This window comes from Saimiri boliviensis, chromosome 10 (assembly GCF_048565385.1).
Source record: "Saimiri boliviensis isolate mSaiBol1 chromosome 10, mSaiBol1.pri, whole genome shotgun sequence".
In the NCBI taxonomy this organism is placed as follows: Eukaryota; Metazoa; Chordata; class Mammalia; order Primates; family Cebidae; genus Saimiri; species Saimiri boliviensis.
In genome coordinates, this window is record NC_133458.1 from 24,307,376 (window position 1) to 24,799,586 (window position 492,211).

Consider the following 492,211-nt stretch of genomic DNA (forward strand, 5'->3'; position numbering starts at 1 on the left):
TTTGCCAACATCCAGAAAGGGACCAAGTGCTCCAGAAAGAGCCTGGGGATGGCAAGACATGTCCATTCTATCTTTTCAATTCTAAGTCAATCAACAAGCAAGTGTTTTTTTTTTGGTTTTTTTTTTTTTTTTTTTTTTTTTTTTTTTTTTTTGAGACAGAGTCTCACTCTGTAGCCAGGCTGGAGTGCAGTGGTGAGATCTCGGCTCACTGCAACCTCTGCCACCCGGGTTCAAGTCTCCTGCCTCAGCCTCCCCAGTAGCTGGGACTACAGGTGTGTGCCTTCATGCCTGGCTAATTTTTTGTATTTTTAGTAGAGACCGGTTTCACTGTGTTAACCAGGATGCTCTCAATCTACTGACCTCGTGATCCACTCACCTGAGCCTCCCAAAGTGTTGGGATTACAGGTGTGAGACACCGTGCCCAGCCACAAGCAAGTATTTTACTTATTAATTGGTTAGTTGGTTGGTTTTATAATTTTAGAAATTATAAAATACTTGTTTGTAGTATTTTCAAATAATACAGAAGTATATAAAGCAAAAAACGAAAGTCCCCAATTTATCACCTCACGTTCCATTCTCCTCCTCAAAAATGACCAATTTGATGTATGTTGTTCTATTCCTTTTTCTATACAGTTCCAGTATGACTATCAAGCCTTTTATTTGTACTAGTGCTTTTGAAAAAATGATTTTATTTTATTTTTAAAACAGAGTCTCAGTATGTTGCCCAACCTGGTATCTCTAACCCCTGGGCTCAAGGTATCCTCCTGCCTCAAGCCTCCGATGTAGGACTACAGATATGTATCCTGTACCTGGCTTGTACCAAGTGCTTTTTTACAGAGCTTGTTGACTTGAGCAAAGCATCGGTATTATCTTTTCAAAACAATTTTAAAAAGATGCATACTTTTTGAGAAACAGTTTCACTCTGTCGCCCAGGCTGGAATGCAGTGGCGTGATCTTGGCTCACTGCAATCCTTCACCTCCTGGGTTCAAGCAATTCTCCTGCCTCAGCCTCCTGAGTAGCTGTGACTATAGGTGAATGCTACCATGCCCGGCTAATTTTTATATTTTTAGTAGAGACTGGGTTTTGTCAGGTTGGCCAGACTGGTCTCGGTCTCCTGACCTCAAGTGATCTGCCCGCCACAGCCTCCCAAAGAAATATTGAATGGTCAAATAAAGATAGAATATCTTCAAGGTGTATAAAGTGATGATTTGACATATGTATACATTGTGCAATGGTTGCCGCAGTCAAATTAATTAACACATCCATCACCACCCATGCTGTGCATTAGACCACAGAACTTGTCCACTTTATAACTGAAAATTTGTACCCTTCGGCCAACATCTCCCCATTTTTCCTACTCCCTACCCCCTGTCAACTTCCATTCAACTCTGCTTCTATGAGTTTGACTTTTTTAGATTCCACTTGTAAGTGAGATCATGCAGTATTTGTCTTTCTGGGCCTGGCTTGAGATTGACCTGACTCAGTCAGTGAGGAGTGCAGTAGTCTTTTCAGGCTTCTAGATTCCAGATCTAGAAGAGTCATTATTACGGTTGCTATGCCTCTTGCAACAAAATTACTCTATAATTTTATGGTTTGAAAGAATAGAGCATTCATTTTGCTCGCAAATGGCTATTTGGGCAGGGCTTAGCAGGGATAGCTCATCTGAACTCCACCCACACACGCTGAAATCACCGGAAGTCTCACACACTCCCGGGTCTGGTGGGTGCTGCCAGCTGGAAGCTGGGACCTTAGCAGGGGCGGTCAGCTGGAACAACCACACGTGGTCTCTCTATGTGACCCTGGGTTCCCCACGGCATGGTGGCTGTGCTCCAAAGCTTCGCATCTTGAGAAAGAGAGAGCCAGGCAGAAGCAATATTGCCTTTTATAACCCAGCCTTGCAGAAGCCATACAGCGTCTCATCTATGGCACTCTATTCACTAAAGCTGTCAGAAAGCCCAACCAGGTTGAGAGGAAGGGAAAACAGACACCACCCCTTAATAGGGAATGAAAAGCATGTTGGACTAGAAATATTGGAAATACTGCTTTGGCCATTTTTGAAAATATGATTTACCATATTCATGATATTAAGTCAGGGCTACGACAGTTGATGCATTTCCTCTCTGTCACATGGGCTCTTGCACTGGAGTCCGCTTAAACCTGAGAGGGGACTGTGACCAAGCTAAAAGGGAGAGGACTGAGTTTTATCACCATGCCAGACCTCTGAGAGGCTGGGGAAGGCAAGGCAGAAGAAATGAAGTAGAGTGGGGGTGGAGGGAGCTGACAATACCTTTGCTTTCTGCGATCACAGCTACACTGACCATTTCACATTCTAATAGGAGAAGGCTGGCATTTGTTGCAGGCGTCTTGTTTATAATCGAATCCCTCCATCTGAACACACAGGCAGCGCAGTCCCGAGCATGGTACCAATATTGAGATTGATAAGGCTCATCACAGCTCAAGATTAACTATAAATTCCTAATGTGTTCAGGTAAGATGCATCTCTACCTCCCGGCAGACAGAGAGACAAACACACTGATCCATGAGAGAAAGAAACAGAGATGCTGCTCAAGTGAAATGAGCCTTGGTAGGTCACCTTCCTCACCCTGTGTTTTTGTAGCCATACCTCCAGACTTCCAGATCTCTGCCTGAGGTTTACTGATGGTTTCTTTCAGGGATCATTAAAAGTGATTTGTGGACCGGCAAGGCTTTTGTTCTCCATGCTCAGAGTTCAGTTTATAGAACGCGGTTTGGGAAGGGGTGTCTGGAGGACAGGGTCCCCGTCCAGGAAACCTACTCCTGGAAGTCCAGGAGGGCTTCAGCAGACCATCGGTGATCCGTGATGCTTAAGTGGGAGGAGTGATTCCATGGGGATGGGGTGAGGATAGATGGGGGGCCCAGGAGGTGGCTGTCCTCTCTACAGAAGAGGCCCCGAGACACAGGGCTTTGAGCAGCCTGCATTTAGGACCCTAGAGAAAGCAGCCAATGCTGCAGGGAGGAGCCTTCTTCCTCAGTGGCCCAGGTCATGCAAGGAGCCTTTGGAGCGTTTCCTTTCTTCCATGGCTGGAATCAGCTTCCTTCCCGGTGTCCCTCCTGGCCTTCTCTTTCCTCTTGGGAGGGATTTTCATTTACAAATGAATAGAACACTTGGACTTTGCAGTTGCTCGGACCAGGTTACTACACACTTGTCAAGCACCAAAGTGCTCTTTGAAGACACCAGGGCCCACTTTGGGTCAGCTTTGCACGCTGGGATGTACATTTTTAGATTACCCACCCTCAGAGAGAAGGCTCTCTCCCCAGAATCCTCTAAGGGCAGAGCCAGAATGCCCAGCTGCCTAATTACTTTCTCTTCCTCCTCTCTCTCTATAATTTTAATCAGCAAAAATATTGAAAATGAGTAATTGGGGTTGAAAATAATGGCAAACACTGCAATTACTTTTGCTCCAGCCTAATATGTGCACAGTACCTCCTTAATCCACGAAGGGATGCTGGTCCTTGTATTTGTTTTTTTGGTTTGTTTGTTTGAGCCAAGTCTCACTCTGTTGCCCAGGCTGGGGTATAGTGGCACCATCTTGGCTCACTGCAACCTCCACCCCCCAGGTTCAAACAATTCTCATGCCTCAGCCTCCCAAGTAGCTGGGAGTACAGGCACACGCCACCATGCCTGGCTACTTTTTTGTAGTTTTTAGTAGAGATGGGGTTTCGCTGTGTTGGCCAGGCTAGTCTCAAACTCCTGACCTCAGATGATCCACCCAGCTCTGCCTTCCAAAGTTCTGGGATTACAGGCATAAGCGACAATATCCAGCTGGTCCTTGTATTTGTGTGGGGTCTTTATACTCATGATCAGAAATAAATCCCATTGCACTGTGTGGTTCAATCTCAGATCAGGGTCTCGCTCAGAGAAACAGCCTAGCAGCAAAAATGTAAAGCAGATCTAGTCTATACTGGTGTGACAGTCAGTTTTCCGTGCAACTTGGCTAGGCTGTAGTATACGCTCAAGCATGAATCTAGGTGTTGCTGTGGGTATGTTGGAGATGTGGCTTTAAATCAAGGAACTTATCCTCAATAATGAGTTTGTGCATGTGTGTTTGTGTGTGTGTGCGTGGGGGGGGGGGTGGCTTATTAGTCAGTTAGAAGACCTTAAGAGTAAAACTGAGGTTTTCCTGAGGAAGAAGGAATTCTGCTTGAAGACTGCAGCATCAGCTCCTGACCCAGAGCTTCCAGACTGCTAGCTTGTCCTGCAGATTTCAGATTTGTCAACCCCCAAAACTGCATAAGCCAATTCCTATATATATATATATATATATATATATATATATATATGGCACATGTACGTACATGATAGATCTATATCCACATCTAAATTTCTCTCTCGCTTTTTTTTCTTGGAGACAGATTTTTTTTTCTTTCTTTTCCTTTTTCCTTTCTCTGTTGCCCAGGCTGGACTGCACTGGTACAATCACAGCTAACTGTAGCCTTGACCTCCTGGGCTCAGGCGATCCTCTGACCTCAGCCTCTTGAGTATCTGGAACCACAGGCACACACCATGACTCCCAGGTAATTTTAAAATTATTATTATTTGTAGAGGCAGTGGTCTCCTCTCCCTGTGTTGCCCAGGCTGGTCTTGAACTCCCGGACTCAAAAGATCTTCCCACCTCGGCCTCCCAAAATGCTGGGATTACAGGTGTGAGCTGCTGTGCCTGGCACATATCTAACTCTCTGTCTCTATTTTCTATCTCTGTCTCTTACTGATTCTATTTTTCTGGAGAACCCTGACAGATATAACTGGCATCTACTGAAAAAGAATGAAGTGGATCCAGTTCAAAGTCCACAGAAAGGTTGACTGAATCTCCCTATCCCTCTTGTCACTGTGTTCTCCAAGCCCTAACCCCTGGCACCCTCTCTGCAACCTTCCTCAGTCACATCTCACTCCCCTGCCCCCGAGGCCTCTCTTGCCCTCTCCCCTCCTCCCCTCTGCTGGTCTCTCTTGGAGTCAACCCACACCTTTCCCACAGAGATGTGCCCAGCCTGGTGCCTCTGCCTCCACTGAATAGCTCTATCTGCCCAGGTGTGGGATGGAGAAAATGGACAATAGGATTGAGATAGCCGAGTAAAAAGGGCCTCCTTGGAGAATTTCCAACCAACCTGTGCACTGGGAGGATGGGGTGGGCCTTGGAAAGTTTGCGGCATTTGCAGTGGGGAGGAACCTGGCCTTTCCTGATCCTGGGTGGTGACCTGAAATTCAATCTGTAAGATGGGGGCCTGTTAACTGGAAGCGCTCATGTTTGCTGAGAGTCTTCTTCCTTTTCCCCCAATAAATTCTGTAACCCATCACCCTTCAAAGTGTCTGCATGCCTAATCTTTCCAGGTCATGTGACAAGAACCTGGTTTTTCCTACAACAGGACCTGCTGAGTGGACCAGCTACACCTGCTTGTCAGGCAAAAGTGAGGGAAAAGGACACTCATATCTCAGTTACTTTGTATTCTAATTAAACTTTCCCAAATGACTTTTACATTTAAATGATTTAAAAACTTCTGAAATCTCCATAACAACCTATAAGGTTTTCCTTATAAAGTAGATTGGTTAGGTATTATTCTTTTTTTTAAGAGGTTAGAAAGCCAACAATTAGAGAAATTAAACATTATATCCATGAAATAGGTCTTACTTTACTTTCTTTCTTTTTTTTTTTTTTTTTTTTTTTTTTTTTTTGAGACAGAGTCTCTCTCTGTCACCCAGGCTGGAGTGCAGTGATGCAATCTCAGCCCACTGCAACCTCTGCCTCCCAGGTTCAAGGGATTCTCCTGCCTCAGCCTCCAGAGTAGCTGGGACTACAGGTATATGCCACCATACCCAGCTAATTTTTTTAATTTTTTTTTCTTATTTTTAGTAGAGAAGGGGTTTCACTGTGTTAGCCAGGATGGTCTCAATCGCCTGACCTTGTGATCTGCCCACCCCAGCCTCCCAAAGTGCTGGGATTCCAGGCGTGAGCCACCGTGCCCAGCCTCCTTTACTAATTATGAAGTTAAAGTTACAACCCAAGATTTCTGACCCCACCGCACTATGCTGGCTCTTTAGAAAAGAGAACATACTTGGTTCACATTAATTTATCCATTTAACAAACATGCATCACAGACGAGGGATCCAGTATGGACTGAATATAAAGGTGAAGAAGACACAGTCCCTGCCTTCAAGGAAGGAGAGTGGGAGCTGCTCTAGAGATGCAAAACCCCTGGTTTCTCACCAGTTAGGAGAAAGGCAATTTGCAGAACACCCTCCCCTAGGTGTCTCCTTCCGTCCACCTTCCCCTCCTTTCTCCTGGGACACTGTTGGCACAGCTCACCCCAACCTAGTGGCCGTGTGTCAGGGACCTCGCCGATCCTCTCACAGCTCTCCGTGAAAGGTATGGAGGCAGAGGTCCAGAGACAATGGCATTCTGACATATGCACACACAGGCTATGGTCAGGAGGACTGCTCTGTGGGTCCTTGAGGACTGGGAAACCAGCCTGGGAAGGAAAGGAAGTCCAGTATAAGAACATTCTCAGCAAACCGACACAAGAACAGAAAACCAAACACCGCATGTTCTCATTCGTGGGCGGGTGTTGAACAATGAGAATATGTGGACACAGGGAGGGAGCATCACACACTGAGGTCTGTTGCGGGGGGGTTGGGGAGGGACAGCGAGGGGTGGGGGGATTGTGGGGGAGACAACATGGGGAGAAATGCCAGATATAGGTGACGAGGGGATGGAGGCAGCAAACCACCTTTCCATGTATGTACCTATGCAACAATCCTGCATGATCCGCACGTGTACCCCAGAACCTAAAGTACAATTTAAAAAAAAAAAGGAAAAAAAAAAAAAGAATAACCTCAGGGCAGCTGGGAAAGAGGCTCCCAAACTCTCTAGAACACCCTGGACTCTCCCCACACTTACTATTTCCCCTCCTACTTTTTCTCCTATTAGTTTAAAAGTCATTAAAAGAGCTAATTAAAAACAGAGAAGATGATTTTCAAGAGAAATAAGAAGGGGACAAAAAGAATGATACAAGGCAATAAAATGGTTGAAAAACTTATTTCGAAAGGCTCAAATTAGATAATGGCAATTATAAAAAATGAGAACAAGTTTAAAAGATTAACAATTAAAAATAGACATAGCGTGGCTTAAAGTATGAAGTCGTAATTAGTAGTATAAAACAAAACTGAAAGTACTGTTATAAATTAAAATTATAATTAATTATACATTTTAAAGATGAATAATTAAAAAGCAGAGATAAATAGCATTAAGTTAAAAACCATAATTAAAATAATATTTTAGAAAAGATGAGTATACCAATAGAGAAATGGACAAAGAACATGAATTGACATATGAAGAAATACAAATAAAAATATGTATGTAAAACATGTTCAACCTTGCTAATAAAATAAATGCATATTAAAACTTTGAGCTATTGATTTCTGCTTACCAATTGGTAATAGTTTGAAAAATGATGTATTCAGCGTCATTAACGATACAGGAAACAACCATTGCATGGCCCTGAACCATAAATTATTTCAGCATACAGAGGTTGACAAGACACATGAGAGGTGACACTGAACATACTCTTGTCCTCAGTAATTTCATTGCTAGGAATTTATCCTAGGGGGATAATCATAAATATGCACAGTGAGTTGCCTACAAGAATCTTCATCAACATCATTGTTAAAAATGTTAATATTTTAGTTGAGGCACGGTGGCTCATGCCTGTAATCCCAGCTCTTTGGGAGGCCAAGGAGGGCTGATTGCTTGAGACCAGGAGTTCAAGACCAACCTGGCCAACATGGTGAAATCACATCTCTACTAAAAATACAGAAAAGTTAGCCAGGCGTGGTGGCACATGCCTGTAGTCCCAGCTACTCCGGAGGCTAAAGTGGAAGAATCACTTGAACCTGGGAGGTGGAGCTTGCAGTGAGCTGAGATCATGCCACTGCACTCCGGGCAACAGAGCAAGATCCTGTCTCAAAAAAAAAAAAGAAAAAAAATTAATGTTTTAAACTTAGAGAAAAAATTCCTGAATGCCCAACAGTAAGAAATTTGATAAATAAGATTTTTTAAACAAAGGAATACTATACAATAATTAAAAATACTATTATAAAAGAAAATTTAATAATATGAAAAAGAGAATCACAATCTATTAAGCAAAAACCCAGCAGGTTGAGAACAGTATGTACTATATGGTCTCATTTTTCTTGAAGAAAAAAAAGTTTATATGTATATATCATTAATATATTAGAAATGTTTTTTTAAATGGGTAGTGGGTATTTATAGGTGATTTTTATTTTTATTTTTTGAGATAGGGTCTTGCTCTGTCACCTAGGCTGGAGTACAGTGGTATGAGCATGGCTCACTGTGGCCTTGAACTCTCAGCCTCAACTTATCCTCCCACCTCAGTCTCCTGGCTACCTGGGATCATAGGTGTGGGCCACCATACCTGACTAATGTTTAAGTTTTATTTTGTAGAGATGGGATCACCTGATGTGGCCCAGATTGGTCTGGAGCTCCTGGGATCAAGCGATCCTTCCATCTCAGCCTTCCACCTTGGCCTCCCAAAGTGCTGGGATTATGGCGTGAGCCACTGCACCTAGCTTTTGTGGGTGATTTTAATTTCCGAATCATCCATAACTTTTCATTTATCTACATTTACTACAAGTGAACACATGTTATTTTTTATGTGTTTAATATACAAACGTTACTCAAAAAGATGAAGGAAAACAGGATAACAGTTTAAAAATAAGAATTCTGGCTGGGCGCTGTGGCTGAGGCCTGTAATCCCAGCACTTTGGGAGGTGGAGACAGACAGATCATAAGGTCAGGAGATCATGATCTCCTGGACAACATGGTGAAACCCTGTCTCTACTGAAAATACAAAACTTAGGCCAATGTGGTGGCTCATGCCTGTAGTCCCAGCTACTTGGGATGCTGAGGCAGGAGAATTGCTTGAACCAGGGAGGTGGAGGTCACAGTGAGTTGAGATTGTGCCACTGCATTCTAGCCTAGACGACAGAGCAAGACTTTCTCTCAAAGGGAAAAAAATAATTCTAAATTAAGAATTTAAAAATAGAATCCTTTTGAGTTACTTAAATGTATAAAACATACAAACCAAATAGCATAGTATGAAGGCATTGAAAATATGATCAATCATATATTTTATATCAAGCAGAATAAAATGAACACCATCAAAATAACAAATTTATTGTTTATTGAGGTTTTAGTGAATGCCAGACACTGTCTGTGCTAGGTGGTTTAAATACATTCAGTAAAATCAGTGTAGTGGGGTATTTCTTTATTGAAATGAATCAATGGATAATGGGGGGAAAAGGCAGAAACATCTGAAAAGGGCATTTCAGTCCTTATCACAGCCTCTAGAATGCACATTCATCTCTCCTTGAGAAACCCCATCTTCACAGACAAGTCTTTTTTTTTTTTTTTTTGAGACAGAGTCTTGCTCTGTCACCCAGGCTGGAGTACAGTGGCATGATTTCAGCTACTGTAACCTCTGCTTCCCAGGTTCAAGTAATTCTCCCACTTCAGCCTCCCAAGTAGCTGGGATTACAGGCGTGTGCCACCATGCCCAGCTAATTTTTGTATTTTTAGTAGAGATGGGGTTTCACCATGTTGGTCAGGCTGATCTTGAACTCCTAACCTCAGGTGATTCACTAGCCTTAGCCTCCCAAAGAGCTACCGTGCCCAGGCAAACACCCACATCTTAGGAATAAATGATTTTCCTTCTGCCATTCACCAGCCATCAAGAATCAGTACATTCAAATAATTCCTCAGGCTCTAACCCATTCTGCATAGTTTTTGTCTCTGGTCAGTGCCTTAAGAGATCCCCCTAACCCCTGACCCAGTCTCTACCTCCTACCCAAGAAACCAAAGGGACCAAGTATTCCTGGCCTTGTGCAATGACCATCCTATGCTACTCTAAAGGCTGGGAAAATGTGGGTGACTTTGGTACACAGGAGAGGTGTACACATTTATCAGTAAGTATGCTTTATGCGGCAACTTGTGGAAACCACTCAAACGCAACCACTTCTCTGATATTTATCACCAAAGATTAATTTTGCCTGTTCCTTCTTCTTTAGTGTGGTAGTGAGTAAAACAATAATAATTTTGCCTGTTCTTAAACACCATGTAAATGGCCCGTATTCTTCTATGTCAGGTTTCTTTTGTTCAACCTTATGCCTATGACAGTCACCTATGTTGTCCAGTATAGCGATAGTTTACTGTTTTTGTTGTAGCAAAGCATTCCATTCTGTGAATATACAATTTATGTATCTATCCTACAGCTGATGGACATTTGGGCTATTTGCTGCTTGGGGCTCTTGTGAATAAAGCTGTAATGAATATTCCTGCATGTGTCTGTTGGTAGAAATAAACATTCATTTCTATGATATGCATCCCCAGGAGTAGAATTGCTGGGTCATTAGCTAATGCATTGAATGAAGCCAGTACTCCTTTCCCAGTATTCCCATGGGGAAGATGTACTGATTTGTGCCAGGCCGAAGTCACCCCTGTATCAGAGGCCTGCATTGCCACCTCACAACTGTGCACCATCCCTCCACTTAACAATCTTGTTTGCCACAGCTCCAGCAGCTGCTGCAGTATCCTTTATCCAGCACCAAAATCCTGCACATAAGGCTCATGAGGGCAGTTTCCCATGAGCGAGAACGTAAGGTGGTGGCAGAGTACTAGACAGAATGCTTGGAGAGCTGGAATCTTGCCAGGCCCTGATGTAACCAGGCTGTGTGGCCTTAGGCAACTCACTCAGCCTCTCTGAGTCTTGGTTCTTTCATGTGTGAAATAAAGAGGAAGGTTAGATGGTTGTTAAGGTTGCTTCCACTTGAAAGTCCCATGAGTTTTTGTTTTTGAGACGGGATCTTACCATGTTGACCAGGCTGGAGTGCAGTGGTGCTCACTGCAGCCTTGACCTCCTTGGCTCAAGGGATTCCCCTGCCTCAGCCTCCCACAACTGCACCAGCACACCACCGAAGTTTTTTTTTTTTTTTTTTTTTTTTTTTTTGTAGGAGGAGGGGTCACTTTATTGCTCAGGCTGGTCTTGAACTCCTGGGCTCCAGCAACCCTCCTGCTTCAGCCTTTCAAAGTGCTGGGATTACAGGCATGAGCCATTAAGCCTGCTCCCTGAGTTCTTCTTCTTCTTCTTCTTTTTTTTTTGGAGACAACAGTCTGGCTCTGTTGCCCAGGCTGAAGTGCAGTGGCGCAGTCACAATCCCGGCTCACTACAACCTCCAACTCCCAGGTTCAAGCAATTCTCCTGCCTCAGCCCCCTGAGTGGCTGGGATTACAGATGTACACCACCATGCCTGGCTAATTTTTGTATTTTAAGTAGAGACAGGGTTTCACCACATTGGCCATGCTGTCTCAAACTCCCTATCTCAAGTGATCTTCCTGCCTTGGCCTCCCAAAGTGCTGGGATTACAAGTGTGAGTCACCGCGCCCAGGCCTGGGTCCTTGAGTTCTAATAAAAGCATTGCACCGTACCAACTCTTGTTCCAGGCCAAAGGTTGGAATCCACTATGCTTTGGAACATGTAAGTAAAACAGAGTTTTCACTGGAGTTGAGAGGCTTAGGATGTGCCTACCTTGGGTGCCTCCCTGAGCTGCCGCAAAAGTGGAAGCAAATAAGGCAGCACACTCAAGTGAGGACCAGCTGTGTAGAATGTGTACTTAGGGACATTGCTACCCTATTACCATCAGTAAACAGATATTTCTCTGCCTGTCCAACATCGCAGCAGAAATGCCCATATAACCTTGATGCATTTCAAGCATTTGTTATTTGGAAGTAAAGAGGCTAACAGCCTGCATTTCAGAAATCTCTCAAACTCCATGACAGGTAGATATTGTTAAAAGGTTAGGAGAATGTCCCTGTGCTTTCAAATAAAAATGGTTTGAAAATTCATCAAGGCCAGAGGAGCCATTCAGGAGAGATGACAGATGGAATGTTTGTGCTTGTTTAAGGCATGGAGATGAGAAATGAGTCTCTTCTGACTTGGTCTCTGTTCATCAGAGATGATCACTCTAAATCCAACACAAAGGAAATCAAAAGACCTTGGGACTCTGGCAGGGTTTGAGTTTAGAAGATACAGGAGCTGGGCTCAGTTTGCTTTTTACTCTGTACACACTTTTCCCTACTCACTGCCATCCCTTCCTCTACGTCCTTAGACTCAGTATTTCAGCCATTATATGTTGCTAAATGTAAAATGGGGAGAAAAGAAATAAGGTGCCAGAGAAAAAAAAAAGTAAAACTGAAAAAAACAAAGCAGAAGAATGTCCAGGAAAGGACAGAGAGTGGCATTTTGGAAACCTGCTGTTCATTTGGTGAGACTCATGAATAAACTAGAACGAACTTTATGCTAGAGGTACCAAAAACTCTTCTTGGTGAACTGCCAAGTATGACCTGTGCGTAAAATTTACTTTAGCTATCTAACATTAAGTGATGTCTGTTAAACTGAACAGATCACCAGAATCTACCCTAAGACATGGCATGGCATAGCATATACAATTTACCATGAGCAGGGACGTGGTAGCAAAGTGTATTAGTCTGTTCTTACACGGCTAATAAAGACATACCCGAGATGGGTAACATAAAGGAAAGAGCTTTGATTGACTCACAGTTCAGCGTGGCTGGGGAGGCCTCAGGAAACTTATAATCATGGTAGAAGGGGAAGCAAACACGTCCTTCCTTACATGGCAGCAGCAAGCAGAATTGCTGAGTGAAAGGGGGAAAAACCGCTTATAAGACCATCAGATCTCCTGAGAACTCACTCACTATCACGAGAATAGTATGGGGAAAACTGTCCTCATGATTCAATTATCTCCACCTGGTCCCACCCTTGACACGTGGGGATTATTACCATTCAAGATGAGATTGGATGGGGGCAGCCAAACCTTATTACAAAGGTACTGCTAGGTGAAAGCCAAAGATAGACGTAGTGGTTTCTAAAACATGCGGGGTCTCTGCCTCATGATTTTACTGGACACATGGGCAGTACAATGAATCAGTTCTACTTGATCAATGTACTAAATCACTTGATTATTATGGCTACTAAAGGAAGTAGTAGCCACTATATGATTCATGCTGTAACTGTGGATATTTTCAAAGACACATAGTTATACTGTACTTGTAAATGCCCTCTAATTATTGATGACTTGTTTTATGCCATTTTGAGTTTTTAATCTCTTCAACTGTGCTGCTCAAAATTCTTGTATTCAAAATATGTCACATAAGGACAGGTGCATGCACCTTCATGTGTGCTATCTCTCACACACACACACACACACATACACACCTGTTTTAGGGCTTTGTTGTTTTTATATGATTCCATATACAATAATTGGTGGGAAAAGTTTTAAAGCTAATGTTCTGTTATAGCTTGCCAAATATGTCTTAGTCCATATTTTCAGAATGTCCTCATATTGATTGCACTACACACGAAGCACTTTTCAGTGATTTTAATTGGTTTGTGATAACTATGGCAACTATATGTCCTAGATTTTCTAAGATGATCCTGATTTCGAAGACTGATTTTATTGTCTCTTTAAGTTCACAAATAATAGAGCAATTGCTTCGATTTTTAGCTCAGAAAACATGATCATTAGATCTATATTCCATTTCAGCACAGGTCATAGAATCCAAGTGCAGCTAGCATGCTACTCAGAATTGCTGGGGAGAGGGCTGTGATGAAGAGCGCAATGATTAGCTTTTCTAGCTGGGGACCAGGAATGGGTCTCTCTCCTCCCTAGCCCTCATTATCCCATGTCATGTTCTTTCTATTTTTACCTCTGCTTCTCATTCGTATCTTTCTACTCTCCCACCAAGAATAGCAGAGACAGCCAAATGATGTGTGAAGGAGTGGTAGAAGTGAGGTCTCCAGGATTAGGCTTTTTCCTACTTTTTATTTAAAGTTGGGATTGAAAAATCAGCATATAGAGTGTAAACCTTCTTCCCATCTTGAGACTTCTGTAGTCATTTGAAAGTTTATTTTTAGTTATTTATTTATTTTGAGACAGGGTTTCACTCTATCACCCAGGCTGGAGTGCGATGGGATGATCACGGCTCACTGCAGCCTAGACCTCCTGGGCCCAGGTGATTCTCTCTCTTCAACCTCCCCAGTAGGTGGGACAACAGGTGTACACTACTACCAAGTAATTTTTGTATTTTTTGTAGAGATGGGGTCTTGCCAGGTTGCCCAGGCTGGTCTTGAAGTTGCCCAGGCTGGTCATGAACTCCTGGGCTCAAGTGATCCTCCCATTTCAGCCTCCCAAAGTGTTGGGATTACAGGTGTGAGCCACTGCACCTGGCTGATTTGGAATTTTAGGTATTTTTGTTTATTTTTTTGTTTTTTGTGTGGGGGAGAGGTCATTAGCGATGACTGCATTTTTCCCTTCTTCCCTCCCTCCGTCTTTTCCTTCTCTCTCTCTCTTTTTTCCAGCATTAATTCCAAAGATTTGACATGGTGGGAAAAGGAAAAATCACAAAGAACAAAGGAACTGGAAGGTAATATTGCTTAGTGGTCAAGCTAAGAATTGTGAAAAACCAAATTACTTCTCAGTTCTCAGCTCTGCATCAAAGTAAACTCTGACATTCAATCCTTAGAGTGCATGTTTCTGGGGCGTAGACTGGAGAAAATATGTTGCATTATTGTTGTTGATATTTGGGAAGGCTCATATGATGAGGAATATTCTCTGGTCAGGCTGTATGTGCCCCAGAACCTAGGGAGCATTGCACAGCTGTTGCCAGGCTGGAGTGTAAAGGCGGGATCTCGGCTCCCTGCAATCTCCACCTCCCAGGTTCAAATGATTCTCCTGCCTCAGCCTCTTGAGTAGCTGGGATCACAGGTGCGTGGTAATGCTGGGCTAATTTTGTGGTTTTAGTAGAGACAGGGTTTCTCTGTGTTGGTCAGGCTGGTCTCAAACTCCTGACCTCAGGTGATCCCTCTGCCTTGGCCTCCCAAAGTGCAGGGATTACAGGTGTGAGCCACTGTGCCTGGCCCTGAACATTGCATTTAAATGGAATTATGCAATATGTGGCCTTTTGTGTCTGGGTTTTTTCACTTGGCATGATGTTTTTGAGGGTCATCCATACTGTAGTATATGCCAGAACTTTCTTTTTCTTGCCCATTAATATTTCATTTTCTGGATCTATTACATTTTGTTTATCCATTCATCAGTTAATGGACATTTGAGCTGTTTTTGCTACTATTATAAATGGAATTGCTGTCTTCATTTTTGGCTTGTAAATTGCCAGTGTATAGAAATAAAATCATTTTTTTTTTTTTTTGAGACGGACTCTAACTGTCGCCCAAGCTGGAGTGCAGTGGTGTGATCGCCGCTCACTGCAACCTCCACCTCCCAGGTTCAAGCAATTTTCCTTCTTCAGTCTCCCGAGTAGCTGGGATTATAGGTCCCCACCACCACTCCTGGCTAATTCTTGTATTTTTAGTAGAGATGGGGTTTCACTATGTTGGCCAGGCTGGTCTTGAACTTCTGACTTCAGGTGATCCACCCATTTCAGCCTCCCAAAGTGCTGGGATTACATGAATGCCTGGCTACAACTGATTTTTGTAGGTTGATCTTGTATCCTACAAACCTGCTGAATTTTTTATTCTAATTAATTTTGTAGTGGATTCTGTAAGATTTTTCTATTTGTAGGATCATGCCATCTTTGAATAGAGATAGTTTTACTTCTTCCTCTCCAATCTGGATGCCTTTTATTTTTCTTGCAGTTTCTTCTTCCACCTATCTTTAGTTTGCCATGATTCTTCATAATGCAGACTCAGTGTTATAACTTCTCTTCTTGCTGTCTTTCTGTATGCTCTGAATTTTCAAGTTTAAATTTGAGAAAGTGAATAGAGAGATAGAGAAACGGGAGAAAGACATAGAGAATTGAGTAGCTCAAGTTTTGGCTATTACTTTTCTTAGGGTAAAGCTTTGCATTCTAGCTCATAGGTGTCTGGCTAGTAAATGCTACCTTTGGATTAGATGTGTGGGAAGTAGAAAAGTTTCTTTTTAAAGTTTCCTTTCTTGTTAAAAAAAGCGAAGTGTAGCTCTTTGTAAGCCCTATCCTATGTAGCTGTTAAACATGCCGTGCTTACAGGCATGTAGTACACTCTATGTCCTTATACTTTAGCTAAGATATGTGTGCTGATGTGCTTACAGGCATGTTCCAGCTCTCCACTGCTTTTACCTGTTTAGAAAAGTTGTTTTTTTTTTTTTTTTTTTTTTTTTTGAGACGGGGTTTCGCTCTTGTTACCCAGGCTGGAGTGCAATGGCACGATCTCGGCTCACCGCAACCTCCGCCTCCTGGGTTCAAGCAAGTCTCCTGCCTCAGCCTCCCTAGTAGCTGGGACGACAGGCACGTGCCACCATGCCCAGCTAATTTTTGTATTTTTAGTAGAGACGGGGTTTCACCATGTTGACCAGGATGGTCTCGATCGCTTGACCTCGTGATCCACCCGCCTCGGCCTCCCAAAGTGCTGGGATTACAGGCGTGAGCCACCGCACCCGGCCTAGAAAAGTTTTAAGTTGTTAGCCAGTTGGGTTTTAGTTTAGATTGTAAGGTCTGGCTCCAGCCAACGGAGATCAGACACAGCAGTAAGGACAACCCCAAACGCATAAGGGATAAATTTGCGTGTTTTCCTTTATTCTTTGTACTCTCATGGCAAGATGGCTAGTGAGAGTACCCTTCCTGCAGTCCAGGAAGTAAAAATTGTGTTGCTGAAAGACCCTTTGTCTCAGTGCTAATTTTTCTTTGGGGCACCGAGCATCTATTTCCAACGTCTATTGCCAACAATCATTAATAAGCTGAAGCCAGAAAGAAAGAAAGGCCACAGGTTCTGCGTAGCTCAAGAAGGGATTGTTTGGGCATGACTGGCCTGGAAATTGACATGAATAGAACAATATTGTTAGAGAAGGCATTTTTTTTTTCAAGAATACATTGGATTTTTTTTTTTTTTAAACTCAGAGTCATCTTTGTAATGTTGGTTAAAATGCATTAGGATGTCTGAATTATTTTTTGATTGTCTGTTTGATACGACCACTTACATATTTTTGTATCATAAAAAATGAAGGCACCCCACTACCTTCTCATGCTTAGCATTCATCATCTTTAATATATTTGTTTGAAAGAACTCTATTTAATATTCTAAGGAGATAAATATTTAAGACAACTGGTGGTTCCTTCATCTCTTTATGCAAGAAAGGCTTTCTTTGTACTTGGTTATTTTGGCAAGTGCTTACTGAGTATATGTTTTATATAGAACTGCCGATATTTCCCTGTGTATTGGGGTAATAAGTGAGAGTGTGTTTGTGGAGGGGAGGGTCCCCGAAAATGAAAGTCATAATTCCTGGGAGTTTCAGTTCCTAGTAGAATAAAGAGTTGGGCTAGGCATGGTGGCTCATGCTTGTAATCCCAGCGCTTTGGGAGGCTTGAGCTCAGGAGTTTGAGACCAGCCTGGGCAACATAGTGAGACAACAGCCAGGAGTGGTGGCACACACCTGTAGTCCTAGCTACTCCGGAGGCTGAAGTGGGAGGGATAGTTTGAGCCTGGGAGATTGAGGCTGCAGTGACCCGTGATCGGGCCACTGCACTTCAGCCGAGGCAACAGAGCAAGACCCTCTCTCAAACAAACAAACAAACAAAAACCAAAAAAGAAAAAGAAAAAGAAAAAGAACTGAGTAGCATGTAAGAAGTAGCATGTAGTCTCATAACTGCAAAGTAACACAGTAAATTTGAAAAGAATGTAATGATGAGATGTAATCAACACTCTGCTACTGACCAGTGATATAGAGATTAAAAAGATATGGTTTCTACTCTAAAGATTCATACAGTAAGGGCGGGCGAGGTGGTTCACCCCTGTAATTCCAGCACTTTGGAAGGCCGAGGCAGTCGGATCACGAGGTCAGGAGATGGAGACTATCCTGGCCAAGGTGGTGAAATCACGTCTCTACTAAAAATACAAAAATACTAGCTGGGTGTGGTGGTATGCGCCTATAGTCCCAGCTACTCTGGAGGTTGAGGCAGGGGAATCCCTTGAACTTGGGAGGAGGAAGTTGCATGAGCCAAGACTGCGCCACTGCGTTTTAGCCTGGTGACAGAGCAAGACTCCGTCTCAAAAACAAACAAACAAACAAAAGATTCATACGGTGATAGAATAATAGATCAGCACATAATTTAAGCTCGAAAATGTGACTGCATTGTAGATGCCTTTGGCACAAGAGAATGTATGGTGTGTTGGGTCCTGCTGCTTTTAATGTTGAGAGGGTTTAATTGAAGAATGGTACCATCATTAACCTAATTTCTATTGAGAATCATCTGCCTCTGTAAAACTAAGGTCACATGGCTAAACTTAGTGCAACAGTGTGTTTAGCAAAAAATAAATATGTACATGGATAACCTAAAAACTATTTACTGGTCTTATAGAGGTGAAATGTTGAACTGTTAATAGAAACTTTCCACAACAGATCATCTCAACACTTCTGACATAGTTTTAATTCCTCCACTAATTTATGACATCTTTGGCCATCACTTAGCTTTTCTCTGCCTAACCTATTATGGACTAACTTATGTAACTGAAGTAGCAATAGAAGGAGACGCAAAAGTGGAAAGTGAATCCTCTGTGCACTTGGTGCAAAAAATTTATTCTCTGAATAAATGTATTTTCTCATAGACAGGTTTGAAAACCATAGTACTTACAATTTTACTTTACAAAAAGAAAAAAAAATCACAGATACATAGTTCATGATATAAGGACATGGACCAAATATACATTTATTTTTATGGCTAAGAATAAACTACATCATTCAGGTGCTGAGTAACAGTGTTTCAGTCAACGAAGAACCTCATATATGGTGGTGGAATCATAAGATTATAATGGAGCTGAAAAATTCCTGTCGCCTAGTATTTACTATACTATGCTTTTTTTGGTTAGGTTAAAGTGCATTCTTTCTACTGATTAAAAAAAGTTAATTGTAAAACAGCCTCAGGCAGGTCCTTTCGGGAGGTATCACAGAAGGCGTTGTTATCATAGGAGACAGATCCTTACGTGTTACTGCCTCCCAAGACCTTCCAGTGTGACAAGATGTGAAATCAGAAGACAGTGATATTGATGATCATGTCTCTGTGTAGGTGTAAGCTAATGCGTGTGTTTGTTTCTTAATTTTTTTTTTTTTGGAGATAGAGTTTTGCTCTTGTTGTCCAAGCTGGAGTGCAATGACACAATCTCTGCTAACTGCAAACTTCACCTCCTGGATTCAAATGATTCTCCTGCCTCAGCCTTCTAAATAGTTGGGATTACGGGTGCCTGCCATCACGCCTCACTAATTTTTTGTTTTTTAATAGAGATGGAGGGCGGGGGGAGTTCACCGTGTTGGTCTTGAACTCCTGATCTCAGGTGATCTGCTGGCCTCGGCCTCCCAAAGTGCTGGGATTACAGGCATGAGCCACCACGCCTGGACTTGTGTCTTAATTTTTAACAAAAATGTTGAAAAAGTAGAAAATAAATAGTTTTAAAAATAGAAAAAATTTATAGAATAAGTATATAAAGAAATTTTTTTGTACAACTAGTGAGTGTGTTTGTGTTTTAAGCTAAGTGTTATTAAAGAGTCAAAAAGTTAAAAAAATGAGGAGTTTATAAATTTAAAAAGTTACAGTAAACTAAGGTTAATTTTTTCTCGAAGAATAAAAATATTTGAAAATAAATTTAGCATTGCCTACGTGTATAGTGTTGATAAAAGACATAGTACCGTATAGTCATGTCCCAGGCCTTCACATTCAACTCACCGACTCACCCAGGGCAACTTCCAGTCCTGAAAGCTCCATTCATGATAAGCGCCCTATAGAAATGTACCGTTTTTTATCTTTGATTTTTTTTTTTTAATAGAACACTTCAAGAATTTGTGTGTCATCTTTGCACAGGGGCAAGGCTAATCTCTGCAGTGTTCAAATTGTTGTAGATGTGTTGTCAAAGCAAGCACTTTTATACTGTTTTTCCTGTACATTTTCTATGTTTAGATATATTTGAATACACAAATACCACTGTGTTGCAACTGCCTGCAGTATTTAGTACAGTAACATGCTGTACTTTGTAGCCTAGGAGCAATAGGTTATACCCAGTGGCCCACGTGTGTAGCACGCTACAGCATCTGGGTTTGCGTAAGTACACCCTACGATGTTTGCACAAAGTCACCTAACCAGGCATTTCTCAGAAGTAGTCTTCGTTAAGTGACCCCATGACTGTAATGAAACCCTAAGTTTGGAGCCAGGAGTTTGTGTATAGAACTCTAGGAATGGCTTCATTAGGAACCATGCATCTTTCTCGTTAAACTCTGGGTCCATTCGAGAGACAGATTTTGTATCTGAACTCAGTGCCTAAATTTCTAGAATTAGGTTTTCAAAAAGTTGCCCAGTCAGACGTCTCTGGGGACTCAAGACTACAACTCCCAGAATGCCACGCTCCCTTTACGCGCTCAGGAGCGGGTACAGAATGTCCCAGCATTCATCGCGCCAGATCAAGACCACAGTTCCCACTACGCCCGGGTACTCCGAGGAAAGCTTGTCAAACACCACCTGTTGCCATAGCATCCGGGTTGGGTGAACCAATCCGGGCGTCCCTGCCGAACAGAGGCGGGTAGTTCGCATCTTCGACCAACCCGAGGCGTTTTTGTTATGGCGCGTGACCGGAGGAGGCGGGAGCTCAGGACCGGCGCCTTCTCCTTGCTTCTGGGGTCGTGGCCTTGCTCCCGCTGTGCGGGAAAAGAATCTAGGCCCTTCCACGCGCTTGTTGGCGCGGGGGCCCCAGAGTGCTCGTGATTCCGCGCTAGGTCTCCGTGGGGGGGCAGGAACCGGAGCCATGGGTGGGACCGCCAGCAGCCGCCGAGTCACCTTCGAGGCGGACGAGAATGAGAACATCACCGTGGTGAAGGGCATCCGGGTGAGTGCCCGTGGACGGGCAGAGGGCCAGTGCTCGGACTCACACCCCATCTTCCCGGGACCCGCTCAGCCTGGTTTCTCCCGTCCTGGCCCCCGGTGTTGTACGGCCAGAAGCCCAGCTGTCTGGGAAGAAGTCCAGAGTTTCAGGATGTGGGAGAGTCATTCAGAGATAGTTCTTGTTTGTGTGCCAGGTGCTAGGCACTGCTGGGGGCGAGCGGGGGATGCCAGGTTGAATTAGACCCTGCAGGGGCTCACAGTCTACTCGTAAACTGTACTGCTCACTAGCTGCAGGACTTTATTTGAAACGCATACCTCAGTGTACCTGTCAGTGAAATGGGTCTCCTCCTGGGTTCAGGACCCAAATCCTGCTTTTCCGCTGCCCACACCCTGTCTCCCAGGGTGAATTGGCATCTTAAGGAACGCCTTTATTTGCTTTGCGTTATTTAGTGCTCTCCCTTGGATAATACCCCTCCTCCCACTCCCACCCGCCGTGATGCCACCCTCCCACCCCCACAGTCTTTTCCGGCCTGCCTGGGGTGGCTTCTGGCTTCTTCTCCCTGCTTCACTTTCACTTGGTATCTCCTCTTTCCCAGGCGCCTCCTCTGTGACCTGCTGCGCCGAAGTTTTGGACTAGGCCCTGTTGCTTCAGGACTAGTGTCTGCCAGTCTGCTAGGGGCTGAGATAGGTTTGCAGTTTTTCAGATCAGTAGAAGTAATGTAGTCATTTCTGACCAACGTTGTCGAGAACTTTTTTTTTTTAATGTCCTCTGCATGCACCGGATACATAAACTGAAAACTTGGTTTTTCTCTAGCGTGTCATTATACCAGCACTAACTTCATTAACACTCTCTCCGCTGCGCCTGAATTTGGAGCCTCACATTTTTGGACGTATGATGCCTGAACCTAGTAAATAAAGCAATCTTGACTTCAGAAAGTTTTATAATGCTTCATATATTTCTTTTCTGTTATCAACCAGCATAAATAAATTACATTTGTAAATTATTTTTGACAGTTGTCACCAGGAAATAAAACTTCTTAAATATTTAAAATGTTTAAAAAACTTCTGAAACTGTTATCTTGAGAAGAATTTATTAAACTTTTCTTTATAGAAACTCAGACTGTTGAACTCAGTTTTTGGTCTGTGACCAGCATTTCTTTATATTGTACTCATTAATGGTAGTACTACGTTTTGTAATAAACTATCTGAGGCTGCATTCTTAAGAGTTACTGTGATTCACTTACTACTCTGTGGAGTAAAAAGTCACTGTAAACTGTAGGTTTTATGCAGAGATTTTAAGACTCTTGCCATTAGGCCTTCGGTATGCCACTCGGTGAAAAATAATTAAAAGGCAAAGCAAAATAAGTTTTGGGTGAGAAGGCATTGGTTAGAAAAAAATGTATAAATCTGGGACCGGGCGCGGTGGCTCATGCCTGTAGGGCCAACAGTTTGGGAGGCAGAGGCAGATGGATCACGAGGTCAGAAGTTTGAGACCATCCTGGCCAAGATGATGAAACCCCGTCTCTACTAAAAATACAAAAAATTAGCTGGGCATGGTGGCGTGCGCCTGTAGTCCCAGTTACTCGGGAGGCTGAGGCAGAGAATTGCTTCAACCTGGGAGGCGGAGGTTGCAGTGAGCCGAGACTGCGCCATTGCACTCCAGCCTGGGCGACAGTGTGAGATTCCGTCTCAGAAGAAAAAAAAAAAAGAAAAAGTGATAAATCCATATTCTCATGCTTTAGTACAGACACAAGGCTAACAGCAAACAAAATTGAAAGAGAATGTGGCCACAGCACAGAGGTTCATACCAAGAATTTGATAAAGTTGGATGGAATAACTGTGACAGTAGGGATACGAATTCTATTAAAATGGAAAAATTGTCTAAAAAACCTTTTTAAAATTTTTGTTTTTTAAAAAGAAACTGTTCTTTGGCCATATAACTTGACAGCATTCTTCATTTTTTTTCTTTCTCATATAGTACATTTTATCTGTGTTGCTACAGTTCAAGCATATGCTCATTCTGACCTCTGTGCTTTTCTTCTGAATATACCCTTCACCTGGAATGCCCTTGCTGTGGTCTCCATTGCTTCAGATCCTCCTTTTACATGAATGTTTTGCAGTCTCTCTGAGCTTCAGTTTTCTCATCTGCAAAATAATGGGGTTAAGTGCATCTCTCAGATCCCTGATATTTTCCAGTCCTGAAATCCTGTGAGTCTCCTGGCACTCTTAAGCTTCTTGTAGCCATACTTAGCCCATTGCAGTTTCCTCTGGAAGTGACATCCTTAAGTATTGAGTACACAGAGGTCATTCTGATTTCTTTGAGCTCATGATCAAAAGAGTGCCAACTTGAAATTAAACAGACCTCAGTTTAAATCTCAGGTTAGATATTTATTATTTAATCTGATTGCCTGTGTGATTTTTGTCTAGGTTTTCTGTAGATGTTTTCAGTTGATCTTAATATTTTTCCTGGTGAATTAGGCAGACATCAGTTTAAATGACAGGTTAGGTATTTATTAGCCTGTGGCCTTGGATAATTGATTTCTCTTATTTCCTTATCCATAAAGCGTAATACCATCATTTCCCTTGATTGATTGTGTTAAGAAGATGAGGCAAGATACAAGGTATGTAAAGCACCTGGCACATTGTAGATTTTCATTAAAAAGGCAGCCATTATTATGATAGGGTTCCTTTCACATCCGAAGTTAGAAGATTCTTTGAAAGTGCTGTGCCATGTAGTGGAAAGAGCGTGTGCCTTGGAACCAGGGAGACCTGGGTTGGTTTCCAGCTCCGCCTCTCACTAGCCATGTGGTTCTGGGCAAGTCACTTTTCATTATGTTTCCGTAGTCAGTATTTCTGGATAAAGCAGCCTACTTTCAGAATTTGATGTAATGTAGTAACAGTATCTAGTACTTTGACAGTGTTTGCACTTGTGAGTAGTAGCTGTTATTAGAGCTGTTCAAAAGAATGGATAAATGAACTTATGTGAACTTAAAATGTTAATAAAAATAAGAGCCCGTTGTGCTCCCATAGGTGTACCTAAAGGGTTAAGGACTGGGAAATGAGAGTCTTGCATTCTGCCCTAATTGAGGGTATTTTTTTTTTTTTTTTTGTCTAGGACTGTTGTAGATGGGTTTTAGTTCTTTATATTTTTCTTGGCTTGAAACAGTCATGTTTCATTCTGAGACTTGGGGAAGGATAAGAAACCCCATTCTCGGTGTGTACGTAAGCCGTCGTTTTTAGCTCAGTTGGTGAGAGCGTGGTGCTGATGAGGCACCAAACGTCAGTTTTGAACTGCAGCTGAGTTAGGTCAGAAAATTTTCCAGCTTTGCCCGGTTGTCAGCATTTGTGTCATTAGTTGTAAGGACTGAAAGTTGACCAAGCTTACCAATAATTCAACAGTCAGTCTCTGCTGGAAACCGAATTCGGTGTTGTGTTACGCTGTTAAAGGTAGTACAGATGGTCTACTATTAGGATTTTTTGACCATGGTGGGAAAGTGGCAAGCATTCGGTAACCTCAACTTGTGGCATTACCTTCAGCAAAATCGATTGTAAACCGAGTGTCTATAATTTCATCTGCATTTTAAAAAAATATAATGACTTGGGTTCATTCCCTTAATGTGAATATGTTGGCAGTTATGAGCTTTTTTTGAATTGGAGTCTCCTCCCTATGTTGCCCAAGCTGGTCTCAACTCCTGGGCTCAAGTTATCCTCCTGCCTCACCCTCTGGGACTACAGGCATGTGCCACTCTGCCAGGCCCAGTCATCATTTATCTTAATGTATAAAGAGTAACGTTTGGTGAGCAACATAAGGCTTTTGGTAACTATGTTGAATATTTATTTATTTATTTATTTGGGACGAGTCTTGTCTATTGCCCAGGCTGGGGGCAGTGATGCAATCTCAGCTTGCAGCAACCTCCGCCTCCCAGGTTCAAGTGATTCTCCTGCTTCAGCCTCCTGAGTAGCTGGGATTACAGACATGTGCCACCATGCCCTGCTAATTTATTTTGTATGTTTAGTAGGGTGGGGAGTTTCACCATGTTGGCCAGGCTGGTCTCGAACTCCTGACCTCAAGTGATCTGCCCATCTCGGCCTCCCAAAGTGCTGGGATTACAGGCGTGAGACAACGCGCCTGGCTGAATTTATTAATAGATTGTGTTTCTCTATTGTTGAGGTCCTTAATAGCAATGAAAGGACTTATCTCAAATTTTAAGTTTAAAGTTTCTTCTCACATGCCAAGTGTTATTTTTCATGGTATTTATATGGTCTTGTTATTTCCCTTTGTCCTTAGCAATTGATAGCTTTTCTTCCCTCTTCCGTAAAAACAACCTGTGTTTTTAACCTGATTCCAACTTTGAATCTGATTCCAACAACCTGATTCCAACTTTGAATCTGGAACTACTCATATGAATTGGATGAAAGGTCACTCTTGTGCCTTGCCCTCTTCTCAAGGCTAAAGTAAATTTCTAGAGAGAGAAAGACCAAGCATTTTCATTACTCATATTACATGTGCTTGATAGGGTTTTCGTGAGCGCCTGCCGAGCTTGCTTGGAAAGCGTGCTTACAGCTCAATCTTTGGCAAGTTTATCTGAAACATCAAAACTGTGAGTGAACTCAGGAGCAAATGTCAACTTCAATGATTATCATTTTCAAAGATATATTTATCATGCTTTCCAGACATAAACGAAGGTCTACAGCTGGGCCTTAAAGTGGCACGCTGAAATTCACAGGAGCCAGTTATGGCAGTACGGATTCTTAATATGGAACATAACTCTTGCTTTGGGAAGTGTTGGCAGTTGAGACCCTAAATGAAGAGATTACTTATTATGGGATATTATTGAGGATTCTGAAGAGAGTATATTACCAGAGACTACAAATTCTGTCAGCCATTGGGAGTGTTGAAGAATGTTGTACAAATAATTTCGTTAAGTAGAAGATGATTAGCTCTTTTCAGCTTTAGATTCTGTGAAGCTCTTGGGCTGAGTACCATCTTAAGTTGTCTAGGATTTTATAAAGATAGAGATTATCTTTAGTTTCTACTAATGACAAATATAAAGAAACACAAGTTACAAACATAAACTAAGAATTACGTATTTCACATGTATCTGTTAACATGTGTATGGGTTCCCTTTCCCCCTTTCTCTTAAGTATTTGGGACTAATTTCTCCCAAATAATAATGGCAATTTTTAGAGCCTGCACCTTAAAAAGGTAATTGTAAAGCATATTAATACTCAACAAAGAAAATGACCTATGCTAAGTGGAAGGAGGATCAAGAGAGAAAAATAGGTCTGAGTTCTTGAAGCATTTTGCTAGGACACACCTGGAAGAAGATAGAGAAATTGTTATGGAGGCGGGAGGCTGATTTGTCTGTCTTGTGTGGCTCCTAACTTTACCTCTTAGAAGGGCCACTGAAGAGTTTTTTTTACTCTGTTCCCTGGGAGTAGAAATACTTTCTCTTTGTCCATCTCACTCAGTCTCCTGTTTCTGAGAAAATTCTGTCTTCTGGATTGGTGGGTGGTGTGTCTGGCACTAATTTTGGATAAGACCAAACAAGGTGGGTAGGAAGAGATGAGTGGGAAGATTGTAGGAGACCACACGTGTCCCTTCCCCCTCTGTGGGGCGCATCGGTGTGGTGAGTACTGCAGATTTAAACTTGGCAAGCTCAGTTTGCTTAAATTTGTCTTTAGGAGCATTAGAGAATAGGGTGGACAGTCAAGTTCAGGGGGCTGAATATTGGCAAACCTGCTTCTCTTGATTGCCCCTTACATTGGAATGGTGGTTCTTTCAGTTCATAGACCACTGTGGATCTGTAAGCTGTGGACTCTGCCCAGGACTGTGCAGTAAGCAGACAGTTTTTCATACAGTTGAGGAACTGACCCATGGACTACTCAGTCTGTGGACCTCAGGGTGTAATTCCCAGTATCAATGTGTGTGGGGGTTATTTCACTATTCTTTACTATAAATAGTTTCTGTAAATTGCCCTTGGTATTTCCTTGATGCAGATTCCAGAGGTGTCTGGAAAGCAAGTATAATAAGTGTAGGTCAGTATATAGGAAAAGGCTTTTCTAAACCAAGTGCCCTGTTGAGGAAAAGATGTTTCCTGAAGAAGATATTTCTTACACAGAGGCTGCTTATCCAGCTCTCGCAGAAGCTTATGTTGTGTCATTGACCCCCATTTTGGGTCAGTTTTCATCATAAAGACAAGTTGTTCTACAGCTACATATGATGTGTATAACTCTGGCCAGCATCTCTAAAGCTTCTCAGCTGCCTCACCAGTGAGTACTCCTGTTCACAGAGGAGATCAGGTGAGTGTGCAGGTCTGAACTTAACTATTGCAACGGGAAGGTTAGCTCAGAGAGCATTAACTGTAGATACAGATGATAACACAGCGAGACTATTGCCTCATATCTACATGGCTGTGAGCAGACTGGGGATACAGTAATAGTGCTTGGAGTTGGCAGAGCTGCAGCTGTAGATGGCCGTGAGTGCTGCTTTGGAAGGGCCTAAGGATAGAGTTGTTGAATGATTGTAAGAACAAGAGAAAGGTTGACTCTCAATATGGCAACCCTACAATATGTTTATCAACTGTACAATAGGTTTAGTAGATACTCCTTTGGAGCATGCTTGTAAGTTACTCAACTGTAACCAAAGACCCCACTGGGAAATGTTTTGAATTGACATGAGAATTGGACATTAAGTAGCAACTTGGAGCATCAGAGAAGCCCCCAAAAGAAAAAAAGTTAACAAGAAATTAGTGATTAGGTTGAAAGAGACGTTCTACTTCTACTACCCAGAGAGCATAGATAGGGAAAAATGAGCACCTTCTATACCCATACCAGGACTTTGGCAGCTGCCGCCTGTAATAGCTGTAGGCCTAGTTCTCATGTACCGAATAGAGAAGGAATCAGTACAGGCTCAGACCCAGTTGATAAGAATGAAACAAAATGAAATAAAAAGTCCCTGTGGCTGGAGCTATATGGGTAATAGCTTTACCAAATATTTGTGTAGCCAATTATAGTTTATGGTGCAAAAGACTATAATCCCTCCACAAAATCTCTGAGAGTAAATGTTATTTTCATTTTTTCAGATGAAAATAGTAACTTTTCAGATGCAAGCTTATAGCTAACACTTGATTTTTGAGCTTTATACGTATTATATGTCAGTTAAAATAGCTTTAAGATTCTAAAAACGAAAGCTCATTTTTTCCCTTTAAGAGGAAGTGATGTATTTTTATTACATGCAGGGACCGAAGGAGTGTGTTATTTAATAGTAGAGCATTGGACTGGAGATTGGGAATGACTGCTTCTGGTCTGGATGCTGCCAGTACCTGAATGTTACTCAGAGTCTCTTTTTTGCTCAGGTATCAATTGAGTCCGTCTTACAGGGATTTTTCTAGGATGTATCTTAGCTTCGCAGATGAATTTCAGCAACATTCCCAGTGGCTGTCAGTTGTTAGATGCAGCTGGCCCTGGCATTTTCAAATAGAAACTCCTTGGCTCTTACTTGTCTTTCAGGAAGGGCGTTGTAGTCTTTTCCTTCAGAGCGCATGCACAGCATTTCATCTGCCGTCCTTCCCTTTTCCATCTCACTTCCATTCTGGTTTGGAGCCTGAGATAAAAGTAACTCTTCAGGTATAGACTATTTAGTTCACTGATGTATCACAGGGCCTTGGTTAGTGCCTGGCCTGGGAGACGCTTGTTGAATGAATGACTTAGTTTATAGGAGCTTGCAATCTAGTGGCAAGGCAGAAAGGTGACTGTGGAAAGGCCAGTACCCGTTCTTTCATTGAGACGATACTGGAGGTTTGAGAAAGGAACAGTGGGCACAAGGAATAGTAGCTTTAGGTAGGCAGGGTTGGAATGGAGTGGGGAACTGTTTTGGTCAGTGAAGGCTTGGATGTTAGTTAGACTGGGTCTTGAAAAGTGACTCCTTCCCAAGGGGCCAGGAGAGAAGGCAGTGTAGGCATGTGTAAAGGCAAAAGATGGGTGTAGAACAGGGTATGAAATATTAAGGAAAAAACTGTAGAATCTGAGGTTAGAGAGTTAGACCATCACCAGTTGATGAAGTCTGAAATGCTATACAAAGAATTTGAATTTTTCTGTAAATAGATGGTAGCTATTGAAGAATTTGAGGCAGGGAGTTACCATTATCACATATGCATTTTAGGTAGATAGTACCAGGAATTAGGGCAGGAGAAATGGGATGAGAGAAGATGAATTCATTAAGTATTTAGGGATTGATGAAATCATGGCTAAGAATGAGAGAGAAGAGTTGACAACAGTCCTGTGTTCGAATTAGGAAGCTGGGTGTTGGTGGTGTCATTAATGAGGTAAGGAAAGCCAGAGAAGGAAGAGATTGGCAAACACGAGTTCAATTTTGGACACTTTGGGTGTGACGTGCTTCTGGTCTGCCAGAAGGAAGGTGTTCATAAGGCAATTCAGTGTGGAGACCAGGCTTCTGGGATATAGGTCTTAGGCTCGAGCTAATGCATTTATTAATAGGATTTATTAGTTTTTCAACAGCAGTTAGAAATCAAGAGATTGGATGAGAGTATCAGTACAAGAGCACATAGCATGAAAAGATAATTGACGCCTGCCTGTAATCCCAGCTATTCGGGAGGCTGAGGCAGGAGAATCTCTTGAACTCGGGAAGCGGAGGTTGTGGTGAGCTGAGATCACACCATTGCACGCCAGCCTGGACAAGCGTGAAACTCCATCCCCCCAAAAAAGAAAAGATAAGAGAATAAGGGCAAAAGAATGTTGGGCCTTTCAGCATTGAAGGGTAGGCAGGAGACGGGAAGCTGCAAAAGTGGTAAGATGTGACCAGACTCCTAGGAGAACCAGGACAGCAGGATGTCAGAAAAGTCAAGGGAGAGGTTTCCAGAAGAGGGGAGTGGCCAGAGGTGTTAGACGCTAAAGGGAAGTCATATAAATAGGGCATTTTATAAATATAAAATATTTATTTACATAAATATTAGAAGTTATTTGTTTGGTCATTCGTGATTGATACCAGAGGACGTTCACTGTTGCACTGAGAGGAAAAGCCAGAAAGTGGTGAGTTCAGGAAGCAGAAATGGGAAGACTCTAGAGACAGGAGGAGGATCTCCCAGTTACTTGAAATGGAAATCCTGGGGTCTTCCCTGATGACTTCTGTTTTACTCCCACATCTACTTAGACACTGCATGGTGATGCTGAGGGATTTTTGAGTGGGATCTTGAGACTCAGACTTTTTGGGTGAAAATCCTTCCTCTGTTACTGATAAAGTATCTGATCCAAGGCAAGTTATTTAATCTGGCTGTGCTTCAGTTTTTCCTCACCTATAAAATAGAGATAATAAACATATCTATCTCACAGGCCTGTTAAGGAGTAAATGAGTGAAGTGCTTAGCTTAGTGTAGCACCTAGCACATAATAAGCCCTCAGCTATTTTAAATCCTAAATACCTTTTAAGTGTGTTCTTCCCTGGATTACCATAATAGCTTTTTTTTTTTTTTTTTAAAGCTTATTAAAGTAAATTGTTGTAGAGTAATTTACATGCCATGAAGTTCACCTATTTGAAGTTTATATTCCAACATTTTTTTTTTCACATAGTCTTGCTCTGTTGCCCAAGCTGGAGTGCAGTGGCATGATCACAGCTCATTGAAGCCTTGACCTCCTGGGCTCAAGCAGTCCTTCCTCCTCAGCCTCCTGAGTAGCGGTTCAACACTTGATAAATTTACTGAGTTGTGCAAACATCACTACAATCCAATTTTAGAATATTTTTATCACTCCATTAAGATATATTGTGCCCCTTTATAGTTAATCCCTATTCCCATCCCAGCTTTGGGCAACTACTTACCCACTCTATAGGGATGCTTTTTCTGGGTGTTTCATATAAATAGAATCATTCAATATGTGGCCCTTGTGTTTGCTTCTTTCACTTAGCTTAATGAATTTTAGGTCTATCTGTACTGTAGCATATCTCAGAACTTCACTGCTCTTTATTGCTGAATTGTATTCGGTTGTATGGATATGTGAGATTTTGTTTATCCATTCACCATAGATAGACATGTGTTTGTTTCCACTCCTGCTTTTATGAATAATGCTGCTATGAACATTCCTGTGCAAGTCTTTGTGTGGACATATGCTTAATAGCTTCTTAATTGGTCCTTTAGTCTCCTTCAGGGATCCTGCTTCTGTGCTTGTCCCCCTCCAATCTGTTCTCTATACTGTAGCCAGAGTGATTTTCCTAAAGTGTAAATCTGATCATGCCATTCCCCTGCTTAAAATCTTTCAGTAGTGCCCGGGTACCCTCAGGATCAAGTTTAAACTGTTTCAACTGAAGAGTCCACTAAGATATCTACCTTCCTTCCCCACCTTCTCTTTCAGTATGCCCGCTTTCCACTTCTTGCTTCAGCCATTTATTCATATTGTTTCATTCATTCATTTAACGTTCATTCTTCATTCAGTTAACTAGGCTTAGTAAGGCTCTGGGAATAGAGTGATAGGACAGCCAAATCCTTGCTTTCATGGAGCTTTCTTTCTAGTGAAAGGTAGACAGTAAACAAGCAAGTATCAGATAGTGGTCAGCGCTCTAAAGAAAATTAAAAAGGATGACATGATAGTAACTGTGGGAATGATAACTCGCAAATCTGCAGGTCTGGGTGTTTCTCAGAGCCTCTGCTCTATTGCCAGCTGCCTACTTGATATCTCCACTTGGATGTCTAATGGTGGCAAATTCTGGTTCCCCTCCACACTTCAGTGTGATTTTTCTCACCCAGGAGCACTCTTATCTTACTCAGTTTCTTCCTTTTACTCATCCTTACCCTATAAATCTTCCCTAATCCTCTGCTCCAGCCCTGCCTTCAAAGCTTGGCTCCTTGTGCTGCCCATTGGGCTTTCTGTATACTTTCATCACATGCTGACTCGCTCAGGCACCACCCTTCTTGTTATATTTAAATGCCTTACGGTCGTCTTTTTATTCTGTTATGCTCTAAGCACTTGATAACTTTGAATACTCAGAGTCTAGTCTAGTTTCTGGCACATAGTTGATGCGTAATGAAATCTGTTGAAAGGGCGATTGTATGCGGTTAACTTTGAACAGAAGGGAGGGAGGGAAGGGGGAAGGAACACTTTCCTTCGGGACTAGCGGGAGGGAAGGAGCTAAGGCCCATTAATGCATAAATAAGTTTTTAGGATTGGGGGGGGAGGGAAGGAGCTAAGGCCCATTAATGCATAAATAAGTTTTTAGGATTGGGGGGGAAGTTGTAGTTTAGATAGCATACATTTCCATAAAGATAACAATTTGTGCACAGTATAAAGTGAAGAGTGTAGTTATTTACAATGAGCAATTAGCAGTGCATTAGAAAAAAAAAAGTACTGCTGTGGGGTGCATCTTGAAATCTTAAAATTATTCTTACTTCTCGTCTTATGGCTGTTAGATTCAGCCTAATTTCTTTAGGCCATTTGTTATATGTATGGACGTGGATGACTAAATTACCTGGATGTTGGGCTGGTTTCGTTCTTGCTCTTTTATGATTGATTTTATTTTGATGTTGCTTTTCCAGCTTTCGGAAAATGTGATTGATCGAATGAAGGAATCCTCTCCATCTGGCTCGAAGTCTCAGCGGTATTCTGGTGCTTATGGTGCCTCAGGTATTGCTGAATTTTAATATTAGGGTTTTTAGGAGAAAAATTTAAGTGGAAAAAGTTGACTTAGTAGTCAGGTTCTCTAGCATTCTGCCTTTTGTTATTTGGATGTTTAGCTGTTTACAAGGAATATTAGAAATCAGTTATTGGGGTTTCTTTTAAAATGTTTTGTGCTAAGAATGAATCTATTTTCAAACAGTCTTTGGAAATTTTGTTTTCTCATCCCCCTCCTGAATCCTTTACTAGGTTTTGGAAAGCTGCTTCATATCTTTCTGTATACAATGAATTGCCTATAGGGATATTAGAGACTTAGGAATAAATATTTATTAAAAAAATTGGACTTAGAAAATATTGATTTGCTATTTTCAAATTGTGAAGTATTTCAAATGATTTTATCTTCTAATAAATTTTTCCTAAGTTTATAAAAGATTTAGTTTGTCACAGTCAGTCTTAGTTATTGATGGAAATACGGTGTTAAATGAAATCCATAAAGAATTATTAAGCCTCGTTTTATCTGTAGGTCCTGCTGGATAAGAGACTTAATGCTATTTCTTCTCCCTTTTCTCTCTCCTGCCACGCTTGTCTGTTTATCCAGTATTTACTAAGCACCAGCTATGTGTCCAGCACTGTTCTTGATACTGCCCAGTTGATGGATACTTAGGCTATTTATTGTGAAATGACAACAAGAAAATAATCGGGATGATTAATTTTGGACTAAGTGAGATTTTCCTGTATTTATAGAAAGGGGAAAATCTGGCTACAGATTGTGAAATTGAGAAAGATGAGATCCTGCCCAAATGCCATTCACTTGGGCCAACTGTGACCCCCAGCCCCTTACTAACAGTAAGTCAGTAAACATGAATTGAGCTTCTGATATGTTTAGAGCAGAGGGTACCAAGATGAGTAAGAACGGGTTCTTGCCCCTTTGAAGCTTCTTGTTTAGTAGGAGAGTTGAAAAGGATTCACAGTTCATTAACACTAGGAAGAAAGTGAGCACGCCTTCCTTGTTAGAAACCCTTTCTTGGGCTTCTGGACCACACTCTTCTTTTTCCTTCCACCCTGTTTGCAATTCTCAGTCCAGGCTTCTTTGTTGATTTCTACGGAGTAATCTTGTCCCAATTTATGGTTTTGAAATTATCTAGATGCCTGTAACTCCCCAAATTATATCTCTAGCCCTGACCTTTCTCTGAAATCCCAGGCATTATAATAGACAGCTGCCTACTTGAAATCTCCCCTTACAGATTCCTTAACTTGACATATTCCAAATCTACCTTTATTTTCACCCCCATGCTTGCTTTTCCTCTCCGTCTTTCCCGGTAAATGGAACAGGTAGTAAAGCCCCCAATGGGAGATTCATTCTTGTTTTCTTTTATCCATACTCCTTACATCAGACTGTTAGCTAGTCTTGTCAACTTGATCTCTAAAGCATGTCTATATGCTCCTCTTGCATCCATCTCCTCTGCTACAGCTCCAATCCAGATAGATAACCATCGTCTTCTGCAGAAGTCTCTTAACTGGCCCCCTGCTTCCACTCTTCCCCGCTGTGCTATGCACACAGAAGTCATCACAATCTTTTGAAGAAGAGCAAATCAGGTGAAGTCACGTCCCAGTGGTGGCTCTCCATGGTTTATAGAATGTAGTCTGAGCTGCTTCCCTGGGCTTCCATCATATTTCACTACAGGTCCCTGTCTGTCTTTCCCACATCATCGTATTATTTATCATCTCCCATCACCCTTCCTCTACTTATTCACTGTGACTGTTATCTTCACTAGAAGACAAGCTCCAGGGACCTTGTTCCTCATCTGTTCATTCCCAGCTGAATTCTCAGCTCCCTAGGATACTGTACCTGCTTCTTAATAAGTGCTTATTATTGTTTGTTGAATTAATTTAAGGGCAAATCTCATTCTCCACTTTAAAAGTAGCCTCTTTTGTTCATTCTGGAGAGTTCTATACATTTAATTCAGGTGACATTTATTGAATGTTTCTATTATGCAAATAAGTAAGCCAGGTATTTTGAGAGGATGCAAAAATAGGAAAAAGATCTGTTTTTTTGGGCAGATAAATAACATGTATAATAGAACTATAAGGAAGGTAGAAACATAGTATAAAAGAAACCTATAAGATACTGAAATTTAAGTTTATCAAATATTTTGGCTGAAGAAGATGGCTTGTTGTACACAAACAAATGGCTGTCCAGTTTATTAAACTGCCAGACAGCTGCACTTCTGCTCACCCGGGCCTTGCATGTAGATACCAGGGCATACAGTGAGCACATCTAGCTGACCATAGATAAACCTTTGCTGCTGCTTTTTCCTCAAAATGGTGAAGCTGATCATGTCTACATGTATGAACTTAAAATAAGGAAAATGTTAAGGAAGCAAATGGTTTGTAACTTTGTAAGTACTTAGGATGTGGAGTAACTTTGAAAGTACTTATGACATGGTGTATGTTTTTACTTATGAATATTCTGTGCTATAAACATTGTTTCTGTAGTTTAATTAAAACATTTTCTTAGTGTTAAAAAAAGCACGATGATATATGGATACATTGAAGATGGGAATTTGTTTTAAGGTATGATTTGTTGTAGGTAGTTTTTTTCCTACCTCCTGTGTTAAAGAGTTAGTGTGATGATGATGATGGTTCAGTAGTACTGAAATAATGATGGATGACACTTAAATAAAATTCATTATATGGTAGGTACTCTGCTAAATCCTGTATCTGTCTTATCTCATTTTATCCTTATAACCTTATGAAGAAGGACCTGTGGTAACCCATTTTACGTAGAGGGAAACTGAGACTTGAAGTGATTAATGATCTTGCCCAAAGTCACACAGCTGGTGAGCAATGGAGATGAGAGTTACATTCAAGTTTGTCTGACTCCAGAGCAAATGCTGTTAACCACTTTGTCTTATTTTAATGTGAATGACATCTTGTTTTAGGAAGGACGTGACAGAAACTAGTTGGAATGAAGGAGCTGCTTTTTAGTGATGTTCTGCTTGAACTAAGGAAAGAACCTGTTGCCTATAAGTGGTTGTTGGTTATGCTAGCTTTTTCCCATATTGGCTCTCAAATAGTGAGTGGGAAAGAGAAAATGTTTTCTTTCTTGGTTGTTTTGATACACTGAGAGAGTGGGCATGGGTCGGCAGGTTTTCTATGAGTGCCTTTAGGGTGTATGGCCTGAAGAGCATGCCACTGTTGTGAAGAGCTCTGGCTTTGCTGAAGGGCCCATCCCTTCTCACTCCCTGTTTGAAATGATGGGGACAAGCCTGAGCACTGAAAGCTCTTAGAATGCCACCTTGTGGGCTGGGAGTGGTGGCTCATACCTGTAATCCCAGCACTTTGGTAGGCCGAGATCAGTGTATCACTTGAGGTCAGGAGTTCGAGACCAGCCTGGCCAATATGGTGAAACCCCATTTCTACTAAAAATACAAAAATTAGCTGATTGTGGTGGAACATGCCTGTAATCCCAGCTACTCAGGAGGCTGAGGCATGAGAACTGATTGAACCCGGGGGGCAGAGGTTGCAGTGAGCTGAGATTGCGCCACTACACTCCAGCCTGGGCAAGAGTGAGACTCTGTCTCAAAAAAAAAAAGAAAAAGAAAAGAAAAGTATGCCGCCTTGTGTTTTGGTGGTCAGGTTAGAACTACACTCTAAATGGTAGCCACTAGTCACATGTGGCTCTTAAAAGTTAAATGAAAATTAAGTCAATGATAAAATGAAAATTTCAGCTTCCAAGTGACATCACATTTTATGCTCAGTAACCGCATGTGGCTTGTGACTACCATATTGGACAGTGCAGATATAGGACATTTCTATTATTGCAGACACTTCTGTTGCATAGCTCTGGTCTAGAATACTCCATTGCTTTTTTTTTCTCTCTGCACCATGATGTGAAAAAGACTCAATGAGACTCTTTGATTACATGATTTTTCTTACCCATTCCAACCTAACCCAAGAAAAGAACTAAGATTTGGCATGCTATTTTGAAATGATCTTGCTTTAGGTTAAGAATGCAATTAGATCATGTATAAATTAACAAAGATTTATTCTTCTTAGAATTAAAAAAATAGGTTTATAAAAGCAGAAAGCCTGAAAATTTATGTTCTTTTCTGAGGTTGCCTCATTTAGGGGTTTGAGTTAGTACTCAATAATAGATTTCTTACGATTGAAAATTTAGATGTGTTATGAAATAATTTTTCAAGCCTACAAAAATGTATTGATAAAAATGTCACTTGCTTTTTTTACATTTTTCAGTGTGAAGTCAATTATATATTAAATGTGAGTTGAATTTTAAATATTCATTAAAAAGCCTTCTTTCTCTCAGCACTCTTAGTCATACCAGCCCTAGGCTATTTGTATGTGTGAATGTAGGGCAATGTATTTGATGAACTGAGAGCCCTAGGATTTTCTGTATATAGTAACTAAATTTTGTCATAAAAATAGTTTTGAGAATATATTTTATACTGTAAGAAAGTGGATTCCTCTGAAGACTTTACCAAAACTATTTTTTTGCTAAACCTTGAACCAGATCAGTGGCTCGTTGCAATTAGTATTTGCATGTAAAGCTGTTTGGGCAAAATAATATATACTGTGTGACACACAGCAGATTGTAATGCCACTTTAATAAATGAATGTGCTGTAAAGAACTTAACTGTGTCCTTGCTGCCTCAAATTTTTTGCTGCGTTATCTCAACTATATTGGTTTGCTGTTACACCAGATAATTTTCTTCTTAGGCTGACATAAGGAGATGTCATTGCATATAGTTATAAACTTACCTTTCTATTAACATCTCGCATCTTTTGATTTTAAAAAATCAATTTCGGGTATTGATTTTTTTCCTCTCCAACCTGATCTTTTAGTTTTTCTGGCTTATAATGAGGTCAGACCTCTCATGGTTGACCCTACCTACTGCTCAAGAAACTGTCCCCGAATCAATATAAAGAAACAGACAGGAAATGATATTAGGAGACTTTTCTTTTGTTTTCCTAAGCTACTGGCAGCCAGATAAAAATGATGAATCTGGAAAAAACAAGAAAAATGACCTAACTTTTATTATTATCCTCACTATGGAAGTTTCTCTGTAAATTTCTTGTCATTGTGAAAAATAAGAAAGATTTGCCAATTTGTGTTAAGTATATCACTGAGATCACTAAGTATTTGGCAGCCTTAACAAATTGCAGGAAACCAATTTGAGCAGGAAATAGCACAGCCTAAACTAAACAGCCAATTTTGGGAAACAGATTCATCTATAAGTTCTATGTATTTTTCTCCCGGAATCTGGTCCTCTTAGTTATTTTTAAACAGCTCTTTAAGGCTCATTTAGACAACACTGTAGGGAGAGTTCAAAGAAAATAAGCTGTGCTTATTCCTTTGACTTGAGTTACAACAACTGAGTGTCTCGGTTTCCAACTTTGATATATGAAACTTTGTTGGTGCCAGTGTCTCAACTCTGTACTTTTTTTGTGTGCCATAATGGATGATTTGCCTGACAATTCCTAATAGTAGGAAACGTAAATGCTATTGAATGAAAGGCATTATATTTAATTCTCTAAGTCAGTATATTCTGCTCTGAAAAAGGAATCTGTCAACAGTCTAGGGTTGAAGAACTCATATGTTTAGTTCCATCAGTCAACAAGTGTTAGCGTGGCAGTGATCTTTGACTTTCAAGGAATTATTAGTTTGGTCAAAGCATATTTAATGTTGTGGTGAATGAGTACTAGTTTAGTTGCCTCCACTATTAATATTTTTGAGAAGGTGAATGAAAATGTAAGTGAGATAGAATGTATAAGAGGTATGAAAAGTGCTTTAGGAATTTAGAGAAAGAGCGTCAGGAGCTTTGGCAGGGAGGCCTGGCATCAGGGAAAGTGGACTTGAGCCAAACTCGGGGCTAAGGGAGATGAGAGGGGGAATAGAGTAGAAGGTAATCCTGGTAGAGTTAGCACACAGACCAGATTTATTCAGATAAAGGTTTCGTGTAGGGTCTCATGGGTGAGGACAGGTTGACGTTAACGAGTTTAATTCTATCCTGTAGGGCCTAGGCAGCTACGGAGCTGTTCCATCTCATTTTAGGATGCAAGGCTGGAAAATTACATTAGTTGCATCTTCAGATATACCCAAATATTAGTAACATTTTTATTCTTAAAAATGCCATGCTGGTTTTCTTATTGGTATTTTTATATTCAATAAACAAATCAGATTGGTAAGAATATGCATGTTCTGCCATAGTACTAAATAAAGCCATTTTCATCTTCAGTTAAGCAAAGAAGCAGACCCATAGCATTTTTGTATGTCTGTAATTGGCCCTATTGCAAAAATAAATAAATAAATAAAAGTTGCCCTCAACGGCGTGAGACAGTGTGGCAGTATAGAGTATAACAGATGGGTTCTGTGCAGGGAGGGTGAATGAATCAAGTTGGAAGGATAAGGTAAAGAAAGGATGAGTTAGTTGGAAACTAGCGATCAGGAAGGTCAGCCACTGCCTGGTCTAGGTAGAGTGGCAGGGCAGAGGACTTGGCTGGACATGGTGACTGCGGCTCCATGGATGCGTAGTGGCAGCCCTTGACTCACGCTTCAGTCCTTTCTCCCCAGGCCTAGGGCATCTTTTCTTTGTGCTACTTGATTCATCTCTGGGTCGGATTTATTTCTGAGAATCCAGAAAACATTTAGGCTGACTTTATTTTAAAATGGAGATGAGGGCGTAGTAAACTTCTTTTCTTGTAATAACAAGTCATTGGTGATGTGGTTTGTAGTCTGTGGTATTTTGGAATGGTCAAAAGGGAGTCAAGTCACACGAAGGAAGTGCTGCCGTGGGAGAGGGAATGAAACATCAGTGAGTCACACCTTCCGATCATTTTCTGTGACTAGGAACTTCTGCCCATTGATTTCCTAGTTAACAGATTAACCACTGGCTTCAGCTGCTTTTTATTATGTTTTCAGAGGCTGCTGCTCTTGTGACTGCAGTAGCATGATTTACTTTGCATCGGTCCTTCTAGGTGGTGTGAAATCAAGTGAGCCGGACACTTGCACCTAAGTTACTAGAAAGCAGCAGCTGTTTTGTTAGGTGTGTTGTATAACGTAGATCAGAAATATGGTAATGCCGTAGGTTAGAAATATAGTCATACCTTCCATAGTACTCAGCAGCTGGAAGTTAACTCAGTAGTGGCAACCTAGTAATTTCAACGACAGCAGGGAAAATAAAAGACGCTGTTTTAAAGAAGCTCCCCATTTTTGCTGCCATAGATTCTGGACACTAACTTTAAATGGAATTATGGGATAGTGGATTGTATTTTCTCACAGAACAAGTGTTGTTATTTGGCATAACCAAGCAAATCATGGGTATCACCAGAACTATATTAAGAAAACTAGATAGAACCATGATAGAAATTTTGTAATCATGCTTCAAGATTTAGAAAATAAAATACAGCATTGGTTATACAGGCAAAGCTAACAATATAAAGCATAGGACATATACCTATGAATACTAGTTTTGATTTAAATGTCATACACTCGTTGTAAAGTAAATGATGTTAACGATATTTTTGCCTTTCTTGGAATTTGATGGACTTGAGAGCATCATCTGGATGGCCCAGATCTCTTATCATAAATTGCCCAAGAGAGTTTCAAAGGTACATTTTCCTATTGCAAGCACAGAGATTCAAAATCAATCCATTGACTTTCCAGCTGTCAGCCAAATAGTAGGTTATTGTTGTTGATGATGATGTTTTTACTTGTTAAAAAAAAAGCACAACACATTTTAAAAACTAAGGTCTGACCCAGCATTTCATTTCTTTCCTTTACCCTCTCCTGCCTCCCTCGTTTATTCAGACTCACTCCTATAGTTCTCTGTGTTAGGCCAAATCAGTGCTACCAGGGAACAGTTAGTGCTTTTAAGTTCCCCTTTTAAACCTTCTCTGTCCCCAGGGCTACTTACTCACTGTGTTGGCAGGACTTGCTTCCTTTGTCAGCCGAGTGAGTGCTGCTGCTTCATGCACATGCACCCTGCTCTTTTCTCATAGGGCTTTTTTTTTTGGGGGGGGCTTGTTCACCCCCATCATTATTATAGTCCTGCAAGGGTCACTCGTAGACCTTGTCTGTATTTGATGAGTAGCAGTTGAGCCCTGCTCTGCATTTCCCATTTTATGACGTTAAGTTTCACAGTTTCTCCCATCTCTGGTGTCATTGCCCTAGTCTGGCCACCATCGTCTTTTTCCTGCATTGCTCTAACAGTCTCTTGCTTGGCGTCCCTGGCTTTAGTCTTGCATTCCCTGGTCTACTCTTACTGCAGCTCTAGTTTCTTTCCAAAGCATGAGACCAATCATGTTGTCCCTCTGTTAGAGACTCAAGGCCCACCACCCGCCCTGCCGTCCCCTTAGGATGCAGTCCAGATCTACATAGCCACCAAGGTCCTATACACGCTCCCTGTCTCCTGCTCTAGTCTCTTACGTCATCTGGCAGACAGACCTTTGTCTCTCATATTAAACTTCTTAGTCTAGTCATACTGAAATTCCTGCATATCCTCAGACTTGTCCTTTTGGGGTTATTTATTTATTCATTTATTTATTTTTGATTCGGAGTTTTACTCTTGCTGCCCAGGCTGGAGTGTAATGACTCGATCTTGGCCCACTGCAACCTCCACTTCCCAGGTTCAAGTGAGTCTCTCACCTCAGCCTCCCGTGTAGCTGGGATTACAGGCACCTGCCACCACACCCAGATAATTTTTGCATTTTTAATATAGATGGAGTTTTATCATGTTGTCCAGGCTGGTTTCGAACTCCTGACCTTAGGTGATCCACCCACCTCGGCCTCCTGAAGTGCTGGGATTACAGGCGTGAGCCACTGGGTTTTTGACCATGTTGTTCCTTCTGTCTGACCACTGTTCTGACTTCTAGCCCTGCCCCACCCCATCTGACCTCGTACCTGCCTTTTGTCTGGCAGACTCCTGCTCATTGTTCACATCCCTGCCTAGAAACCATTTACCCAGAGAGCGTTTCCAGTCTGGGTGAGATGCCCCTCCTGTGTGGGCCTGTGACACCCTGAGCTCTTCTGTTGTAGCACACATCACGTAGTGCTGCCATTGCCCTTTACACACCCCTCTTCCCCAAATCCCACAGCTTCTATTTTCTCATTGGTCCTCCCGGGACCTCCTCTTAGGGCACTTTCTTCTGTACTCCCCCTTGCTTTGATGCTGACCTTTCCTTGCTGAGGTGAGAAGCCGCTATAGGACTGTGTGTGTTTGCTGCAGGTAAACATTGACCTGTTGAGGCCAGGTGACTAGGCAAAGCAGGAAAGGAGGAGGTCTCAGAGGGTCGAGGAGATTTCCTTGAAGAACCATTTCCTCATCTTCTCAGTGCGGACTTTCCAAGTTGATACCGTTTGGAAGAATTTTCCTTTGTCACTAATTCTCCTTAATACTGATCTTTGTAATAGTATGTACTTCATGGTGTTGTCATTACATGTTCACTTGTGTGTTTCTCTCATTTGATTTTGAGCCTTTGAAAGAAGTGAATGTACGCTTCCCATGTTCTAGACATTCAGCCATAGTGACTGTTTTATAAAGTTAGGTGCCTAATAAATGTTTGCAGAATGCATGAGCTAAAGCAAATCAGATAATGAAGGCTGGTATGTACAAGGGCCTGTGTTCACTGAGGCAAGGAGGAAAAGGGTCTTCCTGTTAGGTGGGTTCCACTGGGCATGGGTGTGAGTGTCTGTCAGGCTCCTGGTGGTGCCTATGCAATGCCAGTTTTGGGTCTCAGTTGTAGCGGGCCCAAGGAAGCCCTTTTGGAAGAGGCACTTTCTTGAGCACTGTCTGGGGAAAAGTACGAGTTTGTGGAGGAGTGGCTAGGGAGCAGGGCTCTGGATTTGGAAACACTGATGTGGAGGTTCGTGTCCTACTCCTAGTTAATAATTTAGTTTAGAAAGGAAATCATCTGGGTAGACTTGCCAAGGTTTGGTGAGTGCTGAAGTGAGTTGAGATTTTCCCTTCTCGGACCCTCCTACTCTCAGTTCCTGCTACCTTCCTCGCTTCCCTTCTCCATTGGGTCGAAGTCAATCTGACATTAGTACCTTTGCCCCCGGAATTTTAGGTTAGGAGTTTTAGGTGAGGTTTGGTTAGGGTGTCTAGGGGTAGGTCCCTATCTTGGAAAAACAGATCTTACCCCTGGCTCCCTTAACCCCTTGCTCTCTTCCTGTTGTCAAAACTCTGGGACACTTGACAGTTGAGTTTCTCTTCACTGTGTCTTCTCCTGTGCGGCTGTTCTCATGCGGGATCTCAACTTCTCACTTGAGGATTGTAACTTATTTTCTTCTTGAAAGAGTGGTGTTTCTGCCCTCACTCATTTCCTCACGCCTCTGAGGCCTGTTCTTTGAGGTCTGGGGCCTTTGGTGCCTGGAAGCCCAGGAAGGTTGCGGTAGGGGTTGGAAGGAAGGCCCAATGCTTGGGCCAGTCCTCCCAGTGTGGGGACAACTGGAAGACCAGGGAGCTGGCTCAGGAAGCTTGGGGAGCTCCCTGTGCGCTCAAATACACAGAAGTGTCTGAGCCCTAACTAATGAAGATTCCGGAAAACGGCTAGGATTTGCTTTAGCTTATGTGAGTTTTTACCCAGTGCTTCCTTTTCGCCTCATCTCCATGTGCTACAGTCACAGGGAATGCATGTAACGTCAGACTGGCTTTGCTCTGCTCTTCATTTGGTAGTTACACTAAGTTCTTCAGATGCAGTTTGCTTTTTGATTGACATGGTGGTCATCTCATGACTTTAAAAAATAAGGTAAAATACTGATTGCTGTATGTCAGTTGAGAATGGACCTGAGAGATGAAATGAGAATCAGTTACTAAAATCGGGATAAGTTTGATTTAAGTCAAAGATATTAAAACAGCATTAAAGGTTGACAGCTCCCCCCAAAACATGATTTTGTTTCACAGTCAGCTAGGTCATGGATTCCGAGTATCATCCATATAGTTATTTAAACAAATTATTTTAACAAAATACCCCTAGCAGCCCTCCATTTGTTTCCCTTCTCGAAACTTGTGCTTTTCAGTGTGATGGCTCAGGCCTGTAATCCCAGCACTTTGGGAGGCTGAGGCAGGAGGATCACTTGAGCCCAGGAGGTCGAGCTTGCAAGCGTTCTCTGTTTGCATCCCTGCACTCTAGCCTGGGTGACAGAGTGACACCCCATCTCAAAAAACAAACAAACAAACAAACAAACAACTTGGGCTTTTAGCAAGAAGAGATGGCTTTAACTGTGCATGCACACTTACAGTAAAAAAAAAATAAGGCCAATCATCTGTTTTCGTTTTCCTTAGTAGGAAAAATGACTCCAGCTAAGCAGATTTTGTTTAATTTTGTAGGATTGCAAAGATATTCATTGAGCACAGTATGTTTCTTTAATTTTTCTTAATAATGCTGTCTTTTCTGGGAATTTCATTCGATTGAGCCCATATACTGCTTTTGTGACATCTTTTAAAAACTTTTCTAAAAATGTTGCTTTAATATTTTATCTCAGAAACTTTTGAGAGTGAGTATTATAAGATTATGGGAAGTTATAATCCTTGTTTCATGATTATTCTTTAACCTTTGACATATTTTATTGGCTTTTTAATAAAAAAATCTTTAAAAAAAACATGGACTGTATAATGAAAAATATTTTTGCTTAAGCTTGATAAACATACAAATAATACATTATTTCCTTTAATTCTTTTTTCCTGTTCTATTAAACATACCTCTACTGATGTAGCCACTATTTCATAACCCATGTTCATCTTTTTTTGCAAAAATGACGTTTGCAAAAGTGATGAAGTAATACTTGTTAAAAACAGTGATTTTTATAATTGCTTTGTTTATACAACTTTGAACTAAATTTTTTTTTCTTTTTTTTTTTTGAGATGAGTTCTTACTGTGTCACCTGAGCTGGAGCACTGTGGTACAGTAATGGCTTACTGCAGCCTTGAACTGTTGGGCTCAAGGAATTATCCCCTGTCAGCCTCCTGAGTAGCTGGGACTACAGGCAGGTGCTACCACACTGCCAATTTTAAATTTTTTTGTAGAGACAGGATCTCGCTATGTTACCAGCCCAGGCTGGTCTCAAACTCCTGGATTCATTCCATCCTCCTGTCTTGGCCTCACAAAGTGCTGGGATTACACATGAGCCACTGAGCCTGGCCTAAACTGAAACTTTTTAAGGCTGTGTTGTATTCTGATGAAAAGTACCTTTTTCTCTCCAAGTAAAATTCTTTTAGTTGAATAAAGACCTCCCTAGTTCCCAGCCTTGCAGCATCTGTGATGTCCCTCAATAGATATGACTTAAACCAGGTGAACCAGACCCAAGTGCAAAGGCCAACTGAAATCACCATCTGTGCTTCACTGGCAGTAATGTAATGTGATTGTGTGCTTTCAGAAATAGAGAAAATGAACCCCACTTCTTCAAATGGGAAATGGAAAGGTGGCAGTTAAATCACCACTGAATAGGAGAGAGAGAGAGAGAGAGAGAGAGAGAGAAACTGTGTGTGTGTGGTGTGTGTGTGTGTGTGGTGTAAGTTTAGTGTTCAAAGAACTTTTGCCATTTAATAGTTGTGTGATCATGGACAAGTTGTCTCATTTTTCTCCAGAATAAAATGGGAAGACTAATGCCAATTTCACACAGTTGTCATGGAGACTAAATGAGGAAATATACAGGTGCTGAGTGAAATATAGCAGGTGATCAATAAGTATCCCTTTCTTTTTTTCTTCGTTAACATAGAAGCATCCAGGGCCACAACTTTACTGCAACCTTTCACCTGCTGCACATTGACTCTTGCCAAGAGAACTGCTTTCTGTGTATCCTCTTTGCCTTTCACTTGGTTTTCTGTGCCCTTCTTCCAACAAACATTTTTTATTTATTTATTACTGGCTATGTGCCAGTCACTGTACTAAGTGCCAGAGTTTCAAAGATGAATAGTGCAGAGATGTCATGGAGAGCCACAGGTAGCATAGAGGATTGACTGACGACTCACTCTGCCTAGGGAGTTCAGGGCAGACTTCATGAAAGAGGTGATGATGATGTTGGAGCTGAATATTGAAGGATGCGTAATAGGAGTTTACCAATCAGACATGATGGAATTGGTTGTGGAGATGAGGAGAAGGAGAAAGGGCATTTTTTGGGAGAAGGATGATGTGTGATGATGGGTACAGTGATGTTACAATCATGAAGGGCTTGGTGATTTCTGCGAATTATAACAAGTTATACTTATTTGATAGATACGTACTTGTGGGAGAGGAGGTTACAAGGAGTAAATATGAATTGAATAACAAAGTTAAGGAGTAGGGATTTGCTTCTACAGTAGGCTCTAACCGTACATATTTTTGTTTTTTTGAGGCAGGATCTTGCTCTCTTAGCTAGGCTGAATGCAGTGGTGTGATCATAGATTACTGCAGCCTTTACCTTTACCTCCTGGGTACAAGCAGCCGTCCCTCCTCAATTTCCTGAGTAGCTTGGGTTACAAGTGTGTGCCACCACCATACCCAGTACACTTTTTTTTTGTTGTTAGAGATGGGGTGTCACTGTATTGCCCATGCCTCTAACTCTTGGACTAAGCAATTCTTCTGCTCAGCCTCCCAAAGCACAGGCGTGATTACAGGTGTGAGCCACTGCCCTGGCTCTATCCTTACATCTTTATACTGTGTTTAGTTAGTGTGTATGTGTGAGTATGGTGGGAGGAGGAGTGAAGGAGAGAGATCACTTTCAAAGTTGCCTTAACAGAACTTTTCTTGATTCTATTTGACTTCCTCTAAACTCACATGACATTTTGTCTGTATTTTTCTCTTGGCAGTCAGTATTTTATATATAGACACCCGCATATAATTATATATGATTAATTATAATATAATCAAATATAACACAATTACGTTATCATTGATTATAATTAGATATATAACATTAAAATTATAACAAATACATAACAATTATAATTAAACAACACAATTATATTATAATTAATTATAATTAAATATATAGCAATTATAATTAATTATAATCAAACATATAATACAGCTAGTTATAAATATATAACATAATTATACATAATATTTTAAAATATTTTTCCCAGGCTGGACTCAAACTCCTGGGTTCAAGTGATACTGCCATCTCAGCCTTCCAAGTAGCTAGAATTACAGACGAGTGCCACCATGCCCCTCTACATTTTAAAAACAGTTACTTATTTATAACTGTGTTAGCACCTTTATTGTACATTATGCTCCTTGTGGACAGAAGACATCCCTGACAGCCCCTCGTTCCTTTGTGACCCATATGGCATCTGCCTGACCTGTAGAAGGTGCTCAAGAGGTACTTGACAACGGAATGAATGAATGGAAGGCCTGTGAGCATCCCCAGCTTTGTCAGAATACTTTCGACTTCAAAAACATGTTTGATGAAAGCAGTCAGTCACAAAAGACCACATACTAAATGATCCCATTTATAGGAAATGTCCAGAATAGGCAAATCTGTAAAGAGCGGAAGTGGTGGTTGCCTAGGACTGGGTGGTGGTGGTGGTAACGAGGATGGGGAATCACTGCTGATGGTCGCAAACTCTATGGATACGCTAAACACCATTGCATGGTATACTGTAAATGGGTACATTTTGTCTTATACACATTTTATCTCAAAGCTTTGGAAATACTTTTGAAATCTTGTCGTTTTTTAAGAAAGTATCTTTAAATGCATTTTTTCCTGTTTTTATGTTTACCGTATACACATAGGGACTTGCATTAAGATATTTATCGTTATTTTTTAAAATTTGGACTGGGAGCTCATAGCATGAGCTTCGGGACTTCATTAACCATTTCAGAGATGCAAGGGAGTGTGAGAAGGAATTCTTGTGAGCCTATGCAGAATAACCTCATTCTCTCTGTCAAATACTGCAGTAAGTTATTTTAGTATTAGCAGAGTGGCATTGTTGGATATATTTGGACAGCATATTTTTACGTTTCAAGTCGTTGAAGAAGTTTGTCTTCTACAATGGGAGTAATATATTGCTTTATCTAAGTAAAAAGGCATAGCATTGGCAGAAGTACAAGGAATGGTGCTATTTTTCTGTCACCTTCAGAATGGAGAGTTAGGTATAGTTTGTTTTTAAGCCTATTGATCTTGTACTTCTCATTAACAGGTGCTTTATTTTTAAAAGTATGTTTTATATTAAAGTAGCATTTATGCACTTACGAAGCCATACTTATTAATAAAACATGACCCTAGATAAATTGTTTAATGTGGTTTTCTTTTTTCTTCCATATTGTGGGGACTAGTGGTTTCTGAGTTGATGAAAGACCAGGGAGCATCTATTTCTTGTGTGTTCATTCATGCAAAATTTTGCCCTCTTAAAAAATGAACAAAGATCATAGCCAGAAGGTATTTATCATGCAGTCTAACCGCAAGAAATCTTGAATAAGATCATCAACTAATTTATATAAAAGTTATTTTCTAACACTCTATCACCAGAGTCATTCTTTAGAACACTTAGCATTATTATGTGTGCATTTTTCTTTTTCATATAACTGCCAACTATCTTGAAGAATAGGATGCTTCAGATTAATATCTTGGAAGGGAGATACAATCTACTTGACCCTGATTTAAAGGAATAGTGGAAGTGGGTAGTTCTTCACCACAGATGTGATTGTCACTAGGGATTCTTCATAGACTCTGTCATAGCAAAAGTATTATATTTGGTTTCTCATGACATCCTGCGACTAGCAGAGTGTTACTCAGTGGATCGGCTTGGGGCTGAATCAGTAGGTCTTTCCAAGTATAAATTTGAATGCTTCCTAGACCAGAGAGAGGCAGAGGCCTCAGGATTTGGTGGGAGATTCTCTGAGTTGTCACAGATAGTCTCCATCCCGCCTGTGCATGATCCAAGAGTTTGCTCTGACACACTTAATGAATAAATGGCCAGCCAGCACTGTGGTTAAGTGGGAGGAGCATGAATATTGATAGATATTTAAGCCCTGTCTCGGCAGAGCCCGGTCTTTAGCTTTGCCTCTTACTGTATTTGTGATGTCCAAAAGTGACAGGGGCTAACATAGCTATAAATAAGCAAGCAACTATTAAAAAAATATGCACAGTAGTGACTGCAAAGAGAAAAATACAGACAAAATGCTGTGAGAATCTGGAGAAAGTTTAGAGTGATAGGTGGTATGTGCTAAAGCTGCTACTCTTTCTTGGGCAATCCACATTATGGCACAAAGGGATTCAGAATGCATTTTCCCGAAGAAAGAATGGGTACAGATGAAATAATGATGGTAGAATAATTCTTCAGGCTTCTCATGGGATTTTGGGCTAACTTGGAAACCCAAATAGCATTTCACTTTTTAATGAAGAATATGCATATGAGCTGTGGAGCCCAGAGGAGTTGGCATGTCTTTCTGTAGCTTGCGGTCAAGGTTGGCTCCTCTCTGTTTTTTTTATTTTAAACCCTTTAAGAGGGTTTGAAATATCAACCTTGGATTCCAACATTTGAGTTCAGTTATTGTCTCTGTGTAGATTTGGTTAGAAGCAGACATTTGTGTACATACAAGTGTATGTCTGTGTAATTGTGTGTTTGTCACTTGTGAAAATACCGTGTGAACCACAATTATGTTAGTATGGGCCTTTTAACAGTTTGTTAGTCACTGAAGTTTTCTTGCAGGACAGGCTAGTGCAAAAGGCAAGCTTTCTCCTGATTGCTGTTTTGCCCAGGGCTGGCATGGCTGGACAGTGAAGTGAAGGGATTGTAACAATTCACTTTTATAATATTTTATATAGTTTTGGTTGGCTTTTGTTTGTTAACTATTTCAAGTATGATGGTGGTGATTTTTTTGTTTTTGCTTTTCTCTGCTTCAGAATTATCAACGATTGCATTCCTGTCCTCCACTAAACTTCAGGAAGGAGGGAGGATTTAGTACCTGCACATGGAAATACTTTGATGCTGTTTTAGGTCATTTTTCAGGGGGAGAGAGGCCAGAGTCTGTGAAGGTCTTTTGCTGCAGAATAGTTAGCACAGAGGCAATTGGTATAGTAAGGGGAGCTCAGGCTTTAGGACCAGCCAGTACTGAGTCACCATGGGGCTCTTTATAGCCCTGGAGGCTAACCTAATGCCTAGAACATTGTTGAATCGATAGAGACTAAATTAGCATACTATTGGATTGCTGACTAGAAATACTTCTATAGCAACCTTATAACCAATTGGCCATTTTACCTTGGATAAGTTTCTTTATTTCTCTGGGCCTTAGTGTTCTTATCTGTCAGATGGTGGAATGGACTGTTATCTCTAAGATTCCCTTGATCGATTCTGAGGTTTTTAGATAAGAACCATTATATTCATCTTTGTATCCTAACACTGCTATTATACTTGGACAAAACATTATTTGAATGAATGATTACTATAGCTACATATAATTATAATTATGAGCTTATTTGTATATGTCTGTGAATATTTACAAAAGAGGATTGTCTTTTTTTGAAGTTTATCCTCAAGTAGCCTGAAATACACCTTTATTTCTAAATATTCATTCATACATGTACATATGTGTGTGTATGCCTAGATCTAATATATAAAATTTAAAAATTAGATAAAAATACATAAAAATGATCAAGGTGCAAGAGCATGCATTTAAAAAAATCTATTGCTTTAAAAGAAGTTATTTATGTTTCATTGTTTGGATATGATGCTTAGAATAACTTGGCCAGCAAAGAAATGGTGTTGGCAGCTTCTAGGTTTAAAAAAAAACACTCCAGAGAATTAGGGAAAAAATAGTAATTAAAAGGGTACTGTCAAGGTTGGTAGGTCTAAATTTAACAGAGCAGCTGTGTTTTGGTTTGGAGGGGTGTGTGTGTGTCATGCTGTCTCCACACGCTGTTTGCCTGCCCTGTTATGAGGCAGAAACATGTTATAATGGAGATAGAGATCCTGCCTTCTGAAATGTAGCCTCAGGAAGTGGCTGCTTGAATGTTGCACTGCCCCCGCTGGCTTGCAAGAACCTTGTCAGTGTTTGGAGAATTTTAAAGTTAGCAGGTGTAATTGTTGTTAGGCTTTCTGGCTTGGCTGTGGTCTGTTTCTGAAGGAACTCTTCAAGAACATTGGACAGCATTCTCCATGCTTGAAATATTGTGCTCTATTGCATTTAAGATGCCAGTAATTATAAGATTATATTACTTTTTTTTTTTTTTTTTTGAGATGGAGTCTTGCTCTGTCACCCAGGCTGGAGTGCAGTGGTTCAATCTCGGCTCACTGCAGCCTCTGCCTCCTGGGTTCAGGTGATTCTCCTGCCTCAGCCTCCTGAGTAGCTGGGATTACAGGCATGTGCCACCACGCCTGGCTAATTTTTTATGTTTTTAGCAGAGACAGGGTTTTGTCATATCAGTCAAGTTGGTGTAGAACTCTGGACCTCAAGTGATCCACCTGCCTCGGTCTCCTAAAGTGCTGGGATTATAGGTATGGGATTATAGGCACTGCGCCTGGCCTATTTATAAGATTTTATGTTCCGCTAAGAAATAACCTTGACAGTTAAGCTGTGATAAAGTGCTTTCTTATCCATTAGAATATTCATTTTATGTTTATTGGAGTTGTTCTATCTATGTTCATAGATAAAAAGGAAAGTTTAAGTGAAACGAATTGGTAGCAATATTCTTGAAACTTACATTCAGAATCCAAGTCTTCTGAATCATTTTCTGCCTCCATATTGTCCCTCTGAGTGTTTTTTCCCATAGTATCATCCTGTGTGCCACTAAGAGTGCTAGTAGTGTAGCAATTATTAAAAAGAGTGTTCTCTCTACCCTGCAATTTTCTTCCAAGCTGCTGACTCTTATTCTGCATGTTTTTTTTTTTTGGACACAGTCCCTTCTGTTGCCCCCGCTGTGTGCAGGGGCCAAGATCTTGGCTCATTGCAACCTCCACCTTTCGGGTTTAAGCAATTCTTGTGCTTCAGCCTCCCGAGTAACTGGGATTACAGGCATGTGCCACCACGCTAATTTTTTGTGTTTTTAGTAGAGACGGGGTTTCACTATGTTGGCCAGGCTAGTCTTGAACTCCTGGCCTCAGGTGATCTTCCCACCTCAACCTCCCAAAGTGCTGTGATTACAGGTGTGAGCCACCACGTCCGGCCCTTCATTCTGCATGTTTTGATGCTACTGCTTTCTTGATCTCACATAGACAGTGTCATGACCTGTGTTATGACTACCACCTGGCCCACGGTGACAGGAGGATACTGTTGCTATCAGAGTTGAATAAATGTGCACCTTAGAAGCGATGGCATGTGGCAGCAGTGCACTAGCTGTAAAAGGGGCTTTGACCAAGGAGTCACTGTTCAGAGGTTAACGGTGGAACTGCGGCTTATGGAGTATTTTCTTTATTCTAAATAGTTAACATTGTAAGTAAGATATTGTTTCACATTCAGCCACTGTTATTCTCTAATTGTATTAGCGTACAGTTCCCTTTTCTCTTTCATGGACAATCTTATTGGAGAGTTTAACCTGAAAAGAACAGCCTTGCTCTTTCTGTTTTTTTGAAACATCTTTCAAACATCAAGCATACTTTTCTCCTCAAACATTGACAGTATGTATAAGTTACAAGGAATACAAAAATGAGTAAGGCTTGTTGCTCTCCAGGTATTGGTGGTTAAATGAGAAATGGTTATAAACATGTCTAACAGGAACACAGTACAGTCTTCAAAGTAGGATAAAATTATTGGGTACTGTTTACCATGGATTTATTAACTTTAATTAAGTCTGGTTTCAATAAGTTAAAAAGTCACGTGTCTAAAAATATGTGTATTTTCTTGAATTGGCTTTGAATCAGATTTCTTTCCCTTTAGAAGCTATATGTGGATAATTGATTCAAAAGGATACGATCTGTAGATTTTAGTATTTATGGCTGTTAATGTCCTAATTTGATCGTGGTTCTGTAGTTATATAACATATTGTCCTTGTGTTTTAGAAATTACACTGGAATATTTAGGGATAAAGGCATCATGTCTGCAATTTACTGTCATGTGTTTCAGAAGAAAATGTTGTGTGTATGTATGTGTTATGTTTGTATCGAGAGAATGATCAAATATATCTAGTGAAATGTTAATCGGGAAGTTTGGGTGAAGTCAGGTACATGTGGATTTTCTATAGCATTCTTACTACTTTTCTGTGGTTTGAAATGATTTTAAAATAAGAGGTTATAGAATTGAAAAGCTATTGCTAAGATATCAGATATCTAGTACTTTTAAATCAACACATTTATTTTATGTGACTTTAGGGCAAATGTGTGCATATTTTAAGAAAAATTCCATTCTCTTGGCAGAAACTTGCAAAACGTCTTCAACTCTGGTTCCTTGCTTTCAGACACCCCAAAGTGCTTGCTCTCCTACTTGTGGATTTATGTATCTTTTGTGACCGGCTTGGGGGGAGTATTTGCACATATTTTTCTGTGTTACTGCTGTTCTCCTAATACTCTATTATTATTGTGTCTGAGAGGTTTTAAGTTATTTTGGGAGGAATTTTCTACACTTACCCTTTGATAGTGCTTTTCCAATTATCTATGACTAGCTATTTTGATGGGTTGATTTATAAAGGCGGTCCCTTTTGTTTATTTCTAACGTAGCCCTTGTGATCCCTGCTTCCCTTCTGCCTCTTTACCCCTCCCTTATTTGTCACTCTTCTCCTCACTTCTCTATTAGGCCTGATTAATCTTTGGAATTAGTAAAATCTTGCCTCTTCCAGGAAGCCTATCCTGATTATCCTGTTGGAACTCTGATTACTTCTTAATTTGCCACTTACTACGCTGAGTTTTGCATAGTTATGTTTTATTGTTTTATATTATTTTCAATGATGGATTAAAATTAGTGTTGTTTTGTAGTCACTTAAAGTTATATCTGCATTTTATTTTCCCAGCCCGGTGTCAGAGTACTAGCATATATAAGCAGATATAATCTACTTTTTCCCTCCCCCTCTGAATTTATTCCCATAGCTCATTGCTGTCTCCACGAAGCAAGTGATTCTGTCTGAGTATGTATTTCTTACTGGATCCAAAACTGAAGCCACCATCTGACTTTTGGGATTATCTGTATCTCTCCTTTCTTCCTTTTTATCTCCAGTCTCTGAGAATTAAAGATGTTTTTTGTCTGCATCAGCTGAGATATTATTTTCATAATGTATCCAATTCATTTGCTGTTTTTAATTCAGAATAATAAACTGGATTTTTTAAAACCTGTAATTAGGTATGTGATTGCTTAAACATGTAAAACATATTTGAGCAAAAAACATTCCAACACAATTTATAAATGTGTTGTTCTCTGTGGTAAAGATAAAGCAATGAGACTAGTTTTTGCTTGAGGATATACCACATTTGCATCTTAAATATAATTATTAATATTCTCTTGTTGATTAAGGTAGGGTAGTTTTTCCTGAGTGACAGAAATGTAGATGATTACGTTGACGAGTTGTAACTCTTGAGTTTGGTTCATACCTGGATTGCCATTTTGGCTTTTTGGATTGTCTTAGGAAAATTTTCTGAGGGCAATACTATTTTTTATAGAGTTAGGATTATAAAACTGTAAAATGTTCTCTTTTACCTTTTTCTTGCCCCTGAAACATTTTTTGGGTTAAATTCTTTAAAAAGAAAAGTCCCATTGACTGCGTATGTGCTATTAACTCTAGCATCGTTTCCATGACCTGGCTTTGTCTAACATTTGATTTGTCCTTTTTCATAATTTAGCACATCCCAGCAGCTCGTGGAAGCATTTGTGAGCGAGGAAACCGAGGGTATGAGAGGTTAAGTGACTTACTTTAGACCACAGGTCACGATGTCTGGTGTAAGTTTGTGTCTTCACTCCAAACCTGTACCTTCTACTGCATTAGAGGTTCTTAATCTGCTTTGTGCCAAGATACACTTTGGCATTCTGATGAAGCCTGTGGATCCATTTTGCTTTTAAATACAAAAAATACATAGCATTACAAAAGAAATCAGTTATATATGATACAAACCCCAAGTTTGTAATACACCCTGACTTACTAGCACATTAAATAAAATGACCTGATGTTGGGTTTATTAACTACTGTTACTTCATAGTAGTGATGAGCATGAATATTTGGAATGTCTAAAACTATTGTAACGTGTTACGAAAATGTGTGATTTCTATTGGTGATAAATCACAGGTACTGTGGCTAATGCTACTTAGTTTTAGGCTATCATTCATATTCGAAGGAAATGCATACTTAGAAGTTAGTGAAAATAAAGATGCATTTTTTTTTTTCCTATCCAAGTTTACAGATCTCTTGAATTCCCAGGTTAAGAACTACTTCATTAGACTATACCGGTCTCTCATGTTTATAAACATTTATTCCACCTGCTGGATCTGCTCTTAAAAACCAAATAAACAATTACAAAAGCAAAAATATATGCAAACAATAAAATACCTCTTTAAAAAACGTTAGATTAAGGCATATAGATTAGTTCTTGCACTGCTATAAAGAAATACCTGAGACTGAGTAATTTGTAAAGAAAGGGGGTTTAATTGGCTCAGGATTCTGCAGACTCTGTAGGCTGATGATTCTGTATGGCAGTATCTGCTGGCTTCTGGGGAGACCTCAGGAACCTTACAATCATGGCAGAAGATGAAAGGGAAGGCAGTACATACCTCACATGGCCGGGGGAAGAGGAACGGCAGGGAGAGGTGCCACCCACGTTTAAATGACCAGATCTCATGAGAACTCACTATCATGAGAATAGCACAAAGAGGGCAGTCAGCTCCCATGATCCAGTCACCTCCCTCCGGGTCCCACCTCCAACACTGGGGTTTATAATTTGACATGAGATTTGGGTGGGGACATAGTTCCAAACCATGTCAGCATATACATATGTTGCGAGATTCCAGAGGGTAAAAGTTAAAATTTACTTAATTTAAAATGGTTAGAACCTATAAGTTTAAATTATTTGTGTTTCTCAGTGTTCTAGTCAGTTCTCTGCCTACCTCTCCCCTAAAGATAACATGATCATATCGGAGTTTGTTATTTACTTATTAAAAAGTCTTTGCCTTCTGTATTTCAGCTTCTTTTGGACAATTTGTTTTAATGAGGGTGACTGACTGTCATAGAGAGTTTGAGTTCTCCATTAGTGATGACTGGTAGGTGGAGCAGAGACAGGACCTGAAATAGAAGGTTAGAGTGCTCTGAAATGGCATGGCTCTCCTGCACATCACGTAAGCCCGAAAAGGTTTGTTTTATTGCTTTTCACCTGGTGAATCTGAACCTCTTCATCAGTTGTCAGGCTTGACAGCTTAAGTGTATTGTAGTTGCTTCCCTCCTTACCTAAACTCTAGTTCTATTCTTTCTTTTGTTAATTAAAGGGGAAGCATTTACTGAAAAGCATTTTATTTCCTCTCTTAGGTGGGGAATAGGTAATCTGTTTCTTCTAAACTGTTAAGCCCCTCTGTCTGAGTTGCTCCGGAGATACTAAGTAACTTGGGTGGTGTTGACAGGAAAAGCTTTGGGTAGGCAGAAAAAGCCGACTGAGCACATTTACCGCTCAACAGGGCTGCCATGCTGCCCTAAACCCACAGCATCTAAGAAGTACGTGCCTTGCTTTTTTCAGGCCAGCATCTTGGATCAGAGCTGCAGGACTTGGGAGGCTGTGCCTTGGCTCTGCTGTCAGCCTCATCTCCCGCCTGGTGGGGAGGGCTGCAGACTTGTGTGTGTTTCCGTGGAGCTTCCTGGATTTCCTCCCCCAAGTCTGCCCTGCAGACCCATCCAGTGGACGGCTCTTCTGCCATATACATTCTCTCCCTTTACTCTTTCCAACCTTGAGTTTTCTAATAATTACCAACACTTTACAGTCTTTTTTTGTATTTCACAAAAATAGCTTGCAAAAGCTTTTGGCGTGAATTTTTGTAACAGTTTTTTGGTTACAATAGGGCTGGAGAACACTATTAACTTCTGATTATCTGAGAACAGATTATTTTAAATTTGGCTTACAAATTGAATGGTACTTTATTTTCCTTTAGTACTTCTTGTATTATTATTATTATTGTTATTTTGGGGTAACTGTTCTCCCTACTCATTAAATTTATTTTGCTGCATCCCATTGAGAAATTTGCAGGACCTAAAAACGTTAAGTATTTATTCAATTATAGGTAAAGTTCGAAAGAATACAGGTATGCCTAGATTGGTATTTTGCTCCATTCCCAACTGGGGACTTAAATGACAATGTTTTGGAGAGCACATGCTGTTAAAGGCACTAATGGAGAACATTTTAATTTCTATTAACAAATCAACCAATGAAACAATTATTTAAGTGTTTTCTTTCAGTGTCTGCTGAGTCTTGTGATTGTTAGTAGAGATCAGGCAAATGGGCTTCAGCCCTTCAGCTGCTTTATCCATTGTTGGTGTATCACACATGCTGCTACCTGCCATGGTGATTAGACATTTACATAGTTTAAAATTTTTATTCATAGTCATGTAGTGTTTAATTTATGCCCGTAATAGATTATTGGTAGAAGTCTGGAAACATACGGGACATTGATGCTGAAAAGCAGGTTAATGAGCATCATAAATGTGATGATGCCTCTGAAAATGAGCGTCAGGATGCTTTTCACTAGATTGCTAAAATGTATTCATTTGCTAAAATGCTCGTATAGCACATTGGGGTGTGTCTTATATTTTAATACTTAATCTTAGAGAGATTGCTCTGCATTTACTGGGGATAAAAACTATCCTCCCTCAATTATATTTGCATTTGCAAATAGTACCCTGAAATCTTTTATCTTGTCATTTAGAAATAAAACCCAGAAGTTCTAAAATCCAACAAGTTAATTTCTCTAAGTACAAAATGCAAGAATTCTGAACAGTAGAGCATGAAAGGGGATTTTGTCTATTTATTTATTTATTTTGGGGATGGAGTCTTGCTCTGTGGCCCAGTCTGGGGTGCAGTGGCATGAACCCGGCTCACTGCAACCTCTGCCTCCTGGGTTCCAGTGATTCTCCTGCCTCAGCCTCCTGAGTAGCTGAGACTACAGGCATGTGCCACCATGCCTGGCTAATTTTTGTATTTTTTAGTAGAGACAGAGTTTCACCATATTGGCCAGGCTGGTCTCGAACTCCTGACTTTGTGATCTGACCCCCTTGGCCTCCCAAAGTGATGGAATTACAGGCATGAGGCACTGTGTCCGGCCTCTACTTTTTTTTTTTTTTTTTTTTTTTGAGACAGAGTCTCACCCTGTCATCCAGGCTGGAGTGCAGTGATGCAATCTCAGCTCACTGCAACCTCTGCCTCCTGGGTTCAAACGATTCTCCTGCCTCAGCCTCCTGAGTAGCTGGTTGGGACTACAGGCATGCGCCACCACACTCAACTAATTTTTGTATTTTTAGTAGACAGGGAGTTTTGCCATGTTGCCCAGGCTGATCTGGAACTCTTGACCTCAGGAGATCTGCCTGCCTCAGCCTCTCAAAGTGTTGGGATTACAGGTGTGAGCACCATGTCTGGTTGATTCTATTTTTGAAACTGTAACAGTTAAGTCAGTTTTGTCTACATTTAAAAATACTATTTATCAACAAACAAAATATATACTATCATTTTTGAATTTTTTTAATGAAGGCTGGAACAAGTTTAATTTTATCTTGATATATTACAAATGGTATAAGAAGATTATGACAATAAACTTTGTTATTAAGGGTTGGGTGTGGTGCTTCACGCCTGTTTCCCAGCACTTTGGGAAGCTGAGGCAGGTGGATCGCTTGAGCTCAGAAGTTTGAAACCAGCGTGGGCAGCATAATGAAATCTCTGTCTCTATAAAAAATACAAAATTTAGCTGGGCATGGTGGTGCACACCTGTGGTCCAGCTACTTGGTGGGGCTGAGGTGGCCCCACTTGAGCCCTGGCCGTTGATGCTGCAGTGAGCCGTGTTTGTGCCGCTACACTCCAGCCTGGGTGGCAAAGTGAGACCCTGCATCAGAAAAATAAAATGCCCACCCTCCAAAAAAAAACAAAAACAAAAACCCTAAAACACTTTATTATGATCTTTATTAATAATATTAGTTTTTTAAAATGTTTTAAGCTTAAAATCACTTATCATGTAACATACAAGTTACAGATATTTAAAAATATTACCAAAGGCTTCTTAAGATTGTGTTATTATGAGAAATGCAGTTGTCTATTGGAATGTGTAGTGGAGAGGAGAGCCTTTGGGTAGGGACATGAAACACCTTCTTGATTTCTGCATCAGAGAGTGGTTGTATGAAAATGTGTACACACTGGCACAGCCTAGAGCCAGCTTTGAATGATTTCTGCAGTCTACTGGCCTTGCCTGGTCCCCTGTGTCATTGCAGAGTTAACTGTAATGATGAGTGTCACCTAACAGGGATGCCAAGCTCCCTACGTCTTTCTGGGATAAGGATGGTTTGAGAACAAGGTTGCCATGGTTGTCTGGAGGCAGCAAGCAATATAAGACTGTCTCAGAATATATTCTCTTGGTATTAAGCCTTGGAGGTGTGTCTTTGTGGGTATTCAAAAGGAAACCTAAGATAGTTTCTCTTAAGAGAGAATCTTAAGGACATGCAGAAATACTACTGCAGTGTGATGAAGAGAAGTCTTTTTAAGATTGTAAAAGTATAAATATTGCTCATAAAAAAAAGATGTGTTTCAACCAAGCTTGCTTTTAAGTGAATATATATAAGTGGATTATAGTTCTCCATTTACATCTTTTATAAAATTGGACATGCAATATTGTAAAAAATGGGCCCCTGGATATTATTTGCATTTCTTAAGGATGTGGCAATTCTGTCACTGAATGCTTAAAAATAATTATTTTCTTACAGAACTTTACAGTAATGCTAAAAACATTGCCAGCACCTCTTATGTGTTCATGGTTTACCTAACTTATGCCCAGGCAGACTGCTTTAGACCTCAGCCGTGTTTATTTTTTAGCTGATAGTTGAAGTCCTCATAGGGCTATTAGCATATCAAAGGCAGTATTGAATCAGAGCAGTTGTTTGTTTTGGGTCTTAAAATTCCCAAAGTTTAGTGGCAGAACATAGAATGGTGGAAGTGGGTTCTTAGATGGGTACAGCCAGGACAGGGTGTTCTAAATCATGTTCAAGTTTTGTATATATGACTCGAGTGGGTGGAGATGGAGGAATAATGAAGTTATGACTCAGTCCGTCCTTTCATTTCAAATTTTACTTAGTGAATTTTGAATAAAAGAAAACCTGTGAAAAAGGAAGATTTAGGAGGATTTGTATTGGACCCTTGCTGCTACTATGCAGAATGCTACATGAGAAGAAAGAAGGAAAAATAAATCAAGAACATTGCTTTACTTACTCAGCTTTTCAACAAACATTGGGCTAGCTGAGACATTTTTCAAAAAGGTTTAGCTTTCCAGAAAGGTGGTTGAGAGTGAGTGAATTATGAGTATGTTGGTACTATGAGTGTTCGATTATCCTTAAACAGGAAGTAGATGACTGGATGGAGACATGAAGAGTTAACCAGAGTAGGAAAGGTAATTTAGTCATTGATGTGCCATCTATAAATTCCCTGTTATTTGAAATTTGAGTATTATTTGTATAGGGATTTGGGTAAAGTAGGTTTATGGGAACTAAAATGTAATCTAGTGAGGTATTGGTATTTATCAGAAGGTGACATAATTCTCACAACAATCCTATTACCTGCATACTTGTATAATCCCCATTATACCAGCAAGGAAACTGAGTTACGGGGAAGCTAATGAACTTGGCCAACAATATACATAAACACATGGCGTGGCAGGGTTTTAGGTCGAGGCATTCTGATTCTGCAGACGACCTTCTTAGCTGCTCTGCTGTGATGACATGGGCAGAGAATCACAGTTTCAGAAATACGTTTATGGACAGGGACACTTGAGATGATTTAATTGATGGCCCTCATTTTAGAAATAATAAAACGGCTCTTTGACTGCGATTGAATGGCTTGCTTTATGGTTTACTTTCCCTGGGATGGACAAAGCATTTTAATGGCTTTTTAATTTCCTCTTATTATGCATTGCTGGATAGTATAGGGGGGTGAGAGATCATCTCTGACCCCCCCTTTTTGCTCTTTCTTAAGTGGGCTCTTTGGCTGGATCTGCAGACTAAATTAACAGCAGGCATATTAACAAGTGAGAAGCATATACATCATCTACATGTTCATGGGGATCTTCACCAGAGAGTGAATCCGAGGAAGTAACCACAGCAAGATGCTTGTATACTTTTTTGACAAAGAACAATACATTTGAGAAGAAATGACAGGACAAGTAAAATTTGGTGAGGGTCAGTAAATTTTCTAGGGGAGTTACTGGTATATATACAGGGGTGTGTAAAGCTAGTGGAAGATAAGGATTACTTCATTAAGTATATTCATTCAGGTCCGTTGCAGCCCCACTTCTCAGTGTCTGGTGGTAAGGGTTGTTTTCTCACCCTGGTACTGGAAGGGCTTCCAGAGGAATCTGGATGGCTTACTGCATGCAGGAAGAGACAGGTCAGCTAGCCCTTTCTGAAACTCCAATTGCTCCAATGTTTTCAACTTGAAATAGTCAGTATGCCATCCCGGCATATTTTGGGATGTCGTGTCCTTCACTCCTTCAATAGGGATAGTGAGAAAGTGACTTTCCACAAATTGAGCTTCAGTTATAGGCTTCAAGTGTAGGCTTCTGCTCTGAAGTCTCTTCCAGCTCTGGCAAGTATCTCCAACATAGCTGATTTTTAACTTTTCTTTCTAAGTCTTCATGTTTTTGAGGCTGTCCTTTGATTCTGCTAGGTCTGATCAAGGGTAGAGTTGGACATAGGTTTTAGTAAGATATGTGGGGTCAAATATAGGTTCCACTGTACTAATGGAGACCCTAAGTTAGCAGTGGCTCAAAAAGTTAAAATTTTATTTTTCTCTCAGGTAATGTTTTGGAGAATTTGTTGATTCGCTAGTGTTGGGACCCAGTCTTTTCTGTCTTAGGCTCACAGCTGTCCTTGAGCCTGTGTCATGGGAGATGTCTCTGAAGCTGCACATACCCTGTTCATTCACATGTAGTCACCAGGCCATTCTTAACTGCAAGAGAAGCTGGAAGATGTAGTCTTCCTTCTGACCAGCCATGTGCTCAACCACAAATTGAGCTTCAGTTATTTGGAGGGAAGAGAGAATAGATACGCTGTGTTACTTGAGATTCATCATTGTCCTTGGATTCCCAGATGAGAGTGGAAAAGAGCATAGTCAAGACTTCAAGTGCTGAAAATGTTGGCAACTCTGACATGCAAGTTCTTTTCAAAATAGAGCTGAGTTATGCTGGAATATTTTGGTTGCAAAGACTTCATTTTCTCACCTGTCTGAATTCCTGTTTGGATTTTAGTTACTCTTGATTTATCAGCATGGATGAAAAATTGAAAAGACTTGATATTTTAAAATTATATCCAAAATGGCACAGACAGCGTCTGAAGATTCCTCTTGCTCCTATAAGGAATGAGTAATTTAGTTTGATTTTTCTTTAAATCCAGATAAATAAGGTGATTAAACTCAAGATAAAGCTGTAATATCTCTTATCGTGTCCTGTCATTTGTCATTGCTACCCTGTCTTGAAAGCTTCGTGGAAAAGTAATGGTTTTGATATTTGTTATTGAGATACAATTCCCACAAATAGGTGTTGAAATTCTTTTTGTCTTAGCTAGTTGATTGTGGCATGTGCTTGGACTAAGCAAATTTTTTAAAAAAGAAGTTGGGTTGTTGAATAACAGCTTTCCCTAGAGACACCAAAGTCCACAAAACCCCAGTGAGTAGTTGTCAGATTCCATTTTAAGGGGCAAGCTAAACTTTGATACGCATTTTCTATTAAGTATAAATCTAATCAGCAAGCAAAGACCATTAAATGTTTTATTTTGCTAATGGCAGCAAAAAAATGTAATATTGGATATAGTATACATTTACAGTTGAAGTTATATTTTCAATTGTATGGAATAAAATGAATAGATGTCTGTCTATTTCACAGCCAAAATGGACAGTTTATAGAGTGATTTTTCTGAAGCACCCCAATATGTGGTGACTTTTTGTAGCAGTGACTGCTGCATGTAGGAAATGGATCTCTATAGAACTTTGCTGTTATGTTGCAGGGTATTTGTTGCATAATGTAGAAAATGCTATCCGGGGTTACCTTTCATTCCTTATATCTGACTTAGCTTAACCTCAGCTGATGGCTTAAGTCAGTGGCCAAGAATGTTTCATCAGCTGTCCTTAGTAACATATATCTTTCATCACATTAGGATGATTGGTGTTATCAACTGAAAAATCTAAGCAGAAGACAAAAAGTTAAATGCTACTTGAGAAGCTAGAGTGAAAAGAGACTGTCTTGGCTCTCTAAGATTTCCTCTTTTTCCTACCTGTATTCAGTATGGCCGTGATATCCTTTTGGAGACACTTTGAACTGCATTGTTTTCGATGACATAGGAACTCTTCAGCAAATAGCCCTTGTTGTATGGTGTGCTTCTAGATAGGGTACATAAGAAACTGCGTGCTGTAAATTCTGCTTACCCAAACGTTGTTATAAAGGTGTATGAATGTATTTTTCTATAATATATCATTATAGGTGTGTGATTGTAATTTACCTTTTAAGAACACATAGTCTTATTATAATGGTATGTGGGGAGGACATCTGTGGGGTCAAAGGAAAAGAACATGAACGAATTTTGTTTTAGTAGATCATGTGCTACTTGCTTTTAGGTACTTTAATCCCAGCGCACTCTTTTTTGGCATAAATGTGATTTGAACTTCTGTTAGCTAAACTGATATACTATATAATGTTCATGATTTAATTGATGAAGGTGTTTTTTAAAAACTGGAATTAAGCCTATTTATGCATTGTTTAAAAATAACTTTTAAATGATTATGAAAGTAAAAGTGTGTTTTTGGTAAAAACCACAAGTAAGTATAAAGAGAGAAGTGAAGATGATCCATTTTTCCCAAATATAAAGGTAATCATTCATATCATTTTGGTATATATAATTCCTGGCCCTATATATGTATTTCTTTCTTTTTGTTTTTCTTTTTTTTGAGACAGAGTCTTGCTCTGTCACCCAGGCTGGAGTGCAGTGGTGTGATCTTTGCTCACTGCAACCTCTGCCTCCTGGGTTTGAGCAATTCTCCTGCCTCAGCGTTTTGAGTAGCTGGGACTACCGGCGTGCACCACCACGCCTGGCTAATTTTTGTACTTTTCGCAGAGATGGGATTTTACCACGTTGGCCAGGCTGGTCTTGAACTCTTGAACTCAGGTGATCCTCTTTCCTTGGCCACCCAAAGTGCTGGGATTACAGATATGAGCCAAGGCATCCAGCCATATGTATGTATTTCTTTGTGATGGGATCATATGTATGTATTTCTTTGTGATGGGTTCCTTAGGCTTTTTACAGTACTGTACGTATACTAAACAAAATGAAGACCAAACAGTATGTTCAGCCTGGTATCTTTTTACCTATGAGAAATTTTTTGTGGGGTTTAAAACATGTTTTTTTTTTTTATGTTAGCATTATATTACTTGACCATTTCACTGTTTTTGGACATGGAATTTGCTTCTAGTTTTTCATTGTTTTATATATGAAATGCACTTTGCTCTCCTTCCTTGTCTAAATCTTTCTCTTTGCCACACCACACCTAATGTTTCTTAGGAGGAAAACTTTAATAGTCTTTTAAGCTTGTGAGGAAAATGAATTTTAGAAAATACTAGATCAACATCAGTTTTCCTGTACCCTTTGGTCTCATCATCATTCATCATATTCTACTACTTTAGCAGTCAGTGTTCAAAGATAATGAAAGATATTCAAATAAATTCTTGTTACTGTCAGATCAAATTCATTTACAATAAATATGTGAATCTTGATGATCAGAAGCTAAGATACTTATTGAACCTGGACATCAAGCCACATCCTAAATCTTTATGAAAATGCACCACACATTTTTTTTGTTGCATAATCTTTTCTGTAGGTTAAAAAAAAATCACAAACCCTAGCATGTTGACATTCTGAAGAATATATGGCTTTAAACAGTCTCTTGCCAATTATAGTACTGGCTCAATGAAATGTTATACAACATTAGTCAGGATTTTCAAAATAAAATGCCGGTGGTTCTCCAGTTGAATAGAGTTTCATTCTGTTGATGTAATGATGTTCATCTTTGACCTGAAAATACCTCCTGATTTTATGGCATTTTATCTTCAAGATAAACCTTATTGGTAATTTATAGATAAGAAATAACATCATGGAGGGTAGTCAGAAGAGCACAGGTCTCTGTAAACCTGACTTTTTTATTAAATGTATTTTACCATGTATACTTTTCATTGAGCTATTTTTCTACCTATTTAAGATGAACCAGATATGACATATTTCTGTATTTATATTTCACAATCCTTTGGTGTATACCCCCAACACCCGCACAGTGGTTTAACTGTACAATGAAAGTCTTGCATGTGTAACATGTTGTAACATTCTATTTCATTGACTTGTTTGAAATGCATATACATTTAAATGTGAGCATTTTATACTATTCTTTTAAAGATTTTAAAATATTACATATGTAGAATGCCTTATTAGATTAATTTCTTGCTATTAAATTCCCTGTGAACTATGTAACTTGAGATAGAAATGTTAGAATCATTTAAAGGTGTTAAAACATGCATTAAAATCTTATTCATTTGGATGCATTTAATTTACAATTTGTCAGAAAATTAGAGAAGATTTATGTTTACTTACACTAACAGGATGGGAGAGGGGGCATGGGGTGAGAGTTGGGGAGCGTTTGGTAAGAAAATTGCCTTAGAGGAAATCTCAGTTACTTAGGGAATTATTTTATGAAATCATCATGTATGTTGGATGTTACTATTTATGGAGAATAAGTTGGTGTTCTAATTATTAGTTTCACTGAAACAGTTCCCCTAAGAACCATACCTGATAACACTTTTAAGACTGGATCCGATTGCTGAAAGTACTTAAAAAGAATTATAGATGCATTTCTTTGAAAGTGTCATGTATGTTTAGATTTTACTCATTTTTGCTGCCTTCTTAGCATTTATTCTGGATAGTTTTGTATTATATGCTTTAGTGAAAGCTAATTTATTTTTTCTGTCTATAGAGAACTTATTTCTTTCTATACCCTTGCTTTCTTAATTTCAAAAAGGAATCTCTGAATTATTATAAGTTAATTCAGGATGAGTAGCTGTAAATCCTTTTTCGTTTTCCTTTACTATAAAAATGATATGGCCTTACTGAACTGTTTGTTCAGTGTTAATTCTGATATTGTCACATATGAAACATATAGTTTTAAATGGTTAAGTGCTATCCAATGTAGATAGTTTTGTTGGGATGTGCGTCCAGCCTGAAATAAATTGAAATTGTTCTCTTAAAAGACAGTAATCTGAAAATGTGAATGCTTACAGTTTTTGGGTAGATGAGCTTCAGTCTGTATCTCTCTGGCATTTGTGTGCATTCTTGTGATATCATCACAGAGACCTGGAGTATTTAGGCTGCAATTTGTACCCAGGTTTTCCATTTCTATTAAATTAGTAATGGACCCGTCATTCCTCTAGGACATCAGGAGAGAAAAAAAAGAGTAGACAATTTGATGACTAGCAGAAAGTAATTTTGATTACCCTAAGGAAAATTAAGATGATCTTTATAAGTGGACTGGGCAAAATATGGTTTTGGTGAGAATGGAGCTAGAGAAAGCTAGTAATGTTCGGGAACCTTAAGGCAGAGATCATGTTGGGGGAGGATATTTTGGTGTCATCCACATGTTTATGTGTTTGAAAAATCCATACAAATAGTAGTAGATTATTTGTGACTGTCTATGGTCATGCAAACCATAAAATAGCCAGGTTTCCCATGTTTTCTCATTCATCAGGGTGAGTATTTTAGCTCTGTCTAAAACAGTGGTGCAAATGGCACCACTTCGGGCACTTTAGGAATTTGAGGGAAGCTATGGCGGGTTGAGTGGCATGGGTAGGAATCTTCATGGCTGGCAGTGCCTGGGGGTAGTTTCCCATCTCCAAGAATTATCCTGTGCCTTCCAGCCTCTGAATGTCCCACCAGAAATTCATGCAGCTGAAAATCTGTTTACCTGGCGTGGAACTTAGTTTTTTTATATATAAACAGAAAGTATGTTTTGCATGGTTTTAAAGTATCCTGAATTTTCTCGGAGTGCAACTACTGTGTAACAATAGCTATAGCTTTTGCATTTGTGATGATTTAGCACACAAACCCAAGATTCAGACTTTTATTATGTCTACTAGTGTAGTTATGTTTGAATGTTTGCATAATGAGATGCCATTATTTTATTATAAATTAGCTTCCTTTATTTCTTTTAAAATATTATACTTAGGGCATTATATTGATTACTTTTTTTTGGTCAGATTATCATCTGTTTCATTTCAGGATAGTGAAGGGAGCATTGCAAAACAGATTTGCTATAAAAAAGCAGAGTTGGGTCTGATAAGAATGAGAACCACTGATCTGAATGGAAACACATCTTTTTCATTACTGTTTTATGTAGTCCCAGGTATGCTGAAGGATTTACACCCTGAAACCTCACATAGCACATGGTGTAAATTACAAAATGAAATGCTAGATAAGAAGAAATTCCATCACTTTTCTCTATACAATACTGATATTAAGGTGATCGTTAGGAATGTAATCATAATAAATGTTTTTTTACTATTCCTTTCAGGCTAAATTTACTATGAATAATTTATTTTACTTTTAGAAAAAGGGTTAAGTACCTTCTTGAATTTAAGTTAAACACAGCACAATGCTTTGGTCTTGAAGTTCTTGTGCACAATCTTGTGTTTTAAAGACGGTAAAATCCGCTGTGATGGGCTAAGTTACAGAGCTTCCACAATACTTCACAGAGAATTATTTTTGTTTTATTAGAGATTATGACTACCTATGAATACACTGAAATGCTGTTTTCTAGCACTGAGTGGAGATTTCTTACTTTAGGTGAAGGGAAAAATAATGGCTGTAGGTATTATAATCTGGCTTCACAAATGAAGGTGATCTAATTATCACAATGTGAATTAAATAAAAAAGATCAGGATATTGCACTATAGTTTAATGAAAAATATTATACCAATATGTTTTATGCTGCTTCACTGCTTTAATATATTTGAACTCTCATAAATAAAATATGAATTAAGCATGGGTGTAAAATCTGAATTGCTTTATTTAAAACTTCCCAGGAGAGGCCATTGTTTGGCAGTGGTTAGCTAGTGTCTTAAATACGTCCTTTTTTGCATCCTCACCCTTAATGGGCTGTAAGTGAACTCACTGGAGCCCATAGGTTTGACTATATGTGATCTTCTCACTACTTCTACTGTCTAGTAGCAGGCCAGTGTCTAAGAATAGGACTCTACTTTTCTTCCTTACAAAAAGGAATGTAATTGGTTCATGAGTTTTCTTTTCATTCATTCAGAAGAAAAGTCTTGAGGTTGGGGTTAGCCGAGTTCCCAGGGCAATAGAAAGTTAGGTGGTTTAGAAGATAGATTTTATTTTCATACCTTTAAATCTGTTATTTTCCTTGTGCTTTGATTGCATACAAAGATAAAGTCTCGCTTAGAAAATAGTGTTGGTCAGAGTTTAAAGAATTAAATATCTTAGTTGATTTTAGGAAGTTTGATTAGTGCATAATGAATTTGGGGATTAAATACAGTTATATTGCTAAAAAGTATACACTCTACTTCATAACAATAAGAAGAGGGAAGATTGGTTTATGAATCTAGATATTGGAGTGGCATTTGACTTTCACTTACCAAAGCGAACTATTTAGGTAAGGGCATTAGCCTTGGTTAAAGCTTTTTAGCACATGAAAAGGCTTGTCCACTCTTTTTTTACTGTTATAAAATATTCTTTTTATAAAATTGTGCTATAAGCCTGCCTCAGGATGGCAATTAGGAAAGTAGACTAGAGTATAATCTATGTTAATTGTTGCTGTACATTAAACAAGCAGATCTTTCTGAGTGTAATTGTGTGTTTTCTTCTCTAAATTCCTTTTGAGAAACAACTACCATTCGTCAGTATCAGTTACTTACAGATTATCGATTATGGCTGCCCTTCACATATGTACAGAATCCAATATTTGTGAAAAACATCTTTTATTAATAATTCTTCCACCTCTTTCCTTCTTGTTTCGTTTCTGAAACGTGTTGAAGGGAGCCCTGTAATTGCTGCCTTCCATTGTTCTCCTCCCACTGAACGGAGGCTCACGAGATCTGATTTCCATGCACTCCATGGGATGATAGGTAATTGTAAGCCATGTGCCAGATCTTCCTCCTGTGCCCAGAGTAGACATTAATTCACTGAACCTGGGCTTGGCTTCAGAGTCCTTCTCCATACTGCAACTCAGGCAGCTCCTACCAGTTGATTGGAATTGGCACCTGAGATGAAATCTATTTATCATTCCTACACTGCCTATCTTGGTTCATTTCTTCCTTTCCATTCCATTCCTTCTTTGCTCCTAATGATGTTCCTCTTTCACCCCCCTCCTTCATCTGATGAATTTTTAAGGCTTATCCCTTAGCCTTTGCTTTTTCTCTTTACGTGTATTTTTGATGCATTTTTTTTTCCAGGAAAATTCACTGAGCTCTGATCTGTAATAGTCATTCCCAAATCAGCATGTCGAGCCAAGTCTCAAATCAAATATGAGTTTCAGGTTCAAATATCTAATTGCTTACAATTCCATGTGGTGGTTCTATCGTTACCTCCAATTGAACATGCCTTAACTTATTATCTTTCTTCTCCAAACAACCTCTCCTTCTTTACTTAATTGACCATCATGAGTATTCATTTTTTGGCATGGGTGCACCTTTGACTTCTTTTTCTTTCATCTCTCAGTCAGTCTCAGGTGATCATTTTTTCCCCATGAAAAATCTTGAATCTTAGATTCTATCTTCATAGCCAATCTCCTACTTTAAGTCTTCCTTACCTTTTGCCAGTGGCTGTCAAAGTTTTGTGTGCATCAGTGTCAGCTGGAAGGCTTGATAACACATAGATGGTTGGACCTCAGCCCCAGAGTGTTGGATTCCTTAAGTCTGAGGTGGGGCTGAATGAAGAATTTGCACCTCTAACAAGTTCCCAGAAGATGCTGCTGCTTTGGGGGGAAGGCAGGATTACACTTTGAGACCCACTGGTTGCCTTATGCTTTCCCTCCCGGTTTACCTGCAAACCTTTACCAGATTACATTTCTCGTAACACTCCATTTCATTGCATTATTACCATTTTTTCCCAACTGTCCAGGATGCCCTATTTCTTAGTATTTCTTATTTAAAGTCCTTTGTACTTTCCAACACTCGCTGCAATTTAGCCTAATTTACCCTTCTGTTTTTACTTTTTACAAAAAACTTTTGTTTGGTTTCCTTTTCATCTACCTGCTCAAGTTCAACATCCTTAACTACAGCTCACCTTGATAAGTTTCCTGAATACTGAACCTCAATAGCACAATTTTACTGACTCAGACTGGAATCTCCTTAATGGTAGAGATCATTTTATATGTCTTCATCTCTCATGAAGCCTAGTGTGGGATAATGTCAGTGTGGATGTACTACCTAGTAAATTGATTGATTCACCTAATTTGGAATCAAACTTGATTTGGAAAAAACAATTAGAGAAAACAAAAATAACTCATGTAGTTGATTAGAGCACAGAAAACTGCTTCAGCATTGAAATGGAAACTCCATAGCCAGGGCATTAAAGCTGTAATGAATACCTGCTCTCCTCTCCTTTGTAAACAACACATTGTCATTAGTGATGGCTCCAGATTTTTTTGTAAAGGAGATTCCAGAAGAATAAGCTTAGTGGTTGTGGTGGCCACTACCTTTCTTTTCCAGCTTGGTCCTCTATGCATTTCATGACTCCTGAAGAAAGCTTTAAATTTGGCCACACAGGACTATTTGAATGAAATGGAAATGGGTGGTTTGTGTACTTCATTTAGTTTGGAGAGTTAACACTGTTTTATAGTTTTATCTCCAGTGAATAAAATATAACCATTTTGAAACAACAAAAAAATTAAGCTATATATAATAAAGCAATATCCAAAGGTAATTATTATTTTTTAATTTAAATTATAGATCTTATTTTCCTGGAGGCTTTGTGAGGTCTTGCAACCTCACAAAGTATTCAGAGTATTAAGACGTGAAATACTAGGTATATCTCATTCTCAATATTGGTTTTACTAATTGTCTACTTAAGATGTCTAAATTGTAGAATATGAATTGCAAGCTTGTCTCTTGCTATACAGCTATAGCCCTGTACGGATGTTTTTTTTTCCACATGGAATGGAACATGGATCTAGTTTCTTTGGGTGCTTATTGTGAAGCAAAAAATAAAATGGACATTATTTGCATAATACGCCATTCAGATTAGAAATTTACAAAGATATATAAATCCTGATGGAGCGATAATGCTACAAAATAGACCGTTAACTTGATGCTGTTAATGTTTAGGTTGCCAAACTCTTCCTAACACTGCGCCTTCTGATACAATATTTATGATTACGAATGTGCAATGAGGAATTTTCATTCTACCATCTTCATTAACTTTAATGTGTAAGTAGCCACAGTTACCCCTGCCAGGTAGTAGACAGATGGCATTTGTTTTGAAGGCACTCTTAAGATACATTATCCTTACAAGATAGAGAAGGTAACTGTCAGCTGACTATACCTATATTCTCTTTGTGTGTGTTTAAATCAGGTTTATTTGTCTGCCAACTAAATGGTGCTACAAATGGATAATGGCAAACTGTTACATGTTTATTTCTAACCCTTGAGATTTATCCTAGTCATCTTTTAACTCTTCTTCCAATCAAACCCTGTACCTTTTAGAAGATAAGAAGCAGGACAAGATTTATCCTATAATCTGTGCTGTGAGTCATTTAGCTCTAGTATGCTTTGTGTTGTATTTCATTGATTGCATGGATGCTTTGATTATTATTTTTCTAAACAATAAATGGTCTTCATATTAATGAATTTACTGAAATTTTAAGATTAATGGGCATTTCTATGGAACTGAAAATTTAATTTGGCTATATCTTATGGTATAACCTTTTGCTTAACTGTCTCAATCCTGGGATAATCAGAGTCTTTATCTAAAATCTGCTGCTTATATTATGCAGGTACATATATTTATTTTGTTCTCGGGGAAGATCTTCATGGTTTCTCTTTAGTGTGTTTAAACTAGTACATAGACTTTACAAAATTGGCCATGACCTCTATCAGCAAATGGTAAAACCAGAAAGAAAAATACACTAAAGGAAAAGTCCCAAAGGAACTGATATTTCTTTCTCTAAGAAGCAAGCTATAATTTTTTATTAGCAACTTAAAGAGATTGTTTAAGAAATACTGCAATGGGGAGGGAATTATAGCATAAGGATTATGCAAAGAAAATGAAGGAAAGGGGAATTACAAGTGGGAAAAGTTGCAAAGGAAATTAAGTATGTTCCTTGAGGTTTAGGGAATCTATGTATGTTTCAAATCATGGTTGCATTTGCAGTCTTCTGTTTTTCATAGTTGGTGAGTTCAAGTCCTTCTGTCTTTTGGAGTCATTTCTGTTCACCACTCAAGGATCAATGTAAAATGTATAATTATGTTTCCCATTACATTTCCTCTCTTCATAGCTCTAGTTTAACCAGTTTCTGTAAACAGGAATTTGGGCATCACCTGTCACATAGAAGACAGGTGAGGTGTATTGAATTTATGCTACACTTTCTTTGACGAATAAGCGTTTCCTCACTTTTCCTAAGAATACTCAGAATCAAGTATAAGTTTTGAAATCTTGGACTTTCTTACTTGATCCTGAACTCAGATTTGTAGCCCGGAAATTTTGGTGGCTACAGGGATCAGAAGATTCCTAAGTAAGCCGTAAAGAAGACCCTTGGACTAGCCAAAATATTTGTTTAGAATATTGTTTAGTAAATACAAACAAGAATTGGTTAGGAATCCAGAGCTGCTTTCAACTATCCAAGTATTTATTATTTTCAACAATGGTTTCAAGTCACTGGTTTAGGGCACACTTGCTATAACTAAGCAATTGCAATGCTTGGCTTTTTCTTACATGTTTCTATGTTCAGCATTTATATCTGTAACTAATTGACAAAATGCCAGTGTTTGTGTTTGTTAAGATACATTCGCCATTGAGAAAGAAATTAAAATGGTTTCTGAGAAGAATTTTTAAAAGTACAGGATATATAAGTATGGGAAGAAAACATTCTTTTGTCTTAACACATTTCTAAAAGGAGAGTATGTGTGTATGCAAAAACCATGGAACCATACTTACTGAACTTGAAATAGGTTTGCAATTTTCCATGGCAAATGGGATTTATATGGCTTGAACATTTTTTTGTTTTTACTCCTTTTCTTGCTTCACAAACTTTGCCAGTTCCCAAAGATTTGCTTGGAAACTCACTGTGCTAATAGGTAAAGTTGGCCTTTCTTGTGCTTCTCTTAAACTAGCCCATCCTGAAACACTGACCTTTTAGTTTAATAACAGTTTTATTTGAGAAAATGTTCAGATCCTGGGAGCTGAAAAGAGTGTTTTCAGAAAGGCCATTTTAAATAGTGGTTTCCAAATGCTGTATCTTTTTCTCTCATGCACTTTGGGTCAGACCTATCAAAAGAAATACAGTATTGCTTTATGTATTCTATTGATTTAAAAACAAATAACATGAAGCTTAGATTTGCCCAGAACCCATTACCACACTGGTTTATTTTCCTGCCTGTGCTTTGATTTGCTATTTTAGATTTTAAAGTCTTTATGCTAGGTCATGTTTTTATCTTCTGTTATTTTAACTTCTCATTTGTAGCTAAGGTAATTAGTTTCTGAGTTGTGACCTTGGGCTTGACCCAAAATTTGTGTTTTTTTTTTTTTTTTTTCTTTTCTGGAAATAGGTAGGACATTAGAAAGACAGCTGTGCTTGTTCTTTTATGGACCAGAAGTGTTGTCAACCAGCTGGTCACTTGGTCATGGCTTTCTCAGTGGCCACGGGAGCTTTCCTGTCCCTTTCATTGCTGCTCTTTTCCTCTTCCCACTTTTTCCTCTCCTGTCATGGCGTACATGGTGTAGATGATGCCACCTGTTATCTGCGTCTCCTTCTTACCTTGCCGCATAGCAGGTGGCAGGGCTAATGATAGTAGGCAGAAGGGGATAGAGAAAGAAATAGCAAGCCTTGTCCAAGCTGCATTTTCTTCACCCCCAAACCGCTTTCTTTCCACATTCTCACCACATGGCTTCGTGCCTGTCCACCCAGCTGGTCACCGTTTGATCACATTGGAATAAACAGCTCACCACTGATTTGTGCTTTTCCCCTGGTAGGAAGATACCCCTATGTCATAGGCATCAAGTGTACTCTGAAGATACGACATTATGCCAAGAGAAATAAGCCAGACATAGAAAGACAAATACTCTATGTTCCTTAACTGTATGTGGAACCTAAAAATGTTGAACTCTAAGAAGCAGAGTAGAAGAGTGATTACCAGGGGATATGGGATGGGGAAATTGGGAGATATTGATCAAAGAGTACAAGCTTTCAGTTATAAGATGGTGACTTTAGTTAATAACATTTTTTTACTTGAGATTTTATAAAAGAATGGATTTTAAGTGTCCCCAGTGCTCCCCACCCCAGTGGTAACTGTGTGGTGCTGCGTGTATTTGTCGTAATCATTACATGATTCGTATCAAATCATCACATAGTTCACCTTGAATATGTACGATTTTTATTTGTCAATTATACCTTCGTGAAGCTGGAAAGACCAAACTGCTTAATCTTTTTTCTGTTGCTTATAACAGAATATGTAAAACTGGGTAATTTATAAGGACAATAAATTTGTTACTTAATGTTTTAGAGGCTTTGAAGCCCAAGGTTGAAAGGCTGCATATGGTGCAGGTCTTACTGGTGGGGACTCCTGTAGAATCCCTAGGTTGTGTGGGGGCATCACATGATGAGGGCGCTCAGTATGCTAGTCCAGCTCTCTCTTCTTTTTCTTTCTTTCTTTTTTTTTTTTTTTGGAGCTGGAGTCTTGCTCTGTCACCCAGGCTGTAGTGCAGTAGCATGATCTTGGCTCACTACAACCTCTGCCTCCTAGGTTCAAGCGATTCTTTTGTCTCAGCCTCCTGAGTAGCTGGGATTACAGGCGCATGCCACCACGCCCAGCTAATTTTTGTGTTTTCAGTAGAGATGGGGTTTCACCATGTTAGTCAGGCTGGTCTTGAACTCCTGACTTCATCATCTGCCCACCTTGGCCTCCCGAAGTGCTGGGATTACAGGCATGAGGCACTGTGCCTGGCCTTCTTTTTCTTTTTAAGATTTCCACTCCCATGATAAACCATTAATTCATGCAGGGATTAACTCATTCATGAACTCTCATGACCCAGTCTCACCTCCTAAGGGCCCTACCTCTCAATACTGCCACAGTGGGGATTAAGTTTCCACAAGAGTTTTGAAGGAGACAGACATTCAAACCATAAGCACAAACAAAAAACCCAAGATAAGAAAAAAAGGTAAGATAAAATTTTATCATCTTTCTTAGAACCCTGATCTCAGTGCATCATAGTTAGATTCTGAGGTTTTACAGAAGCCTAGTTTTAATTGAATTAAATTAAATTGAATTTTGATTGAGAATCTGATTGAATTTGCCTGGGAAATATCTTGGTGTTCTAATTTGAAGGAGTCCAGGAGAGGCAGCATGAGTTCACATAAACCATTTGACTGTGAGTTGATCCTAACTGGTATGATCAGGTCATACTAATTATGTTAAATATTTGTCTTAATTTTTGCTACTAGTGGAGCTATTGGCTGTATACAACTTGAAAAAAATTTAGTCACGTTGTTTTACTTGTTTATGAGAAGTAGATGAAAGTGTGAAAATTGTAACTTGTGGAGTGTATAGCCTAGAATTTCATAGCTGACAGGTGCACTCATATGTCATATTTTTAGATGGGGAAACTAAAATTCAGTTAGATTAACTGATTTATCCAAAATTTGGCTAGTAGAAAAGCAGACTATTTGGACTTTTTGTGGAGCTCTTACTGCCTGCAATTTCTCTGCCTTTACTTTGATTGTTAAAAATCTTTCATACTGAAAGAGCTCTGATACCTGCCTAAATGCAAACAGAATTCTGTTCTAGGGGTTTTCTAGGTTTTGTTTGATTCCATCAAAGTAGAGACTTGTGTTATTTCTCATGCTATAGACTATAAAGTAAGAGAGAGGCAAAATAGAAGCATGGTATACAGTTGGAAGGGACCGTAAACACCCATTTAAGAAAAAGTTGTTGTCCTGCTCCCCAGAGAGGTTAATCACTTTCCCAAGGTTCCCCCAGATTGTTGATGGCCATGCTGGCATTAGACCTTCAATAGTTTTTCCTCTATTCCCTGATTCCCTGTACAATGTTCTTTTTATTATATTCTTTCCTTTCTTCCTTTCTCTCTCTCTTTTTACAGCTTATTAAGGTGCATTTAGCATATCATAAAATTCATTTATTCAGAGTGTACAGTTCGGTGTTTTTTAGTATATTTATAGAGTTGTGCAACCAGCACACAATCTAGTTTTAGAATATTCTCTGCCAGGCATGGTGGCTCGTGCCTATAATCCCAGGACTTTGGGAGGCTAAGGTGGGCAGATCACCTGAGGTCAAGAGTTTGAGACCAGCATGACCAACATGATGAAACCCCATCTCTACCAAAAATACAAAAATCAGCCAGGCACGGTGGCACATGTCTGTAATCCCAGCTATTTGGGGGGCTGAGGCAGGAGAATCGCTTAAACCCAGGAGGCGGAGATCCAGTGAGCCGAGATCGCACCCCTGCACTCCAGCTTGGATGACAGAGTGAGACTCAGTCTCAAAAAAAAAAAAAAAGAATATTTTTAATATCTTAAAAAGAAATTCCATATTCATTAGCTGTCATTCCCTATTTCCCCTTTCTCCTACCCCGGCAAACTACTAATCTACTTTCTGTGTCTATGGATTTTTCTGTTAGGGACTTTTCATATGAATGGATATAGTTGGTGGCCTTTTGTGTCTGACTTCTTTCACTTAGCATAACGTTTTCAAGATTCATCATTTTGTAGCATGTATCAGTACTTTGTTAGTTTTTATGGCTGAACAATATTGTATTGAAGGGATACGCCACATCAGCTTCTAGGCATTTAGGTTGCGCTTTGTTTTGGGATATTGTGGCTAATGCCACTATAAATACTTATGTATAAGTTTTTGTATAGACATGTTTTCAGATTTTCTTGAGTATATAGAGGACCTATGATTAGAATTGCTGGTTTATGTAGTAACTCTTTAGCATTTTGAGAAACTGCCAAACTGTTTTCCACAGTGGCCGAGCCATTTTACATTCCCACAAGCAATATGTGAGGGTTCCAATTTCTTTGCATCTTCACCAACACTTGTTATTGTCTTTTTGATTAAAATGGGTTTTAAATGATATATTATTGTGATTTTCATTTGTGTTTTCCTAATGACTAATGCTGTTGTACATTTTTTTAATGTACTTATTGACTATTTGTGTATTTTCTTTGGAGAAATGCCTATTTATAGCCTTTGCCCATTTTTAATTGGGTTGTCTTTTTATTGTTTGTCTGTAAGAGTTCTTTATATATTGTGTGCTCTATCTACTTGCATACACCAGATATGAGTCCCTTGTCAGCTGGGTATGACTTGCAGATATTTTTTCCCATTCTGAGGGCTTTTTCCCTTCTTGATGGTGTCATTGGATCCTGCTGTTGCACTCTGATAGTCCACAACTAAGAGAAATCATCCTTCTGATCTTTCCGATATCTTCTTTGTTAACTAACCCACGTCGGTGAAATATTTAAAAGGGTTTTTGCATTTCCTATTGTAAATAGTATTTTTGCATGCTGTGGGACTAAGCATTTATAATGTCAAGATTACCAAAAGAGACACTGTTGTCTAATTTTCCATCTAATAGGCTCAACCATCTGAAATAAAACTTAGGTCCCATGGATATTCCTAGATTCTCCCGAGTGCTTCGGTGCTTTCTTGTTCATAATTTTGGGCAGTAGGTCTCTAGTGAAGAGGAGTTAGTTTTTGTTTATTTCTTGTGGAAGGCTCTTAAGGAAGCATGTGAAATTTGTCAATTTTATTTACCATCATAGCTGTAAGACCCTTTATGAAACATACCATACACAGTCTTCTAATTGGAAAGACCAGATGTATTTAGAAAGCTCCAGCTGTGTTCTCAGCACTCTTCTGTGTCTCTCTCCAGCTGCTGACGCTTGAATTTGGATGACATGTATTCCAAAAAATAGAGTTGCAAAATTTTCATAAATGACAAATGCCTTTTTTCACAAATAATGGAAAAATGAATGTAACTACAAATGATTTTCTCTTTGTAATACATGATTTTGTTACATGTTTAATTACTGAAGTGAGAAGATTTTTTTTTTTTTTTTGGTCATTTTCCCCCTGCAAAGTCCCTTCCTTACAGCCTCTCCTTTCCCTACACACCACTGTCAGACTTTAATGTTAGGACATCATCTTACAGAACTGGTCCTTCCTGACTCAGTCCCCATTGTGCAGTAAGCAGTTCCTTGAGTTTGTTACAAATTTTGGCGGGAGTGGAAATCTAGGTTACCAGGGAGCTCTTGATTCAATTACTCCTGAAGTGCACTAATTGGTCTTTTCCACAGTGCTTCAGAAGTTCCACAGAGACACTGGCCACCTGGCAAACTTTGCCCATTCAAATCTAGTCTCAGCTGGGTTCTCCTGAGTATTTCCTCACATTTGTTTTTAAGAAGTCACCTATTTTATCTCCTCCTGCTCTTTATTGATTCTAGTTTCTGATGAAGAATTGAAAAGAAGAGTAGCTGAGGAGCTGGCATTGGAGCAAGCCAAGAAAGAATCTGAAGATCAGAAACGGTGAGTTTTGTGGTATCAGAGAGAGGTTTGGGTGGACTTGTCATATTTACCAAATATTTTCAGAGAAGTATCATGGTAATAAAGCTCATTATTTGTGTATGGCTGAACCTCAGAATATGCTGAACACATGAACTTGGCCATTTTTGGGTTTAGATTGTGCCTCTTAGAGCCTTATGTTACCTGCTTCCCAAAATTGACTGCGAATTATCATTATATCTCTTGTATTGGTTGCTTGAATATGGAGCCCTGTTTTCTCAATATATGAGAAGGAGTTTTTGAGGATTCTCCAGGAACTTCCCAGTTGATCAGCGAATGTATTCATGATTGAAAATTATATTGCCTGCTACAGGCACTAAAGTAAATATTTTGGCTCATGGTGAATATCATGTGTGATACATAGTGCCTGGATTAACAAATAGCACTAATAATTATTCTATTCACTTAAAAAAAATTAGGATGTTACAGATATCAGTAAGGTTGGAAATAAAAATCCTGTTAACAGCCTCTGAAGTTAACCCCTTTTTGACATTTTATTGCTTGAGATTTTTTCCTCTGCACACTCTTCCATCTTATTGTTGCCATTATTACTACTACTACAAACAACCCCTAAAAGAATGTTCACTGAAGTGTTTTTGTAACAGTAGAAAATTGGAAGCAATCCGAACTGACCATCCTGGGAGACTGACCAAATGAATTACGGTACATGCCTGCGGTGGAATACTAGACCATCAGTTAAAGCCTTGTGTGCCGATTCAAAAAGATGTTGACGAGCTATCAACTGAAATTTAAAAAAACTACCATAAATCGTTTTTTTAAAAAACGATGTTTTTTTAAAAGAATGTACCACTTTTTGAAGTTTGAGTATGTACTTATTCATAAAAAGATGGGAATACATTTTAATCTAAGATAAAGTGCTTTCCATCTGTACTATTTCTGGAGTTTTCATATAGCTTAGAGAATTATGCTTACATGATCGTGTGAATGTCTTTTTACTGTGAGCACCAAACACATGCTTGCCACCGAGCAGATGCTTAGTTTGTATTTGTTTTGTTTTGAACTGCCCAACTATTTTGCCTGAGAGATCTGGAGGTAAGGGATCATTAAATTGGAGTATAGTCCTCACTGGCCATAGAAACTTCACCGTATAATTTAACCTCTTGGAGCCTTAAATATTTCATTTTTAAAATGAGTGATGAATAATTATTCTTTAATATTTCTTTTGACAAATTGCTAAGCTAACTCCCAGTTTTCACAAAATATACAGAACAGAGTATAAATTTTAGATTAAGAACGCCATTTTCTCAGGAAATAGAGAAGGTTCATGGCTTACGATTTAAAAAATCAAGATGTAATTGGTACTGTCAAAAAGGCCTGCGTATATTTCCACAGTTTTCCATGGAGTGCTTTATAATTATTTAATTGGGTTAGGTTGATAGACTGTATAATTAGATAGTGAAGTTTAAATATTCAAAAAAATTTAGATTACTTTCATTAAGAAGCAAAGACAATATGGTAAAATGTCTTTGAAATTTTGTTATTTTTAATTGAGTTTTATTTTAATAGGGATTTTTTGGTTAGACTCTCATATTTACTTTGCTTATTATATTTCACATAGGATTTTTTTTTTTTTTTTTTTTTGGGGTCTTTCCTTCTCTCCATATGGTGCAGGCTTTTTGTTAAAATAACTCTCACTGTGGTTTTTTTTTCTCTTCATTATTCAGCTCCCATTTGCTCTGCCTTGGCTCATGAAAGGGAAAGGGCAGATGAGATGAATAAAAGGTGCCAGTAAAAGCCAATTTCATATCTCAGGCGGAATGGGGTTGGCAGCCTAGCTGTAACCTGGACAAATGACTATTGATAAAGAATTTATTTTCTGTCACCTTTAAGGAGAGCAGAGGGTGGCATAGCCTTTATATTATTTTTTCCTTTTTAAAAAATGTTTTGTTTGAAGCCTCCTTCATGAAAACTTCCAGCTGTCAAATCTTGGCAAAAAAAAAAAAAAAAAATGTGTGTTCACCTATATGATAGTTCTTAAAAGAATCAATAGCTATTTTTTTCTTTCTTTTTTTTTCTACCAGAGAAGAAACTTCAGAAGTAGCATTAAGAAGGTTTTGTGTGCAGTCTTTTGGCAGCATCTTTTTGGAGTCACAGAGCATGTATACATTATTGTAGGTGTTGGCTAAATTGAATCAAGATTTGCAGGCAGTTTTAGAAAATGGCTCCTCTTACCTTGGTACTGTTCCTCATATGGTATGTGCCCTGTGTGCCAAGGTTTCTCTTTTCGCTCCAAATGCGCAGCAACCTGTTGACCAGTTCTCAAGCACTTAATATCTGGACATAGGCATCCACATATGTTTCGAAGAAGCCTGTTCGACAAGGACTTTGGAATTAATTTCGATCGGGATATTTTCCTTTATAGACTATCTACTATCATGTAACCCTTTCTAAATGGAAATTTTAAAGCAGTGAGAAAAATAGAGTATGGTGAATCCCTATACCACATGACACAGTTTTTAGCAATTCTGGTTTCATCCATACCTCTAGTCACTCTACCCATGTGGTGATTGCTGAGGAGAAGTGGTGTCATTTTAACAGGCAGGTGAATTTTACAGCAGAGAAGTATTCCAAAATGTCTTCTGTCAGCGTAGTTGAGGTAAGCACTTTGTTTCCGTTAGATTTGTTTAGTTGGAAGACTGAAACTTAGCTCTGATTAGTGTAGAAAGCAAGGAGATTTCTAGGAGCGTGAAGAATATATAGCCCAAAAGAAACAAAAGGAAGACTACAGAACCATTAGCAAGGGGAGAACTGGCTATTTCTAGAATTGTGCATAGTGAGGAAATAGTTCCCTAGCAGGAAATCATGGGGAGCATTCCATAAGGAGGGAGAATGGATGCTGGGTGGCTAAATTTCATTGCATGCCACTGATTTTAAGATTTTAGTGTATTTGATGTACTCTATGAAAAATATTGCTGCAAGTTTTAACACAATACTTTTATCTCTCAGGATTTTCTTATTGAACAGTTTTCATTAACACTAATTTTGAATTTTTGAAAACATATATGTATATTCCTAAGAAGGAAAAAGTAAGCAAAATAAATTGATTAAGGCAGTGGTTCTCAGCTGGGAGAGCATTTGGTCCCCAGGGGGCATTTGACGATGTTTGGAGACATTTTTGGTTGTCATAACTTGTCAAGCGTTATTGGCATGTAGTGGATAGAGACCAGGGATGCTGCAAACATTCTGTAATGCACATGACAGTCCTCACTTACTGCCGCTACCTGCTAACCCCTGGCCATCCTCCCCCCACCAAAAAAGAATTATTTTGTTCAAAATGTCAGTTGTACCAATAGCGAGAAACTATGGGTTAAGGTATTCTTCAAACCCACCCATGTTGGGTTTAATTGTTCTGGATCACTTCTGGACGTATGGTTTGATGTCTTTGTTTTTCCACACAACATCATATTTTATGCTATCAAAACCTTGGTGACAAAGCATTCCTTAAAAGATTGTTCCACTCTTCTTCCTGGAATTTTTCCAAGCTGCTGACATCAGTTCTGCAAATTTTGATGCTTAAGTGCAAGCCATGACAACTACAGTGGGACTGCTGCCTGGCAGACAGCAATTTTCAAATGCTTTTAGGTTTGTGAAAACGTGGAAAATATGTGTCCTAGAATTGATGAAACGCAGTCCATATACACTCCAGACCACATAACATTTGTTAACTTGGAATGATTTCCCGAGTGTCTAGCTTTACCTTCTGCTTAATACAGAAGCCTTTTTTCAGCATCTGTCACCGGTAGGGCCACATACATTTAGATTCTATTCAAAATCATTGAAACTGACAATATTTCATTAGGTCATCTAAAATTTACCCCAGTCCCTGTAAGTCTCCACTCCTAAATCTAATGCAGAGGTGGCATACTTAAAAGTTGCCCCAGAGGAGGTTTCTTACTAAGTCCACAGTGACAATATGGTTACTAATTATAAGCGCAATTACTATATATATTATATTTTCAGTTTTAGAAAACACTTAGATATGGACTCCTAATTCACTTTATCATAGATTTATCCTGTTTTATGGGGATCTTAAGTACTTTGCTTCCACAAATCACTTACCCACAAATCGCTGATATATTAGTCCACACACGAAAATTGTTAGGTTGAATTTGAAATCATGGTTTTGCTTATCAAAACATCTAGTAGACAGAATAGTTGCTCCACGTACCCGGAATCCAGAGTAAATGCCTCTGTCAGCAGTCTGTTTTTGCTATGATACTCAATTGTGTGTTTGGATTATAGCTGACCATATTTTGTTGTAACTATGTAGGCCAATATAGCAAAGGCATAATATGCTACAGTTTGAGTATAGAATTTTAAATTATGATTTACTTCTCCCCTGTGCCCTACTTTCAAAAGTCAGTCTTTGACAGCAAGAAAAATGTGACTACTTCTGACCTCTGACCTTTGGCATTTGAATTTCACCTCTTTACCTATAAAGGCAAGTGAAAGTGTTTCAGTTTTAATAATTTTATTTTTAAGAAACCAAGAAGAAAGGGAATAGCTTCTTGATGTTGGAACTAACTGTACATCAACCAAAATTACTTGCTTGCTGTTTTTAAATGGATGTTAGTTGAGATTTTCCCCTCACTTTTAGTTATTTGGAAAGTTATATTAGATTTGTGAGACCTAAAATAATCAATTTGGTTTAATAAGTGGTTTAATAAATTAGTCATAAATTTCATCAGCATCTGGGTTAGAGTAAAGGGTACTTCATTTATTTTTCCATTGATAGCATTATTGATATCATCAAATAAGGGCTTACATTTTATTTGTACCTTTTAGTTTCTCACAGTAATGGTGAAATTTAGAGGGATGGTACCATCTGTTTAAGTTCATTATATGTGATAATCTAGCTTGATTTTATTATTACGTGTGTTCTGCCTTTGAAAAAAGCAGAAAGAAAAAGGCAAAAGAAAAAGCAGAAAAAAGGAAGAGGAAAGAGTCCTGAAACAGACAGGTTTTGTGGGTAGCGTCATGTTTAAAACACATAATACAAGAAATCATGCGCCTGGGCGCAGTGGCCCACACCTGTAATCCCAGCACTTTGGGAGGCTGAGGTGGGTGGATCACCTGAGGTCAGGAGTTTGAGACCAGCCTGACCAACATGGTGAGACCGCGTCTCTACAAAAAATACAAAATTAGCTAGGCATGGTGGCACATACCTATAATCCCAGCTACTCAAGAAGTTGATGCAGGAGAATCACTTGAAACCAGGAGGTGTAGGTTGCAGTCAGCTGAGATTGAGCCACTGTGCTCCAGCCTGGGCAACAAGAGCAAAACTCTGTCTCAAAGAAAAAAAAAAAGAAATTGTGCACCTAGCATGGCACATTTCACATAGTAAACTCTCACAAGTATTTGTTCAATTGAATGAATCACTGCATCTGGAAAAGCATGATAACTTTTTTTCTAGAAGGTACAGTTCTAAATTATGTATGTGGGTATATATATATTCTACATTATATTAAAATAGAAAATTATGCCTTTGAAATTGGCTACTGACCAGGGACTATAGATACTTGCCTTATAAATCTGTTTTAATTTAGTGTAGTGTTGAACGCTGTTTTCTTATCATAGACACAAATCACACAGTTATGAAAATTGCATACCTTCAACCTGCATGTAATTTCTAGGTATATAGAAATTAAAAAAAATTTTCAGGGAATGAGTACTATTGATAACTAATATTGATCAAGGCTGATAAAAGCATAGTTTTAAAGTGGTCTTATGAGATTAGTTAGCAGTCAGTATATTCTTAATGCAGTCACAACTGACACAGGTGATGAATTTCACTTGTAATTTATAAATAGTCACAAAGAAGGTTATTGCAGAAATTTGAGTTGTAACTCTTCAGCGACACATACCTGTTGTCCAGGTGTAACTTGTGCCATCCTGCTGTGATGTGAGCATATTTCCCAGGCTCATTAGGCTTCAGCGGAGGTAGTAGATGGTTTGTGGGCATGATTTCCAAAATATTCCTTTATATACTCCAACATTCAAGAGATCCTTTTGTAGTATACAAATCCCACTATTTTAGGTTATTTTTCCTCATTAATCCTATTTTTGCTGTTTTTTTTCATGCTTATTGCATTGCCATTGTCTTATAGTCATACTTGTCCATTTGATTCTACTTAACACTTGATAGAAAGACCTAACCAGTTGTGAATGTAGTAGGAGGAGCACATCCCAGTCACCCAGTATTTTTCACTGGAAGATGATCAGAAGTACTGCGTATGTACTGGGGGGTAAGTCAGCTTTTTTATAACCAACAATTGTAGAACTTTGGATTTTCCAGCTCTGTCTTATTCTCATCTTTTTATTTCATTTTCCAAATCTAATTTTCTTTCCCACAGATGCTACACTGTTGTTAAGTCCTTTGAGAAGCTATTTTTACATGTTAATATCAAACCTGGAAAACCAGAGTCAATCAAGCATGCCATAGACATCTAACTTCTTTACTGGTGATAATAGCAGCAGTGGTATTTGACCACTTCTTGTTCACATGTTTCTTTTGACAGTAATTATAGTGTTTTCTCTTGTGAAGCATAGTGTTTGAAGTAATTTGTGCCAGAGTTGATTTTTGCATTTGGAAGTTCCTAGGAATTGGTTTTTCAGTGTTCGATAGCTGTAATGGTCTTGTCAAAGTGTCTCCATTACTTGGAACAATCCAGTTTTACTACTTTGGTCTGGGGATGTGGAGTTGTAATGTACTCGGTAAGTCATTTATTATTCCTTACATACTTGATTAGTGTTTATTGTCTGTGTTGGCACTGATGTATAAAAACAGATGACTGAGTTAGACACAGGTAATGTTTTTCAGCAGAACTGGATTAAAACTGGCCTGCCACATATCCCTACCCAGGCTGTTGCTGAGGTGATAGACTCATACAGGCTCTCATCATTACGTAAACATTTTTCAAAGGGAATCCAACATGGAACCCAAAATACAGCTGATTTAAGTGCTGTCTGGTTAAAGCTAGGACTAGGGACTTAGAGCTGTGTCAGCCCCTTTTCTTCTTTTTCCTTCCTAAAGATCCAGGAATCATCTTTATAGGCCCTTCTGCTAACTGGGGCTTCCTTCTAGAAAACTTTGGTCAAAATCATTTTCTCTCCAATTTGAACACTTTCTGTATGAGGAGTGTACCTTCCTCATCCCAGTAGCATTTGTTAGATAAACTCCATTCTGCTTCTTTTGTAACAGGTGGGTGGACAGCGGCCTGTTGTCCATTTCCTTAGTTTGGAAGTCCATGTTTATGAGCAGTTGTCCACAGAGACTGGGCCTAGCCCTGGCTGCTTCTTAATCCTGGCCTTCTGGAAGCCATCTGCTGGTCCTGTTGGTAATGCTGTGTTAGGAGCACTGGAGAAGAGTGTGTACAGTATCTGGAAATACCGGAGAAATATTCAGAGAGTTCCTGTTTCCCCTCCTGACCTTCATAGCTTTGCCGGTATAGCCTCGAGCCGAAAAGGAATGTGGGCCACATAGTTGTAAATCAAATGTAAATTTCCTCTCCAGTTTATAATACTTCCAAACATTGGCACCTTTTCCTTTTTCAGTAATAAGCTTACCCTCCTTCTTTTCTTGGTTGGAGCAAACTGTTAAACAGGAGTAGCCCACCTTAAATTTCTGTTTAATACCTTATTGAGAGAACCACGTTCTTTTGTATCCCATTCTTATTCAGACGCCATTGTCATTTGTCTTTGAAAACTTTCCTTACAGTTTTATACAGACATACACATAGAACATACTCACTGGAGTCACATATAATCTGTGAAAATGATTTCAGAATATAGGACACATGTGCCCAACTACAATGTCCAAAAATTAACAAACATAGGGGTCATCTTCTATTTACTGTGTGCTGAACACTGTTCTAAGCATTTAATATATTTTCATTTATTTCAACCATATAACGTCTCTATTGGGTAGGCATTACAGTTATTCTCATCTTATAAATGAGGAAACAGAGAGGCTAAGACTTACCAAATGATACAGTTTGGATTTGTGTCCCTGCCCACACCTCATATTGAAATGTAATCTCCCAATGCTCAAAGTGCGGTCTGTGGGAGGTGATTGCTTCATGGGGGCAGTTTCTAATGGTTTAACACCATCCCCCTAAGGCTGTTCTTGTGATAGAGTTCTCACGAGATCTGGTTGTTTGAAAGTTTGTAACATCCCTCTCCTTTCTCTCTTCCTCCTTCTCTGGCCATGTGAGATGTGCCTGCTTCCTCTTGCCCTTCTGCCATGATTGAAAGTTTCCTGAGGCCTCCCTGGTGCCTCCATGCTTTCTGTATAGCCTGCAGAACTGTGAACCAATTAAATATCTTTTCTTTATAAATTATGCAGTCTCAGGTATTTCTTCATAGCTATGTAAGAAGAGACTAATACACCAAGGTCATATCTATGAAGTAAGCAGTGGGGCTCGGGTTTGAATCCAAGTCTTTGCATTTAAACACCCTGCAGTATTACTTTCTGTGGGGACAGGGAATACCTTCCTTAAAGTCTTTCATTTGCAATTGTGGGAAGAAATATCAAACACTTACTTAGATTTTCTCTTATAAACCTGTCACAAGTTAAAGTCTCTTAAAAATAACTTCTGTTTTGTGCTACGGTTATTAGCTCTAGATAGCTGCTCTGTACAGTATTAAAAAAATTCCTTTATCTTAGGACCAAGCTGTCTTGAGAATCTGTCTTTGTAGTTAATACTCTTCTTATTATGTAGGCGATACCTGACTTTTATTTATTTATTTATTTATTTTTTGAGATGGAGTCTCCCTCTGTCACCCAGGCTGGAGTGCAGTGGCGCAATCTCAGCTCACTGCAATCTCCGCCTCCTGGGTTCAAGAAATACTCCTGTCTCAGCCTTCTGAGTGGCTGGGATTACAGGTGTACACCACCACGCCGAGCTAATTTTTTGTATTTTAGTAGAGGCAGTGTTTTGCCATGTTGGCCAGGCTGCTCTCAAACACCTGACCTCAGGTGATCGACTCACCTCGACCTCCCAAAGTACTGGGATTACAAGAATAAGCTACTGCGCCCAGCACATTTTCAGTGACAATGGCAGTTTAAATTTCTCGTGAGTTCAGTTCTTGTTAGCTTAAGATTGGGACAGTTTTCTTAATAGCACAGTGGGGAGTATGTGGAAGCAGCTGGTACCCTGCCTCACGAACTTTAGAGATGAAGATTTGCTGCTGATCAGTGAGGCACATGTGTGCTCACTAGTGATTTCCTGAGTTCAATGTAGCAACTTGGGCACTTTTCATGGGGGTGGCGGGGACGGTAGTTTCTTGGAGTTAGGAAGAAACTAACCCTTTCTTGGAGTTAGGAAGTGCTAAAGAGGTGCAGGATTTACTTTAATAAATGATTGCAGAGGGGAAAATTTTTACATTTCTCCCTATATTCATTCATAGACCTCTTTTTTTTTTTTTTAAATGGGACACTGGCTCATTCTGTTTCTATAGTTGTGTTGCTTGATATGCTGGGTTTTTGGCTTGTAGTGTCTGTTGTTACTATTTATTTGGCTTTTGTACGATAGTCAAAGTCATCACATTTAGTCTACAAACTTAGATGTTTTGAAATCAATTAAAAACTTAGCTCCTGGGACAATTTGCCGTTGGAACTAGAATATTGAATTTCTCGGTCAAAATATTCAGCCACAATGGGAGCAATTGTTAGTTATATGCTATTTACAATTGCTTCCTTACATAGAAACAATCTGATTCCTTGAGGCTGCAACCATTTCATTTGGAAGGTTTTTTTTTTTGAGTTATCCCCAAAATAATATTAATGTGATTTTGGTGTCATGTGTAAAGCATTAAGACAGAGCTTAACCATGTAAATGTTTCAATTCATGATTTCAATTCAGGTTTCTTCACAACTTATCAGAATGGATCTTTTAAATTCCTTGTTTCTTGGTGCCATTTTGTCAATGTTGATTTAGATTAAAACAAAAATCTCATGAAAATCCGTAAATTACAGTGCATTTTGACTTCCCGATGGGGTTGATGGATTAAAACTGAATGATACCAAAAAAGTACTCCCCAAAGTCAACTAAAACCACTAATGTAATGTTACAAGTGTCTACTAGTTAAAACACCCTTATGCAACAGAGTTTCTGCAGCTCCTTCATTATTTCTACAGAACTAGGTAGGTTTGACATAGAAAGATCATTCTTCAAACAACTGAAAACATGGATGTTGTGTGTGTTTGTTTTTTTAAAAAAGAAAAGAATATTACCAGGGAAATACATACCTATTAAAGGAATTCAGTAAATGTAGATGAATAGTTTTTTTCTCCCTCCGTTCCCTTATTCTTCCCCCCTCCAAAATCATTTATACATTCTTACCCTAGGTTATTTATAGTTTTTTTTTTTTTTTAAAACAATGAGCATGTTCTGTAATGTGCTTTTTCTTCTCAGTCATATATTGTGATCTCTCTTCCCATGTCAGCATATATAGATCTCAAGTATACCATCTATCTGACAATAAATGCCATTTAAGACTTTGCCTAAGAAAAGTAGTATTACTGATAGTAATAATATGTAATAGTAATAGCTAACAGTTTTGAATACTGCCTTTGTCCCAAGCACTGGTCCAAGCCCTTTGCACATGTGATTATTTAACTTTTATAGCAACCCTATGAGGCAGGTTCTGACCTGATAGTCTCCTCACTTTGTAGATGAAGTGGCTGAAACACAGAGGTCACTTGCTTATAGCCACATAGCCAGAAAGCAGAGGAGTTGGAATTTGAACGCAGGCAGTCTGCATCTGCAGTACCCATACTCACCATCACTGTCTTAGACTGTGTTTCAGAGGCTGAATTATTTTCTGATCCAGCAGTCATGTTACCTATTATATGTCTGTTTGAATGCTCTATCTGCCTTGTTTTTTTTTTTGAAATGAAATCTCACTCTGTCGCCCAGCCTGGAGTGCAGTGGTGTGATCTTGGCTCACTGCAACCTCTGCCGCCCGGGTTCAAGTGATTTTCCTGCCTCAGCCTCTGAGTAGCTGAGATTACAGGCACCCATCAGCACACTGGGCTGATTTTTATATTTTTAGTAGAGATAGGATTTCACCATGTTAGCCAGAGTGTTCTTGAACTCCTGACCGCAGGTGATCCACCCACCTAGGCCTCCCAAAGTGCTGGGATTGCAGGTGTGAGTCATCGCTCTCAGCCCTTACTTCTTTTGATGTGGATTACTGAAGGTTTACTCTTTTCTTTTCTTTTCTTTATGTTGAGACAGGATTTGGCTCTGTTGCCCATGCTGGAGTGCAGTGGTACAATCTCAGGCTATTGCAACCTCTGCCTCCCAGACTTAAGGTATCCTCCCATTTTAGCCTCCCGAGTAACTGGAACTACAGTTGCATGCCACCGTGCCTGCCTAATTTTTGTATTTTTGTTAGAGGCAGTGATTCCCCATTTTGCCTGGGCTGGTCTCGAACTCCTAGGCTCAAGTAATCTGTCTACTTTGGCCTCCCAAAGTATTGGGATTACAGGCATGAGCCACCATGCCTGGCCTGAAGGTTTATGTTTTATAGGTTTTAGCAGTAAACTGTGCCTTAATTTTGGAGCTCAATAAATAAGGAATTTAATTTGAAAAGAAATTCACAAATGAAAGGACTTTTTGGTGTTTCTGTTTTTTAACCCACGTGACTATGTTTCGAAATAAAACTGTCAAAATACTGTCAAATGGTGGGTAAAAATTAATATTACTGTAGATTTTGCTGTATATGTTGGAAATTGTGTATTTATTTATGAATATATCTGTCAGCTGCACAATTCAGTTTTTATAGAATTAAAGAAAAGAAACCCAAGTGAGTTTCTGTAACTTACGTTATTTAACCCTACATAGGTTTGCCTTAGAAAAGCTCTCTTGTCAAACTACTGAAAATGTGAATAATGCTAGTCTAACAGAAAGTTGCCTCATCAATTTTCTGAGGTTGCAGTGAGCCAAGATTGTGCCACTGCACTCCAGCCTGGGCGACAGAGCAAGACTCCATCTCAATAAACAAACAAACAAATAAATGCCAGGTACAGTCTATGTAACAGAAAGAGTATTAACTGTAAAGACAGATTCCCAAGAGAGCTTCGTCCTAAGATAAAATAATTTTTTAAAGAATTTTGATTCTTGATCATTCCAAAGTAATTATTTCTACCTTACGTCCCTATTTTCCCCTTTCTAGTGAATTGGCCCTAGTGTCTCTGCTTTTAGAATATGTTAGAAATTCTTGACCTCTCACCATTGCCACCCCTGCCTTAGGCTAAGCCAGTGGTTCTCAGCTGCAGGAGATTTTGCTCCCTTCCCCATCGGACTTCTGGCCATATCTGGAGACCTTTTAGGTTGTCCCAACATTGTGGGTACCGCTGGCATCTAGTAGGTAGAGGCCAGCAGTGCTGTTAAACATCTTACAGGGCACTGGACAATCCCCCTACCACAAAGAATTGTTCTGTTCAAAATGTCAATGTAGCTCCGAGGTCTAGAAACCCTGGCCTAAGCCATTTCTGTTTCTCATTTGTACCATTACAGAGTCACCTCCATGAGGCTATTCTTTTCTGCCAGATTCTGTTTTTCACAAAGCAGCATTAGTCTGCTTTAAAATTTTGAATCATGTCATTTCTTTGGTTAAAACCCTCTAATGGCTTTTCATTAGGTTTAGCATAAAGTCCAAGTCCTTTTCTCTGACCTTTAAGTCGTCTACCCATTGTTACACATTTACATACTCCGATACTTGGACCTCCTATCTTATCACCCTCTCATTGAACACTTCAGCCCCTTGGGCTGCCAAACCTGTTTGTGCCTATAGCTTCTTGTCCAGAATATTCATACTTCATAGTTTGCACGACTGACTCCCTCTGACTATAACAGTTCTTCTCAAATAACCCTACAGAGAGGATTTCCCTGATCATTTTGTCTAAAATAACTCTTTCGTTCCTGTCCTCTCATCCTAGCTGCTTTATATTTCTTTATAGTATTATCTTTTTCTGTTTCTTATCTGTCTTCTGCACCAGAATATAAAAGTCTGTGAGGGCTGGGCATGGTGGCTCACACCTGTATTCCCAGCACTTTGGGAGGCCGAGGCAGGTGGCTCATCATCTGAGGTCAGGAGTTCAAGACCAGCCTGGCTAACATGTCAAAATCCTGTGTCTACTAAAAATACAAAAATTAGCTGGGCATGGTGGTGGACACCTGTAGTCCCAGCTACTTAGGAGGCCGAGGCAGGAGAATTGTGTGAAACTGGGAGGTACAGGTTGCTGAGGTACAGGTGAGCTGAGATCGCACCACTGCACTCCATCCTAGGTGTAACAAGAGTGAGACCCTGTCTCCAAAAAAAAAAGAAAGAAAAAAAAAGAAAAGCAGGCAAAATTCACTGTCAGTCATATAGTAGGTACCAAAAAAGGATTACTAAATTACAATAATATTTTACTCTTGTGTCTAAACGCATTAAAATAGGATAGAATTTGTCCAAAAGTCAAAAGCGATAAGAGAATCATCATATGACAATAGCAACTGCCATTTAATGACTGTCCACTGTGTGCTGTGTGTATATTTGTATATATTAGCTCTGAACTCCCCAGGAGGCCCCTGAATGAGGCCTGCTTTGGCCTGTTTTGTGGCCTATAAGACGATGCCCCACATATTCTTCTCTAGGATCCAAGGCTAAGTGATCCCCGCTCCGCCGTCAAACTGGGGAGCAAATGGATGTGGTAGCTCTGCTCTCTGCAGGTTTATTTTACAAAAGCAGCTCAGAGAGGTAAAGTACCTTGCCCTGACAAAAGGCAGCATCAGGTTCAAATCCAGTCCTCTTTTACTCCAAGCCTTGTTCCCAACAGTTCAGATTTTCATAGTGCTTAGGAAGTGACTGTGATTCATGTCTTCCTGTCGAGTAGGCTTAATTGGCTTTCATTTTTTGATACGAGGACTGCATTCGTAACTCCGGGAGCAGTGTTTTTTTTTGGTTTCAGGTCCAGTCCTAAGACAGTTGCTCAGTTTCCTTCATTTTTAGTAAGCATTGTCTAAAAGTGGAAATCTGACAGTATATGAATATCATCTAAGCTTTTAGAATATTTTTATTGTTGGCTAGCAGCATAATCAAAATTTGAAACTACATGAGCAACATATACTATATTTTGCACTTATATTTTACACGAGACTGAACCAGATCATGTTTTTTGTAAGTCTTTAAGCCTTGACTGTTGGGACAGAAGTCAGGAAGTCTCTGTGTCTCTGAGCATATACTTCTACGCCCGTGAACCCTGTGAAAGGGATTCTAGGTATCCTTTGAACATTTGGTGCATTAGATTCAAGAGGTGCCTGGCGTAACATAGATTTGTGTCTTGAAACTTTGCATTCTTTCCCTGGTTTCATGACAGAGTTTTTTTTGTCATAACCTGAAAGATCATCTCTTCTCTCCTGGTACTCCCCTCGACCTCCCTGGCTCCTGGGAATCGGGGCTCTCTCCAGGCACCAGGGAAGGCAAAAGCCCAGTGCTTCCTGGGATGGCAAATTGTTCTGAGTTGCAGTGTGTTCCTGTACTTTTTTATTTTTTTTTGGAGACAGAGTCTCACTCTGTCACCTAGGCTGGAGTGCAGTGGTGCCATCTCAGCTTACTGCAATCTCTGCCTCCTGGATTCATGCTATTGTCCTGCTTCAGCCTGCCAAGTAGCTGGGATTACAGGCACACACCACCATGCCTGACTAATTTCAGTGTTTTTTAGTAGAGACAGGACGTCTCATGTTGGCCAGGCTGGTCTCAAGCTCCTGACCTCAGGTGATCCACCTGCCTTGGCCTCCCAAAGTACAGGGATCATAGATGTGAGCCACCATGGCTGGCCCTTGTGCATTTTGAGTTGAAGATTGTCTCTTCCTTCATGGCCTCTTGTATCTGTCCTCCTACTCACTACCTCTGTGTTTTGGTTTGGTGGTTGTTGTTGTTTTTTTGGTCTTTTTTGTTTTTTCTTTTGCTGGCAGCTTGTCGTAGGAATGACACATACTAAGCAGAGTCAGCTTTAGACAGCTTTTTGCAGACAAGAACAACAAATTCACCAGTCTGGGAACAAAGTGAGAGAAAAATGAAGAACAATATTAGAAAAGAATCCTTTGGGAAGCTGGACAAAAAATGTTATATTAAAATCAATACCAGGGCTTGACCTTTTGTGGTAGTGTATATTTTAAAGCCTCCTATTGATTCTCTTTTAATAACATGTTTATTCTAGTTTACTGACATAAGCCTGCAGAGAATACAAAAAGAAAAGATCAAATTCTTTATTATGGTGGTCATTTAAATTTGTCTCCGACATTTCATATGGCTAGTGTTATATGTATGTACTTAACATATTCTTATGCATTGTAGGACTCTGAGATGTTATGAAGGTGGCAAAGGGGATTTTTATTTTTGTTGAAAATACTCTCGGCCTTGCTGTGACATACAAGTGTATCTCCTTCCCTCACCACGAAATTGCTTTTTTTTTTTTTTTGCTCTTCTGCATGTGTGTAGAATACAGAAAAGTCTCATTTTGATTGATTTTTTTTTTTTTTCTTTTAAAAACCATCGATAGCTTAATCTGCTGAGTCTGGGAACATTTGGTGACAGTTCTATGCATAAAGACAACTGTCTTTTACTGCATAACTAATGGCAAAATGTCAAAGAATAGGAAATTTTCTTACCTGACCCCTTTGATCACTCAATCTTGTCATCCAAAGACAGAAATATTTATTGCTTTTCACCGTGTGGGGCCATGCACATTTCACTTAGGAAGATAGTCATCTTAAGGATGTTGTCCAGTCATGAATCGGTGGCACTATTCTTATCTCCTCCAGTTTTTTCCATTAGGAAAAAAACCAGAATCAATTTTCTTACTTCATTCAAATGATCTCCCCCAACATAATGGATATTAAGAGGTATCCAGAATAACAGGAAGGACTTGAGAGAGATACCTGGAAAGGTTATCCTGTAAATGGCAAATTAAATGACATTCAACCTGTAGAGCATCTTGCTGATAGGCTTGGGGATAAATAGGATGCTTGGATCTAATTCGTGGTTTTAATATAATAGTCCTGCTGTTTATGGGACATCTAATATCAAATGTTGAGAAGCCAGACAGTAATTCCAGGAAGGTGGTAATGAATTAGAGGACATTTTGAAAGGGCAAGTAAATTAATCAAGAAGCTGAAGAGTCAGGAAGTTGGGATACATGTATTGTAGCATGCATGGGAGGAGATGGGGAGGCTCAGCAGAGAGGAAGCAGGGCATCCCTATGAGGTCCAGAGAGTGGCTAGTTTCTCTCTATCATTGTGTCTTTAAGTGTTGGACGGACCTGGAGTCAGCAGCCATAGTGGTGACACTGCTTCCTTTCTGCACACTGCTGGTGAGGGGCTGGCTATTCCTTAAGGATTGGTTCCTGGGCCCTGACCTGCTTGTTAGGGTCTCCAGAGGTGAGTGTCAGAAAAGCTAGCTTATAAGTAAAGGTAAAATTCAAATAAAACTAAGATTTAAAACTGTCCAGTTTAGATATCAGGTTAACTAATCCCATGGTAGAAACTGAGTTACAGGTCCAAAAAGAGACTGAGAACGAGATGATAACTAAAGACATGAGCACAATCAAGTGGGTCTCTTCTAGAGTCTGCCCCTGCTTGCTTCTCTCTTACCTTGTCCCACTGTGAATTCTGTATTGGCCTGGTCTGCTTTTCTGTGTTTTATCATCACCGCACCCATAACAGCTTCCTAGTACCGATCAATATAGATCAAAGTGAAAATCACAGGGCACATGATGGTAGTAAGTGTTTTTTTCTAGTTACAAATAACTCACACTGTTTAGACAATTAGAGAAATGCAGCTAAACCAAGTAAAGAAAATGAAAATAATCCATAATCTCAGTATTCACACCAAACCACTGTAAATATTTTGGTACGCAGGCATATACACACAGGGGAAAAAAATGACGGAAGTGGTATATTGTCCTACTGTTTTTATTGGCTGCTTTGTTTTTGCTCATAATATATCGTAAAAATGTTTTGTGATTACATATATAACTTCATTGTAGTTTACTATTAGACATTTAGGCTTCCAAATAAATGGTTCAGAATGTTTCACTCTTATGAACACTCTGCACTGAATATTCTTATTATTAAGTTTACACATAGCCAGTATTATTTCCTTAGGGTAAATCCCTAGAATTGGAATTACCAGGTCAAAGGTTATACCAAATATTATTATTGTCAAATTGCCCCCAAGAAATTGTGTTACTTAACTCACCACCAGTGTGAATCTCTGTTTCTTCTCACTGCAAACTTTGGGAACGTAGTAGTTAAACCAGTGTTCTGTTATGCCCATGTGATCGTGGCTGCTCATAACTGTTTATTTGGCTAGTATTTTCATTAATTTTTCATTAATTAATTAATTAATTAATTAATTTAGAGACAGAGTCTTGCTCTGTTGCCCAGGCTAGAGTGTGCAGTGGTACGATCTCAGCTCACTACAACCTCTGCCTCCCGGGTTCAAGTGATTTGTGCCTCAGGCTCTCGAGTAGCTGGGATTACAGGCATGCACCTCCACACCTGGCTAATTTCGTATTTTGAGTAGAGATGGGGTTTCACCATGTTGGTCAGGCTGATCTGGAACTTCTGCCCTCAGGTGATCCACCTGCCTTGGCCTTGCAGAGTGCTGGGATTATAGGCATGAACCACTGCGCCTGGCCTGTTTTCATTAATTTTAGGTGGGTGGGTACTGGTGCGATAGAAGAGTCTTTCTGTGTTAGTACTATTAGAGTTTAGATACTTTAATTCTTGCCAGATCATTTTAGGTTAATGTTAGTATAGTTTAAGAAATATGTAACCTTATTTCAATAATGCTCTTTGTTAGCTGTCTGTACATACAAAGTCCTGTCACTGAGACCTATATGTAGCTGGCTAGATACAATAGATATGCAATAGATGAGATACAGTTTAGCTGGGAAGACTCTAATTGCCCTGGAGAGGACTCAGTATTTCTAAAATTGCCACAGTAGGTCTGGCCTAAATGTGATTTAGTTGACTGGTCAATACTACGCCGTATCTGTAAATGTATAATTGTGCCATAAGATCAAATGTCAGAGAAGAAATAAAACAGCTTGTGACATTTCTAGCTTTATAAGTAAAACAATACCCTCTACATCATAGATACTAAATAAATATTTGTTGATTATTGAATTTGACCATTCCTTCATCTTTTTGAAGGGTAACTTGATGTTTGCCTTTTGCTTGTTACATACAAAAAAAAAAAAAGGAAAATCAAATAAATTTGTAGATTGAAATGAAATCTACATAAAAGTATAAGCTATATAATTTTTCAAGTCCAGACCTTAGTCACTGAGTTTTGCTTCTCATAGAAGCAAAAATTATATAGCTTTTACTTTTATGTAAAAATTATATAGCTCATACTTTTATGCTTTTTACTTCTTGATTCTGCATGCTGACCTGATTTTTAAATTCCTTTTTAAAATTAGCACTTTAAAAAAATGATGTTGATCTTAATTCTGAGAAAATAAATAAATATGTTGCTAGATCTTTTCTTGATCTCACACTAATAACAGATGCGTAAGTCTAGTTCCTTGTTTAGATTCACCCTCGAGTGAGGATGCGCCTAGAGAGATACATGCACTTCACCCTTAAACCATGTGATGCTGATTTAATGTAACGAACACACAAATAAGCAGTTTAGAGATGGAAGAGATTTTAGGTTTGTTTAATAACAAAAATAACCCAGAATTGGGATCAGAAGACCAGCGTCTGGTCCTGCCTCTCTACTTATTATCTGAGCAGAGATTAATCACAGTTTCTTTAAGCTCAGTTTTCTCATATTTAAAATTGTAAACAATTATAAAAACACTAAATACTGCTTCTATTCTACTTTTTTGTAAAGGTCAATATATTGAAATAATATATTGAAATTGCATTGAACCTATATACTTTCATAATAATGGTATTTTTAATATCCAAAATAAGAATGATTATTATTACCACAAATACTTCTACTATAACTGTAATCTCTTGAATAAACTGGTTTGATACAAATGTTTCATCAGCAGTATCCCAAACACACTTCTTTTCAGTTTGCTGTACCATGGTAATCAGATCATTTAACTCAAACAAAAAGCACCTACATTTCAAAATTGTCTTCATTGCAAAGTATTATGCTATTTAAAAATGTTTTCCCTGTCTCCTTGCCTACTGCAGTGACCCCTTCACATTGCCTATCTCCTCTCTTATCTTTCATCAGCCACTTAATTGTTTCAGTGTCTTTGGTTATTGTCCTGTTCTGACTTTCTTTGGATATACCACTCCTGGGCTCAAGTGATCCTCCTGCTCCTGAGTTTCTACCATGGGATTAGTTAACCTGACCTCTAGGCTGGATGGCTTTAAATCCCTGTTTTATTTTAATTTTACCTTTATTTACAAGCTAGCTCTGCTGTCACTTAACTTTTGCTTTTACAGCTCACCTTTGCGGTTAGTCCTGTCTTTTGTGAACTCTGAAGCCACTCTGGTGTTCTCCTTGGGTAGATGACTGATAAGATAGATGGAAAAACTGATGGATCTGGTTTTGTTTTGGTAATCCTTACCCAGGAACACATTAATTCTAATATTAAATCTTTAAGGTCAGCTGGGTGCAGTGGCTCAGGCCTGCAATCCCAGTACTTCTTAGGGAAGCCAAGGTGAGTAGATCACCTGAGCTCAGGAGTTCGAGATCAGCTCTGCCAACATGGTGAAACCCCTTCTCTACTGAAAAAAGAGAAAAAAAATTAGCTGGGTGTGGTGGCAGGCGCCTGTAATCCCAGTTGCTTGTGAGGCTGAGGCAGGAGAATCACTTCATGGCGGAGGTTGCAGTGAGCCAAGATTCCATTCTGGTGACAAGAGCGAAACTCCATCTCAAAAAAAAAAAAAAAAATCTTTAAGGTATCTTTCAGGTTCAAAATCTAAGTGTTGACTTTCTAATGGAAACTATTTTCATCAGGACTCTCCAGCATGGTTGAAGTTTTAAAAAGGGTTAACGTTAGGGTTAAATTGATTTATAAAGGTGATGTGATATGTTCCTTCTTAATCTGTTTTTATCCTCCTCACTATATTTTTATCTCAGCAGGTTTGTTTGTAGTACTAAAACAGGTGGGCTGGGAAGTAGCCAGTCAAAGGTGGCAGATCACTTTGAGCAAGAGCTGGAGTCAGCATTGAGCCTCAGGAAGTGTGAAACAGAAGACTGTAAATTTGAACATGGCAACTGTAAATTGCAATGCATTGCCATAGTAAGTAAAAAGAAGTGAAATTGGTATTTACAGCCAAATGGTGCTTTTTCACTGTCACATGTGATGGACAGTGACAAAATTATCATCTTCTCAGCTATCCCAGTTTTGAGTCATGCCAGTTAAGTTTTCTGTGTCTCGTATGGATAAAAATAAAGGCTTGATTGTGCTATTTGTTATTCTTGTTTGCTTTTAAAAACTAGTTGTCTATCTTCTTGTCTTCTTTTGGGACTGACCCCAAACCCGGTGAGGTTAATTTACTATTGGAAGCCCATTTTTACAGCACACAGGCCTCAATTTATTTTAAGAGCATGTTTGCCAACTCTGCTGCTTTAGCTCTGTAAACATGTGTCTTAAGGGAATTTTTAAGAAGTAGGAATAGTGGGAGTTTCACATTCTGCTAGCACTCTTCTGCAAGTCATGTTTCACTTTCTGAAACATTTATCTGAGACACTGCCTTCTGAGGTTCATCTTGATTAATTTTATATGTAGATATATAGATCCTTAACGCTTTCAGGATTCATTTTTTGTAAGCGATCTTATTTGACCTGATTTGTTGCTTACATTGTTTTCCACCCCGTTTCCTTCCTAATAGGCATATATACATACCGCAACTCCTAGAAATTCAAATACATGTTTTATTTTTCAATAACTTGGGCATTTCATTTCACCCTGGAAACTGTAATCAAACTATGTAACAGTGTCACTCATTTTCATTTTTATTCTTGCTCGATTGCTATTTAAGCAAATGGAAAGTTAATGTCATTGCAACATTTACTTTGATATGGTGTATTGTATATGAAGGTTTCAGGAGGTGGTCATTATTGTGTGACGTTAAATAGAAGAGCAGTTTTAGTAAAGGGTCCATAGATACTTGATTAAAAAAAGAATTTGTAAATGTGTTTCTATTTAAATAGTACTCCTATTCTGAGTTAATTCTATTAAGGGAAGGTAAAAATGAATTAGAAATTAAAGCAATGTTGTAGCCTCAAATTGTCTTTTTCTGTGAGATATATTATTATTATTATTATTTTTTGTAGTGCTTACCTTCACCCAGGTTATCTCTATAAGGAATGCTGTTTGTAAATTGTTATAAGCTTCAAATAAAATTATTTTTGTACTGTAAAAGCCTAATTATCAAGGATTTTTACCATTAGCAAATATCAAATCCACCTAAATTATCAGGAAAAAACCCAGAAACCAAAAGTTAGTGTCTTTTAGAGTTGGAGAGATCTGATTTGAATGCCAGCTTTGTCTATTAGTAATTTGTGATCTTAGGTCAGTAACTTACCGTTCCAGAATTCACTTTCTTTAGTTGGGAAGCCAAGTTCATAAGAATACCTACCAGATAAGCATGTTTTTCAAATGGAGATTAAATAAGGTAACGTATATAAAGTGGCTGGCACACATGAAACTTTTAATACAAAATGTTTATTCTTGCAGAGAACTCTTTTCTCTCTTTGAAGCAAAGACCAGTAGAGTGTGATGGTTAAGAGTGCGGTCCTAGGAGTCAGACCACTTGGGTTTGAATTCCAGCTTCGTGGGTTACTAGTTCTGAGACCACTTAGTAAATTACGTAACTTTTTGAGGGCTCAGATGCCTCATCTGTAAGATGGAGGACAATAATAATAACTCTCTGACCTCAGGGTTACCTTCAGGATTGTTTTGAGGATCAAATGGTCCATTCCAGGTAGAGTTCTTAGTATAGCATGGGGACTCACACAGAATCAAATTAAATGCTCTGTAAAAATGATTAGCTATTGTATCCATCTGTGTGTTCATTCATTTCAGAGAATTGTTTTCTAGTTGTATAGTGTTAAAAATCTGTCTGCTGTCTTCTACATGTGCCCTTTTTCATTTCCTCTTGCCTTTATAATTTTAAAGATTGTAAAAGATCTCGTTGATGAAAATGGAAGAAAAACTAGCTAAGTGAAGCTAGATGAGCTTTTTCTTTTTTATAGGAACCACTGCTCCTTTCTGCAAATCTATGCCATGTGTAATTCCGAAAGTGCTAAGTGAGAGAAATAAGAAGACTTTTTTTCTTACCAGATTTACAAGTAATTAAAAAAAATACCAACTTAGCTGTTCGTTTGAAAAATATTCCTTTTAGTTGACATAAATTTTCACTTTGCTATTGGTGCTAAATGGTTGATTGTTGTGTATTGCTTTTTAGCTTGCTCAGATCATCATTTTCAATGGCTTGGAGAGACCCTCTGTAAAATCCAAGAGTCTCTGCTGCTGAAATGTTGCAGTGTTACATGTGAAAGAAAGGGATAACATTGTGTTTGGCTTTTAAAAAAGACATTCTGAAAGGAGACCCAGATGGTTGGCAGCAGTACCCAACTCTGCTAATGTGGTTAAAGCCCTGAAATGAAGATAGTCAGTGGCTTTGCGCACACATATGTGATTTCGCGAATTCTCATTTATATGCCGGAAGGTAACATGCACGGATTGAGGTCATTGACTAGCAGGTTAAACACAGGCCTTGCAGAGAGAAATTAAATCATTTTTGGTGAGGAAGATGGCATCTAAAGCTACACCTTGATACAGATCTTAGAAATTAACAATGACGCAGCTGTATGTTATGAGATGAGAACGGATGGGAAGTTGTAACATGCACCTCTGTATTGCTTTGAAGTTTTGGAAGAGAAATACTTAACTTGTGCCTAGCTATGACTTTACTGTAGCTCCATGCTATCATGTGGCCACAGGTGACTGTTAAAACACTTGAAGTGTGGTTGGTCCAAACAGAAATATGCTCTAAATATATACGAAATTCCAGAGACTCAGTGTGATAAATAGAATGTAAAAATCTCTTTACTAGTTTATCGCATTGATTACATGTTAAAATAATAATATTTTGGATATATTGGGCTAAATAAAATACCTGGTTAAAAATAATTTGGCCTGATTCTTTTTTACTTTTCTGATGTAGCTTCTAGATGTAGTTTGCCTTATATGTGCATTAGTCAGTGCTGCTCTAATATATTCCATTGTATTTAAACATAAGACAATTGCGTGAAAGTAGCAACATCACAAAAGTGAAGAAAGCTAAAGCCCAGTACCCCATCTCACTCCCCGGTAGTAACCATCATTAACAATTTTTTGTGTGTTCTTCCAGTCGTTTTTCTAGGTATTGTCTTCTTTCTTCTCTGTAAGTGTGTTGTAAATTATAGAATAATCATAAAAGCTACTGTAATTTAATAGCGATTTCTGGATTGGACTGAGTAAAAATGTTTCAACTGAATATCTGTATGCCTTTTTGTCTGTTATTCATACTTGAGAAAAGTCTAATTACTGACTCAGTGTACCTTTACAGAGATACCACTTTTACCTGATAGGATTAGGATGGTGCTCAGGATGAATTAATTTTCATTGAAATTATAGCATCAATTCTTTTAAATGGTTTAACAGAAGAAATTGACTCTCACTGATTCTGGTGGCAATTAAGGTCTCATAGTGAATGAAGAATATTACCTGTCGTTAGCAAAAGTATTAAGTTTTCTGCAATGTAAATTTTTAAGCAGTTTTGTTTCTCTTTGTTATTTTTTATAATAATTGTAGATAAAATTACTGATCTGATAAAAGTGAGATAGATGAATTTAGTAGCATTATATAATGTCATGTTATGTAAAAGGAAATATATTATATTTGATGGTAGAATCCATCTGATTTTTTAAACATAATGGTTTGTACACTGCAGTAAGCACATAATAGATGCTCAATAAATACTTTAACCAATGCTTAAAACATGTAATGTCAAATTGAGTAATAGAGCATTGTCACTGACAATTTCCTTTTCTGAATTAAGATACTTTTTGACCTATCAAAATATGACATTAATGAAAGTTTAGACATTAGAAAATATTTTACCCCTAAATTTATGCTTATTTTCCTCCTTTATAGAAGTAGAACAAAGCAGCATTCAAATAGCCATTTTCTGTTCTTTTTATTATGGTAACCATAATGAAAATTTCAGTAAAGAAAATATAACTAAAGCAATACCTTCCTGAAATGTTATAGATGCTCAATAAACAGACTTTTCTTTGTCTGTTCATATTGGTTAATGGTTTTTGTTTGACCTGGTGCTTAACAGTATTGTTAATTGGATTTCACAATAATCATTTGACATAGAGTATACTATTAACCATTTTCATGTGAGAAAATGAATGGTTTGGAGATGTTACAATGATAAATTCAGTATGTGGCAGAGTAGAGTCTATAAACCCAGATATTCTAACTCCAGGTTATATTTTAGTGATTGCTGAATGGCCATTGCGAACTAGAAATGCAGATAAATATTGGAAATTGGGCCTTATCCTTTGAATAGTGGTGTTTGTTTTGAGACAGGGTCTCCCTCGGTAGCCCAGGCTGGGGTGCAGTGGCGATCACGATGCACTGCAGCCTCAACCTCCTGGGCTCAAGCGTGAATAGTGTTTTATTCTTAAAATACTAACATTCCTAAAATTCCCGTTAGGAACACTTCAAAGCCCTTTCTTCACAGCTTTGTGATTTTTGGGTGTCACTTAACTGATTTGTCAGTAAATCCTATTCTCCTTGCTGTTCTTGTGATAATTTTTAAGTCAGGATTGTTTGCAAATGAGGCAGATCCAATAATGTGTGCAGATTACCCATCGATTTGATTAGATTTACTCATTGAATAACTTTGCTGTGTGATACTTTAGATTAGATACTTCCCGTAGTAGAAGATGTGGAGACAAGCCATTGTTTGATCTGAATTTGCTACTATTACAGTTTCACAAATCTTTAAAAAGAGGAGTAATCAAATTGACATGTTGATGCAACTGGCAGATTTGATTCCTAAATGTATTTGAAGCTGGACTACCCAGTGTTATTTCTTGCACTAACCTTATATTATTTTTTCCACCTTTGGCATAGACATGTGGGCTTCTAGTAATTTAAAATTTCTGATGAATGACATTTGATAAATGGCATGATCCTGTGAATACTGATAAGCACTCGAAATTCAGTTGGTGAAGCATCAATTTCACACCTGAGACCCCAGCTCTAAGTTTAGGTTAAAGGCTTGTCTGGCGTCCGCAGTCTTTTTCTTGGGTCCCCTGATAAGTGCAGTCATTCCAAACCACATTTTTCTTCTGCATCAAATCCAGGCAGCACTCTGAATCATTAAATATTAAACCTTATATTCAAGAACATTATTCACTCATTAATATTGCATTGCAGCCTAAACTGCATTGTTCAAAACATTTTAGGATGTTACGCAACTCTGTCAAAGTACATTAACAAACTTAGTCATGTTGAACTAAGCAAAAAATGACAAACTGCACCACATACGTATTATACAGTTGAATTTTTGTATAGGAAGCATTTTGTGTTGGGATATTTGGAGATCACCGTGAAGATAAAATGAATTGCAGTGGAAGCCAGATGTAATGAATATTCATCTTCTGTGTAACATCTGCTATACGTCTTAATGAAATTTATAGTTATCCCTGAAATTTTTCTTCCTTGACAGCATTTATTTATTTTAAAAATTATTTTAACTGAGAGTTGAATATAAGTTGATACCATTTTAGCTGCTTATAAAATGGCGATATCTGATGCAGGGACCATTTTTCAGATCTCCATGATAGCTATCATCTCCACAGAATTGAAGTTCGATGTCCTGTGAGCCATAGAGTAACTGGGAAACTTTTGATATTCACTGAGTATGAGAGTGATTGAGTTCAAGCGTTGGGTCTCTGACAGAATTTGTTCTGGATTGCTGTGAATGCATTTGGGCTCTTGCTGGTTTTTTTTTTTTTTTTTTTTTTTTTTTACAACTCTGTTAGTTACAGTGAGAAGCTATAAAATTCTTCCTATGCAGGAAAATGGGAAAAGCATTTTTTTTTGTGTCTAAAATTGTTCTTTCTTAAAAAAAAAATGAATATCTTTTTCTGGTGTGGTAACGAAAAATTGAAACAGCAAATTCAACTAGTAGAAAGTGTAAAACTTCACAACTGATGAGGTGGTGGCATCCTTTTTTTTTGTACAGTGACAGTCATGTAGCTTCTGAGTTTTATCTGAAGTAGGTGAAATATTGATTATATTTTACTTTAGTGATCACTGACACTTAATGGATTGGAACTCAATGACGGGGAGGTAGTTTGATTTTAAAACATCCTTGATTACCTAGATTTTTGGAATGGAGGACAGGTGAATTTTCCTGTGATATGTGGATCAAAAACCATATAGGCCACCCGTGGGCTCATCTTGAACACCTACAGCCGTTCTTTCAAAAATGATAGAAATGGATATTGTGAAGTAAATAATGAAGGTGGCATAGTGAATTCCTGCTGGCAGAGAGTTAAATTATTCATTTTGTTAGTTTAGCTAACATGGTTCATGCTGCGTGGGATTCGAGCACTATGTCAATGACTAATATTGCATAATTAAAAAGCCTCAGTTCTTCGGGCTTAGAATGTAGTTGGAATTTAGAAACCGTTGTTAACATCGTGGAAATATAGTTCTATTTGTTTAAGTAGATGCTGTTTACCTAGTCATTTTGAAGTTTTTATATTATCAAACCTTTGTATAGCACGTAGGCAGGAGGCTGAGGATATTTTTAATGATAGTTCATCTTGCAGTTCCTTCCCCTTGCTTTGCAGACCACTCCACGGTGTTTTTCTTCTTGAAAGGCTGCTCTGCAGTAAACCGTCCGTTTCGAAAGCCTGGGGATCACACTCCCTCAGCATTGCACCACTGCGTATTCTCTTTCCTTCTCTCTGGGACGTTAGGCTGCTGACCAGTGATGGGGTTTGAAAGATCACCACCTCTGTGATGATTCAATTTGGGGGACTGCAAAGGCATGGATACTTTACAAAGTGACGTCAGCATTAGTTTATTACCTTCTCAATTTTAGCAACTCTGAAGGGGAAGAGACCTAATATAAACCTCTTGTAATTTTTGTATGGTATAATCTTATGCACAGTATTTTATAGTCAATTGGACTATTTTGTTTTATGTTTCTTCACTGAATGTAATTTTACATGCATATTTGTAACTTTGGGTACAACCTTTTTAGCAGTATTTTTCAAGCTCAGGACTCTGAGAATGGGGAAAAACAGAGGGGATACATGTTCTAGGTCACCCAGTAGCCACTTGTTGCCTTGTGATGTCAGTACCTGTGTGTTCTTTTGCAGTTGCTTTACGGCCAGTTGGATGGCAGAGCACATGAGAATGCCCTGCGCAAAAGGACCACAGAAGGGTGGGGGCTTCATTAGGGAAAAGAAGAAAGACGAGACGTGCACCTCAATGTTTGAATCAGAACATGGAGCATTTCACTTTGAGGGTATTGAGCCAAGCGTTTTGGTTCACGTAATCAAGATGTAATATAGTGATTAGCTATTTGGTTTTTAAATCTCGAACACAAATTCCGCCACACGTTTCCCTATGTGATTTATCTATTGAACTTCTCTCAAGCTTTGGTTTCTTTAGCTCTGAATGGGGAATAACAACTACTCTGTGGAATTTTTGTGAGGAGTAAATGAAATAATGTACATAAAACACCTGTTAAAATTCCTGGCACAAGGAGGTACTTCACGAATGGTAGCCATTATAATATTATTGGTAGTGGAACAGTATGCATAGTTTTTCATTTAAGTGCATAATTTGTATGTTAAAATTGTTAATACTAAAAATAACAAAATGAATGGAATAAAAAATTAAAGGACCATGTAGGCCTGATGCCTTTTGTTAGAATGAGTTGGAATTGTGTGTTACTGTAGACACCTCAAGAGCAAGGCCTAGGTTTTACGCTCTGTCTCCTGCTGGCTGATTCTGCAGCCTCACACTACAGCCTGCACATTAGATTCACAAAAAATGCTTTTAAATGCATTTCAATTTCAGGTTACTTCATTTGTTGTTTTTGTCTTGGACGTGAATTCTGAATGGTAATTCTTACTTCTTGAAGTATGTCTTTGATTTCACTTTTGAGTCAAAGGTGGAGAATATCAAGTGAGGATATAGCATAGTGCCTATAGCTAACAATATTATATTATAGGCTTACATTTTAGGAGGGTGGACCACATATTAAGTGGTCTTAAGTGGGGTGGAAGGAAACTCTGGGAGGTGATGGACTTGATAATGGCCTTGATGGTAGTGATGGCTTCATGGGTATTTACTTATTCCTAGACTCATCAAGATGTGTACATTAAGTATGTACAGCTTTCTATATGTCACTCATAACTCAGTAAAATGGTTTTTAAAAAAAGAAAATACCAAGTAAGGGAATGAAGAGGAGTTATCCTAAAATGACAGTAAAGAAAATTCTACAGATTTTCACATTTTTTCTCTTCTATACATGTTTCTACCATTTCATTTTGAGGTGGAAATTAAAATTCAGTATACGGCTTGGTGTGGCTTTCAAATCAATGTATTTGTATTGGAATTTTTCTTATCATGATTTCATAGGGATTACTAGAAATAAAACATCTGTCAAGAAATGAATTTTTTGCAGATGAGTCATGTCAGAGAGGCCCGAAAACTGATTGCTGTGATCTAAGGAGAATGTGTTGTGGAGCAGGCATGGTGGGTGTCTGTTGGTCTCCCTGTGTATACCAAGGTGACTTTTAACAATACGATGAGCTTTGCCTAAGGGATAAGGCCCCTTAAATTCTTGAAATTTCTTTTGTGATTGTAAGGATTTGAGGTAAAAAATATAGGGCCATCTTTATTCAGAAGTAAGACTGTTGGAAATTGTTTCCTAAGGCCAATGTTTAACTAGCTAATAATAACAATTGTGATTGTGTTCAATGATGTAAAATTTGATTCCTAAGAGGGTATTTATCCTTTTGCTGGAGTGGGTTTCAAATAGTTTTAGAGAATAAAATTGGTCTTGCAGCATATATTCCTTTGGAGAGGGGTCATTCTGTTTTCTCATACAACTTCATTAGACTCCTGGCTTTCAAAAACGGATGTCACTCTTCACTCAGATTGGGTGACCTTTACGGCAGTTGGTGGTGTCTTTCCCTAACATTATAGAATAGGTGCTGGCCATGAAGTGTGATTTTGAACTTACTTCTCTGTAATATTTACTCAAAGCCGTGCTCTGAAATATAGGCAGTTCGTCTATTTCTTGATTGTCTAAGACCTGTCTTTCCATTATGTTTGGTGATTATTAGTGAGCTGCAAAACTGGACCATGTTGTTCTGTCTCCCTGTATCAAATTTCTCTTATTTGATTGTTTTGGTGTTCATAGTTTTCATCCTATGTATATAGCAAGACCTCATATAGTACTTACAGTGAGAGGGAGAGGGGGCTATGTTAAACCTCAGGGTTTCTTTTTAGAAAAATTTAGCTTATAGTGAAAAGGTGGAAAAGGAAATTATTTCCCTAAGAACTAATGTACAGTGCCCCAGATTGCCCTATCTTGCACTTTTTACTTACTAACACTGCCCTAAAATTCTTTAAGTAACCCTTTCATGTTGAAAAATTAAGATGTGATAGACATTTTAGAAATGGAGAGGATTCTTGGGAGTTGGAGGCTTGAAGCATCTCTGCTGCCTTCTGCTATCAACTTCAGTCTAGTCACCAGCTGCTGTTTCTCAGAAGCACATCTGACGATGGATGTGTGCCATTGGGCTAGTTCTGGCAAAGTACAGGGATCAACAGAGTTGGCCCCAGTCTCTGTGACTGTTCCCGAGGCAATCTTTTGGTTTCCATGTCCCTGTCAACTGGTTTGGGTGGGTGAGGGATGGGGAGAGACTTTCTCCAGGTTTTCTGGACAGGGGACTGCAAACTCATCAGCTGGTGGCATACCACTGGGCCTCAGCAGCAGAGGCTCCCTCATCTCCCACCACTGAGTGGATCCTTCCACGTAAGGCAGCCCAGCACTGGGACCTGAGCCCTGGTGCGTAGGCGGATGAAAAGAAGGAGTCACCCATGGGACACAGTAGCCAGAAAGAAAGAGAAATGGGAACTTAGAAGAGGTGTGTCTTGTAAGAACTCTTGGAACAGTTCGGTGGTGCTTGATGTTTGTGGCATTGACAACTATCATTACTTGATTTTAATACACCGTCAATTTTAAGTTGCATTTTGATTTCATAGGTAGTGAAGATTGGAGGAAAGTAACTTCATGCATGTTATATTTGATGAAATAGACTAAATTCTAGAAGGAGATAAAGGGAAGAGTTTGAGAGGAGGTGATAATTATATGATCTACAGCATTTCACTGAGCTGAAGAAAGACTGGAGTCTGCAAATTGAAGACTATTCTAGGAGGCACTGATGAAAAAACATGCATACCTAGCCATAGACTGCTTACATTTCAGAACTCTAAGGATAAAGAGAAAGCCTTATAAGCTTCTGGACAGAAAGAACACTTAATTTGTGAAGGAAATGGGATCAGCCTGGGTTTAGGCTTTTCTTCTGCTAAACTGGAAGCTAGAAGATGGAATGACACCTAAAAGGACTGAAAGGCCAGAATTCTCTGTTGACTCTCATTCAGCCGTTGGGGTGAAAAAGAGGGCCATGGTTATGCAAGGTTTTAGAAAATTTATTAATGTTAACTCTAGCAGGCAGAGTCCATTAAGGAGATCAAATGCACCAGTTATTTTTATAGAGAGAATTTAATGTAAGAATTGTTAATGAGGCATTTAAGAGCTGAAAGGCAAAAACAAACAAAAAAAGTAACTCTAAAGCAGTACTGTTTAATAGAAATATGTGAGCCATCATTGTAGTTAATTTTCTACTAGCTATGTCACAAGTAAAAAGAAATAGGTAGAAATAATTCTATTTATTTTTTCTCAGTGTGTATCTAAAATAATAACACATAATGAGTATAAAATTTATTTTCATACTAAGTCTTCAAAATCCAGTTTATATTTTATGATTATAGTAAGTCTTGGATTGGACTAGCCACATTTCTGGGCTCCATAGTCGCATGTGGCTAATGGTGACTGTATTGAACATTGCAGCTCCTAGGTGCGTCAGATGTAGCACTCGGGGAGCAGTGGGAAGAGGTAGTTGTTAAAACATTAAAGCTTGGAGGAGAGGCTCTGTGGGACAGAGCTCAGACCTCTTGAGGAAGGAGTACTTCCCAGCTGGTAGATTGCTGTCTCTGACCTCTGAGGAAAGACCTGTGGGTCTGGGACTGAGATTTTTCAAGAGTGTGCCAGTAGGTAGGGCCAGTGTCTCCAGAATGGGGTGCACTGAGGCTGACTTTGCAAGCTCAAACAAAGTGCAGACTAGACTCAACTGCTGCCGCTGCTGGGAAGCAGCAAGGCCTGAGTGAGTGATGGGAATGAGCAAAACGGGAATGAGCTCCTTGTTCTTCCACCAGCTTCCCTCTGGCATTCCTTGTTGGTTCCTAACAGGGACCCAGCTATGAAACAGAAATGTGTTTACAGACCTCACCCGACTCCCAGCCCCAACATCGTGCAGCAGAGAGTAGAAGAGAGGTGAGAAACTGAGTCATAGCCAAATGTTGAACACAGTAGTCCCATCTTAGGATAATACTTAAAAAAGAATTCTAACCAAATTAATTACAACAGAGACCTCCATGTGAGGGAACATGGAGAGGATGGGAAGCACCCCTGAGGATCAGTCTTTGCCTTGTGTATATGAATGATAGACCGGGATTGTCTCATAAAGTGCTAATGATTTTCAAAGGACTGAACTCTTAGCTTAGAATTGGGTTGGGGGGAAAGTCAAAGTATTCAAACTATTTCATCGTACTGGGTTTGCTGCGGTAGTGGTTGAAAAATTAGTAGGAACTGTGTTTTTAAACAACAGTAGAGAAAAGAGTATGAGTTTTTTTGGCAGGAGTTAGGGGGAGTGTATGGTAACTTGATACAACCAGGAAAATGAGGAAAAGGAAAAAAGAGATAACAAAGTAAAATTAATATTAAACATAATATCAAATGGAAGAAATAAGTATATCAGTTATATTGTTAATAATTGTGACTGGGCATAATTAACCTTTTAAAGATCAAGGCTGCCTGGTCGTTAAAAAAAACACATGCACAATAAGAGCTATCTATTTCTGTGAAATGCAGTTAAAACAAAATAATTTGTTTTAACCTTAATAAAGGTTAAAAATTAATGGATTGGCAAAGCTGTGCCAAACAGAAAGAAATATGAGAAAAAGTACAATCAAAGGTTACAAACACTTAAACAATAAACAAATTACGTAATAATAACATGTACAGTTTATAAAGACAGCAGTCATTAACCTTTATGTATCAATCAAATTAGCAGCTTAAAGTATGAATCAAAAATGATTAGAAATTCAAAGTCTAGTTGATTTACAAAAATAATAAGGGACTTCGTGTCATCATTTTTTCCTTAGAAATGTTTACTCTGGCTTCATGGAGGAGCATGCTAAGCTTTAACATTTAGCCCATCTAGTATAAAAAGAGACAGTGAGTTAGGTGATGTGCGTGCGTGCGTCTGTGTGTGGTGTGTGTGTGTGTGTGTGTTTGTGTGTGTGTGTGTGTAGGAGAACAGAAAGGCCACTCACAGCCACCTCTCTCGGCTCCACATCTAAGAAGCTAAATGTAGGTATAGGGTGAGAGGTTGCAGTTTGGTTCAAGCTGGAAGTTCCTTTGAAATCCAAAAGAAGAGGAGAAGTATTGATTGTTTTCCTCCATAGGGCTTACAATGGTAATGCCATCTCTTTGTCTGGCCCAAGGTTTGCCTAGCCTTATCAATGAACATAATTTCAAAATTCGAGTTCTGGCAAAAATGTGTCCCTTATGAAAAAGAAACAGGAGTGCAAAATAGTGTAAAAGACTTGATGTATGTTTTGTCTACGTAAGTGTACTGAGATTCTCACATTATTTTATGCTCACGATCCTCTTTTGAGACCCCTACCCATGTCTCTCAGGTCACTGAACCAGGATTATTGACCTAGTTTCTGTCTTCAGGAGGAAACCATTTCACATTGTCATCTGTCCAGGGCTCAAGCTGTCCATCTTGTATGGGGCTGCTGCTTGCAGGAAGAGTTGATGGTTTGCCTAGCAGAGTTCATGAAAGGGATTTGCCCAGAGATGCCTGCATTTGACCTCAGGTTCCTTTTTCTTCCAACTGACTTCGTGATTGTTTATCTCTAGCATCTTAGTAAATAGACAGCCGCAGTGCCCATTCCAGTGAAGGATACTACAGGATAGGATGCAAGAGGAGGGGTATAGATAGATACTTTCTAAACTAGGCGTCCCCAAACTTTTTACACAGGGGGCCAGTTCACTGTCCCTCAGACTGTGGGAGGGCCGCCACATACTGTGCTCCTCTCACTGACCACCAATGAAAGAGGTGCCCCTTCCTGAAGTGCGGCGGGGGGGCCGGACAAATGCCCTCAGGGGGCCGTAGTTTGGGGACGCCTGTTCTAAACAATAGTAACAGGTCATCCACCAGCATTTCCTCCCATAAATTCTGTAAAACAGGTTATTTTTAAGCCCTGCTGATATTGTCACAGTTTAATGGTGGTGTGTTTACCTCTCCATTTACGCTATTATTCAACCATACATTGAATTAGTTTGATGTGTACTTTAAGATAAAAAGCTGATGATCTTGGTTTAAGATGCAAAGCTGATGATCTTGGTTTAAGATGCCTCTAAAGACTCTGAATCAAGTTAGACAACGAAGTGGCCATAGGTCATTTCAGTGTTTTGTGGTGGTGTGTATGTTCCTTCTAGGTAGTTTTGATTGTGATTTTTTGAGAGAGAGAGAGTGGGTACAAGAGCCATGGATATAGTAACATTAACTTGTGAACTAAAATCAGAATACTTTTCAAATATAAATGTGTTTTTCAGTGCAGTAGGAGAATATATTTAAGAAAGTCCAAGAGCATCCAGGACAGGTGGTACTTGTTCCCAAATGAGAACTGAAATAGGGACTTTAGGTATAAAGTAATACACGAAGTGTAAATGGGAGGCAATCATCTGGAAGGAGGAGATGAATGCTATTTATGATTATGGTGGTGGGTAATCCATAAGTATAGTCTTAGGCTTTCAGTTTTGGGCTGAATTTTTTTTTTCTCTTGCATCGTTTTGAAGCTACGCAGGCACATTTTGAGATTGTGACAAAATTTTATTGTGAATTAAAATAAAATCCCCTTTCTGTGTTCCTGTGGAAAGGAAGAAAACCTTGACTGTTAAATTCTGAGTGTCATTTTCAAGGGTATTTACACAGAAATGTAGATGACCAAGTTAAATGTCCTCTTGGTTTTATTCAGAACCATTTATTTAATGCTGGTTAAATACAGTCCTTCCTTGATATGTGTGGAGGACTGGTTCCAGGATCCCTAAGGATTCCAAAACCCTCAGATGCTCAAGTTCCTTATGTAAAATAGTGTAGGACTTGCATATAACTGGTGCACTTCCTCCCATATGCTTTACAATATTTCTAGATGTATTTATAATACAATGTAAGCACTGTGTAAATAGTTGTTATACCGTATGTTAAAAAATTAGTATTAAAAAATTGTATTATGATTTTTTATTTTCTTTAGTTTTCTTAGAGACAAGTTCTCATTCTGTTGTCCAGGCTGGATTGTGGTGGTGTAATCATAGCTCATTGTGGCCTCCAGATCCTGTGGTCAGGTGATTCTCCCTAGTAGCTGGGACTTTTAAGCCTGTAGGGTCAAGAGGCTTCCTGGGCCCCTGAGAGCGCAGGGATGCCCGGGAGAGCAGGGCGTCTGCCCCACAAACTTGGAAGGGGATGGGGCTTCTGTCTATTCCAGGCACCTGCCAGCTATGCAGAGTGCACATCCCTGGCCACGCTTCCCCAATGCAGCTGGGGGTCGCTGCAGTAGCTGCTCCAGGCGGGCCACTGCTGACATCTGTACTGATGTTTTGCTAGATTGCAGATCATAAGACTTCCTAAGACAGTGCTGTTTATTGCTAAGTTACCAGTATGTAAAGTATATATTGCTAAATAATCATTATATAAAGAGTACCTGTGTTCCATAATATTTATGAAAGCAGGCTCACACTCTGTATTCATTCTTTCAAAATATTTTTTGAATGCTTGCCAAGAGCCAGGTATTGTATTGTGTGTGTTGGTTACAGTGGTACATAAGACAAAGTTCTACCCCCATGCCACTTATTTAAGTGGTATCGATATATTTGTGTGTGTGTGTGTGTGTGTGTGTGTGTGTGTGTGTTTTCTGTAAGAATGCAGGCTCTGAAGTCGAGTGGAGTTTAATTCTGGATATACCTATCACTGGTTTTATTTTGGGTAAATTTGACCTTGGGTAAGTTTCTTATGACCCTTGAATGACATGAGTGTTAGGAACACTGACTCTTTGAGCAGTTGAAAATCTGTATAACTGTTGGCTCCCCACAAACTGAACTACTAATAGTTATCTATTGACCGGAAGCCTTACCAATAGCAGAATAGATTAAGACATATTTTGTATATTATATGTATTAAATACTGTATTCTTACGATAAGCTAGAGAATAGAAAATGTTAGAAAATCATAAGCAAGAAAAAATATATTTACTATTTATTAAGTATAAGTGGATAATCATAAAGGTCTTCATTCTCCTTGTCTTCAGGTTGGATGGGCAGAGGGAGAGGAAGGGTTGGTTAGTCCTGCTGTCTCTGGTGGTAGAGGCAGAAAAGATGGAAGGATAGACCTTGTAATTTCTGTCATTTTTGCTTTTTTCAGTTTATCTAAAAATGTTTCTACATGTCAGTTGTGTTCTAGCACTGTTTCTTGTACATCTTCTTCTCATTGTCTGGCGCTATTTCAAAAGCACTCACCTCCATCATGTTGTCCACCTTCTGTTAATTTCTCTGGTGTCGTGTCTATTAGCTCTGGAATTTCTCCAAGGTCTGTATCTTGAAACCCTTCACCCCCCACCTTTTTTTGGTCATGTTCACAATCTCATGATTTCCCTGGCTGGCTCTGTTGTAAATCATGTACAGTATCTGGACACAGTTTCCTCTAGCAGGAATTCGTTGTTTTGGGTGTGATGACTTTCGTGGGTTTTTCTGTGACGATGGCATTTTCAATGGTGTCATCTTTTCAGACTTCATGATGCTCTCTCTGTCAAGGTTCTCTTCCATACAGTTGACAGCCCTTTTCCTAGAATGTCATGTCTGATGAGTAAAGGTCCATATGACCCCCTAATCTGCAAGCTGAATTAAAAACGTTATGTTTGAGGGTAAGTCACCACTTTGATGTGTTCAGTGTTGAACTCATGGGGTTCTGGTGGCTAGAGGCATTGTCCAACATTAGAACTTTAAAGGGTAGCCTTTACTGGCAACGTACTTTCCGACTTCAGGGACAAAGCATCGACGGAACCTATCCAGAAAATAGGTTCTCATTGTGTAGACCTTCTTGTGCAACCAAAAGACTGGCAGCTGGTGTTTATCTTTTCCCTTCAAGGCTCACTGGTTAGCAGCTTTATAGATAATGACAGTCGTGCCATAAACTCAACTGCATTTGCACAAAACTAGTAGAGATAGCCTCTCTCTTCCTGTCTTAAATCCTGGTACTTGCTTCTCTTCTTTGCTCATAAATGTCCTTTGTGCCATTTATTTTCTAGAATAGGGCACTTTTGTTGGCATGAAAAATGTGTTCAGGCAGTTATCCTTTCTTAGTGATTTTCTTAGTGGCATCTGGGTACTGGTCTGCTGCTTCTTGGTCAGGAGAAGCTGCTTCTCCTATTAGCTTGAGATTTTTAAGTAAAACCTCTTTCTCAAATTATCAAACCATCCTTTGCTGGTATTAAATTCTCCTTTAAGCTGTCATATAATGGAGACTTGACTTTTCCTCACATCACTTTAGAGTCTATAGGTAAGCCTTTCTCAGTAATCCAGCATTCACATGAAAGTTAACGTTTTCAATACAGGATTAAAAGGTATTTCTCAAAACATGCAAAGTTTTTGTGCTTGCTGGCATAGCTGCATTGAAGGTGTCATGAATTTTCTTTTTCTACAACAAGTCCTTATGCTGGATTCACTTATCTCGAAATGGCAGGAAACTGCAGCTGCAGACCTCAATCTATGGTACTTACCAAGCAATTCAACTCTTTTTCCTGTAATGTCATGACTTTTCTCTGCTTCTTGGGAGCACTTCTAGCATCACTAGTGACACTTTGTATTGGTCCCATGATGCGATGCAAGGTTATAGTATTGCACTAAACACAATGAAAAATACATGAGAACCTCAAGAGATCACTTTTTACTGCAACCTGCAATTTACTGGAGAGACGAACTGCTCACTTAGAGATGATTAGCGTCACATAGTGTGTCAAGCAGATACTCGTAACTCTTGAGCTCACCTCAGTAGCAACAGGAGATTATAATAGTGAATTATTATAGCAATACAGTATGTACTATCATTAATTTTATGCAGTTATGACTTAATACTGCATCTTTACCTTTGTTTACATTTCCCTCCACTGCAGATGATGCCATATACAGTCTGTTGTGTGCATATATTTTGATAAATTTTAACTTTTCTTTTTGAGACAGAGTCTTGCTCTGTCACCCAGCGTGGAGTGCAATGGTGTGATCTCAGCTCACTGTAACCTCCTCCTCCTGGGTTCAAGCAATCTCCCTGCCTCAGCTTCCTGAGTAGCTGTGATTACAGGTGCTTGCTATCATGCCTGGCTAATTTTTAAATATTTTTAGTAGAGACAGGGGTTTCCCACGTTGACCAGGCTGGTCTCAAACCCCTGATCTCAGGTGATCCACCCACCTCGGCCTCCCCAAGTGCTGGGATTACAGGTGTGAGCCACCGTGCCTAGCCAATTTTAACTTTTTATAATATATTTGTGTATATTTTTTGATAGTGAATGATAAAATAGACTAGAATCGACATACTTTAAGCTTTCATGACATACTTAAAAAAATTTATATTTCTAGATATGTGGTTAATCTGTGAGTTTTATCAAATTGCTACAAATCTCCAAAAAATTTTCAATGTATTTATTGAAAAAAATCCACATATGTGGTTTTACACAGTCCAAACCTGTGTTATTGAAGGGTCAGCTGTACTTATAAGTTCTCTAAGCCTCAGTTTTACATAATTTCTCTGTGCCTCAGCTTTTCATTTGAAATATAATTCATGTAACAGGGCTGTTGTGAGGATTACCTGAATTATACCTGTCAAATGCCTAGAACTGTACCTGGCACAAGTAAGTTTAATAAATGCTAACTCTTTATCTGTTACACATACAGATATTATATATGAATTTAGGCTGGGTATGGTGGCTTATGCCTGTAGTCCTAGCACTCTGGGAGGCTGAGGCAGGCAGATCACCTGAGGTCAAGAGTTCAAGACCAGCCTGGTCAACATGGTGAAACCCTGTCTCTACCAAAAATACAAAAATTAGCTGGGCATGGCAGCACATGCCTTGGGAGACTGAGGTGGGAGAATCACTTGAATCTGGGAGGTGGAGGTTGCAGTGAGCTGAGATCACACCACTGCACTCTAGCCTGGGTGACACAGTGAGACTCTATCTCAAAAATAAATAAATAAAAAAAATGAATTTAAAATGGCTATATTCATGTTCATGCATTTATTTTGGAATCTCAGTTCACATATATTTTCTTCCAGGATTTGAAACAATTTGAGCTGAGAACCTTCTCTGTTCCCTTATTTCTGTCAAGTCTTATTAATAGAAAGCTGTATACTTGTTTTGTCATGATTTTTAATAGTCTAATAATTACTTCATTGAATTACCCAGCTCAGCTCTTCTGTTTAAAAATGGATAGTAAATATTCGGCTTGAATGCCGGTTTAGCAGGTTCTGAAGAAATATGATGCATTAAAATAAAATTCATCGTTAGCATTAAAATGACCTTTGAGGTTGTAGTCACTCATTTTTCTCTTTCAGTGTTTGAAACAGTCCTTCTGAGTCAAGTGCATTGCAGTATCTTGTAGATATTGCTTGTGTACAATGGTTACGGTTCAACTTTAGATAAGTAATTTAGTCAAATCACTTTATCTCTAGCAATCTCCGTTTCCCATTTATTCTTACCCATTATCTGAAGTTCTTATCAACTTTTTCTCCATAGTATATGGCCTTATATATTAAATTATAAAGTAATTTTCTAAGCTAGAATTGTATAGAATTACTTATGTGTCAACCTATATGAAGATAAATCTGAGTATCTGTGGATGGCCAAATGAGCAGTATCCAAATTCAGAGAAACATTTAGGGCCATTGAAAGCCAAACCACTTTGGGGAAGGGGGTGGTAATAATGTAGACTCTGGCAAACTCTGACTTAATGTAGTATAAACAAATTTTTAAAAAGCCTATTTTAAAATATCTGTGAATAATGTAAGATTTTAAAACTGTCCTTACATGACCACAAAGGTGAGTAATATAATGGAAACTAATTCCTATAAAGGAGTTTACTCTGTAGGAGGTTTAAGAAGCATGGCTTTGGAAGTCAGATCAGGATCTTTCACACCTCTATTATACTTCTCAGTTTTTCTAATGTTAAAAAAAATGGTGATAGTGGCTGGTGTGGTGGCTTGTGCTTGTAATTTCAGCACTTTGGGAGGCTGAGGTGGCCGGATTGCTTGAGCCCAGATCGAGACCAGCCTAGACAACATGCTGAAACCTGGTCTCTACAAAAATACAAAAATCAGCCAGGCTTGGTGGCATGCACCTGTGGTCCTAACTACTTGGGAGGCTGAGGTAGGAGGATTGCTTGAGTCTGGGAGGCAGAGGTTGCAGTGAGCCAAGATTATACTGCTGCACTCCAGCCTGGGCAACAGAGCAAGACCCTATTTCAAAAAAAAAAAAAAAAAAATAGAGCTAGTAATGCCTCCCTTATGGAGGCGAATGAAGTTCAATATTGTAATGCCCTGCTAAAGTTACCTTTAAAATTCTCTTTCTACTTTCTTAAAACCTTTAGGTTCTTGGGAGTAAAGTCATATGGCTACTTTTTACCCTGGGACTGAAATACATAGAACTAGAATTTATACCAGATGTCCATGAAAGTTGAATGTTTTATAAGTAGTTTTTTTTTTTCCCATTTAAAAGGACATGTAGTAATATTCATTATAGGAGATTTGGCTGGCTTTTAGGAATTAATTTTGCTGGTGTATCTCAAGTCCCTCGCCTGATTGACAATATACAGAGGAAGAGAGCTAAGTTGCTAGGGCTTGAGGTCTAAGGGCAGCACTGACTGGTATTTGTTTCATTAAGCTTAGGCAAGCTATCCAATTACTTAATGCAAATAAGAAAAGTTTACACTAAACTCCTACTTCTTTGCTTGAAACTCCAGAGAATTTAAATGAGGAGAGATATGTATTTAAAAGAAAGAAATTTAAATGAAACTTAAATCAAGGGCTTAATGTAGAATATATTAGAGCAGGAGATCTAAAATATTAAGTGGGAAATGCCAATAAATAAAAAAGGGATGTATTCTGTAAGATACTTGGCATGTTTAGTTTTGTTTTGAGATAATTCGTAAATCTTTGGAAACTCAAGTTAGTAATGAAGACTTACTTTATGTCCTGCCTTTACACGTAAATTCCAGCGTTCCCTTATCAGTGAGAGCCTTGGTCTTCTCTCCTTAGTGAAGTGTTTCCCAAACAACATGGCTTCTGATTTTATAGCTTCACTATCTGGGCAGTAGTATTCAGAGAGGCCCAGATGGCAGGGCTGTCTCATTTGGTTCAAAAAGAGAAAAATTGGTTGACAGCTACATGGGCATCTACTCTTTGCAGATGGCCGTTGAATAGCATAGCTCTATGTGATATAAAACCTAGGGGCCAGAGAGGAAACTTTGAAAAGAATTGGGGGCTTCTGATAACCTAAGCAGTGCTTTTCTTTGCAAAGTTGTTGTAGCTCATTAAAGGATTTACAGGAATCAGTGAAAGAGGAAACTTAGAAGAAAATAATTGCCGTGCAATATTTTGGAGGGGAGGATTGGGGAAATGGAGAACAGGACAGTGTTGGAGTTTCAAATCTATTGCTATAAATGGGAAATGGTGCAACTTAGAAGCTTCTAATCTTTGGACACTGGACAAAACTGAACCTCAGTCAGTATACCATTGAAGCTCTGTCCTCCGAAAGAATTTGAAAGCAAGTAAAATTTTTGCAGAGGTGATTTCAAGCCTTAGAGACACTTCTAAGGCTGTCACAGGAATCTAACTGAAGGAAATCCTTTCTTGGTGCTTCTGGACCCAACTGGTGTTTCCTCTGCCTAAGACACTTTCTCCTTCCCCATGTTGCTCAGTTAATGTCCTGTAGAGCTTGAGTTAAATACCAGTCCCACCCATGCAGTGTCATAGATACCCACCTAACTTTTTAAAAATAATGCATCTGTTATTTGTAATCAAGACTCATGAAGGTGAGGACTGTGTTTCTTGCTCACTGCTTTATTCTCAGTAACCAGAGTAGCCCTCTCACCTAATAATTATATACTGAACAAATTTATGAATTCCAGTGTATAGTTTTTGTTGAGTACTGTAGTAGCAGATCTCAGAATTACAGGAGAAATTATAACAGTATCAGCCTGGGAGATAATATAATACCCCTCTCTTTCATTTATCCCCTGCCACCACCTTTTTCAAGATTTTTTGTGGAATGTGGAATAATATGTTTAAGGTATAGAGTTTTAAAAATATTTCTATGCAAGGGACCGCAAGATTATATAATAGTTGAACCTTCAAATTTTAAAGTGGAGAAAACGGAGGCTTGTTAGGTTGTACAGGTAAGTTGTTGATAGCAAGTGAGAATTTGGTCAGAGTCCTACTGACAAACTCCCTGATGACAGAAGATGTGGTTTCTTAAACAGTCACTGTGCAAACCTTAAAAACAGTTTTTTAAAATTTGTAGACATTCCTTTAAAAACGTTTGAGAATTTGTGCAGTTCTATTTGTAAGGATGAATTAAAGTACATGAATTTATTAAGAAAGGATAATAATATTCTTTTTAGTCAGTTTGTGCCACTGCCAATCCTCTTTCAGTCCAGGTGTCAAATAGAGTTAGGTGTTGATGTTGCGGGGACTCTAGACTGTTGTGGCACCTCCTGTTGTAGGTGATTTAGTGTAGCCTGGGACTATATCACGTATGTGCCGCATCGAACATGGTGGCCAGGCCGTTGGAGGATACAGTTTGTCTCTCTAGTTGTTTCTTATATACTATATAGCCTTTTGTTTGTTTGTTTGTTTTTTTCCTTTTTTTTGTTTGTGGTTGGAAATATGCCATTTATTAATTCGTTCATTCGTTCATTCATTTATACATGCATGCATCAACAAGTTTTTCTTGTGGGCTTAGTATGTGGCAGGCACTTATAAGCACTGGGATATAGCAGTGAACAAAAGTAGGCCAAATCCTTGTCCTTACGGAGCTGTGGACAAGAGGGAAAGGAAGCAGCTTGTGAAAGGGCAGGGCTGCTGGAGTTAAGAGAGTCCATTTGTGATCTTAGAAGTCCTTAGAGGTTATAAAAATAAAGCAGAACTTACTGGTGAAGAATTGGAAAAGGTGATGGAAACGACATTGTAGTTAGTGAATTTGGAGATGGTCTTCTTCATTTTGGAAAATCACTGCTTTCTTTGTATTCCCACCCTCATAGTGGGTACTGTTATTATTACTGCTACTTACCTAACATTGTTGAGTGTATGTTATGTTATGGGCATTGCTCCACGATCCTTGTTTGTATAGAATCCTGTAAGGGAGTATTACACTAATTCATTTTACTCATGAGAATAACAGGACTCGTGGAGGTTAAATAAAATACTTAGTCAGATAGTAAGTACAGAGCCTTGTTTTACCCTTGCTTATCTGTACCAGTCATGGCAAGCTAAATGTGTTCATTTTTATTATCACGTTGAAGGCTTTTGTGCTCATGTTTTGCTTTTCTAACTTGCCAAAATCCTTATGATCCTGTCTTTCTTAAAATTGAAGCATGTAGAACACCGTATGTAATTAAGATCTAAGTCATACCACGTAAACTAAAATGGAAAAAATTGTAGTAATTGTTAAAATAAATAGTACTTTAAAATTAGATACACCAAATGTGGTAGATAATCTAGCTGTACAGAATTCATTTTATGTTCATGAACTAATAGCATCTTAATGAACATTTTATACATGTATGTAAAATACCTCATGTAGTGCTTGGCCATAGTAGTTGATCCACAAATGATCTTGTTTCCACCTCACATGTAAAAATAGGTAATGCTTTTTTACTTATAGGTAAGATGTCCATAAAAATGCTTTAAATACACAGCGTTGTAATCTGATATGATAACCTCAGCAGTTATTTGTACAATATTCTCATATGGACCACTTCATTTTTGATGTTACTTTCATTTATCTCCAGGATTTATTTGAGGAAAAGTACATTTTGGTAATTAAGGGCTGTGGTCTCAAACCTGAGCATGTATCAGAATTCTGGAAGGCTTATGAAAAGATAGTTTGCTAGACACTATCCCTAGAGTTTCTGATTCAGCAGGTGCGGGGTGGTATCTGAGAAGCTGCATTTCTAACAAGCTCCCAGCTGATGCTACTGCAGCTGGTTTGTGAACTGTACTTTTAGAACTGCTGTTCTAGGGAAGTGGTGTGACTTCTAATTATTGCTGTTCTCTTACAATTACACATACCCAGTGGAGTTAATGTATTGATATCATTGATGTTGCTGAATTTATTGTATGGTCCTTGTGAAATAATTTAGAGAAATTTGATTTGTATGAGTGTCATTATGCTTACTGCTGAGGAAGTTTCCCAAAGGTTACTTTTGCATGAGAGAATTTTGAAGTACAGATTTTAATTTGTTTCTATTCCTCTTTTTTTATTTAAGACACAAAGCTACAAAGTTTTTATTTTTAGGGGAAGAGCATTGTAACTTTGGAATATATCTTGCAAGGTGATTTTTTTTTTTTTTTTGTAATTGATTTCGGAGAATTCCCGAGTATCAGGATGATGTAGCAATTTAAAAATAGTAACAAAAATTTTTATCTCTAGGTTTTTTCAGCAAGCTTTCTAAAGCTAAAATTTGATAGGCTAGTACTGAGTAGAATTTGGTGCTCATCATTTGCATGCATAAAGTAGATTTCACTCAGAATTTCACTTACACCAACATGACAATTTTACCTTTCCTTTTAAAAGCATAGCTTATACCTTCAGGGATATGCTGGCATAGTGGGGTTATTCTCTCCAAGAAGAAAAGGCAATCAGAAAATCTTTGTCCATGAGATTAGACTGAAATGTTTAGTGATTTGGTGATTACTGAATGCCTCTATGTGGCAGGCACCATGGCAAAAATCAGTGCCAAAGTAATTTATCTTGATCATGTACAATGAGGGGTTTTAGTGGGTTGTAACTGAATATGATTTAATTGTGTGGTGAGGCTACTGACAAATCTAATGCAATCTTACACTTCATTAATAGAATTAGTACTGTATACAGATCCAGGTTCTCCTGTCCTATTTAGCTAGAGCATGGCTGGAGTGTTCGGTTTAGTTTGGAGCTAACAGATAGTTTGGAGTCATCCCAGAAGTGAGAAGCCCTGCCGTTGAAAGGTGTGGCTGTATTTGCCTATGACGATTGTTGGAAAATAGGGGTAACATACTGGGAGGAATGATGTCCTCATTAGTTCCCTAATGTCTGCCTTCTCTGCTGCGATGTGACAGCCGCAAGGACAGTGACCTATCCATTTTGTTTATCACTGTGTCCTCAATACCTAGCATAGTGCCTGGTGTGCATTCAGTAAACAGATGAGTAAGTCTGGAGAAAGAGATGATGGTTACCTTCAAATATTTGTCATGTAGATGGCTTTTTTTTTGTTAGTTTTTTTGAGATGGAGTCTTGCTCTGTTCCCCAGGCTAGAGTGCAGTGGCGTGATCTCAGATCACTGCAACCTCCACCTCCCAGGTTCAAGCAATCCTCCTGCCTCAGCCTCCAAAGTTGCTGGGATTATAGGCATACGCGACCATGCCCAGCTAATTTTTGTATTTTTAGTAGAGATGGCGTTTCACGATGTTGGCCAGGCAGGTCTTGAACTCCTGACCTCAAGTGCTGCATCCTCCTTGACCTCCCAAAGTGTTGGGATTACAGGCCTGAGCTACTGCTCCTGGCCTAAATGGTTTGTTAATTACTTAAATTTCCAGAGGCCAAATAGAAGCACCCGGGATGGATTTTTTTTTTTTTTTTTTTGGTGAGCAGATTTTAATTTTACATAAGAAGACCTTTGTAAACTTAGTTATGTTTGCCAGATTAATAAGCTTCTTCATGTATTTGAATTTGGTTATTTTAAATGCTTGGGTGGAGGCTGCATGGGGATTTACTTCTTTACCTGCTTTTTTGATAGGTTATGGGCCAAGATGATTTCAGCTGTTGACCCTTGTGGCTATATGTTTCTATTTTTTAATTATTTCATTTGGTAGAAAATAATGTCAACTAATAAAAATACTGTTTCTAACTTAGACAATTCTTGTCACTTCAGACTAAAGCAAGCCAGAGAGCTAGACCAAGAGAGGGCTGCTGCCAATGAGCAGTTAACCAGAGCCATCCTTCGGGAGAGGATAGCTGGTGAGGAGGAACGCGCAAAGGCAAAGCACCTGGTGAGTATTAAAAATGTAGGAGAAATTTTCTTGCCTACAAGGAAATCTCTGATGTTTGGGAAAAGCGAAGTGCTGTGTGCCAGCTTTTAGTGTTGATAATATTATTCATGTTCTCTTTGCTCAGATTTTGATTTTTGCCTTTTACAAGTAGCATGAAGTTTAGGTTTAACCATCAAGGACATTAAAGACAGGTAACTCTGGAAGTGTTGAAGTAAAGACCAACACACAGACATACGCACAGTTTTCACGCCTGAAGGATTGTGGTCTGTTTGCTTCTTTTCTCCTTTGCCTTTAGTTTTATTGCCTTTGAAACCTCGGGGGTCAGCAATCTAGGCTGCTTTCTCTCGTTGCTGGCAACTACCAGATGTTAGTTTGGAAGATTCTGGCATAGGTGAGTAAGGTTTGATCAGTCACTCTCTGGGGTTTAGGGAAGAGGAAATATAGAGCCAGAGCCTTGGGGAACAGTCTTTTCTAACAGAATTTTTTTAAAGAAAAATATTTTTTAATCTTTTAAAAGATTACATAGATATGTTTTTTGTTGTTGTTGTTGTCTTTGAAAGGATTATTGACAGACAGAAGAAAGTTTAAAAGGCACCCATCAATCTGTCTGTCTTTCTGATACAACCATGATTTACACTGGTGTGTGTTTTTCTCCAGATTATTTTTTTCCTGGACTTTTTACTATTGAAGAGTTTAGAGAATGCTGTATATGGTGTTAAGCCTCATGAACATTTTCCTGTGTCACTGAACATTTTTCTGAAATGTAGCTTTTAATGGCTGATACTATTCTGTCTTTTGTATTCAAGATAATTTATTAAGCAATTTCTTCCTGTTATTTAATAGATAAAAGTGGAGCTGCTCTGGTTAAAACCTGGAGTGTTGAATGCTTAGCTCCTACTTCAGCCTTCCTAGAAACCCAGATGTAATTCCTTGGAACCTTTCGTCTTCATTAGAGCACAGTTGGGAACTTACTGGACAGGGAAAATGGGACCATGGAGTGGAGAACTTTGAATGCAAGAGTGAGGGGAATTTTCCTAGTCCCGTAGGCAATTGGGAAACACCAAAACTTTATAAGAAAAGGGCCAATTTCTAGTATCTCCCATTCTTTACCTTGGTCATTTCTTTGAAAGGTTAACCCATGACTAGCTGCAATAAAGACCATAAAAGGAAGTCCATGTATAAGGAATCAGTTTCTTCCGTGACATTATCTGCGGTCCAGCCTGCATGGGCAAATAGTGAAGCCAGAATAGAGGTGGTAGACTAAGAAAGAAATGTCAGTGGACTGACTGGCAGCTGCCCTGAGAACAGTACATGTATTCAGTGGAACTAAAGGAATAAGAGAGGTGGAAGCAAAGTCAGTCATTGTGAAAGGGGAATAATTTCAGAATTAAAGACAGTAAGTTTTGAGTAATTCAACTGAAAATTACATCTGTTGTACCTCTAAGCTGAAGGATTTTTTGAGGAATTTGAAAAAATGTCAGGTCAGTGGGTGGTTGAAAGGTCATTTCCATGCATATTAAAGACATCAAATTTGGAATTTGGAATAAGGATGTAGTGGAGGGGGTTAATAGCACTCATGTTTGAGAGAGGTGCAGCAAAATTCTTAGTTTCCAGCGGGCAGAAGAATACTTTGGTTGGCATTTCTCTTTGCCTCCAAGCTTTTACCCTTTTGAATCTTATCTTTGAAACACCCTTTCTCTACCTCTTTTTTGCCTGAATTTGGACATACTATCTTGTTCTCTTGGTTCATGGAGACAAGCAAGATTCAAAAACTCAAAAAAACTCATCAAGTGTATACACACACTTGGCTTAGACATAAAACGAGTTGTCACAGAAAAATGCGAAAGTATCAAAAGGTTTGTTACTCAACATAACTAAAATATTAAGCAACATATTTTGATTGGAAGAGCATATCTGCAGTCCGATCTCTCTTTTTTACCTAACGAATCTTGTCTATTGTTTGTCTTTATTTACTCACAACTCCTGTATTTCAGCATCTGTTGTAATATTGGCCAAACAGAGCCTCAGAGCATTTAGGGAATAAATGTAAAATTTATGCCATAGGATGGCAGCTGATTCAAAGAGTCCCTTCCTGCCCAGACATTTGCTTGGTCTGCCATGGCCACAGCAACATGGCTGCCTATGGCATTTAGTTACCGGGTAATTCCCAATGTGTTTGCCAGATTTCTCTCTTTATTTTTGTTATTTGTTATTATGGAAGACATACATATTTATGGGGTAAAGATTAGAAAATAAATACAAAGAGATACTAAAATCCCTCAGTGTACCAGAATTCAGAGATAATTACTGTTAACATTTTGGTTCATTGTTTTTCTATTCCTTTTCCTTCCCATGAAGTTGGTATAAAACATTTGATTTTGTGTGTATAACTGTATTTCTCTGAACATAGATAGTAGCATTCCCCTTTTTTTATAGCTCTTACAATAATCTTCACATTAAAACATTTAGGCTGTGTGGTAAAAGTTTTTATACCAATAAATATGTTTTTGTGTGGTCGCATTTTAATGGTTGTCTTTCACTGAGTTTTCTACTAATTATTAAATTAACACAAAAATATAGAACATTTGGAAAATATAAAAATTACAAAGAAAATCAGTATTACTCTAATTCTGTCATCTGTCATTAATGTAGAGGTATAAAGTTCTTCCTGCCTTCCCCGTATGTATGTATTTTATGCATGCTTTAGGGTTTCAGATTATGCATTCCACCACCCTCCAAACCAGTATTGTGTGGTCTGGACAGCTTTTGCAAGCCTGCTGTTGTATGTTAGTTCCTCAGTCCCCAGCTGGAGAGGTGGGCATCTTCATTACCCATAATTGATGTGGGAGTCACCCCAAGAAGGTTAGCATTGCGGCACTGTGTGTGGAGGGCCTGTATTGCTGCCATTCTTAATTCTAAGATGTGGGACTCTTTGAGTGATGGCCAGACATTGCTTCGTTCCTCTTTATTTAGAACTCAAATGTTGCAGCCTGCAGGGAAAGTAAAGATTGGGTTTCACACATATGAAGTAATTAAAAAGTTGTCTTTCAGGAGAACGGGGGTGAAGGCAGGGGAGCTGATGTGATGTTGGGACTGTGAAATAAAATGATTCCCACCCCTTACCTCACACCCCCCACATCTTTCTGGCTCACTAACAGCTGACATTTAGGTTTCTGTCTCCTTAGATGTGAGTCCAGGCTTTTTCTTCCCACAGTTGTTTTAGCAGCTAGCTTTATTGCAGCTCTTTGAAGGCCAAAGTCACGATGGCCCTGTTGTTGAAGTTTTAAAATAGGATCAGATCAAAACTTTCCCCTTTGGAAGAATTGCTTTAGCTGGGGAAGCTGTTAATCCCACTCTAAATTCTGGAAGAGTACCAGCCCCTTCCTCTACTCAGCACTGAGCGGTGCCAGCATTTTAATCAGTTGACTTTATCCAGAGGCTTTGGAAGAGGCAGTCTACTGATAATGATTTTACCTGCATGAAAATGCTAAAAGCAGCTCACATTCAAAATATGCTTCTTAGGAGCAGGAAAGCATCTCTGTAAAGAATGAAGACTGATTAAAAGGACAGGACCAAGGAATTTGTAAAGTTAATGCAACTGGATTATACATGTATGTTAAAGATCTTGTATATGTAATCTCATATTTGCTGTCATTAGATCTTTTTTGAAATTGAAGAATAGTAGGTTAGTTTTTCTGACTTTGCAATTATATTTTCTTTTTAAAATGCCATTTAAAATGTTGACCCATTCTTTTTTATGTCTTGTTACATTATGCTGGTTTAATTTTAGATTTTTTTTAATTTTTAATTTTTTTATTATTTAAAAAAATTTAAGTAGAGACAAAGTCTTGCTATGGATCTTGAACTCCTGCCTCAAGTGATCCTTCTGCCTTGGTCTCCCAGAGTGTTGGGATCATAGACATGAGCCACATATTTCTTGTTATCATCACAGAACTATGTAGTATTTTCTTTTTAAATCTAAATGTTAAAATAAGTCTCAGTTTACTTAGAGCAATATTTACTTCAGTATTCTGGAGTTTATAAATGTACATGTGAGATAGTTTCGTTACTCTTTGGACAAATGTTTTATTGAGTGCTTACTATGAAAAGTACTATGTTAGGTACTAATGATCTATAAATGAAAGACAGAATCCTGTCCTTGAGCAATAAAATGTGGAAGAAAGATACATTTAAAATAATGTTTAAAAATGCGAAGTCTGTTATAGAGCCATGCTACTTATAGTCTTGTGAGACTTCTCACTTTTGTGAAAGCCAGGACTTTGCCTTTCTTTTAACTAATTGCTATGTTTGCATGCATTTATTCAACACCTAATAGAGTGCTTAATATATGCCAGTGCTGAGCAAACAGTAAGCAGTCAATAAAGATTTGTTGATTGAATAAATGACTAATTGAATCTACCGAAGCCCTGTAAATAGGAGGAGAGGAAATGGGGAAAAATAGAGAAGATTTTCGGGAGAAGGGACCCCTGAGCTGAATCTTGAAATATGAGTAGGATTTGCTCCCAAGGTTGAGTAGTGGGTTGAAACAGCCTCGGGTATTGCAGGCAAAAGCATGGAAGCATGGGGACAGTGGGATACTACTAGAAGTTGCTGAGTGAAAAGCCTTGTGGCAGTTAGACGGTAGCTTATTCTTTAACTGTGTGTGTATGTGAGTGTGTGTGTGTGTGCACGCACATGTGTGCAGGGGGTTCATAACTTAGCCCTTGTCTGCATGGCCCTAGGTCTTGTTTGTTGTAGGTACCTGATTGCCACAAAAAGTCTCCTTTGTCAGTCTTATGGTCTTTATTTTAATGCTGGTCAGTGGTTGTTTCTAAACTGCAAAAGAGAGGGTGTATAAAGAGACTTGTCTGACTCCCTGTCCCTTTATGGTGGAAAACCCATTTTTTAAGTTTCTCTGAGGTCCCCTTGGCCAAGAGGGTGTCCATTTATTCAGTTGTGGGGCTTAGGGTTTGATTTTTAGCTTACACTCTAATGAAGTTTGAAGGGAACAGCAGAAGAGGAAATGGCTTGAAGCCTAGAGACCAGTTAGAAAGCCCTGTGTTAATCCAGGTGAGAACAGGTGGCACCTGAATTAGGGCATGGAAGCAGGAATGCAGAGAAAAGATGAGGAGTAGGAACTATCTGGGAGGTAGTATTGCTAGGATTTTAGGTTGAAGGGTTTAGAGAAACATCAAGGCTAACTACAAGCAACGTTTCTAGTATCAGCAACTTTACATCATTTTAAATACAAAAGTTAGCAAACAATGTAAACTATGTCTTGGACTAAGCATATTGTGAAATCTGACTTCAGTGTATTATTGAAGAAGGTCCTGGCCTATGATACTGTACCAGTTGTTCTGTTCAGATCTTGGCAAGAACATTAGTCTGATCATTAGATATTTTTGTTCCTTTCTGCATTCTCCTTCATCACACATTTATTAAACATCTACTGTGTACTAAGTGCTACTTACCGGGGATGCAAAGATGGATTAGATCTGGTGTTGCTTTTCTTCAGAGTCTGCAGTTAAGTGTCAGGTTTGTGGGGAAGGTTATTCTTGCTTTGTATGTTTTGTCTTAACTTAAGCTATAATTTTTGAATTTATAAAACCTTATACTGTTTAGAAAAAAAAAAACACAGTTAAAAAAAAAGGTGGGTGAATGCATAAATTTAGTTTTTGCAAATTTAAGCGACTGTTTCTCCAAAATGTTACTTTTCATCCCCAGTTTGCCTTTTGTCTGAAATGCACCAGTGAAGCAATCAAGAAGAATTGATTAATTTTGTACTGTGTACCTTTCAATTCTGTGTGTTGTTTGTGCTTCAAACTGTGACAGTTGAAATTTCTTGGTAAAAAAGAAAAAGGTTTTGAATTTGGGGTATAGAGAAAAATGACTAAATTAAAGGAAGCACCACTGCTGTCCAAGGGAGGTTCTATCCAAGGGGGAGAGGATACAACTGGGGTGGTAATTTTGAAATGATCGACATGGTTCATGCTCAAAAGTTTTGTGTAAGAGAAGAGTAAGAGTGATCACTTGGGGTTGTTAGTATCACTAAAATTAGCCAGGTGATTGAAGTTGCAGTGTAAGCAGTGGTTTCCTGGGTTCTTTTATTGGGCATTTAAAGACAATTTTAAAAACAATTTCACTTTTTTGGGTGCAATTTAGTACTTGGATTATAAGCTCTGTTAAAACTCTGTCTCTCTGGTTATGTATGTTGTGTACTGGTTTTCTTGCCCTAGACACTAACCTCCAATTATTTGGATATGTATAGCGTATTATTAGTTTGCTTTGAGTTCCAAAAATGAAGTTAATGAGTTTGAGCTTTTGCTTTTGACAGCGGTTGAAATATGGCATTTCCACATTATATTGAAAGGATCTGGGTGATTTAGGTATTAGACATTTTTCTCAGTGTTATTGGTGAGAATGGGCTCAGAGATCCATCTGCAAGTCTCGTTCTTTCTGTCTCTTGCTCCCTTAATAGCTTACCAGGAAATTCAAAGGAAAGTATCCCTCACGACAGGTGAGAGCCTCCTGTGCATTTGGACTTAGCAAAGCTAGTAGGGTTTCTGGGACAAAGCATTTGGATCCTGTTTTCTCCTTTGTGTTCCTGGTTATCGGGTGTGGCCTCTACCTCCTGTGTGTTATGGCAGCATTATTATTATCAGCTGGAATGCACATACAGCCTTGTGAAGAGATTGTGAGCCACATTTTCTGTGGAGTAGCAGGCCAGCTTCAGGTATGTTTGCTACTGTATTGGAAAAGGAGAAATGTGTTTTGTTTCAGTTTGCCTGCCTAGGCTGTATGTTAAGATCTCAAAGAATGAATAGGACTTGAGATTACAGATTTAAACTTTGCTTGTATCCGGAAAACTTGCCCAGATGAATAGATTTCTCAGCTGTACATTGTCAGACACCCTTTCTTCATCCAGGTTGGCAGAAATGCCTAGGATCTTTTTTCTTTTCTTTTCTTTTTTCTTTTGAGACAGGGTCTTGCTCATTCCCCAGGCTGGAATGCAGTGCAGAATCATGGCGCATTGCAGCCTCAACCTCCCACCTCAGCTTCCCGAGTAGCTGGGACTGGAGTCATGTTCTATCATGCCCAGCTTATTTTATTTTATTTTGTTTTTTTTTTCTTTTGTAGAAACAGGACTTTGCCATGTTGCCCAGGCTGGTCTCAAACTCTTGGGCTCAGGAGATCCTCCCTCCTTTGCTTCCCAAAGTGCTGGGATTACAGGCGTCAGCCACCACACTTGGCTGGAAATACCTAGGATCTTAACATCGCCAGATTGCCTCCCAGAAGCTCAATATCATGCTGACTAGATACTGAGTGACCTGGACGTGGAGAACAGTGGAGTGTCCTAGTCCTGGAGATCTCACTGCCGAACTGGGGGGGCCTATCCAGCGAACATGGTGTAGGTGTGACTGCAATTTCCTTGTGATGCCTTTCACCAAAGAACTGTCTCAGACTGCCTGACCTTTCTGACAGTGATTAGGAAAGAAGACAGCACAGTTGAGCAGAATGCTATTGATGTTTTTGGCAACAATTAGTCATATTTAAAGATAGCTAGGGGGAACAACTCTGCTTAGAATGTGTTACCATATTTTCTTTCTAAGTATGCTTTTGAAAATTCTTCAAGTTACTTTGCAAACCAGTTGGTTCAGGGCAGTTCTTGTTGAGTGGTGTCCTCTGTGTTAGCCATAATAACTTATTGACATTCTATCACTTGGGTCATTATGGGTGTCCAGGTGAGATATGGAGAGCACTGCGTAAAAGTCCGTAGGCAACTAAGGTGCAAAGAGCCGGTTATAATTCCATCTTTTTATAATGACCTCACATTTATTGTGATCATATTTACTTCATTGCCTAGTCTGAAATGAACTGTCATTAACACCTTGGAATTTTATTGAACTGACATCATAATCTCATTTCCTACTAAAGAGGCTAAGAAATATGGCCCTTTGTATTTGTTTTAACCTGTAACAAATTAAAAGTTAAACATCATCAAGTCTGTCAGTTCTTAAGAATCCCAAGTACATGTTTTGCATATTATGTTTTGAATGAGAATGTAAGGCAGATGAGCTCCTTATATTCTTACAGTGATCTTTCCAGGTCGTCTTCATGGCAAGTCACACAACTGTCAGTTCTGATACAGTTTTTGTGACTTGCTTGCAATCTGTTGTGCATGGATCTGCTGTTTAGCGAAGTCAGTAGTACATTGAACAGCAGTATTGTTTATTATGTGATATACTATGTGATACACCGTGTACAATGAGGCCTGCTTCATTTTTGTTTATTGGATGTTAAATTTTTCACATTGTCGAATATCCCAGCTCTGTATTTCTTTTAGGTATCTCTGTTTTTATTGCTTAGATGTGATTCTTAAATGGCACTGAGTTATGCTTTTTCTGTGTTTCTTAATGTTCTGACCTGTGCCCTGATTTGGGGGTGAGGGTAGTTGGCAGCTATTTCATGTACCTGAAACTATTCCCCTAACCATAAAGATATTGGCCATTTTGTTCCAATGTGACTCACTCTACTCTTTTCTCTACTAACTGTAGTTTAAGGATGACTTCTCTTGAAAATACCAAGGGGCAGAATTACCAAATGAAGTAAGGGTTCCATTCTCTAGAGAGCAGGAATCTGTTTACAAACCTGCAGTATTTATTACATACCTCATTTAGCCCATTCATCATTTTAATAGAAAAATGAGTCCTTTTAGATGATTCTGAAATAATTCGAGGTAAGCTACATTGCTGCAGGCAGAATATGATTTACTCAAGACAGCACCATGCTATTTTCAAAAAAATACAGTGGAATGATCTGCACCAATAATTTATGATTACTTGAGGTAAACTTATCAAATATCTTCATTGTCATAGAAATTTGTTGATTAGATAAAGCATTTAGAGTTTTCTAGCTAGCTTTTCCCTCTTCTTCCATGTTTTATGACAAATGGTTACAAAGTTTCATACTTAACTTCTGTCTGTTTCAAACACTGACTGTAAATTTAATTCCAGATTTCTGTTTAATATTTTCTTGATAAGAAAGAACACCAGTCAGTGTCATGGTCCAGTTTAATTGGAGATTATAAAACCTACTCATATACATTTTCTGCTTAGAAATTAAACTTCATCCACTTACAGTTTCTTTAGCTCAGTGTATGCACGTATTTTAAATCCTATCTTATCTATCCATAGGTTACATATTTGACTCTCAGGAACACAGCTAACTCATTGCCTGGAACCATAGCTCTGAAACCCAAAGGCATCACAAAGTGATTCTAGCTAGTGTCTTGAAGCTTATGAGCTTTGTTGATAACCAGCATCACAGTAAAAGCAATATTTGATTTTAGATTTAGGGTTTTTTTTTTTTCTTTTTCCCCCATTTAACTAAGAGCCTTTAATTCTAGTATCTCCTTGGGTGTTTGAAATGGGTAGGTCAGCTATCATTCATTCCTATTAGAGATGATACAGCAAACATTGAAAGAGACCGTGAAACTGAACGTTGCACAGAGATGGAGCCAGGGTCACAACTCTGTTCTCCTGTGCCTAGGTGATCTTATGTTGGGCACAATTTAGCCTATTTAGTTTGTTGTTGTTGTTTGTTTTTAACGTGTAATAGATTTGATTTATTACATTAGAATGAGTGAATGGACTTTTAGGCACGTGGGCAAAGCAGAAATTACTGCAGATGTAAGTAGAAAAAGCAACTAATCATCATGCATATGATGTACACTCACAAAAGTAAAACACCACACACACACACACACACACACAGACACACACACACACACACACACACCCACTCACCCACCCACCCCATGGCATTATGAGCCTACTCAGCATAGAGACAGGCAGCCTTAACCACTGTAACAGGCCTTGTGTGTTCTTGCTTAGTGAAATAATGTATGCACAATCATAATACTATTGGGGATTGAGAATAATCTGTTTACCAGCATGGATAAGAAATATTAGCACTACCATTTCCATCTAAACCATTTGCATTTAAAAGCTTCTGGCATGTCAAGCCGTAAATTTCAGTATTTTAAAAAAAAAGTTTCTTACCTGATTCCCTGTATTACAAAAGATACTGGTCAAAGGAAATGCTACTTGCTTACTTTCCTTAAGGCATTTTTGAATGTTCTTATTTAAAGAAAGTTTGCCATGGCCTGTCATACTTGGGAGAAGTGGTTGATATAGACACAAAAGGAACTGGTTTGTAGAAATTATCCATTCCCTTGGCCTCAAAGGCATACTAGCATATTAAGGCAAAAACTTTCTCTTCTTTTTTTATTTTGAGATGGAGTCTTGCTCTTTTGCCCAGGATGGGGTGCAATGGCGTGATCTCAGCTCACTGCAACCTTCTGCCTACTGAGTTCAAGTGATTCTTCTGCCTCAGCTTTCTGAGTTGCTGGGATGCCCAGCTAATTTTTCTATTTTTAGTAGAGATGGGGTTTCACCAGGTTGGTCAGACTGGTCTCGAACTCCTGACCTTGTGATCTGCCTGCCTTGGCCTCCCAAAGTGCTGGGATTACAGGTGTGAGCCACCATGCCCGGCCCTCTCTTTTTTATGTCTAACGTGAAGTCTTTATTTGTGGAGGAGGTAAGAGATGATTCAGTTATTTTTCTTACTTTGGATAATAAAGAAGCATTAATCTGGGAAGATGCCTGTTGAGATGAGAGGTAGGCTTGCTGCACTAGAGTATTTTTAGGAGTAAATGTGATACACGTTAGCCGTGTCTGCTTTACTCATGCAGTGAAATCAATCAGTTATGTATTTTCATTGAATTTTAAATTTAAAAGGATGGTATTCTGTAGGTTTGTTTGTAAAGCCAAGCTCAGAATAGAGTTAGAAAAACTATGCCATTGACCATTTTTGAGATTTGTTAAGTTTAAATTAAAAAAAAAAAAAAGGGAAACAAAAAATTGGGGATGTAGTTATATAATTGTCAATGTATTCTTCAGTTATACTTTCTAATTCCAAGAATGATTCTCTTGCCAGTAGGTTAACTAATGTATTAAAAAATTAATTTGTTTCCAAAAAATAAGCTGTTTTCTCATCGCTCTGGTAGAATGATAGGAAAGAGCTGGTAACTGATTTTACTTTATGTCTACTATTGCAAAAAATAAAAACTGAGTATTAACATTGCTAGATTATATACGTGAGTGTGTGTGCATAATTGTGTTGCATAGGGTAAAGGTAGAGACATTGTAAGAAATAAGAATTTTAAAATTCCTCTCTTAAACTTTTTACTTTGAAATAATTTTTAGCTTACAGTAATGCTGTAAGAATAGTACAAAGAGCTTAACTCTGATTCATCTATTTTTAGACATTTACCATACTTTATCTATATTTATATATATATTTGGAGGAGGGGAATCATTTGAGCATGGGTAGAAGATAGCACATTCACTTACCTCTTAATACTTCTGCCTCTTCAAAATCAGTGTTTCTTACGTAATCAAATCCAGTTGTCAAAATCAAGAAATTTAGCATTGATGACTATTTTAACATTTAATCCAGATTTTAATTTTGTCAGTTATTTCAATAATGTTCTTTATAGCAACTATTCCTCTGGATACAGGAGACATTCTAGGATCATATATTGCAACCATTATAGTTGTTGTGTCTTAAAACTCCATTTTAAACATGTTTTGCAAACAACAGGATTAAGATGAACACTGTTGACTTCAAGTGAATTGCTGTTGTCATTGCTAGAGTTTTAGTAAGAAGAAAGTGGCATGGGCAAATAAGAGGTGAAGAGTTTGATTCAGACCTGTAGATTAATGTTCCATGTTGTAGGTGAGTTGAGGAAAAGTCTGATCTGGAAATTTTCTTTTCATGAACTAAAAATGCTTTCACTTCTGTATAGATCCAATATCTTCAAAATGCAGCAGACATTCAAGTTGTGTCTTTAAATACTGTTAGAGAGTAAACTCTTCCTATTCTTCGACAATTTTTGAAGAATAATTTCATCTGAAATAGCCTTCTCTCTGTCCCTCCACCCTTCCCTTCCAGATACGACTCCATGTAATTTTAGGCAAATTGCTTCCCTTTCTTTACGCCCTTTGTTTCTATCTTTTAAAATGAGGACAAGGTCATTAGTGAAGTTCTCTTTCAGGTCTCTTACCTTCATGAATAAATATCTAAGTATAGGAGTTCTTAGAGAATGCAAAGTTCCATATACATATAAATTGAGTTTTTATAAAGTAATTTTGTTTTATGAATAGGTTACCAATTCTAGGAGTCACATTTATTTTAATTTTCTTTGGTTATTAAAAAAGTCCATTTTAGAAAAAGAAAAACAGTTAATCTTGAAAGCCTCTATTTTCTTGGTTAAATTGGATTTTTGTTATTGAATACTTATTCTGATTAGTAGAAGTGATTTAGTCACAGGCCAGGCATAAATGCTTTTAGACAGTCACTAAATTGAAAGTGTCAACTTGAGAAAGGGATCCTTTCCTTGGAAATGGGAGCATGGGATCTTTCTGCTAATATGTGTTTGTTGGCTTAGAATGAAAACTCAGAGCTTTGTTAGGAAAATAAACTTAAATTGGCAATAACATGAGTGTGAACCTGGAGGGCATTATCCTAAGTGAAGTAAACGTGATACAGAATGACAGATACTGTATGATCTCACTTACATGTGGAGTCTAGAAAAGTTGAACTTATAGAAGCAAAGAATAGAAAGGTGGTTGCCAGAGGCTGGGGGCTGGAAGAAGTAGGGAGATTTGGTTAAAGCGTACAGTTTCAGTTGTAAGATAGATGAATAAGTTCTGTGGATTGAATGTACAGCATTGTAACTATAGTTCTACAGTATTTTTAATAAAACTGTATTGTATGCTTGAAATTTGCCAAGGTAAATGGATCTAAAATGTTCTTAACCACATGCGTACATCGTGTACACGTACACACCCAGGTGTGAAATGATAGATGTGTTAATTAACTTGATTGTGGTAGTCATTTTATATAAAGTTATCATGCTGCATACCTAAAACATATGTAATTTTTAATTGTCAATTGCACCTGAATAAAACTGAGAGAAAATAAAGAACCAGTGGGGAAAAAGTAATTAAGTGACCCAAATTTTTGTATCATAGTGGATTAAACCCGTTTGCTATCTCTAAGCTTAAACAAAGATTCATCTTTCCAAATGCTTGATTATTTTCCATTTCTTTCTTTAAATCATTAAAAGTTGGGTCTTTCTCTGTTACCCAGGCTGGTAACAGTGCAATCACAGCTCACTATGGCCTTGACTTCCTGGGCTCAAGTGATCCTCCTGCCTCAGCCTCCCAAATACCTGGTATTACAGGTGTATACTCCCATGTCTGGCTAATTTATTTTTTTATTTTATTTTTTATCTTTTGTAGAGATGGGGTCTCACTATGTTGCCCAGGCCGATTGTGAATTCCTGGGCTCTATCAATCCTCCTGCCTAGGCCTCCCAAAGTGCTGGGATGACAGGTGTGAGATGCTGTGCCTGGGGCTCTTTTTTTGTTTGTTTGTTTTGGCCATAGAGTCTTACTCTGTCACCCAGGCTAGAGTGCAGTGGCACCATTTTGGCTCACTGCTACTTCTGTCTCTGGTATTTAAGCAGTTCTCCTGCTGCCTCCTGAGTAGATGGGACTACAGGTATATGCCACCACAGCTGGCTAATTTTTTGTAACTTTAGTAGAGATGGGGTTTCACCATGTTGGCCAGGCTGGTCTTGAACTCCTGACCTCAGTGTTCTGCCTGCCTAGGCCTCCCAAAGTGCTCGGATTACAGGCATGAGGCACTACGCCTGGCCCCGTTTGTTAATTTTTAATGTGACCATTGGATCTTCTGCCTTGCTCATTTCTGACATTGTTTTTCTTCCTTTCTAAACACCTCCTTGCTTCATGTTAAATTTTCAGCATATGAACAGTGGCATCTTTAGAAAGTTTCCCATCATTCCCTGTCATGCACAGGTGACAGAAGAATGTATGGTGCTTCAAACTGATTATTTTTTACCTCCTTGATGAACTCAATATATTATAAAGAGTGGCTCAGTTCCAGCCCTGGAGGCATCAAAAAGAACAAGTTCTAAATAACATCCTCCTTTAGAATGCAGCATATTTTAACTGTATCTCTCCATCTTGCACATCACCACTTCCAAGCTCCATCTCTAACTGTACATATGCTCTCTCTGTGTGTTATAATATTGCTTTCCCCATCCTCTCTTCTTCTCTCTCCTCTCTGAATATTTTTTTTGTGAGTCTTGGGAACATGTACACTGGGCCCGTAGAGTGACACAACAAAAGCAGACTCTTGATGTAGTCGGGTTTTGTCCTTGTAAATGACATGGTACAAATGCATGTGGTGGATTAAAATATGTTCACCCTGACAGAAATCTTTTCGTTTAAGTGAAAAAGCCTCCGTCAATTCTGATTGCAACAAAGGTTGCTGCTGCGAGTGAGAAGGACTTGCCAAGACTGCAAGTTTTTCAGGCTCTGTTCTGGAGATACATTTGTTACTTGGTTCTTAGCTTTGACTTGGTTATAATCTTGTCTTGGCATGCTCTCTTTCCAGAATACACCAGTTTTCATTTTTCTTTGGCCTTTTCTCAAGATTTATGAAGGGGGTATTTAGCTTTTTGTGTGGCAAAGTTCCCTAATCAATAATCGTAAAATAACTAGAAATTGATCTATGCCAGCTGTAAACCCATCCATGTGTTTCTCTCCCACAACCCCCGACCCCTGCTTTGTTTTTGAGATGGAGTTTTGCTCTGTCGCCCAGGCTGGAGTGCAGTGGCACGATCTCGGCTCACTGCAACCTTTGTCTCCTGGATTCTGCCTCAGCCTCCTGAGTAGCTGGAATTATAGGCACCTGCCACCACATCTGGCTAATTTTTGTATTTTCAGTGGAGACAGGGTTTAACCATGTTGGCCAGGCTGGTCTTGAACTTCTGACCACAAGTGATCCACCCACCTCAGCCTTCCAAGGTGCTGGGATTACAGGCGTGAGCCACCATGCTTGGCCCCATCGATGCGTTTCAATTATTGTCTGTTATCCTTGAGCAACTGTACATAAAATATTTTTGTCCCCACATCACTGAAGACAGGACAGAAGCGAGTGACAGACCACCACCTATTAAAGGAACACTCTGACAGTGCTCACAGTTTGATATGGCTGTGGACTGTTTCTCTAGATTTGTAATACATACTTTGCAGTTGAAATGTGAGCATAGCCTCATTTGGGAGTTAGAGCTTGTCCCGGGTGTAGGCAGAGTCATGTGATTTGAGACTACTGCCAGGTTATGCCTTTTCAAAAATAGACTTTTCACTGATTTGGCATGGCCTCCCCTTTCTTCTGTGTTTGGCCTGAAATTTTATTTCCCTCTCTCTCAAGATAGCATGAAGGGCAAGAGTGCTGGAAGTGCTGGAAGTGTTGAATTTGGCAGGACCACCATTGATAATACACATATGTTGCCTGGGCAAAAATGATGCTGGTTCATACTTGGGTTAGAAGGGCACACGTTCTCTTCCTCTCGCAGTTGTGGTGATAAACTATTAGGTTGTCAGATGTTATTTTGCTACCTTGTCACTGTGGAAATTTCATAAGGCCTAAGCTTCTAGCTGGGCAGAGAACTGTTATTTTGGGACTTAGTTGTGCTCATGGATTGTGGTAAGACACTTACTCGTAAATAATTTAGAAATAAGAGAGAAATAGTGATCTTGGGTTAAAACTTGAAATGTTCTCAGTGGCTGCAGTGCAAGAATGGCCTGTTGCTGATGGACTGTATTCATACATCTGAGGAAAGGATGTGCCAATTGCAGTCTTTAAAACACAGTTTTAAATAAAAACCAAGTAACAAATATATCTCCAGAATATTTAATATTGTGGGACATGCTTGCAATATGATGTTTAATAGAATAAATATCAGGATACTCTTTAATATCTGTATATCTCCACAGGTGAAATTCTTAATAGTAAGATTGTTTTTTCTTCTTTTCTTTTGCTTATATATATATTTTTTTAATCATCACAGCAAGATGTGAGAATTGTTTTTCTTACACTTTAAAAATGCTTTTCTGTGTTTACTCGAGTCTCTGAAATGAATACGTATTAATTTACAAAATACATTTTCAGCCATTAATTGCTATTTAGAAAAGAGTTCAATGTATACAAAGAAAGAAGAGATTGTGAAAGACAAGGAATAGTTGTTCTCTTCTGCCCTGGTGTAATAACTCTGGCCCTTGTAGGTCTCTGCCTTTTGTGGAGATGTTCATAATAAGCCCTCTTAACCTCATGCCCGTCATACATTCTGGCCGTAAATCTTACCAAATAACCATCCTATTACAATTTAGCTTTCCAGATACTTGGTCTGCAAAAAGAGCATGCCTTAGCAGGAGGTCTCACATGCCTGTTCTTTTGGGCAGATTTAATTCTTATTTTAGAGCAATAATTTGGCCCATTGGTTGATTCATAAGTCTGTGGAAATGTCTCGGCCTATCGACAAACTAGTCTTCCAGATGTGCAATACTAAGGTCACCCAGAGTAATTCCTCACCTTTTGATAGGTGGCCTGAAGTTGTTTCCAGTGATAGCTCCTGTACCATGTGCCAGCTGGGCTTTTCATTTTCAAAACTTTATTGAAGAGAGAAAATTGAGGGCTGGGTATGGTGGCTCATGCCTGTAATCCCAGCACTATGGGAGGCTGAGGTAGGCTGAGGTCAGGAGCTTGAGACCAGCCTGACCAACATGGTGAAACCCCAGCTCTACTAAAAATACAAAAATTATTGTATTATTATTACAGTGGCACAAGCCTATAATCCCAGCTACTCAACAGGCTGAGGCAGGAGAATTGCTTGAACCCAGGAAGCAGAGGTTGCAGTGAGCTGAGATCGTGCCACTGCACTGTTGCCTGGGTGACAGAGCAATACTCTGCCTCAAAAAAAAAAAAAAAGGAAATAAAGTTAAGAAGGGTGTGCCCCAGGGGGTGTGCCCAGGGATGCCCATTGGGGTGAGACCCTCATCAGATTGGAGTCGCGCAGTCATTTCCCAGTTTTGCTCCACCATTCTATTGCTATTTTAGGGCCCTAGTTCCTTACTTTCCTTTTTCTTGGAGGTCGAGGTCAGGCACCCTTGGAATAGACAGGGTCAACTTACCTTGCACAAACACTGTGCTCCTTATCAGACCTTGGAGAGATCTTATTGAGTCACCCTATCTAATGTCTACCTTCTGTTTGTGAAGAAAGGCCAAGGACTTTTGGGAATAAACAGAGTCAGAACCAGCCTCCACGTCTCCAGGTTCCTTTTCTAGGGTGTTTTTCAGTCTTTGTGGTGGTTTTCAGAGAGGCTGTCAGGATTGCTGGCAGAGAACAAGAAGGCAGGGATCTTTCTGCACATGTGGGCTGGCTTGGGATTAGTAGTTCCACCGAGGGTGGGGAGGCTCTCCCCTTCTGCTGGGTAAACACACAGAGGGCATTTAGGGTAGATCGCTCTTCAGAAGACGTATGGAGATGTGTGTTTATTTTTGTATTCTCTTCTATTCTCTGTCTAATATGTTGCAGTTTTCTTAGTGGCCCTTTCCACCATTTACCTACCTCCTCATCTAAGAGCCTAAGTGGCTGGGCAAAGATTAATGACATAACTTCCTAGATAGTGAAACTGATTCTTTATGCTGTAATCTCTCTTGAATGATGAGGAAAAGGCCCAGACTATTTATCAGTTATCCTCAAGACCACTATTATACTGAGTGAGATAGTGAGTAAGTATCTCCAGCCTCTCTGTGCTCTTACTTGAAACAAAGAGGCAGAAATACGGTCACTGAATGCAGAGAATGATGATCATTGATAGACCTCATTCTATCATTATAATGACATTATATTGTACTTATATGGAATTTTAATAAAGGTCTTACAATTTATAACATGACTTGCCTATCATAACCAATGCCCATTGTTGTAGCAAGAGTGGACTTTTTCTTCTCGCTCTTCTTTATGTCTGTACTCATGTGTGTTTATGTATGTATTTGACTTACATTTTCATTCATTCAAGAATTATATATATATAGGACGCACTGTACGCTAGGGACTGTGGTCTATATGCTGGATATACATAAAAATATATGTATAAAACATCTTTGCCTTAATAGAGCTTATATTTTCAGTCAGAAAAATTGGTATATACCATGTTTAATGCTGATGCCTGAAATAGGGGATTAGGCAGAATGGGACTGGGAATAAAGGAATGAAAATAGTTAACTCAGTATTTAATGCTGTAATTTAATTTCTTGATAATGATTTTGTGCCACTCTATACCTGTAGAGTGCTTTGTAATTATTCAGGGCACTTTTACTTTTTTTTTTCATTTTGGACAGTTTTGACCTGAGTCAGGAAATAATGCTTTTAAAAACATTCTTTAAAACTAATAAATTAAACACTAGGTAAATACATCAGCTTAATATTAGATAAATCTGTGTAGCTCAGGGTTTTCCAGAGAGACAATCTTTTGTGTGTGTGTTTGTGTGTGTGTGTGTGTGTGTATGTGTGCGTGTGTGCACACACATCACAGAGATTGATCAATTGATTTTAAGAAACTGGCTTATGTGATTGTTGGGACTGTCAAGTCTGTAATCTTCAGGGCAGGCGGAGAGGCTTCAGATTCAGGGGAGACTTAATGCTGCAGTCTTCAGTCTAAGGCAGAATTCTCTCTTCCTTAGAGAACCTTAGTCTTTCCTAGGGACTTCAGCTGACTCGATGAAGCTAGACAAAGTTTTCCCCTTGGTGCAAAAATTTAGTCAGGCTCTGCTGAGTCCTTTCTAAATAGGCTGACCTTGGGTTTCCCTCTTGTAGAATCCACTTTGAGCAAGAATCCTGCTAAGTCAGTTTTGGGAAAATCCCCTAAGGTTGTTATCTGACCACCTTGGATATTATCACCCTGGCCTGCCTTCAGCAATGATCCTATTAAGTCAGCTTAGAAACTCCTTATCCATGATGTTTCCTCTTGATACTTTTCCATTCGCTAACCCTCACCCTGCTCCTTGGTTATAAATTCCTGCTTTTCCTTGTTAGAGTTAGAATCGAGCCAGTCTCCCCGTCTGACTGCAAGATCTCATTGGATTTGTTCCCATACCCACTGCCATGGCCCCTCTTGAATAACATCTGCTCTGCTCTCTTAACAAGTATCATGAACAACTTTTTCTTTAACAGCCCCATCCATATTGTAAAAGGTAATGTCTTATTCAAAGTCTGAAGGTTTAAATTTTAATCATGAAAAACCAAAAAACCAAAATCGAAACCCAGCTAGACTGGTATTTGACCAAACATCTGGATATCGTAGTCTGGTTGATGTACATTAAATAACCTTTGGGAGCAATTGTCCCCACTTTCTAGATGAAAAAACTAACAAGTACTTTTTGCCCTGCATTCTGGATGATGTTGTAGAAAGCTAAGGAATCATGTTGGTAACATGCACACCAATGGCTGTAGAGCACAGAGGTGTTTGCTTTGTTTACGATCATGGGTGTGAGTCTTTTCTGCATAGGTAGGGAAGAACAACAGTTGATTGAGGAATGTCTTCCAGCACACTCCCCAACACACACACACACACACACACTCACACACCAAGGGAAAAAGACTCCTTTCCAGCTTGACATTGTTGGTGATGTGCCCAGCTACGCAGTGTGATAGTTTGGAACTTATAATTTCCCTGGGCTCAGCCCAGAGGCCCATTTAGAGAAGGACCCACACTGACTCTTCCCCAGTTGCAGTTACCATTTTTGATGGCTTCCCACTTTGCAGTTCTTTGATGTTTTTGCTCAGAGAGGAAAGCTGTCTCTGTGGTACATGGTGTGGCCCCCATTTTTGAGGAATTTTGTGGAGGGCATGGAGCTGAGGTACAGACAGTCTGTGTTCTGGGTTGTGTTTTATCTGAGTAGGACCGCGATGACCCTCCGTCAGGGCATGCTATATGGAAGTCTAGAGGTGCAGGCAGATGACGAGGGATGTCCGCTGCATACAGAATGGAGATTTCTGTTCTACTCGGCCCCTCAGTGGGACAGCTGCTGTCCTGGTAGCTTTTCTGGGCAGGATTTTGTGGAATGTTGGGAATTGCACCCTCTGAGGAATTGAGCCTGCCGCTATGGGCTGCCCTGAACATTGTAGAGCCGCTCTCTGAACATTGTAGAGCCGGTTTTTTGCTGAGATGCTGAAGACAGCACAGGTGAGGGCTGTGGTGGCACCAGATTGGCATTGCCACGTGCCTTTACCTCTCAATTACTTCTCCAAAATTTGTTTCTGGATGGTTGCCTGAGGTTAATCCCTGACCCTGTCTCCACAAAGGACATGGATTCTGCCGGCTGTGACAGTCTCTTCCACATTCTCCTAAACTGTCAGGAAAGCAAAATGTGTAGCGTCCTGGCCATAAGCTTCCTCTTGTAACAGGGCCATGTAATAGGACATAGGTGACAAAATGTTGCCATGCCTTGATTCATTCAGTAGGATAGCAGGCCGTGGGCTTTGTGCTCGTCTGCACCAGGTGGTGTGTCAGAAGATGGGGACACAAGATGGAGCATAGTCCTTGCTCTCAAGAAGCTTAGAGTGGCTGTCATATGCACCAAAGCAAGATAGACCCCTGCGTACCTCAGAAGTGTGCGGCGGGCCTGCTGCTGTCCTAACCCTCCTCCTGCCTGTCCCTCTGCCTGGGACATCCTCCCCTGCTTTCCACCGCGCCTCTCAGCCCTCTTTTAAACTTTGCTTTTCATTTCAACTCATAGCATAAATATCTACTTCTTCATAAAGCCTTCCTGATTTCCTAACACAGAAATGATCACAGTCTTCTCCATATTTTCAGACTCTTTCATGACTCTTTTATGGCCAGGGCAACCCGATAATTTATCATCTCAACTGGGAAAGTAAAAGGAGACACTATTAATTATATGAGGACAACACACATAAACTGGGATGTTCCAGGCAAACCAAGACATATAGTCATCCTACTTATGACCTTTAGTCTTGTTTAAGTAACATACAGTCTCGCCCGGTATGGCCATGTTCAAATGTGAAGCCCATTGTTGGAGTGGGAGAGGCAGAAGTTACTTCTGTTTGTATTTCCATACTGGGATTTGCATGCAGCAGGGGCTCACTAATGCTTCCTGAATGGAATTTTTGCAGTTCACCATATATGTCCTAAGTTGAGCAGTCCTGCTGGGACCTCCAGGATAGCTGGCAGGGAAAAGAGAATCAGTCTGAATAGGCAGAGCTGGGGCCAGCCAGGCTCAGCTGTGGAATGGCTCCGTTGAGTTGTCCACTGGTCCAGTCTTGGTATATTGGCTCTTTGGTTGCATGATGGGGGCTGTATTTGGTCAAGCTGAGGCCAGATGTGTTCTGTTAGGTGAGCATGAAGTCAGGGCATCCCTTAGGGCAGTCTGGAGGATGATGGAGCTGTGGTTCCTGGGTGGACATGAGAGCCTCTTTGCGGGGAGAAGTAGAGCCTCCCTGATAGTAGATAGGTGACAGGCTCTGTTTCTCCATGCTGCTGCTGATACTTTGCGTCTTCATTACATCTCAGTACCTCCTGGCAATATATTAAATTCACAGCATTGGAGAAGGTTATAATCACTTAGTAAGGCCGCAGAAAGTTATGTAGAGTGAAGGACTCTATAAGGCTCGTTTTATGGACTAGTTGTCACCGAGGAATTTCCTTGATGAAGAGTCTAGATGACATTAGTTCATGGACTTTTACATATAAATGAAGGACTTGCTGTTTAAACAGTCCTTTTCACTGGCCAGAGTAGGCAGCTATTGGCATAATGAAGTGAGGTGTTGAATATAATATCGAATTTATTACCACATGGTTCTGAAATAAGTAAATAATGGATACATTGACTTCCACTTAATAGATGGCTGTAAGAGACATCTTTAGAACACTTCAAAGGTCTTTTTAAAAGTGCAGCATTTTACTGCTACCTCCCCTGTTGTCATAATTCTTTAGTGCCTTGGGGCCAACTCCCATTGGAAAGGTGGACACTTAAAATCCTTTTGTGGGTAATGAGCATTTGGCTTTACTGCAGCCAATAATTTAGACTCCAGTGGAAAGTTGTTAGTACAAACTTTTGAGCCTACAATATTATAACAGTTTTTATCAGACACCTATGATCAGCAAACTCTATATGGCCTATGTTTATTGTATTTGCTATGAAAGTGAACTTCCCATCTGTCTATTCAGGACTGGCTTGAGTGTTTTCCTTTCTTTAGTTAAAAATCCCTTAGGCTTGATATTAACTCTTTAGATAGGATTGTTTACTGTTTCATCCTTTCATACACTTACTGTCCTTCACTGGCTCTTATAAAATCTATGGCCAACTTTTAAACTTGTGAATTTTGTGCCAGCCTCGTTTTCTTCATCAATTGTGGATACAGGTATAAAAGAAAGAGCTGTGTATTTTTATGGTCGAGGATCTCAAGTCTGGCTGGTCATTAAAGTCCCTCTGCTAAACTTTTAGAGTGTATAAATGCCCCAGTGGATTCAGACTTGCAGGGTGGGACCTAGGCATGTGTATTTTTAAAATATGCCATTCTAATGCTTAACCCTCGACGTGAAAAGCGGATTAAGGACATGAAGGAGACAAGATGTCATTCACCTCCTGTTGCTGACTGGCAGCCCAGAGGTTGAGACGGCTTTGGTCATAGCCTAGCAAGCCCACTGGTTGGTGCCAAGGCCTCTGTGCTCATAGGCACTTTCAAGACTCCTCCACATTGTATGATAGGGAAATCTGTATTAAGCATGTATGTAGCAGTCATGCTCTTCATATATTTTTTAGGAAAATATTTCTATTCATCTTTCCTCTTGATGCCACCTTCTTCCTATTAGGTCTTAGAGAAGAGAGCACTGACTTTAGAGACAAAAGATGTAATTTATGGGTTCTTCAACTAATGAGCTTGTCATGTTTAGCTAGTCACCTCACTTATCTGAGCTTCAGTTTCCTCTTCTCTAAAATCAAGATGGTATTTTCATTATAGCTTTCTTCGTAGGATCAAATGAGGCAATGTATTAATATAAGCAAGCACTTTGTAAAACTACACATACTCTATTTCTTGATAAATATATTTTTGATATCCAATCATGTAGCTTAGCGACAGGTATATGTTCAGGGAAATGCATCATTAGGCAATTTTGTTGTGTCAGCATCATATGATGTACTTACACAAACCTAGATGGTATATCCTACTACATACCTAGGGTATGTGGTATAACCATGCACAATCACCATCCAATATGCAGTGTGTCATTGACCAAAGTGTGTATGTGAAACACACATATACTTCATATATGTGTTTCCCACAGTGGCTGGATCAGTGCACCTCATTCAGGTGGTTGATCAACAAATATTCCCAACAGGTTATAGAAAGAAGATTCTTAGAGTAGTGATGTATTTCTATTGCCTCTTTCGAAATTATTTTCTTCTCCCGGCACCCACCTGTAAAGCTAGGGCCTCTGTTCCTTGATTCATTCCTAGGAAATAGGATTTCTTTTGCTGACAGATAGTATCTAGTTTTGGAGACCCACTAGTTGATGTGTGGAGTTTCCTCCTTGGGCTTTTCAACAGTTTAATTTGGATCACTTTCTTAAAACAATGTTTCATTACTTCTGATTTTCCTAATTATCATGCAGATAAACAGTGGGGATCATGACATTAGAATAAGTGAGTGGCTTATGATTTTTGCCTCAGAAAGAGAAACTCTTGCTGTTTTTCTCTCCCCTTGAGCAACACAGCGGTAATGAATGAGCAGGTCCAGAGTACTTTATGATAGATGGTTAATGGTGCTGTGCCTCAGCCAACAGGCCTGTTTCCCCAGCATCTGTCACAATTCAGAGTCATTAGCATACCTTTAATGGTTTCTTTTCAAAATAATTTCTACTAGGGCATTTAGAATGCATCAAGGAAAAATATTGAGTTGTAGAGATGAGAAATTTTAAATGTAGACAAATGGTTTTCATTCCCTCGGATGTAATTTTGATAAAATCAAGAAACCACATAGCAGCATACTATAGAGTATAACATAATTCACAGCATTTAATGTGCTATCTGGGAATTACTTTTTCAGGCTTTCTAAAATAGTTAATGAAAAAAAAAACACTTCTTTAAAAAATAACAAATGTAATGTAAAAAATTTTTTTAAATTGCTGTTTGCCAGCACCCTTAACTCCACAAGAGTCTTCCTCCTGGTTTGTGTGGATGGCCTATTGGCTGTCTTACCCACTCTGTCTTATGGTCAATCAGGGAATCCATGTGATTTGCATCTTATAAGATGACAAATGTTTTGTAAGGTATATGCCATTTTTAATAAAACTGGTAAATATTAGGCTTGTTATTTATTTAGTTATGAGGGGGAGATCTTCAGAGAAGCAAATCAAGGCACATCTTCTTCCTAAAACGTCAAGAATGAGTGAGAGAAGGTCTTTATTAGATTTTTATAATGCATTTACTGTGACTTATTTATTATAATTTCAACTTTTATTTTGGATTTGAGACTACATTGTACATGTTTGTTACATGGGTATATTGCATGATGCTGAGGTTTAGTATACAGTTGATCCCATCAACCAGGTAGTGAATGTAGTACCTAATAGTTTTTCACTATGACTTATTTCTTTAAAAAAGCCAAATGACCACTTTACTTTTTAAACATACAAATCATTGTGTACTTTTTTTTTTTTTATAGAGTCTCGCTCTGTCACCTAGGCTGTAGTGTAGTAGTACAATCTTGGCTCCCTGAAACCTCCACCTCCCGGGTTCCAGCAATTCTCCTGCTTCAGTCTCCTGAATAGCCAGGACTATATGTGTATGCCACCACACCCAGCTAATTTTTGTATTTTTAGTGGAGCCTGGGTTTCATCATGTTGACCAGGATGGTCTCGATCTGTTGACTTTGTGATCCGCCTGCCTTGGCCTCCCAAAGTGCTGGGATTACAGGCGTGAGCCACCGTTCCCTGCCCAATGTGCAGTTTTATCATAGTTATTTGAATAATAGTTTCTTATATTTGCCAAGGATGCTCTTGTTTTATATCTACTTATATATTTTTTCATATTTAATGTTTTACAACAGAATATGAAGAGGGCAGGACACAAAGTATACCATATCCCTAAACACAACTGAGAGCCTCCTGGAGGAGAAGTGATACGGTCAGGTTTACACAGTTGACCATTGGAAGGGCCAGAACTTCTAACTTGTGTCTTTTCTAGTGTTTTAGCCCTTTTGTGCTACTCTGGAATGATCTTTGTAGCCTTACCAATATTATAATTTTCATACTACACTCCTAACTCTTTTGTGGAGAGATGGTGTATTTTCTGTATTTGTTTTCTTGGTGATTGGAAAGCAAATAATTTGATTTTCACAAGTCTTAAGTATTAACTTAAGGATCTGAATATTGGTTTTTCTTATTTGTTTAAAATATTGTGACACTACATGAGGTCAGTTATACTTTGCTGGGTATGTTACTTTTAAAAATTACTGAGTTGTTTAAAATTCAGAATCTGTTCATTGAATTGAAGAAAAGTATTTCCCATTTCCAGAATACATCTCGTTCATTTTTACGTTCTGGAACAATTACTGTTATGCTACTTAGGCAAATAAATATAGGCTCATTAGAAGATGGAACTTGCGATTTTAAACTTCATTAGCATGTGCGTTTGTTCACTTCTCCTCCACAGGGTTCAAGAAAGCTCAGTATCTTCTCTTTGTTCCAGGCAGCGGGATTGAGTGGGGGAACAGGAAATAGGAGTTTGTCTACTCCCTTTAGGATGAGTCCTGGGAGGCTTGCTTATCACTTTCCTTCACATTCTATTGGTCAGAACTTAGTTGCCCATACATATCCAGCATCAAGGGAAGCTAGGAAATATTTTGTTTTTCTCTAGGACGATATGAGCCCTGCTAAAAATCAGAGGCCCTGTTACAAGATGGATATATAAAGAGTTAATATCTACGACCGTTACATGGTCTTCAAAAATGGTATTTGAACTTTCTGATGCAAAGCCAATTTTCAAAAGTATTTAGATATTTAACATTTCTTGACAACTCCTTTGCGATTGTAAATCACATTGACGTGTTGATTATATATATTCATTTGAAAGCACCAAATACTATTATTTTCCTAGTTATTGTGGTGCTAAAGAGTTGTCAGTAAAATCTAGAATCTTTAAATAAAGTTTGAAAAGGGATGACGGACCAAATGGAATTCTAATTACTTGATTTCAACACATTTCTCTTTCATTTGAATCTTTTAAAAGTAAAAAGCAACCTTATCCTTGAGAAATTCTCTCTCAGCATCTAAGCAATCGTTTTAATTACAGAAAACGTCTGCAGAATCCGTTTTGCCATTTTAAAGTTTTGTCTGTGAAAAAGTCAATTGTCAGTGTGTAATGGAGGAAAAAAATATCTTAAAAAGCCATTGATACATTATGTTCATTACACACATGTTATTTGAACGCTAGTAGTTGATTTTCCATAGAAAGTTTTTCCTCTTGAGTTTGGGTATCATTGTTGGTAATAAACATCCCTGAAGAACTGACTGTGATTTCACATGAATTGTTTAAAAATAAACCCAAATCATGTATCATAGATTTCCTTCTCCCAAAGGAATCTCCTTGGGAAGCTGTCGTGTTTTCTACTAGAGCTGCCCTTCTCAAAGCTTCAGTCCTACCCTCCTTCTATTTCTCCATCTCTTACTCTTCCACCATTTTCTTCTCCTCTTTCTTTGCTTTCTTTCAAGAGTTACATTAAAAAGCACATCTCTTTGACCAGCTTCCAAGGCGATGAATCCTCATCAGTTGAGAATAAATTTGATTTTTAGAAACAGCCAGAAGGCATTTAAAGTCAAGGTCAGTGGGTAATAAAACTGTAGTAACATTTTGAGTTAAGAGATGGGGAGTGACTATAAAGTAATAAGACAACTTTTCGTGAGTTTTTGGAAGGGTAGGAAGGAAATCTCAAAACAGGAAATCTCAGTTGATTGTGTCCGTTTGTTAAAAAACAAAAAAAAAGCAAAAAAGTAGTCTTGTTAGATAATGACATTGCAAGTTTTGTGTATTGTTCATTTATTCTTGTATCTGCGCCTACCTTTTTTTTTTTTTTTTTAACCAATGGCTGTGCCTTTCAGGTTACTGTGGGATCCTTGTCATACTTTTATGTAGATTTTGGAGTTTTAAATGATGTCTGTATATCATATTGAAATACAGTAATTAAAGTGACACAACATAGGAGGAAATCAAATTTCACTTAATATTTAATTACGTAAATTGACTACCTGATAGATTTTTTTTTTATTTTGGAGTTTAACATTTGAAAATTGGCAGCAAGGTTTTAATGCTTATTTTTGACATAATCATCATCTAGATCTGTACTATCAAATGCAATGATATTACTTATTATAACATTACTAAATGTTACATGTAGTGCCATCAATTTTTATTACTTTCAACATGTAACTTTTAAAAACAGAGATATTCCACAGTTACACGAAACATTTGAGTCTTTCATTGTCCGTTAAATATAGAACTTAATGATATTTATTAAAAGAGAATTTTAAAGTTAGAAAAACAGTGGTTCTCATTTCTGTATTTCCTTTGAACTTGTATGGTATCTCATTTTTTCATAATTTAGAAACTTTACATGCTTACTGACCCTCAAAGTTTTTTTTTTCTTTCTTCCAACTTCACATATAAAGTTTTAAAATAAAGTGAAGATGTTAGTGAATTTGCTTTGAAAGGAAGGAAGGAAAAGAAATTAGTACAAAACTAAGTAGGTATGCTTAGATATCCTTCGATACCTCCTGTTTCTGGTTATTTGTGCTACATGGCTTATTTCATTCAATTTTTGTTTAATAAAATAAAGCTAAGTAGGTATGCTTAGATATCCTTAGATACCTCCTGTTTCTGGTTATTTGTGCTACATGGCTTATTTCATTCAATTTTTTTAAATAAAATTATGCCTTCAACTATGGTAATACGTAATAAATTTAAACATTAACAGTAGCAATTAGCTATATATAAGAAAGTTATTTTATTAAGATATCCCTTTGTCTACTTGCTTTAAAAATACCCATTTATTTTCCATATAAAGCAGTAATCTTCGTTAGATTTTCTAGTATCATAACAGAGTGGTCTGTCTTGTAAATAAGTACTCATTAGTCCACATTTTGAGAATGAGGAAAGGTTTATAACTGTTTAGCAGAAAAGCATGGTGGTTTATACACATTTTCTGTTAGAAGAGACAACTGTTGAAGCTCAGCAGCTTGGCAAATGTTTTAGGGAGGTATAAAAGTTACTGTGGATTTGAACATTAAAAAAATAAGAATAAATACAAAATTTGGATATTTCTTCTCATTAAAAACATTATCTAAACACATTATAATTTACTCATTTATTTATTCACCCATTCATTTGATAAACTATCACATATTTCAGGTTATAATATAACCTCAGTAATAAAGATGCAAGTTTACATAAAAATAGAATCCTATCACTTTGGAGCTCAGGTTTTATTCTATATTTATAAGATTATAAACCAGAATATATTTATACTCTAATTTAAAAATGAAATATAGTTTTATAAAATTAGTCTATGAGACCCATCAGTTTTAGATAGAAATTTTTAGAGTTAATTCTTAATGACTTGTAACAGAAGTTTAATGTTTGCCATTCCCTATTGAGTGGAGCCCCAAATGACATGAAAGTCCAGTTTTAACTCAGATCTTGAGCAAATTGAGCAAGGCCAATAGAAGACCTCTCATTTTAAACTGCTGCCCTAGTAGTTTAAAACTGGCTGATTTTTATTCTGCAGTATTTATTGATTACCTACTATGTACCAGATGCTGCTTGGTGCTCATTTTCACAAATGAGGTACATTTCAAAGGTATTAAAATAATCTTGAATTTCTCACTGTTCTCTTCCTCTCTCTCTCTCTTTCTCCCCCTCCCTCTCTCTCTCTCTGTGTGTGTGTGTGTGTGTGCGTGTGTGTGTGTGTGTGTGTAACAGTGAGAAATATGTGTATGTGTACATACATATGTATGTGTGTATGTGTGTGTGTCTGTATGTATAACGGCCAACTAAATTTTTAGTTAAATTGAATTATTCCCTAATGGTTAATTGAGAATATTTTATCAAGGCTAAATATAGTAGTCATCAACATGATTTTTCAGTGTTTGATGTAATAATAATGTGTCTAATTTTATGCATTTTATAATTACTAAATGGATCTTTGGACAGTGTGTACATACAGATGGTTCTGGTTATCATTTTCAATAAAAATGTTTATCTGACCTTTTGTAACTCTGCCCTCTGAAGATTATGCTTTATAGAATTTCTAATGTTCATGAGCATAATTGCTAGCTGGTATTTATGTAGATTGCATCAAACAATCTTTGGAAGAAAAAAGCACATCATACTATTTTCTTTTCAAATTTAATTGAGAAAATCTTGTGAGCACTTCTTGTGTGCTTCGTGTCAATGCCTACATTTTAGTTGACCTTCAAGATTTATCTAAGTGTCTTAGTTTTTTTTTTTTTACAAGTTCTTTTAAAGCTTTTATTAAAGCAAGTTGGGTGTTCTTAAATGAGTTTCACAAATAGCTGCTAACTCATCAGAATAATGTTGCCTTATCAGCTTACTCTCCTCTTTTCTTCAAACCCATCTTTTGTTCTTTCCCATTCTCATGCTTCCTACCTATCACTTATAGAGAAGTTTGGGGTCATTTAATCACATCTAAATTATTCTAACTTTTAATAAAGAATAGGAACTTGTTTTGGTGCTTGGCAACCCCATTGATATGTACTTGTGTATGTTTAGAAATATGCATACAATATTAAAGAAATCTCACCCATTTAAAAAAAATATTTATTTACTACAAAAATAAAGTTCTGAATTCCATGCCTTACTTCAAAAGCATTATTTCTGAATATTTTCACATTTATTTAATAGATCATTTTAGTGTTATGTAGTACTTGCTTAAGAGGAACATTTTTTAAAGTTGAATTTTTAAAACAATGAAAACCCAAGAAGTCTTTAGGATTTTTAATGGCAATTTTTAAAAAAAGCACTCTCCTTATCCTCAGGAACAGATTAGAATATGCATTCTTTATATTTTTGAGGACGTATTAACCAATGCCATTAGATAAGAGAAAAAAGTAGAAGGGAAAACAGGGAGGAAGTAAAATTTCCATTATTTGAAGATTGCATACTGGAAAATGAGGAAAACCAGCTGGCAAACTTCTATAGGTTGAGAGAATTCAGTTAGGTAACTGTCTGAAGTCAATGAAGTTCTTTATGTACTCATAAGTAATGAGAACAAAGAAAGTTTAGAGTAGGCTTTCATTTTGGAATAACAGTTTTGTAACATATTGACAGTTATATTAAAATAAATGCAAATGTTTATTGTAGAAAAATTTGCATCAGTAGATTTGAAAACCAGTAGATTTGCACCAGTAGATTATATCCATAATCCTGCCACTCCTCATGACTAGTGTTAATATTTGTTGTTTGATTCCTGTTTTTACCATGTATACATACTTTTGGGCAGTGTATGTATAGAGTGGAGGAGGTACAAATTTTGGCTCATATTTTATTAGTTTTTGTAAAAATGTTTTTATACCAGTGTGATTATTTCATTATAGCAGTATTTTTTATCACAGCGATAAAAATGTAGTATTTTTATTACAACAATGTATTGTGATTATTTTTCCTGTTACTAATATTCTAGGCATTCTTTTAATGTATGTTTTGGCTATTTGGCCATATCTCCATTTTTGGATATTTATGGTGTTTTCTTTTCTTTCTTTTCTTTTCTTTTCTTTTTTTTTTTTTTTTTTAACTATTACCAACAATGCTAAGTAGAATCTCTTCTTGGCTAAATGTTAGCGAATCTGCCCTCCTGCCCTGCCTGATCACTTAGCCATCCCAGGGTCTTGGCAAAGGAGCAGTTGGAGAAGCAAGGGCGATGATGATATTAAAACCAACAGTATTGTGTTCCTAATTTTTGGGTCGCCAACAGTGTAAGGCACCTTGCATCACCAAAGTCAGAAATTGATTGGTTAAAGGGGAGGGTTTGAGAATTGCACATTGATTGCTAAGCAGCAATCAATGACTTGATATTGATGACTTATTTTCTGTTTCTGATAAATTTCTAAATTCTGCTATTTAAAGAGTATGTTTCAGTGTTTTCTTTCGGTACATGCATGCTAGTAGGAGCTCATGACCACACAGAAATTTTCTCTCTTGAAAGTTTGTGTCAATTTATATTTCCACCAGCAATATGTGGTGGGAATTTCTTGCCTGCTTAACAGCATTGAGTGTTATAAGTTCTGTTACTGTTTATCAGTTTGAAAGTGAGGAAGATTTCATTTTTATCTGTGTTTCTTAGATGAAGAGACAGATAGTGAAATAGGCATTGCCAGATAATTCCTGGCTATCCTGAATTGCTCATTCATAACTTTCCTTCACTTTTCAGTGATGTCTTAACATACTTTTATAAGATCCCCTCATTGTTTGCATATGTTTTACTTTTAGACAGTCAAATCTATCAGTCTTTTCCTTTTATAGTAGTTACATGCTCAGAATGTTTTGTCTCCCTTTAAAATTTACTTAAATCATCACTGCTTTATTTGTATTTTTGTTTTCAGTTTTTTTACTAATGCAGTTTTAATTTAGTCTTGTGTTTATTTTGGCATGTGGTATCTCACCAGGTCTTTCTAAACAGTTTTGCCAGTATTAGCTTTTTGAATAAATAATTTTTATCTATTCTCCTTAGAGTTGTCTTGGCTTTTTCATATTAAGTTCTCGTGTAGAATTCAGGCTGTTTCTGGTCTTTGAATTGTGTCCAATTGGTATATTTACCAACCAGCACAACATTATTATTTATTGTATGTTTACGCCTAAAAAATATTTGTCAAGGCAATTCCCCAGTCAAGACCATTAATTTTCAAAATTTCTTTGCTAGTCTGATTTATCTGTTCTTGAAAATGAACATTAGTCTCTTTTCATTAAGCATTTTAGTACTCGAGTCTCTTGGTATTCTTTGTGCACTGCGATGCCTTTATGCAGTATCTGGAATGTATGTATAAACTGAAGTTTTTGTGCTTCTAATATTTAGATATAGTAGGTAGTATATTCATTAAAAGATCTATTTCTTAAAGTATGCTTAAGAAAAAAAATAGGATCTATTCATGCTTATTTCTTATTCTTTATCTTTTCTTCTCATTGTTTGTTTGGATTTCTTTCTCTCTGTTTGCAACCAGACCCTTTATTACTTGTGCATGGTTGGGCATGTTGTAAGCAATAGAGACCTCTTTGGGGCAAACCAGATACCTAGTGGTAAGTTGCACATGGCTTTTCTCATTAACAAACCACATTAGTTTATTCACCTGTGAATTTATTGTAGCCAACTCTTCCTCATTTCATTATGAACAAAGAGAGTTACTTGTGTCCTTTTTCAGAGGACATTTGTGTTACATGTTTTTCTCCATTCATGCTTTATAGATGTTGTCATGGAGCATCTTCATGTCTGTAATACCAGTTCTGGGTCTCATCGTATTATTTTTAGCTCTTCAGTGTATTTCTTATGGATATCTTCTTTTAATATAAAAACACAGGAGAAACTGAAAATTCTTCCAATACATAAAGCCGCAGGATTCAATAATGTGAAATTACAGTGGGTTCTTTTAGAATCTTCAGAGAATTGCAATTATTAACACTATGAGTAATTTTCTTCTTTCTTAACTTGTAGTTGTTAGAGAACAATTTAGAAAATTGATGCTTCTGTCAAAAGTCTGGATGGGTAGGATACATGCTCAGTGGGGATATGACAACATTAAGAACTCCACAACTTTTACTAACTATGAGAAAAGGAATGTATTTTATACTCCATTAAGCTGTTACACATCATCAATAATTACATCAACCTGTGTTTTTGTCTGTATGAAGGATGATAAACTAGTCACTGTAGAGAGTTTTTCTAATGACTGTAATAGTATTCCCCTTTCCTCCTGCCTGTGTGACTTTCCGCCCCTTCCCTCTCTCCACCTCTCTTTGTCATTAGAAGTGTGTGCCTCCTGAATATTTCCAGTCAATAAATATAGGCCTAGAATTTTAAAGGGACCCAGCAAGGTTACTTCAGGCAGTCACGTGATTCAGAGTGATTTGCTTTCTAGCCCTACTGTTTTCTGAATATATTTCAGATATATTCAGAATATATCTGAAAGACTGGAGTCTTTACATCTCTGAATACAATCTTTGTATCTTAGTTTTCTCATCTTTAAAATGAGCATAGGTACTTACTTCAGAGGATTGTTTGGAGAGTTTGAAGATATGTGAAAGTGCTTTGAAGCTGTGATTATTATATTAAATTCCTATTGCGATGGTTATTTTTGACAATGTTAATAAGGATTGGCAGACCCACAGACAGATGCCACAGGTGAACTTGGGAACCCAAGAGCTGTTGTTGGCGATCTCACATCCTGTCCTGTGCTCTTCAGGAATGGCTCCATGCCGCCCTGACTACACTCTTGCGCTATCCCAGGCTCTTAGCAGAGGAGCCATTGGAGAAGCAAAGGAGTTGATGTTGTTAAAACCCAACAGTATTGTGTTCCTAACTTTTGGTGTTGCCAGTAATGTCAGGAACCCGGAAACACCAGGAAGTGGACAATTGATTGGTAAACGTGGAGGGTTCAGGAATCATACATTGACTGCAAAGGAGAATAGAAACATCAGAAATAAGGAGATGGTGTTTGAAGAGTCAGAATCTCAAGTTACAAATCTACATAGTGGGGCAGAGCCTTGCAGTCCTGCAATATAGGCGTGGCTGTTATGGTGGGTGGCTGATGGTCTTAGTGGTGGTGTTTTGAAGAGGACAAGGAAAGCCATTGTTGTGAGCTGAAGTGTGAGTCTGTTGAGAAGTAGGGAGCGCCTCAGGGTCACATAGCTGAGGATGGCCTGAGGATTATAGCATCCATGTGAGGCCTAGGCGGTAACTGCAGCTTGTCATGAAGCTGTAAGATATCAAGTGCCTTGTTTTAAGTACTATCTTCAAGGGTAACTATGAATCCAAGAACTGGTGTCATCAATATTTAGCTATTTCTTAACATTGGGTATAGTCCCAAATTTGAGGAAAGAATGCAAAGAACTATTGCCCCACCATAACCTTTTTGTTGCCATTGAACACATAAATCATAATGCTTTAGGAGGTAAAATTGTGTAAGAATGTATAAAAATAGGCACATGTAAGATTGGAAAGCATCAGTTTTACAGTATTTTGAGAGGAAACTGGCCACTGAGAAAGAGGCTTCTTGGGTTATATTGGAATTTGGGTCCTGGATGGAGAGTCCAGGGTCTAAGATTTTCCCTGGACTCTTCTACTGAAAATGAAAACTGACAGGGCAGGTGAAACAATACCTTAATGCATCCTTTCCTGAGTAGTAATAAAACCTGTTCAGTAAAGCTATGTACTTTCCACCTGATGCCCCATGCCTAGCTTTATTGACACTTGTCAAGGATGTATTTCTTAACAAGCTCACATATTTCCCCCCAAGTCAATGCAACAGACTCTTAGACTGAAGTGAGTAATGGAGACTTGTGACTGTTAGAAGCCATCACAACAGTAGTGGAAGAAATGACTGCGGCCGGACTTGGTGGCTCACGCCTGTAATCCCAGCGCTTTGGGAGGTGGAGGTGGGTGGATCACCCGAGGTCAGGAGTTCGAGACCAGCCTGGCCAACATGGTGAAACCCTGTCTTGACTAAAAATACAAACATTAGTTGAGTATGATGACGCATGCCTGTAATCCCAGCTACTTGGGAGGCTGAGGCAAGAGAATCGCTTGAACCCGGAAGGTGGTGGTTGCAGTGAGTCGAGATTGCGCCACTGCGTTCCAGCCTGGGCGTTGCAGCGACTCTATCTCAAAAAAACAAAACCAAACAAAACAGATGACTGCCAAAAGCCTGACGTTGAAGGAAGAGACAAAATATAAAAAGTAGAAACTTTATTAAAGCACTTCAGTGGTGACTATTCCTGAGAACAGCATGGTTTATTCCTAAAACAAAACCAAATCCATGAACCACTCCACCACTTTCAATCCAATTGCCTGTAAGGATGCAGGGAACGAAATACTCTGAGGAAAGATTTCCCTTACAGATGGCCACAAAATTTAATCAGGGATTCACGGTGTATCAAGGGATAGGCCTTGGTTATGTAGAAAATACACTTAAATGGAATACTTTATTTCCCAGGGATGCCAGATAATTGAGTTATACCTAAAATTTTGAACTGTCTGACTAGCACACATGCATACACATCTAGCTTCTGTATGCTGAGAGGTGTTAAATGGTTTGGAAACTGTAATTAAATAGCTGAAATTGTGCTGCAAAACCACTGTAAGCATTGCCTCATGTAGTATTTAAACCTTAAGTGCTAAAATTTCATCTGAGTAGCTGTGACTAATCTAGTCTTTATTTGTAACACATTCAAATTTGGAGGTGTATGTTCTTGTTCATGTACTTTCTCATTAGCACTAATATTGCTAATGGGAGTGACAAATGTATTAAGTTTTTGCCTTCCATCACTCACGCCTTTTAGATAACTAACTCTTTTTAGAGGAGGTAATTTTCCATGTGATACATTTATGGAGCCCTGTGTTTAATAGATTTACTCATAAGAGAATATGTCTACAGGGACTGTTTATTAGTTGATAGGCTCTGGGGGAAAACAAGTTTGGATTAATCAGTTTGAATCATAGAAGAAATTGTGATGGCAATTAATGTAAATGGGAATAGCACATACTCACCGCCCCCACCGCCCCCTCCCCGCCCCCCACCCTGCCCCAGCTAGTTTATATGCATTTGAAAGGTTCTTTCCCAGGCTCTTGACTTTGACACTTGAACACACCCTCTTCATTCTTCCTTTCCAAATTTTCCTTTGTTCAAAGGACTCCTTAATGCTTAGAGAGTCACTGAACAGTGTTTGGTACAGTCATGCATCACTTAACAAGGAAGGTGCATTCTGAAAAAATGCATCGTTGCGTGAATACTAGAGAGAGTATATTCACACAACCCTACGTGGTATGGCCTACTACACACCTAGGCTAAATAGTATAGCCTGTTGCTCCTAGGCTACAAATGTGTGTGGCAGATTCACGTAACGATGGTAACTATTTGTGTATCTAAACATATTTACAAAGGTACGGTAGAGATATACTATAAAAGATAAAAATGGTACACTTTTATAGGAAACTTACCATGAATGGAGCTGGCAGGACTGGAGTTTGCTCTGGGCGAGTCAGTGAGTGATGAGTAAGCATGAAAGCCTAGGACATTGCTGTATACTACTGCTATAGAATTTGTAAACCCTGTACACTTAGGTTATGCTAAATTAAAGTTATTTTAAATATTATGCTACAATGCTGCAACAGCTGTGAGTCACTGTGTGATAGGAAATGTTCAGCTCCATTGTAATCTGGGGCCACTGTCCTCCATCGTTGACTGAGACCGGTTTTATATGGTGTAACTGTATTCAAAAGTGTAAAGCCGTCTTCTTCTTTTTAAGAATACTGATTTCATTAAGGGCCAGTACATTTGGTTATTGTTTTCTCTCCACCTTCTTAGCAGATACTGTTTCCTTGTGAGAGATTAAGAATGACACTCACCAGGGATAGACTACCTGCTGCTACCGAGTGCCCCCTGCCCCACAAACATGCACTCCACTCCACACTCAGTGGGGTCAGTGGTCATGTAGACCTCATAGCCCCATATCCTCTTTGGACACTCTTCTCCGGGTCTCCCCAGGGCTCAGAGATCTAAACTTCCCAGGAGCCATCTCCTTTCCTGTTTCTTTGCTGCTGGTAGGGGAGGGGAGACTCACTGCAGGTTTAAAGTGTGCGCTCCTGGAGGCACGCTGTCAGTTTAGACTGTGGCTTGTGGGGATAGCTAGGCTTGCATTCCTATTTCCATTTGTCGGCATTTTTTCTTAGACGGTATTATAAAAGCGTGGTTAGTTTACCTGGGACTTTTGAGTTTTGATGGTGTTGTACGTTAGCTGTGTATTGAATTAAATAAGAACTTGTCTAGGCTGGTTATGTCCATTTCCAAAATTAAATTTCAAGTGACTTTGAACCACCGATTTCTAAGTTGTATACTGTTTGAGTCTTTTATTGGTGAGTTCCTCAAAGTTCTACCCCAGCTATGGGAATAGATATATTACGTCTTCGGTTTGGTACACAGGAAAGAATATTGACTTTGGAATAAAGAAACTAGAGTATGATTCCTTATTCTCATTTGTCTTACTTTGAGCAAGTCATTTAACCTCCATGAGCTTTAGTATTTCCATCTGTTAAATGGAAATGATTCATAGCAACAATATGTACCATACAAAATGATTTTGAGCATTATATGGTATAATGTATATGAAAGTGCCTTGTAAGTTGTTAGGAAGGGATATAAATGAAAGATACAATTATTTAATATTTAGTAATTAGAGAGAACAATAGCTGTGTTTGACAGGTCTCTAAAATATCATAAATTTTCATAAGTTGTTGAAGGTGTTTGCTGGGATTTTAAAATTCCTGTGATTTTATAGAAACACTGATGTATTATTTTTAAGTAATACAGGTTTTTAATGAATTAATTTTCTTAATGGCAGTATGTTTGTAAGTAAAATACCTTACAGTAATAAGGTACTTTGAAAAGGAAATGTCTTTTAACAAATGAAAGATCAGTTCAGTCTCTTTATGTAGCACAGGCTGAAATACCAGCCACCGTATTAAATCTTAATCAGTAACAATGTTTCACTAATTACAAGAGCTGCTTTATATATTGGGTAAATTGCTGTTTGTAAACGTTGGATTATATTAACTAACATTGCTAATTGCCAGCCACAGCCTAAGTGTAAGGTTTTCTGAAAGCTTCCATTAGTAGCTTGAAGTAGGCACTGCTGCCTAATATTTCAGTGTGGAAAAGCAGGTAATGACATTATGAATACATTTATAATGCAAGCCAATTTCTTCTAAAATGCATGTAAGTATTATTACTTTACCAGGAGTCTGTGAAATACGATTTATTTAATGCATTCCAGCCCCCATAATATTAGGATATAATTGAGATGTGGAGTTTAAAAAATTGTATGCAGTCAGTATGGTACATGAATCACAGACTAAATTGCTTATAATTTTAAAGGCACTTCGGGGAATTGTGAAATTTATATAATGCATTCTTATGTTTGGAAAAGGTTATAAGAACAATAGTCCAGTTATTTTAGTATTTCAGTCCCCAAAATAGGACTTTCTGAGTTGCCGTTTAAACCTAAGATAGCCGTATACATGAGCAAATCCAAATCTATGTCCACTTCTCATTAACTACTTTTTGTGTTTTTTGTTTAAACCTCTCATATTTATCAACATCATTGAGTGGTATATAATTTCTATAAAGGTCATAATCTAGTTTTTATAAACTATACAACTGAATGAATGACAACAAGTTAAATGTTGCCAGCATGTTTAAGAAGAGAATCAGTTAAATGGTACTTGGAATTTTGATGATTATTGCTTTGAAAAGACTGAAAATCACAGGTCTTGGCTTTATAGTTTAATTACTTGCTTAACAATTGGTAGTGATTCACTAAATCACAAGGCTTCCAAACAAATAACATCAGTAACTCTGCCATGCCTGAGCAACTCCAATTTTCTTGACAATGGCTACCAAACTGTGTTTAGCCTAATATAAACTGTTAAGTTTAACTGCAAGCAATGGGGGCTTCAAGCATGCTATTGATGAGATGCCAGCAAATTGAGCCCTTTACCACTGGTGACACTTGTGTCAAGAATAACTTTAGCATGTTTTATCAAGATCAGTTGGAGAAGCAAATATGGTAATTATCCACATCCTTTTTGGATATTGGATTTAATAATAATGAGTGCTGTCCAGCTTTCCAGAGTTTCTAATTAATAATTGGTTCTTAAGAACACAGCATGTGGTTCCTCACAGTTTGAATAAGATTGGGAAATAGGGCAAGCTGAAGGTCCTGCATACTTTTATGGGCCTGATTGAAAAGGCAGTTTAAAACAAGAGCAAGTTGTAGGAAGACATTCAGGTGTGCTGGTGTGAAAATTTAATTTGTGCCTTTACTGACCTGTGCTCCCTTTCCAAGCTGTGTCTTAACTTTGCCGCATTTCTGTGAATACAGTGCTCTTGCTTCTTGCCCTTTTGCAGTGGCAAGCTTTTGATTTCAAATGGACTCTTCCAGAATTAGATGAATCCCTCAGTTTTTACTTTCGTAGCAGCCACAGTCTTTTGCTCACATGAAAATGATCTTATCCCCTGTTCTTTAGTGTTTTGTCATTGAAATAATGGAAAGTAAGCATGTCAGACCTGCATTTAAAAGGAGACAATAATGCCTGGTATTTATTGGGTGCTCACTCATGCCGGGCCCTATACTAACTCCATGTACGTTCTTACATTGTTAAATTGTTAAAGCATGAGGTGGTTATATTCTTATGCCTTTGCAATGGTTAGAACGCCCCTTCTAAAACTCACCTCAAAATTTAATTGTTGTTGTGAGAGTGGGCCTCTCAGAGCACTCATGGATTACTGCTGTTATTTCAGTTGTGGGTAGTTGTCCAGACAATGGCCTCTTGATGAAAGGATAAGTTTGACCCCCATCCTCTCTCTGGTTTGTGTGGCTCCCTTGCTCTTCTGCCTTCTGCCATAGGATAATGCAGCAAGAAAGCTCTCACCAAATGCCAAGCAGATGCTGGCACCATGCCCTTGGACTTTGCAACCAGCAGAACCATGAGCTAAATGAACTTCTTTTCTTTACAAATTACCCAGTCTTTGGTATTCTATTATAGTGCAGAAGTGGACTAAGCACCCTGTGATAGAAAGGAGGCTTAGAAAAGTTAAGTGATTTGCCGGGCGTGGTGGCTCAAGCCTGTAATCCCAGCACTTTGGGAGGCCGAGGCGGGAGGATCAGGAGGTCAAGAGATCGAGACCATCCTGGTCAACATGGTGAAACCCCGTCTCTACTAAAAATACAAAAAATTAGTTGGGCATGGTGGCGCGTGCCTGTAATCCCAGCTACTCAGGAGGCTGAGGCAGGAGAATTGCCTGAACCCAGGAGGTGGAGGTTGCGGTGAGCCGAGATTGCGCCATGGCACTCCAGCGTGGGTAACAAGAGCGAAACTCCGTCTCAAAAAAAAAAAAAAAGAAAAGTTAAGTGATTTGTTCAGAGTCACCAGTCAGTTTGGCTCCAGACTCATGCTCTGGGCTACTGTGCCAAACTGCCTCTTTAGTATAAATGTGCTCGCTTAATATAACTGTGAACGTTACCAGTTCAGATATAGGGACTATATGAAATATGACCCTTCTTGATATAGATGGATATTTATAATTTTTTAAAATTACAGCCTGCAAGAATGTATTTTACATCACGACCCAGAGTACACACAGATTTTATTTCGTACTTAGGAAGTAATACTACTTGTGATTTATTCTTTTCTGACTTCTTACAGTTTCTGGGTTTTTTTTTTTTTTGTATTTTCATATTAAAAATGCTAGTGTGATATGCTAAAATGATATTATAGTCCAATAATAGGTAGCAACTTACAGTTTGAAAATCACTGAGAGTCAATGCTGGCCCTGTGGGGTTCATGCGCCTGAGCAACATCTGTGTTCCACTAGTTTTACTTCTGCTCATGTGCTGCCTCAGGTACTTGTACTTCTAATTTTGTTAGTTTTCTAATTGTGTGAGACCTTGAATAGTTTTGCCAGTAGGCATTTGTGAGTGATTGGATTCTGAGGCAGGATGAATACTTTTCCCGAGGCTGTGAGAGTTTCTCTCTTGCCATTTCGTCATGGTCCTTTGGGGGTCCAGTGGAGTTTGGGTTACACGAGCATACTCAGGACTTGGCTTTCCAGAGGCTGCCTCCCTTTTTTTCTAAAGCTCTTTTATGCCAGGCTTGTTCATTATGGCAACGGAAGGAAACTCAAGTACAAAAATGTGCTTTCTCCACTTGTATGTTTTCCATGTTGTGCTGGAGATAGTATAAGAAATGTGTTAGAAATTGAGAAGGTGCAGAATAGTCTCATCTTTATCATCTTGTACCCCTTGCCAGGAAGACCTACCTAAGTATGGGCTAAAAGGCTAGACTCAGATTATTGCCCCATGCCTTTGCCTGGAATGAACTGGTAGTGTAGGAGCAGTAAAACCTGGCACTGTCGTGAAATCAGGTGTCCATGTCATCTCATTCAGTCCTTTTTGAGGAAGCAAACAGTTGTTGAATACCTACTCCATGATGGCCCGTTTTAGGCTCTAGACTGTAGAGCAGGCGTCCCCAAAGTATGGCCCGCGGGCCACATGCGGCCCCCTGAGGCCATTTATCCGGCCCCCCGCCGCACTTCAGGAAGGGGCACGTCTTTCATTGGTGGTCAGTGAGAGGAGCACAGTATGTGGCGGCCCTCCAACGGTCTGAGGGACAGTGAACTGGCCCCCTGTGTAAAAAGTTTGGGGATGCCTGCTCTAGAGTCTAGAGTTACCGTGGGCATGTGATACACAGGAGTCTAGAGTCTAGAGTTACCGCATGTGATACACATACTCTAGAGTCTAGAGTTACTGTGGGCATGTGATACACAGGCTGCTGTTCTCTTGGGAGTGTGTATTCTAGGGAGAAAGATAGACATTAAATATGAAAACAACTAGGCATATAACTATATATTTGGTTTCAGAATCAGGTAAGCCTATGAAGAACAGTGATGTTGGGTAAGATGAGAGGGAACTGTAGACTGCAGCATTTCTCTACTTCTCTGTGTCCCACCCCATGGATTGTTAATTTCTCTAGGACACATCCTCCAAAGAGACCACGATAGGATTTTCATTTGTGAAAGACCGGTAACTCAGCGGGAGGGTGTTTCAAGGAATAGGAGCAAATGTGGCAGGTAGAACAGTGGCATTGGCATCACCTAGAAACTTAATTACAAGTGGGATTCTCCAGCCCATCTTGAACCTACTGAAGCAGAATCTGCAGTTTAACAAGATCTCCAGGTGAATTCTTAGGCAAATCACAGTTCGACAAGTACTGCTCTAGAGTAGTGGTTCTCCGCTTTGGCTGCTATGGAGAAGGAGACTTAGGACCAGTAAGTCCCTCCTAGTGAAATGATAGTTAGCTAAATCTTAATCTCCCAGGGTGGAAATCATCAACTGCCCCAGCTTTATCCACTTCTGCAATACCCAGTAAGTTCAGGCTAAAGGCAAGGCAACTTATTGTCTCCCTTTGACATCCACCCACAACCCAGTTGGGCTACCTGAAATAAGTCCTCTGCCCATCGTTATTCAGAAATCCCACTGGCACATTCTGGTCCTGTATGCTTGTCCCGAGGACCTGGCACACTGTCTTTTCTGCCCAGACACAGGAGCCCTTTTGACAGTGGTCCCCTTTGCCCAGGGATTATTTTCACCTGCCCTTGACCTGAGTAATAAGCCTTTCTGTTATGCACTATCATTGGATCAGGTGACATCTAGTTTTTTAATGGTGTGTTTTGATAGCAAGTACATTTATGGGGTTGGGTGTACCCAGGTGTGGGCTAAGTCAGTGGATCTTTAACAGAGATCTTGGTTCTCAGACATCACTCCCAACCAGTGAAATCAGCATCTCTGCAAATTGGAACCTAGTATTTTTCAAAGTTCTCCAGTGATTCCAAAGGGCAGCTGAGATTCTAGAGGGAAAATCTGTTTTATGTTGTTAGGGCCATAGAACATTCTAGAAGAATCTTAGGATAAAGTCTGGCTGATGTTTTGCACATTGTCATTGAAATATATACTTCTTGTGATGTGTATGGCATGCTGAACACATCATCAGAAATCACGTGGCCTCTTCTTATGAAACCATGGCAGAACTGACAGGAACAGAGCAGAGTGACCAGAGTTAAATTTGAGTCATCATAATGAGATTACCATTAGATTCTGTGGAAAATATATCACCACAACTATGACTCAGTTTATATGTGAAAATCGCATTTTGCCCTTGAGAAATGACAGTTCCTTTTAACGTACACAGGATGTTTTGCCTGTTGTTTTCATCTAACTCAGGACGGAATCTGCTTAACAAATTTATGAAACTGGTCAAGACCTCTTTTTTCCATCTGCATCTGAAAAGGACCCTGGTCGTTTAAAACCTCCGTACACTGGAAGGTCTTTTTTTGTCAGCCTTGCTTTTTGCCATCTGCTTTTTCAGATGACACAAAACAGACAAGATCGACTGCGAGCCCTTCAAAGCCAGCTCCAAATGGAATTAAGAGAAGGTTTTCTGAGGCAGGAAATAGTCATTAGATGAAGGACCTCAAGGGGACTGATTTTGAGGTCCTTAAATCTTACGAAGTTGAGTAAGTCAGGTCTCTGAGTCATGGTTTAGAAGGGAGTTCAGGTGGAAAAATTGAAAGGAGGTCCCTACAATTTTGTAGGTTGTAAAAACGAGAAAATTTAGCAAAAAAGGTTTACGTGTTAATAATGAGCCTGATTTGAAATATTGTCCTTTCAGCACTTTGATATATGTCTATCAGTGGTTGGCCTTTGACGTTAAGGCCCTGTGTGCGGCGGCTTAACTTGTGAATCCTCACTAAAGGGGAACAGTGGGAGACGGCAGCCTCAGCGTGCATGGATGGCAGCGATTGGCTAGCAAGTTGCCTAGGCCAATAAGCAGTGCCTTCCAGGGTAGAGACCTAGGGAAGCGCCTTGTTTTTGCTTTGTCTTAGTGTCTGCATGTGTTTGACAAGTGAACAATAACATGTGCTGTTTGATTCCACACTGTCTTGATTCTTTTCTGTGTCCCTCCTGCAATCTTTCTTTTTCATGTCACATTACATGAGGCTCTTTTCACCTCTCTCTCCTGACCCTGAGTTCTGGTGTTCATTGGTCCCTCTCACCCAGGATGTGCTCTAATTGGCAAAACTATAACCTGGTAGCAGCAGTTCACTATTTTAGTTTCCTAATTGGTGTCAGGAGCTGCTGGCAGAGCCCAGCCATGTTGGATTGATTGATAGATCAGCTGCTGTGAGTGTCAGGCTTCCATCTGACCAACAGGTTTATTGCTTTTGAAACTAAAAATTAATATGTTAAATATATCCTGCAGTGTCCATCGTGGGTCTGAAAACAAAAATCAGCTATTCATCATTCAGGAGCACTTTCAATGTTACCTGAAGGTCCCTTGGGTTTGCAACTCCAAATTGTGTTCTATTTCTGACTCACAGCTGGCTGTTTTCTTGCTTTCATGATGCAGTGTAAAGCTGCATTATATTTCCCACCGCCTGCTGCACAGTGGGTTTCTTCTTTTCAGAAGTAATGCAGACAGGGTGTTAAATGTGTGTGTCGGGGTGGGGGAGGGGAGGCAGCATTGGACACATTCTTCTTACAGAACTTAAAATTTAAAAGCTCATTTACATTGGTCAGTGAGAGTATAGCTAGTTATGTTAATGGTGAATCAGAAGAAAAAATGTTATAAATTCTTTTTCAAGAGCTATTTCATTTAATTGACATTTATATTGAAGATATAACTTAGCATTTAGGTATCTGAGTAGTCATCTAATATAATGATTAGTTTACTCATATCAATGCTTAAAGTTATACAGAAGGCTAGAAATTACTGCATTTTAATATCTAGTTTTCATACTTTGGTTAGCGCTTTATGTTCTAGTATAAGAAAACAGTGCAGTGACCTTAATGAGATCAACTATTACCAGGGAGCAAACTGCTTTGATGCTTTGTATCTTCCAGTTCCTGTAGAAAAGTACTTAATCATTTATAGCAATTTTTCTTTAGTAGAAAGAGAAGTTTGGGTCAATCTTCATCAACAGACATTGTGCAAAATATCTTAATACTGTCTTATATTTGTTTGCATTGTACTGGTTTTCCAAATAACTTTTATATATGTTATCTCATGTGGTCCTTAGAAAAATCCAAAGTTAATAATTAATATTTAACATTTTATTGATGAGGGGAATGCGAATCAAGAAGTTAAGTAACTGGGTGGAGATCACTGCTGCGACATACCTGAGTAGATTGCGACTTGACCTCTACGTGCCACTCTTGTCACTCCTTGTCTGGCGTTTTCCCACGATAGCATGCTACCCTCTATGTGGTGAGCGCTACGTTAGTGCTTCTGAGGTTACAAAGCAGCCTCAAAACTTGAACTCTCTTAGGTCTTAAATTCTAGTTAGAAGACTGATACCTGAGTAGATAGAAACACCAAGTGCTAAAGGCCTGAGTAATTAAGGCCCTGGAGATGGGACTGAGCCATAGGGGTGAATGAGGAGAGAACCCGGTACAACGTCTCAGAAGAGTAAGTGTCTGAGCTGCAAGGGGCATAGGGATTTGGAATGTGTCTGGCATCCAGCCCAAGAGAACAGCTGGATCGAAAAGGTATAGCGATGGGAGAACCTGGGTTCTATTTTAGGATGTTGAGTGATTTACTGTTGCCAGAACTTGGAGTGTTGGTGTGAGAGAGGGCTGGGGTGATAACAGGATAGCTGTGGAGCGGAGAGAACAGCCAAACTGCCTCTGGTGGGAAGTGTTGCTGGGTGAAAGGGTAGGGGAGAAGAATGGGTGAATGTGTTAGAAATGTGGTACAGCCTTCCGAACAAGTAGAAACAGCCCGCATTCGAGGATTGTTCATGGGAATTCAAGTGACGAGAGTATATGTGAGTGACATTGCTGAGGTTGGAATAAAATTAGGAGTAGGAGGTTAGAAGGAGGAAGTGAGTTAGGCATCACCATGTAGATTCCTCTGGCTTGAAGACTGGTAAGAATCACATTTCTTTTTAAGATTTCTGTCACTTAGGTTTATCAGTTGAACCAGCAAACAAGCAATTCCACGGGTATGTAATGAGTTAAGGACACGGTGATTGGATGAGACTTGCTCTTGCCTTAGTTTCTCACAGAGTAAATCCAAAGTTCTGTTATCATTACAGCCATCATGCAGGAAATAATACGGCATATTCATGGCAGTCAGAGCCATAGGTTCTCTGACTTTCAGCCCTCAGGCACCTGCCCCTTTACCATAAGGGAAAGCTTCCTGTGCCCACTCCTGAATTCTTCTCTTCCCGTCTCTCTGGGCCCACCATAACCCTGGTCATGATGTATGCCAAGAAGTAAAAGATTACTGCAGTGTGGAGCTCAGTGACTAACAAGATACTGACAGCTTTAGATTGGGTTAAGGACAAGTTATGTTTCATATTCCTATGTTTGGGATCCCTTCAAGGCATTCTTACAGCTATGTTCACTAAATAAATTGGAAACATATGTCTGGAACTTGGGAGAGCAGCCAGGAATAGAGAGAGTTACAGGAATCCTTCTCAAAAAGAGGAAGATCTGGGAAATGGATGAGGTTGCCAAGAAATAGTATGTGGAGAGAAGAAAGAAGACAGAGGTAGAATTTTGGAGAATACCTATCTGTAAGCGGTTGAGAAAGAGTTGCATGGGAGACTATGCAGGAGCCATCTGCAAGCCAGAGGGAAGATGAACCAGGAGTGTTTAAGCAGCCAACAAAAGAGAGAGAGAGAGAGTCCAGAAGTGAGGGGTCTGTCAAAAGTGAAGTTTCCAGAGATGGCCAGTGAAATGAGCCTCAACGAGAAACCAGTTGAACAATCAGTTGCTATCCTTTTGTAATGTACATTAATAAAAAAATAGTTTCGGAATCAGAACCCAGGTTTCAGGTGGTTAAGAAAGGGAGAAAAAAGGGAAAAGCCAGGGTAGTTATTATTCTGTGAAGACTTTAAGCTTTGAAAGAAAGGTGATAAAGATTATGTACCTTGAAGAAGTAGCAGTTTTTTGGGTGTTTTTCTTTAAAAGTATTAATATGTTTGAGAGTCAATGGAAAGAAGCCAATGGCAAGAGAAGGATCAAAAATGTAGGAAAGAGGTGATAATAAGCTGATGGAGCAAAATCTCAGGATATGGGGAGGGAATAGGTTCAAGGGTAGAAATAGTCCTTGGAAAGGGAAGGGGAACCCTGCTTCAGGGTAAGAGACGGAGAAAAGCAAGGATGACCTGAGCAAATTTATAACGGAGGGAGGATCCCTCGTGAATGGCCTCCATTTTCTAAATTAAGAGATTTACTGATATTTTGTGTTCTTCTGCGTTAATGCTGAGTCCATTTGTGTATGTATGTATGTATGTATGTCTCGTTGAGACGGAGTCTTGCTCAGTTGCCCAAGCTGGAGTGCAGTGGTGCGATCTTGGCTCACTGAAACCTCCACCTTCCAGGTTCAGGTGATTCTCCTGCCTCTGCCTCTCTAGTAGCTGGGATTACAGGCATGTACCACCATGCCCTGCTAATTTTTGTGTTTTTAGTAGAGCCAGGGTTTCACCATGTTGGCCAGGCTGGTCTCGAACTCCTAACCTCAGGTGATCCACCCACCTTGGCCTCCCAAAGTGCTGGGATTGCAGGCATAGGCCACCGCACCTGGTCCCATTTAGTCTTTAGAGTAGGAGGCTAAGACAGTTCAAGGTGTACACAGTCGGGTAAGACACTTGGGATGCAGTTCTATTCCAATGTCCTGAGAAGTGCATCTTCATTGCTTGTCAGATACTGATATTGCTTCTCTGACTTAATTGGCCCCTTCCTGGCACATCTTCCTACCTTCAGTTTTCACTCAGGCTTCATAGAATTCTTTCACTTTTTATCCTTTATCCAGGATGTCACTCTCTCCATATTATAGTCACTGTCTCCTCCCTCATTGTGACTAGGAAGATAGGATTCCTTTTCAATCAGGCCTGGACTCCAGCCTTCAACTAGAGTCCCCAGCCTACTCTTTAGCTGGGGCTTAGTGGACTCTCTTCTGGAACCTGATTTGGTCTGTGTTGTGATGAGAGAAGGAGGCTGAGGTTGCCTTATGGGGCCTGTTTCACAACTATAGAAATCAATATTTTTTTGTATGAATAAATGAATATGTTAGAAGATCCTTCAGGATAACGATTTCTTTAGGAGTAGGTTGAGACACTTCACAGGTAAGATGTTCCCTTTTAAAGAATTAAAGTCTTAAAGATGTCTGACAGACTTGTTTCCTATAAGGTTAATTTTTTCTTGCTGAAACCTACTTATGAGTCCTAAGATTGTGTTGATCCGGTGCTTGTGAAATCTGTTCTTTCTGACAGCGGAAATGGACATCTAGTTCCAAGAATAGGCTTAAATTAAGGATTGTCAATTTTAAACAGTTTAATAGATATGTAAGCAATAGAGCTATTTTAACAGCGTCTTTCATTTTTTGAAAAATAACACATGCTTTAGAAATTCAGGCTGTTTTTAACCAGTTCCTTCCATCTAACAAAACAGCAGCTGTTACACACTATTATAAAAGGCCTGGGCGAGGTACAGTGTTGAAAACTTGGTGAGTCTGAGGCTTGTTACATGTTTTATCAAGTTATCTGCTGTCCCTGCATTTACAGATAGGCTCGACTGTTTGATGTCTACTTCTCTGTATGAGGAGCAGATCTGGTTGATGGCTGCTGAGAAGTTGGGAATGTATGCAGAGGTTCCAGAGACTTGGTGTATATGTTCAAAGCAAAGGGACTTTCTTTTCTCATTTAGCTTCTTTGTGGTTAGTAAACACAGCTAAGGAAGGAACCAGAAGCATTAGTAGTTTGTGGAAAATTTATAGTTTTCAGTGAAACTACTTTCTATACTGCATTTTGGGGAATGAGCTAATATGTATTTTATAGGCTTGTTTGTAGTGGGCTCTTAACTGTGGTTCTAATCTGGGGGCATGGGTTTATATGTAATTTCTATGAAGACATTTCAATAGCCTGTGCTCCCTAAAGTTCTCTCAGACTTGCTTTGAATTCTAATCATAGCTGTATTCCATAATAGAGACCTGCTTCTAAAAAGACAACTCAGTAGAGATTCTTGATAAACAGGATGGATTCTGATGTTTTGTTAAAACAAAAATACCTATACAGTAACCCCTCTGTATCCATGGGTTTTGCATTTTTGAATTCACCCATCCATGAATTAAAAATATTTGAAAAAAAAAAAAAAACACAAAACTTAACAACAACAACAAATTCACATTAAAAACAATATAGTAATAAAAACCAGTATAATAATTATTTACATAGCATTTACATTGTATTAGGTATAATCTTGAAATGATTTAAAGTATATGGGAAGATGTGCATAGGCTATATACAAATGCAATGCTATTTTATATGAGGCACTTGAGCATCTGTGGACTTTGATATCTGAAAGGGTTCCTGGAACCAATCCTCTGCAGATAACCTGGGGTGACTGTATATCAAAAGTGCAGCTTACAGAATGCGTTTATGTACATTACCTCATTTGTGCATTACAGATTCCTTTTACAGATAGCTTCCTTTACAGTCTCTATACTCTCCATGTGCAGTCTCGTCCATACCCAATAGCCATCGGATCTCAGCCATCAGATATAAACCAACAGCTCCAGGGTCTATATTCTTATGCTGTAGTTTTCAACATGTAACTCTGACCCAGTCTTCTCTTCCCATCTGTCAGCTTCTTCAGAAACTGGCTTTCTCTTTCTCAGTGATTGAGACTGCCATCTGTGTTCGAAACCTAGTTATCCTCCTTGCTACTCCTCCACCCCTTTCCAAACTCTGTTGATACCAGTACCCTTTAAGTTGGGATTCCAAATTTGCTATCTTGGACATGGTTCTGGCCTTCATTACATTTGGCCGGTACTGCTTCAAGCATGTCCCAACTAGTCTACTTGCCTCTGGAATGGTGTATCTGATTCCCATGCAGGATACCCCGTAGTGGCTTACTGTGGTCTTCAGCCAAATCTGACACTTCAGAATGGTAGATGGCTCATCCTCATGGTCTGACATGCTTGCTTTTGCTGCGTCATCTCTGGCCATTTTTCTAAGTGTAGCTTGGACTTCACCTCCCTGAACTATTGGTAGATGCCGAACCTACTGTGCCCTTTCAGGCTGCCATCCCTCCATGTTTTAATGCCTTTCCTTATGGATATACATTTGAATTTTCCCCCATCCCCAACTCATTGTTGAGCCTCATCTTTTGGAAACATTTTTGTTAATGAAAGTTTTTGTTGCTCTCTGTGCTCCACTTCTCCAGTGGACAGTGAGGTCTTAGAGGACGAGTACAATGTAATATTCCTCGTTTTTTCTCGCTTTTTATAACTTGTGTTATACCTGGGATATGTATGTGTGCTATGGACGCTTTCTGAACATCGTACAGATCTGAGTCTGTACAAATGTTAAATGACTAAATGTAAGTAACACAAACTATTTAAAAACCTCACATTACTGTTTTGAAGGTGTAACTTGGGGATGAGGTGGGGAACCATGACCTGTGTAAAAATAAGGCATTTAATTAAGTGCAGTTTTAACATTTAAAGTTGGCACCTAGACAAATTTTTACTCCCAACATTTACATCTTACAAAGTAGTAAACTTGCTAGAAAGTGGTAGTGAAATTTCTGTCATTTTGAAATAAATTTGAGAGTCACAGTAGTGTTGGGTTAATACGTGATGTATCAGTGGCTTGTGCTTGCAGCTTTGCGCTATAATCAGATTCTTTTAAAATTAGTCTTACTTAAATGAGAAACTGTCTCCCTCTAATTTTTTTTTAAGAAAATAAGAACATCTCTCTTTTCTAATAGGAACTGGATTAATTTTTTTAGCATCCTTTTCTTCTACCATTTCTCCCACCTCTATTCCATTATTGGTATTATCTCATAGGGATTGTTTTGTGTTTTGAGAATTTACTTTTTCATCAAAGCTCCCCCACCTCTTTTCCTCCAAACAGATAGAATTCAAAGAAAGAATAGCCCTTCTTTCATCCATTATAAATGATTTTTCATTTGAGCATGTCATTTTGCTTTTTTGTTCCAATGGAGATCAAAGGGATACAGGTTCACCCCTAGTGTTCAGCAGTTCTTTTCAGTTCTGGACCTTAAAAAATGGGATCTGGTTGAATTTGCTGCAGCCTTAGATCTCTCTCCAGGCATGTGGCACTCAGATGGTGGATGTTACTGCATGCCGAGTGCTGTGTGTGCATGTGTGTTTTAAAGACAGTGGAAGAGCTGGAAATTTGGTGTTTCATACATTTTTGATGCATACCCCAAAGATATACATCTTAAAGGAATGTATTTCGTTTGAAATATTACTTGTTTCTATTTAAGCTAAGTTGGGAGTACTTTAAAGATCCCCATCTAAGAATACCGGCTCCACAGTTTGAACTCCGGCGTCATAAAAATTTTGAATGGATATTCTATAGTTGGTAGGCTTTAAACAAAAAAAGAGGTTGACAAAATATTCTAATTCTTTACTGACCAGAACCAATGAGATCCTTTTAAATGAACTCTAGGTGATTTATAGTCTCAAGTTGAAGTTGTGGTAGGGAGAGATGAGGAGAGATCAATTATTACCTATATTTAAAACCAAGAGTAATGAATTGGACTCTAAGTGTGAGACACTGACACATTAGTAAATTAAAAATAATTGAGCTTTTCTTTTTACACCCTGCTTTGTACTTGATTCTGTGATTTATGTGTGCATGTCATACTATTATTGTGAGACTAGTGTGAGATAATGTTAGGCCAAACTATACCACCACTGTTTGATCATTATCAGTTTTCAAAATTTTCATAGGATGTATTTCAGATTTCACTACGCAGGCCTCTCTCATTCCTAGTCTCTTTGTTGTCACGTAATCTTATCCTTTTGACTGATCTTACTTTCATGGAAATGCCAACATTTCTTTTTGCCTCCCATCCTTTATTTCTCCAGCTGTGGTCAAAGTACCATTTTTCTTCTAGTTGCATTGATTGTCTACTCCAAGATTTATAAGCCAAATGTTATTGTTCTCATGAATTGCATAGTTCATTACTATGGTCTACAAAGGATTGTAGTATTCTCTGGAAATCTAAGACTCCATTCACTTACTGCATAGAGCTAATACATTATTCAAACAATTTATCTATGTGTTAATTTTTGTGGTTAATCTTTCTCATTCCTTCTCTAAATCAAGTTGAACTTCCACGTGTCTGTTTCTTTTTAATATTAGGATAGTAAAGTATTTATATAAGTTTTTTAGGGACTAAAGGTCAAAAATATTTCTGGCTGCTGGGAAATCAGATTGGTGATGGGGTCTATCTATTTCCCATTGACAGGGCATATTTGAAAAAATATGTTTATTTGGATTTAGAACTTGGATTGTGATTTGTTGTCCTATTTTATATGTAATTTTATGGCTGAGGATCTGAAGGTACATTAAAACTCATGTAAACTCTCAGGTTTATAAACTCTGATACTCCTGTTGCTATGATTTTTTTTTTTTGAATCATATTTGACATCACTACTATACTCCAGCTGGTTGTATGTCTCAAAAATATGGTCATTATATAAATGGAATTATTTTTATTTTCTTCTCACTGAATATTTTGCATATTTACTTTTATCTATAGCTAATCTTATCTCTTATCCATATGGAAAGGCGAATTTGAAGTGTCCAGTCACACAAATCTGCCTGTCTATAAATAGAGAGCCATACTTCATCCAACTGTGCTGAAACATATAGACATTTAAAACCAACTGAAATATCAAACCAACTTTTGAAAAAGGACTATTTGTGTAAATACTGTTTTTTTGAATCTAAATTAAAAAATTATTAGAAGGGTCTTTTGGTGCATTTGAATGTTGATGCATTTGAAGTTTGATTAATTTTGGTTTGAATTTTCAATCAGGTTGTGACAATATCTGTTCTGATATATGTTTGAAAGGTATATGCTTTTTGCCTATTAGAGCAAGACAATATTCTGATGGTCTTGAATGCCATTCATACCAAATGACTTTCATTCTGGTGTTCCTTCTTGGCCATTTTCAGGTCCCCCATGTTGGAGAATGAGTAGGTTTTTAACATGATGATTTTACATGTAAGTTTTAATGCTCAACACAATCATGGATGGGCAGGTTGGATGAAGCAACATCGTTTGGAATGATGTTTCCTCATGATTGCCGAGGATTGTGATTTAGAAAAGTAAGTAGTTGCTTTGCGGGTCGGTTGCCCCATACTTGAAATACAGGGTAGCTATTTTGTAAGTAAACCAAAGATAAGGTTGGGAGCCTTAACAGTGGCTAAACCCTGAGAGTGAATAAAACTCTATAAAAATTGGTCATCCCCCTTGGATTATGAACTCAAATAATCAGAATAGTTTCTTGCCCAAGTGGGAAATATGACTTACGCCTTTCAAAGTAACAATGGACATTTTGATCAAAGTTTAAATATATCGATAGTACCCTTTAGTAAGTTTGCTTTAAAGAAGAAAGTATAGAGAGGAAGAGAAACAGTGATAGAGTATTGAGGCCTGTTTTGATGAGTATGAAGAATATGTGATATGGACGAGTCGCATTGCAGTGGGATGTTGGCAGTTTTTAAAACTCTGGTGTTCTGTTTGGTGTTTGGGATTTGGAGATGGTGAACTGAGTACTGATGATTCATGAGCACAGGCATTAGTGGTGATATTAGTCATTTTGCTTGGGACAGGCCACATTTAATGCCTTCGAACAGAGTTTTGAGTCAGGAGAGGTTTGGCCAACCCCTTTCTTCCTTCTCAAGGGTCCAGTGCCTGTGCTACCTCCACCCTTTGTCTTCATGTCTACCCACAGGCCTCAGGCAGCTTCCCATGCACACCCATACCTTACCTCAAGCCATTGCCTCCTTTTCCACCTCCTACCTCCTGCCTACCAAGCTGGTAACAACTTTTTTTTTTTTTCTTTTCTCTGTCCATTTCTCTTTGTGAGCTTAAGAAAGCAGGTCAAGTCTAGCTCAGCTGTACATCACATCAAGGAAAAGCTGTAGAAGTGAGGCGGCTCTTTCCTGCGCATCTTACATACTGTTTCTAGCTGTGGATCCTTGGGTAGTCATTTGCTCTTAAGTCTTTCTTTCCTCTGAATAGAGATGTGGCATAAAAGGAATGATTATTCAAGTCCTCTGAAAGGATAAATTCTTTGTCTATGGAAATTGTAAGTTCTGTAGGGAAATGTGACTTCTCACCAACCCAGTGTCATCAACCTCTGAGACTTGGTGATAAGAAGTGCCCTTCAGGCTTTGCAGGCTACCTTAGGACCATTTTCTAATCGAAAAATACATTTAGAATTCCAAACATTTGCCTTAGAATTGAGTCTTCAGAAGATGACTTAATCCTTTTTTGTGTTTTGTTGTTGTTGTTGTGTGTGTGTCATATATTTCTGTTTTGTATTTAGTAAAGGTCTCAAGCTCTTCTTTATTTCAGTATATTTACCTATAAATTGGGATTTTTGATACCTCCTTCAAATAAATATTGGGTTTTACTTACTGTTTACTTTTAGGATGAGCCTAATATGCAGAGACTTGCAGATTATTAATTTTCTTACTTTGAAAAAGAACTGTTTCAAGGAGTGAATACTGAAACTTGTCCTGGCACTTGGAATTTTCTTTCTTTTATTACTTTTCCTAAATGAAATTTCAGAGCCTGGAGGAAAGTAGTGGTGTAAGTATATTTCAAGAATATATAATTGGTTTGATTTCTTTGGTAGAGAGAAATTTATAAATTATAGTAACATTATGAGTGTAGTTTAACTTTTTGCTTAATGTATATATAGACCCTCGAATCTTTTTGAAATTGGAGTCATAATTTACTCAAATATAATAATAAAGCTATAATATTGTTTAGTTTGCATATATCACTATTTTCCTTCTCTTGTTCTATACTTAATGATATTCCATGGGTTTTACTTCTTCCTTCCTGGCGGTGGTTTATCTTGAGGAAATGGGGCATGATAGCTGGAAAATAGCCTCTATCAATTGCCATTTTACCCAAAGCAATGCCTGTTACTCTACTCTTTCCCCAGCCAGTATTGGAGGTAAGTGGACAGAAAAGAAGTGATGTTTAGAATTATCAACAAAGAAGCTGAGCTGTTTCAGGATGTAGGGTTTGCTGTTTTGATTATAAATTACAAGGCTGGATTTTTTTTTAAAGGCAATCTGTAGATAGTTTTTTCTTTAACCTGAGACTATTTAAAAAATACAGATGCATATAAACAGTACAACAATTAAGTAAACAATGATTGTATTCTTCTTTTGAGGCATAACAAGTCTGTGAATCTAAGTGAAGTACCAAGCACCTGAACTTGTGTCAGATTTGTTTACTTGCCTCTAAAACATACAAAAGCATTTTGTCAGCATCTGGAAACTTCATGACTATTTTTGCTTTTTCATGATGACTGAGTAAACAAATAACAACAAATAGAACAACTTGAGACAATATTTGTATTGTGTGTGTTTGTCATTCAGAGAAGGGATAGCATATTTAAATGATCTGTTTCTCTGATTTTTGGGAGGACTTGCATGTCAGATAAGCATCTTTTATGTACAGCTATTTATTTTCTTCCCCAAAGTGTTGGGAGGGCCAGGTTTTCTAGATTTTTTGTTGTTGTTGTTGTTGTTTGTTTGTTTTTTAGCACTATATTCTCTGTTAGAACAGGGGCCAGCAAACTTTTTCTGTAAAGGGCCAGGTAGTAAATATTTTAGGCTTTGTCTGCCATAGATTCTCTTGCAATTCTTATCTCTGTCATTGTAGCATGAAAACAGCGGCAGACAATGCATAACAAACGGATGGGCTGTTGTCCAGTAAACGTTTATTTCCAAATGGCAAGATTTGGACCATAGTTTGTTGATGTCAGCATTAGAGTGACAATTCTTGTTCTTTGTCTATTCATTTATACAGCCCTGCTCCATGAACTACTCATGTTATAATAAAGGGATAGAGGAGGATGTGATGATGATGTGCATTCCCAGTGTGCTAGCTGTGGCTCTACCTCTCTTTCTCTTGCTTAAGAAAACATCCCAGAAACCCAAGAAGCAAGGGCATTTCCCCTCTGGTGAAACCTCGAATTGTGTAACATGTAAATCCATTGGAATCTTCAGCACTTTATTAGTAGCATCAGATTTCTTGTCAGACTCCTCACAGCTGTCCAACATACAGCAGCTTGTAGCTATATGGTCTTTCAGAAGTGGTGTTAGAGGGCTATTCATTTGGAGTTAACAGTTTGGCTCCCAAGGAACACAGTCATCAAAGCTGAAGCAAGACATCTTTGCTCATCGAGTAGCGTCTGCATGAGCCACTCAAAGCTTGGTGTGCACAAGAGACTCTCATTTACCGTTTATGGAGGCGTGTGACTAAACTGAGGCCAACAGCAGTGTACCTAGTGTTTCATATTCTTAGATATTTTCCTATCTCTATCGCTTGCAAGCTAGAATTACTACAGACGTTGAACTATTTGACTGGATTTAGCCAAGTTGAAAGTATATTTCATAGTATTTTGTGGGGAGAGATCAACTTGTCTTACATTACGATTTGGTCAAGGGAAGACAATTTATGTGGGGTCTTCTAAGGACAAACTCAGCTGTATAGGATTAGAGTAAAATTAATGACGATGATCATTGAGATATGGTATAAACTCCTATCTGACCTTCGCAGAATCCGCCTCGTGGAGGAAACAGCTTCCCATTTCCTCATAAGACTTTCTTTGGAGTGTCCATGGCACATTGATGCTCATGACTGGTAGGCTTTCTGACACTCCTGTGCATTTCTTGTCTGTTAAGTCAGATGCTTACCAAGAGTCAGTTTTGCTTGCTTATTTACCAATTTGCCAGTGGTTTCTATTACATAATTTAATTAAATGTCATGTCAACTGGAGCTGTTTCTATGAAAAATAAGCAGAATGCTTTGGAAAGACTTATAAAGATGATTTACTTAAAAACTTGTTCTTGAATTAGGTATAGGTAGGAGAACTGTGGAGGATTAGGGGGAAATCTAGAAGGGTTCTGTACTTAGATTGAGTCTTTTAAGTCTTTAGTTCTCTCTGACCTTTAAAGAAAACAGTTGAAAATATAGATACTCTGTTAGGAAGGATTCCAGAGAACTCAGCAGAACCATACTGGAGGAAAAGGGCTGATTCTCATTTGAGACAATTGGGAAATAATTTGTTACTTAGATATTTTATTGCAACTTAATGTGAAGTACATGTGTATCTTTTTAATTGTTTTTCACTTACTGGTCCTGATTGTATCTGAGTATTTCACAAATGAGTCATGCACCGTGCCAGAGCTTTACCTAAACTCTCTTATTTAATTCCCCCAGCAGCATTGACGAGGGTCCAATTGCTAGCTTCATTTTACCGATGAGGAATCTAAAGCTTGGGTAGCCTGCAAAGTCTTCCCAGGATCCTAAAGCAAGTAAATGCTAGATCGGAGATTTAGTGTCCTTCTCTCCCTAATTATATCATCCCCCTGCCGGCAGCCAACTCAAGACTTTTGAATGCTGTGGATTTTTTTGAATACAGTGGTAGGTGAGATCTTAACTCATTATGAATCACTAAGCCAGTGTTTATTAGAATCAAACCGGGGGGTTGTCACAGAAAAAATTAGCTTTAGTTTAGTGCAGAGAATACAGATAAAGTGACTTAAATCTTCGCTGTGTTGTCCCTGTGCCTTTTCTTTTCTGCATTCGGAAATTTTCTTTTGTTTGCTCATACACCTACTTGGAATGGATATTCATTTTTACCTCTTAAAAATGCTTTTAGGTATATAATTTAATTTGATACTCAAAAGTTGAGTATACAGGGCAAGTATTTTTAGCTCCACTTTTTTTTAGCTAAAGAAATTAAGGTTCAAAAATTTAAATGAACCAAGAGTTTAGAATTTAAATATATAGGAAAGATCCACATTGCAGTTAAAAAGTTGAATAAAGAAATATTTGGCTGTATAATACAGATATTTAGTTAAAGTTGAGGGAATTACTTTTTCCCACTAAGTGTAGAAGTATGATATAGAGGATTATGACTGGCTCTTTTCTAGTTATGTCTGCGTATGGGATTAATTTTTTTTTTTTTAAAGAATTCAATTTCAGCAGGAGGGATTTAGTTTAAAGATGGGAACTAGTTCCCTTAGATGGAACGTCTGTTGGTTAATCTTTTCCATAGGGTTGTATAGAACAGTTTTAGATTCTGTCCAGATTCAGAATAATAAACTAGCCAACAAAACCCAAAGTTCCACCATTGTATCTAATGGTTGTAATTTTTTAAAATAACAATGTACTCATAAATTTGGATTCAGCCTATGACATTTGCATGCACTCAGACTTTATTATAAATACAGTAATCTTCCCTTACCCACTGAGGATTCCTTCCAAGACCCCCAGTGGATGACTGAAATGCAGATGGACCAAACCCTATGTGTGTGTGTGTGTGTGTGTGTGTGTGTGTGTGTGTGTATATATTTTTTTTTTTTTCCTTCCTCCATACTTACATACTATGATAAGTTGCAATTTATAAATAAGGGATAGTAGCCAGGGATGATGGCTCACACCTGTAATCCCAGTACTTTTGGAGGCTGAGACGGAAGGACCGCTTGAGTTCCAGGAGTTTGAGACAAGCTTAGACAATATAGAGAGACCCCATCTCTACTAAAAATAAGATTAGCTGGACATGGTGGTGTACACTGGTGGTCCCAGCTACTCAGGAGGCTGAGGTGGGAGGATCACCTGAAGCCCAGGAGGCCAAGGCTATAGTAAGCCATGACTGCACCACTGCACTACAACCTGAGTGACAAAGTGAGAACTTGTCTTTAAGGAAAAAAGGCATAGTACGAGATTAATAGCACTCACTAATAATAAATTAGAACGGTTGTAACAGTATACTGTAATAAAAGTTATGTGAATGTCGTCTCTCTATTTCTATTACTCAACATCTTATTGTACAATACTTACCTATTTTCAGACTGTGGTTGACCCTCGGATAAAGGGGAACTACTGTAATTTTCTACCGTGTTCCTTTCATTCTAAGCAAATAAAGGATGGTGATATGAAATAGTATTTAGGTAAAAAGAGGCTTCTCAATAAGACTTCACTTATATCAGTTTGTAGTATTTCCTACTGAGTGATTTAGTTATTATTTCTAATTCTCTGGAAGAGCACTCTCATGGTAGACTCAGACAAGAGTAAATGGCTTGGGACGAAGAGCGGAACTACACACAATGGATTTAAAATTAGAAGTCTGGATTTCAAAGATCAAAATGGAATTCAGAGGTGAGAAGTGTTGCTTAACCAGATCATTGGGAAATAATTAGAAAAACAGACAATAGACACAAGAAACTTGGAAATCTACCTTCAGTAGAGAGGCATAGTAATTTGCTGAACCGTCACCCCTATGTGTTGATTCTGCAGTATGTGATCTCAGAACAACAGTGCGTATTGTGCTTTACAAAAAAAAAAACAAAAAAAAGTTTGATTAAAAAAAAAAAAAAATCTCACCACAAAGCACAATATTACATGCAGCAACTATGTTGTGTCCTTAGTACCCATTATTCCCTGAGCTCACAAAGTTAAAAAATAACAATGTAGCGAAAGGATTGGCAAGGTAGCCGTAGGAGCAAAGATTAAAAGAATGAAGAATGCACCTGCTAAGTCAGGGATAGGAAATCTTCTGTCTTAAGTATTATGAATTATCTTGAGAAGAAAAGAAATCAGAGCACAGTAAAATAGTTGGGGTGGGATTAATGCTTAGGGACTTTTCGAGTTAGAAATTTGAAATACTCAGTTGACCTATTTTGAACTTCAAAACAAAACAATTCCAATGCATCACATACGTTTTAGCTCACTAAGGGCAAGAACAAAGAGTGAGGAAATAAAATTGTGGAAGAGAAAATGAGCAAAGAAAAAGAAACAAGAGAATGGAAAAAAAGTTTTTGGTAAGTGGAAGGACAGGTAAGGGAGGGGACGGATGTGGGGAAGAGTTCAAAAGGAAAGACCAGAGGAAACCATGCAGGAGTTAGAAAAATTGTCCCCATCCGCCCTCCACATGCCACTTCCAGACCTTTCTTACGGTTCCCAGCCTGTGTTTTTGCCCCTAACGGGGCTCAGTCTGCTCTGAGGTTTGTCCCAGTTGTCCTGTCCCTGAGCCCGTGTTTCCCTGAAGTCCATTCCTTCCCACCATAGCTCAAAGTCCTTGCTGCTCTCTTCTAGTGGATGCCCTTGAGCGCTTGTTGAGGTAGATAGGACTGCAGAGTGTCTCTTTGTTGAATTTATTTTATTATTATTTTTTGAGATGGAGTCCTGCTCTGTTGTCCAGACTGTAGTGTAGTGGCGCGATCTTGGCTCACTGCAACCTCCGCCTCCCATGTACAAGGCGATTCTTCTTCCTCAGCCTCACGAGTAGCTGGGATTACAGGTGCATGCCGCCACACCTGGCTAGTTTTTTTTATTTTCTGTAGAGGTGGGGTTTTACCATGTTGGGCAGGCTGGTCTCAAAGTCAGGTGATCCGCCCACCTTAGCCTCCCAAAGTGCTGGGATTGTAAGCGTGAGGTACTGTACCCAGCCTCTTTGTTAGATTTATATTCTTCTCGATTTTCACTTTCTCAGTGAAGCCTTCTTCCTCGTTTCTAAGTTGGTGTGTTTTGGTAATCTGATGGTATGTCATTTCAGAGTCCCCATCCTCCCACTGAATCACATGCACACACACATCTCTGCCAGGCATCTCCCCACTGCTCCTGGCATGTAAGGTGCGCTGGGCCTGCCAGAGCGGTACCCCTTCTTCTGACTTTCAGGATGAATGCTTCAGAAGGTTTGAAGGCTGTTGTCTAGAGAAGAGAAGTGTTTTTATATTTTTTTGAATTTTAGGAGTTGTCTACCGCAACAAATAAACTAGATCATATTTTTAAGTTTGATAATTATGTTCCTTATTCTGTGGAAAAACTGTATTTTCTATGAACCATGTACATAATAGTACTAATTATGGGCCATCTTAGATGAACATAGTTGTATGCTCAGGCTTAGATAATTGAGGTTGTAATGTCATTTCTGGATCTTTGAGGCATTAGTAGAGATCACTGACGAAGTAAACTGACAAGCATAACTCCTTTTCTTTGGAAAAGGTGCATGCTTTGTGGTAAACTAATCAGAAGTTATAGAGCCTTAGTCCAGGCGCTGTGGCTTACACCAGTAATCCTAGCACTTTGGGAGGCTGAGATGGATAGATCACGAGATCAGGAGTTCGAGACCAGCCTGACCAACATGGTGAAACCCCATCTCTACTAAAAAAAAAAAAAAAAAATTAGTCTGGTGTGGTAATGTGCCCCTGTTATCCCAGCTACTCAGGAGGGAGACAGGAGAATCACTTGAACCCAAGAGGCCAGAGGTTGCAGTGAGTCAAGATCATGTCATTGCATTCTGGCCTGGGAGCCTGGGCAATAGAGCAAGACTCTGTCACACACACACACAAAGTTATAGAGCCTTTTTTAGTTGAAATATGTGGCTCCAAAGCACCCGTTGTCTTAATTTGCTGCCCAGTCGTGTGCTGTCTCAGTGTAGTTGCTTCCCAGTGGGTCCCATCAATGTCACGTTATTGTCAGTCTCTTTAGTCTTAAAAGCCTTTCTTTCCTTCCCTCTGCTGCTAGTAACCTGGCCTCAACCCACTGCAGTGCCTCTCTGTGCAGATTCCACTTATCATTCATTCTCCGTACTTGTTCATCCTGGACACGATGTGGTAGGAAATCATGGCTTTATAATTGGTAGACTTCCCTGTCGAAGGATGTGCATATTTGGTAAGATTTTTGTTGGCATAGCTAATGTAAAGGAAACTGTTCAAGGACTCACGTGTTGCCAGAGCCTGAATGCTGCCTACGCTTCCACCTTTAGGGCTTTGTGCATTCTATTCCTTCTGTCTGGAGGGCCTGTTTTCTTGCCTGATGGATGAATTCCTACTCAGACTCCTGGATTCATCTCTAAATTTACCTCCCCTAGGGAAGCCTTTTCTGACTCCAGAGGCATAATTTCCCGCTTCTCTAAAGTACCATGCCTCCCTTATCATCATATTATATTGTGATTTAAAAAAAATTACTTGTCTCTCCATTTGACTTTGAGATCCTTGAATCAGGGTTGGGTTCATCATTGATAATACCTGCTACAGTTTCAGAGGTTGTCAAACTTGAGGAGAGCCAACTTTTTGGCTTAGTCGAAGCAGAAGAAATGCAAGGTGCATTCCCTTTACTTTGGAATCTCAACATTCTTTTTCTTTGGCCTCCTTCAGTATGTGTCCTTGACACAGCTGAGCTGCAGTTTTGATTTATTGATGTTCTGGATTTTTCATCACATAGTAGACAGTGCCATTTGTTGTGATGTTCTAGTTGGCACGGTGCATGTAGGCTGTTGAGCAGAACCAAGTGTTGTCATTGTGGTGGTTACACACTTTTGATTTAACAAGCGTATAGAAAATTTAAGCGCTTGATATATTAACCCATTTTACCTTATAACATCTTTATGAGGGTGGTACTATTAATAATCCCATCTTTGGCCGGGCACAGTGGCCCAAACCTGTAATCCCAGCAGTTTGGGAGGCCCAAGAGGGAGGGTGGATCACTTGGGGCCAGGAGTTCAAGACCAGCCTTGCTAACATGGTGAGTCCCTGTCTCTTCTAAAAATACAAAAATTAGCCACATGTAGTAGTGCATGCCTGTAGTCTCAGCTGCTTGGGAGACTGAGGCAGGATAATCACTCGAACCTGGGAGGCAGGCATTGCAGTTGGCCAAGATCATGCCACTGCACTCTAGACTGAGTAACAGAGTGGGACTTTGTCTTAAAAAAAACAAAAACAAAAACAAAAAAAACTTACAGTTGAGGAAATTGAGGCACAAAGAGGTTAAAGTAATTTGCCCAACATCACATAGCTAGTAGGTGGGAGAGCCAACATTTCAAGCCAGGAAGGAGCTCTGACTATGGGCTAACATGTAATTTACTCCCATACTTAACTGCCGGTGTCATTGGTGATACTTTGCCTTTAACCACTAGCAGTTTATCTGTCCTCTTATCTCAGAGAAGAGAGCATGTCTCAAATCAGAACCTTGGGCTAGGCAACAGTTTCTAACCAGAAATTGTTTCGATTGTATTTTCCCTATTATCTTCCACTTAGACAGTTGAATCCGATTTTCTAATTATATAGAATTAGAAAATTAGTTTATAAAGACTTCTCTTATAATTATTCAACTTTTGAAATAGAGCTAATTTAAAGAAAAATATCAAATGAATAGCAGTAAGTGTTAAATGGTGGCCTGTGTAACAAAAGTCCTGAAGGTGATGCATTACATGTTAATTGATAGGATATTGTGAGCAGTTGCTTACAGAGGGGGAAGAATTATGGATAGGGCAGCTTTCTGGTTTGGCTGATATAATTCACATTTTTTGTGCTCACAAAGGTAACCTAAAGACAGAAAACTTAGTAGCAGTTGAGGGGATAAGAGGGCATAAAAAGGACAGGGAGGACATGTTAATGTTTAATTATTAACTTACACTGCATGTGTATTCAGTTATTTAGGTCTGATTTGGTTTATATTTGATGATCTCACTCATACCAAAGGTGTTCTATTGGATAGTAAAACTTAAACATTTGACCAGCTTTGGGTGATAAACATGGGGACAGATTATAAAAGAAGGGTTATGGAGAACCAAAAGGCAGTTGTTCTGAAGCCAGTGCAAAAGACCCTAAATTGATGGGGAGCAGAACAAAAGTTTACCTGGAAGATACAAGTTAGGCTGAAGCTGGGATGACCCAAGGTAAGTTTTCGATGTAACAATACACGCCGCTTGTATTTTCCCAAATCACTTCTTGTGTGCTTCTGCAACAAAATTCTGCTTACTCACAGCATTTTTATGGAAGGAAGAAAAAGTTTGGATCCCTTAGGCCTTTTTATAAGTCCATTGTCAGCATCTGTTTCTGCCTTGAGCCATTTGCATTCTGGTGGTTGCTGGGAACAATAAGATAACATGTGAATAGTTCTTGTCCTTCCAGTGTGACCTGAAAGGTCTTTGCTGTTCTATGCCTGAAGATGACATTGACAGGTACTTAGTGATATTCTGGAATAGCCCCTAACTCTTCGTAGATGGGGATGGCCAGTCATCTCATGGCTACTTCCTTGGCTGGGACCCCTTCTTATTGTTTCTATTAGTTTTTAATTTCAAGAGGGTGGGCTACTCTCTCTCCCCGCTTCAGTGTTGATGTGTTCATTTAGACGCTGGGCATGCCTCGTGAGGCTACTGGACTGTGTTTGTGGAACTCCCGTCTCTTCTTGCCCTTTTGGCTCTTGATTCTTCATGGCTGAGAATGGGCCATGCTTCTTTCTGAGCCTAATCTATTATTGCATCTGTTGCTCTTAATTATGCTCCTTTTATGCCCTTAATTATGCCCTTATTTACTCCTCTTGTTTTCTGTTAGTTTTTCTTCTCTTTATTTTACTGTTTCATCCATAGCAGGTCTGACATCCAGGATAGTGCCATGGCAAACTGCCAGCCGCGGCACCCGTTGATTAATGCTTACATGGTGTGCTGTGTAGGCTTGCTCAGACTTGGGGCAGGGGTGTCAGGAAGGACAGTGCTGGCTGAACACTGTCTGCTATGGGCATGAGAGTCAGGAGCGGTGACACCCTTACCTCTGTCTGCCATATCTTAGAAGCATATAATTGCTAGCCCTTTGCTGATCTATAATGTGCTACTATGTTCAGTTTGAGAAAGTTAGAGGGTGTCAGCTTGTATGAAGAGAAATAGAAATAGTTACACTGCCTGCTTAGAGCTATCTCTTGGCACAGAGAGATGGAGAAAATGGCACATAGAAATGTACAATATTAAACTGAGAGACAGATATACCAAGGGAAACTGCAGAAATACGCGTTGTTCTGTTCACCATTCTCTGTCAGAAATCTGCTTGAATTCCCAAAAGTTTACTGGTATAAGAAAGTTAAGAAATAAAGAGTATGCATTTAGTTAAACCAACCTGTGTCTTTCAGGAGCCTACACGATACAGGCAAGTATAGGAGCCAGCTCTTTCTGCTCTCCCAGGCATGCGCCAAGCATGTGGAGGGCACTTGTTATGCACTTGCAGGCACCATGCTGGGCTCTGATCATATGGCAGTAAGAAGAACTACTACTCCCTGACCTTGGGGAAGTTTTACCAGTACAGATACAATTGTCCGTAGCTATACACAGTGGAGGGGTTCCAGGGCCACCCTTATATACCCAAATCTGTGCATTTTATGATTTTTATTAGAAAAAAATTTTTTAATGCTAGTCAAGTGCAGTAGTGAGAAGTGAGATCTGTGCATATTTAAGTCCCACAATTGTCCCTATAGAACTTGTGGGTAGAAAAACTGAGCCCTCTTTATACTCAGGTATAAAGAGTCTGGGGAAAGCTGCTGCTAAATAATAAAGATTAATAATAACTAATGGTTGTATAGCACTTCAGAGTGTTATAAATACTCATGTTCTTATATCATGTAATTCTCAAAATAATGCTAGCTCTGAATTAAATTCTCAAAGCTATGTCTAGGGATACAGTTTGGCTGTGTCCCCACCCAAATCTCATCTTGAATTATAGTTCCCATAATCTCCACATGTTGTGAGAAGGATCCAGTAAGAGGTAATTGAATCATGGGGGCAGCTACCTGGCCCTCTTACTGTAATTCCTTCTTCAACTGATAGACTTGCTGAGGCCTCCTTTCTTCCCTCCTCTGTGTCTCTGTTTCTTGTTCCTTTTCTTGCGATGGCCTTTGACCCTATCTGTATCCTGCAAATACTGTATTTTGGATCCACTTTGAGTTGAAACAAGTCTGCATGTAAGTGCACTGGCTCAGTTCAAATCCGTCTTGTTCAAGGGTCAAGTGTATATGCCTTGTGTTACTGCTTGGTACCAGTTTTTCATGGGAAGACTCATACCGGATTAGTTTCTCCTTCTTACTCCTGCCTGTAAGCAATAGCACTTTGTACAATGCCTCGTGCATAGGCATTTCTCTCTAACCTATTGCTGAATGAATTGCAAGTGTCATGAAGTTTCTAAAAGGGAGTGGCCAGTAGAGCCTGGCATGGCTTTGCAGAGCAGAAGATAAAAATAGTTGTGTTAATAATGAGAGAGTAGTTGATTAAATACAACATCATCTTGACCACTTACTGGCTATGTGTGCCAATTCCTTTCACTTCTGTGACCCTCAGTGTGCTCCACTGTGAAGTTGGGAGTGACAATTTTGGCAGGATTTGTTTATTTTATTATACCTCTGCTAAACAGTATGATAGATTTATTAGTCTTTTCTCACAGTGCTATAAAGAACTGCCCGAGATGGATCTTTTTTTTTTTTTTTTTTTTTTAAATTTTGAGTTGGAGTCTCGCTCTGTTGCCCAGGAGGGAGTTCAGTGGCATGATCTCAGTTCACTGCAACCACCACCTCCTGGGATTCAAGTGATTCTTCTGCCTCAGCCTCCCAAGTAGTTGGATGACAGCGTGCACTACCAAACTGCTAATTTTGTGTTTTTAGTAGAGATGGGGTTTCACTATGTTGGCCAGACTGGTCTCGAGCTCCTGACCTCAAGTGATCCACCTGCCTTGGCCTCCCAAAGTGCGGGGACAGGCGTGAACCACTGTGCCTGGTCTTGGGTAATTTATAGAGGAAAGAGGTTTAATTGACTCACAGTACTAGAGGGCTGGGAGGCCTCAGGAATCTTAAAATCATGGCAGAAGGAGAAGCAGACACATCCTTCTTCACATGGTGGCAGGAAGGAAAAATGCCAAGCAAACGGGGAAAAGCCCCTTGTAAAACCATCCCAGCTTGTAAGAACTCACTATAATAAGAACAGCAAGCAGGTAGCTGCCCCATGATTCAATTACCTCTTACTGGGTCCCTCTCACAATATGTGGAGATTATGGTAACTATAAATTCAAGATGAGATTTGGGTGGGGACACAGCTAAACTGTATCCCTAGACATAGCTTTGAGACCTAACATTATTTTGAGAATTATATGATACAATGAATATGAGTATTTATAACATTCTGAAGTACTATACAACTATTACTTTACAACTATTCTAAATCTTTGGTATTTAGAAGTGGCTTTCCCCAGACTCTTGAGGTCAGGGATCTATCCCTTTGCCTCTGTCTTCCATTTTTTTTCAAGTGTCCACAGGGACCTAAATGAGCCTGCCTGGCCTGGACCCAGTACTTACAAGGGCTTATGCTTCTGACCTTCTTCCTTGGATATCCTAGCCAGTTATTGGAAAGGATGGTGTGATTATTGGAGGAGAGTATAGAGTTTTAACCTTTAGATCATGCTTTAGAAACCAAGGGCCTCAGATGTGAAAGGATACTTTTAAGATGAAAGTGCTGGTTTCTTTGACTCATGTTTTCAAGATGGCATACTAAACAATATCTCAGTGAATATCTGAACAAATGGTAAAGTTAGGACATTAAAAAATTTGTATCTAGAGCCACCATGATTTTTCTATGGTTGGAGACTATATTTATTTTTTATTTTATTTAGGATAAAGGACTTAAAATTTGGTGTTACACTGTAGCAAATTTGAATTTTTGATGGAAGGACATTGGTACTTGTGTCAAGTTGGACACAGGGAAACTCCCAGTTACGTTTTCCTGTGTAATGGCAGCATAATTCTCTTAAACGCCAGATTCTGAACCGGAGACCGAGACTCATGGTTAAAGTAAACAACTCCTAACACCTCATGATGACATGTCCCAAATTTCCTTCTCTTTCATTAATTATGTTTTCCTTTTTAATTAATTAATTTTATGTTAGAATAGTGCGTTTGATCTCTTAAATATATCTGTGGCCTATCTTCAAATTGCATAGTTTCAGTGGTTAGTCTCTTTGGAGATTTTCTGTGGCATAGTCATGATATGTATTGTGTTAATTCTTGCACATTTCCCTGGGTTTTTGACCATGGTTTGTTTTTTTTTTTTCAGTTCTGCAGTTCACTGCCCTCTCACTAGAATTTATACCTTTACTTTAGAAGATATTCAGAAAGTGCTGGTGGAAACATAGCTGTCATTCAGCTCATGCAGGTCCTGTTATCTCACACTTGGATCCTTTCAACAGGCCTTTTAATGGTTTCCCCAGCGGCATTCTCCCCTCTTTCTAATCCATCCTACATACCAAGATTAATCTTCGTAAAATACTGTTTTCATTGTGCTCAAAAACCTTTAGAGGCCCAGGATGAAGTCCAGACCTCTTAGCCAGTTAAGTCTTCCTACAGACTAGTTCCCACTGATTTTCTGGCCCTCTTACTGTAATTCCCTCTTCAACTGATAGACTTGCTGAGGCCTCCTCTCATCCCTCCTCTGTGTCTCTGTTTCTTGTCCCTTTTCTTGTGATGGCCTTTGACCCTATCTCTGCCCATCTAAATCCTACTCATCTGGCTTTCAAGTTCTAGTCCAGTTGATGCACTCCTTCATTTTCCCGGCAGCATCTACTGTCCTTATCGTATATTATCTTCTGTTATGGTCGCTTGTGTTTACAAGCTGTGCACTGCCCTCTACCCCAATTTATAAGTTCCCGAAAACGTGGCATCTCTAGACAGGAATGGATTCTCGGTAGTTTTATATCTCTGTGTTTAGGATTGTGGTTTATGGCCATTGAATGAGATGCAATAGGCACGTTATTTATTGTAGTCTGCCCCATCTAGTTCAGCGTCTGAGGGTCTTGTACAAAATAGGTTTTCACTGAGTGCTTATTGAATAAATGAATAGACATATTAAGTTTATTTTGTTCTTCAGATGAGTAAATTATTTTAGCATTTAACTTAACATGCTAGCATGTATATAGGGTATGGTTTATTTCTTCTGGCAGGAAGAGACACATTCAGAATGCCCCAGAGTCATTTATGGGTGATCATGAATTGTGTATTCTGCTTAGATCAGGCTTTGTGCTTAGAGCTGAGTAAGTTGGTGGCCTGGCCATTCTAGCCATTCTACCAACCAAATTGCAAAAGTTCTCCAAAGTGTTACAGGAACTATTTGGACAGTAGATCAATTAATAGTTTTATGTTGCATTTCATCTCTGGAGGATGCAGGCTACCTCAGGTGACAGAAAGCTACAGGAGGACAAAAGATAGCTTGTTGCAAAGACCTGCTAGGCAGTCTTTTTTTTAACAAATATTCCAGCAGGTTGTCAGCTCTTCCTTGATCATGTCATCATTACTGCTGTATTCATCTGACACCAGACAAAAAGAAAAAAGGAAAAAGATAGGGGGGTTTGAGAGGGAATTCCTTCAGCGCTTAAACCAGGCGTGCCACACTGCAGGGGCACAGTTTCTGGTTTTAATAATCTCGTATGTCATTATTAGTAGTAAAATATAAATCTATTTCTTAGAACTTTTTAGAAAAGAATTTTGAAAAGATTATGAAATGGCACTCTTGCTCGTCTTTAGGAAAGAAGTGGAGGGGGTGTTAACTTGCTAACTGTCATTATACTGCTTGTTTTCAGTTTCAGATTAATAGCAGGTGGTACCCATTTTTCAAAGCAAACGGGCTGTCTTTTTTGTTCAGTTAGAAAAAGCACTAATTCCTTACTGTTGCCTAGAATATTTTGAGCACAGTGACAAATGGCAAGGATCACAAACCATTTAACAGTTTAAAAAAATTGATAGCTGGCTAATCTTGTAAATTTTTTTAATTAAAAATTTTCTTAAATCGACAGGTAACATTGTATTTATTGTGTACAATGTGATGTTTTGAAGTATATATCACACGTTGCGGAATGGTTAAATCCAGCTAATTACCATATGCTTTACCTCACAGAGTTACAATTTTTGAGGCAAGTGCAGTTAATATCCACTCTTTTTGCATAGTATTGTAAATGTCTAAAGAATCAAGCCACTGCTTTCAGTGAAATATTTCTCTTACCATACTAATTGAATTATGTGTCTTGGATATTTATGCTTAACATATATGTTTGTTACTTTCGGTGAATATATTTTCATGCATCTATCTTAATTTGTGGCAGTATCTTTGTCCACTCTGCAGTGCCATCGGTACTCATCTTGATTGGTCAATGCCTCTGGAAAGGAATTGCATCTTAGAAGCTCTGCAGATGATCAGTCCATGCAAATGGATGGTTCATGCATGTTTTATCTGTGTGTATGTGGTGGCAGGGCTGGGGTGGTTGGTGATGTTATGTTTGGAATTAACATATTGAGGATTTTTATTTTTGAATTCTTATTTACAGGTAAGTTTTTAAGAATATTGAGGTATTGTTTAGTATGCCAACTTTAAAATGCGAGTCAGAATAATCTGCATTCTATTCTTAACTCATGACTAGTTAGCTTTATGATCCTAAAAGTGTCTTTAACTTCCACAGGCCTTGGTATCTAGGATATATTTCTGCCTCCACCTTAAATATGTATGATTCTTTAAAAAAAAAAAAAAAAGAAGTTTTGGGTTTTTTCCTGGACCCAAGGTCTTGCTGTGACGCCCAGACTGGAGTACACTGGCATGATAATAGCTCACTGCAGTCTTGACCTCCTGGGCTCAAGTGATCCTCCTACCTCAGCCTCTTAAGTCGCTGGCACTATAGGCACATGCCACCATGGCCGGCTGAGATATATATAATTTTTTTTTAATCTTTTGTAGAGATGAGGCCTCATGTTGTCCAGGCTAGTCTTGGACTCCTGACCTCAAATGATCCCCCACCTTGGCCTCCCAAAGTGCTGGGATTACAGGCCTGAGCCACCATGCTTGTCCTTTGTCTGAGTATTTTTGATAGCTGAGAAATATGGCATTAGATGTCATTCATGGTTTGTCATTAAGATCGTTTTACATGCTATATAGTCACATGTAGTTTAAAAGGCTTAAGGGTGGGAATCACTTTCCTCTGGTCTGGAATTTGATCACTTAGTTCTTCAGTTTGAACAGTTGCGAAGAGCTTTCTAGCATCTGATCAAATGACGATTAATGAAAATCCTACCCACAGTCAGATGATTTTTAAGCCAGAAAGGCAATGTGTGATTAAAACAATAACTATAGTCATAAAGCAGGTAGGATACCCATGCCAGGTAGTTAGTAATATTCTGACTTCCCAGAAGGCAAGACCAAATCAGAATTTTGAGGTTGCCTTTTGTTGTTGGGTTTGAACCTAGAGATGGCTCTGCCTGGTGAGCTGTCCTGGGAAGAGTCAGAAATTCTGTGTTCGTGAGACAGCTCTTTAAGCTTGTGGATTTCAGACAAGTCTCTTGTCTGCAACTTGTTTCCTTAACTGTAAGCTAAAAAAAAAAAAAAAAAAAAAAAAGGCTCATGCAGAAACTGTACTACAGTTGGTACAGTTGGTCCTTCGTGTCTACGGGTTCTGCATCTGCAGATTCAACCAACCAAGGATCGAAAATATTCAGAAAAAAAAACCCAATATAACAACTAAAAATAATACAAATAAAAGATCAATACAGGATAACAGTTACTTACATAGCATTTACTTTGTATTAGGTATTATAAGTAATTTAGAGATGATTTAACATGTATGGGAGGAGGTACATGGTTTACATGCAAATACTATGCCATTTTATATCAGGGACTTGAGCATTTGTGGATTTTGGTCTTGGGGAGTTGTGGAACCAGTCCCCTGAAGATACTGGGAGATGATACTTCACCTTGAAAGACCTGTAACTACATTATCATTTAGAAAGCACTGAGACTTTCTACGTGATTATGTAGTTCTTTCAAGGTGACAAACGATGTTAAAAATTGTAAGTTGACATGCTGATCATGTCTCTTCTTGAGTTTCTTGACAGCAAAACTCTGGTATGCCAAGAGTTTCTTGAACTTGCAATTGTGGAGCTCTTTGCTTCATTCTGGTCTTTCCACACAAGAGTATTGTTCACAAATAGGGATGTGAACAAAGCTAAGTCTAAACCAGCCAGGCTTGAGGACTGAGTCAGACAAGAGAACCACCTGTCTCCCTCCTGTGGCCTTTGCCTTTGGCTCCGAGTGGGTTCTAGAATGGGCAGATGATGATGTGTCTCTCTTGGATCACCTCGATCCCAGCACGGAGGTGGCTGATTTGCATCCAATATTGTGTTGGCTGTTGCTTTCTATTCGGGTGACTTGTGCTTTTGAGTGCATTCCCTTCTTTCCATTGCTCCCTTCTAAGACTTCTTTCCCTTCTTGCTCTGTTTAGGCCTCAGGTTATCATTTGTTATTCCCACAGTCTTATCTCTTAACTTCTTTTCCTTGGTTAGGTAAGCTGGAGGCTTTATACAGAGGCTGGAGGTTTTCAAGAAACCTCTCACTACTGGGTTTGGGGAAAACCATGATGTTGTATAGGGCTGAGTGCTCTGTGGTGCTTTCATTGCCAGTGGCCATTGTGGAAGATTTCCTTAGAAAATAATTTTTATCCTTTACATGCTTTTCCAACTCCTGTTTTTCTTTTTTCTCCTGTTTTTGTTTTGAGAGGACATCTTGTTCTGTCACCCAGGCTGGAGTGCAGTGGCACCATCTTGGCTCACTGCATCCTCTGCTTCCCAGGTTTGAGCAATTCTCCTGCCTCAGCCTCCCAAGAAGCTGGGACTACAGGTGCCTACCACCACACCCAGCTAATTTGTGTGTTTTTAGTAGAGACAGGGTTTTACCATGTTGGCCAGGCAGACCTCAAACTCCTGACCTCGTGATTTGCCCGCCTAAGCCTCCCAAAGTGCAGGGATTACAGGCATAAGCCACCGTGCCCAGCCTCCAAATTCTGTTTTTCTTAGAATATAGTAGAGTTGCATCTTACTTAAGGATTAAGTTTTAAAATCAGCATATAAGGTAACCATTTCTTTTGCTCAAAATTATTCTTAGGAGCCAGCTTTGCTAGTTTTTTTTTTTTTTTCCCCATTCTATGTCAGTAGTTTTCTTTCGTTGAGCACTACATGAAAGTGCTGGCTTTCATTTAAAGGTTTGTGAATGAAACCTGCGTAAGTTCAACCACTAGAGTTCCATTCACTGGGAAGAGATGCTTACTCTGCAAGGGCTTGTGGGAGATGAGACAAATTGAGAGGAGAGCTGATGTACGTCTCTCATTTCAGGCTTTCTTGTGGAGTTAAATGGAGCCCTGAGTACTACTTAAATTATTCTCTCTCCCTCCTTCACCCTGGGCAGTTGAGTTTGCATGAGTTAAATGTACAGACGACGAAATTGTACCAGCCTCTGTAAAGAAACATAAACAGGATGAACATGCCTGATGGTTTTCTGGCGTTGCTCATTTTTACATAGAAGATAAGAATGAGTGTGATTTGGTTAGCCGCAGTGAGTTGAGGTTGTTTTAGAAAAGTGGCCCCTTCTAGCCCCAATCTTACCTATTTGAGTTTGCAAGTGGTATGAGGTTCAGAAGGCAGCCCAGCAAATATTGCTGAGGCCCTGTTCTGGTGGTTGCAAACCCACTGCCGGTGCCAAGTCAGGCAGAGAAGGAACATTGCTGCTGCCACACAGTGTCTGCCCCTGGCAACCAGGTGTCACATACACATGGTTATTTCCAAATGTTTAATGTGTGCCTCTAGCATCCTAGCAGTTTGGCAGCAGAACATACGCATTTATTGAATTTCCTCTGGCCTAGCTACTTAGTAGATTCAAAATGAATAGCAGAAGAAATGTTGTGGTAAATGTAATGCATGAAATGTGAATGTTAGAGGGGTCTTAGATATTATTTAGGCTATCCTCTGAATTGTACAAATAAGAGATAGATCCAGAAAGATTAGGTGATTTGCTGTAGACCATGAGCTAGCAGCCAAGATGGAATAAAAGCTTTAATTGTCTGATGTCTATTTAGTTGCTTTTTCTACTTGATAGAACTTACGGATCAAATAGTATTCCATAAGTTCAATTGGATTTACTCAGCCTGGCCTGCATAAGTGAAGCAATTCTAAAGGGAACCGCTATATACAAACACATGTAAACCTCATTCTCTGCTGGTTTATATTCTGTTTGAAGTGGAAGTCGATGTTTGTTGTCATCATTTTGTTTTGTGTTAATTAACAAATCTGATTATGTGGCAGCCATAGGAGCGTGCCCTTTAGCCCTGTCTTTAAGAGAACCTGCTTCAAAGGGTGTGGCACAGTCATCTGAGAGCATCAAAGTTGCTGCACCGTTGGGATCCACCACATGCTCTGGGGCTCCCCATCAGCCTGGCTCAGATTTTCTCAGAGCTGCGGGTGATCTGCCTTCCTTCTCTCCTGTTGCTGGTGTTGGATCTGCACAATCTGAGGCTCTCCTGCTTTCTTCTGCTCCTCCCCGCCACCCTTCCCACACACGTCCCCATCCATAATCAGTCTCTTGAACTTTTGGTCCCAGCACGTGCATCCCAGAAAACCTGAGCTGACATAGCATACAGGTGGTTTTGAAAATATTTTTAGTCTAGTGTGCAGTAGCTGTTGCAGAAAATCTTTAAAAACAAATCTTTCTGTTGAGGAGGGCTGAAAATCGCTAAGTTTGATTAGTCATTTTTCACGTTCTTCTCTTCAAGCTGGCATGAGGAGAAATAAAGTCACAGCGATGGGAAGTACACTGCTGTCAAAGAGGCAGGAGTCCCAGAACCAATTCTCTTTCTGACCTTCAAGAATTCCCTAAGCTGACAAAGAGCTTGGAGCCTCGCTTACTTCCTATGAAATGAACTGAGTGATCTCTGGATGTTTTCTTCAGCTCTGATTGTGAAACAGATTGCAGGAAAAGAGGTTGAGTGGCCAGTTGGTCCCAACAGTGTGAGCATTAAGTCTAAATTTAAATTGAACAAATACAAGTTAGTACAAGAAAAGAAACTTACAAGTTATGCAGTAATTGTCTCCGTATTGTTGTCCAATTTATTTGTCAGTCCACTGACACCAACTACCTTGGTGCACATGGTACACTTTAACTAGCGTCTCCGTGTCAGAGTGCGTCTGAGATTTTTAATCTCCATGGTAAAACAAAATTATATGTAAGTGCCTGGAAATGGAAGCTTTATTCCCCACAATATGGAATAAGAAGATAGAGATATTTTAGTATGATTGCACCTTAAGTTATGTAACTCAGAATGCTTATATTTCTTCCCACTCTGTACTCACAACAGCTGTGGTTTAGCATTGAGACCACCCTACTGTTACAAGTGATGGTAACATTCAATAGCTGGTAACACCAATTTGCGCTGGAGCTGACTTTCATAGTAAAAGCCCCTTCCTGCTCTAAGTCCATATCATCACACAGTTTTAGAGAATATGGCCTCTTTTTTTACCGCTTTTTCCTCTTTCAGTGCTAATTCTTAGCTTTAAAGCTTTTAAGCTTGCTAATGATGCTGTGACATAGAGTCCTGAATTTATTTTATAGAACTTAGCTTTTTTGGAGCTGTGTTTTATATTCAGTGGCTGAATTTGATTCAACATGGTCTTTTCTTTTAGACTTGTTGGCTGTTTATATTCATTGTGTCTTTCATAAACACGTAGTAGCTGAAGCCGTGGTCATTAGAGAAGATAAGACTGCTTGTGTTAGAACTCTGAAATCCCAGCAGTTCATTTCATTTTTGATTCAGCATTTATTTAATGTTTCTTATGGGTTGGGGATTGTGATGAGTGTTCTTGTTTTAAATGGTTGTTGGGAGGAGAGCACAGAACATATGTCACTGAACTGATGCAGTGATATGTTTCAGCACCTTTCATGTTGAAATGTCATGTTACTTTGTAACGTGAAACTTGTAAGTTATAATGGAATCACAATATGTCTTGTTCTCAGGAATTATATATAAAATATTTAACAACAGGTATGGCATAGTCACTGCCCAAGCAGAACAAATGTTAAACAACCAGAACCAGTTCATGTCAATGGAATCTCAGCTCCACCTGATATGAACATAAGTTAAATGGATTCAAAGTCTTATAAGTGATAGAAGCTTTGAAGAACATGCTTTTGTACATATTTTCTGTATTTTTCTCATTGGGAAGTGATTCGTTACATTACAAAGATGTGAGCCACTTTCATTGCTTTTGTACCTTATGCTTTTGCAATTCAACCCTACCACTAGATGATAACACACTACTACCACTAAATGATAACACAACACTACCACTAGATGATAACACATGACCACTAGATGATAACACACTACTACCACTGAATGATAACACAACACTACCACTAGATGATAACACACTACTACCAAATGATAACACACCACGACCACTGGATGATAACACACCACTACCACTGGATGATAACACAACACTACCCCTGGATGATAACACAACACTACCACTGGATGATCACATATCACTACCACTGGATGATTACACACCACTACCACTGGATGATAACACAACACAACCACTGGATGATAACACAACGCTACCACCAGATGATAATCCCAAGCCCAATTCTGCAGTATATAGATTTTTATTGATAACAATTGATTAGAAAGCCGGTAAAAGATGATTCCTATGACCTGTTTTGTAAAACTCAATGAAGTTGCAGTTTTCTCTTGTTTTAAGTATTTTCTTTGCAAGAAAGTTCTACCTGAGACAGATGAGGCTTTTTATATTTGGTTTCAGACAACCAACAATCCTCTTGTGGTAGTCTGTTCTTAACGCTGCTAATTAAGACAAACCCAAGACCAGGTGATTTATAAAGAAAAAGAGGTTTAATGGACTCACAGTTCCATGTAGCTGGGGAAACCTCACAGTCATGATGGAAGGCAAAGGAAGAGCAAAGTCACATCTTACGTGGTGGCAGGCAAAGAGAGCTTGTGCAGAGGTACTTCACTTTATAAAATCATCAGATTTCATGAGACTTATTCACTATGATGAGAACAGCACAGGAAAATTCCACCCCTGTGATTTAGTTAGGAAGGAAGAGCAAAGTCACATCTTATGTGGTGATGGGCAAAGAGAGGTTGTGCAGAGGTACTTCACTTTATAAAACCATCAGATTTCATGAGACTTATTCACTATGATGAAAACAGCACAGGAAAATTCCACCCCTGTGATTTAGTTACTTTCCATCAGATACCTCCCATGACTTTTGAGAATTATGGGAGCTACAATTCAAGATGGGTGGGGACACAGCCAAACCATATCACCTCTTAAACCTGTGTTTCTCCGCAGAAGTGATTTTGCCTCCTAGGCAACATTTGGCAATGTCTGGAGACATTTTCCTTGTCACAGCTCAGAGTAGGGGGTGGTACTGCTGAGCTGTATGGGTTAGAGGCCATGAGTGCTACTAACCTTTCTACAGTACATAAGACCTGTCTCCATACAAAGAATTATCTGGTCCAAATTGTTGATAATGCCAACGATGAGAATCTCTGTCTTGAACACATGGCTGGTTACAGAGCTTTATAGGGATCAGTTTTGAGGCACCAACCCTACAGTAAAAGCTAGAGGCCTCATTGGATTTCTTTACCAAGTTCATGCAGCAGATAGAGAGTGTCTTTAGACTGTGGCAGCTAATTGTGGTATCTTTGTGATAGCTTTCATTTTACTAATAAGAACTCATATCTAACATTTGTCATGCTAGTTAATGGACCATTTTCACCAATAAAATCCCATTTCCAGCAGTCATTTTGCTAATTAGCAAAACATCACTGTTGATTAAGACACAGATGACTGAAGCCCTTCTAGTAGTCTCCTCTACTTTCCGAACGTCTAATAAGAATACTTGCTGATTGCTCTTGGATTGTGCATTCCTGAGTAACATACTGGCATTACCTAATTCATAGCTTACATAATAATGTACACATAAAATCACACTGTATACCATGTGGTATTTTGAAATAAATCCTGGACATTAGGACATATTTCCTTCCTAGAAGCTGTACCTACTTACTTTATACAAACTCTTGCCCTCAGTGCAGTTCATTTGATTCAGCCACCACATACTGAGTGTTTCCTTGTGGAAAGTACAGATGTAGATTAAACCAAAGATACAGACAGAGGGAAGGAAAGCCCTTCTCTTGTCTCAGAGAGTTTATAATTAAGGAAAGGAGCAGTGGGTAAGTAAGCATGAATAATACAGGGTAAAGTAAAAAACAAGTGCCATAGGAAACATATTGAAAGGTTTTATTAGACGCAAAAGTAGGAGAAGTGCAAGCGTGTGACTTGGCAAAGACTCTGGGAGTAGTGACCAAGAGTGGTTTTGGAACATGGGTGCTGGGCTAGGTCAGTGCATGGTGATGTGGTGATTCCACAGAGTTGACATGGCACCTAAGTCTTCTTTCTCCTCACTGAGTTTCTTACTGTGTCATAGTGCTAACAAATTTCAATTTATGAAATAAAACCAGAAAACTAAAGGACTAAATGTATAGTTTACAATTGTCCCCTCTCTCCCAAGCTGTAGAAGAAAGTTTATAAAATTGGTTCTGATTTCATCCAGCACTGCATTTTGCTCCTTTTGCTAAGTACTATGCTGTACATAAAAGTTATGACAGAACTTCTGGGAAAATTTAAAGCAAAACACCACCAGATCACTTTGTATTCAAAATCTATGTACTCCAACAACGTCCTCTCTTTATTGGCTTTACTTTTTAATTTCAAAAATCATTCATTTTTGACTCTGCATTCTTATTTAAGAGAATAACAGATACACCTTTGTATTAGTCCATTTTCACACTGCTATGAAGAAGTACTTGAGACTGGGTAGTTTATAAAGAAAAGAGGTTTAATTGACTCACAGTTTCACATGTCTGAGGAGGCCTCAGGAATCTTACAATCATGGCAGAAGGCCAAGGGGAACTAAGCACCTTTTTCACAAGGTGGCTGGAATGAGAAAGAGCCTGTGAAAGAGGAGCTTTCAGACACTTATAAAACTCATGATCACCAGAACTGCAGGGAGAAACCACTGCCATGATCCAATCACTTCCCACCAGGTCTGTCCCTCAACATGTGGGGATTATAGATATTACAGTTTGAGATGAAATTTGGGTAGGGATACAGAGCCAAACCATATTATTCCACCCCTACCTCTGCCAAATCTAAGGTTCTTTTTACATTTCAAAATTAATCATGCCTTCCTCACAGTCCCCCAGAGTCTTAACTCATTCTAGCATTAACCCAAAAGTCTAAATCCAGAGTCTAATTTGAGACAAGGCGAATCGCTTCTATGAAGGAGCCTGTAAAGTCAAAAGCAAGGTAGTTACATTCAGGATATAGTGGGGATGCAGACATTGGGTAAGTACTCTCATTCCAAATAGGAGAAATTGGCCAAAATAAAGGGCCCAGACAAGTCTGAATATCAGCAGGGCATTCCTGAAGCCTTAAAGCTCTAAAATAATCTCCTTTGACTTCATGTCTCATATCCAGGTCACCCTCACGCAAGAGGTGGGCTTTCATGGCCTTGGATAGCTTTGCCCCTGTGGTTTTGCAGGGTACTGTCCACATGCTGCTCTCATGGGCTGGCATTGAGTGCCTGCAGCATTTCTAGGTACACTGTGCAAGCTGATCTATCATTCTGGGGTCTGGAGTACAGTGTTCCTCTTCTCACAGATTCACTAGGCAGTGCACCAGTGGGGACTCTGTGTGGGGGCTCCAACCACACATTTCCCTTCTGCACTGCACATTCCTCCATGAGGGCTCTGCCCATGCAGCAGACTTCTGCTTAGATACCCAGGCTTTTCCATACATCCTCTGGAATGTAGGTGGAGATTCCCAAACCTGAGTTTTTGACTTCTGTGCACTTGCGGACCCAACATCACATGAAAGCTGCTAAGGCTTGGGGCTTGCACCCTCTGAAGCAGTGGCCTGAGCTCTACTCTGGCCCCTTGTAGCCATGGCTAGAGCTGGAGTTGCTGAGACTCAGGGTGCCAAGTCCCAAGGCTGTACATAGTAGCAAGGCCCTGTGTCTGGTCCAGGCAACCATTTTTCTCTCCCAGGCCTCTGGGCCTGTGATGGGAGGGACTGCCATGAAGGTCTCTGACATCTCCTGGAGACATTTTCCTTATTGTCTTGGTGATTAACATTTAGCTCCTTGTTACTTACACAAATCTTTGCCGCTGGTTTGAATTTCTCCCGAGAAAATAGGTACTTCTTTTCTACCACACAGTCAGGCTGCAATTTTCCAATCTTTTATTCCCCACTTTCCTTTTAAACATAAGTTCCAATTCGACATCGTTTCTCTCAAGTTCAAAGTTTCACAGTTCTCTAGGGCAGGGCCAAAATGCCACCAGTCTCTTTGCTAAAGCATAGGAAGTGTCACCTTTGCTCCAGTTCCCAGTAAGTTCCTCATCACTATCTGAGACCACCTCAGCCTGGACTTCATTGTCCATATCCTTTCAGCATTTTGGTCAAAACCGTTCAACAAGTCTCTCAGAAGTTCCAAACTTTCCCACATCTTCTTGTCTTCTTCTGAGCTCCCCAAATTGTTCCAACATCTGTCTGTTACCCAGTTCCAAACTTGTTTTCACATTTTCTGTATCTTTATAGCAGTTCCCTGCTACCTTGGTACCAGTTAACTATGTTGTTTGTTTTCACACTGCTGTAAGGATGCCACCTGAGAACAGGTAATTTATAAAGGAAAGATATTTAATTGACTCACAATTGCGCTTGTGGGAAGACCTCAGGAAACGTACAGTCGTGGAAATAGAAGGGAAAGCAGGCACCTTCTTTACAAGGCAGCTGGAGAATGAAAAGCCTGTGAAGGAGGAACTGTCAAACACTTATAAAACTATCAGGTCTTGTGAGCGCTCAATCATTATCATGAGAATAGCAGGGGGAAACCTCCTGCGTGATCCAGTCACCTTCCATCTGGTCCATCCCTCAACATGCAGGGATTATGGGGATTATAGTTCAAGATAAGATTTGGGTGGGGACACAGAGCTAAACCATGTCATACCCCAAAGTGGCAAAGGACATAATCATTTGGCTGTTTTTACTATGTTATTAGTATAAAAAAGCTTAAAATGTCAATCAGGGATCTTGAAACTCTGAGAAGGGGAAGACCGAACAAACAAAAACCAATTGCCTTGATATAATCCTGGGTGCTTGGGTTTGAGTTCCGGACTTGAGTTAAAGAAGTCAATTGGAAGAATGGGCTTTTGTCTTTCATCTCTCTGGTCTATGTTCAACTTGTATTAGGTGTTAGAGCGTTAGTGGACATCAGTGCAGTTAAACATTTCAAGCTGGGGTCCGCTTAAAGCTGATGCTATGCCTCTAAATGGTCATTGAAAAGTATGATAATAGGTTGGGCATCATTTAAGTTCACTTAGATGAGTTACCCTACTGAAGGTCACCCTCTAGGATGGTTTGGAATACAGTGCTAGAAGTATAATTCTTTGTTTATTAATGCCACTTAGTAAAAGCTCAGTGAACCCTAGGTAATTTCTCCTAACGAAAGTCCAGAATTCAATTAATTGAATACATGGCTACTTTAATTATTCTGTTATGGCTAATTGATATGCACAGTGATCATGTTTCATAGCTTCTAAATGCCATATTACCTTACAAGTTTATGGTTCAGCCTCCTTTGATATTCCAGTTCTTTTCCTTTGTTTTATGTCAGCATATAATTTTATTAGTTTCGTATATATTGCACCTCATATGTAAGTATTGTCAAGAAATAAGGCTCTTTTTCCTACTCCTTTTTGCTCATCTGCCTGTGTGAATTGTAAAATAGATTTTGCCTACCATAGATTATCCATATCATTGTGAAAGATTAATCTTTCTCAGTTCTCTATATGTATGGTTCAGACTGTTAGAAGATTTAGAATAAATGGATATATAGTTACTGGGATGTCCTGTTTATGTTGTTAGAGAGTTGTTGCCTTTTCTAAATCCTAGTAATCTCTGGCTTCATAGTGTTATCTCATGGAAAGTTGAAGTAGGTACCTGCTTTGTTTTTTACCCTGAGCTATTAAAAATTGAATACTGACATTTCAAGGAACGTTGCCATTTAAAATATACAAGCTTTCCCAAAGCACAGAATCTTGCGTTAACATGCCTTGTACTTGACATACAAAGTAACAGTACATTATCTGTGCTAAGTGATTGTGATGTCATCGAGTTCCCAATGCCATGCACTTGGTGCCACACCTGAGTCCCCCGGAGCAACCAAGGCTAACAGGGCGTAGTAATGTCGAAAAGGTTGTGCTATAAGGATTTTCCCAGGATTATTCATGGGAAGGTAAAGTTCCTAAAAGCGCAGGATGCTATATTCATAATCGCAGTTTTCTCTTGTATGAACTTTATTATATCCTTTGTCATGGAGCACCTTCAAGCCCATTCTGAAAAGAGACAAGTCTTTAAGGAAGTAAACATATGTACTTCACTTTTAATCTAGCTATCAACACCAAAGTTAAGATTTCAAAATGTTTGTGTTGGGCTCCTTGAACTTGATTTCCATATTTTCTTTGTTTTTCTTGCATTATGAGATCTTCTAGTTTTCCATAATGATCCACTTAAGTACATTGTGTCACATTTTCCAGCCTAGTCATGTTCTCCAAAATCTGGCAAGATCTGAAAACTTCTCAATACATATTTCTTCTAGGAATAGCAAATAGGGAAAAATGTTTTATATTATTTTTTCCCAAGATATGATTCTATATCAATAAATAATGTTGTAATCCTCTTTGTTTTTATTTGTTCATTTACAGTGATTCTGTGTTAGGGAGCTCTATAGAGTTTTATTTTCTTGCAGTAGGTTAACTACTTTTTAAAAGTTGAATGTGACTCTCCATCCTCAGCAGCTATTAGCTTAGTTAATGTATTCTAGGCTTATTTAAGTTTCAGGATTCATATCGTGTGACTTTTCCTCCTAGCATCATATTAACTGTTTCAAAGCAATGTGCTATTAAAGTGTTGTGGCCATGTTTCTTACTTTGTTATTCTTCCCAGTGGATCTCAAACTATTGATTCTGTTTGCAGTCCAGGGAAAGATGTGTGCTGCTGGCCTATAATTTGCTGTTGTTGGGTCTTAGGAAATATCCCCCTCTTTGGTCTTTAGTGTACATATCTTAGCTTTGGACATGTTTTAAAATTATTCAAGGATCATATCTTAGAAAAGCGAGTGAGCTTATTTCTGTACATCCGTTATTTAGGTTGTAATCAGCTCTTCAAAATTAAGTTTGTTGATGTATGTAGTGTTCTCAGTAGGCTGAAGTGTTGAATTCTCTTCGTGTTTTCTAAATAGTGATAATGGAATATCCGTTACCATTTCTTTGCATTTTAAAAAATCTCACTGTGTGAACAAAAGGAACATTATTTAGTAAGAGTGTTTTAATAGCCATGGTGGATAATGACATACATTGAATGGGAGAGAAAACCAGGTGCTGATACATTCAGGATTTAGTAAGTAATAGAATTTCCATGTTATATATAACTGTTAAAGTTGTTAAAACAACTTTTTTGAATTGTTAATATAATTATAAATGCCCTACCACGCTACATTTCCATCTCATAATCAAGTGTAACCATATGTAATATTGATGTTTAAAAGATTTTTTTGTGATTACAGAGGTAATAACTTCATTATAGGACATAAAAAACAGTCCAAATAAAAAATATATCCACTACATAGATCATAACTACTATAAGTCATACCATACTTTATACTTTTTTCCCTGTCAATGTAAGCAAGCACTCAGCGTCCTCTGTCCCTCCCTTCTGCTCCTCCCTCCCCCATTTCTCATACAAAATCAGGAACTTAGGGCACATGCTACTTCATGAATTGTGGGGTTTTTTTGCCTAACATTTTGAATTTTTAAAAATTTTCTATTAAAATATCAGCTTTCAAGAACGCTTACTGTTTGATTATATGGCTGTATCAAAATCTTTATAATCAATATCCTGTTGTCAGATTATATCTTATTTACCCAAACCTCTATTGTTCACTCTTAGTTATTGCTTCAAGTAATACTGGTTGCATTTTCTTAGATATAAATTATCTTATTTTTTAATATTTGCTAGGATTGAATGCCTAGAAGTGAAATTGGTCACATAGGAAGATTAATGATAGTAATGATTTATACACACATTCACACATTTATAGTTGTTATTATTATAAATTTTAATATGCTTAATTTATACTCATTTAAAAAATTTATGTAGTTAAATTCATTCTTTCTGGTATACAGTTCTGTGAGTTTTGACAAATGCATATAATTGTATAATCACCATCACAATCAAGAAACATTTATTTCCTCACCTTAAAAAATTTCTTCCTTTTGCACCTTGACTATAAAGTATGTTTGTTTTTAATTTTGAACATATAAAGAAGCAAAAACAAGAAAATAGAAACTGCCCATAGGTCTACCATTCTGCTGTAACCTCTGTTGACATTTTGTAGAATATTCTTCTACAAAAACGAGGTCATATTGCCCTTGGGTTTATATAGTTTTTTTTTTATTTTACATGGTATACTTTGAGTCCATATTTCATTTAGCCATTGGATTGGTTGTTTTTGTTTCTCTGCAGTTCTAAACAACCGTGTAATGAAGTCTAAACAACCCTATAATGAACACCTTTGCATATTGTACTTAAGAAAAGTACTGTAAATAGTGTTTTTAGATCTCAGGGTGTATGTACATTTTAAAGACTTGTTAATTTTATCCGATTGATTTATACAATGGGTGTACCAATTTATACTCTGACCAGCAGTGTATAGGAGAACCTGTTTTCTTATATCCTTGCCAATATTGAGTATTTTTATTTTACATTTTTGTTAATTTGATGGATGAATAATGAAAACCATTTTACCTTACTTTGTATTATCTGATTTGCTGTGGGGTTGGATTTTTTTTCATGTGTTTGTTATTTGTATTTTTTCTGTGTAAATTTCTAGTTTATATTATTTGTGTATATTTCTTTTTTTTTTTTTTTTTTTGGTGGGATGAGGAGTGAGGGATGAGGCTTAGTTTTTCAATTCTCTATGTGTTAGTAAGATGAACTTTCAGTTACATGTTGAAATTTCTTTTCCTCTTTTTGTTACTTGCTTATTCCTTTGATTTTGTAAGGCTTTTGTTTTATGGAGTTTCTTATGGGTCCATTCTCTTCCATTTTCTTTATTTATATTTTGGGTTTTTATGTTGAATTTAGAGAGGTCTTTTCTCTTTAGAGTATGTAGTCATGTATATTACCTTTGAAATTCATTTACTTTTTGTTTCATATTCCTAACAGTCTAATAAAATTTTTACTGTGTTATACCAAGGAGCTATAGATTATATACTTGTATATGGATGTATTTTAATCTAATCTTCACATTGTATTTTTAAAATTTATTCATAGGCTTTCAAGCAGCATGTACTTTTCATTGAAATGTTCTATTGAAACTGTAACAGCATAGTGACATTTAAATGTGTCCCAAGTTAAGCATTTTGTTTTTATTTTCTTCCTCATTCCCTTCTTTGGCTTGCATTTTAAATATTATCCATCAGATTTTTTTGTGTGAAATTAGGAAAAAACAGTACTCATATTGTTAAATAACTGTTTGTTTATTTTTAACATGCTGCAGGATATTGAAGACAAAGTAAGTAGCAAAATAATAACCTGTAAATGGGCAAGTAGTTTGTACTTCACCTAAACTAAGCAGATAGTTGAATAGACAAGTACTTTGATATCTTAGACAAGCAATGCTTAATCACTTATGCAAAAGAATTTTGGTGAAATAACACAAGGATGGGACTGCCTAAATATATACTTGTTAATGGATGCTTGGATGCATACGATTTTTAAAAAGATATATATATGTACACATATGTATATACATGTATGTATACACACACTCTTTATATATATTAAAAGTAATATATGTACTTTGTTAATTATATATAGGCATATGCATATACATATATATACATATATACACATATACATATATATACATATATACACTTATAAGTTGTAGTCAGACATATATTCAGCCTTCATTAAACAAAAAATATGTTGAAAACAAAATCGAACTGAGAGTGATATAGGAAAGTCCCTTTTCTTAAAGACAAAGGCCAATTAAACATAATATTCAAGATACCAACATTAGTTTAAGAAATGCACTTTCGGCTGGGTTCGGTGGCTCATGCCTGTGATTCCAGCACTTAGGGAGGCTGAGGCGGGTGGATCACGAGGTCAGGAGTTTGAGACCAACTTGGTCAAGATGGTCAAACTCCGTCTCTACTAAAAATACAAAAATTACCCAGGTATGGTGGCACATGGCTGTAGTCCCAGCTACTTGGGAGGCTGAGACAGAAGAATCACTTGAATCTGAGAGGTGGAGGTTGCAATGAGCAGAGATCACACCACTGCACGCCAGCCTGGGCAACAGAGCAAGACTATGTCTCAAAAAAAAAAAAAAAGAAAAAAAATTTTTTTTTTTTTTACTTGTTCTGATTTTATTTTTAAAAACTTTGTCAATTGAAAGTGGAATAGCTAAAGCTTTTAAAATTACTTTTAATTATTGTTATTTATTATGATTATTTTGAATTATTGAAATAAACAATTATAGTAGTTTTTGTTTCCACTCTTCCATAACAATTAATTCTTTGCAAAAAGGTAAATAGACCAATATATGTTTTGATTTGCAAGTTTCACTAGGTAATTAAAGGTTCTTAAACACAAGATTTGTGTACAAAATGTTACGTAGGCATTATTTTTTTATTCAAAAAGGTTAAGAGCCATGTATCTTATGCCCAGGATAATATTAAAGTTTTATTGTACAAAATATTAATCCTTGAAATTACTCTTTGTAGGGAAGTTAAGTAAGAGTCTGTTATATGCTGTATTCTGTTTCCAAATACATTTGGACAAAATAGGGCACAGCTGTTATAGTGAAAAGCAATGCATTGTAGACTTATTCTTTGCATTTAAATACAGCAATCATCATCTTAATGTTTTTCTATGGTAGAGACCTAATAGATTACAAAAATCTTCAGATTTGTATTCTTATTTCTAATGCAATTTATTCTTGACTTTTGCTTTGCTGTTGCTGCTTTTTCTTGATATAGTATATTCCTTATTTTCTTTTTTAGGCTAGGCAGCTGGAAGAGAAAGACCGAGTACTCAAGAAGCAGGATGCATTTTACAAAGAACAGCTGGCTAGACTGGAGGAGAGGGTATGACTATTTTTCATTATTGATTCTATTACCACATCTGCCACTTTCTTGTATATTTATTTAAAAATTAATAAAATAGAACTTCAGCTGCTTTTCCTACTTGTCAAGTGGACAGGAAGTGAAGAGGCAAAGCAGATAGTTAGTTTGTCCAGTGTAGGAATGTCATTTTTCCTTTGGGCACTTTGGAATGGTTGCATTGTGTATTCATTGATGTATTTTGTCACTTGGGAACACCACCAGATACTTTCCCTTATATGTTTAGAATCTACGTTGCCTCCAGGTCAGACAGTACACTGCTACTCTTAACTCCCCCAAACACTGACTAAACTTTAATGCACTCTTAAAAATGGTAGTGTTTTAAATGATATGTCTTTTTATCTTTTTTTTTTTTTCCTTTTTGAGAAAGAATCTCATTCTGTCACCCAGACTGGAGTGCAGTGATGTGATCTTGGCTCACTGTAACTCCTACCTACCAGTTTCAAGAGATTCTCATGCCTTAGCTTCCTAAGTAGCTGGGATCACAGGCATACACCACCATGCCTGGCTAATTTTTGTATTTTTTTTAAAGTTAGAATTTCACCATGTTGGCCAGGCTGGTCTCAAACTCCTGGCCTCAAGTGATCTGCCCGCCTCAGCCTCCCAAAGTGGTGGGATTAGAGGCGCAAGCTGCTCCACTTGGCAGGATATATTTTCTTTCTGAAAACTCAGTTTCACTGCATTTGTAGTTAAGAAATGAATGTCTCCTTCAGGGGAGGTGGACAGGAGCTGAATACTAGAAGTTAAAGATGAGTTATTAGAAGGAAAAGAGATAGGGTGTCAGTCGGCATGGGTCTAGAATTTGACAAAGATGGGCAAAAGAAGGCAATGAGTTTAAGAATGGGAGTATGAGCACCTATCAGTGCCCTCTGCAATAAAGTAGATTGGTTATCTAAATTAATTTCATACATACACCATGAGGTTGCAGAGTGAGCTCTCTCTTTTTTTTTTTTTTGAGTGAAACCCTCAAAATTTTATTTGTTGAAAATATGTTATGTGATAAGAAAATAGGAAAAAATGAGAAATAAACTTTTAATCCTTACTCAGTACAGTTATTTATATGTTAAACGTGTTTGCTGTCTCCACGTGTTATTGAGCTGAATACTTCTTGAATGTAGGGAGCATTCTCTTGTTCATTTAGCAGATATTTACTTGAGCACCTAATATATGTTTGGTCCTGGTGTTATGCCAGCAGCTATGTGCTGGTGAAGAAAATGAGGTAAACATCTGTCTTCATGGAGCTTAAATTCAATTTAAAACCAGTATACCTAGTGTATGGCAGATTATGGTGATTTCCGGAGGAATGAAATGGGAAAAGCGAATCCCATGACTGGGGTTTAGTCATGGAGCTGGGTAGAAAGGGAAGATCTCTCTGTTGAGATGATGACATTTGGGAAGAGAGGCCTATGGTAATAGGGAAGCAAGCCACTGGCAAAACTGTGAAGCAGGCATGAACTTGGCATGTTTGGGAAGGCTGGAGGGTTTAGGAGCAGCCCCCTGGCTGCTGTCTTGGGCAAGAGTTGAAGCAACAGAGAATTAGTAAGAAATTATGGAAGTAATTCAGAAAAGGGATGACAGTGGTGTGGGTCTGAGTGCTGGCAGGGGAAGTAATGAAATGTGGTTCAATATTTTAAAGGTAGAGTTGACCAGATTTGCTGATGACTTTGAACATGAGTGAAGAAAGCAAAGACTCAAAGAACCTTTAGCTTTATGGCTTTCATAACTTGAAGGCTTTTTCCACAGGGGAAGATTCTTAAGATACGGATTGGGATGTTGGTGGTAGAGGAAATCAGGAGTTTGATTATGGATATGTTAAGCTTAGGACACTTAAGACATTGAAGTAGAGATGTTGAATAGGCATAAAGTGGAGTGGTTTAGAGAATGACAACAATTTTTCCTGTAAAGGGCCAGATAGTAAATATTTTAGGCTTTGCATGCCACATTTGGTTTCTGTGCAGCTACCCAACTCTGCCTTTGTAATGTGGAATCAGAGAAAGCCAATTTTAAATGAATGAATATGGCTCTGTTCTAATTGCAGGACACTGAAGTATGAAGTTCATATGATTTTCACACATCACAAAATTTTGCTTTAATTTTTTTTTCAACCATTTAAAATTGAAAAACCAAAACCAAGTAATGGGCCTGATTGGGCCCCCTGGTTGTAGTGTGCAGAACTCTGGTTTAGAGCACAAGGCTCTGACGTCAGATGCCTTGGATTCAAATTTCTGACCTGGCATTTCCCTACGGTGTAATGTGGAACATCTCACTTTGCTTCTCAGTTGTTTCAGTTCTTAAGTGATGATATAATAATACTTACCTCACTAATTTGTTAAATGAGCTAATACTCATAAAGCATCTGTAATAGTGTGAAGCACAGAGTAACCACTCACCCACTAGTTGTTTTACTTCTATACTTAGAGATTGTACATGGGTTAGAGTTTGTATTAGTTTGTTTTCACACTGCTATGATGAACTACGTGAGACTGGATAATTTATGACGTGAAGAACTTCAATTGACTCACAGTTCTTCATGGCTGGGGAGGCCTCAGGAAACTTACAATCATGGCGGAAGGTAAAAGGGAAGCAGGCACCTTTTTCATAAGGTGTCAGGACAGAGAGAGGGCATACAGGGGAAACTACTACTTTTAAACCATCAAATCTGAGAACTCTCTCACTATCACAAGAACAGCCTGGGGGGCACTGTACCCGTAATCCAGTTACCTCCTACCAGGTCCCTCCCTCAACATGTGGGTATTACAATTCTAGATGAGATTTGGGTAGGGACACAGAGCCAAACCATATCATAGTTAATAAATGTTAGCTGAATAAATGATTGAAAGTGAAAATTTTTGAGGTGATGTACCTGGCACCTGCTTTTCCCCACCCAGTGACAATTTTCTTTGCCATCAGGTTTTACTGTGTTAGGTATCGTATAAACTTGCCTTTAATTGTTGTCAGGTTCAAGAAAAGGCACTGAAAAATATTCTCCCATTTCTCATAGACTAATTCACTGTTAGACTTTTTGGCATCAAGTAGAACAAGTGGTAGAAGATTAGATAGACACAATATGATAAGATCAAATTATTGTGAGTCGTGTCTTATATAGGCAGAATATATTGTTTTCCTTTTTGAGGATCAGGCTGGGAAGCAGTTACCCTGCAGTTGAAACTGAAATCTGAGAAGCACCAATGAGTTTAAAATGCTAAGGTGGAATGTATACACTACTAGTAGTTAATACTCAATAATGCCACATTAAGTACTATGTGGGAGAAAAAATGTTAACAAGGAGTCAGAAGGCATGCTTTTGTCATCTAGCTGTTTAGCAGTTCACCTAATCTCTTGTGTCTGGTTCTTTATCTGTAAAATCTTCCTTGCTCATCTTCATGGTGACTGGGGGTAGATCAGGTGAATATGTAAAAACCCCTTGAAAACTGGAAAGAGCTTAAAAAATATCAGCTGTTGACATGAAAGACTATCTGCTTACTTTCCATTATGTATAAGATAATGATAATCATAAAATTACTATTATTCAACTGCCTTGTGTCTTTTGCCCATTTCTATACAGTCCTGTTTTTGTTGGTTATTGTCATTCTCAAAGTACCCGAGTTGAATTTTGTCCATTTGGATTTCTTCCAGGAATATGTGAGAGACATTTAGGTCTCTAATGATGGAGCATTTTCTAGGCATAATGCAAAAGATTGTAAAGGGATTTTCTTCTGTATTGTGACAGCAGTGAAAATTACAATGTCTAACTATATCTGTTAGGAATTCTGCGCACACTTTGGTATTAGTGTAAAAATACCGAATCCAATAATTCATATTGTAAGAAATGATTATAATATTAATATAACCTGCAGATCATCTAACTCACTAGAAAATCCATGTTGCCTGTGGTTTAAAAGTCGACATATGCACATATCTTTCCTCTTTTAACCAAATGAAATGATGAAACTATAAAGTAGATACCAGGTGGTGTGTCATTAATGGAGAGGGGTGTGACATCAACGGGTCTTTTATGGAATCATTCTGAGTGAGATTCCCGAGATAACCTTATCATCTGCTCATTAGCTAGATTAACCAACCCAGCAATTGTACACATTATCAATTTTTGATGACTTGAACTATTCATTTATATTGGCTTGATGCAAATTTCTTTTGAAAGTATGAATCAAAGTCCATTAAATGTGAAGTACCTTCAATTTCTGTAATACAGCTTGGTTTGCTTCTTGCATCTATGTCAATAAACTCCTTATTAATTAGATAATTCCCATGTGTGAATGGAACTCCCTCCACCCAGGTATTTATATTGGCCACTCCACCCAGGAGTCTGAGATAATTTTCTTCTTTCACTAACTCATTAGAAGTAATAAGTGTAATTTAAGTGGACATTGATTTCACCCTTTTTAGAACCAGTTTTCAAAAGCAGCGACACTTTGCTGAGACAAGTGTCGCTGCTTTTGAAAACTGGTTCTAAAAAGTCTCATTTTTTCAAAGCCATTTGAAAAGATTTTTTAAGTCCTTATTTTATAGTCAAATGTTGCTGAGTTATCAATGGCATCTCTGTGAATATTAGAGATATCACATTTAGGTGTTTTGCCTAATTGAAAGATACAGAGTTTTAATTCCTAGTTATTGATATAGGAGACATGGATAGTATTAATTCCTGGTTGGTGATTTGATGGGAGGAAGCTGAGAGCAGCTTTCAAAGGGAAGATTCTTAAGTGTTTCCAAGAAGTAGTCTCCAAGTCTCCCAGGGAAATCTGTTTTTTGTTTTCCAAACTTTATTTTTAATTTTTTTTCCCAACTTTATTTTTGTTTGTCGTATAATTGACAAATACATCCATAATGCTTTACACCTCTTTATGATAGCCACGTTTTGTTTATAATACTTGTTATGTATGTATGTATGTATGTATAATACTTGTTATGTATATATTAGTTATGTATGTTTATCTTGTAAACTCCTGAGGACACAGAGCTCATTTCCTTATTTCTGTATTTTCGTTTTTTTTTCTTTTGTTTTTGAGTTTACATATCCAAGTAGCATGTTGAATGAATCCTAGATTTTTTAAGCTTATACTATGAGGTTGTGTTTATGCAATTAGTGTATAGTTTTAAAATACACACAAATGTTTAACATCTTTTTCACAAACCATTTAAATTCATCATTTGATTCCGTGCTGTGAAAGTCAAGTTTAAGTTTGAATACTTCGTTATTGTTTATAGCATCATCATTAACAGTAGCTAATGATAACATTTATTGAGCATTTACATTGTGGTAGGTACTTTGCAGGGATTGTCTCACTTTATACACCAGCAACCTTGTGTGGCTGTGTACCCTATGTTTAGATGAAGGCTTAAAGTAATTCACCCAAGAACATAACAGTCAAAATATGATAGACGTGGCTTTGAGCCAGGTTCCATATTTGAGCATTTAGCTGCTGTGTAGTACTAACTTGAAGATGTTCATTCTGTCTAGTTCTTTGGGTTGTAAGTTAGCTCTTTCCAGCTCCTAATACAACTTTTTAGGTCCTGACATTGTAATTTGATTAATGCTACCTCATAACCTAAAAGAGTTAAGCATTCAAAACTGCATAATTTTCTCCCCGGAATTTGGCATTTACTGGGAAAATCTGACCAAAAGGGAATGAATAAGGTCGTATTACCTAGTGATTACAGCATGATACCCCTAAGAGTTATTTTAATATCTAGTTGTGCTGCTTTCACATTGAAGTAAGAAATCAGTAGTCATTCACGCAGTTTAAAAATTTCTCTTTGAGGTCTTCATTCACTCACTCATTCTTTGATAATATTACTTTCCATATTTTCATCTCTTTCCATCTTCTGGAAACAAAGCAAACTTTGTTTTACTTTTGATAAAGTGTTTTGATAGTTTTTCATCAGAGTCCGGATCGTTGTGTGTTCTTCAGGAAAACGTGTGTTTTCCAGGAGTCTGTTGGTCCTGTGGGAGGGAAGCGAGGGGAATGACTGTGGTTATCGTGTCGTGGAGGGTAGAACCCGCGGTCTCCCAGGCGTCTTCCAGGAGGAAGGGCCTTGTCTCCTCAGGACATGTTGAAGACTCGTGCTCTTTGATAATGTGCCTTGCACGTATAGCTTCTCAATTGTGAATTTGAATTGATTTGCTCTGTGGAATCCACTTTGCTCTTGGCTTTCCTAAGAATGATGGGCTTTGACTGCATGAAGGGAGATGTAAAAGGCCTGGTGGCTTGAGGAGCTGAGGGAGGTCAGAAAGCTTAGGTAGCTGTAATACAATGTTGAGTAACCCAGTGATGTGGCATGCATTTGTTCTTTGACAACTCCTCCCTACACCTCCCCTCACTGCATTTATAATTTATTTGCATACTTAAATATGAAGATATATTTGTAAGAGTGGCCACTTAAAATACTGTTCTATGTGCTGTATGTAAAACATGGAAGACTTATTAGGCTGGTTTTCCATGGCACATAGTAGATGCCTCCTTGTTTATAAACCTATTACCTATTATTTATCATATGCCGACTATATTGAGTATCTGCGAAGTGTATAACATCCTTCAAAATTCTTTCCCACTTCAGGGTCTTTGCCTTTGTTGTTTCCTGGGATACTCTTTTCCACCTTTGAATAGCTGTCCCTGACTGCCTTACAAATTTTAAAGCTTTCCTAATGACTCTCGGAAACTAGACTTCTGAACCCTGTCCATAACTGTCATATCAACCTATTTATTTCTTTGAAAGCACTCTTCCAGATCTATAACTAATTTCCTCATTATTTGTTAACTTGTTCATGACTGCCTTCCCAGTCATCCAGTAGAAGTCCCACGAAGACAGAAACTTTGTCTCAGACACCTCTGAATCCCTTACCTGGTGAATAATAAATGCCAGTGTGGCATGGATTGCTTTCAGTTTTCAGACACCTCCGATTTCAGCATACACACTGCAGGAAATCCGTAGAATTAAGAGGGGGAGAGAATTGTATAAGCTGGGCAAAAGAGAATAATTCAAAGAGAATGGTGAAAAATAAATTGCCACTAAGAAGAAAAGTATATTACTAGTTTGTCACCTGTGGAGAGAGTTGCTAATTAAATTCTAAGGTCATGCTTACATGAAATGAGCAATGTTTAAAAGTCTGTCACTTATGGCAGATGCCATGTCTTTTATTGCATCATAAAGTGTTGGGCTCATCTGTATGATTAATCGGCTTTTGATTGGGTGACTTCTTTGTCAATTAGTACCTTTGCTTCTGTGCTCCTCTGTATGAAGCTTGGGGAAAAATAATGTCAATAATGATAATAATGAGGAATGACAACAGAACAGGTGATTGTCATCACAGTGTACTTCGTATGGGAAGAAATTGTTATCTATTTTTACTACGAGATGAAGTCTGTCATTGTAAACTTTCAGTCAGTGAAGCTGGATCAGCCTTTTCAAGGGATTATTAATACAGGATGGATTCACAATTAGACTACTGACATCTGAGACACTAAAATATAAACAATCCTTTTTTGAAGATGGGCTGGTAAGAAACTTGGTTTATGGGTTTAAGAAACCGTTTGCTATTCCCCCACCCCACCCCGCCCCACACACACACATGAAACAACTTGCTTTCTAAATAGTTACCAATGATTTTAGGCCATGTGCCTAACTCATTTTGGCCATGCAATGTGATGGAGTAAATTTAACACGATAGTTAAAAATGTAACTTCCTGGTAGATGCACCTGCATAGGTTATACTAGTTTGTACTTGTCAACATAGAGAGAGATACTGTTCCTTTGACACTGGGAAATTTTGTACTGGCTTCCTCATTCATGTGGAGATCATGGCAGGTTCTCTGTGGTTTCTGTAGTTACCGAGAGTTGCAGAAACAGAGATGAGGTTTTGTAGTCCACAGGTTTGGATATTGAAGTTAATAGAAGCCAATATCCCTTTTAATTATAATGTCATAAGCAACAGAGGTTTTAGTAAAGTTGCTTGGATTGTGTACATTGAGTTACTCTCAGTTTTTTTTTAATCATTAACGAGTAATGGTAGTTTAAGTAAATGCTCTTAGATGTTAATAGGTAGAAAAATTAATAAGACCCAGTATCACCATATCTTTTGCTAACATAATTGACACATCTATAACTTAGGTGCAAAGATGGAACCATTTTACCCTCTTTACCTGCTTTCCTAAAGGAAGTTTATTATTGCAGATCTTCCAAAAGTAGCAAGCAAGATTTTTTTTTTCTCCTAGTTTGTTCTCTGGGGTCAAAAAATCAATACAATGTAGTAGATATGGGGATCTTATCCTTGATTCATTATTCAACAAATCCTCGAAATGCATTGGCTTTTCTGTTAACCTCTCTGAAATTTCGAATGGGAAATGTGGTTTAGGTAACCTTGAACTGCTTTTTAAATCTGGCTTTAGGGATATGAGACTTATTTTTTTTTCCTAGGGTGAGCTGTTAAAAGTGCATCCAGGTAAAATGATCCCCTTAACTGGAGTCAGTTTTTCTATGTCTAACTTTAGGGGGAAAGATTTGCAAATCATGGGATCAGCACTTAGTTTGGGGCTCTATTTACCATGTAGGCTGTCAAGAAGTATTAACCTTAAGGTAAGATGAGAACACGGAGTACAAAGCTGTGAGTTGATGGCACACAGTACAGCGGTATTAAATAGCATTATCCATCCTGCTTGCTACAGTAAATAGGATTTCACTATTATGATGTGTCAGGGCTTTCAGTGAAATCAAATTTACAAGACACTAAACTGCCGTCCTCTCTGCTGAGCAGCTTTATTCTGGGATCTTGCTTTCATATTAATCCTGTTGGTAGGAAATACTTGTACCAATTGTGCATGGAAATTATAATTTAATGATCTCTTCCTTTTCTTTATTCAGAGCTTAGAATGGACTACTGTGCTTTGCAGTGATAGCCCCAGGGCTCTGAGAAAGAGATAATATACAGTTCAGCTTTAAAGCCCAGTATTGCTTTTTTGTGAGTGCCTGTAATGATCATAAGTGCTGAGATGCCAACAATATGGGTTGCATACTTTCTCAACTCTTCACATTTCCTTTACCTTTTGAAAGACTACACAATAAAATAATTAGATTCTGTTTACCTTGATGGTTTTAAAAAATGATATGCCACTTGAATGTGTAAAGACAAGGTAAGAAATAAAGCATTGTGGAGTCCAGGGAAAATTAATTCCACTTTTAAAGATTCTGTACATTTTGGGAAGGCTCAGCAGGTTGTTTTATATGAAAAACAATTATTTACTCACTTTACTTTCTCTGAGCTCCCTTCTTGCTATTGTTAAGAATATTACAGCCAGGAAATCATTATGTTTCCTGTGTATAAGATTGAAATTGGCTAAATCCTTTGAATTTTTTTCACATCCAATTTCAAAGTTAGTGATTGTTTTGCTTCTTGACATCTTGTTTATTTATAAATTTCAAATGTACTTCATGTAGGCAGACCAGCCAATGTGTGTTTCCTTATTTTACTGACTGAAAAATTAAAATACACGAATATTAAAATTTTTAAAGGAAATTGCAAGGCTTGTGTTAGAAAGTGCTCTTCAATCACAGATTTATGCTCAGACCATGAGACAGCTGTGCCTCTGTAAGGCATTACGTTTCAACAGATTAGCTTCAGTTTAAAAGCTATATTTGGTCATTAAAACGTTTGCAAATAATATTAGCTCATAACATCATCAAATAAGAAGTGCCCACATCTGAATTTGGCATATAAAGCAGGTTTGCACAGTAAGGTCGGCATTTAATGAAGGGAACCCAAATCCAATTTGTCCATGTAGACTAAGGTAGGATTTTAACTTTGGTCATTCTTATCAGAATTTGGGGGGCCAGAGGGAGTCCTTGGTATTCACCACTCACTCAAAAACACATTTATTAATCTCCTACAGTGAGCCATGCTCTATTCAAAGATATAATGATGAATACAAATGGCACAAAAGCCCATTGGTGTCTGGCACAGAGCTTTCAGTTGACACAGTGGCGCAATGGACCCATGGAGGCTGTGTGTTTTGTGAAGAACACTACCTTTTTACTACCTTTGTCTCTTCAAGGTCTAAAGATCATGGGATTTGGAGGGAAAGTTAGGTTGGAGAGATCCATCAGGTTGAATTCTCAGATGAAGACCCCAGTACCTTGGTTGTCTCAAGTAGTTCTGTCTGAAAATAAACATTAAACAGGTAAGTTCCTTTGAAGACCAGAACTCATTCCCCTCTGATCACTGTGATAGTGCCTAGCACATAATAAACCTTGGATAAATGTTTTAAAATTAATGTGTTTGTCCAGGAATGGGGTGGGTTCCATGGCCAAATAATTTTGAGGAATGTCAGGTTTCACTAAGCTGAACAGATTCCTTTTCTACAGGCCTTCTCAGAAGTTATGGACACTTAGAGCCTCCAGGATGAGGGTGTTGCATGCTGTGTTTCAGCATTATACCCAAACCATGGGCTCTTTCTTCTGAGATACGTCCGTGAATTTATCCCAGTATATCACCCGAGATTTCTGTGCCCTGAATAATGCTAGTACCTACATTTTTTTAGTCCTTTGTAGCTTGCATCCTAGGATGTAAAGGTGGATTAGCCATAGAATTTCACTGATGGAATTCCTAATCTGAGGGCTTCTGAGGACCTGAAAGCACCCTGGGATTTCTGCCCTTTGCACCATGTTCCAAAAGCATAGGCAGATGAGAAGAGCCTATCTCAGGGTCCGAAAGGTGCTCTGGCATGGGGTGTTCTTTCTCACTCTGAATTATCTTCCTGATCCTTACCCTCTCCAAGAGTCTTTGAGAAAACTGTAGCCCATAGTAGGCATCTCATTTTTGTATTTAGGTGTCCATTGATTCAAGCTTGCATTATTCTAATCTCCTCAGAATTGGGTGCAATGGGTAGTGGGGTTTCTCCTAGATTTTGCTATGTCAAGATTCAGCATCATGCCCATTAACTCAAGAGTTGTACATCCTTACCCAAAGTACCAGGCACAGGTTTCAGCAGAATGCCACCAATGGAAGGTCTGAACCAGAATATTCTTTCCTTTTATGAAATGAAGTAGGAAGGTAATTAACTTGGATAAATTACCCCTGTGGATCTTTACAAATCTTCCCACAAGTGTTGCCAAGATATGGTGCTGGAGGAGCCAGTGAAAGAGATATCAACATCTTCTGTTCTGTTAGAGCCTCAAGATTTCTCTGATCCTCTAGAAATAATTTATAGGACTTGCTATTATTTTATGAGGAAGCAGTAAGGTTTGCTTTGTATCAGGAGAGTAAGTTTGATGATGGTCAGTAATCACATGCTCTGTAATTTAATTTTTCTTAAGAAAACATTTAGAACTGGAGTCAGAGAGAATGGCACGGTCACCACACTGTCCCCTTGTGACTTCTAGTGTTTGCATAAGCTATGTAAGAGCAGGGGCCTTGCTGTTCCTGGCTGCATCCCTAGTACCTAGACCAGTGCTTGGCACTTAGCAAGTGCTTGTTAATTGTCGAATGAATGAATGAATGAAGGCATTTTCAACAAGTCAAAAAGGGCCATGTAACTTAGAGATGCATCTTCCAGGTTGCTTAGTGGGCAGCTCGTCTCAAGTTAGACCTTATTCTGCAGGTTTTCTGAGATTTAGGTGAGCGTCCTTTTGCTCCAGTAATACTAACTTCTTCTATGAATGCACCAACATATCTTATGTAACATTAAACATCAGTGTAATTACTACTTCTCAAGCAAACTTTTGAATAAGTCAAATTATTGGCCAAGTGATGTTCTTATCCATTAGTTTTACATGACTGGGGAGAGAGTGAACAATGATATCAATTTTATCCACAATCCTTAACCTAAATAGAATGCCCAACTTCATATATTATCCCAAAACCTGGTTTGAGTGACACAGTGTCCCTGGGTACTGTGCATTGTGTACATCCTTGTTCCAAGATAGTTGGCAAAGAAATTTTTTTTTTTTTTTTGAGATGGAGTCTTGCTCTGTCGCCCAGGCTGGAGTGCAGTGCCATGATCTCGGCTCACTGCAACCTCCGCCTCCTAGGTTCAAGCGATTCTCCTGCCTCAGCCTCCCAAGTAGCTGGGACTACAGGTGCGTACCACCATGCCTGGCTAATTTTTTGTATTTTTAGTAGAGATGGGGTTTCAGCATGTTAGCCAGGATGGTCTCAATCTCTTGACTTTGTGATCTGCCCGCCTTGGCCTCCCAGAGTACTAGGATTACAGGTTTGAGCCACTGCACCCGGCTGCAAAGAAATATTAATATCAGCGTCAATACCATCAATGTCATCTTTAAATCATCCACCATCAGCACATGCCTATTGTCCCAGCTTTCAGGAGGCTGAGGCAGGAGAATCTCTTGAATCCAGGAGGCAGAGGTTGCAGTGAGCTGAGATCCTACCACTGCACTCCAACCTGGATGACAGAGCGAGACTCCATCTCAAAAAAAAAAAAAAAAAAAAAATTTCACCATCTATTGAGGGATTATTATAAGCCAGACAGTGCTTAAAACGAGTTAACATAATACAGTATTCTATCCCTAGAACAAACCATTAGGGGAAGGTATTTCTCTCTTCCCCATGCAGCCAATTGATTTGTTGAGGCTCAGAGACATTGAGTAACATGACCTGGGGTTGCTAGCTGGGGCACCCAGGCCTCTGTCTTCCTCCTCACCAACAGCCTCTCCTTCTGTGTGACCAGTGCTAGACTATTAAATTTTCACAAGGCCTTTGGTCTCAGGTTTATCATGTGGTTCCATTCCCCTTCTCATCCTCCCACTCTTTATTTTTATTTATTTATTTTTTGAGACAGAGTCTTACTCTGTCACCCAGGCTGGAGTGCAGTGGTATGATCTCAGCTCACTGCAACCTCCACCTCCCGAGTTCAGGATTCTCCCGCCTCAGCCTCCCGAGTAGCTGGGATTACAAGTGTGCACCACCATGACTGACTAATTTGTAGAGATGGGGTTTCACCGTGTTGGCCAGGCTGGTGTCGAACTGACCTTAAGTGATCTACCTGCCTCTGCTTCCCAAAGTGCTGCTTCTGGCCCTCCCCCTCTTTAAAAAGATTTTTGGTGGAGGTGGGCGTGACATTTTTTGTTTAGAACTGCTAGAGTCAAGTAACAGATTCTCAACTAAGTTTCCCTCAGCAACATTTGTACTTGGCTTTCTTCCACAATCGCAGCACCCATTGTTTTATTTAATAGTGAGTCTTGACAGTAAAGGGAAGCTGAACCAGCTTTATTATAGGGCATGATTAGATACAGTTAATTAATATGGCTATACTATATAGGCTAAATTGTTAGGAGAGTTGCCGAAAGTAAGGAAATTGTACAGGTTCTGTGAATTGAGCCTTACTCCTCTGAGGTGATGGCAGAGAAAAACAGCTGGCCCTATATTGTGGGGAAATATAACCAGAAATTGAAGTTATAAGCCAAGCTAAATCAGCCCAGGTAAAGGTGATGCCACTTTCTGTGATGGCAACTAGTAGCTCTTAAGTAGCCTTGAACCATGGTGTCCACAGCAGCCCAGCACACTTCGCCTGCTATGTGGATTGTACCTGTGGAATCCTGGGCATAGCTTCCTGCAAATTTAGGTTTAGTCACAAGAACTCTCAATTCTAAGACCGAGTGTGCTCTTGTTTCAACTTCCCCAGGCTCTGCCTCAAAATTGACATTAGTAATTAATAAATTTCAGTGCATGCCCCCCTCAATGAACTATCCTAACGCCAGCCCTGCTGTTGACCCTCCTTGATGGCAGATTGTTGTCCATGTCCTGCCTCAGCATACCTTCCCAGAAAGTCTCCATGCTTGCTTTCTCTCTGCAGATTGCTCTGCCCCATGTTGGATATCTTCTTAGTTTTATTTCTTTTCCCAACTCTATTTTTGTTTTTTTGTATAACTGACAGATATGTTCATAATGTTTTATACCTCTCTTTTTATGATAGCCATGTTTTGTTTATAATATTTGTGAATAGTTGTAGATGATGAGGGGATGTTGAGCACCTACTGTGTGCGCAGGTATTATGCATAGTAGGTACCTGTGACACACGAAGTAACTGAAGCAGACACAGTTTACCTCTAACATCTCCTCACTCCTCCTTGCTTGTTACCTCTTCATATTAGAATTTCTAGAACTTAATCATAATGTAGTTTTCACCTTGGCTAGATGGACCATCTGTGATTGATGTGGACAGCGAAAATAGAGGTGAGAGCAGAACGGCAAAGGCTGAGGGGTTATCTCCTCGGGCAAGCAATCCATGTGTTGAGAAGATTTGTCTGCTTATCTGTTTATCCTAATTATCATTAACATGAAACTGTAACTAGAACTACAATGAGCACTTCTGTAGTTCAAGAAAAAGAACACGCCAGGCGCGGTGGCTCAAGCCTGTAATCCCAGCACTTTGGGAGGCCGAGGCGGGTGGATCACGAGGTCAAGAGATCGAGACCAGCCTGGTCAACATGGTGAAACCCCGTCTCTACTAAAAATACAAAAAATTAGCTGGGCATGGGGGCGTGTGCCTGTAATCCCAGCTACTCAGGAGGCTGAGGCAGGAAAATTGCCTGAGCCCAGGAGGCGGAGGTTGCGGTGAGCCGAGATTGCGCCATTGCACTCCAGCCTGGGTTAACAAGAGCGAAACTCCGTCTCAAAAAAAAAAAAAAAGAAAAGAAAAAGAACACATAATAAATTATGAACTGTCTGTTCTCTCATGGTGTAGTTGCTCTAAATTGTGGAAATTTGGCAGACGTCCCTAGAACTATTTGTTAAAATTCAATAGTATGTAATTAAAGACAGAGACTGCCATTTCGCTGTTGGGTACATTAAAAAATTACATTATATATCATTTGGATTTGACCCCGAACTCACTTCCCAAAAGATTAATGTCAGAAAGACAGAAGTATATTTTAGTCTAAATAGAGGTTCAAGTTATATAAAGTAACTAAATTTATGGAAATATCAGTTAACTCTAGCTATTTAAGAGTAGTTATGCAAAAGATAGTTTAAAAGAATGTTACTCTAGAAATGGCCAAATGGAAGCAGTGATTATCATGAAATTCTGTGCTTCAAGCCTTGCCAGACAGTAAAACAAGACTGACGATGTTTTAAGCCTCTATCATTAAAACTAATATTGATACAACAACTTGGATAATATGTTAATGAAATGGAATGTTTTACAGACACACAGAAGTATACTGCTCCTTGAAACTTTAGCATTCATCTAGTATAAAATTAAACTTTTTTTCAAGCAAGGAAACAGAAACCTAGAGGCTTGAAAATTGGTTTTATGTAGTTGGCAAAGGAAATGGTGGCAGTGTTTACCTAGTTATGATTATCTCATCAATAAGTTCTAGGCAAGTGTGTGGGTGTTTGTGTCTTTAGGTTCCTACAATTGATTTGTGTTGGGGTGGCCCTCTCAAATATAGACAAGTGGATATGGATTCATATATTAGACCTTCTGCTTATTGGCTGTTTATTCTTAGATACATCTTGTAACCTGTCTGACCCTCAGATTCCTCATCTGTAAAGTGGTCTTCATATCATACTTCCTTGGGGCTGTGGAGATTAAATAAAATAGTATGTCAATTTATATATACATACTAAATTAGGATTACTATCAGTTATCAGCACCAGTCTCTAGGAGGGTGATAATTATACAGCTGTTTGAGGTAGCTTGTTGTGGGGAGAAAGCCCTAGAATAGAGAAGAGGGATTGAATCTGGAAACACAGATTGAATTCTATTTTAAGTACAGATCCTTCCTTCCTTCCTTCCTTCCTTCCTTCCCTCCCTCCTTCCTTCCTTCCTTCCTTCCTTCCCTCCCTCCCTCCCTCCCTCCTTCCTTCCTTCCTTCCTCCCTTCCTTCCTTCCTTCCTTCCTTCCTTCTTTCCTTCCTTCCTTCCTTCCTTCCTTCCCTCCCTCCCTCCCTCCCTCCCTCCTTCCTTCCTTCCTTCCTTCTTCCCTCCCTCCCTCCCTTCCTTCTTCCTTTCCTTTCCTTCCTTTTTCCTTCCTTCCTTCCTTCCTCTTTCTCTCTTTCTCTCTTTTTTCTTTCTTCCTTTCTTCTGTCTTGTCTTGTCTTGTCTTGTCCTGTCCTGTCCTGTCTCCTGTCTCCTGTCCTGTCTCCTGTCCTGTCTTGCACTGTTGTCCAGACTGGAATACAGTGGTGTAATCTTAGTTCACCACAACCTCTGTCTTCCGGGCTTAAGCAGTCTGCCCACCTTGGCCTCCCAAAAGTGCTGGGATTACTGGCATGAGTCCCTGTGCCCAGCCATTATTTTGTTATATTGAAATGTTATATTCAATTTTGCCAGAAGGAAGGGAATTATTGGCTCAACTATAAAACTTTAAAAAATATAGATATAATAATTTCTTAAAATCTACAATTAAGCTTACATAATCTTTCAGGGTTTTCAGATTTCTTTCATGTATGTTATTTTATTTGATAAAATGGGATTTCTCAGCCAGGTAAGGTGACTCATGCCTATAATCCCAGCACTTTGGGAACCCGAGGCAGGAGGCTCGCTGAGCCCAGGAGTTCGAGATTAACCTGGACAACAAAACAAGATCTTGTCTCTATAAAAAATTTAAAAATTAGCCAAATATGGTGGTATGCACTTGTGGTCCCAGCTACTCAGGAAACTGAGGTGGGAGGATCAGCTGAGCCTAGAAGGTCAAGGCTGCAGTGAGCCATTATATGTCACTACACTCCAGCTTGGGCAACAGAGCGAGATCCTGACTCCAAAGTAAGTCATGGGGGGTGGTGGGAGGACCAGATTTGTCTTGTGTGTGTGTGTGTGTGTGTGCGTGCGTGTATGTGTGTGTGTGTGTGTGTGTGTGTGTGTGTGTATGTGCATATATATGTATATATGTGTTTATATATATGTGTGTGTGTATATATATATATATATATATATATATATATGTTTACCTTCAAATTTGGCAGATTTTATGTATCAGAGATGGAAGTCTGGTAATTTAGTGAACATAAACTTAGGTCTTTCTGTCATCTTTTGAGCAGAGGCTGGTTTGAATCTGTATCCATCTAGTTGAATCAGCCTGGCTAATAAGTGGGAAATTTTTTTAAAAGTAAACAGCCGGTTGAGCTTTTACTTCTGCATATTCAAGCCTATGATGTGTAGCATCCTATGGTATTGTAACATTGCAGCCTAGCTCCTCCAGACCAGGGAAGTAGGCACACAGAGAAGAAGAAACCAGCCTCGAAAGGTTGTGGTTGTGGCATTTGGGGAGGGCAACGTGAAGGAGGTACCTGGGGCATGGGGACCTTGGGCTGTAGGAGACCTTAGCATCGGAAGAAATGCCACACAAGTGCCGTCTAGTAATATGCTGTGAGCATGTCTCCTGGAATTTTTAGTTTTGCGTTTGAATGTTCCATCAGAAGTATCTCATTTAAGATATCAAGGAGGATTTGCTTTTTTGTTATGAATTTTGAGTCAGTTTTTTTTTTTTTTTAGTATCATGTAAGTAGAGTGAGTTATATTTTTCATCTTATCCATTAAGATGAAATGGATAACAAGAGTAAGCAAACACAAAAGCTTAGGTGAGGATGGGTCGCCAGGCTGTGGTGGCAAGAACAGGGAGCTGGGGCAGTTACTCCCAGATAGCCATTGAGCTTTGTGGGACAACATTCATGATTATTAATAGTCCTGGTTAAAAGATATTTCCTTGAAAAACAAGGCTTTTACTTTGGATTCTATTCCTGAGAGGCAGAAAACAATTCTGGGGTTTTGGCTTTGGCAAAATGACATTGAGATGTTGATATCAATATTGTAAATTTCATTTCTAAAGAAAAATGTATTGGGTCAGACTTAATTCTGTCACATCTCATCATTTTATGCAAATTATTCAAGAGTCTGTTAAAAGTACTCGCCAAAGAGCAAAATCACCTTTTCGTTATAAAACTAGAGGTCTCAGCATATTATTGGCCAGCTCAGAAAACCCTCACAGAAGGCTGTTACCTTTTTTAAGAATGTAATTTTTATGACTGAATTACTCAGAAGGCATTGAATTTAGAGAATGCTTAATCTTGTTAAAATTTTAACTTCATTAAAATTAAATGATGAAAAACTCTAGTTTTTAAGTCATCAAGCAGTAACTTTTCAAAAAGATCTATCTGTATAAACATCTAATAATTTTTTCTCTTGTCATTAAATTCCTTTTTTTATTTTCCTCCCACAACTTCCTGTTGGCACTGCTGCTTCTACCTAAAATGCAAAAAGTAACGAATATTGGTTAGGTCTCTTAAATTATTTTTTATATTTGTGGATCTTATTTGTATTTTTAATCCCTTCAGTCAAAGTGTATTATGTTCATGACTGAAGTATGCAGTTGTTACAGTATAAAATTATGGGCATTATAAGGATTAAACCCAGCTTGTCAGCTGTGGGTGAATGTCTTTTTTATTTGAATTTGCTACAATGCAAAGATAAAGGCATAACAACTGTTTTAAATTGTTTTTCTTTCTCGTTTTCTCTCTGGTACAAAATATGGTAAAAATACCTGCTAACTTGCCACTGTGAACACCCACTCTGCAGTTAAGACATTTCCCATAGCCTATTTTATATAACGTACTTTCTGAATCCCCTCATTATCCAGAAAAAAATCGTTTTTCTTTTCAGAAAGTTTTCTCTCTTAAAGTTTATCCGCATAGCAAAACAGGGTATTGGTATAAGTCTTTCTGCCCTATGCTTCTCATCCTTCATTTTCTCTAAAATTAGTAATAGCAATAAAATACTGTATGTACATGGCACATATTTTAAGTAACCTGGAATATTGACTTCCATGTATTTCTATTATTCTATTAGGAATTTTCTTTATCTGTGAACTTTCTAAGGAGAGAGAAGCGTTTGCTGCTTTCAGTCGACAATCAGCAACTGAAAAAAAAATTCTAAACCATAATTTCTCAGAAACCTACCTCTGTAAATTCTGTAAGTTTTGTTGAATTCAGGAATAACTATTCCCCAATTTCTTAGTTTCATCTGTAGTTTAGAATACTTTCAAATAATTTTTTTGGACTTTTATAAAGTTTTAAAATATTAAAATATTATTAAAGTTATATTAAATTAATATTTTTAAACATTAAAATATTAAAGTAATACCTTTAAAGCTTTAAAAGGTATTACTTTAATAATATTTTAATGTAATTGAATACCCGTTTCTAACAGTTTGGAACTTTTGCCAAATGTCTTTTTATTTTTTTGTGTTATTTTTGCATTATTAGCTGTTCATTTCGTAAATGCTTATTCAGAATCTACTATGTGGCAAGCTCCATTTTAGGTTCTAGGGATGTAGCAGAGAGCAAAGCAAATAAAAATTCCTCTTGTTCCGTAGAGCTGACAATTCATTAATACGAGATAGGCGATAACGGATATATTTTATGTCAAGTGGTGATGGGTTCTATGAAGAAAAATGACTCAATAAGAGGAGGGAAAATGATGGTATGTGTATGGTGGGTGGGGGTAGGAGATGCTGTTTTGGATAGGAAGGCCTCCAATTAGACGCTACGTGAGCAGGGACCCGAGAAAGCCTCGTGTATTATCTACCTGGGGGAGAAGCCTGCTGGCAGGTCCTGTAGAACACTCGTTACCTACATCTCTTGCATTGGCTCCATGTTATTTATTACTCTAGCGTATTCTTCACTGTCTTTTCAGAAAGTGCCAGGTTTGCTGTTTGAGCACAGCATCTGTCTTGCCAAGCCTGGCAGACAGTGCCTATTTTGGTCTGTACTTTGTTAGCAGATCAGTTCTACATTGACTTCAAATGACACTCTGGTTTCAAGAGTGACTCTAATTCTTTTTCTCCTACAGGAATAGTAAATAAGCCCTATGAATCTGGTCAGCAGGTACTGAAGTATTTTTAAAATTCCTTATCCAGTGAAAATGCACCTATGATGCTCTCTGTGACTTTACTCTCCTTTCCCCACGCCTCTTCCAAACCCACGTCAACACTAACAATCCTACCGAGCTATTCAAAATGAAGAGTAACCTTTATTTATTGCAAGTTTACTTGTATGTATCTCAACGTGTTTGCTAGCACTGCAATGCTGAGTCATTTAATTTAGCCTTTCCAGCTTCTAGGAGTATGATCCTCATGTTTTAGGCAAGCACAGTGACACGCAGTAAGGGGATGCACTTTATCAAAGGTCGTGGGACTAGCAAGTGGCAAAACCAGGAATTGAACCCTGGCAGTCTAAGCTCACATTCTCTCTAAGCCACACAGTACAGACTTTTGGGAGGTTATAATTGGGCTGGGATTGCATGAGACAGAAAGGGGCTGAGTGGCCCTTTGGTTCAGTGTTCTACCAAAGCTAAACAATATGTGGGTGGGCCACATAAATGTTTTATTATGAACTGGGTGAAAGTTTCTCCTTTAACGTTGTATGTAGATTGGAAATGGCTCCTGTCCACAAGGTTGTGCCGTTGCTGGATCTGTATTCACCACCTCCGTGGTCCCTTTCCTGCTTTCATTGGTCTGTTCCCCTATTAAAACAGAGAAGGCCTCATCGCTGTTATTTGCACCTGTCATCTTTCCACTGAGTCCCCAGTTTTTGTACTATTGCCCGCCCCCTCACCTTTGGGTGAATTCTCCTTTCTGCTTCTAGGATAGCCGTTCCTCTACTGCCCTCCAACCTCTTCCCCATCATTAAAACAGGAAAAGCAGGCTGGGTACGGTGGCTCACGCCTATAATCCCAAAACTTTGGGAGGCCAAGGCGGGTGGATCACAGGTCAGGAGTTCAAGACCAGCCTGAACAACCTGGTGAAAACCTGTCTCTACTAAAAATACAAAAGTTAGCCAGGTGTGGTGGCGCACGCCTGTGATCCCAGGTACTCGGTAGACTGAGGCAGAAGAGTCACTTGAACCCAGGAGGCGGAGGTTGCAGTAAGCCGAGGTTGTGCCACTATACTACAGCCTGGGAGATAAAGCAAGACTCCACCAAAAAAAAAAAAAAAAAAAAAAAAAAAAAAGGCAGGAAATGCCTGGATTATCTGAAGATTTCTCTACTGTGGACAGCCTGCCGAGGTGACAGCAGTTAGGTACAGCTAAAAAAGCTCAAGTAACTTTTCTGGAGCTTTGGGACAGATGTTCACCTCTCATCCTTAGCATGGGTCATCACTTGTTTTTCTTACATCATATAATTTCTTCTCAAGGTAAGACCCCCATGCACACGATACTGCTTTCCAGTATGTTTGGGATAGTTTTATTACGTATTTAAAGACATCTTTGTACCATAATCCTCCTTATCTGACAAATTAAAATTCATTTTAATGGTATCTCTTACCATGTTTGACTATAGAAAATGAAGCTTTAATGAATGAGGTCTATGGTTGGAGCTCATGCTTGCAATTAATAGAGATCTTGCTGACATTGTATTTAAAAATAGTGTTTATTCTGACAAGGATGTTATGCAGGATAATACAAGAGTTTTCAAAAGTTTTATATTTTCTTTAGGATCTTTGCTGTATGTCGAATCATTATTTTAGTTTGAAATCTAGGTTCATTATATTGCTACTTTTTTTTTTCTGAGTTGGAGACTCGCTGTTGTTGCCCAGGCTGGAGTGCAATGGCGTGTGATCCCTGCTCACTGCAACCTCCTCCCACGTTCCAGCGATTCTCCTGCCTCAGCCTCCCAAGTAGCTGAGATTATAGGGGCCCACCATCACGTCTGGCTAATTTTTGTGTTTTTAGTAGAGATGGGGTTCCCATATTGGCCATGCTGGTCTTGAACTCCTGACCTCAGGTGATCCATCTGCCTTGGCCTCCCAAAGTGCTGGGATTACAGGTGTGAGCCACTACACCCAGCCATATTGCCACTTTTTTTTTTTTTTTTTTAATTGATACGTATCTCAGCATGGCAAGAGAATGATATTCTGGTATCTCAACTAGAATCCAGAGAATATACGTTTTGTCTTTGTTTCAGACTTTTGATACATTTATTTGTCCAGGAGATGCCAGATGGACAAATCACAGTACAGGCATACTTCATTTGCCTTTTTTTTTTTTAAATACAAATTTAAAGTCTGTGGCAACCCTGCATTAAGCAAGTTGATCAGCACCATTTTTCCAACAGCATGTGCTCACTTAGGGTCTCTGTGCACATTTTGGTAGTTCTTACAATATTTCAAACCTTTTCGTGTTATATATGCTGTGGTGATCTATGATGAGATCTTTGATATTACTCTTGCAATTGTTTTGGGACACCACAGACCACACCCATATAAAAAGGTGAACTTGATTGATAACTGTTAGGTGTGTGTTCTGACTCCTCCACCTATCAGCCGTTTCCTTGTCCCTTTCCCTCCCCTGAGAGGCCTCCTTATTCCCTGAGACACAACAATGCTAAAATGAGGCCAATTAATAACCCTACAATGACCTCTAAGTGTTCAAGTGAGAGGAAGAGTCACACATCCCTCTTTAAATCAAAAGCTAGAAATGATTAAGCTTAATGAGGAGGATGTGTGCAAAGCCTAGATAAGCTGAAGGCCGGGCCTTTTGCACCAAACAATTAGCCAAGTTGTGAATGCAAAGGAAATGTTCTTGAAGGAAGTTAAAAGTGTTCCTCCAGTGAACACACGAATCATAAGAAAGTTTTTTTGCTGCTATGGAGAAAGGTTAGTGGTTTGATGGAAGATCAGACCAGCCACAACCTTCCCTTAAGCCACAGCCTAATCCGAAGTAAGACCCTAATTTTCTTAAGTTCTACGAAGGCTGAGAGAGGCAAGGAAGCCACAGAGGAAGCATTGGATGCTAGCACAGGTTGGTCATAAGGTTGATGGAAAGAAGCCATCTCTATAACCTAAAAGTGCAAGATGAAGCATTGGGTGCTGATGTGGAAGCTGGAGCAAGGTATCCAGAAAATCTGCCTGCTGTCATTGATGAAGGTGACTACATTGAAGAAGATTTTCAATGTAGGTGAAACAGCCTTCTATCGGAAGAAGATGCCGTTCAGAACTTTTCATAGCTGGAGAGAAGTCAGGGCCTGGCTTCAGAGCTCCAAAGGACAGGCTGACTCTTGTTAGGGGCTAATGCAGCTGATGACTTAAAGTTGAAGCCCATGCTCACTTACCATTCCAAAAATTCTAGGGTCATGAAGAATTATGCTAAGTCGACTGCCTGTGCTCTATAAATAAAACACCAAAGCCTGAATGGTGGCCTGTCTGTTGACAGTTTGGTTTAATGAATATTTTAAGTCCACTGTTGACATCTACTGCTTACAGAAAACATTAAATTTTGCATTTAAAGTATTACTGCTCATTGACGGTGCACCTAGTCACCCAAGAGCTCTGACGGAGATATACAGGGAGAATACAATAGCCATTCTGCAGCCTATAGATCAGGGAATGATTTTGACTTTCAAGTCTTAATATTTAAGAAACATATATAAGACTGTATCTGCCATAGTTAGTGATTTTTCTTGAAGGATCTGGGAAAAGTAAATTGAAAACCTTCTGGGAAAGATTCACCATTCTAGATGCCATTAAGAATATTTGTGATTCATGGGAAGAGGTCAAAATATCAGCATTAACAGGAGTTTGGAAGAGGTTAATTCCATCCCTCATGGATGTCTTGAAAGGGTTCAGCACTTCAGTGTAGGAAGGAATTGCAGATGTAGTGGAAATAGCAACAGAACTTGAATCAGAAGTGGAGCCTGAAGATGGAACTGAATTGCAGCAATCTCATGATGAAACTTGAACGTATGAGGAGCAAACTTGAACACATGATGAGCAAAGAAAATGTTTTCTTGAGATAGAGTCTACTGTTGGCAAAGACAATGTGAATATTGTTGAAATGACAGGAAAGAACTTAGAATATTTTAATCCATGAACTTAACTGATAAAGCAGCAGCAGAGTTTGAGTGAATTTTGAATTTTGAAAGAAGTTCTACTCTATGTAAACACTGTTAAACAGCATCACATGCTACTAAGAAGTCTCCCTTGAGAATCAATTGATGTGGCAAACTTCACTGTTGTCTTATTTAAGAAATTGTCACAGCCACCCCATTTGGCCACCACCACCCTGATCCATCAGCAGCCATCAATATTGAGGTAAGAGCCTCTACCAGCGTGACTTGCTGAAGGCTCAGATGATTGTTAGCATTTTTTTAGCAATCACGTATTTTTAAATTAAGATTATGTACTTTTTTGGACATAATGCTATTGTAAACTTAATAGACTACAGTGTAGTCTAAACATCACTTTTATATGCACTGGGACACCCAGAAGTTTACGCGACTCACTTTATTGTGGTAGTCTGAAACCAAACTGCAGTATCTCCGAAGTATACCTGTATTCAGTTTTCTTATTCCAGTGATATGGTGGTCATAAAATAAGAGTATTTCTTCCCTCTTTCCCTCCCCTCACTTCTCTCTCTGTCTCTCTTCCCCTCCCTTCTTTCCCTCACCTTCCTTTTTTCCCTCCCCTCCCCTGCCTTCTTTTGTTCACTCGTTCCTTCCTTCCCTCCTTTCTTTCTTTCTTCCTTCCTTCGTTTCATCCATCCATCCATCCATCCATCTGCAAACATGAAGTGCTAGGTTTCAAGATTCATTAACGTGATTCCTTTTTCTTAAGGTAAAGTAAGTTAGTGGGAAGGAATATAGGGATTATTTTATAGTAGTATAAGTTTTTAAATTTATACTAATCATCTAGTTTAACATTTTCTCACCTTCCTGTTCCTTGACACCTGATGCTTAAAATTTGGATAGACCAGGCATCAGCAAACTAAGAATAATTTGTACATATTTAAATGATTGAGGAAGAAATTCAAAAGAATAATGTTATGACACAAAAATTCCATGAAATTCATATTTTAGCATCCATAAATAGTTTTATTGGAAGACAGCCATGCTCATTGTGTGTCTATTGTCTGTGGTTATGTTCATATTACAACAGAGTTGAGTAGCTTTGACAGAGACCATGTGACCCATAAAGCTGAAAATATTTACTATCTTGCCTTTCATGGCAAAAGTTTGTTAATTTCTGCTTTAGACATCTTTTTTCACCTAGGAATTCCCAAGGATAATCCATTGTGTACATGTCCAACTATGTGCCAAGACCTGGGCTGGGGATGCAGGAAGCAGCAACAAACAGGAAGAACACGCTGCCTCCCATCACAGAGCTCAGAGTCTGCTGAGCGGAGTACAATACAGAAAACAAAATGAGCCAAAATCGATCATGAAAAGTACAATGAAAGAAACATGAATGCTGCGAGAGAAAATAGGACAGGGCCTGTTTCAGATGAGGTGACCTGACAGTGAAACACTTAAGAAGCACACGTTCACACTCCAAAGAATCGCAGAGGTGGCTGGGCATGGTGGCTCACACCTGTAATCACAACACTTTGGGAGACTGAGGTGGGCAGATCACGAGGTCAGGATATTAAAGCCAACATGGTGAAACCCCATCTCTCCTAAAAACACACAAAAATTAGCTGGATGTGGTGGTGCGCGCCTGTAATCCCAGCTACTCGGGAGGCTGGTGCAGGAGAATTGCTTGAACCTGGGAAGCAGAGATTGCAGTGAGCCAGGATTGCACCACTGCACTCCAGCCTGGCAACAGAGCAAGACTCCATCTCAAAAAAAAAAAAAGAATAGCAGAGGTAGCAGTCCTGAGTGTTCCAGGCTTATCTTCCTCCAGTTTTCTTTAGGAAATTTAGGAAATGGCACCATTATCTACTCACTGGCGAAAGCTCACAACCTATGACATATTTTTGCTTCTCACCTTTTCTCACATTCCCTCCTTCCTCTCCAGTGCATCAGGATGTTCTGTTGATTGTAATTCCAAAACATGGTTCAGTTTTGTCTGTTTTTTCAGTCTGTTGCCACCATAAACCAAGCCTCCATCTCTCTCAGCTGAAGTCTTGTAATCACTTCCTTGTCTCCCTAGTCCATTCTCTGTTCCCTCTACTCTACCACAGTCTATTTTCCAACCAAGTGCTATAGTTATTTTTTAAGAACTTGAGTCTGGGCCAGGAGTGGTGGCTCACGCCTGTAATCCCAACACTTTGGGAGGCCAAGCAGGCAGATCACTTGAGGCCTGGAGTTCAAGACCAGCCTGGGCAACATGGTGAAACCCCATCTCTACTAAAAATACAAAAATTAGCCAGGTGTGGTGGCGCACATCTGTAATCCCAGCTACTTGCGAGGCTTAGGCAGGAGAATTTCTTGAACTCAGGAGACGAGCCAATATCGCACCACTGCACTCTAGCCTGAGACTCTGTTTCGAAAGAAGAAAAAAAAGAAATTGAGTCAGATTATATAATTTCTTTGCTGAAAACCATCCATACTTTTCCATAGCCTTTAGAATAAAATTCAAACCCATTATGTGCCTATTAAAGAAGGAAGGAAGCCAACAAGGCCTGAATGTAAAGAGTATCTGATGTGACGGACTCAATATAAGATGGGGTAAGAAAGAAGGATGATTCCTGTGTCTCCAGCTTCAGCAAATGTGTGAAAAATAGAACCAGTTACTGAGTCTAGAAAGACCAAGAGGAATAAGTTTGTTCATTGAAACAAACCAAAAAGATGTGGAATTGTGTTTTTATCTGTCAGTCATCTATATATCTGTCTGTCTGTCTGTCTGTCAGTCAAAAAAAGCTGTTTATTTTTGAGACCAAGTTTCACTTCATCTCCCAGACTGGAGTACAGTGGCAGGATCTTGGCTCGCTGCAACTTCTGCCTCCTGGGCTCAATTGATCCTCTCACCTCAGCCTCCAGAGTAGGTGGGACTACAGGTGCACACCACCACACCTGGCTAATTTTTTTTTTTTTTTTCATAGAGACATGGTTTCGCCATGTTCCCTAGGCAGGTCTTGAACTCCTGGACTCAAGCGGTGCGCCCTCATCGACTTCCCAAAATGCCGGGATTACAGGTGTGAGCCACTGAGCCCAGCCCTGTGTTTTAGCCAACTTAAATTTGAGGTGTTTCTGATACAAAATTGATGTCAATAAAACATTTGGACCACTGAGTATGGAATCAGTGGCAAGGTCTGGGCCGGGTATATAGATCTGGGAGTTGTCAGCCCATGGTGGGGGAGTTTAAAGCCATGAGACTGGTGGACGTGAAACAAGCCCTGAGGTCTGAACTGGGGGTTCCTTCTTAGGGGGAGACAAGAGTCCAGTGGAATTCCTCTACGAGGACTCAGTGGGAAGGACACAGGACTTGTGCTAATTTATCCAGGGAAGTAGTTCTCCATCATCTTTGGAGAAAGTGGGAATCTGGGCTGGACAACAGCCAAAGATTATTAAGAGTGCCTTCTAAAAACAAAGCCTTCAGTTAATCTAAATTTAATTCTGGAACTTGTCAGGTACATTTAGGAGTTCATTTAAATTTAATTTGCATAGGGTGAAAATAAGTTTTGACCTTTTGAATTGCTGGTTCAGAAAAGTCACATGTTCATTGACTTGTTAGCCAGTTTTTCCTCTTTCTTCTGGTTTTGTTGCTGTTTTTCCTTTTTCTTTTTTTTTTTTTTTTAGTTTGTACTATACGGATATAAGAACAAGTATCTGGATATCCACAAAGGTATCACAGACAGCTAGCATGTGGATCTGCTTTTGCTTGTAATTAAAATGGGCTTAAATCCCATCCCCTTACACTAAACAAAATATGTAATTAGGATTTTTAATATATAACAACTTAAATATCTCTTATTGTAGGTTCAGAGAAGGTAATAGTATTCAATTAGAGGCTAAATGCCACCTCCTACACAAAGCCTTCTAATTGTTTTGCATAGATGGTGATTCTTTTCATAAGACATTCAAGTTAATATAGTGATCTGGGAATCAGTATATTAATATAGTGATTTGGAAATCTCTGTACTTTAACTGTTAAGAATATTATCTCTGGTGCTAGGCTGCTTGGATTTGACCCAGTGCCTCTGACAAGCTCAAATGACCTAGTACATTATTCCATTTTGGAGGGCTTTGGTTTCCGCATCTGAAAAATGGGGATAATAGTACCAACCTGATGGAGTTATTGTCAGGTTTGCATGAGACAATCTATAGAAAGCCCATAGCAAAGTGTGTGGCACATGTTTTGTGTCAGTGCATGTTCTGTATTGCTGTTCCACATCTAAACACCTCTCCTGTTCTGCATTAGCTGAGGACAGAGGCCGTGTAGTGTGGGTCTTTGTGTTCTCCTGTGGTGTCTTGAGTATAGTGGAGCTATAGTTCGAAGGAATTTATTTTTATGAAATAAGTGCATGTTCAGAAAGACTTTTACTTGGATAAAATAAGTGATGAAACTAAATGGAAAAATCTTACTTAAGGCCAGGTGCAGTATCTCACACCTGTAATCCCAGCAGTTTTGGAGTCCAAGGTGAGCAGATCATTTGAGATCAGGAGTTTGAGACCAGCATGACCAATAAGGTGAAAACCCATCTTTTCTAAAAATACAAAAGTTAGCTGGGTGTTGTGGTGCCCATCTGTAGTCCCAGCTACTTGGAGGCCGAGGCAGGAGAATTGCTTGAACCCGGGAGGCGGAGGTTGCAGTGAGCTGAGATTGCACCACTGTACTGTAGCCTGAGTGACAGAGGGAGTCTCCTTCTCAAAAAAAAAATCGTACTGAACATCCTGTGTTGTGTAATGAAATCTGTAGGAATTGTTAACCTGTGAACCACCCCAAAGAACCTATATTGCTTTTTATCCAAGATGGTTATATAGAAGATAACACAAGTAAGGAAAACTCTAGCATCTTGATCATTTTGGCTCAGGTATAACTTTTCTTTTTAAATGACGTCACCTCTCACTCTATGTTAATATGAACTATACTGGGAAGGCAAACATGAATTAATCTTTGGGAAGTTTTACTGCTGTGTTTCACAGGCTGCTAAGCTGTGGCTGAACATTCAAGGGGGATTTTAGTAAAGTTATCAAGTACATTAATACATCACTTCCTTCCACTGAATTTACCAATGCTATCTAAGACTTTCATAGTCATGAATGAGGCTCTCTTGCAGATGGTAAACTGAGGCTACAGGGTATTAATTGAACTGATGAATATTTGCAATATGAATATTTGTTCGGCTCCCAGGATGTTCTTGGATCAGGTTTAAGAACTATTTAGGAAAAATGTCTGTATTAACACTTAGCTAAAAGATGCCACTGATTTGTAAAGATGTTATTATTTGAATTTATATTCTTTCTTACCTTCAAAGTGATTTGATGGGATATGGGCAATATTCTAAGCAATATTAAATCAGGAAGGCTTTAGTTTTCTAATATACAAACTCTCAGAGGGCTAAAGACTAGGAATTGTTTTTCTTTAAGCAGTAGCTGGCACAATGCAAGCCTATTCATGCTTTGTTGAACTGAGGGCTAAAACTCAGAGAGTGGGTGTCAGAATTAGGCAAGGGCTGGCATACACCATCTGCTTGAGGGGTTGTGTTCATGGCTGTGCAGAACTTTGCATTTCATCATTACTTTTATTTTTTGTCAAGTATGAAAGATACGTCAGGCCGGGCGCGGTGGCTCACGCCTGTAATCCAAGCACTTTGGGAGGCTGAGGTGGGTGGATCACGAGGCCAAGAGATTGAGACAATCCTGGTCAACATGGTGAAACCCCATCTCTACTAAAAATACAAAAAATTAACTGGGCATGGTGGTGCGTGCCTGTAATCCCAGCTACTCAGGAGGCTGAGGCAGGAGAATTGCCTGAACCCAGGAGCTGGAGGTTGCGGTGAGCCAAGATTGCGCCATTGTACTCCAGCCTGGGTAACAAGGGTGAAACTCCGTCTCAAAAAAAAAAAAGATATGTCACAAAAGTTGGCTCAAGGGAAGTGAAATTAAAGAGAAAAGAGGAAAAAAGACGTGAAGAGGCTGGATGTGGAGGCTCATGCCTGTAATTTCAACACTTGGGGCGGCCGAGGCGGGTGGGTCACCTGAGGACTGGAGTTCAAGACAAGACTGGCCAAGATGATGAAACTCCATCTCTACTAAAAATACAAAAATTAGCCAGGCGTGGTGGCGCATACCTGTAGTCCCAGCTACTTGAGAGGCTGAGGTAGGAGAATCGCTTGAACCCGGGAGGCTGAGGTTGCAGTGAGCTGAGATCATGCCATTGCACTCCAGCCTGGCAACAGAGTGAGACTTGGTCTCAAAAAAAAAAGAAAGAATTGGAAAAGAATCGAAGAAAGCCCTACTCTGAATGAACTCAATTGCGTCTCAGTAGAGAAATACAGACGAGTGTGCTGATTCTGCTTGTGGAGAGGCACTGTCCCAGAAGACGGGAGTTATCCTGTGACCTGCTGGGTCGAATAGGCTTTTGGCTGGAATAAAGTAGTTGAGCCTCTAAATGACTTTACTCTCCTTCAGCTCTGATTCTTTCAACACAGAGGTAGCTAATTTCTAAAACCAGACCCGGTGGGGGATTGAATGGCTTGCCCAAGGTCGCAAGCTGTCAGGCCCCTGTTAAGAAATGCCCCCTGCGGTCCAGAGATCTTCAGCTCTAAAATAGGCTGCCTAGGCTGAGTGTGGTGGCTCACGCCTGTACTCCCAGCACTTTGAGAGGCCGAGGCACATGGATCCCCTGAGGTCAGGAGTTTGAGACCAGCCTGGCTAACATGGTGAAACCCCATCTCTACTAAAAATACAAAAATTAGCTGGGCGTGGTGGCGAGCATCTGTAATCCCAGCTAGTCAGAAGGCTGAAGCAGGAGAATCACTCGAACCGGAGAGGCGGAGGTTGCAGTGAGCCAAGACTGCACCATTGCACTCCAGCCTGGGCAACAAGAGCAAAACTCCATCTCAAATAAATAAATAAATATATAAAATAGGCTGCCTTCTGAGATTTGCCAGTCTCCGTGTCACCAGCAGTGTTTCAGGCACAATGAGAGGCATCACTTGTCAGATATACTGTAAAGAAGATTCTTGCAAAAGGATTTGGTTACCTGGAAGGTCTTTACACCTTGAAGTTCGGTGATTCTAGCTCCAGTTTCATGGATTTAATAAGACAGCCTCTCCCTAGTTCCTTTTAGAAATGGATCTTTGAAAGCCTTTTATTTTCTATTTAAAATAGCAATTAGCTTTGCATCTCAGGTACTTTACAGCACACCATGTGTATTATTATTGTGGAATACTAGTTCACCAGGCGATAGCCCACAATTCTAGTTTTATATGAAGTGGTGGCTCAGTGAAATAACACTGCAGCTCCTCACTAAAGCAAAAACTCCAGCAAGCTTCTTGTCGCAGAGAGACCCTCATTTTCCCAGCTGTCAACCTGACTGATATTTTAATTTTTTTGCCCTGTAGAAAACTTCAGTCTCTTATCCAATAGATAAATGAGTGAACCCCCAGGAAATGCTGCAGAATGTTTCTGTTTGCCAATACAATGAATGCAGAAGCTAATAAATGTCTACTTCTATCAGGAGGAGGCGTGTAATGAGTAAATGATGAGAGAAAGAATTCAGGGAAACAAATGATCAATTCAGTCTAAGATGACAAACAATTTCCTAATAACTTGGCCTCTAGTTGGAGAGAGGGCTTCACCCGGCAAAGAGAATGCCTGTTGAAACTAAGCCTAGCACAAGGCCATTTACATTTAGCTGCTGATGGATTTGGTCTAGTTACATTTGGGTCACACTGAGCAATAAGCCGAGATTCAAACACGGCCTGGTTATTGCAGACTTTTCTTTGCCCTGTAATTTCTGCGAATGTGTACTAGGAAAAGGAATCATTTCAGAGCCCAATTCCCATTATTCACCCCTGATTCCATTAATGTTTCACATTTGTCTTTTCAATAAAAATCTTTTTCAGAAGTAAAGATCTAGTTTCTTTCTCTTGAAATGTGTTCAGATCACAGGGGTTACGCAAGAACCTCTTGTGTAGAGTGAATATGCTGTTCTTTAAAGCACTTTTGTGGGCCTCACTCCTTAAATCCCCAGTGTCTGCCTTTGTAGGAACTCACAGAATGTATATGCTTTGTCTGTCGTGGATGGGTACATTCTTGGTTATAGGTTTGGTTTGGAACAACTTGGACCTACACTAGGCAGAATACACAGTAAATGAGATGGGCCTTGGAAGGAGAGTTGCAGCCCACATCAAAGATGTGAGAAAGTCATGTCATGCCAGACTGAGAGATCATTTGATGAGATGCATTTTATTATCACCCCTCTGTGGGATCTTTCTAAAACTTCCAGAGAAGCCACGTGGCGAAGATTGGCTACCAAATACCAGCAGTTTTCAGGGACAGATTTTCATGAATATTTCTAGAAGACTATCAGACTTGTTTACTGGTCCTCTATAGCTGTCTTTTTCTCCCCATTCCACCCCCTCCCTTTTTTCTAAACAAATGTGACACATGCTGGCATATTTCAGTACCACACGAATGAAATGCTTTCCTGCAGTTGAGGGGGTAAAACTTTTAGGTAGAGTTTAATGCAGGAAAATGCTAATGAGTCACCAAATAGAAGCTGGACAGAGGCGATACTGCAGGGCTCTTAGAGTACTTGGCAGCATATGAAATACACCTTAGAGACTCAGGAATCCTGCACAGTGCCGTCTGAGAGAGAGCCATTATACCTGAAAGCTAAGACTTTTCAATGTGCCTCTCTTCACATGCGTATTTCTCTGCCAAATCTTTCAAAAAGGACTTTCCTTTGAAATACAAAAAGATAAACACATCTTTGAAATAGATCAGTGACCCCTTTGCCACTTGAGCGTTCTCCAGTTCATAACTGAGATTTTTAACCCTTAAGACTGACTTTTCTGTTCGCCTTTATAACTTTACGTGTGTTGTTTGCACTAGAGAAAACTGTGTCTCAATCATTATTAACATCTCAATTTGTGCTCAGATTGATGAAAAGAAATTAAACTTCAGATATGTGTATCATCTGCATTGGATCTTCTTTTTCTTGTGTACTGTTGTTCCGTTAAGAAATAAATATAAACCCTCCACGGTCAACGAAACGCATGACTTTGTGAAGTACTCTGTAGGGTACCATCTACTGCTTTCTACTGAAGGAACTATAATATTTTAAATCTCAAGACCGAGGGCATTCTAGCTCTGGACTTAGGGACTGATTTGTTTTTGGCACTTAATACCTTATGGAACACCAGCAAATGTGTAATCTTGCTTAAACATACCATTCCCGGTAGGTAAAATGAAGGTGGTAGCCCCTGACTTTACTTCCTTCTTGGCTGGTTATCATAAAATCAAATGACATGAACACAGGAAATAATGAATTCCTAACAATATTTGCTTTTGAACACTCCAAGACTCTACCAGCTTTCCTATGCTTTCAACTCTTGCCCTGATAGACTTGTGTTTCCTTGTAGAGGAGGAATCTCCAGAGCCTCCCCTCTTTCCAGAGGCTTTTGAATATGAGTGTTATAATGCATCGCGGTAGATTACGAGCACTGGAATCACATAACTACATTTTAAAAAAAAGTCTGCTTCAGGTCCTAGGACCTCACTCTGTAGGAGTTGCATTCAGTAAATACTTGAGTGAATCAAAAATCAACATTGACCCACTTAACAAATGGCAGAAGAAATTTAGAGATACCAATAATAAATAAGGCTTTAACCTTCATGATTTAAAATTGGTTTGCCTCTCAACCCCCTTTTAAAAATTAATCTCTACTCTCTTGTCTATACTGACCTCGTGGTTGCATAGGTTTGTACTGTGCTGAAATGGTAGATTTTTGTTTTTATTTTTTTGTTCTGGAGGAGAGCTGTTAACAGTTTGGAAAATCATCAGAAACTGTTGTGTAACTGTCCTTATTCTTGTATCTATCTATTCACCAAGGGCTAAAATGTAAAGGAATTTAAACATTTCTTTTCTCCTTTTTTTCTTTTGGAGAGAGGAATTCAAAAAACCAACCAAACTCTAAGCAGCATTATCATTCCATTATATGGATAATCTGGTACTTACTTTAGCTATTTTCTGTGGTTACATAATTGTTTTTCATTTTTCAATATTATGAACTCCCCAGCGAACAAATTTTTAGATAAATTTTTATATATGTTAATGATTATTTTACATATTTCCAGACATGAAGCCTTTGAATCAGAGTACACATCATTGAAAGGCATCTGAAACATGCTGCCATAAATTGTACCAATTTATACTCTTACTAGCAAATGATAAGGGAGGCTGTTTCCTCATTAACTCATTGACACTTAATACATCTGTGTAATAAAAGAAAGAAGCAAGTAAGACAGCCAATTTGATAGGGTAAAATCAAATGATTTTACCAATCTTTGTCTTTCAGATTCTTCAAATGCAGCTATCAAGGAAATCTGTGTGCTGTAGACCTGCAGTCTAGGCCTTTCCCATCCTACTCCCCAATCAGGAGACTTAAAAGAATGGGATTTTCTGTTAGGTGAAATTTCAGCATAGAAAATAATACAATTCATCCAAGACATCTGATAGTGCATGATGCCAGTGATAAAAGTAGATTCACAAATGAGACACTGTATTAGATGGTAGTTCTATACACCTTGCCTGCATCAATCCCAGGACTGTCTTCATTCAATATAGATATTAAGCGTGTGCGTTAAAAGAGCTCTGTCTCCCTGGCTGGAGTGCAGTGGCGCGATCTCAGCTCACTGCAACCTCCGCCTCCCAGGTTCAAGTGATTCTCCAACCTCAGCCTCCCAAGTAGCTGGGATTACAGGCGCATGCCACCACGCCTGGCTAATTTTTGTATTTTTTAGTAGAGACGAGGCTTCACCATGTTGGTCAGGCTGGTCTCAAACTCCTGACCACAGATGATCCATCCACCTCAGCCTCCCAGAGTGCTGGTATTACACTGTGGTTCTTAATGAGTAAATCTGTCTTACTCATTTGTGTCACCTTTTACATGTCAAAAGGTGACACAGATAACTGCCTGAGGCACAGTGATGCTTTGAGCTTACAGATGCTTTGCCTTGTGTACACCATCAGAGCACCTCCTCATTAAGGCTTCACTTGTCACTCTGCAGCGGTGAGTCGGAGTAGTTTCATCTTATTCACTTAGAGAGATGTGCACAGTCTGGGATTCTGAGCTTGTTTGTGGCACTCGCCCTTTATGAGAGGTGTGTATTTTCTGTGATGCTGGAAAGGTATTACTTCTGAGCAAATAGATTTGAATCTGTTGGGGTTACAGCTCAGCTGGTGCTGAGGAACACAGCAAGCATCATGCCTGTGAAAGAGTTTAGAGGCTTGCTCTATCTTCAGGAACGTTTTTCTTAAGTAGATTTTCTGAATCAGAATGAATTATTTGTGTTGGCCTCTATTAGAATGTCTCTGTCTGGTTTTGCTAGAGATTTGATGCGGTCTTATTTTAAAAAGTCGGGTTCTAGGCAAAAGTGAGAGGAAGGCAAGCTTTGTCTTGGCCTGTCCAGCCTACTCGCAGACTTCCTTTCTCCACCAACACTTCTCCTTCCTGACAGGACTCCTTATTTCTTATACACACTTAACTTTTGTTCTGGAAAGCATTCTTGTTCCCTCCTGTTGGTTATGAGTCTCTATAAGGAAGTTAATTGATAATTAGCTGAAGGGTAATAACTGGATTCACTCCTTTTCTCAACCTGGATTCCAAAGAAAGAATTCAAGGTCTTCTAATTCTCAGTGAGAATCTTTAAAATTTGTTTTCTCTGTCCTGTGGTTATTTCTATGATTACTATAATCAAATTTTCAGTCAATAGGATGGACCTTACACGTTTCAGAAACACTAGGTTGGATGAGAAAAATGCCTCCTTTCTGTGGCATTTACACTATAATATGGAGCCCTTGAAGACTAGAAAGACAACCAAACTGAAGCCAGTTGTTCTTGTGTACTATCATTGGTTAGTTGTTTGGAGCTCTCCATCCAATAGCCTTTCGAGGTATTTTCAGCCTTCCATTCCTAGGACCTACCCTGGCCTGGCCCTTGTTAGTTCTTCAGCAGTCGTGCTTCTTGAATAATGAATTTTAGGTCAGCTTCTCTGAGGCCTGGAGGAGGAGGTGGAATGGTAAGCCAGTATCATCAAAATGAGCGTCTGTTACAAATCCTTCAGATTACCTATATAAAATTATGAATGAATGCAGGGCTACACAGCGCTGCTGTTAAAGGAGCTAATGTTACCCTGCTTCACCTGCAGTGAGGTTGATCATGTATGGCTTTCCTCGTGGCCCACCATTTTCAAGAGGAGTCTTCCTGCATGTGCTGGCACCAGAGCTTACAGTTGAGCAAGCACAAGAGAGTTTGTCTGTTAGATTTATAGAGTTCCTGGTCATGGGAGATGATAGGAGACCAGGGGCAAAATGGAGTGCATTCTCGAGATGTGTTGGCAATACAAATGTGACACTTTCTGTACAAAGCCGTCCAGTGGATGTGCTTTGAAATGTGCATGTGGCATCACCTCATTGGGCACTTCCCAAGGAAGACTTATGACCTAGAGAGTGACTGTGTCACATCACACAGCCCTTGAGAGAGTGGGAGGTTCCTGTGCAGGTTCCATGCCGTAATTTAAGAGTTACTCTAGACATCTTGCAAGACATCACAGTAAATTCTTGTGATAACTCTTCTGATAACTGTGAAATTGCTTTGTCTCACCCTTGTAGAATAAACAGTGAGACATACAACCATATCAAGAGCAGAAAGGTCTCAGGTGTGTAATATAGAAGTCCAAAAGGTGAATGTAGACAACTGATACTGTTTTATCACAGGGAGAAGAGCTACACTAATAGAAAGATTTGAGACCTTTTATTGGGATTATTATTAAAAAGATTAATAGAAAAATTAATACCTTATGTATGGGATAAATGCGAAGTCTCAATCTAAGCATGGAAAATAGAGAAAGGATTAGAGTCACTTTCTCAGTAATATTTAAATAACTTTCATGCATAAGAATTTACTTGTAATACCTGATGGAAATGAAGGCTTATTTTTTGAATAAAAATTATACATGCCCATACTAAAACCTTAAATTGTTGTAGAAGGCTATAAAAGAAAGAAAAGTATCTTCTCACATCTGTAACAACTGTTCCTGGCAGAACATTTCTGGATATGTGAGTGCATGTATTTTTGCTTATCATTTTATAAAATAAACTATTCAAAGTGTTTTGTACTTGCCTGTTTTCTTCTTGGACCTCTTTCCATATCAATACTGGTGGGTTCATCTTATTCCTAAAAGGGTCAGAATAAACTGATACAAATAGAGAGATGAAGCTTGAATTGTCTGACAGAAATAGCTAGAGAAATTTAAAGGAAATAAAATCACAACTAACTTAAGAACTCAATATGAAGGGTAGATACTCCAGAGAAATACAGGGCTTTAGAGACTCATTAGAAAAACTACTTCCTGGAAATAAAATAATTCCACATGGTGATCCAATAGCACTATAATTCTTTACTAATTATATATTTATGTGATTTTTAAATTTATGTCTGTCTCCCTCATGATACCGTAAGTTTCAGAAAAGCAGGGCCATGCATCTGTTTGCTCACTATTATATTTCAAGTTCTTGGCCCAGTGTCTGGCACAGACCTTTAGTATTAATAGAATTTAAAACATGAACAAATAAAAGGAACTTAGAATGCCAAATAAGTTTTTGGTGCAGTTGTTTTTTAATTGCCCAGATGAAGAAACTGAGGCACGAGGTAGGGTAACTAAGATTATCCTTGTGTAGTGGCAGAGCTGTCAGTGAATCCAGGATTTCTATTCTAATTAGAAAACTAAAAAAAAAAAAAAAACCTGAGACTCTTAATTAGTGAAGTTTCTAAAGCTCCTGGAATAAAATTAGAAATGCCAGAAGAAGCTCTGAATAGCTGTTTCTTTATATGAGAAATAGTAAAGATGGAATGAAAGGGTAATTACAAAAGCAGTTTATTAATTTTGCCAAGGCACCCAGGAGACAAGGGGGTTTTCATGAAATGTGACTTCCCAGAGATGGTAAGATTTGATGCCAGAGTTAAACATGGCTTTGGCATTTTTTAATTCTTCTTGTCCTTTGTTGGAAGAGGAGAGAGGCAGAAGGAAATGGAGATTTCTGACAAACAGAAGTGCAGCATGATGGCAAAGGAGAAAGATGCTTTTCGTATGTCATTGCATTTGACTTTATTGAAGTTATTCATGAGGTGTACAAAAAGCAAACATCTTAGGGCTTACAGAAGGTCTATTCCTGATTACTTTCACCCTGTCGATCATAAAAATAGAATAGCTGACATTAGAAGTTGATTTTTCTCTTATTTAATAAAAGGCTGACGTGGTGGCTCCAGTGTCATCAGAGCCCCAGGCACCAATTGTTCCACTTCAACACCCTAACACAGGCCTTCTCTCTTTAGTGTCAGCTTATGTCCCAAGATGGCTGCTGGAGCTCTGGCCATCACATCAACATTTCAGACTGGAAATAAAGGGCTGAAAAGATTCCCTGTCAGCTTAGATCAGCTACCTTTAAGCAGCCTACCTGGAACTCCCATATAACACTTCTGCTAACAGCTCAGCCTCACTGAAAGCAAGCCTGGAATTTTAGTTTTCCTTACCATATACCCAGCTTAAAACTAGGGTTATCTAAGGAGGAAGGAGAGATGTTGGGAGAAACCAGTGAGAGTCTTGTTTCCATAGGGAATCTTAATTTGTCTTGACTGTGGAATGATATAGGATTTTTGATTCATTAGAAACTGCTAATTTGGTTACTTACTATAGATTACTGGTGATATGGATTTGAAAAAAAATACGGCTGTGACAAATTCACTTATATACATAAATGATTAGTAGCAGAACTCGGGATAAATAACTAGGCTTTTGAGTCCAATGCTTAGATAAAACAAATAGCAATGTGAATGTTAGATGCTTAGAGATGCAGTTTGAATCCATCTGCTTGATGATCGTTCCTCAGGTTCATGCATAGTTGCGTAGGTAAATTAATGGAAATCCAGGCTCTTTGGATTACCTAGGGAGCCAAGGGTTGTTGGCAGGAATGGTACTGTGATTGAGAACCTCTCTGTCTTCCACAAGGAGAAACCAGGCTCTATGCCAAGTACTGAACTTACTTAGTCCCCCTGATAACATAAAGAAAGATAAAGTCCGTGTTTTAGATGTTAAAAAAGTGAGACTCAGCTTACATAACCCAAACCATTTCTTGGTGTACCTTTCAGAAACAGCACTGGATCTGATATACTGTGAATCTGAACTGATGTTGGCAATTTGCAAACTATTTAAATTAGATTTGATTTTCCTAGCTGAAGACAGGATTCTCCTGGGGGTGTTGAGTAAAGACGGAGGGTAGGGATAAAAGGAGAGAGTCCAGTGAAGTGGAATGAAGGCCATGGGTTTAAGGAGTTTAAGTAATGAAAGGTTCTTCAAGGTGCTAGCCACTCTATTCGGAGGGCTACTTTTCTTACCAAGAATTTCAAATTCCTTCTACTTTTCTGCCCACCTGTAATAGACTTCAGAGTATAGACATGAGAAAGGCAGAAGTCAAACCAATCACTAGGCTTTCTGGTAGAAGAAATATTAAAACTTCTAGACAAACTAAATTTGAACTATTGCCGATTTAGAAAATCAACCACCATACCTTTTAAAGCTCCGGTAAAAAACGTAGTTCCATTGCAGTGTCAATCTCTTGATTCTGTGTAATTCTGTAAAAAGACATTATAGTTGACAAGTCATGAACTCTTTCTGAACACCTGATGCCACTGAGTAAATAACTGTTTCCGAGCTTCTGTGCTTGGAATTGTATCTGCACTGCCGTTAATGCAGCATTAAATTGGGTTCCCAAGTACTTAACTCTTACTTTGGGGTAAACATACTTACCTACATCTAGCTGATGCTGCATCATAGTTCCTGGGTGAGGATTATAACAAAAAGTACACTTAGGACTTTTGAATCTGGCTACTCAGCAATGGGAATTGCTCTTTTGACATTGGTGTTTGTGGCACCCTGGACCTTTGTTGGAATTGGCCGACCACGTGGAGTGACACTTGTGTTTGCGTGTGTTGTAGGAGGGAGAAGGGGCCTACGGTTGTTAGCAGTAAGTGTAGACCAGTTTAGAGACAGGACAGTCTCACCCTCAGCAAGTGTGGTATTGTACCTTGAAGGTACAAGACCGGTCTTGTTCCTGCCACCATTCACTCTGTGCTAAGGATCTGTGGAGTTTCCACAGTCTTCGAATGGACAAGCAGTCATCTCATTGTTCCCCTCTAGGAAATAGTGTCAGGCCACCAGAATGTAAATTGTACCTCAGCTCTTGTGTGTTACATAGTCATGCCCTAATCTCTGTACGAAACATTCTGTAAAAGAACTGACAAGAGCCAGTTAACAAATGTTTCTTAAGACCTCTTTGATTTGTTCTTTTCTTACATGCAATGAGTATGATCATACTAGTTATAATAAAACAAGATTCAGAATCTGAGAAAATATTGCATGAATACTGTGTGTGCATGTGTGTGTTTTCTTTTGATATAATTTAGAACTTGAAAACAGATAATTTTCAAATCTAGCAATAATGCATTTCTGTGCATGTACATTTTAATATATGCTTTTAAAAGTGAGACTTTCTGAAAATGGAAAATGGCAGCGTATTGCACATTCAAAATCTGGGCCATGGCCAGCCCAAAGAAACTTGGGAATGATGCCCACTCTTGTTGATTCCCATTTCCTTCCTTAGCGTCTAGAAACTTTGTTCTTGGGTATGAGGATATCAGATGGTGAATCCCCCCACACCCCAAATTAGAAGTTTAAGGGAGATTGGAAAGAAATATTGGAATATTGCATCTAAAATCAACCACATTGTTTTGTACTTGATTTTGTGCTGTCACCTCAGCTCTCTGTGGCAGGTACAGTAAGTTGGCTTAGTAAACACCCATTCCAAATTCTTCTTCCTTTTTACCCTATAAGTGAAAAAACAAGTAATCAATTTCCTAGCCTCCTTTGTAGCTGGGATTCCTAGCTTCCTTTACATGATATAACTGTAGCCAAAGAGTAGAAGTGCTCTTGACCTCTGTCTCCCTCCACCCTGAGGACGTGGGCATAATGACTGGAGGGGCAGTAACTATCTTGAACCATGAGAACAAAAGTCAATTGCTCAGGGTGGCTGAAAGGGAAGACAGAAGAGGGGGCCTAGTTATTTGTTGATACACTCAGATAATTCTATCAGCCCTTAGTTTCCCATCCAGATTTCTTATTATATGAGAAAAATAAACCCCTGACTTGTTTAAGCTACTATTTGGAGCTTCAACTGTTACTGTACTATTACTGTAATTGAACACATCCTAAGTGGTACACATTTCCTTTTTGTGGTAGCATTGCAGGCTCAAGTGTTTGTCAATTTGTAGTAGACGTAATAAATGTCATATTTCCTTTCATCCTCATTATAACAGTATTTCATTTACTTTAGACTTGTCTCTATCCCATCCTGTCTTAAATATGAGCAGCAGTTGAAGTGCTGTTGAGAATTGCAGGTGTCACTCACATTATTTCTGTAAGTTTGTGTGTGATGTAACTTTGCTGATAGTCTGTTCTTTATAAGAACACAGAGAAAGAGCATCATCAGTTAGCTTTTACTGTATAATGAGACGCCACAAACTTAGTGGCTTAAAACAGCTCCTGTGTATTCATGTCCTGATTCTGTAGGTTACCAGTTTGGACTGGTATCAGCTAGGCTCACTCCTGCTGAGCTGGCTAAGGTTTGGCTGCTCTAGGATGTCCTCACCATGGATAGCTTGTCGTCTCTCTTCCTCTGACAGGCTAGCCTGGGGTGATTGACATGGCACTGTGCAGGGTTGCAAGAGAGAGGCCCAGCTTTGAAACTGGCATATCATCACTGTTGTTGTATTCTGGTGCCCAGAGCAAGACACAAACACAGCCCAGACTGGAGGGGTAGGCAAGGAAACTCCACACTCTCATGATGATAGAAACTGCCACAGGGCACGAATATACAAAAAGTCAAGCATGGTGTCCATTGTTGCTCTCTACCCCCAGGCACTGAGAGAACAGGGAGAGGTATAGCAATGATTTTCTTAAAGGATTTCATCTCAGATTTCTAAAATTCAAGATAATAGCATGCCCTTCTTTATTAATACTGAATAAAAGGTGATCCCATCAGTCATCATCAGTTTTGGAATCGGTTTTCAATATTGCCAATTACCTTTTGAACATCAGTTTAAAAAATAACGCATAAGAAAATGTCACTTTGAGAAAACAAAAGTTGCCTGGCAGAAAGTGCAGGATTGACAACGTAGTTGGACTTTTCTTTAATTCAGCGTTTCTCATGGACCCATTTTAGGAGATTCTGTTTCCTCCAGAAGTTCCATGAGCAAATCAGTTTGAGAATCATGAGCAGTATTTCTCATCATGTAGAGTAAAATTCAAGGCCTTGGGAAGTCTTGGCATTAAAGTACTTTGGCTGTTTAATTTAGTTAATTGGATTTCATTAGTGATAAGGTCAAATGTTATTGGTTTGATTTTTATATGGGCTGGTCATTTAATTCTGTAGCTATTAACGCTCTTGACACCGGCCTGCTATTGTCTTCATATTTCCCATCCATCTTAAGGAACAGAAAAACAGAACAGGTAAGCAGTGTGAGCAACATTCACCAGTGTCTGGTTAATGGAAGAAAAGGCTTTTGTTTTAAAGATTTAAATTTTTATTAAAATGGCTTTAAAAAAAAAACCACCCCATACTATACAGCTTTTCTTATCCTGTTCAAATAATTTTTAATAATAGATAGCATTCCTAAGTCCCTGGTACTACAAAGAGTTTTACGTATATTAGCTTGTTAATTCCCCAAAGAATCCTATTAGGCAACTATTACACTATCCCTATTTTACAAAGGAAAAGTAACTGTTGAGGTTAAGTAACTTGCTCCATTTCACAAGGGTAGGGCCATGATTTGGCGATCTGGCTCCAAAGTCTGTATTCTTAACCACCATGCTGTACTGCTAAGAATCGCTCACCTAAGTACAGAGTTCTGTGGACAACATATGCACATGTTTTACAGGAAACATACTTAAAATTATGTACAATGGAGCATTCAGTCTCCCCACACAGTTTGTTGCCTGTGTTTTCAGAAATTGATCCATGGTGCCTTAGGTTGGAATGTGTTTTAATACAGAAAATCAAAATACCTATTGTTTCCAATGATGCCTTGTCAGTTAATATAGGTAACAGAAATATCTTCCAAATACAGAGAAATTACATTGTTGTTTTAGATATAGTTCACCTCCTAGGAGCTTACTTCGCTTATCTTTGACAAGGAAGAGCAAGTCTTTATCAGACTGTTGATACTGCTAAGACATCTCAGAGGTACTGTCATTCTACTTTATTCTACTTTAAATTTATGAAATCTACTTTCTCAAAGTCTTGGTGGAAAACATGTTTTTTTTTGTTGTTTTTTTTTTTTGTTTGTTTTTTTTTGAGATAGAGTCTCACTTTGTCACCCAGGCTGGAGTGCAATGGCTCAGTCTCAGCTCACAGCAACCTCCGCCTCCTGAGTTCAAGTGATTCTCCTGCCTCAGCCTCCTGAGTAGCTGGGACTACAGGCACGTGCCACCACGCCTGGCTAATCTTTTTTTTTTTTTTTCTTTTTCTCGGTAGAGATGAGGTTTCACTGTGTTAGCCAGGATGGTCCCTATCTCCTGACCTTGTGATCTGCCCACCTCAGCCTCCCAAAGTGCTGGGATTACAGGCGTGTGCCACCACGCCCGGCAGGAAAAGATGTTTTTTGTTTATATCAAAGAATAAGACTTCCCGTTTTAAAGAAAGAAATTATTAAATCACACCTTTGATATTTGAATTAAATCACATTTACCTGCCACAAATTTACATTAATAGTACCACTGGACAAATCATGTCAAGTATTTTTTTCTGCTGTTTATGGGGCAGGACAATATGCAGAGTGAATATGAATGAAGATATTTTTTATTATAGGCTGTAAAGGACCTTATAGGCACAGAAGTGGTATGTTGTTACACCCCCCCCCCCAAAATGATTATACATTAGAAGACCACCTTGTAAGATCATGGGCATCTTTGTTTTTTGTTTGTTTGTTTTTAGACACATCTTGCTCTGTTGCCGAGGTTGGAGTGCAGTGGCACAATCTTGACTCACTGCAACCTCTGTCTCCTGGGTTCAAGCAATTCTCATACCTCAGCCACACAAGTAGCTGGGATTACAGGTACCCACCATGACACCTAGCTAATTTTTGTATTTTTAGTAGAGACAAGGTTTCACCATGCTGTCCAGGCTGGTCTTGAATTCCTGGCCTCAAGTGATCCTCCTGCCTTAGCCTCTCAAGGTGTTGAGATTACAGGTGTGAGCCACCGCGCCCGGCCCTCTTGTTCTCTTTAGTTCACTTTTTAAGGTCCCCGCTCCATACTATGAGGATTACCCTTAGCGAATCTGGGAGGGAATATACACATCTTTGGAAGTGAGTATGTGGTTGTTCCTTATTTGAAGCACAGATCATGCAGGTCTTACAATTCAGCTATTCATAAATGACCAAACCCCCCCCCCAAAAAAAATCGGTATCTATCTTACTACAAACTGTAGGGTTAACCAAAGAAAACAGTTACAATGATGACATTAAAGTAATAGTCATCTATAATTAATAAACAAGATAGCAGCATGTGCAGCCTATGACCATCTCAAGACAACACAGATAACAAAAGCATCCGTTCCAAAAATGGTTGTGTTCTAACCTCTCAGTCCCCATTCAGGGTGGGAACACGGTAGTGTTGTTAGGCAGTGTGTGGTGAAGACAGAGTTCTTGGAGCAGTTTGGGGTCCACCAGTGATCTGCCAACAACATTGGCAGAATCACTAATTTGCGGTACCTTTGTAAAGATTATAGCTGCATTTAATTATGAAAAGTGGTTATTTGCCATCATTCTTCAAAAACACTGATTTTTTTTTCACTTTGAATGGCAAGCTAAATACTATGTTATTCTCGAATTGTTCTAGAAACCCCATAGTTTACAAATTTAGTGTGTGTATTCAGAATCACCCAAGCTGCTTGTAAAAAATGCAGCCTCCTGGCCCCATCCCAAGAGATTCAGGATGTGGCCCAAGACTCTACAGTTTAGTAACTCTGCAAGTGACTCTGAGGCAGGTGGTCCATCGACCTTGAACCAAGGGCTGCCTACCAAAATTAGCCGGGCACGGTGGCATGTGCCTGTAATCCCAGCTACTGGGGAGGCTGAGGCAGGAGAATTGCTTGAACCTGGGAGGTGGAGGTTGCAGTGAGCAGAGATTGCGCCACTGCATTCCAGCCTGTGCAACAGAATGAGACTCTATCTCAAATAAATAAATAAATAAATAAATAAAAGACAGAGAAAGACATGAATGCACCATCAGAACACCATAATAGTCATTGCTGCAGACAGGACTCACCAGTGGATACCAAAAAGTGATGGAGTAAACTTTGAAAAGAAACAGAACGTTTGCATCAAAGTATCTCCTGTAAGGTATCAATTACAAAAAGGAAAAATGGTAGCTTTGTTGTGGAGAATCCCCACAGACACCACTTTAATCAGATAATCAAGGTCAACATCGATCAAAAGATCTTTTGCCATAATGTAGCCCCTGAAATTAGGCAGGAGAAGGGCACATTGCTTCTGTAGAATTCTTCCCAGTAGTACAAAAACGCTAACCATGAGAAAACACCAGATGAGCCCAAATCTCAAGCCTGTGATACAAAACATCTGACCATTATTCTTTGGAAGTGTCAAGGTCGTCAAAGACAAGGAAGATGAGGAACTGTCATAGATTAGAGGGGACTAAGGAGCCATGGCAATTAGCTACAACATGGGATCCAGGGTTAGGTCCTGAAACAGAAAAGGAACATGAGTAGGACAACTGGAAACATCTGAATTAATCTGTAGTTCAGTTACTACTGTTGTAACATTGTTACATCATTACTTTTGATGATCATATTATAATTACCTAAGATGTGGACATAAAGGGAACCTAGGTGAAGGACATAGGGGAATCTTCTATTTTGTGCCTATTTTCTATAACTCAAATTTTTTCACAATAAAAATGAAAAGAGTACATTTGCTTAGTATTGTGTATATACGGCAATAGTTTAGTATTGAAGAATATATACAGTCTTCACTTAGCTGACCTCTTCAGCATGTACCCGCCCCCCTGCCCCCACCATACACTTTTATTTCTAGCCTAACGAAGTCATGTATTGTTAACCCCTTTGGAGGAAAGTGAGAGTAATACAATTTTTGCCTAGATTATAAAGTATTTTAAACCAACGTAATAACTAGCTGCATGCCCACACCTCATTTGAAAAAATACAGCAACACAGCAAAGCCCGTGCTCCCATACTTTGAGGCATCCTGCACCTCCTGTGCACTTCCGCCACACCCTGTGACTGCTGCCACTCAGAGATCATCAGTGGAACTTGATGTTTACTGTTCTTGTTCATTACTTTTCACTTTTCCAGTCTTGGCATCAGATGCATCCTACCAATCAGTTCTACAACTTTTTTGCTCTGCATGTTTGTCTAATTCATTCCTTATCTGTATGCTATAGATTTTCACTGTACAAATAACCAGTATTTATCCGTTCTCTCACTGGAAAACATAATGAGTATGTTTTGTTGGGTTGGTGGTTGTTGTTGTTTTGTTGTTTTGAATGGGTGCTGTTTATTTTTTAAAGTGTCTTCTGAGGCGAAAGGAGATCTCTATGCTTTCTGAACTCCAATAACACTTATCTGTGACTTTTAACTTGGCATTTGTGACTTTCCATTATAATAATTGTTCTTTTCTCCCATGTCAGATGGAAAGCTTCTTGAGGGTCTGATTCCCAAAGATGTATGTTATTGAGACAATAAGAATTTAATTTTCATGAATAAGTAAATACTTAAATAATGAAGTAAACACTGTCACAGATTTTGAGAATACTTGTGTTTATTCCGTTGGTTGTTACATGATGTTACCTCCTGGGGACTTTTCTTTGTTGGAAAGATTTATGCAGTGTTGGAAACTGGTCACTGAGTTGGAAGTATAGAGAGCATAAATAAACCCTAAAGCTTTAATTTGAGAATTATGTGCTAAGCTTTCAAGCAATGCAGGTACTGGGGTGTACATGCGTGTGTGCATGGGTGCACGCGTGTGTGTGTTTTAACATCCTATAGGAAAGTTGACAAAATTAATAATAATTTTACCTGCATTTGGTATGGCAAAGCAGAGGGGAACTGACTAATTTGTATTATGACACACTCTTGATTTTGCACACATTCTTAATGAAAAGTATAGTATTTACTTTTTACCATTTAGAATCTATACCTAGAATGGAATTACCCTAATTATTTTCCTCCAAAATTATTTTATTTAGATGTTGATCTATTCTGTAAAAACATTTAACAGATTTCACAGCTCTCTTGCCTATCTTATTTGATTTCTTCACCAGCTTTGGCAAAAATGAGCAGTGCTAATATTTTCATCCATAATATTGGATAGATGGAACACTGGAAGAGAAGTTGTCGGAGATTAAAGACCTGCTCAAGGTCACGGAACAGTACCAGAAACCAGATATTTCGATGTAGTCCTGTCTCTGTCCAGATACTGGTTTCAGTGCTTAAACTAAGTGAAAGTATTAATTAAGATGTTGTTGCTTAGCCAGCATTTTAATAGATACTTCAGTAACATAATACCCACTCGACAGTTCATTAATCTGGGAGTTTCCCACCTTTAGTGAGAGTAACTGTTGTTAGTGATGAGTAACTGCCTTTTTGCTGCCTTCTTTGTTAGAATGGTTCAAAGGAAAGCCTAAGCCAAACATTGCAAAAGAGCATGTTGTGACTGGTGTGTAGTTTAAAGGAAAGAAAATCTTAAAAGTGAAACAGATAAGAAGGTGTGACATAACCTTCGGTTAAGTATCTGAGATGACAAATGGTTTTTGATAGCTTGAGACCTACAGAGGAATTAAAACCTCTCAGCATATAGACTAGTGCAGTTGATCACTCAAATTGCAATTTTATAAAATGCAGAAGCAGTACACTTAGAATATTGTCTTCATGTCAGAAATGCACCTTTGTGCTTGAAAATGATAAAAAATTACAATCGATCCTTAGAACCGTTCTGTTCATCTTTATTGATCAGGTGCAAGAAAGATAAATTGTGGCCCAAATAAGATTATAGTAAATGTTAGCATCGTAGGGGACTGTAGGTTGATAGAAAGCCATTCATCATCTCAAATGGTGACCTGTCCGTGGCTCCAGCCACCCTGAGTCTGCTGTCTAATCACATACCTATTGATTTTATCTACATCTAAGAATCCTGGATGTGACTGTCATTGGACAACCTAGATTGTTAAATGCAAAGGGGTCGCTGGTGTGAAGAGGATTTCACTTTCATTTTTTCACTGACCAGCAATGATTTATTAAAAAATAAATGATCCCAAGCCATGCATGTGAAACCTGAGTGATTAGAGGATGAAAGGTACACAATTGACCACTGTATTGTGGTGTTATTTGTGGTTTTTGTTTTGTTTTGTTTTGTTTTAATGCAGTGCATTTTGCAGGACATTTCATTGAGTCTCAGGGCTCATGGCGTCATTTAGGCCACCTCCTACAATAAGAACAGTTCCAGTGTAGCTAAGTCAGAATGTATACATTTTGCTGCCCCAGGAAAGGCATTACTTGGCCGTTGCATCTTGGTTTATGTTGTTTATGTGTCCATTCATGTTAGTAGTGGAAACATTTTTTATTAAAATTATCTAAACCTTCCCCCTTGTTCCCACTTATTAGTCATAACTGTTGCTGTTCTTGTGGTCATGTGAAAATGATAGAACAACTTATACTCCATAAAGAATATATCTTTTTTTTTTTCCTTTTGAGACAGAGTTTTTCTTGTTGCCCAGGCTGAAGTGCAATGACATAATCTTGGCTCACTGCAACCTCTGCTTCTTGGGTTGAAGAGATTCTCCTGCCTCAGCCTCCCAAGTAGCTGAGATTACAGGCATGCGCCACCATACCACGCTATTTTTTTTTTTTTTTTTTTTTTTTTTTTTTTTAAGTAGAGACGGAATTTCACCATGTTGGTCAGGCTGGTCTCGAACTCCTGACTTCAGGTGATCCGCCCACCTTGGCCTCCCAAAGTGCTGCGATGATAGGTGTGAGCCGCCATCTTGACAACAAATATATTGTGTAGAACGAGATGATCTTTAATATCCTAGTAGAAACACAATGGATTAATAGGTAAATATGAATGTATGTGAATTTCAGTTTTTGATCTCAGGCATCCTTTGATCTTACAAAGGTAGATGCCAAATAATGGTGATTTAAAGAATCTTTCCAAAATGTTAGGAATTTTCTCCAAAGGATAAAATAATAAGAAATTGTAACTGTGAAAATGTTCTCCATAATTATAATCCATATACCAACAACTCTACTGTTATTTAAATGAGTAGCTTTACATGTGTTTTATAAGTATCCATCCCACCTATACAAGAAAGCCTTCTACTGCTTGAGTGGCTGAAACAAGGTTTTATGTATTTTTTGAAGCTGTAAATCTTCCACACGTTTTGTCATAATAGATAGTGAAAACTTTGCTATCAATCTTTGTCCACAGAGCTCAGAATTCTACAAAGTCACCACTGAACAATATCAGAAAGCTGCTGAAGAGGTGGAAGCAAAGTTCAAGTAAGTTTTTAATAGCATTATAATTATTTACTATTCTTAACAAGATGAAAGCACAATTTCAGTGCCTTTTGAACAGAACATGGTTTGTTATATAGCGCTGTAGAATACTTGGAAGAGTTTTGGGGTGGTTGAGATGGGACCATATAATCTGCTATACTGGAATTCAGATGCCAAGGAAAAGGCATTTGATGAACGCTTGTTACAAATCCATGTATTTTATGAACGGGGGGAGATTGAAAGCAATGGTAATAGAATTTTCATTTGCAATAATATATCAAATAGAATGCCCTTGATTATGAAGCTCATGTTAAATTGCTACTCTATTAATGGAAACATAGAAACCATTCACTTTTGCATAATAAAATGATGGGCATGTCCAAATTTGGGTATCCTCCTTTCTCATGGTTAGACTGTTTTCATTTCTTCACATGTACCTTGAAAGCATTTAAATCATAGACTTTGCCTGGCCCTTGATTATGAAGGTGATGTTAAATTACTACCTCTCTTAATCTTTGGAGCCTTTAAATGAATGTTCTGTAATTGATGGATCAGAGTGTCCATGACCCATAGCCTTGTACTTTCCTTTTGCTGCCAGTTCTCACATTAGGTAAGAAGACATCATTCAGAATTTTTCTGAGTATATAAATAGTTCTATTGTGTAACCCCTATTAGTAACACATGTGAGAATTAGTGAAGCAAAAAAAGTTGTGACAGCTTTAGCTGAAAGATTGCATCGGGCTCTGACCTCCTTCCTTGCACGTGTTTACAAGCATTTGATAAAATGATTAAACCCCAAGGTGGAATTACTACTTTCCGCTACAGTACAATTTGTGTGGTAATGGATGTTAGTGTTATTGTAATATGAATTAAAATAAAAATTTGTTTTAATTCAAGGTAGTTTGAGGTTTATTTAAACAGCCTTCCCCTGTAAATTATCTCTTTAGAGGCAGCAGACAGAGACCTTCTAAGGATGGGCCACAAGTGTGACTATTAATATTAATGTGAGATCTTAAGAATTTAGACATATTAATAGAACTGGGTATAGATTTTATTTTAGAAGTTACTCTACATGTATTATTTTAAGTTATGTGTTTATTATTCTCCCTAATGATATAGTGACTTTTTTTTGGGGGGGTGGTAAACCGTTTTCTGTCTCTGTATCATGAGAACCTTTGAATTGGCTCCCTGAATATTTATTATAAAGCAATAGCTGTAAAAACATCTAAGTTTAAGATACATCATAGATGAGTTTTGACTGGAGTGATCTGTGAAGTTTTCATAAGGAATATGATTTTTTAGTTGAGTCTTTAAGAAGAGTATTGAGTAGGTGGAAGAGAAAGATATTCAGAAGGAAAGCTGTGCTCTATGGTTGGTGAGTGAGAAAGCAGTGGCTTGAGTCAGAGAGACTAGTGCAAGATAAAGCTGGAAAGGTCAGTGGGTCTTTAGCTGCTGGGCTGTGAAGTTTGGTCTTCATTGAGCAGTGAGTCATGGGAAGATGTTTGACCAGATGAGTGCTCCTATTTCTGGGTTCCTGAAGGAAAAGTAACCTGACAGTGGATGTGAGCTTTAGTTGGAGGCATGAAAAATAAGATCCAGAAGAATGAGATAAAGTCAGGCACAGTGGCTCACATCTGTAATCCCAGCACTTTTGGAGGCTGAGGCAGGAGGATCACTTGAGGCCTGAAGTTCAAAACCAGCCTGGTCAACATAGTGACACCCATAGTGACACAATTTTTAAGTTTTAAGAAACTTAAAAATTAGCCAGTTGTAGGGGCATGTTCCTGTGATCCTAGCTATTGGAGAGGCTGAGGTGGAGGACTGCTTGAACCCAGGACTGCAGTGAGCTATGATTGCACCATTGTACTCCAGTGACAGAGTGACACTATGTCTTAAAAAAATAAAGAAAAAAAAAATTAGATGGGGGGGGAGTCTCTACAAGTGAAAGAGGAAAAAAATGTCGAAAGTTTAGATGTGGTACTAGGCATGATGGCTCATGCCTGTAATTCCAGCACTTTGGGAGACCAAGGTGGGTGGATCACTTGGGGCCAGGAGTTCCAGATCAGCCTGGGCAACATAGCAAAACTTCATCTCTACTAAAAATACAAAAATTAGCTGGGCATGGTGGTGGATGCCTGTAATCTCAGCTACTAGAGTAGCTGAGGCAGGAGAATTGCTTGAACCCAGGAGGTAAAGGTTGCAGTGAGCCAAGATCATGCTATTGCACTCTAGCCTGGACGACAGAACAAGACTCTGTTTCAAAAAAAGAAAAAAAAAAAAAAACGATTAGACATGAATTCGTAATTGGTACGTGTGTTAGTTTGCCAGAGCTGCAAAGTGCCACAGACTGAGTGGCTTAAATAACAGAAATTTATTTTCTTACTCTTCTGAAGGCCAGAAGTCTGAGGTCAAGGTGATGTCGTGGCTGATGGCTTCTAAGTCTCTCTCCTTGCTTTATAGCTGGCCATCTGCTCCCTGTGTCTTGATACGATCTTTTCTTGTGTCTACATGCTAATCTTCTTTTCTTACAAGAATACCAGTCATATTAGACTAAACCCCCTCTATGACCTCACTGCAATTTAATTACCTCCTTAAAGACACTCACTGCAAATACAGTCACATTCTGAGGTATTGAGCAATGGAGTTATGAATTTTCAGGGGACACAATTCATCTCCTAACATTTAGATAAAAGGGGCAAAAGAAACAGAATTATGAGGTTAGCAGATTGGAAAATCGGCAGAGAGTAGATTTCATAGGGAAAGATAGATCTGGTTTTAGATGGAAAAATCTCTGTCCTGAAGCTCTGCCCAGCTGCCATGTCATTCAGCCTGAGCTAGGCTTGGAGAGTGAAAGACCACGTGAAGCACAAGGTTGACACCATGATGACTGACCTTCTGCAAGTCAGCAGGGCCCTACCTGTAAGTTGGACTTTGTTTTAAATAGAACCACAACAGCATCATTCTGTCTTACCTTTTAAATATATTATTCAAGAGTTAATAATCTGGCTGAACTGTGTAGCAAGGAATTGGCCTTGCCCAAAGAGAGGTCTGGATTTTGTACCAAGCTCCTGGGAAATGCAAAATCCTTGGAATTTCCTAAGTGATAGAAATTGTTATTCTCAGCCAGGCACGGTGGCTCATGCCTGTAGTCCCAGCTCTTAGGGAGGCTGAGGTGGGTGGATTGCATGAGCAGTCCAGGAGTTCGAGACCAGCCTGTCCAATATGAGGAATCCCTGTCTTTACCAAAAAATAAAATAAAATAAAATAAATAACCGGGCATGGTGGCACATGCCTGTAGTTTCAGCTACTGTACTTGGGAGGTTGAGGTGGGAGATCACTTGAGCCAAGGAGGCAAAGGTTGCAGTGAGCTGAGATGGCACCACTGTCTTCCAGTGTGGGCAACAGAGTGAGACCCTATCTCAAAAAAAAAGAAAAAGAAATTGCTATCCTTGCTGGGCCCCTTGGACCATGTGATAACAGCTCAGCCTCTGGGGAGGTGAGTTTATCATGGGGACCATCAGTCAGGCAAGCTGTTTAATGAGGCTCCAATAAAACTCTGAACAGTGCTGCTCAGGTGAGCTTTCCTGGTTGACAGTATTCCATGGGTACTGTCACACATTGATCCCTGGAGGGCAGCAGGTCCTGAGGACATTGAAAGCTTTGCATTTGGAACTCCCACCCAGGTTTCGTCCTACGCGTCTCCTCCTTTGGCTGATTTTCTGTATCATTGCCCTATAGTAAACCATAACTGAGTTTCACAGCTTATCAGTGAATTATTTAATCATGAATTTTGGGTAGTTTGGAACACCCACCCCCCGCCCCACCCATTGCTGTTGATGTCAAAATCCAAGGGCAATTTTGGAGACTGTGCTCTTAGATTTTGCAGTTTGACTAACTCCAATACACACAAAACCCAGGTTTTAACACACTGTGAAGAAATTTTCATAGCTAGTTTTTTAGAGAGTGGTTTTCATTATGTCATTCCCCAACCCCACCCCACCCCCAGCTACTTCCTGCTAGACTGAACTTCCTAGAATGTTGTGTTTTGATTTGCAGTGAGTTTATTACCTTCACACCTAGGAAGTGATAGTACATTGGGTCTAGGAGATGCTTACCATCTTTAAAGGCACAGAGATTACTTAGTAGCCTGCTGTTTCTTCTTAGAAATGTGGCCATCTCAGATAATCAGGACTTTTGTAAGATAATATATAATATTTGCATTGCATGACAGGGATTTTTTGCCTGGTCAGATTATTTTCACTGGCTCCTATGTGTATGACCAGCTTAGCACCTGTAAGCATCACCTCGAAGAGCTCTATCTTGAATCTGAACCTGAACTCAACAGTTCCTCTTAGGCAACAAGTTCTGAAGGACTTTGAGGAGAATTTATTTATCTTCATTTATGTGTGCATCTTGGTTAGAGGAGATAGAAGCTTTTGAAAATGCAATGTCAAGGCAGTATTATATACCTGATGAGGGGTCACACAAATCACTGTAAAGAGAAAGTTACTGAGAGCATTTGAAGCTGCCCGTGACTAACACCAGCACATTGATGCAACCTACCAGAATAGCTAATGGAATTACTTTAGGGATGCTTAAAATATTCACTCATACTTAAGTCCCTCATAGTTTTGGCAGTAAAACACTTTAGAATTAACGGATTGTTTTCTCCTCCTTTATCCACACGTCATTCATACATAGAGTCGCCCCTTGTGGCAAGCCAATCTCTGAATATACAACTAAGAAAACAGGCCAGGATCTTACTACTAGCATGGAACTCTGAGTTCATCAGAGAAAAACAAAAGCAAGACAAGTTTTTAAAATAATGATCTTTTTAAAAATCCTAAGTTAGTTCTCCTGTGTTGGGGTGATTACATTCATAATGCATATCAAGTTATTAACAATATTACTTACCATGATTTCAGTGGGAATTAAGGGATTTGAAGATAATTTGGACTTCTTACTTTCCCACAGTAGATTTAAAATTTTTGCTTCAAAACCTAAATCACTGAGCAAATCCAGCATTCTTTTTACGTGTAGCTTTAATTCAAAAGGAATATTTTCTCTTCTCTCAATCCAACTAAAACAGTAATTATCAACACTTCATGTCACATTTTATAGCAACTTAGGGTGCTAATTTCTATTATATGGTGCTAGTACCGTGTTATAGCTCATCCTAATGTAAATTATATTTTAGATTAATCCTTGTATTGTACCTCATAGGTAATTAATTAAACAAAATATTGTTTTAATAATGTTTCATGTGTAGTTCTTAACACAGGTCTAGCACAAAGTAATAAATATGACATTTTATCATGATATTCAAAAGTTATGAAACTGTGTGCCATCAGAGAAATTTCTGTATTTGTTTTTAAACAAATTCTAGATGCTACCTCTAACTAGCACATTGGAAGGAGTTCTTGCCCTTAGGGAGCTCATACTCTACCTGGGAGTGACCAGCACATAAAGCACTCATAGGAAAGCATGTAAGAGAATCCTCACAGCAATGTAGCTGGGGTGCTGCTGGCCTCCTGTTTCTTGGTCAATGTCAGCATCAGATCTCTGTGGCTACATTGGGTCTGATATGCCACACCTATAGAAGGAAGATGTTACCAGAGTGTTTATGCATGTGAATTGTTTTTAAAATAGAAAAGCAAATATCAGGTAAATGTAAAACAAATATCAAAGACATGTTTAAAGGCAATATACGTCGTAAAGACAATGTAATAGTAAACAAACGAAAAGCATTTTAAAGACAATTGATATTTCATTTTCATTCTGTCCTCTATGTAATGAAATGGTGAGTTCCTATTTTCCATAAAAGAAAGAAAAAACACGCATCGAAAGTGACATAGATCTATTGAAAATTTTTGGAATGATTTCATTAGAGGTAACTTTTTAACATGGCTTCAGTGTCTTTGAAAGAAGCACTTTTTATCTTTTTATTTTTTTGAGACGGAGTTTCGCTCTTGTTACCCAGGCTGGAGTGCAATGGTGCGATCTCAGCTCACCGCAACCTCCGCCTCCTGGTTTCAGGCAATTCTCCTGCCTCAGCCTCCTGAGTAGCTGGCATTACAGGCACACGCCACCATACCCAGCTAATTTTTTGTATTTTTAGTAGAGACAGGATTTCACCATGTTGACCAGGATGGTCTCGATCTCTTGACCTCGTGATCCACCTGCCTCAGCCTCCCAAAGTGCTGGGATTACAGGCGTGAGCCACCGCGCCCGGCCGGAAGAAGCACTTTTAAAGAAGTACAATTCTATGAACTTGGGTGTGAATACCAGTAATACTCCTTTGTGTGCCAGATTTTAGAGGGGTTTTCGCTTTTATCCTTGAATGAAGTTGTTGAAACCCAACTTACAAATTTAGGCTCATAGAAGCAGCTTGGGTTATTCTTATAAAGTATTAAAAGATTAGTTACCCTGTAAAAGTAGTTTAGGTGATTTTAGAGTATCTGAGAAATGCTATGCAGAACTCATACAGTTAAAATGGATTTTATAAGTATTACCCTGTATTTAAAGATTTTCTTCAGTGTAAAACTCTTTAAAATGTCCTTGATTTTTTTTAAGGGGGTAACACTTTAACTGGCAATATTGTTTAGTTTCTTTTTTCGGTATAAGATTTTAATATCTATGCCATGGATGAATTTGTGAAGCTGAGGAAGACGTGCCAATAGTATCAGCAGGTGTTTTTCGTGTTCTGTATAATTACACATGTGTATCATGGACAGTTTTAAGCAGCGGTGTTTAAAGATCCTGCTTAATTGGCTGTAAAATAATTAAATATGGTTTTGACTGGCAAATTTATAATTCTGTTAGATGCATAAGCCAGTGAGCCTGAATGTCAGTGCAACCTCAATTTGGAAATACTAGATTAATAGAACTAATTGTACTGAAAATACAAAGTTTACTCTGATTAATAGTCTTAAAATTCTTCTAGAAGTTTAGTCAGATAAATATGTTACTTTCCTTTCTTCTTAAACTTTTAATTAAAACTTATTTCAAGTTTGAGCTATTCAGTTCCGTGCTTCGCTTTCTAGTTTCTCTGAAGTTGAGTTCTTGCAATTTGTCCGTGACTTCACCTGCCTTATTGAGTAACTTAACTTATCAAAAGTATTAAAAGTATATGCTGATGTGCCCGTATTTGTATCTACAGCTGACAGGTACCCTGAACATCTTCTCTAACATGTATTGATGTCTACTTATAACCTACTTTAGTGCTGTGTGAATGGATCTAATACACCAAATGTACATGATAAATGTTTTAGCTCTGATTCTCATTGATCAGTTTTGAAATGATCAAATGTTTTATCTCAGTAAGACACTAATTCACATTGATCAAATTCTGAATGATCAACTTGACTTGGTTTCTGCTGAACACAAATCGTATTAAAACAACATTACTTGAACATACTGCCTTCTCTGATGCAGGAGTTATGTTACCAGTGGTTACATTATAACTAGAGTTATTGTATTATAAAGTTGTCTCCTTCATAATGAAAAGTTTACACAAGAAGAAAAGAATGAGATATTACAGGAAGAACAGGGCTTCAGGCAAGGATTTGGGCTTTTACTAACTAATTAAATTCTGCATTTGTATTGGGCCTTTTTCCCCCCGTTTTTAATTTGAAGGGCTGTGAGCAAGGAATACAGCAGCTGCAGTGGTGACGTTTTATTCCCCAAAGTCCTTGGAGCCAAGTAACATCTTGATTATTCAGTAAGAGACTTAGTAGTGGGAGAGGCAAATTCTGGATAAATACACCTGCGCCCTTTGTGCATGAGCCTCCTGGTTACAGTTATATTTTTAGGAGTTTAGGGCTATTTGTTGGTTTTTGTTTTTAAAACATCAGCCCACCTACGTCAGCTTCTGTAGTATTTCACGTCCCCTCTGGAGTTTGTGAATATGCTGCTGGAGGAGGATTTCAGTTCTGAAATTGAAGAAAGACGCTTATATATTTACAAATACACTTTGTATGTGAAGCTAATGGCAAATACACATTTGGCTGTCACATAGACTTGGTTATTTAGAATACCCAGCTCCTCAGGCAGGTTATTTATTATGTCTTTGGCTTGTGTCTTCCATCTGTAAAATGTAAATTATAACTGCTACCTTCTGTAGGGCATCTAAGCTGAGAAGGTTTAAAAGTTAACTAAGAAAGTTGTCTCTGATCCTTATCTAAAACATGGTCTTAAGTTGTTGTTTGATTCAATGTTGTAGATGATGATGTAGATGATGCAGTTTTAGGACTGTTGTAGGTGCAGTTCCTTCCGTATCTCACCAGGGATCTGTACAGTAGTCCCAGCTCCCAAGCTGTTAATCTGCCTGGTTTGTTTGTCCGTCTGCCTCCCACCAAGCAATAAATTAGTTCCAAGGAAAATGAGACTGGCTTTGGAGCATGCTAGTATTTGATGGTATTTCTTACGATACCCATTTAGAATTGGTTATATTTACAAAGACGACTTTGGTGATTAATGCTTTTTCCCCCTCCCTTTTAAAATTGGAGCCCTTTGAATCAGATTTGTCTGATTAGTTATTTCTTTTTAGTTCCTTGAGTTAGATCTCTATACTTAGTCTAAATACTGTAGATAATGGAAGTAAATGCCAAGAAACATTAACCAGAGAGATTTTCATCTGCACTATGTCTCTGCTCCATGACTGGTCACCACAGTATTCCACTCAACTCAGTGGTATCCTCCTGAAAAGGGCAGGGCAGATGGCAAAGCTGATTGGAGTATAGGGATAAAAAGGGCAGGAGCAGGAGTGTGCTCCAAGGACAAAGAGTATTGTTAGGAAATACTGTCTCTAAAAAGACAATGCAAACTGCAGCCGTCTCATGAACGTGATCGCAAGACCCAAAGGATCACTTTAGAAACGTTTTTCATCATAGGGTGTAAGGGAATCTCACCTGGTGACGTAAGCTGCTGATGGTATAGTCAGATTGGCTGCCTCCTTCCTCAGTCCATGACCTGGCGTGCTTCTCTCTGTCCTTGCCATGGCAGTTGGGGTTTCTTGACGTCGCACCGAGCAGCTTCTTTCCTTTCATACGAGCAGTTTACATGTAAACATGTTAATGATCAAACCATTCTTGTGACCTTAGGTTTGTGGCCATATGCTCCTGGATTTATGATTCATTCTGTGTGAGCTAACAAATCGTTCTGTCGTCCCCAACAGGAACATTGCTATTGAACTTTCTTCTTAATCAATATGATCCATTAAGAATCTAGTATACCCTACATGATTATATGAAATATTAATTGCACACTTTGAGTTAAATGAAGATTCTGCCAACATGATAGCTTATTTCTTTCCTTGTATCATAATATTTTAAATGAGAGTATTCTGAGTTCTAGGTTACATGATATTTTGGAATTTGTTTATTGATCTTTGTTTACTTCAGTAATTAACAACACAGTTCACGGTTCAAAAAGACATTTGAGACTTCTAGATTTGTCCTCTTGACAATTCCAGCTAGAATTCATTTACTTTTTAAGGGCTCCAGTTAAAAATAATTTCTTTGATTTTCCTTTGATGCTTTCAAAGATAAAACATATTTTGCATTTTGAGTGCAACTAAGCCACAGGTAGAAAGCAGGAAAGCTTGTAAAAAGGCCAATTAAAGTTAATTGTCTGACCGACCTGCCCTGTTACAAGATGTCCAGAAAGACTTCTAGAAGGTAGAATTTAAATTCTGTCCTTGAGTCACATATGCCAAGTTAGCAATCTTAGGACTTGAGCATAGTTAAAAATTGTATCAAAGAAGTCATCTACACATAAAAATGTAGCTGAGGATAGTTTCTAGAACATTGCATGGGTTCAGCCATAGCATAACATCTAATTAATTATGTTTTATCACTCCAGAGTTCGGCAAGCCTATTCCAAATGTTGTCAGTACTTCCCTGGTTTCAGCCAGATAATTCACTTACAAATGTATTTGGCTGCCCATTCACTCTGCCTAGGTAAAACCACATATTAAAATTGCAACCAGAACTTTCATGATACATTGTACTAAAACTCATATCATGGTTTCAGTCTTATCAAGGATTCTTATTTCTGGCTCTTCTGATTTTTCTTAAGAGATAAGAAAACAAAATGCAAACTTTGATAAATTGGACCTTATGAAATTTTAAAATTCTGCCTATCTTAAGACATCATTAGAAAAGTTTTTTTACCGGGCAAAAGACTTGGATACTTCAAAGGAAGATGTAAGAATGGCCAATTAGCACATGAAAGGGGTTTCTACATCATTAGATATTAGGGAAATGCACATTTAAAACATAGGAATGGAGAAAATCAGGAAGACTGACAATACTAATTGTCTGGAAGATTGTGGAGAAACCAGAACTTGTACTTTGCTGCTGGGGATATACAATGGCAAAAGCCCTTTGAAAAAAATGTTGGCAGTTCCTTATAAATGTAAAGCATACACTTACTATATGATGCAACAAGTCTAGTCCTAAGTATTTGCCCAAAAGAAATGAAAATAAACATCTCCAAAAGGCTTGTACACCTGTGTTGATAGCACGTTTATTCATAGTATCAAAAACTGGCAACAATCCAAATGGTCATCATTGAGGGAATGGAGATGCAAAACCTGGAGTATTCCACTCAACTCAGTGGTATCCTGCAGAAAGGGACAGGCCAGATAGCAAAGCTGATCGAAATATAGGGCCAAAATGTGCAGTGTTCTACTTTATATTCATACAATAGAACACTGTTCAGCAGTAGAGAAGAGCAAGCTACTGATACATGTAACAGCACGAATGGATCTCAAACATCATGTTACACAAAAAGAAGCCAGACACAAAGCAGTACTTCCTATGTGGTTCATTTAAATGAAGTTCAAAAATAGGCAAAATATGCCTTTGGTGGGACTAGAGGAGATTTGATTGGAAAGAGACACAGGCAGCACTTCTGAGGTTTGGGGGATATTCTGTTATGTTCTGTGTGGTGTTTTTACAAGTAGATATGGGTATGTAACTTCTAATACAATATGAACACTTGATATTGGTGTGTTATGATATACAGACTGAGCAGCCCTAATCTGAAAACCCCAAATCCTCCAAAATCTAAAACTTTCCGCGTGCTGACATGATGCCACAAACTGAAAATTCCACACCTGACCTCATGTGACAGGTCACAGTCAAAGGCAGGTGCACAGTCAAATGCAGTTTATTCACCGTCCCTCAGAAAAAAAATGACCTTCAGGCTATGTGTAGCATATATGAAATGTAAATGGATTTCATGTTTGGTCTGGGTCCCTTCCCCAAGATACGTCCTTATGTATATGCAAATATTCCAAATTCCAAAACTCACATTCAAAAACACTTCCATTTCCAAGCATTTCAGGTACAGGATACTCAACCTGTACATTAATTATACCTACAACACCCTAAATTCAGTTAGGAAAAAATAACACAAATATTGGGAATTCCCAACGTCTGACTGTGGGTAAAATTGTCTCTTCAATTTAATCACTGTCTTAAATAAATGATTCCTAATCCTATCCATAGTCATGTTTTTTTCATTAGAATTTGAATCCCTTATCTCAAACTCAGGGCTGTTCATTCAGGATATTTTATTACTATAGAAATAGAGAGGGATAAATCTTGCTTGTATTTCATTTATTTATTTTCTTAAAGAATCAGTCTTTTTTCCACCCCATGAAGTTACATATGCCTGTTGTACTCTCTTCCTCTTCAACCTAGGAGCCTTGCAGGTAGACTTGGTTAAGGTTTGAAAATTACTTTTGATAAAGGGATTTCAAAGGCAGTATTTGTGAATGAAGCATTTGTACAGTAGCACTGGTATTTTTAATATAATAATCATATGCAGTAATTTATTCATACTATTTATTGAGTCCTGGCAGAATGCTTGAAAACTTGTAAAAGCTTTTCGTCTTGGCCCTTCCTTACATGTTGAAATGAAAGCACACATGTTCATATGTTAAAATGTCGCCAAGCATCCCCAGCTTGCTCACATGCCTGCCTTAAGTTATTTCATGTGCTTTCTCATTTAGTGGCCAGTAGTTAAATTGCTGTGTTCCTTTTGTGAATGTGTATGTCTAAATGCTGGTAATCAACTGAATCCCTGGAAATTTGATAAATGTGCTCATTAAGGAGAGTTCTTGCTCTTGGCTCCATTTCACAAGTCACCTCAGCTAGTGTTTCTGGATGAAGCTGGCAAGAAACACTGTGCAGTGATACATGTGGCTTTATACTCCTTTTCAAGGACTAAAACCTCCTTTTTTAGTATGTTAAACATGCATTGTAGGGATATTGCAATTACAAAGAAGTATGCTATTTGCCAATTACATTATTTACACAAGAAAGACCAAGGGCTGCTGCTGTGTGGTAGGATTTTTAATTTTTTATGCACTGCCAGTTGCTCCTCCTCTTGTTCTCTTGAGCATCTGAAATTACACAAATACCTATTCATTTCTGAGACAGAGTCATCCATGCAGACTCTGAAGTTCACCAGTTTGCCCCTGGCATAGAGCTCAACAAAGCTGCCTATGTGAGAGAGGCATTCAGCATGGTTTGTGATTGGGATGTCGAAGGTGGCATATGCCTGTTCCTGCTTTCAGGATGAAAAATGAATTGCCAATTATAGTAGACATGTTCAGACATGATGCTTCATATGGTAGAAGCTTGCTCAGCCTGCTTTATGCTGGGCCCCCAACTATGAAACCATCAGTTCTGAAAAAGGGGTGTGTTGGCAAGGAGGAGAAAAGAGAAGGGTATCTTACCATTTTCTGTGCTTGTGCAAGCTGTGGGCAGGAGGTCAGTGCCTCACACCTTTGTTTCCCAAGCAAATGTCTTGAACAGGATGAAGTGATCAAAGCTGGGTGCCAGTGCATTATCACAGTCTCATTACTTTGCAAGCTGCATGCCCAGATGCTGCTGTTTTCTGCATCAGGCTTCAATGATTTACATTCATAACACCTCCATTACAGCTCATTTGGTACGGCTCATAATCAACCAGTTCTTGTCTTTTCCTGATAGTGTTTCTCCAATACAAAAGACGCTAGTGTAATGAAGAAAATAGCATTGCTGGTGTAGAATACATCTTTAAGACATCACAGTTAATTGACAAGAAGCGGGAGCAAAATGCTTTGTCACAACTTAAATCATTTGTGGTTTGGGTTTGGTTAGTTGGGTGTTGATTTGGGAGTGTTTTTGAAGTCTTTGAACTTGAGATGTTATATATTACCAGCAGACCTATTTTGACTCCTCTGTCTTGGGAGTTCTTTTCTATTAGTGAATTCTGATACCCTGTCCTTATTTGTTTGGTTTCTTCCCCCAGTGAGCTCAATTACACATACACACACACACACACACACACACACACACACACACACACACACACACATATTTAAGGTATTAATGAGACAATTTTGCTTTGAAGAGCTTATCATCCTCAGTATTAACACATCGGTTCATCAAGGGTCTCTTTGATGTTCCATGTTCTATGGGCCCTGAAAATACAGAAATACAGTTTGAGTTCCTGCCCTCCGAAGGCCATATACTCATTGGAATCATTAGCTCGACTGTAGAAGTATCAAAACCTGATGCAGTAATTATTAATGGAAGATTTGTTCATGAAAAATTTGAGTATCTTGTACATTCCGTATGGTTGTTTTAAACTGGAAATACAAAAAGTCACCAAACCATGGTAAATGCTAATATGAAGGGACAACTGATAAAATACATAGGAATAGGAGGGTGATCCCGCAGAATCTGGATTGCATGAAGTGGTGATTGGCATAAGCTGGATCTTCTCATCTTGAGATTTCCTTACGGTAAGAAGAGGGAGAATGGCCTTGCCATGAAGAGGGAATTGAATACTGGAAATGATTGGAATAGTATGAGGGAGGACTGATAGAATATGAGACCACAGAGGAAGACTGCTGTCAGACTTGAAGGACTTGAAATGCCCTATTTTAAAGGGCAGAGTTAATAGTGCATAAAGATTCAACCTAGAGTTCTACCTACTTGGGATGTTTTTTTCTTTCACCTATCCCTGGTGCCCATAATTGTCACTACTAGGATTTTCCCTTTTGAGCTGGTCATTGTTTCTGGAAGTCTTCTATCAAATACTACAATATATTATTAGGTGCATAGATGTTGTGTATGTTTATCATATAGTAATTATAGTTTACTGTATCAAATGAATGACTATCACTCTATTAATATACTAATGTGACGCAAAAATAAGCACATATTAGCTTATCATATTGATGGATAGCAAAGTTCAGGGGCTTGAGAAGATGAGACATAGGAAAGACTAGTTCGGACTGAAAAGGTGGGAAGGGGAGAGCTGAAGAAAGACTGGGTTCGTGGGATGCTGCCTGGAGAAATCCTAGGGCACTGGACAAAAATGAACCTCATCTTTTCATACCAACTGAAATGGAATACGATTAGCTTTCTTTACTCTTAGCCATGATACCTTTGAATGGTGTCTGAAGAATTCACATGGTACCAGGTTCTTCATGTCATTGCAAAGAATGTGTTAGAGACAAATTGTATGCGGTTTATTCACATATGTTTTTTCTGGATGTCTAATTTTTAACTTATGTCTATAATTCTGATTGAATGTGCCCAAAATAGATAAAATTAGCTCACATCCTAGGTGGATTTTCTATTGCTAGTCCACTTGATTATTAAATGAACCTTTTAAAGTATTCGCTCTTCTTCCCACTGAATTTTAGGAAGATTTTTTTCTTTTTTAAAAAATTTTTATTTTATTTTATTTTCATTTGGAATTGATTTTTATTTAGTTAAACATTTTTTTCTTTTTTGCTAACACTTCATGGAGACTTTGTGTAATGAAAAGGATATGACATGAATAAATACAACAGGTGGCCCCCCCTTGTTGCAATTTTGCTTTTTGCAGAATACAGTAAGATATTGAAAGACTACATTCACATAACTTTTATTCTAGTATATTGTTTTATTTTATTATTCTTGTTAGTCTCTTACTGTGCCTAATTTATAAATTATACTATCGTAGAGGTATGTGTAGGAAAAAAACGTAGTTTACCTACAGTTAAGTACTATTCATGGTTTCAGGCATCCACTAGTTATCTTGGAATGTATCCCCCATTGATAAAGGGGGATTGCTGTATTAGATTTTTTTCTCATTTGATTTACCAAGGAGGTATTTTTTTCTTGTAGCAAGGGAAATGGAATTTTATTCCTCTTTTTTTTTTTTTCCAGATCAACCTTTTAAAAGCAAAGCATGTCTTGAAGTCATAGTTTGATATTTAACCTTTCACATTTATCTCTATGAATAGATACGTTAATAAATGTAGATTTTGTTTTGTTTTCACAAAATTTAAGACTATACCATATGTATTTTAACATACATTTATTATGGATACATCCCCCTGGGTCAGCACAAATAAATCCAGCTCATTGGCTGGGCCCTGTGGCTCACCCTGTAATCCCAGCATTTTGAGAGGCCAAGGTGGACAGATCACAAGGTCAAGAAATCGAAACCATCCTGGCCGACATGGTGAAACGCTGTCTCTACTAAAAATACAAAAATTAGCTGGGCATGGTGGCGTGTGCCTGTAGTCCCAGCTACTCAGGAAGCTGAGGTAGGAGAATCACTTGAACCCAGGAGACAGAGGTTGCAGTGAGCAGAGATCCCACCACTACACTCCAGCCTGGCAACAGCACAAGACTCTGTCTCAATCTAACTCATTCTAAGTAGCTGCATCATGTCTCATAGCATTGGTCTGTAGTCCTCTACTGAAAGGTTCTTTTATGTGATTGGTTTTGTTGTTGTTGTTGTTGTTTGTTTTTTTGGATAGTGCAGAAGAAGGCTGCAGTGAAACAAAAACATACCTAAACCCTAAGGAACTGGTACTTTTATTTCCATAACGTGGATGGAGTTTGAATTGTGACCATTCCTTCCAACTGTGTAGCATTAGGCCACTTAACCTCTTGAGGTTCTTTTCGCTGATATAGGACATGTAAATATAATACCTCATGGGTTGCCAATAAGGGTTAATTAAATGTGGGTAAAATTCTGGGCATAGAGTAGGTACTCAGCTCTCTACAGGTTAGTTTCTTTTAGGGGTCTAGTAGAGTTAGAGTCAGGGCCCAGGTTATTTAACCATAGAAGTTATATCACAATATGAATCAAAAATTGGCCTCTCAAGACTTTTTTTTTAGAAAAAGGAAATCCTGTTTTGTGAAATTGTAGGTTTTTTTGACTGGTGTAATTTAAAAATACTGCATTTCGGCACAACCTTTGCAGCTTTTGCTGCTAGTTTGTAATTCCCTAGAGGTGAATTGAAAAGATTAGTGGCAGAACTTTTTCCATTAACTCTGGGAAAAACTACAGAGCAAAAAATTGTCCTTTGGCAGAAATGTCAATCCATACCTCTTTTGAGCATTTGGAAAGTGAAGCACTGAGAAGCTGATATAATAGGAGAATTGAAAACCAAAACGTGTACACATCTTCACCTTTTCTAACAGACGGCAAGACAAATGAAAAATACATTCTTAGAACTTGATGATGCAAAGAAAATAGGACTGTTGCTCCAGAGAGTACATTAGGCTGGGATCTTTAAAAGATTTGAGTGCTAAGCTTTTGGCCATGTTCTTCAGAAAGGCTGATCCATTCTTATTAATGACACATCTATTTGTACTTCATGTCATAAAATTCTCCCTTTATATGCTATAGTATCTAGGAAGTAGATTTAAAAAAACAGCAAATGTTTAGTATTCTACAGGTTTTGCTATGGCATCTACCAGAAAATACGCTTATTTTCTCTCATCTGTGGCTCTCGGTCTTCCTGACTTCTTTTTGAAGTTTATCAGGACTTCTCTTCATTTTTCTCCTCCATAATGTCAATATAGGTAATGAGATAATAAGTATCCAGGTGTGTAAAATGTGTGATAAATGTGTTTATAGCGATTCTTCACATCATGCGGTAGACCTATTCTAGCAGTTACTTCTCATTTTCCTCCCCACCCGCACCCCACACTGCCTTAGATTTGATGTCTTTGAAATGGTGATAAAAACAGAGATGTTATGTCAGAATTAAATGAGGTCCATTTCCGTTTTTAGCACATCCTTACTGAATAGTGAGCTATTAGTAATTACTATAGTCATCAATAGTTCAGTTTTCTGTTGAGTTTTTTTTTCTAATTGATGCCCATCATATGATCTAATATATATTTCCCTAGAGGATAATCAGTGAACGCAATAAAATTGCAATTGAGAGTATACCAGGCCTCCTAAAAGCATGTATTTAAAGGTAAATGTTTTCTGTCAAATCATTAACCAACAGTTAGCAGCACTACTCAAAATAATTATATGTTAACATGCCACAGGAGAACTGCATAATTTGGTTAGGAATACATATGGAATGGTGTGCTCTGATAGAATGCAGCCATCGTTAGTTCATGATACAGTTCTCACCTAAAACCTTGTCCTAGTTTTAGAATATTTTTATTCATTTGAGATTCTAGGCAATGGATAGGTTGGTAGTCTATAATGAACAAACAAGATTCTTCCTAACGTGTTCCGCCGTCAGTTGCTCAGCATTTGGGCCACATTTTTTTTTTCCAGAAGCCAAAAAAGGACAGTGTGGCTAAGTATCTGGATTAGTCCCCAAAAGCCTGCTTAACCCCTGCAGTTCAGAACAGAAGACTAGACTTTAGGGGCAGCAAAAGAGCAAAAAGGAAAAAAAGAGAGTTCATTTTCCTGTATGTATGTGTGTGTTTAAACTACATTCTGGATTTAAAAGCCTGGGCTAACTCAATCACAGGTGCAGCATTGTTTCTATGAAAAGAGATCCCCGTAGAGAGTGAGAAAGGGATGCGGAAGCCGTAGAAAGAGGAGCCTCCCTCCCTACCAGTACCTCCTGTTGTTTTCACACATTTTTTGTTAGCAGTTAGTGGAATCCTAATACCCACTACCTGATAATATGCTATCTTATTACTATGACTCTAGTTTATAAGCTTACTTCAACCTTCGCTCGTTGTAAAGAGAACAATGAAGCTTATTTTTATGAATACAACATTTACAAATCAGGGGCTAAGGACGCTGGCTGCGGTCCTGTATCAGTCCCAGCAGCCAAACTTCTGTGTTCGGTTGCAGTGGCATCACGATCCTGGTCTACAGTGCTAAGTAGTGGCAAGTAATAACTTCTGTTTTTAACAGCATGCCTTGCAACCACAATGTGCTCGTCCGTCAGTCTGATCCAAATGATTAAAAGCGAAATAAATTTTCCCTTCAAAGCTAAATAATCATTACCTAATAAGTCATAATATAGAAGTTGGGACAAACAGCCGAAACATAAAATATTAAACCACAGTATGAAAATAACCTTGGATACGTCCTGGGCCTGATCTTTTGCTATCTTCTCTCATGCATTTGAGGGTTCATTCACCCAACGGAGGACGTGCCTTCCGTGCTCAAGCTTGGCCCGGCTCCCACTCCTCAACAGCACAGCCACAGCAACCCTCACTTCACCACTTTCCTCCCGATAATCTCAGCCATTTGTTAGGACCTCTCATGTGGTCATTCCTCTGCTTTCTCCGTAAAGTCCTTCTAGACACCTCTCTTCCGACTAAAAAGCCTTAATGGATTAATTGTTCCCCTGTGTGTTTATGTAACTCTAGCCCTTCTGACAACCTAAGTGACACCAGTGTTTCCTGTGCCCCGTCTCCCTTCTCAGACATGAGCCATGTAAGGCATGAGCTGTAACTGAGCCAGCTTGATGGTAGTACGCCTCTTTCTAACAGGTGCTCAATTAGTATCAATATTTCCATTTACTAAATTGAACTCTTAACAAAATGTCCATGCTTCTTAACATAGACTCCTGTCATTCAGAATGGGAGACTAGAGGTTAGGGGCAACTTAAAAAAAAGCAAAAAGAAAAAAAAATAGTGCATTTTCTCATGTGTGTGCATTTAAACTACATTCTGGATTTAGAAGCCTGGGCTAACTCACTCACAGGTGCAAATAAGAATGTTTTCACTCTAGAAGAGGCCAATATAGTGCTGAATTTTACACTAGAGGAAACTGTTTTCTAAAAGCTAAGAAAGAATTACAGACTTGGAAGTTTGAAGGGCCCATTACCAAGGTCACCATCTAGTTAACAGCATGTGAATGTCATTCTTAGCTGAACTGAAGCCTTCTCGAGGGCAGGAATTGTATTTTGTCCTCTTTACCGATCTCCACGAGCACTTGGCATATATACTGTGCTTGGGAATTACATACTGAAATAACTTTGTTCTGTAAATTAGGCGCCTGTGGCTATGTTGACATCTCTGTGTCTGGCCTAATGGTTTGATTTATCTGGCTGTTAATGGTCTTCATTACAGGCTGTTAATACAGGGCTGATTTTTGTTCCACAGTAGCTAATGGCCAGAGTTCATCTCCAGTACATGCCAGAAAGAAGATGAGCTTTCTTCTTGACAGTATCAATAGGGTAGTTAGTACTATAGTGAAATTCAAAACATGATGGAGCATTTATTACATTAAGACTTATCATTAGTTGGGAATTCCTTCCATTCAGATTTCTATACAATGTGAATTTTTGTCAAGGGAAAGTTACTGATACTTAAAATTTATTGACCTTTGCTATTTTTAAAGACTGTTTTTTGCCTCTATTCATGTAGACAGATTTAGACATTTTCTAGTTTGAAATTTGAACTTAAAAACAGGGAATCTTCAAGTCAGGTAGCTCTCTATCAAGAATACCAATTAAATACTTCATAACAAGTTTTCTTCTTGTAAAGTCCTCTACCCACCCACTTTCCCCCATGAGGTTTCTATTGTCTGTTATTCCAGTCTATGTTAAACTTAATTAATAGGCATTTTCTGAGCAAAGCACTGATGGAACTATGGCATAGAGGAGAAAATTCCTGTGTACTTTAAGGATAAGAGAGCCATTCCTTTTTCTGGCTCAATTAAAATTGGACTGATTGTCAAGTCCCATTAACCTAGTGGGTCACTACCTTGCATGCATTAGTGGCAGCCCCACTGTAATGTGGAGCAGTCTTGCCACATCGTGGACACATTTATGAAGATTGATAACAACTAAGGTTCAGTGTTAACTTTTATTGTCAGGCAGGCCGTACAAGAAACTGTCTGGTATTGGCTTTTGCTTTGATTTATGAAAAGGTTGCCACGTGAAGAAGACATCATATAAAACAGCACTGCTGGCAGCAACGTTATTCAATGCAATTATAACAATAGCAAATAATAACTAATGCTAATTAGGTTCATCATCATCTCTTGCTACTTTCTGTAGTTTGGATGGGATAGGCCCTCTTGGCAATACAGTACACTCCCAAAGGAACAGGTGACTCACTTGCTTTTGCTTGAATTAGCACATATTTCTCCACAGCTTTCCTTCCTTCCTTCCTTCCTTCCTTCCTTCCTTCCTTCCTTCCTTCCTTCCTTCCTTTCTTCCTTTCTTCCTTTCTTCCTCCCTCCCTCCCTTCCTTCTTCTCTTCCTCCCTCCCTCCCTCCCTTCCTTCCTTCCTTCTTTACCTCCTTCCATCCTTCCTTCTCTCTTCTCTTCCCTCTCCCCTCCCCTTCTCCCATCTCCTCCCTCCCCCTCGCCTCCTCTCCCCTCCCCTTTTCTTTTTCTTCCTTCCTTCCTTCCTTCCTTCCTTCCTTCCTTCCTTCCTTCCTTCCTTCCTTTCTTTTCTTTCTTTCCATCTTTCCTCCTTTCTTTTTCAGGGTCTCACTTTGTCACTCAGGCTGGAGTACAGTGCCATGACCATAGCTCACTGCAGCCTCGACCTCCTGGGCTCACGTGGCCCTCCTGTCTCACCTCCTGAAGAATAGCTAGGACTACAGGCACAGTAGCTAGCAGTGTAGTGCTGGTTCTTTAAGGGAGAATCATTAAGAAATTGACTTCATGTTCAGTTATCCCAAGGTGTCAGTGGTCGAGTAATTACCTGTTGGCTTTGCCTCAGGGGAAAAATGTGTGCACACTCTCCCCCGTGAACCCCAGAGGTGGGAGGAGTCTGAAATTCTGACTCCTAAATATCTGTAATAGCTCCAAGTAGTGGCAGGTGACTCTTCTGGAAAATGGCACCTAGAGCTTCTTTCTCAATTGGACCTTTTGTCCCTAAGGAGAATAGTCATCACTTTGCCATATCTTTTTTTTAATCTCAGTGGAGTACCTTTTATGCTATAAAAACTCTTCTTCCCTTTGAAATCTTTGTTCGGTCTCACTAGTCCCAGTTGCATCTTGATATTCAAGAAAGGCAGCTGTGTTTTCCTTTAAGCAAATGTAATCGTTGGGGGAGGGCATCTCTGTTTATCCCATGGACAAATACATTTTGGGTAATACCAAAAAAAAAAAAAAGAAAGAAAAGCTTGGGACCCCAGGAAAATTACATAAATCTTTTCAACTCTTTATAAAGCAGACGAGTGCTGCCCTTTTCTTTAGAGCTGGCAGCTGTGGGGGTTACAGACGAGTACATATGCAGAGAAATCACCATCTTTCTCTTAGTTCCCAGGTGAAGACAGAGGTGCCCTTTGTGTCTCTTGTCTGTTTTTCAGGCAACCACATTTGTCGTAGTTGAACCTGCCACCATTTTGATACTCCAGGTTTTTTTTTTTTTTTTTTTTTGCTGTTTTTTTTTTTGTTTGTTTGTTTGTTTGTTTGTTTTTGAGGCTTTTATATGCCATTTATTGAATTCTGGCAAGATGTGGCCATTCTCAGACCTTCTTTATCTAGGGAAATCCTTTGTGCAAATGTGGGAGGCAATCGTCTTAAGCAATAGAATGAAAAAATACTGGCAGAAGCATGCATTAGTTATCACTGGGAGCAGAATATGGCCCTGGCCCAAGCAGGTTGCATCTAATAGCCTCTTGTTGCCTGGAAGGCTTCTGGTTCCTGGAATGGCTCAGGAGTGATCAGGCAAGCCCCTGCCATAAAGGAGGAGGCGCAGCAGCAGCTGGAGAGAATCACATTTGGTCCACAACGGCAGTAAGATGGGGCCTGGGAAGCCCTGCTCTCCGATTTTGGGGGGAGCCAAATTATGAAGGTTGGATGCAAAATGGTGTCATTAAGGGCTTTCTGGAGAGATACTGCAATTAAATATGAAGCCAAATGAGCCAGAGTGTTAATATATGGGGATGGTACTCCTAAAATGCTCATGAAGGCAATCTAGTGACTGTCATAAAACTTTCTTTTAAACAGATACTTTTTAAAAGGGTAAATGCTAAGTCTGAACCTCAAATCAGCTTTAAAAATAGACATAGCTAAGATCAAGGCTCAAACATAAATAGAGGCCCACTCTTTTATTCCAGAAAGTGAAGAAAGAGACTGCTAAGCCCGGATGATTTTTCCTGGCTTCGCTTCCCTTTTAGAGGATGTGGAATGAGTCAGAAAGGGACATTATCTGGTCTCTATTATTTTCAGAAACTGGATTTTGTGTGACAGGGGGCTTACTGGAAGACAGCCAGGTGTCTCCTGAATTTCAACCGGACAAAATGCCCAGTCCGAACAACATGACCATAAGGAAGTGCCAAACCAAGGAAGTCCAACCCAAGACTAAAGATAGAACACTAGGGAAAAGTTTAGTGCAGGGGAAGGCAAGTAAATTTGGTTTCAGGCACCAACTCCAGTTGATCATGGTGGCTCCCTGCAGTATTTTGTTGAAAAGGATTCAGAGGCTATGACAGACTCAGCCTGAGAGAATATCAAGATTGATTAGTGATGTCTGTCACTGGGTTAAGCATTGAAAGAGCTGGCATTTTTCCTTTGTATTTGCTACTCCTGCTTTAGAAGCATATATAAAAATTTGTTCACTCCTTGATTGACAGTGCCTAAACCAGAAATAGGAAGGATCTGGTTGGGGTAGGGGAGAGAGAAGGGAAAAGGAAGAAAGCCTAAAGGACTGAATGGTGCCATTTTCATATCTTTTCTTGGTTCTCTTTTCACCTTTTTTCCTGCCAGCAGGTTTGGTGAAATGAAATATCACAAAACAAGACTCTTTATTTTGTTACCTCTCGTGCCAGTATGTCTCATAGTGGGAGAATTTGTTACTTCTCCCTCATTTCAGGCAACCTGAGCACCAGGGAAACTGTGACTGGCATTTGCAGGGACCTAAAAGGTAATAAGAATAAGAACAACTGGTAAATTGTCCTTTGTGCGCAATCATTCCTGCCGTTCCTTTGTAATGAATAAGAGAATATATTAACATTCCATTTTGCTTAACATTTGTAATATATGCAAACATATTAACCTTTGGTACATTTTTGAAATAGTCTCCTGAGCAAAGGCCTTAGTTTATAAGCAGGGAAATAAGACTTCAGTCAGATGGCCTCACTCCTAAATACTGAAAGGAGGAAATGCTCCATCTGTTAAACAGTTCTTCCTTCAGTCTAAATGTTGGTGCTTATAACCAACACTGGAGCTCTAAAAGTGGCCGGATCTGATGGTGTCTGGTAAAAATTAATATTGTAATTGATTTGCCATCGCACTGAAATGCTTTGATAAAAATCTCTCATTGCTTTATTGCATTATACAGTTTGTGGTTGTGATAAAAATTCTTTTATTAACCTATTCAATTTAGATATCAAAACGAGTTATTCAGACCTTAAACTAAAGTTATAATCCTGAGTAGTACTTGAGCTCTTTCTCTCTCAGGGTCTTCAGTCCTAGCTAAAATTGGAGTTGCTGGCCAAAATTCTCCTCTTTGACAGTTGACATCGATTAAATTAGTCTGATAAGTCTAAGATTTCAGTTTCATGGTCTGCTTTATAGCCACAGCCATTACATACCTCTAGTACCATGATATGATATATGATAGGATATGTGATCTGATATGACAAAACTCGATTTTAGAGGCTTTTCACATAATCATTTAATAATAATGTGCAATTAACTTCTGAATGGTAATCAATCCACACATACTGTGATTTTATGACATGTAAGGCTTTAGGTTCTCACTCATCCTTCACAAAGGCCACCCACTCAGGCACAGGGAAGACCTTTTACTTTTATCTGCGTTTTCTTTGCATTCAGCCACAGTGCATGTATTATAGACAGGAGAATCCTCCTAGTCCATCTTCTTCCCCATTCCTGCTTCTGAGTTGGCTACAGGGCCATTACAGGCAATGCTATCATTACCCGTCCATTTAAGACCATTTGAAAATGAAATCATCATTAGTACTTTCACATTTCTCCTTATTATTTCTAAATGTCCTTTGCTGGTTAAAGCTTTTGGGGGTGTGGGGTATGGGAAGGGACAGACCTCACAGCATGAATAAACTGAAATGTTATCCAACATTTTAATAGCACCAGCACGTCTAGGCCTCCTCCAGAAGGCCATCAGCTTGGCTTCACAAAATAACATTTATGACCTTAAAGATATAGAAACTCATTAAAAGAGCTGAAAACCAGTTTCTGGCCTGTTTGAATACTGGTTTAACAGTAGTAGAACTTTAACTGTGTGGGTTTATTATTCTTGAAACGTCCAATTTTGTTGTAGGCAAGATTTTGCTACTATTAAGGCAAATTAAAGCAGTTTGCCATCAGTTCTGTCGAGCTCCCCTCACTGCTTAGTCACAAGTAGCAGCCCTGCCACCAGCAGTGGGCAAATCTATGCCAAGTGTAATTACTTCAAATACAATTCCATTTATTCATAGGGCGGACTGTTGCTCCCTGTGAGAACTTACTTGGGGAAAGAAAAGATACGTAGGTTGATGTTCATTATGTACCCCATGCTGGAGGTATGATTTTTAACATGAGTACAGCTTTGTAATCCCTCCATCAAAAACACATGCAGCACCCTCCTCTTTTTCCACCATCTGAACACTTTGTGGGCACCTTCAGGTTTCATGAACAGTTACCAAGTTTTATGAACAGTTTGACAGATATGATAAGCTTTTGGGATACTGCACTTTTGGAGCTTCTGGTCTAATGGGAGAAATAACTGGTCATCCAGCTCTCAGATGGATTGTAGTCTAAAACTTGGTTTTTAAGTTGGCTGTTTGAAACTAGCAGTCCATTTTTTTTTTAAAGAAGATGATAACGAATAGTTAAGTTCCCATAGTAACCCGCAGAAATATATTAACAATAATTATGGATGTTCGTATATAACAGTATGTATTAATAATAACAACAGCTACCATTTATTACAGGCTTACTCAGTGCCAGACCTTGTGTTGAGAGCTATCTCACTAATCTTCACCACAATGTTAAACAGTACGATCTAAGGAAAATGTTGCATCTTAGATCAGGAAACTCACCCAAGCTTCCATTGCAAGTAAGAAGTAGACCCCAGTTTCGGATGCTAGATCCTATGTTTTAAACCATCACATTAAATGACTAAGACATAAGCAATGACTGTATTCTAGAACTGAAGTGACTTTGATCATTCTGTTTATTGGGAAGTTTGTTCTCAGTTCTAGTTGGGATGTTAAGAACATGTAGCTGGACCACTCTTCCTCACATACACTCTTTCTCCACATACACACTGGCTAATACAGTGCTGATGAGATGTGGAGAGGGTTCTCCAGTGGCTTCTCTGGGGGACAGGGTTTGAGCAGCTGATGGCGTTTGGCAGATACGGTAAGCATTTGGGATACTGCCCTTTTGGAGCTTCTGGTCTAATGGGAGAAATAACTGGTCATCCAAATAACTTGACAATGGCAATGGTGAAAACTGCTGTCAGGTGCTATGAGAGCATGTCCCAAGGGAATCGACTGTGAGGCATCAGAGACAACCTCTTAAAGCTGATATAAAGGCCAAAATTGTAGGCATTAGGGTAAGGGCAGCAGGGCCAGCACAAGTTAAGACCCTGAGGAAGGAGCGAGCTCCTTTGGGGGTCTGAAGGAAAGCATCTTGTGGGAAAGCGTAGTAGAGAGATGGAGGCAGGGGTTACATCTTGGAAGAACTAGTAGGTCATAATCAGTATTTTGGATGTATCCTAAGAGAGGTGGGAAATCTTGAAGGGTTAGGGTTGTAACCTAGAAGTTGTAAGACCAGATTTGTAGTTTAAAAGGGGCACTCTGGTTGTTGGTTTGATAATAAATTGTGGTAGAGATGAGAGCGGGCGACTAAAAATGGAATTGAAGGAACACCATGGGAGACTGTTGAAATAGTCCAGGCAAGTGGTTATGGTGGCTTGGACTAAGATAATGGCAATGGAGATAGAAAGTGATCCATTCCAGGCCGGGCACAGTGGCTCACACCTGTAATCCCAGCATTTTGGGAGGCCAGGGAAGGCAGATCACTTGACGTCAGGAATTTGAGACCAGCCTGGTCAACATGGTGAAATCCTGTCTCTACAGGAAATACAAAAATTAGCCGGGTGTGGTGGCAGACACCTGTAATTCCAGCTTCTGGAAAGGCTGAGGCAGGAAAATCAGCTTGAATTTGGGAGGCAGATGTTGCAGTGAGCTGAGATCGTATCACTGCACTACAGCCTGGGCAACAACAAGACTCCATCTACGAAGAAAAAAAAAGTGATCAATTCCAGATCTGCTTTAGAATTTAGATAAGACTCAGTGACAGAATGGATACTGGAAATGAAAGGAGGAAAGGCGGGGGCAGCGGGTAGCAAGGACAACTTCCAGATTTTGGAGGGTCTATTTACTGAGATGGGGAAGAAAAAAAAAATAAATTGGGGGTAGAGAAGGGAATTGAGTTCAGTTTTAAACATGTGGTACCCATAATGCCTTCCCTGTAAATAGCAGTAGTCAGTCACCTATAAGGGCTGGGCTAGAGATACAAATTAGATCTTGACCAGCACACAGATGGCATTTAAAGCTATAAGAATGGTTGAGGTATCTGTGGAGAGAAGAGCAGAGAGACCTCCAGGACCATCACCCCAGGGAACTCCAACATTGAGCGATCAGTTAGATGGCAATGAGCCAGAGAGCCAGGAGGAAAAACAGGAGAGTATAGTATTATGGAAGCCAGGAAATGCTTTTCAAGAAAGGGGCAATTCACTGGAACAAGTCTGTGCTGATGGAGCCCTGTAAGATGTCTAGTAAAAATCACTGGGTTTGGCCACTTAGAGGCCTCTGGTTTAGCAGGACCACTTCTATCCAACACTTGAATGAAAGCCACTTCGGCATGGATAGAAAAGAATAGATGGAAGGTAAGGAAGTAGAGGCAGAAATTGAAAGGGTATTTGCTGGAGCTGTACTTCCAACAACATGGTAGCTACTAGCCACTTATGACTGATTAAATGTATTAAAATTAAGTAAAATAGAACTTGCATCTCCTTTGTTGCATTAGTCATAATTCAGCTGCTCAGTTGTCACCAGTGGTGTGACCACCATGTTGGACAGGATAGATTTAGTGCATTTCCATCACTGCAGAAAGTTCTGTTGGGTAGCACTGTTCTAGAGAATGCTGGAATGCAGGTGAGAACCATCTCAGGAGAGAAAATCCCACTAGAAGCCGGGTTGGGGCAGGTAAGTATTGGATCCATGCATAGGGATTGCTTTTCTTTTGATGAGAGAGACACTCTTCCTCAAAAGTAACAACAAAAAAGGGGAAGATGTGTGCAGATCCAGATCTTATGTTGAGAAGATGAGGGAGTTATCTTTTCATTTATTTTTTTCTCAATGAAACAACAGGTCGGCACATTAGCCAGGGGTGGAAAGGGAAAAAAAAACAGGGTGCAATTTTTGAGGAGGCTGGACGTGGCATAAATAATCCTGGTAATGGGGAGAGAGTTTACCAAAGAAGTGCTGTACACTGTGGCAGGATTTAGTGTCTGTTTATGGATTTATAGTGACTCTAGTTACCCTAGTTTTGAGATTTTTCTCCAGAAACACTCGACTGGGGAGTGGTATTAAAGGAACATTCATAAGGCAGCCGTTCTTAGATTGGGCCCTGTGTAATGGCATATATTAATACTGCTGAATTGGAACCCTTAGGGAGATGTAAAACTAATGGGGCTCAGCATGGTGAATCCAATCCAGACATGAATTGAGAAACGCATTATTTGGTCCTACAGTAATACATCATTATCCCTTTATGTAGAAATCATTGAGATTCTACCTCTGGAATACTCGTGTATGAGACTCATCACAATCATTTGGAGAATTTGTGTGGTAGATTGTTGTTTTCTGTACTTCCTAGTTGGTCTTGTTCATTTTAGTCTCAGCAGCAGACTAGAATGTTAAGCCAATTTGCTAAATCTTGCCTGTCCTCTGAAAAATGCTGAAATCCATTTATGTAATACAAAGGGATATGTTGGAATTTAATGCCTTCTTATGGCATCAGTACTGAATACTTTATTTAATCAGAATAAAAAAAGAAACGTGTTAGAATTTTCAAATTACAGAGTTATCGTGTGGATGTTTCACAGAGGCACGTGCAGTTCAGTTTGCTTATACACCCGAATAAACTTCTCATATATATTAGCTACAAAATACTTTGAAGGTATATTTTCTTCCAGTTTTTATATTTAACATATGGAGTATTAAGTAGGAAAATATTAACTACTGAATGCATGATGCACTTATTTTCCAAGAATTAATACATGGTATTACCATGTGTGATTAGTTAGGTTTAATGCTAAAGATGAGACAGTACAAATTAGCAGCTCACCTCCTAAGTTCTTTTCCTTACCAGTTAGTTACCTTAAACGTATCCTTTTTCCAGATACAGAGAGACCATTTTCTCATTTCCAGGAACTTCCAGGAGATTAAAAGGTTAACATTTACAATGCTCTGATTTCAAGAATGCAAGGCACTATGTATGTACAAAATGGTATGTTGTTTGAGCACTTTTAAAAAATCCTCTACGTTCAAACCTTTTGAAATGAATTTAGTTCCTATGGAAACTTATCGCTGCTGTAGATAGTGCCCTTATCCAAGAGAAGAAAATAAAATCAGTTCAGAGAATGATTTTATAATTTTATGACATAGCTTGGGAATGGACATTAGGAATATGTGCAGTTGTGCTCTTTGGCTGTTATACTGGTTCCTATTAGATTGTGTTTGAAAGCAAGCTTGCAAATGTCACCATCTGTCCTTCACTTTGAGGCCAGAATAGGTAAACAGTGGTTTAGCAGAAGTTTTGGTGAGTACTCTTTCGTGCAACACCACAAAGGAGGCAAGGGATATGGTCAATATTTTGGAAGTAAAATTAGCTTTGGTAGGTAGAGGAGAGGGAGGAGGAAAAGTGGTGGTTGATGCTGGGAAAGGTTGGCATTTTGCAGGCTATTCATTCACTAGAATTCATGTCGATGAACACAAAAAGGAGGCAACTGAGGGCAGATAGACTATTTGAAAGTTATAGTAATAATAGTGTATGCTTAAAGTGATAACTTAGCCTACAGTAAGGATATGAGAAACTGAGGAAGGGTTAAAAGTGAATGGTATTGTAAAACAAGGACTAGCAATCTCAGTGACTTCTTGAAAATAAAGAATTAGCCAGGTGCTGTGGCTCATGCCACATCCTAGTACTTTGGGAGGCCAAGAAGGGCAGATCACTTGAGCCCAGGAGTTCGAGACCAGCCTGGGCACCATGGCGAAACCTCATCTCAGTAAAAAAATTACAAAAATTAGCTGAGTGTGGTGTTGGGTGCCTGTAGTCCCAGCTATCTAGGAGGCTGAGGTGGGAGGATCACCTAAGCCCAGGAGATCAAGGCTACAGTGAACTGTGATCATAGCACTGCACTCCAGCCTGGGTGATAGAGTGAGATCCTGTCTCAAGAAAAATAATAATTTTTAAAAAGGAAAATAAATAACAACAAAAGAACCAAAAATTAATGTATGATGATTAGCTAACAATATTGCTACTGGTGAAAAGTAGGAGGAAAATCTTATTTGGATAAGAAAACAGAAATAATAGATTGACCATATCCAGTTGTTACTTAGTGTAGAATCTTAGAAGGAATCTAAGAGGATCATCAGATGTAGTCCCTGGCTTCAGATGGCTAAGATTACTGATTGTATATTTTATAGAATTGAAGACCAAAGAAACCTAAGGTCACACAGCTACTGACTGGTGAAGAGACTCGAAATCCAATTCAGTCACACGCAGAGCTGTAGGAGTACGCCTAAAGAAAGAGGAGTATTTTCACCAGAAACTGTAGAAGACGATTAGGGACAAAGCTCTGAGCTTTGGGAATTAGTAAATAAAGGAGGAAAGCAGGTGGGGAGAGAGAAAAGACAGAGATGGGGCCAACTTAGAATTCTATAAATAGAGAAAGCTTCCAGGCTTTCCAAATGGTCGTGTTACACCTCACACCCAGTGCCTGGCCCCATGACTTCAGTAATGTGGTGCTTTCTCTGTCTCTTTTCTCACAAGGTTGCTGAGATATTAAATCAGAAAGGCTTGTGCCAAACTTGTGCTGAAGGCTGATAATGGAGGGGACATTATGAATTGTTTTCCAGTTTACATTTTTGCCTTTGTGTAGAGTTTGCATGTGGGATTTCCTATCCGTCGTCTTTACGTTTTCAATCAGTTTTCTATTTAGTACCACAAAACCTGTGGAATTGGTGTCACCATTAGGAATTGTAGTGCCCAGGCATCTGGGGGAAAAGCAAACTTTATTACAGCAATTTCTCAGTGGATACAATATATATAAATAAAATGCCATTGCATTTTTTTGAATATTATTTCTTGATAAGCAATATATGCACATGAGAGAAAATTTAAATATTATATGCAGAAGTAAATCTCCTTCATAACTCTTTGGCCACCTAGCCAACTCCCCTCCTTGGAAGCAACTGCTATTTCCAATAGGGTATTTTTTTCAGATATATTTTATAATCACTTCTCAGCCTTTTGGCTAACATCAAGTATAGATATTTATGTCAAGTATATATTTATATTTTATGTATATGTCAGCATATACATGGTATATGATTTTAAATTAAACTTGTGAAATCATGAGCTCATGCAGAATAAGTAATCATGGCTGTCCAACATCCATAAACTCTTACTCCATTTTCCATTAACCATTAACCATTCATTTTACTGCACGTCTGTTTTGGAGAACAAGAAAAGACTTGGGCTGGAGGTACTGGATACTCAGTGTAAGTGTGAGGTGAAGACCATCAGTAAATGTATAAATACATTCCTGCCTTAGATATGTTTACCTTATATATAAAATGATGTGCTCACGTGGAAAGTACAGCTTGGGAGGCAGAGAGGAGCCTGGAGTATCCCTTGCCAAGCATCTCCCATGGTGGAGTCCCCTACACCCCAGGCAGCAGGGCCTTCCTCCAGTTCACACTCCTTCTCTGCTGTTTTGTGTCCAGCTCCTTTAGAAGAATCCTTCTCATGTTCTTCTTTTTTCTCATGTATGGGCTTACTCACCAGAATCCCTCTTGCTGTCAGCGGACTGACCCAGCTGGTGAGGTTTCCCACCCAGCAGACCATTTCCTTCCACTCTGCCCCATCTCACCAGCCTCATTTTGTAATATTCTTCACCGTGGCCGTCCTTCTTTAGCTAGGAAATCAAAGTGTTATTCCTTAACCACACCAGATCTGCAAGGAGCATGCCCTCCTTCCTGCCTGCCCTTCTTTGTTTTTCTTTAAAAGAATTGGAAACTCAGCCTTTTCACACCGCCTTCCTTGACATCCTAACTTTTAAACAATCTTACTGGTTACTCTACCTAATGGGATCGTCATGGTCTCCTTGCGGAATGTGTTCTTGATGAAAGTGTTTTGGCTCTTTAATCTGTATGTAAATTTCCATGTGAATCTTTTTTTAAAAAATTCTATTAGTGATGTCACCATCTGCATCTCTAGCCTTCTCTCTTCTTTCGCTGCCTTTTCTTCATTGACTTGTCTGTCTAGAATGCCTTTCTATCCTATCGCTAATTGCTTAAGCCCTTTCCATTCTTGAAGATGCTGAAATTCTGTTACCTCATCTAAAACTTTTCCCAGTCATCTCCAGCCAGACATAGTCCTTCCTTTTTGTAGTTTACTACTGCCAGATGTGCCCCTTTAAAGCAGCTTTTATGGGCTAGACAGATCTGTCTTCTGTCTGTCATCTCCCACAGTGCCTGGTATCTCACAGGTACTCTGAAGAACATTGAATTAACCTCCTCCTGCTGCCTCCATTTCTTCACTGCCCACTTCCTTCTTTACCAGTTTCCATCTGGCTTCTGCCTCATGCACTCCGCTCGGATTCTTTCTCCAGCTTGCCAGGGAGCACATTCCATGACCATTGAAGACTGTCTTCTCTGTCATGAAACCCTGGTCTCCCAGCCTTGTGATGCTGTGTTACACCGGCGCTTCTCTCCACATTCAGTTCTCCTACTGCTCCGTCTTCCTTCCCTGTCACCCTTAGTTAGGGACTGTTCCCCAACCCTCTGTCCTTCCTGCCTCCTGCCTCTACACTCCCCACCACATCTCGCAGGGGATTTCTGCACCGCAGCTGTAGCCCTGCCATCATGCTGAGCTCCAGCTCCACGCTTTAGATCATGGTGAGAAGGTGTCATTTCCACTCGAGCTTCCTGTCATTACTTGAGCATGCTTATTCTTTAAATCCCCAGGGCCTAGGCCATCCTGCGATTCTCCCAGGCCTTCCTCTTCTTTACCTCCACGTCCTCTCAGTTACCACATCGTTCCATTCTGGCTTTCCAGTGCCTCCATTCTTGCTGGAGCATGCTCTGCAGCAGCCCGTTTCATCTTTATGGCTGGAACCCCCACCCCCAGACTACCCCTTCGCCCACACTGCCCACCCCCAAAAGAACGGTTACGCCCTCAGAACAGCTGTAGCGTGTACTACGTGTACTGTTTCCTTGACGCTTCAGGTGCCTGGTGTTACTTGTGATTTTTATGAGTGTGTGTGTTTCTCCCCAAGTAAATAAGCTTCTTGGGGGAGCATTTAGTATCCTCTCCCCTCCCTTTGTTCCTGCACATCCTTTACTACCCGCTTCATAGTGGACACAGCTCTGATGTCCACATGACATTTTCTGCCTCTCACCACTGTATCCAAGGAAGTTTAGCATCATGTACTATTGGCCCCATTTTGGGATTCCCCTCTTCCAGTGGCAGTGCCTAAGCATTCCCTTCTTCAAGTAACCAACAGGGATGGAAAACAGACTAAAGGCTTGACTCTCCCCCTCCTCCCACCGCTGCTCCCATCGCTCTTCATTTTTAGCGCTCTGACACTTAAAGGGCAAATCAGTATGGATAATTTTTTTCCTTCATTTGTCCCTAAAATAAATACATTTGCAATTCTTTCAGTTAAGGGAGCCAGACACATTCGTGTGTATCTGGTGTTTGGATCTTGCTTTTAAAATGTAGTGGGGAAAAAGCGTATCATGTAAAGTAATGTAACACGCTCTCTCACTACAGACTTAAATTTTGGTCTTAACCTAGTTTTTTTAGAATGTGTCACAGTCCTCATTGAGATATGTGACAGTTTTTAAATTTTTAAAATTAAACCGTTCTTGACTTCTCTTGATATTATAAGCACTCTCTTGCATTTGATCACAGCAGGGAAGAGGTAGGGGTACTGGAATGTATTTTTATGCATGGACAACTCAAATGGAATTTCATCGAACTTATCACCACCCAAGTCACCCCTCAGCTGAGAAGGAGCATATAAAATTCATCCCAAAGGGCAATTCTTTGTGAAAAATTATAAGCACCTAAAAATAGAAGCTCCACATGAATGTGTGCCCAACTGTATTTCTGCACAGAATGCTGCCTGCATACTACTGAACAGAAGAGTCTGTGATTCTAAGCTATTGTCGTAGTTAGAGTGAGGAAAGTGATATAAGAAGGCCCACGAAGTAAATACTTCTCCAAATATGGAAGGATTATTTCTGGGAGGGTATGTTCGGTGTTCCCTTCAATTTTCTCATTAAGTCTTAGGTATCCTTTGTCAGAAAAACCTGGTAGCTTGTCAGGCCTGGTGCCCTGTCCCCCAGCTACACTGGGGATTTCCAGTTACCCATCTTCTAAACGCCAGGCTTTCTGCAGGAAGAATGGGTGATAAAGGGAGTAACACCCTTTCAAGAACTTGAAATTAAAGTTACCTTCGAAGTCAGATGTCATAGTTTGCTTTAGTTCCCAGCCTTGACCTCCCCATTTCTCTCCCTCGTCCCTCCCAGTGGAGGGGTCGGAGTGCCCAGCCAGTCCCTCTGCCTTTTCTCCACCTGCACACATCTGGCTCCTGATTTCTTCCCTTTCTCCTGTAGTTCTAGTAGATTCTTTTGCTTCCTAAGATCTTTCTGCTCTCCTCAGCTTATCCCAGTTCCTCCTGTCTTCCTTCTGTTGTGAGAGTGACTGAGTAGATAAAAGAATAAATGAACCAACCAACAGGAATGAACAGGAATGAACCAACCAATTCCTGTTTTTAATCCTAAAACCTATTTTAATGAACATTCCAAGGTAGCATCATGAGGGATTGGAAATAACTCACAAAGCCTCAGGGATGTCAGCATAAGTTGAATACATTATATAAATAGATATCTAAGAACATAGTTGTTTAAGGAAAAATCTGTGATTGATACATTGTGTATAGCTCACGATAAACATTTTTCTGTTATGTAATTAAACAGTTATTTTAGGAAGTCAGGAGAGAGTAAATAATAGCAATGCTTTTCTTGACCCTGGAACCTAATTGAGATATTAAAATAAAAAGTTTGATCTGTGTTAAGATTACTTGGTCTCATTCACACCTTGATACATCCTTTGGAGATACAAATTTAGCATTTTCATTCCAATATCTGTGGATCTTTTGAAAGAACAAAGAGAATAATCTTCAAATTTGTGATTCTTATAACCAAGGACTACTTCTGTGAACTGTGATTTTATTCTGTTCCTACTATGCGCATGCTAGGAGGTAGTTTCTACCCGGAATACTTTGTGTAATATAACTGCTGCTAAAAAAATGCATTGTTAACCTACTAGTGCCTGTTTTTATTACAGCATTATTATTTGACGTTTGTTAAGCAATAACAACATTTCAAGCATTGTTAAGAAAGAAAGGGAGGTAGGGATAGCTTATATCTCTCTAAATAAAGGCTCCCCACCCAGACGAAAGTGCAATTTGTTAGCTGTAGAACTTTGCCTATTGAGAAGACTTTGTAGGCTTGAGAAAATAGCATCTCGTGAGTACTTGGTTGTTCTAAATTATATGTGATCTGCAAGTTTATTTGGGGTCCTTCCAAACTGAGTTCATGTTGCCATCAGTTATGTTGTATCCCTAAACTCTACACAATTATTTCCTCTTAATCCTGATATCTCTTAAGTAAGAATTAAGTAAAAATGTTATCTCCCTTTTTAGAGATATGTAGCCCAAATATAAGTCAACACCACCAAGATATGGTGGAAAGTAAAAATTAGCCAATGGCTTGTTTCTTCCACCTCATACCAAATGCCTGACTTCCCAAATCCTTCCACCTGTTAAACAACTAAACAAAACTGGGGACTCTCATTCTTTGGAAACCCAGTTTCCTAAGTTCAGACCCCTAATGAGGAAAAGGAACTCTCCCGCTCTTCATTTGTGCTGGGTGAGCTCATATAGTGAGATCCAACTGACGGTTTGGTGCAGTTGGCAACATCCCAAGAGGGTTCACTGTAAAGGGTGGAATGAGAGCTGCCTCTTTAGAAGAAAGCAGGCCTCGGGGGAGTCCCACAGTGTCAGAGCGTAGTATTCTCCACTGAGCACCACAGAGAAGCCACCAACCCGTACCAGCTCTCACGTGGCCACATGTTGTTAAATTCTTGCTCTCTTAGGTTTTTCCAGCCTGCCCCCATCATTTCCAAGGACCCAGTATTATTGAATAAGAAAATCATATTGCAAAGTTGAAAAGTTGTATGCTCACCTTGTATTTTGGCGTGTTTGTACTCCTCTGTTTAGGGCACATGAGGCCTATTGGCCTAAGAACTGCGTATCTGTGTGTATAGGGTACTGTGTTGCTCATTTTAGCAGGGAGAGGTAACCAGAGGTCCTTCCTCTCTTTGGGGTTTTCCTGGGTTTAGGGCTTTTATTCAGGATTTTCTAACACTGGAGTGGAAGGCTGGCAGTGCATTCCCTTCCTGTCCTCCAAGTCACGCGTCCCCTGTGGATCCAGATTATGGAGCTGTGAACCTGACATCTTTTTCCAAAGTCAACAGTGGATTAAAATTAAAATGTTAAATCTTAAAGTATTTTTAGATAGATGCTGTTATTTCATACCTTGGGTATACGGGATAGAATTTTATGTGCTCTGTTTTCTAGCTAGCCCAAGCTGAAGCTATTTGATTAAATAGTATGGCCCTCATGACAGGTCATGGTCTGCTCTCAGTTTGACTGGTTCCTTGAGCTAAGTGCTGAACTAGGTGATGTCTAGGTCAGCATTCCTTTCTCTGGTAACAGTGGAGGCCACTTGGCATTTTGTGTTGTAGTGGTAGAAAATGTATTCGTTAACATTTGTTATGCTAGTAATCAAAAGAAATTGCATCTCAACTTGTATATAAAAACGAATGGAAACAAAGCAGGCAGCTTTTGGATCTGTTTGGACCACTTTTGAGTTGGACCTCTAAAGTGTAATTGTGGAAATTTGATTACAGCTCAAATGGAAATAGCATTAATAAAATGGTTAGCGTCATTAAGAATGTCAGAAAAGCTTAAAACTGAATTTTACAGATCTTGCATTGTTAGAGGCTATTTACATTTTACTCTGAAAACAAATATCAGGATATTTAGATTTAAGGTAAAATTAAATATAAAAAGGCAACATAGTACATTTCAGATAAACATTTTCTTCCTTTATATTGCATGTTATGATAGACTATTTTTAAGTGATAAACAAAAGTGAATTGTGACATATTTTTAAATATTGGCAATATGCCCAATAGCTTTAGTTTTGCGTTTTAAAAGAAAAGCAGAAATCCTGATCACTGGTTTTAAGAGCTAGTGAAAAGTTGGTAGAGACGAAAATTAGAGTTTTTGCATTGTGCCATAGAAATTAGACCTAAAGCTTTGATTCCATGGCTGTGTGTGTGTGTCTGCTTTTAGAGTAAAATATGGTTTTATGAGACAACCTAATCCCATGAAGGATGCATTATCAAAACCTGTTTAAAAAATTAGAATTCTCCTTTTACCACCAGCCATTCTCATATTTATTCTCCCTCTCCCTCCTCCTTTCCTTCTCATTCCTTCTCTTCTCCCTCTCTCTGGTATTTCATCATAGTATCTGTAGAACTCTGTCAGAGTACTTCTGGTCCAGGTATAGGGAAAGGATCCTTTCTTTGAGTGCCTACACTCATTATGAGTGACTTCAGTGTCCTCTGGAGCCTGGGGAGGTGTGGCTGCAAACTGATTGTCGTCTTTTGACGTTTTTAGCCTTCTGAGTGTTGAGTGGGGTGAGGAGTGTTCTCTCCCTATTTTTCCCTTCTCTGAAGTTACCTTACTATCCTTGCCATTTATATTAGCAGAACTAAAAAGATGGGCAAGTAGTTTTCTTGAAATGGAAAGCTCAGACCCACATCAAAGAAGTTTCTAAGACTTGAAAGTAGAGTCAGCAGTGAAACCAACAGATAGTTTTAAAACATAACCAAGTGTAACTGTGTCATAGGGGCTTAAGAGAGGAGTTCCGGATTCGCCCTCGGCTTTGTTTTTGCTGAAACTGTTTTCATTTCTCTTCAATCAATTAATTTAACTTACAGCAAAGTCTCCTAAGGAAATAATCAGAAATGGTAGTATTAATTTATATCCTTCACCATGTTTTTTAAGCACTGAAAAATTAGAAACAGTCTAAATGTGTATTTTTATTCTTTTCTGTCTTCTTCCAAAGTCCCTACAATAGACCTGTTAGTAAAATGAGAAAAAATACTTGGATATATATTTTTAGATGCCTTTTAAGTGACTATTAGCATTAAACATTAGCCAAAAAATGTTTTACTGGTGACAGGCTACAGAATACCTACCAGAAGTGCTTCCTTTGATTTTCTTCTTGGGTCTAAACTTTGGGATTCCGGGTCTACCTTTGGTACTGTCAGCAACCCCTTGGGCCTTCAGTGCCACTGTAGGGGGTGGGGAGGGCCAAAGGGAGGGCTGTCAGTGCTGGTGGAGATGAGGAGAGAGGAAGGGAACTGACAGTAAAAGAGTACAGGAGTACAACCTGTAATCCCAGCACTTTGGGAGGCCAAGGAGGGTGGATCCCGAGGTCAGGAGTTCAAGATCAGCCTGACCAATATGGTGAAACCCCACCTCTACTAAAAATACAAAAATTAGCCAGGCATGGTGGCAAACCCATATAATCCCAGCTACTTAGGAGGCTAAGGCAGGAGAATCGCTTCAACCCAGGAGGCAGAGGTTGCGGTGAGCCGAGATCGCCACTGCACTCCAGCCTGGGCAACAGAGTGAGAATCCGTCTCAAAAAAAAAAGAGAGAGAGAGAGAAAGAGACGTGCGCACATGTAGTAGGATCCATTAAAGGTTCCCAGTAATTTCAAGTGACCACAAAACTGGATTTTTTTTCTTGTTTTTGTTAAATGAACATTTTCAAAGGTTGACTCTATTCCACCGATTTCTTCTTGCTAAAAATGTTTTTGGGTGACTATTAGATCTTCCCACTTCTTAGTGTTTCACGTCCTCCAAATCTGTATTTCATCTCTCTCTTCACATTGTCATTCACCATTTCTTTGCCTTTTCCTTACATATAAAGAAATTAACCTGTCTAATTGTCCTTTGCCACTAAGATTTAATTTTCCTTCCTAAGTACCTTGCAAGTCTGCCTTTTGTTATTTTTGCCTAATAGGGGCTTTTTCCATCAGCAGGAATGAAAGCAGTCAATAAAAGTCAATTGCCGACTCTATGATTATATGGAGGGTTTACCATAATGCATATTGGAAATGTTTTTGAAACCTTTATCCTGAATGGAACGTGCCATGGCTTGTGTTTTATGGCCTTCTAATGTTAGACAGCAATCCCATTTAGCGTTTTCCCAAAGTGAAAACAGTGCATTAGGGCAGTATAACAAGCTTTACAGATCAATACAGAGGCAAACCTTTACCCTTACAGATTAATCCAAGAAAATGTCCCGAGTCTACTCCAGGAACTGGAAGACAATTATGCTCATTTCCATCCCTCTTTCCCCATTTCTGCCATCTAATCATTAATACAGATTGAAATGTGGACAAAAAGAATTTCAGAAGAAGACCACACACACACACACACACACACACACACACAGAGAGAGAGAGAGAGAGAGAGAGAGAGAGAGAGAGAGAGAGAACAGACCACCAGACAGGAAATCAAGAGCCCTGGAAGTGAGTAGTATTGACTTGTGGTGATAAAAGTATATTTTGACACATTTGAAATCATAAATAACTCATGGACTTTAACTTGCATGACTAATAGCTCAGCTCAGGGTAAATGCTTATCTGCAACTTAAATGACCTCTTTCTAAGGAGTCCATAATTAGGTGAATTATCCCATGGTGAGTAGTCTTTTTAAAGGAAAAAATATGCTTTTTTATAATACGCAGTGTGTGGATGCACATTTTTGTAGTCTTTTCCTGTATGTTAATGAGGAAGGGCTGCATATCCGCTCAGGGTTGTTCTAGTCTCCCCTGCTCACCTCCTTCCCCTGCTTTTAAATCTAAGACACATTGGAGACACGCTTAGTTGTCAACACTAGGATAGAATGTAACCCTGCTTTCCTATGAACTATTAGTCATTAGTCATGTATTTGCCAGGTTCAGCTGATCTGATGCTTAATCATATTTTATTCAGTATTTATCCAGATGCAGGTCTTGCTATAATTAGTGTTATCTGTGCCGCTACTCTTTGAAGCACAGCTGATTCCTTTTAAATCCCGATGTTCGTGGTAAAGGATTAGAGAAATCTGTGTCCAGAAAAATTCACAGACATCTGAAGTTTGAAATCTTAAAGCATGGACACTCCTGGGATTAGATTTAAATTCTGTTCTTAGGTATTTGACAAAGCAGTAAGGTAATGAATGAAAAAGTAAAAGTGATGTTATAGAAAATTTGCTGAAATATTTTTTTCTCTGTATGTCTGTGTTCTTTAGAGGGTAGCAGGAAGTCAGGAACCACTAACATGCTTCGTATTTCTATTCTAGCAGAATATATATTAGCTTAGTGTACTGGGTAAAAGTAATGAGGAGACAAATTGTCACCCAGGGGTTTCCTTATTGATGAGAAATATTCCCCTATGTTCTCTAGGGTTTTTTTTTTTTTTTTTTAGAACCCATTAAATTTAAAATAATGTGATTTCAAGATTACCATGGAAATTACAAATTTAAATTTCAAAAATAGAAGTGATAAGAAAGACTGGAAGCTTCTTGTATTAAAACTAACTTGAAAAAATATGAATTTCTATATTAAAAGTAATAATACTGTGTTTTTTTCTCCGTGTGTATTTAGTTCTTACAGTCCAAACTTCCCTGCTGTATTAACAAGAATATTTTACTTTTATCCATATAATTCATTTGGTTTATTATCATTTTTCAAGCATATATTATAAGCTATTTGGAAACATTTACATTTGGTCTCACATATTCACAGAGAAGCAATCTGACTAAAATCTGAGATTTGTAAGTATAATTAGCAGAATTTTCACTCAGGGGACTTTAAAATGTTTTCTTTGCATCCGTTTGTATTCATTCAGTAAATGTATTACATGACTCCTATAGGGGTTTCCATGTCTAATAGCTGAGGTGACAAAGAAAATAAGACACATTTCTTGAAATCTGCATTCTAGTAAATGTAGGTTACTAAATTGTATTAGACGATGGTGTAGTCAGTGTCACGTGCATGGCAAGAAAAGTAGGACCAATGGGGTCATCATAAAGGGACTGATAGACTGTACCAGGGTTGGGGTGGAGAGCTAGTGAAAGTTGACCCTTGAATGAAGTAGCAAAGGATGGGCAGGTGTTTTCCAGGTATATAGGCATGGGTGGGAGTTTGGGTGAAGAGCATTTCCAGTATCAAGAGCAGCATGAGCTAAGACATGAAGAGAGTGTAAGAACCAAACCCTGAACTGGGTTTGTCCAGGCACTGGCTGTGTGCAGGGTTGAGGGTTGAAGGCGACAGGGTAGGCAGGAACCTGGTCAAGAAGCTGGATCCAGCCGGCTGCCCTTGTATTTTGTGTAGAAAGTGCTGGGGAATGATACCATCTTCAATTTACTATTGGAAAGAACCCTCTGGAAGATGTGTAGAGGCAGGAGTAGAGGGTGTCAAAGCTGAGAGAGAAACCAGCTGGGAGGTCATTTCTTGAATCCAGGATGTGGCTCACTTGGAAGCCATGTATCGACAGCGAGTGTGGAGGAGGAGGACCAGGCTGCAGGGATCTCCAACTTTGTGACCAAGTGGATGTGGGAATGGAAGAGAGAACTGAGGGCTTCCAGGTTTCTGGCAGCATTGATATGGTTTCGATTGGGAAGGGAAGGTTACATTGTCCAGACTAACTCACAGCAGTGCTAATGTTTAAGGAAAATTCTTTCTCTTAAACTTTTTTCTGCATTTGCAACACCTATGTCTTATACTACGTTTTATGCGGTCTTGAACCTTGATTTTTATTCTGAATGAAGACCATTGGTCTCAGTGGTTCCTGTGTTTGTTTTCAGGCGATATGAGTCTCATCCAGTCTGTGCTGATCTGCAGGCCAAGATTCTCCAGTGTTACCGTGAGAACACACACCAGACCCTCAAATGCTCCGCTCTGGCCAGCCAGTATATGCACTGTGTCAATCATGCCAAACAGGTAGGTGTGCCAGGCCAGTGGGGGCACTGGGCAAATAGAAAGCTGGATGACCTGAGGCAGTGGTGAGGACTTAGTGGACCACTCTGTGTGAAAAAGCTTTATAAGCTCTACTCATCGCGTCAGGAATTACTGTGATTAGTTGGTTAGTGCATAACTCCTATCCAGATCATTGTCAAAGAGCCTGTATCTTCCTTGTGTTCAACTCGTTAATTTACAGAAAAAAAGGATTCTACTAAGGATATACTTTACTCCACTTGCGCTGAACTTTTGTCTTCTAATCATAAGGTTCTCAGGGTCATGCCTCATGCTTTTAGGCCACTATTGAGAGCCAGCGAAGAGGATACAGATTAAGAGCTGGCAGCCTTGGGCCCAAGAGCAGCAGGTAGAGTCATGCAGGGGCCAGGTGAAAACAACAGCAAAAAAACCCTCATTCAGTCACTGTCCAACCCTTCCAGTAGAGTCCACCTAATTGGACAGGGAAAGGGAAACCAGAAAGAGCATTTAAAAAAGAATTTCCACTGCTTTTACAGACCATAGCCGTATTCTTCTCTTGACCCTTCGTATTAGAAAAATATGATGTTCACAGGACATGCATTTTCTCTAATTTATGTACTTTAGAAAGCTAATGAATGATAAACCCTGAAGCAAATTATCAATTCCAGCAGGTCATGTAATTGCCTATCATTTAACCAATTTAACAGTTGGGTATAGGTTGTTCTGAGAGGTGGAAATTGTTGGAAACTTTGATTCCTTCTGCTGACAAACTCCATAGATTTGACCTTCGAATCCAACTAAATGTAGCGTTTGTTTCACAGCATGCCTTTCTGCAGTGCTCTAGTTAGAATAATATCACTTGGTGTAAAATTTTTAGACTCTCTAAGTATCTGATGGGAGGGTTAGTATTGTCTGGATAGCTGGAAAATAACAGTAACATTAGTGGAAAAAATATAATCAAGATTTATTAAAAGCATTTGTTGCCCTTAAAAGCCTAGTGGCTTGCAGCTTTTTTCTGTTTCTTGCTTGTAGCAGCACTTGCATAACTCTTAGTAGTATGCAAGGGATCCTTTTCTTTAAAGGTCTTTGGTAGAAGCAATGTTGCTAATGTTAAGTTAGTACATTCTATTTGTCGAAAACAGCTTCTGATATGCTCTTAACAAACCCCAGCCTTCAATATGAATACGAACTGAAGGACTTAGGACTTACAGGTTGATTCATGGATTTTTCTAACTTGAGAACAGTGCCTTATTGAGGTGGCGGTCGGTGGAAAAGAGGGGCTGTGACAAAGTGTGTATTTCAATGCTGGTCTCCAGCACACATGCTTACTTTCACTGTGTGATTTGTGGTGTTACCAAAGTGGCCGCTACAGGGGCATGGGGAGTATCGACCCCATCCTGCCTGTCTGGGTTGTGCTGAATCATCTACATAGTCCTGTGAGATCAATGGTATATATTTATAGGATAAAGCACAGTTAACTTGTGACAAAATCAAATATGCCACATGGCACGATAGGGAGTTAGAATCTGGAAGGCCTGAGTTTGTACCCTCTCCTTTTACTAGCTCTGTGACCTTGGGGCTTGAGTTTTCTAATCTGTGAATTGGGGTAATGTTGTGAGGATTACTTTTTTATAAAGTATTCAGTAAATCTAATTTCCCCCCTTCTTTCCTCAGTTGCATTATTGTGCTGAAATTAACTAAACAGCTCAGCCAAAAGCATCAATTTATTATTAGTGATTCCAAAAGAGACCCTCTTTTTTCCCCCTCACTCTCCGATCTGTTATTTTCAGGTAGTGTGTTTGGAGTGCCTATTGTTCTCATGGCTCTTGTATTCAGTTATCAGGAGGTGTATAATACAAGTTAATGTTAAAAAGATAGAAGCCCTCAAACCTTTTTTCCTAAGATGGGTGACATTGAAATGGATGAGAACCAAGAAGTAGCACCACCTCACATTTCTGCAGTCGTTAGGATTGCAAGGTCATTACACATCCATCCTTTTACTTGCTTTTTTTTTTTTTATGACAACCTGAGATGTAAATAGAGATGGTTTTATTTTCACCATTTTCCAGTTGAGAGCGTTGAAACTTAGGGAAGTCACGATAGTAAATTTAGCAGCTAGACCAAGATGTACCTTGCCATAGAAACAAACAATTTCAAAATACATAGGTGACGTTTGGTTTTTGAGTGGGTAAGATTGTGAAGGGGTATCAGCCATCATCCACTAATACAGAAATAAGGCAGTAAAGGAAAGCGAAAGTGAAAGCGCTGGAGGGAGGGCAAAGAACGTGGACTATCTAACCAGCAGGGTGACAGCGTCTGAAGGTCACACGTGGGGATTGGGTTGATGAAGCCTGTGATGAAAGGGGCAGCTTGGCACTGCTCCGTTTTAAGATTGGGCCACGAGGTCAGAAGGAACTTCTATCAGTGTTTCATGAGCAGTTACTTTGTCTCCAATACCAGGTTGTCCTTTTGCTCTTTGTGAATTTAGTCTAGCCTCGTGACCCCAACTGTGCCCCTGTTGTTAGAAGAGACTCCAGCAAGATACGTGGTCCCGACGGCCTATTTTAGCAGCTCCTCATAGGCCAACTCTCCTTATGTTTCCTGTTAAATCCAGGGAACAAGCTGGACATGCTAAACATGGAAATACTCAGCACAACAAGCTATTAGGATGTGTTGTCCATATCTGACACACAGTGCAACAGTTTCCCCCATGGAATAATTCCAGTGGCTAGGTCCACTCCACTCTTAAATGCCTCATCAGATTGGCCTTTCACTGGTTCCCTGGGGCATTATCCTAGAGACTGATAGATTTTACTGATAGGAAAATTTCCAGATACCCCTTAGCCTTACTCTTCCTCTCTACTTATTTTTCCACTTACTCACATGAGTCTTTCTTCAGCTGTTCTCAAACGATTTCCCATGAGTTGACATGAGACATTTAGACTGTTATTTCTAGTATATTAAGTTACGTGTTCTTCATGAGAGTAAAGAGATATTAAATTGCTATAATTATTACTTCTAAGACTTAAAAGCTACCGGCTGGCTATATGAGATGCAGCATTTAAAAATGAAGGAGAACATCGGTTGATACATGCCTCTTTGTCTTTTACTTCTCATATCTGCTTAGCCTCATTGAAGTAGGAAAGACCACAAACAAACCTCTCAAACACCAAACTGGGAAGAAGTGCTGATTTATTTCACCAGGAGCTGCGGCTGGTGAAAATACCTTAACAGCCGAGCTCTCCAACAAAGAAAATCCTTGCCCTTTTAAAGGCTTACAACTCTAGAAATTACATGTGAGAGGGTCTTGATCCATGAAGTAGGCATGGGATACATGACTTAGGTGAGGGTCTGATCACGTTAAAGTAAAAGCAATGCCTTCTGGAAAGATTCCTCCATGCCATACCCATGATCTAGAGATGGGATTGTGGTTAGCAGTAGAGGTCTTATCCTTAACCTGGCCGGAGGTGCCAACCGGCCCCTCCTCTAGTGGACTTCTAACTCCTCCTTTTGAGCAATGTAGAAGGCTGATGGGGAAATGGCCTTAGAAGCTGAAGAGGATTAAGGGTCTCCTTCCTCATCATAACTTTCTCAAGCTCGGCAAGATTGGATTACCTCTTCTTGCCATTGATATCTGGTTCCCATTCTATCTTGCTACACCTGCCTTACAGGAGAGACAGAAAGGAGGGGGAATGGGAAGCCACAGTATTTGCTCAGGAGTAAACCAAAATGTGCCCAAGTTGTTTTTTAAAAAAGAAGGGTGTCGAAAGTGTTTGCTGTCACATCTGCATTACCTCCGGAACAGTGCCCTGGGACATACCGCTTCTCTGCTGTTTACTTGCAGAACTGGGCTGCATTGGGAGGAGCTAGTCTAAGCATGTCAGCTTTTTCTCAGCCCTGCTGCTATTGACAGAAAAGTGCAGAAGCGGGCTGGACCCTTACGGGACATTCTGTGTTCCCTGGGAGGGTGGGGTTTCTGGGAAATGCTGTTGCTACCATCCTAATCTAATTATAGTGACTCGAGCTTCAGTTGCTTTGATAAATTGAAGGTTTGAACCAGGTGATCCATGAGGGCCATCTAGCTCTGTTATTCCAGGACTGTTTCTGCTTTCATGTATAGAGAGCAAAAGGTGGTATGCGTAAGCATGCCTGTTCATAGGCGCAGTCAGATGAAGAGACGCGGCCTGTTTGATAAAAGCAGCACCTCTTCTTTTGAGACATCCGGTGTTTGTGCCTTTGCCTCTTAAATGTTGCTGTCCACCTTAAACGTTTACTTGGGAAGAACACTTGCGTTTCTGATGGGAGTGCTGCTGCCTGGCCTCCCACTGCTATGGACCTTTTCTTTGAGGTTCACACTCCTGACAGCCCTGGGGAAGCCAAGGTGGCAGAAAGAACTGGGAGGGAATAGAAACAGTTTCACAGTTTTTCCAAAGTCAGTGAAGTGAAAAACAGCTGTCTCTGCGCTGGCTGGCAGAATGTAGCCTTTTGTCGGCTAATAAAGGCCATTAGAAAATGCAGGCTCCCTCCAGCCAGCCGTGAGCCTCTCCTGGATCATGATGCCTTTCATCCCGTGACATATAGGCTGTGGGAGGTAAGGGATTCTTAAAACAGAGCAGGAAGCCAGGAACCAGGAGCTTGTCAACCAAGGGCAAACTGGAACCAGAAGCAAGGACCAACCCCAGGAGATGTCCAAGGGACAGAGGTCAGTGTGGGACCTGAAGATGAGATGATGGGTCAGCCAGGGTCCCCAAACCATAGTAGAAGTTTCAGTCAGTAAGCAGGCAGTGGGGCAGGAGCCACGCCTGCAGTAAGCCCAGCTCACAATAAGGACGTTTTGTAAGTGAGACAACCCCACCTCAGACCTACATGCTTCTTGCTGATCTCTTTGGAGAGATCAGAAAGAAACCTGGCCGCAGGGAGGAGCATGGGGTCAGGACCCAGTAAATGAAGCTAGATCCTAATGTGACAGCTCTCCACCTTAAGGGTAGTGCACCCAGTTGTCTAGATATTTCTAAAATATCATTGATATCTCCAGTATTTGGTTGGCTTCCTAAGTCAGAGCCTCAGGGTCAGTGCGTATGGAGGAATTTGCCCTGGCACAATTTCTGTCCACCTTCTGAAGGACAGTGCATTTCATCTCCCCTGTGAATTATATTTGTATTAGACCAGGAGTCAGTGCTCCTAAATCTGTGACGTATTTTGAGTATGAAGGGGTTCTGAAAACACAGTAGTAGCTTTTGCTTAGAAATCAAGGTTCTTGAAAGAAAAACCTATTGCCTATATGTTATCATTGTTTTCAGATGAACTCTACATTAGATGCAATGATTTAGTAGACTTACAGGCTGTTGCAGCTAAAAGGACGGTAGAGATCATGTAACCCAACCTCATTTTTTCATGTGCAAAAATTAGCTTCTAGAAAATTTAAATGATCTGTAGAAGGGCAGAACCCAGACCAAAGAGCTCACTCTTAAATTCAAAACCAGGATATTTTCCTTGTAGTATCAGATCTCAGATGTGGGTGAGCATCAGAATCCCCTGACGGGTTTGTTTAAAATGTACACGCCCAAAACCCATCCCTGGAGATTCTGATTCAGAAAGTCTGAGCATCTTCAGAACTTTGACCAAATTCCCCAGGAGACTCATTACCCAAAGTTTGAAAAAAACTGCTCTTAGAGCCCGTTGGCCTGAATTGCATTAAAGGTCTTAGGCCTTTCAGAGGTCCTGCCAAGGCCTTATTTTCCATCTTTTGGGAGATGGGAGCTGTCACTTCTTGCAGGTCAAAGCTACCTGGCAGAGGTCTCATCAGACCAACCCTAGGAATGAATCTTTAGCCTTAGGAACATATTGGAAGATGATGTGGAAAGAGGCTAGAAGCTCTGAAAGAGATCCTCTTCCCCTCTTCTCTTGTTCCCATTGAAACAGTATGTGACCCCAGGCCCTGGCTAGCTCACAGCTGTGGCCAGACCCTCCCTTGGTTCTACTGCTCCCAGTCAGTCTGCTTCCCTGCCCTGACCCACATCAGGGTTCCCCCTGATGTACACAGTGGCCACTTTCAGAGAGCACAAAGATAATCAGAAGGTGAACTTTCTGGGAAGCCCTCCAGGAGCATGTTTTTATTGTATTTGAAAGCTGCTTTATCATCATCACCTGATGACATTTATTAATTGCCCAGCCGGGATGCGGGTTCACAGGATGACTGACGCGTGGGTATTTCATAATAGGTTTCCCATCTTTTGGTAGGGCGGCCCTTTGAATTTCGAGTCACATCAAAAGCAAACAAAATTCCAAACTTAAATTTCTTACCCAACCTCTTCCGTCACAGGAATCCTTTTCTAAACCACTTTCTGAGAGTAATCGTTGCTTCGTGACATTTTCTCTTTTTTTAAATTTGAGTTTAATAGAAGAATTATTACCATGGTAATAGATTTTCGTTTTTCTTGATAGGCATTTCTTTCCTTGTGCTCGTCCTTCATAAGTTAGAACTGCAGTACATTAGTGTTTTGTCTGTTATTGCAGCCAGCTGTATAAAGAGTTAATTACTTGTAACTTAATTTGAATATCATACAGAGCATTTGTCATAGAAGATAGAAAGCAAGATCCAGGCAGAAAAAGTTAACTCGTATTTCCTCCAAAGCAGGAGGAACAAAGAACAAACAGCTCTTGCTGCAGGGAATAGGCACATATTGAAAACAAAATCAGTTAGCTAATCAGATTTCCAGGTAGTGAAGAACACTACTTGGTGCACAGGCAGAGCTTGCTTTGTGCTTCCCATAAATTCAATTTATAGATTACTTTTCCTTCCTGTCTCATGCACAGTTTCTCATTCTGTCTTTTTCCTCGTTGAAGCTCCAGTGTCTCCCACTCCCCAGTTTTCCTGACCCCCCTTAGTAAAACTCATGTCTTGAGACCAGGTCTGTACCAGGACACATGTCCACTTTCATTTTTCCACGTTTAAGTAAACCTTCCTGCTTCTCTACCCAGCTTTGTGAGGCCTGAAGTCTTGGTGAGGTGCTGGGTAAGCCCATCCGGAGACAAGCACTCTGAGTGGTATCTTAAAAAACAAACCGCTTTTATTCTCTTCATGATGATCGGTTAGTAACCCAGGGTTGCCCTCATTTCTCTTAGATTATCCACACAGCCAGTAGCTGGCACGCTGCTATGATAGTCAGTCCCTCCAAGACAGCCGTGATTCAAAAATCAGTTGATGAGATTACATAACAAAAATATTTGAGGCAAGTGGTTAGGATCGTTTTTTAATAAGCGGAAGTGACATGCAATCTCGGGCCTCCAGGGGTGCTGTTCTTATTTGTGAGCTGCCAGTTCTTCAGTAGCTGGAATGAGAAAAAGACTTGGGAAAAGAGCAGTGTTCATGCCTGAACAACTCTGTCCTTTTGGTGATTTACCCAGCTGTTTATAAAAGGAGTTTTTGCAAGCCCAAATACGTAAATGATGAGCAAAAGCAAGGAATTTCTTCCTCCACATTAAGTGTTAGCAGTTCCTTAAATGAAGGAAGCAATTTTTTATAACTTGCAAAGCTTTTCCCTCATTCTTTAGGGAATTTCCTATGTTAATTTATGCAGTGTTAAATTTATGCAGTGTTGAAATTCAGCCCAACAGCAGCTACTTACAGAACCAATACAGAGACCATAGGAGAACCTGTAAGGTGGACGCTGAATAACACAGACCTCAGCAGACCTACGGATCCCTCCAGCCAAAAGCCCTGCAGTCTGGGTTGGAGCGGGTTTCCTTGCAGAGCTGCAATATGATAATAAAACCCAGACTGTTTGACAGATAAATGTATCTTTTTAAAAATTCAACCTGCCATTATGTTTGTTAATGTCTCTGCTAGAATTGAGATGGTTTTGTACCACCTCTGCCACCCTTCGGTCGCAAGTGAGTGCAGTTTGACAAAATGTTTATAGATCCGCCCTGGCGCTTTCCTGTGGTCCCACGTGTCCTCAAGGAGTCGCCACAAATCAGCTGAACCACTGTGCTATCTTGGAGGATTAGAATTGTAGTACATGTAACAGGGTATTTTGTGAATGTGGTTAAAGGGGTTATTAAAATGTTATTTCTTTGAGTGTTTTTATGTGAGACTGGGTTGCTCATCCTCAGACCAGCCAGGCCCCATCTTGTCTGTCCTTCTGAAAGAGAGTCTAACATTCTTAGCGTGATATAATTTGGCTGAAAAATTACCCATCTATATTTGGTTGCGTTTGCAAGGTGATTAGTGAAAACAATCTCTAGACTTTCAAAAAAACACTCTAACTGCTGCTTTCGTTAAGTTTCGGTGGCTGCAGGTTATTTTGAAATATTTGAAAGGAGGTGCACTGTCATGTGGTTGTCCTTACAAACGAAAGCCCAAAATTGTAGAGCGAGGCACGACGGTGTAGTCTTGGCCAGGCAGGTGACAGCTCAAAGCCTTCCCATCAGTGTGTCGAAGAAAGCAGTGAATCTATAACCCCCAAATGCAAATTCCAAAGTGGCATCGTTTATAAAGAGATCACTTTCTTCAGTAACTGAATTTCCTTAGATAGGTTCAGTATAGATCTGGTTTGTTCTGACTTCCGTTTTGTATATAATAAAGCATGATGTAGTGAGGTTGTCTATATATCTGAAATTTATAGAACATATCATCCATGTAATTGGAGAGACTCACACAGATCAATTGACTAGCAGGTGAGCACTGCTGACATGCTGTGACGCTGTGACACTGCCAGGTGGTGTCTCGTACATGGTGGGTGCTCAGTGTGTTATTTTCCCAACGAACATGGAGCTCATGCCCCACATTCCAGTGTGAGTTCTTAAAGGACCACTCTCTGCTGAGCGGAATCTTCCCCTGCACCTACTTTGTTTTTCCTGTTTTCTCTAAAGGCATCTAGCTTTTCTAATTTACTTTCTGTGTGACAGAATCATCGTTTTTCTGACCACTCTCTGTGTGTGATGTCTAAGTTGGCCTGCCTTTTTATCTGTTCTTTTGTGCCCTATGGATATCCATAGGGCTTCTTAGAAACCTATGTATCTGGAATTTATGGAACCTATTCCACAGACTTCTACAGAAACTTACAATGATGGACACTTTGGGATAATCTAGCCACCCTTTGCTCCTAAGACCCAAGAAAACATCTTATTTGACTTCTACTCTTTCTGTTCTATCCCCTTCATTTCAATCGTTTTTAAATTTTTGACCCTAAATCTTTGTGTCCAGAGACCTTTGATCTCAGAAAACCTGCAACTTCCTTCTACACATTTCCATTTGGGCGGTCTCACCCAAAATTGTCTCTCAAACCCAAACTTTCAGTCATCCTTCTTCCCAGGCTCCCATGGATTTCTCCATTTCTCTTGGTGACCCCATCACTGTCCTTGTCACTGAGGATCCTCCCATACCTCAGGTGTCACCGTCTCCCTTTTTCTTCCCATGTAGCTCGAGTTCTTGTCTCCACCCTTGTCTGGTTTCTAATCTGCCTCCTCCTTGGCCTTCCTGCCTGTAGACTCCCCTCTGTTGGATCCACCATGCCAAGGATGTCGGGTTAACCTTCCTACATGCCGTTCTCCTCTTTAAAAGCATTCCTCCTTGTTTTCTGTGGCTAGGACATGTCCCCAGACAGCACATGTCCAGCCTGGCGACTGTCCTGGCCCTCTTTCCACCCTTTCTCTTGATCAATCCTGAGCGTGTCATTTCTTCCAGCGAGGCCTCTCCCTTCAGGATTCCATATGTGCTGGGCTTGCCCCCACCCTCTGAATCCTGGCCACCGCTTTCTCTCTCCCCTCACTCCTCCCAGTCCCACCCTAGTCCTCCACCTGTATTCGATCCATGGTGGAAGGTCCTTGGAGAAGCCTTCCCTGCTCGCTCCAGCTACAGGCTTGCTCTCTGCACCAGGCAGAACCGTTCCTCTTGTGAACTATCACCATCTCTGGAAGGGGACACAGAAACTGGGAAATGGAAAAAATTACTTTCTCTCAGATACTACTAAATATTATATTGTTTACACAATAAAATAAATGTTAGCATGTATTTAGCAAATAAATAAAAATTAGCAAATTATTACCTTTTATTAGTCCTGAATTTTCCACAGGTGTAAGTGTTAGTTTCCCCATAGCATGTAACCAGGTGCAACAGTGCCTGGTAGGAGCTCAGTGGAGAGCTGGGTATGTAGATGGCTGGAAGGGTGAGGGCTGGCAGGAGGCAGGCGGGAACCGATGAACTGGAGGCAACCTCGGCCTCACCTTGCCTCTGAATGATTGCAAAACTAGACGGGAGAGTATCACTTTTTTTCTTCTTAAAGACCTCTAAAAGTGGGCTGCGCACGGTGGCTCATGCCTGTAATCCCAGCTTTTTAGGAGGCCGAGGCGGGTGGATCACCTGAGGTTAGGAGTTTGAGACCCACCTTGGCCTCCCAAAGTGTTGGGATTACAGGTGTGAGCCACCGCACCCAGCCTTATTGGGGTTTTCAGCCCGTATGGTGGTGAGAGGGGTCATTTAAAGATCATATGTGAGAAAGCAATGGTGTTGATCAAAGGAGCAATATTTTGAGAACAGGAAGCATATGCCTTCTTTGATGTGTTTTGAAAGTTAGATATTTGAAAAGCAACACAAATTATACTAAGTAGTTACTGCCATTTATTTTCTGCCCTCTCCTGGTGGTACAACTTACTCTCTCTGTTTCTCTTAACAGAGCATGCTTGAGAAGGGAGGATAAAAACTCAGAACAAGCAAAACACCATCGACGATATTCCAGAGATGGAACATTTTTTTTCCTAGGAAGCAAACAACCCATTTGAAGAGAAGACCACTAATGAGAAGACCACTAAAGAGAGACACCAGATAATGAATTCAGCAGAATCGTACCACATTTTGAACAGTGGCAATTTGAAGGGCCAAAGCCTTGACCAGGCATCAGTCATTAAAGGACACCCCTCAGTATTAGTAAACCCTCTTATGACGATCGAAAGAGAAGGGCAGCCCTCTCCACCTTGTGGTACTTTCTGTTTAACTTCCACTGACCATAAAATGTTTCTTTTCTCAGCGAGCCCCATCATTTGGTGAAGCTCCACCCTAACAAAGTGGGTTGGGTGGGGGGCTAAATGAACTGGAGTGAGGCAAGGAGAGAGTCAGAAAACATAGCTCTTGGGGCAGCAGTGGGGGGTGGAATCGTCTAGGCTGCGGGATGTTGGTTTTGTCTCTCTTTCTTGTCTCCTTTGCTTATCTAAGCAATTTCATTTTAACCTCCTATGGCGATCATACAGGCAAGAAGGCAAAAAGGAGAGAAAGTGTACCCCTTTTACTGGAATAATGTTAATGATTACAAGTGAGATAAGGTATTTTTATTAATATGAAGGCAACCTTGGCTGATACAACCTCGATAGTGAATACTGACATCTTTACTTCACTCACTATCCATAATAAATATATTTTCTGACAAAGACTGTCATTGTAGCTCCGTGCCTCACACATTCCTTTGGCTGGGTTGCATGGCTATGTTTATGGGAATTGAGCTGATTTATATTGTTAATAATTTGCATTTGTGCTGTGCCTTTCCTCTCAAAGGCTCCAGAGCGTTTCGCAGAGCCTCCAACAGGCAAGTGATCCTTGTAACTTGCCTCTCAGGTAGGTAGAATTCGGGAAGATCTTTACAAATTATATGAACCTTCCTTTCTTTGGGATGACTTAAGTCATCCTGCCTGGGGCAAGAACTAGATTAGATAACCTTGGTTGGGACCTTCTGACCCTGTAATACTATAAAACGTTTAGAGAAAATTAGTTTTTTTCCTCTTTCCAATTTATCAGGACTTCCTGATTATAACTCTCCCTTTTTTACCAGGAGTTGAATGAGTTGGAAATAAGCAGTCACACGGAAGCTAAATGGGAAGGTGCTTTTGGGAAATAGGAGGAAAGTACCACTGCTCTGTGATATCCTTTAAGTGTCTTTTGTCATCCAGGATTTTTATTTTATTCCGTTACCAAGCAAGTGTATTACAGGTTCTGTATTCTTAATCAGTGTTCAGATTCTGGCTGTGCTGTGGAATTCACCCCACACTTCTTCAACTGCAAAATGGGAGCAAATGGAAAAGCTAACTTTTAGACTCACAGTGAAGAGTCCAAATGCTTACTCACCACATACGTTTGGTCAGACCCAGTAAATGCTGGTTTGTGTGATAATTCAGTAAACTGGCATTTGGAGCTGGGGGCATAGAACATATTCCCGGGTACCTTTTATTTAAAAAGTCAGGGTACACTGGGAATGGGCCTGTCTCAGCCACCCCGTGTGAGTGTGCCTGCGGCTGCTCATTCTCAGGTCCCCAGGTGATGGCTCCCTCCACGTGACACGTTCATGGACACTTGGGGACATACCTGTTGGCCTAACATTGATTCTGAGCAACACTGGAGACTCTCCTGCCATATTTACGAACATGCTCTGTGATGACTGGTTCATAAAGGTTTTTTTGTTTCTTTGTTTTGTGGGGGCTTTTAGGTTTCTTTTTAATGGCATGAAAGAAGCAGAGTTTTTTAAAGTGTGAATAAGGGTTCACCAGTAACTTGAGGAGCAGCACGTTTTGATGCCATCAGGGTGGCATCCAGGTAGCTGCCTGAGAGAAATGGAAAAACCTGAGAGACACAAAAACAAATGTTTACATGGCGACTTGCTCTGGTGTTTGCAAATCAGCTAACTCACAAATTCCCTCCTTTCCTGTTTTGTTTTGCAGTTTAGAGCCAAGCACTTGGCACATCCCAGCCTGCCAGTCTTGCCTCTGGCAGGGAAACGCAGCACAGTAGAGTCAGGCGTCTAAAGTGGGCGAAATCCAGGAGAACGGGGGTTGGTCCGTCAGGCTGTCTCTCATACCGTTGCTTATTAGTTTATCATTCTGATAAACATGGTAGTGCAAGAGAAAAACCAGTGCTTTGGGGAAATAAAGGATGAAAGGATGCCTCTCTCTACATCCTAAGAGAGTTCCCTGCTGATGGCATCACAGCTCTTCCAGGTCACAGTAACTTTCCAGACTGCTGCTTGGGAAGAATGTTGTGATTTATATGAGGCTGTGGAGTGATACATTCCAATCAATTTCCCCGTTAAGTAGAACACACTTTGAACCACAGTAGTTTAGCTCATGAAGCCAAGAAGAATAAAGGGTCTTGAAAGCTGGTCAGAGGTTATCACACTAAACCAGGCGTCCCCAAACTACGGCCCGTGGGCCACATGCGGCCCCCTGAGGCCATTTATCCAACCCCCCACCGCACTTTAGGAAGGGGCACCTCTTTCATTGGTGGTCAGTGAGAAGAGCACAGTATGTGGCGGCCCTCCAACGGTCTGCGGGACAGTGAACTGGCCCCTTGTGTAAAAAGTTTGCGGACGCCTGCACTAAACAAATGTTTGATGAACTTCTGGAAGACAGCTGGGTTGAATCAGCACAGAGTCCTCTGAGAAGTCAGTAACATTACGGAATACTGGCCAGCATGCACTAGTTTAGAAAAGTATTGACTGATCATGATTAGCAGCAAACGTGGACTGCTAAAAGCCAGACGCCTATGGCCAGCTGGTCAACCCACAAGACGCCTCCCTACAACAGTTTTTAGCAGTATTTGGCTTAGAACTGAACAGGTAGTCACATATCCTCGACTTTGAGGCCTGAGAAATGGAGAACGTGTGGTTCTTGCTATCTTCCAGCCTGCAGGTATAATTGGTTTTGCCAGAAACCCACATTTCAGTGAGCTGTAGGAGCTGACCCTTTCGAGATTCAAGAATTAGAGCAACAAAATCTCAGATCAGGAGGAATAGGTCAAGACATGTATTGTACACATGCTGACTATGGTTAATAATGCTATATTGTATTCTGGAAATAAGTTTTTTAAAGAATTAGCAATTGAGCAATTGGAAGGGCAGCAGTAACTTGTGATTCAAACCAAGTTGAGTTGGAAAATAGTCTGTTTAGAATTAATCCTCCTGAAACGCTAATGTGAGTGAATGAGTTGATTCTACTCATTCACACCCTCACTGCTCTCCTCCCGTCTCCCTCTCCCAAGTTTTCTCTGTCTCTGCTTCCTCCTCCCTTCTCTGCCATCTTCATCCCCTCCTCTCACCTCCTCTTCAGCCTCCCTCCAGAGAAGCAGTGACACCGGAGTGCACAGCACATCCCCAACACCCCCACTCACCCCATCCCCGGCGCTTGACCCTGCTCTGCTCCATTTGTCAATGGGGGCAAGTCACCTCCCTCTGGTCTCTCACTGTACAGCGGCCTCCTCTGGGTCCTTTCCATTATGATTTGTGTTTTTTGATGCTTCCCTTCTTTTCTCCTCCAGCCTCCTAAATCTTTTAGTTCTATATTTAGCACTTCCTATCGTTCAGTAGTGTCTTATGCTTACAGTTCTTATAAACTGGGTAAATGGAACGTTTAAATTCTCTAAATAAAAGAAAAACTATATTTGTATTTTGTTCTCTGTGCCCTTGATGGTACTTTTCCTACAGTTTGTGGTCCCCATTAGATTCTTGTTTTCCATCAAGGCCATGGGCGGGCTACAGCTAGTCTAGGAAGTCACCCTAGGACACGTCGCCCATTTGTGCTGATGACCCCCACAGTCCAAACCACCCCAGGATAGGGGACGGTGGTGCAGGTGCTCTGAGGCCTGCACTGGCTGAGGAGTCCACAGTTTAGTTTAAAACCTTATTCTAGGCATCTGTTTTAGCGTCTCCCTCTCAACCTTTAAGAGCGTGTGGGACTGGCCAGGCACGGTGGCCCACACCTGTAATCCCAGGACTTTGGGAGGCCGAGGCAGGCGGATCACCTGAGGTTGGGAGTTCGAGACCCAGCCTGACAAACATGGAGAAACCTCATCTCTATTAAAAACACAAAATTAGTCAGGCCTGGTGGCGCAAGCCTGTAATCTCTGCTACTCGGGAGACTGAGGCAGGGAATTGCTTGAACCTGGGAGGCAGAGGTTGTGGTGAGCTGAGATTACACTATTGCACTCCAGCCTGGGCAACAAGAGTGAAACTCTGTCTCAAAAAAAAAAAAAAAAAAAGAAAACCATGCAGGATGGAGATGATTTCAGTTTTTACTCTCCTTCCCTTGACCCACTTGTTTTTGAGATGCCAATAACTCAAGCAACATAAAGGAAATAAAGGAGAGTGATAAGGACCTGTTTATTATCCATAAAGTAGAACGCAGGCTGGTGGTGATCAAGGCTGTTCTGAGAGGACTAAATGTGGTTCTCAGAAGCTCCTTTCACTCTCTAGGAGCTTCATTTTTCCTTTTTTTTTTTTTTTTTTTTTTTTTTTAAGACAGAGTCTCACTCTGTCATCCAGGCTGGAGTACAGTGGCATGATCTTGGCTCACTGCAACCTCTGCTTCCCGGGTTTGAGCAATTCTCGTGCCTCAGCATCCCAAGTAGCTGGGACCACAGACGTGTGCTACCACGCCTTCCTACTCTTTATAATTTTAATGGAGATGGGTTTCGCTGTGTTGACCAGACTGGTCTCAAACTCCTGTCTTCATCTGCCCCCCTTCACCTCCCAAAGTGCTGGAATTACAGGTATGAGCCACTGCACCTGGCCTCTAGGTGCTTATTCTCACTGTACCATATATGAAGAGAAGAATCACTTAATTATTCCACTGTAGGTGAGTTAGAGCTTTGTCTATTTTACAATCATCCCCAGCCTGCACGTGACCCAGGGAGGCTCGAGTGGTGGGTGATTTTTCAAGCTCAGTGAAATGGGAAACTTCAAGGCCCCCCTTGGGTACTGGGAGGCTGGCCCTGCCCATCTTCCTGGGTAAGCTGTGCTGCTCCTGGATAACACTGCATTATCCACGATGGAGGATTGGATTGGCAAAAGAAAAACAAAGTAGATGTGTTCCCCCATACACTGAATGAGAGTCACCATCCTCACCTGATAAGATTGCTTATGGCTAGGACTGTTGGCCAAAGCACCAGACAGCTTCTGGAACTTTCAATTCCATTACCTTCCAAAGCCCAGAGGCACTAGATCCTGAGTTTGGGAGAAAAATGACCAACCACCTAATTGATTCTCCTACCTCCAGGCTGATGTTTGAATGGAGATGGTGGGATTTTATATTTTCTGTTGTGCTGTCTTCTCTGTCCCCTCCCGCCTCAATATTGCTGGCAGAGCCCCTAAGGAGAGTTCAGTTGCTTTAGTTTATGGGAGAAGGCAGAAATCGCCCAAATCAAAGGTATCTTCCACTTTTCCTGCCCTTCCAAATAGATCCATGGCCTTTTCTAGACCATGATAACATGGCCTTGTATTTCAGGGGATGATCTTACGTTAAATCCACTTTGGATTCAGAAAATATCATCATCATATTGATGCTTTTCAGTTAAGAAAGTTGGAAACTGAAACCATTTCAGTCCCTGCAACTCCTCAAACCAAGTCAACTCTATGTGGCAAACAGTTTTGCTTCAATTTAACGGAGTACTTCAAAACTCTTGCAGTGATTTGGATTGAGACATCTATACTCTTCAAACGCTTTCCCATGCAGAAAAACTTTACTTACCTACCTTTCTGCCCCGGCCCCCTCATGCCTGTGATAGAGATAGTCTCTCCTAGGAGGATTCTTATCAGGTAATTGGTCATTGTCCCTTTGTTGAGAGGCCAGTCTGCTTTGAATGTAAGCTTGTCTTCAAAGTAAGTTACATTTCTATGATGGCTTTGAAATGCAAGCATGGAAGCCGGAGGTCAGTGGTCAGTTGCAGGGAACCACTCTGCTCTAGCTGTGTGCCTTTCTTCCCAGACTTGTTGCAGCACAGAGCAGCCTGCCAGAGCTGAACCCCAAGTGGCTCATATTTGGGGAGCCTCCTACGGAGTCCCCTTCCCTGTCAGGTCTGCGCATCAGCCGGGCTATTGCTGGGCCCTCCTCACTGCCCACGGCACAGGTTGAAAGCCTCTGTTCGCTGTCTCTCTCTCTGCCCCTCCTAAGTCGAGGTCGAGGGCCAACTGCCTATTATCTGCTGCTTGTGCAGTCCTAGAGATCAGGGTGAAACCATTTCCTTCATTTCATAGCGACAGGCCGTGTTTCTCAGTCAGCATCAAACCAGCAAAGCCACGCCAGCCTGCACAGTTTAGCTTGGCTTTGCCTCTCCCTAAGGTAATGCGCATCCCGGTCTCAGGAGCATGACCACGAAGTCATTGAAAACAGTATTCAACCTCCAGTTGAAGTGGCATTGTCGTTTTATTTCAAGCTTGGAAGGCAGGCTGCAGAGCAGGAGCTGGGAACTCCACTTCAGCAGAGGGTGAATAGGATGTCGGGTAACCTGCTGGCAGGAGTTTATTTTCAGTCACCTCCGTGTTCTTAAAATGCCTTTGCAGCAGCTGCATGTTAAATGTGAACCCAAAATAAAAGAGCCCACACTCCTCACCCTCAGGTGCTTAACTCCGAACTTGGAAGTATCAGTGACTAAGGCAGAAGGTGTTTTTCTTCTATTGGAAATGAATTTATCAGTGAAGTTAGATGTTACTGTGTAGAAGCAGAAGAGGGGTTATGAATCACTGCTAAGGTGATGGTGTTTCAGGAACATCAGAAGATTATTGTCCTGAGTTTTCATAACCACTTTCAACTTCCTCCTCATTAAAGGAAAAGCTTGTTCATTGCCCGTGGCTCAGCATGGACCACTTAGCTCACCACTCCTGCCTTCTCTTGTTCCCAGGAGAAGGGGTTTTTAGCCACAGTACCATGTCACACTGATATTGCCTGAATCATTGCCTGAGTTCAGCATAGCCTCTGTGCTCGAGTATTGTTCCGGTGTCAGAGATACAGAGGAGAACAGAAAAGGTCCAGACCTCATGGAGTTTACATTCTAGGTGGGAGGGAACCATAACCATATGATGTCAGGTAGTGGTGCGAGCTATGTGAGATGAATGCATAAAGAAATGGAGAACTCAGGGAGGGGGAATAGAGGTTTGTGGGGGTGCTGTGCTATTTTAGATTACATGGTGAAAACACAGCTATAAGTTGATCGCATCTGAGTAGATTCTTGAACGTAGTGAGAACTGGAAGCCAGATACGGTGTCATGTGCCTGTAGTTCCAGCTACTCAGAAGGCTGAGATGGGAGGACTGCCTGAGCTGGGGAGTCTGAGGCTGCAGTGCACTGTGATCGTGCCTGTGAACAGCCACTGCACTTCAGCTGGGGCAGCATAGTGAGACACCGTCTCTAAAAAGAAAAAACAAAGACCCAAGCAAAGTGCATTACAGATTGGAGAGCAGTCAGCACAAAGGTCCTGGGGCAGAAGCTTGAAGTTGGATGTGTTAGTGGGGCAGCAAGGAGGCCCTCATGGCCCCAGCAGAGTGAAAAAGGCCCATTGCTCTGAGATGTGGGTTCACGGAGGTAAACCGTAGCCAGAATAGGCAGGACCCTTTTGTCCGTGATAATGATTTGAGTTTTATTCTGAGTGCAATGAAAAACGATTGGAGGGTTTTGTGCCAGGCTATCAGTCAATTGGATATACATTTATAAACGGCCACTCTGGGCTGGGTGCAGTGGCTCATGCCTGTGATAGTGCTTTGGAGGCCAAGGTGAGAGGATCGTTTGAGGCCAGCCTGGCCAACATAGTGAGACCCAATCTCTACCCAAAAAAATTTTTTTAAATAAAAAAGTTAGCCACATATAGTGGCACACACCTGTAGTCCAGCTACTCAGGAGGCTGAGGGTAAAGGATTGCTTGAGCCCAGGAGGTTAAGACTAGTGAGGTATGATGGCACCTCTGCATTCCAGCCTGGGTGACAGCAAGACTCTGTCTCAAAAAATCCAACCAACCAAACAAACGAAAACACTCATGCCTGTAATCCTAGCACTTTGGGAGGCTGAGGAGGGCAGATCATGAGGTCAGGAGACTGAGACCACCGTGGCCATGGTGAAACCCTGTCTCTACTAAAACACAAAAAAAAATTAGGTGGGTGTGGTGGTGTGGGCCTGTAGTCCCAGCTACTCGGGAGGCTGAGGCAGGGGAATCACTTAAACCCAGGAGACGGAGGTTACAGTGAGCCGAGATCATGCCACTGCACTTCAGCCTGGCGACAGAGCAACTCTCCATCTGAAAAACAAAAACAAACCAAAAAAGAAACCCCAAAAATAACCACTCTGGCTGCTGTGTAAAGAACTATCCAAGTATGGGCAAAGTGGAAGCAAGGCGAATATTAGGAGGTTATTACATTAAACGTCCAAGCAGGAAGTGGTGACTTGGGCTAGAGTGGTAGCATGGAAAAAGTGGGAAGTCAGATGTAGGAGATCCATAAATGTAGGAGATCATAGACAGACCCAACAAGACAGTCTGCTGCATTAGATGTGGGGTGTCAGGCAGAGAGGAATAAAATGTAAGGACCCCGAAGTTTGCCCAAGCAACTACCGAATGGTGGTGCCATTTACTGAAATGGAGACACTTAACACCTGTGAGAGTGGGAGGGGTGTGCGCAGGAAGCAGAGGTTCCATTTTGATCATGTTAAGTTTCATATATAATTTACAATTCCTAGTAGAAATGGCTGTGTAGGCCTTTAGATATATGTCTGGGGCTAGAGAGATTTCGGGTCCGCGCTGTCAAGATGGCATGAAGCCTTGGCACTTACCTTGGATGTCCTTGCCTACGGGATGAGCGTGTAAAAAGAGGGCTGGGACAGCTACAGCTCTCTAACACTGGGACGCTGGGAAAGAGGGAGAAGAGCTGGCCAAGCAGAATGTGAGAGAATAACCATTGAGGTGGGCGACGAACCAGTGCAGACATGGAGACCAAGGGAAGGGAGCGTTTCGAGAAAAGGGGAATGCCCAGCGGCACTCAGTGCCACTGATGGATTGAGTAAGATGACAGCAGAATTAGCCAGTGAATTTGGCAACATGAAAGTCACTTGATGAGCAGGTGGTGACTGGGGAGAATGCAAGCCTGGTCAGAACAGGGTTGAGGAAAGAATGAGTTTGGAAAGTGAAGATGGTGAGAAGCAGCAGCACTTTTTTTTTTTTTTTTTTTTTTTAGAAGGAGTCTTGCTCTGCTGCCCAGGCTGGAGTGCAGTAGTGTGATCTTGGCTCACTGCAACCTCTGCCTCCTGGGTTCAAGTGATTCTCATGTCTCAGTCTCCCAAATAGCTGGGACTGTAGGTGTGCACCACCACGCCCAACTAACTTTTGTATTTTCTAGTAGTGGTGGGGTTTCACCGTGTTAACCAGGCTGGTCTTGAACTCCTGACCTCAAGTGATCCACCTGTCTCAGCTTCCCAAAGTGCTGGGATTACAGGCATGAACCACACCACTCCTGGTCAAGCAGCATTTTAAAGAAGTTTTGCTTAAAGGGAGAGTAGAAAGGGAAGTAGGCAGAAGAGATGTGGGCTCCTAGCAATTTATTTTGAAGATTGAAGATATAGTCCATTTTATATGGAAATAAGCAGAAAAAGAGGATTAATTCAGGAGAAAGTCCCTGAGTAGGCTAATAGGCTGGGGTCTACCACTGAACAGAGCAGGGAGAGTTTATTCATTGTAGTAGGAGAAAGGTTGAGTTTATGAGTGCAGATGCAGGTAGGTTGATGGATGGTTCTGAGAGGATGAAGTCATTCTCTTCTGATGGCTTCCATTTTCTGATCAGCCATGTGGCATGTCCTAAGTTAATGTTTGCCAGCAATAATTAAAATCTGCCGAGTTCCCTCCTTTTCTCACTGCCTTTTTTCTTCCTGAATAACTTAATCCAGACGCCCTTAGGTAGAGCCAAGCAAGGTAGGCTCCCATGCAGGGAATGAGGGTGGTGGCAGCCAAGAGTGAGACTCCCTGAACCTAAGCAGGAAGAGGAGGGTGTCCATTCATGGTGTTAGAACCTGAGTGATGGGAGGAGGGTGGTTTTGTTAGCCTGGGGAAGAGGGGTGGCTCTAGCGGTGGAAGAGTGATGACATACAGAGGACACTGATCCAGTAATAAACATATTGAGGATAATGAGAGCCAGGTTTCTTACTGTCAGATAAGGAAGTTACAGATATGGAAAGGGAGAAATTAAAATGACCTCTGTAGGATTGGTTTGGAATTGGAGGTATTGAAGTGAAATTGTGGTGATAGATACTGAAAGAAATTTATATATAAATGCATGCATATTTATATGTATATATTCATACTTACATATTATGCACATATGTATGTATGAATGTACATTCATTCAGATATTCCTTAGATCTGTCATTGAGAGGAGCTGGGAGCAACAGCGTTCTAATAGCAATGAGCTCACTGTATGCCCAGATCTTGGTGTCTAAACACCATTCTTCACTAAAAGGAATGATGACTTCTTGAAGAAATGGCTAAGCCCTAGGTAGAAAAAAAATACAAGGTGGAAACATAGCAAAAGGACAGTGCCATCTTGAAGGGGCTATCACTGGCTGCATCTTGGGCAGATTGAACCTACTGAGTAACAAAAGAAGGATCCATACTGATAACACGTGTCTGTGCTAATGTAATAAATAATGGATAAATAAATGGGGAAGGGAGAAAGCTTTCCCTTAATATAGAATGCAAACTAACAAATGTTAAAGCAATGATAGAATTATGAAATTATTATTTGACAACCACCATAGTAATAATTCAGCCAAGAAACATGGGTATGTTTTTGAGAAACAGGATGGAGTTTACATGTTAAATTTCCTCCCAACTTATGAACTACAAAACTAAACAGAGTAAATCCTTACAAAGAAGAAACCGGACAGACACCACCTAAATTAAGTGATCAGCATTCACATTGCCAGGAATGGGCCTCACCAAAATGTGCGAAGATGCAGTGAGAACAGCAGCATCACTTCTGAGGCTCTCCCACTAAAAGGATGGAGTGAATCTAATCATGAGGAAATATCAGACACGCCCGCAGGAGGCACATTCTACAAGATAGCTGTCCTGTGCTTTCTGATATGTCAAAATCATGAAAGCAAGGGAAAAAAATTTGAAGAACTGGTCCAAACTGAAGAAAACTAAAGAGACATAATGAAATGCAATACGTGATCCTAGACTGGGATATCAAAGACATCATCAGGACAATTGGCAGAATGTGAACAGTGTCTGTAGATTTGATGATAGTAATATAGCAATGCTATTTATTTATTTTGAGGATTGTATGGTTGTTACATAGGAGATTGTTCTTGTCTGGGGTATTTGGGGCTGATGGGGTATCATTTTGGCAATTCACTCTCAAATGGTTCAGAAAGAAAAATTTGTACTATTCTTGAAACTTTCTACACGTTCGAAGACATTTCAAAATAAAAAAGAATTATATGTTTTAAAAAGTAGCAAAGATAAACAGAAATTTACCTCAAAAAATGAATTGACTAGCTAAGACATTCTTAAGGAGCTAGATGGAAGTTCTTGCTCTGCTAGAGTCATGATAAGGTTACCACAATTAAAAGAGTGAAATGATATGGAATCGATGGATGGGACAGAATAGAGAGTCCAGAAACTGACCCATGCATATGTGGTTGGTTCATTTATGATGAAGTTTGGGCTTCAGGTCAGAGGGGAAAGAAGGGTCTTTAAAAAAGTGATGCCAGGTCATTTGGCTATCCTCATGGAAAAAGAGGAAAACTGGAGCCTATCTTACCCCACAATTGAAAGTCAGTTTCAATTGGAGTATCATTTAAATGAGTAAATAAAACACCAAAACTTCAAGAATGCAGTATCGAAGAATAGCTCCATGACCTCAGTGTAAGGAACTATTTCTTAAACAGCATACAAAAAAACACTACCCATAAGGGGAAAGGCTGATAAACTGGATTCCTTTAAAAGCGGGAATTTTTATTCATCAGGACATTATGAAGAAAATGAAAAGGCAAGCCTTAAGAGGGAAGATATTTGTGAATCATAGCCAACAAAAGGTCATATCCAGAATACATAAAACATCCTATAAATCAGTAAGAAAGAGACAACTGAACAGATGAAAGGGTAAGAGACTGAAATAAGCACTTTACACACAAAAAAGTAAATAAATGACCAATAAGCATATGAAATGTGCTCCATGGAACTGCTAATTAGGGAAATGCAAATTAAATTCACGAGATGCTACCATTTATCCTCCGACGTGACAAAAATGTAAAAGATGGAAAATACTGAGCACTGACAAGGATATGAAGCAACTAGCTTCTAATACATTGCTGGTAAGATTACAAATTGGTACAGCCAATTTGGAAAATGATTTGACGTTCTCTATTAAAGCCGAATATATACATAACTTATGACTCAGCAGCACCATTTCTAGGTACATACTTAGTGTTCAGTAGCATTATTCATATTAGCTGCAGAGTAGAAACAACCAAGTGTGTGCCATAGTAAAACTGATGAAATATATTGAGGCATGCGGAATTTTATGCAATAATATGGATGATCGACTTACGGCTACACATAAAAACACAGATGATTCTTGCAATGTTGAGCAAAAGAAGTCAAATACTAAAGAATGAATATTATGTAATTGCATTCACATAGATTTTTTAAGGCAAAAAGGATAGTTTTCAGAGACAGATGTTTATGTAGTAAAACTTATGAGAAGTAAGGAAGTGTCACCATAAATGGATAGCAGTTACCCTTCTCAGGGTTGGAAGGCATTCTGATTGGAAGGGGACGGTAATGGGACTTGTAGGGTCCTGATACTATTCTGTCTCTTTGCCTAAGTAGTGAATGGGTATGTTTCATTTATGAGAACTCATTTCCTGTACATTTGTTTTGCTTACTTGACTGTGTGTTTTATACTTCAGAATAAAAAGGATTCAAAATAAATTCAAACAGGTTCAGGGATATTCCTATAACAAAGCCATTTCCACTTCCTTGATAATACCGACCAGGAACTGCATTTGTTGAGGGATCTTGTGTGCCAGGCAGTGTATTAAGCATTTCAATATCTCCTGTTGCCATCTCGGCACGATGGCTCATGCCTGTAATCCCAGTACTTTGGGAGGCTGAGGCAGGCAGATCACTTGAGGTCAGGAGTTCAAGACCAGCCTGGCCAATGTGGCAAAACCTTGTCTCTACTAAAAATGCAAAAATTAGCTGGATATGGCACCTGTAATCCCAGCTACTTGGGAGACTGAGGCAGGAGAACTGCTTTAACCTGGGAAATGGAGGTTGCTGTGAGCCAAAATTGCACTACTACACTCCAGCCTGGGCAACAGAGCAAGACTCAATCTCAAAAAAAAAAAAAAAAAAAAAAAAAAAAAAAAAAAAAATCCTATTGCAATAATCCCATAAATTAGGTATTTTTATTATTCCCATTTTGCAGGTAAGAAAACTGAGGCTTGGAGGAATTCAATAACATGCTAAGGGTCATACAGTGCATAAACAACAATGCAATCCTGCCTGCCCTAGAAGTCTGGCTCTTAACTACTGCATGGGCTCCTCTCTATCCAAGCCCCTTCTTGATACTAGATCTTTAGGGCAACCCTTGTTATAAACCTCCAAGTTCCCCCATCCCCACAGTGTCTGGAACAGTGCATTTGTACAGGACAAGCCTTCAATAAATGTTGAGCTGAATGAAGGAATAAAAGCCCTATTATTTTCATTGGCTTTCTCTTGTGTACTGGGTGCAGTAGCACAAAATATCTTGTCTGTGCAGTTACTGAGATTCTGAGCAGAGGAAAAATAACTGGAGAACCTCCTGCCTGTGGCTGATGCTAATTTTGCTCACTGGGGTCTGTCAGGCAAATTCCCCACTTCCTTTTTTACTTTCCCTGTGTTCCAAGACATCTGCCTGACTCCATGGTGTTCCCCCGCGCGGCCTGCCACCCAGGAAGTGGTAGAGGGGGAGACACAGCCGGGCTGTGTGCGTAAGCACTGCTTCTGCCTCCGGAAGGTCCCAGGTGGGCCACAGGGGTGCAAGGCACAGAGCCCAGCCATTCTAAATAAAACTCCTAAGTTCATGTGGTTGCTGGATTTCCAAGGTCTTCTGAGGCAAAAAAAAAAAAAAAGTTTGGAAGGAAAGTGACTGTCGGTCTGGAACTCTCAGGCCCCATTTGGTGGAGATTTGTTACTGGTATGTCGGCTTTGGAGTTGAAGCTGCTCATAAATGCAGACACAAAGCAGATGGGTTGGGCTCCATGCAATGTCACCAGCTCAGCCTTTGCGCCTGCCTTCTCTGAGCACCCTCTTCCTGTTGCTGGCTGATTAAAAATAAACAACTGCAGAAAAGAGGAAATCAAACTTTGAGAACTCTACACATACTCTCATGAACATTTTTTGTTTTGTGTTGTGTTTTTGAGACAGAGTCTCGCTCTGTCACCCAGGCTGGAGTGCAGTGGTGTTCTTTTGGCTCACTGCAACCTCCACCTCCCAGGTTCAAGCGATTCTCCTGCCTCAGCCTCCTGAGTAGCTGGGATTTACAGGTGCCTACCACTACAACTAGCGATGGACATTTTTTTAGGAGACAGAGTCTTGCTTTGTCACGCAGGCTGGAGTGCAGTGGTGCGATCATAGCTCACTGAAGCTTCAAACTCCTGGCCTCGAGCAATTCTGCCTCGGCCTCCCAAAGCACTGAGATTCCAGGTGTGAAGTACCATGCAGGGCCCCTTGCTGGACAATTTCAACCATAATTTTAAGTTGTCTACAAGAGCTATTTGTTTATAATTCTCCCGCCTATCCCTCAACTCTCCTCAACTGACTCTTTCTCTTGACTTTATGGCACCCCACTCACCCACCAATGTTTGTGTCACCTGGGCTTGAAGTCTAAAGTTCACGGACTCCCCCGTTCACCCACCTGATCTTTCCAGCTCTCAAATATTATTCATTTGGCCCAGACAGCCTTTTAGAGCTAAGGGAAGTTGGGTCAATTCTTTGTTTTATAGACAGCTTAAAGCCACATAAATAATGTCCTTAAAGTGAGGATTACTAGACAGTTTAAAGGCTATAGGCAGTCTCTAATATCCTTCAGGAAGATCTCTATAAATCTGCAGAGGGTGGTATAAAAGGGTCAAATTTCTTCCAGTTCTTTTTTTCATAATCTCTTGCCCTAGACAGTAGTAAATAATGTTCACTGTGGCTTATCCAAGAGTTAATACCTTCCTTAGTGACAGACTTTGAGTTTGTCCAAGTAGCAGATGGCCAAGTCTTTCAGGGGAAAGGAGACTCCCTTCCCAAACCCAGGGATAAATCCTGGTAAACTTAAGCCAATCATAGTAATTACACTTCCCTTGCCAGGGACTGGCTCAGGAGTGAGCATGTGACATGATTCTGGCCAATGAGGTGTGAAGGAAGTCTGCCGGGTGCTTCTGGGAGAGTTCAAAGAGGACACTAGTGATTCCAGGTACTGTTTCCCCTGATGGCCTTTGATGTGTGAGTGTACAAGACCTGGAGCTTTCGTGGCCACCTTGTGAACATGGAGTGGCAGGCCTGAGGACAGAAACGAAGGGATGGGGGATGGGAAAAATCTATGTGTTATTTTTGGTATTGCTGAGCTGCTGAATTACTCAGTTAAAACTCTTCTACCATAGACTTCTTATTATGACAACCAATACATTTTTTCTTTTCATTATATTGGATTGGGTTTGCTGTTATTGTGAGCTGAAACCTCCTAACTGATACATCTGCATTCAACAAAGAGGTTCTCTCCCTCTCTCACTCCTGTTCTCTTTCCATCATTAGGGAACCAACTTCAGGCTAGCAGGGACATGGGTTTTTAGCAATATCTTCATAATCTCTTACTGGAATCTCTTTCTCATCAAATGCCTGGTCAAGGTTAAGCTTCTAATCTCTAGTCATGGAGTAGAACAATATTAAATGAAGAAAGTCCTCAGCTAGGCATATCAGAATCACATGGGAAATAGGAAAGGCTGAAAAGACATTTCTCCAAAGAAAACATACAAATGGCCAATAAACACATGAAAAGATGCCTGACATCACTAATCATTAGGGAAATAGAATTAAAGCCTCAATGAGACACCAATTCACAACCATTAAAATGGCAATGATTTTTAAAAAAAAAAAAAGAATAATAACAAGTGCTGGTGAAGACATGGGAAAGTTAGAACTCTCATACATTGCTGGTAGGAAAGTGGATGACACCACAGTCTGGCAGTTCCTTAAAGGGTTGAATATGGAGTTACCATGTGACCCAGCAATTCTACCCCTAGGAAAATACCCGGGAGAAATGAAAACATAGGTTTATACAAAACGTTGTACACAAAGGTTCACAGTAGCATTATTCATAATAGCCAACAAGTGGAAACAATCCAAATCTCCATCAACTAGTGAACAAATAAACAAAATGTGGTATATCCACGAAATCCAATCTGATTTAATAAAAAGGAACGCTACATGCTACAATATGGATGTGCCTTGAAAACATTACGCTAAGTGAAAAGAAGCCATTCACAGAAAGACCACACATTGTATAATTCCATTTATATGAAATGCCTGGAACAGGCAAATCCCCAGAAACAGAAAGCGAATGAATGAGTGGTTGCTAGGGGTGAAGAGGAATGAGGAGTGACCGCTAAAGATTTTCTTTTTCTGTGTAAAGGAAATGTTCTAAAATTAGATTGTGGTGATTAATTGTACAATTCTGAATATACTAAAAACCATCAATTTGTGCATTTAAAAAAACTGAGACAGATCTCGCTTTGTTGCCCAGGCTGGAGTACAATGGCATGATCATGGGCTACCATAGCCTCAACCTGCCAGGCTTAACCTATCCCCCTGGCTCAGTCCCCTGAGTAGTTGGGACTGCAGGTACATGCCACCATGCTCAGCTAATTTCCGTATTTTTTTGTAGAGATGGTGTCTTACCATGTTACCCAGGTTGGGATTTGTGTACTTTAAATGGGTGAATTTTATGATTTGCAAATTATATTTCAATAAAGATTTTTTAATGCAATTAAGCCATTTTTGCTTTCTGAATTTACAGGAATTGGAAACTCTATTAACTTGTTTAAAAGTAACAGTATAGGCCCAAACAATTGCTATGTAGTATAATAATAAATGTTACTTCTATGTATGTAACAAAAACCCCACAGATCACCTGGGGAGTTTCCCTGGCATCACCTGAGGCCTGGAGTGAGGCCTGGGAGTGAACAGCACAAGGTCACCAAGTTCATGCTCAAGTTCGCTAAGCAAGAAACCAGAGGAAAGTTCTCGGCTTCAGAATAGTGGCTCTTGACCAGTGGAGGTATTTATTTGCAGGAAGAATGCTGAGTGTTACCTAAAACTGTAACACAATGGCCCAAGAATCTGTGGTTACAGTAGAGTCTGAGAGTCAGACCTTTTACTTATTTATTTACTTATACATAATTATTATTGATACATAATTGTACATATTTATGGAGCACCTGTGATGTTTGAATAGGACTTATTTTGAGTCCGGGTGCGGTGGTTTATGCTTGCAATCCCAGAAGTTTGGGAGGCTAAGGCGGACAGATCACCTGAAGTCATGAGTTTGAAACCAGGCTGGCCAACATGGTGAAACTCCATCTCTACTAAAAATACAAAACCATCAGCTGGGCATGGTGGCGGGTGCCTGTAATCCAAGCTACTATGGAGGCTGAGGCAGGAGAATCGCTTGAACCCAGGAGGCAGAGGTTTCAGTGAGCTGAGGTTGCGCCACTGCACTCCAGCCTGGGTAACAAGAGCAAAACTCCAAAAAAAAAAAAAAAAAAAAAAAAAAAAAACTTATTTTGATTCATTGCTCTGTTAACCTGAAAGCTGTGTAAACTGGAGAAAGTTACTTAAACCTCTTTGAGCCTGTTTCATAATCTGTGAAATGGGGATAAGAAGATCACCCCAAGGGGCTGATGTAATAAGACTTAAAAATATGAAGTGCTTTGTGCCACATCTGGCACCTAGTAAGCTTTAATCCAAGTGGCATGAAGGAGTCAACATTATAAAGTCTGTCCTGATATCAACTTAAGTCTTAGGAAAACACTGTATGAGAAATATGTTAGCCCAGGGCACACACAAATGCCTTTATTGAACTTCTAGTCATATGGCGAAGTCCTTAGAATATAAGCCCCATGAGAGTAAGGCTCTGCTTCAGGCTCCGTGTCGTGTCATCAGTGTCTGGAGGTTAGTTGGTTCTTAAATATTTGTTGTGTGCATGAGAGACGTACTGTGATTTCAGCAGTTGCAAGTGAATGTTCCGAGTCTGCCGTAATAGCTGTAATATGAGTAAGCCGTCTGCCTCCTCCTGTCCCTCCTGGAGTATTAGTCTGTCGGGGATGCCATTACAAGGTACCATGCACTGAGTGGCCGAAACAACAGACATTTCACTCGCCCAGTTCTGGAGGCTGGAACTGCAGCCGATTTGGTTCCTGGTGAGGGCTCCCTTCCGGGCTTGCAGATGCCTGGTTTTCCCCGACGTCCTCAACTGCAGAGAGACAGCTCCTTCTGTTCCTCTTCTTAGGAAACCAATAAGCCGTCATGAGGCTACCGCTCTAATAATCTTATGTAACCCTAATTACCTCTGAAAGGTTCCATCTCTAAATACCATCCCATTGTGGGGTCAGGGCTTCAGTGTGTGCATATGGAGAGGACACAGCTCTGTCCATAGCCCCTGGCATCCCTCCTCCCACGGCAGCTCACCGGCCAATGTCTGTGCGGCTTCCAGCCTCCCCACTGCACCTGACCAAACTTTCTGCTCCTGCTCGCTCCTCCTCTCGCACTGGGTGTGTCCAGCCCCGCTCAGCCTTTCTCTGTGTTATGGGACCTACCTAGGATCATTCTAACCTGCAGATCCAACCTGCAGTAGGCACTATGAGTCGAGCCTCACGTCAGTCCTTACGCGTCTTCATTCCCAGTTCTATAAATGCCAGCCAGGAAAATGCCAGCAGACATAGAAATGGCTTTGAAAAAGAAGACTTTTGCTCCCATCATGGCAGGACCAAGATCTCTGCTAGAATAGTTGGCACGTCGGGCATTGTTGGCTGGCAGAACGCTCCAAATTGCGTGGCCTTTCTCATGGCACAGCCCCGTTTGATTTGCAGGAGGTATCAATCTGATATCAGTTTGCCACAATCTGAAGTCCACCCTCACGTCTCCTAGACCTGAAGAAACTGGCCTCAGCTCCTCCCTCTGCCAGCGGCATTCATGAACATGCATGGATTTCCAACCCACCGTGTGTGGCTGGCTCTTGCCTGAGCTTCTAACCTCTCCCTCCACAGCTTGTTTGCATTCTCTCTTGGAGCTGGTGTTTCTGGCACCTCCCAAATTAGTATCATCTGTGAATTTCATTGCTCGCAGTTTACCCTGCTTCTCCCTGCTCATTAGCAGGGCTGGAGTGGAAGACGCTCTCCATTGCGACAGGAGAGAGACAGATCTGAGCTGCTGTGAGCCCTGAGCGTGCTGCACCCCACTGCCAAGAGCTGTAGGCCTCTCCTGAGATGGAGGCGGCACCTGCTCTACAGGAAGAGAATCTCAGCACTCTTCAGACATGGGTTCGGAGGCTGCAGCATCAGGTGAAGGTAAGGAGAAGATCTCACTGGATCTCCAGGTGGCCTGGCCCTTCCTCTTGCGGGGAGCAGCTCCCCAGGCCTGAGCTGGGGATTCAGAGACACCATCACACCCCCTCTGCTCCTGTTGGGGAGGTGAGAGGTCATGTGTCCTGGCTCCTTGCTCACCCCAGAGGCACCCACTCAGAGAACCTTTCTACCCTTTATGTCTTCATCAGGCCTTAGGTTTTTGTCATTGTCTAGCTTGCCACTGTATCTTTTATTTTATTTTATTTTATTTTGGAGATGGAGTCTCACTCTGTGAGACTGGAGTCTTGGAGTCTCTACCCAGGCTGGAGTTCTTGGCTCACTGCAGCCTCCACCTCTGAGGTTCAAGCAATTCTCCTGCCTAAGCCTCCTGAGTAGCTGGGACTACAGGCACGTACCACCACGCCTGGCTAATTTTTGTATTTTTAGTAGAAATGGGGTTTCACCATGTTGGCCAGGCTGGTCTCAAACTCCTGACCTCAGGTGATCCACCTGCCTCCGTTTTGAAATACTACAGGTCTCATACTGACTGCAAGTTGATTAGCAGAACTATTAGTGGATGCTTTTCACTTAAACAGAGGATTTTTTTTTTTTTTTTCCTCAGCCTCAGCTGAACCTCAGCCTTTCAAAGTGTTGGGATTACAGGTGTGAGCCACCACGCCCAGCAGCCACCTGTATCTTAATGCATTTCTCTTTCTCTCTTTTTTTTTTTTTTTTTTTTTTTTTTTTTTTTTTTTTTGAGATAGGGTCTTGCTCTGCAACCCAGGTAGGATCACAGTGGCCCCTTAATACATTTATCTCTGACTTTATTTCACTGATGTTAACACAATGCTTGGCAGAAGGTTAAAACAAAAAAAAAATTCTTAAATGTTTAAGTGAAAAGCATCCACTAATAGTTTCACTCATCAACTTGCAGTCAGTATGAGACCCGCAGTGTTTCAGAACTGAGGGGTGTCAGACAAAAGCACAACTTGCATTTAAGTTGGTCTATCCAGTTTTAAAATGAAGTTACGCCAATTTCATGAATCTTTTTTTTTCAAAAACAAGACAGCTTTATTAAAATACCATTCTCATCCCATGCAGTCCACCTCTCTCAAGCGTGCATTTCAGTGTCTTTTAGGATATTCACACGGTTGTTCAATCTTCACCACAGTCTAATTTTAAAACATTTTCATCACCGCAAAAGAAACTCTAAGGCCATAAACCAGGCTCCATTTTACCTGCAGTCCTCATTCCCTGGTAACCATAGATCTCCTTTCTGTCTCTAGAGATTTGCCTATTCTGGACATTTCATATAAATGGAATCATAGGATATGGGATTTTTCTGTGATTGGCTTCTTTCACTTAGCACAACGTTTTCAAGGTTGATCCAGGTTGTAGCATTGATTAATTTCAAATAATACTGCATTGTATGAATATATCATGTGTTGCTGTTGGACATTTAGATCGTGTCGACTTTTCAGCTATTATGAATAATACTGCTATGAACACTTGTGTACATGTTTTTGTGTCAACTTTCATTTTCATTTCTCTTGGTTACATACCCAGGAGTAGAATTCCTGGGTCGCATGGTACCTGTGCTTAAAAATTTGAGGAACTGCCAAACTGTTTTTCTTATTTATTTATCTGTATTAAAAAAGAGACAGGGTCTCACTATGTTGCCCAGGCTGGTCTTGAACTCCTAGGCTCAAGCCATCCTCCTGCCTCGGCCTCCCAGAGTGTTGGGATTACAGGTATGTACCACTGCACACCACCCCAAACTGTTTTGTGAAGTGGCTGTCACATTTCACATTGAAACCAGCCTGGCCAACACGGTGAAACTCTATCTCTACTAAAAATACAAAAATTAGCCAGGCATGGCGGTGCATGCCTGTAATCTCAGGTACTTGGGAGGATGAATCAGGAGAATCTCTTGAATCCAGGAGGTGAAGGCTGCAGTGAACTGAGATCACACCACTGCAATCCAGCTTGGGTGACAGAGTGAGACTTAGTCTCAAAAAAAAAAAAAAAAAAAAATTGGATTGTTTCTCTTTTTATGGTTGTCCCAAGCATTCTTTCTCTATTCTGGAAACAAATCCTTTATCAGAGCTAATGATTTGCAAACATCTTCTCCCATTTTGTGCGTTGTCTTTTTGCCTTCTTGCTGATATCACGTGCAGCACAAAAGTGTCTAAGTTATGTGAATTCCAGTGTATCTGTCTTTCCTTTTTGCTCCTGGTTTTGGTATCACATCTAAGAAATCAAGGTCATCAAGATTTATGCCTATATTTTCTTCTAAGAGTTTTATAGTTTTAGCTTTTAAATTTAGCCTGTGATTTATTGCATGTTGATTTTCGTATATAAAGTGAAGGAGGGGTCTAACTTCATTCTTTTGCGTGTGTAGTCTTCTTGAAATCACAAAAATAACTCAGACCCCCTTTCTATTAATAGCATGGGTTGTCAGGCTGCATCTGGTGCCCCGGCCCATGCCCAGAGCACCTAAGGGCAAATGAGGTGGTACCTGAGATGTCATTTTGGGAGAGATGCATGTGAGACCAGGAACTAAGCCATGGAGGGACTAGCTTTGGACTTGGACTGGCAACACCCCTTTTGCCGCTGCCCACTCCTCTCTCGGGTAGTAAACTGGGGCATCATTACATTGGGAGGCACTCTGGACTTCTGAAAAAGATTGAATGTTAAGTTGAGCCTCTGTGTTCTTGTCCTCAGCAGAGCACTGCCTGGGAAACCACCCACGTCCTGGACACTGTTCTGGGCATCTCACCTGCATGCCCGCAACATTCAGGGCACTTGTGGCACTGCCCCACAGTCCCCTGGCTGTGCACATTATCAACAGCCCCAACTCTGCTGGCCTCCCTCTTCCAGGGAGGAGAGCGGAGGCTGCAAGGAGAGGATGGAGAGTGCGGGGGAGCGGTGTTAGGGGAGAGAAGCCAGTGGAGGAAGAAGATGGCAGGTGTGGAAGAGAGTGGGGAGTAGACAGGGATCTTCAAGGAGCAAAGCAGAGGAAGAAGAGACAGGGGCAGGCAGATCCTGGGCCTGTGACGCTCCTCTTCCTCCTTTCAGCATCAGGCAAGATGAACAGACGCCATCTATAAAATGGGGATGATTGAAGGTCCCTCATAGGGTTGTTGTGTGGATTAAATGAATTGATCTTAAACACATGGTAAGAATATACACATGCTCCCATTACCCCTACCGCCATGTTCTCTCAGTTTCCAGCCAATCCCTGGGTACTCTGGAGGTGTTGCAGAGAGTGTCCGATCACGCTGCCGTCCAATTGCAGTGTCCAATTACACGGCACCTGTGCACACCCCTGCTGTTCCCCACCAGGACTGCCCAAGGGGTGCTCCTGTGTGCGTTGGGGACAAACGGGGCTCCCTGGGTGTCTTCTTCCTCTCTGGCCTCTGCTTCCTCCTGATGCCCCTGCGTGTCCCTCCTGCCCAGGTGGCCCTCATGCTGTAGGCATTCACCATGCTCCACTTCTTCAGGGAGACCCCCCAACCGATCCTCACTGATTGTCTGAGCAGGTCCTCTAACTCAGCTGCAGGTTATCCAAACCAAGTGATTTATTCACGTTTTGACTTCTCAGGCTTCAAGGCTTTCACTTGGAAGGAACCAATGTGAGGGTCTGCAAGGGCCTTATTCGGTTGGGGAGGGAGGAACACAGAACGGGAGAGGTGATATTTTCTCCTCGTTGCTTAACTCACACAGGCCTTTCAGTCCCAGCACCTTGCTGTGAACTCAGACGGCCTAAGCCAGGCTCCCAGCCTCCAGGCAGTGGATCTTTCGGACGCCGCCCCCACCCACTCCAGACTCCAGTTTCTGCCTTAATCACAGATCTGCCCCAACCTGTCCCCTCCTAGAGTTGAACAAGGAGCCAGGACACTAGGGCTTCAGCCCTGCTGAGTCACAAGGCACCTGTGTGCCCTTGGGAATTAACTTGCTACCAGGCCTCAACTGCCTGGATAACATGAAAGATTCCAACTAGACCCTTCCCTATCCCCACCCCCAAGTCTGATTCTCCTGACATCATTTTCCAGGCAGAGCTGATTGCCTTGGTTCTGCACTGGGTATCCACAGCTGATCTCCTTCTCCTCTGTGGATATCTGCGCCTTTCTCTTCCTCTATTTGCAGGGCCTCTGGGGCCTGGTTCCCCGTAACCTTTGTAGATCTGTCAGGAGAGTCAGATGCTGGGTTCACATCTAGCTCAGCCTCTTAATAGCTCTGTGAAGTTGGGTAAGCTACTTAGCCCACCCTGCCTCAGTTTCCCAATCTATAAAATGGGGATGATCGAAGGTCCCTTATAGGGTTGTTGTGTGGATTAAATGAGTTGGTCTTAAAGCTCTTGGAACAGTGCACATAGTAAGGGTATACACATGCGTTCCCATTACCACTACCGCCATGTTCTCTCTGTTTCCAGCCAATCCCTGTGTACTCTGGAGGTGCTGCAGAGTGTCCAACCACACTGCAATCTTCTCCCTATATCCCTTTTGTGAATCCGAGTTTCCAAAGATGGGTTCTGCTCTTTGTCACATCTCCTCTACGATCTCCCTGGTCTCTGTCCTCTTCCCTGGGTCTTCGGTCCATACAGGGACATAGAGAGGTCAGATGTGGGGCTCAGTCTTGGCATGTCTGTGGCCCAGAAAACTGCTTATCTAAAACCAGCACTTCCATACCCACATGACCACTCTTTCGCCCATGGAATTGCAGGTTATAGCTACATGCAGTAGACCGTGCCTCGAGGTTCTCCCAGGGTCTGGAGAGAATCCCTCCTCCATTCTCTCCATCCTCCACTGCCCACTGGTTTATTAAACCTGAACTGTGGGATGGCGGATGATTTTAAATTATTTGTTTTGTATTAGTTTATAAACGATATCTATTTGTAAACTTGGGGAATACAGAATATGAGATTAAATCGAGATAAAAATTGGTGTTTTATCTAATCCTTCAAGTGAAAGTGCATTTACATACAAACAATGACATGAATACTTTAAAGAGATTTAGTTAATAGAGCGTCTTAAGTGACAGGTTTTAAGAGAGGAGTTAAATGTAATTATTTGACAATGATCGTCGTTTTAATCAATTTCACTTTAATGATCTTTCACTTCTGGCATAGTGAACAAGCGTCCACCATACTCTCAGTCTGTCATTTCTACATCTTGTTGTATCACCTTCTCTCTGGACCAAAATGTTGCTAGAAAAATCAGTTTTGTTGTCAAATGCTGAATGAAACAAATTTATAACAGCATCTTTATTGCAAAACTTCTCAGAGCCTTTAATTGCTAATATAATTTTCTAAGAAGGAAAGACTGTATATGGCATTACCCAAACACAACTATGCAACAATCCGATGTGAAAAAAAGAAGAAAGAAGTATGTTTTAGCCTCTTTCTAGGAGCTGGGGTTTCTTGGAATTCCATTTGGAAAATCCAGTTTTACATTGAGCCCCCAAATGGTTCACTTCACACCCCAAAGCCAATACGAAGAGGCATGGAAGAAAAACGTGGCGTGGGGCTGAGCGGAGAGCATCTTGTGGCTGTTACTGATTTCTAGGAAGCAAATCTAGGGTGAAATAGAACACTGGGCATGGCCTGGAGTGCAGGGGCTCCCATTAACTCAGTGAGTTTGGTCGCTCACAGCTGAGGTCGTTTCCCTGCCTACAAACCAGGGATAAGATCTGCCTCCAGGGTTGTAAAGAATAAATATTACTTATGAAAGTGAAAGTGCTTAGTTAAATACAAATGCTATAGAAAAGTGAGTTAAAGGAGTCGATTAGGCTGGGTGCAATGGCTCAGGCCTATAATCTCAGTACTTTGGGAGGCCGAGATGAGTGGATCACGAGGTCAGGAGTTCAAGACCAGCCCAGCCAAGATGTAAAACCCAGTGTCTACTAAAAAATACAAAAATCAGCCAGGCATGGTAGTGTGCGCCTGTAATCCCGACTACTTGGGAGGCTGAGGCAGAGAATTGCTTGAACTCGGGAGGCAGAGGTTGCAGTGAGCCAAGATCATGCCACTGCACTCCAGCCTGGGTGACAGAGCGAGACTCTGCCTCAAAAAGAAACAAAAAAGACTCCCAAAACCATTCTTAGTTAGAGACAGGTACAGAGGAAAAAGTCACACAGGGACAACAGAAACTTATTGGCAAAGCCTGGAACAGATCTAGGGTCTCCACTCGAAGCCTGAGAGTTCCTTCCAGTCCAGAAGATCCCAAACTCAACCAAGTGTCAGAACCCATTGGGTGTTTGAAATAGACTGTTTTTCAGGCACCATCCCAAAGGATTCAATTCAGTGGGTCTGGAGTGGGGCCCTGGTATGTATGGGGTTTGCAGTGGTTTGGATGTGGTTCGTTCATACCCACCAATACTCATGTTGAGGCTTGATCCCCAGTGTGGTGATACTGGGAGGCGGGGCTTGGCAGGAGGTGTTCGGGTCATGGGGAGGGATCTCCCAGTAATGATTTGGTGCAGCTCTTCTCACAGGTGTGGATTTTTTCCCCATGAGAGTGGATTGTTATAAAGCCAGGAGACCCCTCAGGGTTCCCCCTCTCTGCACACACTCGCTTCCCCTTTGACCTTCCCCGTGTCGTAATGCAGCAGGAAAGCCCTCGCCAGAAGCCAGGGCCATGCCCTTGATCTTGCCAGCCTGCAGAACCAGGAGGTAAAGAAAACTTTATAAATTATCCAGTGGCAAGATTTTTTTTTTTTTTTTTAAATAGCAACACAAAATGGAGTAAGACAGGGATTTTTAAGAAACATTAAGTGACCGACATGGCTGCTTTTGCTGTAAGCGGGCATTTAAGTTCAGTGTGTGTGGCAGCTTTAGTGACTGCAGAACTGTTGGAAGCAGGGAGAGAAGTCCCACGGCGGGCAGTGCAAATCTTTGCTGGCTTGGCCCCTTTAGCGCCGAGACTATTCTTGACTCCATCAAAGAACCAAGGGTGAATCGTAGAGCTGTAGGCTGTATCTGATCCCACAGCATCACTCTTTATGCATCCAGGAAGTTCCCCGAACATTCCTATAGGTAGAACGTGTACATAAACAATGACAGGTGCAGACAGGCAAGCCCGCTAATTATCACCATCTGGATGAATAGACTGAAGTGAAAAAAAAAAAAAAAAAAAACCTATGTGATGGAATTTTCTCCTCTTTGTTTTCTTATTTCTAGTGGCTTAAATATTGTGTTTGGTTTAAATACAGACATGATCCGACCACAAACATTATGGGTGGCAAAGCCAACACAGCCGACTCCGTGGAGAGACTGTTGCTTTCAGGTATGAAATAAAAACAGTGTTTGCGGCACCTCCAGGTGTTCCTGTCTCTTCTCGGCACGTGTCACCTCACTCTGCCACAGGATTTCCCTGGGAAGTTAGTTTACTCCCATTTCAGAGAGGAGTAATTGACAGAGGAGAGTTTAAAAGGCTCAAGGTCACAATGAGTGACAGAGTTGAGCTGAAAGTCCCACGTGGCACGTGTTAGCTACAACCAGGTCTAGCCTTGGTTCCTGAACCCGGAGGCAGGACTGAGAAGGACTGAGTTCATGGCCCCCTAAATAAAGGAAGTGGGAATGGAAGTCCAGGCACTGGGCTAGTCTTTGTTCTGATGATGGAGGTGGAACATTTGAAAGGTAATCGTCTGTGCCAAGGGCATTCCACTCCGGTGCTGTGTCTCCTGGCTCTTGGATAGTAGGCGCCTCTGCCTTTGTGGCTAACAGGTGGGTGAGAGAGTGTTGGGCTCAGCTGCCGGGACACCCTGGGGACAAGTGTCCCTGATCCACTGGACCCCTTCGGCATTTGGAAAGATGAGATTTTCATCTCGAAGATCTGGTGTTGGCAGATTGGTAGGCTTCACACTTTATCTCTAGAGGTCTGCACCCGGCCTCTCCCAGGTCTGGAAGACAGTGGAAGCGGGGCTGACCTAATCCTCGGGAAGTGAGTGAGTGCCAGTGGCCTGCTTGCCTCTTTCTTTCTTTCTTTCTTTCTTTCTTTCTTTCTTTCTTTCTTTCTTTCTTTCTTTTTTTTTTTTTTTTGCAGCCTGGGATCAGAACCAGGGCTGGTGCAGCCATGGGGTACAGGCCATGCCAGTCTTGTCCACAGAGCACTGTGGTACCCAGAGTTGAAAAAGATGAAGTCCCTGCCTCCCCCACGGAACTTCCCAGGGTAACGCTGGGCTGGGGGACATAGGGTCTGGGCCTGCTCGGACAGGTTCTGTGGGAGCAGAGGGCAGAAGGGCCCTTTTGCTCCTGAGGGGAGAGGCTGAGGCAAGGTAAGGCAAGGTGAGGCAGAGGCAATGGGCCTCTCCAGGCCTCTAGAAGCAGACTCTGCAATGTCTAGGGCACGGCACCCCCCAGGCGCCTGAGAGAATCTCTTCAGCTGGTTTTACATCTCTGTGACTTTTGGAGGGTTCTGATGGCATAGAGCTGTTCGGCTGGCCAATTTCTTGGAGTCTTTTTGCTTCTTCAGGCAGGGTTGGCGCCAGGTCACTCCCCATGAAAGTGGAAGCATCTCTTCTGCCACTGGTCCCTCTCGAGGTCAGGTCTCAGCCTTGTTAAAGGGCAAATGCCATCCAGCAATGTTATTAGTTACAATGCCTTAGTTCCTTCTAGCAAAGTGAATTTGCTCCTTCCCTACCAAGACCCTGGGAGGGTGAGACTTGGGTCGGGTCCTGTGTTAGCAAGATGTGAGATGGAGAGAAGGGAGCCAGGAAGGTACCCTGGCCATGCGTCCTCCTCCTCGTGGAGAAAGGGAATTCGCTAGCAGACCTGGACAGGTGATCAGATGGGGCTGGAAGGGTCCTCACACCTTGTGGGTAATTACCAATGTCTGCCCTTTGCGGGGACCAGGTTGCTGTGCCTATACCTTCTTACTCACCCCTGCACCAAGGCCTGTTGGGCAGGACCCCCTCCACTCCTCACCCCCACTTCTGCACACCTCTCTTGCCACATCTGCCTCGGTCATCGGTCCCAGCCCCTGTGCCTGAAGTCCCTCTCCCTGCAGCTGTGATTTTCCTAGGATGTGGGAAAGTGGATGCCAGGCCAAGGAGCTCTGGGGTCTTCATTTGTACAATGTAGGTGGCCTCTCATCTTCACCTTGGGATGTGGCAGCAAAGGCTCATTGATTTCTCTCCACTTTTCTCCCCCATAAGAGAAATAGGCAGGACGTAAGGGCGAGTCCGGACACAATGACTCATACCTGTAGTTCCAGCTGCTCGGTAGGCTGAGGTGGGATCACTTGAGCCTAGGAATTTGAGGTGAGCCTGGACAACATTGCATGACCTATTTCTAAAAACAAAAGAGAGAGAGAGAGACGTGAGGGTAGAACGAATTTCCCTCATCCCCCACCCTGCATCTTGTAAAGAGTAGAGGAACCGGACACCAGTGTTCCCACCAGCATGTGTCCTTGGGCCTTGCCATGACACGTGTGCCCAAGAGGAAGCTGAGTGTCAGAAATCTGGAGACTTTGTAAATTCGGTCAGTTGTTAGATACCTCTCCTGACATAACAAGCAGGGCAAGCCAGGGAGTTGGAAGAAAAGGCATTTTAAAGTAAAGGAAGGTGCCATTGTCTGTTGAACTGGGGTTGCAGTAGGCAGAGAGGAACAGGTCGGCTGTTGTGTTGGAGCAGGTGGGATTCTGGGCTAACCCCAGAATTGGGGTAGATCCCGGCATAAGTGTACCAGGGACAAAGGCAGAGGGACAAGCCACAGCACCCCCTGGTGGACCTGCCATCTCATTAGATGCCAGCTGTGGGGAAGATAAGCATGGAGTCACCCCAGCTCCCTCTCCTGGTCCTCTCTGCGACAAGAAACTTGCACTTTCAAAAGGACCAATCAGTTAGGAATGCGGCAGGTGGCTGTCGGGTGCTGCAGAGTTGAGTTGCACCCCCGGTATGCCACAGAGGCCAAGTGTAGTGAGAAACAGCTTACCCCAGGAGAGGTCTGGTCTTTGCCTTCTGCTCCTGTGAGGGACCCCAGGCCCTTGGAACATCCTGCCCCGTAAGAGTGTCTTTGTTACCCAGGCACCTTGGTCCCACTGGACAACGTGACTTATGCTGGGGGCTTTGGGCCAGCTGGTATCCACTCGATCTCTGGAGGCGTTGGAGACTAGAGGTCAGCCACATGGTTGACTGGGAGCTCAGTCCCAATAAAAACTCTGGGCGCCAAGGCTCAGCTGAGCTTCCCTGGTTGACAGTACCACATACATATGTCACATATTGTTGTTTGAGTGGTTAACACCATGCATGACTCCATGGGGAGAGGCGATTGGAGGCTCCAGTGTAAAATTTTCCTGGATTCTGCCTTATGACATCTTCCCTTTGCTAATTTTAATCTGTATCCTGTGCTGTCGTAAACCATAATTGTGAGTATAACAGCTTTTAGTGAATTTCATGAGTCTGGTCTAGCAAATTATCAAATCTATGGGTAGTCTTGAGAACCCCTTCAACCTTGCCATTGGTGTCAGAATTGAGGGTGATCTTGTGGATGACTCAGATGACTGTTGCTTCAATAACACAGGTGGGTAGAATCGTTTTCCACTTGAATGCCTTTTAAATGCTGGCTCATGTGATGAAGCTAACTGACCATAGACAGAGAAACTAAACTGAACGTGAGACTCTAGGGAACAGTGCTTGGGACACAGGCTTTTAGCAGCAAGCATCACAGAAGTTCCCCATGTGATGGGCCATGGAAACTTCCAGTGTGGGGACTACCTGAGCAAGCCAGGCTCTGGCAGAGGCACCGACTGCTGCCAGGATGAAGAGCAATCCTAAGTGACATGTGCAAGTTATGATGACCATAGTAGGTTCTTGTTTGAGGGGAGAGGCTGATTTCCATGGTGAAATGGGCACAGCATCTGGGTGGAATAGGGGTGGAAAGCTGGGTTGGTAGCAGGGAGCCAGAGACGGAACAGACGATGAGTCAGAGGCCTGTGATTTGGATCCTAATATTGATGCGAACTGGTCATGACCTTGAGCAGGTTAATGATATTGTGGGTCTCTTCATTTGGTGCTTTGAATGTGGGAGCTCACATAGTTGATGGGGCTATGGGGTAAGGTTCACGGAGGATCATGGAAGAGAATGTACAACTGGATACCTTCTCTGCCAAAGGTATGCTGGGGCTTGACTAACTGGAATAATCAGGGTTTCCAGATAAACCTAATTTTGTTGCATTATTATTATTATTTTTTCCTTGAGACAGGGTCTTGCTCTGTTGCCCAGGTTGGATTGTAGTGGTGTGATCATGGCTCACTGCAGTCTCAACCTTCCAGGCTCAAGAGATCCTCCTGCCTCAGCCTCCCTAATAGCTGGGACTATAGGCGCTTACACATGGCTATTTTTAAAAATTTTATTTTGTAGCCACGAGGTCTCACTATGTTGCCCAGGCTGATCTCCTGGCCTTAAGCAGACTTCCCACTTTGGCCTCCAAAGTGCTGGGATTTACAGGCATGAACCACTTGACTGGCCCAATTTTGTTGCACCCTAGAGGCAAAATTTCTTCTTCTTTGAGAAACCTCAGTCTTTGCTACTAAGGCCTTCAACTGATTGAAGGGTCTCCCCCACGTCATGGAGGGTAATCTGTTTTTAGTCAAAGTCTACTGCATTCAATTTAATTAAATCTAGAAAATTATTTAAAAATCATAAAAACTCACAGCAACATTCAGAGTGCTGTTTGACCAAACAGCTGGGCACCCTAGCCTAGGGAGGTTGACACATGAAATCCACCATCACGCTTTTCCATTTAATGCCCACAACACCACCACAAAGCAGGCAGCATTAGGAATGCCCAGTGCCGAGACTGGTCTGAGACAGCTCTGGCTTCATCTTCCCGTGGTACCATGCTGTATCTTGTAGGTGATCCCTTAGATTTTCCAGCTAGGATACTTAAACTCTTTGTGACTCCTTTTTCTCCCTCTGCAGCTATCTTTATTGTGATTGGCTCAGTGTAAGATGCCATCATAATCAGCAGAATTATAAAACTGCCCAAGATGTACCAAAATAGAGCATTTACTGTAGATAATGAACCTCTCATCACCAAGCTTTAAAAATACTCATGAATGTTACAATCCAGACATTTATAAAATACATAGCTAAAAAGAAGATGCAGGGTTGCTTCTTTGGGAGGCCTAGGCAAGCAGATTACTGGGGCTCAGGAGTTTGAGAGCAGCCTGGGTAACATGGCAAAACCCTGTCTGGATAAAAAATACAGAAGTTAGCTGGGCATGGTGAGGTGTGCCTGTAGTCTCAGCTACTTGGGGTGGGCGTGGGGGAAGTAGAGATAGGAGTTTCGCTTGAACCCAGCAGATCAAGGTGGCAGCAAGCCAGGATCATGCCACTGCACTCCAGCTTGGGTGAGAAGGTAAGACCTTGTCTCCAAAGAATCAAAAGATATGGAGGTCCACAAAGAGAATAATATTACACAATTAATACATACAAATTCAATAGTCATCCATGAAGAAAATACAATTGCCCAGTTTTTTTTTTTTTTTTTTGAGTCAGAGTCTTACTCTGTTGCCCAGTCTAGAGTGCAGTGGTGTGATCTTGGCTCACTGCAACCTCTGCCTCCCAGGTTTAAGCGATTCTCCTGCTTCAGCCTCCTGAGTAGCTGGGATCATAGGCGCACACCACCATGCCCAGCTAATTATTGCATTTTTAGTAGAGACAGGGTATCACCATGTTCATCAGGCTGATCTCAAACTCCTGACCTCGTGATCTGCCCGCCTCAGCCTCCCAAAATGCTGGGATTACAGGCATGAGCCATTGCGCCCAGCCTTGGTACACAATTTTTTTAAAGCAATCACAGGCTCTATTTTTTCTACTGTTCTACCCAAAAGAGCTCCTAGTATTGACCCCACTCCCCTTTTTGTGTCTTTGTTTCTTTTTAACAGTGTAGCTATGACAAGTCCTTGCATTGGCAAGTGACACACAGGTGGCCAAGGTAGCCACAGCGACACTTGATGATACTTTTTCATCACTCCAGCACCCACTTTCAAAGCCCTGTAATGATCTGCCAGTCCCCTGGACAGCTCCTTAGCAGCCACAGCATCTGCATTGTGTCTCACTCTGACCCCAGCTACTTCATAACCTCTAAGTTTGAATCTCCACTGAATGGTCCAGGGAAAGCCATCATTCCTTTAACAAAGCCTGTAAGACATTTGTGGGTTACCAGGCATTGGTAAGGACTAAGGCTAGAATACGAGTGAGACACAGACCTGTTTGAGTTGCTGCATCTAGCCAATCTTGAGAAGATTATGCTACAATGAGCAAATGTTTGGAAAGTACTTTTCATATTGTAGAATGTAAGCTCTAAGTTTCCACATGATCACTGTAGACACTGATTGTACACACTTCCCATGAGCCTATGAAAATGATTTAGTTGGCTTCACTGTCGGCATGGTAGTGACTACACATTGTGTTATTCTAAGCATTTCTTTGCTTAAAGGTTTAAGACGTATACTAATTGCTTAACCACTTGTAAAAATCTAAGAAAACCAAGAAGAAATGTGAATGAAAAATGAACTGATACTCCCCAAAGATTTTCACCAAAGGAAGGAAAGAAAGATCAGGAATGAGGCAAGAAGGATTTTTATTTTTAATGCCAGGTGCTAAAAATCAAACTTCACGAGTAGGGAAGAACACAGCATGGAAAATATTACATCCATAAACTTGAAGACTCCTCTCATGCCCCCATAACTCGTATTCCACTTAGGAAGATGCCTTCTTCTAGGAAGACAAGTTCTCTAGTTCAATTGCTGCACGATTGGAGAGGCAAGGGGGCAAATGTCTGCCATTCATTCATTCATCACCTACAGTGTCCCAGATGACTCGTTCTCAGGGGAACAATATTTGGGCTCAAGGGTTGAAGTAAGAACCATAATGTTTTTGCCCTGAAATACATGAATAAATAAAACATATTTTACCAATGTAAAATGACTATTACTCCTTGACCAGTGATTTTTAAAGATACACTAATGGTGAGAAAATTAGTTTTCTCAATCCACATAGGCTCTGAAAAGTGACCTGGAGAGAACAAAAATGAAAACAAAACAAAATTTAAAAAAAACCCCGAATTGTCCTCTAGAAGCCTAAATTTTGGCCTAGGAAGAGCTCAAGGACAGTCTCTGTTCAGGTGTTTGTTTTCAGGTTTTTTTTTTTTTTTTTTTTTTTTTTTTTTTTTTTGCAACGATTTAGCATTCATACCCCCGATACTCTCCAAAAAGCTAGTGAAGTATATTCCCTTTAGTTTAAAAAAGTCTGTAATTGAGCTTTAAAAAAAAAATTCTTTAAAGTTAAGAACCAAAATAGACTATGGACAAATAAGGGTTTTGTTTGTGTTCTGCCTCTTCTTTTTTTCTGGGCCTCAGTTTCTTTATCTGTAAAATGCAGAGGTTGGAAATTGTGTAGGTTTGATCTTGTCCTGTTCCTTCCAGATTCCCGAAATCACAGATTCCCTCATACCATGACCTTTCCCCAGTGCCACTTAGATTGCTCAGGCCAGTGAAGCTGGGGAAATCACAGTGGATTTCATGAGCTCTGCCCGGAACTGAAGCTTTGTGCTCTCCTTTCTCTCAGCAGGCCCTGGCTGTGCCTGGGCTGGTGTAGGCAGGGCTGGAAGGCAGGATTCTGAGGCCAGGCAGAGTCCGAGGGCTTACCTCCATCACTCAGAAGTGCCTCTGAGACAAACATTTGGTGAGGAGGCAGGGGGGGTGTATAGGAAGGGGGTTGCCATGGCAACCCCTGAAATGTGCAAGCTCCAGACCCATTCCCTGCCCGCTCTGGCCTTGTGCTGCTCCTAGAGGTCTTTTCTGATGGGAGGGGAACAAATATTGGGAGCTACATGGGGATCTGAGCATGTTCCCGGAAATCCTCCTGCAGCCCCCAGCCTCACTACGGCTTCCAGAGGAGGGACCCAGCGCCAAGACACCATATAGCACTTGCAAGCATGCCAGGGCCAAGAAACAGCTTCTCTGTGCCTCCCAGTCTGTCAGCAAGGCCCAACTCAAAGCCCACCTGCTCCCTTCCTCTGAGCCCCTCAGGGTGTTTGTCAGCACTGATGTGCGTTATTTGTAAGTATTCATGAGGCCTCTCAGCTGCTGAAGCCCGCATGTCAGCAGAGTAGTTAGCCTCAGTAGAAACTGTTTACATGGTAAGTCGTGTGTCTAACCATGCATCAATAGCATAGGAAGAAATTGCTGGAGTGGGCAGAGAGATCTGTGCTCAGGCATAAGCTACGGATAAATGAGGGGAGGGGAGGGCAGCGTGGGACTCACCCAGAGAAGCCAGAAAGCTGAAGGAGAGAGAGAGAAAGCGGGAAGGGAAGAGGGGAAGAGAGAGGATGTGTGGAGAGAGAGAGGGAGGGGAAAAAGGGAGAGTGAGACTGAATCGTGAGATAAAAGATTAGCTGATGCTTTGGAAAGGAGGTAAGGATATTAGAGGCCAAGACAGGTACAATTTATTAGGAAAAAACTGTATGTGCATAACACTTCCCAGCTAGAGTAGGGAAACAATTTTGGTTTCAGTTCCTGAACACTGGGGTCTCCAGGTCTCCTGTGCAGGGCAGGCTGTCTGCATTCTTCTCTGAAGCTCCTTGCAGACCCTGTCTGCTGCTGTCTGCAACGACTGGGGGGATTGTAATCCACTTGAAATTCATGAACAAATTCTTGGAATGGCCTCAACTGCTCCCTTTGCTCTTCAACCACAAGCCCGTTCCTGCTGAAAAGATTTCTATTCTCTCGGCCACTCCGCTGCCACGGAGCTGTCAATGCAAGCAGCTGTCGGGCCAGGGTATTTGTACACATGTGAGTTCATCGGAGTTTGGTGTGTGCGTGGCCGAGCTGATGCCAGATTGGTTCATCCTCTTCCACGCTGTTCCCTCGGCTTTTTTCTCAGACTCCCTGGCTTGGAAGAAAGTTCTGGCAAGAGCCTATACGTATGATATGAAAACAAGATTCTGTGTATGCTATATATAGTTGCTCACAGGTGTTACATAAGAAATACATGTGCTATGGGTGTAAAACATGGTCGGAAGACCCAGATGCATAAATCTATTTATTCACAGCCACGTGCATCTGTTTGCAAGTGACACAGTGGTCCCGGCCCTGGTCCAGAGAATTACTTAGGACCATTCAAAATGAACCATACTTGTCAACATGTTCTAAAAGCCAATTAATGAAAAAATGAAAATGTCAAGTTGCTTCCAAATTGATCTAAGTAATATTTTTTGAAAAATGTTCCCAATGAAAGTTATTTATGAGACATTTCCTATCATTTTGCACACAGAAAGCTTTAATGGCTTCCTGTTGCCTGTGGGGGAAAAAATGCAGATTCCGGCTGGTCATTCAGGGTGCTTCCTGGTCTGTACCTAGGATGATTCCTCTTTAAGGCTGTGTTCTCCACTGCTTCTACCACAGAGCTTACTTTTGGTTGTGTCTTTTGACCACGTAAAAACATGTTTCTTGGTCACCTAAAATTGACATGCACCACCAATTTGCAGATGAGCCAAGGCTGAGAGGAACAATGAGCTTATTTATTCAACTAACGTTGAACACCTAGCTGAGCTGGGTTTGGTTCTGGCACTGGGCATGTAGCAGAGGAGGAAACAAAGCCCTGCTGTTCTCATGGAAAGCTTGTATATGAGTGGGGGAGACTAACCCACATGTTACAGAGAGCCATCCTGACTGCAGAAAGGGGCCTCGCCAAGAAGGTGGTCTATGAGAGGAGACCTATGTAAAATGAAGGGCAGTATCTACTGAGATTCAGAAGACAGGTGTTTTTGGGCAGTGAGAACAGCAGATGCAAAGTCTCTGAGGCGGGAGTATGCTGGGAGTATTTGTGCAGCAGCGAGGAAGCCACGTGTGGCTGGGGTGAAGTGAGTGAGGGCAAGAATGGTGGGAGGCGAGGGCAGAGAGGCAGCCAAGGCCAGATCATGCAGAGCATTCTGGTCATGGTCACGATTTGGGGTTTTACTCTGAGTGAGACAGGATGTCACTCGCTGGTTTTGAGCAGACGAGAGGTGTGATCAACTGTGTCTTGTGATAACTCTGGTTGTCATGTGCAGAGGAAGCTACTATGAGGGTCAAGGGCAAAAACTGTGGGACCAGTTAGGCAGTTATTCTAATAATCTAGATTAGGACTGTGGTGGCTTAGACTAGCTGAGCGATAGAGGTGGTGAAAATGGTGGGAGTCTGATGATACTTTGCAGGTGGAGTTGTAGGAATCTGTTATGGAATCAAATATGGAATGGAGAGGGGAATCAGCAATTCTAAGAATTCTGGACTAAGGAATCAAAAAACATTGGGAATGGAGCTATTATTTATTGAGATGGGCAGTAGTCTGGAGAGGGGTGGAAAACTGAGAGTTCTATTTAAATAGGTTTAAACTAGGCCATCCATTGTGCTATGAAGATATATAGTAGGGAATTGGATCTATGAGTCTAAAATTCTGGGGAGAAGTTAGGACTTGAGAAATCGTGTTGGAAGCTGTTCAGATGACTTTAGAGAGTGGGGTTACGTAAAGAAGGGAGGAAGTCCAAGGACTCAGCAAAGAGTGAGAAGGAATGGCCAATGGGACAGAAGAAAACCAAGAGGGGGATTCCTCTGAAGACAAGGAAAGAAAAGCATCCCCAGGAGGAGGGAATGACCAGCTCTGTCAGATGTTGCTGATACATCAAGTAAGATGAAAATGGAGAATCGTCCATTGGATTCAACAACACCAAGGTCATCGATGGCAGTTGTAGTTGAGTGACCCAATTGAAAGCCTGATTATAATGGGTATTATGGATTGAAAATTGTATCCCCCAAAATTTATGGGCTGAAGCCCTGACTTCCATGTGATGATATTTGGAAATGGGGGCTTTGCCTGCCACTCCCACTGCCACCTACGCATGCAGAGGAAAGGCCATGTGAGGACGCAGAAGGTGGCTGTCTGCAAGCCGGGAAGAGAGCCCTCACCAGAAATTGAATGTGCTGGCACCTTGACCTGGGACTTGCAGCTTCCAGAACTGTGAGACAATAAATGTGTGTTGTTTAAGCCACCCAGTCTATGGTACATTTTATGGCAGGATGAGGAGACTAATATGGTGGGCTAGGAGACAATGGAGGAAGGCGGCCACAGCTGGAATGAACAGATTTTGCTGGAAGAGTGTGATCAGGAAAGTTAGGAAAAAACATTGCCGTATGTAGAATTTTGACTTGGACAGTTCCTAACCATTGTGATCAACTTAGTGGGAACCCACAGGTTTGTTTGCTTGTTTGTTTGTTTTGAGGCAGAGTCTCACTCTACTGCCCAGACTGGAATACAGTCATGTGACCATGGCTCACTGCAGCCTGCAGCTCCCAGGTTCAAGTGATCTTCTCACCTCAGCCTCCTGTGTAGCAGGGACTACAGACACGTGCCACCATGCCTGGCTATTTTTAAATTTTTTTTTTTAGAGACTAGGTCTTGCTATGTTGCCAGGGCTTATCTTAAACTCCTGGGCTCAAGCAGTTCTCCTGCCATGGCCTCCCAGAGCGTTGGGATTGCAGGCACACCATTGCATTTAGCCCCACATGTAGATTTAAATGGTAATGTTTTTATGTGCAGGATTTGAAAGATGTGGCTTCACACAGTTCATGAGAAAAAGCCTGGGATTTATGGCCCTTAGTGCAATATGAACTATTGCACAGTGAGGATATCAGAAAGGCACATGGACACTGGCTTTGGCTCCTCAAAGAAGCAGAGCATCTGGAGCAGTGGAATTAAGTGTTCCTAAGGGTCACACTGCTAAAACATGATGAACATGTTACTATGCTGAGCCCTGTGCTTGTAAAAGAGAAGGGTAAACCAGAGCACCTTTGGAGAAATTTTCCAATAGTAAAAATCCATTGAGGAATAAAAGGTGTTCAGCTTAGAGAAGACCCAGGAGGGACAGATCTGTCTTCAGCCACTTGAAGGTTGTCACATGGATGAGAGCTCATACTTGCTTTTACAAATCAAGTATAAAGGTAGTGGAGAAGTGTTTCGGCTATCTGCTGCTGGATCACGAATCATGCTGGAAAGGGAGTGGTTTAAAACAATGATTTATTATTTCTCACGATTTTGTGGGCTGGCTAGGTAGTTGTTCTGCTGCTTTTGCTTTGCCCGGGCTGACGTGTCTACACTCCCATTGTAGACTGGCAAGTCTCTGGGCTCAACCGAGTCCCTTGAACCATGAGGCCTTTCATTCTCAAGGAGGAAAACGTGGGCTTCCTTGCACGGTGATGGCGGTGATCCAAGAGTGTAAGCCCCTCGAAACAGGACTTATCAAGCCTCTGCTTGCATCATGCTTGTCCAATTAGCTAAAGTGAGCTTTATGAGCAAGCCCTGGGTCAAGGTGGAAGACAACAGAAGGGTATGGATTCTACAGATGTGATTCACTGGGGGACCATTAGTATAAAATCTACCACTGACAGATTTCAACACAATATGAGAGAGAACTTTTAAGCAACTACAGCCATGCAATTAGCTACCTTGTGGAGTAGCTGGTTCTCTAATAGTAGAGGTATTCCAACTTGAATTCATTCTCCTATTCACTTAAACATTTTATTAAATACCTGTGTTGTGTGAGACACTGGGTTACCTACCTACTATGAAGAAAAAAAGATGGCTAGAATAAGGTCTGTGAACATGTGACTTTTACAGACCACTGGGAGAAACGGTGGGTGGGGGAAGGAGTTATTGAGAGGGACTTACGGTAAAGTGCAGTAGGAGAGCAGAGAAGAGAGAGTTTCTAGATGGAGTCGGGATATGGAAAATAGAGGAGGTCGCTAGCATCTTTACGAAAGGGATAATATTTTAGCAGAGGAAAGGGAAAAAAACTAATTCCTAATGAGCTCTATTGTGTGCCAGGCACAGTTCCAGACTCTGGATGAATGTTTCACCCTTTAATCTTCATGACAACTGCATCGCTCCCATTTAACAAGTGAGGACACTAGATCTCAGTATGTTTACACAAGAATTGTCAGACTGACCTAAAACTTAAGTCCTGCTCTGGCTGGTCCTCAGTATATTCCTCATAGGAAGCAAGGCTGCCTCCATAAAATTACCATGTACATTACAGTTGAAAAATTTGAAAGTATTTCACATACAAAAGCTCCTTCATCCAAGTTGGTTTTTACAGTTTGAGAAAACTGTTACCCTCATTTTATAGCTAAAGAAACTAAAACTCAGAGCTGTTGACTCCAACAGAGAGGGTGCTTTTGTGTTAACTCTTCTCTCTGCCTGGAATGCTGTTTTCCACAGCTATGTGGCTGGCTCCCTCCTGTGAGTCAGATCTCAGCTTGAATGTCACCTGCTCAGAAAAATATTCCCTGATCACCAAGCCCAATGTGGCTCCCAAGTCTTTGGCTCTCATATCATCCTATTTAAATTCTTTGTGTATCACTTGTTACTGTTTAGATGAACTGATTTTATGGATCTGATTTTCTTTTCTTTTCTTAATTTCCTCAATTGATGATTGTCAATTTCCCCAGCTAGAAAGTAAACTTCATTAGTATAAAAGATTTCATTTTCTTTTTATTTTTCAATGCTCAGTTGGATTTTAATTTCACAAATCAGATATGTATGTTATACTTTAGTCATATTTATTTTTATTTTCACACACTATTTTTTGTTGCTTAATAGTTCTTCTTATATTTCATCACTTTTTTCTAGTATCATTTTTCCTCTTCCTAAAATACATATTTTAGTTCAGACATTCCTTTAGTGGAGGTCTGCTGTAATAAACTTTTTATATGTCTAAAAATAGCTTCATTTTCCCCCTTTTCTTGAAATATAGTTTTCATGCATATATTTAATACAATTCTCTGTTGGCAGTGATTTTCTCTTAGCATTTTGAAGATATCATTCTACCACTTTCTAGCTTTCATTGTTGCTTTGGAGGTCAGCTGTCAGTCTAATATTTGTAATCATGATTTCTTGAGTACTGCTTTTCCTTCTTCTTTTAAAAACCTCCCTGTTTATAAGATCTTCTTTTTGACTTTGGTTTTCTACAATTTTATTATGATGTGTCTTGCTTGGAATTGGTTGAATTCCCTGAACCTGAGAAGTAGTGTTGATATGGTTTGTCTGTGTCCCCACCCAAATCTCACCTTGAATTGTAATAATCCTCACATGTCAAGGATGGGGCCAGGTGGAGATAATTGAATCATGGGGGTAGTTTCCCCCATACTGTTCTTGTGGTGGTAAGTCAGTCTCACAGGAACAGATGGTGTTATAAATGGAAATTTCCCTGCACAAACTCTCTCTTGCCTTCTGCCATGTAAGTAAGATGTGTCTTGCTTCCCCTTTGCTTTCCATCATGATTGTAAGACCTCCCCAGCCATGTAGAACTGTGAGTCCATTAAACCTCTTTTCTTTATAAATTACTCAGTGTTGAGTATGTTTTTATTAGCAGCATGAGAGCAATCTAATACAGATATCAACTCTGAAAACTTCTAAACCATGATCTTCTCAAATATTTCTCCTTCCTTTATTCTCTCTATTTGTATCTACTGGAACCCCAGTGATACTTGTGTTGCATCTTCTCATTCTTTCTTTCCTGTCTTCTGACTGCTTATTTATATTTTTCACCTTTTTCTCCCTCATGTATTTCAGGTAATTTTTCGGCTATCTCCTCTGGTTTGCCAGATATACTTTTGCTGTTTCTGATGTGCTGTTTAGCCTATCCAATGAGTTTTGAATTTAATTTATTATGATTTTACTTTAAGGAGTTGTATTTGGTTTTTAAAACTATTTGGGTTAACTTTGATAATCTCTTGCTCCTTTGTAATATTATAAATTCCCTTTTATTTCTTTAACTATGTTAAACTTATTTAAAATTCTTTCTCTGATAATTTAATACCTGTAGGTGCTATGGGTCTGATTTTGCAGTTTGTTGTTTCTGCCGATTCTTACTCATGTTGGCTTGTGTTCCCATGCATGTAGGGATTTGCTCTTTATTTGTAAAAATTACAAGAGGTCTAAGTTGAGGGTTCATTCCTTCAGAGAGAATTTGTGTTGTTTTTGCCAGATGCTTAGAGCACTGTCAATCTGGGAACACTTTAAACTAAGTTTGGAGTTTTTATTTTTTTCCTTCTCGACCCACAGGTGGTATGAATTCCAGCCTTGAAGCCTTATAGATATTAGCCTGTGGTAGGAAATATTAGGTAAGATATTTTTCTCCCTGCCACCTTCCTTCTCTAAGGGCCAAGGCTGAGTCAGAAAAATCCTCTCTTGTGTAGCCACTGAGGAGTCATTTCATGGGCATTCCTGCTAATAAAAGTCCCGTTCCACTCGGGTTCTAGGATTTTTTTTTCTCGTCTCTTATCTGTCTTATATGTCTCTAGGCCATTAGGAAATCCAAGGATTTCCTAAAGGAAAATGCTTCTGTAGCTTACTTATCCCCATTGAGTTTTATTCCCTTATATTTATTTCCTCTGACTGTTTTCCTTATTCTCCTGGTAACTCAGCCATGGTTTAAAAATATGTTTTATGTTTTATCTAGCATTATTGATGTTCTATGCTGGGAAGGTGTTCTCCCCTCATTTAGTTCAACATATTGCCAGAAGCAAAAGTACCTATTCTTATTCCACACTACACCACTTTGCCTTCAAGCCCAACAAACACATTCAGAGATGTGGCCAAAAGCCATTTCTGTTATGAGCAGTGTTACTAGGATCCTGTTCCCCTGTTGTTAGAATTTCCCTCTTTCTCCTAGCCCCTCTACCCATAAAGAAAATCAAGAGTGGCCGGGCGCGGTGGCTCAAGCCTGTAATCCCACCACTTTGGGAGGCCGAGGCGGGTGGATCATGAGGTCGAGAGATCGAGACCATCCTGGTCAACATGGTGAAGCCCCATCTCTACTAAAAGATACAAAACATTAGCTGGGCATGGTGGCACGTGCCTGTAATCCCAGCTACTCAGGAGGCTGAGGCAGGAGAATTGCTTGAACCCAGGAGGCGGAGGTTGCGGTGAGCCGAGATCGCACCATTGCACTCCAGCGTGGGTAACAAGAGCGAAACTCTGTCTCAAAAAAAAAAAAAAAAAAAAAAAGAAAAAGAAAGAAAATCAAGAGCGTTGGTATAAAATGCAAGGCCAATATAGCTGGATCGTGATAAGAAATGGGAAAAGAGGCATGAGGATAAGTTCGAGATGTAGATTGGAATCAGATTGTGAAAGACTCTTCAGGGGCCACTGGTTTTTATTCTGAGTCAACTGGGAAGCCATTGAAGGGTATTAAACGGGAGAGGGATGTGAACTAATTTTATTTAAAAAATACAAATGTGGATGGCAAATTCTTGAAGAGCAGAAGTGGGAAAGAGAGACAGGCTAGGAGACTACCGCAGGAGTGCAGATAAGAAATGGGGGTAGCTTGAGGTAGTATGGTAATCATGAGATACAACAACAGATGGGTACGTTATCTGTTGCTAACTAATTACTGCCAAATTTTGCAGGTTAAAACAGTAAACACTTGTATCTCAGTTTCTTTTTTTTTGAAATGCGTTTATTATACTTTGTGTTCCGGGGTACCTGTGCAGATTGTGCAGGTTTGTTACATAGGTATACACATGCCATGGTGGTTTGCTGCATCTACATTAGGTATTTTTCCTAATGCTATCCCCCCACAACCCCCACCCCCTGCTATCCCTCCCCTAGCTCCCCACTCCCCAGGCCCCAGTGTGTGATGTTCCCCTCCCTGTGTCTGTGTGTTTTCATTATTCAACACCAACTTATGAGTGGTATCTTATAGTTTCTGAGGACTAAAAATCTAGGAGCAACTTAACTGGGTATTTCTAAATCAATCTCTCTCTCTCTCTCTCTCTCTCTCTCTCTCTCTCTCTCTTTTATTTTTTGAGATGGAGTCTTGCTCTGTTGCCAGGCTGGAGTGCAGTGGCACAATCATGATCTTGGCTTACAGCAACCTCTGCCTTCTGGGTTCAAGCAATTCTCCTGCCTTAGCCTCCCAAGTAGCTGAAACTATAGGCACGCACCACCATATCCAGCTAATTTTTGTGTTTTTAGTAGAGACAGGGTTTCACCATGTTGGCCAGGATGGTCTCAATCTCTTGACCTTGTGATCCACCCGCCTCGGCCTCCCAAACGCTGGGATTATAGGCGTGAGCCACTGCTCCCAGCCCAGTGTCTCTTATGCTGAATTCAATCATTGGCTGGGACGGCAGCCATCTCAGGGTTAAACTGGACTAAGAATTCACTTCGGAGCTTACTTGTGTGATTGTTGGAAGGCTCAGTTCCCTGTGGACTGTTGGCCAGAGGCTTTCATTCCCTGCCACGTGAGCAATCTTTTCATAATCTAATCTCTAAGTGAGATACCATCAACTCAGCTACATATTAATGGTCACACAGTCCAACCCTTGTACAGTGTAGGGGGAGACTATGCAGAGGATGAATATCAGGAAGTAGGGCTCTTTGGGGGCCATCTTGGCGCTGCCTACCATAATGAGTGTGAGATCTACTTTGGTTGTAGAACAAATAAGACTTTACTCATGAATTTGTTGTGGAATATGAGGAAAAGGAAGGAATCAAGGATGGCTTCTGGGTTTTTGGTTTGAGCTACTTAACGCAATGGGAGCCACTAGACGAGAAACATGTTGAAAGCCGGGAGAAACTGCGAGTTCTATTTTCAACTTCTGAAGTTTGTGAAGCATTTTAGATACTCAGTGAACATGTCAAATAAGCAGTTTGAATGAATAATCCTGGAGCTCAGGGGAGAGCTCAAACAGAAGATTAAATTTGGGAGTCATAGCCTATGGATGAATTTAAAACCTAGGCACTGGACAAGATCACTGAATTGCAGTCATTCTCAAGCTTAGTTGCCTATTAAAAGCTTTAAAACATTCCAACACCAGGCCATTCTTCAAATCAATGAAATCAATATCTCTGGGGGTGGCACCCAGCCACGAGTATTTTTTAAAGCTCCCCAGTGATTCTATTGTACAGTCAAGTATGAGAACCATTGGCAAGGGAGAATTATTGACAAGGGAAAAATGTCAGTGAGAAGAGAAGGGTTCCTGGGACCTCTACATGTATGTGAGGGTAGAGGATCATAGTGTTGTAGAGAGGTAAAGTCATGGCAGAAGGCACAGCCTCTTTCACAGTACCTGAGAATTTGGTTGATCCTGTAGTTTGTGTGCTCTTGAGCCACTGAATTCCACATACAGAGGTTATCATTTGTGGCTAGTGAAGAGCATAGATAACCTTGGAATTTCAAAACATAAAAAATTGAATCCACGGATTCCATTTTGCAAGGCAATCAGACTTAATTAGACCCAAAGTATTTACCAAGCATTCTTCTGGCCTTTTTAATTAAGGATGAAAGTTAAGCAATTTTGAATCTGACACTCTTTAAGAGTGGATGATTTTGTGCAAAGATGTGGCTGGATTCCAGCTGGAAGTCTCTGAGGTCAGGCTGTAAGAGGGAAAAGAGTAAGTATCCAGCCCAGTTTAACTTCAAGTTAACGATAGCATCCCAGTTTTTGCATGTGTGAACATTTTGTGCACTTCATTGTTAAGCAGGTATTTGGAGGTATTTTTTCAGTTGCGGGGATTTGTGCATTTCAGAGATTCATTTTCTAACATCAAGACATCTGTTTGTTACCCTGCTACCTCAAACTTTTGCAGACTGGTGTACTTCAGTGAGCTAAGAGATCAATGGCTTACAGCTACGTTCTTGACCTTTCTTCCTGAGATGTTGGAACTGATCATGACCCCATTAACTTATTTTCCATGACCATTGACTAACAAATTGAACAGGTCATATTTGTAACTATTTATAAATAACAAGGTTATTTATAACCTTGGAAAGTATATAGCATACTCCCTTATCCCATACCTGCACCCGATTGGGATATTTTTAAAAGTATTAATTTGTCTATGTTTTTGTGTGTGATTAAGAGGATTGTTAAAGGAACCCCCAAATGCTCTATAGTTGGAGTCCAAAGACCTAAGTTCAAGATTTAGCTCTATCACCTGTTGGCTATAAGCCCTAGGGCAAGCTTCATCTTACTAAGCCTGTTTCTCCCTCTGTAAAATGAACTTGATCCCTGTCTTACCTCCTTCCTGAAGTCATTGTCCACATCGAATGGGATAACTTGCTTTGAAGAGTGGAGAGAAATGTGTGAATATCAACAGCCTTATCTTCCTGATGTGAGGACTTGCTGCCATCACCATTTCCCCTCTTCTGGGCGTATGCACAAGCCATTCACCTGCTTTGGGCATCTGCTTCCTTGCCTTCTTACCATCTGGCCTTTCCTTCCTTCCAGATCTCATGGCACAAACCTCTTACCTCTTCAGTAAGTTCTCTTTGATTAACCCCATCTCACCTGGATCATCCTTGATGTTTTTCTCCAATGCCAGAATACGGTGTTCTCATTAAATTAAATAATATACACTTGTGTGTTTCTGCCAAATGTTCATTCTGGCTTTTCATTAAATTGTTAGCTTTTGGAGGACAGTGACTGGAGATTATTTCCCAGGTTTTCAGCAGGCATCAACAGCAAAGTTCTGCACATCAATGTGGACCACTAACTTATTTTTACATCCCATGTGCATTTCTCACTGATCTTCACAAATTAGCATTACCCAGAAAGCAATCAAGTTTAGGATGTTTGTACACATTTTCCTGCATGTATAACTCAGTCTTTTCCTCATTAAAGCGATGCCTGGCTCTCAGAGTTTTGTTGGTAATTGGATATCAGCCAGTGAGGGAGGGAACAGAAGCATTCATTTTTGATTTTCATTTGCAGGAGCGTGTCTCCATCAGCACGCCACTGAGATTTCAACATCACTATCCTTCCTTCCCTCTCTTTCAAGTTGTTCCAAGCCCAGTGACATTCGAAGGGATGAGTCATTGTCTAAATGTGGAGGCTGTCATTCGGCACGCACCACTGTGCCGGCTTGGGTATCATCCCAGTCTGCGATGGGAAGCATGGCTTTGACCTCATAGGGAAGATAATTCTGAATGTAATCCTCTGTAAATTTGAAAGTGACATAAATCATGATTTGATCTTTTTTGGGGACTCCAGCTGATGCTCTGGGGATTTACATAATGAACAGATGCCTGCAGTGCAGTAGAAATCACACCACTCTTGGAGGCAGAAGACCTCAGTTGGAGTCTTGCTCTTGCACTCACTACTTATATGACCTTGGGCAAGCCGTGTTACCCCTCTGGACCTCAGAGAGGAGGCAGGTTAAACTAGATCATCTTAAAGTTAGTTTCTGTGAGGACCCAAATTCTACTGAGAGTTACGAGATAATGCGGACCCAGTCAACAAGGACTTTGTGATCTTTCCTTGGCCTCTGAATGTTTCTGCTGATCTGGAGAGGTGGTGGGGAGAGAGAGATTCTTTGGGGGTAACTTCGTGGATGTCTAGCAGATACATATGGAACAGGTGGTAAAAGGAAACCAGAAACTAGAAGTGGAAATGGGGAAAGTGATGAAAGAAAAGTAGAAAAGAAGACATTCTCTCTTTCCCACCACATACTTCTGGTTAATTGCAGATTTCAGACTGCTTCCAAGGGATCCAAGGCGGTTACTGATATCGTGCAAGGCACAGGATGTGAACCTGTGTCAACCCCAATTAAGGGCTGTGAGGATTACCCCAAGTCATTGAGTTTCAGGGACAAATGTTCATGGGGATTCTGTCTGCCCTGAGAGACTAAACCCACTGATCTGGGACACTCAGACGTTGAGCCATATTCCCAGGTTGTGGCTTTCTTAGTTATTACTTATCAGGGTTAGTGTTTCTCAAACCTGCCTTCTGAAAGAAGTATCTCGTGACAAAAGCAGCCTGGGAAATATGCTGGGATAGATGAAATCAAATGGATTTCTACATTGCAAGGTTTCTTATTTTGTTGCTAAATGTTACCATTAACATCTAAGAGGGGAATATAATATGTGACATTTCTCAAACCTACTTGATCATGAAGACCACCCCACTCAACCTCCACTTCTATTTATTTATTTACAAGACTTCTCATTGGCCTCTGAGAATCAGCTTTTTGGGAAATACTGCTCTAAGTTGATGGCTGTCTAGGATGTTTCGTCCCAAACCTCATCTCTTTGGGAGGTCAGTCCTGATTAAGTGCAGGAGGATGAATAAGTCAGTCTGACAATGCCATTTCTGGCACCATTCCTCTTTAATTAAAACCTGAAAACCAAGAAAGGAGATGGCACCATGTCAAACAGAGGCTACGTGAGTCAACATTCTATTAGGGGTCCTGCATCCATATGACTTTCAAAGCCCAGATGCTTTCCACAGGATGAAATAGAAGAGATTTCATGCACTCCTAGCCACTACCATCACCCCCTGCCTTGCCCTCTCCAGGCGCCATCTGAGATGTCAGTCACCCCCTGGCATTCCTGACAAGCCTTTGTGTGAGTGCCTCAGTGATAGGAGGCTTCCTGTAGTTCGTTACACCTTTGAATGGCTCTGTTTAGTAAATGCCTTGCCATGGACAACTCCTCAAAAAGAGTTTCTTTCCTAGGGAGAGACTCTTTTCCCATTGATTTCTTAACAGATATTTATCAAGCATTTATAGTGAGTCGGAAATAATGAGTGATCAAAGGTAAAGAACAGTGTCCTGACCTCAGGAATCCAGGAAGACAGGTGCACAAAGAAATACGAGCGTGCTTACGGCTGGAGGCGAGAAAGTGCTGGGAGTATCTGAAAAGGGAGAGACCAGTTTCTGCTGAGGTGCCCAGAGAAGTTTCAAAGAGTGGGCAGCCTGTGAACCATGCCTTGGGATGGCTAAGAGATTGGGGGTGGTCGTCAGGGAAGGGGATTAAAGATGGAAGGAGTGGCCATGGGAGGCAAGACCCGGGGCAGGTCCCCCGAGTACGCACATGTGAGTTGGGGGTTTGGGGATGATAAGCAATAGCACCAAGTGGCTTCAGTCACAGGAGGATTTACTGGAAGAACACAGGGGTCCCAGCGGGGCAGGGAAGCACTGGGAACTCCCAGCAGCAGCTGCTCATGAACTTCCTCTTCCAGGCCCTGCCTCAGGCCCTTCTGTCCCTGTGTGTCTCTGAACATGCAGGTTCCCAGGAGAGAGAGCACGGATGGCTAAGGAAGGGTCATGATGCCACCTCTGGTGTCTGTTGCAAAAAGAAGGGGAGGGTAATAATGGAACATGTGAGAAGGGCTTAGAACTGTGCTAGGCATCTAAGAATTCCTAAATTATACAACATAAAGCATGTACGTTATGCTGGACAGTAAAAAGCCATACCGCCCTAGGAAGCATCTTATGGAAGATCAGTCTGGAGGAGTGGGTTGGGTCAAGAGTTAGGGTGTGGGGGTGTGTGGTGAGGGGAGGGAAAAGGGGATGGAATTGAAGGCTTTCAGCACAGGGCAAAAGGGTCAAGGCAGCAAGATTCTTCTAGGGGCAGTGTGGGATGGACCGACAGTGGGGACCAGGAGAAGTGTTGTAGCGATCTTAGACTTAAGAGCAGGGTAAGATCACAGGTGGCAGCAGGATGCTTAGAATGGAGATGGAGGGGCCTCGTTCTAACTCTCTGCATGGAACCATGTGAATCGCCTCACTGGACAAGGCTCTCAGCCTTCCTGTAGTCTGTTTTAAACCCTGGGAACCGTCTGACCTGGTTTCTGTATCAACCGCAAGTTTTCCCTTTTAGTGAAAGTGCTCAAGAATGCTTAGCACCCCGGGCTGTGGGTGCTCGTGGTGGTGGGAGGAGCAGTTCTAGGAGGAGAAGTGGACAATGTGGGTTCCTGGGGCAGAGGTTCCCAAATGCTAGTCCATAGAGAGGTGCCATGAGACAGGTGGCAAAGCTTTCATCCTTCTCAGTCAAGACACTTGTGTAAGGTTAGCAGCTGTCCTTCCGATGGGCCATCCTTAGCTTGGAAATTGTGTTCTTGCTTTTCTTGTAAATATATTCTCATGTCCTCTCCCTGCTCCCCTGTGACTCACCCATCTGCCCGTCCTCTCTCCTTTTTAAATAAAATAATGGTCAAAGTGGATGGTAGTAGGTTTTCCTCCTTAAATGTTCTAATTTAGCAAAACAAAGAACTGATAATCCCTATTTTTAAGTTGTGTAAGTCTATGGATTCTAAGTTTGGGAAAAACTGATGGCAGACAAGATACACAGGCTTACCTCTCCTCCTTCTGGATGTCCATGAAGATGATGAAAGAAATGGGAAAAAGTCATAAAGGTTTAAGACTTGGGAGGGGTACCACTGGGAGAGAGCAGAAGAGTGAAAAATACATACACATATATATATGTATATGTATGTTTGGGGATGGAGTCTTACTCTGTCACCCAGGCTTGAATGTGGTATAGTGGGGTGATCTTGGCTTACTGCAACCCCCACCACCCAGGTTCAAATGATTCTGTACCTCAGCCTCCCAGGTATCTAGGATTATAGGTGTGTACCACCACCCCCGGCTAATTTTTATATTTTTAGTAGAGACGGGGTTTCACCATGTTGGCCAAGCTAGTCTCAAACTCTTGACCTCAGGTGATCTGACCATTTTGGCTTCCCAAAATGCTGGGGTTACAGGCATGAACCACTGCACCTAGCCAGAAGAGAGAAGAATTTCTGAAACATACTTAGGTCAATCAATGCCTAGGAAGTAACATAAAAAGAAACACAAACAGCCAAAGAAGGATGAAAGTAGGCTCAGTTTTCCTAATAATTCAATGCAAATCAAAACAAAAATGAGATACTATTGTTTTGGTCTTATAGAGTAGCAAACCTCTTGTAAGTTTGAGAAAAATGCAATGTTCTATGTGGTCAGGAAACAGAGAAACTACCCTTTCCCTAGGTCGATGTTTCATATGTAAGTTATGAACTTCTGAAGGGAAATTGGGCAGTATCTGTCAAGTAAACATATAATATCCCTTTTGGATACAGCGATTCTACTCTCTTAACTGACTTTCACTGACCCAGCTCCCAGCATCTTGGATGAGGAGCAGAGGTGGGTAATGTGGGCTGGACACACAGGTTTAGTTTAGAGGGGCCAAGAGTGCAAATGTGAAATTCTGTATTTCGAATTTTCTTGGTCCCTGACTCCTTTTTGTTATAAATTGGGAAATATTTTAGGTATTTTTTTTTAAAAACCCCAAAGACTATTTAATGAATACTGAAACTGGAAAGGTTCCTTTGTCTCTCTTGAAGGGTGTGCGACAGTGGGGTGGTGGGGAGTTGGGGGAAGGGAGTGGGGGGTAGCTCACTTCTTCAGTGCCAGAATGCTCAAACCTCTAGGGGAGCATACAGGTGAGCAGGTTGTGGGTCTCTGACCCCACGGCAGTGTCTAGGAGTGAATGTTTACAACTCCTGAAGCCCCAGTGTGCGTGTGTTACAGGGTGCCCTTTTAGTTTGCTGTCTATAGGCGGCTCGTGTTAACCAGCTCAATGAGACCCTCTACTTTGTTGCAAGGACAGAGGGCTTTCTGTATCCTGGGTTCTTGCCTTGGTGTACCGGAAGAATCGGATCACATATGGGTTTGGAGAATGAGTGCAAAGTTTTATTGAGTAGAAGTAGCTCTCCGCCGATGGGGGAGCCAGAGGGAGATCGTTGTTCCCTGGAGTTGGGCGACTCCACATCCCTGGCTCTCCTCCGACTGCCCTGGCCAAACTCTGCCTTGTCCTGAGGGTTGAGACCTGCCAGAATGCGGGTGTCTGTCCGTCGGTGTGCTGTTCTGCCAGCGCGCTTCCCCTCGACACCATCTCGATGTCCAGCTCCTTGTCTTCTTCCTCTTCCTCTGCCGATGTGTTCCTGTCACTGTCCTGCAGCTTCTGTCTCTGCCTTGCTAGGGTCCTGGTTTTTATAGGCCCAGGATGGGGGTATGGTGAGCCAGGGTGGTCTTGGAAAATGCAACATTTGGGCATGAAGACAGAAGTGCCTGTCCTTACCTGCGTCTGTGGAGTAGAGCCCTAACCAGGGACCATGCCCTCCTCTACCCAGCACTTCCCTTCCCTTCTTCCTGTCACAGGAGTGCTGGGAAGGGGAGGGCATGGTCCCTTTAAATGACAGGAAGGGACAAGATAACCATGGTGGCTTTCAACTATACTTACATATTTTGTTTCTTAGCCTGAGTGGAAGAACAAAACATGTAAGTGTAGTTGAAGGCCAAGGTACCTATGCTTATCTTGTCCCAAGATGAAACAAGTGTTCTAACTTTGATGTTTCCATTTCCATGCAGCATGTATTTATACTTTTAATATCTGTGCTTTTTTTTCTAAGAGACAGGGTCTTGCTCTGTCACCCAGGCAGGAGTGCAGCGTATGATCACAGCTCACTGCAACCTCAAACTCCTGGGATCAAGTGACCCTCCATCCTCAGTCTCCAGAGTAGCTGGGACTACAGGCATGTGCCATCACACCTGGCTAATTCTTAAATTTTTTTTGTTAAGGCAGGGTCTTGCTATGATGCCCAGGCTTCTCTTCAACTCCTGGCCTCAAGCAATCCTCCGTCCTTGGCCTCCCAAACTGCTGGGTTTACAGGCCGCTGTGATCCCATGGAGCCACTGCATCTGGCCACGTATGTCCTTAACATCTCACTTTGTATAATTTGAACTTTATGTAAAGCTATCATACTGCATATATCTTCCCGAAATTTTCTTTTGTACTATGGATCCATGTTGATACACATAGCCCTAGTTCCTTAATTTTGGCAACTCTGTACTTTTACATTGTTTTGTTATTTATGTATTCTGTTGATAAACACGTGTGCTGTTTCCAAGCCTTTTTCAGTTAAGAGCAAAGCTATGATACACATTGTTATGCATTGAGGATTTTTCCCAGAAGAGTAGATTTTAGGGGCTCTTAATATATATAAAAAAATTGGGCAAATTTATGGGAAAATGGGTATTTTAATATACTACAGTAATTATTAATATTTCATCATATGTGTATTAAAACATGTTACATACTTTAAATATGTCTAACAAAATTAAAACAGAAAAAGAAAGAAGAAATAATCTTGAACTCCCGACCTCAGGTGATCCGCCCGCCTTGGCCTCCAAAAGAAGAAATAATCTTATAAAATTATTTATAAATTATTTATAACTCCCTAAAAATACAAACTCTGCATGTGAAAAAGTTAATAGAAATTAAAAAGTAAATAAAAGATTGGGTTCAAACATAATCAAATAACCAAGGTTGATATCTTTATAACCCCTTCCCCTGCAATGTTTTCCTGCATCTATGGAGGTGTTTATCCAATATTTTAAATAATCTTCCTAATGATCCTGGAGCTAGGCAGCTAATTTGATGGAAACTATGGGATGAGGTAAAGATTCTTATGAAGAGCAATTCCTTAAAGTTTTTCAGAATACCACCCTCCAAGAGGGCATTTCAAAAGTCACCTCCCATAGTCAGGGGGTTGGAAAAGAATGTGGGTATTGTCACACGCTGTCAGTAATTCATCACGAGGCAAAAGGGGATGTGTGAGCTGGAGTGTGGTGATCGCTAGGGACTATTACGGAAGAACTGAAGAGCAGCCGGCTTCACACCGGGTTATTTGAACAATATATGATTATTATGGGCCAATGCCTGGGGCTTGGATATATTTTTGTTAAGGTGAAATTTTCTTTGTAATAGAATTGGTTATAATGGGATTTGATCTCCATTCATCTCACTTACCCGTTCTCCCTCTGGCTGCTTTGACCGCTCTTGCTGCCTTTGCAGCAGTCAAGCCAGCATGTCTAAGGACCCAAGCATGCCTCTAATTTGTGACCAAAAGCTCTCCAATGGGGCTGTCCTCAAAAGCCTTAGATCTCTTTGATTTACCAAACATTCATCCATCATTGATGGCCTCACTCAATCTGCCTTACAACGTGTTTATTGTCTTACTTAGCTTGTCCCCCTCGGAACTCTCCCGGCCTGTTTAGACGCATCCTGGTTTGTCACACATTGTGGATGACGAATGGTTATGTTCTGGAAGGTTCTGAGGTTTTGCCCCTGGCCAGCGTGAGTGCCGTGTCTGTCTGGGTAGGGTAGCAGGCAATCAGAGGGTGATCCTCACTTGCTTCACATCCAGGTTTTGAAATGTACATCTGCCAGCCATCTTGTAAGAATGTTTGGAGTTGAATTGCTAAGTCTGACCAAAAAAAAGCGTTAGCATGATGCAAAATGCAACCCACCAAATCACCACTGCAGCCTACGCAATTCAGAGGCCATGCCCCTTGGGCATTGGTTTTCTTGGCCAATGTTTGTGCAAATAGATAATTTCTCCTCTCCTGAGTTGCTATGTTAAGCATATTAAACATTGGCTGTATCCGCCTGTTTTCATCCCGTTCTTGTTCTGTACATAGGCTGATTTTGTAAGAAAGTGAAATGCAGGAAATCGTCTAATGACATTGACGAGTGGTAAAGGGCCCGTCACTAGACATGTTTCCTCAACTGAAGGGCCGGTGATTCTACCATTCATGGCCTCCGGGAAAATGTGACAATCACGATTGGAGAATGTAAATTGCCATCACTTTCAGGCTATGACTCATTGATTAGTTAGCTTAGCCGGAGGTTCAAGGCTCACAGAAAGTGCAACACAATGTTTGCTCATTCAGAAAACTTCATGAAGAGGGGGCATGTGCTCTGTGAGGAACTAGTGATCCAAAGATGTTGCCCACATCTTGCTGTGCTCTGCCCTAGGTGGGGGCATAGTGTAGGGGCATGTCTAGAAGAGCACTGAACTGGGGGCTGTGGGCCTTGAATTCTGGTGCCAACCCTCTACCAGATCTGAGAGCTGGCTGAGCCAGGGAGCATTTGGGGCCACTACTTCCCCATCTTCAGAGTGGGGAAGGGGTGGAATAGGATCTCTACAGTCCCTTCTAGGCTTGCCTGCTGTGAGTATACAGGTGTTTCTTTTTCTTGGATGCGTACGACATCTGTGTGGTTCACACATCAGTACAAAACGTCCTTCCCTCCCTGCGCCTCACCTGCTCCTAGCCCTACTCCAGCAGTTACCATTGGTGTTAGTTTCTTATCCTTCGGAGATTTAAGAAATGTAATTAAAAGCGAATGCAAATCTAAATTCTTTATCCTTCTTTCTTTTTCGTTTTCAGATGGGGCCCCGCTCTGTCGCCTAGGCTAGCGTGCAGTGGTGCAAACCCAGCTTCCTGCAGCCTTGACCTCTTGGGTTCAAGTGGTCCTCCCATGTTAGCCTCCCGTGTAGCTGGGGCAGCAGACATGCACCACCATGCCTGCCTAATTTATTTTTTTGAAGAGATGGGGTCTCCCTATGTTGCCCAGGCTGGTCTTGAACTCCTGGGCTCAGGTGATCCTCCTGCCTTGGCCTCCCAAAGTGCTGGGATTATAGCATGAGCCACTGTGCCCAGCCCCCTCTTTCATCTAACATAAGATATGGCATACTATCAACATGGTTCTACATCTTGCTTTTTCTCCCCCAATTAGCAATGTATCTCATATCTTCCCATGTCAATGTAGAGCTTCTTCAATTTTTTTATAGCTATGTAGAATTCCATTGTACATATGTTCAATACTTTAACTAGTTCCCCTACAGATGACAGTTTGGCTGTTCCCATTCTTCTACTGCTCTAAGCAATGCCAAAATGCATAAGGTTGTATTTATATCATTTTGCATGCTGTTAAGTATGTCAGTAAGATAATTCCTAGAAGTGGAGTTTCTGGGTCAAAGATAGACATTCTGGTAATTTTGAAAGCGTGATATATTTTTTTCTGACACCACCTCTGATATCAAATGTATGTTGGGTTTCCAATACCAAGTCTCTGATTCTCTGGCATCAACTGTGTGTACAATCATTCGATTCAATTTTGATAGTAACTACTGAAGGATGGCACTGGACTCCACAGGTTTAAGGCATCAGTCCCACAAGACTGTGCTCACTTCAGATGCCTGGGCTACCCACACTCCTGCCTGGCCAACTGTAAATTCTGGGGTTCCCACAATGCCTCCTTCCCTTCCCCCAGAATGGCTCCCAGAACTCAGGAATGTGCTTTACTTACTGTTACTGGTTTATTATAAAGGAGAGAAGTCAGGAACAACCAAATGGAAGCCACTTGCATGGTGGGAGTGGTGGGCAGAGCCCCCTGAATCCTCCAGGTGCCATTTCCTCAACACATCGTCGTGTTCACCAACCTGGAAACTCCCAGGATCTCTTCATTCAAGAGTGTTTAGAGCCCAGTCTCCAGACCCCGTCCCTTCCTGAAGGCCACGGTGGGGTGGGAATGGGGCTGAAAGTTCTCACCCTCTGACCACGTGTTTGGTCTTTCTGGGGACTCCCGAAGGTGCCTAGGGGCTCTGCCTTGCGTCAACTCCGATGTGGTTGACAGGGGACTCCTACCAACAACAAAAGACACTTTGAAAATCCCAAGGGTTTTGGTAGGTGCGTGCCAGGACCGGGAGACAAAGACCAAATGCAATTTTTATTATAACACAGAAAGATTCAGTCAAAACATCCTAATAATCACTCCTCCTCCTACCTTTAGTGAATTCCAGTGTCTTTCCCCATAGCACTGTCAGCACTGTGTGTTCTCACACTTCCAGCCTTTTGCCAACTTAAAAAATGTATTTTATTTATTTATTTATTTTTGCAGAAATGGGGTCTCACTATGTTGACCAGGCTGGTCTCAAACTCCTGGCCTCAAGGCAACCTCCCACCTTGGCCCCCATAAAGTGCTGGAACTACAGGCATTAGCCATTTTGCCCAGCCCTTTTGCCAACTTGATAGGGATAATGGGATCTCAGAGTAGTTTTAATTTGCATTTCTTTTGTTCTGAATGAAGTCGAGCATCTTTTCATGTATTGGTGAGCTGTCTACATTTTGAATAGGTAGGTTTTGAGGGGAGGGGAATGGAAGGATCCAGAACATGATACTCCTTGTGGAAGGTAAGAGGAAGGGCTGTGGGTCTCAAACGGGAATATGCAAGGGTCAGATATGAACTGAAAGTCTTTGACTTTTTTTCTTCCATTGTTCTTATTAGAGTCAATCTCATTGACTTCATCTAGCGTCCACCCCAGGGTCCCGACCTGACCCCCTCTGGGTGAGCTAGTCACAGTTCCATTAGTATGAGACCTCAGGCTTCCTGGAAGATCCTCCGAGATGAGGTTTCCCCAGCAAGCCCAAGCAACCCGTCAGAAGCCCAGCAGATAGCCTGGTTGCTGTGTGTTGCTGGCCGCCGCGTTCTCATGCCCTTTGGAGGAACAAAATTCCAGGGTGAGGAGCAGCCTGGGCCTCATCCAGCGCCTGTCTCTCCACCTCCCTCTTGACACCAGATGGTGGCATTGCTGTGGTCGCGTGGACCTTGTGTACGTTGAAGGCAGGAAAAGAAAAATTCTTAAGACTCTCCTGTCCTTGAAGCAGTGGGAAGAGGAGACAGAAGAAGGGAGAGAAAGGGGGTAACACTGTCTTGGGGAGTGACAGTCGCTGTCAGCCCCAGCCAGCACAGGTGGATTTATGTCCAGTGACGCCGCATTCCAGGACGTGTGGCTGCCCACAGGCTGATGCCTGAAGTGGTATTCAGAGAGGAGCATCCTCTGTGAAGGAGCAGAGGCAGAAAAGTGACAATATTTACTCTCCAAGAAAAATGATTTAAACCATGCCCGTTCCCCTGACTCTACACAGCCTTGCTTCTCCTGTCTCCTTTCAGGAGCTTCTCCCAACTCCTGCTGCTTTAGTCTCTAAAGATTCCTCCACCTCAGTGACCTCTCGACGGGTCCCCTTTCCTTCATCCTCCCCCCACCCCACAGCAAAGGTTGCTTAGAAGCGGACACACTGGGAACCTTCTAGCATAAACACAGTGGTGCGGGTGGAGGAAGGTCTGGCGGGGCCATGTGCGTCGCAGGCCAGGGCGAGGGGGCCGTGTGATCCGCTAAGACCAGGGAAGCGTGGTTCTCTTTGTAACTTAGGGACCAAGCTCCTCAGAGTGTTTTGTACGTGTCCATTTTACAGCACTGGACTCTGTTTCCCTATCTGTAAAATGGCTGTGTTTCTGTAGCCTCCTCATCTCTGTAAATGTTGAGAATCCCGAAGACCCAAGAATTGCAACCAGAAGAGCTCAGATCTTCTCCAAGAAGCCCCGTGGGTGGGTGTGGGGAACGGTCCTTTACCTGGAGTTTGAACAATCCCAAGACAGCATGTCCCCGGGCAGTGATGGATGGAGGTCCCCGGCAGCAGGATCTCTTGGCAGCAGCGTGCCCTGTGTCTGACGAGCAGCCAGCTCAGAATGAAGATAAAGCACTGCGGGGCTTTGATGGACGATGGGCCCAGCTTCTCTCGAAATTGGTCTCTCAAAACAATATACAAACTAATACACAAATCAATGCAAAGTGTTTCAACTGCCAGGAAAACTCAGTCCATCTATCACACTTACGGGGAAGTAGGGACTGTGGCACTTGGCCATTGCCTGAGTCCCCAGGGCCCAGGAGAAGGGATACTTTGTTCCCAGAAACTGACTGCCTGATTGAGCATCGTCCTCTTGAGGTGTGGACCCCAGGGTGACTTGAAGTGGGAAGTGGGAGAGAATTCCCGGCCTCACCACGCGGCACAGCTAGGTGAGAGGGGCTGCCGTGCCTTTGTGTCTCTGCTCCCCACTGGCCACTCATGGATGGGCCAAACCTTTGAGGGTAGCTATTGGCTCAGGTCCTGCGGGGCGTGGCGGAGGCGCGGGTAGTAGCTCCAGGCCTTGAACTTGTGATGATGTACAAGTGCTGGTTGTGACTCAAGGTGACTAAAGGCAGGGCAGCCTGGGGTCGGTGAATGCTCTTGGGTTCTCCAGAGCTGTTTTCAAGATGGTCACTCCTCAGCATCCCCCTAGCCCATCCCTCCTGCCTCTTTGCCCATTTGGGCACGTCTTGTTTTCATTCTGCCCCTGACTTTTTTTTTTTTTTTAAGTTAGGGTCTCACTGTGTCACCCAGGCTGCAGTGCAGTGGTGCAATCACAGCTCATTGCAACCTTGCTTGCCTCAAGTGATCCTTCCGCCTCAGCCTCCTGAGTAGCCAGGATTACAAGCACATGTCACCACACCTGGCTAATTTTTTTTTAAATTTATTTTTTATAGAGATGGAGTCTTGCTATGTTGCCCAGGCTGGCCTCAAAATCCTGGCCTCAGACAATCCTCTGGCCTTGGCCTCCTGAGTAGGTGGGACTATAGGGGAACACCACCATACCTGGCTGATTTGTTTATTGTATTGGAAATTTGTTTTTGTAGACAGGATCTTGCTATGTTGCTCAGGCTGCTCTTGGCTTTCTGGCCTCAAGAGAGCCTCCCCCCTTGGTTTCCCAAAGTGTCCAGCCTCATTCTTTAAATAATAATGCCATCTGCCAGGCCGGGCGCGGTGGCTCAAGCCTGTAATCCCAGCACTTTGGGAGGCCGAGGCAGGTGGATCACGAGGTCAAGAGATCGAGACCATCCTGGTCAACATGGTGAAACCCCGTCTCTACTAAAAATACAAAAAATTAGCTGGGCATGGTGGCGCGTGCCTGTAATCCCAGCTACTCAGGAGGCTGAGGCAGGAGAATTGCCTGAACCCAGGAGGCGGAGGTTGCGGTGAGCCGAGATCGTGCCATTGCACTCCAGCCTGGGTAACAAGAGCGAAACTCCATCTCAAAAAAAAAAAAAAAAATGCCATCTGCCTTGAGTTATGCATTCTCCCACTGAAATCAAGTTCTTAGCTTTATGCCACTCTTATTTACTCTAGAAACTTCTTAAAACTTATATATATGCACACACATATCTATACATATATGTGTGTATATATGTGTGTGTGTACGTATATATGTGTCTGTATATGTACACACACATAATCTTTTATATATATAAAAGATTTTGCAGTTTGCAAAATCTTCTCATGTACATGGTTAGCAGCATCAGGAGAAGAGATTGAGGCTCAGAGAGGTTAAATGCTATGAGCAGGCTGCAAGAAGGGAAAACCTGGTCGGAACTGAGGAAATGTGTTGCAGTTCTGAGCCGGGTTCACAGATGCTGGCCTCTGGCATGAACTTTCCATGCATCCCATCTGATACATTTCAGATGTGTGTCCCCGGCCCAAATCTCATGTGAAAGTGTAATCCCTAGTGCCAGGGTGGGGTCTGGCAGGAGCTGTTTAGATCATAGGGGCAGATCCCGCATGGCTTGGTGCTGTCTTTGTGATAGTGAGTTCTCAGGAGATCTGGTTATTTAAAAGTATGTGACACTTCACTGCTCCATCGCACACGTGCTCTCTCTCTCGCACGCGCGCTCTCTCTGTGTCTCTCTGTCTGTCTCTCTCTTGCTGCCTGCTGCTGCTTCACCTTCTGCCATGAGCTCCCTGAGGGCTCCCCAGAAGCAGATGTCACTATACTTCCTGTATAGCCTGCAGAACCATGAGCCAATAAAATCTCTTTTCTTATAAATTACCCAGTTTTTGGCTGGGGGCAGTGTCTCACACCTGTAATCCCAGCATTTTGGGAAGCCAAGGAAGATGGATCACTTGAGGTCAGGAGTTTGAGACCAGCCCAGCCAACATGGTGAAACTCCCCTCTGTACTAAAAATATAAAAATTAGCCAGGTGTGGTGGTGTGGTGCCTGTAGGCGCAGCTACTCAGGAGGCTGAGGCAGGAGAATCACTTGAACCCAGCAGGTGGAGGTTGCAGTGAACTAAAATCGCACCACTGCACTCCAGCCTGGGCAACAGAGCGAGACTCTGTCTCAAAACAAACAAACAAACAAACAAACAAACAAACAAAAAACTCCAAAAATCCAAAACCTTAGTCTTAGGTATTTCTTTATAACAATGCAAGAGCAGCCTAATTCACAGTCTCCTCAGGACTCCAAAGAAGCATTAGAAACTCCATCCTTCCCTTCTGTTGTTAGTTTCTGATCTCCTCCTGGTGGCACTGGCCATGTGGCACATGGTGGCAGGCATAAGCATCAGCTCCTGTTCTTCAATGGGCTGGCAACTTGCCCAGAGTAAAAGATGGTTACTTTTTAAGGATTCTCCCCCCATTACTAAAAACAATGAAAGAATAATTTTATCTGTAACCATCAGAATGAAGAAATAACTGGAGATCCCAGTAAAGGGGTTCTGTACCTCACGGGGACGGAAGAACTCCTAGATCGCACGCAACCTCCTACCTTCCTCTGGGCTGTATCCATACTGCCCCCAGCCAGGTCTGCTTCCGACTTTCCTATGGGCATTTCCAGAAGAGATGGGCTTCTCCTGGAGCTCATCCAAATGTTTGGAAGTTCATCTTAAATCCCTCCTTCCACAGTTTGGATCCATGGTCTTTAGTTGGTCTTTGTCCTAGTTATGGTGTCTCAAACCTGTGACGCTCTTCCCTAAACCTGTGGGCTGTTCTTTGCGCTGTTGGGGTCACCCCTGACATGTGTGGTCAGTCCTGGATGTCCTGCTGTATCGAGGATATGAGCAAACTGGAGGCCCCTGGAGGGGTGAGCAGGACATGGAGCAAATCAGTCACCATGCCACATTGAGAACAACCCAACGATGTGCATCCTGTAGAAAAGGTCCTTTATTGATCGACTGGGATTTGAAGCGGATACACTTAGAAAAAGGCAGGGTGGTGTGGGGATTAGGCGCATGAAGACAGGGAGCTTCTGGGAATGAAGCTGGAGGCCTCACACAGGCTTGGGCCTTTGTTTCTGAGTGCAGTAGGGAGCCAGTGAAGGTCAACGCATGGCAGTGACCTACTTGGATGTGTGAGCAGAGGCCAGCAGATGGCCACATGGAGACGGGACTGGAGGGGATAAGGCTGAGGCAAGAAGGGTCTTAGGAGGCTGGGGCAAGGTCTGCCTGTACCTAAAGCAGAAGCTCATGGCTCTTGTCTTGCTGGAGAGAGCTTCTGGGGATTGCAAAAACTCCTTCTCTCCCTTGGAGGTCCTGACATCAGAGGAGGAGGTTGGGGGGGGGGTTGTGGGTGGTGGAGGGGGCTTTGCTAGCTGACCTCCATCATGGGAGGAGTACACTGCTCTTGCAGCAGATCTGGGGGTGATTACACCTGTAATCGCCAACAGTAGAACTGCTGTTGTGAGAACGTCTCCTCTCGTGGTACTGTCTGGGCATTCATTCAAGCTTCTGGGCTCCAGGGCTGCCAGGAAGGCCAGGTCCTCAGGGTGGACAATTCTAGGCTCACTTCAAGGGAAAAGCCCCAGAATGGTCCACAGAGGAGCAGATAGTGGGGTGTTTCTAAATACCCGTTCCTTGTTTCTGTGGCTAGAAAAACAAAGAAAATCTCTTATCTTTGCAGGAAAATAGAAGGCAGAGACTCAAGGTCATTCCAGGAAAGCCTTTGGGGATCATGGCTCTGGTCTGAGGAGTCACGTTTCACTTGGCCCGAGAGGCCACAGCTGTGCAGTGCCGTAATAGAGTAGGGCTCATGGAGGTTGAAGCCTTTCCCACTACAGACTTAAACAAAATTACAGTAAAATACACATCACATAAAATGTACCATCTTAACTATTTTTAGTATCCAGTTCAATAATGTTAAGCACATTCACGTTATTGCATGAGCGTCACCACCATCCATCTCTAGAACTCATTTCATCTTGCAAAACTGAAGCTCTCCTCCCATTGAAAAATAGCTCCCCATAACTCCCAGCCCCCCAGCCCCTGGCAACTGCCCCCTAGCTTCTGTCTTTGTGTACCTATTCTAGGTGCCCATGTAAGTGCATGATTCCACTGATATGAGGCACCTAGAATAGGTACATTTCACTTGGCAGAATGTCCTCAGGATTCATCCATGTGGTAGTGTGTGTCAGAATCTCCTTCCTTTTTAAGTCTGAATAATATTCCATTGCATGTTTAGACCCTATTTTTGTTTATCCATTCACCCATCAACATACATTTGGGCTGCTTCTGCCTTTTGGCTATTGGGATGAACACTGCTATGAACTTGAGTGTGCAAACATCTCTTCGGGACCTTTCTTTTTCTTTTGGCTGTATACCCAGAAGTAGAATTGCGGGATCATATGGTGGTTCTATTTTTAATTTTTTGAGGAACACCATACTGCCTCCACAGTGGCGGCACCATTTTCCATTCTGTCTCAGCCACCACAGCGTTTTTACGACATGCCTGTAAGCTGCAGGGCCACCAGGGGAGTTACAGCCACACCGGGCACATCATTCAAGCCTCAACCATAGCGCTGCACAGCCCTGAGCCCCAGGGGAGCAGGGAGTCATGGAATCTCTCAGCCAACGGTAGCTCAGAATTACTTTTGTTCAATTTCAGAGCCTTGGGTTTAAATGTAAAAATTCTCCCTAAATATCCATTTAAGAAACAATAAAAGTTTTGAATAAGCTTTCTGAGATCCAGGGATATATGCTCTTTATAGGGCCAATTGCTTTACAGTATTTCTTTACTTCTTTTTTTTTTTTTTTTTTTTTTTTGAGACAGAGTCCCCATCTGTTGTCCACGTTGAAGTGCAGTGGTGAGATCTTAGCTCATTGCAACTTCCACCTTCCAGATTCAAATGCTTCTCCTGCCTTAGCCCTCCGAGTAGGGATTATAGGCATGTGCCACCACACCAGGCTAATTTTTGTATTATTAGTAGAGATGGGGTTTCACCATGTTGGCTAGGCTGGTCTCGAACTCCTGACCTCCGTCAGGTGATCCACCTGCGCTGCCTCCCAGAGTGCTGGGATTACAGGCTTGAGCCACTGCTCTCGGCATATTTCCCTTTTTCATTGGGAGAAATTTTGAAATGTCTCATTCTAAACAGGACTTCATTTCTGAGGATCTCAAGATAGTATAAGGGCTTTTTGCTATGCTATTCTGTGCGATAACCCTGAAGTCAGAAGATGCAAGAACTAATATCCCTAGCTTATGGCTTCTCTAAAGGGGGGTGTGGATATAGGGCCCCCTCATTGGGATATTGTCTTAGCCTCTCCTCTCTGTGAACTGCACACCTCACCCCAGGCTTCCAGTGGCCATTTGTCTGCTGTGTTTTCCTGTCTCTCTTATTTACCAACAGGGATTGATTACTGACCCACACTGAATGAATACTTCATATTTTTCTGAAAATCTGGGTTGTGTCTAAGGCAGTGCTCAGCAATCCAGCCAAATTCTATTCATTGCCTTCCCATTTTTATAAATGAAATTTGATTAGAACATAGCCACATGCCCATTTTTTTGCAACTTGGCTGTGGTTGTTTTCATGAAACAGTGATCAAGTTGAATAGTTGTATCAGAGACTGTTAAGTCCATAAAGCTGAAAATATTTTCTATGTGACCTTTATGGAAATTTTCCAGCTCTTGGTCTAAAGAAATATCAGTCTCTGTGCATGGCCAAAGCAGTGTATGTGAACTTCCAGTCTGAGGGGTAGCCATATTCTGCTATGTAGACAGAAGAGGGCGGAGTGGGGCGGGGCGGAGCGAAGAGAGGAGGGGCAAAGCGAGGCGAGGTGAGGCGGCCAGTCTTCAGGAAGAGAGAGACAAAACAGAGAGAGGGCTGGAGATGGGAGATGAGATATGGAGGCAAATCTCAATAGCTCTGAGGCCTCAGTCCAATAGCCTTTCTTTTTTTTTTTTAGACAAGGTCTCACTCTGTCGCCTAGGCTGGAGTATAGTGATGCCATCAAAGTTCACTGCAGCCTTGACCTCCCTGGGCTTGAGTGATCCTCCCACCTCAGCCTCCTGAGTAGCTGGGGTCACAGGCACATGGAACTATGCCCAGGTAATTTTAAAATATTTTTTGTAGAGATTGGGTTTTGCCTTGTTGCCCAAGTTGGTCTCTAACTCCTGGGCTCAAGTGATCCTCCTGCCTCAGTCTCTCAAAGTGTTGGGATTAGGGGCATGAACTACTCTGCCTGACCTCTACACCCTTTCTAAAGCCTGTTGGGTTTCATTAGTTATTCCCAGAACTTTATGATAAAATCACCTTGTTTTGCTTAAGCTAGCTCAAATTCATTTCTGTTTTGGCAATTAGAGTCCCCAGTATTACTCTGGAGAAACCCTGTGTCTCTGTTACTCAAGGATCAGAGGTGGCTCAGCACATCAAAGCCTAGTCCAGAACTGGCCTTACTTCCTTCCTTTCTTCTGAGCTGGTGAGTCAGAAGGAAGCAGGTGTGTGCAAAGTTGGCCGCTGAGCTGACATGGAGAAAACGTTGTTGGTGAGGAGCTGGGGGTCACAGCCCTGGTGCACACCTCTTGCTCTTGATTGACAGCCACTGTCTCCTCCCAGCAGGAGCTGAGGTGGCCTCCACACCTTGTGCGCGCGAGCAGCTGTAGTCAGTGGAAATGGCAGAAGCTGCCAACCTTGGCCTTTCTGCCCTTGAACTCTTTGAAACTGTTCTTTCAAGTCTACTTTGAATTTTCTTTAGTAACCTTTTAATAAAAACAGGCCAAATGTAATCTTTAGCCTAACAGTTCTTATACCGGTGGCCTATGAAAGTCAGATACGATGCTTGGAATATAGAAGAATGGTGTTCCTAGTTGGAATTTGTAGTAGACTTCAAACCAGATTTTAATGAGAACTTTGGGTTCAAAATGGTGGGCTGAGTACATGCTTTCACCTTTGTCACTTCTGAGGTGCCTATCATGGCAAAGAAATTTGGGAGGAGGATTGTCGAGTGCAAGAAATCACAACACATTTCTGGAAGTTGAAATGAATGGGATTTTGGTGCATGCAACTGTTGGGAAAAGGTATAACCTGGAATAAAAGTGGGGTTGGAATGTATGTGCGAATCCGTATGCTTGTTTGAAAGCAAAAAGGATTCTGGGCTCAGAGTTGGCAGGTGCAGTGGAACACAGGAGTGAGAAATGGGATTCATAAGAGGAGGAATGGGGCCGGGCATGGTGGCTCAAGCCTGTAATCCCAGCACTTTGGGAGGCCGAGGCGGGTGGATCACGAGGTCAAGAGATCGAGACAATCCTGGTCAACATGGTGAAACCCCGTCTCTACTAAAAATACAAAAATTAGCTGGGCATGGTTGCGCGTGCCTGTAATCCCAGCTAGCCAGGAGGCTGAGACAGGAGAATCGCCTGAACCCAGGAGGCGGAGGTTGCGGTGAGCCGAGATCGTGCCATTGCACTCCAGGCTGGGTAACAAAAGCGAAACTTGGTCTCAAAAAAACAAAAACAAAAACAAAAACAAAAAAACAAAAAAAAGGAGGAATGGTTAAAAGTTTCTATGGTTGGTATGCCCCTCCTGCCATACTTTGGTACAGATAATCTGGTATCTGCTTCAAGACAAAATGTAAAAGCTATATCTAAGTTTAAATCAGCCCTCTGTGGAAGGCTAAGGCATCTAGTGCAGGTTTTGGTGGTCCAGAATACAGCCCTCCATATTCTGGATTTGGGAAATTCTTGGCTTGGTTTTTAAATGAGAGCCTCATACCATTCTTCCTAAAGCCAAAACCACCAGCATGCTACCACGCAACGCTTCACACCCCACAGAGAGCTCTTAATCAGGATTCTAAGGAAGAGACCTGCTAGAAAAAAAAAAAAATAGATCTCTTGGGTTCCAACAAAATGAAAAAAAAAAAAAAAATCTCACGAGCTACCTTGTCCTTTTTAACGATGGAAAGGCAACCAAGAACCACAAGAATTAGAGAAGAACCAGAGCATGAAAGAGACAGACCAAGATGCACCCACTGGACACCAAATCCATCTCCAAAAAAGTCTTGTAATTTACGTACTCAAATTCAATGGTATATTACATCTATAAAACAAGCATAAGATGCAATGAAAAAGGACCAGAGAGAGAAAAAGAGAGAGTTGTTAGAGATTTTTAAAAATCTTGATTACCAAAATTGCAAATGTTCAAAACAAGCTTGGAATATAAAGTCAAGGGAATCTCTCAGAATGTAGTAAAGAAATATAAAGAGAAAAATAATAGTGGAGGAAAGGTAAGAGACACAAAAACTCATCCTTGAAGTCAAACGTAAAATGAAGATGAATCCCAGAAAGAAAGAATAGAAAAAATGGAAAGTAGCAAAGAAAGAGTAGAAGAAGATTTATCAGAGTTGAGGAAGGACATTATTTTTAAAAGACCCCAAGTATCCAGAATAGTAAATGGAAAAACAAAACAAGACAAAGCGAAACAAACAACCCAACACTTAGACATTTTTCTGCAAAATGCTAGGGCACCAAAGAAAACTGATAGATCCTACAATCTCCCAGAGAGACTATGCAAGTTATCTCAAAGAAACTATGCTCAAACTGGCAACTGACGTGTCATCCATAACTCTCAGTGTTAGACAATACACGAATGCCTTCAAAATTCTGAGAAAATAGAACCTAACTTAAAATTACTTTTCCAATCCAATTGTTAATCAAATATCGGGAAAATAAGGCCATTTAATTTCCTTACACCCTCTATTAGGAAGTATCTGAGGTCATATCCTAGTGGCATGGGAAAGTAGAGGAAGAGAAAGACATGGAATCCAGGAGATAAGAGATCAGGTCCAATCCAGGAGAACGGCTAAGGGGACCCCAAAGAAATAGCCAGGCTGATCCTGGAGGATGAGTAATCCAGACTAGAGCAAAAGAGCAACGTGCTTTTCAAGGGAGAATGGGAAGCAAGGGGATTCTTCTGGTGGGAATATCCTTTCAAGGATGGAACATCCTAAAACATGAAAAATGACCATTAGTCAAAGGAAAAAATGTGCTTGGAAGCACCTAAAGACACTAGAAGCGGTACCACAAAGTTAGTATCCCCGTGAGCAAAATGTATCATGATTTTAAGCAATTGCTGGAATAGAAGAAAGGAAATGCATTGAGCTTTATGCTGGGATGACCGTTCTTCTTTGAGTGGCCTAAGGATTGCAATTTCAGATTTGCAGAAAAGGAAACTGACACACTGGTCCCACTCGTTTGGGCAGGGCAATGTGTGTATTGTGATCATAATTGCTGCAATCAACAAACAACAACATTTAGAGTGCATCTATGGGAGCTCAGAGGATGGCACCGTAGTTACAGAATGCAAATGTGAATATCAGCATTTTCATGTGAAATTTAAATGAGAGGAGGTTGGAGACAGAAGGGAGAAGGATGGGTAGGGGCATACGTACTCCCGTCTTACCTGAAGGAGAATCACAGTACTGACTAAGTTGATGGAACTGTAAATGGAGGTACTGTTATTTTACTATTAAAGTGACCAAATATATCAATAAGAATATGAAACCCACTCATTGAGCTAGGAGGAATGGGGAGGACATTTTAAGTAGATAAACCAAGAAGTGGCGTTACGGTTAAGGCAGTCACCACCAACATGGCACTGCTCAATCCTCTAAGTGTGCTGGAGGGCCAGGTGGAGCCAGGAGAGGCCCAAGCTCCAGCCTCATCTCTGGCTGCAGTCAGCACCTTCTGCTTCCCCACATGCACTAAGTCATATCCCTTTCTATTTGTGCATTGAGCAGAGCAAGGTTAGGGAGCACTGTATTATAGAACCCGACTGGCCTGCACCTCCTTCTTCTCATCTGATGGTCTGTGCTTGTCACCTGGCATTTGTTTGCATTAGAGATAGACACCCACACTTCCAAGAGCTCTGTGTGGTCCGTGGTGGCCTACAGGATACCAGCAATCTGAATAAAGGTGGGAAGTCTTTCAGACCCATGGAGGGCCTGCTATCTACCACTGAAATGTCTCTTCAGGTGGGCCTGGAGCAACTGTGCTGTCCTCTGCTGGTGATATCTGAGCCCTTGAGCAAGTCTCAGTCTCCTTGGGCTTCTCCAGAAGATCCTGATGTGTGCTGCTGCTAGGGTGGTTTTTATGGTAAAGAGCAGACATACTTTAAGGGGGGAGAAAGAACCAGGTGTTCTTCTCAGTTAAAGTGTGTGGAAAAGTCAGTGAGAAGATGGGGCTGATGACACAGCCCTCAAGTCACCTGCAGTCGAGGTCAGCCTTTTGCAGTGACAAATTTTGTATTTGGCAGCACTTGATAAAAATCAGAACAGGACTTCACCTGAGGACATGGTAGGCTTTTTTTGGAAAAGGACAGAAAAGCCAGCTCTCTGAACTTTCACTTGATGGACAGACACTGTCACTCAGAGAGGCATCAAAATCCCTCCACTCCTAAGTGACTGATTCAGAAAGCATCTTAAAAGCATTTTAGAAAGATGGAGAACAACATCAGAAGAGAATCCTGGACAGTTTGAATGAAAACACCCATATTCAGGCAAGTCTAGAACTGTTTGCCAAAAAACCGTGAGATGGGAGCAAAGAGTGCAGGAACTGAAGGAATGGAAAACCTGCTTGAAAATGCAAATGCAGAAATGAAATAGGTCGTGGGTGATAAAGAGGGCCAGTGAACATCTCAATGACAACCTTGCTGGAGATCATAGGTGTGCCTATCTCTTTAGAGATCACGTGGCTGAAGATCATAGGTGTGCCTGTCTCTTTAGAGATCACGTGGCTGAAGATCATAGGTGTGCCTGTCTCTTTAGAGATCACATGGCTGTTGGGAGCTTGGAATTAGGGAACAAGAAGAAAGCAGAAAGAACTTGAGATCACCAGTTCTGGTTGATTTAAAGAGACGCCTGGAGGCTGTTGACTTAAATGTTTTCTTTAGAAGATTTGAAAAGGAAAAGCAAAAAAAAAAAAAAAAAAAAAAAAAAAAAAAAAAAAAAATCCAAGAAATTATGTGAAGAAATCAAATGAATGAAGAGCTTCCAGGACAAACAAAGTCTCCAGACTAAGTAAGCATCTTTGCCGACTAAAAATTCACAGCTTTGAAGTGAGATTTAGAAGCTTCTGCTGGAACTTGAAATACATCAAGAACATGTAACGCAACTTCAGAGAAAATCAATGGAGGAAACATACTACCTAGAAACAGAAAGGAAACGTTCCACAGTGTATGCAGAAACATGAGCCACATGTATTGGAAGTGCAGCCTCTACAGATGATGGCTGAAGATATGGACAGTGGGTTGGAGAGAACCTGTTCCTTCTTTCAAAACCAGATTGTCTTCGAGAAAAGTACTCCAGAAAGTTGGATGGGTAGTTCTGTCAACAGAGAGAAGGCTCAACAAGCTCAGAAAAGAAAATGATCACAGCAAATATTGGCTAATGCTGTGTCTGAGTCCCAGCCTCTCCCCAATGGCCCTTTTGCTCCTGTGATTCCACACGAAGCCCACAGAGGCCTGGAAGTATCCAGGGAGGACCGGGGCCTTCTGGAGGGAGGATAAACCTGTGGGAGTGCAGGGATCTAGGGTCACAGCTCAGTGTGATTCAACCTTCCCAGCGGCTGACCACAGCAAGACATTTGCCTGTGTTCTTGCGGTAAAAGTTTTGATGTATTCGTTTAACACTTGTCATTTCATTGATGGTATAGTTGCTTTTATTAAAATTTGAGAGGATTAAGGGAAGAAGTCAGGCATGGTCATGTGTACGTATAGCCTCAGCTACTCTGGAGGTTGGCGTGGGAGGATCGCTTGAGCCCAGGAGGTCGAGGTTGCAGTGAGTTGTGATTGTGCTTCTGCACTCAAGCCTGGGCAACCTGAATACATATGGCTCTTAAAAAAAAAAAAAAAAAAGATAATAATCGCCAAAAGAATTAAACATGGATTGGATTTAGGAATTGCCTCTGGGAAATGAAGTGGGCGGGAGTGCAAAGTGACCACTGCTGTGCCTGGAAGCTGGAGGAGCGACTAATCTGAGTGGCCCTGGGGTTCATTTCCTCCCTTTGGAGCACTGGGTATAGCCAGGCCCAGCCTAAGCCCACCTCTTTGAGAGCGATGAGGGCCCAGGGGACCAGATACATTCTGCTGCTTCTCTGACTTGTAAATGTTCCCTTCATAACCCCTATTGTGTATTTACACCACGAGGCGCTAGCTGTGGATGCCTCTGCACCCCCTTTGCACAACACAGCCCTTATGTAAGATTTGCTTTGTTCCTGTACGCGTATCCTTTTCAGAAAAATTAAAACTGTAAAAGCCCATTTATTGAATTTCTGCTGTGTGGCAGGCACCGTACTAGGGTACTGGTGATTGGAAGGTAGACAATAATAGAAGCAAAAATCCTTCTTGAATGTCAGGAGATCTAAGGTCTGTGTTTCATCGAGTTTCGCTAACACTCAAAGAGAGATGTCTGTGAGTTCAACTCAAACATCTGCCTGTCCTCCTCACCCAGTGCCCTCTGCCCTTCTGGGGAAGGAGCTCTCTAGCTAGGGTCTCAGGGCAGGGGGCTTCTAAGGTAACCAGACTTTCCATTTTTGTACATCTTTGACCAGCCATGAAATTTCAGGTGTCTGGTATATGCCATGGCAGGAGAAAGGGCTGAGGGTGGGGTCGTAGGCTTGGGAATGTCCTGAAAATGGTTGGGCAATGAAGCTGATGATATGCCCTTGAGTTTAGCTTTCACACTGAAGGAGGGATATGCAAGTTGATGGAAAAGCAGGATTTAGGTTTGCTTTTTTATTTTTGTTTTTTGAGACTGGGTCTCTGTTGTCCAGACTGGAGTGCGGTGGCACTATCGTAGCTCATTGCAGCCTTGAACTCCTGTGCTCAAGCAGTCCTCCTGCCTCAACTTCCCAAGTAGCTAGGACTACAGATAAGATAGGATTAAATAAGACTTCCTATTCACCACACCCAGCTAATTACAAAAAAAAAAAAAAAAAAAAAAGGTTTTTATTAGATGTGGGGTCTTGCTAAGTTGTCCAGGCTGATCTTGAATTCCTGACCTTAAGTGATCCTCTTGTCTCGGCTTTCCAAAGTGTTGGGATTACAGGTGTGAGCTGCCACACCTGGCCTGCTTTTTAAAAATTGAGTGTTTTCCTGTTTTCCTAAGCTTGAATGCTGTTTATAAAACCAAAAATAAAACAAATTAAAAAACCCCAACCATTTATTTTTACTCTAGAGTAGTTGACTCAGCTGGGGTCAACAGGACCAAAGTGATAAAACTCAACCCCTGAGTTCTGTATTGTGACTGTTAGTTGTATCTATGGAGGACACAGACTTCCTGTCTTATTTACCCTGGAACTTCCTGTGTTCAGAATAGTTCCAAGCTCAAACAAATTATTGTCAAATGCAAAGTAATTTGTAGTATATATTAGTTTGGTGCAAAAGTAACTGTGGTGTCTGCCATTAACTTTAATGCTGTTAGTTTTAATGGCAGACACCACGATTACTTTTGTACCAGCCAAATACTAAAATCACAGATGCCAATAAATAAGTCACTCATAAATGTGTCTCTCAGTTATAAGATTTGGTTCTGAATACATAAATCATGTGGCCCATCCCCTCTCCTTCCCCCTGAGCGAGTGGATGGGTCCATGGATGGATGGCCTGTTCGGAAGTGAGTTTGCTGTGGGAGTGCAGAGGGTTAGCTCAGCCCACTCTCCACTGTAGGTGAAATGCCTCAAGCCCAGTCAGCAGACAAAGGTATAGCAATACCGTATATAAATATATCAGAACAAGACAGCATCTGTTTTATTGTCAATACCACTTCAACAAAATAAATTTCCTTTGCGGTTTTTGTTTCTGTATTTTAGTGGTTGAACGTAGTGCCCAGCACACACTAAATAGTGGTTTCCTTCATTCTCTCATTTCTGTCTTTTTGCTTTTTCAGAAAGCCCCTGATTGATCAAATGTCTCCCTTAATCCCGTGCTCTTCTCCCCCTACTCCCTCTCCAGCACCTGGCATTCTAATTTCACCGTGCAGGGAGCTGGCTTGAACCACAACAAAGTGCCACATGAACCCAGTGCCAGGCAATGTGGTACAGAAGTGCCAGCTCCAAAGGGTTTGCCAGCTCAGAAGAGAAGAGGGGCTGGAAGCGGGGAGGCCATGGGTCAGGATGTGACGGCAGGATTAAAAAGGGCTTGGGAAGGGAGAGAGAGCTGAGCTGCTGTGTGTTCTGGACCTGGATGAAGCTGTCATGATAAAGACACGGCTTCCTCCCCACCTTCTGCTCTGATCCCAGCCACAAAGTTGTAGAGTCATGGACAGAGTGTTTTATTACAGTTGAAAATGAAGACCTTTTTTTTCTTTTTTGACCTTAAGGGCTGCAGGAAAGGTCTACCCTTTTAGTCCCCTGTTTTCCCCATCTGTAAAATGGGTCTCCTAGTGCTTGCTGAGGAAGGCAAAGAAATGTCTTCACAAGCACTGGCCTAACGAAACTGACCTTACCATCTGCTGCACAAAGAAATGAAAAGCCAGGGCCAGGCCAACTCCCTTCTTGACTGGGATCTAAGCCCCTGGGGGGAGGGAGCTGTCTCCTGCTCAAAAGAGAGCCCTTCGGAGGGATGTTTTATGGACTCGGCTGGAAACAGAGGATACAGTAAAACACAAAGGCAAGCGCATTGAGCTAGAGATCCCATTCATTCTGCTTGACAGACATAAATTACTGACCAGACACAGGCATTTCCCCTCGTGGTCATCACCCAGTGAAGGGGAGAGCTTTTATTTTCTAAATGATATATTGATCCAATAAGCTTATTATTACATCATCTCTACTGCCCATCACCACTCACAATGGGAGAGCATTATGGGGAAAATGAATGCTCCCTCTGGAATGGGGTATAGAGATGTGTGTGGGTCTGTGTGAGTGTGCATGTTTGTGTAAAGATTTCTGACAGAGAAAGATGGAAAGTTGCATTCATCTCAGTTGACTGAGATCCAGCACTCACATTGCAAAATGAAGCATCTTTCCTGGGACCTTCCCCGGGGTGGGGAGGGGGTCCCTGTTGAAATAAGATGCTGTAAGGGAACAGCTTGGAAAGGATATAGTACACCAAGGCCCCAGGGCTTAAGGAGTGAGACTGAAGGGCTCTTGTCAGACTCAGTATTTCTTTCTTGAAGCAGGAGATGAGCAAGGAAGAATATATGATTTTTTTTTTTGAGACAAGGTTTCACTCTGTCACCGAGCCTGGAGTACAGTGGTCCAATCATGGCTCACTGCAGCCTCAACCTTCCCGGGCTCAGGTGATCCTCCCAAGTAGCTGAGATTACAAGCATGTGTCACCACGCCTGGCTAATTTTTGTATTTTTTTTTTTTTTTTTTTTAAGCAAGAGAAAGGGTTTTGCCATGTTGCCCAGGCTGGTCTTGAACTCCTGGGCTCAAGCGATCCTCTCACCTCAGCCTTCTAGAGTGCTGGAATTATAGGGGTGAGCCACCATGCCTGGGACAGAATCTATAATGTCGAATTTAAAAGACCTGATATTTGATATATGCCATGGCAGGGGGGAAGGGCTAGAAATGGAGTAGTTTAGTGCAGGATTCTCAGACCCCCAAGGCCTCAAATTGTGTTGTATAGCAATCTAGGAGGAGACCCTTCTTCAATCACGTAAAGATCACAGGAGACTGTCTTATCTGGAGATAAGTTATTGATGGGCTAATGACCTTGAGTCAAATCGAGTATATGGACCTATGCCCCTTTATATTGACAGAGGGCTGGGATGGGGCAGTGAGGCGGAGTGGGGAGTGAGACCCCAAAGCTGGACTAGCTGTAACCACCTCACCCCTGCAGGTGTCTGTGTCTGAGTCCTCAGTTACTCCCTGGGTCTTCGAGAGCTGTAGATATTAATAGAGGATTTCTCTGACTTCAGTGAGTCGGAGGGAACAGCTGCACCTGGGGAGTTTTTCCACTTGACGAGATGGACTGCTTCCCAAAGCATCGTCGCAATCTGCCATGAAGCCTTGGCATACCTAGAAGTTCTGGGATAGAGAACACAACCACACAACCAAGCCTTGAATAGCTTTCAGCGTTGGGTATCCCAAAAAGCAGACTAAGTAGTTGCATGCCCATGCGTGTGCGTGCGCGCACACACACACACACACACACACTCTTACAAGATATTTAGATACTTGACAGCATGAAGTAGTTGTCCTGGGAAAAAATCGGAACCAGGCTGGACTTTCCTAGCCTTGCTATTTTGATGTGGAATTGCATGTAAGGAGGCTCAGTGTTTTGAGCCCTGGCTAATTTGGATGCCTTGTGCTGTGAGACATAAACCTCACAGCGACCTTTAGGGCTCCTCATCTCCTGAATTCTCAGGAACTAGTCTTATATTCACGTTTATTCTTTTGGAATGCAATTTAGTGGGAAAAACCAAAGCCATACAAGTTTAGGTAAAGAAACCGGCGGTGCTGTACTCTTCCAGCCTGGGTTAGAGGAATTCAAGCTTGTAATACCTAAGCTGCTGCCAGGTTCTCAGGGCTCGCTCCTTTTGGGAACCTGCCTGCCCCTCAGAGGGGAGCCAAGAGGAGGAACAGATGGTCACGGGGACCCCCACAGTCCATGGATCACTGTTGCTATGGGTTTCTCTAGGAAGAATGGGGACCACCAGGCCCTGTTCAAAGGAATCTATACAAGATGTCATGATGGTGGATCTGTCCTTGGGAACATCAGCTTTCCAAACTAGATGTGATTGCCAGTTAGAAAAAGAAGAGTCGGCCGGGCGCGGTGGCTCAAGCCTGTAATCCCAGCACTTTGGGAGGCTGAGGCGGGTGGATCACGAGGTCAAGAGATCGAGACCATCCTGGTCAACATGGTGAAACCCCGTCTCTACTAGTGGTGCAAAAAATTAGCTGGGCATGGTGGTGCGTGCCTGTAATCCCAGCTACTCCGGAGGCTGAGGCAGGAGAATTGCCTGAACCCAGGAGGCGGAGGTTGCGGTGAGCCGAGATCGCGCCATTGCACTCCAGCCTGGGTAACAAGAGTGAAACTCCGTCTCAAAAAAAAAAAAAAAAAAAAAAAAAAAAAAGAGTCTAGAAGGTAGGGAGAGAGCTTCTCTAGACCACTACCAAACATGCCTTTTAACAACAGCAGGATCGTCGTATCACTCTGTTTCAGAAAACTTATGCTAACACCCGATTTTGGTCCAAAAGACACACAGCTTTCAAGGTCTTACACCATCCCAGCACGTCTTAACCACACCATGATGCTTGTCTCTCTCTCCTCAAACTCCAGCTCCATCCCCTTGAAGATAGTCTCCATAATGGTTTTCATGTTCAACTCAGCTCCAAAGTCAGACAGAATCACATTCTACCCTAGCTTCACCCCCTGCCACCAGTTTCTTAGCCTCTTTCAGCCTCAGTTTTCTCTTTTGTCAAGTGGAGATAATAATGGTCCCCAGTCCTTAGCCTAGCACCTGGCCTGCAGTTAAGTGTTTGATTAATATCTGCTGCTGTAATACACACACGCATATAATAATAACAAAATAGGTTGGGCACGGTGGCTCACGCCTGTAATCCCAGCACTTTGGGAGGCCAAGGTGGGCGGATCATGAGGTCAAGAGATTGAGACCATCCTGGCTATGGTGAAACCCCCTCTCTTCTAAAAATACAAAAATTAGCTGGGTGTGGTGGCATGTGCCTGTGGTCCCAGCTACTTGGGAGGCTGAGGTGGAAGAATCGCTTGAACCCAGAAGGAGGTTGCAGTGAGCCAAGATTGCGCCACTGCACTCCAGCCTGGTGACAGAGCAAGACTCCATCTCAAAAATAAAATAAAATAAAATAAAATAATAATGTCAGTTGATTGCAGAGCCCCCTCGTGGTGGTGATTCTGGAAAGAATATAGGTTCTATCCAATCACAAATGCAAAATGAAAAAAAAACAAAAAACCTCTTTGACTATAGAGACAGACAAAAGCCTGAAAGTCGAGGCTGTGCCCTCTCAGTGATTGTGCTTAACCAGCAGGCTCCATAATGGTGTCGACGCTGCATGCACTGGCTATTTTGTGTCAAACTTAATCCTTATTTCCACAAACCCAAGACTGTTTCAATAATGGTCTTTGTGGCCATCTGGGGAAAGAAGAACATGGTTATCTGAAAACCTAGCAATGCCATGTGTTTACTGACATTACTTTGTTTTTTAGAATCACCTTAAAAGCTTTCTAGAGATGGCAGGGAAGGATGGAACTCTGAAAGAAGGAAACCAAGAGGGAATTGAAGGGCAGAGTAAGAGCTCGAGAAATCCATTATCCATTAACATTATCTTGGAAGTCAAGACTCAGAGATACCCCAGGATATGTTTTCTTTCTCCACAACACATGATTAATTACACTATAGCTAATTTGTGTGGTTATAAGAGTTTATTTGAAACAACGACAACCCGTAGCTCAAAGAAGCGAATGTCACTGGAGGAATTCCCTCTTCTGATCTCTTTGTGCCACATCAGCTTCACTGGGAGAGGCTCACAGGCTTCCAGTTGGCACCGAGCCCCCCTCCCCTCCTCACACAGGACGGTACTGTCAGGGCGGATCTCGGCGACATCTACACCGTGCTTGTGTTCTTCCTGCCAGATGCCAGGGTCATCTGTGCTCTCCCCAGTTCCTCTCTTAGCAACTATGGTCAGGCTGGTTTTAGACTCGGCAAACTCATTCATACTGAGGAGTAAGTGATTATCAATAATTAAATCCTCACAATATGGGTGCTTCATAAGTTGAGGCCATATCTCCATTCAAAGATATTCGTCTATAGTGGTAGATTTTCAGGCCTTGGGTGTACATTGTGGAAGGGAAACTGTGCTGAGGAATGGGTGATTTAGTGCAAAGTTCTTCTCAGAATCGCTCCAAATTATACCACACAAGTGACCTTTTACTCCACCTATGGTTTAAGGATATAGGAACAATTATAGTCTATGGAAAACCTATTACCTAAAGGAAAAAGGTTTAGAAAATACAGTGGAATCTTATTGTCACACAATAGACCCTTGACATTCTTAAAGGCTCTGGCCTCGGACCTTAGTGAATTACCAAATTTGAGAATGACATCAAGTCGTATAATTTCTACCCCACAAGGTAATAAAGTATAATAAAAAAACCTAGTGCCTCTTTCAGATCCATAATGGTTCTATAACTAAAGCACTTGGGTAGTTAATAAAGCTACACTCTGGCCTAGACCATTGCCTGATTAGACCTCTTCTCTTCCCAGCCCCCCAAGCCAGCAGCTGCCTCTCTTTTCACACCATTTCCCATAAAGCTGCTCAGGCTTTATCACTTCCCATGCACTCCATGACAAATGAAGAACAAAGCCACCAGCCCCGTGCCCTGTCCTTACACCTGGCTCTGAGTACATGACCGTGCCTTGGCAATGTGACAAATGACCGCACATCGCGTGTCGTGAATGATGGGGTCATTCATGAATAGTTAAAACCATGAATGTGAAGCCCCTGAATGCCAACGGCCTTCCGGGTTGATATCATGGAAATGACTTTAACACTTGAGCCAGAGGCTGAGAGACATCATCGCGGGCCCCTGTCTTCACAGCGGGGGTGGCGGGGGGGAAACACATCTCCCTTTTTGTGTCATCCCCAGTCACGTGTCTCTGGTGGCCTCTGTCTTAGTTTCTTAGGGCTGCCGTAATAAAGTGTCACATGGATGTCAAACTGGGTAGAATGACAGGAATTTGTTGTCTCACAGTTCTGGTGGCTGGAAGTCCAAAATCGGTGTTGGCAGGGCCAGTCTCCCCTGATGGCACCAGGGAAGGAGCTGTTCCAGATTACTCTTCTAGTTTCCAGGGGCCTCAGGCCTTCCTTGGCTTGAAGATGGCTGCTTTGTCCTTGTCTCTTCACACCGTCTTCCCTGGGTGTGTGTCTCTGCCTCCTCGCCCGGCATACTTATAAGGACACCAGTCATGTTGGATGAAGAGCCCACCTACCCCTATCCACGTACTGAGATGAGGATAACTTCATCTCAATGAATTACAGTTGCAATGACCCCATCTCCAAAGAAGGTTGCCTTCTGAGGTCCTGGGCGGGAGGACTTAGCCTATGAATTTTGAGAGGATGCTGTTTAACTTGTAACAACTGCATGTGCTTCCTTGAGGCTCCTGCGAAGCGGTGACAGGCCACTTTCAGGGATCAAAAGAGCGATAAACACCTAGTCTACCTCGTTCTTTATCCATCTCACCACACCACACACCGCACCCACCCACACACCTGGATGCTTTTAAAGAAGCTCCGGCAGCTCACACCCATTAGGACGGCTATTACCAACAGCAGCAGCAGAAAGTACATATTGGCAAAGATGTGGAGAAATTGCACCGATAGTGGGAATGCAAAATGGTGCAGTCGTTATGAAAAACAATATGATGTTTCCCAAAAATATCAAAAACAGAACTACCATGTGACTCTGCAATTCCATTTCTAGGTATAGACCCCAAAGAACGGAAAGCAGGGTCTCAAGCAGGTGCCTGCTCGCTGGTGTTCACAGTGGTATTATTCACAACAGGCAAAAAGTGGACACAACCCAGGCGTCCAGCAACAGACGAATAGACGAACAAAATGTGGTACTGGCTGAGTAGCAGAAATGTGTGGGTCCAGAGGTGGTTTTTGAAAATACTTTTTTTTGATTTTGGAATATTTGGATATATATAATGGGACATCTTAGAGATGGGCCCAAGTCTAGACATAAAATTCATTTATGTTTCATATATACCTTATACACATAGCCTGGAGTAATTTTGTACCGTTTAATAATTTTGTGCATGAGGCCCAGCATGGTGGCTCATGCCTGTAATCCCAGCACTTTGGGAAGCTGAGGTGGGTGGATCCCTTTAGGTCAAGAATAGAAGACCAGCCTGGCCAACATGATGAAACCCCATCTCTACTAAAAATACAAAAATTAGCCAGGCATGGTGGTGCACTCCTGTAGTCCAAGCTAACTCAGGAGGCTGAGCCAGGAGAATTGCTTGAACCTGGGAGGCAGAGGTTGTAATGAGCTGAGATCACACCACTGCACCCTAGCCTGGATGACAGAGCAAGACCCTGTCTCAGAAAAAAAAAAAAAAATTGTGCATGAAACAAGGTTTGTGTGCATTGGACCATCTGAAAGTAAAGGTGTCAGGTGTGGAATTTTCTCCTCATGGTGTTCTGTGGATGCTCAAAAAGCTTCAGATTTGGGGTTTATGGATTAGGGATGCTCAGCCTATATTTACCTACAGTGGGATATTCATCAGTTTTTGAAATGAAGAGAATTCTGACACATGATACATGGATGGGTCTTAGGCCACTATTCTAGGTAAAACAAACCAGTCACAAAAGGACAAATATTGTGTGATTCCACTTAAATGAGGTACATAGAATAGGCAAATTCATAGAGACAGAAAGGACAGTGGTGGATACTGGGGCAGTGGTGGGAGGGGGAACGGGGATGGGGAGTTGTTTTTTAATGGGTACAGAGTTTCAGTTTTGCAAAATGAAAAGAGTTCTGGAGATGGAGGGGGTGATGGTAACACAGCAATGTGAATGCCAGAGCTGCACGCTGAAACCTGATCCGGGTGGTACATTTTATATTATGTGTATTTTACCACAGTTTTCTAAAAAGAAGCTTTGGAAGTCCTTTTTAAGGTTCCTCTGTGGCCAGGTGCAGTGCCTCACACCTGTAATCCCAGCACCATGGGAGGCCAAGGTGAGTAGATCACCTGAGGTCAGGAGTTCGAGATCGCCCTGGCCGACATGGTGAAACCCTGTCTTTACTGAAAAAATACAAAAATTAACCAGGTGTGGTGGTGCCCGCCTATAATCCCAGCTACTCAGGAGGCTGAGCCATGAGAATCACTTGAACCCAGGAGGTGGAGATTGCAGTGAGCTGAGATCATGCCACTGCACTCCAGCCTGGGTTACAGAGCGAGACTCCATCTCAAAAAGAAAAAAAAAAAAAAACATTCGTCTGCTTGTGCTTGGCCCTGGGATCTCACATAGGTGGTTTTCCTCTTGCAGTGTCAGTTTTCTCATTTCCAAATGGGAACTGTGTGTCCCCCGGTGCCTCCCAGGGTGAGACTTGGGACTTGCCAGGGAGCTCATCTCAGAGGAAGAGCCTTGCCCAGTGAGTGTGTCCAGAGGGCCGTGGGCTCAAGGCACGAGGCCCGTCGTGTACTGGCACTGGGAGCCCAACACTGGGTGCTGAGGAGTTAAATGTGGTAGGGGAACCGTCCTGAAAGGACAGCATTCATAGCCTAAGGCCTTCAGGGAGACGGAGATGAGTGTTTTGCCCATTTCCCTCTGCACATAGGGCTGTGTCCTTGGACAGAAGGAATGTGATTACCTGAGGTCTGGCCAAGTATCCCTGGGCCACAGGGAAATGGGCACCGGGTCCGTTCCCTGGCTGGAATGAATGAGTAATGAAGTCAAAACTGTCTAGGTTTCAAGATAAGCCTGTCCCTGTTCTCTTTTGTTTCTGACTCCGAGAGGACGTAAGCCCCTTTTCAGGGGTTCCCTTCTAGAGCTGCTTTTCAGAGCCACAGAGCTGGCCAGGTCTCACTCCAAAGAGCATGTTGCTGTCTGCTGTCTGCAGCCAAGTGAGGTGGTTGAGAGGGAATGGAGAACTGAATTAAGGATGTGCACTTCGCGATTGGCGCTCTTCCTCAACCTCAAGGCTCTGCCTGCCAAGATAGATTTCGTGTTTGCCTTCATCAGCGTCTTTGTTTCTGTTCTCATTCTTCTCCATTCATAACTTTGCAACCAATAAAACAGAAACCAGAGCAGACTCTGAGCCTGAGACCAGCACCTTCTTCAAAGGGAGTCAGGGCCAACAGAAGGATTTTCTCTCTTTCTCTTCTTTCTTTCTTTCTTTCTTGCTTTCTTGCTTTCTTTCCTTCTTCTCTCTTTCTCTCTTTCTCTCCCTCTCTCTCTCTCTTTCTCTCTTTCTCTCTCTCTCTTTCTTTCTTTCTTTCTTTCTTTCTTTCTTTCTTTCTTTCTTTCTTTCTTTCTTTCTTTCTTTCTTTTTCTTCTTTTTCATCTTTCTTGCCCAGGCTGGAGTGCAGTGGTATGATCTTGGCTCACTGCCTCAGCCTCCCAAGTACCTGGGATTACAGCCATGCACCACTGTGCCCAGCTAATTTTGTATTTTTAGTAGACACAGGGTTTCTCCATATTGGTCAGGCTGGTCTCAAACTCCCACCTCAAGTGATCCACCCACTTTAGCCTTCCAAAGTGTTGGGATTACAGGCGTGAGCCACTGTGCCCGGCCAGATTTTCTCTTTGTTTCAGAAGAAACTTTCTCCCTCTAGTAAGCGTATGAGCCAAGGGGGAGTCAAGCATGAGCTCAGCGTTAGTTAATTGATACTGCCCGAAGCCGTCGGCTAAAGCTGCCATTTTCCCTACACAAAGCTAACATTGATGTCCACGGGCTGTCTACACTGATGGAATATTTATCTTGCAAAGAGGCTGGTGCCTTTGATTCGTCTACACTCAACCCATCCTCCTCATGGCTGGAGGCCTGGGAGTCATGGACAGGAACCAATCTAAAGTGCTCCCGAGGTATCAAACACGGCATCCCTAAGGGTAACTTCAATGATCTGGTCTCAGACTTTAAAGCAAGAAGGACCATACATTGATGGAGCACCTGCTATGTGCTAGGGCTGTGGGAGGGGTGACACAGAACAGTCTCATTTATTTTTCACAATAAGCCTTCTAAGTAGATCGGGTGGTCATCATTCTTATAGAGGAGTCAACAGAGGCTCGGTGAGGCTGATCAAGGTGCTGGAATCACCTGGGGGAGCTTTCAAATGTTCATGGACTATACAACGTCAGAGTCAAAGTAAAAAAATCCCGCCACTATTTTGGGAATTACTCCAAGAGAATTAAGCACTAGGAGAGGTGGAAGCTCCTATGAGCCAGGGACACCATTCCTGGCATTTTAAATCTTGGCCAATGGGACCTTGTGGAAATCTTCAGCGATGGGCACATCTCTGTCCCTGGCCGATGGGCTGCAGAGAGGCGAGCAAAGTAGTTCAAGGCAGCAGTGGCTTTTGTGAACAAATGTGCCATTTACAGAGGAGTAATTATAGAGCCCAGAGGAAATTCCTGGGTGCTTTTTGTGAGGGTGATGGAGGCCTGTGTGGCACAGACAGGGTGTCTCTACCTGAGAGGAAGAGAAAACAGCACAAATAAGTGCCCGGGTCTACTCCCCCATCCCTCTACACATCCTCAAGCAGCCAGTTAAAAAGAGATCTATTACTACTTAGACAAAGAAAAGCAACCCAGGCTTCCATTCCCATGTTTCTTCTTTCCCAGCAGCTTATGGAGTGCCTGCTGTTAAGGAGAGAAAAATATCACCCCATGCTCTAAAACATGACAAAAGTTACCACTCCGTGACTGCTCCGGTCCTTGGCAGGTGGGCTCCAATGCTGGCAGGCCAGGGTTTTTGGTAGTGCCAACTCTCTTGTGACAAAAATCACCAGCAGGGGCACCAGTGATGGCTGAAGGAATTCACGGAGGCTCCTGAGGTGAGGTGGGGGGATTGGGGGACCACCCTGTCTTGTCCTCAGGATCCAGGCGCCTGGGTGCAGGAGCCACTGAGAGCAGAACAGACAGGTCTGTTCAACGGAGCTTGGGCAAGCAGAGGGCTGGGGTGAATGCGGACATACAACCCTGCATAAAGCCAGAGGCCGTGGCTCACGCCTGTATCCCAGCACTTTGGGAAGCTGAGACAGGAGGATCACTTGAGCCCAGGAGTTTGAGACCAGCCTGGGTAACATAGTGAGACCTGATCTTTGCGAAGTAAATTTAGAAAAATTAGCTGAGCGTGGTGGTGCACACATATAGCCCTAGCTACTCAGAAGGCTGAGGTGGAGAAAATCACTTGAAGCTGGGAGTTTGAGACCATCCTGGGCAACATAGGGAGACCCTATCTCTATAAAACATTTTTTAAAATTTAGCTGGGCATGGTGGTGCATACTTGTCCCAGCTACTCAAGAGGCTGAGGCAGGAGGATTACTTGGGCCTGGGAGCCAAGGCTGCAGTGAGCTGTGATTGCACAACTGTACTCCAGGTTAGGCAACAGAGCAAGATGCTGTCTTAAAAAACAAACAAACAAAAAACAGAAGCAACAAAAAAACCCTGCATACGCTTAGAATAAAAAATGTAGATAGTACTGGCCAACGGCAGGAGTGGGCAAACTCTGGCTCTGTGAGCTGGATCTGAGTGAAGGCCTGGCTCTGTACTGCCCTTGACGAAGCACGGGTTCACATTTTTTTTTAAATTGCATTTTAGGTTTTGAGGTACATGTGAAGAACATGCAAGATTGTTGCATAGGTACACACATGGCAGTGTGATTTGCTGCCTTCCTCCCCACCACCTATATCTGCCATTTCTCCCCATGCTATCTCTCTCCAACCCCCCACCCCCTGCTGTCCCTCCCCTATTTCCCCCCAACAGACCCCAGTGTGTAGTGCTCCCCTCCCTGTGTCCTTGTGTTCTCATTGTTCAACACCCACCTATGAGTGAGAATATGCGGTGTTTGATTTTCTGCTCTTGTGTCAGTTTGCTGAGAATGATGGTTTTCAGGTTCATCCATGTCCCTGAAAAGGACACGAACTCATTGTTTTTAATGGCTGGATAATATTCCATGGTGTATATGTGCCACATTTTCCCTGTCCAGTCTATCATCGATGGGCATTTGGGTTGTTTCCAGATCTTTGCTATTGTAAACAGTGCTGCAATGAACATTCGTGTGCATGTGTCCTTATAGTAGAACGATTTATAATCCTTTGGATATATACCCAGTAACGGGATTGCTGGGGTTTCACATTTTTAAATACAGTAGTTGGAACAAAAAAGAGCAGTATTTTGTGACAGGTGAAAGTGATATGAAATTCAAATTTTAGCGTCTGTATTAAAGTTTTATTGGCACACAGCTCCAGATGGGCTGTGGCTGCGTTTGCTCTTCAGTAACAGAGTTGGGGTGACAGAGCCTATGTGATCCACAAAACCTAAAAGATGTACCATGTGGCCCTTCCCAAAAGAGTTTGTCGATCTCTGGCTAAGAGGGATTTAAATTCAAGCTCTTACACTTACCGGCCAGGTAACTTTGAGTCAGTTCTCTAACCTTTGTGAGTTTCAGGTTTCTCATCTATAAAATGGAGGAATAGTCGTGCTTTTGCCCTGGGGTTGGTGGAAAGATTCCTTGAGACAGCAGATGACAAGAAACCACCAAGCAGTGACCTGGGGCAGAGCAAACACTTGGTTAGTTTGCTTCTGTGAATCGGTTTGTCAGGCTTCTTAAGGAAGGAGTTTGATCCATATGAAAGAGACTGCAGGCTTGCTAACCCTATGGCTTTTCACAATAGGCTACTTTAGCTGTTTGGAAATGCTAAATATTTGCTCACTGAGTCTCTCTTGCATCCAGGGATAATCATAGGATACAATCTAGCCAATGAGATACACATGGAAGTCTGCTCTGAGTATTCTGGGAAAGCTTTTGCTTTCCTGATTAGAAAAAAAGGGAAGTCATGGCTGAGCTCCACCAATTCTTCTTCCTGCCTGGACGATAGATGCAATGTTTGGAGCTGGGGCAGGCATTTTGGGCCCACGAAAGCAACGGTCAATAGAATGATGGAGACCACTGGCTCTGAAATCATTAAACTGTCAAGTCAATGTCATCTGCCACCTACTTTAAGACTTTTTGCTATTTAGAAAAATAAAACTCAATTTGTTTAAACCACTGTTAAGCTGGGCTATCTAACTGAACACATTTCTGATGGATGTATCATTTTGGAAGTTGAATGGGATTCAGAGGAGCCATGGGTCACAAGGGAGGGCTTCTCCGTGAGGAAAGCAGAAGTGACTGATAGATATAGGGATGTAAAGATGTGCCTTTTGAGAAGCTGAGTCACAGACACAGGCCCAGATATAAGACACAGGAGCTCAGAGTTCTGATCAAGCTCAGCTTTGGCAAAGAGAAATTTCATTGTCATGACATAGTGGGGACAGGTGAAGAAGAGGTTTATCGCCATTCCCCAGGGGAGCTGTTAGCCAAGACCCGGGCCTATTAGCATTCCCAAGGCTGCCTTAGAGGGATAGGGAGGTAATGAAAACATATTCTCTTAATTAGAATGTACGAATGTCTTGAAAACCTACTCGTTATAGTCCTCCTTAGAGTAACTTAGCAGTCTGAGTGAAGTCTACACATTGCATCTAAGCAGCTCTAAATAAGGCAGCCTCAGAGGCACTTGGAGAAGGAGCATCTACTTGGTTCCGGGGGAGGTGATTCTCCTCTGAGCTAGCCTTGATCCACTTAGATTTCCAGGAGCATAAAATGGCATGGTCTGGGGGAGGGGGGTATAAGAGTAATAGCCTCAGTAGGATGTGAAATAAGTTGTTGCTTCTCCCTGGGCCAGTCTGGGAAGGTTTTGTCAAGGAGGGGAGGTTTGGGTTTAAATTTATAAATTTATAGTTTTATTTTTATTTTTTTTCTGTTGTGTCTAAGTGCAGTGGCTCATGCCTGTAATCCCAGTTACTCAGGAAACTGAGGCTAGTGAACAGGTCCTTCCAGAAAACCAAAGGGCAGCTGAGAAACTCGTTTTAGGGACACAGAGTCAGAGAAAGACATATTAGAAAATAATTTCCTAGATTCTGTGCTGAAGGGAAGTTAACTATTTTGACACTGCAGTTTTCCTTCTGGCTGGTCATTGAATTTAATGGTGGAGGACAGCTTGAGCCCAAGAGTTGGAGGCTGCAGTGAGCTGCGATCATGCCACTGTACTCCGGCTTGGGTGCCCGAGAGAGACACTGTCTTCATTTAAAAAAAAATAAAACAAAAACCCCACAAATCAGAGCTTTTAATATATTTCTCTTTGGAGAGATAATGCATGTTTAGTATAGGATAGTTTTGAATACAGAGAAGTATAAAAAAGAAAACCGCTCTGAAATCTCCCATCCCACACCCCAGGCAACCACAGATCTCCCTCTGGGCAAATAAACGTGTGATTAGAAGTTTCACGCACATGGAATCCTGTCACGCTGCATATGCTTTCTTTATATTTTCTCCCCTCGCTCTCTTGCACCCTATTTTTTATTTGTCGAATTTTTTCGTATTGGTGTCAATAGCTATGAATCGCCATTTATAGGATCCATGTCACATTCCCTTGCATGGCTCCCTTGGGGAGGGAATTGGGGGAACTACTGGAAGGGTGGAAAGGGGTTGTCTGGCTGGAGTCGACGCCTGGGAAGATGTTGAAAAAGTTCCTGATGGATTTCTAGTAAAGATGGAAGCTGGAGACAAGAGGCCAGGTAAGAAAACGGCACAAGTCGGTGATCATGGGAAGAGCTGCGTAGCCTCCTCCTCCTTCTGACCCTCCAGAGTTCGCTATGGGGTCCGCTGGCTGGCTGCATGCCCTTCTGCACCCGGGCACAGTCCCTGGCCCCCGCTGTGTTGGGCAGATGCCCCGCCGGCTATCTGGCCTGTGCGAGGTGGACGGAAGTGGGCCACGGCGCTCCACTCACCCTGAGCCCTGGGAGGCTGCCCTGCCAACCAGGAAATGAAGTGGATAAACGATCCTGGCTTGAGAACATGCCAGGTTATTTGCTCCAAGCACAGTCTCCCCAGTCGGCAGGCCCTTCCAGAAAACCAAGGGGCAGCTTAGAAGCTCGTTTCAGGGATACAGAGCCCGAGCAAAACCTATTAGAAAATCATTTCCTAGATTCTGTGCTGATGGGAGGTTACTATTTTGACACTTTAGTGTTCTTCCTGGCTGGTCATTGACTTTATTTCAATGGTGCTTTTTTTCTGATGTGTCCTTCATTCACCCTTCAGTCCTTCCTGTAAGGGTCGTCAGTGAGGCAGAATAGAACACTCTGTAGGAGCTCGGGTCTGGAGTCCACGTGGGCTTCCATCCTGGTGTCATTACCTACCTGCTGTGTGAGTGTGAGGAGGTTATTGGACTCTTCTGACCGTCAGCGTCGTCTTCTGCAAAACGAGGATATTAACTGCCCGCATCACACCAGTGCTTTGGCTATGCCTGTATTTCCATGACCTTACTTAAGTGCACACTTAAAGGAAGTGTCCAGCTGCCTGGTTTCCCACCACCCTCTCCCGTCAGCCTCGCTTTTCAGCCTCGGGCAGTGTGCAGACGATGATGGCTTGGCCTTCCTCTTTCTAACTGGGCTTATTATTGGTACTTCTGGCTGAAAGAGCTCGGAAAGTGCTTTGGCTTAAATGCTTCCTACACACACCATGAGGGACGGAAGTGACTGCAGCGTCGTGGTTCAGGTCACCTCAGGACTTCAGCCTCGGCTTTGCTGGAATATGTTAATGAGGACCAGAAATAAAATTTTAACTAGAAGTAGGAAGCAGGGAGTGAGAATGAGAGCCGATGAGGTAGTGCACCGCAAGCAGATGTGAGTGGGAGAAGAGACAGAGACCTCTCCTAAACAGCAGGGATGGTGGGAGGAAGAAGGTGCTGTCCTCCATCTGCCTCTGCAGAGACATGTGTCCCCGTGGCACGCCACGCATCGGTCTGGGCTGATGGCAAAGTGAGCTCCCAGTGCTGCTGGGTTAGTGAGCAGTGTTCCCGCTTAAGAAGCAAAATGCCGCAGGGAAGAGACCAGAGAGCTACAGGTTGGGTCCTGGGATCTCTGGACTGACTGATGCCTTTGGCTCTGCATTTCTTTCCCTCCCTCCCTCCCTCCCTCCATTCCTCTCTTCCTCCCTCCCTCCCTCCCTTCCTTCCTTCCTCAGAGTCTTGCTTTGTTGCCCAGGCTGGAGTGCAGTAGTGCAAACTTGGCTCACTGCAACCTTCACCTCCTGGGTTCAAGCGATTTTCCTGCCTTAGCCTCCCGAGTAGTTGGGACTACAGGTGCATGCCACCATCCCTGGCTAATTTTTGTATTTTTGGTAGAGATGGGGTTTCATCATATTGGTCAGACTGGTCTCGAACTCCTGCCCTCAGGTGATCCACCCACCTCCACCTCCCAAAGTGTTGGGATTATAGGCATGAGCCACCGTGCCTGGCCCCTCTGCATCCCTTTCCCTTCTTCTTACACATTCTAGTGGCCTAAGAAAGCCAAAGAGACAGAACAGGACAGAGACACGGAGACAGAACAGGCAGAGCACCCCAGCTAGCCAACTGGCTGGTTGCCTGCCACCCAGCACCCCAATTTTCACGCAACTGTGACTTCCTGCCACCCCAGGAAGCCCCTCAGGCCCCTAACTGCCTTCCTCCACCGCCGTGGCTTTCCTACCTACCCTTGGGGAAAAAGAGAAAAGCTTCTATTGGAAAAAAAAAAAAAAAAAGTCCCAGTGGAATGGCTATAAAGGACAGATTCAGATGAATACATTTCCTGTAAACTTCGAGTAGGAGGGGCTCTCCCAGATTCAGAGACTGAGAAAAGGCCCCCTGCCCCTCCACCCCTGGTGGAGCTCCTGGCCCGTGCCTTGCTGGGGGGTGGTAGGTGAGTAGCACAGGGATGCCGCTCCTTTTCCCCTCGCTCTTTCCCCCACTTCTCCCTCCCACCCACAGCCAGACCTCAGGCTAAGTCCTCTGCCGGGCTTGAGAGCCTGGCAGGGCAGTTCTAACTGCAGCTGAACTAGCTCATGGGAGAGAATTTTGGCCAAAGAGAGCAGAATAGATGCTACTGCTGAGAATAAGATCCCTCCTAGCTTGGAGTTCTATGGTTCCATGAACGATGAGGCATGAAGAAACACATTCAGCTGCTTTCCACCCTAAGAGCACCCGTCCCATCATCGGTAACTCTAAACATCTAGTACATTTCAGAGAAGGGACCCAAGCAGGGGGACGTGAGGCTGAACGGACTGAGCCACCTTTTTTTTTTTTTTTTTTCCGGATAGGACCTCAGCACTCTGGCTCAATAAGAACAGCCTGAACCACAATATTGCCCTTTGTCTTAAAAAAATTAAACTGAAACCACTTTAGAATAGAAAATAAGCATTAAACACAACACTCTATAACCTAATTTTTTATTTGTCGATAATTATGTACTTTTTATGTACTTCTAATCACTGTGTACATAGTAGTTTATATTGCTTTTCCACTTAACATGATTTAGAATGCGTGTTTTCCACGTATTGACGTAGACTGAGTCTTGCCGTTAGGTAGCTGTATGAGAACCCATTAAATTCAGACGCTTTAATTTGTTTAGCCAAGCTATTCCCCTATTGCTGGACATTTGCATTGTTTCCAGTTTTTGCCATTATAAACAGAACTGGCAGCAACATCTTAAGACAGAACAATAATGATGAAGAGCTGAAATGTTGCTGACTTTATTTTCATTGGCAACCAACTTTAGAGAGAGCCTCAATATTGTGCCTCCCAAATGTGGGAGTAATTAAACAGCTGTCTTGAAGGATGGCTGGATGATTTACAGGCAACGAGCTGCGTTTGGTGGGTTTGTCAGTATCCTGCGGCACTAAGGATGTGCTTGTTAATTATCTGTGGTTAATATGATAATTTAGGAAAGACAACACCTATTAAGAGTTCTTCATTAGCAAAAAGGCTTCTCACTTTTGAACAAACAAAGCCTCTAAAATTAATCATATTCACCTGTGATCTGTCACTGGGCAGAGAGCGAAGGGTCCCATTTATGGCTAACTTTCCCACAACACCCTGGGTCAAAAAGAGACTCCCTCTTGGAAAATGTTGCCAGGCCCTGTCCCTGCCTCCGCCTCTGTGGCCGCCTCTTTATGAAGCCACCAAATTAAGCATTGTGGGCCCCACAATAGTTTTTTCCAGGTGTCTTGACAAACTTTTGCTCCATCAGCTGAATCGAGAAACCTTTATCCGGTCACCTCTGGGACTAAAATGGAGCAAATAGTGGCATTCTTATTTTGTAAATGAGGAAACTGAGGCTCAGGATGGTGAGTGGCTTGTCTGGGATCCCAGAGTCAGGCAGGGGACAGACAGGGGGACTCAGATGTCCCGTTTCCCCACCTGAGCTCCTGGCTTCCCTTCCCTGCAACATGCCCTCCCTCAGGGAGATCTACCAGACCAGGACCCAGAGCAATGCGGAGATTCTTGCAGTGAGCAGAGAAAAAGGGAATCGCATAATGCAATGCCGGAGACAATATGAGGAAGATCCGAGGAGAAATAACCTCATCTTTATACTTCAATAAGTATTGAATGTAACTCATGGGTTGTATTCAATCACCGCTCCCTGGTGTCACCCAAGTCATCCTCCACTGCCCCATCTTCATATTTCATTTTGGCCTGGACAGTGCAGACTCCATTGAAGCCATCAAGAATAATTTTTATATATGGGGTCTCTGCTGAGCCAGCATCTTGCTGCATAGATTCCCAATTTTCCTGTTCGGGAGGGGCAGGAATCACAGGGTAAATGGCGAGAGAGCTCGCCTAGGCTGGGGACTCTGTGAGAATCAGCCAGGTCCAGTTTCTCCATCCCCAGCTCTCTTCTTTCAGGCAGTCCCATTTCCTATTTCAGGGAAACACCAAGACCTCTCCATGTGGTGTCCCTTTGGAAGAGTGAGGAGGAGGGGAAGGGCAGAACACAAATTGCTGTGTCCTGGAGTTTTCGTTCACTCTTCTACTCACTTTTCATAATGAACCTAAGAGATCTGTGTTTAGAATCCTTGTCATACAGGTGGAGGAGGGGAGGCTGGAAAGGGTTAAATCCCTGCTCAAGATCACACAGGCACTAAATTGCAGGGGGGAGAATTTAAACTCAGATGCTCTTTTCATTTGCCACTGTTCTCCTCCCCTCCACTCTCCTTGGTGACTCTGACACTGACTTGGACCTTAGTGGGTGAGGAGGGGTGGGGATAGCATGATGTCACAGCGGAAGCTCCAGGGCAGAGGCAACTTAGGGTCCCTGGAGGAGCAGCAGCCCCCCACTAGCACCCAGGGCCGATGCCTGTGATGTGTCACACTGTTGCTGGCTGTGGCCTCTGAGTACAATTCGGTTACTCCTGTTTACAAATTCACCTCCATCCATGTCTGACTTGACTCCAGGTGAGGTTGGAGGAGTGATGGATTAGTCCTGGTTTCAAATTCTCACTGCTACATAGCTAAATGTGCACCCCTGGACAAGCCCCTGACTTCTTCTAGAGCCTCCGTTTCCTCTGTGAATCTGACATAAATAACATTTGCATGGGCTGCGTCCTTCGGTAGCTTGGAAGATCGACTCAGATGAGTAGGAAAGTGACTTGGAACCTGAAGCATCATTTTATTACAATGAAATCATGCCAGGGGTGAGACCAATGATTCTATTTATTTCACAGCTGCCTCTTCCTTCCTGACAGTGTGTCTACTGCAATTTCCTTTAACTCTCACCAGGGATTTCCAAGGAGTGGTCCAAGGACCAACCGCATCAGACACAACAGAAGGTGCTGTGACAAATACAGATTGCCAGGCCCTACCCCAGACCAGAGCCTGGGGGAGTCGGGAGCCCAGGAATCTGCATTTTAATGTGCTCCCTGGATGATTCTCCTATCCAGGCATTTGCAGTTCAACTCTCTGCTCACAGATCCCTCAATTTCTCTTCTCTGAGACTTGGCAAAGAAGGGTTAAAGGGAGTGAGTGGCTGTTTGTGTTTCTTTGTCTGGTTTTTGTAGGTGGCCAGCAGACAGTGAAAACCTTTGGCTAGTCTTGGCTCTAATGTTGTGAAGACAACAGTCCCTGAGCCCCCCTGTATTTCCTTTGAGCTTGACAAATCAAACTCGGGTTTAGCTTGATCAAGCAAACCCATGCCAGCCTCTTGTCTCTCTCCTCAAAAGCGTTATCAGCCTCCTTCTGGGAGATGGGGTGCAGACTTGGGAAACACTGATTTGGGCCTGGCAGTGTCTCCAGCTTGCCTGAGTGTGATGCTGCTGGGCCCCTTGCATCTTTGTCTCAGAGCCTCACTCACAGGCAGGAGAGATGCGTGGATCCGTCCAGTGACGCTTGGCTGGAGGACACAGTGCCCCTTGGTTTTGTGAGCTGGGCTTCCTGGGCTGTCATCACTAGTTTTCATCAAGTCTTCCTCTTTCTCCTAAAGCTGAAGCCTTGTGTAGTTGTGTGGCTTGAGAGGTCCTTTCGTGGGTCCAGAGGGTCCCCACCCGGAATGCAGGGGTGGGTGCGGCTTTTCACTTCCTGAAGAGAAGAGTGTCTGTCTAAAGTGCACACTTTGATTTCCAGTTTGGTGCATCCTACCTGCTTGGAGTCGCATTCAGCATAAAGATTTGTTCTCAGACCCAGGCAGGGAGAGGATCAGGGAGGACAGGGAGGGCGAGGGGCAGAGGTTCGTGTTTCTAATGAATCACTAGGACCTCATTCTAAAGCAACTTGGGCTCTCAGGCCTGGGCTTGCTGTGCACATCTCTGTGTGGGATTAGAACAGTTGAGGAAGAGGCAGAGTTTGCACCAGGTTCTTTTGTTTTTCTTTTTAGACAGGGTCTTGCTCTGTCACCTAGGCTGGAGTGCAGTGGTGCAATCATAGCTCACCGCAGTTTCCACCTCCCAGGCTTAAGCAATCCTCTTGCCTCGGCCTCCCCAGCAGCTGGGACTATAGACATGTGCCACCACACCCAGCTAATTAAAAAAACTTTTTTTTTTAGAGACAAAGTCTTGTTATGTTTCCCAAGTTAGTTGTTTTTCTTTTTTTTTTTTGAGATTGAGTCTCACTCTCTTGCCCAGGCTGAGTGCAATGGTGCAATCTCAGCTCACTGCAGCCACTGCCTTCTGGGTTCAAGTGATTCTCCTGCCTCAGCTTCTCTAGTAGCTGGGTTATGGGCTCCCACTACCACACCCAGCTAATTTTTGTATTTTCAGTTGAGACGGGGTTTCACCATGTTGGCCAGGCTGGTCTTGAACTCCTGACCTCAGGTGATCCACCCGCCCCAGCCTCCCAAAGTGCTGGGATTACAGGTGTGAGCCACTGTACCTGGCCTTCACCAGGAGCTTGATCTGGTACTCCACTCAGGATTCAAGGAGGCAAGAACCAGGTCAGAGAAGAAAGCAGGTACATATGAAAGAGGTTCAGCAGAGAGAGAAGAAAGGCAGATGCTGTCCCATTCTGGCCGGTGAAGAAGAGATTCCACTCATCCACTCACCTGCAACTCACCCCCAAGTTTCCAGGAGTACTCCCCTCTGAAAGTCTCCCCTGAAGACCCTCTGCTGTGACCTGACCACGCACAGAAAGCCATCCCCACTGCCACCTCACTCACCACCAACTTCACCTCCTCTCTACCTGCAAATGACAGGGAGTGAGTGACATATTTCAAGCCTGCCCTGGAAGGTGCGGGCAAAGGAGAGTTGATTTCATACTTCACTTATTTCATCTTTCTCCACAGTCTGTACCCCATTCATCTTTCATTCACAATTCTTTTTCACCCTTGACTGATCTGGTCCTTGCCTAATTCTAGAATCTATTTTTTCCTTCCTCTGCCCCCTGTTCTGCCACTGAATTGCATCCGTATTACTGTCTATTTCTATATTTCTTTTGCAATTCAGCCTTTTCTTCCCCTGTCATATCCTTTCAGGCACAGTGTGTGGGCTTGTGAATGGTGGTGATTGCTGGGGCCACGCCTTCTCTTTCTCAGACACACCGAGACAAAGGTTCACCTCTAAGAAGCTGTGTGACTTGACCTACACTCTTTACTTCTTTAGTGTTTTGTTTTTTTTTCATCTGTAAAATTTCATGATCTGAGCTGACCATCTCAAAGCTCCCCTTTATCTTCAACATTAGTCAATTCTGTGGTTCAGGGCATTTTGCTGACTGTGAATATTCACTCTACCTATGCAAAAAACATCTCTGCATCTAATTTTATATTTCATGATGACTCGCCCAGGTGACCAACCACCACCAGGTCAATATGGGCTTGGGGGATGTAACAGATTGGCCCAAAGCTAACATAAATCCAAGACAGCCATGGCCAAAGACCATTTGTAAGTGTTTCTTGATTATTTTATTATCCAAGTGCATGCTCCTGTCCTTCTTTAGGGCATCCTAAATCTTAGCAGTAAATCTTGTTTATTACAGAGTGGGGACTAGAACCCAGGCCTCAGGTCTGATTGAATGCTGGGGAGGTCCTGCTTGGCTCTGCAATGTTGGCAGGAGGGACTGGTCCTGGGTCTCTTGGTTGCCAATTGGATGTTTAAGCACATTAGCCAAAGGTGGCCCCTCTGAGAGGAGGCAGCCCCACCCAAAAAGTAGAGGTGTTTTTGCCTCTACTTTTACAGCAAAAACCACAATTACTTTTGCACCAAAAGAATAATGATTGACACGAGACTTAGCGTTCCTCAGCTTGTTGGTTTCTCCTTGATTCTTGACTTAGAGATTCTCCTACTTGTTGCGAAAGTCCTAAAGGACGGTCGTTTCCACTAAAAAAAACCAAATTCTCAAAATAGCACAGAGCTGAATTGGTGAATGTGCTTAACAGATGCTGCTAAATGTAGTTGAATACAAGATGATCACCTTCAGAGGAGAGGAAGAAGAGAGGCTGAGACCTGGCCCCAGGTGAAACGTCCAAGACCCTGCCGTGGCTTCGGAGGAGCGGAGATCTTGCTTCTTCCCATTGGTCCCTCCCACTGCCCCTTCTCTTCCCACCCTGGCTCTAACAGAGGTTCTGAATGTCTTCTGGGAAAACAGTTCTTGATCTTACTGCTAATGAAAGTGGATAATGTGTGAAAAATTGACCTTTCAGATGACTGGCTGACTGCTTTCAGTGTTAAAGAGATTTTCCACATGGGAAAAAAAAAGGGAGATGAACAGCTAAGAGGTGTTTCCTGGAAGTGGACTTGACAGTGTTTGGAGGCCACTGGGACGTTCATTCTTTCTTTGCTCTTTATTTCCACAAACCACTGTGAGTGTCTTTGGTGGGGAGAATGGGGTGAGAGGAAAGGGGTTGGCTGGGGGCATTTCCATGGGAGTCATGACCAGACCCTTTCTTACCTCTGCTCTGAGGACTTGACGCTCCCTGGTCCCAGGTAAATGCCTCTTCCGGAAGTAACTGATGTAGCAATCCTCAGAATCCCCAAGAGACAGCGGTGTGCCAGTCTTTACACTTGTTGGTGCCAGAGTGGGAATATTTACACTATGGAAATTGTCAAATGCTACAAATCAGATCTTTTTTTTTTTTTTTTTTTAAATTTTGAGAGTGTGTTTAGGTTTCCCAGTGCATCACTACCTGAAGAAAGAAAAACCATCTCATGCCCAGACTTCACTCCCAAGCCAATTAGTTTAGAATCCTTGTGTGTAGGGCCAAGGCATGCATGGTTTTAAAGACTTTCCAGCTGATTCCAACACACAACCAAAGTTGGAATCACTATTCCAATCGAATCCTCGCATTTTACACAGGAGGAATTGAGATCGAAGGGGTAAATTGACTCCTCCCAGTTCCAGCAGCTTCCAGGGAGCTAGCAGCAATAAGCACATCTGCCTCCAAAGAGAATAAGGACCTCCAGATGGCAGAGGCTGCCTCAGCTCTGTGCTGTTTTGTCCTTTGTTTTGCTGACCTCTCTTCTACATTTTCTTTCTTCTGTCTCTTCCTACCAGGTCCTGAGTAGAGAGCTCTCTAGGAACCGTCACCTAAGATGTGCTCCTTGCCTTCACAGTTACGTCTCTCTGGGGGGAGAAGGTCACTAGAGGAAACAGTGGTAGAGACAGTTTGTGCCTGTGTTCCCATGTGAGTGATGCAGGAGTAGAGTGGCCTGGAACTGAACAGAGCTGTCATAAGAGAAAAAGTTGATGTTTGCTGCGGAAGATCAACAAATCACTTACATTCTATAAAGTCAGAAAAACCAGTAGCCTGGTATTTCTTAGGGTTAGATCTGGGGCCTCCCCTCAAAAACGTGTTGGTCCTTCTGCCTGAGGACAGCTCCCTTACCTCTGGGCCATAAAGTGGCTGCAGAAGGCAGTGGGGGGCTCTCCCCCAAGGAGGGAATGAGTAATAAAAAGAGTTTACAGAGTGCTTTCACAGGCATGATCTCATTTGGGTGGATGACCCAGGGGCTCTTGAATGGAGAAGGGGGCGGGGGCTTGGGAATTCAAATTGCATCTCCATTGTCTTGGGAAACCCTTTCCGGCAAATAGGAGTCAGCAAATCCCCACCTTGCCGGTCCCTCCTTCTTAGGCCAGGAGCATTTAGAACTAATTGAATCACTAGATTAGCTAATGCAGCCTCCATTAAGACCACGAGATCCCAGGGGAGAGGCCATCGAAGGGAAGCAGAAGGATCCACACTCAGCCCAATGCCGTCCCAGCCCCCACCAACACCACCGCCTTCGTCTCGGTATTCATGGAGCCCCACGGTCTGCCTGGGCCACTTCTTTAGACTCTCCCATGGCTCTAGCATTTGAGGGCAGGACGGATTTCTGCCCTTCGTTTATGCCGGTTCTTTATCCTAAGGAACAACAAGTATATAACAGATGGTGTGTATTCTTTCTTCGGATTTTCTTTTAACATAGGCTCTTCCTATTGGAACTCTCGTCCTGCATCCAACAAGAATCATAAAGGAAATAGCTGACCTCCCAAAGTTCAAGAGGTGGTTTGCTAGAAGGATAGAGATTAAAAACTCAGGTCTTTGGATTAATTTTTCTTTCCACCCAGACTGACAGCCTCTTCTGTATGAGGTGGGGTGCGAGTTGGATTTTCTGTTATTCACACCAATTGTTAGATGTCCACCAGTTACTGTGCCAACAACTGTTGGGGAACCATAGTGAGGAAGGCCATCGTGGTCCTGAACTCCTGGAGCTGACAGTGCAGTGGCAGGAACAGGGTGCTGCATCCAAATTTGTCAGATGAATAGACAAAGGGAAATTGGCTGACCTGGGACAAATTCTCCTTTTCTCAGCACTCCAAGGTGAATGGAAATCTCCCAAACATGGGATGGCAGATGTTGACTAACGTATTTACTGTAGCTTTGCGAAGGCCAAGATCTTGCCCATTCCTTGTAGAGGTCTCTGTCAGCATCTTATTCAAACTTGAGTCCTCTACGTCCTTAAATCATGACCATTGTCTCACAGCTGGTACACACTGCTCATGCCCCATATGGTAACTGGGTCCCCATCCCATCCCTCTTCTCCCAGGCCCCTTTCCTACCCCAGTGCAACTGCATGTCTGGGGAAGGGCACTTTGTCTGACTTTTAAATCTTCCCTTCCTCCACATTCACCTTTTCCTTTTCTCTCTGCCCTCTTTCTTCTCCACTGTTTGGGTTTCCTTGGAAGTGATGGGCTTGCTGCTGGGATGGGGTTTTACACGCCTGCTAAGGGCCCCTGCTGTCTAGCAGTCAGTGTTTTACTTTAATGATGAATTCCCTCAAAGAGGTTTGATGTGTTTTTAAAAACAATAATGCTTTTGCCTCTTTCCAGGATAATATCTCATTGTGGAAAAAATTAGAAAAGACAGAAAAACACACACAAAATAGGAATATCATCTGCCACCATCCAGGAATAAGTACTGTTGTCTTTTCGGAAATTTTCTTTCCAATCTTTTAACCACACACACACACACACACACACACACACACACACACACACAGACAGACACATTTGTTAATATGTATTTATGCACATATATATATTTACGTATAGATTTATACACATATATATGTTGTGTATATGCGTATATGTACATATTAACAAAAGCAAAACACAAGCTCAAACTTTGAGAGGGTTTCTTTTCAGAGAGAACAGTTCAGGGACAAACAGAGAGAGCCACTCACTGATCATGGGACGTTCTTTATGACTGAGGTGACTTCCAGGTATGGGCAGCCCCGTCCCAGCCATCTCAGTGAATGTGGGCTGTGGTTGCAGCTCCAAGAACCCCTGTCCTATGGGCACACTGGGTGGGTAGACAATCACTCTGGTGACTGTCTTGGTTTCCTTATCTGTAAAATGGGGAGAATAATGGCATCAGCTCAGAAGGTTTGCATTTATATTTGAAAGCAGAGCCTGAGACAAGGAGTTGGTACAGCTAGTGACCCAGGAATTTTCTTGGTCACTCTGCAAGCTGGGACCTCCAGCCAGCAATGCACCTCCCCACCCCCCTGCCGGTATTATAGCTTGTACCCACATTTGGTGGTTCCCAAGTTCTTGTCCTGTATCCAAGAAGAATGAGGATACACTGACAGTCAAAGTGTGACAACGGACAGAGAAGGATTTTATTGAGCTATGGAACAGCTCTCAGTGGAGAGGGCATGTGGAGTCGGGTGGAAGAGGTCCTTCGCCCCAGCACTTATGTGATTTTTTCTCTCAGTGTGGCTGGGTCCAGGGCTTTTTATGGACTCACAATGGGAAGTGCATGTTCATTGGTTTGTGAGTATGCAAAAAAAGTTAAAGTGAAGACACCACTCAAAGATGGGCACGATGGTGTAGAAAACCAATCAGGAAAGGGTAGGTAGATATAAAACAGGTGAAGGGTGGAAATCAATCAGAGGAAAGTGCACCAAATGGGAAGACAGGGTCTCAGTCTGGCCTGTGGATTTGACTTGCAGCTTGGCTTTCAGGCTTTAAACTGTCTCCAGCTTGGTGGTAGGGTTTCACGGGGGACCCGCCCTACCTGCCTAGGCATTTGGCTGCCTCCTGCTGGTATCAGTAGTTTATGCAGGAGGTGACTCAAGAAGCAGGAGGGACAGCAGAGAAAAGCTAGGCCACGGAGTCTTGGTGTTGCTGGGGCTTCTGGAGCAACTTTGTGAGGATGCCCCAGAGTGCCTGCCTGAAGACCGGGAGGCTTTTTCTCACTGGCTCCTGTCCTGTTTGGTTGGTTGTTGTCCTGGGGGCATAAGCTCCCCTGTGCTTCAGGCTACGGTTGCTGCTTGCAGGTCTAACACATGGTGACAGAGAAAGCCCTGGGGGCAGAAGGAGGTGAGCCCAGTGTTGTGTTGCTAAAGTAGGACACTGTCAGTGGGGTGAGTCTGAGCTGGCCTGGAACTCTGCACTGCAGCTGTGGCTGCAATCAGAGGTGGGCCAAGGAGGGATACAGGACACTGGGTTACTGCTGCATCCCCCTAAAGCTGCCTCTAGCCTCTGGGGTGAAAACCTAGTGCCCAATTAGAGGAGAGAAGAAGAGAGCCAGAGGCCAGAGGAGGACACACACACCCACACTCACACCTACCCACCCACCCACACACACCCCCCCCCCACCTCTCAGGAGGGTTTTCAGGCCATCCAACCTCTTGAACTAATATCAGACTGCAGGGGAAAGAGGAGCTCTCCTGTCCCCTGTCTCCCAGGAGCACGTGGCCCTGCCCTCACCCTCACATTCCATGCCTCTCCCTTCCCCGGGAGAAGGCACACATTCAAATACAGTGTGTGGGTTACAGGTGGAGAAGAGGGTGTGGCTGCCTGTCTATCGCGTTCCCGGCTCTGGCCCAAATAGTGCTCTTTCAGATCCGAACATCTGGCCATAGCAAAGAGGTGTAGCGGCCTTGCCTCTATGGCCCATTGTTGGGGCAAAGGCTTTATCCATTAGCTCGTGACTAAATCAGAACCACTCAGGACTTGGGCTTGTTCAGTTATAAAATGGGCTTAAATTCAGAATAACCTCATGACCCTAAAACCCGCAGAATTCATCAAGGACATCTCTTCGCAGATCTGCATTCAGTGGCATCTCATTAGTAGCTTGAAATTGGCGTAGTGGGAGTATTTACACCAGGTTAAAGGGCAAATGTTACAAATCAGGACTTTTAAACTTGGAGATCCAGAGGTTAAAGGTTTTACCAGTGCAGCACGGCTCTCTAGGAACTTTATCTATTCTGCAGGAAACTGGCAGATGATGAAGGAAAACAGCATGTGGATGGGGTAGTGCCCTTCATAGGCACTTTGATTTTGGGGGCAGTCCTGGGCCTGCCAGAAGCAGCCACCATGGTCCCATCAGGCCAAGCCCCCTCAGACACCCGGGAGGTTTTGTCTGTTGCTGCTTCACTTTCAATGTGTGATTCCCAAACACTTAGCTGCCTTTTACAGTGATGGGCTAAAACGTTCCCTTGCTCTCTTGCTCCTTCCGTTCTTCCTCCAGCCCCACCCATCAGGAGCCCGCCTGCCACTGAATTGCCATGCCAGCAATTTTCTCAGCCGCTTAAAAGGCCATCAAGACAGCATCAAACTGCCTGTGCATGCTAAACCCAAACGCTTATGGAGCAGAGCCCAGAGTGGGATGCTAAATTGGATTCTATCAAATCAACATCAGCTGCGTGCAAGCCGCTGATAATGAAAGGCTCCTAACGATGGCGTTCATTGCTATAAAGAGATGAGTAAGAGCTAAGAATGGATGGCTGCTGGCTCTTGCTGGGGTGGGAAGGAGGCACCGAGGAGAGGCTGTGGTGATGGACTGTCCCTTGTGGATGCTGGCTGGACAGGGCAGGAAGGAGGAGGCAGAAGCGATGTTCTCCATTCTCAGAAGGAGGATGGATATAGGAGAGACATTCACATTCCGCTTTCTATTTTACAAACACACAAAACCCAGAAGCACATTGAGCTCATGAAGGTGGGTCCAGCTCAGATGTGGATATAGATTTTAACTTCTCATCCAGAAATCACTTTCTCTTCACTAACACTCCCCAACCCCCAGTTTGTGAACTCCTCAAGCCTAGATGGTAATTACATAAGCGGGGAGGAGAGGCAGAAGAGTGAGTCCAGGCATTTGTCTGGGGTCTCTCCTTTTCTGCTGACTTCTTCCCTGCATTCCAGGTCACAGGAGCGTGCTTCCTCCACCTTCTTCTTGGCATGGGTATTAGTTTCTGATTTCTGTTATAGCAAATTCCCACACATGTAGGCTTAAAATCACAAATTTATTCTCTTGCAGTTTTAGAGTCAGAAGTCTGACTTGGCTGTCACCAGGCTAAGAAGAGGCTGTGACGGGGCTGTGGTCCTTTCTGGAGGTTTTAGGCGAGGGCAACTTCTTTGCTTCTTCCAGCTTCCAAAGGCCTCCCTCGTTGCTTGCCTCTCGGCTCTTCCTTCGTCTTCAAAGCCAGCACTGCTGCCTCTCTTGGATCCTTCTTCTATAGCTGCATCTTCCTCTGCCTACAGCTGGGAAAAGTTCTCCACTTTTAAGGACTTAGGTCATTAGACGGGGTCTACCTGGATGATCAAGGATACTCTCCCCTTCTTAAGGGCCTTAACCAAGATCATATCTGCACAGTCCCTTTTGCCATGTAAGGTGACATAGTCACAGATTCTGGGGATTAGTGCACAGACGTCTTTCTGTAGGGCCATCATTGTCTACCCTTGTCTACCACAGCATGTAGAAATTGAAGGCTTGATCCTCAGAGCCCCTTCATTTGGCTGAAATGTCTGGTGACCAGGATGGAGCCAGCTGTGATCAGTATTTGCAGCCTGGGATGCATGACCATGAGTAGATTTTGCTGAGGAACTGGAATCTGAGGGTGTCACTGCCAAGGTCTGCACCAGCTGGGATGGAAAGAGAGAGAAGCCTGTTGGATGAGAGCTGCCTTGAATCTCTTTCCTGAAAACAGTAATGCCAGTGATAGTGCTGCACATGGACAATGCTTCACGGTTTTCAAAGCCATGTTGAAACAGGGTAGCAAGCAGCTGGTTGGACTAGAGGAAAGTAGATCCATGTTGCAGAGGGGAAAACTAGGGCTCAAGATGGGTCGGTGCTACCCTCCAGTGTCATTGATGGCTTTATGACCAGGATCTAGTACTTTTAATTTCCAGTCCAAGGCTCTGTTCAGCAGGAAAAAGCATCTAGAGATGGTGTTGATGGATTGGCTTAGATAAGGGCTCAGCAGTTCAGCCTGAGCTCTGCAAGGAACTTCAGAGAGCAGAGAACAGTATTGACCTCAGACTCCCATTGTCGTTCTCTGCTTTCTGCACTTCTGGCTCGCTGCTGCAAGATGGGGTTTCAGTTGCTCCCTTGTGGGGAAGGTGTGTGTACCACCAGTCACCCTGTCTTGCTGGGTCCTACATTCTGTGATCACCCGCGTGTGTCTGCAGGACACTGGCTAGCCTTGTTTCTGCAAGCATCTGTTGTGAACAGTCTGAGAACAGAATCTGAGGTCTCAGGTTCACCTTTGCCACCTTTTGATCAGCTGACTCTTGACCCATGTTCAAAGGTGAGCCTGTTGCATGTGGCAGAATGGACTTTCATGAGTTGGCAGACTTGGCCTTTCCACTTAGAGCCTCCTGGGCCCAATCACACTGACCTAGACTGATGCTGGTGAACATAGAGGCCTATGAAATCACCGGAAGAAAAAGTATTGCCCTAGACATTTCATCTGGAGACGAACCAGCTCTATCTCTGGTATCACATCTGCATTATTTTTTTCACCAATGCATTTATATTTTGGTTGGCAAGATTTTATGAGTACAAACCACACTTTGACATGTTGGACCCTTTGCCAGCATGTAGCCCGCCCACTAACCAGCTTATACTCTTGTCCTCATGCCGCTGGCCCAGAGGTTGCAGTTACTCTTAATTAATCAGTCCTAAGGAATGTAGAGAGGAGTTGAGAGAAATCGGCTCTGGAGTCTGGCAGCGGTGGTGTTGGGCAAGTTATGTTACTTGTTTGAGCCCTGATTTCTTTATCTGTAATATGGGGCAATAATAATTTCAACTATTTATTGAGTTTTACGTATTGGGAACTGGGCAAGTATTTATCGAGTTTTCTGTATTGGGAACCAGGCTAACTGGAATTATACATAGTTTTCAGGCCTAGCTCAGCTAATTCTCACAATGACATTATGAGAATTAACATTACATGTCAACTTGGCTAGGCCGTGGTGCCCAGTTATTTCATCAAACACTAGTCTGGATGTTACTGTGAAGGTAGTTTTTTCTAAAGATGTGATTAACATTTAAATAAGAAGGCTTTGAGTAAAGCAGATTATCCTCCATAATGTGGGTGGGCCTCATGCAGTCAATTGATTTATTCCTCTAACATTTTATCTTGTTAGTTTCAGTCCATTGTTCTGGCCCAGATCATTTTTTTTTTTGAATCTTCACTCTATCCAACATACCAGCTCTCCCATCTAGCTTTGCTTTGTCTATCAATTTGCTAAGCATGCCTCTTGTGAATCCCTGTATCTGAGGATAAAATGTCAAAGAAGAACCACACATTGTATGGTTCTTTGGGGAAATGGACAAGCCTCCTGTGACCCAGCACTAGGGGCTTCTTTAATGTAAGAGGAAAGACTGAGGTCCCCCTAGAGAAAGGGTTTCGGCCTCCAGACTGCCCTTGCACACATGTCTGCTCCTTCCAGAACTCCAGCCTGCTGGCCTGCCCTGCAAATTCCAGACTCGCCAGCACCACAATCATATGAGCCAATCTCTTAAAGTAAATCTCTCTCTTTCTCACCTATTGGCTCTGCACTGATATAGACATTATGAGACAGCGAGTGTTATCATGTCAATGACATAGATGAGGAGTGCTCCCCAGTCTATGCTTTCCACATTTCCCAGCCTCCCATATGCTGAGATGGGTCATGTGACTAGCCTGACCAATGGAATGTGGGCAGAGTGACATAAGTCACTGCACCTGCCTTGGAATTCCCCCACCTCTTTGCACTTAGGCTGAATGGAGAAGACCCAGTGGAGGCCTCTGAGAAGGAGCCACTAGATGAGAAGTTTCGATCCCCAAACAATCTCTAGGAGGTCACCCATGGGATTGGACTGTGACATGAGCAAGAAATAAGCCTTTATGGTGTTTGGCCATTTAGGTTTTGAAGTTTGTTGTAGCAAATGGCCCACTCTGGCAATTCACTGTCTACTGTTGTCCAGCCAGGAGGGTGCAGCATCAGTACTGAAACTCAGGTGGCCTGGCTTGCCTACCTGCTGCCTTCCCTGCACTGCAGCTGCCTGTGGTGTTGTTGGGAGGGTTAAATGAGGTGGTATGTGGTAGAGGTGATAGTTGGTAGACCCCTCATACATGATAATTATTAATGTAGCAAGGGTTTTATCTGAGGCGTGGATTTGTGGGGCCTCTTGTACCATTGTTGTGGACAAAATAGAGTTAAGTAGGCTGAATCATGGCTTCTTCACTAGTTGAACAACTGTCCCCAAGATGTGTTGGTTAACAAGCCATTGTCAGCCAGGAAGTCGTGAGTGCTGGGTCACAGGAGGTTTGTCCATTTCCCCAAAGAACCATACACCATGTCTGTCTTCTTTGACATTTTATCCTCAGATACATGGAGACATAAGAGGCATGCTTAACAAATTGATAGACGAAGCAAAGCTAGATGGGAGAGCTAATTTGTTGGATGACAGAGTGAAGATTCAAGAAAGGTCTGGGCAGTCCAGAACAATGGACTGAAACTAACAAGATAAAATGTAGGAGGGATAAATCAAAGTCTTGTCTTTAGTTCAAAAACTAACCGAATGAGGATGAATGAGGACAGGCTGAGGAAGGCTTCATGCAATAGCAGCTCAGGGATGAAAGTCCTAGGGCTATCATTGTCTATTAGCCTGTTATGAGTCAAGATACTGACACAGACTCTTTAAAGATGAAGGACACATAGGTTGCATTAATACAAGCATCATGCCCAGACTGTAGTCATCCACTCAACAAATATATGTTGATTGTTTCCTGTGTGCTGGGCATTGTGCTGTGTGCTAGGGATGGAGCAATGAATGAGACAGACCAACACTGCCCTCACGCCTCATGCAGCTGACAGTTAGGGACAGAATTATCCCAGGACTTACAACCAGATGCTAAAGGGCTTGAAAACCATGAGATATGAGGAGTGGCCCAAGGAGCTAGTAATAATGAGATTTACGGAGGCTTCAGAAATATAAAGGTTCATCTCTTCTAACGAATGCTATATACTTCAGAGGGAAAAGAAGACTGAAGATTGAGAAAAAGGGGCTGAGCTTGGGCCTAGGCACTGCCAACCTTTGGGCTAGGCACTGTATTCTTGTTCTTTCAGCGAGTGCTCACAACAGCTCTAGAAGGTAAAATGATTTCCTCATTTTGCAGATGAGAAAACAAAGGCTCAGAGAAGTTCATGTAGTGTGGACATACTCATAGAGCTGGCAAGAGGCTGAGAAAGGCTCCAAATCCTGTCTGTCTGAATTAACAGCTCCAGGGTCTTTCTCATTCACCACCCTGATGCAGATTTCACAAATGGACCACTGTGTGCTCTTCCACCAGAAGTGTTTTGGTAGGGACTGGATAACAGTCTCCTGGGATGCCCCACAAGGGGCTTCCCCATCAGTGCCTGGGAGATGGGTGGGGTGGGGGAGGGCAGGCTTGGGTGGCATAGCCTCTGCACCTTCATCTCTGGCCTCACTGGCTACATTCCAGCCACAGTTGGCCCTGGGAGCTCCTCAAACAGGCCACCTTCTTTCCCGTGCTAAGGCCTTTTCACACACCAACCCCACCACACACTTCCCGTAGCTAACTTCTGCTCATCTTTCTGGCTTTAGCCAAAGCTTTACTTTCTGCAGGAAGCTTTTCCTGATGCTCGACACTGGGCTAGATGCCCCTTTTAGAGGCCGTCCTGGCATCCTGCCCATGCTGTCCACGGAGCATGCTCCTCCTGCTGCCTGGCTTCATGTCTGCCTGAACTTCCCTGAGGACAGAGACTGGGTCTGTCTTCTATTCTGCTCTGTCCTCAGTTTTTAGCACATAGTAGACACTCAAGAAAGGCTCAGATAATTCCTGACATCCTCTAAGATCCGGTGATTATTCTGGTGCCCTGGGAATGGCCAGCATCCATTGGGTTTGCACCTGGCCTCCTGCCTTCTCAGCGCTTGGCCACGCCTGGGACAGGGCTGGGTGGGTCGCAGTGGGATGGCTGTGCAGTGGGGATGGGCCAGAGAGTAGCAGCAGCCACTGGCCCCAACCCTGCAGGCTTCTCCACTGTGCTGGAATCCAGGTGAGTGATGGCTGTGGAGCCAGGTCTAGCAGGGGAGGGGTAGTGAGCTGCCCTGCTGACCTCAGTGATTACCCAGGCCTCTGTGGACTCTGGGCTGCCCGGCACTTCCTCCTCCTCCCAGTGTCCCCAGGGCCCCGGCCTCTTTGAATGTGGGGGCTGCAACTCATTATTCCTTCCTCTGTGCATCCGTGGCTCGACTTCCTGACTAGGAGGCAGCAGGGAGAGAAGGGGGTTAATGATGAGCGGGGAGGTGGAGGAAGGGAGGATGATGTCAGCCAGGCCGCAAGGCAGAGACTAAAGGCCCTAATTGCTCTTTTCCTTCTTGTCAGAAGTGCAGTGGCTGACTCCATAGTTACTGTAATAAAGGCCCGTGGACAGGGAAGGCGGCCCACTAATGAGAGGGCCATTGTTCAGTGATGAAGAAAGCGAGACAGGCCCATGGGGCCAGAGCCCTGCTCCCCAGTGGGAAGATGGAGAAAGTCCCTGAGTCACCTGGCCTGGGCTGTGGGCAGGGTCATGGCATTTGTGGTCAAGTTGCATTTTAAATGCTTTCAGCATAGAGCAGCTGGTCCTTTCTGTGACACGACAGACTTCCAGGGCCTCACTGGGAGGATGATCTGAGGGAAAGAGACTGGCCCTGGAGGCTGTTACTCGGTTAACAAGTGGGATGACTTCGTTCGGGGGCTGGTTTTGAGAAGCCACTATGTTTGCAGGGAATTACCCTGAATACAGGGTCACTCCATCTTCTGTCATAAACGTGTCCTGATTACTCTCAATTGAGCAATTCTTTCAGAACCTTCCGTAGAATCAGAGACTCCCAGGAATAGGATGGAGGGCTGTCCATCCACCCATCACTAGTTGGGTTTTTTTTTTTTAAGCAATTCAAAGGGATTGCTCCATGATGTCCTTGCCAGGCTGTGGAGGCTCTGCCACCTCCTCAGTCCCCTTGCAGGCCCAGGATCTGGTGGACACACACAGCTATGCATGGGCGTCCCCTCAGCCAGTTCATTTCCATGTGCCTGAGAGGAGCCTGCACAGACCTATTGTCTCCACCCTCAACTCTCCACACCTGGATTATCATCTTCTCTCTCCCTTGGAAAACTTGCCTCCTGCCTCTGCCAGAAAGCTACCCAGATCAACAACATGTAGTGTGTCTGTGCAATGGAATATGACTCAACCTTTAAAAGGAAGGAAATCCTAGCTGGGTGTGATGGTGTGCATCTGTAGTTCCTGCTACTCAGGAGGCTGAGGTGGGAGGATCACTTGAGCCCAGGAGGTCCAGGTGGCAGTGAGTCATGACTGTACCACTGCATGATCACATGCCAACCTGGGCAGCAGAGTGAGACCCTATCTCAGGGGGGAAAAAAAGGAAGGAAATTTTGATAAATGAATGGAACTTGGGGACATTCTGCTAAGTAAAATAAGCCAGTCTCAAAAAAAAAAAAAAAAAAAAGCAAACACTGAAAGATGCCACTCATCTGAGGTCCCTCAATTAGTCAGATCCACAGAGACAGAAAGTAGAATGGAGGTTGCCAGGGGTTGGGGGCGGAGAGTGGGGAGTTAGTGGTAAATGGGTGCAGAGTTTCAGTCCGGGAAGATGAACAGAGTTCTGGCCTTGGTTACCCAACATTGTGAATGTATTTAATGCCACTGAACTGTATACTTAAAAACGATTAAGATGATGTTATGGTATGTGTATTTTGGCACAATAAAAAAAAGACTTCCTGACGTCCCTCTCCCTTCTCTAAACATCTATAGAATCTGCCTCTTGGACCCCCAAAAGAGAAGCCTTCCTCCTTCTCCTAGATTGTGGTCCCACCAGAGACTGCATTTGTCTTGTATTCACTACGGGGCTGAGTACTTAGCATTCAGGACATACTTGCTGCATTGAGTTAAATGGAATTCACGTCTGCATCCTCACCAGAAATCTAGACTTTTCACTTTGGGTGCTTGGGGTGGCCCAAGTTTTGACCAAACAAGTTGAACGGCTTAAGTCCTTATTAAGTAACCCCAGTACCTGCAGCCACCATGGAAGAGGGAAACATGATGTTATTTCAGGAGCAGAGGCCACCTGAGGACAGGAAGGAGGGCTAGGGTGTGGTCTCCAGCTGTCTCTTCCAAGGCCAGGCATGTGAGGAAGTGGTTCTGTGGTTAGGTAGCTTTGGGAGGTGGCACAAGCCACTTAAGCCAGTTTGATAGAGGAATTCTCTGATCCTTTCAGTATGAGTGTGCCAAGAGGCCCACGTGGTGTGCGCTGCCTTGCCCCTGCATATCACCCCATGGTCCCTTGAGGGAAAACCATCTCCCAGGAGCTGAGCTTCGTGGATCAGTCTCAGGGAACGTCCTGCATGTGGACTCCCTATAGACGACTGAAGGGTTTGCACATACTCACATTGGGTCAGGCCCTGCAGGATTCAACATCTTGGGGATGCCCAGTTCCCCCCTTATTCCTCTGGGTGCCATTGGGTCATCCTGTCCCGGCTCACACCAGGGTAGGAGCTGGGGGCTCTGCCCACATCCAAGGCAGCCTCCTCTTCTTGCTCCCCAGCCCTATCCCTTCCCATCTGAAGGCTCATTTATCTTGTCTTCTGTGCTGTTTCTGTCTCCTTTTGCACCCCACTCTGGCCCAAGGGCTATAATTTATTAACAATCCCACATCTCCACCCCGCTGCTCACAGTCACTGATCCCATCCATATTCAGTTGTGCATTATTTAAATCTAGAAAATGTTCTGGGCTTGAAATGAAGAGGGAGAGACTCATTAATATGGGTCTTATAGATGTATTTTTTCCAACTCTTTGGAACTTCAGAGGGCTCTGCCACCATTATCCCAAATAGCTCTTTCTTCCTTTGAAGAGCAGTGGGTTGATGGGGAGAGGGCTGTGGCTGTGGCATCGCAGTCGGTACCAAACATGCCACACAGGGAGGGCTGCGGGGAAGTGGGGACTGGCACCCGGGTCCTGACTTTGCCATTAGCTGCCCATGCTGTCCCAGGGAGTCCCTTCCTCTCTCTGGCCCTGGTGTCTTCTTCTGTAAAGTGAGGCATCAGCCACATGACCTCCCAGGTCCCTCCGAGGTACTCATGTGCTCTGTGAAATGCGTCCCTGCCTCTCCACCGCACCGAGGAGGAAAAGAGTTAAAGTCCAGCAAATCACACTTGTCGACTCATATATCTTTCAAACACATCTTAAAAGTCAAAAGAGCAGACCTATCACAAAGTGGGTTCATCCTTTTAAATCATTCCACTGCAATAGGAAACCTGAGAATGCCCAGTGCAGAGGCTGTTTAAATCCATTGTGTTTACATAGCAGCTTTATTTCCGAAGTGCTTGAAATACATTTTCATATTTGGTCTTTGCAATCTATTTACAGAAGGTGAGTTGAGGAGAGTGAGTATTCCAGTTTACAGATCAGGAACTGAAGCCCAGAGAGATGAAATGCCTTCCTCTAAGAGACCAATCTACACAGTGGCAGGGGGGCCGCGGCACAGACTCAGCGCCTCCTGGAAATTTCTCCACCAGGATACCCCCAAGCCTTTGGGCTTTACCTGATAAATGGAACCATCCCTTTCTCTCCCAAGCCTTGTCCTCCTTCAGGTCAGTCCCACCGTGACTCATCTGGGCCTGAAATCTGGTCACCAGCCTCGCTTTGGGGACTTTGTCATGACCCACACCCAATCAAGCACCAACTCATTCTCTTAAGAATTCCCTAAAACCTTCCCCTTTTCTATACTCTATAGTCAACTGCCCTAGGTCAGACTTCCATTGTGCCTCATCTGGACTGGGCTTTTTAAAAATCACAGCTTCCTAACTGGTCTCCTTGTTTCCAGGCTCCCTCAAACCCTTTCTCCAAAAATTCAAATCTGGCCACATTCCCCCTCTTCCCCACCCCTCCCACACTAGTCTGAAGCCCTTCCTCGGCGCTCATGATTTATTGAACAGCCTGCATTTTCTAGCATGGTGTCTGTGAATGGCTGATCTCATCTGGCCCATCTATCTGCACCACACCTTATGTTTTCCTCATACTGGGCCAACAGTAATTCTCCGAATAAGCCATCCAGTTTCCGACTGCCACCCTTTGGCTCGTGCTGTTTTCTCTGCCTTGAACAACCAGTGCGGTCCTGTTCGCCTCCTCTTGGCTCTTTCCTGGTCCTAATCTTTGAAGACTCAGCTCCCGTGATGTCCTGCAGCTAGATTAGGTGCCACCCTCTTTGGCTTGTCTAATACCCGCACACATTTCCAACATGGAACCTTCTGTGTTATAGGTAGAAATGATCTGTTTACCTATTTATCTCCACAGTAAGACTTTTGTTTCTTGAGAGCAGGAACAACATCTTACTCATTTTTATAGCTTCAGTGCTACAGCTACAAAGCAGAACAAAGTGTGTGTGGGGTAGGGTTTGAAGGAAAACACTATCTTTGATTTTATTCTCAGAGTAGTGGAGAGGGAGGAAATGCCTAAGGATGCAGTGTGTCCTAGTAAAGATGTTGTTTCTTCTTCTTTGCGCTGATCCCAGGGGTCTCTGCCTAAGATGCTTCACTGAGGTATAGATGCTCGGTCAAGGTCAACCATATCTGTTCAACACTTTCTCTAGTTCTGAGTCCAAGACTGTGACTCCAGCCCTAAAAGGAGGTATTTACTTGGCTTAGAGGAAAGTTCTATCCCCAAGCCACAGATGTTCCCATGACCCTTGGCAGTCATCTTGGAAATTACTGTCCTTGGCTCACAAGCAAAGCTGGTGACAGGTCATGCAGACACCAAGATAAACCCCTTCTTTCTCCTTGTACAGGGGAGGAGAGAAAACCCCAAGGAAGCCTTCAGCATCACTATTTGTTTCCCAGCAGTGGTGGTGGAGGAAGGGCAAGTACTATTTCAGGTGTGTGTGTGTGTGGGTGTGTGTGTGTGTGTGTGTGTGTGTGTGAGAGAGAGAGAGAGAGAGAGAGAGAGAGAGAGAGAGAGAGAGGGTGGGGGAGAGAGAGGGGAAGGAGGAGAGAGAGAGACACACAGAGACAGATAGAGAGAGAGACAGAGAGAGAAAGAGAGACAGAGACACTTGTTTTTTCTGCTGCTTAGGGAGACTGAAAAAGTGTAGAGACAGAATCTGGCAACAGCCAAGGTTGACCATAAGTAGCAATCGGCTTTTCCTCCCGTGAGGACACTTCATCCCTGTCTATCCATGGGCCTAACAAAGCAATCACTTGTCTCCCACTGTTTCAATTTTTTACTCAATCACTTAATGATTTCTCAGGTCTGGGTGGCATGGTCACAGCCCTGTATTAACACAGAGCATAATTACCCACCCTACTCCTCGCCACTGCACCTCCTGTTTACTGCCCTTAAAGAGGCCAAATTCCACCCCTTTTCTTGCTGTGGGCATAAAAAGGACCTCGGGTCTCTTATCACTCTGCCTGGGGCCTTGGAGCAGCCAGCCATAAACAGCAATATCTGCTCATTTATTCCTGTTCATTCAATTGGCTCCAAATTGCTCTGAATGAGTTCTTGGGCTGCAGAAGAAGCTGTGCAGGCCTATTTTCATTAGCGTGGACACTGAGCAGGCAGGGAGAGAGGGAGAGAAAAGAGGAAAGGAGAGGGCACTGCGGTTGGGATTTTCTCTTCTTCCCACCCCTCTTTTGCCCCTCAGCTCTCTGTCACACATTGCCCCTCCATGCAGAAAACAGGCCACTCCAGCATGCCTGTGCCTGAGCCTTCTGAGAACACGGATCTTATTGACACAGACTCACCCCCATTAAATATATGACTTAATGAGTCCATGACGGGAGGGAGATCTAAACCTGTCCTCTGCTTTGGCAAAGTGGTACTTGCTGGAGAAGATGGTGTTATCTGACCATCTTTTTATCTTTCCCAGGAAGGATCTGGAGAAGCTTGGTCAAGGGGAGACAGGGTCCCAGGGTGGCCAGTTAAACAGGGCTGCAGGGTCAGCTTCACAATGACCTTAACACATTGACGTAGTTTGGATCTGTGTCTCGACCAAGTCTCATGTTCAGTTGTAATCTCCAGCGTTGGAGGTGGGGCCTGGGGGGAGGTGACTGGATCATGGGAGTGGTTTCTTGTGAATAATTTAGTGCTGTCCTCTTGGTACTGCTCTTGCGACAGTGAGTGATCTTGCAAGATCTGATTATTTAAAAGTGTGTAGCACCTCCTCCATCTCCCTCTTGCTCCTGCTTCTGCCGTGGGAGATGCCTCTTCCCCCTTCATCTTCTGCCATGATTGTTAAGCTTCCTGAGGCCTCCTCAGAAGCAGATGCCCACGTAATGCTTCCTGTACAGCCTGCAGAATCGTGAGTCAATTAAACCTCTTTTCTTTATAAACTACCCAGTCTCAGGTAGTTCTTTATATCATTGCAAGAATGGCCTGATACACACATTGATGACTTTTTTCCCTCTTATCATCAACACTGTCCTCATGGGACCACCTTGTCCCAGCACCCTCGGGCTAAAAGAAGGCTTCTGAGGTCAAGGCATTTGGTTTCCCTGCCCTGTGTTCTTTCTTGATTTCCTGCCTACTGCATTTATAGGTTGGATGTTCTCAAAGAGTCTGATCTGAATCTTCCTTATATAACAAGAGCCTGTTTCTTTTTTGTTTGTTTCCTTTTGGGGCATCAATGCCTATAGCTCGTTTGAAACTGGAAGTCAGTTATGAAAGTCTTGTTTCATTTCTCTCAGCCTCCTGTTCTTCAGTCCAAGTCTTCATAATTCCAAGAGTCACAGCATCATGTAACTTAAGAGTCAGAAGGATGCCTGTTAACCAACTCTTCTGCTTGACTTTAGTACCCTTCCTACACATAAGTGACTTCCTCCTTCAGATCCTGCCTGACTTATCAGTAAGACTTTAAAAAGTGTGGGTGGTCCACCTCTATTTCTAACAGCCCATGTGGTTCTGGGGGCTGAAATGAATACTTTAAAGAGGGGTTCTTGGTCTTTCCAGCCTTTTTTCTAGAGTAGTGGGATGGACAAACATTAACCTGACTTCATTTTTCTCTTTCCTTAAGGACAGGGCAAAAGGGAAGAGGTTTAGTGGAACTGTGGGTTTTCAGCAGTTGATTCTCACATTTCAGCTTCAGGAAGGAGGCCTGCCCAGGGGAGGTGGGCTGTGATAGAAAGAGAATAATTGGTTTGTGTCCAGGATGCATGGATTCTAGGTACCGTTCTCCCAACCCTAGCTGGGTAACCTTGAACAAGTCGATTTACTTCTGTGGGTCTCAGCTTCTCTGCCTATAAAGTGAGGAAATTGGAGCAAAGAAATTATAAAGTCCTCTCTAGTTCTGATATTTCTGAGTAAATAGCCTTCCAGAGGAATGACCAGAGGTTGAAAGACACTGATGATTGACGACAGCACTGCTGAAGATACCTGGGCCAAATGAGGCTCCAATGAAATGAGCAAGATAATGTAATAGGTGGAAAACGGGGTGGTGATATTGACTCGGAGGGCTGGTGTGAGGTGTCTGGCAAGGGTGGTCAGGCCCACATGTGCTGGGGGGTGTTAAATTCCTTCTTGTTTTTCTAGAAGCTGCTGCACCCATCCATGGTGCTGTTCATGGCATTGACCTCTACCTGGTGTCTTTCTCCTGTAGCCATGGCTCAAGTTTGAAATAGGTTGCTCCAGAATTTTCATATCATCCTAGGACTGCTGTGTTTTTCAGAGGTTCACTCCATCTGGTCATTTAGCAGGCAAATAAACCCATCTAAAGACTAGGCTCATCTCGCAGATAGAAAACAAAACCTGCCAGCTTCAAGCCAGTATTTTCTAACAAAAGGACCCAATAACCAATATTTCCCACTGCTTTTTCTCTGCGAATGCTAAGGAAATGGTACATTAGATACAAGAGCCGGAGTGGTTTGAAGAAGGATAAACAATCTTATTTTCCGTGTCTGTAAACATTTTCTCCTTGAATTCTTTGACATAGGTGGATGTTTTAATTCCTTGGGCCCTGACAAGCAGTGTGTCCACTGCAGCAGGCTGATCTCCCTGTCTCCTTCTCCTTGGGCTCAGCCAACTGCTCCAACCAACAGAGAAAATGTAGCCTTCTTGTAGTGATGGAGGCTGGTGCAGGCATGGAGCCCTGCAGCTCGCCAGATAGTGTTGGGCAGTTCACCATCTGAAACAAGCTCCAGAGGCAAAGGCAGGGGAGACAGGTTGACTCATCGCCATTTCCCAGAGCCATAAGATTTTCAGGCAGCTGAGCCAGCTTTGGCTGGACAGTCAGGAGGACGGCCAGGCCAGAGGGCCGAGAGTGGTATTTCTGATCCCCGCTCTCGGTGGCATGCTCTGGGCATTGTGGCTCAGGACTGTTAGGGCAAGCTGCTTTGTCAGTGTCCCCAAGTCATTCACTTTCCCTCTCCTTTTCCCCTGGAACGTGCTGCCAACTACAAAAATTGCTAGAGACTGAACACAGATGAATCCTTCTGTAGCTTTCCAGTGTCTGGATCAGTGAAGCTCACGTGATATGTGACCTTGAACAAATCATTCTTGTTTTTTGTAAAGTAAGGCCGTCTCATGCCTGGCTGCTGCCTGTATCCCCCATCTGCATGGTACAGAAAAGGTCATGGACCTTTCAGTGAGGCATCTGGGTTTCAGTTTCAGTTTCCATTTTAGCAATGAACAGCAAACTTGTGATGTCAAGCAACACTTTTAACCTCTTTAAGCTTCAATTTCTTCATCTGTGAGATGGGCTCAATATTTGCCATGACTAAAGGATTTTGGAATAAAATGAGTTAACAGTGCTTTGTAAGAGGAGAAAATTTGTACAAGGGTAAAGTTGTGCGAATTGTATAGACATATGTAGCAAGTTTCATGTGAAATCCTTTGATGTCATCATCAGAAAGGGTGTGTATAAGGGTGTGGCCATTGGAAGTGCTGTATTGAGCAAGGAGATGAGCATGTCAGCCCATAGTGCTCAGAGATCCATGCCATCATCATTCACTTAATCATCTGAGAAATGATGAATCATTGATGCTACCCAATCCCTTACTTGGTCATTCCTCAAGCCATCTCTATGAAGACATTTTGGGGAAAACTGAAGAGAAGGGAATAGGGAAGGAACACGAAGTGACGAGGGCAGGAGCCACCCAAGCTTCTAGATCCTGCAGATTGGCACCTTCTAGTCCCTATCCTGGAGATCTTCTGAATCCATCAGTAGCTTCTCCAGGCAGGCCTGAAGATACAGTGGTAGGATTCACTACTTAAAAAGGCTTGTTCAATTCTTAAAAAGGGTACTAACTGGGTCATGGGAACCAACAAGACTGATTAGGGTTGACCAACTTTGAGCTAATTCTTTGGAGAAAGCCTCGTGGGTTGTGGATATTTCATGTGAAAAAAGAACCAAGCTAAGGGCCTCACATGGACAGAATTGCTTTTTAAGACATTATAGCATTCCTAGTGCCATGGCAGTGCCTACCTTTGCCTTTGCATTCAAGTGTGTCTAGGCCTGACACACTTGAATCACATGGATAGGTATCTAGATTATCCTTTAAAATATTCTGGGATAGGAGATTCCAAAATCGCCATTGGCAAGCTATATAAGTATTAGCAAATTTAGCAATTCGAAGGCCTGAATCTCTCATCTCACTTCCTACTATGGAAGAAGATATTCTGGAGTTTCCAGGAAATGAGAAATAAAGTTTATTGACCTCTCTTTGAAGATATACTCTTATTTTTATTGAAATTTGTTCTCAAGTCTATTAATACTGGGAGTTGTGAAGGGTCTGAGATTTTACTTTACTTAAAATGTAATAGTTAGCCTATTATTGTTGGTGGAAGACATGAGATTCCTGAATCAGAGATGAACAACTTTATTACTCACAGCAAAAGCAGATTGTCAGCTTATTTGTGTTGGTTCCCTGGACCCAGTTTCCACAGGGTGGGAATGAAGATGGCCAGATAATGCCTGTACACTCAGCAAGTTTTATTGTAAGAGAGAAAACCTGAGCTTAGAAAATCTAAATATTTTCCAATGTACAGTAAACATTCCTGTTCTTCACTCTGGAGTGAGACCCCATCTCTATCTTCCAGAAATGTTTGCTATACAAATATCTTGAAAAGATAATCTAGAACAAAAGTTAGCACCTTGCTTACAAGGCATGCAAAAAGCTGAATCCCATGGAGAAGTATCTCCCATTATTGATCAGCTTTATTATGTTTAGGTGAGCAAATTCCAATTTCTTTAACCTTCTTCCCTGGGTTCTATTTCCCTACGCCTTCATTTGTCAGGCACTTATCCCCAGTGGTGCTCCGTGGCTATTCTTTTTGGGTCCTGTGGTTTCTTGCCTCTTGGACAGCACCATCCAGAAAGACCCTCTACTCTTCCATAGGAAACTTCCACGGAAGAAGTGTGCCTCCTTGTTCAGGGATCCCCAAGGAAACTGCACCTGGAAGGTACACTGACATCATCTCTTCTGTTCCAGAAAGATGAAGACAAATTGCAGGCAATTTAGAGACAAGTAACTTAGGTGATTAGGGGTGATGCCAGGGGAAAGATGAAAAGAACTGCACGTGTAAGCATCTGCTCAGGTTGTGTTGAAGAAATTGGAGAAAGGGGATGTAGGGAAGCTTCCAGTGCCTGAGCAGATCAGGCTTAGAGCACCTTTCAGGATACAGACATCTGACTCTTTTCCTCCCTAGCTTGACCTCTCTGTGCATCTGTTTCTTTTTTCATAAAATAGAGATAAAAAGAATGCATTGTTTTTGGAGATTAAAGGACATACTATATATTTATAATCACCTAGAAAAGTGCCAGGCACATAGGAAGAGCTCAGTAATGCATCATGCTTTTGGAACACAGCAAATTAGAGCTAGAAAGAATCTTAGCCTCATATTCAGCTTAGTCTACAGAGGAGGAAACTGAAGCTCAGAGGCAGAGGTGACTGATCCGTGGACACAGCACTAGTTACAGAAAGAATATGACTAGCCCCAAATTCATCCTTTATTTAACACATAAGAATATATTATGGCTAACTGTCATTTTAAATGTGTTTTAATGGTTAATGTCCGGACGGTGAGCAAAAGTGACACATATCTATTAGGCATCAAGTTCTCCTTCTGAGTTTCTTTAGAGAGGGTAGGCACATTGGTGGTAATTTTTCTGAGATGAAATGTAGCTTTCTTCTTACTAAGGCCTGCTGCTGAAGCTCACCTTCTAATTCTGGGTATTGACACCATGGCTAATGCATATGGCCTTTTACAACAACTTCATGTGTTGACGCCATGACTGGATACATGTGGGCTTTTTATTCTGGAGGCTGAGTAGAGGCAGCTACCAGTTTCTTGTTTTCCAAGTTCTCTTGTAGGTATCTGTGGGTATGTGTGAGGAAATGTATTCTAACTTCCCAAAAATAAATTAAGCTTCCTCTTGTAATATACATGAAGGATGCCAATGCTTTTAACCTCTAAGTAATCTCACAAGACATTTTTTTCATTCAAGTACATTGATTAAACAGTGATTATGTTTCCATCTTATGTTAATCAAAATTTAACTGCCAATCAGAGCTTCTGATCAATAAAATGCTGTTGTCATCCTACTGGGTTGACATAATTTCTAGGCCGTACATTGAAACATGATTTTTTTTTTTTTAGTGTGCCCAGGCAAATCTGTCTGCCATATAAATTTCTGTTTCATTTTTGGAAATACTGAAAGATGTCCAAAGAGTCCCATTGTTACTTTCAAGAAGTGCTAGGGAATGCCACCATGAACCCTAGGGTCAAGAAGCTAGGAGGGATCTCAAATAATTTAGTCAAACTTCTGGCATTCACAGAAGGAACAGAGGCCCAGGGAACAGAAGCCTAGGTAATGGCCCAAAGACACTGGCAGAGGCCTCTTGGAGTGGCTTTGTATTAGTTCATTCTCAAGCTGCTAGTAAAGATATAACTGAAACAGTATAATTTATAAAGGAAAGAGGTTTAATTGATTCACAGTTCACATGGCTGGGGAGGCCTCACAATCATGGCGGAAGAGCAAGGGACATCTTACATGGTGGCCTGCAAGAGAGGGCTTGTGCAGGCAACCCCCCCTTTATAAAACCATCAGATCTTGTGAGACTTGTTCACTGTCATGAGAACAGCGAAGGAAAGACCCACCCCCCCATGATTCACTGACTTCCCACCAGGACCCTCCTACAACATGTGGGAATTGTGGAAGCTACAATTCAAGATGAGATTTGAGTGGGGACACAGCCAAACCATATCAGGCCTTCCCAGCTCTGCTGATGTCCCTCTTTCCTGAGAATGACTGCAGTGTAGGGGGAGGCCTCAGGGCCACATCTGGGCTGTCATTCCTCCTGACCTGGACCCCAGAGATTGCAGATTCTCTCTCCTGGTCTCGAGCTGAGCTTATCAGACTCTTTCTCAAGAGGTTGACATTTGACATAGGGACTCAGGCTGAAGGCTTCTTGAGGGTAGGGCTGTGAAGGGTGGCATGGTTGGAAGGAAGTCCATGCTCTCCTAATGCTGAGTGCTGGAGCCAGTTGCATGCCCTCTCTTCACATGTCTTGGTTGTCCAATGCTTTCTCAATTTCATACCCCAGGGGCCTTCCAATGAATTCTTCATAAAAAATAAAAGATCATTTAGAGCTGGTTTCTGTTACTGGTTACCAAGAGTACCTTAACTAAGAAGATAAAGAATGAGTAAACAGCAATAGGATACCTGGAATCTGGGTCTCAGGATTTTCAATCTAATGCTCTTTCTGGCACAGCATGCTGCCACTCAGAAAAAGCCATAAAGCCTTGATATAACTCATGCTTGGAGCAACATAATAATTATTAGACAATGAAAATTCTAGGGGGAAAAAAGCAACCTTTTTTGGAATCTTTATTGAAAGCTCTTTTTCAAAGTATGAGATGGAGAATACAAAAGTCACATATATACCTAAATACTTGATTAAACTACAATAATGAATTCAGTTTACTTTAAAATGAGTTATTATTACACAATCTCTAGGATAGATTTACCAAAGCATTAATACACAAAATGGAAAGACATTCTCTGAATCTTGAAATATCTTTTGCTGGCATGTTTAATAATGCCACCTGGTTTTCTGTGAGTTCCTAGAGGGATGCAAATGAGTATGCCTCTATAGACAAATGAATATTCTTCTCTTCAAGGTTGTAAAGGAAAAAATAAGGATCTTCTATTTTACTCCTTTCCCTGTTTATGAATAGAGAAACCAAGGCATTGAGGCTTAGTGGAGGAGTCACAGAAGGAACTAGAATTAAAGCCCACGTGTTTTCTGCTTTCTAGGCTTGGGCTTAGCTTCTGAAGTAGATTTTGTATGAAATGAGAGTGATGGCTTAGTTTGTGTATTGCATATCATTACACCGCCCCATGCCTACCATGGAAACAGGCACCCAATCAATATTGATGGAAAGATGAATAGAGGGAGGGAGAAGGAAAAAAAAGGAAGAAGAAAGAAAAGTAGGAAACAGGGAAGGAAGAAAGACAAAGCTACTGATATGGTTTGGATTTCTGTCCCTGCCCAAATCTCATATTGAATTGTGATCCCTGATCTTGGAGGCGGGCCCTGGTGGGAGGTGATCGGATCATGGGAACGGATTTCCCCCTTGCTGTTCTTGTGGTACTGAGTGAGTTCTCATGAGATCTGGTTGTTTAAAAGTGTGTAGTACCTCTCCTGTCTCTCTCTTCCTCTTTCTCTGGCCATGTAAAACATGCCTGCTCCCACTTTGCCTTCTGCCATGATAGAAAGTTTCCTGAAGGCTCCTCAGCCATGCTTCCTGGACAGCCTGCAGAACCCTGAGCCATTTAAACCTCTTTTTTAAAATAAGTTACCCAGTCTCAGGTAGTTCTTTATAGCAATGTAAGAACAGACTAATACAGCTACTGAACTGGAGAGTGTTAAAGGAGAGCTTGGCTAGATGTGGTGGCTCATACCTGTAATCCTAGCACTTTGGTAGGCTGAGGCAGGTGGATCATGAGGTCAGGAGATCGAGACCATCCTGGTTAACACAGTGAAACACCGTCTCTACTAAAAATACAAAAAATTAGCTGGGCATGATGGCACCCACCTGTAGTCCCAGCTTCTTGGGAGGCTGAGGCAGGAGAATCTCTTGAACCTTGGAGGTGGAGGTTGCAGTGAGCTGAGATTGTATCATTGCACTCCAGCCTGGGTGACAGAGTGAGAGTCTGTCTAAAAAAAAAAAAGAGAGAGCTTACTTTAAAAAAGCCCCAAGAAGTCCTGAGGACATGTCTCAGTTAATCTGTGAGGCAGACAAGTTGGGTAACCTGTTGCCATCCTGGCTGGAATGCGGATTATTATGTAGGGAAAGGATAAAGATGCAGAGTAGAGGAAAAGGAATCACAAGAAAGCAAAAGATGAAGAGGTTGAGGTTGACTTTTGGGGAGCAGCTGTGTGGTGTAGAGTGAGCTCCCCGGCCTTCCCTGCGGCTCGGCTCTCTCAGCCTTCCTAGTTACTGGCCCCCTCCTCGCTCAAGGTGCCTACTCCTCTCCTGTTCTTGATCAAAACTAGCCTCCAGGAAGCGGAGGCACATTCACAGCTGAAGAAAACACTGACCTCTTTTTAAAGTGTTACCAAGACATTTGCATTTTAGCAGATTTAAACCTTGAGCTACAGAAATGAGTTTGTAATGACGCAGTTTGTGTCATCAGCTGGGGGACTGGCAAAGTTTCACTTGCTGCCCCGAAATGAATCCCACTGAATGACTCTCACTGCTCAAGTCCTGCCTCTTCCCCAAATGCTCTTCCTCTTCTTACTTCCTGACTCAGCCCTCCTCCATGCACCTGGGCCCCGCTAGTCTTCCATCTGCTCAGTTTCCTCCACGCTTACCACTTGACTGGTAAGCCAAGCATTAAGGAGTTCTAGTCCCAAGTGCACACACAGGAAGAACTCGTGCACTGCATTCAAAAGGGGGTGTGTGCTATTCCTGCAGAATATGTGGCTTGTGCTTTGGGCCCAGGGTGGCATGACCTCCCTCCTTGAGATGTAATTTGTGCTCACCAGTGTCACAGGCTGACCCAAGCCATACCAAGAAAGTTTAAGTAAACATGGGTAAGGAGGGAAATATGGAGATAGTTTGAGGCAGATGAATGAATGAGAAAGATGAATGGATGAGGAGGGGTCCATTTGGCCACAGTGGTTCGATGTCATACTCACAGATGTCCACCAGGGGCAGTGTTTCTAGAGGGTTGATGTGTTAGTTGGGGTTTTCTAAAGGGACAGAGCTAATAGGATATATGTATATGTGAAGGGAGGAATTGACTGACATAATCACAAGGTGAAGTCCCACAATAAACCATCTGCAAGCTGAGGAGCTGGGAAGCCTGTCCGAGTCCCCAAACCTCAAAAGTAGGGAAGCCAACAGTGCAGCCTTTGGCCTGTGGCCAGAGACCTGGCGAATCACTGGTGTAAGTCCAAGCATCTTGGAATCTGATGTTTGAGATCAGAAAGCATCCAGCACAGGAGAAAGGTGAAGGCCAGAAGACTTAGCCAATCTTCTCATTCCACCTTCTTCTCCCTGCTTTAGTCTAGCCAGGCTGGCAGTTGGTTGGATGTTGTCCACCCAGATTGAGGGTGGGTCTGCCTCTCCAGTCCACTGACTCAAACTTTAATCTCCTTTGGCAACACCCTCACAGACACATCCAGGAACAATACTTTGCATTCTTCAATCTAATCGAGTTGACAGTATTAACCATCGACGTTCTCGTTTTGGTGATCTGGGGGCAGGGCCATTAGGACCCAATGAAAGTCATTTGAATTTCACAGTTAGGAGGCTGACTGAATGGAGAACTTTAAGGGCAGAGGCATAGTTTAAAGGTTTGAATAAGCTCTGTGTGTGTGTGTGTGTGTGTGTGTGTGTGTGTGTGTTTATGTGTGTTTTCCAAATTACTGGGAGGCTAGCAATTAAAACTTTGTTGAAGAGACCACTATATCAAGAAACTGACATTTTAATAAATCTGGATCAGCTTCTGTTTCAACCATTCAGAATGCTCTGCTATGGGTCTGACATTAGAGCTTTGAAGGACCCATCGTACCAATACTTTCATCTCTTGATGCCTCAGTTTCCCTTCCAAATGGGCATTTCATTATTGACACACCTTCAGTTTTCTTTTGCCTCATCAACCATGCAGCAAAAACAATTTAAATTCATGCCTCACTGAAATTGCAAATTACTTTGGTGATGGACCGCCTGGGTCAAAATAGTAAATGATAAACCTGTAAATGCTAATGTTCTGCCTACTGTATAAAGCTGGGCCCCAGAGGGAGGTGGTTCTGTGGGGTTCCCATTAAACTCGGCTCCACTTAGAACTCTGAGCTCCCCTGTTTTGAGATGAAGGGAATGGGTTTTTTTTTTTTTTTTAATTAGAGGGGAATCTATTGGAGAATTCTCCTTCCTTAAGGGAAGATTCTGGGGTGCACCGTCAAGCCTGATGAACCAGCTGCCATAGTTTTCTATCCTCCCAGGACAGGGCAGTGCAGTTGCAGCCTGAATCTCGAAGGCTCTGGGTAAGGTGCTGGTGTTGGGATCTTAGCAGGAGAGGAAGCAGACAAGAGCAGCCCAGCACAGATGCTTGTGAGCCGGAAGAGGCAATAGCATCTGCCAAGTTGATAAAGAGTAATGCATGGATCTTGAAATCCTGAAAGTGCAGAGGGAGGGGCCGCCGAGAGGGAGAGAGAGCACAATGTCCCACCAGGGAAGCCGCAGCACTTCCTCTCTGGTTTGATTCCCGTTAAGCATGCCAGACAGACTCACTCAGAAAAGGAAGGGGGTAAAGGGGTGTAGAAAATCAATTGTTTTTCATAGTTATTGATCTCTTTCAATGAATCGGCGTGGTAATGGAGTGGGAGGGGATGGAGGAGAAAGGGTCAGCCCCAAAGGGTGAGTGAATAGCCATCCAGTTTGGTGTCAGAAGCCCACTGAGGGTGCTGGGAGAGAAACTGCCACTGTGTCCCCAAGAGGCCACAGGAGGGGCAAGGCTCAAGTCTACTCAGGGTTGGGGGGAAGGGCCTGACATGCTTGTTTAAATATTTGGGGTTGGAGATTCATTCAGATGAGTTAGACTTCCCCACCCCCATGTTAGAAAATAATACATATTTAATTGCAGAAAAGATGGCTACAGAAAAGAGTACTGTAGTAGAAATGTATGTAATTTCATGAGAGCATTGCAAACATTCCAATTTTTTCTCCATCTATGGCTTATGTAATTATGCTAGAACTTACATGTACAGTATCAGATCTTGCTTTGTTTGCTTATCAATAAATTGCATTTGCTACCCCATTAAAAATGCATCCTTTAAATAGAACTTTTTTGACATAAAATAACAAATGACCATTAAAGAAAATTTGGAAAAATACAAACATATTAAAAAAAGAGGTAAAAGTATTCAAAATTTCACCACCTAGAAATGATTCCTGTTGATAGTTTAGTATATTTCATTTTAAGCTGTCTTCTATACATATATACATAGTATATTTACTTCCATGAAATTTTGATCACAATGCACATGTATTTTTTATGTTCTGCTTTTTCACTTATGTGATTGAAGTAATTTTTTTAAAAACGTGATTTTTAATGTTTGTATAATGTTCTGTTATATGTGCCCAGCAGTCTTTATTGTATTGATCCTATTACTTCCGGTGTTTGTGTTATAATAAACAACACGGTGATGGCTTCTTTACATCTACCTTTACCCTCTTGTCTCAGTACCTAGAAAATATTATTTTTGTGGAGATGGAGCTGGGATTTTTCCTCAGCTTCAGGTAGAAACTCCACTTCCCCTGGCCTCCTGAAGCTCGGCCCATGCGAAGTTTCTGAACTTGGCTCAGAACCTGCTGAAAGCCTCCTGTGTTGGTTGTCCCTCACTGACAACCCTTTTTTTTTTTTTTTAAGTTTAGTGTTTTTCTAGAGCTTTCTGTTTAATATAGTAATACATATGTGGCTCTTCAAGTTCAAATTAATTTAAATCAAACTAAATTAGAAACTTAGTTTCTTGTCACACTAACATTTCAGGTGCTCCAGAGGCACACATGGCTCATGGCTACCATATTGGACATAAAGTTGTGGAGCATTTCCACTGTGGCAGAAAATTTTATGGGAAGATTACCCTTGGGATTTCTGATTGACTTGTCTGCGGGGGTCTTTCCGAGCTTTTGTGGCTATCAGTCTCCACTTGCAATCTCCTTATACCATCCTCTCAGGTAGACCCATAGTTCAGCCTTCTCTTTGTCTGATTAATACCTAATATTTGCATCTAAGGTGGAGCTTAGAGCAGGTTCTTTTTGTCTCTGGGTGAGTAAGAATTTACCTAGAAATCTGAATGATAAAAGCACAAGTAAGCTTTTCTAGTGCTACCTCCTCAAACTCAGTGAGAAAGAAAATGGATATTCCTAGCCAAAAAAGGAAGTTAGTGGAGGTGGCATCTTACCTCTCCAGGCTGGGAATGGCTCAGCTAACAGAAGGGGTGAGTTGTTGTTCCTATAATCACTGCCCTTATAGAGCTGGGGCCTTTCTCCTCATCACAAGGGAGGTCTAGAGGGCTGGAGCTTCTGTCAGTGTCTCCCAGGCAGGTTTCACAGCAGCATTTCGGGCAGAGCAAGGCCATGAGTCACCACTTCCCATTTATATAGGACTGGCCAGGTATTGTCAGACTCTGAGAGCATGTGGCAAGCAAGCAGGGACTGAGGGCCCTGGCACATTGAGGGAGACCAGGTGTTCAGGAGTGAGCAAGTTGCTTAAACACACCAGGGTGCTGAGAAGGATAGGGTGGAACACAAGCGACACACCAACACTTGTGAAAAACATGGCTCTAAGCCATTTACGTTCACATTTCACCCATGATGCCAGGATCCAAGTTCAGATTGTTGCGGTCTAAGCAGATGGCATCAGCCAAATGTATAGAAAGGCCTTCAGGCTTTAATTACTTGGGTGGGGGGCGTATTAGTCTGTTCTCACACTGCTAATAAAGATATAGCTGAAAATGGGTAATTTATAAAGGAAAGAGGATTAATGAACTCACAGCTCCACATGGCTGGGGAGGCCTCACAATCAGGATGGACGATAATGGAGGAGCAAAGTCACATCTTACACGGCAGCAGGCAAGAGAGAGCATGTGCAGGGGAACTCTCCTTGATAAAACCATCAGATTTTGTGAAACTCATTCACTGTCACAAAAGTATCATGGGAAAGACCTGTCCCCATGATTTATTACCTCCCACTGAGTCCCTCCCATGACACATGGGAATTGTGAGAACTACAATTCAGGATGAGATTTGGGTGGGGACACAGCCAAACCATATCAGGGGGACAGTCTAGTGGCCAAAGAAAGTCTCATTACAAAGTAAGATTTGTTTGGGAGGCAGATTCTAGACCCCAGAAGAGATTGTGTTAAAGGCTCCCCCCAAGACAGGTCCTTAACCTTTGTCCACTGCCTCTTCTCAGAAGACAGTGGCACCTTGGGGAAGGAAATGGAGATTGCTTGCTCAAGAGGAAGTGAAGGAAGGAGGCATTTTTCTGGGACTCAGGTTAGCTTCTAGAGTCTTAGCTCTGTCAAAGCAAGAGCAAGAGACAAGTTTGTCCTGCTCAGTGACCAGTCCTCAGGGCAGGCATATGGTAGCTGCTTCATAATTTTTGTCAGGTGAATGAATAACAATTATTTTACAATTTGAATTAATCTGGTCTTAATCAATCTCAACATATCCGCAAAGGGCAAATGTATTTTAGAGAAGATAATGAGATTTGGAACCAGAGATGGCTTTCCCTCATATTATTTTTTAATATTTTAAATTTTAGTATATAATATTTAATAAATGTATTAATAAATAGATGTAGAGTGAATATAGCAACATAACAAATAAAGCATATTAATTAAAAACACACTGCTGAAGCCACCACCCAAATTAAAAATCAGAGTTTTACCAATAAGATAGATGCTATCTGCATTCTCCTCCCTCAACAGATTCCATGGCCCTGCTCTTCCATAAAAATAACCAGTTTTGAATTTTATGTATGTCATTCCCTGAACTTCTAAAATATGGTTTTGCCTCCTCATCTGTATGAATTATTGAGCAATATGTTGTTTCATTCTGCTTGATTTTGAGTTTAAAAAAGACATATTGATGATAATCCTTTGAAACTTGCTTTTTATTCAACATTATGTTTCTAAGATTATCCTTGTGTCTGTATTATATTCACTTTTCACGATTACCTAATTTTCCATTGTGTACAGATACCAGACTTAAAGTATGCACTCTCTACGCTGATGGGCACGTAGGTTGTTTCAGGCTTTTAATGGAAGCATTATGGTTGTGGACATCTTGCATGGTATACATGTGTAAGAATTTCTCTAGGATGTGCACCTGGAGTGTAATCACTCACTCTATGGTAGGTGTAGTTTTAACTTTCAAGGCATTTCCGTATTATTTTCCAAAATGCCTGAATATACTCCTGACAAAATAATTATAGTTATACTCCTGACATGAGAATTCCCACATCTTCACATCCTCACCACCACTTGCTATTCTCGAGTTTGTTAATTTTTGCCAGTATGGTGAGTATGATATTGTGCTCCTAATTTATATTCTTGTATTAAAGAAATTGATCTTCTTTTCATGTTTCTTCTCTTTAGTTTTGTTTTTCATATTTCCTTTCTATAGTGGCATCCTTTTTCATGCTTTTTTTTCTTTTTCTTTGGGTTTTTTCTTTTCTTTGACTTGTAAGAATTTTAAAGTCAAAGAATTTTCTTTGTGCTTTGTCTTTTCTTTGACTTGTAAGAATTATTCCTGTGTTCTAGATACTAATCCTTGGGTGATTAAATATTTTTTCAATGTTTTCTCCAGTTGCTATTTACTTATTTAGTGATATCTTTTGATACCTCAAAGTTCTTCCTTCTTTTTGAACAGAGTTCTTGATTTTAGAGTAGTCAACTTGTATCAATCTTTTCTTTTTGTGTTTTAAGAATTCCTTTCTGATTTAGAGTTTGTAAAGATACTCCTCTATCTTATCTTCTAAGTGTTTTAAAGTTTTTTGCTTTTTGTATTTAAGTCTTCACCTAGAATTGATTTTTATGTGAGATGAGAATAGTGATTCACACATTTCCCTGTATATCCCATTGGGATAGCCAATGGAATATCCCTGTGTGGATAGACAATTGTCTTGGCACCATTTATTGTAAATTCATCCTATCGCCAATGACTCAAAAGCCACTTCTGTATCAAGAATATAGATCGACTTAATAAATCTTGAAATCTGGTAAGGTGAGTTCCTTGTTTCATTATTCTTGAGTGTCTTTATTTTATTCTTAATCTGGAGGAAAGATGGCAGTACCCATGCCCAAGGTCATAAATAGCAGAGACTTAGAACTCTGACAAGTTGTGTCTGATGCTTGTTTATAAAGGCTGCACCAAGTAGACTATGCTAAAAACATCTGTCTGTGATGCTGAAGTCCCCAATTCAATGTAGGAAATTCCGAGTCTCTTTTAGCCTTGGGCTATACTTTCAATATCCTTCTATGTGCTGAATTCCTAAGACAGCAAAATCATCTGACAGGAATGTTAGGGTTTACCCAAGGACAGGATAAGTATCAGTGTTTGGTTTGTAAACCAGATGCAGTGGATGTGACAGTCTCGAGAGGGAAGCAGCATGGTCTCAGGATGGCTTGCAGCCGGTGGTGCCATCCTGTCACACACTAGAAAGAGAAAATTAAGCAGAAAGAAAAAAAAAAAAAACACTGCCTGAGATTTTCTCAGCAAAGCACTTTTCCTGAAAACCTCTGCTTCTTGACAAACAGACTCTGAGATGCATCTAGGAATATCTCTGATGTGGAAAAATACAAGGTCAGAGACACATTAGGTGTGGGAAGAGTCCATTTACTCATCCATACAATAGCTATTTGTTGAGTGCCTACTATGTGCCAAGCACCATTGAGCTGTGAACAAAACAGACAGGTTGCTGACATTCTAATGTGGGAAAGCAGACATCAAACAGCTAAACAAATGAGCCAGATAACCTTACCTGTGAATAACAGTTATCTAGAAAGGAAAACTGCATGACGCTCAGGGAAGGTTTCTCTGGGGCTGTGTGAATGTCAGGAAGGAGCAGCCTTGGGAAGATCTGCTGTTCAGCTCGGTCCTTCAACAAGGGCAGCTCAATAGGGCAGCTGGGCCCAGGTGTTGGCGCCTCTGCTTCCTTCTCCTGTGGAGGCCTGGAGTTTTCTTCCATGCTCTTAGAGCTGGTCTTTTACTCACCAGCTCCCTCACACCCTATCCTCCATCCAATCCCTCCTGCAGACTGTGGTAACCTCTTTAGACAGCTGCTGCCTGACACTCGCTCTTCAGAGCTGCCATTGTATTCTTCCTGACCAGCCCCATCTGCATGAGCTGTGGGACCATGTGCTCTTGGCTGCCCCAGCCAACCTGGCCTTTTCTGTTTTGCAGTGATGCACCAAGCTGTCCAGGGATTCAGGCTCCATTGCTGGGGCTGTCCTTGACCCATCCGGTGCAGGAGCTCAGAACCAGAAACCAGGAGACCTAGGTTCTCATCCTAACTTGCTATGTGACCTTGGTTAAGCCTGTCTGGACTCCCACCTACAAAATAGAAGGACTACATTAGTGATTCTCTAATTGTTCTGTGGGACCCAGGTCTTTTCTCTCTGCAGAAGTGATTTGAATTTTATCCAAAAACCATTTTTATGGCTGTAATAGGAAAAGCAAAACTCCAATGGGTTATATGCCAAATATCAGCATTTTAAAACTCAACATGTTAATTTGTTTTGCTAGGCAAACTCATTTTTGCACATATCTTAGAATAAATCTCTTATTGACCTATGTGTCTGTGCTTGTGTGTATATATATATATATAGATACACACACACACACACACACACACACACACACACACACACACACTATTAAAATGTCATTGATTTGGGTGTTTGTAACTCGGCTCTTACTTGGCATGCCTGCACCTAATAAACAGTCCCAGCAAATGCATGACTACAGTGCATACCTTCCCTGAGCAATTCACCACCAGGTCCATGGTCACAGCATGTTCTCAGTGAACATTGTAATGTAAGCTGGGCCTGCCTTTTCTTTTTTTGTAGTTAAATGTTTTAGTTGGAAATAGCTTTAGATTTACAGAAAAGTTGTCAAGATAGTAGAGAGTTCCCATATATTCTTCACCAGCCTCTCCTAATGTTAACCTCTTATATACCCCTCATGCCATTGGCACAGAACGGAAATGAACATTGGTACAGTACTGTCACCCCAATTACAGACTTCATTCAGATGTTACCAGCTCTTCTGCTATTCCTGAGTCCCCTCCAGGGTCCTGCATGGCATTTAGTTGTCTTGTCTTCCAGTCTGTGATGGCTTTCCAGTCTTGATTTTCATGATTTTGACACCTTACAAGAGTGCTGGTCACATATTTTGTAGAATCTCCCTCAATTTGGATCTGTCTGGTGATTTCTCATGATTGGACTGGGGTTATGCATTCCAGCACCCCAGTCTAATCATGAGATGAGTTTCGATGCGTTCCAGAAACCCGGTCTAGTCATGAGATACAGACCACATGGACCGACCATTTCAAGGCACAGTGATCTTGCCCACTAGTACTGTGGCTCAGTCAGCATTTTGGGATACAGCCCAATCAGACCAGTATTTCCTCTCTTGAGCTGGATTGAGGAGGGAACATGGGGACTGAAACCTTGATTGCTTCTGCTTTAATTATCCAAAAAGGTAAAAAAGCACTGGGTGGAGGACCCCCCTCATTAGGGATCACTGGGGATACCGAGCAGCATTACTGTTGAGAATGTGAAGGCGGAGGAAGCTGAGAAACAGCTCTTAGTGATGTCCCTTGGCTGAGACCCCATAGGAAATGGCGAAATCCTATATTTTATGGCACTGAAAAATTGGTAAGACTTGGAAAAGAGGAAAGTTCTGTAAGTCATTAGTCTCTGTAATCAAGAATTATGGATACTCTTGGAAACTGAAAGTGTTCTCAGAAGGACAGACATGATGTGTGAGTGTGTACATGTATGCATATGTGTGTGTGACAGTGTGTGTATGTGTGAGTGTGAATGTATGCATAAATGTGTGTGTGAGTGTGTGAGTGCATACATGTGTACATGTGCATATAACACTGAGTTTGTGAGTTTGTGTGAGTTTGTGAGTGCATATGTGAGTACATATGTGACTGTGTATGTGATTGAATGTGTGTTTGTGGGTATATGACTGTGTGTTCATGAGTGTTTTGTGAGTATATATGTGACTGTGTGAGTATGTATGTAAGTGTATGTGTGAGTGTGAGTGTATGACAGTATGTGCTCATGAGTGTATATATGAGAATGTGTGAGTAGATGTGTTTGTGTGTGTGTATATGATAGTGTGTGTTTATGAGTATGTTTTGGGTATAAGTGTATGTATGTGACTGTGTGTATGTGAGTGTATATGTGTGTATATGATAGTGTGTGAGTATATGACAGCATGTTTATGAGTGTATATGTGTGTGACTGCATGTGTGAGTGTATGTGACTATATGTGTGACTGTGTGTGTGTGTTTGTGAATATATATATGTGAGTATATGTATGACTCTGTGTGTATGTGAGTGTATGTGTGAGTGTGTATGTGTGTATGATAGCATGTGGGTGTTTGTGTTTGTGAGTGTATATGTATGTGTGTGACTGAATATGTGGGTGTATGTGAGTGGATGTGTGTATATGATAGCATATGTTTGTGAGTGTATGACAGTGTGTGTTCATGAATGTATATGTGAGTATATGTGTGACTGTGTGTACATGTGAGTGTGAGTGTATATGTGTATATGTGATAGTGTATGAGTGTATGACAATGTGTGTTTGTGAGTGTATATGTAAGTAGATGTGTGACTGTGTGTATGTGTGAGTGTATATATATGTATATGATAGCATGTGGGTGTTTGTGAGTATATGACAGCATGTGTTTGTGAATGTATGTGTATGTGTGTGACTGTGTGCATGTGTGTGTGTGTTGGTGTATGTGTGAGTGTATATCTGTGTATACAATAGTGTGTGTTTGTGAGTGTATGACAGTGTGTGTTCGTATATGTGGCTATGTGTCTGTGAGACTGTGGAACTGGCAGTAGCTTGGGAATTGGGTCCTAGTTCCAGCCTAGTTTCATGCATTCAACAACTTTACATCTCAATTTCCTCTTTCATAAGACAAACCCACTGATAGGGCTCAGACTGGGTGGCCTAAACAACAGGCATTGATTTCTCAAAGTTCTAGGGACTAGGAAGGCCAAGAGCAAAGTATCAGTAGGGTTAGTTTCTGGTGAGGGCCCTCTTGCTGGCTTGCAGATGGCCACCTTCTCACTGTGTCCTCACAAGGCAGAGAGAGCACTCTGGTCTCTCTTCTTCTCATAAGGACACTAATTCCATCACGGAGACCCTGCATTCATGACAGTATCTAAACTTAATTATCTCCCAAAGGACCCATCTCCAAATACCATCACATTGGAGATTAGGGCTTCAACACAGGGATTTTAGGGGGCCACAGACATTCAGTCCATAACAGGGAGGGGATATGAAAGAGACTTCCCATGAGGTTAGGTGTTCTGAGTGGAAAAGACTGAGGGTGGAGGAGGAGCTTGATGAGTCCAGCCCTTCAGCTGTATCCTCTGATGACTCATCCTCAGAGAGCCGATAGCACTTCCAGTGGAAGAAAATACCAAGGGACTGACAGAGGGGAGATTAACCGTGTTCTATGAAGCTTGTCACCTTAATGGCCTGATGAAAGGAGGTGACAGAGATAGATCAGAATAATACCGTAGATCACTTACTGAATTGCCACTATCATTAACAGCCTTAATTAGTCCATAATATACTGAACCTCCACAGCGAGTGCTACTGTTAGAAATGGAAATCAGGCCAGTAGCTGGGGCAGCAAGCAGCAGGAATGCAAATGTTGAAGAACCCTCAGATCCACACAAAGCCTTCTGACCTTGGAATTCCAGGTACTGGCTCAAGCACAAAATTCAAACCTGGGTTTCTCATCAAGCCTGTCTCTGGCTCCTCTCTCTTTACAATCCTGTTCTCTTCCTCACTGCTCTGATCAATCATTGCAGCTCCCACTGCTTTCGCTTCTCTTGATGGTAATGCTACCTTACATGTGCACATCACTTTGCATTTTCCCCAACTTGTGCCTGTGAGATTGTGGAACTGGTGGCAGCTTGGGAATTGGGTCCTAGTTCCAGCTAGATTCATGTATTCAGCAACTCTACATCTGAATTTCCTTACTCATAAGATAAGCCTCTACCAGTGGGCCATAGCAGCCCCAGCTGCCTAAGATACTCTCCTATTCTTATCAAAACTGTGCATTAGCTCATTTTCACCCTGCTATAAAGAAATAACCAAGACTGGATAATTTATAATGAAAAGAGGTTTAATTGAATCACAGTTCCACCTGGCTGGGGAGGCCTCAGGCAACTTACAATCATGGCGGAAGGGAAAGCTGGCACCTTCTTCACAAGGCAGCAGGAGAGAAAGTGCATGTGAAGGAGGAGCTGTCAAACACTTGTAAAACCATCAAATCTCATGAAAACTCACTATCATGAGAACAGCATGGGGGAATCTGCCCCCGTTATCAAATCACCTCCTACCAGGCTCCTCCCTTGGCACATGGGGATTATGAGGATTACAATTCAAGATGAGATTTGGGTGGGGACACAGAGCCAAACCATATCAGACTGGGAACACGAAATGAGGGTGAGGAAAGCAGCTGCCTGAGACTTGGCATCTGGTTACAGCGTAGGTTCTTAATAGGCATCCTTAGCAGCAGGTAGCTGACCTCTGTGAACCACGCTCAGCTCTACAAATGAAGCCAACACATCTAAGAAGGCATCCCTGGCCTGAGGCACTGGGTGTGGTACTAATCCCAGGGGAAACATCTGTTGGTCTCTCTAATACACTCAGGCTCTCAGCTGTGCCTACCTCTCTTGACCTGTACCTGAGCTGGGCACACAGGGTTAGCAGTTGCCTTGGGAAGTATGAGAGAGAGAGGGAGATGGGCTCTGAGATTTTTATCAGATGAGGAGACTCAGAACCAAACCTCCCCATGGTTCAGAGTCTGCCACTGGGAGCCAGAAAGGGTGTCTTTTGGTCAAAGGTCTCTGCCTCTCAGATATTGATTCATCATCTTTAATTTTGGACAGGGCATGCACATCATATATTCTTTCCAACCACAGATCAGCTGCTGTTATTTCCTTCATCATCTTCCTCTTTAAATCTATCATGAAGGAATTACAGTGGCTGGGGACCATCTACTTCCCTGGAATCAATGCTGAAAGGGGGCTGGGATAACAAATGTCCCATTAGAGTAAGGTAATGCTCTTCCCCTGAATTGAAACGCACCTTTCTGGTCACCCAGCCCCTTGGGTGGTGAAGAGGCAGGAAGCTGTGGAGCCAACTGTTGCCTGAGCAGTAAGGAGGAGGATGCTAGGGAGAAGCTGCTGGGCAGAAGAGCCATGGGGCAGCCAGAAACACAGGTCATGACCAAGTCTATGGTCTGCGTCTGTGCCAGGGATTCTTGGGCAAGATGAAGGGCATACTTCTTGGTTGTGATAGTGACAGTGAATGTTTCTTGAGTGCTAACCATTTCTCAAGTGTTAAGCTAATCTTTTAAGCTAAGCCTAAGCACCTTGCAAACATCCCATGAGGTGGGCGTGGCTACTGTCTCCATAGTATGTCTGTCTCCATAGTACTGTCTCCATAGTACAGTGTCTCGACTATACCATGAGGGGGAGGTTAACTCACCTGCCAGGGAGAAAAAATCATAGATGTAAAGTTTGCACTCGACTCCAAAGCCCTCTGCTAACTCATTCCTCTGGGCCACTGTCTTTCAAACACTTTTGGCTGCAACCCATGGTAAGAAATATGTTTTACCTATGACTCAATATCCACACATATATTTGAAATTAAACATCTTCCTAAAATAAACTTACCTTTACTAGTATGTCATATATTCTGACTTTTGAAACTTTCCATTTTTTTTGTTTTTAAAGAGACAGGGTCTCCTTCTGTCACCCAGGCTGGAGTGTACTGGTGCAATCATAGCTCACTGTAGCCTCAAGCTTCTGGGCTCAGGTGATCCTCCTGCCTCAGCCTCCCCAGTAGCAGGAACTATAAGCATGTGCCACCCACACCTGGATAATTAAAAAAACATTTTTTGTGGAGATAGGGTCTTGCTGTGTTGCCTGGACTGGTCTCAAACTCCTGTCCTCAAACAATCTTTGCCTTGGCCTCTCAAAGTCCTGGGATCACAGGTGTGAGCCACCATGCCAGGCAGACCCTCATTCTTTCTAAAAAAGGCTTGTTGGATTTACCAAATTGATTTCACAACTTACTGGTGGATTGTGAACCCACAGTTTGGAAACCCCTCCCCTTGGTGCCTGCAAAAGCCATTTTAACCACAAGGAGCAATTCTAATATGGCCTTTGAGACTGGGATGGAATTTCTAGGAGGAGAGAAACCCCCCAGTTTGATTTTGCTGCATTGGGGTTTGGGGCAGACTCCAGAGGTTGCTTCCCATGGGGTGGGGGATGGGGGCAGGTGAGCCAGCACACCTGGCGGCTGGAATTAAGGTGACCTTTGCTGTGTTTCACGTGTGTTAGGCACTGTGGGTGCTCTGAACATGCAAGTGAAGATTCCTGCCCTTGAGGAGTTTATGATCTTTTTCAAAGAGCATCTCTGTGTAAAACAGCAAAAAACCAATAGCGGACAGACAAGGTCCTGCAGAAACCTGAAGGAACGTGGAGGAGCTTCATCATTACCTGTCCACACGCAAGCCTTCCCACAAACAGAGCCATAGTCCCATATGAGCTGCCCTTCCACTTAAAACATCTTTCTTCTCCCTCCTCCTCCTCCTGCAAGAAAAAGATTCCGGGTCAGATGATTGAAATTCTCTCACCCACCTCTGTCTCCAGCCACCTAATGCCCTTCTCTGTAGGTAACTAGCCCTTCTAGTTTCTTGTGTCTCCTTCCAGAAAGAGTCTAGCAAGTATAAGCAAGTGTAAATTGATTTTTTAACACAAATTACATTGTATCATACTCACTGTTTTGCATCTAGCACCTTCTATCTAGCACCTTTTGCATCTAGCACTTAATCTGTCTTGGAGATCACTGCATAGCAATAAAGAGTTCCACCTTGTGGTTTTTTTTTTTTTTTTTTTTTTTGGAACTTTCTAAAAATTTCTGGGTGAGCTGTAGTTTCTTTAATCAGCCCCTAATGGATGAAACATTGAGATTATTTGCAATCTCTTTACAAAAACTAAAGCGGAGTGAGCAATCTCCTTGCACTCTGGGATGTGCCTAGATGGGGTAAGGTGGGCCCAGGAAGGCCTCTGCCCGCATCTCTGCTCTGCACCCTGCCGTGTCCCCGCTCGCTTGCCCTCAACTTCAAGTCTGTCTGCCTCCTCCCTAGTTGCTCTCTCCTACCTCCACGCACCTGTGCATACTGTTCCTTCTCCTTGGAATATCCCTTCTCCCTGGCTGACTCGCAACTCACCTTCTGAGTCTCAGCTTGAGAAATTCTTTCTTAGGGGCAGCTCTGTTCATCCCAGCATTCTGCAGACTTGTAATCAATCACTTAATACTATATAGGGTGACCTGAAGGTTTGTATGCTGTTGGGAATTTTAATACATTTATTCCTATAATACAAACAATCTGCAAGATGGAAAAGAGAGGAAATTTAATCATACTTTACACATTTAATTACAGAAATGTTGGCTTTCGACATATCCAGCATCATTTTAGATACATTTGGATAGAACCATTCTGTATAGCGAAGGGTTTATTACCTAGAAAATTAAGGAAAGAAATTAGAACAAATGAATCATTAAAAATTTCATTGAAATCTTGAGTAAATTCATTCTCTTTCACCCTTTGCAATTTGCTTATATATTATATAGAAGGGAATTTATTAAAAACTCAAACTGCACAAGAATTACATGGATATCCTAATTTAATTATTTTTTTACCTTATTTCATCTAAAACACACACATGCTTTCCCCTACATTTAACATTTCTGAAAGGGAGATGTGTCTCACTGTTAAATGCTATCTTATGATGCTGTGGGCAGGACAGCAACATTGACTGCTGTGATCCTTGTCTGACCATGCACAGACGTTGTCATCCCTCCAGTGGAGTTAGAGGCATGACGGACATTGCATATCTGGGGTTTACTTTATATTTAAAATATCTTTTGAAAAACAATGTAACTCTAATTTGGTACCAAAACAAAAAGTTTATGTAGAAAGAAAACACAATAGCTAGCAAGCAAAGCAAATTTTTACCATTCAAAAGATAAGGTCAATATTCTCTTGCAAAGCGACAATAAAATGCTTTACAAGACTGTGGTGGCCTGATTTGTATCCCCCCCCAAATTCACATGTTGAAGCTTTAAACCCCCAATGTGACTGTATTTGAAGATAGGGCCTGTGGGGGTGTTAATTAAGGTTAAATAAGGTCATATGAATAGAGCCCTCATCCAACATGACTGGTGTCCTTACAAGAAGAAGAGACACCAGGGATGTGTGAGCACAGAGGACAGGACATGTGAGGACACAGCAGAAAGGTGGCCGTTTGCAAGCCAAGGAGAGAGGGGCCTCAGGAGAAACCAAAGCTACCTGCACCTTGATCTTGAACTTCAGTCTCCAGAATTGTGAGAAAATAAAGCTCTATTGTTTAAGCCAGTAGGCTGTAATATTATGTTATGACAGCCTGAGCAGATTAATATAAAGACAAAGAAAGAAAGAGTCCACAGGGAGATGAAGCTATGTTGCAGTTACATTAGTGTGCAAGAATTGTGTATCACAGGCAAGCATGGAAGCATCAGCATCCGTCTGCATGATGAGTGTCAAGAACTTGAAAGAAAGTCTTGGAAGCAATAGTGGATCACACTTTTAAGAAATACGGCCTCATCCGTCATCCATTCACGGTGCCATTTTCAAGTCTGTGTTGGAAAGTGATTTGGAAGACTTCGACACTGAATAAGAAGTTTTAGGGATAGTGTAATTAATTTATTTTGCTTTTATTCTTCTTTTTGCCTGTATAAGAAAGAACAACACAAAACTAAGTGATTCTAAAAGAGTTTTTCAATAAGTTTAAAAGTTCTAAGTGATAAGGAGTATTGAAGTATTGTTTAATTGGCTGTGCTGCTTCTTTTTCTTTTCTGTAGGCATAAGACAATGGTGTGTCACAAAGTCAATAGTGTCCTGGATTTGTTGAAATATGGTGTGTTAGCTTAGGCTGCCATTACAAAATACTGCAGATTGGGTGACTGAAAAACATTGATTTTTCTCATACTTTTGGGAACCATAAGTTCACAATCAAGGTGCCAGCATATGTGGTTTCTGGTGATGGCTCTCTTTCTGGCTTGCAGATGGCTGCCTTTTCTCTGTGTGCTCTCATAACCTCTTTTCTTTGTACGTCCAGAGATAACAAGCTCTGGTCTTTCTTCCTCTTCTTATAAGGAAACCTGTCATATAACCTCATTTAACCTTAATTACCTCCCCAAAGGCCCTATCTCCAAATACAGTCACATTGGGCTTAGGGACCCAACAAATTAATTTTGGGAGGGGGGATGCAATGCATTTGATAACCTATGGTTAGGTTATATGCATTTATTTAGGTGTGAGTTTCTCCTACCAACTGAAAGATCCCTGAAAGCTGTAAGTTCTTTGATTGTCAATTCTATGGTGATCACGTCTTCTCTGGTCAGTGGGTACTCCAGCACCCAGCATGTGGTCCGGCACACAGCAGACACTCTATGAACATCTGTTGGCTCACTGTTATCTCTTCCTGATCCTCTGCAAGAATGGAGCACCATTTCTGCTTTGGAAAAGAATGTCAGAGGTCTCTCACGTATGCTTCAGACACTAGTGTCAAGGCCAAATCCTGTCTTGGTTATAATTACTTATCATGGATGACAGTGCAATGCTAGAATGTTGGAGCTCTGCAATCCTCATAAATGTAGCCAAATCCCCTCAACTTACAGATGAGGAACCTGGGCAATGTTCTTGCCCAAAGCCAGTTAGAGGAAGGGCTGTGGCTGGAGCTTGAGTCTCCTCTGTGGTGCCTTTCTACCCATGACTCTGATCAGTGGTCTGGAAATTGACAAGTGTCACATAGAACTGGGTGCTCTGCCTTTAAGACTTTTACAATTTGAGTATAGGAGCCAGAAATTTATCATTGAAAAATTACTGCCCAACAATGATAGACTGGATAGGGAAAATGTGGTACATATACACCATGGAATATTATGCAGCCATCAAAAACGATGAGTTCACGTCCTTTGTAGGGACGTGGATGAACCTGGAAACCATCATTCTCAGCAAACTGACACAAGAGCAGAAAATCAAACACCGTATATTCTCACTCATAGGTGGGTGTTGAACAATGAGAACACATGGACACAGGGAGGGGAGCACTACACACTGGGGTCCGTTGGGGGGAAATGGGGGAGGGGCGGGGGGGTGGGGAGGTGGGAAGAGATAGCATGGGGAGAAATGACAGATACAGGTGAGGGGACAGAAGGCAGCAAACCACACTGCCAAGTGTGTACCTATGCAACAATCTTGCATGTTCATCACATGTACCCCAAAACCTAAAATGCAATTAAAAAAAAAAAAAGAAAAATTCCTTCAACCATAAAAAAAAAAAAAGAAAAAGAAAAATTACATGCATTTTTTTTTTTAGGTATAGATGAAAACTTTAACATTATTTTGGAGAATATTAATCCTTTGTTCTGCAAGACCCCGTGAATGGCCCCTTCGGTTCCACCCACGCTGGGGAACCAGTGGGGAGGGCAGGGGTGTGGCAGGGAGGGCAGTGGCGGACAGTGTTGACTCAATGCAGAGGTAAAGCCTGGAAAGATAAATGTTCATTTTAGGAACATTTTACTAATGGTGATTGTGGGGGCATGTGGTTCATGGCAGGGCAGAGAATGAGGGACAAGCTGAGTGGCAAACATTATATTTTGCCTGAATTCTTGCTTTTTCTTATATACACAATGATGTCATTGTATACATGGTCATGATGGTGAGAGGTCGGGGAGGTTGGGAATTGCTTTCAGGAAAATAGGAGCAGAGAGAGGACACAAAAGCATGAGGTTTGATCTTCCCTTTGGGCTGGAAGTGAAAACTGAGGCATAGGCTACCCTGCTATAGAAAATTAGCACAAAAGACCCAAGAACTGGAAGAAATGTCACTGTCCCTTTTAATGGAAAAGCCCTGGATCTGGGCACCCAGGATGTGGAGGATGGATCAGCACTGAATCTCAGACAGAGAAGCTATTCTGGGTCTGCTGGCCTGGGTTATAAGGTCTGGGGGCTCCAACCTTGGCACCATGAAGGGTGTTCTCAGTTCATCCTTGGATGACCCACATGCTGTGGAGTTGCTGCCCTGGGACACCAACCCCTAGAGCACCATGTGAGGGGTGCCCACTGGAACTGGGATGTGCTGGACACTTGAGTGTAATTCCTGAGGACCTTAGGGATATCTGGAGACTTGAAAAGATAAGATGTCCTGTAATTAAGCAGGCTGGGGCTCAGAGTCATTGCTCTTTGTATGTTGAATGTCAGTGAGCATTTGTCCCCACAGGCTAAGATATTCTGGTTAGACACACACCAGAGCATCTCTTTTTCTCTCTAAGCTCAAAATGCTTCCTTACAACTATTATTTTTTTATTTCACGTGATCAAGGTAAAAAGGGTAAAAGAGAGTGGAGATGTGATAGCCCAGTAACCATGGGTACAAATGCTCAGCACTTTTTTTTTCTTTTTTTTTGTTTTTTGAGACAGAGTTTCACTCTGTGGGTCAGGCTAGAGTGCAGTAGTGCAATCTCAGCTCACTGCAATCTCTGCCACCTGGGTTCAAGTGATTCTCCTGTCTCAGCCTCCAGAGTGTCTGGGATTACAGGCGCACACCACCGTGCCAAGCTAATTTTTGTATTTTTAGTAGACACAAGGTTTCACCATGTTGGCCAGGCTGGTCTCAAACTCCCGATCTCAAGTGATCTGCCTGCCTCAGCCTCCCAAAGTGCTGGTATTACAGGTGTGACCACCGTGCCTGGCCCCGGCATTCTCTTTTATAGGAGTTTTACCCACATTGTCTCGTTTAGTCCCCCAACCATCCTAGGCCTAGACCTGCTATGATGTGTGTTGATCTGCTCATGACCTTATGGGGCAGACAGGGATGGGGACAGGGCTGTGCCTGTCATGACAGCTGCCCATGATACAGGGAGAAACATGGGGAAACTCAGCCCCAGCCTCTCTTGTACACACAGCTGTGTAGGGAGGAGGCTGTCCGCTGGAGCAGAGGCTCCACCATGGCAGCACAAAGCCTGGGGGTGGATGAGAGCCGGGACTGCAGCCAGGGCTTTGGTCAAAGGCTGTCAGTAAGCTCTGCTATGGAAGACAGTGGAGCCCAGCTGACCATTGGAGCTGTGGGCAGACTCCAGGACTGAAGGAGGCCAGGAAACCCCTGCTTAGTATCCATTTTTGGATTTAGGCATTGGAACCAAGGTAGAAAACTTTATAGTGGGGAGAACGAAAATGAGCCACTGTAGAAGCTTCCTGTCTCGGTTAGGATCAGTTCAGGATCTAGGCAGGGAGTGGAGGAGGGAAGTCCCTGTAGTCAGCCTGGGACTGACTACATTCAGAGGAAGAGAAGGGAAGGCAAAGGCCTGGGAGATGAGGAAAAGACTCACGTTTGCAGGATGTCCTTTCCTCATTTTCAGTTATTGGCTTGTTGATGGATTTTTCTACTGGAGTAACTACATCACAGGTGGGGAAACTGAGGCATAAAATGGGTCAATGCTAAGGCTGCCAAGAGTTTCTCACAGACTTGGAAGACAAGCATGGTTTCTGACAGCCTTCCAGAATCTTCTTAGGCAGAAGCGGGAACAAGGGGCAGCTAAAAGCAAGTCTGGGGACATCTCTGCTAATATTTCGCTCCTAGTTAAAGAGCGCTTCCACATCTGAGAGCATCGTGTGGCCTTCCCCCTGTGCAGGGTGTGGAAAATTGCATTCGCCTGTGCTCAAGGTAGCCAAGGAGAATCTGGTATGTGTAGGGGCCCTGCTCTGGTCTTTTTGTCAATTCCTCTGTGACAGCTGCAGATTCAGAGACCACACTTCAATTATGTACCCAGCAGGTGAGGGGGTGCTTGGACAGGGCCATCACATTGAGATCAAGGAGGTAATTCATCCTTTTTACAGCTAGGAAAGGGGGAAGGATCGTGTATATACGGATTGTGGTCCTGGTCTGAGAGTGGGATGGTGGATGAGGAATGGGGGAAGGGAGAGACAGAGAAAGGGAAGGGTAAGGAAGCTGAGAGCTGAGAGAATGATCAAAAGCCTCTTCAGGAATGGACTTGCAGAGCCATCTATCTCTGCATCCCCCCTTGCTCATCCTTGTCATTCCAGGCGTTTCTACAAAGCACCGTTTCTGCATCAAACAATACCAAGAAGACTTGAGGCAATCCTGGGAGGGAGGACTTGCATGTTGGAGGAGCTGGATGGAGGAGCGTTCTCCCCACCTGCCCACCTCCTGCATCCTGCATCCTTTGCATGCAGCTAGCTGTGGTCTCTGCAACCTCATTCAAATACCAAAGGCGAGGGCTGGCTTGGGTTTGCCCAAGGGAGACCTGAATGATTCAGTGCCTGAGGCCAGTAGCGTTTCGGGGAGAGAGTGAAGCTCAGAGAACTGCTGGGCTGAGTAGTCCTTTCTCTGCTCAAAGAGTCACCTTATTAGGGTGCAGTGGGGGAAGCATGTGGGGTGGCATCATATGAAATCTGACCTTCTAAGGCTGTATGTGAATCTGGAAGGGCAACAGCAGTGCAGGGTTTTGGCAGGTGACTGGCTGCTACTCCCCGGGCCTTGTATGGCTGTACTTTGAAGCCTACTTGCATCAGGACATTTGAGAATCTGCATAGGAACCATAGCATGGAGCTGAGAGCATGGGACAACAGCCAATCTATCACTTCTGGGGGGCCATTCCTTGATGTGGTCTCTGAAGCTCACAGATTCTTGGAAAGCCATACCCCAGAAGTCCACATCCGGAATATTGGACTATACAAGGAATCTTACAACCCATGTGGCTGGAAGTCCAGGCTGCTGGTGCCTCAACTTACCCCCTTGACTTGGACTAGCTTATTCTCTCCTCTGCCCCCTGCCTGCTTCCTTGTAGTCCCCAATTCCTAGGCCTCTGCACTCCCAGAAGCCTCTTGGCTGAGGAGCTCTTCTGGCTTTTGGCTATGAAATCTTTGGTTTGCTTGGAGTTCTTGTCCAGAGCTGAGCCAAGCTGGGTGTTAGATGGGAGGCTTTCAGCTGGAAGTTCCTTGCTCTCATTTTCCATCCTTATTACAAGACGGTGGATGCTTTTCCTCACACCTCCTTCTGTACATTGGAGCTTTTTGGAGGGGATGCCTGCTCCTGAAGCTCTGTACCCTCTGAGTTCTGTTGAGAGGGCTTCTCCTAACATCCCCGCAGCCTCTCCTCTGTCCTCTGGCCTCCTGGCGGAATTGCATCCCATCTTCGTTGCCTGCACACCAACGCATGCCATTCATTTACTGATTGCAAGTTCAATAACCTGGCCGTTGGAAAATTCCTGTTTTTAAGTCTAAATGTGGAACTTTCTTATGCTGTTGCTGTTGTGTGATTTTGCATCTTGCTGGGTTAGTTGGGGGTTTGAGGCCAGCCTGACAAAAAGCACGGGGCAGGTGCGGGGCGGTGGGGCCAGAAAGAACCTGACCTGGGGAGCTGAGGAATTGTTGCAGCATCTCTTCCTCTCCAGTCCTCCAGGAAACCTCTTAGCAATGTACGCTCACATTGTTTTTTCTTTTAATTGTTGGGACCATCCTCCACCGTGCCTTCTAGCTCCGGGTTATCTTGAATCCAGCACTGTATTTTGTCTTAGTTTCGTGACTGTGACTGTTTTCATCTTTCTAGCCAATTTACAAGCTCCTGGGGACAGGGGCCATATCCCTAAATCCAAGTATACAGTTCAAAAAATCTATTCAAGTTCTTACTCTGTGTCAGGTGCTCTGCTGACATTGAGAGTCCAAAACTAACTATGCTATGACCTTTGTCCTCAAGGAGGAAGCAATGGACACAGACTTCAGCAGAACACAGTGACTGTATTAGTCAGGGTTCCCTAGAAGGACAGAGCTAATAGGATATAAAGGGGAGTTTATTAAGTTTTGACTTACATCATCACAAGGTCCCACAATAGGCCATCTGCAAGCTGAGGAGCAAGGAGTCAGACCAAGTCCCGAAGTTGTAGAACTTGGGGTCCAGTTCTCAAGGGCAGGAAGCATCCAGCATGGGAGAAAGACAGGCTGGGAGGCTAGGCCAGTCGAGTCTTTTCACATTTTTCTCCCTGCTTTATATTCTAGCTGTACTGGTAGGTGATTAGATGGTGCCCACCCAGATGATGGGGGGAGGGGGAGGGGGAGGGAGTTCTGCCTTTCCCAACCCACTGACTCAAATGTTAATCTCCTTTGGCAACACCCTCACAGACACACCTAGGATCAATACTTTGCGTCCTTCAAAGTTGAGACTCAGCATTAACCATCATAGCAGCCATCATGACAAGGCAGGCATGCATATCCGCATGTCCCAGACTGTGTGAGAGGTGGTGGCCAGACAGGGATCTCATGGGTTTCTTGAGAAGCTGAGACCTGAGTGAGGCCTGCAAGGGTGAACAGAATTAGGTGGAAAAGGGAGAGGGCAATATTCAGAGAGAGCAGCATGTGCAAAGGCCCAGGGGCACTTGTTGAGTGATCTAAAGGAAGTTCTATGTTTCTGGAGTATTGGATTTAAGGCAAAGAGTGGGATAGGATGGTGTGGATGAGTGTGGCTTTCTGTATGTGTGTGCATAGTGTGTGTATGTGTTGAGGCAGGGTTGCTGTGTGTGTATCAGGGACGTTTTGTGTGTGTGTGTGTGTGTGTGTGTGTGTGTGTGTGTGTATGTGTTGTGCCAGACCCCTACTCACTTCAGTAGGGATGGAACCATGTCAGAGAGGCCAAAGAAAAGACCAGAGCCAGTGAATGAGACATAGGATTTATTAAGGCCTTACATATGGGGCAGTCTAGTGGCAGTGGGCTAGATAGGAGAACTTACTATTTGTAAAAAGCATGCAGTTTATACAGCATATTCTCTCAAAACCTTCTGCCCAGGAACCTCCACCTAGCATCCTCCATTTAACCCTAAACAAAGGGCCTTGATGCCCTGTGTGGCCTGCATTCTAAGGAATGGGCCGGGGGTCAGATGACCTTCATAGATTAGGAGTGAGGCTCCAGGGTGACCACTCCTGGATTTCTTAGCTTGGAACTCCAAAACCAACACTCTTCTTAGACCACAGGGTCAGTCTCAGGATATGCTTAAGTTACTGCTGTCAGGTGCATCTGCCATGCACTGTGTGTGTGTGTGTGTGTGTGTGTGTGTGTGTGTGTGAGAGAGAGAGAGAGAGAGAGAGAGAGAGTGATGTGGTAGAGTTGCTGTGTGTGCTGAGTGGGAGAGGCTCAACTTGATTCCGTGTGTGACAAGGAAGGAGATACTGATGGGAGGAGGTGAATCACAGGTTTGCATTTTGGAAAGCTCAATCTGGGGAAAGATGGACGGGCTGTGGGGACCCAGAGCAAAGCTACTTCAGTGGTCCACCAAAGAGTTGATGAGGGTCAGTCAGAGAAGCAGCTGGGGGAAAAGGTGAAAAATATTTAGGAGACACAATGGTCGGGACCAGATCCTTACCTTTAACTGTTCAGTTCCTGAATATGTCCTGGATGACACAGTAGACTGAGGAAGAAACAATCAGCACAAGAATGAGAACCTCAAGCTCCACTGTTTTCTCAATCACCTGGAGCAAATTGCATTTGTCCTCCTCTGTCTTGGGAAATTTTAGACTTTTGCTGTCTGCAGCCCACTCAGAACACTGGCTTCATTGATTTAATTTCTCTCTCCCCATCTCTTTGCTCACCTCCCCCTACACACTGACTGCCTGAAGGGAGTGTGAAAAGCCTGGTTAGGATGGAGGATGCCTCGGATAGGAGCAGACACAGGCTTTCCCTCCTTGTGATGTTCCCAGCTTTGAACCTGGGGGTCTGTCTTCCCCACCTTCCACTCCGCATTGGCTTAGAGACTCAGCTCTGTGTCCCGAGAACACAGAAGATTGGAAGAGATGATCTCTACCTCCAAATTCTGTAAAAGGATCATTGTAGGTCCCAGATAGTCTCCGCTGGTCTTCAGCAAAGTGGGGAAAATGTGGAGGCTGTCCTATTTTTCATAAGTCTAAATTTATTCCATGTAAGTTTCTGCTTTTATCTCAAGATTATCTTCATTCCATCTTGTGGTGTTAACAAGTCATTTAAAAAATGAAGCGATAGTGATAATGGGATTTATTTTTAATGTGCTTATTTGGCAAAATATAAACTTGGCAATTTTGTGTTTATCTACCCTCCCCAAATTATTTTGAATTTTTCTTGGCAGGTGAACTATCTAAGCCTGGGAGCTGTTGAGATGGATGCTACATTTCTATCCCAGGAGGTAGATAATGCGTAAGAGCCTAACTCTGGAGCCAGGCACATCTAAGCTCACACCCAGCTCTAGCTTTTGCTCACTGTGTGACTTTTGGGCTTCAGGTCCCTGATCTGTGAAGTTGGAATAATATAGTAGCTACTTTATAGGGTTGTGAAGATCAAATGAGTTGATATGTATTCTCTGTTATTATTACTTCTAAAGATTATCATTAAAGATATCATTTTCTACCATGGGCTCTAATTTCAGAAATTCTACCCAAGAAATTTAGAATGGTCTTCCTCCACTATTTTCTTTCTTTTTTTTAATTGCATTTTAGGTTTTGGGGTACATGTGAAGAACATGCAAGATTGTTGCATAGGTACACACATGGAAGTGTGGTTTGCTGCCTTCCTTCCCCTCACCTGTATCTGTCATTTCTCCCCATGCTATCTCTTCCCACCTCCCCACCCCGTGTTCCTCCCCCATTTCCCCCCAACGGACCACAGTGTGTAGTGCTACCGTCCCTGTGTCCATGTGTTCTCCCTGTTCAACACCTGCCTATGAGTGAGAACATGCGGTGTTTGATTTTCTGCTCTTGTGTCAGTTTGCTGAGAATGATGGTTTCCAGGTTTATCCATGTCCCTACAAAGGACACGAACTCATTGTTTTTGATGGCTGCATAATATTCCATGGTGCATATTTACCACATTTTCCCTATCCAGTCTATCATCGATGGGCATTTGGGTTGATTCCAGGTCTTTGCTATTGTAAACTGTGCTGCAATGAACATTCGTGTGCATGTGTCCTTATAGTAGAATGATTTATAATCCTTTGGATATATACCCAGTAATGGGATTGCTGGGTCAAATGGGATTTCTATTTCTAGGTCATTGAGGAATTGCCACACTGTCTTCCACAATGGTTGAATTAATTTACACTCCCACCAACAGTATAAAAGTGTTCCTATTTCTCCACATCCTCTCCAGCATCTGTTGTCTCCAGATTTTTTAATGATCACCATTCTAACTGGTGTGAGATGGTATCTCAATGTGGTTTTGATTTGCATTTCTCTAATGACCAGTGATGATGAGCATTTTTTCATATGTTTGTTGGCCTCCTGTATGTCTTCTTTTGTAAAGTGTTTGTTCATATCCTTCGACCACTTTTGAATGGGCTTGTTTGTTTGTTTTTTTCTTGTTGATCTGTTTTAGTTCTTTGTAAATTCTGGATATCAGCCCCTTGTCAGATGGTTAAACTGCAAAAATTTTTTCCCGTTCTGTTGGTTGCCGATTCACTCTACTGACTGTTTCTTTTGCCATGCAGAAGCTGTGGAGTTTGGTTAGGTTTCATTTGTCTATTTTGGCTTTTGTTGCCATTGCTTTTGGCGTTTGGTCATGAAGTCCTTGCCTATGCCTATGTCCTGAATGGTTTTGCCTAGATTTTCTTCTTGGGTTTTTATGGTGTTAGGTCTGATGTTTAAGTCTTTAATCCATCTGGAGTTAATTTTGGTGTAAGGTGTCAGGAAGGGGTCCTGTCTCTGCTTTCTGCACATGGCTAGCCAATTTTCCCAACACCATTTATTCAACAGGGAATCCTTTCCTCATTGCTTGTTTTTGTCAGGTTTGTTGAAGATCAGATTCCTCCACTATTTTCTTTTTTTCTTTTTGAGATGGAGTCTAGCTCTGTTGCTTAGGCTGGAGTGCAATGGTGTGATCTCGGCTCACTGCAACCTCCGCCTCCCAGGTTCAAGCAATTCTCCTGCCTCAGCCTCTTGAGTAGTTGGGATTCCAAGTGTGTGCCACCATGCCCAGCTGATTTTTCTATTTTTTAGTAGAGATGGGGGTTTCACCATGTTGGCCAGGCTGGTCTCAACCTCCTGACCTCAGGTGATCCACCTGCCTCGATCTCCCAAAGTGTTCGGATTATAGGCATGAGCCCCATGCCTGATCTTCCTCTGCTAATTAATCCAATCCCTCTCATATTTATTTGGCATTTTGGAGGTTTGATGAAAGGAATGAGGAGAAATAAAAAGGAATTGAAAGGAGACTGCTTAAAGCTGGAACATCTGACTATGTTCCTTAGTGTAAGATCAGCCCTACTTCCAAGCATGCAGCTTGTAGCATTGGCTTGGATGTGTAGCATAGATTTAATCTTCCCAGGAACAATGAGGAGGGGTGAGTGAGGAGCAGATGAGACCATTGGGTTGGGGGAGCTTCTATGGAGTTGAGTGTCAGGGTGAAGGTATTTCAGTGAAAGGCTAATTCAGGGACACAGGTACCCTGGGATCTCAGGGCGAAAAGATCAGATAAGAGCATTTGGAAAAGCTTCCAGCCTGGGGTACCATTTAGAGCAGACACTCACTAGACAATGTCTTCATTTCTCCCTCTAGAGCTTGGGCTTAGCTAAATGGTCTACTGGAAATGCCATATCTCCCCACTCCCCATCCAAATAATACTCTTCCTACAAGATTATTCAGTTCAGTTTATTTATCAAACACTTAAGTATACTATCTTCTAGAAGCCAGCTACTGGGCTTAGTTTTGGGGACTCAATAGGACGAAGGCACCTTAAGAAGAAGGGCTGTGCCTCTTAAATTGTATGTGTCTCATGAATACACAAAGCAATGAGATAAACTTAATCAGTCTTTCAAAGCATCAGTTTTACTTGAAGATTGAAGAAAGAAAATAAAGCAAAGCAATTTAAATGCCAAGTAATTAAAAATAATGTTCTTATATTAAAATAAACAGATCCATTATGGAATAGGGGCAAAATTTGCATATATTTGAAAAATAAAACGTGAGATTTCAAAGAAATTTTATGCAAGTGGTTGACTCTTTTGGACTCCATCCCAGATACTTGGGAATACACATGTTAATTCTCTGCCACTATGGGTGTTCTGGTTTAAGAGTTTGGAAGGTCTTTCTGTGTGTCATGGGAAGAAACTGAAGGGTTTTAGTTAGGGAAGAGTCACAGTGAAGATTGTAGTTTACCAATGTAACTCTTGAGGAATACCTGGTAAACTTGCAGATCAAACACTTAATTTATTTCTACTCCCTCCCCAAACTCCACTGACACGACCATAAAGAGTCAAATAAAAAAGCCAAAGAAACAAAATGGATAAACAATGTCTACAAAATTGAGGATACTGGAAAGCAACAGGCATGTGACAAATGACTTAGCAGTGCAGAGAAAGCTAAAACTGTGCTGGGGAAAAACCAAGAAGCAAGTGATTTGCAGAAAGAACCAGAAATCAGAGGCAATGGAGTCTGAAGTCTTCTGTTATAGATTGGGTGCTATGTTGAAGCCCAATCCCCAGTGTAACTGTATTTGTAGATAGGGCCTTTAGGAGATAAGTAAGGTTAAGTGAGGTCATAAGGGTGTGGTCCTAATCTGATAAGATTAGTGTCCTTATAAGAAGAGACACCAGAGAACTCTGTCTCTTCATGCATGCTCAGAAGAAAGGCCATGTGAGGACACAGTGAGAAGGCGCCATCTGCAAGCCAGGAAGAGACCTTACTGAAAACCAAATTGGCCAGAACCCTGATCTTAGTTTTCTAGCCTCCAGAACTGTGAGAAAATAAATTTCTGTTATTTAAACCCAGCCCATGATGTTTTGTTATGGCAGCCCAAGCTAAGACACTGGCTGGTAATAGGAGAAATAGTTAAAAATAGTTATAAGGAGCAGTTGGACTCATGGTTCCCAATCCTATGGAGACAGTATGCATCATTTTCATCTAGAAGAGTTTAAAAACATGCAGGTCAGGACCTCACCCCAGAAACTCAGAGGTAATGGTTCAGGAGAGGATCTAGGCATCAGTTTTTAAAAATGTTCCCCAGGAGATTCTAAGGTACACTCAGCATTAGAATAACAGAATAGGACCTACCATAAGCCCTTTGCAAATCTACATACTCAGTTGTCTGTCTATGACTTCAGTGCAGGAATGAAGCTTTACTCTCTGGAGAAGTCATACCCAGAAAGTCTCTAGACTCAGAGCACCACCAGATAAAATTGATGGTGAGGTTGAATTAAAGCCAATTTACTGAGGCCTCTTATTCCCCTTCTTCCATTCAGGCTTCCCAGAATGCTGGTAGGCAGGTTTATTTGTCCAAGGCAGGAGTTCTAATTATTCCTTTCTGAGTAAAACAATACACCCAAGATAAAGATCTAAGGGTATTGCCACTTGGGGCCTCCTTACAAAAGGTCCTGGGCATACCTGATCAATCAGTAGTGAGGTCAACTAGTGGGAAAGGCAGTGACAGAGCTTTCAGTCAGCATTTGAATGCCTCACTCTTGAACATAAATAGACAGCCAAGGACATAAGACATCTGAAGAAATGTTTTTAACATGAGACAGAATTTGAACTAAGCAAATCAGAAGAAACTCAGAAGAAATGAATGCAAGGCATAGTATAGAAGGAAAACAAAAATGTCCTCATGATGAAAATGCTTTGGGATCTAAGACAGGATACTACATTCATAAAACAATAACAGAAGGTTGTAAAACAAGGAACTTCAGAGAACGAGATCACAGCAATTAAAAACAAGAGAACAGAAATAACTCTTAACGAAAAAGTTTCAGGATAGAGTTGGAGAAAACCTAGAAATTAGATCAAATTAACTTAGAGACTGAAATGGAAGAGAAAAATAAAGAAAATCCAGGAGACTCAATAAATAAAAGATATTTAGAAAAAAAGAAGAGTGGAAATGAGGGCGGGGAGAGAGAGAGAGGACGTTTTTAGAAATAAACCCGCAAACAAAAAGAAATGTTCAAATAATATGAGTTTCCAGGCTACAATGATCTGTGGAATGTTCAGCATAATGAAGGAGAAAAAACACCCTAACAGAAAACATTATGATTTTTTAAAAATGCCATATAAAGACCCTAAAAGCTGAGACAGAGGGGAGGGGGGAGAGAGAAAGAGAGGGAGAGAGAGAGAGAGAGAGAGAGAGAGAGAGAGAGAGAGAGAGACAAAAGAGCAGGAGTCAACACAGTATGGGTCTTCTCATCAACAGTGTTAAAAGTTGGAAGACCATGAAGCCATATCTTTGGAATTCTGAGAGAAAATGCTTTTGAACCTAGAATTTTGTATCCAGCCAAACTGCCTCAAGTATGAAGATAGAATAAATTTTTAGGAAGGCAGGTCTCAAAATATTACTGCCTGTATACTCTTTACAGGAAGCTCTTAGAAAATGTGTTCCACGAGGATGAGGACTACTGAGTAGGATTGGAAGGTTTCTGTCCACGTTAAAAAATGGAAGACAGAGCTGCAGGAGGGATGTCTCCAAGGAAAAAAATGTTAAATGGGTTGATGATCAGGTGTGTTTAAACACATTGAGAATAAATATTCTTGTGGAGGGTTTGGAGAGATATCAGTAAGGAGAGATATTAGAGATATTAGTGAGATATCTGCGTCCATTCTTGTTGCTATAACAAAATACTTTAGACTAGGTTATTTATAAAGAACAGACATTTATGCTATCATAGTAGAAGACTGAGAAGTCCAAGGTCAGGGTGCCAGTGGATTCATTGTTTGGTGAAGGCTGTTCTCTGCTTCAAAGATGGTGCCTTCTTGCTTAGTCCTCATATGGTGGAAGAAGCAAATAACATGCCTTCACATGATGGAAGGAATGAAGGGCAAAAGGGCCTAGTGAGTCTGCTTGAACACTTGTATAAAAGCACTAATCCCATTTATGAGGGTGGAACCCTAGTGACCTAATCGCTTTCTCTTAATACTGTCACATTGGGTCTTAATTCCAGGATAAGAATTTGTGTGTGTGTGACACATAAATTCAAATGATAGAACTGAGGCCTACATAAATAAAAACTAAGCACATAAGACAACTAGGGAAAACAAACAAACAAAACGGTACAGGAAAAGAAATGTAACCATAGTATATACCATGGATCAGCTGTGAATAATGTTATAGAATCAAAACAACAATAGCAGCGAAACTTGTGATATAACAATCTCAGGAGAATAAACACAGAAAAAGTATGTGTCTATAAAAGATCTAAACCTTCATGTTTCATAACAGGAAGCTGATAGATATCTAAAACTGAAAAGCATCAACAAATTGAATCATAAGCATGTTATTTAGAAATGTAAAAATAAATACCAGAAGGTGATGGGATGAGTGTTGGGAAGAAATAGCATTCTTCCTTATGACCCATGAGTTACATTTGGTGTCATAAACTTTAGTGCTTTAATAAAAGTTAAACTACAGAGATTGGAAATACAACTTTTGTAGATATTCAGAGAGGGGGTTGATGAACATTCTGCCAAGGTAGAGGAGGTAGTCAGGAGCCATTGAAATTTTCTTGTCATTGTAGGTTGGATTCCAACCTTCAGGCTCTTTATTAAGGAGGGTCCTGGCGGTCAACATCTGTGAAAGGACATGGACAAAGGACCATGTTGTTCTGTGATGCGGGCTCACTCACTGCCTCAGATGACCCTACAGGGTGCTCCAGAGCTATACCCTTGGTTGGGCTGAGATGCATGCACCTTGAGTGAGACAGTTCTCTGCAGCTGAAGCAATCTCATCAGTGGTTGATAGAAGTGTTAGGTCATTCTTGCAATGTTATAAAGAAATGTCTGGGACTGGGTAATTTATAAAGAAAAGAGGTTTAATTGGTTCATGGTTCTGTAGTCTTTTAGGGAGTGCTCAGGAAGTTTTTACACATGGTGGAAGGCAAAGTGGAAGCAGGCACATTACGTGGCCAGAGCAGAAGCAAGAGAGATGTGGGGAGATGCTGCACACTTTTAAATTACCAGATCTCAGGAGGGCTCACTCATGATCACAAGGACAGCACCGAAAGGATGGTGCTAAACTACTTATGAAAAATCTTACCTTCATGATCCAATCACCTCCCACCAGGCCCAAACTCCAATACTGAGGATTACAGTTCAACATAATATTTGGGCAGGGACAAATATCCAAACTATTTCAAAAGCTGAAGGCTGAGCACTGACAGCTGTCCCAAAGCTGAGGCAAAAGTCCTTCAGTTTAGATTGAGGGGGAATCTGGGCTGTGCATGACAGTGTCCACTACAGTAGGTAAGGAATGACAGTAGGACGATGGCTTGACCTAGCTTGTGGCAGTGAGAATGTGGAGGAGGGAACAGATTTTAGAGATACTTAGAAGGTAAGGTCTACAAGGCCTACTTGATTAGTGGTGATGAATGAAGGGAAGGAGAATGAATTAGGATCATCTGGTATAACACTGTTTTTCTTGCTTGTAAGGCTGGACTCACAGAAAGAGGGTGTATGAGGACAAGGGTGATGAATTCCGTTTGGGATACACTGAATAGAGAGGGCTGTGGGAGGAGAAGACCTGCTTTAAGCTTGTATTTCAGACCATTCAGGTATTTTCTCTTAATTACTGATGACTTTGTTTTATGAATTCCACAATCAAACCCTGAAATACATTTCCTATAAGAGTGTAAACTCCATGAGAGCAGAATTGTTGTCTGTCTTGGTCTTTGCTGTATCCCAGTCCCTAGGGGAGACCCTGGTATGAAGTATATAGAAATATGTGGATATTTGTTGTTGATCCAGTGTGATGTTCCCATGTCTCCTTGTAGTGTCTGACTTCTTCATGAGAGTGCAAGCCTTTTGCAGTGATAGCATGAAAATTATTTTACTTCTCTATATTCTACAGCACCTAGCACAGTGCTGGTACACATGTGCCAAATGCATGAGGACAAACTGATTGGTGGTTCTCAGGCCTCTGAGATGAGGGGATCTCAGGCCTTCGACTGCCTGGGACTCCACACACTCCACCCTGCCTCCCAGGCCTGCCTTCTGTGATGGTCTCTCTGGTTCTTGATGTGACACATGCTCTACAGGATCTGTGTGAACGGTATGAAAAGATGGTGGGGCCCAGACACAGGGGGAAATCCCCGTGAAACATTGCAGAATTAGCCAGTTTTATTGGAGATGAAGTCACATCATGTACATTAGCAGGGGAAGGACAGTCGCATTTTAAGGACACACATATCAGAAGAGCAGAGTTAGGGATGTCCTGAACTTCCCAATTCTGCTCCTTCAGGGCCCAGCACTGTGCTGGGCAGGAGGGGCTTTCATCACGTGGTTGCATGACCCTCAACCCAGGGAGGCTTGATTCGGCACTCTCCACCTCTCCTGGGCTGAAGTCATCGGTCTGTACCCCATCAGGGGTGGGAGGTTCTTTCAAATTGCCTAGTTTTCACTTTTGAGATGGAAAAAGTAAGTAGAGGACAAATTTGAAGAACAAAGAAGAAAAAATCATGAGGGTCAAATAAATTGCTTTATTTTTGAGGCTTAGAGTCCTGTGGGTGAAAATGCATTCATAGCACTGGCCATTTGTGGGGAAGAGTTATTTTATCTACTTTATACGAAGAGAAGAAATTGGACAATCTAGAAGCAGAAATAAGTCCGATGACTTGGTTGGTTTATTCTCTCTTACCCTGGACCCTTTGTATGTGTACTTCCTGTTCAGACTTCAGGACTGATTTAGAAGTAGGTGAACTTTTGAGGTTCATGGTGAAATTAATTCTAAGGGTCATGGCAAGTTGTGGGGAGCCTACATAGGGCAGCCTTTGCCAAATTTGCTGGTGGGGCTGGTGTTTAACCCTAAGCTTACTGAGCACTAAATCAGCAACCAGTGCGTTACAGGGAACAAGTTCGTGACTTATACCAGTCCCCAGGAACTGTATTTTTCAAGTTTACGTTTCCCTTTCTGAGTAGCCCCTAGATGTGACTTTTCATATGAAGTAGGACTTGGGTTTTGAGTTGGTTTCCAGGTCCTGAGGACGAGTTTGTGCTGATCTACGCATTCTCTCTGTTCTTCCCCCACACACAGCTCCACGAGACCTCTGGCATAAACTGTTTGGCATGGGCTCGGTATGGGCTCTGTGATCTATCCTCATGAGCAAGGACCACCTTTCTCAGTGTGAAGAGATAGAACCTGTAGCTGTGAGAGCCAGCCAACCAGACATGTGCTTATGACCAGGGACTGGAGTCTGTATGTGGTTTGCATATTGCTGTGATCTTAATGAATAGTATGCCACCATCACCACTGGAACTACCATTACGATGGCAACATCAGAGTCTCGGCAGTGAGGGTAGGATAAAGAGCCCTGGTACTTGAAGGCTGAAGATGTGGTTCCAGCCTTGCAACAGCCTTGGACTAGCTTTGTGGCACTGAGTATGTCACCTAATGTCTCTGAAATTCTGTTTCTATTAAAAGGATGACAATCTCTCTCTTGACTACATCACAGCAGGTTCTGAATATTGAATGAGACAATGTAAGGGAAAGTGCTATATAAACTGTGAAGTGCCATGTGGCCTATATGCTGTTACTGATTGCAATGCAAAGACTATTACTGTTGCAATGCAAAGACAAAGCTTCCTTTATTCTTTCATTCCCTGGATATTAAGTGCCTGAAATGTGATAGATACCAAGCCAGGTACCAGGAGTACAACAAGCAAAAAGCAACCAAGCAGCATGGCTTTGTGGTCCAACATTAAGATTTCCAGGTTCACATTTGGTGATCTGTTACCTTTGGGTGACGTGCTGTACAGCCTGGGGTTTGCTTCCTGCTAGACCTTTGGATGGGCCACCTGGAAAGGCCTCTGAAGAGGTTGTTTTTAAACTGTGCTCTGTAGAGACCCAGGGTCCCAGGGAGAAACTCACATGGGTGAGGGGTAGAACAAACAGGAGGGATTCAAAGCCTGTTTCAGCTTCCCCCCGCCTTCAGCCAGGCTTGCTTTCCTTTGACTGCTTTATTTGATTGTTCAAAAACTGCTGATATGGTGGAAGGTGCTAGACAATCTGGATCCTTGGTCTTTTCTAACTTTTGCATCTGACTTATGGGTGAGTCTTTTGGAAAGGCCCTTTCCTCCTCACTCTTCCCAGGGCAGGCCAGAGGCATAGACTGCCTGTTGTCATTATTGGAATGTAACCAGGGTTTGAAGACTTTAATTTTAGTTCTTTTTTTTTTTTTTTTTTTTTTTTTGAGACAGAATTTTGCTCTTGTCACCCAGACAAGAGTGCAATGGTGCAATCTCAGCTCACTGCAACCTCTGCCTCCTGGGTTCAAGTGTTTCTCCTGCCTCAGCCTCCCTAGTATCTGAGATTACAGGCATGCAATACCACGCCCAGCTAATTTTTGTATTTTTAGTAGAGAAGGGATTTCACCATGTTGGCCGTGGCTGAACTCCCGACCTTAGGTGGTCCATCCTCCTTGACCTCCCAAAGTCCTGAGATTACAAGTGTGAACCACCACACCCAGTCAATTTTAGTTCTTATATCCAATGGGGAAGGGTCTGGGAGGGTCACCTGAAGGGGTGGGCTGGTTTCCTTTCACAGCCATGGAACAATAGCCTGCACAAATAGCTTTGACAGCCACCTGGCTGGGCAGCTGTGCTTCATGAGAAATGCTGTGCATGACTCTACCTAGGGCAATTTCTCCATGCCACAGAAAGTCAGCTTCAACAGTGACCTGGGAACCATGTGGTAGCTTCACCCCTGGCCCTGAGCTCGTTGGCAGCATCCTAACAGCAAATGGCATTTTAGATAGTCTTTGACCTTGGATGAAACAATTCTGCAGCATCTAGACTCTTTGCAGTAATTGACTCTGATGGCTGACAGGACATTTCCAAGGGAACAGAGTCCCCCAAGCCTGAAGCACTGACCAACAACTGGAGTCATCTGGGAAGCAGTTCTTAGGTCACAGTGGGGACTGGAAAGTGGAAGAAATCTCTTTTCTAGCTAAGCTGTGAAATATTCCAGGGACTTTTTTTCTTTTTTGCTTTCAGATAGCTCATAATTATTTAGACAGTTTCTAAGACGGAGTATTCTGTGCTGGGAGGTATACCTATATGCTGAGGATGACTCCCAGATTATTTTCGCAATGTTTTTATAGCATCTGCAATCATCTTAATGAGCCAATCCTCACCACAATACTCGTGGCTGCTGTAATAATAATAAATAACCCGACAAATGCTTGAATATGAGAGAAGTTTGATTCTTGCTCACATTAAATCCAAAACAGGTGTTCAGGATTGGTGAGTAGCTCTTTTTCAAGTGGTTACTCAAGGACCCAGACATCTTTCCTCTTTCCTCTTTCCTCTGTATTTCTGCCATCCTCAGCGTGTGGCTTCTAGGCTCCTCATGTTTGTTTATATCCAGCCAGTGGAAAGGAGGAAAGCATGGAAGATTGTATGTGGAAGGTTTTTATAGGCCAGTCCTGGAAGTAGAAGTGGTATACATCACTCTATTTGCATTTCAATGGTTAGAACCCAGTAACAAGGCTCTACCCAACCACCAAGAAGTCTGGGAAAAAGAGTCTAGCTGTGTGCCCAAGAAGAAGAGAGTTGGAGGATAGCTAGCTGTCTCTGCTACTACTATCTACTTAGGTAAAGTCTCCCTATTTATGGGGAAAGGAGGGCAAGAAATACAGTAAGAAAAACTGTCTTAAATAGCAGCAATGTAGTTGACTTTCCACATTCAGATTACTCCTGGGCAAAATGAAACAATGGGAAATCATTTTCACTCATCTGATTTGAAATTGTTTTACAGTTTGATGGTGATGGCAGAGGTTTAGGGAAACTGGTTCTCTCATACCTTGCTTGTGGGAGAGTAAATTGGTCCAGCCACTTCAGAATGCTATTTGTCAGTATTTATGACAATTTTAAGTGTTCATGTCCTTTGACCTAGCAATTTCATTTCTCACTATTTTTCCTACAGTAACACTCACTGATGTATATGGTGGGGCTCAAATAATATGCCTTTGCAGCAATGTATAGAAACCAAGAGACTAAAAATCTACCTAAATGACCAGCAGTAAGGGACTAGGTGAGTAAGCTATGGTTCACTTAAGTTGTAGAATAGCATGGAATGGTGTTCTGGACCGAATGCTTTTGTCTCCCTAGAGGTCATACGTTGAAGCCTCAGTGTGATGGTATTTGTGGGAAGGGCCTTTGGGAAGTGATTAACTCATGAGGGTAGAGCCCTTGTAAATAAAATCAGTGCCCTTATAAGAAAAGACATGAGAGAGATGATCTCTCTGCACTGTGAGGATACAGCAAGAAGGAAATCAAATTGGTTGGAGCCTGGATCTTGGACTTTAAGCCCTCAGACTTGTGAGAAATAAATATCTGTTGTTTAAGCCACCCAGTTGATGGTATTCTGTGATAACAGCCTGAACTAACCAAGACAAATGCTTAAAAATATAGGGTAGCTTTATATGAGCAGATGTGGTCAGGGCTTTAAGACAATTCCAAATGAAAACAGCAAGTAGCAGAGCAAAAGGTATCATATGACATCATTTATAGAAATAATAATAGGAATAAGACAAAACTATAAATATAAGTATATATACATTTACATATGTAAAAGCACAGGGAAGAGTCTAGAAGGTTATAAACCAGGGTAATGCTGTTACTTTGGGAGAGAGGACTGGGTTTGACATGGTAATTAAGGAGACTTTAGATTTCATTGTTTAGATTTTAATAACCCTAAAGCACCCTCAATGTACTACTTATATAATTAAAAACAAATTAATAAAAATAAAGATGTTAATAAATAACTAAACTCAAAATATTTTGGACTTTGCAAATATAAATACCAACAGTATTTATCATGTTTTATTATTCTTGAACAAATTTAAAAAAGCCAAACGACAAGAGCTTTCTCAGAAATCCTCATCAGAGGCAGGCCACTTGTCCACGGTCACCTCAGAAATCACAACAGTGGGTGGGATTATAAAATCACACATACTGAGTGTGTCATTCCATCTTTCAAGACCAGTAGGTGATCACGTGACCCTGTAGCCTTAAACATGGTACCATCAAAAAAGAGCTTATTAAGAAAAATGGATAACAAGGTGTGCTGCTGTTACCTAGCAGTTCTTCAATTATGTTCCAGTAGTCTGACAGTTGGAGTGAGGTTGGTTTCATAGCTAAAATCAAGTAGTTGGTCACACATCTTTGTTTAGTTTCTAGACTATGCCAGATACACTAATCAGGAACTGAAACAGAGCCATGAATAAGATAGTCATTGCCACTTTGCTCATGGGGCTTGTAATCTAGAGATTTTTTTAAATTAATACAAAACATTTAGTCACCTCAGAATTTTCTGTTTGTAGTTTTTCCTCCATAGATGTTTCCTTTGATTTTTGAGTTGCTTACATACCAGCAAGCACAAATGACAGCAGCAATAAAGCTGATGAAACAGTAGCAAGGAAGTACTAACAGAAAAATTCAGAAATAACTTTTTATGTTTGATCTGACGGCTAATCTTTTTGGACAGGTATGCAGGGTTGCGATATTATATTTCATGTATATGATATCATCTTCTTGTCCCCAGTTAAAATTGTTGATGTGTAAGTGGAATTTAAAATATCTCATGGGGGTTATCCAGAGAATGCCATAATTTCCAGGCTTGATACTATCTAGAAAAGTTTGAGAAACATAGACTTAATACTTTGCTCCTTTTAAGGGTTCTTTTTCCCAAGGATTTGAAACAGGCAGAAATCTTGGTTAAGAAGGTTTTTTGGGATTTATACTTCACTGACATTTTCACAGTGTTCTGAGTCATTTCCTTCTGAGCCACAGCTTGTCTAGTTACCAGGCAGTGTCTGGGTCATAGAAATACAGTCTAATGAATTTTAAAAATTTCCAAATAATTTCTGTCCTCTTCTTGCCTTTTTTAATGTCATGATGTCCATAGTGATACTTCCAAAATCTACTTTTCTTTCCTATCTGCTTTTCTCGTGCAGCCCAGGCTACCAGAAATCACTTTTTATGTTTAATCTGACAGCTAATCATTTTGGGCAGGTATACATGGTTGTGATATTATATTTCATGTATATGATATAATCTTGTTGCTAATTAAAATTTTGGATTTGTAAATGGAATTTAAAATATTTCATAGAGGCTATCCAGAGAATGTCATGATTATGTCCCCCCAACATAAACCTTCTCCTACTCTTCTTTATCCTCCTCCTGCCTCACAATCTTGGATTACAAAAGCCCAAAGGACTTGTCTGGCCTGAATGAGCCTGACCTAGTGAAGGAGGAGGAAAAACCAAGAGGCAGATAAAGCCAGGCAGAGCTAGAGGGAAGCAAGGAGTGAAAGGCAGAGAACAGCCAGAGGTTAATCACGATTATCTTTTCACATAATCACTTGTGAAATGGTTCGCTTGGTCAACATATATTTATTAAGCACCTCCCAAGTGCCAGGGCCTGTGGATACAATAGTAAACAGAATGAACATGGCCTCTGCCTTCATGAAGCCTCCCCTAATGGGACATAGAGAGGAGTAAGCAGGTATTCACCCAGCACCACGATGAATGCTGAAGAACAGTGGTGCAGAAGCTCATTGGCCACCATGAGGTAGGAGGAAAAGCTTCCTGAAGAAGGCCACATGGCTTGGCCAGGAAGCCAGAGCCTGCTAGGTATCCATTAATATTTCTTTAAAAATAGCACCTAGATTTTTCTGACCAATGGCTACCAAGCTAGGGACTACATTTCCCAGGATCCCTTGCAGCTGAGTTTGCCCATACAACTCAATTCTGATCCATGAGACCTGGGCAGAAATGATGTGGGCAACTTCTGGTTTGCGTCCATAAGATGAAGGGTCTGCCTTCCTTCTCTGATTCCCGTCTGGAAGTGGGCCTGCAGGTGGCAACTGGAGCAGCCACCTTAGACAGTGAGAAGGAAGCTCAATGGTAAATGTGGCAGAGGAGAAAGAATGAAGCAGAAACAATACTGTGCAGCAGAGTTGCCCTACCAGCCCAAGACCTGCAGAGAAAAAGATTCTATCTGGTATAAACTACTGTTATTTAGTTTCTATTCTGGTAGCTGGACAAATATTTTAGGTCCTATATCAGGTTTAAGAGAGAATTCCAAATTTCTGATCTCCTCTTCTTGACCACTTGGGACCTCACAGTTTAATTCAGTAGCAGTCCTTGGATCAACCAAGGACTGGGAGGCATTTGGAAAATGGGCTGTCAGTGTTTTAGATTTCATGGGAAGAAGCTGCAGTGATGTAGGTACTCTTCCAATTTAATTCCTATGAAAATTTCTAACAGACAGAGATTATTGTCTTAGTCGCTGAAAGAATGGCCTAAAGGAAAAGAGTTTATGTATTTGGCCTGAAATAAAACTCTTTTCTATTAGGAAGACTAGAACATGCAGAAACAGGGAATACAGAGGCATTTTTCACTCTCTGGCTTGGAGCTCTTTAGCCCAGGGTTTAGGGATGGCCTAAACCATAAGAGTGGAAAGTGCCCACCAGTTCCTGGAGCAAGTCTACCCAGGTGGTGGCTTCCTGATCAGTCTTCAGACTCTGAGCCATTTCTTACATCTTGACCCCATCCCTTGACCCACTCCCTTCTCATTTTCCATGGCATTGTGGTTCCCTGTCACCACCAAGAAGCACCCTCTCAGCATGACAGCTGGGAGGGAGCAAGCCTCAGACAACAAACCCGTACCCAAGGTGGCACTCAGATTATTTACATATAGGATCAGTCTGGAGAAGCTAGGTTGTGCTGGAATAATGAAACTCCCAAACCTCAAATCCAACATGACTGCTTACTTTAGCCACTCAATTCAACCTGGATGACCATCTTATGACTCCACAATCCAACGTGAGGCTTCTGGCTTCGTCATGGTAAGAGGAGAGAGGGCATGGGAAATTCCTGATGCTCCCAATCAGAAGAGACCTATTTGCTAGACAGAGCAAGTCATGCAGCCACTCCTAACTTCATGGGTTGGAGAGCAGGAGCCTCCTGTCTGTCTGGAAAGGAAGGGCAACTGGAAGGGTCAGAGAGCAGCACAGTCTACCACAGAGATGACCTGAGAAAGGGCCAACAGGCAAACGCAGTGTCTTCAAACAGGTCCATATTCCAGGAGGCACATAACAGGATCCATTGAGCTCAAGAAGAACATAATATTGAGTTATATTTATTCTTTATCTTCTCCTTTTACAGTTTCTGTATTTTGAGTGTGTCTATTATAGCCACTATAATGTCTATTTATAGTGTAAATAATGTTAGACATGTAGTTTATGTGATTACAATTTGTAAATAAATATGTATATACGGGGGGTAGATGCTCAAAAAGTTTTATGGATGAGGCTAGCAATTAAAAGTTTGAAGGCTGCTGGGCTGGAGAATAGGACCCTGAGCCTCTTAGATTGTGAGTGCTGAGGGCTCCTTGAAAACAAGGCTTCTGCAGCCCTTGACCTCAAATGACTCCGTTTCCTTGGCTATGAAATTCCCATCATGATGGCCTCTGCAGAAGCTGCTTGGATCAATATTCCAAAGGTCCTCAGAGAACAGGCTGAGACAGGGTAGGCAGGTAGGGTAGACAGATGAGGCTGAATACATTTTCTCCTCTCTTGCCTGCAGCCAGCAAATGCAGACGCACTGCGAAGAGGCAACATGCTTTTATAACTGCGTGTCGCACGTGGAGGGGGCGTATGGGGTGCGTGGTGACCGTCTGTGTGTCAGGTAGAGAATGCGGCCTTGGACTGGAGAGCCAGGGGAAAACATGACCAGGGAGTCTGGGCGTTATTTATATGCCGTTGCGTTTCCTGGTGTGGATGGAAATTTTTGAAGGACCCACTCCGAGGGACGAGTGTTGCTAAGTCTGGCTGATTTGGGGATAGGGAGAAAGGGGGTGCAATGGGGAAGACACACACACACACACACACACACACACACACACAGAGACAGAGAGAGCCATCCTTTATCTGTCAAAAAGCTGTTAGGTCTCCAGAGGGGAGAGGGGAGAGGGAGGGATAGAAGTGGGGAGAAGGAGCGAAAGGCTGCCTGTGTGTGCGTGTGCACGAGTGTGTGTGAGCACCTGCGTGCACCGTGCTGAAAGCTCATGTGGACAGTCTGTTAGTTTTTCTTCCTCTGGCTCAAATGGGTCTCCCAGCTTTGGGACGTGGCAAGTGTCACTTCCTTGCTCACTCCAATGCCCCGCAGAAGAGAAAAAGAGCAGGGAGGGGAGCGGGACAGGGAATAAGGAGTGTAAGGAGCAGGCGCTACGCGGGGCGGGAAGGAGACAAAGTGTCAGAAGACAGAACCCGAAGTGAACACCGGAAGTGACTATTCCCAGCGTCCAGAGCTGTCAGCCACAGCCTGCAGCCCAGAGCCCCAGGGACGCCGAGGCCGGGCCGTGTGTCCTCCGCCAGGGGCGCAGGCTGCCTCACCGCGGCGGGCCAGGCAGGCGGGAGGCGCGTTGGGGGGTCGTGCAGCGCGGGCGTCAGTTTCCCTTAGGGCCCCGCGCCCTCTGCCACCCCTCCCTCTCTGGGAGGGACTCGTCGGTTTCCCAGCCACAGGCTCAAACCCTCGGCGGTCTCGCGCTTCCCCTCCCGCTCCACCGGTGGCTAGAGCCCTGGAATCTCAGCTTTCCCGGATCCCTCCCGTCCTCCCCGTGCCTGGTACCCAGGTCAGGAAGCAAAACCACGGCGTGCCCTAAAGCCCTGTGCTGATGGTATTTCCTAGGACTTTCCACATCTTTTGTTCTATGAAACAGAAACCAGCGTTCTAAAAGAGGGTGGGCCTGGGCGAAGGGAGATTGATTCCAGTTTAAGGGCAGGGGACATCTGGGGAAGCCAGGGGGCAGAATTTCAGAAGAGGCTCCGCAGGGTCTGGAACGTGGAAGCCGGCGGGACACAGGCGACCTCCCCAGCCACTCTTCCATCTCTGCCTCTCTGCACATCTGCTTCCTCCTTCTCTGCAGCTTGCTTTAATCCGCGGCTCAGTTCTGCAGTGGGAGGTGTCTCCGGCATCTCCCAAGTATTTACATCTCCTCCATTCAAGAGACCTGAATACACTGAACTAGTCCTAAATTCCTTGGAAATTTCTCATTAGTCAAATTGGGCCAGGTGCCTCTGTCCCGTCAGCTGTGGCCAGGCAGGCAGAGAGCTGCACACAGCTGTGGTTGCTGGGGCCCGCGTCTGTGCCTGCCAGCCTTGCCCGGGCACCCTCCCTGTGGGTCTGGCATTTATAAAACCTCTGCGCCAACAGCGCTCTCTGAGTCTTCAGTGCCTCCCCACCTTTGAGCTTTATTTCCATCCACTTACATGCTGAAAACGATGTTCAATATGCTTGTTCCAATCTCACCCTCTGTCTGCTGCATTCTGTTATCTTTCAGGGTGGGCCTGCTCAAGCCCACTCCAGCTGAGGGACTAGACCTGTCCAGTACGAGGGCCTCTGGCCACATGTGGCTATCGAGCTCTTGAAATGTGACTGCTCTGAATTGAGATGTGTGTAGTGTGTCAATCACACACTGGTTTTCTAGCATTTAGAAAAAAGTGTAAAATAACTCAATAATCATTTATATTGTTGATCTGTTGGAATAACATTTTGGATATCCAAAATACTGAATATTAATATTGAGTTAAATAAATAAACTTTGAAGTTAATTTTACCAATTTTACTTCTCTAATACGGCTACTAGAAAAATGTGACTCACATTACTTTTCTACAGGATAGTACTGGGTGAAACCATAGTCTCAGCAAAGGCCCAGGTGTTCTCACTTACTGCCTTTACTCAATGTGTTCCTCCCTCCCGAAGGTCTCCCATCTTCTGCCTGCCCAACTCCTATGCATCCTCCAGAACCTCCCTCCAATGTTGCCCTTTGAAGCCCCATGTCCATAGGCAGAAGTAACCTGCCCACCTTCAGAGCTGTGGAACTTTTTTTCTTTTACTATTTTTTTCTTGGATTTAAAAGTACACTTCTAGTACACTTTACACAGAATTATTAAAATATATTTTATCTTCCGTATTATATTGTAGGTCCTTGTGGTTGTGTTTTGTTTATTTTTTTTTTTTGTATTCCAGGTATAGATAGCCAACAAGTGGCTATAACTGACTTGGAAATATTAAGTCTGTGAAAGAAAATCATGCGTTTGTCCTGGTCTGTGTTCCAGCTTTCTTCATCACCTCCTCACTCACTCACTGACACAACACAGGTGCACTCTCTCTCACCCCCCCACTGCCATGTCCACTCAGCCACCAAATACTTGTTTTTTTTTTTTTTTTTTTGAGATGGAGTCTCATGCTGTCACCCAGGCTGGAGTGCAGTGGCATGATCTTGGCCTATGGTAACCTCCGCCTAATGGATTGAAACAATTTTCCTCAGCCTCTCCAGTAGCTGGGATTACAGGCGCCCGCCACCATGCCTGATTAATTTTTCATACATTTAGTAGAGACGGGGATTCACCATGTTGGCCAGGCTGGTCTTGAACTCCTGACCTTGTGATCCACCCGCCTCTGCCTGTTAAAGTGCTGAGATTACAGGCGTGAGCCACCGCGCCCAGCCAGCCACCAAATACATAATGGCACTTTCCTGTGCCAGGTGCTAGTGGAATCTGGGTGAACACTAGTGAATAAAGAGACACGGCCCCTGCCTTCATAGAAGCCACAATCGAAATGCAACAGTGATCATTAAAAAGTGAATAGATCCCTATGGACTTATGAACTGTGATATGGAGGATCCAGAGGAGGTGCCAGTGGGGGAGGGTGGGTTTATTCCGATTCATGGTCAGTTGGCGGCAATGACCTTTAAGTAGAGGCCTGTGGGATGGGAGGCAGTTATGTACAGAGCAGATGAGGAGGGGCCCAGGCTCAGAATCTGATGTGAAAGATCCCGAGATGGAAAGGCGCTAAGCCCAAGGAGGGAGGAGGAAAGCTGCATGAGACCAAAGGGCATTTTCTCTGCAGTCCAACCTTTGGGTGTGTGAGAGGAATCACTAGTAGGTCAGTTTTCTCTCTGTCTTCTGAGTTTACTCATTGGAACTTCAGCAGCATCATGAACTACACTGGGCTTTTAATATCTCCAAGGCACTCTTCAACAAAGCATAAAGATTAAGTCCATTTTTTTTTTGTAGTGCTACATCTAGGTGACTATGTAATGCAGTATATATATATTCTTATGAAAATCATGTGTATAATCTTATTTTGATGCCCTTTAGACAGAAATCAGTGGTTTTCAACCAGAGTTGATTTTGTCCCCCATGAGACATTGGGAGACGTCTAAAGACAGTTTGGGTTGTCACAACTGCTTGGTGGGAGGTGTTGCTGTGGCATCCAGTGGGTAGTGGTCAGAGATGCTGCAAAATATCCAACAATACACAGGACAGGCCCTCCCTGCACCCAGTAAAGAATTATCTGCCCAAAATGTCAATAGTGCTGAGAGTGAGAAAGAGTCAGGATGAACACAATTTTTTTTTTTTTCCTTTGAGATGGAGTCTTTCTCTGTTGCCCAGGCTGGAGTGCAGTGGTGCAATCTCCGCCCACTGCAACCTCTGCCTCCTGAGTTCAAGCAATTCTCCTGCCTCAGCCTCCCAAGCAACTGGGATTATAGGTGCGCACCACTGCGCCTGGCTGCTTTTTGTATTTTTTAGTAGAGACAGGGGTTTCACCGTGTTGGTTGGGCTGGTCTCAAACTCCTGACCTCACGTGATCTGCTTACCTCCCACCTGGACCTCCCAAAGTGCTAGGATTATCGGCAAGGGCCACCTCACCTGGCCAGGGTGAACACATTCTTTTGATAAGTAGAAAGTTGAATCCGTGACAGAGACTGCCAGGTGCTACATCACATCGGTTGTTCCTTCCATCCTTAGTAAAAGATGCCCAATTTTTTGCAAGGTCACACGATGCATGCAGCTAAAAGGTGCTATTTCCCAGTGTCCTCTGCATTTAGGTGTGGCCATGTGACTAAGTCCTGGCCACTGAGATATAGGTGGACATGTGCTATCTTTTGGGAAGTTTGCTAAAATGGGGTTGACTTGGCATGCATTGCTGTCAAGGGGCTATTTTGCTCTTGTTTTCATGATTTCCTGCTCTCTAGAAGGTGGTGTGATAGCAGGAGCTCTAAACAGCAATCTTGACATACTCATGACCTTGAGAATGGAAGCAAGCTGTGAAGCGGCCTTGAGGTGACCTTCAAGGTGGCCGAGCACAAAGTCAGCAGTCTTGGTCTCCGATGACTTCATCAAGCCCCTGGACTCTTTTCTTCCCTCCAGACTTTTTTTTTTTTAGGTAAAAGAATGTGTCCTGACTGTTAAACCTTCTGTTACTTTAGTTGCTTGTAATACGTAGCTGCATCTATTTTTAGCTGAGAGTGTCACAGTCACAGAGAAGGCCGAAAGTCCAGGGCCCTTTCTACTGCTTCTCTCTCACAACAGGTATCTGCATTCCTCTGTTTGGTACTGGTCTCCCTTGCTAAGTTGTCAGCCTCAGATACAGTTTTCACATTTTTCAAATTCTAGGCCAGACTCTACCTGTGGGGAGATTTGTGTATAGCCCATCTTCCAGGATCACGCCCCAGGTTGTTTAATAAATTCCCCACCTTTGGGTGCACATTATGGCATGGGCACAGCACAGTAGTCTTGCTGCCCTCTGATCTTTCTTGGAGATGTTCAGAAGTTGTGAAGGAGTTGGGTACTGAGGAGTGTGCACCGGGCTTGGCCCCACTGCTGTTACTTTTGAAGTCTGAAGTTCTGTGTCGGAGCATGGATTTGGAAGCGTTAAGATATGTTTGCCAAAGGCTGGAGTTTTGATGTGGAGTGGAGAAAGAGCTGTTACTTTGAGGGAGAGAAAAACACCTTTCATTTCTTTAGGGAAAGATAAGTAATGCAACTTTGCAGTTTCTCACTTCTGATCTTCTGGGGAGCAGATGTTTCTTAAGGAATGGCAGGTCCAGAGGCAACATATTTAAGTTCACAAACACCACACATTTAGATGTTAGACATTTCAGTGTTGCTAAAGAAAACCACCAAATGAAACAGCCAACTCTCCCTCTTAGTTTGTCAAAGGGAGACTTAAAAATTCACTTGGCTGCTGGCTGGGGGGACCGGCTCGGCTCACTTGCCAGTCTCAGAGATGGGGGAAGGGGATTGGGGTTGGGGCGACCAATGACTGAAAGAGAGGGGATATGGGGATTCCTGGGCACACAGAGAAGACTCCCTTGCTTGTGGAGACAGACAAGGAATGGCTCCATGGGCCAGGCACCATCCTGTTCATCCATGTTACAAATGGCGAACCTCTGCTCCTCCAAGAGGCAGTATCACGGCACTCAAGGGGGAATCCACCCCTGTGCCACATGGGTGGCTATCTCCTAAGAGATGCTCTCTCTAGGAGGCATAAACTGGGAGGAGAAGACGGGCCTCAGGTAAATGAATGAAAAGGATTCCTTCAAATAAGAATGAATGACACCTGGGATTTAAATGATGAACTTTGTGTTGGATACATGGTTTCCCTTAGCCTGATGACCCTCTTACCATGCATGTGTGTTTTAGTTTTTAAGACGTTTGTTGAGGCAGAATGTTAGGGGGGTTGCTGTAGAGAGCAGAGACAGAGAGAGAGAGAGAGAGAGAGCGCTTTAAGCAGCTGTATTCTAGCTGTAGTCTGAATAAGATGAAATTCAGCCTTTTATTTTTAGCAGGGATGGGGGTACCAGGGAGAACCTTCAAGAGGGGATTGGAAGATGAGGATGAGAAGGTTAGGGATGCCTTCCAAACACTTGCCAATGCAGTAGCAGCAGCAGTGGGGCAGCCTCGTCACACACGGAACAGCTCCACTTCCCAGTCTCAGGCACCCCTACTGCCAGTGCTCTGGTGGAGAAACTGAGGCCCAGGGGTTGAAGTGACTTGCTTCCCATGTTCCCAGAAATTCCCTGGGAGGAGCAGGGCCAGCCTGGGGCTCCTGGCATCTCGTGTAAGGGTTTTGTCTGCATGATTGCTTTGCCTTCATTATATCACTTTCTGCTCGGGTTCTTGGAAGTGTTCCACAAATGCCCTGCTATGTGAAACTCTTTCTTAAAATAGGAAGAGGATAAACTCATCTAAAGGAATGGAAGGACCTTGTGAAGAGAACTGGGCATAATTACAACTCACCCTGGTTTCACTAGTTCAAGCAGGCAGATGGTGGATAGAACTGAAGCCAGATAATTTGCACTTACCAAATTAGCACCCGTCTGTTAGAGTCTGCAGAAATGGGAAAAAATGGGCATCTCTCTTTTCGCCATATAAGGTAAATAAAAGCCAGTGCTCACGGAGTGTTGGCCCTATGGAACACAGAGGCAATGCTGTCACAGCTACTGTTCTACAGCCCACAGGCTTCCCCCTCCCACTGACAGTGGGGACAGCCCAGTGTAACGGGAAGAACTCAGACCTGGGAGTCAGACAGCCAGAGGTTCAAATCTTAGCTCTAGTACTTACTAGTTCTTACTCTAGTACTTACTAGACTAGTGTGGTCTGGGGCAACTTAACACCAGAGATGCTGTTTATTCACCTATAAAGTGAGGACAATAATATCTATTAGTCTAATTAGGGAAATAAAAGTAAATGAACAGGTTGTAGTTGGCCATCTGCAGTGACAGCTCATTGGTAATAGCCACCAACCCCCATTCAGTCATCACCTACATGTGACAACAGACACAAGAAAGGTGGTGGAGGGCACTAAGGGGAAGGCTGGTCTAGGGCAAATTCCCCATCACTCCAGGACATTGCCCAGGAACCACATGCTCTTGTAGTCAGCCATATGGGAAAGAAGGATGAGGCTTTTACTCTAGAACTTACAATCACATGATAGAGCAACTCGCTTGCTTCCAAGGCAGCCTTGGACACATTTTGGAAACAGTTGCTGACCACTCTTTCTACCAACTATTACTGAGTGGCCCTACCTGATGTCGGGCACTGCTCTGCCATTGAGGTGACTGGCTCTGCACTCAAGAAATTGCAAATCTGGGGGAAAGGGATATACAGAAATGTAATTATGATAAAATGTGTAAAATGCTATGATCAAGGTGTGATGAATTCCACCGGGATGGGATGGAGGGGACTGTGGAATGTCACTCACGTGGACACTGAGCTGGGCCTTTAGGGACGAGGGGCATTTCAGCAGGTAGTTTTGGGGGAGGAAGGGCACCCCAGGCAGAGAAACAACATGTGAGCAAGGCCTCAGGGGTGGTAGTGCCTGGCTCTCCCAGAGAGATTGGGCACTGCAGGGTGACCAGGCACGGCAGAGCAGAGTTGCCTCTGACCCTGAAGGCCCTTTTCTGAGTTTGAATGTGGGCCTCGAGACAAGGAGAATTTTTAGTCAGTGGAGTGAGTAATCCCTGAGGGTTGCAGTTTGGGAAGATCCATCTGGCTTCACCAGGGAGAAAGGACCACGAGAGGCAAGAATGGAGGTAGGGAGACCAGTTTTTAGGCTGTTGCAGGAGTGTGGGGGTCGGGGATGTGGGGAGTGGTTGACTAGAAGCAGTGGCAAATGGAAAAAATGCAAGTCCCCATGAGAGGAGAGACTGGGCAAGCTTGGTGACGAATTGGCTATGGTGTAAGTGTCAGAGGGCCAAGGACGAATGTCTTATGGCCTTCTTGGGTAGTTAGAATCTTGGGCCAGCTTTCTCTTGGAGCACTTTCATTGTAATGCTTGCAGCGTACTTCTCCCTTGCCATTGGACTGTTCCTTGGATGCGGGGACTCTGTGTTATTCATTCTACCCGTAGCCCTCATGCTAATACAGAGCAAGGGCCTAACAATCATAGAATTAATATATTGGTGAATGAATGAATAAATGGACTATTCATTCTGTCTTATACTGCACACTCCTGCCAGGAGAGTGTGTCCCTGGCTGGCTTCTTACAGCATGGGGTCTCATTATCCCCCTGGAATAATGAGGATGATGGTGATGATTATAGTGATGATAATGATGGCAGTGATGGTGGTGATGGTGATGGTGGTGATGGTGATACTGATGATGGCAGTCATGGTGATACCAATGATGATGATGTCAGTGATGGTGGTGATGGTGATAGTAATAGTGATGAGGATGATGGTAGTGATGGTGACACTGATGATGATGATGGCAGTGATGGTGGTGATGGTGATACCGAAGATGATGATGGCGGTGATGGTGGTGATGGTGATACCGAAGATGATGATGGCGGTAATGGTGGTGACGGTGATGCCGACGATGATGATGGAGGTGATGGTGGTGATGGTGATGGTGATAGTGATGATGTGGTGCTATTCACCTTCCTCTTTTCAGAATATAGTGCTTCTGAATTTCCCTAAGGAATTCAGGAGGCCTAATTAATTAATGTGAGAAAAGTGATTTGATTGGAACTTCTAGGCTGCAAAAAGCCATAGGCTCAGGGAACATCTTCTTTACACAGCCATCATTGCTCTCATAACTCCTCATGAGGGTCCCCATTAAGATCCTTCTATCAAAGGTAGATTAAACCAATTCCTTTAGGCTGGTTATTACACTTCAGAACTATCCATCTCTCTATCTATAAAGTTTTCCCTGGATTTCTCATCTGCGCAGTATGGATTTGCAGCTACTCTTCTGTTGTGCTCTGGGCTGCTCCTGGCTAGGTGCAGGAGGCTCTGTCTGCCCTTGGGGAGGCAAGAGGAGATCCAGGATTGGTGGGTGCGGGGGTGAGGCAGGAGCGGGAGAAGGGGGAAGAAACGAGAGAAGCTGCTTCTCCTTAGACAACTTGAGCCCTACTGGCAGTTGCTCTAGAGTTTGAAGTCATGCTCAGAAGGTGTATCTTCTGGGGGGATGTACAGGTCAGCCTCTGGGAAATGGAATGCCCCAGGCGTGGGTTTTCTGGTTAACTGCGGATTATTGAAAATCCTTGATTTGGTTAGTCTCATTAAACTTTTTCAAAGACTTCAGTTCATTTTCCTTCCTCAGATGTTTGAATGTTGAACACTATTTACTTTTGATTTGGTGATTTAGAAAGCATCCAGGATCATGATTCAGAAACCCCATTCCAAAATGCCAGTTTTTATTATACTTGACCATAGGTGTGGAAAGCTCAGCGGACTGTGTGAATCTTGCTTCGGGATGCATTCTTGATTTTGTTTGGCTAAATTCCAGATCTCAGCTTGTTTCTCATGATTTGCTTCTATTAAAGTTGAAGGCAGAGAACTCTAAATATGTGAGAGCTCAAGCTGCTTTCTGATGAATGAAAATTTTTGCCATAAATCAGGTGCTCCCTCCTTTGTATTTTTTTCCCTCAGGCTTAAAGTGTGGGGTGGTCCTGTGAATCTAGAGAGTTATGTGTAAAATTGCACCCAACTCTATTGCTAACTCTGTGTGAGTTTGGTGATTCAGTCAGTTCTGCTATAATGCTTGTTTTGGAAATGCAAATCTGTTCCAATGCAATTGATGGATTAGGGAATGATTTGAGCATAACACAGATTTCACATTTACTTATGTGCAATTTAGCCTAGAGAAACAGTAGGTAAATGCAGAAAACTGCGTGCAGCTGAACTGAACGGCATGAGAATGTATAAAATGCACACTTACACACTTCAAAGGTGGCCCAGTGACCTCAGCTGGTTTCCCTTTTGTTGCCCTGACCTGCTCAAGGAACTAAGAGGTTTTTCTGATGATGACTATTATTTTCCTAGGGCTGACATAACAAAGTACCACAACCTAGGTGGCTTAAAAAAACCAGAAATTTATTTTCTCACAGCTCTGAAGGCTGGAAGTTTAAAATCCAGGTGTCTACAGGGCCATACTCCCTATGAAACTCTCAGGAGAGTCCTTCCTTACCTCTTCCTGGCCTCTGGTGGTGGCTGTCAATCCTTGGTGTTTCTTTTCTTTTCTTTTTTTTTTTTTTTTGAGATGGAGTCTTTTTGTGTTGCCCAGGCTGGAGTGCAGTGGTGCGATCTCAGCTCACTGCAACCTCCTCCTCCAGGTTCAAGCGAATCTTGTGCCTCAGCCTCCCTTGTAGCTGGGGTTACAGGCATGTGCTGTTGCACTCAGCTAATGTTTATATTTTTAGTAAAGGCGAAGTTTCACTCCTGGCCTCAAGTGATCCACCTGCCCATGCCTCCCAAAGTGCTAGGATTACAGGTGTGAATCATCACAGCCAGCCTTTGGTTTTTCTTGACCTGCATCTGCATGGCTCCAGTCTCTGCCTCTATCTTCATGTGACACTCTTCCTGTGGGTCTCTCTGTGTCCAAATTTCCCTCTTTGAATAAGAACACTGGTCATATTGGATTAGGGTTCACCCTAATCCGGTCTGATCTCCGCTCAATTTGATTACATCTTCAAAGCCTTGTTTCCAAATAAGATTACATTCACAAGTACTAGGGGTTAGGACTTAACATTTTTTTGTGTGTGCGTGGTGGTGACACAATGTAACCTATTAACAATAACCAAAGCAAGTTCCAACTCTTCCTGGGTTCCTGTGTCCCCAAAATTGGCTCAAATCTTCCAGTGCCATCTACCCACTTCCTAACAAGCCCTTCCTGCACTGTCATGCTTCCAAGCCCTTGATCTTTCCACCACTTATCACATCACCCACCTGTTCCTCAGGGCCAAAGTCTAGTTCTGCTTTGTCCCCAAATCCTGGGGACAAAGATCTGATAACTTTATCACTGGATCCCTTCTCTAAATTCTTACAGCTATTGCTCAGACATAGCCTCATCAGTACAGTAAGTAATAAAGGCAATGCCTACTCCAAAGGGTCTCATCGACCAGGGCTACAAGGCTAAGTACATGGCCTTGGCATACTGCCGCGTGGATTTGGATCTTAGTTCTGCCATTTCCTTACTGTGTGACCTTGAACAAAATGACTTATCTTTCCTGTGCTACATCCTCTTCATCAATAAAATGTGGATAAGAACAGTGCCAGTCAAATAAGTTGTGAGAATTAAATGAGATGGTTCCTGCGGAGTGCTTAGCATGGGGCTTGAACATTTGTTAATTTTATTGTGAGTACTGAGGACACTTGCCTTTTAAAAGCAATCATTTTTAGGTCGATGCTGAGCTTGGGCTGGTGTGCACTGCTAGAACTGGAGTCAACAAAGGAAGGGCCATCTAGGGCTGGGACAAGAGAGAAGTGTAGGACCAGGAAGGTTGAGTCCCAGGGAGAGGCTCTAGCTAGGGGCAGAGTCTGGTACAAGCAGATATCTAGGGACAGGACTGAGAGATGTCACCATCTGCACATGGAAATAGAGGTATGTCATGATCCCTGCGCCTGTACAGAGAAACAGCTTTTCAAATGAATAATGATAAATTTAGTTCTAAGTAGTTGTAGAAGGAGCTATAGATAGGGAAGACGTCACAGTAATTATATGAAGTTAGATAGGTGGGGAGGCAGGGGTGGGATGAGGCAGGAGAATCTGTGGCATCCCTTGGCCAATTCTCTTATATCACGTAAATTGGTGTTTACTGCTTAGTGAAAAACAACTGTTTGCCAGATTATTAAGGCTCTTCTATTTCATGTAACAAAACCAGCACAAGCCAATTTTCACAAGACAGGGAACCTTATTATGAGGATGCAAGGGTGTGAGTTTCATGGAACCCAGGGGCAGAAATGAATTAGAAGCAGAGCCCTGAGTGTTATCTACCCTCTGTCTCTTGTTTCTTCTCTGTATATCTATGTTTCTCATTTCTCTCTTCATTTAAAGACCAGTTCTTCCCATTGTTCCAGGCTGGCTGGCAGAGCACAGGGTCCCCATCCGCTCCTGAGCTAGTGGGAGTTCATGGGCCACTATCCGGAGAGAGATTGATTTCTCTCAGCACCCATCCAGTGCAAAATCTTGGGGAAAGGCATGCATATTGGCCTGACTTGTGTTAGGTGCCCCCCTCTCCTGCCCAGGAACACAGAGGGGTAGTGGAGTCAGGTACCTTCGCACCCATCCCTGCAACTATGCAGATTGGAGACACAGGGAACTTCTCAGAACAGGGGTATGGACAGTGGTGGGCACAGCTGGGCAAATAACCCAATTGGATGGTCTGCTAGGCACTTTAGCCATGTTATCTTTTAAATCCCCACCATGACCTTGCAAAACATGCATTAATTTTCCCAATAACCCATAGCGGGTGCAGAGTTTTAATTTAGATCTGTTTGAAACAAAGGACCCTGCCCCAAATTACGTGATTTGCCCAAGGCCAGAATTAATTGGTAGCTAAATATGCACTCATCAGTGATACAGTTTAAAAAATACAAAACCGTAGCCAAGGAAGAAATATAAATATATGCCAGTCCTCACAGCTGGGAGTCTAATATACTTGGTTGAAGTCCAACACCCGACTCCCAAGTCCTAAGGTCGGCCCTGCCCTTTAGCATGCTGTATGAGCTGTCTCCTGGGACGCGTGAGCCCTCTCCCATAGCAGAATCTGTACTTTCAGCAGTGGCTTCTCTACTCAAGATGTTTACTGTGAGACTGAATCCTGGCCCACAGGTGGTCAAAAAAGCTGGTGCGTATGAGAGGCTGGGCTCGTTCACTTCTTCCTGCAGCCAAAGCTGGTACCAGAATCCTCTTAAGGGAGGTCAATGAATCTTTTGCCTAGAGACCAGACACAATCACTGTCTGGATTATCTGCAACTCAGGGCTGCCGAGTAGCTGGGCAGAAGTGATTTACGGAGGAATAGTTCCTGACAAGGGATTCTGGTGACCTTATAAACCAAGAGAGTGAAGCAGCTCAGCTCCTCTCTTCCAAGGGTGGAATTAATTCCACCTTAATCTCTGCAGTCCATTTGATATTTTTTTTTCAATAAAGAGAATACAGATCCCAGCAGTCTATGCCGCTTCTTGGAGACATTTAAACGACCAATCTCATTAGTGTGGGAGTTTCTTCGAGGAAAATTGAAACCAGCAAACTGGCTATGAGAATATATAGTATGGAAAGGAAGAAAAATAGGGAAAATTTTAAAGGCTTTTATTTCTAGACTAAAGGCTCTTTTCTGGGTACTTTTGGTATTTCTCTGATTTTTTAAATTGATCGATTGATGGGTTGTAAGTGGTTGATAGGTGCTGATAGGCATACATATTGGAAAGTTTTGGTTATGGTAGGGGAGAGGTTCTCTTTCTTTTTCCGTGTTTCTTCTGATTCATAGAATTGTACCAACACTTCCTGTTGGCATTAAGGAGATCCTTCCACCTCTCAGCGACTCCTCCATGGGTAGAGGAGGATCCACTGAAAGGTGAGACAGTGAGAGTCTGACAACCTTCTCACCAGGGCTGTGTCTCTTCACAGTGTAGATCTGTATCAAAGGCTGATTCTCATATCTCTGGTCCCTCTTGGACTCTCTTTCCTGGATAAGATTGGAGGTAGGTCCATGTCATCCCTGATAACTATTTTGGTGGCTGGATAAATGTCTTTTCTGCAAGTCAAACCTTCCTTGTGGGTGAGGACCAGGGTTGGGGCTTGGAAAGAAAGACTCGGGAGCTTGTTTGGGTCTTGAGTATAAATTTTTCTGCTGGTCACAAAAGCAAATATTTTTATTTAACGGAACTCAGGTGCTTTTGAAATTGATTTTGAGAAGAATACTCTGAGAAAATTCTCATAACAACAAGGAGACCATAGGTCCATAAAGAAGCTGATAGACAGAGGCAACACAGTCTCTTGGTCGTATAGGTTATAGAGCATGTAGCTGTCATCTGGGAAGTTTGCTCTGGACTGAGCTCCAAACCGCCCTGCAAAGCCATGACTGAGAGGATGGACTCCAAATGACAACTCATGAAGGAGGTGAAGTATCCCTTTGAGAGTCAAACTCATTAGCCACAAAGGGTGGACAAAGTTCTCATATTTTTGTCCAGTAGTCTTTGATCTTGAAAAGAACAGGGAGTCTAATTACCTCACTAGCTAGAGAGTCAAACCTGAGAAAAATCGTACCAGAGTCTGAAAAATTTGAGGCTTACTTGGATTTTGCCCAGGCAATCACTAGAATTGAAAATTATTGGATGTTTACATGAGTAAACCTAGATTCTTCTATGGTAAGAACCTTTGGGACCAGCCCTCATTGATTTAGAAGAGGCAAGTTTGTCCAACAAATTGAGATCTGAGTAAGAATGAGAGAGACATCTTAGTCTGAGCTCTCACATTGCTTTCCCCATGTGTGAAATGGGGATTTTGACATCAGCTTCTTTCTTAGATCTTTGTTGTGTGTGCAAGGACATCTTTCAGAAAAGGATCAACATGTACCAACTGAATCAATCACTCATCTAATTCTATTCTAATCACTTAGTATGTTCAGCTACATGTGACAGAAACTTCCCTCTCTCCACCATAGAAGAAGAGCCCAAACTGTCTTAAACAACAGAGTTGTTCTTTCATAAAGACATTCGAAAGCTACCATCTTGGGCTACCATGAAAGCTTCTGTGTACAAGGAATCCAGGCACTTTATCTTGTTCCTCTGTCATGTGGGGCTTCCATTCCCAAGGCCACCTCCTTATCCATTCTAACTACTGGAACCTCAATCATGAGATACAGATTCAAGAATACGACAAAGAAAGGGGAGGAAAAATGACACATCTTTTCCCTTTACACTCTCTCAAGTTGTATCCACCATTTTCACTTGTATCCCATTGACCAGAAGGTAATCGCTTGGTCTTTATTTCAGATGGTTGAGTGCCTAGCTAAAATTAGGGGTTCTGTCACTAAGGAAGAATAAAACAATGAGGGGATCACTAATGAGCTCTACCACAGTATCAGAAGCGTTTACTGTTCTTTCTTCTCTTTTGACTCAGAAGTCTCAATTATATAATCTTTGGAGGTTTCTCTAAATAGAGAGGTATATATTTCTTTATATTAAATATTCCTTCAGCAAAAATTCTCTCAATATTTACCGAAGCCTCCCATGTGCTAAGTGGTGTAGTAGGTCCTTTGAGGACTACGAAGATTGACAAAATATGTTATCTGATCTCAAGGTGTTTATCATTCATTTATTCAATAAATATTTGAGAGAAGAAAGCTTCTATGTACTAAGTATGTACTAAGCTCTGGAGATAGAAAGTAAATTAAAAAACTACGGGGTGAAACCAAAGAAATAAGAATACGTGAAATAATAGATATGAGGGCAGAAATCAATACAATTAAGTAAAAAAGAAAAATAATAGTAAAGATTAATATAACCCAAAGTGATTTTTTTCATGTTATTGGTAAAATAGACCTCTGATGAGACTAATCAAGATAAATGATAGAAGATACAAATAATAAAATAAGAAACGAAAAAAACTATAGACAAATCAGGAAGCAAAATAGTAAGTGTTATGAGTAATCATAGGCTAGATGTAATGGATGCATTTTTAGAAAATATAAAATGCCAAAATTGGTACAAGGAAAAAATGAGAGGCCAGTGCCGTGGTTCACACCTGTAATCCCAGCACTTTGGGAGGCTGAGGCCGGGGGATCCAGGGATCCCTTGAGCTCAGGAATTTAAGGCTGGCTTGGGCAACATGGTAAGGCCTTGTGTCTACAACAAATATAAAAGAATTGACTGGGCATAGTGGCGTTCACCTGTGTTCCTAGCTACTTGGGAAGGCTGAGGTGGGAGGATTGCTTGAGCCCAAGAGATTGAGGCTGCAGTGAGCCATGCTCACACCATTGCACTTCTGCACTCCAGCTGGGGCCACAGAGTAAGACCCTGTCCCAAAATAAAATAAAATAAATTAGAGATCATAATGAGACCAAAAATATTAAAGAAATTGAAATGATAACCAAAGGCATCTTATCTCCCCAAACTCCAAGCCCAGATAGTTTTAAGGTTCATCCTATCAAACGTAAAAAGAACAATGGGCCGGGTGCAGTGGCTCAAGCCTGTAATCCCAGCACTTTGGGAGGCCGAGGCGGGTGGATCACGAGGTCAACAGATCGAGACCATCCTGGTCAACATGGTGAAACCCTGTCTCTACTAAAAATACTAAAAATCAGCTGGGCATGATGGCATGTGCCTGTAGTCCCAGCTACTCAGGAGGCTGAGGCAGGAGAATTGCTTGAACCCAGGAGGTGGAGGTTGCGGTGAGCCGAGATCACACCATTGCACTCCAGCCTGGGTAACAAGAGTGAAACGCCGTCTCAAAAAAAAAAAAAAAAAAAAAAAAAAAAAAAAAAAAAAAAAAAAAAAGAACAATGAAGTCCGAAGTCCTAACTTTTACATATTCTTCTCAAGAAAATAGAAAAAGAATAAAAGTTGAAGTTAGTATAGTTTTTTTTGTTTGTTTGGTTGGTTTTTTGAGATGGAGTCTTGCTCTGTCACCAGGCTGGAGTGCGGTGGTGTGATCTTGGCTCACTGCAACCCCTCTGCCTTCCAGGTTCAAGAGATTCTCCTGCCTCAGCCTCCCTAGTAGCTGGGACTACAGGCATGTGCCACCATGCCAGGCTAATTTTTGTATTTTTAGCAGAGACGGGTTTGCACCATATTGGCCAGGATGGTCTTGCTCTTTGACCTTATGATTCACTGGCATTGGCCTCCCAAAGTGCTGGGATTATAGGCATGAGTCATCACACCCGGCCTGAAGTTAGTGTAGTTTTTATTTCAAAATGAGATAAGAGCAATGACTCAGGCAATCAGCCAGTCTGGGGTCACATCTAGGTCCAGAAGTGGCCGCTGACTTTGGTAGACTATGCATGGAAGCCCAAATCAAAGCTCTGCACAATTATATCCCTAACGTAGTTAGTGTGACCTGAGAATCAATCAAACGATTAGTAATAAAATATAAACTTTTATTTTGCTTCCTCAGCGAGGAGGTGAATCCCTTTAAAACCAGGTTCCAATGCTGGTTTTTTTTTTTTTTTTTTTTTGTTTTGTTTTGTTTTGTTTTGTTTTTTCAGGACCATGGCATTTAGATTCTGTT

General features: G+C 41.3%; 1 protein-coding gene and 2 non-coding genes across 4 annotated transcripts; 1 reads left to right on the forward strand and 2 right to left on the reverse strand.

Annotated features, from left to right (window-relative positions):
• Nucleotides 1-19,920: 19,920 nt before the first annotated feature.
• LOC120365471 (U6 spliceosomal RNA) lies at nt 19,921-20,024 on the reverse strand. The gene has a single exon (XR_005580403.1). It is a non-coding gene; the product is annotated as a U6 spliceosomal RNA (small nuclear RNA).
• A 705-nt stretch (nt 20,025-20,729) lies between these two features.
• On the forward strand, nt 20,730-313,789 carry CHCHD3 (coiled-coil-helix-coiled-coil-helix domain containing 3). Of its 2 annotated transcripts, XM_010342955.3 has the most exons (9): nt 20,730-20,980; nt 32,519-32,606; nt 78,395-78,476; nt 124,184-124,301; nt 209,553-209,567; nt 211,063-211,146; nt 260,665-260,735; nt 302,236-302,371; nt 313,042-313,789. In XM_010342955.3, the coding sequence occupies exons 1-9, from the start codon at nt 20,900-20,902 to the stop codon at nt 313,063-313,065; spliced, it is 699 nt and encodes a 232-aa protein (XP_010341257.1). In that variant the 5' UTR covers nt 20,730-20,899; the 3' UTR covers nt 313,066-313,789. The 2 variants fall into 2 exon arrangements, with proteins under 2 accessions (XP_010341257.1, XP_039328847.1); XM_039472913.2 differs by lacking the exon at nt 209,553-209,567 and having other exon boundaries at nt 20,731-20,980.
• Nucleotides 313,790-345,633: 31,844 nt separating this feature from the next.
• On the reverse strand, nt 345,634-345,733 carry LOC120365489 (small nucleolar RNA SNORD46). Its single transcript, XR_005580414.1, has one exon. It is a non-coding gene; the product is annotated as a small nucleolar RNA SNORD46 (small nucleolar RNA).
• Between the last annotated feature and the right edge of the window lie 146,478 nt (nt 345,734-492,211).

What these genes read in the sequence shown, in the direction of transcription:
- CHCHD3 (XM_010342955.3), top strand. Translation starts at nt 20,900, where the DNA reads ATGGGTGGGACCGCCAGCAGCCGCCGAGTCACCTTCGAGGCGGACGAG. An exon ending in CCGTGGTGAAGGGCATCCGG is followed by an intron (nt 20,981 to 32,518) that starts GTGAGTGCCCGT and finishes TTGCTTTTCCAG; the next exon opens with CTTTCGGAAAATGTGATTGA. An exon ending in TGGTGCTTATGGTGCCTCAG is followed by an intron (nt 32,607 to 78,394) that starts GTATTGCTGAAT and finishes TATTGATTCTAG; the next exon opens with TTTCTGATGAAGAATTGAAA.